The sequence below is a fragment of the Saccopteryx leptura genome, chromosome 5 (genome assembly GCF_036850995.1).
Source record: "Saccopteryx leptura isolate mSacLep1 chromosome 5, mSacLep1_pri_phased_curated, whole genome shotgun sequence".
In the NCBI taxonomy this organism is placed as follows: domain Eukaryota; kingdom Metazoa; phylum Chordata; class Mammalia; order Chiroptera; family Emballonuridae; genus Saccopteryx; species Saccopteryx leptura.
Genome location: NC_089507.1, coordinates 118,194,605 through 118,636,277, shown reverse-complemented (window position 1 = coordinate 118,636,277; position 441,673 = coordinate 118,194,605). Strand labels below are relative to the sequence as shown.

At 42.6% G+C, this 441,673-nt stretch overlaps 1 protein-coding gene and 1 long non-coding RNA gene across 16 annotated transcripts; one reads left to right on the top strand and one right to left on the bottom strand.

Annotated features, from left to right (window-relative positions):
• Nucleotides 1-56,054: 56,054 nt before the first annotated feature.
• On the top strand, nt 56,055-295,430 carry ZNF438 (zinc finger protein 438). Of its 15 annotated transcripts, XM_066386888.1 has the most exons (10): nt 56,055-56,532; nt 69,471-69,522; nt 107,019-107,095; nt 112,638-112,697; nt 139,077-139,136; nt 174,443-174,511; nt 188,350-188,424; nt 205,787-205,844; nt 290,853-292,626; nt 294,099-295,430. In XM_066386888.1, exons 9-10 carry the CDS (start codon nt 290,864-290,866, stop codon nt 294,721-294,723), a joined length of 2,388 nt encoding a protein of 795 aa, XP_066242985.1. In that variant the 5' UTR covers nt 56,055-56,532; nt 69,471-69,522; nt 107,019-107,095; nt 112,638-112,697; nt 139,077-139,136; nt 174,443-174,511; nt 188,350-188,424; nt 205,787-205,844; nt 290,853-290,863; the 3' UTR covers nt 294,724-295,430. The 15 variants fall into 15 exon arrangements, 14 of the variants coding, with proteins under 14 accessions (XP_066242985.1, XP_066242979.1, XP_066242987.1 ...); XM_066386882.1 differs by lacking the exons at nt 69,471-69,522; nt 107,019-107,095; nt 188,350-188,424; nt 205,787-205,844 and adding exons at nt 124,503-124,711; nt 147,130-147,234; nt 174,958-175,039; XM_066386890.1 differs by lacking the exon at nt 188,350-188,424.
• Nucleotides 295,431-378,940: 83,510 nt separating this feature from the next.
• On the bottom strand, nt 378,941-380,773 carry LOC136406211 (uncharacterized). The gene is made up of 2 exons (XR_010751641.1): nt 380,642-380,773; nt 378,941-379,842 (listed from the first exon to the last, which is right to left on the bottom strand). It is a non-coding gene; the product is annotated as an uncharacterized lncRNA (long non-coding RNA).
• Between the last annotated feature and the right edge of the window lie 60,900 nt (nt 380,774-441,673).

Sequence of the window (441,673 nt, the reverse complement as noted above, 5' to 3'; positions counted from 1 at the left end):
CTCCCCTCCACCACCCCTCTCTACTTCCTCGCCCCATCCACCCTCCCCCCACCTCCCCATCCCCATTGCCATCACATTCTTGTTCATGTCTCAGAGTCTCATTTTTATGTCCCATCTATGTATGGATTCATATAGTTGTTAGTTTTTTCTGACTTACTTATTTCACTCCGTATAATGTTATCAAGGCCCATCCATGTTATTGTAAATGATCCGATGTCATCATTTCTTATGGCTGAGTAGTATTCCATAGTATATATATACCAAAGCTTTTTAATCCACTCGTCCTCTCATGGATACTTGGGCTGTTTCCAGATCTTTGCTATTGTGAACAATGCTGCCACAAACATGGGGGTGCATTTCTCCTTTTGGAGCCATTATATAGTGTTCTTGGGGTATATTCCTAAAAGTGGGAGATCTGTGTCAAAAGGCAGTTCGATTTTCAGTTTTTTGAGGAATCTCCGTACTGTTTTCCACAGTGGCTGCACCAGTCTGCATTCCCACCAGCAGTGCAGGACGGTTCCCTTTTCTCCACATCCTCGCCAGCACTTATTCTGTGTTGTTTTGTTGATGAGCGCCATTCTGGCTGGTGTAAGGTGATATCTCATAGTAGTTTTATTTTGCATTTCTCTAATGATTAGTGATGTTGAGCATTATTTCATATGCCTATTGGCCATCTGTATGTCCTCTTTGGAGAAGTGTCTATTCATTTCTTTTTCCCATTTTTTGATTGGATTGTTTGTCTTCCTGGTGTTGAGATTTACAAGTTCTTTATAAATTTTGGTTATTAACCCCTTATCAGACATATTGTCAAATATGTTCTCCCTTTCTGTAGTTTGCCTTTTTTTTAAATTTTTTTTTGTATTTTTCTGAAGCTAGAAACGGGGAGAGACAATCAGACAGACTCCCGCATGCGCCCGACCAGGATCCACCCGGCACGCCCACCAGGGGGCGACGCTATGCCCACCAGGGGGCGATGCTCTGCCCCTCCGGGGCGTCGCTCTGCCGTGACCAGAGCCACTCCAGCGCCTGGGGCAGAGGCCAAGGAGCCATCCCCAACGCCCTGGCCATCTTTTGCTCCAATGGAGCCTCGGCTGCGGGAGGGGAAGAGAGAGACAGAGAGGAAGGAGGGGGGGTGGAGAAGCAAATGGGCACTTCTCTTATGTGCCCTGGCCAGGAATCGAACCCGGGACCTCTGCACACCAGGCCAACGCTCTACCACTGTGCAAACCAGCCAGGGCCTTAGTTTGCCTTTTTATTCTGTTCTTATTGTCTTTAGCTGTGCAAAAGCTTTTTAGTTTCATATAGTCCCATTTGTTTATCCTGTCTTTTATTTCACTTCCCTGTGGAGATAAATCAGCAAATATATTGCTCCGAAAGATGTCAGAGAGCTTACTGCCTATGGTTTCTTCTAAGATGCTTATGGTTTCACGCCTTACATTTAAGTCTTTTATCCATTTTGAGTTTATTTTTGTGAATGGTGTAAGTTGGTGATCTAGTTTCATTTTTTTGCAGGTAGCTGTCCAATTTTCCCAACACCATTTGTTAAAGAGGCTGTCTTTACTCCATTGTATTTCCTTACCTCCTTTGCAAATATCAGCTGGCCATAGAGCTGTGGGTTTATTTCTGGGTTCTCTGTTCTGTTCCATTGATCTATATGCCTGTTCTTATGTCAGAACCAGGCTGTTTTGAGTACAATGGCCTTGTAGTATAACTTGATATCAGGAAGTGTGATACCTCCCACTTTATTCTTCTTTTTTAAGATTGCTGAGGCTATTCGTGTCCTCTTTTGGTTTCATATAAATTTTTGGAATATGTGATCTATATCTTTGAAGTAAGTCATTGGTATTTTAATTGGTATTGCATTGAATTTATAGATTGCTTTGGGTAATATAGACATTTTAATGATGTTTATTCTTTCTAACCATGAGCACAGTATATGCTTCCACTTGTTTGTATCTTCCTTGTTTCTTTTATCAATGCTTTGTAATTTTCCGAGTACAAGTCTTTAGTCTCCTTGGTTAAGTTTACTCCTAGGTACTTTCTTTTTTTAGTTGTAATAGTGAAGGGGATTGTTTCCTTAATTTCACTTTCTGACTGTTCATTGTTGGCATATAAAAATGCCTCTGATTTCTGAGTATTGATTTTATAAACTGCCACTTTGCTGAATTCATTTATCAGGTCCAGTAGTTTTTTTAACTGAGACTTTGGGGTTTTCTATATACAATATCATATCATCTGCAAATAATGATAGTTTTACTTCGTCTTTTCCAACTTGAATGCCATTTATTTCTTCTTCTTGTCTGATTGCTTTGGCTAAGACTTCCAGGACTATGTTGAATAAGAGTGGTGAAAGGGGGCACCCCTGCCTTGTTCCTGATCTTAAGGGTATTGCTTTTAATTTTTGCCCATTGAGTATGATGTTGGCTGTGGGTTTTTCATAGATGGCTTTTATCATGTTGAGGTATGTTCCCTGTATTCCCACTTTGCTGAGAGTTTTGATCATGAATGGGTGCTGGATTTTATCAAATGCTTTTTCTGCATCTATTGAAATTATCATGTGGTTTTTCTCCTTCTTTTTGTTTATGTGATGAATCACATTGATTGATTTACAAATATGATACCAGCCTTGCCTCCCCAGAATAAATCCCACTTGATCATGGTGTATGATTTTTTCCATATATTGTTGGATCCAGTTTGCTAATATTTTGTTGAGGATTTTAGCATCTATATTCATTAGAGATATTGGCCTATAATTTTTTTTCTTTATGTTGTCTTTGCCTATATTTGGAATCAGAATTATGCTCGCCTCATAAAAGGAACTTGGAAGTCTTCCTTCCTCTTAAATTTTTTGAAATAGTTTGAGAAGGATAGGAGTTAGTTCTTCTTTGAATATTTAGTAGAATTCAGTTGTGAAGCCATCAGGCCCCGGACTTTTCTTTGTTGGGAGTTTTTTTATAACTGTTTCGATCTCATTTGGTATAATCGGTCTGTTTAGGTTTTCTGAATCTTCCAGATTGATTTTTGGTAGATTGTATGTTTCAAGGAAGTTGTCCATTTCATCTAAGTTGTCTAGTTTTTCGGCATACATTTCTTCAGAGCATTTTCTTACAATATTTTGTATTTCTGTTGTGTCAGTTGTTATTTCTCCACTCTCATTTCTAATTTTATTTATTTGAGTCCTCTCTCTTTTTCTTGGTGAGTCTAGTTAAAGGTTCATCAATCTTGTTTACCTTTTCAAGGAACCAGATCCTAGTTTCATTGATCCTCTCTATTGTTTCTTTAGCCTCTATGTCATTTATTTCTGCTCTGATCTTTATTATTTCCTTCCTTCTATTACATTTGGGCTTTACTTGCTGTTCTTTTTCTAGTTCTTTTAGATACAGGGTTAAGTTGTTTATTTGAGCTTTTTCTAGCTTCTGAAAGTGTGCCTGTAGTGCTATGAACTTCCCTCTCAGGACTGCTTTTGCTGTGTCCCATAAATTTTGAATTGTTGTATGCTCATTGTCATTTGTTTCTAGGAATTTTTTATTTCTTCTTTGATCTCATTCTTAATCCATTCACTATTTAACAAACTGCTATTTAGTTTCCATGTGTTTGAGAATTTTTGAGCTTTTCTGTTGTGGTTTGTTTCTAGTTTCATGCCGTTGTGATCAGAGAAAGTGCTTGATATGATTTCAATCTTCTAAAATTTGTTGAGACTGCTTTTGTGCCCTAACATGTGGTCTATCCTAGAGAATGTACCATGAGCACTTGAAAAGAATGTATATTCTGCTGCTTTAGGGTGAAAGGTTCTGAAGATATCTATTAAATCGAGTTGATCTAGTGTGTCCAATAAGTCTGCTGTTTCTTTATAAATTTTCTTTCTTGAGGATCTATCTAGTGATGTTAGTGGGGTATTGAAATCCTCTACTATTATAGTATTGCTGTTGATCTCGCCCTTTAAATCCATCAAAGTCTGCTTTATATATTTAGGTACTCCTATATTAGGTGCATAGATATTTATAATAGTTATATCTTCCTGTTGGATTACTCCCTTTATCATTATGTAGTGACCTTCTTTATCTCTTACTATATCCTTTGTTTTAAAGTCCAATTTGTCTGATATAAGTATTGCTACCCCAGCTTTTTTTTCATTTCCATTTGCATGAAATGTTTTTTTCCATCCTTTTACCTTCAATCTATGTGTATCTTTTGTTCTAAGGTGTGTCTCTTGTAGACAGCATATGTACGGGTCCTGTTTTCTTATCCACGCAGCTACCCTATGTCTTTTGATTGGATCATTTAACCCATTTACATTTAAGGTTATTATTGACATGTAGTTGTTTATTGCCATTTTATTCTTTAAAGCTGTATTCCTTTTCTGCTATATTCTTTTCCCACTTTGATCTGTTTACAACAGGTCCCTTAACATTTCCTGCAGCATTGGTTTGGTTGTAATGAATTCCTTGAGTTGTTTTTTGTCTGGGAAGCTTTTTATTTCTCCTTCAATTTTAAATGATAGCCTTGCTGGATAAAGTAGTCTTGGTTGTAGGTTCTTGTTCTGCATTACTTTGAATATTTCTTGCCATTCCCCTCTGGCCTCAAGTGTTTCTGTTGAGAAGTCAGATGTCATCCTTATGGGAGCTCCTTTGTAGGTGATAGCTTCTTTTTCTCTTGCAGCTTTTAATATTTTCTCTTTATCACTTAGCTTTGGTATTTTAATTATGATGTGTCTCGGTGTAGGTTTCTTTGGGTTTCTCTTTAATGGAATCCTCTGTGCTTCTTGAATTTGTGAGAGTTTCTCCTGCATTAATTTAGGGAAGTTTTCAGCTATGATATGCTTGAACAAAGTCTCTATCCCTTGTTCTTTTTCTTGTTCTTCAGAAACCCCTATGATACGGATGTTATTTCTCTTCATGTTGTCACAGAGCTCTCTAAGAGTCTCTTTTCTTTTTTCTTCTCTGCTTTCATGCCTTCATTCCAGTTTTCCTCCAACTCGCTGATTCAATCCTCAGCTCTATCTATCCTGTTTTTAATTCCTTCCACTGTGGTCTTTATTTCTGATATTGTATTTGTCATCTCCGACTGATTCTTTTTTATACTTGTTATTTCTTTATTTAGGTGTTCATAATGACCATCTATTGTTGTCCTAAGATCCCTAAGCATCCTTTCAATCATTATTTTTAACTCCGCATATGGAAATTTGATTATTTCCATATCACTCAGTTCATCTCCTGAAGGTGTCTCTTGTGGTTTCATTTGGATTGTACTTTTTTGTCTTCTCATTATGTCTGTGTTTGGGTGTTTTGCTTATAGAGCTGGTTGAGTCTAGGCTTGGTGTTGTCTGCCACCAGTTTTCAGTTGTGTTATTTCTAGGTCTTCTTGGGTTGGTATCAGCTATTATTTGTAATCCACTTTTGGATTTGGGCAGCTTTGAAGTCTTGATTTGTTTGTTTTCTTAACAGGTGGTAGTCTTGTTTACTGATCTCAGCAGAGGGCTTCCTTGAAACTATATCCAGAAATGCAATGGGTGTAACCTGAGACTCTGAAGGCCTCTTCTGCCAACTAATCTCTCTGGGGGCAGGGTATTTTCTCAGCTTCAGTAGAGGGAAGTGTATCTCAGATCTCCATGGAGACCTGAGTTACTGCCCCTCCTCCCCACTTCTTGTTTTCAGCTGTGTCTTGTTGCGCTGATTGGAACTGGAGAGATGTCTGGAGATCTCTGATCTGGAAGCAATTCAGTACTGTTTTGTGGGGAAGGATCAGTCCCTCCCCCAGCTATGGCTGCCTCCAGCATGAATAAGTCAGCTTTTTTTAGGTCATCTCCTGCATTCCTTAGCCCCTCACAGTCTGTCCCTCTCTCTTTCCTTTCCATTTGGGAGATTAGCTGGTCTTTTCAATACACTTCGCTCCCTGGTTGCCAGGCAAGTGGCTGTGAGCAGTATTTTCTGCTCTTTTCCCTGGAGTGAGATCCCTTCTGGGCTCTCAGCCTCACACACACACCCCTGTTCCTATAAGCAGGGGAGAATTAGGCGCTCCCTACCAGGTTTGTTGTGGCTTCTTCTTTGCTCCTTTGTTTTTGAGAGCTGTTCTTGTAGTCCAGAGTTGGTTTTTCACACTGATTTTTCCTAAATTGATTTGTATTCCAGTTTGTTGGTGAGAGTTAGGTGTCTGTGCATCCGCCTACTCTGCTGCCATCTTCAGGTCTCCAGAATAGAATTTTTCTTGCAGCATGCACACAGAAGTAGGTGCTGAGGGAATGAAGGAAACCAGGTTCTGTTCTCAAGGTTACCTTGTGGTCCTAGTAGGCAGCCAGTGCTCCAGCCACCATGCCCACTTCAGAAAGGAAGAGGAGGGGAAAAGGCTAGTGGGGGAGTCGCCCTTCCAGATCAGCCAGCTTTCTCTTCTTCAGAAAATGGGATGCAGATGTTTTGAAGTCACACAAATCACAACCATTTAGGGAACCAAATTCACATTTACTAATTACCATGCAGCAAGACAGTGATTAAGAGTGTTAGGGACACTGTCAGTTTAACGAGGCTTGTTCTATTATAACACTACAGCCTGTTTATGGATGCTCAGTCTACATAGTTTGGGGAAGTCATTGGATCATTCTTACTTCTCATCCAGGTACCCAAATTTATAGATAATAAATAATAACACCTACACCTGTGGTGCTCCAATACTAACATGTAGAAGAATGTTAAAGTTCTAGAACAGGGGTCCCCAAACTTTTTACACAGGGGGACAGTTCACTGTCTCTCATACTGTTGGAGGGCCGGATTATAAAAAAAACTATGAACAAATCCCTATGCACACTGCACATATCTTATTTTAAAGTAAAAAAACAAAACGGGAACAAATACAGTATTTAAAATAAAGAACAAGTAAATTTAAATCAACAAACTGACCAGTATTTCAATGGGAACTATGGGCCTGCTTTTGGCTAATGAGATGGTCAATGTCCGGTTCCATATTTGTCACTGCTAGCCATAACAAGTGATATGATGCACTTCCGGAGCTGTGACGTGTGTCCCGCGTCACTGGAAGTAGTACTGTATGTGAGCGATGCCGTGCTTTGCGGCAGTCTTCTCTCACTGACCACCGATGAAAGAAGTGCCCCTTCTGGAAGTGCAGCAGGGTCCAGATAAATGGCCCACGGGGTGGCCATAGTTTGGGGACCCCTGTTCTAGAATGTTTGTTCTGGCTGAGTAGGTCTGGTGAGGCACCCAGGAGTGCCTGAGGCACTCCAGTGCCTCAGGCACTCATGGCCAGGGGGATGCCACTGGGGAGCGACAGACCTACGTCTCCCACCACTCTGTTAGCTCCTATGCCCGCAATGCCTGTCTCCCATTTTAGTACTTGGATGGTTCTTCCTGCCTCCAATCTTCATACCTAGTAACTGGACCTCCCGAGCACTGATCCTGGATTCATGGCCAACCATCATCCTTGGTGGCTTAAAAGTCACCTCTGAAAAGCCCGAGTTCCAGTCTTTCCTGTGACATCCTTTCTTTTTCTTGTTTGCTTCATCATTTAACTATATTGAGCTAAAAGTGGTGCCCTGGCCATGGCTATTCTGTCACATTGTTTGTGCTTATACACCCTCACATTTTTGTGGGGAAATGTCTTCCCGTTCTAACACAGGATTTCAGGACCTCTGTTCTCCAAGCAAAGGCCCTGGGGCTCCTCAGTCTTCCCAAATGATGGAAACAGGGAACACTGGCTCCCAGGACCTAGTGAGCAGTTCCTAGAGAAGGGACCCCCTACCCCAAATCCACCTCTTTTTTTTCTTTTTTTTTTTTGTATTTTCCAAGTTGGAAACGGGGAAGCAGTCAGACAGACTCCCGCAAATGCCCGACCAGGATCCACCCGGCATGCCCACCAGGGGGTGATGCTCTGTTGCAACCAGAGCCATTCTAGCGCCTGAGGTAGAGGCCATGAAACCATCCTCAGCGCCCAGGCCAACTTTGCTCCAATGGAGCCTTGGCTGTGGGAGGGGAAGAGAAAGACAGAGAGGAAGGAGAGGGGGAGGGGTGGAGAAGCAGATGGGTGCTTCTCCTGTGTGCCCTGGCCCGGAATTGAACCCGGGACTCCTGCACACCAGGCCAACGCTCTATCACTGAGCCAACCGGCCAGGGCACAAACCTACCTCTTGATGGAATGAAGTCTCTGGAGGGGCTAGGCCTCTAGATGGCTGTCCCCTGGGCTGCTTCTTGGCCTTGAGTTAATTCACTCCCCTCCCCCCCCCAAGAATTCTTGGGTCTATCCCATTACTTTGATAACTACTCTACCCACCTGTTTCTTGGGATCAAGGTTTTCTTCTTTCTCTGGCTCCTAAGCCTTGAGATCAGCCCTAAATGCCTTCCTACTCTGCAACTCTTCCATGAGCCACAATCCTTTAATCCTATTGAAGTTGGAAACAGCTGGAAACAGGCTGAGCGTAAAAAGAGCAAACAGATTGTGGATGTTAAGTCCAAAGTCTCCCAGGACACTTTGTTCCTCAGGCTCCTCGACCTGTCTCTGGGGCTGAGGCCTAGACGCCAGCCGGTGCTCTTGGTTCTGGGGAGGCCCTCTCTCCTGAGGGGCTCGAGTCCCAGGCTCCTCGGCACTACTGGTCCTCTCTCTAACAGCCCTTCCTCCTAGTTCAGCTCATTGATTTAACTCCATGCCCCCTGCTCAGCTACCTCCCTAGGAGAGAAGGAAATTGGGAACATGCTAATAATGAATCTTGGGACTCCCAAAGATCCCTTGTATTTTAGAGAAACAGACTGTTCTTCTAGTATCTACTTTTTCACCCCTCCTTTTTCCAAGTGAGTGGAGGGGAGATAGAGAGACAGACTCCCACATGTGCTGTGCAAGATCTACCTGGCAGGCCCTAATCTACCTGGCAACCCCTGTCTGGGGCCAATGTTCTGCCCATCTGGAGCCCTGATGAAAATGGAGCTATTTTTAACACCTAAGGCAGAGGCTCTAGAGCAGGGGTCTCAAACTCAACTCAGCATGTGGGCCGCAGAACAAGATCACAGCCGTTCGGCGGGCCGCACTAGGTCTACAAAAGGCAACTGTTACGCAACACTTTTCTCACTGCAGTTGAAAACAAAAAAAAATCCGTACAACAAGCACAATCGTACATGCAGTTTACTCAGTGTCACAAAACGACCAGAAACTGTAGTTCGCATCACAACTGCAGTTAACTAAGCTAATATCTAGCTAGGATGCTAGAGAAATGAAAAATACAAGTAGGCCCCTAGGCTTACTTAATTTTATCCAAAATATTTTGAACTTCGTGGATTAGTCTGCGGGCCGCACAAAATTGTTCGGCGGGCCGCATGCGGGCCGCACAAAATTGTTCGGCGGGCCGCATGCGGCCCGCAGGCCGCAAGTTTGAGACCCCTGCTCTAGAGAGCTACTTCAGTGCCCAGGCCAATGCCCTCAAACCAATTGAGCCATGGCTGTGGGAGAAGTAGAGGGGGAGGAGATAGGGAGCAGGAAGGGTGGAGAAGCAGATGGTCACTTCTCCTGTGGTCCCTGATGGGAATCAAAAAGAGACATTTACACACCAGCCCATGCTCTACTACTGAGCCAACCAGCCAGGGCCGCTACTCTTTTTTTTTTTTAACAAAATAATGCTACACTACCTTCCTCCTGGAAGCCAGGTACGAAAGCAGAAAAAGCAGAGGCTGTTTGGGGTAAAATAGTGATGACGGCACACAAGCCACCATGCCCAGGAGCTGCAGTGTCCATCTGTCCATCCAGCATGCTTTCCCTCCCTCCCGGCTTCAGATCACAGAAAGCTTTCTCCCTGCTGCTCCTGCCTGGAAAGCTTGGCCTGACTGGGTGGGGGCTTCACCGGGAACCTGCAGGTGGAAAGGCTACCTGGGCTGCCGATGGCTTGGAGCAGAAGGCTTGGGTTCCAGTCCCTAACTCACCACTCATGTGAAGAGTGATTTAACCTTTCTGTGCCTCAGTTCCCTCAGCTGTCAAAGTGAGGTGGTACAAACCTACCTTATAAGGAATACTGTGAGGATTAAGTGGGTTACTCCACAGAGCGCAGGGGAGCATGCCAGGGATGCACTAGGCATTCTAAGTATTAATCCTTCCTATTATCATTTTGGCTCCATCTACTTCACCCCTTTGCATATCTCTCAGTTCCTTCCAAGACCCCACTACTCTCATCAAATTACACCTCTCTTTCAGGGAGCTAAAGCAGCATGGTCCAACTAAGCTGCACAACCCTGCACACCCTTCTTCTAATGTATAACATTTCTTAACGCCATTTTGGTCATGCTTAGAGAACCTACATGCAAATAAGCTCACAAACAGCTGGTCAATGGGAATGAGGTCTGTAGGACCAAGAAATTGCACTGGGTTCATGAACTGTTTCTAGGCAAGGGACACGTTATAGCAGCAATCAAATTATAACCCTCAGTAGAACAGGAGAAAGAAAATTCAGCGTGATTACCATAGTACCACTTGGAACTGATAAACTACGTTTGTAAGAAGATCAACAAAACCTGCCTCTGGGCACTCCCTCCCCCCCTCCAAAAGTGGCCCACAGGGCCACCTGCAACCCTATTGCTGCAGCCGCTCTACTCTGATGTATGTGTGGCCAGCGCGGCCTCTCTTGTTCTGCTGTGGCATTTTCTAGACTCTGAGAGCTGCCTAATGGGACTCTTGGAGTTATTGTTCCAGGAACTGGTTTTTGTTTTTATAGTACTCTGGTTACAAAGTTGCATAGTTTTGAGTGGCCTGCTCCAACCTTATACCTTCATAAATTCCTAGCGCATGGTTCTGTAGCACAAGCTCTCTAAGGAGACACGCATCAAATTAGAGGGGAAACACCTGTGTTATTATCATCGCCTCGAAGACATATTTCAGCACTTAATTCAAATGTGTTTACATTATCTTTGTAAATGGATTTCGAGGCTTTGTTTTAAGTCATGAAATCACCAAAAAGAAAATGTGTATGTGCATTTGCCTGCAAATGAGATGGTGTTCTAATACCCTTGTACCAAAGGTAGCACTGAATCAGAGTTGACTAATTGCTAAGATCACTTGGAGAAAATATCTAGACTTCAGTTTCTAAGCTACATACTGATGATATTTTTATGAAACCATTTTATTTTGCTTATGTCCTGTTTATTCACTGTCATAGTTTCTCTCTCTCTCTCTCTCTTTCCTCTTATCCTCCCTCCCTCCCCAGTTCCTCCCTTTATTGTCATTCTTGGAGAGAATGGCCAATTTCATTAAAGCCTGTTTTTTAGTGACTATTAGTTTTCAACTGTGTCACCTGTGATCCATCATGATAAAAGAATACTTTGTATTCTTGAAAAATAAATGAAGAAAGAAGATACACTGTATTAGTAATACAAACAGAGAGTGTTGTCCATATTTCACATATAAGGCCTCCATTACCTTGTCATCTGATGTGTGTGATTCATTTGCTCTAAATGATGATGACATCAAATTGGAAAAAACTTAGTTGGTGTTTATATACAATATAGCCCTTGCTATGAAATACATACAGGTCAAATCTTCGTTATAGAATTTATTAGGCCCTGGCTGGTTGGCTCAGTGGTGGAGCGTCAGCCTGGCATGCATGAGTCCCGGGTTCGATTCCTGGCCAGGGCACACAGGAGAAGCACCCATCTGCTTCTCCACCCCTCCCCCTCTCCTTCCTCTCTGTCTCTCTTCCCCTCCCGCAGCCAAGGCTCCATTGGAGCAAAGTTGGCCCGGGCACTGAGGAGGCTCCATGGCCTCTGCCTCAGGCGCTAGAATGGCTCTGGTTGCAACAGAGCAACGCCCTAGATGGGCAAAGCATCGCCCCCTGGTGGGCATGCCGGGTGGATCCTGGTCGGGCGCATGTGGGAGTCTGTCTGACTGCCTCCCTGGTTCCAACTTCAGAAAAAAAAAAAAGAATTTATTAAACATTTATTATTTCCTTTATATACATTATTTAATTCAAAAATCATAATACTATTTAACAGACTAGTAGCCAATGTTGTTTTCATGCTTGCTGTGTTCCAAGTATTCTTCCAAGCATTTGAGCTGTAGTAATTAATTTAATCTTCAAATAGACCCCTAGAAGATAAATACTCTGATTATGCTAACAAAACTAAACTGAGGCATAGAGGGGCTATTAGCCAAGGGTCATACAGCTAGTGCAGGGTGAAGCCAACATTAAAAGCCGGGCATTCCGACTCTGGAGCTTCAAGAATAGACATCCCCAGCCTTCACCGCCACCACACCACCTTAGGGAGGAAAGAAGTATTTCCCATTATGTAGTTAAAGAAACTGAGGCTTGCAAAGAGAAAGTACGTTATGCAGAGTTGTAGATGTTCAGCAGTAGAGTGGGAATCAGAATTACAAACATAACTACTTAGCCACTTCGATCCTTCCTGTATTTTTATGCTTCTCTGTCATCTCCATTAGATTCTTTGTCTATTGAATATTTTTAAGGCTTCAAGTCGAAAAACTTCAGTACTTTTCACTTGCTACTTTTGAATTTGCGTATTTATCATTTATTTCTAAAGTGTATGTAGAAATAAGAGTATCCAGTTTGATTGGGAAGTTTGGAGTAAAAGATACCAATTTAAAAGTGTTCTCAAAAGAAAGCCTCAAATGTGCAAATACTCCCCCCAAAATGTAAAAGCTCTTCTGAATTAACTTGGCAGAAGACTGACCGTTCCTAATAGCTTTGAGATACCTCCCAAGTCCTCTTTAAAATTCCCTGAAAGATAAACAAGAAGTGGAAACTGAAGCTGAGAAGACCATATGGGAAAGAGCAGCCAGATTCCCCACTACCTGCTTCATTCAAAGGTTTGTATAGAGAAGCATGTTTTGGAATTAAAAGGCACACATTCCACAGCCTGAACCAGAACAGGCCAGGTGCTGCCAACGAAGACTGGACAAGCTTCCTACTCACCCATTCTGGTACTGTGATATCCTGGGTTGGAGATAATAAAAAAAACAGATACAATTTCCCAACTTTTGAGCCTCTAAATGCTACACTTCTGCCTTCCACCTACCAATGTCTCTTCTTATTTTTCATAAATTTTTTCAACTAGTAGTTTAAGGCCAGAGTGGTGGTATAAGGTGAAATGGAGAGAAGATGATAGAGTATTAGAGAAATAATTTTGCAGCTCCCACTGGAAGAAGCCATTTGCAGATAAGGGGCACGCTTTTTGTTGAAGAAATTGGTTTGGGCTGGTAAAACCCGGCTGGAGTCTAGGAGTTCTGCTCTGTGTGAATACTAGATTGTATAATTGAGCTAGATTCGACTTATCAGTCATATTTTCGAACTGGAGAGGAGATGGGTGCTTGCTAATGTTCAAACTTCACTGGGCCAGTGCACCCCCCCGCCCCAGACTGTGAGCTAACCTGTTCTCCAGAGTGACAGGAGCTGCTGCATCTGGAAATGCAGGGATGATTATGCATATCCAGAGCTTATGGCTAGACAATGACCGACACTATGCAAGCTGCCAGAACCTTGTTCAAGGTGGGTTTAATCAGTGGGGGTGTTCATGCTTCAGAGCTCCCTATGGGCTCAGACTGAGGCTAGACTTCAGCTGAACCCACATATTCAACTTGCTTCTCCCTCAACCCCACCCAGGGTCTCTTATTCCCTAGAAGATTTTACCTGCAGGCCCACTCCCTAAATCACTGCACACCAACCCCCATCTCAGGCTCTGCTTCTAGGAACACCAACCTCAATAATCTACTAAACTAATTAATAGCCATGTTAGGTATGCTGGATAATTTGTAAAGACAGTTGACACAAAAATAATTTTTTCTTCTTCTTAATTTATAGATTCAAATTCAGCTCTAAAAACTATAGAGCCAGGGCATTTTGTTGTTCTTGAAAAGCATTGCCAGATGATATTTTATAGGGTGTGTCCCAAATGTATGGCCTCCGGGACTATTTCTAAGTAGAAGTAACAGCAAAGCAGCCAGCCCTGGAAACCAATATTATTTCAAACTGTTAGTGTTTCCTACTGCTGTTTTGAATTGTATATATTGGATTGCAAGTGAAGTTGAACATGTCCCCAAATATGTGTACTAACTGGGTCTTTCTCAGGTGAATTTCAAATCTAAGAGGAAAATTCCATGTCAAGTTTCCAAAGTTTTGACACCATGAGATTCATCTCATCATGTGTGAGGAGGGCTTTTCAGTTCCAGGTAAGACAATGCCAAGTTCAGAAACTGGATGAGGCCATGGGGGCTGTTTTTCCTGCGTAGAAAGGTTAAAGTAAAGCAGATGTGAAACTAGCCTGTGCTCTTTTCTTGTGCCGCATTATTTGTTGGGGAATGTTAACTCTTGAACCCACATGCAAAAGAATGCTGAAGAAATAATTTGATCATCATTAAAATTATTTTTCATGTCACTTTATTAGTAAAAACAAATGTAACAAATAACTTGAGCATAATTGTGATAAATGACCTTGCTGGCCTCGTTCCCTCCTTTTCCATGGCAAACAAACTTTGTTTTCCTTGTCCTGCTTCTTTTTCTTCTCTTCAAGTGCCCTGAAGGGAGGTGTCCCCAGACTTTTGTCCTTGAGCCTTTTTTTGTTTCCCCTTAACCTTCTCCCTGGTGATTTATTTTGAGTGTGAAATTAGACTATCTGTAGTGTTTTTTCCCAGATCTTTCCATTTCCCTCAGGAGTGTGAAATTGCTCAAGGTTGCCCACAAACTCAGGAGTGGTCTCACACTGATTGAGAAAATTAGCAGTGAGAACACACTTTCATCAGAAAGGGCTGCTCACTAGGAAATGCCGCAGAGGTAAAAGTGGCTGTTTCTCGGCTGTTCCCAGACTACCACCTGACCACTGAGCTGGTGAGTCAGGACAGCTGGTTTTCCATGGTTTACGTGCTTCTTGCCATGGGCATAAAACAGAAGTCATCAGACAAATGCAGCCCCAAGATGTGTTAAGATGTTAGGTTGCTTACCAAGATCTAAAAACTTGAAGATTTCATATATCCAAGTATGAGCCTCTGTTAAAAAAGAAGATATGGTAATATTAGGATCCAAATTCCTCTATGAAAAACAATATAGAAAAGCCAGGTTTTAAATGGCTCTCTTCCTTAAATAAGGCATGTACCCTCCAGTTTACAACAGGCCTCACCATTCTGCATTGCCTTCGGTCTCCTTAGACTTCTTTGCTACTAACTCCCCAGCCCCCTGCACTTCTTTCCTTCCTCCTTACACCTCTCTCCCTTTGTGAGGTTCTCTCCCCCGCACTTCCTTCAGCCTCACCCTCTGTGCGGCACAGCCCGTTTAGTTTTAGAATCCTGTTTGGTGTTGCCTCTTGTGTATGTCTTTCCCGGATCGCCCACCATGACCACTGCTAGTTCGTCACTGACTTCTTTCTACTTACCCCTGGGACAGGTATACTTGCATATATCTACCTGCAAGTAGCAGGCCACCAATGTCTATTGAGAGACTAGCATGCTGTAGACACCCTGAGAGGGGCTGCATAAATAAAACCAGATAAAGCACATCCTGGGCAGTGTGGCACACACAGTCTGTGGGAAAGCCTAGGATAAAAGGCTGAGTAGGATGTGTGGAGCATAAAAGAAAGGACATTCCATCTGAGCCAGGCTCTTTAGAAAAAATGACTTCCTTGATCTGAGATTTGAAGGTCAAGAAGGAATTAGCTCAGTTAATAAGTTGAGGGGAAAGTGAATTTTCGAGAAGAAAAGCATGATCTGAGAAGGCACTAGAGTTACAATGCACAGTGTATACAGAAAACTGCAATTATTGCTACAGGTAAGAGTATATTCCATAGAGTAGCAAAAATTGTAACCTACATCTGTGTTTCAAAACCATGGATTCTTTTGATTCCATTTGAAATTGTAGCATTACGTAAAACAATTAAAATAAATGAAAGCAATGTATTTTAAAAGAAAGATTTATTTTTTAACTAGAGACCTACATTTTTAGTCTTAGTCATATGGCTTTATGTGCATATTGAGCATGATGTTGAGCTTTCTTTGGAAACAAGAGTTTGAGAGGTAGAGGGGAGCAGGAACACAATAGGGGCCATGTTTAACATCAAGCCTAGGGTTCTGCTTTGTTCTCAGAGCCAGCAATATAAAAGTGAAAGAAAAAAGCTTCACAGATATAGTCCATAAAAATAGGATAAGGGCATGCAAAGCCTGCTCACTTATTCTGGGTATAATAAGCACCTATTTTACCCAAAATTTTTCCAAATAATTTTCCTGAAGTTATAACAAAACCAGATTTATTCCTCAGACCTTCTCTTGGGGATTGCTTGGCAAATGTGACATATTAACAAGTCAAAATTGTCTCCTAAATTTCTAAATAGAATGTCCTGCCACCATATCAGAAAAATATTACCTGAATTTATCTTGTGAGCACACTAGATGATATTTTACATTTTCCCTGAAGTCACTTTTAAGAATTAGGTCAGAAAGAGAACAGACCTTTTTTTTTTTGTATTTTTCTGAAGTTGGAAACGGGGAGGCAGTCAGACAGACTCCTGCATGAGCCCGACTGGGATCCACCCGGCATGCCCACCAGGGGGTGATGCTTTGCCCATCTGGGGCGTCGCTCTGCCATAACCAGAGCCATTCTAGCGCCTGCGGCAGAGGCCACAGAGCCATCCTCAGCGCCCGGGCAAACTTTGCTCCAATGGAGCCTTGGCTGCGGGAGGGGAAGAGAGAGTCAGAGAGGAAGGAGAAGGGGAGGGGTGGAGAAGCAGATGAGCACTTCTCCTGTGTGCCCTGGCCGGGAATCGAACCTGGGACTCCTGCACACCAGGCCGACGCTCTACCACTGAGCAACCGCCCAGGACCAACAGACCATTTTTTAACAATAATTTTGTTCTCTGTATAGCCGAGATATATAACTGTTTGAAGTGTACTTAACACATACCAATATTGGTGCTCATCTCTTAAAATTTCAGCTTCCATATACAGAATTCCAAATATATCCGCCACATATGGCTAGGATCAAATTATTAGTTGTGAAAGTCTAAACTAGTTGGTAGTTTCTTTGATGTTCTAAAAATAAGGTCCCTGAATTCTTCAGCTAAATACGTTTCTTTCTGATACCTAACAAACTTCAGGATCAAGCATGGAAACTTTGTCACAAACATTCAAATACGTGTTCAAAGGCATGTACTCTAGTCCTTTGCACGCGGTTGACTACCTTGATTATGATATGAATAATTCTCATTCTCATAGAGTGCTGGGCAGTGAATAACTCTGATTTGTAGTTGCTAAGCAGTGAATAACTATTTTCTACCACTGCCGAATTCCTCACTGTGAATCCCGTGTTACTGGAACATCATGAATGCACATTCCTACCAATTTTTTTAAAGATCATTTGTTCAGAAGAATTTTGACAGGACTTCAAAATATTATTAGATTTGTTTGGAGCCCCAAAGGCTTTTTTTTTTTAAATCACAGCATCTTAACCACAAGTCATGCATAGACACATGGTATAGCACAAAGTTCTTGGGGGCAGTCATAAGATGCTTAAAATTCGTAGTAAGAAAAAACCATGACTTCATCCCTTGTAAAACTCAATGTGTGGAATCATCAAGTAAGGCATTTTAATGCCTGACCATAGAATACAGGGGGAAAAAGTCTGAGATAGCTTCAAAATCTCCTCTCAGATGAACTTTCAGCAGCCTTCTGAATGTATAGGTCCCTGAGAATTTCTCCAGTGTTGCAAGGTTGGTCCTCCAAGTGAGTAAAAGGGCTATTTTCCACAAAATCTTCACAGCCTTTACAGTTTCTTCTTAACATGTTCTGATAGTTAATATCATACACTGCAGAGAATTGCACTCTAATAAGGAGATCTAATCTTATAAAAAGAACGTCTGTGCAAATCTGAATTAAATGTCCTTAAAACTGAATTGGGCTGTATGGTTCTTTTGATCACTGTTTTTAGGCATAAAAAACTGAACCCCTGTTTGCAATAAGCCTGGGTCTAACCTTGATATATAAGTGAGCCTCATCAGAGTTGCATTTGGGCTGCCATCTTATAGAAAAATTAAATTTTTCTATAAAACAAAAAATTTTTAATGAGCAGTATTTTCAGGAGTGCCAGGCTGGTTAGGAAGAAGAAAGCAATGCTGATGGCAGAAGATGACTGCCTACCTTCTCCTCATACCTGAGCACAATAAGTGCAATGTGTTTTGTTCTATGCATACAACTGTGTCAGTAGCTTAAAACATGCCAAATTTTAATGGAGACTTAGACAATATTTAAAATATTTTATGATTCCCTGATTTCTTATTTACAGTTGAACTAAACTCCATTGTCAAACAAGATAAAGAAAAAAAAAGAAAAGACTTATTCCCCAGTCTTTTACAAACTCATACCTCTGACATAAGTCAAGTGATCTACCTTATTCTTCACAATCTTACAAACATAAATTCATATTTACATTAACACACAAATATGTAGTGTTTTTTATTTTATAAAAATATTGCACATTTTTCTGCAATTTGCTTTATCACTTAGCAGTTTCTCATGAAAGACTCCCCCCCCCCACCACTGGTTCATATAGATATGTAATTGATTTTTATTTTGAAAAACACCAAAAACTGAAATTATTATTTTTTTCCTTTTCCAAGTGAGAGGAGAGATAGAGAGGCAGACTCCCACATGTGTCCTGATTGGGATCCACCCAGAAACCCCCGTCTGGGGCTGGTGCTCTGCCCATCTGGGGCCATGCTCGCAACAGAGTTATTCTTAGCACCTGAGACTAAGGCTCCATGGAGCCATCCTCAGCACCCAGGGCCAATGTGCTCGAATCAATTGAGCCATGGCTGTAGAGGGGAAGAGAGAGTAAGAGGAGGGGAGGAGAAGAAAAGCAAATGGTTGTTTCTCCTGTGTGACCTGACTGGGAATCAGATGCAGGACATCCACATACCAGGCCAACACTCTACCACTGAGCCAACCAGCCAGGGCAAAATTCTGATTTAATTAGCATTAAAATTAGGAAGGAATTTTGAAATCATACTATTGTATATTTCCATCTAATAGCATGGTATAAGTTTGCATTTATTGAGTTTTATTTTATGTCTTTCAAGAAAAAAGGTTTTCATATAGATATTATACTTTTTTTGACAAAGACAGAAAGAGAGTCAGAAAGAGGAACAGATAGGGACAGACAGACAGAAAGGGAGAGAGATGAGAAGCATCAATTCTTTGTTGTGGCACCTTAGTTGTTTATTGATTGCTTTCACCTATGTGCCTTGATGGGGGGGGGGCTACAAAAGAGCACATGACCCCTTGCTCAAGCCAGTGACCTTGGGCTCAAGCCAGCAACCTTGGGCTTTAAACCAGTGACCTTTGGGCTCAAACCAGTAACCATAAGGTCATGTCTATGATCCCACACTCAAGCTAGTGACCCCACGCTCAAGCTGGTGAGCCAGTGCTCAAGCTGGTGACCTTGGGGTTTCAAACTTGGGTCCTCTGCATCCCAGTCTGATGCTCTATTTCCTGTATAGATATTGTACTTTTTTGTTAAATTTATTCTTTTTACAGATTTTTTTTGTTTGCTATTGTGAAAGAAGGGTTTTATTTTCCATTGATATTTAACTGGTGACTACTAGTTTGATAGGTTTTATTATTTTTAGTCATTATCTACTCTCTATGTAATAAGAGGATTATACACCCATGTTAATTGGATATAATTTGTAGTACTCACTGCAAACACAACCTTGAGAAATAGCTGTGTAAAAAATTTTTCAGGGTGTTGGAGATTTAACATATCTAGCAAGATATGTAGAAACGTGGGAGACCTATGAAAAAGTGCCTCGCAACACCAGCCCTCAGCCCTCATGGAATACTATGAGAAATAAATGTTTGCTATTAAATCAAACTGCAACATTAGGGTTGTTTCATTACACAACAAAGTTAACTGATATAGTAAGTACAGAGAAAAAGAAAATCCATTTATATTTGTTTATTTATTTTATATCTGCCACCTTACCTGACTTTTATTTTTAAAAATAATTTCATCTATTTTCTTAGGTTTTATAAGTATAACAGCATCTTCTGCAAGTAAATAAATGCCTTATGTTGCTTTATATTATTATTATTTTGTTTTCTTATGTTTGGCATTAGTTTGGGTCTCCAAAAACAGTTTCTTCAATTTCTTTCTTCAGCATCTTATAGTTTTCCAAGTACAGGGTTTTTACATCTTTGGTTCAGCTTATTCCTAGGTATTTTATTCTTTTTGAAACTATTGTAAATGGAATTGTTTTCTTAGTTTCCTTTTCTGATAGTATAAAAATGCAACTGAGTTTTGGATATTTATTTTGCTTCCTGCTACTTTACTGAATTCATTTATCAGTTCTAGTAGTTTTTTTGTAGTCCTAAGGTTTTTTATGTCCTAGGGTATTTATGCATGTCATCTGCAAATAATGAGTTTTTACTTCCTCTTTTCCAATAAGGATGCCTTTTATTTCTTTTTCTTGTCTGATTACTATGGCTAGAACTTCTAGTACTATGTTAAATAAGAGTGGTGAAAGCAGACATCCCTGTCTTGTACCTAATCATAAGGGAAATTCTTTTAGTTTTTGCCTGTTGAGTATGATGTTTGGTGTGGCGTTGTCATATATGGCCTTTATTATATTGAGGTATGCTTCCTCTATTCTACTATACTGAGTTTTTATCATAAATGGATGCTGGGTTTTTCAAACCCTTTTCCTGCATCTTTTGATATGATCATGTGATTTCTATCCTGCATTTTGTTTATGTGATGTATATCATGTTTATTGATTTGTAGACATGATACCACCCTTGTATCTCAGGAATAAATCCCACTTGATCATGGTATATGATTTTTTTAATGTGTTTCTGGATTCAGGCTGCTAATATTTTGTTTATGGTTTTAGCATCTTTGTTCAGCAGGAATATTTGGCCTATAGTTTTCTTTCTTTGTAGTGTGTTTAGCTGGTTTTGGAATTAGGATAATGTTGGCTTCATAAAATGAGCTGGAAGTCTACCCTCCTCTTGAATCTTCTGGACTAGTTTGAGAAGGATACATGTTAGTTATTCTTTGATTGCTTGATAAAATTCACTGATGAAGCCATCTAGTCCAGGACTTTTGTTTGTTGGTAATGTTTTGACTATTGGTTTAATTTCATTGTTGTAATATGTCTTTTCAGATTATCTGATTCTTCCTGATTCAGTTTTGGAAGATTGTATGTTTCTAAAAATTTATCCATCTTATGCAGGTTGTCCAATTTGCTAGCATATAATTGTTTGTAATATCTTCTTACAACCCTTTGTATTTCTTTGCTGTCTGTTATTCTTCCCTTTCATTTCTGGTTTCATTTATTTGTATCCTCTCTCTTTTTTTCTTAATGAGACTGGTTAAAGGTTTACCAATCTTGTATATCTTTTAAAAAAACCAGCTCTTGACTTCGTTGATCACTTTGTTGTTGTTGTTGTTTTTTAGTCTCTGTACCATTTATTTCTGCTCTGATCTCATTATTTCTTTTTTATACTTACTCTGAACTTCATTTGCTGTTTTTTCTTTCCTGGTTCTTTTAGGTATAGGGTAAGATTGTTTATTTGGGGTTTTTTTTCTTCCTGAGGCAGGCTTGTAATGCTATGAATTTTCCTCTTAAGACTGCTTTCATTACGTCTCACAAATTTTGGCTTGTTGTGTTTTCATTTTCACTTGTTTCAATAAATCTGGATTTCTTCTTTGATCTCATTGTCAACCCATTTGTCATTTAGTAACATGTTATTTAGCTTCTGTGTCATTGTGTGTTTTTCAGTTTTTTTCTTGTGATTGATTTCTAGTTTCATACTATTATGGTCAGAGAAGATACTTGATATAATTTCAATCTTCTTAAATTTACTGAGACGTGTTTTGTGTCATAAAATCTGGTTTATTCTAGAAAATGTTCCATGTGCACTTGAAAAGATTACATTCTGCTGCTTTGAAGCAAAATGTTCTGATGATATCAATTAAATCTATCTGATCTACTGTGTCATTTAAGTCCACTGTTGCCTTGCTGATTTTCTATCTGGAAGACCTATCTTTTTATGTCAATGGGATGTTAAAATCTCCTCCTATAACAGTATTACTGTTGATCTCTTTCTTTGACTCTATCAAGATTTCTTTTATATACTTAGGTGCTCTTATGTTGTGTGCCTAATTGTTACAAGGGCTATATCTTTTTGTTGGATGGCACCTTTTATCATTATGTAGTGTCCTTCTTTGTCTTTTGCCTTTGTTTTTTAAACTCTATTTTGTCAGATATAAATATTGCTACCCTAGTTACTTTCTTTTTATTTGCATAAAACATCCTTTTTATACTTTTAATTTTAGTCTGTGTATATCTGTGTATCTTTTGTTATGATGTGGGCCACTGCCCTTCATGCCAATCTCCATGTGCTTTCTTCTGTGAAATCTTAGTTATAAAACTTCTCTTCAGCTAGGCTTCAATTGGTTATTTGAGATGATTTTTGTATAATTTAGTTGTAATTTCAGTTGGTCCTGTGAGAAGGTGATTGTAGCATTCACTTACTCTGCCGCCATCTTGATTTTTTCTTACATTGTCAAATTAAATTCCTGAAACAAATAATCAGTCTGCCAGGAAGTCAGGAGAAAGGATGAAATAGGAAAAATAAAAGGAGTTTCTACAGAAGAATTCAGACAAGCCAAAATCACATAAAGTCAGAGAGAAAGGAGGAGAAAATTACCCCAATAGGTATTCAAAGAAAATACAGGATTCTAGGAGACCTGAAGATGGCAGTGGAGTAGGCAGATGCACAGACTCCCAGCTCACACCACCGAACTGGATTATAAACTAATTTATGAACAATCAGTGTGAAAAACCAAATCTGGACTACAAGAACAGCTTTAAAAATCAAGGAGCAAAGAAGAAGCCACAACAAACCCGGTAGGGAGTGCCTGAATCTCCCCTGCTTACAGGAACAGGGGTGAGGGGTGAGGCTGGGCTCTTAATTCCAAGGACAAGAGCAGTAAATACTGCTCACAGCCACTTACCTGGTGACCAGGGAATGAGGTGTGTTGAAAGGGCCCACTTGTCTTCCAAAAAGAGGAGAAAGAGAGAGACGGATGGTGAGGGAAAGAGGAATATAGGTGATGACATAAAAAGTTGACTCATTCAGTGCTGGAGGTGGCCATAACTGGGAGAGGGGCTGATCCTTCCACAAAGCAAAATACAAAAGTACTTCCAGGTCACAGAGATACAGACATCTCTCCAGCTCCAATCAGCGCAACAAGACACAGCTGAAAACAAGAAGTGGGGAGGAGAGGCAGTAACTCAGGTCTCCTTGGAGATCTGAGATGCACCTCCCCCTACTGAAGCTGAGAAAGCAACCCGCCCACAGAGAGATTAACTGTCAGAAGAGGACTTCAGAGCCTGAGGTCACACCCACCGCATTCCTGGATACGGTTTCAAATAAGCCCCCTGCTGAGATCAGCAAACAAGACAATCACCTGTTAAGAAAACAAACAAATCAAGAATTCAAAGCTGCCCAAATCCTAAAATGGATTACAAATAATAGCTGATGCTAACCCAAGAAGACTTAGAAACAACACAAGTAAAAACTAGAGGCAGATAACACCAAGCCTAGACTCAAACAGCCCTACAAAGAAAACACCCTGGGTAGGCACAATGAGAAGACAAAGAAGTGCAATCCAAATGAAACCACAAGAGAAACCTTCATGAGATGAACTGAGTGATATGGCAATAATTAAACTTCCAGATGCGGAGTTTAAAATAATGATTGTAAGGATGCTTAGGGATTTTAGAACAACAATGGATGGTCATCACGAACACCTAAATAAAGAAATAGCAAGTATAAAAAAGGATATTGAAATATTAAAAAATAATCAGTCAGAGATGACAAATACAATATCAGAAATGAAGACCACAATGGAAGGAATTAAAACAGGATGGATACAGCTGAGGATCAAATCAGCGAGTTGGAGGACAACTGGAATGAAGGCATGAAAGCAGAGAAGAAAAAAGAAAAGAGACTCAAAAAGTCTGAGGAAACTCTTAGAGAGCTCTGTGACAACATAAAGAGAAATAATATCCGCATCATAGGGGTTCCTGAAGAAGAAGAGAAAGAACAAGGGATAGAGGCTTTGTTCAATCATATCATAGCTGAAAACTTCCCTAAATTAATGCAGGAGAAACTCTCACAAATTCAAGAAGCACAGAGAACTCCACTAAAAAGAAACCCAAAGAAACCTACACCAAGACACATCATAATTAAATACCAAGGCTAAATGATAAAGAGAGAATATTAAAAGCTGTGAGAGAAAAAAAGGCTATCACCTACAAAGAAGCCCCCAAAAGGATGACATCCACTTCTCAACAGAAACACTTGAAGCCAGAAGGGAATGGCAAGAAATATTCAAAGTAATGCAGAACAAGAACCTACAACCAAGACTACTTTATCCAGCAAGGCTATAATTTAAAATTGAAGGAGAAATAAAAAGTTTCCCAGACAAAAAAAAAACTCAAGGAATTCATTACGACCAAACCAATGCTGCAGGAAATGTTAAGGGGCATGGTGTAAACAGATCAAAATGGGAAAAGAATATAGCAAAAGAGGAATACAGTTTTAAAGAATAAAATGGCAATAAACAACTACATGTCAATAATAATCCTAAATGTAAAAGGATTAAATGATCCAATCAAAAGACACAGGGTAGCTGCGTGGATAAGAAAACAGGACCCGTACATATGCTGTCTACAAGAGACACACCTTAAAACAAAAGATGCACATAGGTTGAAGGTAAAAGGATGGAAAAAAACATTTCATGCAAATGGAAATGAAAAAAAAGCTGGGGTAGCAATACTTATATCAGACAAAATGGACTTTAAAACAAAGGATATAGTAACAGATAAAGAAGGCCACTACATAATGATAAAGGGAACAATCCAACAGGAAGATATAACTATTCTAAATATCTACGCACCTAATATAGGAGCACCTAAATATATAAAGCAGACTTTGATGGATTTAAAGGGCGAGATCAAAAGCAACACTATAATAGTAGGGGATTTTAATACCCCACTAACATCACTAGATAGATCCTCAAGAAAGAAAAGTAACAAAGAAACAGCAGACTTAAAGAACACACTAGATCAACTCGATTTAATAGATATCTTCAGATCCTTTCACCCTAAAGCAGCAGAATATACATTCTTTTCAAGTGCTCATGGTACATTCTCTAGGATAGACCACATGTTAGGGCACAAAAGTGCTCTCAACAAATTTAAGAAGACTGAAATCATATCAAGCACTTTCTCCGATCACAACGGCATGAATATAGAAATGAATCACAGCAGAAAAGCTCAAAAATTCTCAAACACATGGAAACTAAATAGCAGGGTGTTAAATAATGAATGGATTAAGAATGAGATCAAAGAATAAATAAAAAAATTCCTAGAAACGAATGACAATGAGCATACAACAACTCAAAATTTATGGGACACAGCGAAAGCAGTGCTGAGAGGGAAGTTCATAGCACTACAGGCACACTTTAAGAAGCTAGAAAAAGCTCAAATAAACAACTTAACCCAGCAGCTAAAAGAATTAGAAAAAGAACAGCAAGTAAAGCCCAAATGTAGTAGAAGGAAGGAAATAATACAGATCAGAGCAGAAATAAATGACATAGAGACTAAAGAAACAATACAGAGGATCAATGAAACTAGGAGCTGGTTTTTTGAAAAGGTAAACAAGATTGATGAACCTTTAACTAGACTCACCAAGAAAAAGAGAGAGAGGACTCAAATAAATAAAATTAGAAATGAGAGTGGAGAAATAACTGACACAACAGAAATACAAAGGATTGTAAGAAAATACTATGAAGAACTGTATGCCAAAAAACTAGACAACCTAGATGAAATGGACAACTTCCTTGAAACATACAATCTTCGAAAAATCAATCTGGAAGAATCAGAAAACCTTAACAGACCAATTACACCAAATGAGATCAAAACAGTTATCATAAAACTCCCAACAAAGAAAAGTCCTGGGCCAGATGGCTTCACAAGTGAATTCTACAAACTATTCAAAGAAGAACTAACTCCTATCCTTCTCAAGCTATTTCAAAAAATTCAAGAGGAAGGAAGACTTCCAAGCACCTTTTATGAGGCGAGCATAATTCTGATTCCAAAACCAGGCAAAGACAACACAAAGAAAGAAAATTATAGGCCAATATCCTTGATGAATATAGACGCTAAAATCCTCAACAAAATATTAGCAAACCGGATCCAACAATATATGGAAAAAATCATACACCATGATTAAGTGGGATTTATTCTGGGGAGGCAAGGTTGGTACAATATTCGCAAATCAATCAATGTGATTCATCACATAAATGAAAGGAAAGAGAAAAACCACATGATAATTTCAATAGATGCAGAAAAAGCATTTGATAAAATTCAGCACCCATTTATGATGAAAACTCTCAGCAAAGTGGGAATACAGGGAACATACTTCAACATGATAAAAGCCATCTATGAGAAACCCACAGCCAACATTATACTCAATGGGCAAAAATTAAAAGCAATACCCTTAAGATCAGGAACAAGGCAGGGTTGCCCCCTTTCACCACTCTTATTCCACATAGTCCTGGAAGTCCTAGCCACAGCAATCAGACAAGAAAAAGAAATAAAAGTCATTCAAGTTGGAAAAGAAGAAATAAAGCTATCATTATTTGCAGATGATATGATATTGTATATAGAAAATCCTAAAGTCTCAGTCAAAAAACTACTGGACCTGATAAATGAATTCAGCAAGGTGGCAGGATATAAAATTAATACTCAGAAATCAGAAGCATTTTTATACACCAACAATGAACAATCAGAAAGGGAAATTAAGGAAACAATCTCCTTCACTATTACAACCAAAAAAATAAAGTACCTAGGAGTACATTTAACCAAGGAGACTAAAGACTTGTACTCGGAAAATTATAAAAACATTGATAAAAGTAATCATGGGAGATACAAACAAGTGGAAGCATATACCATGCTCATGGTTAGGAAGAATAATCATCATTAAAATGTCTATATTACACAAAGTAATTTATAAATTCAATGCAATACCAATTAAAATACCAGTGACATACTTTATAGATGTAGATCACATATTCCAAAAATTTATATGGAACCAAAAGAGGACATGAATAGCCTCAGCAATCTTAAAAAAGAAGAATAAAGGAGGAGGTATTACACTTCCTGATATCAAGCTATACTACAAGGCCATTGTACTCAAAACAGCCTGGCACTGGCATAAGAACAGGCACATAGATCAATGGAACAGAACAGAGAACCCAGAAATAAACCCACAATTCTATGGACAACTGATATTTGACAAAGGAGGTAAAGAAATACAATGGAGTAAAGACAGCCTCTTCAACAAATGGTGTTGGGAAAATTGGACAGCAAGCTGCAAAAAAATGAAACTAGACCACAGACTTACACCATTCTAAAAAATAAACTCAAAATGGATAAAAGACTTAAATGTAAGGCGTGAAACCATAAGCATCTTAGAAGAAAACATAGGCAGTAAGTTCTCTGACATCTCTTGCAGCGATATATTTGCTGATTTATCTCCACAAGCAAGGGAAAGAAAAGACAGGATAAACAAATGGGACTATATCAAACTAAAAAGCTTTTGCATGGCCAAAGACAATAAGAACACAATAAAAAGACAAACTACACAATGGGAGAACATATTTGACAGTATGTCTGATAAGGGGTTAATAACCAAAATTTATAAAGAACTTGTAAAGCTCAACACACAGAAGACAAACAATCCAATCAAAAAATGGGCAAAAGAAATGAATAGACACTTCTCCAAAGAGGATATACAGATGGCCAATAGGCATATGAAAAAATGCTCAACATCGGCTTTTGAAGATGGCAGCGGAGTAAGCAGACGCACAGACACCCAGCTCTCAACACCAAACTGGAATACAAATCAATTTAGGAAAAATCAGCATGAAAAACCAACACTGAACTGCAAGAACAGCTCTCAAAAACCAAGGAGCAAAGAGGAAGCCACAATAATCCTGGTAAGGAGTGCCTGAATCTCCTCTGCTTACAGGAACGGAAGGGGGGGGGTTAGGCTGAGAGCCCAGAGAGGATTTCACAGAGGAAAAAGAGCAGAAACTACTGCTCACAGCCACTTACCTGGTGACCAGGGAGCAAGGTGAGTTGAAAAGACCAGCTTATCTCCCAAGTGAAAAGGACAAGGAGAGGGACAGACTGTGAGGGGCTAAGGTATGCAAGAAAAGAAATAAAAAAGCTGACTCATTCATGCTGGAGGCGGCCATAGCTGGGGGAGGGACTGAACCTTTCACAAAACAGAGCTGAAGTGCTTCTGGATCAGAGATCTCCGGACATCTATCCAGCTCCAATCAGCGCAACAAGACACAGCTGAAAACAAGAAGTGGGGAGGAGGGGCAGTAACTCAGGTCTCCATGGAGATCTGAGATATACCTCCCCCTACTGAAGCTGAGAAAAAACCCTGCCCCCAGTGAGATTAGTTGGCGTAAGAGACGCTCATCGTCTCAGGTTACACCCACAGCATTCCTGGTTACAGTTTCAAGGAAGCCCCCTGCTGAGATCAGTTAACAAGACTATCACCTGTTAAGAAAACAAACAAATCAAGACTTCAAAGCTGCCCAACTCCGAAAGTGGATTACAAATAATAGCTGATAGCAACCCAAGAAGACCTAGAAATAACACAACTGAAAACTTGAGGCAGACAACACCAAGCCTAGTCTCAACAAACTCTACAAATAAAACACCATTATGAGAAGACAAAGGAGTGCAACCCAAATGAAACCACAAGAGACACCTTTGAGAGATGAGCTGAGTGATATGGAAATAATCAAACTTCCAGATGGGGAGTTCAAAATAATGATTGTCAGGATGCTTAGGGATCTTAGAACAACAATGGAGGGGCAGTTTGAAAACCTAAATAAAGAAATAGCAAGTATAAAAAAGGATATTGAAATATTAAAAAAGAATCAGCCAGAGATGACAAATACAATATCAGAAATGAAGACCACAATGGAAGGAATTAAAAACAGGATGGGTACAGCTGAGGATCGAATCAATGAGTTGGAGGACAACTGGAATGAAGGCATGAAAGCAGAGAAGAAAAAAGAGACTCAAAAAGTCAGAGGAAACACTTAGAGAGCTCTGTGACAACATGAAGAGAAATAACATCCACATCATAGGGGTTCCTGAAGAAGAAGAGAAGGAACAAGGGATAGAGACTTTGTTCAATCATATCATAGCTGAAAACTTCCCTAAATTAATGCAGGAGAAACTCTTACAAGTTCAAGAAGCACAGAGGACTCCATTAAAAAGAAACCCAAAGAAACCTACACCAAGACACATCATAATTAAAATACCAAAGCTAAGCGATAAAGAGAAAATATTAAAAGCTGCAAGAGAAAAAAAAGTTATCACCTACAAAGGAGCCCCCATAAGGATGACATCCGACTTCTCAACAGAAACACTTGAAGCCAGAAGGGAATGGCAAGAAATATTCAAAGTAATGCAGAACAAGAACCTACAACCAAGACTACTTTATCCAGCAAGGCTATCGTTTAAAATCGAAGGAGAAATAAAAAGCTTCCCAGACAAAAAACAACTCAAGGAATTCATTACAACCAAACCAACGCTGCAAGAAATGTTAAGGGGCCTGTTGTAAACAGATCAAAGTTGGAAAAGAATATAGCAAAAAAAGAAATACGCCTTTAAAGAAGAAAATGGCAATAAACAACTACATATCAATAATAACCTTAAATGTAAATGGATTAAATGATCCAATCAAAAGACATAGGGTAGCTGCGTGGATAAGAAAACAGGACCCATACATATGTTGTCTACAAGAGACACACCTTAGAACAAAAGACACACATAGATTGAAGGTAAAAGGATGGAAAAAAACATTTCATGCAAATGGAAATGAAAAAAAAAGCTGGGGTAGCAATACTTATATCAGACAAATTGGACTTTAAAACAAAGGATATAGTAAGAGATAAAGAAGGCCACTACATAATGATAAAGGGAGTAATCCAACAGGAAGATATAACTATTATAAATATCTATGCACCTAATATAGGAGCACCCAAATATATAAAGCAGACTTTGATGGATTTAAAGGGCGAGATCAATAGCAATACTATAATAGTAGGGGATTTCAATACCCCACTAACATCACTAGATAGATCCTCAAGAAAGAAAATTAACAAAGAAACAGCAGAATTATTGGAAACACTAGATCAACTCGATTTAATAGATATCTTCAGATCCTTTCACCCTAAAGCAGCAGAATATACATTCTTTTCAAGTGCTCATGGTACATTCTCTAGGATAGACCACATGTTAGGGCACAAAAGTGCTCTCAACAAATTTAAGAAGACTGAAATCATATCAAGCACTTTCTCTGATCACAACAGCATGAAACTAGAAATGAATCACAGCAGAAAAGCTCAAAAATTCTCAAACACATGGAAACTAAATAGCAGGGTGTTAAATAATGAATGGATTAAGAATGAGATCAAAGAATAAATAAAAAAATTCCTAGAAACGAATGACAATGAGCATACAACAACTCAAAATTTATGGGACACAGCGAAAGCAGTGCTGAGAGGGAAGTTCATAGCACTATAGGCACAATTTAAGAAGCTAGAAAAAGCTCAAATAAACAACTTAACCCAGCAGCTAAAAGAATTAGAAAAAGAACAGCAAGTAAAGCCCAAATGTAGTAGAAGGAAGGAAATAATACAGATCAGAGCAGAAATAAATGACATAGAGACTAAAGAAACAATACAGAGGATCAATGAAACTAGGAGCTGGTTCTTTGAAAAGGTAAACAAGATTGATGAACCTTTATGTAGACTCACCAAGAAAAAGAGAGAGAGGACTCAAATAAATAAAATTAGAAATGAGAGAGGAGAAATAACAACTGACACAACAGAAATACAAAGGATTGTAAGAAAATACTATGAAGAACTGTATGCCAAAAAACTAGACAACCTAGATGAAATGGACACATTCCTTGAAGCATACAATCTTCCAAAAATCAATCTGGAAGAATCAGAAAACCTAAACAGACCGATTACACCAAATGAGATCAAAACAGTTATCAAAAAACTCCCAACAAAGAAAAGTCCAGGGCCCGATGGCTTCACAACGGAATTCTACCAAATATTCAAAGAAGAACTAACTCCTATCCTTCTCAAACTATTTCAAAAAATTCAAGAGGAAGGAAGACGTCCAAGCTCCTTTTATGAGGCGAGCATAATTCTGATTCCAAAACCAGGCAAAGACAACACAAAGAAAGAAAAGTATAGGCCAACATCTCTGATGAATATAGATGCTAAAATCCTCAACAAAATATTAGCAAACCGGATCCAACAATATATGGAAAAAATCATACACCATGATTAAGTGGGATTTATTCTGGGGAGGCAAGGCTGGTACAATATTCGTAAATCAATCAATGTGATTCATCACATAAACAAAAAGAAGGAGAAAAACCACATGATAATTTCAATAGATGCAGAAAAAGCATTTGAAAAAATCCAGCACCCATTCATGATCAAAACTCTCAGCAAAGTGGGAATACAGGGAACATACCTCAACATGATAAAAGCCATCTATGAGAAACCCACAGCCAACATCATACTCAATGGGCAAAAATTAAAAGCAATACCCTTAAGATCAGGAACAAGGCAGGGTTGCCCCCTTTCACCACTCTTATTTAACATAGTTCTGGAAGTCCTAGCCACAGCAATCAGACAAGAAGAAGAAATAAAAGGCATTCAAGTTGGAAAAGAAGAAGTAAAACTATCATTATTTGCAGATGATGTGATATTGTATATAGAAAACCCTAAAGTCTCAGTCAAAAAACTACTGGACCTGATAAATAAATTCAGCAAACTGGCAGGATATAAAATCAATACTCAGAAATCAGAAGCATTTTTATACACCAACAATGAACAGTCAGAAAGGGAAATTAAGGAAACAATCCCCTTCACTATTACAACCAAAAAAATAAAGTACCTAGGAGTAAACTTAACCAAGGAGACTAAAGACTTGTATTCGGAAAATTACAAAGCATTGATAAAAGAAATCAAGGAAGATACAAACAAGTGGAGGCATATACCGTGCTCATGGTTAGGAAGAATAAACATCATTAAAATGTCTATATTACCCAAAGCAATCTATAAATTCAATGCAATACCAATTAAAATACCAATGACATACTTCAAAGATATAGAACACATATTCCAAAAATTTATATGGAACCAAAAGAGGACACGAATAGCCTCAGCAATCTTAAAAAAGAAGAATAAAGTGGGAGGTATCACACTTCCTGATATCAAGTTATACTACAAGGCCGTTGTACTCAACACAGCCTGGTACTGGCATAAGAACAGGCATATAGATCAATGGAACAGAACAGAGAACCCAGAAATAAACCCACAGTTCTATGGACAACTGATATTTGACAAAGGAGGTAAGGAAATACAATGGAGTAAAGACAGCCTCTTTAACAAATGGTGTTGGGAAAATTGGACAGCTACCTGCAAAAAAATGAAACTAGATCACCAGCTTACACCACTCACAAAAATAAACTCAAAATGGATAAAAGACTTAAATGTAGGCCGTGAAACCATAAGCATCTTAGAAGAAAACATAGGCAGTAAGCTCTCCAACAGCTCTCACAGCAATATATTTGCTGATTTATCTCCACGGGGAAGTGAAATAAAAGATAGGATAAACAAATGGGACTATATCAAACTAAAAATCTTTTGCACAGCTAAAGACAACAAGAACAAAATAAAAAGACAAACTGCACAATGGGAGAACATATTTGACAATACGTCTGATAAGGGGTTAATATCCAAAATTTATAAAGGACTTGTAAAACTCAACACCAGGAAGACAAACAACCCAATCCAAAAATGGCCAAAAGAGATGAATAGACACTTCTCCAAAGAGGACATACAGATGGCCAATAGGCATATGAAAAAATGCTCAACATCACTAATCATTAGAGAAATGCAAATTAAAACCACAATGAGATATCACCTCACACCGGTCAGAATGGCGCTCATCAACAAAACAACACAGAATAAGTGCTGGCGAGGATGTGGAGAAAAGGGAACCCTCCTGTACTGCTGGTGGGAATGCAGACTGGTGCAGCCACTGTGGAAAACAGTATGGAGATTCCTCAAAAATCTGAAAATCGAACTGCCTTTTGACCCAGCTATCCCACTTTTAGGAATATACCCCAAGGACACCATAGAACGGCTGGAATAGGAGAAATGCACCCGCATGTTTGTGGCAGCATTGTTCACAATAGCGAAGATCTGGAAACAGCCCAAGTGTCCGTGAGAGGACGAGTGGATTAAAAACATATGGTACATATATACTATGGAATACTACTCAGCCATAAGAAATGATGACATCGGATCATTTACAATAACATGGATGGACCTTGACAACATTATACGGAGTGAAATAAGTAAATCAGAAAAAAAAAAAACTAAGATGAATCCATACATAGAAGGGACATAAAAATGAGACTCAGAGACATGAACAAGAATGTGATGGCAACAGGGGCGGGAGGTTGGGGGAGGGGGGAGGGGGTGATGAAGGAGAGAAGGGTTAGGGGAGGGGAGGGGCACAAAGAAAACCAGATAGAAGGTGACAGAAGACAATTTAACTTTGCGGGAGGGGTATACAGCACAATCAAATGTCAAAGTAATCTAGAGATATTTTCTCTCAACATATGTACCCTGATTTATCAATGTCACTGCATTAAATTTAATAAAAAAATGCTCAACATCATTAATCATTAGAGAAATGCAAATTAAAACCACAATGAGATATCACCTCACACCGGTTAGAATGGCGCTCATCAACAAAACAACACAGAATAAGCACTGGCAAGGATGTGGAGAAAAAGGAACCCTCCTGCATTGCTGGTGGGAATGCAGACTGGTACAGCCACTGTGGAAAACAGTATGGAGATTCCTCAAAAAATTGAAAATCGAACTGCCTTTTGACCCAGCCATCCCACTTTTAGGAATATACCCCAAGGACACCATAGAACGGTTCCAGAAGGAGAAATGCACCCCCATGTTTATAGCAGCATTGTTCACAATAGCGAAGATCTGGAAGCAGCCCAAGTGTCCGTCAGAGGACGAGTGGATTAAAAAGCTTTGGTACATATACACTATGGAATACTACTCAGCCATAAGAAATGATGACATCGGATCATTTACAATAACATGGATGGACCTTGATAACATTATACGGAGTTAAATAAATCAGAAAAAAACTAAGAACTATATGAACCAATGCATAGATGGGACATAAAAATGAGACTCAGAGACATGGACAAGTATGTGATGGTAACAGGGAGTGGGGTGGAAGGATGGGGAGGGGGCGAGGAAGGAGAGGGAGGGAGTGGAGGGAGGGTAGGGGCACAAAGAAAACCAAATAGAAGGTGACGGAGGATGATTTGACTTTGAGTGAGGGGTATGCAGTATAATCAAAGGTCAAAATAATCTGGAGATGTTTTCTCGGAACATATGTACCCTGACTTATCAATGTCACTGCATTAAAATTAATAAAAATAAGATTTAAAAAAATTAAATTCCTAATGTTTATTTATGTTTTATTCATAACTGGAATTTAATAATAGTTATTTTTATATCTTATTATTACTTGTTTCCTATTATCATATCACCTCTATTGAACTGAAAGACATTGATTATTGAAAATTCAATGTCTTAGTAATATTTTTCTCATATAAGTCAATATTACAGTATTTGGAAGAGCATTGATTAATGTGTGTTAAATGATTAAACACAATAGATTTAAAAGTACATCCACTTTTTAAAAAAATCGTATTTATTCTGTAATATAAATTCTAATGTTACATATTTTAAAATATTTGTAAAAAATTAAAATATATTACAAGGTACTACTACTAGACTGTATAAAAATTGAATGAATGAATGAATAAAATCTAACCTTTTGTGATAGCATAAATGGACCTGGAGATTATTATGCTAAGTGAAATAAGCCAGTCAGAGGAAAACAAATACTATATGATCTCACTTATATGTGGAATCTAATGATTAAAATACATAAACTAACAAAATAAAAATAGAGGCATGGGTATATGAAAGAGACTGACAACTGTGAAAAGGGCATAGTGTTGGGGTCTGGAAGAAGGTGAAATTAAGAAAAAAAATTAAAAACGTACATACAAACATAGACACAGACAACAGTGTGGTGATAGCTATAGAGAAAGGGGAGGGACATAGGTGGGAGAGGGCGAAGGAATGAGATAGCAGGATGGAAAATTCTTTGCTTGAGGCAGTGGGCAGATGATGTTTTGTTGAGTCATACACTGGAAACCTATATGAATTTGTGAACCAATATCACCCCAATATATTCAATAAAAATAATATATATAAAAAAACAAAAATTCAGTATTAATTTAGATTTTTCTGAGCATATGTGCTCATTTCAGAATGCTGACATCTTTTAAAATATATCTTTTCTAAAAAATTTTTATTTTATTTATTCATTTTAGAGAGGAGAGAGAGACAGAGAGAGAGAGAGAGAGGAGAGAGACGGGGGAGGAGCTGGAAGCGTCAACTCCCACATGTGCCCTGACCAGGCCAGCCCAGGGCTTCGAACCGGCGACCTCAGCATTTCCAGGTTGATGCTTTATCCACTGCGCCACCACAGGTCAGGCATCCAGAATGCTGACATCTTTTAAATTATTTCTGATCCTGTCTCTTTAAGTTCTCTTTATAGTTTAAAAATTCTCCAATCTTTAGTTATTAGTAATAATGACTTTTGTGTACTTTTGAGTTACTGTGTTTTGTTTGTGATGTAGATTATATCAAAATTATTTCCGTTTTAAGAAGATTAAAGACAAATTACTAGAAGATAGGCATCAAGGATTCTTAATTCATAAAACCATTTTCAACAAAATGCTTTTTATTTAATTCAAAATTAGATTCTACAGTTTGGGCTTCAGCGCTTCTGAAGCTTTGCTCCCACAGGTTCAACACTTGAACTAGACATCAAAGATGGTCATGTTGCTCCTTCAAGACACTAACTAGTTAAAGGATTTGGCAACTATTTTCTATGATTTAGCTTTGCTTGAATCTTCTCTTCAAAGAAACTGTTAATGTGTTTTGTGATTAAATTTAAGGACAAGATGTGCTGTTATTTTTTGTTTCGTTTTTAAATTGCATTTTAAGGAACTTCTGTGTGCACAGCAAAATGTTGGCAGACGGATAAGTAAAACTGTATACTTTACCATGAAGGGTCTTTCAGTATAAGGGAGAGGCCATATTTAGACCCCAATTTTAAATAGAAATAATAATGTAGATCACACTTCTTTTCAATACCAATAGCAATAAGAGGGAAAAACCCATCAGAATAAGGTCTTTTCCCTAATTGTTTTCATTGTTGTTTTAATTCTAGCTTCTAATTTTCTGTAGCTTGGAAGGTAATGATTGGCATTTATGATCATAAGCACAAAGGATCTTATTTCTCCTGTCTTCATGTCTGGTTTGGAAGCAGTAATATATATCATGGTTATAAGATTTATTTTATTTTAACTTCCTTACTACACTAAAATTTATAACAATTTTTATTATAAGCAATAATTAGTATGTATCCTTCTTATTGAAAGCTTGGGTAGGATTGATTTGGGAAAATGTTGTACTTTAATTTATTGTGTAGCCTGAAAGTAACCTAAGACACATTTTATCAATTCAATTCAGTTTGTTTACACTAGCCTGTGTGTGTGTATGTATGTATGTATGTATGTATGTGAGATACTCCTGATGATGGCAAAACCTATGCAAAGTTGTGAAAACCACAAATATAAGGACCATTTTTGATGATAGTTATTTAATTTTAGAAGTAAATTATGTCATAGAACATGATTTAATTATATTACATATAGTCAATATTACTCTTCTATACTTTATTCTGTTTTTACTTGTACCTCTGAATATAGATTCTTAGTTTTAGAGGATTTTTGAATTATGATGTAATACAAGGAAATAAGAAGTACATATAGTTTATATGGTGTTAAGTGACAGACACAAGGATCTCTTCCTGAAAATTAAAAGGGCAACTTGGAAAAATTTGTTATTTTTAATTAGATTTATAAAGAAATACAATTTTTCACATATCAATTATGTGATATTTACAAATCTTAGAAAGTTGATAGTTTAAAATTTCCCACAATTGACTTAAAAGTTTGTTCAGAGTTTTTTACCAACTCTCTGGAATGCCAAACATACAATAAAACATAACATGTACTATCTATTTTTAATATGGTGTTAATCAGACACTTTATTTTATGGCTTAAGGACTGTTCAGTTTTCTAGACAGTTTTGGATAGCTTTTTGATGGGTTTGGGTTTTTTTATTGCTTTTTGTTGTTTCATTATGTAAAATATGTTGATGCATTTTTTTCACAGAAAAAAAGCACAAACTAAAAGAAGAAAGTTAGGGTGAGTAAAATGTTAATAGAAAATTACCTGGGTTTTAAAATTGAAGCTGACATTTTGAGTTGTGAAATTTTGGATTTTATTCTATTAAATCAAAATCTTTATAATTTTGTGAGAATGAATTCAGGAGATTGTCCTGAAAGAAAAAAAATGTGGGAAAAAAATGCGAAAATAGAGAACTTCAACAAATGTCTCAATTCCACAGCAATGTCTTTTCTGTTTTGAAAACAAGTCTATGCAGCTGTGTTTTCTATCCTGCTTCCTTGCTCAAGGCAAAATGTTTATTATTCCTGAATTTACCAGAAATTGGGGTGTCCTGAGGGCTCATTTATTTCTTTTGTAAAATTTATTGTGTTTATATAGATTCTAGTGTCCCCCAGAATGCATTCCCCTCCCCCCACTTCCTCTCCCTTTCCCTCCAGGATTTGCTTTTCTGCTCTCTATAACGCTGTGTTATGTGTATATAATTTCACCAGTCTCTTTCCCTTCTCTGATCCCATCCTCTCATCCCCTTTCTCTCTGTCCGCTTTCTCTCTGGTCCCTTTGATCCCACCTCTGTCTCTATTCTGTTCCTCAGTTCACATTGTTCATTGGATTCCTTAAATGAGTGAGGTCATATGATATTTTTCTTTCTCTGCCTGGCTTATTTCACTTAGCATAATAGTTTCCAGGTCCATCCATGTTGTCACAAAAGGTAACAGTTCGTTCCTTTTCATGGCCCCATATATTTCATCGTGTATTTGTACCACTACTTTTTAATCCACTCATCAACTGATGGGAATTTGGGCTGTTTCCAGATCTTGGCTACTGTAAACAATGCTGCCATAAACATGGGGGTGCATGTCTTCTTTTGAATCATTAATATGGTGTTCTTGGGATATATTCCGAAAAGTGGGATGGCTGGGTCAAAAGGCAGTTCGATTTTCAATTTTTTGAGGAATCTCCATACTGTTTTCCACAGTGGCTGCACCAGTCTGCATCTCACCAGCAGAGCAGGAAGGTTTCCTTTTCTCCACATTCTCGCTAGCACTTATTATGTGTTGTTTTGTTAATGAGCGCAATTCTGACTGGTGTGAAGTGATACCACATTGTGGTTTTAATTTGCATTTTTCTAATGATTAGTGATGTTGAACATTTTTTCATCTGCCTATTGGTCATCTGTATGTCCTCTTTGGAGAAGTGTCTATTCATTTCTTTTGCCCATTTTTTAATTGGATTGTTTATCTTCCTGGTGTTGAGTTTTACAAGTCCTTTATAAATTTTGGTTATTAACCCCTTATCAGATGTATTGTCTAATATGTTCTCCCATTGTATAATTTGTGTTTTTATTCTGTTCTTATTGTCTTTAGCTGTGCAAAAGCTTTTTAGTTTGATATAGTCCCATTTGTTTATTCTGTCTTTTATTTCAATTGCCCGTGGAGATAAATCAGCAAATATGTTGCTGCGAGTGATGTCGGAGAATTACTGCCTATGTTTTCTTCTAAGATGCTTATGGTTTCACAGCTTACATTTAAGTCTTTTATCCATTTTGAGTTTATTTTTGTGAATGGTGGAAGTTGGTGGTCTAGTTTCATTTTTTTGCAGGTAGCTATCCAATTTTCCCAACACCATTTGTTAAAGAGGCTGTCTTTACTCCATTGTATGCTACTGCCTCTTTTGTCAAATATCAATTGTCCATAAAGGTACAGGTTTATTTCTGGGTTCTCTGTTCTGTTCCATTGATCTATATATCTGTTCTTAGGCCAGTACCAAGCTGTTTTGAGTACAATGGCCTTGTAGTATAACTTGATATCAGCAAGTGTGATACCTCCCACTTTATTCTTTTTCAAGATTCCTGAGGCTATTTGTGTTCTTTTTTGGTTCCATATGAATTTTTGGAATATATGTTCTAAATCTTTCAAGTATGTCATTGGCATTTTAATAAGAATTGCATTGAATTTATGAATTTCTTTTGGGTAATATATACATTTTAATGATGTTTATACTTTGTATCCATGAACATGGTCTATGCTTCCATTTATTTATATCTTCCTTGATTTCTTTTATCAATTTTTTATAATTTTCCGAGTACAAGTCTTTAACATCCTTGGTTAAATTTACTCCTGGGTACTTTATTTTTTTGGTTGCAATAGTAAAGGGAATTATTTTCTTAATTTCTCTTTCAGACAGTTCACTGTTGGTGTATATAAATGCCTCTGGTTTCTGAATATTAATTTTATATCCTGCCACCTTGCCAAATTTGTTTATCAGGTCCAGTAGTTTTTTGACTGAGACTTTAGGGTTTTCTATGTACAGTATCATATCATCAGCAAATAATGATAGTTTTACTTCTTCTTTTCCAATTTGGATGCCCTTTATTTCTTCTTCTTGTCTGATTGCTGTGGCTAGGACTTCCAGAACTATGTTGAATAAGAGTGGTGAAAGGGGGCACCCCTGCCTTATTCCTAATCTTAAGGAGATTGCTTTTAACTTTTCTCCATTAAGTATGATTTTGGTTGTGGGTTTGTCATAGATTGCCTTTATAATGTTGAGGTATGTTCCCTGTATTCTCACTTTGCTAAGAGTTTTGATCATGAATGGGTGCTGGATTTTATCAAATGCTTTTTCTGCATCTATTGAAATTATCATGTGGTTTTTCTCCTTCCTTATGTTTATGTGATGAATCACATTGATTGATTTGTAAATACTGTACCAGTCTTGCCTCCCCAGAATAAATCCCACTTGATTTTGATGTATGGCTTTTTTATGTATTGCTGGATCCAGTTTGCTAATATTCTGTTGAGAATTTTAGCATCTAAATTAATCAGGTATATTGGCCTGTAGTTTTCTTTCTTTGTGTTGTCTTTGCCTGGTTTTGGAATCAGAATTATGGTTACCTTATAAAAGGGCTTGGAAGTTTTCCCTTTTCTTGAATTTTTAAAATAGCTTGAGAAGGATAGGAGTTAGTTTTTATTTGAATATTTGGTAGAATTCGCTTGTGAAGCCATCTGGCCCAGGGCTTTTGTTTGTTGGCAGTTTTTTGATAACTGTTTCGATCTCATTTGTTGTAACCAGTTTGTTTAGGTTTTCTGATTCTTCCAGATTGAATTTTGAAAGATTATATGTTTCAAGGAATTTATCCATTTTACCTAGGTTGTCTGATTTTTTGGCATGCAGTTTTTCATAGTATTTTCTTACCATCCTTTGTGTTTCTGCTGTGTCAGTTCTTACTTCTCCACTCTCATTTCTAATTTTATTTATTTGAGTCCTCTCTCTTTTTTTCTTGGTCAGTCTGGTTAAAGGTTCATCGATCTTGTTATTTTTTCGAAGAACCAGCTCTTGGTTTCATTGATCCTCTGTATTTTTTCTTTAGCCTCTATGTCATTTATTTCCACTCTGATCTTTATTACTTCCTTCTTTCTACTTCCTCTGGGTTTTACTTGCTGTTCTTTTTCTAGTTCTTTAAGTTGCACAACTAAGTTGTTTATTTGAGCTTTTTCTAGCTTCTTAAGGTATGCGTGTAATGCTATGAACTTTCATCTCAGGACTGCTTTTGCTGTTCCCATAAATTCTGAGTTGTTGTATGCTCATTTTCATTTGTTTCAAGGAAATTTTTTATTTCTTCCTTGATCTCATTGTTGATCCATTTGTTATTTAATAACATGCTGTTTAGTTTCCAAGTATTTGAGTGTTTTTCAGTTTTTCTATTGTAGTTGATTTCTAGTTTCATGCCATTGTGATTAGAGAAGATGCTTGAAAGGTTCTGAAGATATCTGTTAAATTCAGTTGATCTAGTGTGTCCCTGAAGTCTGCTGTTTTTTTAATTAATTTTCTTTCTTGAGGATCTATCTAGTGATGTTAGTGGGGTATTTGAAATGCCCTACTATTATAGTGTTGCTGTGAATCTCACCCTTTATATCCATCAAAGTCTGCTTTATATATTTCGGTGCTCCTATATTAGGTTGGATTGCTCCCTTTATCATTACATAGTGACCTTCTTTATCTTTTACTATAATCTTTGTTTTAAAGTTTATTTTTTCAGATATAAGTATTGCTACCGCAACTTTTTTTTTTATTATTTCCATTTGCATGACATTTTTTTCCCCATCCTTTCACTTTCAGTTTATGTGTATGTTTTGTTTGGGGGTGGGTCTCATGTTGATGGCATATGTACGGGTCCTGTTTTTTTTTTATCCATGCAGCTACCCTATGTCTTTTGATTGGAGCATTTAGTCTATTTACATTTAAGTTTATTATTGATATTTAGTTGTTTGTTGACATTTTATTCTTTAAATCTTCATTCCTCTTTTACTAGATTTTTTCCCCCATTTTGTTCTGTTTACAAGAAGCCCCTTAACATTTCTTGCAGCATTGGTTTGGTTGTAATGAATTCCTTGACTTTTTTTTTTTTTTTTTTGTCTTGGAAGCTTTTTATTTCTTCTTTAATTTTAAATGATAGCCTTGCCAGATAAGGAAGTATTGGTTTTAAGTTCTTGTACTGTATTACTTGAATATTTCTTGCCATTCCCTCTGGCTTCAAGCATTTCTTTTGAAAATTCGGATGTTGTCCGTATGGGGGCTCCTTTGTAGGTGATTGACTGCTTTTCCCTTGCAGCTTTTAGTATTCTTTCTTTATCTCTTTGCTTTGGTATTTTTCTATGATATGTCTTGGTATGCATCTCTTTGGGTTCTTTCTTAATGGAGTTCTCTTGCTTCTTGATCCTGTGTGAGTCTTTCTTGCATCAATTTAGGGAAATTTTTAGCTATGGTTTCTTCAATCAGTTTCTCTGTCCCTTGTTCTTTCTCTTCTCCTTCAAGATCCTCTATTATGTGGATATTATTTCTCTGCATGTTGTCACAGAGCTCTCTTAGTATTTCCTCAGACTTTTTGATCCTTTTTTCTTTTTACTGTTCTGCTTCTTTGCTTTTGCTTATCTTGTTCTCTAAGTTGCTGATTTGATCCTTTGTTTCATGCAGTCTGCTTTTAATTCCTTCTAGTGTAGTCTTCATTTCTGATATTATGTTTGCCATTTCTGTCTGGTTCTTTTTTATTATTTCAGTGTCATTTTTGATGCTTACAATTTCTTTATTTAGGTGCTCATTAAGTCCATCAATTGTAGCTTTGAGATCCTTAAGCATCCTAACAATCATTATTTTAAACTCTGCATCTGGTAATTTGATTACTTCCATTTCATCCAGTTCTTTTTCTGGGGATTTTTCTTGTTGATTCATATGGCTTACATTTCTCTGTCTTCCCATTGTTTCTGTGTGTGGTTTGCAGGCTTGTTCGAGTTGTGGTCTCCTTAACTAGTATCGCCACTTTAAAGTCTTGATTTGCCTGCTATCTGTTTGTTTAACTCAGCAGGGAGCTTGTTTACTGATCTCAGCAGGAGACTTAGTTGAAACTGTATCCAGGAATGCAGTGGGTGTGACCTCTGAGAATCTGAAAGTATGTCCTGCCATTTACTCTCTGGGGGCAGGGTGTGTTCTCAGTATGAAGGGGGAGGTGTAGCTCAGGTCTTTCTGGAAACCTGAGTCACTACCCCTTCCCCTTACTTCCTCCTTTTTTCAGTGTCTTTTGTGCTGATTGGAGCTGGAGAATTTTTTGGAGGTGGGACACCTAGATACACTTTAGGTTTATGCTGGGTGGAGGGATCAACCCTTTCCCCAGCTATGGCCACCTCTGCACTGGAGAATGAGTCAGCTTAATTCAGGTCAGTACAGGCACTCTTCTCCATATCACCATTTGTCTTATTCTTCCCACTTTCCTCATGCGTGACCAGTCAGTCTTCTCAGCCCTTCGCAGCCCTCCTCACCCCCAGAGCCCCAGGCAAGTGGCTGTGAGCAATATTTTCTGCTCTGTCCCTTTAAGGCACCACAGCCACTTCCCACATACAGAACTTTTGATCTTCTCCTCACTCAATGCTGTCCGGCTGTCTCCTCCAATCTCTGTATTTCTAGGCTGGGTCTCCGGTTCTGAGACTGAGGGCCCCCATCTCTCAGGTTCTCTCTCCTTGTATTAAGAGCCCTTCTGGATCCTCAGCCTTAGCCTTCCCTTGCTCCTGGGAGCAGGGGAGTCACCACCATGCACCACACTGTATGCCAGGATCAGTGTGAATTCTTCTGTGCTTCTTGATTTTTGAGTCCTGTTCTTTTAGTCAAAAGTTGGTTTTTCAAGATGATTGTTCCTAAATTAATTTGTAATCCTACTTGGTGGTGGGAGGTGGCAGTCTGTATGTCTGCCTAATCCGCTGCCATCTTGGAATCTCACTCATTTATTTCTAACGAAATGTCACTAATTCACTCCTGTCCTCTTAAATTTGAAACAGTGGCTCCCACTGGCAGGATCTAAATCTTAACAGAGACAGAATTCCAGACTCTCTGTATGCCTATATTACACTATTGTTAATAATAATAATCTCTGTTCATCAAGGTGACAAATGAACAATGTACATCTACACACATATTTTTTCTGTCCATATATGAAAAGCTAAAGCTTTTATTTTGTTAACAGAAATTCATGATAGAATTAAAAAAATAAAACTCTGGTTGTTGAAGCACTATATGGTATTTAAAGCACTATAATTTAGTTTTGCTTGAAGCACCATAATTTCCAATGTTTCCTTTCTGTGAAGTTATATATATTTTAATATTATCTGTGAATTAGGATAGCTTATGAATTGAGAAAATGTAGCAGAGGGATACAAACTAAATGCTAAAATGCAAAGCAAGTTTGGAAATAAAAACATGATTTTTAATTTTAAATTGGTTATAATTTTACTTTTAGATTATGTTTTATAATTCAAAATTTACAATTTCCTCAACATTTATTTGTAAAGAAGACAACAGTTCCAACTTTTTCAATGAATGCTTCACTGTTTAAAATGAGAATTTGGACATAATCACTAAATACCTGGATTTGTAGTCAAAGATACAAAGACTTTTTTCATTTTTACTTTGTTTTTATATTGTACCTTATTAAACACAAATAATTTTGTTTTTCTTTCTCTTAGATTTTCTTGAATAACCACTGTTCAATTTCTATAAGAATGGATTCATCTGTTTTGAAAAATGCAAAGATAATGTTCATTCACTAGATAAATCACTGAAAGCCACAGTAAGTATTCAAAGGGTACCTCATTTTCTCCAGTAGTGAGATTCAAATCATCCTTCTCCACAGTGAATTTATGGTTTCCTTCAAGATAAGATCTTATCCTGTTAAAGACTTGACCTTCAAAGAAAAGAACGTAATTTCTTAAAGGAACTTCAGCATCATAATTTATAAAATCAAATTTATCAATAAGCACAGCTCTTAATTTAAAATAGTCATCCAAGTCTCTAGAACTTAGAATCTACAGTATTAATGTTAAATTGTAATATTCTATAGCATAATATTCTACAACATAAATATGTAAAAGAGAATGTTTTAATCATCAAAAAATTTCCATTCTCATGAATAAAATTAAAATGCCCAATAATCCTTAATTAATACATTTAAAATCCCTTCCTTAGTGATGAGAATTAACTTTGCAATTTAATTTGACACTTTACAGTGTGAAAAAGAAAGATATAAAATAAGCCTCTTGAGAATGGGAAGAGAATTTCTAGGGTCTCACCAGCCAATCTCTCTCTCTCTCTGTGTTCCTTCTTACTTGGTCTCTCTTTTCTCCCCTGAAATCATTCGTGTTCCCAACCTCCCCACTACTCCCAGTTCACTTTTATATGAACAGACCTAACTTTTACATTTTTTAATTTTTATTTTATTTATTCATTTTAGAGAGGAGAGAGAGAGGGAGAGAGAAAGAGAGAGAAGAGAGAGAGAAGGGGGGAGGAGCAGGAAGTATCAACTCCCATATGTGCCTTGACCAGGCAAGCTCAGGGTTTCGAACTGGCGACCTCAGCATTTCCAGGTCAACAGTTTATCCACTGCACCACCACAGGTTAGGCCCAGACCTAACTTTTAAAACATGAGGGTTGGATTTCATTTCATCTAGAAGTGTTTGGTGAACATGGTATTCAAGACTTCAAAAAAGATGTATAAAAAATATGGACTCTGTAAAAGGGACATAATAGTGTAAAGCAGCCATTTTCAACTGGTGTGCTGCAAGATTTTTAAAGCATGCAATATCTGATTTAGTCAGGGACACTAACCTCCTTTCCCTTAGATTGTCAAATAAAAAAATGGCAACAGCTAACACAACAATAGCCATCTAAGTGAATGCCCTGTCTTCAACTCAATTAGATAGGCCATATAATACAGTTGCATTTTATTGGTCATGTCACATAACAAGGTCCAATGTGATTGGCTAATTCTTGGTACCAGAAAGCCTTGTTACAAATATAGGCAACTGATTTTTTAAATAGTCTCTTTCTTTGGAGCAAATAGGGTAGGTAATTACTATTATTATCATTATTATTAGTAGTAAATAGGTCAAAATTATACCTATTTTTTATCAGATAGGCAAAATACATATTTTGGTGAGCTGAATAATTTTAGTAAGTAGTTTATGTGTGCTATGAGATAAAAAAAGGTAGAAAATGCTGGTCTAGATATAAGATACCAGAAACCAAGTATACTAAAATTTCCAAATGTTTAATACTTTATACAAGGCCCTGATTTTCTTGGTATTTATTATTAATTCATTCATCAAAAGTGTATTGAAAATCTATAATCTACTGAAGACAGCCCAAGACCCAGGCTGTGTTCCTGTGTAGAAGAACTTACAGTGTAGTAGGAGGATCAGAGAAGTAAACAAATCTGTTTCAACATTAGACTGTCAAATTTTTAAAATTGAATTGGTTCACAGAACCATACAGGTTTCAAGTATACAATTCAATAAAGCAGACCATATGAAAGAAGGTAAAGGGATTGATGGTGAATTTTTATATAAAGTATGGCATGATGCTGTGGGGACAAACTGAGAAGACTTCCCAGAGGAGGTGATATCTGATCCAAGGCAGAAAAGAAGGATACGCAGAAGGTGAGAAGTTTATCCTTGAGAGAGAGAGGACCATGTGCAAAGAAATGGGGAGGGGGATTTTGAGACATCAGTATATGAAGTGGTCTAAGAACAGTCAGTGCTGACAGAGGAAGCTGAGGAGAGAGATGGATTGAAGCCAGACTGTGAAAACCTTTATGTGCCAAATTAAGGAGTTAGCACTGTAGTCAGGAGGCAAGAAATTTTAAGCAGAGACATAGCATGATCGGCTTTCAGATGACTTGAGGTTAGACTCTGTAAGAAATAGTCCCTAAAACCCAGAGGTTTCATGTAGCCGGTCATGGGGGACTAATCTGGGAGACAGTACGTACGAGGGGGTAAAGGGAATTTGGCTGTGATGCAGATGCACCAGAGGCTGTATCCCACTGGGACCACTGTAGCAGATATGGCCCTTCAGAGTTGTTCCACATCGAGTCCAGGTGGCCAGGCCTTCTCACATACCGTGAGGGGGCACCAGATGTGAGCAGTCCCCAGGAAGGAGGGCTTTAGCCTTGGGCAAGGCTGATTTCTGCTGGCAACAGCAATTCCTGGATGAGGGTACAACTGTGTGCTATTAGCAACCAAAACATCTGGCAGCTGCAATGGGTGTATCTGTCCTGAAGAGGATCTGAACAATGTCACAGCATCACAGAATCCACTATAAGATACTATGTATCTTTTTCATTCTGTTTGTTTGTTTGCCTAAGCCTGACCACAGTGAGAAGGATGGTCTTGAGTGAGGAAAAATTGGTTAGAAGGCAATCAGCTGGGATTTCATGAAACGGGATGATGCCAGAGTACCATGGTAATCCAGTGGGGAAAGCTAGCTTTTCACAGATGGTGCTGTAACAATTGGCTGCCATCTGTATTGGAAAAGAAAAAAGAACTTCAACTACCTTTTACACTATACAACAATTTAACTCAAAATGAATCATAGCCCTGGTCGGTTGGCTCAGTGGTAGAGAGTCGGCCTGGTGTGCAGGAGTCCCGGGTTCGATTCCCGGCCAGGGCACACAGGAGAAGCGCCCATCTGCTTCTCTACCCCTCCCCCTCTCCTTCCTCTCTGTCTCTCTCTTCCCCTCCCACAGCCGAGGCTCCATTGGAGCTAAGTTGGCCCGGGCGCTGGGGATGGCTCTGTGGCCTCTGCCTCAGGCGCTAGAGTGGCTCTGGTTGCAACAGAGCAATGCCCCAGATGGGCAGAGTATCGCCCCCTGGTGGGCATGCCGAGTGGGTCCCGGTCAGGCGCATGTGGGAGTCTGTCTGACTGCCTCCCCGTTTCCAGCTTCGGAAAAATACAAAAAAAAAAAAAAAAAAAAAATCATAGCCCTAAATATAAAAGCTAAAAATATAAAACTTCTAGAAGAATTCTAAAGGGAAATCTTTCTGACCTTGTGTGAGTCCAAGCTTTCTTAAAACACTAGAAATAAATAACAGAAGGGCTGAAAGATTGATAATACCAAATGTTGATGAGAATGTGAAAGCACTAGAACTCTCATACATTACTGGTGAAAATATAAAATTGTACAGACATTTTGCAAAACAATTTGGCAGTCTCTCATAGAGAATATAATTATGAAACCCAGCCTCATTATAACCCAAGGCACATGAAAACATAAGAATTGTACTCAAAGTTTATAGCTGTTTAATCTATAATGGACATAAACTGGAAATAACTCAAATATCTGTCAACAAGAAAATAAAAAATAAATTAATTAAATTAGTAATAAGTATTATATACTACTCAGCAATAAAAAATATTTGAACTACTGATACAGGCCCTGGCCGGTTGGCTCAGCGGTAGAGCGTCGGCCTGGCATGCAGGAGTCCTGGGTTCGATTCCTGGCCAGGGCACACAGGAGAGGCACCCATTTGCTTCTCCACCCCTCCCCCTCTCCCTCCTCTCTGTCTCTCTCTTCCCCTCCTGCAGCGAGGCTCCATTGGATCAAAGACAGTCTGGGAGCTGGGGATGGCTCTGTGCCCTCTGCCTCAGGCGCTAGAATGGCTCTGGATGCAACAGAGCGATGCCCCAGAGGGGCAAAGCATCGCCCCCTGGTGGGCATGCCGGGTGGATCCCAGTTGGGCGCATGCGGGAGTCTGTCTGGCTGCCTCCCCGTTTCCAGCTTTGGAAAAATGAAAAAAAAATATTTGAACTACTGATACAATATAAATACATATCAAAGATATTGTGCTAAGTAAAAGATGCTAGCCACAAAAGACTATATTATTCTATTTATGCCCCTATTTCTATTAAGGCAAAATAATCTATAATATATGGCATAATTGTGTCATGGGCATATAGCTATATATATTAATTAAAGTTCATTGAATTATACATGTATTAATTCTGAATTTTATTTTATGCATATTAGCCTTTAAAAAAGTGAAATATAAAAATAAATGAGGTGCACTTACATGGCCACCAGGCCTGATTTTCTTTTGTTCTTGTTTCTCAGAAAAGTTCTTTTGTATAATCGTCAGCACTCATTCATTCAGTGAGGACTGATAGTGTACCAGGTTTTGTGCTTTTCATAAGTGGTCTAGTTTTCTTTAAAGAGAGAGAAGTTTAGGAATTAGACAACTGTATTTTTAATGCTTTAGTTACTAGTGAATTGATCACCACGTCCATAATTTAGAAACTGGTTTACTTTAAGGGACAAGGATAATATAATATTTTACATATAAAAGAGCCTCTAAAAGTAACATGTTAAAGAAAAATTCAAAGCAATTTAGTACAAAATTGGCATCTATTCATTAATGTGTGTGTGTATAACTAAAGATGCAGTAAGTGCCCACTTAATTGAATAGATAGGCAGGAATAAAATTTTAAAGTAAAAAATAAAACTATTTTTCCTTCTGTCAATAAGAACATACTGATTGCAAAGAAACTGTCCAACTAGGAGAATATTTGAAATTTTCTTAGCTGTAAGAATCAGAAAACACAAGCATTTCTCTGAGTGAGTCTCACCATCTGTGTCTGGAGCTCTTTGGGTAGTGTATAAATTTCTTCTGCCATACTGCTCTACTTTGTATTCACTGTAGAAGGGATCTCTGTAGTTACACTCAGATGATAACTAGAGCACGAGAACTTATATATGACAAAGTGTTATTCAAAGATACAATATTTTCTTGTGTATATATCAATTTTTGTCACACTCACCCACAGTTTTGTTTCATGACTTCTGAATTGCAAGAACTATCACATTTATTTATTTCACATCACTCAGCTTCCAGATCAGAGAGGCAAAATGCTATTTTCTTCTTTCTTTCTTTCTTTCTTTCTTTCTTTCTTTCTTTCTTTCTTTCTTTCTTTCTTTCTTTCTTTCTTTCTCTCTCTCTTTCTTTTTTTCTTTCTTTCTCTCCCTCCTTCCTCCCTCCCTCTCTCCCTCCCTCCCTCTCTCCCTCCCTTCCATCCTCTCTCTCTATCATCTTTCTGTTTCCTATCTCTTTCCTTAGGGTTGTGCACAACCCTAGCCACCCCCCCCAAAGGTATAAGAGCCTCAGATCCTCAGTGCCTGGTGGCTGCCTGCCCTGTGTAGTCTGTTCACAGATATGAAGTCTCATGTTTCTAGATCAAGTTTGGCCTCAGGACTCTGTCCAGAATCCTAAGCTGGGCTTCCTGATGTCTAACTTGCCTGACAGGCAAGTTAGGGCCTTGTGTGCAGGTGAGCCACTAATAGAGCCTGCAGTTGGTGAACACCCCCCTTAGGATGCCTTCCAACACCCTGCCCCCACTATCAGTCCTTTTTCCTACCTTTGCAGTTGTTTTCCAAGTACATCAGGTTCTCAAATAAGGTTGTTTCATTGAACATACTTTTGTTCAATGTCGTTTCATTACCACATTGATGAGATGCTCTAGTAATTTAAATCATTTATATCAATTAGCTATGGTGAATATGGTTTTGTTATACACTGTCTCACTTAAAGTTTCAGAACCTATTGGTGGTGTTCAGTAAGGACTTACTGTATGGATCCTCAACTTGATAATTGCTTTTCGTTTTAAAGTTTGTTAGGCAACACTAATGTGCAGTCAGGGTTGAGAATCACTGATTTAAGAACATGCCTGACCAGGCAGTGGCACAATGAATAGAATGTCGAACTAGGATGCAGAGGACCCAGGTTTGAAACCCCGAGGTCATGGGGTTGAGCGTAGGCTCACTGGCTTGAGCGTGGAATCATAGACATGACCCCATGGTCACTGGCTTGAGTCCAAGGTCACTGGCATGAAGCCCAAGGTCACTGGCTTGAGCAAGGGGTCACTTGCTCTGCTGTAGCCCCTGGGTTAAGGCACATATGAAAAAGCAATTAACGGACAACTAAGATTCTGCAACAAAGAATTGATGCTTCTCATCTCTCTCCCTTCCTGTCTGTCTTTCCCTATCTTTCCCTCTCTCTGTCTCTGTCACAAAAAACAAACAGACAAAAAACAATCATGATGACAGAGATGTTGAGAATGTACATAAGTATATTTTAAAGTATGTCTATGATTGAGGTCTGATATTAGTAGGTTTTAAGTGATTATAGAAGAGAAATTATCAGTCTAGTCATTTAATTAGCTGAGGAAAGCTTCCTGGGAAAAGTGAGACTTAAGGAGTACTAGCTGCAGAATATTCTCGACCTTCTCCTTCTTACACTCTGGGGGATTACTGGAGCGAAGCAGCCATTGGGACTGAAGTGACTTTGGGAATGTAGGTAGTGCATGACTGAGCGAGAAGATGGAAAGAGCCTGGTTCCTGATACCACCATGGGCAAAGTAGTCCTGGGCCACCTACATTCAGACATTGTCATACATGAAAGAAAGAGGCTTCAATCTTGTTGAAGGCTATTCTTGGGATGTTTTTGTCACTTGCAACCAAACCTTAGGCCAACTAATGTCAATAACAGTACCTACTGTATGACTGGTGAAGAGAATCTCACCAAAATAATAGAGTGATTAAAAAGCATGGGTTTTATAACTTCAGAACTTACTTTTAAGTGTAATTTAAAAGTGATTGTGACTACCCCCTGTAGTTAGAACAAAACATGAATGTGATCATTAACAAGCATTAACCTCCCTTCTCTCATGTGTTTCATGAGAACAGAGGCTGAGGGAAAAAACTTGTGACTGCTCAATAAGACTGCATGTTTTCAAATACTGTAAGCACAACAATCACATATGTTGGGCCATACTGTGAGCCCAGTCTTCTTTTTGCTCTTTAACTTTTCTTATGTATTTTTTCTTTCATTTAAATACCCAAAACAGCAACATCATATTGGAAAATCTTTAATGTGCGTGTGCGCGTGCGCACACACACACACACACACACACACACACATCTCTTCTCTAGAAGACAGTTATAAATATTGTGAAAAATCTATTTGTAGGAGCAAATGTGATTATTGAAAATCATTCACATAAAGCATTACTGAATTTCCAGGCAAAGCTGTTCATTTTACAGGTTTTATGAACCTTATTAGGCTAGAATCATATATAATTAAGCCCTTCACTTCAGGATCTACCATAAACTCTAGTGCCTTCAGCAGCCAAGTGGTGAGGCTACAGTCTCCATGTGGGGCTGTGGGAAAATGGGGAACATTATTTCTGAACCGGGCAGCTGCCCTCTAATGAAGAATGATCTGAATGTCAGAGTTTCTGATATTTTAAAAGAAGCCAAAATGTTTACTTTTTAAATGTGTTATTTTCTGATAGTCAACTAAAAAATTTAAAAACACAATGCAGACCAAATCAAACACTTCTGTGAACTGAGTACCATTTTCAGTGTATAGTCTACATGTAATTGAATATGAGTTTGCAAATTAGATTTTAAAGTATTACTTTAATTTGGCCTTAATATAACTGCTTTCACTGATTAAAAATCACCTGAATTCAACATAACGGGTAAATAATAAATGACAATCTGTCAAGTAGAGCAAATGGCATGCTGGGGGACTATCACATACTTTTTGAGCTAGATTGAACTTATCTGGGGTAAAACTCAGAAAAGTTGTGACTTTGTTTGCCCAGGCCAATGGGGACTTGGAGACAACCAACAGTTCTGGCGACAACAGTGATGATTTTGTTCCCTAGATTGTACCCACCTGTCACCTTGTCAGGATGATGACATTTTTTTTTCAACTGAATTCAAGAAATTTGGTAAATACTTTTTATGTACCAGGAACCATTTTAGGTACTAAGGACACAAAATTGAGTAAACCAGTTCCTGTCTTCAAAGAACTCATAGATTAGTGCAGGTGAAAGAAGCATAAGTAATTATAATACAATATGTTATTTGCTATTAAATCCAAGATGCCATCAATTATAAGATTTCTTGTACCTCTAAGAAAAAATTGTTGTGAAGCTTAAATAAAGATTTCTTATGGAATGCTCAGCAGTGCTTTTGATTTAAGTAAGTGCTTGATAAATGTTGGCTGGTATTAGCAGAAGTAATTAATGATAGAACTTGAAGAGACACTAAGTCTTTTCCAAGAGATAAGGGAAAAAAACAGATTCCAAGGACAAAGATCAGACACAAAGACCTAGAGGCCTGTTTCTGAAACAGTCCTTCCTGTGTGCTGTGTTGTAGTAGGTGAGGTTTTCTTTCCTTGGGAAATTGTAAATCTTTTTGACACTTTTGTCTTTCTCTTACACTTTCCTCTCCTGCCCTCCAGTCCAACACACCCACAAGACAGCTCGATTTTTTCAGCTTTATACTCAAAAGCATGTACCCCGCCTTGTACGCAATCATGAACTTGGCTCCTCAGAGCAATGACACTAGTTACTTGTCCTCCATTTCCCTCTGAACACCTCTATCCCACCCTCCTATGGCTAGGAGAAGCTTTTGTCTAATACCTTTTGTTTAGGAGGATTAATTGCTATATCCCAATGCCTCTCAGGTCCTTTCATGGGACTTTATGCAAATAAGGCTCCAGGTAACCTGCCCTCATTTCCCAGAGTTTCCTAGAGGGGTAACACCGTATTAGGACATTTTACTAATAAATATCATTTAGTGAGCCTAACCCACTTTGAGGTTTGGAGAAGTTATTGGACATGCACAAAAGTAGCCAGTTATTAACAGAACTGACCCTATTCAGTGTTTTGTTATGTGTTGCTGCAGTGTCATTCAAAATATTTTCCTCCTAAAGAACTTTCTTCTCAGTATTATTTTGATTAACACACTGCCACAGTGCCCTCCTTTTTAGAAAGTAAATAGTATTTTGAGTAAGAAATCTAGCTGGTTTTTGAATTTGAGTCGATTATCCATTTATTCCTTTACACATATTTACTGACCTGCTTTGGGTAGGGTACTCAGCTATAAGCAGAGGATTTGAAGTTGAACAAGATGAACATTGTTCCTACTCTCACAGAGCTTACAGTCTAGCTGAGGAGGAAATTAAAATAATTTCCAAGGCTGAGAGCAAAGACAGTTTAGGGAAAGCTTCTCTGAGGAAGTTCCTGTGAAGTAGAGACCAAAAAAATGGGGGAGAATAGATAGGTAATGGAATGGGGGATGGGAAATAATAAAATGAAATTTGAAACATTTTGCAAACCATGTGAAAGCAGACATGTGTGCGACTGTGTGGTTATTAAACATACAAACCTCTGTAGCTCTCCAATCTCTGTCCCGGGTATTCTTTCTAGCTCTCTATCATTGCCCCTTTCTCAGAACAACCTCTTTTTTATTCTGTATAACTGTTTTATGGATTTTTATTATATTGTTAGGATATTTGTACACTCTTGGGTTTGTGCTGGAGACAAAGGCCTTTCTGGATGGAGGAGTGACCTGATTATTGTGTTGATCATTTGGGAAGATATCTCTCAGACCAGATCCTGGAGCTGAGAAGTATGTGAGGGGGTTGCTGAGTAGAATTTGGGTTCTCTTGATTCTAAAAGATGAAATCTGCATAGAAGCCAGGCTTCCTAACCCTCTGAGCTGGAATTGTATTTCCAATAATGGGTGGAAACCTGCTCTGTCCAATCCAAGCTGCACAGCTACCTTCTCATCTGCATGTTTACTGCCAATCAGTGCAATGGTATAACTACCAATCAGAATGTGCTACTTGAACCAGCCAAACTGTGCTCATTTGGATTCCTCATTTGCATAAAAATTGACCAGTCAGGGCCAATGGTACACATTATCCTTATATAAGTGGGCCTCCCCTTTCTCCCTGTCTGAACAGTTTTGGTTTATAGTGGAGGCTGTGTTTCATGTGTTTGCAAACTGTTTGTCTGAATAAAGTTTCTCCTTTTACTGCACCCCATATTGGGAACTCCTATTGGCATTGGATTGGTGACAGCAACTTTTGGCTCACAGGTCTATATTCATTAAAAAAGAATTCTAATTTTTTGGGATGATATAAATGTTATTAACCTGTACATAATGTTTTTTTTTTTAACAACTTAGAAGTTCCTTAAATTGTTTTGAATGAAAATATATTGTTATTTAAAAATATGTATACATTTTAAAAATTGCTAATTTTTCTATAACTGCTCCACAGAACAAAACTTGATTATGTTTAAAATTATATACAAACTTCACAAATTTTTATATTAGTTGATAATAATCATTAAAACTTAAAATGCTCTGGCTGGATAGCCCCATTAGTTGGAGCATCGTCCTGAAGTGCAGGGTTTGTGGGTTCGATCCCTGGTCAGGGCACATACAGGAACAGCTCAGAGTTCCTGTCTGTCTGTCTGCCTTCCTCTGTCGTTGAAATAAAAATTAAAAGAAAACCTCAAATGAAATTATATAAAATGTACAAATACTTTTTAAAAATACAGAAATTTAAAAAACTTTTAATTCCTTAGATTTCCCCCCCCCTGAATAATGCATGTGTTTATTTTTAACCAGCTCAAATGTCTTGTTAAAGGCTAACATTCCCGTCATCGTTCTTTCCTATGAAATTACTACAATGTTTTCAGTGAAAGTGTAAAGGAACCATTGTTTCAGATTTTATTTATACTGGATATGCCGGGCAAAATCCTAGGTCTGATCTACCCATTTGTCGTGAATCCAAGTAAGTTTTCAAACGTGTCCTTGCTACCTTCAACTTGGGAGTTTATTTCCAAGGTCTGTTTTTCCCATTTATTTTTCCCCCAAGACAGATTTGTCCTAGCCACTTTTTACCGTAACATGTATTATTTTTATGCTTGTAAGAGTACTCTAAGAATCCTACATACCAGAAATAACCTGCTAACCTATTTTCCCTTCTACTGAGCCATCTTTTAACCAGAACTCCTGGTTTGTAAAACTGTGCAAGAGCAGAAACCAGGTTTGGGCACAGGAAGATGTCGTCACATGAGTGGGAGGTGGTGGAAAGCTGACACTAGCTTAGAAGTGTACATATTTGTTTACACAGATCACCGTTTGTTAAATTTAACTGAGGCCGAGCCAAAACGGGAACTGCAGTAGGAGGAGTAGAGACCGAAATCTCAAAGAAGAGCAGGAAGCTACGGGGCCGACAAAGCCGGCGGCGCGCGCGGGCTCAGCCAGCGGGAGCCGGAAGGGCGGCCCCGGGGGCGGGGCCGATCTGGCTGGAGCGTCACCTGGGGCGGGCCCAGGGGCGTCCTGACCCCTCCCGGCTGGGAGCGCAGGCTCCTGATGGAGCGCAACTGGTTGTTTCCACACGTGGATAACTTTTAACGAACACGTGAGGGAAGGACTGCAGTGTCTGGAAAATCTGCCTCAACTCTGGTGTCATCCCCAAATACCCTGACACAGCTCGTTTGCTGTGTTTCCGGGGCTCTTTGGCTCCTTCTATTGATTGTCTCAGTGCCGGATCACACACACGCTTTGAGCACAGCTCTCTGGAGTAGCCCCGACCCTGGGCATCCGGAACCGCGAAGCTCACCAGCAGGCGACCATGCAAGCCCTCTGCGCCTGCGCCCAGCACTCCACCGCAGGGGCGGGTCCCTCAGGAGAGGGGCGTGTCTCCGCCACCGCGCTGGGGGCGGAGGCGAGGGGGCCCAGTGCTCTCGCGACCTGCGGGTTGACCTTCCGAACGCCGGTCCCGTGACGTCACCTCGTCGTGACGCGTACGCTCTAGCAAAACTGTAAGTTTCGGAGGATTCCTGCAGCCACCCGGGCTTGTGGGGTGGCTCTGCTGCTCGCCTTCCCGGTGTTGGTAGTGACTGTGGGTTGTTCGGTCCTGGTGCGACCGGGGGTACCGCCGAACCTGGTTCAGGGTCTGGTGCCCGCCCGGAGCGGGAGCACGCCCCCTGGGGCGGGAGGGCCAGGAGAGCCGGGAGGCGAGGCCGCACCTCTCACCTCAGGCCTGGAAGGCTTTATGGGCCTGGGAGCGAGGTCTACCAAAGGTAGAAGGTCCAAGTGGAAGAGCCCCCCTTTTTCTTTATTGAGAAAGGACTTTGATTCCCTTCATCCCGAGTTTGACATTGTTAAGTCTAGGCTAATAGTTTCCTCCTGAAATTCCCTATCCAGGTTTCATTTGCGGTCCCATAAGTTGCCTCATCGCTGAAGACAAGTTGTAAAGATAACCACTTCCTGCCTCGTTTTCCTTTTTGTGTAAAATGGCAGTACAGCAGCCTCTGGTTTTCCTATTCGTCATTCCCATGGGAATAGGAATTGTGAGAGCATGTGAGGTCATGCAAACATGTAAACTTGCTAGAAGAAAGCGTATAAAGACAACTAGTTATTCTGAGAATGTGGTGGCCAATGGCCACTGGACAATGGTCTTGTAGATAGTGACCCTTTTTCCACCTTGCCCCCCACCCTAACCTGATCACAGACAACCCCTGAGCCAGGTGCATAGTCTGAACCAGGGGTAGTCAACCTTTTTATACCTACTGCCCACTTTTGTATCTCTGTTAGTAAAATTTTCTAACTGACCATCGGTTCCACAGTAATGGTGATTTATAAAGTAGGGAAGTAACTTTACTTTATAAAATTTATAAAGCAGAGGTACAGCAAGTTAAAGCATATAATAATTACTTACCAAGTACTTTATATCGGATTTTCGCTATTTGGCAGAATAAATCTTTATAAAACAACTTACTATAGTTAAATCTATCTTTTTATTTATACTTTAGTTGCTTCACTACCACCCACCATGAAAGCTGGAACTCCCACTAGTGGGTGGTAGGGACCAGGTTGACTACCACTGGAACTATTATTGTAACAGCTTGGTAGAATAGGGATCAAGAAATAACTGGTACTTTGCCTGACCGGGCGGTGGCACAGTGCATAGGGCTTAGACCTGGGATGTTGAGGACCCAGATTGGAAAACTGTTAGTTTAGTTTGAGCATGCTGCATGATCACTGGCTTGAAGCCCAGGGTTGCTGGCTTGAGCAAGGGGTCACTGGCTCAGCTGGAGGCCCCCCCCCCCCCATCAAGGCACACATGAGAAAGCAATCATTGAACAACTAAGGCACCGCAGCTACAAGTTGGTGCTTTTCATCTCTCTCTATTCCTGGCCCTCCATCTCTCTCTCTTTCTTTCTAAAAAAGAAAGAAAGAAAAAAATATTGGTACCATTATCACAATGAACTTGGCAATTACAGGTCCCCTTTGTCTGGGTTTTGCAGAGGAAACTGTTTAGAGTGTTGAAACTAGTATGTTACACTCAATACGGATACACTGAGTTTCAGGGATTTTGCTATGTAAACTTGGAACATACAATCATCATATCTTTTTTTTTTTCTGTATTTTTCCGAAGCTGGAAATGGGGAGAGACAGTCAGACAGACTCCCGCATGCGCCCTACCGGGATCCACCCGGCACGCCCACCAGGGGCGAAGCTCTGCCCACCAGGGGGCGATGCTCTGCCCCTCCCGGGCGTCGCTCTGCTGCGACCAGAGCCACTCTAGCACCTGGGGCAGAGGCCAAGGAGCCATCCCCAGCGCCCAGGCCATCTTTGCTCCAATGGAGCCTTGGCTGCGGGAGGGGAAGAGAGAGACAGAGAGGAAGGAGGGGGGGGGGTGGAGAAGCAAATGGGCACTTCTCCTATGTGCCCTGGCCGGGAATCGAACCCGGGTCCCCTGCACGCCAGGCCGACGCTCTACCGCTGAGCCAACCGGCCAGGGCCAATCATCATATCTTATTGCTTGAATTTTTGGCCTCTCAAGGGTTGATACATTATTGATAATTTTGTACTATATTGTGGTACTTCTCAAATTCAGGGACAAATATTTGTCAGGAACTTTGAAGGAAAGAATATTGTATATACCTCAGGAGACTGGAAGATCACATTTATGTAAATTCAGTTCAAGGGTATAAGATCCTTGCATTTAAATTTGAGGAGGCTTAGAAAGCAAGGGTCCTAATTTTTGTTCTGTTGGTCACTACTTCTGTGTCTAAAGACAAGTCACTCAAACTTGGAATTTTTTTTTCTTCTCTCTAAAATAGGAGAGGATGGTATATCTGCTGTTGCTTTTTCAAGGATCAAATGAGACCATGAGTGTGAAAATGAAAGGCTGTCTAAGTATGGTATTGTTATTAAGAAATTTGCAGTAGTTCTCTAACCTGGATAAGAGAAATGAGAGATGTGTGCAAAGTCAGGTTCTGAGTCAGAACTAGAACTAGAGCAACAAAGAAGACAAAGTCTACAACCTAGAGGAGCTAATGTTCTAGTGGAGAAGTCGGCAAGTAAGTACGTAATTTTTCAAATAGTGTTACATACAATGAAGTAAAAGAAGATAACAGACAGTGGGAGAACAGGGCAGGTTGTTTTAGATAGGGTCTATCAGGGAAGACCTTTCAAGGAGGGTGACAGTTGAGTCAGTTGAAGTGGAAGAAAAGCCTGAGGAAGGAACATTTCAGGAAAAAATAATAGCCATTAAACACTTATGTAAAACTTATTTGTGAGGCACTCTTCTAACCAAAAATTAAAATTTTACAACAACCCTATGAAGTTAGCACTCATATTCCCATTTTTATTGATGAGGAAACTGATTTAGAAAGGTTAAGAATTTGCTTAAATTTGCACAGCTAAAATGTGATACATTATTATTATTTTTGCATGTGTTTTTCCTTTTATTGAATTTATTGAGGTGTCACTGGTTAACAAAATTACATAGATTTCAGGTGCACAGTTCCATAACATGTCATCTGTACACTGTATTGTGTGTTGACCCCACCCCAAGTCAAGTCTTCACCCATCACCATTTATCCTCCCATACCCTTCTCCACCTCTTTTCCCCCTAGAAATCACCACACTGTTTGTTGTCCCATGTCCATGAGTTTTTTTTAATTTTTTTCCCCCTTTTTTTCCAATCCCTACACCCCTCCAGAACCCACCCCCCAATCTTAGAGACAGTATTTAAATTTGGGCAATCCCACCTTAGAGTCTATGCCCCAAACAAAAATACTGTACTGCCTCACAGTAGGAACAATGATGGACCAAAACTCTGAGGTGGAAACAAGCCTGAAGTGCCAAAGCGTATCAAGGGCACACTGTTGAGAACTCAGCAGAAAAGGGGAAGGTGGTGACAGATGATGTTAGAGGGTCAGGCAGACTATGGGGGCCCTTGTATGCTGGGTGAAGAAAAGATGTTTTTTTAAGTGTGGTGGGAAATTATTGGAAGGTTTGTATCAAGGGAATAGCATCTGATTTTAGTTCTATTGGATGGAGAACTAACTGTAGGGCCATAGAATGGGGAGCATTGAAGATGGGAAGATGGGCTACTGTTGGTGCACTTGGCAGTGTCTCGGGTTAGGGCAGGTAGTTGTAGAGATGGTATGAAGTAGTCAAATTCGTGATATACTTTTGAAGGTAGAGTTGCTGGTGTGGACTTACTGAAATGTTAGTGTTTTAGGCTGGAACAACTGGAAGGTAGTGGTACTGTTTATGAAGAAGGGAAAGGGGTTTGAGAGGGAAATTATGAATTCTGTCATGGACAAGTGTCAGATGCCTGATAGATTTAGTAACACTAGTACTGGTGCTACCAATAATAATAGTAAGCACTACGTAAACATACACTGCAGTAGACAGGATGCTAAGCATAAATTTTTACATATCAATTTATCTAATCTTTAAAACAGTTGTACGTACGTGTTATGAATCATTATAGTCTCCATTTTACAAATACAGTGTGTCCGTAAAGTTATGGTGCACTTTTGACCGGTCACAGGAAAGCAACAAAAGACGATAGAAATGTGAAATCTGCACCAAATAAAAGGAAAACTCTCCCAGTTTCATACTTATTCAGTGCAGTTCGATGTGGGCTCCATTTGTTGCCCTACACACATCCAAACGATAGTGAAGTTCTTGCCACACACGGGTAAGGATATCTGGTGTAATAGAGTGAATAACGTCTGTGATTCTCTGTTTTAAATGATTAATGTCGTGGCACTTCGTTATAAACGCGCCGATATTCACATTGCACTTTGGTCACGGATTTGAATTTAGCGAGCCACAGAACACACTGAACTTTCCTCTGTACCGTCCACATCTCGACTGGCATGGCCATGGGCTGCTCCGCTATATACACGGTGTTACATCATCATCTGCGCATGCATACATGCTGCCACATCATCCTACAGAAACTGGGAGGGTTTTCCTTTTATTTGGTGCAAATTTCACATTTCTATCATCTTTTGTTGCTTTCCTGTGACCGGTCAAAAGTGCACCATGACTTTACGGACACACTGTAGAAGACAGGCATGGAGAGGTTAAAAGTGACTTTCCCGAAGTCACCCAGCTGGTGAGTGTTGGAACTGGGGCTCAGACCCAAGTAGTCTGGCTTCAGAGCTCATGCAGTGAATCCCTGTAATTACTTCCACGCTGCCATGCTGAATAGGCAGCTGGATATATGAATATAGAACTCAGGCTGGTCAGGGCTGGAGACACACATTTCTATTTCTGAAGATAAAACCTGTTTTGTTCCTCATCTAAGCCTTGTTGACAGTGGGAAAAAAGAACATAGGCAATGGAGCTGTGCTAAGTGGGCATTTATTACTTGATTCTGTTCAATATCCCCTCCATAAGGTTCCATGAGGGTGAGGTAGGTATCTCTTTTACTTCTCTAGTCTTTAATCCAGAGCTCGCCATATGGTAGAAGTTAGGGATGATGTTAGAGGCAGGATATTTGGTTAGGTTTTGGGAATTCAGAGATGAGAAAAAAAACCAGCACTCTTCCTGGAGGAGCTGAGTGTGAGGAAAGCCTGTGGGAATAAAACTAGAGTAGACTAACTGCATGAACACATGCTTATTATTAGTTCATTCTAGCCTCCTGCAGCCACCTCGGCCCCAGATACTTAAGGAATGGGGCAGGAAAAGGTCCGAGGAGCAAGTGAATGCCTAAGCAATTGCAGGATGAATCTGAGGCTCTCCCAGTTATCTTCAACAAAAGAATTCCTCAGAATCTTGCATATTTTACTATATTTGCACTAGTTTTATTTGGCAGTGATACATTTTTACCAAATGAAATATATTCTGATATTTGACTATCATTGTGGAGTGATGAGTTTTTCCAGTTCTATTACCTCAGTGTTGATAGGGCTCACTAGTGAAATAAGGGAGTTGGCTTGAGAAGCTGCAGCTTACATAACAGGGTGATGGAGGGGCTGTGTGAAGTATTTAGGCAAGTTTCCACCAGTTTCAATCTTTCATGCCAAAGTTCCACATAATGAAATAAGTTTGAGTTTCTCTGCTGATCGTCTCTTCAACATTGAGTTATGTTTTTTGTCACAGAAATATGATCTGGTGCTATATGTCATAGGTATAATTATAGATTACATTTATTTCTGTGTTTTGCTCTCAGGTCATAGTATACCTCAGTGTTTTTCAACCAGTGTGCCGCGGCACACTAGTGTGCCGCGAGACATGGTCAGGTGTGCCGTGGGGAAATTAAACATGGGTCCCCAAACTATGGCCTACGTGCTGGTTACGGCCCGTGGAGGCTATTTATCCGGCCTGCCGCCAGCCGCCTCCATCCGAACATAAACATTCCCCTCACAATCCCTCCAGCTATCAGCGACAGGAAGAGTGGAGGCACAGGGAATGCTCACTGACCAGTCACCTTCTAGGATTCATCCCGACCACTAGCGATGAACCAATACTAGGCCGCCTCTCATCCACACCCAGGAAGGTCCCCGCTCGGGCTGCCACGCACTTGTCATTGTGTGGCCGCTGCGAGTAGTTGAAGCTGTTACTTCTCCCCATGGTCCCGATTTCTAATCCTGGTCAGGACTGGAGGTAAATGTTTCCACCACTAGATGAAGCCTCAGCCTCAGCTGGTTATGTCTATCCTGATGGTGTATATAGATATTTGACCTTTTTCTTTTTAAAAGAGGCCCCCGCAAAAGGGTGATATACAATGCATCACAATGTTATTTAACTTTAAAGCTAAAGTTTGCTGATCTTCCTTTGGACAGTTTTTGGTTATCTGTTGCCAAGGAGTTCCCCATTCTGGCCAACAAAGCTATTTTGACATTGCTCCCGTTTTCAACCACATATCTATGTGAGCTGAGCTTCTCAAGCTTGACTGCGATAAAAACTAAAAACAGAGAGAGACTGAGAACTGTTGAGGAAGAGCTTCATGTGTGTCTTTCTACCATTCCTGCCAGGATATCCCTTTCGTGTTCATCGAAACAGGCCCAGGTTTCACACTAAGTGAGTATAAATACATTTAGAAACTATATTTTTAACTATATGTATAATATGTACTGTGTTAGAGTGTCATTTTGTATCATTTTGGTAGGTGGTGTGCCCCAGGATTTTGTAAATGTAAAAAATGTGCGGCGGCTCAAAAAAGGTTGAAAATCACTGGTATACCTCAATTCATTTCTCACAATTTTATTCTTTCCTAACATAAGAATTTCAAATTTGAGCCATTATAAGATTAGATAAATAATACTATTATAGATTTTCTAGTTAAATTCAGAGGTTTGTTTTTTTTTCTTACAGTATACAAAATTATTTTTTGTTTAGCTTTTTTAGCTTTCAGTGGGAGAGTTGATCTGAATAACCAAATCCACCAAACTGTAAATGGGAACCTTCCACAAATATACTGTAGGGGTGACGTGCCAGCTCATTTTGCAGTTCACAAAATTTTTAATCTGCTACTGTGTCTTCCCTAAATTTAATGGAGTTGAAATGATTAGTATTTCTTTTTACCACAATCACTGTTAGTCTCAAGAACATTAGATATGGTATAAAGTAGGATTTCATCTTAAATGGCCTTAGGCTTTGTCACCTTGTAAAGTCAGGCCCAGCGAGGGCAGGTGGATGATCATTTTGTTGTGTCAGATAGCTCCTAGCAGAGCAGAAGTGATGATAAGGCCTTTATTTGAAGACAGTGGAAACCACTCTAATATTGACCCATCTGAAATATAGCATCACATGAAATATGAACGATAACTTATAAAATCCAAATTCCTGTACAAATGTATATAATATAAGCAAATTTAAAAATGATTACCTTAGCCCTGGCCGGTTGGCTCAGCGGTAGAGCATCGGCCTAGCGTGCGGAGGACCCGGGTTCGATTCCCGGCCAGGGCACATAGGAGAAGCGCCCATTTGCTTCTCCACCCCTCCGCCGCGCTTTCCTCTCTGTCTCTCTCTTCCCCTCCCGCAGCCAAGGCTCCATTGGAGCAAAGATGGCCCGGGCGCTGGGGTTGGCTCTGTGGCCTCTGCCTCAGGCGCTAGAGTGGCTCTGGTCGCAATATGGCGACGCCCAGGATGGGCAGAGCATCGCCCCCTGGGGGGCAGAGCACCGCCCCTGGTGGGCGTGCTGGGTGGATCCCGGTCGGGCGCATGCGGGAGTCTGTCTGACTGTCTCTCCCTGTTTCCAGCTTCAGAAAAATGAAAAAAAAAAAAAAAAAAAAAAATATAAAAAAAAAAAAATGATTACCTTATGTTAAGAGTACAAATGTAAACATATGGAAATTGAAAACCATATGTCTATCCCTATGATGGTGTATAGCAGTGGTCCCCAACCTCTTTTGGGCCACGGACCGGTTTAATGTTAGAAAATATTTTCATGGACCCACCTTTAGGGTGGGACAGATAAATGTATCACATAACCGAGACAAGCATCAAGAGTGAGTCTAAGATGGATGTAACAGAGGGAATCTGGTCATTTTTAAAAAATAAAACATCGTTCAGACTTAAATATAAATGAAACGGAAATAATGTAAGTTATTTATTCTTTCTCTGGGGACCGGTACCAAATGGCCCATGGACCGGTACCGGTCCATGGCCCGGGGGTTGGGGACCATTGGTGTATACTATCACTAAAGATAATTTTTAAAATTCCACTTCTTGTGGTTGCTTTTTATTTTTACATATTACTTCCAACTCATATATATAGTGTGTTTGTAGTAATAGCTAGATACTAGTTTGTATACTTTTACTTAACATTATTTTAATATATTTAAATAAACTAATAATTAGCAAGTAATTTTGATTCATTCTATGTTTGATTGCTTAGAATTTAAAATCTTGAGAATTGATTTTCTTTTTACCACATAGGTCAAGACTAAGCTTTAGTGACATGTTAACCAAGTTGTTTCCCCAAAAGAATACCCAAGAAGGAAATTCTTAGGATTAACTAGAAACATGCTGATGGAAGGGATAATTTCACTATAACTCCCTAATAATTCTTAAGCTGTTACTATCCTACAAGCAGCATTCTTTTGATTTATATTTTGCAAAATTGCTAGTTTTCAAGCTGCATTCTAAACTACCATAGAGAGATAAATGTGATAAATACTAGGATTTAGCACAGTGGATCTGAACTGGGTATGATTTTGTGGCAGTGACTGGCCACAATTTTGGTTGTCACAACTGTGTGTGGGGGCCACTGCTCCTGGCATCTAGTTGGTCGGGGCCAGGCATGCTCCTAAATATCCTACAATGCATAGGACCACCCTTGTTATGCTAATGTTATGAAACCTTGCAATATATAACTCCCTCCCTGTCTCTCCTTACCTTCCACTCCCTTTCTCTAAAAATTGATATGGTGGTCCTTGTAAGTAGCAAACACCTGACTCAAATAAAAGATTGTGTTGAACTGCTTTTTGTTTGTTGGAAAGCTGAGCTAATTTGTATCATTTATTGCATGGAAAATAATTCTTGTAGCTAATAGCCTTGAATATTTTTGGTTGTCAGTATGTCTAGTTGTTGGTTTGTTTTTAAGAAACTGTGAAATATTTTTCTTAGTAAAATTAATTTAATTTTGACATTATATAATCCTGGGCTCTAACAGTTTTGTTAGCCTGAATCACATGTGGTTTAGTACATATTGAATTAATTGTTTTACAGTTACATGGTTGTTTATATATTCAGAATACTTTACACATTAATTTTTCCATAAGTGATTGTCATACACCCCATGAAATGTATAGAGCATACATTCTTCTCACTCTTTGACAGATGAAGGAACAAACTTAGATAAAATGATTTGCCATATATATTATAACAAGTTAGTGACGAAAGCAGTCTTGGACTCAGAGGTCAAGATGCTTAGAACATTTTCAAAGTTACTGGTTACTGATATGTTATTTAGTCTTCCTGACAGTCCTATGATATGGGCTTATTATTCCTATTTTATAGATGAGGATACTAGTTCAGAGATATTAAGCAAATTACTGAGGGTCACCCCACTCATAATGTAGTTTGACTATTTTCTGTAAGCCCGTGCTGCTTCTCTAGTTAGCTTTCTCTCATAAATCAATCTGACATTTCTGAATAAACTCACCACATCTGCCCTACCTAATTATGTACGTCTCTTGACACTGTAGGGGAGGGAAATTTCTCTAAGTCTCTTTGGGTTGCTGGCTGGATCTAAAACTTAAACTGATATAAGACACATTAACAGGAGAAAAACACACATTTTATAAACTTTTACATGTACATGGTGGCTTTCACAGGAGAATGAAGTCCCAAAGAAGTGACCAGAGCAGAAGCTTTAATACATTTTAGACAAAGATATAAGACATCTGTGAAGAATGGAAAACACAAAGGTGTTAGAGCTAGAGGTAGCATGTGATGAAGTTACTAGGAAGATGGCATTAGTTGAACAAGATTTGTTTGTACAGCTTTCTTTCCTCAATTCCTTGTCTCTGGTGATGATGGTACCTTTGATGTGGGAGTTTGTCTCTTGCTTTCAGGAAGAAAAAAGGTGAGTCAGAGTGTCCTTGCACCTGCTATTTCTTACGTACCTTTAATTCAGATAATCAATATGTCAAAAGTGCGTATTTGGGGGAGACATTCTGGTTTCCTTCAACACCTACTTCATGTTGTCACTTGAATCAATTGGTAACTCAGTGCTTATAATACTCCTATGATTGGACTTGAATAGCAACTTCACTGAGCTTTGATGAACTATAAGATAACACTATTTGTTATTTCAGATTTACTTTTTGAGAACAGGAAGTCCAAGAGCAGTTCAAAGAAATGGCTCTTGGCTGTGTTTGAGTACACATATCTGTATGAGGCACCCAACTCAGCGTGATTCACTTTGCTTATCCGATAGAGGGATTTACATTGGGAATAGGACTCGTTTTTCCTTCTGATTTTCTAATTAGAATCTATAGTATTCTCTTTAGCCATCTTTTATCCCAATTTTGAGGCTGTTCCTCTTTTTATCCATGTTGATGTAAACCTCAGACTGACTTACTTGACTTTTAACAACAAACAAAATAACACAATGATTGGTTTTTATTTTCCTTTCTGAAACATTTCGAATTCATCTTCCTCTGAGTGCATCATTTTTCTGAGATGGCAGGAGCTGGTAATTGTCATTTTATTTTCTAGATTGGAAAATTTAAGAAGAGATTATCAGTTTACCCAAGTAAATTAATTTCAGAGATAGGCTTTAGAATGTAGGTTTTCAGATCTTACGAAACTAAGCCACACTGTAATTTTCATTAGATCAAAAAGAATATCTATTTATTTTATTCTAAGATACTTGATGATATTCAATTCTTGATGTAGTTGGAAATTTTAATGTTTCATATACTACATCCATTGCCTGGATTTTGAAAATATGTAGTATGAAATTGTGGGTCTGGGATGGAGAAGTGAAAAGATATCTTTTAGTGCAGTGGTGATTGGGCAAGAAAAATTATAATTAGACTTAAAAGGTGAAGATTCCCAACTTTTTGTAAAACTGAATCGTAATAACAAGTCATTTTTTTTTTTTACCTCTGTCAACCAAAAAGGCTTAGGCTATAATAAATAATAAAAAGCCTTTATTTTAGTGTAGGATTGTAATCCAAGAGACACAAATTCAAGTACCAACTTCATTGAACTCTTGAGAAAACAAAAACGGCAGGGTTTATAAACACAAAAACAACAGAAGACATTTTTCCTGCTGGCTACCTAATACGGTGTCATGACTCGTTCAAAGAGGATTGGTGAGATCTAGGTAATGAAATTCTGGTAAATGTTGACATGGAACTTCCAGGATGTACTTCTAATGCAAGTGCCTAAGTTCAGATGTCTAAACCTCATGTGGGCTCCAAAGTCAAACTTTCCTAGTGACCTCTGGACTCTTTTAGCATCCCCTGGATATCAGTGCTCTGTTTTAGATATTAGGGTTCATACCTCCATGAAGAAAAATGCTAATATCCAAGTAAACTATTTATTTTATTATTGAAGGAAGATATGACTACTCAACTATAGTTGAAATAAAGCTGACTTTCATACTTGTCAAGCAAGGGAGAACTATGCTTGAAGAATGTAGTCCCCCAAATAGGCAGAGATGCACTTAGATAGGATTTTTTTTTTTTTTTTTTTTTTTTTTTTGTATTTTTCTGAAGCTGGAAAGGGGGAGAGACAGTCAGACAGACTCCCGCATGCACCCGACCGGGATCCACCCGGCACACCCACCAGGGGGCGACGCTCTGCCCACCAGGGGGCGATGCTCTGCCCCTCCGGGGCGTCGCTCTGTTGCGACCAGAGCCACTCTAGCGCCTGTAGCAGAGGCCAAGGAGCCATCCCCAGCGCCCGGGCCATCTTTGCTCCAATGGAGCCTGGCTGTAGGAGGGGAAGAGAGAGACAGAGAGGAAGGAGAGGGGGAGGGGTGGAGAAACAGATGGGCGCTTCTCCTGTGTGCCCTGGCTGGGAATCGAACCCGGGACTTCTGCACGCCAGGCCGATGCTCTACCACTGAGCCAACCGGCCAGGGCCTAGATAGGATTTTGAGGTTTAGAATTTTTCTCCCCCATAGTGAGACAATTTAGGGATTGGCTGACTTGCAACTTAGAGGGATCTGGCCGGCTTTGAGGAGTGAGGGTCCTGAAGAGGAGCAGTTCCTAATCGGCTGATTTTCTCAGCTGTGTACTTAAGTGGAAAGGTTGAGTAGAGGTAAAGGATTGATTGATTGGTGCATATTTAAAAATCAGTTCTGTGGTTTCTTGATCCCAGCTTGGGACAAGAGCCAAAGAATAATCTTTAGCTTTATTGAAGTTGAAGAACGGGTGCTTTTTATTTTCCACATTTATGTCAAACATTTATGTTGGCAATTGTGCTAATATAACATATTTGATTTTGCTTTTCTTTTGGAACAAAAATGAATACATGTAGTGAATATCATTTGTTGTCTATCTCTATTAGTCTCAGTATTACATGAGATTTTGGACCCAGGTTCTTGCTTCAGGATTATTTTTATACATAGTTCAAAAGGTAAATATGTTACTTATGGAAATACTTTAATGTATTAAATATCATATTATGGTAAAGCTATGTTACTTTTATGTCTATTTTTCTCTCATGGGAATGTCATATCACATGCTTGCCAAAATTAGTTTTCTTGGATGCTGAATTACAGATCTAAAAGTTTTTTGGGTGGCTTTTTTTTTTTTTTGCTGTTGTTAGAGCTACATCTAGAAGTGATTACTTTTTGAAAGTTAACTAGCAATTATTCTTATCAACAATTTAGAAGGTATGATTGAATTGCATGTCTTTTATATAAGGTAGGCTGAATTATTTTAGTGTCTGTGAATCACTTTACCACAACTGCTATATCATAGTACCATTATATAAAATATTTTGGTTTAATATTTATTTTAGAATATTTTATTTCTTACAGTGAAATCAAGAGCTATTTATGATTATTTACCGGAACAGTGACAAAAAAGTAGGTACGTTTATAAGTTAATCTCTTGGGGTAATATTTTAGTTTTAAGAATATTTTTCTATGGAGATTTTAACCCTTTGAGTAACATGAATGTTCATAAATATGTAAAGCAACTTTAAAAAAGGGCAAATGTATGTTCTTCTTGTTTCCATAAATTGGTTATCAAACAAACATGATTTTAAGTTAATAAAACTGGAACTGGAACTAATTTCATTTTTTGAAAAAAAAAACCTCACTCCTGGGGGTCAGCGAGCATGGAAAAAACTCACTACTCAAAGGGTTAAAATAAGTTCAGAGGGCATTCTTTATCTTTGAAGTTAGAAAAGACAAAGTGAGTTTTTGGTATATTTTATTGTTTGTATTGAAATATAATTTAAAATACTGTACACACTGTATTTACATTTGAAATGAGCTGAAAATAATTTTCTAAGCACGGGTGTTGTTGTTGTGTTTATTGGCAGCCCCTCCAGCTTTTGTGTCCTAACCTCTGCCTTCCATACAGGTGTCACCTGGGATCAAACTGCATTAGTTATTTAGATAAAGTTTTTTTTTATTTTATTAAATGAGAGGTGAGGAGGCAGAGACAGACTCCTGCATGCACCTGGACCGGGATCCACCCTGCAAGCCCCTACCAGGCTCTGTTGGGCCAGGCTGCTGCTCCATTGTTCGGCAACTGAGCTATTTTAGCACCAGAGGCGAGGCCATGGAGCCATCCTTAGCGCCCAGGACCAACTTTGCTTGAACCATTTGAGCCATGGCTGCAGGAAGGGAAGAATGAGAGAGAGAGGGAGAGAGAGATATGGGGGGGGGGGGGGTAGCGAAGCAGACAGTTGCTTCTCCTATGTGCCTTGACCAGGAATCAAACCCAGACTTCCACACGTCGGAGGCTGATGCTCTACTGCTGAGCCAAGTGGCCAGAACCAGATAAAGCATTTTTATGTGAAAGCCAGATTCTTGTTTCTGTATGCAGTCCAAATTTCTGACCTGCTATGATAGTTAACCTTAAGAGGTTAATCTAAACCCAGTATTAAAATGAATACTGTTTATGAATTTATTAAAATCAATAGTTTATTAAAAAGCTGTTATTTAACTACTGTTGGGCAGATAAAATGTATTATGCTCACTTTGTTAAAGATTACGCTGCCCACGAGGAGGCCGTTGCCCAGGTGATATTAATGTGTGTTGGGGGCAGGCAGGATTGTTGTAGCCTGGGGCTTGGTTTTGGGATTAAGCCTTTCCCACCCTTTTTGATGTGGGGCGGTACAATCCAATCATGCCTCAGAGTAGTGACTTTGTATTAGAGACTTCCCTATTTTGTATATTGGATTAGAGATTGTGAAGCTACAATATAAAGTGGGGGCAGAACAGGAGTTGGCTCTTGGTTACTGGGAGATTATCATTAGAAGAGAGAGCAGAGGAGAGCAGAGAATGGCCACGTGGAGGAGGCCAGGAGAAGCAGCCAAGATGGCGGAGTGCTAAGTGAGATGCCAGTTTGTGTAGAGTTTGTATCTGGGATAAGGAAGGAGATGGGGAACAGAGGTGAATAAGTCTGGTGAGCTAGAAACCTTTGATTCTAGGAAACTCAGATAAGTCAGTAGCTTTGTGAGCACTGAATGTGACTGGGTTTTGGAGCCCAGTGTGTATTTTTACTTGCCCGCCGGGTGCAAGCTAGAATTAAAGACTATGGCCCATCAGTTTTTGGCTCCACTGTTTCTTTACCGACTGTCCGAATCCAATGCGAACCTGCATGGGCCAGGCTGTTGTGATGGTAGCCCTGGCTACTGGCTCTACAACTACCAAATGGTACTCAGACGTTTCTATCCTCAACATTTAAATTTTATAAATTTATCCATAAATAGGTACTTAAGTTTTCTAGGAAAAAGTTGTCTTTGATGCCTAAATATGGTCACTGGGGTTATGTTTGTACAATCTATCTACAGTAGGAAATAATGGATTTGAAATGTGGTTTTTTTTCTTTGCATATGCAGTGGATAGGTCAGCTTTTATTGCCTCACTAAGCACTCTGCTCAAAAAAGAATCTTAGGTTAGGTGATCTTTTGTAGTAAAATGGAAAAAACAAGGGTTTTTGTACTCTTCAATAAAAGCCTTTGCTAATATTTGGTTAGAAAATGGTGTCATAGTTTTAATTTGCATTTCTTTGATTATTAGTGAGGCCTGTCTTCTCTTCATTCAACTATTAGCCATTTGGATTTTACCTACAGTTGTCAGATTTAGTAAATAAAAATATAGGATACTACTGAATTTGAATTTCAGGTAAATAACAAATAAATTTTTAGTAAAAGTATATATTTGTAATAGCTGGGACATAGTTATGCTAAAATTTTTTCATTGTTTAGTTTTAATTAAAATTTAGTGGGAATATCCTCTACTTTATCTGATAACTTTAATTTTACTATTTGTGAATTGTCTGCTTTGTCTCCTACTAAATTTTCAGTTGTGTTTTCTGCATTTTTGTTATTTTCCCAGAGTTTTTGACGTACACTAGATATTAAATCCCTTGTTTTCTTATTTTAATGTTGCACGCCTATTTTTCTAGTCTTTTGCCTATAGCAAACTTTGTTGAATAACAAGTTCTTAATTTTGATAGAGTCAATAATTTCATCATAATTTTTCCATTTTTTTATTCTTTTGAGGCCTTTCATCAATCAAAGTCACAAATGTCTTATTCTTCTTTTTCTATCTTTAACATCATAATTTTACCTTTCCTATTTGAGATCTTTACTTCATTTGGTGTTATTTTATGGGGAGAGTAGTAGAAAATGAGGTGAGAGAGGTCATGAGGGGAGCAGACTGCATGAGCCCCTTGTGAGGATTTTATGCTAATTGATAGGAAGCCAGTGAAAGTTTTGCACAGAGGGTACCACAGACTGAAATATGCTGAAAAAAAACTTGTCTGATAACCATTGAGAATAGTATGTGTAAGGTGTGGCAAAGACTGCTAATTCTTGTGCAGTATCTGGTTCTTCCTTCTGTTATTATCAAAACCCCTCTTGTCGAGCTGGGTACATGGCTTTGTACTTTGAGACTGTATTCTTGAACTTCCTCTGCCTGTAGGTATGGCTATGTGATTAGGTTTCGGCCCACTAGATGTGAGCAAAAATGGTAAGTGCAGCTTCTGGTTTATCTGTTTAAAGATAAAGGTTTGCCCTATTTATCTCCCCCACCCCACTGCTCCTTACTGCTAACTGGAATGTGGCAACAACTATAATGGCAACACTGCATTGAAACCACAGATGTAGGCCCTGGCCGGTTGGCTCAGTGGTAGAGTGTCGGCCTGGCGTGCAGAAGTCCCGGGTTCGATTCCCAGCCAGGGCACACAGGAGAAGCGCCCATCTGTTTCTCTACCCCTCCCTCTCTCCTTCCTCTCTGCCTCTCTCTTCCCCTCCCGCAGCGAGGCTCCATTGGAGCAAGGATGGCCAGGGCGCTGGGGATGGCTCCTTGGCCTCTGCCCCAGGCGCTAGAGTGGCTCTTGTAGCAATAAAGCGACACCCCAGAGGGGCAGAGCATTGCCCCCTGGTGGGCAGAGCGTTGCCCCCTGGTGGGCTTGCTGGGTGGATCCCGGTCGGGCGCATGCGGGAGTGTCTGACTGTCTCTCCCCGTTTCCAGCTTCAGAAAAATACAAAAAAAAAAAAAGAAAAGAAACCACAGATGTAAATTCTGTGATGAGTATAGCGGAGCTATCCCTCATCTTCCTTGGTCCCTGGATGGCACTTTGGAGCAGAACCAGGTACTACTCACGCTCCCTCCAGCCACGTGCTTCTCTCTGTGCTATTTCAAGGAAGAGAACAAACTTCTTTCTTATTTGAGCCACTGTATTTGATATTATTTTATCATAGGAACTTACCCCAAATCCTGTCTAATGCCAAAATTGATACCTGAAGTGGGTGTTGCCATAAGAAAAAGCTAAAATGCATGGCACTGGTTTAATGGTTGGCAAACAAATATAGACACTGTGTTATAGGCTAGAAAACTGGTGACTGTGCTGTGGCAAAACGTTTGGTGAAACTGCACCTCTGGTAAGTTGGTGGGCAGTCAATATGTCTGCCCAGTTTGTACCTCCAGGGAAGTGGTTAGAAAGATTGCTGAGATGAGTTGACTACCCCTTGTTGCTTTAACAGGGAGCTATAATAGGGGATTGAATGAAGGAACAATTGCAGTTAGCAGTTTGTGGTTAGAGCTGGAAGGGAATAAAATTTTTTGTCCACTCTGCTTCTGGCCTGTGTTCTGAACTGACTGAAACAACAGTACTGTGGGGTATTGCAGGGTTGAAAAATACTGCTTCTGTATCCCAAACAGCAATAGGTAAGCTTCCTTCTCAGAAGCCCATTAGATTTTCTTAGCCAGGCCATGAAGCCAGTCCAGGCAAAGATCAAATTAAGGATTTACCTTCCCACTTGAACCAGTCAGTTAAGCTAGGTAAAGCTCCAGTTACACAAAGTCTCAGTTCCTGACAACACAGGTTTATTTCTCATTTATGACAAGCCCATGACTCAGCTCCGCAGCCTCTGTTCCTCTAAGCTGAAAGAATAGGCTTTTGAGGGCATCACTATTCTGTGGAAGAGAGAAAAAGATATGCAGAACCAGCAGCTTGGAAGTGGCATGTGTGACTTTTGTTCAGATTTTATTGGCCAAAACAAATCAGATGGTTGAACCTGAAATCATTCCGGTAGGAAGGACCATCTCAAGTCGCATGGTGTGCCCTTGTCTCATGGTAAATCTTGCCATCGTGAATCAGATCCAAGGTCATTAACCTTAAATTGAGAGAGGGCTGGATCTGCCACAGAGGCCAGAAAAAAAAGGGTAGAAAGGACAAGCTTAATTCCCATGACCAGACTAAATCTGTTGTGCTTACTTTCACATGGCCCTGACTGAAGACAGGCTCATTGAATTTTTAAGAGGATTGTGTTGTCAAGGATGCTAGAAGTTTTCCTTCAGCTTGTAGTGGTTTGACATTGACTTTTAAAGCAACCCTTGACCCTGAAGTTTTGTATCAGCTCTTTGCTGACTCTTTGTAGCACATATTTGCCTGTGTGCACTTCATATATGGCTGGAATGGATAAAGGAAAAGTAGAATCTTCTTGAGGCAAAGCCAGGCTCCAGGAGAAAAACTGACTAAGGAGATCCTCCAGAGAACAGAAATGAGTTTAACCAAGGGACTTGCTTTCCTGGTACAGCAGGGATTCTTTGCTGTTCCTGTCCCTCAGTATTTCATAATTGGTAAGAATATGTATTTGCCATTTTTTCTTTTCAGAATGGAAGACTTAGTTACATTCATGTTATTTGCATTCTGTTGTCTGTTGAGTATGATGCTGGTGGTGGTGGAGGGCAAAAGTTACTTGTTTGTAGGTCACTAGACTGAGATGGAGCCAAGTTAATATGTGTTGAAGAGATTGTGTGCCACCCAGAGACTGTAGACTTTGATCTGAATTCAGTGACTGGATGGGGCTTTAGGGTTATCTCTTTAGAACGAAGAAGACTTTTCCAGAATGGGAAGGATGCAGTCCCATCTGTGGTATTTAGCAAGATGTATAGCCCCTATATAGAAAATCTTATTTCTTGGGCTCCATGTAGCAAGGTGAGGCCACATGTCTAAGTTTTGGCTAGTGAGTGGGAGTGGAAGTGATGTGTGCTACTTCTAAACTATGCTTGTGTTAAAACTGTGCTTATTTATTATTTATTATATTCTTTTCCTTCTACCCTCATGAAGGAGATGTAGGTAAGCCAGTTTCTGTCATCCAGAGAAGGGCAGTGCCCCTCGGTAGTGATGGGGCAAGAGAGAAGGAACCTTAGTCCTTGGACTGAGGAGAACTGTCCACATTCCTGGGACCACTTGGCTGTCCCTGGTCTATTCCATTAGAGAGGAATCAACTCTTATTCATTGGCATCACTATATTCTATCTAGGTTTTGTTATAGCAGAATAGCCTGTGTCCTACTTGATATTGATGGCAGTGATGTAAGGAGGGAATGAACAGGAAGTTAGATTTGTTCCTAGTGTTTTTCTTAGTTGAAGCTTTTGATTTATTTGTTCTTTCTATGAAAATTTATTTTTAAAATTATCTAAGAGTTCAGAAATAAACTCTTAAACATCACTCCTATTATGATTATGATATATTCCTTTTTATTTCATATGCATATACTTTATAATATTATATATGTACATATAACTTTGTATCTTGATATTTTCATGTGATATCCATTTTATTTGTCACTTTAGAATTCTTGTGGTGGCACAGTTTATTGTTACCTAACATTCAGTTTTACCATACTTGACTTACAAGATCGTTATTATTGGCTCCTAAGGACTGAATTGTGTCCCACTAATTCATGTTGCATCCCTAACCCTCCCTGTGACTATATTGGGGACAGGGCTTTTAAAGAAATGATTAAGGTTAAATGAGGCCCTAAGGGTGGAACCCTGATCCTAGAGAAGAGAAAGGGACCCCAGAGATCCCCTCCATGTAGTGCTAGTAAAAACAGGCTGCCTGCAGCCCAGGAAGAGAGCTCGCACCAGGGCCTTAATGCTGGCACCCTGATCTGGTGATAATACAAATTTCTATCCTTTAAGTGACATACCGTGTCATGGCAGCCCTGGCTGACAGTGGCCGTGTGGCCATGCTTTTCATTGTTTTCATTGCGGTACCGCATGTGCAGGCCCAGGTCACACAGTCAGTAGCAAACAGACTGTGAAGAAAGGCCCAGGAAAGTAGAACACCAAGAAAGAGTAATGTAACTGAAGCCAAGAGACAAGCATTTTAAGATTAAGGGTGTCCAACATTACATTGATGGTTCTATTACGTTCTGAATGGGTTTTTGGTTAAGAAGTCACCTGTGACTTGGAGAGAGCAGTTTTGTGTTTGCAGGCAAAGTCCAGATTTCAGAGGGTTTCTTGGTTGATTGGGGAGGAGAGTGAAGTGGTAAAAATGTCAGTTTAGACTGTCTTTCAGTTGGCTGTGAAGAGAAAGGGACTAATAGGATCGGGCAAGAGAGAGACACAAGGTTTGGGGAATGTGTCAGTTTTTTTGTTTGTTTTGTTTGTTTATGATGGGAGAGATTTAAGCATTCATGCAGTGGGGAAAAAGCTGGAAGAGAAGGATAAGATGATTATGTAGAGGGCATGATGGATGAATGATGGCATCAGATTTGTAAGGAGGTGGGATTGGTGCCTTGAGCTCTGGAGTCTGGTTGAAGGTTAGCTTTGGGCGCAAAGAGGGATGACCTTCCTCCACACTGCCAGGAAAGAGGTACGAGTGGGTGTATGGCTGTCAGCTGTTGGTTATTGGTCATTGGAGTGGAGGAAACAGAGGGAGTCTGACCTAATAACCTTCCTTTTGTTTCTGTGGAGGTGATGTCATTTGCTGAATGGAACAGAGAGTTGGAAGCTTGAAGAAAGTGATGGAAGTTTGTAATTGATTCTGGACTGTGAGAGGGAGCTGATTGGGAGTCCTGCAAAAGATTGATGAGGAGCAGTGAGAAGGACCTTCTGAGATGGGAGGCCATGTGTTTGCAGAGTCCCCAGTCCATGCAGTTGGGGCTTTTCATAGCAGTCTTCTTTGAATAGTTGAGGTCTGGGAGTGAGGAAGTAGATCCTTAGATTGATTTAGGCGAAGGGCAATCTGGCAAGACAGGTGAGAGTTTAGGCAAGAGAGTGGCAAAGCTGGGTGATCATATTGTAGGTTATAGTAGATAGGAAGTGAAGCTTGGGGCATGGCTGATGGGTCAGGAAAAGGAATACAGAGTAGTATGGGGAAAAACTGGGTGCTTCAGCATATTGAAGGTCAAGTATGATTTATTCATTCAATGAATATGTAGCATTTTTATTCTAGGTACTTTTCTACTTTTCTAGGTGATGTGGCTACCTAGATCAGAACAGCGATTAAAATAAAGTCCTGCTCTGGGAGATTTTGCTTCACATGGGAGAAAGACAACATATAGATGTAGATATAGAAAAATAGATGAGTGTGTGTGTGTGTGTGTGTGTGTGTGTGTATGTAATTACCAATTATAAGAAAATGTTAAAATGAGGAAGATTAAAGAGTTAGAGCAGGGGTCAGGAACCTTTTTAGCTGAGAGAGCCATGAACACCACATATTTTAAAATGTAATTCCATGAGAGCCATACAACGACCCATGTACGTTACGCATTATCCAATAAAAATTTGGTGTTGTCCCAGAGGACAACCGTGATTGGCTCCAGCCACCCGCAACCATGAACATGAGCGGTAGAAAATGAATAGATTGTAATACATGAGAATGTTTTATATTTTTAACGTTATTATTTTTTTTTATTAAGGATTTGTCTGCGAGCCAGATGCAGCCATCAAAAGAGCCACATCTATCTCGCAAGCCATAGGTTCCCAACCCCTGAGTTAGAGAGTGATGTATCTTCTACGTTAGATACTGTGAACAGGAAGAAGAGTTCTCTGAGCAAAGACTGGGATGTAGTCGGGACATAGCAGTACTGTGGGTGAGTAAACAGCATGGCAGTGCCTGGCCAGGAGCTTGCCTGTGGGGCAGCCAGGGCACTGTGCAGCAGTGGTAGGAGGGGTATGGTGATTAAGAAAGGATGTTATATTAGGGCTGCCATAAATTAGATGACTTTATTCAAGTGCCATGTGAAGTACATTGGAAGGTTTAAATCATAGGCGTGACTGTCTTAACTTTTCTGATGATTCACAATGGCTGTTTTGTGGAGAACTGGTTGGCAGTGGGACTCAAGGAGTCGAGGGAGCTAGACTAGTCAGAGGTTGTAGCTGGAAAGTTGCATATTGTAGTTTAAGACTAAAGCAGTCAAGTGCTTCTGGGTGAGGGATCTCATTGCTGTTCCTTTAAGCAGACGCACCCACTCCACAATAGGCATTCTTCTCTGTGGATAAAGGCCTGACCTGACCCTTGGTGTCTACCGCACCCTTTCCTGTTTTTGACTATTCCTCATCATTATTCATTCTCCCATTTTGTCCTCACTTTGTCTTTCAGATCTGATGGGCATTGTTGTCTGCCTGGCCAAGACTTCCTCTAGATTCAGTTTTTCAGCCCCTTTTCTCTGCAGACTAAGTTCAGCCTTCAGAAAATTTACATGCAATCCTAGTATATGAGGCAGATGAAAGTGAAAACACTGTAAGTCAGTGCCCTGCCCACTTATAGCTGTTCTCTGACCCCACAGAGCAAATCAGGACACCTCCAGACAACCCTGGGCCTCCCAGTTCACAGTGTGGAGAAGCCCGGCACTGAACTGTGATGGCCTTCTTGCGGTGGGTAATCCCTGGGATCACCTTAGGTCACGTTGTCCCTGCACAGCCTGTGCCTTCTTAGTCCTTAGGCACCTCGCTAGCCAAATGCAGCACACCCCCCCGAGTCATGAAGGATTGTGTGTAGGGCATTCAGAACCATCAGGCAGGTCTGGTACCTCTTTCTGAGTTTTAGTTTTACTTGCTGGCTGTTATTTAAGTTATTAAATTTGCACATTTAAAATGAATGTATTTCCAGTTATAAGCCATGCGTTCTGTTTGTCCTTCTCAACAAATTCTTATGTTGACCTTAATTATAACAATACTAATTTTTTTTTTTTATAACAAAGAAACTGGATGCGTTACAGTTGAGATTTGTATCATTTGTATAAACTCTTTAAGGGAAAAAACACAAGACCAAGAAATTTAAAGTTTGTTTGGGCCAATTAAGGCTTCAGTCTTCTGGGGTTTATTCAGTCCCTCTGCTCTGCGTTAGAAATATTTTGATAGACTAGGTTAGAACTACCCTTTTAAGTTTTCAGATTTGTAACTAGATATTTTTATGTTTAATGGAGCTATTTTAACACTTTCTTCAGCATATAATAATATTTGGCCATAATATAGACTCTGAATATTCAGGGTTTTCTGGTTAAAGATAAATATGTGTATTATCTTCCTTTGTCAAAGTTTCATTTTGATAAATATCATCAAAGTAAGCATTACTGCATTATGAAAAGGATTGATAAGAACCTACTGTTGCCCTACTGAAGCCAATACTGAAGTCAACCTGGACCACAAAATAAGTTTAGGTTAAAAAAAAAAAAGAGGAGGATCACTTGCATTAAAATCCAGAATGATTTTTCTGAGTTGAGGGAGAATCTTTTAGCAGTAAGATAAAAATTTACTTTGGACTGTTTGCTATTAAGAAATTGATTTAGGGCTAGGAGTTTTGTACAGGACTGCTAAATTGTAAGACTAATGAGGAAAGGATTTGGTTATGCACACTGATGCATCCTGAGCTAGAAGTAGCACACTGCCGGCACAGAACACTCAATAACTATTTTTTTGAGTTAATAAATGAATCATCTTTGATATAGCTGTGCAAATAATGTTGACAATATCAGAATCAAGGTTGAATGAAGACATCCTGGATGTTCTGTCATAATGTTGCTATAATAAATCAATATATGGCCTCTTTAAATTAATAAAAACTTTAAGCATTCTTTTGAGTCTGTCAGTTGTCAAAGCTGTTTAACCATATGACATGCCAGCTTTACCCGTGCAATGAGGATGGCAACACAGAATATGTTTAGAGCAAATGGCTCCATTAAGATTAAGTGAGATACATAGAATGGGACAAAATACATGCGAATTGTATATCTGAATATGTACTTGTAGCCAATATTTATAAAAACTGTTACAACTCAATGGTAATAAAAAAGTAAATTACCCAAGTGAAAAATAGGCGAAGGAACTGAGTAGACTTTTCTCCAAAGGAGACTTCAAAATGACTAATGAGCAGATAAAACGATGCTCAACATCATTAGTCACAGAGGTATGCAGTTCAAAACCACAAAAGAGTATACTCATAGTCACTACTTGGCTATAAATGAAGACAGATAGTGTAAAGCCAGTAGCCATGGTCACCATCATAGCTGCTTGACCAGTGCAGGTTCACATTTGATTTGGACAGATGGTAATGAAACAACTGAGCCAAGAACTGGTGGGCCATTACCTTTAATCCTAGCTCACACCCAGCGGGTGAGTAAATACACACAGTGAGAATACATTTCCCTTTCCATTCAGTGCTCCCAAAGCCACTGACTCATCCGAGTTTTCCTAGAATCAAAGGTTTCTACCTCCCAGCCTTATTCACCTCTGTTCCCCATCTACTTCTCTTTGCACAAACTCTGCATAAACTGTCTTCTTCAACACTCCACCATCTTGGCTGCTTTCTTCTGCAATGCTGATGGCAGGAACCAAGCAAGAGTGTCCCCAGTCTGCCTCATTTTATAGTGTAGAAAGTAAAGCCTTTAAGCCAGTGTACAAATAAGAAAGTCTTTGATACAAAGCCACTCATCTGAGGTATAAATGGGATTCCTCATAAGAGTGCACCACCCCACATCATGCAACATTTAAGGGTATGGGGAAAAGCTTAGTTTTGAAAAGATATTAGTATTAAAAGGGTGGGAAAGGCTTAGTCTTAAAACTAAGCCTTAGGCCCGGGGTCGGGAACGTTTATGGCTGAGAGAGTCATGAATGCCGCATATTTTAAAATGTAATTTCATAAGAGCCATACAATATGTTTAACACTAAATACAAGTAAATGTGTGCATTTTATGTAAGAACAACACCTTTAAAGTACAATAAACCTCTAAATTCTTTTTAATAATGTTGTTATACTGTTGCTAACCAATGATGAATAAAGTACTTTTTACCATTAATGCAACTTCTGGTGCTGCATGGTTTTGCTAATGGCTTTGTAGTCTGGTTGATATGTGGTGAGGTTAAGCTTCATGCAGGCATTGAGACTTCCATCCGTTAAACGTGATCATAGGTTGATCTTAACGTTCTTTAGATGTGAGAAAGACTGCTCACATGCACACGTAAAGCCAAACATTGTCTGTACAGCAATACTCACACACTGCAGTGTGTGGTATATGATGGGAAGCGTGTTCCAAGTTTAGACAATCTGCTGGTCTGCAGGTGGATGTTTTTTCATTTCTCCCCACTTATGTTTGCTCGCCAACTCTGCTTGCTGTTGTGCAAGTCTTTCCAAATCTTCATTCAGTAAGTTGAACTTATTCACCCACACGTCTGAGGCCTTTAGGTCAGCAGCTTGTAGCTCAAAATCTCTGACGGAGACACCGGGGATGTAACTCAGGTCAGCACTCTTCACTGCACACTCATGTGGATGGGTGATGAACTTAAAAAGATGAGTGTGCTCACGAAATTTTCCCAAAGCATGCTTTGAATGACTATAGGAGATTAGATGTGAAGCCCACTAGCTGCTGGAGATCAAGATGTTGAGCAGGGTCACTTGCTGTGCATGCATCTTTAAACTCTCCAAGTTTTTCAAAGTATAGTAAACGACCTGTTTCAATGTCAGCGATGAAGAGTTCCAGCTTGTTTCCAAATGCAAACACTGCTTGTTGAAGGCATAAGACTGTATTTCCAATGCCTTGCATTTTCACAATGAGCTGATTCAGATATCCAGTCGTGTCCAATGAGATAGAACTTCAGGAGCCACTCAGTGTTAGCTAACTCAGGATGCTCGACGTTTTTCATTTCAAGAAAAGTCCGATTTCGCTCTGGCAAGCTGCAAAATGGCTGAGCATCATCCCTCTTGACAACCAATGCACATTGCTGTGCAGAAGCAGACCAGGATGATTATTCCCAACTTCATCCAGCAGTGTTTTAAACTGGTGATGATTTAAAGTTTGGGCAACAATAAAGTTGACCACCCGAATGACCAGCGACATCACCTCACCAAGCTGCTCGCTACACATCTCAGCACAAAGCGCCTCCTGATGTAGGATGCAGTGAAAATTTAGGATGGGTCTCTACATGTTCACAAAGAAGTGCTATGAATCCTCTGTTTTTCCCCACCATGCATGGAGCACCATCAGTATACACTGAAATAAGTTTATCCATCAGTAGATTTTTTTCTTTAGTGAACTCAGTGAAAGACTTGAATAAATCCTCCCCTCTTGTTGTCTCTTTCATAGGCAAAACAGCAAGACTTTCCTCACGTAGTGTGTCACCAACAGCAATACCTTGCAATCATGCTGAATTGGGATAAATGGCTTACGTCTGTTGACTCATCATAAGCGAGAGAAAAGAATGGTGCTGCATTTATGTCCTTCACTTGTGTTGCCTCAATTTGATTTGCCATCATGATGGTACAGTCGTGAACAGTTCTTGCCAACAGAGGCACGTCTGTTATTCGTTTGATTATCTTGTCTTTATCCAAAAAGTCGTCAAAAAGTTCATTGGCAACATCAAGCATGAATGTTTTGGCATACTCCTCATCTGTGAATGGCTTTCCATTTCTCACAAGTGCTAAAGCAGCAGCAAAGCTAGCCGAATTTCAGTCACCTTATTAGGTCCAAACACGGAGTTGCTGCTGAGTAGCTTGCACTCTGTACAGTAGCTATTGACATGCTTTCTTCCTGCTGTCCCCCACTGGATATTTCGATGCAAATGTAGTATGGCGTGTGTTGAAGTGCTGCTTTATATTTGACCGTTTCATCGATGCAATTTTATCATTGCATATTAGACACACTGCAGAACCTGCTGTCTCCACAAAGGCGAATTCCTCTGTCCATTCCTGTTGAAAAGTACGATACTCCTCATCTTTCTTTCTTTTAGCCATCTTCTTCGTCAATAGGGCTTCTGCAATTAGCTAGCTGATTACTTGATTAAAAGGAGGGAAGTTCCTGACCTCACAACGACCTGTGTACGTACATTACGCATTATCCAATAAAAATTTGGTGTTGTCCCGGAGGACTGCTGTGATTGGCTCCAGCTACCTACAACCATGAACATGAGTGGTAGGAAATGAATGGATTGTAATACATGTGAATGTTTTATATATTTTTTTTTGTTTGTGTTTTTTTTTTAATATTTTTTTTTCATTTTTCTGAAGCTGGAAACAGGGAGAGACAGACAGACTCCCGCATGCGCCCGACCGGGATCCACCCGGCACGCCCACCAGGGGCGAAGCTCTGCCCACCAGGGGGCGATGCTCTGCCCATCCTGGGCGTCGCCATGTTGCGACCAGAGCCACTCCAGCGCCTGAGGCAGAGGCCACAGAGCCATCCCCAGCACCCGGGCCATCTTTGCTCCAATGGAGCCTTGGCTGCGGGAGGGGAAGAGAGAGACAGAGAGGAAAGCGCGGCGGAGGGGTGGAGAGGCAAATGGGCGCCTCTCCTGTGTGCCCTGGCCGGGAATCGAACCTGGGTCCTCCGCACGCTAGGCCTGAATGTTTTATATTTTTAACATTATTTTTTTATTAAAGATTTGTCTACGAGCCAAATGCAACCATCAAAAAAGCCACATCTGGCTCGCAAGCCATAAGTTCCTGACCCCTGCCTTAGGCTATGAGGACCTTCCAGCTTACAGCCTTTCTCCCACACCCAATGCAAACTATAAGCGAGCAAATATATCATATTTACAAACTTATTTGACTAAGAGAGAGTAAAAACTTTGTTGAGGATGTAGAGAAATTGGAATCTTCCTACTGACTGGTGGGGATGTGAATGTGGGCAGCTGCTCTGAGAGTTTGGCAGTTCTTTAAAAGAATAAAACCTAAAGTTACCATACAGTTACACAGCAATTCCACTCTAGGTGTATACCCAAAATAAATGACAACATGCATACATACATACACTTGTACACGAATGTTCATAGCATAGTTAAAATGTAAAAGCAACCCAGACATCATCAGTTGCTGAATGGATAAGTGTGGGTCAAATAAGTTTGTAAATATGATATATATGTTTGCTTACTTATACTTTGCATTGGGTGTAGGGGACAAGTTGTAAGCAGGCCAGGTCCTTATAGCCTAAGGCTTAGTTTTAAGACTAAGCTTTTCCCCACATCCTTGACTGTTGCATAATGTGGGGTGGTGCACTCTCATGAGGAATCCCATTATACCTCAGATAAGTGGCTTTGTATCAGAGACTTCCTTGTTTGTATATTGGATTTAAGGTTTTGATTTCTACACTATAAAATGGGGCAGAGGAGCCCATTCTTTGAGGAGAGAAGAGAAAGACCACGTGGAGGAGAGGAGAAGCAGCCAGTATGGCAGAGTGCTGAAGGAGAAGCCAGTTTGTGCAGAGAGTAGGAGATGGGGAACAGAGGTAAATAAGGCTGGTGAGGCAGAAACTTTTATTCTAGGAAACTTGGATAAGTCAGTGGCTTTGGGATCCCTCAATGGAAAGGGAAGTGTTTTCTCACTGTGTATATTTCTTGCCCCTCTGGGTGCAAGCTAGGATTAAAGCGAATGGCCTACCAGTTCTTGGCTCCATTGTTTCATTACAGTCTGTCTGAATCAAATGCAAACCTGGGCCAGGCAGCTGTGATGGTGGCCGTTGCTACTGGCCATACAATAAGCAAGGTGGTATGTCCAGACAGTGGAATACCATTCAACAACAAAAAGGAATGCTGCAGTGTGGATATACAGTGGGACTTTGAGATACGAGTTTAATTCGTTATGTAACCAAGCTCATAAGTCAGTCAACTCGTATATCAAACAAATTTCTCCCATTTAAAGTAACTGAAATAGAGCAGAAAACACCAAGCCTAGACTGAACCAGCTCTACAAAAAACACACCCAAACACACGAGCAAAATGAGAAGACAGAGAAGTGCAATCCAAATGAAACCACAAGAGAAACCTCCAGGAAATGAACTGAGTGAAATGGAAATAACCAAACTTCCGATGCAGAGTTTAAAGTAATGATTGTTAGGATACTTAGAGATCTTAGAACAACAATGGATGGTCATTATGAACACCTAAATAAAGAAATAGCAAGTACAAAAAAGGACATAGAAATATTAAAAAGGAATCAGTCAGAGATGACAAATACAGTATCAGAAATAAAGACTACAATGGAAGGAATTAAAAACAGAATGGATGAAGCTGAGGATCAAATCAGCAAGTTGGAGGACAAGTTGAATGAAGGCATGGAAGCAGAGCAGAAAAAAGAAAAGAGACTCAAAATGTCTGAGGAAACTCTTAGAGAGCTCTGTGACAACATGAAGAGAAATAACATCTGCATCATAGGGGTTCCTGAAGAAGAAGAGAAAGAACAAGGGATAGAGACTTTATTCAATTATATCATAGCTGTAAACTACCCTAAATTAATGCAGGAAAAACTCTCACAAGTTCAAGAAGCACAGAGAACTTCATTAAAGCGAAACCCAAAGAAATACACCAAGATATATCATAATTAAAAAACCAAAGCTAAGTGATAATGAAAAAATATTAAAAGCTGCTAGAGAATAAAAGGCTATCACCTACAATGGAGCCCCTATAAGGACTTCTCAACAGAAACACTTGAGTCCAGAAGAGAATGGCAAGAAATATTCAAAGTTATTAAGAACAAGAACCTAAAATAACTGAAGTAGATTTAATTCGTTCAAACCCTGTGAAACATCCCCAAACCATCCTAAATTATGAAAAAAAGACATGGTTTTAATTAAGAAACACACATGTATCCTTTACCAATGCATAACAAAATATATGAAATTAAAAAAAACCCACGTTATTTAGTACTATATTCTTACCGTGGAGACAGATGAGTGCGGCTAACGGAGGTGAATGGTGCAGGAGGAGGGAGTGAGGAAGGGATGCAGGCACTGTAGACAAGTAAACTAATAACTGCACTTTCTTAGCACTAAATGTAAACTAAAACTGCATTTTCTTTACTTTAAACAAAACTAAAACTGCACTTTCTTTACTTAAAATGAAACTACAAAAACTTAGGTGTAAAAAATGCACTTTTTATTGATTGATTGATTGATTGATTTTAATTTATTGTGTTTACCTAGATTCTAGTGTTGCCCCGAATGCATCACCCCTCCCCCTTATTCCCCTCCTCATCTCCTTTTCCTCCCTCCCCATTGCGCCCTTCGCCCTTCCCTTCAGGTTTTTCCCATCCTATCATTCCTTGCCCTCTGTTCTGTTTTCCTCTGGTCCCTTTGATCTCTCCCCTGTTTCAATTCCGTTCCTCAGTTCACATTTGTTCATTGGATTCCTCAAATGAGTGAGGTCATATGATATATATATATATATATATATATATATATATATATATATATATATATATATTTTTTTTTTTTTTGCTTGGCTTATTTCACTTAACATAATAGTTTTGCAGGTCCATCCATGTTGTTGCAAAAGGTAAGATTTCCTCCTTTTTCATGGCCCCATAGTATTCCATAGTATATATGTACTGCTGCTTTTTAATCCACTTGTCCACTGATGAACACTTAGGCTGTTTCCAGATCTTTGCTATTGTGAACAATGCTGCCATAAACACGGGGGTGCATTTCTCCTTTTGAAACAGTGCTATGGTGTTCTTGGGGTATATTCCTAAAAGTGGGTCAAAAGGCAGTTTGATTTTTAATTTTGTGAGGAATCTCCATACTGTTTTCCACAGTGGCTGCACCAGTCTGCATTCCCACCAGCAGTACAGGAGGGTTCCCTTTTCTCCACATCCTCCCCAGCACTTATTTTGCGGTGTTTTGTTGATGAGCGCCATTCTGACTGGTGTGAGGTGATACCTAATTATGGTTTTAATTTGAATTTCTCTAATAATTAGTGATGTTGAGCATTTTTTCACATACCTGTTGGCCATCTGTATGTCCTCTTTGGAGAAGTGTCTATTAATTTCTTTTGCCCATTTTTTGATTGGATTGTTTATTTTCCTGGTGTTGAGTTTTACAAGTTCTTTATAAATTTTGGTTATTTACCCCTTATCAGACGTATTGTTGAATATGTTCTCCCATTGTGTAGTTTGTGTTTTTATTCTGTTCTTATTGTCTTTAGCTGTGCAAAAGCTTTTAGTTTGATATAGTCCTATTTGTTTGTCATGGTTTTTATTTCACTTGCCTGTGGAGATTAATTGGCAAATATCATATATTGCTGCGAGAGATGTTGGAGAGCTTACTGCCTATGTTTTCTTCTAAGATGCTTATAGTTTCACGGCTTACATCTAAGTCTTATCCATTTTGAGTTTATTTTTGTGAATGGTGTAAGTTGATGGTCTGGTATCATTTTTTTGCAGACAGCTGTCCAATTTTCCCAACACCATTTATTGAAGAGGCTGTCTTGACTCCATTGTATGCTCTTACCTCCCTTGTCAAATATCAGTTGTCCATAAAGGTGCGGGTTTGTTTTCTGGGTTCTCTGTTCTGTTCCATTGATCTATATGCCTGTTCTTATGCCAGTACCAGGCTGTTTTGAGTACAATGGCCTTGTAGTATAACTTGATATCAGGAAGTGTGATGCCTCCCACTTTATTCTTTCTTTTCAAGATTGCTGAGGCTATTCGTGTTCTTTTTTGGTTCCATATAAATTTTTGGAATATGTGTTTTATATCTTTGAAGTATGTCATTGGTATTTTAATTGGTATTGAATTGAATGTATAAATTGTTTTGGGTAATATAGACATTTTAATGATGTTTATTCTTCCTAACCATGAACTCGGTATATGCTTCCACTTGTTTGTATCTTCCTTGATTTCTTTTATCAATGTTTTATAATTTTCCGAGTACAAGTCTTTAATCTCCTTGGTTAAATTTACTGCTAGATACTTTATTTTTTTGGTTGCAATAGTGGAGGGGATTGTTTCCTTAATTTCTCTTTCTGACAGTTCATTGTTGGTATATAAAAATGCCTCTGATTTCTGAGTAATAATTTTATATTTTGCCACCTTGCTGAATTCACTTATCAGGTCCAGTAGTTTTTTGACTGAGACTTTAGGGTTTTCTATATACAATATTATGTCATCTGCAAATAAGGATAGTTTTACTTCTTCTTTTCCAATTCGGATGCTTTTTTTATTTCTTCATCTTGTCTGATTGCTGTGGCTAGACTTCCAGAACTCTGTTGAATAAGAGTGATGAAAGGGGCACCCCTGCCTTGTTCCTGATCTTAAGAGTATTGCTTTTAATTTTTACCCTTTGAGTATGATGTTGGCTGTGGGTTTGTTGTAGATGGCCTTTATTGTGTTGAGGTATGTTCCCTGTATTCCCACTATTCTGCTAGTTTTTATCATGAATGGGTGCTGGATATTATCAAATGCCTTTTCTGCATCTATTGAAATTATCATATGGTTTTTCTCCTTCTTTTTGTTGATGTGATGAATCACATTGATTGATTTGCAAATATTGTACCAGCCTTGTCTCCCCAGAATAAATCCCACTTTATCCTGGTGTATGATTTTTTTCATATATTGCTGGATCTGGTCTGCTAATATTTTGTTGAAGATTTTAGCATCTAAATTCATCAGGGATATTGACCTATAATTTTCTTTCTTTGTGTTGTCTTTGCCTGGTTTTGGAATCAGAATAATGCTTGCCTCTTTAAAGGAGCTTGAAAGTCTTCTTTCCTCTTGTATTATTTGAAATAGCTTGAGAAGGATAGGAGTTAGTTCTTCTTTGAAAATTTGGTAGAATTCACTTGTGATGCCATCTGGCCCCAGGCTTTTGTTTGTTGGGAGTTTTTTTTTATAACTGTTTTGATCTCATTTGTTGTAATCAGTCTGTTTAACTTTTATGATTCTTCCTGATTAATTTTTAAAGATTATTTGTTTCAAAGAATTTGTCCATTTCACCTAGGTAGTCTAATTTTTTTGGCATACAGTTCTTCATCATATATATTTTCTTACAATCCTTTGTATTTCTGTTGTGTCAGTTGTTATTTCTCAACTCTCATTTCTAATTTTATTTGTTTGAGTCCTCTCTCTTTTTTTCTTGGTGAGTCTGGTTAAAGGTTCATTAATCTTATTTACCTTTTCAAAGAACCAGCTCCTGGTTTTATTGATCCTCTGTATTGTTTCTTTATTTCTATGTCATTTATTTCTGCTCTGATCTTTATTCTTTCCTTCCATCTATTATCTCTGGGCTTTACTATCTGTTCTTTTTCTAGTTCTTTTAGACGCAAGGTTAATTTGTTTATTTGAGCTTTTTCTAGCTTCTTAATGTATGCCTGTAATGCTATGAACTTCCCTCTCAGGACTGCTTTTGCTGTGTCCCACAAATTTTGAGTTGTTGTATGTTCATTATCCTTTGTTTCTAGGAATTTTTTAATTTCTTCTTTGATCTCATTGTTAACCCATTTGTTATTTAATAACATGCTATTTAGTTTCCAAGTGTTTGAGTATTTTTTAGTTTTTCTGTTTTGGTTGATTTCTAGTTTCACGCCATTGTGATCAAAGAAAATGCTTGACATGATTTCAATCATCCTAAATTTGTTGAGACCACTTTTGTGCCCTAACATGTGGTCTATCCTAGAGAATGTTCATGAGCACTTGAAAAGAATGTATATTCTGCTGCTTTAGGGTGAAAGGTTTTAAATATATGTATTAAATCTAGTTGATCTAGTGTGTCTTTTAAGTCTGCTGTTGCTTTGTTAATTTTCTTTCTGGAGTGTCTGTCTAGTGATTTAGTGGGGTATTGAAATCCCCTACTATTATAGTATTGCTGTTGATCTCGTCCTTTATATCCATCAAAGTCTACTCTATATATGTAGGTGCTCCTATATTAGGTGCGTAGATATTTATAATGGTTATATCTTCCTGTTGGATTGCTCTTTTTATCATTAAGTAGTGACTTTTTTATCTCTTACTATAGCCTTTGTTTTAAAGTCCATTTTGTCTGATATAAGTATTGCTACCCCAACTTTTTTTTCATTCCATTTGCATGAAGTATTTTTTCCATCGCTTTACCTTCAGTCTATGTGCATCTTTTATTTTGAGGTGTGTCTCTTGTAGACAGCATAGGTATGGGTCCTGTTTTCTTATCCACGCAGGTTCCCTATGTCTTTTGATTGGATCATTTAACCATTTACATTTAAGGTTATTATTGATATGTAGTTGTTTCTTTCCATTTTATTCTTTAAAACTGTATTCCTCTTTTGCTATATTCTTTTCCCCCTTTGTTATGTTTACACAGGCCCCTTAACACTTCTTGCAGCATTGTTTGGTTGTAATGAATTCCTTGAGTGTTTTTTTTTTTTTTTTTTTTTGGTCTGGGCAGCTTTTTATTTCTCCTTCGATTTTAAACGATAGCCTTGCTGTATAAAGTAGTCTTGGTTGTGTAGGATCTTGTTCTGCATTACTTTGAATATTTCTTGCCATTCCCTTCTGACCTCAAGTGTTTCTGTTGAGAATTCTAATGTCATCCTTACGAGGGTTCTTTTGTAGGTGATAACCTTTTTTCTCTAGCAGCTTTTAATATTTTTTCTTTATCTCTTAGCTTTGGTTTTTTAATTATGTGTCTTGGTGTAGATTTCCTTGGGTTTCTCTTTAATGGAATTCTCTGTGCTTCTTGAACTTGTGTGACTTTTTTCTGCATCAGTTTAGGGAAGTTTTCAGGTATGATTTGATTGAAGGAAGTCTCTAACCCTTGTTCGTTCTTCTTCAGGAACCCCTATGATGTGGATGTTATTTCTCTTCATATTGTCACAGAGCTCTCTTAAGAGTTTCCTCAGTCTTTTTGAGTCTTTCTTTTTGCTGCTTTGCTTCCGTGCCTTCATTTATCTTGTCCTCTAACTTGCTGATTCGATCCTCAGCTTCATTCATTCTACTTTTAATTTCTTCCATTGTGGTCTTCATTTCTGATATTGTGTTTGTCTTTTCTTACTGATTCTTTTTTATTATTTCAGTGTCTTTTTTATACTTGCCATTTCTTTATTTAGGTTTTGTTATATCCATGTATTGTTGTTCTTAGATCTTTGAGTATCCTAATAATCAGTATTTTAAACTCTGCATCCAGAAATTTGGTTTTATCTGACTCGTTCATGTCCTTTTCTGGGGATTTCTCTTGATTCATTTGGGTTTCATTTCTCTGCCTTTTCATTCTGTCTGTGTATAAGAAGTGTGTGGCTACTGGAGTTTAATGGGTGTTGCCTCTGTGTTCCCTAGGTGTGGTCTTTCTGCAGACCTACTACCCCCTCTGCCGCTGTCTTGCGTGTTCAGGTATGGGCGTTTTTGGTGCCGGCCATCTGCGGCAGTCGCTGCGGTTTCCAGCTCTCCTCCATGGTAGTGACTGTGTTCACCAAAATATGCACTTTCGTAACTTACCCCCCCCCCCCATCATGACTTGTATCTCGGAATTTCACCGGACTTTGAACAAAAATATGGACCGAGTCACAGTTCGTATCTTAAAAAATTTGTATGTTCGTCTGCTTGTATCTCAGGGTACCACTGTATGTCAAACATTAAGCCCCGTGAAATCAGCCAGATGTAAAACGTCATATGCTACACATTTCATTGATATGGCATGTTCAGAACAGGCCAGTTCATAGGGACAGAAAGTGGGTGAGTGAGCTGGGAGGGTTGGAAATGGGAGATGGGGGATGGGGAGTGGCTTCTAATGGGTAGTGGGTTTCTTTTTGGGGTAAGGAAAATGGTCTAAGATTTGTGATAGTTGCAGAACTCTGTGAATATACTAAAGCCAGTGAATTGTACACTTTAAAAGGGTGAATTGTATGGTATGTGAATTATAACTAAATAAAGCTGGGGAATTCACTGAGCTATTTATGAATATACTGTTATTATTGTAGTTTGATTGTAAGGCCTTTAGTAGCAGGATGACTGAGTTATTTTTTCTTGTTCGCAGGCCTGTGATTTCTATGCCATGACACAACTTTATAATGCTATAACTCAGCAATATAAAATAGTGAAAATATTGAAACATAAAATGAAAGCTTCTTTGCTTATTATTTTTATTTCATAGGACTTTCTGAATCAGTTAATTAACAATAAGTAGAATGTGTCATTAAGGAATTGGATTTTAGAGTCATAAAATTTTAGAGCTATAAGAAACTTTGTAAGTCATCTTTGTAAGCCCCCTCATTTTGTTTGTGAGAGAATTGAGCCCTCCAGAGGGTGAGATATCTTAGGTCATAGAGCTGAGTACGTTCTAGAACTGAGTCAGTGTTTTTTCTGTTGGTTTGGGTGCCATAAATAGTATTAGCTATGACAACATTAGTAGCGGCTATATAAATGCTTCCTGTGTACTAGGCATTCTGTTAGGTACTTTATATCTGTTATCTTGGTTAATTGACACAATTTATCATGATGATTTGTATGAACAAACTGTGTATTAGTTTCCTATTGCTGCTGTTAACAAATTAACAAGAACTTCATTGCTTAACACAACAAATTTATATCATCTTACAGTTCTGGAGGTCAGAAACCCAGAATGGGTCTTCCCTAGTTTTGGGAGGGCCTCACTCCTTTCTGAAGGTTTCAGGGCAGGTCGGTTTTCTTGTCTTTTCCAGCTTCTATGCGCTGCTGACATGCCCTTGGCTCCTGGCCTGGGTTCTCCTCTGTTGGGCAGATAAAATATATTAAGCTCACTTTGTTAAAGATGGTGCTGCCCACGTGTAAGCCCGTTGCCCAGGTGATGGTATTGGTTGCCCTTCTTGCTTGGGGTGGGCGTGATTATATTAATGTGTGTTAGGGGCAGGCTGTGGGCAGGCAGGATCTTTGTAGCCTGGGGCTTCGTTTTGGGACTAAGCCTTTCCCACCCTTTTTGATGTGGGGTGGTGCACTCTCATGAGGAATCCCATTATGCCTCAGATAAGTGACTTTGTATCAGAGAATGCCTTGTTTGTATATTGGATTAAAGGTTTTGGTTTCTGTACTATAAAGTGGGGCAGACCTGAAGCTTGCTCTCTCTGGGTTCCTGAGATTAGAGAGGAGAGTAGATAAGGCCACATAGGAGACCAGGAGAAGCAGCCACGATGGTGGAGTGCTGAGGGAGAAGCCAGTTTGTGCAGAGTTTGTGCAGAGAGAAGGAGATGGGGAATAGAGGTGAATAAGTCTGATGAACTAGAAACCTTTGATTCTAGGAAACTCGGATAAGTCATTAGCTTTGTGAGCACTGAATGAGTGGGTTTTGGAGCCCAGTGTGTGTTTTTACTTGCTTGTCGGGTGCAAGCTAGGATTAAACCTGATGGCCCACCAGTTCTTGGCTCCATTGTTTCATTACCGACTGTCTGAATCTAATGGAACCTGCATGTGAATGGCCACAATGGCGGCTCCTGGGCTTACAGCCTTACAAGCAGCACTGGCAGGCTGAATCTTTCTCACATGCTGCTTCTCTCCTTTCAACTCTTCTGCGTCCTTCTCCTCCCTTCAAGTACCTTTATAATGGCTTCAGGTCCTTCTGGGTAATCCGGATACCATCTTTATTTGAAGGTCAGTTGATGAGCAACCTTAATTCTATTTGTAGCCTTAAATTTCCTTTGCCATGTAACATAACATATTAACAGTTTCAGGGATTAGGAACTAAATATGCTTGTAGGAGAGGGCATTACTTTGCCTACTACAATCTATTAGATTAAGAGATTTGGGTTCAGAGAGGTTAGGTAAATTGTCCAAGGTCATAACATTAGCAAATGAAAGAGCTGATGTTTTAACCCAACCAAGCCTGTTATCTTTCATGGTAACATGCTCCACCCCCCAAATGCCTTTTGATCTAGGTCGTGGAAAGCAGAGTTCAAATAGTAAATAGCTCTTTCTTATTAAAGTAAAAGTATACTTAATAAGATCAATTAATAGACTATTTTGTTATGGAGAAATTGAAAGCCTGTTGGAGAAGTATATTTATTGATATAGGAAAATGTTTATGACTTATCAAGACTTTCAATTCAAAAGCCCCCTCCCCCCATTTCCCTTTATTCATTAGTTACTACCTGTCATCAGTTCCTGTTTTATCTAGCTACTGCCCTAATCCAAATTACTCTCCTGCAAATTTCCTCAATTCCTTTGTACCTCTTTGATATCTCCAATCCTGAGGCAAGCTTCAGGACTAGATGAGCTCAACTCTCTGCCTGTTGGTTTCACTCTAATGATAAAACTCAGCAGCCTCAAAATTACCCAGCCCTCTTCCCCGGTGCCTCTGCTCTCTCAGTCTCCCAGGATAACTCCTCCATTGCTATTGGACATTTTAACAGCTCAGTACAGCTGACCACAATGGACCATTGCTTCCTGTCAGGAACTCTTCCCTTGGCCTTTGTCACACCCTTTTCCCATTCTGCCTTAGCCTTTTCCGTCTTCTTTGTTGGTTCTCCCACTCTTGTCTGACTTGTGAAAGAAGAGTGCCTCCAAGTTTAGTCCTTTTCTTTTTACTCCAGTTGTTCTTTGGGTTTTAAATATGATCTATTTGGAAAAGTTTTCCATGTTTGAGTCTTGGGCCCCGGGTTTCTCAACTTCAGTATTACTGACATTTTGGGCTGGATAACTTTGTTGTGTTTGGGGGGTGCTGTCTTGTGCATTGTAGCATGTAGCCCCTATCCACTAGATGCCAGCAGAACACCTTTATCCCAGGTGTGACAACCAATACCATCTCCACAACTTGCTTAATGTCTAGGGAGAGGGGTCCCAGAATTACCCCAGAGAAGAACCATTTATGTAACCCAAAGGTGTAAAGCTGTCTTCTGAGGATCTAAGTATGCTGCCTTCCAGCAGGTTCACTCCTGTCTCACGGCACCTCAGATTTAACATGGCCAAAGTGGACTCTGCTCTTCTCCCTGATACACACTTCAGATCTTTCTCACTTCAGATCATTTATGATCTTGTAGGCCTTTGGAGATACTTAGCTTTTATTATTATTATTATTGCACTAGTGAGCTGTGAGGTAGTTTGGGGCTAAGAAATGATAGGATCTTATGTAGGTTAGCTCTGTCTTGAGAGTAGACTATGAGTTCAAAGGTAAAAAGACTAAGAAAGTTTAGTTTGACTAAGTCATTTGACTAAGTCTCCTTTTCTCATTTGGAAATACCTTCCATAGCATGGAGTCAAAGTGTCGTGCCAGGCCTCGTTGTGAAGACCTAGAAAAGCATGGCAGGGAATATTGCCACAATACTTTAAAACTAGCATTGATTTCTATTGCTGATGCATCCCTGAAGTGTCTTCTTTCCTTAACTTGCATCTTAAAATATTAATTTTTAGTTCTTTCAGAGAGGGTGTGAAGGTCTGAGGGCCATCTCTGAAGACAGTGCGCGGGGCCCAGCTCCAGGAGCTCCCTCCCAGCACTCCATGTCGGGGTACAAGTGAACATGAACAGGGACTTTGGACAGAAGGGATTTCCCGGGCTGTGTCTGTGCAAAGGCAGTGGTAGCAGATTGCAAGAGGTGCGATAATGGCTATATGTGAGTGTTTATGAACATCACATCTTTATCAAGTCTAGCTGGTATTAAGAGATACTTTAAAAATCACATTTTAGAAAAAATAGTAGAAAGTCTGACATAATATTCATCAGACTTATGAGAAATTGATAACTCAGTATTGGAGCAATGAAAAAAAAATTCACCAAGAAAAAGTTCAGCAGTTTTGAATATATAAAACTTGTATATTGAATATATAAAATTTAAGATTTATTCAGAATGATAAAAATAATACAAGAGACTGGGGGAAATGCTTGTATCAAGTGTGACTAAGGGTTAATATGTGTAATACCTGAAGAGTTCTCTCAGACTTAATGTGGAAAAAAATGTCAAGATTTATTACATAAGTGGGCAGAGAATTTTAGCAGATGAGTAGTAAATAGCATTATTAATAAAAATGATACAAATGTAATAAAAAATACACTTGAAGTCAACCTTGAGTTTTCCTTTCTATTTTCTCAACAGTCTGGAAATTAAAACAGCTCCTGGTTTTGGTGGGGTTTTAAGGAATTGGGACCAAACACTCTTATTTGTTTCTTATGCTCTAGCTACTCCCAGCTGCTGCCTTTCCCCAAACGTAATGCGTGATTTCAGACTCTCATGTCTTGTCATACTTCATCTTCCTCCTCTTCTTCCCAACCTCCTTTTGACTTCTCATCCCTTTAGGGCAACAATAATTTTGGGGGATGGGCATCCCACTCAACTCAGCTCTGCTGGTGAGCCATCTCTGATTTATGCTCAGTGTAAAGCCAGGAGCTGCCATCGTGGCCATTCACATGCAGGTTCGCATTGGATTCGGACAGTCGGTAGAGAAACAATGGAGCCACAAACTGGTGGGCCATAGTCTTTAATCCTAGCTTGCACCCAGCGGGCAAGTAAAAATACACACTGGGCTCCAAAACCCAGTCACATTCAGTGCTCACAAAGCCACTGACTTATCCGAGTTTCCTAGAATCAAAGGTTTCTAGCTCACCAGACTTATTCACCTCTGTTCCCCATCTCCTTCCTTATCCCAAATACAAACTCTACACAAACTGGCATCTCACTCAGCACTCCACCATCTTGGCTGCTTCTCCTGGCCTCCTCCACGTGGCCTTTCTCTGCTCTCCTCTGCTCTCTTTTCTAATGATAATCTCAGGAACCAAGAGCGCAAACTCTCGTTCCGCCCCCATTTTATATTGTAGCTTCACAACCTCTAATCCAGTATACAAAATAGGGAAGTCTCCAATACAAAATCACTTCTCTGAGGCATGATTGGATTGTACCACCCCACATCAAAACGAGTGGGAAAGGCTTAATCCCAAAACCAAGCCCCAGGCTACAAGGATTCTCAACACACATTAATATCACCTGGGCAACGGCCTCTTTAACAAAGTGAGCATAATACATTTTATCTGCCCAACACTCAGTATTACACACTACTGTCTGGGCGGGGCACAGGGATGAACCCTGCCAGTTGACTGGGGGTTCTTGAAGTTAGAAGTGGTTGGTTGTACCTTACAGCCTGGCATACAGTAGTTAGTCAATAAATTTGGTGAATGTTTTAATGAACTGTAATATGTCAAGATGATGGAATACTGTGGCTACTGGAAGTGTAATATATGTTAAAATTTTGGAACCAGATAAAAAATGGTATGTTTATTGTGATTTGAACTGTATTTGAAAAGTAGTATGCAAAATGAACTTTTTGTTTGTTTTTTAAGTGAGAGGAGAGGAGATAGTGAGACGGACTCCCACATGTGCCTGGATAAGGATCACCTTGCAACATCTACACCCCTGCCAGTCTGGGGCCAATGTTGGAATTAACTGAGCTATTTTTAGTGTCTGAGGCTGATGCACTTGGACCAACTGAGCTATCCTCAGTGCCTGGAATCAGTGCTCTAACCGACTGAGCCACTGGCTACAGAAGGAGAAGAGGGAGAGAAGGGGGGGAGAGAGAGGGAGAGAAGCAGATGGTCACTTTTCTTGTGTGCCCTGACCAGGAATTGAACCCAGGATGCCGCACTCTGGGCCGACTCTATCCACTGAGCCAACCAGCCAGGTTGCAAATGAAGTTTTAAAGTTTTAAATTATAGATCATAGTTAATTTTTTTCTGTATTAAATAAAGAAAACTTTTTAATCTTTATGATAAAATATATAATTTTAAAAATTAGCTGTCAGACTTGACCTTCCCACTTCTCATCAAAGGCACAACTCTCTTTATCCTGTCCAGTTATCTGATATAACTGTGAGGAGACAGGGTGGGCCTCCACAAAGCTTGGACTCACAAGGGTGGCTGCATTTATGTGACAATGAATGCAGACTTAGGGCTCTAAGTATATTTGAACTTTTACTGTGCCTAAAGCATATAGCTTGAGATATTTTTATTTTGTTTTGTATTCTGTATGGTTTATCTTATGGGTATATGGTATTTAGTATTTTGTAGTTTATAAATATGTTTACATTGTCAGTGATAAGTTCTTTACCTTTTGATGAGGTCAGGTATAATGGTAGTTGACTTTTTTTTTATAATTTTTTTTGAGGGAGAGAGATATGGACAGACAGGGACAGACAGGAAGGGAGAGAGATGAGAAGCATTAATTCATAGTTATGGCACCTTAGTTCATTGATTGCTTTCTCATATGTGCCTTGCCCTGGGGGCTCCGGCCAGTGACCCTGGGCTTCAAGTCAGTGACTTTGGGCTCAAGCCAGCGACCATGGGGTCATGTCTGTGATCCAGAGCTTAAATCAACGACCCTGTACTCAAGCTGGTGATCCCGTGCTGAAGCTGAATGAGCCCACAGTCAAGCCAGCAATCAATCTTGGGGTTTCTAATGTGGATCCTCAGTGTCCCAGGCTGGCACTCTATCCACTGTGCCACTGCCTGGTCAGGCAGTAGTTGACTTATTTTAACATGCTTTGAGTATATAGTATCTGCCAGTGGCTAAAATACAGAATGCCTTTAGGGATGGTCTTTTCTGTCAGGGCAGACAGACAGCCACGATCAGCAATAGACAGAATACAGTGGGAGGCAAAATAGTCACAGTGGCAAACGTGGGATAAGATGATTCTCCTCCAGTGAGACGACTCTAGAGCAGGACCTCAGAAGATGAGTGGTTTAGGCAAACAGGACAAAAGGAGAAGAGCATGAATAGAAGGTGGAAGTGTAGAAGTACAGTATCTGTTCAGAAGCCACTGGAAGACATTAGAGAGGGTTATGACATGATTAGACTTGTATTTTTGAAGGAAAATGGAGATTAGTATTGAAAAAGCAATTGTCTAAGTAGCCTTCTCTGTGCAAAAAGTCTGTAGGTATTCAGGAGTGGAGAAATGTTATAGGAAAAGCCTTTTATTCCTTGATAATGACCATAGATCAGCTTAAATATTTCATAATTCAGGTTAAAAAGGCACTGAAGTGCCTTCTCTTATGAAAATTCACTCATACAAACAAATAGGTACTAAATATCTTCAAAATGGCAGCACCTCTTCTAAGCTCTGGGGCTGAACTGAGAGCATACCCAATGTGTACCTGACCTGACTGAGCTCGTGGGAGGTGGCAGTGTAGTGTGGTCAGTACTGTGGTGAGGAAGTAGAGCAGGACGCATGACTCAGGGAGGGGACAGGGACGACCTTCCTGAGGAAGTAGCATTGAAGCTGAGACCGGAAAGCTGAGTAGGGTAACGGGGAAAAGGACAGGAAGGGCATGACAGCAGTGACTCGGAGGGGAGAAGACCAGCGAGTGAAGAGGGCAGTGTGGCTGACGCAGGGCATGTGGGGAGTGGACCATAAGGAGAGAGGTCGTTGGCCAGGAGAGTGGAGGCCAGGACGAGGCCTGTTCCCCTGGGACTTGGTAGAGGGTGGAGGGAGAAAGTAATGTATTTTCCAAAGGAAAAGGTATTATTTTGCCTGGGTCTAGTTCAGTGGTCTTATACATATGGTTTTATAAAGTTTTTATGGACTAGCCTTGTAACAGAATTACTTATAGTAACATTGTTTCTATAGAAAAATATTTTGGACTTCAAAAACTGTCTTACAGTTAATTTTCAAAAAAACATTTTTTCACCATTTAGGGACAGCTTGCACAAGCACACAATTCTGGTGCTTTTTGTTATTTGTGCTGAAATTATGCCTTCTTTCCCTGGTGTCGATATGTCTGCAGTGTTTTCAACCCTCTGATACAAATCAGAGGTATCATTACACAAATGTGTTTGAAATGTTGTTTTCTTTTCCTGAACAGGTTTAGAAAATATATGGAAATAAAAATAGAAGTCTTTTTATAAATTGTTTGGTTTCCAGAGTGTTTGTTTTTTAATGTTAAGGATTTCCTCTGTAAACTATGTTGTGGTAAAATGATATATACAATGAAAGTATGAAAAATGAAGCTGACATGAAAATTATTATACACAAAGTAAAAGAGATTGATATGGTTTCACTGTTGAATCATAGGGAATGTAGAAGGTAAACAATACGAAGATAAAATGTCTAGATTTTAAATACTTCAATAACCACAGGTTTATTCTCTCCCTCTTCTCCTGTTTCTTCCTCCTTCTTTGCTAGCTGTTATTAGAAATACTGATATTTTTTTAAAAAGCAGAAAAGAGCTATTAAGGCCATTGCCTTTATAAAATAGATTATATGAGCTACATTTTAGTAATAAATGAAACTTCAGGCTGAAGCTCCTTCAAATTTCCATGTCTCCAAAAGGCAAAGTTAATTGCATCTACACCCATCTCAGTGGAAATATGTTTCATTCTATATCAGTTAGAATGCTTTTAGCTGACAAGTAACAGAAGACCCAACTCAAAATGGCTTAAATAAGAAGTAAATTTTATGACTGCATATAAACTGGGAATCTAAAGAAAGGTGATTTTATTGTCAGTTCATGTAGCAGCTAACTGTTGTCAGTAGGCTCTTGGGAGCTTTCCATCTTTCCATTCTACCGTCAGTTAGTGTTTGTCATTAGGCTTGTCCCCTTTCATGTCTCAAGATGGCAGGCACCTTTAACTCCCAGATTTACATCCCTATGTCAAAGCACCCAAGTCTGAAAGAAAAGAAGGCGTGTCTTGTCTTAATTTGGCTTGCTATAAAAAAGATTTTAGATGGCTTAAACCACAGACCTTTATTTCTCATTGTTCTGAGTCTGGGAGGTCCAAGGTCAGTGTGCCTGAAGATTTGATTCTTGGTGAGGGCCCCTTCCTGGCTTGTGAACGGCCATCTTTCTGCTGTTTTGTCAAATGGCAGAGAGAGCTCTAGACTCTTCATTATTTTATAAAGACAGTGATCCCATTATGGGGCTCTACCTTCTAACTTAATTTAACTCTTATTACCTCCAGATACCATCACATTGAAGGTTAGGTTTCAACATGAATTTTGGAAGGGTACAAAAGGTAAAATTCAGGACCTATTATCTCATGTCTTTTTTTAAAAGTGAAGAAAGCCTTCCCAGAAGCTTCCCAGCAGACTTGACTTCACTAGCCAGCTTTGCATCATACAGCCCATTTCTACACCAGGCAGTGGCAAAGGGTATTGAAGTCCTTCGATTGGCTGAGAATGGTCAAGAGTTACGGCCTTCCAGTTCTTTCAGAGAAGGACACAGGATTCAGTTTTTCAGGAAGGAGAGTGGTCTGGGGAGGCAGCCATGCAGCCTGCCTGCTGTACCTGCCAAGCCGGCTCCTACCCTTGGGCTCGGAGTCCTTTCCTCCCTCCTGGAGGACTTTAACCTGTTAATCATTTTTTATCATCTTTATTTTTAGTCTATCTATTCACTCTCTCTTCAAGCTTATTAAAGAGTACATGTACTGTCTCCATTTCTTTTTGTCCAGTTTATTTCTTAAACTTTCTATAATGTAGATTCTAGTAACACATCTCCCTTTCTGTCATCATCAGATCCCACCTGATTCCCTGATCCTTTGCCAGTATTACTGGGAATGTTTGGCAAGACCAGTGGTTCTCCAACTTTAGCACACTCTAGAGCAGGGGTCTCAAACTCAACTCAGCATGTGGGCCGCAGAGCAAGATCACAGCCGTTTGGCGGCCCGCACTAGGACTACAAAAGGCAACTGTTACGCAACACTGTTCTCACTGCAGTTGAAAACAAAAAAAAATTAGTACAACAGGCACAATCGTACATGCAGTTTACTCAGTGTCACAAAACGACCAGAAACTGTAGTTCGCATCACAACTGCTGTTAACTAAGCTAATATCTAGCTAGGATGCTAGAGAAATGAAAAATACAAGTAGGCCCCTAGGCTTACTTAATTTTATCCAAAATATTTTGAACTTCGTGGATTAGTCTGTGGGCCCCTGCTCTAGAGCCATCTGGAGGGTAATTAAAACACAGATTGCCAGGCTCTATCCCTGGTCTGAGCAGGGGCCTGTAGACTTGAGCTTATTACTTCAACTCTCTGAAGGCATTAGATATTGATTTGACTGACAACTTCCTTTTCCCTGAGTTTCAAAACTCAAAAATCACCTCTCAAATCTGTACTTCTTGTTCTCCCAGTATTTTATTAATAGCAGTGTCCTTTTTCTCAAACAAGAAATCAGAAACTCAACCTGGCTCTTTATTCTTCATTTCCCCCATATACGGCCAACTGATGTTCCATACTCTAAATGTCCCTCAAGTGCATAATTTGATCCTCATGCCTGTGTTTTTGCTTCAGTTTGAACCCTCTTTTCTTTTCACTTGTACTGCTCTAATGTTCTCTAAAGTGTCTGCCCTATCTCCGTTTTCCGACTTTCTCTTGTTTATACTTTGTACTGTTGCAGAGTGATGCTCTTAAATATGCAAGTCTGATCACATTATTCTTGAGCTCAAAATTCTTTGGTATTCTATACTTTACAGATAAAATCCAGGCTCCATTCTGTGCGGGGAGAGGGCTTAGGATTGGTTCTCTGCCCACTGATCTAGTCTTTCCTTCTCTTACCTCCCCTCTTCCTATGCCTCTGTACTGAACTTCCCTCAGTCCTGAGTTCTCTTGGACTTCTGGGCCTTTGCATGTTTTCTCTTTGCATGAAACACTTCTTCCCTGTCCTCACCCCCACTCCCAGCTGCTTTGGTATCTTCTGCTTATCTCCAAGACTTAGCTCAGGGACACCTCTTCTATCGCCCCACTTCCCTTGTTTATTCTGGTAACTAGCTGCTACTTTTTGTACAACCGTAAAAGTTTGTAAATGGTACTCATTTAGTACCTAAATATGCTGCTCAATTCTGGAGGTTTATTTGGTGCTTGAGCCCCCATCTAGAATATAATTTCTTTGAGGACAGAGATTGTACTTATTATCTGTTTCCTAATACAGTGCCTAACAGAATAATTGCTTAATAAATGTTTGTTGAGTGATAGAATGTTAAGGAATATTTTTAATGACAGAAGCTGGTCATAAAACCAAGCCTGGAAAACTTAGGACTGGGAAACCATTTGGAGGGTAACAGAAATATCTTCGACTTTTATATCTATTTGGATTTCTTCAAGATTCTGGTGGAATTAGTGGCTCTTAGAGTCTTAAGACAGAGTAGGGGTGGGGGGGTGATGGTAAATTGTAGAAATCACTTGATGTTATAATTAGTTTTCCATTTTCGTGTGGGAGTTTGGATGAAATCTGGAAATATGACTGCTGTTAAGAGCTCTTTGGTATGTTAAGAACCCTGTTTAGTAATATGAGTACATCTGAGTCCAATCTTTTCTGAGATATAAATATAAATATATTTATTTAAATAAAAATATTTAAAAGGATGGTAGGCCTGTTTATTTCATTTAACTTTGAGAAGTTTATGCAAACTTATAAACAAATGGTAGTAGTCACAAAGCTGCTCTCTCTGTTGATACATACATTTTATTTTTAATATTTTATAGGTTAGCTTATTTATTTTTCTGTCAAAAATCTCATAGTAGTTGTATGCTCTGAACCTGTGTTGCCCATGAGATAGCCACCAGCCACATATGGCTATTTAAATTAGTTAGAATTAAATTAAAAATTCAGTTCTTCAAATATGCTAGTCACATTTTAAGAGCTCATATTGAACAGTACAGATATAGGATATTTTCATCATTGTCTTAACAATAAGTTAGTCAAGTGATTAGCATGTAATCTTAAATTTCTATTTAAAAAAATTTTTAAATGTCCCTTTTACAGGTGTTTTTGTTATATAATAAAAACACTCAAGTCAAGTATACGGTTTAGTGAATTATTACAGTGCCGGTAACACGCAGGTCAGGGAATAGGACTGTGTCGGTTACTCTGGACACCTTTCCATGTGTCTTATCAGTCACAACTCTGTCTTCTTTGTAAGTAACCACTATCCCAACTTTTATAGTAATCACTTGCATTTTTCTTTTGATAATTTATGGATTCAATTAATAAAAATAAAAACATTTTTATTGAGATAGAATTTGCATGCCATTAAATCAAACCATTTAAAGTATACAACTGAACAGTTTTAGCATGTCTGCAGAGCTGTACCACCATCACCATAATCTAGATTTAGAACACTTTCATCATATCAAAAAGGGACCCCTCTCCATTAGCAGTCACTCCTCATCCCTGTTCTCCCAGGCATGCAGGCCTCAATTACTGATTTGCTTTCTGAACTTGTTCTGATTTTCATGTAAATTGAGTCATACAATACAAGGTCTTTTGTGTCAGACTTCTTTCACTTAGTGTGATGTTTTGGAGGTTTATCCATGATGTAGCATATACTAGTATTTCAATCCTTTTTATTTCCGAATACTATTCCATTGTATGGATGTGCAACATCCTTTTTTTTTCCTTTCTTTCTTTTTTTTTTTTTTTAGGCTAGAGGAAGGAAGATAGTGAGGCAGACTCCTGCATGTGCCCCAACTGGGATTCACCCAGCAACTGTGTCTGGGGCCGATGCTTGAGTACCAAGCTATTTATAGTGCCTTTTGCTGATATGCTCAGACCAACCAGCTACCCTCAGTGCCTAGGGCTATGCTCAAACCAGTGAAGCCACTGGCTGCTGGAGGGTAAGAGGGAGTGAAGGCGGAGAGGGATGGAGGGAGAAACAGATAGTTGTTTTTCCTGTGTGCCCTGACCAGGAATTGAACTTGGGATGTCCATACACTGGGCTGATGCTCTATCCACTGAGCTACTGACTAGGGCTGATTTTTTACTTTTTTAAAGTAAAACTAACTTCATTTTAATTTAAATTTACTTTTCAATTACAGTTTACATTCAGTATTATCCTTTTTTATTTATTTTTATTTTTTTACAACATGACAAATCTTACAGTTTCAACAATCACAAAGGTACACTTCACCAGTCTCTGAGCACTTTGCCCAAAGCGCAAAATGTCCTCGGCCTTCTTTATAGCCATGGGAAAAACTTCCCAGGACAGGGGAGTGCTTCCAGCAAAGCCACCCCCCACCCCCATCAGGGTATTTCACATTGTCCAAAATCCGTAAGTCCATCCAACAAAGGAGTCAGTGCCCACTCCGGTCATAGTCCAGGAAATCAGTCCACGCACATGGGGCCTCAGCCACCTCCCTCATCCCTGCCGTCCTGGCAGGTCTTACACTGTCCCAAAGAGGAGCACGTGGCAATGGCAGTCAGCATTTCCATCTCTGCTCCAGAGAGTATGTCCAACCCTATGTCCCAAAATTGCAGACCTACCAGGAGCATAGTAAGAACTCCTTGCTTCTGGACTCTCATCTTCTGGAGACTGCGGATTGCAACTCCAGCCCGATTCTCCTCATCCTCCAAAGAGGAACTGAAAACATCAGCTCCCGCAGCCAGGCTCGAGTCCTGGGCTGCTGCAGCCTTCTGCTCCGCAGACTTTGCAGCTCCGGACCCGGCCTCAGCCTCAGCCTCAGCCTTGGCCTCCCACTGCTGCTGGCTCTCCACAACGTCCAGGGCAATCTGCAACTCACGAACCTGTGAATCCTCCTCCATCAGGTGCTCCTTTTCCAGGTGATTCTCTCAAACCTGGTCAGCCTCCTCCTCCAGCGCTTCCTCCAGCTCCAGGGTCAGCATCTTTTCTCCCACATTTGCTTCAGCTCCTTCCACTGCTCGGTTTGCAGGTCCCGGGCAGCGTCTTCCATAGAGCTCTTGGTTTCCTCACGCATGACTGTAAAAGTCAGCCAGCCTATTGTCCCCAAAAGGACAGCCATGGGGAACCATAACAGCAGCCAGTCCTCTACTCCACCTCTCAAAGGTGGTGGTGGCTCTTTGCCGATCTGTATTGAATCCTGCCGACTACACCAAATGTAAAGCCAGTAGCCAGGGCCACTATCACAGCAGCCCGGCCCATGCAGGTTTGCATTGGATTCGGATAGTCGGTAAAGAAACAACGGAACCAAAAACTGGTGGGCCATCATCTTTAATCCTAGCTTGCACCCGGCGGGCAAGTTAAAACACACACTGGGCTCCAAAACCCAGTCACATTCAGTGCTCACAAAGCTACTGACTTATCCGAGTTTCCTAGAATCAAAGGTTTCTAGCTCACCAGACTTATTCACCTCAGTTCCCCATCTCCTTCCTTCTCCCTGCACAAACTAGCTTTTCACTCAACACTCCGCCATCTTGGCTGCTTCTCCTGGCCTCCTCCTTTCTCTGCTCTCTGCTCTCTAATGCTAATCTCAGGAACCAAGACATTCTTATTCTTGTATTAATTTCAGATGCACAGTATAATGGTTAGAGATCACATCATGCATAGTGCATAGTTATTACAATACTCTACATCCCATGATTATTTTGTAATACCAATTAGTACTTTAAAAAAAATATATTTATTTTATTGATTTTAGAGAGAGGAAGACAGAAAGAGGGAGAGATAGGAACATCAATCTGTTCTTGTATGTGCTCTGACCAGGGATCAAACCGCAAACTTCTGTACTTTGGGATGATACTCTAACCAACTGATCTATCCAGCCAGGGTAATTTGTACTTCTTAATTCTTTCACTGTTTTCACCCAGTCTCTCTCCCCCCCCCCCCCCCATCTAGCAACCATCAAAGGTTCTGTGTATCTATGAGTCTGTTTCTGTTTTGTTTGTTTATTTTGCTCTTTAGATTCCATATACAACTGAAATAATAGGGTATTTGTCTTTCTTTGACTTATTTCACTTAGCATAATACCTTGTATGTTCATCTATGTTGTTGCAAATGGTGATATTTCATTTTTTTATGGCCGAGTAATATCCGTTGAGTATATGTACCACAGTTTTTTATCCACTTGTTTATTGGTGGGCACTTGGGTTGTTTCATATCTGTGGATATGACACATTTTTTTAAATCCATTTATCAATTGGTAGACATTTGGGTTGTTTTCACTTGTTAGCTATTATGAATAATACTGCTATGAACATTGATATACAAATTCTTGTGTGGTGTGTGTTTTCATTTCTCTTCAGCATATACTTAGTAGTGGAATTGCTGGGCGAAATGGTCTCTATGTTTTCATCTTTTGAGGAACTGCTAAACTGATTTTGTAAGTATCTCAACCATTTTTCATTCCCCCTAGCAATTCAATGTATAGAATTCCAATTTCTCCACATCCTCATCAGTACTTGTTGTTATATCTCTTTGATTATAGCTATTCTAATCTAATGGTTATAAAGTGGTATCACATTGAATATCAAATTGACCATAAGTGTATTATGGTTTTCCTTTGCATTTCTCTACTGGTTAATGATGTTGAACATCTTCTCATGTTTTTTATTTTATTTTATATTTTTCCAAGGTGAGAAGTAGGGGAGAGGCAGACAGACAGACTCCCCTATGAGCCCGACTGGAATCCACCTGGCATGCCCACCAGGGAGCGATGCTCTGCGCATCTGGGGCATTGCTCTGCTGCAATCGGAACTATTCTAGCACCTGAGGTGGAAGCCATGGAGCCATCCTCAGTGCCCGAGCCAACTTTTCTCTAGTGGAGCTTTGGCTGCGGGAAGGGAAGAGAAAGAAGGAGAGAAAGGAGAGTGGGAGGGTAGAAAAGCAGATGGGTGCCTCTCCTGTGTGCCCTGGCTGGGGATCGAACCCAGGATTTCCACATGCTGGGCTGACGCTCTACTGCTGGGCCAACCGGCCAGGACTGAGCATCTCCTCATGTTTATGAACCATTTGTAACTCTTCTTTTGAGAAATGTCTAGTCAAATTCTTTCCCATTATTTAATTTTTAATTAAATAATTATTTATCTTTTTATTAATGAGATACAAGAATTCTTTATTACTGATACAAATCCCATTTCAGATTATGGTTTGCAATTATTTACTCTTGTTCTGTGAGGTTTTTTTCTTGATATCATTTTCAGCATGAAGATTTTAATTTTTTATTAAAATTAGTTCACTTTATCTACTTTTCTTATCATATTTAACAAACTGTTGCCTAATCCTAAAGATTTACTGCTATTTTTTCTTCTCTAAGAGTTTTATAGTTGTAGTACTTACATTGGTCTCTGCTTCATTCTGTTCCTAGTTTATTGAATGCTTTTTATAATAAGAGGGTGTTGGATTTTGGCACATGCTTTTTCTCTGTCTATTGATACAATTATGTGTTTTTTATTTTAAAATTTTATTAATGTGGTATATTGAACCAATCTTGCATTCCTAGGATAAATCTCACTTGGTTGTGGTGTATAATACTTTTTATATATTCCTAGATTTGGTTTGCTATTTTGTTGAGGGTTTTTATATCTATCTATATTCTTAAGGAACGTTGGTCTATAGTTTTCTTATGATGTACTTGTCTAGCTTTAGTATCAAGTAGTACTGGCCTGATAGAATGAGTTGAGAAATATATTCTCTCTCTCTTTCTCCCTTTTTGGGAAGAGTTTGTGGGAAATTTAGAATGTTTGGTTGAATTTACCAATGAAGTCCTATGAGTCTGCACTTATTTTTGTTGAAAGTGGTTTTTTTTAAATTTATTGATTGATTCATTTTAGAGAGACAGAGAGAGGAAGGGGGGAGAGAAAGAGAAAGTGAGAGAGAGAGAGAGAGAGAGAGAGAGAGAGAGAAAGAGAGAAGCATTCATTTGTTGTTCCACTTTGTTATACATTCATTAGTTACTTCTTATATGGGCCCTGACTGGGAATAGAACCCGCAACTTTGGTGTTTCAGGACAATGCTGTAACTTACTGAGCTAACTGGATAAGGGCGATGTGTTTTAATTACTAATTCAATCTCTTTTCTTGTAATAGGCTTATTATAAGCTTCTGTTTCTTCTTGAGTCAGTTTTAGTGGTTTGTGTTTTTCTGGGAATTTATCTTTTTCATTTAACTTAATCTAATTTGTTGATTTGTAATTTTTCATAGTATTTCTTTGTAATACTTTTTATTTCAAAAATTTTCTTCTTTTACTGATTTCCAATTATGTTCCAATATGGTCAGAAAACATTTTTTGCATTTTAATCATTTTAAATTTTGAGGTTATTCTCCCCCTCCCCGTGGCCTGCTATATGGTCTGTCTTTGAGAATGTTTCATGTGCACTTGAAAAGAATATACAGGGGTATTCAAAAGTAGGTTTACAGTTATAAGTACATGAAACAATTTATTCTTATAATATTATTTACCTACTAATTATTGTATTATTTATTTATATATTTGTATTTATATTATTATTTAATTTTCTTACTTATGATTTATCTTTTTGGTAATGATGGTTAGTAATTTAACCAATGACCTATGAAAGTGGATAGTTAAATTGTAACCCTACTTTTTCCCACCTTGTGGGCAAGGATATTGTTTTGTTAGATGGATGTTATACAGGTGTCTAGTTAGATCTAGTTGGCCTATAGTTCTTTTTAAATCTTCTGTTACCTTTTGATATTTCTTCCTGGTTTTTCAATGTAATATTGAAAGAGGATATTGAAGTCTGAATCTGTTATTGTTGCTCTTTTTAAAATGCATCTTTTTCCAATCTTTTACTTTCAACTATTTGTATCATTCAACCTAAAATGTATCAAAAAGTGTGGTCCTAGAATCTGGGGTTCCTATGCCTTCTGAGTTAATAATATTGACTATGAGTTCAATGTTAGTGGCTCAACAATTTATATGAAATAAAGTGTCTTTCAACAGAAATACACATAAAGCAGGGTTACGTTTGATCACTTGAGGAAAATGTGGCCAGAGGCTCACAGGAACCTAGTGCTATTTCCTCTATGAGCAGTGGTCTTGTTTTCACCAAGTCAGTGCTCATGGTGGCTTTATAGAGCTTAATTACTTTGAATAATGAAAACTGTAATTTTATCTTTGTTGTTGAACTTTTTAGTTGAGTTTAAATAGCAATCACAGCAATGTCAGGTATTTCATGTTCCACAGAATGAACTTCTGGAAGTCTTACTTTGATTCCATGACTTGTATGAAAACAATCACACCATTATTGGAATGAACTAATTTTTCTAGTTGATACATCTCCTGAGAAGGATAGGAAGCTGGCACTATTTAAGTGTGAATTTCTTCTGCTAATAGAGCCAACAAAATAACAGCTGTCACTTAACTTTGTTTAAACAAGATAATTTGTATTCAGAGCTGACTTAAGATAAATTTAAAGGACAGTCATTTGATCTAAATGAAAAGTCATGCTTTATAGAATAATATGTAAAACATCTTCTCCATAAGCTTTTCTTAATTGGTGTGTATTCAAGCTGGTCCTAAGTGAGGGCAGCAGCATAGAGTATTTCTTCCACCTTCACCTAAGATGGAAGGAGTTAGCTATCCCTGGCTACTCCTGAATGCCACTCTTTCTGTAAGGGGCTTGGGTGCTGTTATTGAGGATGAAGCTCAGTTGTAGCCCATCCAGAGATGGGTAACTGCTCAGGGCTTTTTGTTTTAACCACGTGTTAAATGGCATCCGGAGTCACTGTGCATGCCTCTCACACTGCACAGTGAGACCATGGTGGAGCTTGGAAGGAAAAAACTTGGCTGATTACAGTGCTGCTGTAAAAAATCACTAGAAAATGGAGCATCCAGGACAAATAATAAATTGGTTAGGACAATTGGCATAAGTCAGGACTGTCTCAGGCAAACTGTTATACATAAACACTTTACAAGACAATGCTTTTTCAAAATCGTCTAACTCCAAACTCTTCATTATTATTTTCCTGTCAAAAAGGCTGGCCTCTCAATGTGATTCACTTGTTTATGACTATTTAGTAATTTCCACAGCATTATATGCACATGGGAAAGAATGTGAAACATTCTTTTTAGTCAGTTTTATTCATTGTGGCCTTTTTTCCTAGAAAATTTTCTATTTATCTTAAAATTTTTAATAAATTTTACATGCTTTTATTTTATTTATTTATTTATTTATTTATTTATTTATTTATTTATTTATTTTACCATTTTTCCAAAGCTGGAAACGGGGGGAAAGTCAGACAGACTCCCGCATGCACCCGACCGGGATCCACCCGGCATGCCCACCAGGGGGCGATGCTCTGCCCCTCTGGGGCGTCGCTCTGTTGCATCCAGAGCCATTCTAGCACCTGAGGCAGAGGCCACAGAGCCATCCCCAGTGCCCGGGCCATCTTTGCTCCAATGGAGCCTCACTGCAGGAGGGGAAGAGGGAGACAGAGAGGAAGGAGAAGGGGAGGGGTGGAGAAGCAGATGGGCGCTTCTCCTGTGTGCCCTGGCCGGAAATCGAACCCGGGACTCCTGCACACCAGGCCGACGCTCTACCACTGAGCCAACCGGCCAGGGTATTTTTATTTATTTTTTATCAGATATATAATTTGGAAATATTTTCTATTTGTTAGCTTGACTCTTCATTTTCATTTTTTTCTCTTTATTGAATTTATTAGGTGACACTGGTTAACAAAATTATATCCATTTTAGGTGCACAATTCCACAACACATCATCTGTACACTGTTATGTGTTTACCACCCCAAGTCAGGTCTCCTTCCATCACTATTTATCCTTCCTATTCCCTCCTCTGCCTCCCCCGATGACCCTCTGGCAGTCACAACACTGTTGTCTCTGTCCATGAGTTTTTTTTCTTTTTCCTTTTTGCTCAATCCCAGTCCCGCTGGAACTACCCCCTTCCCAGTCCCGCTGATACACTTCTGACAGCTGTCAGTGCATAAAAAGCTGTGGTACATTTACACAATGGAATACTACTCAGCCATAAAAAAGAAGGAACTCTTACCTTTTGCAACAGTGTGGGTGAACCTGGGGATTATTATGCTAAGTGAAGTAAGCCAGTCAGAGAAAGACAAGTACCATATGATCTCACTTATATGTGGAGTCTGATGAACAAATTGAACTAACAAGCAAAATAAAGAGACTTATACATGGAGAGCAGGCTGACAGCTGTCAGGGGTGAGGATGGATGAGAGAGGTGGAGAGATGGAGCAATAAAGGACAAAAAATGTATGGACAACAATATGATGATTGCTGGGAGGGGAGATGCTGGAAGAGGGTATATGGGGGATAAATGGTAATGGATGAAGACTTGACTTGGGGAGAATATACAATACTGTGTATAGACATATGTTATAGATTTGGGCACCTGAAAACTGTATAATTAGTAGTGTCATCCTAATAAATTCAATAAAACTATTTTTTAAAAATAGAAAAAATATTGTATAGTAATTAAAAATGAAATTTGTTAATGAAAGGAAAGCAGTTTAAAAATGGATTATCTAGGCCCTAGCTGGTTTGCTCAGTAGATAGAGCATCTGCCTGGCATATATTCGTCCCAGATTAAGGTTTGATTCCTGGTCAGGGCACATAGGAGAAGCGACCATCTGCTTCTCTCCCCTTCTTTTTTCCCCTTTCTGTTCCTCTTCCAGGGGCTCCGTTAGTTCAAGTGTTGGCCTGGGGCACTGAGGATAGCTTAGTTGGTCTGAATGCATCAGCCTCAGGTGCTAAAAATAGCTTGGTTGATTTGAGTATCAGCAAGTGGATCCCAGTCAAGGCTCATGCAGGAGTCTGTCTCACTGTGTCCCCTTCTTTCATTAAAAAAAAAAAAAAAAAGATAATATAAAATAAAATGGATTATCTAAATATGATTATGATAATACTTTATGTTCTATTACAGGATTAATTAAAAGGTTTTACCATATATCTTATGACTTTCTACTGGAGCCTTGAGAGATAGGTAAGTGAGAAGCATTTTTTGAAGATATATTTCTGAAACATTAAATAATTTGATCTAACAGGTTCCTGACAATGTTCTCCTCAATAAAAGATTAGTAGAAATGTCACGTTTACGTAAATCTAATGTAACATTTCCATAATATGCAATAAATCATGTTTTCCAGGGAGCTGCATTTTCTGTAATAATTATGAGAACATTGTTAATAAAACACACATGTTCAGCATATTCTAAAACTTAACACTAAAGAAAAATCATTAAATGCAATGTAGTTCCCTGGATTGGATCTTAGAAAGGAAAAATAATAGTGAAGAAAGAGGTTAAATCCAAATATTAAGTCTGTAGCTTAGTTAATAATAATATCCAACATTAGTTTCTTAGTTTTGTTAAAAACCATGATTATATGAGATGTTAACTGTAGGTAAGATTGGATGATGGGTATATAGGTACTCTGTAACTTTTTAGTAGATCTAAAATTATTCCAAATTAAAAATTTATTTAAAGAAGAAAAAAATATCAAGGTTTATAGATGTCAAATTATAGTTTAGAAGTGACTTTTATTTGTAGTAGTTTGAAAAACCAAATTACTGATTATCTTTTTAAAAATCCAGGTTTCATGCAGTAGAGATGTGGGGAAGTGTGGAGCTCCAGGTTTTATTCTTCAGTTCCTAGGAAGTATGGGGTTTTGGTCCTTGCACGCTGGTGTGGTGTCCCTGCACATCTCCCTGTACTCGGCGACAGCCATGCTCTGAGGCCTTCAAGGTCCTTGTGCCTTCTCTGGCAGTTTAGGACAGCACTTCCTGTTAGAACACTGCTTTTTCTTTTTCCTCTTTTCTTTTTTACTGTATTGTTAGAGGTGAAAAGACCAGTGATGTGACTCTGTGGTTTTCAGTTGAGATTTTCTTGGTATAGTTTTGTTTAGTCGCACGTACTGGAGCTTCTAGGTCAAGTACTAACTATAGATGACCTGTTGTTAAAGGGTATGCATAAAGATGAACATAACTCTTAAATAGACATTTCTGTAATTGAGGTAAAATAATTGATTGCTATCAGATAATAGAAATTCTCAGTTTCCAAAATGAACTCTAGCAGCATAACTCTTTCAAATTGCTATAAATATTAAAAGACTGTAAGAAGAGAACTCTGTAATCTGCTGAAACTATTATATAACTTTTCATTAATAAAAGTAAAATAGCCATGCTGGCCTTATAAATGGTTTCCTGCTTCTGTTACCAACTTTAATGATTTTAGCTAACCTTTAATTTCATAAAGGGAAATAGAAATATATTATTCTCTTAAAGGATATAGACATTTAAAGTCAGAGACCCGAGCCTGAGCAACCCGTACAGAATAATTTGTTAGGCTTGGAAAGCTCTGCGGGGCTTGACATTCCTTCAGAGTCAGTGTCATCAATTTCATGTTAATAGAATTTACATCTTTTCTTCTTGGTTGTGGTAACATAACTATGCCAACCTTGGGAGAGAGGCTTAGAAAAATAAAGGAGAGTTTTTTTTTTTTAGGATGAGTTTCCATTTTATTGCACTGGGGAACAAAATTTTTGTTGCATCCACAGAAACACTTGTTCTTACCTAATTCACGTGTGCTGATCTCAAATCTGAAATTAGTTTTCTCTGTAAGCTACAGATTTTTTGCAATTCAAGATTTTAGGTTTTCATCTTATTGTAAAATTTTCAACATTTAGTTTAACATAATGAAGTAGAATGTCTTCTTGGGCATCATTTTTGTGAAAATAAAATAATTTATATAATGTAGTAAATACACTAATACACTAAAAGATATGATTGCATCAGAATTTGACTACAATTTTGAAATAGAACATATTAAAACACTTATTTTAATCATAAAATTTGCACAAAACTTATTTAAATTCTATTCGGGCAAAAATTTGCGTTTGTAGCTCTTGCATTTGTGTACTTGTTGAGGACAATCTCGTTTGATGCTCCAGCAGTAGTCTGCTCATCACTAACAGCTCCAAGAGTTTCGGGAAACTTATCAAGGTGACTGTTCAGGAAGTGAATCTTAACGCTCATGTTACATCCAATGTTGTGGAAAGCCAACAGCATCCTTTGAACCAGAAGTTCATCGTTTTCTGCTTTTCTGTTGCCAAGGAAGTTCTTTGTAACTGCCACAAAAGACTGCCATGCTGCTTTCTCCTCCTTATTCATCTTCCTGGCAAATTCTTCATCACATATGGGGGTTCGAATTTGAGGTCCATTGAATACACCTGCTTTTATCTTCTCAAAAGACAAGGCAGGAAAAGCAGAAATAATATGTTGAAAGCATTCACTTTCTCTATTCAAAGCCTGAACAAACTATTTTATTAAGCCAAGTTTGATGTGAAGTGGGGAAAAATAATCCTGTCTTGATTAACTACAGGTTCATTCACAATATTTTGCATCCCTACTTCCAGAGCTTCACATTTTGGCCACTCCTGTGTCCAGTGTTTCTCCCGAGCTTGGCCTTCCCACAAACACAGAAAGCAAGGATACTTCATGAAACCTCTCTGTCGTCCTAGCAAGAAATTTACCATTTTAAGATCCACACGAATGATCCAGTTATGCTCCTCATACTTCAGAAAGTCGAGGACAATTTTTATGTCATTCTAAGTCATTCAATTCAGGTTGGCTAAACTGCTGAGGGGTTAATGACTGCTTGGCATCGACCCTTCAGATTCTACAACCATTTCCTCATGCATCTTATCAAAATACACTTGATCGCCATGTTCACTTTCTTCATCCTTAGAAGAAATAAAACCATTGAAAACTGGAACCGGGAGTGTCTCCGAGTGTGGGATAGGTCGTATTTCTGAAGGAATATTAGAATATGTGACCATATGCCGTTTTTTCTTGCTGATGCCCTTTGTATGGATCAGACAGAAATAACAGTCACTGCTGTGGTCCTTAGGTTCACGCCAAACCATGGGAATACCAAAAGGCATTTTTTTGCATTTTTCTTTTGTCCACTCATGAAGCATTTCCTCACAATTATGACACACAATATGAGGAGCCCAATTCTTGCCTTGATCGCCAAGGGAAACTTGAAAATAGGCAATATATGCACATGCCACAAATGATGAAATATAGCGCGTTTGACGTTGAAGTGTGTAACAGCCACATATATAACAGAAGGTATCGGGACTATTCTTACATTTACGCCTACTCGAAGAAGCCATCTTAAAACAAAATAAGAGGGTATTTTTATCAGATATTAATTTTTTATATTTAAAAACAACTACAATTAGCCTGACCAGGTGGTGGCGCAGTGGATAGAGCATCAGAGTGGGATGCGGAAGACCCAGGTTCGAGACCCCGAGGTCACCAGCTTGAGCGTGGGCTCATCTGGTTTGAGCAAAAATTCACCAGCTTGAACCCAAGGTCGCTGGCTCAAGCAAGGGGTTACTTGGTCTGCTGAAGGCCCACGGTCAAGGCACATATGAGAAAGCAATCAATGAACAACTAAGGTGTCGCAATGCACAATGAAAAACTAATGATTGATGCTTCTCATCTCTCCGTTCTTGTCTGTCTGTCCCTGTCTATCCCTCACTCTCTCTCTCTCTCTGTCTCTGTAAAAAAATAAAATAAATAAAAATAATTTAAAAAAAGATTTAAAAACAATTACAATTATGTAAAAGTGATATTTGTAAAACATTAATTGCCTTGTGGTTATGTTCAATCCAAGAGTCGTTGCCCTTTAACTCCAATTTAAAAACCAGTGTATGCCATTAACTGTAACAAAAAGAAATTAAAATTGCATAAAAACTAGAGCACGCACCAAAAAACGGATTTCAGATTTGGAATCAGTGATGCAGAAATATATAGAAACAGTTCTAAAACCTCATGCAACAGAAAATGGGGAAAAAAATTGTTCCCCAGTATTATCAGTTCACACATTAAAAAACAAGAAAACCTTTGTATTATTTTTCTGTGCTAGAGAAGCATTAGAAGTGTTGCTTTTAGAGACACACTTTGCCATTCAGTTGACTGACAGTCATTCTTTGGTCATCTAAAAAAGCATAAGAGAGAATAGCTAATACATACTGAGTGAGCACTTCCTATGTACCAGGTGCTTTATTTGCAGTGATCTCATGTAATCTTCACAAATACCTATGAGATCTGTCGTCTTTATCAATGAGGTTGACAGAGTAACAGTTGTTTCCAGGCTAACCCTGAAGTTATAGGACAGAAAGAACAAGAGCCCACGATAGCACTACTGACAGTTTGGTGTATAAAATTACCAGCTTCCAGGAAATCCTGAATCCTTGGACGTGTGGTAAACTTCTGATTAGTTCACCACTTCTGGGTAAAAGGTTGTCTGATCACACTGGGTAACCTAGAGCAGAATTCCCCTGCAGTAACTCATCTGGAGCACAATCTCCTGTTCTCTCTCCCAGCCTTTATCTGGCTCATTCTACAGTTTCCTAACATGTCAGTTCTCTGTCATCTGATTAATTGCTGAGCACACTTATTGTGTGCTTCATTGATCATATGCCAAGAACTTTTTGGCAGCTCTGGGGAATATGATTGCAGTGTGCCTCGTGGTCAATGTTGGGCCTCTAGAAGTTAGTTGGGGTGAGAACTTGGATCCAGAAGCTAGGACACATGCCAGGTTGAGGTTGGAATAATTGAGCAGCTGACGCGGAAAATGCTGCTGTCCAGACTCAGTCAATAGGCAAGGGTCAGAAATAGAATGAGCACATGTTTTTGAAAGGTGGTTTTTTTTAAGAAGAAAGGCCATGGCCTTTGTAGTTTGTAGATATAATTTCAACTTCTTTTCGAGGAAGAATAGGTTACCAACTTATATGCATTATAGTGCTCATTACACTGAGCAAAAATCTTTCTCTGTAACTTTTCCATCAGTTAGATCTCAAGTCCCTCTTATACTGTCTTTCTGTAGCTCTAAATCTTTAGTCCCTCTTCTACTTGAAAGCATAAAATACACATAAAGTTTCAACATCTCTCATATCTCCTCTTCACGGTCTCCAAAAGTTGGTGTTCTTCAGGGCCCAGCCCTCGGCTGCCTTCTGTTTATTCTCTGTGTGATCTCATGTGATCTTCTGCTTTAAATACCACTTATCCTTTCAAATTGATGCCTTTGCCTTGACCTCTCCGTGTATTCAATGCTCCTACCTATGTCTACTTAGTCAACATCTCTATTGAAAGTCTAATAATCATTTCAAACTTAACACATTTAGAATATAACTTCACTCTTCCTAAAACCTGTCCCTGCCTCCTCCTTCATCTATCTCAGTAAATGGTCCACCTAGTTGCTCAGGCCTAGAGGTCATTTTTAACTTTTCTCTTTTCATCTTAAACCACATCCAGCCCATCAGTAAGGCTATATGTCCTCCTTTCAAAATATACCCCAAGTCCCTCTTTACTGTCACCACCCAACCGCTACTACCTGAATAGAACCTATATCCGCCTTTGTGATTTCCTAGATGATAGTAATAATCACCTTCCTTATCTCCTCTTATACCCTTTGAGTCTGTTTATCATGTAGGAGCAAAAGTAGGTTTTTTATTTTCTAATGTTAAACAGTTTCTGTCATTCCCCTGTTCAGGATCCTTCAGTGGCTCCCCATCACACTCAGTATAAAACCCCAAGTCTTACCATGTTCTACCAGAATTTATTTTCTGCTTGCTGAATTTATTTGCTACCATTCTGTCTTACTCACTTTGTTCTAACCACAGTTGCCTTCTTGCTGTTTCTTAAATTCTCAAAGTCCACTTGGAATCAGCTGTCTCCTCCCTACTCCCTGACCCTACACCGTCATTCTCACCAGTCCAGCCTCTAGCCTGATGCCAGAGGAGATAGATTTATAGACAACAAAAGTACATATGCAAGGCTCTCTGGCACATGTAGTAGGATGGGTCAGAGCATTATTATTCCCAAGTTTCTGTCATTTGAATTGCTTTCAAATGTAAGAGTGACTAGAGATTTAGAGCTACAGAAAGACACAGGTAGATCAATGGGGGAAAGTTACAGAGAGAGAGAGAAAGAGAAATATTTTTACTCATAATGAGCACTGTTATGAATATATTGGTAACAATTACATCTGCGTGAAAATAGGCTGGGCTACTTCATAGGACAGTGAATTCCCATCATTGCTGGTGTGCAAGTGGAGATGGTCACCTCAAGGGGTGTGGTGGACGAGGACTATCTGAGTGGAAGAGGGGGAAGTTGATTTCTAAGATTGTTTCAATGCTGAGATTATATGATTTAGAATCTTTTTTTTTATCAGAGCGATTATTATTAGCGTCTCCTCAGATTAATCCTTCTGGATTTGTATTGGGAAGATTTCATCAGTCTTGCCAGTGAAGTTTTCAATATTAGAGATGAAGGAAGAGCTAATATCAAAGCTGATTTCTAGTCAGATTGGCCAAGCCCTCATATAAGGAATTCAATACTTTGAAGTCTTTTTGTTCTCTTATTTTTTTATTTTAAACTTACTGTGATTTTTTTTTTTTTTTGGTCTAAAATAAGCAATGTGTGCACAAATTCCCTAGAAGATTTTAGTTATTAAACAAAAGTTTACTGAGTTTTAGAAGTAAGAAATACGATATTCGGAAATTACCTTTCGTCAGAGTTTGCTAGAAACTCCTTAGCCTTAAACCAGCAGCTCTTTGAGAAGTAGCAGCCATATTTGGATGTTTCATTGGGGGTGAAATAGCTATTTCCTTATCTTATCTTAGAGGTGAAAAATATGATTTAAGTAATAGAGGACTTAAAGTTATAAATGCTTTTAGTTAGACCTGAATAAAGCTATTCATGCAACTTCAAATTTCTTATAACCATTGTGCTGCGGCCTTTGAATTAATGATGGAGGAGAGAGTGATTTTCAGGGCCTCTGTGATATTAGAGCACTTTATATTTCATTGCTTTGATAACTAGCACCAAAGGATGACACATGTAAGAGTTGCACCCAGCCTGGCATAGCTTCCTGCAGCACTAGGGCCTACCCCACACCAGCAGGGGTTGGCACAGCCCATAAAGTCAGCCTTCTGGTGACTGCATTGTTCTGACTCTGTACAGAAGACCTGAACACCTTAACGTGTTTTCACTTTGAGAATCTTGTTTCTCTGTTTTCCTCTAATTTCTGATTTTGCTGCCCCCTTTCCCATGATGCCTTTTTCTGTCCTTTAGATCTACCCTTCTTTCTTCCTGGTTACTATTTTTTTTTTTTTTTTGTATTTTTCCAAAGCTAGAAGCTGGGAGACAGTCAAGAGTCCCGCATGCACCCAACCGGGATCCACCCAGCATGCCCACTAGGGGCGATGCTCTGCCATCTGGGGCGTTGCTCCGTTGTGGCCAGAGCCATTCTAGCACCTGAGGTGGAGGCCATAGAGCCGTCCTCAGCGTCTGGGCCAACCCTGCCCCAATGGAGCCTTGGCTGCGGGAGGGGAAGAGAGAAATAGAAAGGAGAGGGGGAAGAATGGAGTAGCAGATGGGCACCTCTCCTGTGTGTCCTGACTGGGAATTGAACCTGGGACCTCCATACAAGGGGCCAATGCCCTACAACTGAGCCAACTGGCCAGGGCCCTGGTTACTATTTTACTTCACCTAAATAAAACTGCTGCTCTGCCCCAAAACAAACAGTTTGAATTATCTCCTGTATCGATATTCTGTCTTTACTTGAGCCAGACACCCTCCTAGGAGTTGAGGTAGACAGTGGCACCACTTTAATTCTAAAGGTAACATAAACATTGTACGTGTGTCGTGGTTCTTGATATCTTGTGCCTAAGCAATTAAGAATAATTTTTGTTCCTGGCCTTAGCAAAAGACTAATATAGTTACAATCCTTTTATAGTCAATAATGAAGTAATAAACAAAGCATGGAAAAAGCAATTCTGAAATATAATGAATTTCTCTCCATAGACCCAGCTACATACACAATGGATTTGAGAACCAGGGATGAAATGAAAGGGGTTTAAACTATATCAGCTGATGTCTGAAAGTTCAGACTTTAAAATGGTGTATTAGGTTCACTTAGAACCCCTTTATTTGCCTGTTTTTCCTCTTAATGATAGCAAACACACAAGTAACTGTGTTCTAAGCACTATGTATTTTAACTCATTTAATCTTCATGGTGATCTTGTTAGGTAAATGCTGTTGTAATAATCCCCATTTCACAGATGAGGAAACTAAGTCTTGGACAGAGGTATCATTGCTCAGAGTTACACAGCTTATTTTGTTACAGCTGGGATTCAAACACAAGTATTTAACTACCTGTTAGTTTTGACCCTTAAATCCTGTATGAAACCTGGCTTACTGATTTCTCAGACCACAATAGGTTAGAAGTTAAAAATTTGAAAGATTATAATGACCTTGGATTCCCACTTTAATGTATACCTCCTAGTGAAATAATTGCACAAGAGCACATATATGTGCAGGGGAGTTCTATAAATATTATGATATCAAAATAGTTATCATAGCAAAATATATAATTGAAAATAATACAGAAGCCCAATAACAGGAGAAATGATTAAACTAGGGCACTGCTTTTCAAACTTTAATGTTTAATGAATCACCTGGGTATCTTATTAAAATGTAGTTTTTATTAAGTATATAGTGAGGCCCAAGATTCTACATTTCTAACAAGTTCCGAGATCATGCTGACTTTGCTGACCCCTGGATCCCACTCTGAGTAGCGAGGAACATCAATACATTTATGTTCTCTGTTAAGAACAGATCTGGTACTGGGCTGAGATGGATGGGACACTCGAGACACTCCAGTCCCCTCTCACTAGTCCAGTCCCTGGTTAGGACCATTCAGTGACCCTCTGTTATACTTCTAACACAATTGAAGGGAAATTCAAAACTAGTATCTGCACTGTTATCTCAATTTGAAGTAAGAGGTGTATGTGTGAAGTAAATATATGCCTAGCAAAACTCTGTGAGGAGATAGGGCATTTGTTACCCTCGGAGAGTGATCTGTTTACAGGTGGCATATTTTTCATCTTTAAATTTTGGCACTTTTAAATTTTCAGTAATGAGCCTGCATAGTTTTCTAGACATTTTTTATGATAATTAACATTATTAAAGCTTTCAGATCACTATGCACTCAAACTTGGTTTATGACTGTCTAGCCTTGGAGTACACATTTGCTTCCTGCCACCCAGATACTTCTCCATAATCTCCTACAAAATATCTGCTCATTTTTTTTTCTCAAAAAATATATAAGATATTTAATGGTTTAGTGGGAGCTTCAGGTTAGGGCTTTAGTTAGGGCATCTGCCAACACAGATACTAATGGGCAAATATTTATAAGAATAAGGGTAATGAAATGAATACATTTTATGAACAATTATGGGTTAGATATGAAAAAATCCCACTTTTCACTTTTTACTGGTGTTATCTATTTAGCATAAGGTTCTGGAAAGGAAAAATCTTTTGTACTTAATTCCAAGAAAAAAATAAATATAAAATAAAGATTCTGTCTTTACTTTGTCTCTTTCTTTTTAGTAAGGTAGTCTCAGCAGGTTTTTAAAGAGAAATCAGTTCTCCTTTCAACCTTTAAAGTTTAGCAACCTGAATTTAGACATGAAGTACCTAACTGTCACTGTGGAGCAAGGAAGGACATACAGTTGTAAGGAGACAACGCAGAAAAGCCTGTTTCCTCTAAAACCTCACCCTTTTGGAGAGGTGGTTTTTGGGAAGGGGAGGAATTCCTGTAATCTGTTTAGGGTTGCTCTTGAGAATCTGGTTTAATACCAAGCCTCAGGAAGCTGGGAAGAACAACTTGATTAATGAAGTAATACCAGGTCAGTGTACAATGACCCTAAAATAAAGGTTGCTCTGCACAAACCCTAAAGGAGCTTAAAACCAAGCCTCAAAAGAATTATGTTAATCCATAAGTAACTGTGTGCCAGAAGAAGTTCAGCATTCTTTAAACAAACACAAAAAAATCCAGGACCTAGCAATATAAAACTTATAGTGAATTACATTCAATCAAACATAACTAGACAAACAAAGAAGCAGGAGAAATATCCCATAACAGGAGACAATAGAAATAGACCCTGAAATGACAAGGGTGATAGAATTAGCAGACAGGTATAATAAAATAGCTATGGTATATCTGGCCCATATATATAAACATAATGAGAGATGAAATAGAAGATATAAAAAAGAAAATATTGGTATATCCAGAGATAAAAAGTACAGTTACTTGAAAATAAAATTGTACTAGATGGGAATAAGTACAGATTAGATCTTTCAGAGGCAAGATCAGTGACCTTGAAAACACCATAAGAATTTAACCAATAACACAGAGAAAAGAGATTGAAAAAGATGAGCAGCAGCTTGTTGTTCTATAGTATAATAACCATGGGTCTAACATAAGTGTAATTGGAGTCTCAGATTTGGTGAGAGGGTGAAAGAGAAAAAATATTTAAAATAGATAATGGCTGTAATTTCCCAAAATTTGAAGAAAACTGTAAACCTACAGATCCAAGAAATTTATCAGAACCCAGACAAGACACACATATACACACACAATTGCTCAAAATCAGTGATAAAGAACATCTCTTAAAAGTGTACAGAGGGTAATAAAGACATTACCTACAAAGGAATGAAGTTAAGAACTATAGCAAATTTATCATGAGAAACTGTGCATAGCAGAATGCAATTTAATAGCATTTTTCAGGTGCTAAGAGAATTGTCAACCAAATATTTTATATCTAATAAAAATACCTTCAGAAAATAAAAGGGGAAAAAATAAGAGGGAACTAAGAACTTTTTTAGACAAAACCAACACAACTCATGACCAGTAGACCTACATTGCAAGAAATATTAAAGGAAGTTCTTCAGGGAAAAGGAAGATGACACTACATGGAAATTTAGACTATACAAAAGAATGAAGAATAGTGGAAATAGTTCATATGTGATAAACATAAAAGAAAGTTTCCTTCTATTTTACTTTCTTTAAAAGGTGACTGTTTAAACCAAAAATATAATGCCAATGTCTATCTAGTGGGGTTGGTAACATGTGAGAGTAAAATGTATGACAGCCCCAGAATGGGGCTGGGGAAAGGAAGCATACCATGGTAAGGGCCTTCTACATGAAGTGATCTAATATTTTTGAAGGTGGGTTGCATTAAGTTAAAGAAAATTTTTTAAAGAATTTTTAAGTAATAAGATTAAATCTTAAAAAATAGTACAACAGAAGACAGATCTTAACTAATTAATTTTATCAAACGTTTAATGGAGAAATAAATCAGAAAACAGGAAAAAGGAAGACTTTTCCATTTGTTTCAGGAGACCAGCATTAAGCTAATACCAAACTAGATAAAGACATTACAAGAAAAGAAAACTGTGAACAAATATCTTTCATGAACATAGATGCAAAATTTATTAATCATTATCAAATAAAATCCAGCAGTATGTATAAAAATTAGATTTAATCTAGGGATATAGGATTGGTCTAACATTGGAAAATCCACTAACATGTCATCACTTTAACAGGAAAACAGAAAAAAGTTATATACAATACTTGCATAAAAAGCATTGGACTAAATTCAATAACTGTTTATGAAAAAATCTTTTGGAAAACCAAGACAGAAGGGAATGCAACCTAATAAAAGTCTTCTACACCAAAGCTTTGGCTAAAATCTCATTTAATGTTAAAAGATAGAATGCCTTTTCCCTTAAGATAGAAAACAAAGCAGTTATTCCAACTCTCTTCCCTCTATCTAACTTTGTATTGGAAGTCCCAGCCAGGTTGACAGGCAGTAAGAAGAAACAAATGGCATACAGATTGGCAAGATAGAAATGAAATGTCTTGCCTGACCAGGTGGTGGCGCAGTGGATAGAGCATCGGACTGGGATGCGGAGAACCTGGGTTCAAGACCCTGAGGTCGCCAGCTTGAGTGTGGGCTCATCTGGTTTGAGCAAAGCTCACTAGCTTGGACCCAAAGTCTCTGGCTTGAGCAAGGGGTCACTCGGTCTGCTGAAGGCCCGCAGTCAAGGCACATATGAGAGAGCAATCAATGAACAACTAAGGTATCGCAACAAAAAACTAATGATTGATGCTTCTCATCTCTCTCTGTTCCTGTCTGTCCCTATCTATTCCTTTCTCTGACTCTCTCTCTGTCCCTGTAAAAAAATAAAATAAAATAAATTAAAAAAAAAAAAGAAATGAAATGTCTTTCTTTGCAGGCATGATCATGTATAGAGAAAATGCTAAAGAGTCTCCAAAAAGCCATTAGAATTTATAATTGGATATATTAAGACTGCAGGATATAAGGTAGATACACAAAATAAATTGTATGTGCATATATATACTGGCAATAAAAAAGTGGAACTAAAACTTAGTATTTATATGGAAATACAAAGGACCTAGAAAAGTAAAAAAAAAAAAAATTGACAAAGAAAAGCAATATTAAAAAGTTTTTACTACCTAATTTCAAGACTATTTTTATGTTAAAGCTTTCTTTTTAAAGCTACAGTGATCAAGGTGGTGTTGACCTAAGGAAGACATACCTATCAGTGGAATAAAATAGAGAATTCAGGATTTTTATGGTTTCGAGTCCAACATTTGAAGTCTTTAATCCATTTTGAATTTATTCTTGTATGTTGTGTAACAAGGTAGTCTAGTATCATATTTTTGTACATATCAGTTCAATTTTCCCAACACCATTCATTGAATAGACTAACTTTACCCAATTGTGTTTTTTTGCCTCCTTTGTCAAATATTAATTGACCATAAAAGCATGGGTTTATTTCTGGGCTCTCTATTCCATTCTCTTGATCTATACATCTATTTTTATGCCAGTACCATACTGTTTTGATTAGTAGGCCTTGTAGTATAATTTATCAGGTAGCATAATTCCTCTTTGTTCTTCTTTCTCAAATTAACTGAGGCTATTCAGGGTCTTTTTGGTTTCATATAAATTTTTGGAAATTTGCTCTAGTTCTGTGAAATATACCATGAGTGTTTTGATAGGAATTGCATTGAAGCTATAGAGTGCTTTGGGTAGTATGCATGTTTTAATGATGTGAATTTTTCCTATCCATGAACATAGTATATGCTTCCACTTATTTGTATTTTCTTCACTTTATTTCTTCAATGTCTTATAATTTTCTGAGTACACATCTTTTATGTCCTTGGTTAAAGTTATTTGTAGGTATTTTTTTTGAAGCAATTGTAAATGGAATTATTTAAGAAAATAAGCTTCCCTTTCTGATAGTTTGTTATTGGTATATAAAAATATAACTGATTTCTGGATATTTATTTTTTATCCTTCTACTTTATTGAACTCACTTATCAGTTCTAGTAGTTTGAATCAGTTCTAGTAGGTGGAATCTTTAGAATTCTCTACATACTGTATCATGTCATCTGCAAATAATGATAGTTTTACTTCTTCATTTCCAATTTGGATGCCTTTTATTTCTTCTTTTTGTTTGGTTGCTATGGCTAAGACTTTCAGTACTTTATTGAATAAGAGTCATGAAAGTGGACACATCCCTGTCTTGTTTACAATCTTAAGGGAAACACTTGAAGTTTTTGCCCATTGAATAGGATGTTGGCTGTGGGATTTCTTATGTGGCCTTTATTGTGTTGAGATATGCTCCCTCTATTCCCACCTAGCTGAGAGTTTTTATCATAAATGAGTACTGGATTTTATCAAATGCTTTTTGATATGATTGTGTGGTTTCTGTTCTTCATTTTTTTTTTTATGTGATGTATCACGTTTATTGATTTGCAGATATTGTTCCAATGCTGCATCTCGGGAATAAATCCTACTTGATCATGGTGTATGATCTTTTGAATGTATCACTGAATCCATTTTACTAATATTTTGTTGAGGATTTTAGCATCTGTGTTCATCAGGAATATTGGCCTGTAATTTTATTTCTTTGTAGTATCTTTATCTAGTTTTGGAATGAGCTTGAGAAACTTCCCTCTTGTTGAATCTTTTGGAATAGTTTGAGAACAGGTGTTAGTTCTTCTTAGAATGTTTGGAAAAATTCACCTTTTGGGCAGTGAGTCCATTTTAGCATTATTTACAATAGCCAAGATTTGGAAGAGCCTGAGTATCCATCATTAGATGAGTGGATAAAAAAGTACTGGTATATTTACACAATGGAATATTACATGGCCGTAAAAAAAGGAAGGAAATCTTACCATTTGTGGCAGCATGGATGGACCTGGAGAATATTATGCTAAGTGAATAAACCAATCAGAGAAAGACAAGTACTATACAATTTCACTAATGAACAAAATAAACTAACAAAATAGAAATAGAATCATAGATAGAGAGCAAACTGATAGCTGTTAGAGGGAGGGGGCGTTGCAGGACTGGGTGAAAAAGGTGAAGGGATTAAGCAAAAACAAAACAAAACAAAAAATCCTTGTAGACAGAGATGGTATGGGGATTACCAGAGGGGAAGGAGGCAGGTGGAGAGAGGTAAAGAGGATGTAGGGGAGATAAACGGTGATGGAAGGAGACTTGACTTGTGGTAAACACACAGTAGAATATACAGATGATGTATTACAGAATTATACACCTGTGACCTATATATTTTATTAACCAATGTCACCCTAATGAATTCAATAAGTTAAAAATATCTTTTTATAAGAAGTTCATAATAATAAAAAAATAAAGCCACCAGCACAACAAACCAAATGAAAACTACCATGTGAACATCTATTTGCAGTGAAATAATTTTATAAAAGAGTAGAAATTCCAGAAATAGACCCACACATATAAATGGTAATTGATTTTGACAGACTTGCCAAGATAATTCAATGGAGAAAGGGTATGTTTTCAACAAATGATACTAAACACCTGAATATCCAAATGTAAAAACAAATAAAGAAAGAAACAAAATCCACTCCTCTTACCTCTTCTATATATAAAATAACTTGAAAAGAATCATGTTTCTAATTATAAAAGACTAATACTATAAAACTTCAAGAAAAAAATCACAGGAGATAATCTACTGCTCATAAAAATATTTTATAGCTTCATATTCATTTTGAAATATCCCCTAATTTTTGTGAGCAATATATTAATGAATTTGTGATAAGCAAAGATTTTTCAGGACAAAGAAAGCATGAACATAAAAGAAAAATTGACGAATGGTACTCCATCAAAATTTAAAACTTCTATTCTTCAAAAGACATTGTTAAGAAAATGAAAAGGCAGTCTTTAAACAGAGAGAGCATATTCTCTATACATGGATTTGACAAACTACTTGTGGCCAGAATATATGAAAATCTCTTACCACTCATTAATAAGACAGCCCAGTTAAATATATGGCACAAGAAAATGATTAATGACCAGTACAGCACAGGAAAAAGGGCTTAACATTATTAAACATCAGAAAAGTACCAATTAATACCACTGTATAGCATCAAAAATAGCTAAAATTAAAAATTGAAGGACAAGTGTTAGTTCAGATGCAGACCAGTTGGAACTTTCATGTGTTGCTGGTGGGAAAGTGAAATGATAAAGCCATTTTAGAAAACAGTTTGGCAGTGTGTTAAAATGTTAAGTGTTAACGAGCCTGACCTGTGCTGGTGCAGTGGATAGAGAATGTGGACAATTTTCCTGAAACACTGCTCTCATGGGTTTAAAATCCTGGGCTTGCCCGGTCAAGGCACATACGACAAGCAATGGATTAACAACCAAATTGAAGCAACTATGAGTTGAAACTTATCATCACCTCCCTGCCCACTCCCTTGTAAAAATCAATAAATAAAATATTTTTTTAAAATTACAAAAAAAGTTGAATATATTTTTACTATATGAACCCAAAATTTTACTTATAAATATTTACCCAAGAGAAATGAACATATGTTCCCAGATACACTTGTACAAGAATGGTCATAGTGGCTTTATTCCTAATAGCCCCAAGCTAGAAACAGCTTAAATGTTCATCAGCTAGTGAATGGACAAACACATGTGGTATGCCCATGCTATGGAAAACTATTCGACAGTGAAAGGGAGTAAAGTATTGATCCACACAACAAAGGAATCTCAAAAACATTATGATGAATAAAATCAAAACACAAAAGAATATAAACTCTGTGATTCCATTTACTGCCCTGGATTTTTATCTCAGAAATGCTAGAAAAGCCAGATTTAATTTATAGTGACAAGAAAAACAGACATGTTTTTGCTTGTAGCTGAGAGTGGAGAGTGATTGACCCAGATAGGGCACAGGAAACAGTTGGGCACAATGAATGTGTTCTGCGTCCTGACTAATGTAGTGACTATATGGATAGAGGTGTTTGTAAAATTTATTGTAATGAACACTTAAAATGTTCATATTTTAATGTATATAAAATATAGTTTAGTAACATTAAAACAACTTCAGTAATGTTGATTTTTTTAAATACTTACATAAATTTTGAAAGTTATTTAATTAGCAAAGATTAAATTCTGTCTACTGTTAGAAGACCTCTGTATAAGGCTGAAAATGACCTGAAAAATTCATTTAGATAAATCAGTATGCACAATATAAACAATAATGCATGAATTCAGTATACTTAAACAAGGAAAAGGAGTAGATGATTTCTCAGTATACTTGCATCCTTAGAATTCATTAATGCACTTTTCTAACTCCTTAAATAGTATTAGGTAATGTTTTTGGCACTCAGATTCCAGCTAAAATGAAATAATTACACATAATTCATTCTTGGTTTGCTTTATTCTTTTCATTTTTTTTAACTAGAAAGAATATGTATAAGACACCCTAGTGTTCTTTAGACTTTATTGTTCCTTTTAGGAGTAGAACCCATAGATGGGACCTGAGTTCATACATGGATGACCACCTATATGCTATGTCTCTCTTCTTTTGTAGCAGGTTTTGTAACTATTGAGAGATGAATAGTGTTGTGTAAAGTTACCTCCCTAAAGACAAGCCACTTGATCTAGGCTTTCTTTTTTTCCTTTTCTGTGGATTGTACGTTACATCAGGTATAGCAGTCACCTTCCAGAGATGGAAGCAATGTGGAGGATGATAGAACCAGCCTGGGTCCCTGAACAATCTCGTGAAGCACACCTCCCCCTGCCACACTACACTATAACATGAAAGAAAATTTTCTTTTTTTCTTTTTTTTTTAAGTGAGAGGAGGGGAGATAGTGAGACAGACTCCCATATGCTCTGTGACCAGGATCCAACCCCTGTCTGGGGCCGATGCTTGAATCAGCCGACCTATCCTTAGCACCCGTGGCAATGCTCAGACCAACTAAGTCACTGGCTGCAAGAGTGGAAGAGAAAAAGAAGGGGGAGAGGGAGAGGGAAGAAGCAGATGAGGGAAGAAGCAGATGGCCGCTTGTCCTGTGTGCCCTGACCAGGGATCCAATTTGGGATGTCCTCGTGCTGGGCTGATGCTCTATCCACTGAGCCAACCTACCAGGGCCAAAAAAGATTTTCTAACTTGAGCTACTATGTTTCTGATGATCTTTGTTATTTTAGAAAGTTGATATCCTAATAGAAAATGAAGCATATAAGATTCTACATTTTTCTCTGTACTGTTTGGTTATGCTTGAGTAATGTATACTGCTCACAAAAACTAGGGGATATTTCAAAATGAATATGAAGTAATATAAAAAAACATTTGATTTTGTTTTATTAAACAAGAACATCACAAAAGCAAATGACAAGTCAGAGAAAGTTGTTTGATTATGCAAATGAGATGCAAAACCAACTTTCATTTCATTGGTGAAAATGCACTATACAAAAGGCTGCACGTTCCCTGATCCCCTAATTTTTGAGAGCTGTATATTTTGGTGTATGCTCTCAATTAACAATTTCTAAAATAGCACAGGACTGTATGCCAAGAGTTCTGTAGATGCAGTAGCTATTTAAGAGAATGTTTCTCAAATTTCCAAGTTTCATGTAAACTTTACATACTAATTATTAATAAATTAATATACAGTACTGCGCTTTTCTAATTTTTAAGGTTGTCTCTATAGACTTATTTAAGATTAATTTCAGTAAAGTTCTGCAGACCTTTATAAAGAAGTTTTCTTCTTTGTAACATATCAATATATATATTCTATTCAACTTTTCTGTAATTAGTGTTTGGTCTGTGAAAGGCTTAAAATATAAATTAATGATTTGTTCCATTAATTTTTGTTTATATTTCAGTCAGTTTTTGGTTTGATATATGTGTTAGTGTATTATTTATTGTCAAAATCTCAATTGAGAATTATATATTTTATCAGAATAAATTGACTTTCTAATGTATGTCTAATGCTTTGTGTTTTAGTTGTGTATTCCTACAATAGTTTTTATTTCCCTATACATCTTTGTACTTATTATATATATTTATTCTTTCTTTATCATTTCTTTTAGATATGTTTCCTAAAAGTGGAACATATTTAGATTAAATTTTATAACCAAGTAAGAACCTTGTCTCTTAACAGATATTTTAATTCATTTATGTTTAATGTCAAAATTGATTTAATTGGTTTTACTTCATTGATATTACTTTAAACTTTCTGTTTTAAATTCTTTTTTGTTTCCATTTTGGTGGGGTTTTTTTCTTTTGCTATTTGATATAAAGTTTATCTTTAATTTTGATTTAATTGATATTTTGAATTTGGGGTGTATCTAAAGGTAAATAGCCTGATTTGAAATCTGCTAGTGATTATTTTTAAGCTTTTTGAAGCATTACATCTCTGTAATTTCTGTAATCAACAGTCAAGAATGAGAGGGCATTCTTTGTTTTCCCTCAGTGTGAAATGAAAATTTTAATAGAATTTTACTGTCTGCTTCTTTTCATTTATATGATCTGACATTTTAATTTCAGTTAGTAAATTAAATAATTTTAAATGATTTCTAAATATTTCATTAATTTTTATATTGACATAAACATTTGGAAAACTCTAAGATTGTCATATTTTAATAAATTGTTACTATTTTCCAAATATATATAAAAGTGAACTTTAAGAAAGTCATTAAAATAGGCCCTGGCCGGTTGGCTCAGCAGTAGAGCGTCGGCCTGGTGTGCGGGGGACCCGGGTTCGATTCCCGGCCAGGGCACATAGGAGAAGCGCCCATTTGCTTCTCCACCCCCCCCTCCTTCCTCTCTGTCTCTCTCTTCCCCTCCCGCAGCCAAGGCTCCATTGGAGCAAAGATGGCCTGGGCACTGGGGATGGCTCCTTGGCCTCTACCCCAGGCGCTAGAGTGGCTCTGGTCGCGGCAGAGCGACGCCCCGGAGGGGCAGAGCATCGCCCCTGGTGGGCATGCTGGGTGGATCCCGGTCGGGCGCACGCGGGAGTCTGTCTGACTGTCTCTCTCCATTTCCAGCTTCAGAAAAATACAAAAAAAAAAAAAAAAAGAAAGTCATTAAAAATATACTCGTGTGATATTATATAACTTCTCATTATTTTCTTGGTCTGTTTCCATAATATGTCTTAAAAATAGACACTCTTTTTCTTTACCCTGTTGCCCACATTCAGACCATTTTTCTGCTTATTAGACCAAGAAAAAAGTAAAGTCTAATCTGAAATTACAATATGAAATTTTGTATTTGGTATTTACTAGAATAAAGTGTAAGGTTTAGAATATGTTTGGGATTCTTGGTTTAATGGATTTTATGGTGGTGAGTTGGGAAATATTATCAGTTACCATCTAGTAAGCCTGATTTCTAAAATGTCTCTGTCAATGACTCTGTCAGGTAACACAGGGTATGGAATTTACATTATCATTAAAGTTTGTTCAATGACAAATGACAGAAGCTGTCCTCTTGCTGCTTGGAGTCTCTGGTAGGCTGTCATTCCTGCCTTCAATGTTCCTAGTCATGTGGCTTTCTCAAGTGGGCATTGGGCTTCACTCTTTCTCTAGTGCAGTGGTTCTCAAACTTTTTGAAGTCGAGCACATTTAAAATCCTACAAATAATTATAGGCACATTATATACAAATTTCTGAGAAATATGTTATAATAATTAAGTCAGATATTAAAGAAAAAATATAAAGTCCAAGTGTGCTTTTATGGTAATTAAACAAAATAAATACGACAAAATTAAATTTATTCTGACATTAAAATACATTTTTATGTTACATTTTTTGAGTTATGCTTTTTTAGAATTCGTAAAAAAGAGGGGTTTAAAAATAAAAAAATGAAAAAAGTTATCTTTTTATATACTGTATATAGATACATTTTTAGTAAGATTTAGTAAATTCGGCAGGTCCTTGTGTGAATGTGTTAAGTTTCTTCATTCTTGCATTTATAAGAAACATGATCCTAATGTGTCCCAGCGATTTCTTCAATGTTTGGGCATATATTTGAAAGGCAAACTCTCATTTCCTTGTCAGTACATTGGAGAATTCCTCTCTTTTTACTCTTAATTGTGTTGAGTGCAGAAAACCCCCACCATCTTTACACCAAAGGATAGAAGAAACTTGCCTCCAGTCTTTCTGGGGAACATGGGGGCAGTGCAAACAATCCAGCACCACAACATAACAGCCTTTTGCAACCTAATCAGGCAAGTGAGGTGGGGGGGTTGAGCAGACTGTCAGCTTACAGCCAATTCCACACACCTCTGTCCCCCAAAAATCTAAACTCCAAAAACCCTGCTGGTTTTTTGGTCCCCAACAGGCACGATTTTTCTCTGGAAAACCATAGGGCGCACCTGGAATTCTAGGGAGCACCAGTGCACCCTGGCACACACTTTGAGAACCACTGCTCTAGTGTAAGGGTGCTTGTATATGGGACTTCCCTCTTATTTATTCATTTTTTTCAGAATATACTTGAGGACCATTTAGGGAAACAGAGTCTTAAGGGATACTCAGCCTTGTCTTGCAAACAGTGTGGAAGAAAGAAGCCTGTAACAGTTGCTAGGGGTAATGTCTTTAAGAAACAGTGATGTTGCTCAGTTATTCTTAGAGATGGAAGACTTGTCTTATATATATATATATATTTTTTTTTTTGTATTTTTCTGAAGTTGGAAACAGGGAGGCAGCCAGACAGACTCCCGCATGCGCCCAACCAGGATCCACCTAGCACGCCCACCAGGGGGCGATGCTCTGCCCATCTGGGGCGCCGCTCTGTTGCAACCAGAGCCATTCTAGTGCCTGAGGCAGAGGCCACAGAGCCCTCCTCAGCGCCCGGGCCAACTCTGCTCCAATTGATACTTGGGTGCAGGAGGGGAAGAGAGAGACAGAGAGGAAGGAGAGGGGGAGGGGTGGAGAAGCATATGGGTGCTTCTCCTGTGTGCCCTGGCCGGGAATCAAACCCGGGACTCCTGCACGCCAGGCCAACGCTCTACTACTGAGCCAACCGGCCAGGGTTTCTCATATTTTTTGAGCAGATAATTATGTAGCTGGACTAGCTGAGAATGAGGACTGCTTCTCCAGGATTACAGATTAGGTTGAAGTTCTTGGCAAGACTCGTTTAGTTGGTTTTTGGAAGAGCATGGATGAGGAGGCAGCAGAACCTTTGTTCTAGCTTTGGTTCTCTGGTTTTTGTTTTGTTTTGTTTTTTTGTGACCATGTCAAACCCTCAACTTTTCTAGTCCTAAGGCTAGACTTATTAAATGAAGAGGATGACTTTTTAAGATCCTTTCTAACCTTAAATTTTCTTGACTAACCAGAGCATTTGGAATAGCAAGGAAGTTTCAATTTGAGAGCATTTTTATTTTTCACTACACCAAGCAAAGAAGTCAGCTTAATTTCATCTTGTAAAGTCAAGAGGAATAAATCACTTATCTTACCACTTAGAGTAGGGAGAATTAGAAGAAGGAGTCATATGTTACTCATGTATTCATGCTCTGACCTAATATTAGGTAAGTGACATGTTATGGTGGAGAGGCCCAGATATAACACCTGGAATCAGTCTGGTAACAGAATGACTCAGAGGAATGTTAAATCACCATTTTCCCCCGAGAAAACTGAGAAAGGTGTTTATCTAGACACTGAAGTTTCTACCTTTCTTATAGGGATATGTGTGTGTCCTGAGATTGAGGATGCTGAGAGGTAACACCACTGTGATAGCAGTCAGACATCAGGCTGAAGGTCCCCCTGAGGGTCTTCCATTGATGAGTTCCTAAGTGATAAAAGTAAAAAGACTGTGAGCACCGAATTTAGGTTTTACAGGGTCAGAAACAATGCTGGCCAAGGTAGCTGTTTGCCGTGAGCCACCCTGGATGTGGTCACAAACTGGGTGGGCGGAGAGAATTCTAAATAATGGACATATCATAATAGTGAAAGAGCCAAGAAACTGCTGACTGAGAAAAATCTGTACAGCAGCCCTCAGGAACTGTCTTGGGGAAAGGCTTTGTGGTGCCTAGATTCTGGGGGATGGGACACTGACAAGGCTCCACCAAGAGCAGCATGGAAGAGACCATGCCGCAGACACTGGTGGCTTCTCTTCTCTGTCGTCATCGCTTTGAGACTTAAATATCATTGAAAAGTTTTATTTTTCTATCTAGAGCTTATATGGAGGAAAAAGAGAATTGTTTTACTTCAAACTGCATTTTGTCTTAGTAAATAAATTGTGAATAAAACCAAATAAAATTAAAAATAAATTAGGAACTTGGATACAAAACATATAAGTGATAGTGCCACCATATAGAAGACCCCTCTAAGGATGCAGAGGTCAACATTCAGTAGCCTCTGTCCTCAGGAACTTGAGTGAGGCATACAGATAAATAGCTAGTATTCATTTCATGCAGTTTTTATAGAGTATCTATTCAAGGCTATGTGCTAGATGTTGAGACAGCGCAAGGTAAGATACAGTCCCTATTCTCCAGACATTCATAGTCCAGAGGGAGAGGAGTAGACGGGTAATCGGAGCACAGGGTTCATGGTGGCATATAGGAGGGATGAAATCATTAGCATGCACAACAGAAGATGATGCAGACAACTTTGAATTTGTCCTAAGAATACAACTAAGCAGTCTCAAGAAACCTGTTTCTTCAGTGGTTGTAGTAAGCTGTGTTAAAAGTTCTGTTCCGAGAGCTGTACATTTCTTACATTAAGGATGATAATATGTAATAGCCAAGAATTTCACAATGCTTTTCTATGTGTCAGGCACAGTTCTAATGCTTTACATATAACAAGTTATGTAATCCTTGCAGTAATCCTATAAGGTACGTGTTGATATCAGCCAAGAAACTGAGGTCCAGGGCAATCTAGTTACTCAATCAGTAATGAACAGTATATAGTGGTTCTGGCCTTGGCTCCAAAGTTCATGTTCTTAATTACTGTGCTAAGTTAAGACTTACAGAATGAAGGGAGTTATCTACAGGAAGAACTACTGTTGTACGTTTTTGTAGATACAGCAACTTAATATTAATGAGTCCATAGCTGAGCACCTGGGAGGAAAAAAATTGTCTATACATATGCTTTTCATTTTCTAGAAATAAAGCTATGCATTATTATAATTATTGGAATTGCCCTGTACTAGCTACAAATTATAACTAGAATATTTTATTTGAAATTATAGGAAATATATGTTGATCAAATACAGTTCTCCATTAATTTACAGAAAAGGGCTTTCTTGAATTTTAAATATATCTAAAAGAGGTTGCACAGCCTCCCACAATCAAGAGCTGAATCCCATAGCTCTCTGAGGTAGGGATGGAAGAAGGAAGATTCAGCCCAATGCTTTCCTGGTCAGTAAGAGGCTGCTTTCTCTAGTGCTCATTCTTTGAAATGTCTACCTCTTTTTATAACACTGGAAGCCTTTAATTTATAAGCTGGATTTGTAAATTGACGGGGCCCAGCCTGCTTGGCCTGTGGTGCATGTGGCTTAATTTCATGTCTGGAGGCCTGCTATTTGCTGCTCTGAGGAAGTAATAAGAGCTTTGGTGACCTGGTTTGCTCACAATTTATAGGCTCAAATCTAGATAATCTGAAAAAGTCAAACTTATGGTTGTAAACTAGAAGGAAAATTAAAATTTTAAAACCAGCATCAATATGGTATAGACATGAATTAGAAGTTAGGAAGAGCCTAGAAGGAGAGATTTTTTGTTAAGGCAACCCTCAAGACATTTGAAATTGTTAGGATGATTTTAAATAGGCAACCCTTTGGCTTTAAAAACACCAAGGTTTCAACTTTCTGTATGTAGTGTTTTACATATAAACACACAAAATTTAAGAGGGAAAGTAATCTTTTTATGTAAAGCCATTTTGATTTATGGCTTCCTGGCCTCTGAAAACCTCCTTGCACCTTCATTAAAGACACTGAGTGTTTGCCTGACCAGGCAGTGGTGCAGTGGATAGATCATCATTGGACTGGGATGCAGAGGACCCAGGTTCGAAAACCCAACGTCGCCAGCTTGAGCAGAGCTCATCTGGCTTGAGCCCAAGGTCACTGGCTTGCGCAGGGGTCACTCACTCTGCTGTAGCCCTTGGGTCAAGGCACATATGAGAAAGCAATCAATGAACAACTAAGATGCCGCAACAAAGAATTGATGCTTCTCATCTCTCTCCCTTCCTGTCTGTCCCTCTCTCTCTGTCACACACACACGCGCGCACACACACACACACATACACAGACACCAAGTGGTTTTAAAACCAAATAAAATAATTTTTTTGCACAAGCAGGTGTTTTTAGTATAATAATTAGGAATATCGTTAGGAAGATTGTTTTTTTATTGTGTTTTTTACAGTGACAGAGAGAGAGAGTCAGAGAGAGGGATAGATAGGGACAGACAAACAGGAACGAAGAGAGATGAGAAGCTCAATCATTAGTTTTTCATTGAGACACCTTAGTTGTTCATTGATTGCTTTCTCATATGTGCCTTAACTGTGGGCCTTCAGCAGATCGAGTAACCCCTTGCTTTCAAGCCAGCAACCTTGGGTCCAAGCTGGTGAGCTTTGCTCAAACCAGATGAGCCCGCACTCAAGCTGGCGACCTCGGGGTCTCGAACCTGGATCTTCTGCATCCCAGTCCGATGCTCTATCCACTGCGCCACCGCCCGGTCAGGCAGAAAGATTGTTGAAAGCAGTGTATACCATAAAGCTTAGATGGTATTACTAAATAAAGAAAATAAGATTTTAGACCTCATTTGGACACTAAAAAGCAAACTTTTTCATGTAATACTAAAATCAACTATGGAATTGAAGAAACGCACTAAGATAATATTTTGTCTAAATATATTTTCTATTTTTTATAAAACATTAATTTTACCTATGGAAGGAATACAAAATACTTTTTTTTTTTAAAAAAAAGCATACTAGACCAAAGTTCCCTTTGACTACTACCCCTCCCATCTTCCCAGAAGTCATCATTTTGCCACTTATTCTTCCAAATCACTTTCTGAATATTTGTATGTATCTATATGCATAAAACAGATATCTATGTTTTGAAGAGATGTTTAAAAAATAATTCACAGATTGTATTGTTTGCTGGTTCATTTTAAATATGACTTTCCATTATATGTTTTGTTTTTGATACTTCAATAATATTAATAATAGCAGCAGACATTTATTGAGTAGTTTAGCAAGACGTTTAGCATTTTTATATAATTTAATTTCATAATCTTTTTTTTTTTTTTTTGTATTTTTCTGAAGCTGGAAATGGGGAGAGACAGTCAGACAGACTCCCGCATACGCCCGACCGGGATCCACCCGGCACGCCCACCAGGGGGTGATGCTCTGCCCCTCCCGCACATCGCTCTGTCACGACCAGAGCCACTCTAGCACCTGGGGCAGAGGCCAAGGAGCCATCCTCAGTGCCCGGGCCATCTTTGCTCCAGTGGAGCCTTGGCAGCAGGAGGGGAAGAGAGAGACAGAGAGGAAGGAGGGGGGGCGGTGGAGAAACAAATGGGCGCTTCTCCTATGTGCCCTGGCCGGGAATCGAACCCGGGTCCCCTGCATGCCAGGCTGACGCTCTACCGCTGAGCCAACCAGCCAGGGCCTAATTTCATAATCTTTATAAGAAGCTTAAGAGGTATGAATCCTGAGAAGGAATATACCTGCCAAGAAGGACGTCTCATGTTTAGTTAGGCACAAAATCATAATCATCATCTAGCAGCCATTGCTAATAGAGGTCTCTCACTCCTAAGCTCCCTGCACTATGTTCCTGCTGTCTGATGGGACGCTTATAATAGTGCTCCTGGGTATCCTCTTTTAACCAATGCTCTTGAGACCTGCCTGCCCAGTCAGAACTGTGCAGCTCTGTCCTCATTTGCATCTATTCTGACCAATCAGAAAAGCTCCATAATGACCATTCAGAATGCCTGAAGCTGACCAAGGACAGTGGTATTTGGACCAATCAGATGAGGCTGTTTGGATTCCTTATTTGCATAAAAATGAACCAATTGAGAACCTGGGTAGGATCATCTCTATAAAAAGTCTACTCCCCTTGATCTTTGCAGAGCAGTCTTTTGGATTTCACTGGTGGTTGTGTCTCCCCAATTTGCAAATTATTCGCCTGAATAAAGTTCCTCTTTTTACCACAGCCCAGACTGGGGGATTCCTGTTAGCATTGGATTGGTGGCAGCGACCTTTTGTTGATGGAGGTGAGTATTATATATTAATTTTATATGAATAAAATTTTACCTTCATTATACCTCACATCTACATTAAATTGCTAATCCAGGAGTTTATTATTCTTTAATAAGTCTTCAAATATAAAACATTTAGAATGATTTTTAAGAATCAGTAGGAATATAACTGCTAGTTGTAGTTCTGTTATTCATGTACAACTGGCCGTTCTCTACCAAGTCCCTGGAGTGAGTGTCTTTGCTAAGCCAGAAGGCTGGGAATAAGAGGGTGACTTTTCCTCACCTTTTAGGAATGAAAAGGTGTATGTGTCATATCTGACTCATTCTAAATGAAGAACAGACAACCCCAGACATTTCCTCAGTGGTTAATGTTTTAAAAGCCAATGCCTATGATGATGTCCTTGTTTGAGAGACAGTTATAGGATGTAATACTTAGGAGAAAGGTTTGATTTTGAAAGATGTTTTTCATTGTACCCTTAATCATACTGGTATGAGGAAGTAAAGGCTGCTGCAATGGGGACTCTGGGAATTTTTATGGGAATTGGTAGAAAGGGAGTGATATTGGGTGGATTGAGAGAAGAAAGGTTCTGCTTATTATGTATACCCTGATTTTGGAGTTTGGATGATGATATTTTCAAAATTTCATGACAAAGTTAAGAGCTTTTAATGAATGGGAGCTGTCAGAAAAGTTGAAATCTCAGTTCTGCTGTTTAATTAACTAGGTAACCTTGAGAAAGCCACTTTATGCTATTTCAATCAAATACACACCTTACAAAGTTCTGGGGTTGAAACTGCATAAAGTGTTCTCTACATTGAAGAGTGCTATACAAGTGTGCAAATATTACGTGATAGTTTTGATGTTTATATTATTGTAATTGTTGCCAAGGCCGCCTACAGTTTGCGTCTTTTAATATTGCCTCTGTCCTCAAGGCTTACTCTGCTTGCTTCTTTCTGTCCTTTATAACTGGAAAAGAGAGTACTTATTTTCAGAATAGAAATGAAGCCTTATTGCTGAATCATTTAACAAATATTGCAGGCCTACTATGAATCAGTCAGCATTTCTTCAGGCCTAATGTGAGAACTGGAAACATTATCTACAGTAACTCTCCATGAAAGAGATACGCTGAAGGTCCCAACAGTTATCATTTCATTGTTATTGCTTTCATGTTTGCAGATACTTTTGACTTTTTTGTCTTCAAGATGACAGTATAAAATATTACTTAACACCTGCATTTATAGAACTATTCAATAATAAGTTTTGTTGTAGTAGATCATTGTTTAAAAACAAAAAATTATCTTGCTATAGCTTCTTTCTAACCAGAAATGTTTAAATTATTTTGAAATCTCAATGTACAATGAGGGTATGAAGATTTTATGCTTAACAGAACAAGACATGAGTTAAAAATGGTTAAGTAGCACTAAAAGTTAACTCTTGTTTCTAGATGAGGAAATAACTCTGAGTTTCCATTTGGTGCGCTTCAGGGTCCCCACTATAATGGGAAACTAACTAATCCTTGCTTGAAACCCCAATCAGAAGTCTGGTTTGTTATTTGGAGTTTATTATTTTGTTTCCTCTCATTCTGCTAATGTTTTTCCTAATGTAAATTTTATAGCAACTCCAAATCCATGGAAAGAGCACCTTTAACTTAGGTAACTGCCTACCTGGGAGCCAATGCTTCAGAAATTAGACATCAGTTGTTACCAGTTGTAAAGGTGACTAAGAAGTCTACAATTGAAATCTCATTTGCTAGTTGAGTGTTGTGCCGTTATTGTACAGAAACACTACTGGTATAGGCTTTTTCTTTAAGAATATATGTGTGCTTTGGAGGAAGTGCTTGTTGGAAGAGCCCTTTAGTTTTATTCCTACTTCTCAATAGTTCCAAAAGCTTACCCTTTTCACTTTTATTGGTGGTTTGTTTTGTCATGTCTGTACTTGTTTTTATTTATTTCCTGACTTACTCTTGCTGGAAGGCCAGCTATTTCTATCCTGAAGTTATACCAATGGGAAAACTAAAGTCTTGTTTCAAAATGACCAATGAAATTCCATTCCATATGTTAAACTCAGCCCATTGGAAAAATCTCTTTTTTCTTCATTTTATTTTGATACCCCACCCATGCCCTTATTGTCTGAGGACCATGAAGAGTTTTTTGGTTTGCTTTTAAATTAATCTCTCTCAAACTCACCTGTTCAGAGAAGCTGAGCATTTACTCTTTTCCAGAAGCAGCTGTAGCAAGAGTAGTTTGTTTTCTTGAGATCCCAACCAGGGGTCTCTAAGGAGTCTACAGTATGCACAGTCACATTTGCTTTTTCAAATTGGAGATATTTTAACTTGCCTTGACCATAACCAAGTTACTCTTAAAACAAAAAGTCCATAATCAGTGAATTCTTCCTCAGGTTCTGACTTATAGTGCTGAAGAAACTTTTACATAGAGTAGACAAAGGCTGGAGTAAGAATTTCTAGTTTCTTATTATTTATTGTGGAAAGAATGTTTTCCCTCCAGACTGACTAGGAACAAGATGTTTAAACATAAGCCAGGGTGGAGACCTGTTTGTTTGGTCAGCTTCAGAGGAGCCACGTTTTCCTCCTCAGGATGAGCCTGCCAACTATTATACTCCCACCTCTGCCTGATTCTTCAAGTTTCTTTGGAATTTTTAGTTAGGGCTCTGTTGGAAAAGGCAGAGATTCTGAGCATACGTGGCAATGAGGAAGTCTAACAGGCTGTTTTCTCGAACAACATGATTTTATCATGACATTATGCATTTATGCTGTGCTGTGTGTGTACATAAAATGACGTTTCCAGTTTTCCCGGTCCCCCTCTGCTGTTGGCTTGTGTGTTCGCCTAACTGGCTGCGTGCCGCAGAACTCCATCTATCACAGGCGGTGAGAGGAGGTACAGAGATATGAAAGGGTTACTGTTCACATTTCCTGTGTAATTCTCTGTGATCTTACTGAGCTGTAATTCCTTTATTGATGTTAAACATTCCCAGGCTCCTTTAACCTTCTATCCTGCTTGCACTGGCCAAGTTTGTCCCAGGTGATCATGTAGGCAAATCTGCTTTTAAAGACTAGAAATCACTTCTTCCTCCACAAAGAAGGCTAAATGCTCATTCCTTTGCTGTCCTAGAAGAAATCCCTTTGATTTAAAACAAGAACACAGCAGTAATGTATTAGTTTTCAAATTCAAATTCAGCAGCCAAGTTTGTTGGCAAATGAATTGTGTAGATCTTGGAATCTACTGACTCCTGGTTTAGTGAATTTCTACTTAAATGAAAGCCCAGTGATCTCTTAAAGATTACATTCTTCCTTCTGAAAACACACTTGAAAAATGGGTTCTGATTCTAAAAGGGTAGAGTTGACTCTGTGATCTTGTAGTTTATAGTTTATTTAATCATTCGGTCTTGTTAATTGCCTCTGACATGAGGCTGCATCTCTGAAACTGGCTTTCTGCCTGAGCGCCATGCAGAAGGTTGTGGCTGAGTGTGCGGAGGTGCTTGTTAGCGTCTACTTTTTCCCAGGTTTTGAAAGTATTGCAGCTCATTTTTATTCCATAATATTTTAAATACACATTTTTGTGGTTGGTAAAGGTTTTCTATTTTTGCCTTTCCCCTTAAGTTTTAGAAGGAAATGCTATGCTGCTGTGAAGTGTGAAAATGTGTCACCGACTGCTGATGCATTGATAGGAACTGAGTGCCCGAGCCAGCACTGCCCTCCTCATGGGTAATGAACTCTTGTTTAGACACCGCCCTGGGCTGTGTACTCATATTGCTTATAACACATCTCTGTCTCCTAATTCAACAATGCAGGAACATAGGGGTTTGGGGATAGACAGAAACAAAACAATGTCTTTTTGAAGGAGTTTCTGGGATAATTGAAGTTAGCCAGTGTTTAGGACAAAGAAAATTACTTGCATTGCCTAAAGCAATGAGATAAAATATTTTTATGCACTTTAACCAAGTATACTACGGTTTTATGTGGACAGGGGTAGATGAATTTTTAGATTGATTCTGATTGGATCTGCCTTAGAGAGCCAATGTGAATGGTTGATATTTCTCATTCACCTTTAGTGTCCAGTGCCTAAAATCGTCTGTCACATAGTAGGTGTCCCATGACAGTTTGTTGAATGAATGCATGCATGCCTGAATGAATGAATGAGGCTGCCACATTAATTCTGTAGATTCTTAATTGTTCCATATATGTGCATGTCAATAATGCACATCCTTTCTGTTGGTCTCAAATGATAGAGTTCAAAGTCCTTTGCTATTCAGCAGTTAATTCCTTCACAACATTTTGTGAACAGGCCCTTAAGTGATCTGCACCTGGCTGGCCTAACCATGACACTGCTCTATCATAGAAAAAAATTAACATTTAGTCATAAATTAGTTAAATTATAGTCTATTAACATTTCCTAAAACCAATAATTTTACATAATTTTCCAATAATTCTATGTAGACATTCTAGGTAGTCTTTACTAATAATTTTCATTATTTATATAATGGAAAAATACTTATATTTTCTCACAGAGATTAATTATTCCTAGGACCATTATAATGCACTGAATAGTAGTATTAACAAAATACTTAGAGAATGCTAATGTAAACAGCCTGGTCCATGGGTTCTCCAGAGAGATATATGACCTTGGTCCTGCCACCTAAAGTCTCTGTGACATCTTGACAAACAGGATACCTGAACTAGTCAAGTTAAACAGCAACTTGAAAGTGCATTAAATATGGTTATCTGTTAAGTGAGAGACCTGAACAAGAATAAAGTAGCTTTGTGAAGGGAGAAGTCATTCTGACTTGAATTAGAGAGTGGTGAGAGATTGTATGGAGGAAGCTTGAGTTGGGCATGAAGCAAATAGTTGGTGTCTGGATATAAAGGAGTGAGGCTCTTTGAGCCCTATAAATATGGGGGATAGTCATCATACTTTCTGTTCCCAGCAGCAGTGAAGAAACAGCAATGAAGAGCTTAAGGATATGATGAAGACTCTCCCTTAATGACATATCTGTTCCTTATTTTTTACTGAATGGAATTCCACAGCAGCTTTCACCAAGGACATATTGCAGCTTCTTTAGTTACCATAGGAACCACTTCAATAAGAAGTCCTCCCAAATTTCTTCCACCCAATTAAAGTTTCAGCAGGAAGACAGAAATAAGACCTGAAGAGTTATCATTCATAACTACACTTTAGTAATAAAGGCCCCATCCACTTTCAATGGTGAGTTTAACAGTGCTTCCTGCTGAGTTATATCTTGATTTAAGTCGAACATAGAGATACATCCAAATTTACTTTTCTTTTGCACAGATATTGTGGCTGTAGTCATTCTATGTAAATATAGGTTCATAGTCATTTTTTATTAACATGTTAAAGGTTCTTCTACAGTACATCAATAATTATATTAATATCCTGAATACTTTACTCCAAATTTTGGTTTTGTAAAGCAAGTTTAAAAATGGATAAAATTTTTATTGAGACCCTTTGATTATATTTACTTATTGAAAGCAGACTTTATTCCATTTAATTTTTGGGTCAAATTTCTATCTCTAGTTTTATTCTTTTATTGTATAAAGGAAAAAATAATATACCAATGAAAGGAAACCAGATTTTCCAATATAATAAAGATAGGCCTTAATATACGGTCTACCGGAAAGTTCTGTCCATTTTTGGAATAAAACAAAATACAAATTTTTCTTACGTCAATAAACTTTATTAAATAATATAATTGCCATTATTACTAATGATTTCTTGCCAGCATGAAGGCAATTTGTATATCCCATTTTTGAAAAATGTTTTATCTTTTGATGCGAAAAATTGAACCAGTGCTTGTTTGATATCTTCTTCATTTTTGAATTTTTTGCCCTTCAAAAAAAGCCTCAAACTCAGCATTTTCATCTGTCTAGGATTTCAGTGTGCATACTTCGAACTAGTTCTTGCAAAATGAAAAAGAATAGTTTTTAAACAGCAAACTGTTTTTTAATTTTTATTTATTTTGTAAGGACAAAAACAAGTGATAGTTGGAGGGTGCTAAGTCTGGGGAATATGGTGAATGTGACAGAATTTCCCAGCCTAGTTCTGCAATTTTTTGACGAGTCCCCAAAGCAGCATGTGGCCTGGCATTATCATGATGTTCTTCCTATTGAACATCACCGGCCTCTTTTCTTGGACTGCTGTCTTTAAATTATTTAGTTGCTGACAATACTTCTCCGAATTGAGCTTTTCGTTTGGTTTTAAAAGCTCATAATGTATTGGTCCTCGAATGTCCCACCATACACACAACATTCTCTTATTCAGAGTCAAATTTGGTTTAGAAGTGGAAGGGCTAGGTTTTCTGGGTTCACAGTATGCCCTTTTCCTTACGATGTTTTCGTAGGTAATCCACTTTTCATCCCCGGTTATCATCCAGTTCAAGAAGGGCTCAATTTTGTTCCGAGCAAGCAGAGATGTGCATATGATGACTCAATCATCCAAATTCTTCTGACTTAATTCATGTGGCACCCATCTTGAATATTTCCACACCAATCCTATCTTCCGAATATGGTCCGAAATGGTTTGCTGAGCTGAATTAAGCCTTTCTGTGATCTCCAATGTTGTCAGGAAAGGATCTTGCTCCAATTGGTCTTAACAACATCGTCATCGATCAAAGATGGTTGCCCAGAATGTGGCTTATCAGAAAGGTCGAAATCACCTGTTTAGAATTTTTCAAACCATCTTCTGCATGTCCTATCAGAAACTGTACCTTCACCAAACACTTTCAATAAATTTCTATATGCTTCTGTAGCATTTCTTCCTTGTTGAAATTCATAAAAATTAGTGGCGTAAATGAACTTTATCAATAGCCATGGGTACACTATTGCTTCTTACATAAGACTAACGTGAATCAAGTTTGTTTTAGTTAATTTGCTACGTCAGTATGTATACATTAAGTGATAAAAATAGAGAGGCACACATGCGCCAAATAAACATGTGCTTACGTGTCGAAACTTGTTGCGATAGAAACGGACAGAACTTTCCGGTAGACGTGATATAAAGTCTTGTGGCCAGAAGCAAATTTGTGGTCCTATGCATATTTCTAAACATCCCCATTTGTTCAACTGTATGAGTTGCTGCCAGTGTGACAATGAAGGGGACTATAACCAGTGCTTGTTTCTTGTTCCATATTTTTCTGACAATCTAGTCTTTTTTAAGACATTAGGAGGTGATCCATTATTGAAAAGTTTGGTAGTCAGCAATTTTATAAAAGGTGGAAGCATCTCAGTAACTATTACTGATTTTTTTTAACCCGGTATTTCCCAAATGTATTTGATTTTAGAAGTGCCCACTGTCTGACCTACTCCCCTCCCTCCCTCCCTCCCTCCCTCCCTCCCTCCCTCCCTCCCTCCCTCCCTCCCTCCCTCCCTCCCTCCCTCCCTCCTTCTTAAAGACACATTAAGATCCCCTGTAGAACAGGTGTCAGGAACGGTCACTATGAAGTTTACATACACGCACATTATTTCAATCTGTTGCTTAGATCAATTTTTCTCCTAATTTCTACCTTTTCTAGGGCAAAGGATAGGACCTAGAAAGGAAAGAGAATAATTTTTAAGTCTTGCTAGCTGTTCAGATGTCATGTTTAATGGGAAAGAGTCTGGCACTCCCATCTGAAACAAGTTTTGAACTATGTCTAAAGGTTGTAAGAGTTCACACTCTCTGCATCTTCTATAGCTCTGAAAAAGTCAGGAGTTGACCAAGCATAACAGAAATCACCTCTGGGGGTGGGGGGGGTGGGGGTCAGGAATGACTAGGGGGCACTTAGAGGTAAAATGAACTTTTCCATTTTAGCATGACTACTTGTTTTGTTTGAATTCTTTTTGTAACCTTAAAAACAAAGAACAAATTAAAAGATTTAACTAGTTGAGAGAACCTCTACTTTATGAAAGGATGCGTACCCCAAGTTTTTTAATAACTAGAGTCTCTGGTGTTTTAAAACTCACTTTGTGGGGCGGAAATTTGAACCTTTTCTTTTTTGCAGAAAAAAAGCTTATCATGTGCCGTGACCAGCGCGGGGAAGTGAAGACCTGAGTAGGGATAACAGAGGATGAAGGAAAACCCAGAGACGAAGATCAGGTTGGGCCAGGTGGGACAGCGGCTCTGATGGAGACACACTGCCTCCACGCCTGTTTCAGGCTGGCCGTCTCTTGGGGCTTTGAACCTGGGTCCTTTGTCATCCCAGTCCGACACTCTATCCATTGTGTCACCACTGGCCCTGCTTTTGGTGTCAATGCCACAAACAGCCTTCAAGTTGTTTCAGTGTCCTGCCTTGCCAGGTCACTCGAGGCCGAGCAGGGCCCTTCCTCTGCTCTTCAGTGGCACATAGGCCAGATGCATTCAGGTGCAGTGGCTCTCTACATCTCCTCCTTTTTTATTTTTAAAATACAGGTGTTTATTTATTTATTCATCACAGAGCTTCAGTGCATGAGGTAATCATCTTCTAGTAAGCACATATTTGGGGGAGATAGGAGGTGACAAACAGAGTACAGAAGCCTCCTGTGCAGATAATCATGGCGTGAACCTGGTATCCCTAAGTCCGCATGAATGATACCTGCCAGATAATCATGTCGTGAACCTGGCATCCCTTAGTCCGCATGAATGATACCTGCCAGATAATCATATCAGGGACCAGGCATCCCTAAGTCCGTATGAATGATATCTGTTTAGGGCAACATTCCACTCAGGCCACTCTTCTATATTATCCCCTTTTTTGTTTCTTAAATGCAGGCAATGGCATGCTATGCTTGCTTGGAAGAGCTGTCTTTGGATGACTTGACATCCAACTGAAAATGAGCAAAACAAAATTATACAACATATTATTAAAGCAATCAAATACCAAGGGTTAAAGCCTTGTAAATAATTAAAAAGTTGATTAACTACTTATGCTGGACTAACAATATCATCATGGCTATCTTGAATATTTTGATTATGTTTATGTAGCTTAGCTACATCAATACTAATATTATTATTCCAAGTTCCTTGAAGATGCATTTTGATTTTCTTCCATTCCTATTGGGATTGATTATAGGAACAGAGGTACACAGATCCCCTGAAAGGCTGCATGACATAGGAGTTGTGGGCTTACTTTAATGCTCTGAATTTGAACACCTGAATTCAGAAATGTAGCTTCTAATGCATTCAGCTTTGCCTTCAGCTTTTCCTCCAGCTTTAAATTAATGTGTTCTTGATCATGTGAAGCCAAGGAAGTATTTTGAGCCAACTGATTGACATAGTGCGCATTTTGAATACTTTGGGTAAGAGCAGTAGCTCCTATTATAGTGGAAGCTAATAAGTCTACAAGGGTTACTATGCCAAATATGATGATGCCAACAACTCTTTTGAACCTGTGGATAAATAATTGGTGTCTCTCTTGTAAAGCTTGAAGCCCTGTATCATGATACTAGGGTCCAGAAATATTTGCTGGAAGCATCAGAAAAGATGGTGGTTTTAATGCTAAAATGTCTTGCCCTTTATTATATCTAGTGATATAATTTGTCAGATTACAATGAACACACTGGACTGTATAATATGGTCCAGTTGGAGTAATATTTACCAGAGAAGCCAAAAGTACATACGGAGGCTGGACACATGCTCGGAGGCCATAACAAAAGGGTGAAGGGACACAGGGGGAAAGGACAGAAGCAGAAGAATGTCGAGTAAAATTTACAAAATCTGTTGCAGTGGCTAAATGCCACAATTCCTTTTGGAGGCTGTTGGAAACAATTACAAGTATATTGCTCATAAAACCTCCAGGAGTCATATAATTGTGACGAGCATGAGAAACATCGAATCTTTGGGACTAATCACAAACTCGTTTGGCCATTCCTGTAATTATAAAAGCATTTTGGAAGAACATAAGCACATTCAGTCCAATGAGGGAACCTGCTTCATTCCTGACTGGTGTCATTAGGGCAGTAAGGGAGAGGAGGATGCCTTGCAGCAAGTTAGATTCCATTCTGAAGACCCAAAACCTACTTTAGTAACTTGCTGGAGATATTTACCTATATCCCAGGGACCAGCAATAGTTGCAATATATGTAGCCCTATATGAAATTTTGTTCTCAGGAGTCATCAAAAGGCACCCTACCTTAGGGGTAGAGGCAAAACAGGTCCCATTTTGGAATAACCCTGAAATGTATAATATAAAATTCAGGGGTAATATGGTTGTCGGTTTGTCTTTCTATCATTGCAGAATGGTTCGTGAAAGCCAGGATAGATTTCTACAGCAGGAATTCACCAGTACTAAGACATAACTTAGCCAGCATCATTCAGTCAGCCTGGGCAAGAGCATTAGAACTAATGGAGTCCAATAAACAAATAGCAAAAGGAGCAGTGGTTCTATAAACTGCTGTAGCTGTTTTCAGTTCTTTCAGTGTTTTAAAAGATAATGCCTCATGCATTCTTAAAGTCTGTCCTGGATTGTTGGGATCTGGCCTCTCAAAGACTGGGTACACAGAAAATCTTGTGACATCCTCTCCATTTTCACAATCTTTTTTCAATATCTTTGTAGAGGCGTCATACTTGGGGCTAAAGCCCCAAAGCTTTCCTTTTTCTTCAACTGTTTATTTTTGAAGGGAGGACGACTGCCCACTGCCAAAATTATAAGACTGTTCTCAAGGTCCTCCTTGGAGAAGGAATCTCCATCTCTTTCCTCCTCATCCCCTTCTGCCTCTTTCTCTAATTCTTGTTCATACTAGGGAGTAAACTACTCATCATCTTCAGATATATGACCACTACAGGAGGAGCTGAAGGAAGTGGAGGCGTATGAAGCCCCTCGTGCCCTTTCCCTGTTTCTTTTAAATGATTGGCCAAAGTGCCTAATGGCAATGTCTTGTCCTCTCAGGTGGGATCAAGACAATCTGTAATTAAATTCCACAAAGAGAAGGCCTTAACTGGAATCTTATCTGTGCTCTGCCGTATAATGAACCTTCAATTGCTTACCAACCCTTTTCCAGGTTTGTTGTTAACAGTCCCCTCTACAGGAAACCAGGGGCATGTCTTCCTGTACAAAGTGTAAAAATTTAAAAAGCTGACTCTTGAGGACAGTACAGCTGTGGACTCTTAACATTGCCTTAAGCATCTGCACATAAAGATTTTTTCCTTGAGAATTCGAATTGCCTGTGCTTTATACCTGGTGAAAATTCACTTCTTACCTCAACTTATATCTGATGCGTGTCTTCTTCAAGGAGTTTCCTCTCACCTGACATGTGGAGATCCCCTGTGCTCAGGTCCCTGATCAGGTGCCACTTGCTATGACCAGCGTGGGGAAGTGAAGACCTGAGTAGGGATAACAGAGGATGAGGGAAAACACAGAGACGAAGATCAGGTTTGGGCCAGGTGGGACAGCGGCTCTGATGAGACACACTGCCTCCACGCCTGTTTCAGGCTGGCCGTCTCCTGGGGCTTCGAACCTGGGTCCTTTGTCATCCCAGTCCGACACTCTATCCATTGTGTCACCGCTGGCCCTGCTTTTGGTGTCAATATCATGAACAGCCTCAAGTTGTTTCAGTGTCCTGCTTTGCCAGGTCACTCAAGGCTGAGCAGGGCCTTTCTCTGCTCTCAGCTGCATGTGTGCCGGACGCATTCAGTTGCAGTGCCTCTCTACAGTTATGTGAAGTAAGGTAAATCTGATTAGATAAATTTAATACCCCTTGTGCCCTATCATGGTACATATTTCTGTTGTTGCTAGTAATACACTCTACCATCATTCTCCATTTATATCCTACGTGAGGAACTGTGTCTTATTTGTCTTTGTATCTTAAGCACCTGACTACACCATGCCTGGTAGCTGGTGGACATTTAATAAATGTTTGCTGCTGTGGGTGTGGGGAAAGGGGAGGCTTAATTACACAATTATCCCTGGAGGAATACATTGGTGATTGTCATTTTCAAATCTTAAGAGAAATATGTTATTTTAATATATGTAATTTTAATATATTAAAATATATAAATTTTAACAATTTATATATTTTAATAAATTACATAAAATATGTAATTTTTTTTTTTTTTTTTGTATTTTTCTGAAGTTTGAAACGGGGAGGCAATCAGACAGAATCCCGCATGCGCCCGACCGGGACCCACTTGGCATGCCTACCAGGGGGCGATGCTCTGCCCATATGGGGCATTGCTCTGTTGCAACCAGTGCCATTCTAGCGCCTAGGGAGAGGCCATGGAGCCATCCTCAGCACCCGGGCCAACTTTGCTCCAATGGAGCCTCGGCTGTGAGAGGGGAAGAGAGAGAGAGGAAGGAGAGGGGGAGGGGTGGAGAAGCAGATGGGCGCTTCTCCTGTGTGCCCGAGCCAGGAATCAAACCCGGGACTCCAGCACTCCAGGCCGATGCTCTACCACTGAGCCAACTGGCCAGGGCCATAAAATATGTAATTTAAAGATATTTAAGATATCTTTAAAATAGACTTTACTTTTGAATTTATTTGTATCTGTCTTCTGTCAGAAAAATTTAAGATAGTATTCATTTATGCACATAATATGAAATAAAATTTAAGTAGATGAAAAAAATAACATGGTTGAAGGACCTTATTCTCATTTTTTAAAAATTAATTTTAATGGGGTGACATTGAAAAATCAGGGTATATATGTTCAGAGAAAACATCTCTAACTTATTTTGACATTTGATTATGCTGCATTCCCATGACCCAAAGTACAGTTGACTTCCGTCACCTTCTAACTGGTTTTCTTTGTACCCCTCCCCGCCCCTAACCCCCACACTTTTGTCCATGTCTCTTAGTCTCATTTTTATGTCCCACCTATGTATAGAATCATATAGATCTTAGTTTTTTCTGATTTACTTATTTCGCTCAGTATAATGTTATCCAGGTCCATTCATGTTGTTGTAAATGATTCGATGTCTTTTGTGTATAGAATAATATTTCTTATGGCTGAGTAGTATTCCATAGTATATATATACCAAAGCTTTTTAATCCACTCATCCACTGACGGACACTAGGGCTGTTTCCAGATCTTTGCTATTGTGAACAATGCTGCCATAAACATGGGGGTGCATTTCTTCTTTTGAAACAGTGCTATGGTGTTCTTGAGGTATATTCCTAAAAGCGGGATAGCTGGGTCAAAAGGCAGTTCGATTTTTAATTTTTTGAGGAATCTCCATACTGTTTTCCACAGTGGCTGCTCCAGTCTGCATTCCCACCAGCAGTGCAGGAGGGTTTCCTTTTCTCCACATCCTCGCCAGCACTTACTCTGTGTTATTTTGTTGATGAGCGCCATTCTGACTGGTGTGAGGTGATGTCTCATTGTGGTTTTAATTTGCATTTCTCTAATGATTAGTGATGTTGAGCATTTTTTCATATGCCTATTGGCCATCTGTATGTCCTCTTTGGAGAAGTGTCTGTTCATTTCTTTTGCCCCTTTTTTGATTGTTTATTTTCCTGGTATTGAGTTTTACAAGTTCTTTATAAATTTTGGTTATTAAACCCTTATCAGACATACTGTCAGATATGTTCTCCCATTGTATAGTTTTCTTTTTATTCTGTTCTTATTGTCTTTAACTGCGCAAAAGCTTTTTATTTTGATATAGTCCCATTTGTTTATCCTGTCTTTTATTTCACTTGCCCATGGAGATAAACCAGCAAATATATTGCTGTGAGAGATGTTAGAGAGCTTACTGCATATGTTTTCTTCTAAGATGTTTATGGCTTTACGGCTTACATTTAAGTCTTTTATCCATTTTGAGTTTATTTTTGTGAATGGTGTAAGTTGGGGGGTCTAGATTCATTTTTTTGCAGGTACCTATCCAATTTTCCCAACACTATTTGTGGAAGAGGCTGTCTTTACTCCATTGTATGCTCTTACCTCCTTTGTCAAATATTAGTTGTCCATAAAGGTATGGGTTTATTTCTGGGTTCTCTATTCTGTTCCACTGATCTATATGACTGTTCTTATGCCAGTACCAGGCTGTTTTGAGTATAGTGGCCTTGTAGTATAACTTGATATCCGGAAGTGTGATACCTCCCACTTTATTCTTTCTTTGCAAGATTGCTGAGGCTATTCGTGTTCTCTTTTGCTTCCATATAAATTTTTGAAATACGTGTTCTATATCTTTGAAGTAAGTCATTGATATATTAATCGGTATTGCATTAAATTTATAAATTGCTTTGGGTAATATAGAAATTTTAATGATGTTTATTCTTCCTAACCATGAGCACGTATTTGCTTCCACTTGTTTGTATCTTCCATGATTTCTTTTATCAATGTTTTATAATTTTCCGAGTACAAGTCTTTAATCACCCTGGTTAAATTTATTCCTAAGTCCTTTTTTTTTTTTTGGTTGCAATGGTGAAGGGGATTTCTTCCTTAATTTTTCTTTCTGACAGTTCATTGTTAGTATATAAAAATGCCTCTGATTTCTGAGTATTAATTTTATATCCTTCCACCTTGCTGAATTCATTTATCAGGTCCAGTAGTTTTTTAAGTGAGACTTTATGGTATTTTTGTATATACAATATCATAATATCTGCAAATAATGATAGTTTTACTTTTTCTTTTCCAATTTGGATGCCTTTTATTTCTTCTTCTTGTCTGATTGCTGTGGCTAGGATTTCCAGAACTATGTTGAATAAGAGTGGTGAAAGGGGGCAACCCTGCCTTGTTCCTAATCTTAAGAGTATTGCTTTTAATTTATGCACATTGAGTATGATGTTGGCTGTGGGTTTCTCATAGATGGCCTTTATCGTGTTGAGGTATGTTCCCTGTATTCCCACTTTGCTGAGAGTTTTGATCATGAATGGGTGCTGGATTTTAGCAAATGTTTTTTTCTGCATCTATTGAAATTATCTCCTTCCTTTTGTTTATGTGATGAATCACAGTGATTGATTTGTGAATATTGTATCAGCCTTGCCTTCCCAGAATAAATCCCACTTGACCATGGTGTATGATTTTTTTCATACATTGCTGGATCCGGTTTGCTAATATTTTGTTGAGAATTTTAGCATCTAAATTCATCAACGTATAATTTTCTTTCTTTGTGTTCTCTTTGCCTGTTTTTGGAATCAGAATTATGCTTGCCTCATAAAAGGAGCTTGGAAGTTTTCCTTCCTCTTGAATTTTTTGAAATAGCTTGAGAAGGATAGGAGTTAGTTCTTCTTTGAATATTTGGTAGAATTCATTTGTGAAGCCATCAGGCCCAGGACTTTTCTTTGTTGGGAGTTTTTTGATAACTGTTTTAATTTCATCTGTTGTAATTGGTCTGTTTAGGTTTTCTGATTCTTCCAGGTTAATTTTTGGTAGATTATATGTTTCAAGGAATTTGTCCATTTCATCTAGGTTGTCTAGTTTTTTGGCATACAGTTCTTCATAGTATTTTCTTACAATATTTTATATTTCTGTTGTGTCAGTTATTTCTCCACTCTCATTTCTTAATTTTATTTATTTCAGTCTTCTCTCTTTTTTTCTTGGTGAGTCTGGTTAAAGGTTCATCGATCTTGTTTACCTTTTCAAAGAACCAGCTCCTGGTTTCATTGATCCTCTGTATTGCTTCTTTAGCCTCTGTGTCATTTATTTCTGCTCTGATCTTTATTCTTTCCTTCCTTCTACTACATTTGGGGTTTATTTGCTGTTCTTTTTCTAGTTCTTTTAGATGCAGGGTCAAGTTGTTTATTTGAGCTTTTTCTAGCTTCTTAAGGTATGCCTATAATACTGTGAACTTCCCTCTCAAGACTGCTTTTGCTGTGTTCCATAAATTTTGAGTTGATGTATGCTCATTATCATTTATTTCTAGGAATTTTTAAATTTCTTCTTTGATCTCATTGTTAATCCATTCATTATTTAATAACATACTATTTAGTTTCCAAGTGTTTGAGTATTTTTCAGTTTCTCTGTTTTGGCTGATTTCTAGTTTCATGCCATTGTTATCTGAGAAAATGTTTGACATAATTTCAATCTTCTTAAATTTGTTGAGACCACTTTTGTGTCCTAACATGTGGACTATCCTAGAGAATGTACCATGAGCACTTGAAAAGAATGTATATTCTGCTGCTTGAGGGTGAAAGGTTTTGAAGATATGTATTAAATCAAGTTGATCTAGTGTGTCTTTTAAGTCTGCTGTTGCTTTGTTAATTTTCTTTCTTGAGTGTCTGTCTAGTGATTTAGTGGGGTATTGAAATCCCCTGCTATTATAGTATTGCTGTTGATCTCACCCTTTATATTCATCAAAGTCTGCTTTATATATATAGGTGCTCCTATATTAGGTGCTTAGATATTTATAACAGTTATATCTTCCTGTTACATTGCTCTTTTTATCATTATGTAGGGACCTTCTTTATCTCTTACGAGAGCCTTTGTTTTAAAGTCCATTTTTTCTGATATAAGTATTGCTACCCCAGCTTTTTTTTCATTCCATTTTCATGAAATATTTTTTCCATCCTTTTTTCTTCAGTCTATGTGCATCTTTTGTTTTAAGGTATGTCTCTTGTAGACAGCATATGTATAGGTCCTGTTTTCTTATCCACGCAGGTACCCTATGTCTTTTGATCGGATAATTTAATCCATTTACATTTAAGGTTATTTTTGATATGTAGTTGTTTATTGCCATTTTATTCTTTAAAACTATATTCCTCTTTTGCTATATTGTTTTTCTCCTTTGATCTGTTTACAGTAGGCCTCTTAATATTTCTTGCAGCATTGGTTTGGTTGTAATGAATTCCTTGAGTTGTTTTTTGTCTGGGAAGGTTTTTATTTCTTCTTCGATTTTAAACAATAGCCTCGCTGGATAAAGTAGTCTTGGTTGTAGGCTCTTGTTCTGCATTACTTTGAATATTTCTTGCCATTCCCTTCTGGCCTCAAGTGTTTCTGTTGAGAAGTCGGATGTCATCCTTATGGGGACTTCTTTGTAGGTTATAGCCTTTTTTTCTCCAGCAGCTTTTAATATTTTCTCCTTTTCACTAAGCTTTGGTATTTTAATTATGATGTGTCTTGGTGTAGATTTCTTTGGGTTTCTCTATAATGGAGTTCTCTATACTTTTTGAACTTGTGAGACATTTTCCTGCCTTAATTTAGCAAAGTTTTCAGTTATGATATGTTTGAACAAAATCTCTATCCCTTGTTCTTTCTATTCATCTTCAGGAACCCCTATGAATGCGGATGTTATTTCTCTTCATGTTGTCACTGAGCTCTCTTAGAGTTTCCTCAGACTTTTTGAGTCTCTTTTCTTTTTTCTGCTCTACTTTCATGCCTTTTTTTTATCTTGTCCTCTTACTCGCTGATTTGAATCTCAGCTTCATCCATCCTGCTTTTAATTCCTTCCATTGTGTTCTTCATTTCTGATATTGTATTTGTCATTTCTGACTGATTCTTTTTTCTTATTTCAATGTCCTTTTTTAATATTTGTTATCTCTTTATTTAAGTGTTCGTAATGACTGACTATTGTTATTCTAAGATCTTTGAGCATCCTAACAATCGTTATTTTAAACTCTTCATCTGGTAGTTTGTTTATATGTGACTCATTCAGGTCCTTTTCTGGGGATTTCTCTTGACTCATTTTGTTGCATTTCTTTGCCTTCTCATTTTGTCTGTGTAAAAGAATGTTTTGGCCACTGGGGTCCACTGGGTGTGGCCTCTTTGTTCCCTAGGTGTGGTTTGTCTGTAGACCCGTCACCCCCTCTGCTGTTGCTGCCTAGGGCATTTGGGTATAGGCATTGCCGGTGCCTGCCCACTGGGGCTGTTGCTGTGGTTTCCACCTCTACTTTACGGGAGTGGCTGTGATCACGTGCTCCGGTGTATAAGCCTCGGTGGCCTCGGCCTTCACCCCGCCTCCGTGGGTGGCGTTATGCTCGGCCCTGAGGGCAGGGGCGAGCACCTTTGCTCAGCTGCCGGTCTGCGCCTGATTTCTGGCTTTCGCCCCACCCCTGCAGGAGGAACCTTCTCGTGGGACGGCTGCAAGCCTTGGCTCCACAGGCCAGACTGGACTGTGTGCCCACGCTCAGTAGCGGGACTCCGCCTCTTCTGGGCTTTTGGCTCTGTCCCCGCAGGAGGAGCTGGCTCCCAAGTTTGGCCACAAGCCTCTGTTCTGCCGACGGGGTGAGGCTGTGCTCCTGCGCCCTTGCTCAAGGGCAGGTTTCCACCCCTTCCGGTGTTCCCGCCCTTCCCCCCACAGCCTGGATTGCAGGCGGCCCACAGATGGGCTTGACCACTTTTGCACGTCCCCTCCTCCCCAGCCAGGCAAGACTGAGCTCACACCTGGGCCTCAGTGGTAGCCAGCCTGCTTCCGCCCTTGCTGACAGAACCACGCTTCCGCATCCCGCCACCACCCGGCCTCGGGCGAGCCCTCGGCCGTGTGGGTTGGGGCGCTGCAGCTCAGACCCTAAGACTCACTATTGTAGTCCCAAAAGCTCCCTCCTAAGCAACTCTGCTCTGAGTGCCGGGGGAGAGCTTGTTTGGCTGGTGTCCTGCTTTCCTTTGCTGGTATTGCTGTTTCCAGCAGGGAAATATTCACTTCAGATTTGGGGAGTAACTTGTCCCAGAGGTTAGGGTGGCTGTCCCTCAAAGTGTTTCTCCCTAGTCTCCTAGATTACACCCTCTTCCCACTGCTCCAGTCCTCTCATCTCTCCTTGTCCCCCAGAGGCCCGGGTGAGTGGTTGTGAGAGAGGTTTTCTGCGTAGTCCCTTTAAGAAGAATCATGGGTCTGAGAAATCAGTCTCTTTCTCACAAACAGTATCCTGTCTTGTTTCCAGCTAAATACTGTCTATACGCCTCTTCTAGGCTCTGGCGCTGCAGGCTGGGGCTCTGTTCCTGGGACTCAGGACCCTGCCCTCTCTGCTAAACTCACTTCCCACCATGCGAGTGTCTCCGGCTGTCGTTCGCTCCGGGTAACTGGGCAGCCCTCTCCACATTTCCGCTTTTCCTACCAGTCTCTGTGTGGCTTCTTCAGTGTTCCTTGGTTGAAGAGTCCTCTTAGTTTAGTCCAAAGTTGGTTTTTCCAGATGATGGTTCTTAAAATTAGTTTGTCATCCACTTTGGTTCTGGGAGGTGGAAGTTGGTACGTCCGCCTACTCCATCTCCATCTTGTCTCCGTCTTACTTCTCATTTTTAAAGCTCACTATAAAGTGACAGTAACGAAACCAATGTGGCAATAGATCAACGAATGAAAAGTCCAGAAATAAGTACTTACATATTTGGCCTGTTGATTTTTGAGAAAGCTACTAAGACTATTTATTGAAGAAAGGATTATCTGTTGAACTAATGATTCTGGGAAAATTGGATATTCATATGTAAAAAATTAACTTTCTCATAACAACCATGCACAAAAATTAATTCAAAATTAATTATGGACCTAAATGTAAGAGCTGAAATTATAAAATATGTAAAGGGAAGCATAGAAGAAATTTAATGACCTTAAATTAGGCAAAGAGTTGCTAGATATAACATCAGAAGCATGAGATATAAGAAAAAAATGATAAATTTGACTTCATTAAAATTAAAAACTTTTTCGCTTTAAAACACGCTGTTAAGAAACTTAGAAGACAAGCCACAGAGTAAATATTTTCAAGTCATATCTGATAAAGAACTGTATACAGAATGTTTAAAGAACTCTAACAGCTCAATAATAATAAGACAAATAAGCCAATGAAACAAATGAGTGAAATAACTTAAGGCATTTCATCATAAAAGACATGCAAATGATTAATTAAGCACATGAAAATGTACTTAACAGCTCTAGTCATTATAAAAATGCACATAAATAAAGTAAGGTGTTACTTCATGTTCACTGGGGTGCTTGTAAAAAATACAGACACTGTCTAGTGTCTAGGATGTGGAGAAGCAGGAACTCCCATACATTGTGAGAATGTAAAATGGTACACCCACCTTGGAGAACAGTTTGGCCATTTCTCTAAAAATTAAAGCAACTTACCATATGGTTCTCCAGAGGAACAGAACCAGTAGGATGTTTCTATATTTAGGAAGAGATTCTTTTATGAAATTGGCTCACGTGACTGTGGAGGTTTACAAGTCCAAAATCTGGTAGGGGAGGCCCGCATCCTGGGACTGAGGAAAGGTCTGCAGTTTGAGTGCAAGCCAGCCTGCTAGAAACCAAGGAAGAGCTAATGTTGCAGATCATGTCCAGAGGTAGTCTTCTGGGGAATTCCCTTTTGCTCAGAGAGGTGAGCCTTTTGTTCTATTTAGGCCCTCAGCTAATTGGATGAGGCCTCCTCACATTATGGAGGGCAGCCTGCTTTCTCAAATTTCACCAGTTTAAATGTTTCATCCAAAAATACTACCCCAGAATAACATTTGACTAAATATCTGGGCACTGTGTCCAGCCAACTTGACACATAAAATTAACCCAGCAATTTTACCTCACAATCTACCCAAGAGAAATGAAAATATATATCTACACAAAGATTTGTATGTAATTGTTCATAGTAGCTTTATTCATCATAGACAAAAATTAGAAACAACCCAAATGTTCGTGAACTGGTAAATAGACATACAAAATGTGGTATGCCCATGCATTGAAACACTATTCAGCAATTGAAAAAACATGAAAATACTGATACATGTTGTAATATGGATGAACCTCAAAAATATACTAAATGAAAGAGGCCAAATTCAAAAGACTAAAATGGTATGATCCCGTGATAGGAAATGTCTAGATAGGGGAGGTTTGGAGGTGGGAGAGGGAGTGACTGCACATGGACTCAAGGGAATGAAAAATGATGGGAGGGTCCTAAAATTGGATTGTAGTGATGATTACACCTCTGTACGTTGACCGAAACATCATTGAATTGTACATTTCTAACAGGTCAATCCCATGGTATATCAATTGTACCTTCGTAATGTAAAGTAAAGAGGGGACGATTAAAGTGGGACAGATGGGCTGAGGGTAGGACACACAATGTGTTTCATAAAAGCCCTTGTAAATACTTGAGGCATATCACAAATTTTGCTCTAAGCTCTCTCAAGAGACCTTTCATAACATGAGATTTGTTTTCTAGTTTTCACAAGATCAAAATTTATCAGCTGTTGTAATGCTGCAGTAAATATACTGGTGTTGGACACTCCTTCATTTTAAAAAGGGTGTTTACATGCACACAAACACCACAATTACATATACGTATGTATGTGTGTGTGTATATATATATATATATATACTGCTCATAAAAATGAGGGAATAGTTTATCGCTTCATATGAAGAATCTTAATGCCTAAAACTTGAAACTGGTACTACATCACTTCTATAGTTTGTTATTCAAAGCAGTCCCAGAGCCCTCGTAGTTTCAGTGAGAGGGAACAGAGGCATGACCTCTTAATGGAAGAGGTATCAGAGAATTTGTGACCATCTTAATCTACCACAGTCCACTCTCTGGTCATAAATGATTTACATTCCTCCTATATTCAAAAAATACCCAACCCCTTCTAAGAATTCTAAAAGTCTCATTTCACTATAGCTTTAACCTCAAGCTTAAGGTTCAGGATTTTGTCATTTAAATCAGGTCCAAATATGCAGGAAGCTCCGCAGGTATACTTCCTCTCGAGAGACAAGCTATTTACTCAATATAGATTGAAGAGTCAGGCATAGAATAACTGCAGTAAATACAGTGTTTCCGTAGTGTCATGGTGCACTTTTGACTGGTTACAGGAAAGCAACAAAAGACGACGGAAATGTGAAATCTGCACCAAATAAAAGGAAAACCCTCCCAGTTTCATACCTATTCAGTGCAGTTCGATGTGGGCTCACACACAGATTTTTTAGGACTCCTTAGGTAGCTATCCCGTATAGCTTCTACAGACTCATCACTGACTGATGGCCTACCAGAACGGGGTTTCTCCACCAAACTGCCGGTTTCCTTCAACTGCTTATCCCACCGAGTAATGTTATTCCTATGTGGTGGCGCTTCGTTATAAACGCACCGATATTCACGTTGCACTTTGGTCACAGATTCGAATTTAGCGAGCCACAGAACACACTGAACTTTCCTCTGTACCATCCACATCTTGACTGGCATGGTTGTGGGTTGCTCCGCTGTATACACGGTGTTACGTCATCATCTGCGCATGCGCACATGCTGCCACATCATCCTACAGAAACTGGGAGGATTTTCCTTTTATTTGGTGCAGATTTCACATTTCTATCGTGTTTTGTTGCTTTCCTGTGACCGGTCAAAAGTGCACCATGACTTTATGGACACACTGTACTTCAATTCAAAAATAGGGAACTGGAGGCAAATAGCTTTTACTGGTGCATAGTAGTTTTAAAATTCTGATGTTGTCAGTTCCTTTATTAGCACCAAATTTACTCCCTGGAAGTGGTCATTCATGGTTCTCTGCTTCACCCTATCAATTCTGAGTCATCCTTTTTCTGTAAAAATGGTTTATGTTTACAACTGGGTATCCTTTCCATCCTTGCCTCCTACCTTAGAGTTTAAAAGTCTAAAACCCTTTCATTCTCTATTCCTTTCAGTTCAATCTAACCTAATTCCTTTAAAAAACTTTGTCAGATTCCTGTGTATCAAAATTTAATCCACTCCTTTAGAAAGAAGCCACAGCCAAATTTGTTTTTGAGATAGTCCTTTTTTTTTCTACTTCAAACTGACAGGCAAGGTATTACAAGACAATACCCATAAAGTTCTTAAAAGATTTTTTTTTTTTTTTTTTTTTTTTGGTATTTTTCTGAAGTTGGAAACAGGGAGGCAGACAACTCCTGCATGCGCCCGACCGGGATCCACCCGGCTTGCCCACCAGGGGGCGATGCTCTGCCCATTCGGGGCATTGCTCCATTGCAACCAGAGCCATTCTAGTGCGCCTGAGGCAGAGGCCATAGAGCCATCCTCAGCGCCTGGGCCAACTTTGTTCCAGTGGAGCCTCAGCTGCAGGAGGGGAAGAGAGAGACAGAGAGGAAGGAGAGGGGGAGGGGTGGAGAAGCATATGGGTGCTTCTCCTGTGTGCCCTGGCCGGAAATCGAACCCGGAACTCCTGCATGCCAGACCCACGCTCTATCACGAGCCAACAGGCCAGGGCCCTTTTTTTTTTTTTTTTACACAGACAGAGAGAGGGATAGACAGGGACAGACAGACAGGAATGAAGAGATGAGAAGCATCAATCATTAGTTTCTCGCTGCATGTTGCAACACCTTAACTGTTCACTGATTACCCTCCTATATATGCCTTGACTGCTGGGACTTCAACAGACAGAGTAACCCCTTGCTCGAGCCAGCGACCTTGGGCTCAAGCCAGTGAGCTTTTGTTCCAACCAGATGAGCCTGCGCTCAAGTTGGAGACCTTGGGGTCTCGAACCTGGGTCTTCCGCATCCCAGTCTGACGCTCTATCCACTGTGCCACCGCCTGGTCAGGCAGAAGATTTTTCTTTTTGAGAGTCCAAAAGGAATGCCCTTAAGATTGCTAGAGCAGTTTTATCAAGAATCTAAGAGGCACACTGTTAAGGTTTTTAGAACTGAACTAGGTATAATTTTAAATCATTTTATAGTATCACCACAGTGTTTTATAAACACAATCTAGAGATTTCAGTCTGAAACTTGATAATTACTCTGAAGCTATTTTTCTATTTAGAGAGAATAGGGATAGGAAACTGTTCTTTTCAAAAAGAGCAACTCCTGGGTTCTTTATTTTTTCTCTAAATTTTGCTTGAACTATGAAACAGTTTTTTTTGTTAGCTCATCCTTCTTTATGCATGCCTTATCTTACATGACTAAAAGAGACTAATACCTTAAAACTTCAGTCTAGAAATCTCCTTAGCCAAATCTACCATTGTATTGGGCATATTTTCCTTCCTTTTTTTCATGTTATGCAAGGAACAGTGTTGTAAAGTTTCCACAGCAGTGTAAGAGGGGTTGTCATTTCTCCATCTATTAAACATTTTTACTGATATCCTTCAAGTCTTTCTGTGGCTCTTGCAACTCTGCTTACCAGGTGGTCCCAAAGCCAAAGTCACATGTTTTAAGAGTTTTGTTACAGAACCCTACTTCCATGTAACAGAATTTGTTATGTTTCTATAATTTGTTAAATAACTACCTAAAAACTTAAAATAGTAAAACAATGAAATTTTATTGTTATTCACAATTTGTGGGCCAGGGAAAAGGGCAGGCTTACCACAAGTGGTTATTCTTCCCCATGTAGCATCAGCTGAAGTTAGCTGTTGGTATTTAGCTGGAGAATGGACTGGTTTGGAGAGGCCAAGACAGCTTTCCTCACATTACTGATGGCTTAATAAGGAACAGCCAGAAGCTAATCTTAGCTGAGACTGTCAATCAGTGTGCCTGAACCTAGATTCTCCATACGGCAGTCTGACTGTAGTTAGTTTATGATGGCAATAGCACAACAAAACTGGAAGGAGGAAATATATGTATTCCATTACAGATTTCTTTTGTTAAATGTGAAATGGCATGATATTATTAAAAGTTAGATTGTAATAAGTTAAAAGGCTATGTTTTAAACATCAAGCAATCACCAAAACTACAAAAGAAGCAGGTATATATAATAAGCCAATAGTGGAGATAAATTGAAATACAAAACAACATTTAATGCTAGGAAAAGAAAGAAATAATAAGAAAGGAAGCAGAACAGATAGGGACAAATAGGAAATAGGATAGTTAATTCAAATTCAACCATATGAACAATTACATGAAAGGTAAATTCTTTTTTTTTATATAAATAAATTTTTATTAATCTTAATGGGGTGACATCAGTAAATCAGGGTACATATATTCAAAGAAAACATGTCCAGGTTATCTTGTCATGCAATTATATTGCATACCCATCACCCAAAGTCAGATTGTCCTCCGTCACCTTCTATCTAGTTTCCTTTGTGCCCCCTCCCCAACCACCACACTCTTGTCCATATCTCTTAGTCTCGTTTTTATGTCCCACCAATGTATGGAATCATGTAGTTCTTGTTTTTTTCTGATTTACTTATTTCACTCCGTATAATGTTATCAAGATTCCACCATTTTGTTGTAAATGATCAGATGTCATCATTTCTTATGGCTGAGTAGTATTCTATAGTGTATATGTGCCACATCTTCTTTATCCAGTCTTCTATTGAAGGGCTTTTTGGTTGTTTCCATGTCTTGGCCACTGTGAACAATGCTGCAATGAACATGGAGCTACATGTGTCTTTACGTATCAATGTTTCTGAGTTTTGGGGGTATATACCCAGTAGAGGGATTGCTGGGTCATAAGGTAGTTCTCTTTTCAGTTTTTTGAGGAACCACCATACTTTCTTCCATAATGGTTGTACTACTTTACATTCCCACCAACAGTGAATGAGGGTTCCTTTTTCTCCACAGCCTCTCCAACATTTGCTATTACCTGTCTTGTTGATAATAGCTAATCTAACAGGTGTGAGGTGATATCTCATTGTAGTTTTGATTTACATTTCTCTCATAACTAATGAAGATGAGCATCTTTTCATATATCTGTTGGCCATTTGTATTTCTTCCTGGGAGAAGTGTCTGTTTATGTCCTCTTCCCATTTTTTATTGGATTGTTTCTTTGTTTTTGTTGAGTTTCATGAGTTCTTTGTATATTTTGGATATTAGGCCTTTATCTGAGCTGTTGTTTGAAAATATTATTTCCCATTTAGTTGGCTGTCTGTTTATGTTGTTGTCAGTTTCTCTTGCTGAGTAAAAACTTCTTAGTCTGATGTAGTCCCATTCATTTATCTTTGCCTTCACTTCTCTTGCCTCTGGAGTCAAATTCATAAAATGCTCTTTAAAACCCAGGTCCATGAGTTTAGTACCTATGTCTTCTTCTATGTACTTTATTGTTTCAGGTCTTTTGTTTAAATCTTTGATCCATTTTGAATTAATTTTAGTACAAGGGGACAAACTGTAGTCGAGTTTCATTCTTTTGCATGTGGCTTTCCAGTTTTCCCAGCACCATTTGTTGTTGAAGAGGCTTTCTTTTCTCCATTGTATGTTGTTGGCCCCTTTATCGAAAATTATTTGACCATATATATGTGGTTTTATTTCTGGACTTTCTAATCTGTTCCATTGGTCTGAGTGTGTATTTTTTCTGCCAATACCATGCTGTTTTGATTGTCGTGGCCCTATAATATAGTTTGAAGTCAGATATTGTAATGCCCCCAGCTTCATTCTTTTTCCTTAGGTTTGCTTTGGCTAATCGGGTTTTTTTATAGTTCCATATAAATCTGATGATTTTTTGTTCCATTTCTTTAAAGAATGTCATAGGGATTTTGTTGGGAATTGCGTTAAATTTATATATTGCTTTGGGTAATATGGCCAATTTAATTATATTTATTCTTCCTATCCAAGAACAAGGAATATTTTTCCATGTCATTGTATCTTTTTCAATTTCCCTTAACAAGGCTTTGTAGTTTTCGTTATATAGGTCATTCTTTGTTATATTTATTCCTAGGGATTTTATTTTTTTTATTGGAATCGTGAAGGGGATTATTTTTTTGAGTTCATTTTCTAACTTCATTGTTGGCATATAGAAAAGCTATGGACTTTTGTATATTAATTTTGTACCCTGTGACCTTACTGTATTGGTTTATTGTTTCTAGTAATCTTTTTGTGGAGTCTGGGGTTTTTAATGTATAGAATCATATCATCTGCAAAAAGCGATACCTTTACTTCTTCTTTTCTGATATGGATGCCTTTTATTTCTTTCTCTTGTCTGATTGCTCTGGCCAGAACTTCTAGCACCACGTTAAATAAGAGTGGAGAGAGTGGACAACCCTGTCTTGTTCCTGATTTAAGAGGGAAAGTCCTCTGTTTAATGCCATTTAATATGATGTTGGCTGATGGTTTATCATATATGGCCTTTATCATGTTGAGATATTTTCCTTCTATACCCATTTTGTTGAGTGTCTTAAACATAAAGTTGTGTTGTATTTTATTGAATGCCTCTTCTGCATCTATGGATAAGATCATGTGGTTTTTGTTCTTTGTTTTGTTGATATGGTGTATTATGTTAACCGTTTTACGTATGTTGAACCGTTCTTGAGATTCTGGGATGAATCCCACTTGATCATGATGTATTATTTTTTAATATGTTGTATTCGATTTGCTAGTACTTTATTTAGTATTTTGGCATCTGTATTCATTAGAGATATTGGTCTGTAGTTTTCTTTTTTTGTGCCATCCTTGCCAGGTTTTGGTATGAGGGTTATGTTGGCCTCATAAAATGTGTTTGGAAGTTTTACTTCTTCTTCAATTTTTTGGAAGACTTTGAGTAGAATAGGAACCAAATCTTCTTTGAATGTTTGATAGAATTCACTAATGTAACCGTCTGGGCCTGGACTTTTATTTTTGGGGAGGTTTTTAATAGTTTTTTTCTATTTCCTCCCTGCTAATTGGTCTGTTTAGGCTTTCTGCTTCTTCATGACTCAGTCTAGGAAGGTTGTATTATTATTCTAGGAATTTATCCATTTCTTCTAGATTGTTGAATTTGGTGGCGTATAGTTTTTCATAGTATTCTACAATAATTCTTTGTATATCTATAATGTCTGTGGTGATTTCTCCTCTTTCATTTTGGATTTTGTTTATATGAGTCCTTTCTCTTTTTTCCTTGGTGAGTCTTGCCAAGGGTTTTCAATTTTGTTGATCTTTTCAAAGAACCAGCTCCTTGTTTTATTAATATTTTCTATAATTTTTCTGTTCTTCATTTTATTTATTTCAGCTCTGATTTTTATTATTTCCTTTCTTTGGCTAGTTTTGGGTTGTTTTTGTTCTCCTTTTTCTAGTTCCTTTAAGGCAGGGGTCTCAAACTCGCGGCCCGCTGAACAATTTTGTGCCGTCCGCAGACTAATCCACGAAGTTCAAAATATTTTGGATAAAATTAAGTAAGCCTAGCGGCCTACTTGTATTTGCCGAACGGCTGTGATCTTGCTCTGTGGCCCACATGCTGAGTTGAGTTTGAGACCCCTGCTTTAAGGTGTGAAGTTAAGTGGTTTACTTGGGCTCTCTCTTATTTGTTCATATAGGCCTGAAGTGATATGAACTTCCCTCTTATTACTGCTTTTGCTGCATCCTAGAGATTCTGATATGTTGTATTGTCATTTTCATTTTTCTGTATATATCTTTTGATCTCTGCGCTTATTTCTTCTTTGACGCATTCATTTTTAAAAGTATGTTGTTTAGTTTCCACATTTTTGTGGGTTTTTTTTCTTCTTTTTTGCAGTTGAATTCTAGTTTCAAGGCTTTATGATCAGAAAATATGCTTGGTACAATTTCGATTTTTCTGAATTTGCTGATGTTATTTTTGTGGCCCAACATATGGTCAATTCTTGAGAATGTTCCATTTACATTAGAGAAAAATGTATACTCTGTCGCTTTGGGATGAAGTGTCCTGTAGATGTCTTTCCTATCCAGGTGCTCTAGTGTTTCATTTAAGGCCAATATATCTTTATTGATTTTCTGTTTGGATGAATGATCTAGAGCCATCAGCGGTATATTGGGGTCTCCAACTATGATTGTATTTTTGTCAGTTTTTGTTTTTAGGTCAATAAGTAGCTGTCTTATATATTTTGGTGCTTCTTGGTTTGGTGCATGTATATTAAGGATTGTTATGTCTTCTTGATTCAGTGTCTCCTTAATCATTATGAAATGACCATTTTTGTCTCTGAGTACTTTTCCTGTCTTGTAGTCAGCATTATCCTATATGAGTATTGCTATACCTGCTTTTTTTGGCTGTTATTTTCTTGGAGTATTGTTTTTCAACCTTTCACTTTGAATTTGTTTTTATCCTTGTTGCACAGATGTGTTTCTTGTAGGCAGCATACATTTGGATTTTCTTTTTTAATCCATTCTGCTACTGTGTCTTTTTATTGGTGAGTTTAACCCATTTACATTTAGTGTAATTATTGACACTTGTGGGTTCCTTATTGCCATTTTATAAATTGCTTTCTGTTAGTTTTGTACCTTGTTTGATTGTTCTCTTTTCTTTTTCTCTCATTTTTTTTTGTTTGTTTGTATTCCATACTTTCCTCTGTTGCTACCTTTTTTCAGTCATGTGCTTCTGTGGTGGTTTTTTCAAGGGTGGTTACCATTAAGTAATGAAAAAGGTACCTACCATATTCATTGCAGTACCCTATCTTATGAGTGTTTCTGCACTCCATCGTCCTTTGCTACTGTTAATCTCTGTCCTCTCCCCTTTTTTTTGTTTTAGTTGTCACAGTTTAAATTTGGTTTTATTGTGTTCTTGGTGGAGCTTTTACTTGTGTTTTTGTTTGTTTTGTTCTTTGTATCTGGTTGGAAAATCCCCTTTAGTATTTCCTGGAGTGGGGGTTTTCTGATGATAAATTCCCTCTTCTTTTCTGTATTTGTGAATGTTTTTATTTCTCCTTCATATTTGAAGGATAGCTTTGATGGGTATAGTATTCTTGGCTGAAAGTTCCTCTCTTTCAGGACTTTAAATATTGGGGTCTACTCTCTTCTAGCTTATAGAGTTTCTGCTGAGAAATCTGATGATAATCTAATAGGCCTTCCTTTAAATGTTGTATTCTTCTTTTCCCTGGCTGCCTTGAGAATTTTTTCTTGGTCGTTGGTTTGTGCCAATTTCATTGTGATGTTCCTTGGAGTAGGTTTGTTGTGGTTAAGAAAACTCGGTGTTCTGTTTGCTTCTTGAATTTGAGGCTTTAGTTCTTTCTGCAGGCTTGGGAAGTTCTCATCTATTATTTTTTTTAAATATATTCTCCATTCTATTTTCTCTCTCTTCCCCCTCTGATATACTTACTATTCTCTAGGTTATTCTTTTTGATGGAGTCAGACAATTCCTGTAGGGCTTTCTCATTTTTTTTTTAAATTTTTGAGTCTCTCTTCTTATCTCTGTTGTGCCTTAAGTTGCTTATCTTCTATGTCACTAATCCTATCTTCTATCTGGCCTGTTCTATTAGCTAAGCTTGTTACCTCATTTTTCAGTTCATGAATTGAGTTTTTCATCTTTGTTTGATTTGTTTTTATAGTTTCAATTTCCTTGGTAATATATTCTTTGTGTTTGTTGAGTTGTTTACTGAGCTCCCTAAATTGCCTCTCTGTGTTTTCTTGTATATCTGAGTATTTTTAGGATTTCTATTTTAAATTCTCTCTTATTTAGCTCCGAGGTTTCCAATATATTAAATTTTTTCTCCATAGATTTTTCCACATCTATCTGTGCTACTTCTCTATCTTTTGTATCCATGATATTCGATTTCCTTTTTCTTATTGGCATCTGAGGGTGGTCTTGTTGATAGCTCTTTGTTTTCAGTATGTGGGACTCCAAGATGCTGCAAGGATAGATTTTTCTGTCTCTGGTTGATGAACTTGTTGAAATTTTGGGGAGATTTTTCGGTCGCGCTCCTCACGGCGCCATTTCTCTGACATCACCGAAAGGTAAATTCTTTAATGGCAGAAATTATCAGGTTATTTTAAAAAGCAAGACCTACAGTTGCATATTGTTGACAAGCAGTCCTTTTCAACTGTGAACACACAGGTTAAAAGAACAAGGATTTAAAAATATATACCATGAAAATATTAATCACTAAGGAAACTGGAGTATGTATATTATTATCAAAAAATAGGCTTTAGAACAGGGAATTTTTTACTAGCAATATTGAGAGATATTTTATAATGATTAAAAGTCAATTCATTGAAAAGTTACAATCCTAAGTGTCAATGAGCCCATAATAGAGCTTCTAAATACTTGAAATTAAAAATGACAGAAAAGATAGGAGAAATAGACAAAACTACAGTTGTAATTTATTTAAAATTTTTCTGTCTTGCTAATTGATAGATAAGTAGGCAGAATATTAATTTAAAAAAAGAAATACAGAATGACACCGTTAACCAAGGATTTGACATTTATAAAATACTGCACTCAATAATAACAGAATATTCATTCTTTTCAAGTACACATGGGGTTTTCATCAATGTGAATTATATGTTAGATTATAAAATAAGTCAATAGATTTTAAAGGGTTAAAATTATACAGATTATATTCTCTTACTATTATGAAATTGAATTACAAATAACTTACAATAGAATAGCTAAAACTACTCTTCCCACAATTGGAAATTAAACAATGCATCTTTAAATAAACTATGTTCAAAGAAAAATCATGAGGAAATTAGAAAATACTAAGAACTGTATGAATGAAAATCATACCAATTATTTATGTTGCTAAAGTGATGCTTAGAGGAAAATTGCTTTAAAATATGAACATTAGAAAAGGAGAAAGGTCTAAAACAAATTATCTACACTTTCACCCTAAGAAACTAGAAAAATAAAAGCTAAATAAACTCAAAGTAAGTATAAGATAGAAAATAAGTAGAAATTAATAAAATAGATTATAAAACAAAAAAATAAGTAGGGAAAGTTGATGGAAACAAAAGCTGTTTTTCTTCAAATATTTTTTTTAATTTATTGATTTTAGAGAGAGAGGAAGGGAGAGAGAGACAGAAACTTTTATCTGTTTCTATATGTACTCTGACTGAGATCAAACAAGCAACTTCAGCATGTTGGAACAATGCTGTAACCAACTGAACTACCCAGGGCCCAAAACCTGATTTCTACATACAAATATATATTTTTTTAAACAGTTCAGGTTATTCCACCCTGTTTAGTGACAGTTTGGTGATTTCTGTTTATTTCAATATGTAAGAGGTTAAAGCTACTGGCATCTTAAGGTTTAGGCTTAGAAAGTGGTATCATGTCCATACTTTTAATTGTTCAAAAAAGTCATAGAGGTTACCAAAATTCCAGGTGGGGGAGAGATATATCTGCCCATTTTACAATTAGAAAAGTTTTAAAATATTTTTGTCACTCTTAACTATGGTCATATTTTTGAAGACCTCAGAGAGCTATGAAAGCAAAGAGGACTAAATTAACAGAAATTCTAGAAATAGTAGAGCTCATGAACCAAAGTTGTTAGCAGTAATCTTTTCTGAGAGTGTTTGCCTAGAATGGACACTGACTAAACATAAAATTTGCTATGGAAGTGAGACTCCACTATGGGAAAGAAAAACCATCAGAGTTTTGATGGTCACATACTCTGGCATGGTAAACCTGAACATAGAGTCCTCAGACACAGAGTTAGTTTTCCCCATTGGTTGGTTGCTGAGCCTTGGGGCAGTGTGGGAGGCTGGTAAGGTGAGCTGGCAATATATAGTGAAGCCTTCTGCTGTCTTGCAGTGCTTAAGATAGTCTCCATGGATGGGGATAGAGTACAGATCCAATAAATATACAACTAATTTTACCTTTGACATCATTTGTACAGAGGTAAACTGATTATATTGCAGTGATCAAGCCCTCACTCTACCTGTTTAATAAAGGAAAAGATAGACCCTCACAGGGAGAAAGTAATATCAACCACAGTTTAATGGTTGTCATATTCACAATATGAAGAATACTCTAAAAAGTTATATGACATGTGAAAAGTTAGGAAAAACGTGTCCAAAGAACGGACAATAGAAGCGGATTCCTCAATGATACAGATATAGGAATTAACAAACAAGGATTTTATAATTGCTATAAATATGTTTAAAGAAATAAAGGATGAAGTTAACAAAATAGATGAAAAGATCAAGGATAACAATACTATAAAAACAATCAAATGACTATTCTAGAGCTGAAAATAAAATATCTGAAATTAAGATTTGAGTTTAAGAGAAAAATAGGCTTAGCAAAAAATAAATAACTAGAACTAGTGAATTCAAAGATAGTTCCATGGAGAAATATACAAGCTAAAGCACAGAAAGAAGAAAATAATGGTAAGAACAAAACAGGATAAGAGACATATGATATTAAGCATTTCATACAGCAATCCACAGGTTCAAGAAGCACAAGAAACCTTGTGAATCCTTAGCAAGAGTAATATAAAGGGCATCACACATAAAGATACAACATATCGAACCTTGGGAAGACAAGATATAAGAGAATATTTTAAAACAATCAAAAACAATAGACCACACTACCTTCAAAGAAGGAACAAGAGTGATTGCTGACTGTTCAATGGAAATTATTAAAATCAGAACACAGTTGAATGACATCCTTAAATTTTAAGTGCAGAAATAAAAAATACTTCCAACTGAAACTCTGTACCCAGAGAAAATAATATTTTTTAATGAAGGCAAAATAAAGATACTTTTGGACAAAAGGTGGGAGACTTTATCCCAAGTAGACCCATTGTACAATAATACACAAAAGAAATTATTCAGTCAGAAGAAAAATGATCCTAAACCTTGGGAAAATGAAAAGTTTAGGAAATAAATATGTAAGGAAATGTAAAATATCTCCAAATGTTAAAGCAACAATAATAATGTCTTGTAGGGCTTAAAATATATGTAGAACTACAATATATGAAAACAACAGACTACATCATGGACAGATGTAAGTGGAGATAAATGCACGTGTTTGTTCAGGAAGTGGTAAAAGTCAACTGTGATCAGTTATGAAAGTTTAATCTCTAGGATAATTGCTAAAAATTAGAAAAATGTATAAACAAAAGCTAAGAGGAAATAAAAATGTAATAATAAATTAGATTAATCAAAAAATAAAGGAATAAAAGAAAAAACAGATGTAATGATAGAAAACCAATCAGAAGGTGTTCTTAAATATCAGTAATTAATTACAGGTAAATGGGATAAATTCTCTAATTTAAAAAAGCCAAAAAATTTTGGACTAGGTTTTTAAAAAGACTCAACTGTATGTAGTTTAGGTAAGACATATTACATAAAGGGATATGGAAAGAAAAGGAAAGATAACTGCAAACATTACCTAAAAGAAATCTGATTTATTAATATCAGACAAAGTAGACTTTAAAACAAGAAGTATTATAAGAGACAAAGGGAACATTTTTTTAATGATAAAAGAGCCATTCTAATGGAAGACAGAACAGCTCTAAATTTATGTTAACAATATAATTTCAAAATATATAAAGCTAAAATTAGTAGGATAAAAAGAAGAAATAGATAAGTCACTATCATAACTGGAAAGTTTAGCAACCTTCTTTCAACCACAAATATAACAAGCAAGATTTTTTTTTAATTGTGAGATTACAGTATATTGAATATTTAAATAATACCATTCACCAACTTGACTTATTGGCCTATTATTGTCAGTGTTCTATGTATAGAACATTATTCCAAACAACTGCAGAATGCTCATTGTTTTCAAGTATCCCCAGGACTTTTACCAAAATAGAACATGTGCTGAGCCAAAAAGCAAGTCTCGACACATTTTAAAAGATTGAAATCATACAATGGTATGTTCCACAATAGAATTAAACTAGAAATAACAAAAAAGTTTTAAAAAAGACTGAAGTTGCTTTGAAGATATGCAACACACTTTTAAATAATCTATGGGTCAAAGAAATACAGCCACAACTAGAAAATATTTTGAAATGTATCAGTATTAAAACTTGTGAAACACAGTTAAAGTAATACTTAGAACTGTATAACTTTAAATGCACTTTTTTAAAGGTAAGGTTGAAAGTCAGTGATCTAACCTCCCATCTCATAAAGCTCGATAAAAAAGTACAAATTAATTTCAAATAAATTGGAAGACAAAGAAATAAGAAAGAAATAAAGAAGACAAAATAGGAAAAATTAACGGTATCAAAGTTGTTTCTTTGAAGATTAACAAAGTTGATAACCCCCTACTAAGAAAATAAAGAGAAAGCTCAAATTAGTATCATGGGTATAAAATATAAGTATAAAAAGGAAACAGTAGAGATCCAAGAAATATCTGATGGATAAGAGAATATATTATGAATAACTTTATGTCAACACTTTTGACAGCTTTATGTGAAATGGGCAAATTCCTTATAAAATACAATTTACCAAAATGACACAAAAAGAAGTAAAAATTAGCCCTGCACAGTGGTTGGAGCATTGTCCCACAGTGCCAGAATCACTGGCTTGATCCCAGGGTGATTGTCTCAATCCTGGGGGTGCCAGCTTGACCCTGAGGGTGCCAGTGTAAGCCCCAGTTAAGGTACATATGATAAGCAATCAGTGGGGACACATAAGTGGAATTCATTAATTGATGCTTCTTATTTTCTCTTTTTCCCTTTCTCTCTCTCAAAAAAAAAAGTTATATTAAAAAATAGTAAAAATTCTGAATAGTGCTCTATCTTTTATAGGCATTGAATCCATAATAAAAAAAAAGTCTCCAATCTCTAATAGTATTCTAAAACTGAATTAGGTCTCAGTAGTAGGTCTTTGAATGTTTTTAGGAAATTTAAAACTTCACTATGGCTGACAATTCTACACTCAACCCATTTCTATATAGTTTCTTTCAGATTGAGTTTTATTTATATTGCAACCCTTTTGTTGGAGACAAAATTAATTATATCATATATTTTTTCTTCCAGCTTCTGGCCCTTGAGAAGTAGACACAACACAGATTAGAATACAAATGTCAACTTCATCTGAAAAACTGGGTAAGAGAGTGTGCTTAGATCTGTATCTAGTCTTCATACCTCTTCAAATTGGGTTGACTTAATTTTCTCTATTGAGTTTACTACGTGGATGGGAGGAGAATATATGTAGGTTTGGGAAAGCAAGCTCTAAAAGAGAGTGAGAAACTGGTGACATATGTGGCCAGACTTTTACCCTCTCTCACCAAACAGGTAAGGCAGAGAGAGAGAGAGAGCGAGCAAGCACCTAGCAACCTGGGTGAAGCCCTACTATTACTCTCCCTTTTTGCACGGAGTCAGATCTACTCTACTCATCTGGAACCCATAATTCCACTGCTGACCTACTTCTGGTTCCTAAGTTTTTATATCTTTCATCTCTCCATAGAACTCCTTTTTCTTCTCCTCCCCAGAAATTTAAACTTGGTTATTTGTAAACAGTGCCATTTTTGTTTGTTTGTTTGTTTTTACAGCCATCTCAAGAAAAAATATTGACCTGTCCTATGCCTAGGTTTTATAGGAGGGCTGGTGTGTTCCCCTGCTCTCTCCTGTCAGGTCAGTGATTAGAGTGCCCCCTTTGAGCATCAGTTCCTTTTCTGATGCTGCCACCTCCCCTCCTAATTCTTGTTACTGGTTGACTTCAGGACTACAACTTCCTCAATTATGTCAGTGAGCATAAGATTTGAAACTCTCCTCTGGACCCCATAGCATGTAATTGTAATCTGTTTCTCCTAATTAATGTTTTTGAGTTTTTGATGCTCAGAACTCATTATTTTTTAACTTACTCAGTTCTGTCAACCAGAATCATTTCAAGATCTCAAACACTAAACGTTCCCCTTTCTCTTATCCTTTCCCCTCTTCTCTGGTAATGCTTTGTCCTCTCAAATTCATTTTTTTTTATAAATAAATTTTTATTGTAATGGGGTGACATCAATAAATCAGGGTACATATATTCAGAGAAAACATGTCCAGGTTATCTTGTCATTCAATTCTGTTGCATACCCATCACCCAAAGAGAGATTGTCCTCCGTCACCTTCTTATCTAGTTTTCTTTGTGCCCCTCCCCCTCCCCCTCCCCCTCTCCCTTCTTCTCTCCCTCCGCCCCCCGTAACCACCACACTCTTGTCCATTTCTCTTAGTCTCGTTTTTATGTCCCACCAATGTATGGAATCCTGCAGTTCTTGTTTTTTTCTGATTTACTTATTTCACTTCCTCTAATGTTATCAAGATCCCACCATTTTGTTGTAAGTGATCCAATGTCATCATTTCTTATGACTGAATAGTATACCATGGTGTATATGTGCCACATCTTCTTTATCTAGTCTTCTATTTTTTTTTTTACACTGATTAAAGCCTTTAAGCAAACTCTTGGCCAATACAGCAAGAATCCATAAAAGAGTAGTGTCCTTAACATGTTCACCAAGTCCAAGTTGGCCCCAACACCATGCCAAATCCCTGAAAAATGCAACCCAACCCCAGTTCAATCTGTTAGGAGCTGTCACAAGGAGCAGGAGTCCAGGAAAAGTCCACATCCAGGAAAAGTCCGCATGGCACTGGAATTGTTGTCATAATTCTATACTTTGCAGCTCATGTCCAAGTCCCAATGACTGCTGCTTCTAGCTGGTAATGATTCAGGTAGACTGGAAAAGCCATCTGCAGCATGTGTGGATATGGAGCTTATGTTCTCCTCTGCCTAGAGAGAGAACAGGCAGGTTGCTTTTCCCTGGAGCTCTGTGACTGTGGCTTGGTAAAGAGAACCTTGGGATACACTAAGCTGGGTGGGAAAGGTAGATTCATAATAGAAGTTGGCAAAAGGGGGAAAGAGAGCTCTAAATTAGGAGTAGGTCCCAGCCTGAAATATGAGTGGGGCATTGAGGTAGGAGGAATAAAGGAAAGACTATATATTAAACAAAGCAGCAGCAAATAGGACTATCAGCACCCACAACAGAGATCTTTGAGGGAAGAATAAAAAACCTGACTATTCAGGCAAGACATAGTTAAGTGGCCCTTGTGCAAATGAGATCAGTTTACCTGCTTCTTGGAAGAAATACCCTAGGCTTGTCCACAGTGTCATAGATGGGGCTGATGGCCCTGGGCACCTTCAGCCTTCAGTGGCAAACCCCAGCATTCTGGGCAAGGTTAGGTCATAGGTGGCTGGAGGAGACTGAACCCTCCCTTAGAGGAGTGAGGGGGAAGCCTACCTTCCAGTGTCCCTGTTTCCTCACAGCAGAGGCATATAAGTCTGGCAGGCTTTAGCTCAGTGTCCTTCCTTTCCACTATTGAAGCAGGACCCAGATGGCATCCTATGAGACCCCTTTGGGGCGTTGGAGCCGTTAAGGCTGTATGCTAAGAGCTGGTAGTTCCCCTGATCTCTATTGGGCTTTTTCTGCCTCTAGGTATCTTAAAAGCCATGCTCAGAAGATCTTGCTGAGGGGTTTGAGGATCCCTGTCCACCTATATAAATCCTTTCCATATATCTGGAGCTATTTGGAAAAAGACAAAACAGTGTCATTAGCTGGATCAAATAAAGAAAGTAGTAGTTTGCAGGAGAAAAAGATTTGGCGCCTCCTGTTCATCAGCATTGAAAAGAAATTTAAATTTTTTTTTTAAGTAAAAAGCATGATATGGTAGACCCGTAGGAGTTCCAGGATATGACTACCCCCTTTTAAATTTTTTTAAAATTGACCTTAAAATATTTGCTGGGTACACTTTAATAATACCTTAACTTTAAAGATTTTAAGAATGACAAAATACAGTAAATGCTTTTGCTCCATATGCAGGAGCATTTTCAGTTTAACCAGTTTAGGAAATCCAATAATAGAACAATGCATACAGACAATGAGCTATAACATGCTTAGCAGCCTTTCCTGTTCTGACAGAGGTTACTATAAATCCAGAATATGTATCCACTGTAACGTCGACATAGGACTGTTTGCCAAATGAAGGTATATGAGTAACATCCATTTGCCAAAGTTGTCCTGGTAGGATTCCTTGAGGGTTAACTCCAAATGAAGGGGCAGATTATAGTATTCCTTGGACAGGATTTCCCAATCTGCCATGCTGCTTCCCGAGAAAGTTGAAACTGTTTACACAGGGCTGCAGCATTCTGGTGATGAATAGTATGAGACTGAATTGCTCGATCTGTCATGGTTGCTCCAAATAATTTTCTTTTGGGTAGCTTGATCAACAAGGGCATTCCTAGGCCCTGGCCGGTTGGCTCAGTGGTAGAGCGTCGGCCTGGTGTGCAGGATTCCCAGGTTCAATTCCCGGCCAGAGCACACAGAAGAAGCACCCATCTGCTTCTCCACCCCTCCCCCTCTCCTTCCTCTCTGTCTCTCTCTTCCCCTCCCGCAGCCAAGGCTCCACTGGAGCAAAGCCACCCGGGGCGCTAAGGATGGCCCCGTGGCCTCTGCCTCAGGCGCTAGAATGGCTCTGGTTGCAACAGAGCAACACCCCAGATGGGCAGAGCATTCCCCCCTTATAGGCATGCCGGGTGGATCTCAGTAGGGCGCATGCAGGAGTCTGTCTGACTGCCTCCCCATTTCCAACTTCAGAAAAATACAAAAATACAAAAAAAAAAAGAAAAAGAAAAGAAAAAAGAAAAAAAGAAAGGGCATTTCCTTGTACTAAAGCTCCAGGGAGCATGGAGTGAGCTCGAGTATGTCCTATGAAACATGGAGCTCTATGTTGACATACAAGTCTTTGAAGAAGGAGGAACTGCTGAAATAGTTCATCAGCATTTGTCCCAAAGACAGCAGTCTTTATAGTGGAAACACCATAAGTAAATATTTGCTGTCTGTATATAGATTAAAAGGGGGAATATGGCAAATGCTGAAAAGCCATGATCATGGCATATAATTCTAGACTTGAGCTGATTTTAAGTTGACAGTTTCAGTATAAAGTTGTCCATTGATTTGCAAGAGCGATTTGCCATTTAGTGGAAGTTTCCCAGAACCATTGTTGTTGATCTTTTGAAAAAAGGAACAACAATAATTTTGAGGCTCAAAACCTATAAGCTGTAAGGATCGCCTTTGCCCCTTGATAATCCAGGAGGCAACAAGATCAAAATATGGAAGTGAATTCCATGGGCTATTAGATGGTTCAGTGTGCCCAAGCTGTAGCTGCTCTTGTACCAATTGAGCAGCTGCCTTTAGTTTCTCCTGAGAAAGGGGCCATTGGTCTACCCATACAGGATTATCTGATTTCCAAGTAATTGGGTCTGTACAATGCGTTATTGAGGTAACAGAAGCTACCAAGGCCCCTATGCTAAATTTTGATTTCCTAATCCACACCTTCTGGTATTGGGTGCCACTTCTATGCGGGTGAGAATTCCTCGCTGTTCTTTCCCTAGACCCTTGGTGGGCAAAAATCCCTGATCAAGCATCTGAGAACTGACTAAACCATTAGGACTGACAAGCAACACTCCCATATTCTTCAAAACATCTCTGCCTCACAAATTAATTGGCCATCCAGGGAGCACATAAAGCTTAAAAAATCCAGAATGACCTTCTTAATCTTCCCAATGTAGAAAACTAGAACTTTGTTGAGGGGATTTACTCTGCCCTATACCTTGTAATTCTGTGGCTGCTGCATGAGTGGGCCAGGAAGGAGGCCAGTGTAGCTTAGCAATAACAGATACATCAGCCCCAGTATCTAAAAGTCCTTTAAATTTATGCTCATTTATTGTTAGTTCCATTTCAGGGCGTTCCTGACCTATTTTTTTTTTAATCCAATTGGCAAAATCAGAGGAGCCAAATCACTAATTTTCTTGGGGCCCCTTTTGCAGGATGTGGCCTGAGAGGCAGAATTAGCATCCTTATGCTATTCTTCTAACTGTCTGAATTAACCATGAGACACATTCTTTTTTATTTAATTATTAATTTTGATGGCATGACATTGATAAAATTGTCTTCTGTCCCCTTCTAACTGGTTTTCTTTGTGCCCCTACCATCCCCCAACCCCCTTCCTCTCCTCCCCCCCAGCCTGTAACCCCAACACTGTTGTCCACGTTTCTGAGTCTCATTTTTATGTCCCACCTATGTATGGAATCATATAGTTCTTAGTTCTTTCTGATTTACTTATTTTGCTCAGTATAATGTTATCAAGGCCCATCCATGTTGTTGTAAAAGATCTGATGTCAGTGGCTGAGTAGTATTCCATAGTATATATGTCCCAAAGCTTTTTAATCCACTCGTCCTCTGATGGACACTTGGGCTGTTTCCAGATCTTTGCTATTGTGAACAATGCTGCCATAAACATGGGGTGCATTTCTTCTTTTCAAACAGTGCTATGGTGTTCTTGGGGTATATTCCTAACAGTGGTATAGCTGGGTCAAAAGGCAGTTCGATTTTTAATTTCTTGAGGAATCTCCATACTGTTTTCCACAGTGGCTGCACCAGTCTGCATTCCCACCAGCAGTGCAGGAGGGTTCCCTTTTCTCCACATCCTTGCCAGCACTTATTCTGTGTTGTTTTGTTGATGAGCGCCATTCTGGCTGGTGTGAGGTGATATCTCATTGTGGTTTTAATTTGCATTTCTGTAATCATTAGTGATGTTGAGCATTTTTTCATATGCCTATTGGCAATCTATGTGTCCTCTTTGGAGAAGTGTCTATTCATTTCTTTTGCCCCTTTTTTGATTGGATTGTTTGTCTTCCTGGTATTAAGTTTTACAAATTGTTTATAAATTTTGGTTATTAACCCCTTATTAGATGCATTGTCAAATATATTCTCCCATTTTGTAGTTTGTCTTTTTATTCTGTTCTTATTGTCTTTAGCTGTGCAGAAGCTTTTTAGTTTGATAAAGTCCCATTTGTTTATCCTGTCTTTTATCTCACTTGCCTGTGGACACAAATCAGCAAATATATTGCTGCTAGAGATGTCAGAGAGCTTACTGCCTATGTTTTCTTCTAACATGCTTATAGTTTCACGGCTTACATTTAAGTCTTTTATGCAGTTTGAGTTTATTTTTGTGAGTGGTGTAAGTTGGTGGTCTAGTTTCATTTTTTTGCAGGTAGCTGTCCAGTTTTCCCAACACCATTTGTTGAAGAGGCTGTCTTTACTCCAATGTATGCTCTTACCTCCTTTGTCAAATATCAGCTGTCCATAAAAGTGTGGGTTTATTTCTGGGTTCTCAGTTCTGTTCCACTGATCTATATGGCTGTTCTTATGCCAGTACAAGGTGTTTTGAGTACAGTGGCCTTATAATATAACTTGATATCCAGAAGTGTGATACCTTCCACTTTATTCTTCCTTTTCAAGATTGCTGAGGCTATTCGTGTTCTCTTTTGGTTCCATATAAATTTTTAGAATATGTGTTCTATATCTTTGAAGTAAGTCATTGGTATTTTAATCAGTATTCGATTGAATTTATAAATTGCTTTGGGTAATATAGACATTTTAATGATGTTTATTCTTCCTAACCATGAGCATGGTATATGCTTCCACTTGTTTGTATCTTCCATGATTTCTTGTATCAATGTTTTATAATTTTTCGAGTACAAGTCTTTAGTCTCCCTGGTTAAATTTATTCCTAGGTACTTTATTTTTTTGGTTTGCAATGGTAAAGGGGATTGATTCCTTGATTTCTCTTTCTGACAGTTCATTGTTAGTGTATAAAAATGCCTCTGATTTCTGAGTGTTGATTTTATATCCTGCCCCCTTGCCGAATTCATTTATCAGGTCTAGTAGTTTTTTGACTGAGACTTTAGGGTTGTCTATATACAATATCATATCATCTGCAAATAATGATAGTTTTACCTTTTCTTTTCCAATTTGGATGCCTTTTATTTCTTTTTCTTGTCTGATTGCTGTGGCTAGGACTTCCAGAACTATGTTGAATAAGAGTGGTGAAAGGGGACAACCATGCCTTGTTCCTGATCTTAAGGGGATTGCTTTTAATGTTTGCCCATTGATTATTATATTGGCTGTGGGTTTGTCATAGATGGCCTTTATCATGTTGAGGTATGTTCCCTGTATTCCCACTTTGCTGAGAGTTTTGATCATGAATGGGTGCTGGATTTTATCAAATGCTTTTTCTGCATCTATTGAAATTATCATGTAGTTTTTCTCCTTCCTTTTGTTTATGTGATGAATCACATTGATTGATTTACGAGTATTGTACCAGCCTTGCCTCCCCAGAATAAATACCACTTGATCCTGGTGTATGATTTTTTCATATATTGCTGGATCCGGTTTGCTAATATTTTGTTGAGGATTTTTGCATCTAAATTCATCAGGGATATTGGCCTATAATTTTCTTTTTTTGTGTTGTCTTTGCCTGGTTTAGGAATCAGAATTATGCTTGCCTCATAAAAGGAGCTTGGAAGTCTTCCTTCCTCTTGAATTTTTTGAAATAGCTTGAGAAGGTTTGGAGTTAGTTCTTCTTTGAATATTTGGTAGAATTCACTTGTGAAGCCATCAAGCCCAGGACTTTTCTTTTTTGGGAGTTTTTTGATAGCTGTTTCAATCCTATTTGTTATAATTGGTCTGTTTAGGTTTTCTGATTCTTCCAAATTGATTTTTGGAAGATTATATGTTTCAAGGAATTTATCCATTTCATCTAGGTTGTCTAGTTTTTTCGCGTACAGTTCTTCATAGTTTTTTCTTAAAATATTTTGTATTTCTGTTGTGTCAGTTGCTATTTCTCCACTCTCATTTTTAATTTTATTTATTTGAGTCCTCTCTCTTTTTTTCTTGGTGAGTCTGGTTAAAGGTTCATTGATCTTGTTTACCTTTTCAAAGAACCAGCTCCTGGTTTCATTGATCCTCTGTATTGTTTCTTTAGCCTCTATGTCATTTATTTCTGCTCTGATCTTTATTATTTCCTTCCTTCTACTAGCTCTGGGCTTTACTTGCTTTTCTTTTTCTGGTTCTTTTAGATACAGGGTCAAGTTGTTTATTTGAGCTTTTTCTAGCTTCTTGAGGTATGCCTGTAATGCTATAAACTTCCCTCTCAGGACTGCTTTTGCTGTGTCCCATAAATGTTGAATTGATATATGCTCATTATCGTTTGTTTCTAGGAATTTTTTAATTTTTTCTTAGATCTCATTGTTAACCCATTTGTTATTTAATAACATGCTATTTAGTTTCCATGTGTTTGAATGTTTTTCAGTTTTTCTTTTGTGGTTGATTTCTAGTTTAATACCATTGTGATCAGAGAAAGTGCTCGATATGATTTCAATCTTCTTAAATTTGTAGAGACCGCTATTTTGCCCTAACATTTGGTCTATTCTAGAGAATATACCATGAGCGCTTGAAAAGAATGGATATTCTGCTCTTTTAGGATGAAAGGTTCTGAAGATATCTATTAAATCGAGTTGATCTAGTATGTCCTTTAAGTCTGCTGTTTCTTTATTAATTTTCTTTCTTGAGGATCTATCTAATGATGTTAATGGGATATTGAAATCCCCTACTAGTATAGTATTGCTTTTGATCACGCCCTTTAAGTCCATCAAAGTCTGCTTTATATATTTAGGTGCTCCTATATTAGGTGCGTAGATATTTATAACGGTTATATCTTCCTTTTGGATTGCTCCCTTTATCATTACGTAGTGACCTTCTTTATCTCTAACTATAGTCTTTGTTTTAAAGTCCATTTTGTCTGATATAAGTATTGCTACCCCAGCTTTCTTTTTCATTCCTATTTGTGTGAAATATTTTTTTCCATCCTTTTATCTTCAATCTGTGTGCATCTTTTGATTTAAGGTGTGTCTCTTGTAGACAGCATATGTATGGGTCCTGTTTTCTTATCCACGCAGCTACCCTATGTCTTTTGATCGGATCATTTAATCCATTTATATTTAAGGTTATTATTATTATTATTATTTTTTTTTTTTCATTTTTCTGAAGCTGGAAACAGGGAGAGACAGTCAGACAGACTCCCACATGCGCCTGACCGGGATCCACCCGGCACGCCCACCAGGGGCGACGCTCTGCCCACCAGGTGGCGATGCTCTGCCCATCCTGGGCGTCGCCATGTTGCGACTAGAGCCACTCTAGCGCCTGAGGCAGAGGCCACAGAGCCATGCCCAGCGCCGGCCATCTTTGCTCCAATGGAGCCTTGGCTGCGGGAGGGGAAGAGAGAGACAGAGAGGAAAGCGCGGCGGAGGGGTGGAGAAGCAAATGGGTGCTTCTCCTGTGTGCCCTGGCCGGGAATCGAACCCGGGTCCTCCGCACGCTAGGCCGACGCTCTACCGCTGAGCCAACTGGCCAGGGCCTAAGGTTATTATTGATATGTAATTGTTTATTGCCATTTTATTCTTTAAAACTGTATTCCTCTTTGCTATATTCTTTTTCTCCTTTGATCTGTTTACAACAGGTCCCTTAGCATTTCTTACAGCCTTGGTTTGGTTGCATTGAATTCCTTGAGGTTTTTTTTGTCTATAAAGCTTTTTATTTCGTCTTCAATTTTAAATGATAGCCTTGCTGGATAAAGTAGTCCTGGTTGTAGGCTCTTGTGCTGCATTACTTTGAATATTTCTTGCCTATCCCTTCTGGCCTCAAGTGTTTCTGTTGAGAAGTCAGAACTCATCCTTTTGGGGGCTCCTTTGTAAGTGATAGTCTTTTTTTCTCCAGCAGCTTTTAGTATTTTTTCTTTCTCACTTAGCTTTGGTATTTTAATTATGATGTGTCTTGGTGTTGATTTCTTTGGGTTACTCCTTAATGGAGTTCTCTGTGCTTCCTGGACATATGAGATGTTTTCCTGCCTTAATTGAGGGAAGTTTTCAGCTATGATATGTTTGAACGAAGTCTTTATCCCATGTTCTTTCTCTTCTTCTTCAGGAACCCCTATGATGCGGATGTTATTTCTCTTCATGTTGTCACAGAGCTCTCTTAGAGTTTCCTCAGACTTTTTGAGTCTCTTTTCTTTTTTCTGCTCTGCTTCCGTGCCTTTATTTATCGTGTCCTCTATCTCGCTGGCTCAATTCTCCGCTTCATCCATCCTGCTTTTAATTCCTTCCATTGTATTCTTTATTTCAGATATTGTATTTGTCATTTCTGACTGATTCTTTTTTATTATTTCAATGTCTTTTTTTTATATTTGCTATCTTTATTTAGGTGTTCGTAATGACCATCTATTGTTCTAATATCTTTGAGCATCCTAACAATCGTTATTTTAAACTCTGCATCTGGTAATTTGGTTATATCTGATTCATTTAGTTCTTTTTCTGGGGATTTCTCTTGGTTCATTTGTGTTGCATTTCTCTGCCTCCGCATTTTCTCTCCATGGGAGTGGCTGTGATCACGTGCTCGGGTGCACAAGCCTTGCTGGCCTTGGCCTTTGCCCCGCCCCTGTGGATGGCGTTATGATCTGTCCTGAGGGCACTGGTGAGCACCTTTGCTTAGCTGCGGGTCTCCGCCTGTTTCCAGGCTTTCACCCCGCTTTTGCAGGAGGAGCCTGCTCGTGGAACGGCTGCTAGCCTTAGCTCTACCGGACGGGCAGGAACTCCGCCTGTTCTGGGCTTTTGGCTCCACCCCCGCTGGAGGAGCCGGCTCCCAAGTCAGGCCACAAGCCTGGGTTGCACGTGCGGGACAAGGCTGTGCTCCTCTGCCCTTGCTCAGGGGCTGGTCTCCACCCTTTCCGGGGTTCCCGCCGTTCTCCCGCAGGCTGGATTACAGGCTGCCAGCAGCTGGGCTTGACCGCTTTTGCACGCCCCCTCCTCCCCAGCCGGGCAAGACTGAGCTCACACCTGAGCCCAGTGGTGGCCAGCTGGCTTCCGCCTCTGCCAACAGAATCGCACTTACGCATCCCACTGCCGCCCGCCCTCCAGCGATCTCTTAGCCGCGTGGGTGCAGGCACTGCAGCTCAAACCCTAAGACTCACTACTGTAGCCCCGAAAGCTCCCTCCTTCTAAGCAACTCTGCTCTGAGTGCTGCGGGGAGCTTGTTTGGCTGGTGTCCTGCTTTCTTTTGCTGGTATTGCTGTTTCTGGGGAAAATACTCACTTCAGATTTGGGGAGGGACTCGTCCCAGGGGTTAGGGTGGCTGTCTTCCAAAATGTTTCTCCCTGTGCCTCCTAGATTACACTCTCTTCCTACTCCGGACCTCTCCTCTCTCCCCATCCCCCAGAGCCCCGGGTGAGTCGTTGTGAGAGAGGTGTTCTGCGTGGTCCCTTTAAGAAGAATCTTGGGTCTGAGAAATCAGACTCTTTCTCAGAAACAGTATCCTGACTTGTTTCTAGCTAAATACTGTCCTTACACCTCTTCTAGGCTCTGGAGCTGCAGGCTGGGGCTCTGTTCCTGGGGCTCAGGACCCTCCCCTCTCTGCTAAACTCACTTCTCACCACACGAGTCTCTCCCGGCTGCCGTTTGCTCCGGGGAGCTGGGCAGTCCTCTCTGCGTTTCTGCTTTTCCTACCAGTCTCGGTGTAGCTTCTTCAGTGTTTCTTGGTTGAGGAGTCCTCTTAGTTTAGTCCAAAGTTGGTTTTTCCAAATGATAGTTCTTAAAATTAGTTTGTAATCCACTTGGTTCTGGGAGGTAGATGTTGGTACATCCGCCTACTCCAGCGCCATCTTGTCTCCTCTGTCCTCTCAAATTCTTAAATTCAGACATTCCCTCATTTATATACTGTCTCTCGATCTGTCTGTTCTTCCCTCCCTCTTTCTCCTTCTTTAGCTCCTTACCATTGGATCTTAACTCTAACTTTACAGCCTTACATACAATTTTTATTTATACCAATCACACATCCTTTCCTCCATTTCTAATCATGGAGAACTGGTTTTACTCTTTAATATGGCTAACTCTACCAGATTTCTTGTTTTCTTCTCTTGAATTTGCTCTATTATTTATCACTCTCCATTTACATATCTCCCTTTTGCTAGCATTAAAAAAATTAAAAAAACAATAACAACAAAAAATGCTGTTAAAGATTCAACATAGCTTTCAAACTATGCCAGACTTCGTAAAAAAGTAAAATTTACTAGTTAATTCCACTTCTCCTTTTTCTTTAATCCCCCAATTTTTAGAAGTCTATGTTCTCTTTTATTGCCATCCTGAAATTTCTTTCTGAAGTCACCAGTGACTGTTAGCTCTTCTTAATTCTCCCTCTGCCCTGAAAAGGCAGGACAGAGTGCTCCCTCCACTTGCTCTTCTTCACTTCACTGATGGACAGCAACCTTTTGTGGAAAGGCCCCTTTTCAAATAAATAAATCTTTTAAGAGATAAGCAAACTGTTCTTTTGACTAGTCCACACAGATGATTTTGAAGTGGTGCCTCCTTTGAGAAAATGGGTTTAGGGCTTTTCTTGATTATAGGTTGGGCTCTGAAATTCTAACATAAGATAGAAGTTGGTGAGTTTTGTATTGATTGATTTCTTAAGGTAATGGTCCATGCACACATCATCTGGTTGTGATTGAAAAGAAAGGTCTGTTGAGGCCCAGAACGCTCTACATTTATAACTACATAAATGAACGGCCGTAATAGTTCCAGTTCTCAGTCTTGCAAAACTGACAGGTGGTTATTCTGGTTCTCATTTTCAAGCACATCCTTTTACTTTCATTATAGTTGTGCTGCTTTCTTCTTATCTTAACTATTACAGTAACAAAATAGGTCTCACTGCCTTTTGAATCTTCTCATAGTAACTCACACTCCAGAACCTGACTCCAGAAAACAAATTCAAATTTGTTTTCTACTGGAAAACCATTGATAGCTCTTTTTATATACAAAATAAAACCCCACATACTGGATGTAGTATTCATCCTCTTATACTCAACCCGAAATTCCAGTCCTCATCTATGTTTTGGTCAGTCAGTTTCCACTTCTCATCTCTCCCTCCTCCCCTCCTTCTTTCCCCACCCTCATTCCTTCTCTTCCTTCCTCTTTCCTCCGCTTTCTATTTTCCTCTACCTTACCCACAGACTGGACTCTTGTTATAGAAGTGTGTTGACCATTTCTGAGCTCATGCTGTACACTGTGGCCTCGATGCCTAAAATAATTTTTATTTCTTTCTGGAATGTTGTTTCCAGACCTTGTCTGCGTCTTATTGTTAAAAGTCTTAGCTCTTGAAATTCTGTTTAAATATTTTGTTTACAGAGTATGTTCGTTTGCTAGGATTTATTTGGTCAGTTTTGGAAGCGAGGGGTCCAAGATCAAGGTTTTCCCAGGTTTGATGTCTTCTGAGGTTTCTCTTCTTGGTTTGCAGACATCCTCCTATGGTCTTGCCACTGTGTGCACACATCCCTGCTGTCTTCCTGTGTGTCCTAATCTCCTCTTCATATAAGGACCCCAGACAGACTGGGTTAGGGTGCACCGTAGCATCCTCATTTAACTCAGTTACCTCTTTAGGGGCCTTATCTCCAAATACAGTCACGTTCTGAACTACTGGGGGTTAAGGTTTCAACCCATGAATTTTGGAGCAATGCCATCCATAACACAGAGCTTTCCCACATAGTCCCTGTAGTAATTAGCCCTCTTCCCAAACCCTTAGCACCTTGTACAACTGTGTCACTTATTGTATCTGCCTTGGTACGGAGTTCCCCATGTTTGTCTCCTCTGGTGGTTTGTAGGTTCTTATGGACAGGGACCATCATTCAACTTCATCTTTCCCAGCCCTAGTGCTGAACTGGGCTTGATTGTTGGCTAGATTTTAAATATATAATTTAGTGTAAATCAGGCTAAATATCTAAAAAAATATTTTCCAGGATTTTTAGGAAATTGACAAAATACATAAAGGGAATGAATGTCTTGTATTTCCTATTTTAGAAGCCTTTGAACATAGTTTGAGATTATTATCTTAGGTCCTTAAATTATACATAGGACTTCACATAACTCTTTATGGTTTTTAAAATGTAATAACCTAATTGGCCTCTATAAGCTACCTACCTATCAGTTATTTTCATTTCATTACTTACATTAACTTTGTTTTCAGCTAAAGATGAATGCCAGTTCCATTAAATACTGAAAATTTGAAGCTTAAAAGACCCTTGCTAACAAATCACCTCAAGTAAGTTTCCACACATCCATCTTACAAGTTTAAGATTGACTTAAAATGTAAAGAATTAAGTCCACTACCTTTGACTCTTTTTCAACTCTCAAATTTCTCAGAATATCTCAGCGTCACCTTGTATATTGAATCACATGTCTTGGAAAATAGTGAAATTATGTGTTTTTTTTAAAATTACATTTCTAAACATATTAAAAATATTTAGAATAGATAAATATATATATATATAATGTTTAAACTCATGATATTGTATTTAAAATGAGACTAATACTTCAAAATACTTTATTTTGTATCAAGTCTAGTCATCATAGTCCCGATTTGTGCCAAAGTCATGTTTTTTTCATTGTAGGTAATATTTTGTTTTTTAGTTTCTTAAGTCTTTATTTGGCTTTTCTAAATGATTTACCAGTATGCATTTTTGATTATTAAAGGAGATATTTAACAGTTAACTAGCACTTGAACCTTAAAGGTTTAAGTATATATTCAAAAACCTAACTTTGAAGAGTTGTCTTAACCGAGCTCAACTGTTAGAATTATCTCCTAATGGTCTCTGTCTTTATTCTCTCTCCTCCATTTTCTGTCCTACTGCCAGACACATCTGCATGTAGACTCACTCCAGCGGTGCTAAAACCCTGAAGTACTCCCCCTGCCCCCCACTGTTGTGTGGAATCCATACTCTTTTTGCCTGGCATTCAAAGCCCTCTACGAGCACCTAAAAATATCTTCCACTTTAGCCAACTGGACCGTTTCCTGTTTTTTGAGTTTTCATCTCTCTGTCTTGACTTGTACTGCTTTTCTTTATGTCTTTCCTCTGATGGTCGCTGCTCTTCCTCCTTTATTGGTTCCTCTGCCAATTTAAATCCTGTGCAAATTCTCAAGGCTCAGCCCAGGGGTAGCTCCTCCAGGAAGCTTTCCTGATTGCTCCAACTAGAAGCTTTAGCTTACCCTCTGCCTGCTGACTTCATCTAATATTTTGTTTTTATCCCCAAGATGGCACATTTTACCATGCAGTTCTGTTCGTGTTCATGTCTGGCTTATCTCCCATCCTAGTTTATAAGGACTGTAAAATCAAATCTCTTGTCTGACTTATTTGTATATCTCACAGCATTCATTATAGCCTTTAACAGTGTTTAGTAAATATTTGTTTAATAAATTAAGAATGTGCCTGATTTTTCTCCTGTCGTCCTAGTCATTTTTCACCCATGTGACTCATATGGTTCGTACTCATGGCAACTATTCACCCTTGTTATGCATGCCTGGCAAACATCCATTCTGCCATCTTACCCCAGGAAAATACTGACCACAGCATAATTAACAAGACACAGTCAGTTCCCGGCCTAAGCAATAAACCGTATTCCAAAAGTTCATGTCTAATTTTGTTGTTTGGAATGCAGAAAACATTTTTTCCACAAAAACAATGTTATAAATAGTGGTTAGGTTCTCAGCCAGTCCTCCCAAGACTGTTAACTCATAAGTACCAGTACTGATTTAACTACAGATCATCACCATGTATAACACTGTCAAGAAATTCTAGCTTTGGCTGTGGGAACACTTGCCCCCCCCCCACGCCCAGGAGGCAGAGCAGCCACGTTCTGGGCAGCTGAGCAGCAGGGGCAGGGCTGCTGCAAAGGCTCACCATGTTTGATACTGTCCTGCCAGCAGCTTTAAGGTTCTCAGTATTTGCATAGGAGACATTTTCCTGTAGGTTGCTGATATTCTTTGTGTCTTTAAACTGAGGGCAAGGGAACAGTTGGCCTTCAGTCCTCCACACAGTACATTAGGATGGTAAACGGGGCGTCAGCTGTCCTGTCACACAGGTGGGTCATTTTTGAATCAGGTCATTGACAGCTTAGGAACTGGTTTACCTTAACTCCCCTTTCTTTTGTTCTACAATTGAATACTGTATACAAGGAAGGGAAGAAGTAGGTTTGCAGTTCTGAGTACCTGAAACATAGAATTTATTTCTTATATTTTTATTCTTGTATTATATATTTTTCCACATGAACAACTGTAAACCTACATTTGCCCACCCAGTATAAACATAGAAAAGACTTCTTTCTATAAGAAAAACACATGTATAGTTATCAGCTTTGTATTTGACATCACATCAGTTTTTGTGGACAAGTGGTTATCATTTCTGCATGTGTACATGGGCACAGTAGTGATACTTCCCATGAAAAACACGTCCATGTGTGCATAAATGACCTGAAGGTTGACAGTTGATGTTGTCAAGCTATAAGAAGAATTCTGCATAAATTTTAGAGAATTTAATTTGTTTAGTCATCATAAGTTTTGAGCATAAAAGTGAATGTCTACTTTATGCTTTTTTTTTTTTTTTTTGTATTTTTCTGAAGCTGGAAACAGGGAGGCAGTCAGACAGACACTCGCATGCGCCCGACCGGGATCCACCTGGCATGCCCACCAGGGGGCGATGCTCTGCCCATCCGGGGCGTCGCTCTGTCGCGACCAGAGCCTCTCTAGTGCCTGGGGCAGAGGCCAAGGAGCCATCCTCAGCGCCGGGGCCATCTTTTGCTCCAATGGAGTCTCGGCTGCGGGAGGGGAAGAGAGAGACAGAGAAGAAGGAGAGGGGGAGGGGTGGAGAAGCAGATGGGCGCTTCTCCTGTGTGCCCTGGCGGGGAGTCGAACCCAGGACTTCCACACGCCAGGCCGACGCTCTACCACCGAGCCAATTGGCCAGGGCCTACTTTATGCTTAGTAGGTACTAGGTGCCCTGACCCATTAGCTCAGCAGTCGAGCGCCGACCCAGCATGTGGAAGTCCTGGGTTCAATTCCTGGCTAGGGCACACAGGAGAAGCGACCATCTGCTTTTCCACCCTCCCCCCTCTCCTTCTTCTCTCTCTCTCTCTCTTCCCCTCCCACAGCCAAGGCTCCATTGGAGCAGAGTTGGCCTGGGCACAGAGGATGGCTCCATGACTTCTGTTTCAGGCACAAGAATGGCTCTGATTGCAGCGGAGCAAAGCCCCAGATGGGCAGAGCATCGCCCCCTGGTGGGCATGCCAGGTGGATCTCGGTTGGGCACATGCAGAAGTCTGACTGCCTCCTAGCTTCTAACTTTGGAAAAGTACAAAAAAAAAAAAGGTGCTAGGAAAAGTTTGCTTTTCCTCCAGGAACCTGAAACACAGGAGTGAAATATGAAAGAAAGTCACAGTTCAAACAATATGTTATTAATTGCTGTAAAATTAATAATGTCATGAGGATAACAAGTGCTTTTCGGATTTTCAGAATGGCAATATTATTATGATTAACCATGATTGTAAAGCTAATGATGGGACTCCAGTTAGTCTTAGAAGAATAGTGAAGATTTAAATAAAGAACTAGGAGAGGGAATGATATTCCAGGTTGGATTAAGAGCATTAATAGAGGACTAGAGATACAAAAGCAAGCAAGCAAACCAAACCAAAGAGCAGTCCTGGCCGGAACAGAAGGATCTGTTCATGCTGGGGAGATAGTGGGCAGGGAAATTACGGCAGCAGTCCAGCCCTGGCAGTGAGTAAGACTTATCCATAGAGATTTTTAAAATACAAGCCCCTAGATCTTTCCCCAGCACTAGTAAATAGAATTTCTGGGGCATGAGACATAATAAGCCTATTTTCTTTTAAAGCTCCCTAGTGATTGAGAACCACTGAATTAGAAGGATGGGCCAAGTTTAGGAGAGCCCTGAATGTCTTTCTGGGGAGATGGGCTTGTGTTCCCCAAACACTGGGAAGCCCTCTGAGGTTTCTGAAAGGGTGACATGACCAGATTGATACATGCCAAGATCAATGATCTGTCTGCTGCTTGTGAATGCAAGAGCAATAAGAAACAGCGAGAATCAGAGTAGTGGAGGGGGGGTAAAGAGAAGGTAATATTTTTAAGTGTATTTAGATAATGTGGGCATTGATGATGTCAGCCTTGACCTCAGCATGATTTGTTTTATAAACTGATAATACAGCTTCACCCTCATTAATTTGATCTCTCTTCTCTTACAATCTGGCAACTTAAATAGTAGTTTCAGCCAGTTACATTTAATGGAAGGAGCCCATTGTCTACTCACGTACACATCTCACTCATGATAGGGAAGTTATATGTGTGAGGAATACGACCTTTAATATAATCATTACAAGCATTTAATCCACCCCCATATTCAGTAACATAGCCCCACTGCTACAAGATTGTGCCAAGAACCAGAGTCACAAGTGGTTATTGGTGCATAACTCTCTAGCATTAGGTTGGGATTTGAAGAAATATTCCAAATCGTGCTCTGTATTTTAATATTTTTAACAACAAATTAGATAATTGCTTAATTTTTCTGGTAGCAGACCTGTGCGTGCCTCCTGGCAATAATGCCTGTGCTGACTTCGCCCTTGAGCTTCTGTCCACCCACGTGGGCTGTCAGTGCAGCCCCTGGACGCCTCCTCAGGCCCACCCTGCTCCTGTCTGTCCATGTGCCCCAGAGACCCTCACCCCAGGAAGCCAGCAGAGAGGGAGTCAGAGGAGTCAGACTGGAAGCTTTCCACAGCACTGACAAGGTGGGTGGTCCTGGGGATTCTCTCCTGCCACTGTGCGACATGGCAGCTGCTGGAGTCCACAGTCAGGAGTCTCAAACCGTGCCATCAATTTAAAATATTTTATGCCTCTCTGATGTGTTTTGAACATTTTATGTTTAGTAGATGAATATGCCATGTTTGTTAGAAAAAAATAAGTTCAAGGAGTGGCCTGACCCCTTTAAAAAAGACTCAACATCATGGATTTTAAAAAAAAAGAACTGCTCTCTAGGCTATTCGGTAATGGTACATGCATGACAACTATCTCTGCTGTGGTCTTCTTTGCTTATGATAGTGAATTTATTATGGGGTTATTGACATCAATCACCACATCCCTTGAGTTCCTTTTCTGTAGCTATGTATGTTTTCACTGGCATCCAGGTGCTAACCAGGGAATGGTGGTCTGCTTAGATCTGTTTAGGAAGGGGGAACAGAGCTGACAGTTGTTGAATGTCCTTTCTGTGCCACATTCTTTACATGTATTTTATAACTTTAACTACATTTTATACATGACCAATTTGGGATTTAGAGAAGTTTAAAATTTTTATCTGATGTCAAAACTTAACGGAACTTGGCTTTGATCCCAAGTCCATCTGACTGTCTGAAAGCATGGTCTCAGAGGCCTGCGTGACTTGTATTTATTGGGAAAGATACATGAACTCAGAATCAGGGATTTGAGTACAGGCTTTATCTCTATAACTGACAATGCTGGACAAGTTACTTAAAGATAACAGCTTTAGTTTCCTCATCTTTCATATGGGGATAAAACCTACATTACTAGACATTTATGATTGTTATGAGAATAATACACTAATGAATTTCAGTGTGATTTTACAGGTCCCAAAAACCAATGGAAGATTGAGAGAGTTTTTTTTGTTTTTGTTTTGTTTTTTTTTGTTTTTTTACAGGGACAGAGAGAGAGTCAGAGAGAGGGATAGATAGGGACAGACAGACAGGAATGGAGAGAGATGAGAAGCATCAATCATCAGTTTTTCGTTGCGACACCTTAGTTGTTCATTGATTGCTTTCTCATATGTGCCTTGACCACGGGCCTTCAGCAGACCGAGTGACCCCTTGCTTGAGCCAGTGACCTTGGGTCCAAGCTGGTGTGCTTTTTGCTCAAGCCAGATGAGCCTGCGCTCAAGCTGGCGACCTTGGGGTCTCGAACCTGGATCTTCCGCATCCCAGTCCGACGCTCTATCTACTGCACCACCCCCTGGTCAGGCAAGAGAGATTTTTAATTCAAGAAAAAATTATATTAGAAAAAAAAATGAAATGAGATGACTTGCTAGATTTTGTGGTATTTCACTTAACATTGCTTTACAGACTTTCCAAAATAATGCTTGTCAATTTTGCAAGTCCCAAACACCATGGCATGCCAAACCACACCACTGAATTTAATATCTCAGTATAGCAAATTGTTGGCAACATATCAGGTACCTCCTTTCACTTACCAAAAGCAATCATTAGTTTTTATATCACATCAAATAAGTCTGGATTCGTACATACTGCAGAAATGCTCATGGCTGATGAGGACTGAGACGATTCAAAGGCTACTTAATAGCAATAAACTTAATGGACCAGAGTTGATGTTAACAATCTCAAAATTTTTTCTTTATATTTTTGAAGTTTTTTAACAAGCCTGAGTAATAAAGTCACATTTTGTAAAATGGCTTTGTACACAAAACTGCTTTTTAAAAATGTTTCCAGGTTTTTGGCAATTTTTATAGGTTTCAGCATAGTGAATACTGAAAGACAACTATGAGCTGTTGTAGTCCATTTATGCTTCTTTATACGTATAAGATATAAGAAATTTACGGAACTCTTTAAGTTAGAATGACAGTGGCTATGAATGGAGTGGTATTGAGTACGAGAAGCACCAAGGTCGTGTCCTAGGCTTACTTAAAACCTTCACCCTGTTGCCTGACCTGTGGTGGCGCAGTGGATAAAGCGTCGACCTGGAAATGCTGAGGTCGCCGGTTCGAAACCCTGGGCTTGCCTGGTCAAGGCGCATATGGGAGTTGATGCTTCCAGCTCCTCCCCCCTTCTCTCTCTCTGTTTCTGGCTCTCTCTCGCCCTCTCTCTCTCTCCTTTCTAAAAATGAATAAATAAAGATAAAATACTTAGATACCATCTTAAAAAAAAAACCCAAAAAACAAACAAAAAAAAACTTCACCCTGTTAAAGCTCAAAGCCTCTTATGCATCAGACTGACAAATGCCTTAGGAAGACCTGCTGACACAGTAAAGGAATGGTGTTAAACTTCAGGTGTGAATCCAGAAGAACACAGCTTTTCAGTCTTGAGTTACTAACTGTAGGACTCCTGCATCTGCCACACTCAGTCCATCCCTGAGAGGGTTCCCTGTTCTCAGCTGCTGCTCCACCTGGCGCCTAGTACTGCACCAGGCCTGCTTCCTGACTGTGGGGATGAGTGGTGGCTCCAGTTCAGCTGGTCCAGTGACATGAACGGGAGAGTAGACTTGGAAAGTGAAGGAAACACACAGAGTGGCAATCGTGGCCAGATTTGATCCTTAGATGTGTTGTGTTTGGCTTGTGTAATGTTTGTTTTAAACATGAATTAGTCATCAACATATTATTTTAACTAATTACTGATTTAATTTGTAGTTAACTAATTTAATATACAAGTCCAAATTCCTGGGTTCTCTTGCAAACTGTAAGACCTGACAGCCGTAGTCTGCCCACCCAGGAGGCGGTGCCTGGCAGCAGGGGCGGGGCTGCCTGACCATCACGGAGGCTGTGCTCCTCCGGCTCCCACGGCACCACCCTGGCTGTTGATCGCTAAAAAGAATTCAGAGAGAAGTTAACCATTACCAATACCGCCATCTTAAAATTGGAAGTACTATACACTGGGTAGTTTTAAACAACAGAATTTATTTTCTCATTGTTCTAGAAGCTCAAATCTGAACTCAAGGTGTTGGCAGATCCATACTCCTTTAGAGGCCTCTAGGGGACAATCCTTCCTGCCTTTTCCAGCTTCTGGTAGCCCTGGGTTTTCTAATCTCTGCTTCCATCTTCTGTTGGCTGCATTCCCTCTGTGTCCAGTTCCTCTTCTTATAAGGATAGCAGTCATATTGCCTTAGAGCCAGTATAACCTTCGTACAGAGTCCCTATTTCCAAGTAAGGTTCCATTCATGGGACTTTAGCATTACATTTTGGGGACCATAACACATAATAGATGGCATATTTCACAGTGGAGTGCACAACAACAGTATAAGAGCAGAGACCCTTGAGACAGTGCCTTGATTCCTATGTACAACTTCCTTGTGTGTGACCTTGGGTGAGCTGCTTACCCGCTCTGTGCCTCCATGCTCTCATCTATAAAATGAAGAGAATAGCACCTCCCTCCCCTCAGAGGGTTGGAGTGTGCAGCACCATACTAGGTGCTCAGTAAACAGAATTATTATTACCAGTATTTTTATTATTGTTATCCATACACAATTTTATACACACAAGGAGTAATGCTGCCAAAAACTATTATTTAAGATAGCATTATGAAACAGTGGACAAAGTAGGAGCAGTAAACAGAAATGAAACATTAAAAAGTAACAAAAAACACTTGAGTCAAAAAGAGTGAAACTATAATTTTAATAAGATCTACTTTTTAATGAAAGGAAAATAATTACAATACATTTAAAATGTGTGGCCTCCTCCTGCTTTTAGATGATCTGCCTGACCTCTGTATTCACTTGAAGCTTTGAAGCCAGAGCTTAGCTCTTGGCGGTTGGGTTGGCCAGTACAATGGCCTGCAGACAGCAATGGGAAGCCATTCCAGAGAGAGCATCCAAGGAGCACATGATCTGTAAGGGTTCCCACCTGCTTCCTTGGAATCATAGTGTTACTGTCTGTCTGTCCGCTTCCCATTAAATCCTGGACTTCGCACTGTCCTGGATTCCAGTCTCTGGGTCAGAGATTAAGTCTGAATAATTCTTTGAATTTAAATCATGCTTCTCCTCCTAAGGAAACAATTATTTTGAGCTATATTATTTCATTTTTCTACATTGCCTTTATGTAGGATAGCTATACTCCTTGAGTTTTAATAAAAAACAGAGAGCTCTGGTAGAGAAAGTTTAAAGACATGGCAAGATTTCTTATTTGAAGTACCTGGATGAAACCATTCTGTAAGTTAGTGGCTACTGGCATGTAGTACTACAGAACATATACAGACGTGGGCAAAAGTAGGTTTACAGTTACACAAATAAATATCATAAATACTAATACAACGATAAACTTCTGCATACTCACAACTGTAAACCTACTTCAGCCTACCACTGTTTGCCTCACTCTCAAAGATACTGCTACCCTGCAACCATGAAAATACTCAGATAAAATCAAAGTAGCGTACCTAAATGGTGAAAGGGACAGATGTGTATGTTCTTTATGATTTGTGATTTTATTTTAATAAAAGAAGTTAGTCTATTTAATTTTTGGCAAAGACAGGGTATTTTGTAAATCAAGTATTAGTAATTTGGAACATTTTGATTAAATGATGAATTCATCAGGACTCCTTTGGTTGCAAGTGAAAGAAGCCAGCTCAAACCAGTTATGAAAATAAAAGGCCCTTAATTGTTTATTTAACTCCAGTTTCCAGAGGTGCATCTGGCTCCAGGCATGGCTGCAGCCAGGAAATCAGATGATCTCATCTGGACATTCTCAGCTCTGCTGTTTTCTTTATTCATCATTCCTCAAACAGGCATATTGTCAGTAAGATGACCACCAGCAGCTCGAGACTGTCCTCTTCCTAGTTTAGTGATCCCAAAAGAAAGAGAATTTGTCAGGCAGATATCTAGCTCTGTGTCCCAGAGAAGATGCAGGCTGCCTCTCTTGGACCCCATGTGTGATAAACTGTTGTGGAGCCTGGAGAGTGCAGTGCTCTGGCGGGCCAGCTCACAGCAGGCTGTCCCACTGCCGCAGTGGTGGAGCCTGGAGAGTGCAGTGCTCTGGCGGGCCAGCTCACAGCAGGCTGTCCCACTGCCGCAGTGGTGGAGCCTGGAGAGTGCAGTGCTCTGGCGGGCCAGCTCACAGCAGGCTGTCCCACTGCCGCAGTGGTGGAGCCTGGAGAGTGCAGTGCTGTGGCGGGCCAGCTCACAGCACGCTGTCCCACTGCCACAGTGGTGGAGCCTGGAGAGTGCAGTGCTGTGGCGGGCCAGCTCACAGCCTGCTGTCCCGCTGCTGCAGTAGTGGGACCAACCCAGTGATGGAGAGCCCGGGAGGGGGGGGCTTAGGAAGAGAAGGAAGCTTTCTGCAGGGGAACTGGAAGAGGGGAGATGGAACGTGTGCTCAGCGGACCAAAGCTGTAGTGGATTCAAAGTATTACAAGTGAAATAATATAGAGACCACCTTATGATTTTAAGGTTACAAGTAAATAACTTTCTGCCTTTTATTAAAAACTCACTCAAAACAAGGAAATAGCAAACAAAAATCCCATATCTTTCTTTGATAAATTGCCAGTAACATCAGTAACTCTTGATTCAGAAGTATGGGACAAAGTGTAGGTATGAGGTTGTGATTTAGTAGAACAGAGGAAGGTGGAAACTACAGAGTAGAGTAATGGTGCCAGATGCCATTTTGCCTGGCCGAGCCTCGGGAGGTTGTGATGAGAGGTGTTAGGGTTGGCTGAAGAGGGGAGTAAGGCATGGGGCTAGAAACAAGTGATCAGCTGGAAGTTTATAAAGGGACACACACTCAGGTCCTTATCTCATCCCAACCAGATGACTACCTTCCCCCTGCCCCAGGAGGTGGGAGGTCTGTCCTCTGGAGATGTTGAAAGTATAGAGGATCTGGGCTCAGGGGCACATCAACATTGGAGGTTGGGTGGTGATAGCCTACCCTTTGCTTAGCTCACCAGGAGCCCAACTTCTAAACTCCAGAGAGAAATGGAATGGTCCCAGAGAAAGGCCCTACAGGGGCTGCCCCCAGAGGAAGCCAGGGGCTCTCCAGTTGCTCTCCAGTGAAGCTCAGTCTCAATAAGCTCAACCTCACAGAGCTGCCATCTTGCTACACTAATAATTTGCCCTAAAGTAGGGAGAATCTGCCAGGGATCACCAGGTATTTAGGAATGCCTCCAATGTGAAAGCAAGGATAAAGTAAACAGAAACAAGTCTGATGAGACAAAAACTGTAATTATTATCTTTGAAAATGTGAGAAATCTTTGCATAGTCTTTTTTTAAAAGAATTTAAAAAGCATAAGAAATAACTTGCAAAAATTAGAAATATTATGATCTGAAATACGTTTACTAGAGGTGTTGAAAGATAAATTTGAGTAAGAAATAATTAGAGATGCAATCCAGGAAGCCCAGTAGCTCACTAATGCAAGAGAAAAATGGAAGAGAAGTATCGTAGAGATGATATCAGACATTTTCCTAGGACAGAAAGAAGAGGTAAACAAAGTTTCTAGAGAAGAAAAAAGTTGTCGTATACAGAGTCATATTGTTTTGAATAAAAACAAACAAGAAAGAGATGTCTCCACTCTAGTACTGATATGGAAACATTCAAATCTGTGAAGTATTCTTTTAAGGGATAATTTTTATTATAATTAAGTACTTCTTCTTTTACCTGAGAGTGACTATCAAATTTCCCTAAATGGAAAGTTTCTTAGCACACTCAACATAATCCACTTAAATATTTTCCATTATTTAAGCTAATTTAAATTTTTGTAGAATCTGAAGTACACCTGCAGATTTGTGTTTCAGAGACTTAGGGTATTTTCATGGTACTTATTCTGGTTCCTCATTTTTTGATTCACTCATCCACTCATCAGATAATTAGAGCTCTTTTCTCAAGGTGCTATGGGACTGAGATTTCTTGTTCTATATGTGTCCCGACATATAATGATTTAAGTGGCAGAGTTTATGGCCCTACTGTCTTAAAATATGTGGCTGTTATTTTATATATACATAAAAAGCTAAATAATTATGAGTAACAAAGTGTCAATATAGAATGTTAGTATACATTTGCCTTATCTTTTGTCAGTGAAGAAGACAGAGTCCTGAGTACTATATTTTCTAAAAATTAAAGGGGCCATCAAATGTTAAAATTTAGCAGACATGTTTTTAAATTTTTAATTATTTGAAAAAATACTTTTAGGATTCACTGAATATTATTATTGACTATATAAGTAATAGAATATACTGTTATGATATTTTTAGATTAAAAGTCTTCCCCAAATTACATTTGGTTTTTAAAACATTCTAAATCTTAGTAAATATTGCAAAAGAATTGACATTTTAAGATGCAGTGGAATTCCCTCCCCCACCCTACCTGTTTGGATTAGTGTCTAAAGCCTAATGAAATGGAAAGCAAGTGTCTTTTCCCATTTAAAAATTTATATTATATTCCTTAATGTATTATAATGAGTCCAAAATAATATAGAAACATCAAGAAATGAGAGTGCCAGGATTTGTCTTGCCAATAGAACTGTTTAGAATGCTGATGAATTGCTTTTGCTGTAAACACCAGACTGCCTAGTCTAGGACAGCTTCCCCAGGTAACGACATTTTCTAAGGGACTTTCGCAGTTTTTTTGGTTCCATGAGGTCAGGAATTTTAAGTTAGAATTATAGAACTGGAAGGCTTCCTCGTACTCCTTTCAGAAGTCTTGGGAAATCATGGTTTATCCAGAGTCACACAGTTAGTAGGGAAGGTTGCATGAGAATCATGGCCTGACGGTCAGTTCAGTGATCTCTGTAAAAGACTCTTCCGGTTTATTCTCACCACCGTCACATTCCGTGCAGTGTTCATAATTTATTGCATTAGGCGCAGTTAACAGAGTACATGCTTGTATCTGGTTTCCTAAAGCTGAGGGGACATTTAGAATTAGGAATATTGACAGTGACAAAAAACATGTGTTGGCAACAAGCATTTTGAAGAATCCTTGTCCAAGGCGGAAGATGCCCTTGATTAAATTTTGATCTTTTCTGCTCTCTAGAAGGAACTCTGTTTATTATTCTCTAGGAGCTGATTCTGCCTTCTGGAAGGTTCTTCCTTGCCCAGTTTCCTCCCAGATTGCACTTAAATGGACATTGGCGAATACACCCTCCTTGGAGGTTAACTTTTGTTTCCTACTTTCTTCTCCTGCAGTGTTGGCAGCTTGAGCATTGTTTTAAGGGTCAAACAGTCAAGGCTTATTAGCAAGATGTGTGTGTGTGTTGGCAATGTTATTCCCTCAGAAACTTAGTTGGCTTCTGATCTCTCTTCTTGTAGCTAATTCTGTGTGCTAGTAATGGAGTGACTGCATAACCAGTTTGGCAAAGACAGTTCTATTGATTATCTCCTGTGTGTGTTAAGTAACAGTGCCCTGTTTCACTCTGATTAAGGCCAGTTTGGACAATAAAGTACATGATCATTCAAGCCAAAAAGCACACCAGAAAAATCCTAATGCCTCCCCCCCTTTCTCATTTTGAAATAGGTTTCGTGGGAGGTTAGCACACGTAACTTTTGATCTGCAGCAAGACTGACTTCTCTCAGTTGACCTGCAGAAACATGGAACGGGCCATTTTTAGTCTTTTCTCCTATTGTGTGACATTCAGAGCAGTCAGCTCTTCTAACCCTGGCAGCCCCCAAATTCCTGGAGCCTCTTTCCCTTCATTTCTTTCTGGTCTCAAACCTTCCAGCTCTTGTGTGTGCTCATTTATTTCTTGTAAATCTTGATAAATGCAGCCAGGGATACCATTATTCTAATATCCTGTTTTTCGATTTATTTTCCCGTAGAGCCATAGAGTTGGTAGACACTCTGCCTTTGACTCTATCTCATGCCTTTATTTTAAATTGAGATGTAATTCACGTAAGCACAACTCTTACACACTCAAATTAATGTGTTTTGATAATTGTGTACACCTGCGTAAGCCACCACCCAAAAGAACATATAGAACATTTCCATTACCCCAGATCGATGCCCTACTGCACTCCCCAGGAGGCAACCATTCTTTGGCTTCTGGCATGCAGTTTTTTTTATTAAGTGTTTTGTGACTGCATGACATAACTGTCTTTTCATCTTTTCTTCAGTTTCTTGTTTCCTGTGGCCTGGCTGCTACACTGTTGCCAAATATTTTGGGTTTTTTGTTTGGTCTGCACCCCACTTAAAGGTACCACTTTTATGGTAGTTAGGAAAAGCTAACTGCTGTAGCAAACAGACTCCAAAAAATATAATAGTTTAAATCTAACTCAGATATATTTATTGCTAACGAAAGCATTGAAGGCACTCCTGCGCATCCATAACCTGGGCCTGTGAGTCTCCAAGCTGGTGCGAAGGAGCCTGTACACTCACGCACCTGCTCTGAAAAACTGCAGTCCACTGACACTCCTTTGGGGAGAGCTATTCACGGCCACACCTGGAGCAAGGGGGGAGGGCGGCCACCTCTTAGTGACAGCTTCACCACTGTGACACAGGAAGAGCAAAGCCTGCACACTGTTCCTAGTCTGTAGGTTAAAAAGTTTAATGTCATGGCTTTTATTTTGTCTTAATAACATACTACAATATAGCTTTTGTTTTGTATCTTCATGTGACTTCCTTTTCTTTATGTAAAAATATCCTTTTATGCTTTTTGAATAAACATTTTAGTATTTGAAACTGAAAGCTATAGTATTGCTATCTCTAAGACAGAAATGGTCAAAGCAAAAGCAATTTATTTTTCTTATTTTGATGATATTAAAATTACCTCTGGGCGCCTGACCTGTGGTGGCACAGTGCATAAAGCATTGACTTGGAACGCTGAGGTCGCCAGTTCAAAGCCCTGGGCTTGCTCAGTCAAGGCACATACAACAAGCAATCAGTGAACAACTAAAGTGAAGCAACTTCTTGTTCTCTCCCCTCCTCTCTCTGTAAAATCAACAAATAAAATTAACAAAAAAATTTTTTTTAGTTATCTCTGGGCATCAAGAGAAATAATTTAACTCTCAAAAGGATCTCTGATACCACCATTTCTATTCAGTATTGTGCCAGAGATCCTAGGCAGCATCCTCAGATGGGAATAAAACTAAAAGAAAACGTGGAAGACCAGAAATAAAGGAAAAAAATGGCCATTATTGGCAAATTATATAGTTGTTTATGTAGAAAATTTCCATAACTCCACAGCTAAATTCTTAGACTTCACTAGAGTTCAGCTAGGGTTTTTGGATACAAAAGCAACATAGGAAAGCCACTTGCATTTCTGTTGATCAGCAGCAACAACAATACACAGAATATAATTTTAAAGACATTTTGTTTTGGAATAATTAACATCCTACAAAGCCATAGTATATATTTTTCCAGGACTAAGATTAACATTGGTGTACTTATCTATGCTTTATTTGGATTTTCCCAGTATTTCTACTTTGTACTTTTTTCAGGGTCAGATCCAGAGAGATATAGCTCTTGAGTCTACTCCAATTTGTGCTAATTTTTTGGCCTTTTCTTTCGGGGACCTCACATTTTTGAAGAGTAATGGTCAGCTTATTTGTAGAAGGGGCCTCTGAGGGATTGTCTGATGTTTTCTCCTGATTATATCACATACATTGTATTACTGGTGATGTTAACCTTGACCACTTGGTTAAGGTGATATCTGCCAGGGTTCTCCACAGTGAAGTGACGGGAGAAAATATAATTTTAAGAATATATGATTTACAAAAGCAACACTATAAATAATATTGGAATAAATCTAACAAAGAATGCCTTTTTTTTTTCTTTTTCTGAAGCTGGAAACGGGGAGAGACAGTCAGACAGACTCCTGCATGCGCCCGACCGGGATCCACCAGGCACACCCACCAGGGGCAACGCTCTGCCCACCAGGGGGCGATGCTCTGCCCCTCTGGGGCGTCACTCTGTTGCGACCTGAGCCACTCTAGTGCCTGGGGCAGAGGCCAAGGAGCCATCCCCAGCGCTCGGGCCATCCTTGCTCCAATGGAGCCTTGGCTGCGGGAGGGGAAGAGAGAGACAGAGAGGAAGGAGAGGGGGAGGGGTGGAGAAGCAGATGGGGCGCTTCTCCTGTGTGCCCTGGCCGGGAATCGAACCCGGGACTTCTGCATGCCAGGCCGGCGCTCTACCACTGAGCCAATCGGCCAGGGCCCAAAGAATGTCTTTTTTGAGAAAGTAATAAATTTCTGTTGGAAGACACTAACTGTGATCCAGTCAAATGGAGATAATAAGCATTAATATTGCAAAGATGTCAGTTCTCTCAGTGCACTTGGAATCAATTCTGAACAAATGTTGGTGGTCTTAACATTACTAGTACTGGTGCTGCTATTATTATCATTATTATTGTTGGGATACTTACCATTACAATTGTAAATTAAACAGAAGGGGAGTAGTCCAAAAATGACAAAGACACTCCTGAATAACCAAGTGTTTTCCTGCCTTATATTGTGACTTAATATAAAACTGTCATCATTAAGCCAGCATGTGGTTAAGGATATACAAACTGGCTAATGGAAAGAATAGAGAATTCTAAAACAGATCCATCTACATGTGGAACCTTGACTTACAAGAAAGCTAGCATTTTCTGTCAATATGAAAAGGATGGATAGATCTTTCACCATAGGAAAGCCAGTTACATTTCTATAGACTAGCAGCAACGACAGGGGCAAGAGATTGCTCACGTGGAAGAGAGTAATAACAGATGTCTACCTCACATTATATGCAAAATGAAAAATGGTTAACTTAGAAGTTGCAAATTACTAATTATAATTAGATTTAATCATAAAATAAGCAGTGATCAGTAAAAAGTTGAAGAAAAAACAAAACTACCAAAGAAAAGTGGAAGGCATGCAAGGGAAAAGAAAGGCACAGAAAACGTGAGCTTGAATGAATTGGAAATGAGAGAAGTGAGTCAAGTCACTTAAAAGAGTGAAGAAACACCTTATTTTAAAAGATTGTTTATGATATGGCAGACTACATCATTTATTAACTTTTTCATTCAGCTGAGTTATGTGCCAGAAATAATTAAGTGGGCTATAAATTATTTTCAATTTCTACTCATAACTCAATTACTCAATCATTGGTAGAAAACAATGACTTGGAAACCACCTGACTTTCAAAGGAATTTATTAACACTTTCTGAGTTTGGGGAAGTTTATTGAAAAGGCTTAACTGAGATTTATCAAGTGCCTGTTGTACTTGTTACTCTTTTACTTAGGGTTACTTTATTTAACCCAATATACTCTTTAAAGGATGTTTAGGAACATTATTAATTTTAATACATATTTGCCCATTATATGAATTTTTAGAGAAATTTTTGTTTTAAATATGTTTGAAATGTATTTTTATCAAAACCTTGCAGCTGTAAATATAGATTACTCATCTTAGGGAAAATGGTTGCCATTTAATCTCTTTAATTGACAAACCCAGTCTTCATTTTAAGACCTACGTTCCAAATCAGACTTCTGTCTCTCAATAAGAGTCTAACTTGATTTTTCAACTTAAATGAATATGCTAATGTATGTCTCTATGACAACCATTGCACAGCTGAATTCTAATTCTAATATAGACAAATAGGTAAGGCACAGAACCTTACCATGTATTGCCTAGATATAAGATACTGCTGCTCTCAGTGTATCTTTGCACACACTAAAGGATCCCGGAGGTGAGGTGATTTTCTTACAATTATAAGGGTATGGAAGAGGTAAGCAGAGGTGGATTTAATGGCAGGCACATCCTGGGCCCCAACTTCTGAAGGCCCCGCAAAACCCCAACTTGACACTTTTTTCTAATGACACCAAGTTTGGTTTCAATGGGAAATTTTAACATTAATAGTACATAATATTTTTTATTTATTTAAAAATATAGTTAACATGTATTTTTATTTTCCCTGTCTTTCTCTTTTTTTTTAAGGGACCCAATATTTTCTTCTGTGCCCGGGACCTCAGCTGGCCTGAATCCGCCTCTGGAGGTGAGGTACTAAAGTAGAAGTGTTTGCACTACTGCTTCAGTCATAACGTGTGGACTTACGATATACTAGCATGGGCCACACACTCCATTTCTTAATCCAGTATATATGTTATATGTATAGATGTGATGAGGAAAGAACAAATCCTTATTATAGTGCTTTGATTAAAAGAGGGTGTGAAGGCTTGGCATCCTGAAGGGTTTCTGTATTCCATGGAAGTGCACTGGGCAGGGTTGGTGAACAGTACGTGTTTCTTTTGTGAAGTGGGGAAGGACTGATTGTGAAGGAAGCGAAGAGGAATGACAATGAGACCAGCTGGATAAGCTAGCTACAGGTACATTCCCAGCTAGAGCAGTAACAGAAGGGATGAAAGTGGAGCATGTTGAATTTATTGCTTTAAAACTATCTGTGTCCACACATCTCTTGGAAATCCTTCATGTAGCCCCAAATAGCCCTCAATTTGTGGACTGATAGAGAAGACAGGCAGAGGGGATTTGTCATATGTATAATTGTAGATACAAGATACCCAAACTAATGAAGTAAAACCAATGTTTAGAGATGAAGCTTTTTTGAAATAAAAGACTAGAATCTGAATATTGAAAGGACATATTATGCGCCTGGGCCTGATAAAGTTGCTGGGCCTCAGAGGTAAAGAAAAAATTTCTTTGGGAATCCAGACAAATAGATTGAGTTATTTATAAGAGGACATTATGTCAGCCTCACATTTCATTCAATGCATTAAAATGGGGTATACTTAGAAGATTTCCAAGAAAAGAATAGGTAACATACAGATATTTTTATCCACGCAAACAGTCCTTCAAGTTTAAGTCAACACGCAAATCATTTTAAACTTAAAACATGTTTTCAAAAATTATTTCTTTGCACCTTTATTGAGGCAGCACTAACTGAAGAACAGGCTTCCCCCCCACCCCCCAGCTTTGCAAGGTAAAGATATACTTGGAGCTCTTAGAATGGGATCTGGCAAGACTTGGACTTTCTTGCCCCAGTACTGAAATTTCTTATCATCTGTAGCAGACTTTGACAGATGGACTATGGGGTCTGATAACACGACGTATGAGAGAACTGATCTATTTCTCAGCCCTTTGGGTTTTTTAAGAAGTAGGAAAGAACCATGAACTTCTTTGCAATCTTATCATATATGGAAAGGGTCTGAGACAACTTGTTTGAGAAGATCAACCATGTAACTATACTTGTTTGTTTGCAAGTTTCACTATTTAAACGTAAAGATGAAGCACTAAGTGTTCATCACAATCTCCAAAGGCTAATTCATGATAAAGAATCATCTTGGGCCTGACCAGGCAGTGGCGCAGTGGATAGAGCGTCGCACTGGGATGCAGAGGACCCGGGTTCAAGACCCCAAGGTCGCCAGCTTGAGCGCGGGCTCATCTGGTTTGAGCAAAAAGCCCACCAGCTTGAACCCAAGATCACTGGCTCCAGCAAGGGTTACTCAGTCTGCTGAAGGTCCATGGTCAAGGCACATATGAGAAAGCAATCAATGTACAACTAAGGTGTTGCAACGCGCAATGAAAAACTATTGATTGATGCTTCTCATCTCTCTCCATTCCTGTCTATCCCTCTCTCTGACTCACTCTCTGTCTCTGTAAAAAATAAATTAAAAAAAAAAAAAAAGAATCATCTTGGCATAGACTTTGCTGATACTCTGAATGTTGTTATGAAAAATCTTCCCTAACAACAGTTAACTTTATTTTTCCCCAGGCAAAACAAATCAAATCTATAAAAGACATTGTATGCTTGAGTTTGAAAAACTCCGTATATGTTTGGGTTGGTAACAAAAGTAAAATATGACACCCCTGTCATTTTGGAACAAAACTACATAGTTTGTGAGCTATAGTAAAAAAATAAGCATCTTACATTCCTTTTTCAGAAGCTATCTGAATAAGAGTATACTATAATATATTTCCAGTTGTAAAGAAGTTTAGTTCAGTAGCTAAACCTAATGTTCTACTGCATGTCCTCTGGTATTTCTGTTGTTGACTTCTGTGTCTGACAGCAGCCAATGAGGAAAGTGGAAGGCAATCTGTGAGAAGGTTTTCTGCAGGAGCACTCACAGTACTCTTGCTACAGGTACCACAGCCAGTGCATTGGCTATTCAGGCCATGAACAGGGTTCTTCCATTTGTTTGCTCAGAGGATGCTACTGCATACTCAGAGCAGGTAGACCTGCCAAGTACATGATGAGGCTTTATTAATTTTGCTCCCCTCAGAAGAAAAAAGGGATGATATAGCAACTTCTTTTTTTCTTTTTTATTGTATTTTTCTGAAATGAGAAGCAGGGAGGCAGAGAGACAGACTCCCTCATGTGCCTGACTGGGATCCACCTGCCATGCCCAACAGGGGATAATGCAATGCCCATCTGGGGCATTGTTCCTCTGTAAGTGGAGCTATTCTAGTGCCTGAGGTGGAGGTAATGGAGCCATCCTCAGTGCCTGGGCCAACTTTGCTCCATTGGATCCTTGGCTGCAGGAGGGGAAGAGAGAGAGAGAGAGAAAGGAGAGGAGGAAGGGTGAAGAAGCAGATGGGCGCTTCTCCTGTGTGCCCTGGCCAGGAATCGAACCTGGGACTTCCACACACTGGGCCAATACTGTACCACTGAGCCAGCCAGCCAGGGTGGTATAGCAACTTCTTGATAAGAAAGTGCCTATGAAGGAAATAAAAATCAGTCTGGAAAAACTTATGGGCATCTAGGGGAAAAAGACCCCAAAACTAGAGTCATTTTTATCCCAAGATCAATTAAATAGCCCAAAGGTGTTTTGTTTCCACATATGTTTGTAAACCTGATGAGAGATTAAGAAGTAACTGATTAGGACAAGTACCTTTACCCAAATATGCTGTGTCTCTTGGACTTGCTATGATAACTTGCATAAGATTTCTTAGAAAAGGTAGAAACAAATGACCAAAGAATAGTTAACAAGCCCAGGGCCCTATTCCTTACCAAGGACTAAGTAGAAGAAAGTATAGCTTTTCTCAGTAAGAAAATGTCCATCCTTCAGTAAGGTGGAAAGAGACCAGAAGCAGGAGAGGAAGGGGACAAGCTAACTAATGGTGTCACAAAAAGGGGAAGCAGAGCAGAAAGACAGGCAGATAAGCAGGAAATGGGAGAGAGAGTAGTAAAAGCAAGAGAGCCTCAAACTTGGTCTGCTCCTAATACTGATGAGCTCAGAAAATCAAGAAAGTCACAGAAACAAATAAAAAAACCTAATGAAACATTTTAAATGAATAAGAAAATAGCATTTACTGAAGAAGGGAAGTTGGTTCACCAGTGGCCACCAATGTAGAAATCCATTGTAGAAAGGTATTAAGGAAAAGCATCGGCCCTGGCCAGTTGGCTCAGTGTATAGAGCATCAGCCCGTCATGTGGATGTCTTCGATTTAATTTGCAGTCAGGGCACCCAGGAGAAGTGACTGTCTACTTCTCCAACCCTCCCCCTCCCTGTTCTCTCTCTCAGTCTCTCTCTTCCCTTCCTGCAGCCATGGCTCAATTGGTTTAAGCAAGTTGACCCTGGGGTTTAGGATGGCTCCATGGCCTCACCTTAGGTACTAAAAATAGCTTGGTTGCTGAGTAATGGAACAATGACCCCAGATGGGCAGAGCATTGGCCCCAGAGGGGGGTTGCCAGGTGGATCCCAGTAGAGTTCATGCGGAGAGTCTGTCTCTCTGTCTACAACAGAGGAAAAGCATCATAGGAGTGTTAACCTTAATAAAGCAAAAGAAAGCCTTCAGGAAGAGGACAGATTTGACCAAGTAAGACATAGGAAGAAAATTAAGGCATATGGAGAGAAGACTTAAAAGGGGAAGCCAGAAGAGAAGCCTGCAAGAGGCCAACGAAGGCTAAAGATAGAGGGATGTCTTTTAGGGTTAGAGTACTGACGATGAGGATTTGTTCTGTTCATATTCAGATCCTGATAAATATAAAAGTCAAAAAAATCAGATATTGAAGATATGGAGAATAAAGTCAGTAATGCCAGGAAAAAGTAAAGAATGGGGGAAAAAAAGGACTAGCAGTGAAGTGGAATAAGTGAGACGAGTAAGTTACAAAAGAAGGAAAAGCAAGCGGGGAATGTGAGAGCCTTTGGATATACTATAGGCCTGTCTTAGCAGAGAAAAGGAACTTGTGTTGTATTTGCTCCAAAGTCAAAGCTAAATACTACTTGCCATCGTCTCAAAACCCTTGGTCATGATTATGTGGGCCAGAAGTGAAAACAGCGTTGGCTTTGGAACAGTTAGGTAATGAGAGTCCTGTGCTTAACGAATCAGTGCAACTCCAGACAAAAGTAATCATATATCTTACCCCCCTTTTTGCCCCATCACAGACTATATACTAAAGATGAGAGTGGATTATAAAAATTTCCTCATCCCATTTCCAGCGTTTGTATGCTCTTGCACTAAGCCTATTTCTTTTTTTACTGCCAATTTATAGAGTCCTTGTCCCATTTTTAGAAATTCTTGTCTTGCTTACTGTTCAGAATGTACTATGTACTATTAAACAGAATTGCTCAGAATTTTGATGTATTTAATATATCCACAGAGAAATATATGGAGAAGCCCTAATAAATAATGAGTAGTTTAGAATTGAGATTATGAAAAATAAGCCTATATCCCACCTAGTAAAAATTCAACATTTAAAAACATTTAACAAAAGACATGCAAAATCTCTACATTAAAAACGAACATTATTGAGAAAAAAATTTAAGTAAAGAGAGATGACAAGTTCAGGGATTGGAAGACTTGATTAGATGACAGTTCTCCCCAAACTGATCTGTAGATTCAACATAATCCCACAGGCTTTTTTTTTTTCAAAACTGACAAACATTTTAAAAGTTATATGGAAATGTAAAAGACTGAGAATATCCAAAACAATTTTAAAATCATAGCTATGAGATTTTTACTTCATGACTTAACTACAGTGCTGCTGTGAGGACCACAGGTAGATCAGTGCACTTGAACAGAGGCCAGGACAGACCCACGGTTTATGGCGATTTCATTTCCAGCAAAGATCCAAAGCAGCCCAGAGGGGAAAGGAAAGCATTTAAATACATAGTGCTTGAAAAATTGGATATTCATATGGAGTAAAAAATAAATTTTAATTCCTACCTTGCAGCATGCATAAAAATTAATTTGAGATGGATTAAATGTAAAAGCTAGAACCATAAGACTTTTAGAAAAAAAATCAGAGAGTATCTTCTTGATTTGAGGGTAGGCAAAGATTTAAATTCAGAAAGCAATAAGCATGAGAAAAAAATGATAAAATAGACTTTATAAAAAAAACACTTATGCTCATTAAAACCACTATTAAGAAAACAAAAAGAAAAACCACAGACTGAGAAAAAAATATTTACAAAACATTTGTCAGAGGGCTACGTAGATTTTAAAAACTATGCAACTTTATAAAAAAAAAATACACAATCAGAAGCAAAAGTTGGAGGGTAGGGAACAAATGATTTGAAAAGCCAGTTTATAACACAGATGCTCCACAACAGAAGATATTCAAATGGCCACTAAGCATGGGCTCAACCTTATTAATCAGGGAAATGCGACTTAAAATGATAGTGAGGTCGATACCCGTAAGCATACCTAAAATTAAATAGGTTGATAACAACAAATGTTAATAAGGATGTTGAATAGCTAGAACTCATACACTGTATTAGAGGGTTAATGAGAGAGTATCTTAGGGAGAAGATCTGGAAACGTCTTATAAAACTAAACATACTTCATGTGATAACCCAACAACGTTACTCCTAGGTATTTACCCAGGAAGAATGAAAATATAACTACACACACACACAGCACACACAAAGGTGTTTACTAGATGTATATAGTATGTGCACATGTAGCTTCATTCATAATAGCCAAAAACTAGAAATAGCCCAGATGTCCATTAGTATAGAATGGTTAAACAGATTGTGGTGTATTCATAAAATAAATACTACTCACAAGTAAAAAGGACCAAACTACTGTGTTTCCCCCAAAATAAGACAGTGTCTTATATTAATTTTTGCTCCTAAAGACAGGCTAGGTCTTATTTTCAGGGGATGTCTTATTTTTCCATGAACAAGAATTCACATTTATTGTTGAACAAAAAAATCAACATTTATTAATACACTGTAGTCATGTCATCACAAACATCAGCATAACCAGCCAAACTCTGAATTCCATCAAGAATTTCTTGTGACTCTACTTCTATGTACAACAATCTACCCTGTTTCCCTGAAAATAAGACAGTGTCTTATATTAATTTTTGCTTCTAAAGATGCTCTAGGTCAGTGGTCCCCAACCCCCGGGCTGTGGACCGGTACCAGTCCGTGGGCCATTTGGTACCGGTCCACAGAGAAAGAATAAATAACTTATATTATTTCTGTTTTATTTATATTTAAGTCTGAACGATGTTTTATTTTTAAGAAATGACCAGATTCATCCTTCTAAGACTCACTCTTGATGCTTGTCTCGGTCACGTGATACATTTATCTGTCCCACCCTAAAGGCCTGTCCGTGAAAATATTTTATGACATTAAACCGGTCTGTGGCCCAAAAAAGGTTGGGGACCACTGCTCTAGGTCTTATTTTCAGGGGAGGCTTTATATTTCTAAGCTTAAAAAAATTGCACTAGGTCTTATTTTGGGGGGATGTCTTATTTTCAGGGAAACAGGTTACCAGTCCCTACAACAACATGAATGAATTTTACCGTACTAACTGGAGAAGTCTCATACAGAATAATACAAATGGCATTATTCCATTTTTATGGAGTTCTAGAACAAGCAAAACTTCTGTAGGAGGGACAGGAATCACAAGAGTGGGATGGCTCAGGGAAAACTGGCAGGATTAGTAAGAAACTTTATTTGGGGGGATGGGGATGGTTTGGGTTACAAGGGGTATGCATTTGTTACAAGTCATGGAATGGTACACTTAATATTTGTGCATTTCAGCCTGACCAGGCAATGGCGCAGTGAATAGAGCATCGGACTGGGACACAGAGGACCCAGGTTCGAAACTGAGAGGTTGCTGGCTTGAGTTCCGGCTCACCAGCTTGAGCGCATGGTCGCTGGATGGAGTCTGAGATCACAGACATGACCCCATAGTCACTTGCTTGAGCCCAAAGGTCTCTGGTTTGAAGCCCAAGGTTGCTGGCTTGAGCAAGGGGTCACTTGCTCTTCTGTAGTCTCCCAGTCAAGGCACATATGAGAAAGCAATCAATGAACAACTAAGATGCTCTAATGAAGAATTGATGCTTCTCATCTCTCTCCCTTTCTGTCTGTCTGTCCCTATCTATTCCTCTCTCTGTCTCTGTCACACAAAAAAGAAGATTTGTGCATTTCATTTTTTGTGAATTTCACTCCAAAAGAATGGAAAAAGAGCTTTAAAAATATCAGAAGATACTGTTTTATACCCACCAGTATGGCAAAAATGCTGGCAAGGAGATGGATATTCTGTCTTCTCTTCCCTTGCTAGTGGTTAAAGAAATTGGATCAATAATACAAAACAATTTGTCATTTTCCAACCCAGAAATTTCACTCTTGAGACATTGAAGCATTTGCAAATGTGCAGAGAAACATGTGTAACAATGTTTCAGAAACTGGAAAAAAATCAGATATCCATCAATAAGAGAAGGCATAAATTGTGCTGTATTCAAACATATTGCATTGGGTAAATCTCATGAACATATAAGAATACTTCCAATATAATTCCAACCAATATACTTCTATTCAAAATCTTGCAAAATTTACACAATAATATATTGACTAGGGATTCATAAGATAAATGAAAACAAAGTAAAAAATTCACTGTTGTGGGGACAGGACATGGCAAGGAGGATTGGAATCAGAATGGGAGGGGCCCTAAAGGTGACTTCAAAGTCATTAGCAATGTTTTATTCCCTAAACTGAGCAGTGAGAAGATAGGTGTTCATTTTATTATATCTTTTGGCATACACATGTTGAAATATTATTTGCTGTATATTCAATACTTAATAATTTTATTAAAAACAAAATATACACTATAAATGATATTTTAAAAGTCTTCATTAGCAACAATATGATATGCAAGACATGAGAAGTTGGCTTTCTGGTATCATTAATTCGGTTATTTACTCGTTTCTCAAATGCTTGTACACAGCTTGGTAGGGATGTGCCATTGGCTAAACTTTTATTTGGAGGCTACTGACTTGGTAGTTGTGTCTTAGAAATGAATTAGATGATAGAAGATGAAGAGATTAAGCCAAAAAAAAAAAAGTTTATATAGACATAGAAAACTGTGTGTTGATAGCCAGAAGGAAAGGAGGTAGAGGTGGGCAAAGAAGGGGAAAATGGGGATAAAAGAGACTCTACTTGGGGCAGTGGCACACGGGGCAGTGTGCTCGTGCTGTTTTCCTGAGTTGCACACCTGAACCTGTACCCCAATAAATTCAATTACACAATAAATATATTTTTTTAAAAATGAACTAGAACAACTACTGTAATCTAAAATGATTATAGTCTTATAGGCCCTACTGCTATTCCAGGAGACTTGGAAGGCACACTTTTATGAATTGGAATGTTACTTGAACTGATCATTGACCAATCGTTAACTTACCTTTTAATTAGGTCATGGAGAATGTCTTCCGTAATTTATTTTCTTGAAACGTAGCTATAATAAAAATTGTCAGGTTCTTTGGCAATATTTGGATCTTATTATTCTTCTGTTGAATCTTAAATATTTATAGATTATTAATTTTAACATCTTTACAAAATCTGTGAATGTTTTACATAAATCAACTTGCCAAAAAATTAAAGTTGAACTCTGTAGCTATAATGTGGTCCTAAATTTGTAGCTTAAAAATTAAAAGGGCTTACCCCAACACTTTTTTTTTATTATTATTAAATTTACTGCAGTGACATTGATAAATCAGGGTACATATGTTGAGAGAAAATATCTCCAGATTATTTTGACATTTGATTGTGCTGTATACCTCTCCACCAAAGTTAAATTGTCTTCTGTCACCTTCTATCTGGTTTTCTTGTGCCCCTCCCCTCCCCCACCCCGTCTCTCCTTCCTCGCCCCATTCCCCCTCCTGCCATCACCTCACCCCCGTTGCCATCACATTCTTGTTCATGTCTCTGAGTCTCTTTTTATGTCCCATCTATATATGGATTCATATAGTTCTTAGTTTTTTTTCTGATTTACTTATTTCACTCCGTATAATGTTATCAAGGTCCATCCATGTTATTGTAAATGATCCGATGTCACCATTTCTTATGGCTGAGTAGTATTCCATAGTATATATGTACCAAAACTTTTTAATCCACTTGTCCTCTGACGGACACTTGGGTTGTTTCCAGATCTTCGCTATTGTGAACAATGCTGCCACAAACATGGGGGTGTATTTCTCCTTTTGGAGCCGTTCTATGGTGTTCTTGGACTATATGCCTAAAAGTGGGATAGCTGGGTCAAAAGGCAGTTCGATTTTCAGTTTTTTGAGGAATCTCCATACTGTTTTCCACAGTGGCTGCACCAGTCTGTATTCCCACCAGCAGTGCAGGAGGGTTCCCTTTTCTCCACATCCTCGCCAGCACTTACTCTGTGTTGTTTTGTTGATAAGCACCATTCTGGCTGGTGTGAGGTGATATCTCATTGTGGTTTTAATTTGCATTTCTCTAATGATTAGTGATGTTGAGCATTTTTTCATATGCCTATTGGCCATCTGTATGTCCTCTTTGGAGAAGTGTCTATTCATTTCTTTTTTCCATTTTTTTATTGGATTGTTTGTCTTCCTGGTGTGAGATTTACAAGTTCTTTATAAATTTTGGTTATTAACTAACCCCTTATCAGATGTATTGTCAAATATGTTCTCCCATTATGTAGTTTGTCTTTTTATTCTGTTCTTAATGTCTTTAGCTGTGCAAACGCTTTTTAGTTTGATATACTCCCATTTGTTTATTCTGTCTTTTATTTTACTTCCCCATGGAGATAAATCAGCAAATATCAATATATTGCTCTGAGAGATGTCCGAGAGCTTACTGCCTATGTTTTCTTCTAAGATGCTTATGGATTCACAGCCTACATTTAAGTCTTTTATCCATTTTGAGTTTATTTTTGTGAGTGGTGTAAGCTGGTGATCTAGTTTCATTTTTTTGCAGGTAGCTGTCCAATTTTCCCAACACCATTTGTTAAAGAGACTGTCTTTACTCCATTGTATTTCCTTACCTCCTTTGTCAAATATCAATTCTCCATAGAGCTGTGGGTTTATTTCTGGGTTCTCTGTTCTGTTCCATTGATCTATATGCCTGTTCTTATGCCAGTACCAGGCTGTTTTGAGTACAATGGCCTTGTAGTATAACTTGATATCAGGAAGTGTGATACCTCCCACTTTATTCTTCTTTTTTAAGATTGCTGAGGTTATTCGTGTTGTTTTTTGGTTCTGTATAAATTTTTGGAATATGTGATCTATATTTTTGAAGGATGTCATTGGTATTTTAATTGGTATTGCATTGAATTTATAGATTGCTTTGGGTAATATAGACATTTTAATGATGTTTATTCTTCCTAACCATGAGCACGGTATATGCTTCTACTTGTTTGTATCTTCCTTGATTTCTTTATCAATGCTTTGTAATTTTCTGAGTACAAGTCTTTAGTCTCCTTGGTTAAGTTTACTCCTAGGTACTTTATTTTTTTGGTTGTAATAGTGAAGGAGATTGTTTCCTTAATTTCTCTTTCTTACAGTTCATTGTTGGCATATAAAAATGCCTCTGATTTCTGAGTATTGATTTTATATCCTGCCACTTTGCCGAATTCATTTATCAGGTCCAGTAGTTTTTTGACTGAGACTTTGGGGTTTTCTATATATAATATCATATCATCTGCAAATAATGATAGTTTTACTTCGTCTTTTCCAACTTGAATGCCATTTATTTCTTCTTCTTGTCTGATTGCTGTGGCTAGGACTTCCAGAACTATGTTGAATAAGAGTGGTGAAAGGGGGCAACCCTGCCTTTTTCCTGATCTTAAGGGGATTGCTTTTAATATTTGCCCATTGAGTATGATGTTGGCTGTGGGTTTTTCATAGATGGCTTTTAACATGTTGAGGTATGTTCCCTGTATTCGCACTTTGCTGAGAGTTTTGATCATGAATGGGTGCTGGATTTTATCAAATGCTTTTTCTGCATCTATTGAAATTATCATATGGTTTTTCTCCTTTTTGTTTATGTGATGAATCACATTGATTTACGAATATTGTACCAGCCTTCCCTCTCCAGAACAAATCCCGCTTGATCATGGTGTATGATTTTTTCCATATATTGTTGGATCCGGTTTGCTAATATTTTGTTGAGGATTTTAGCATCTATATTCATCAGAGATATTGCCTACAATTTTCTTTCTTTGTGTTGTCTTTGCCTGGTTTTGGAATCAGAATTATGCTTGCCTTATAAAAGGAACTTGGAAGTCTTCCTTCCTCTTGAATTTTTTGAAATAGTTTGAGAAGGATAGGAGTTAGTTCTTTGAATATTTAGTAGAATTCAGTTGTGAAGCCATCAGGCCCCGGACTTTTCTTTGTTGGGAGTTTTTTGATAACTGTTTCGATCTCATTTGGTGTAATCGGTCTGTTTAGGTTTTCTGATTCTTCCAGATTGATTTTTGGAAGATTGTATGTTTCAAGGAATTTGTCCATTTCATCTAGGTTGTCTAGTTTTTTGGCATACAGTTCTTCATAGTATTTTCTTCCAATATTTTGTATTTCTGTTGTGTCAGTTGTTATTTCTCTACTCTCATCTCTTTTTTTTTTAAAGATTTTTATTTATTCAATTTTCATGGAGGAGAGAGAGAGAGAGAGAGAGAAAGAGAGGGAGGAGGAGGAAGCATCAACTTCCATATATACCTTGACCAGGCAAGCCCAGGGTATCGAACAGGCGACCTCAGCGTTCCAGGTCGACGCTTTATCCCACTGTACCACCACAGGTCAGGCTCCACTCTCATTTCTAATTTTATTTATTTGAGTCCTCTCTCTCTTTTTCATGGTGAGACTAGTTAATGGTTCATCAATCTTGTTTACCTTTTCAAAGAACCAGCACCTAATTTCATTGATCCTCTGTATTGTTTCTTTAGCCTCTATGTCATTTATTTCTGCTCTGATCTTCATTTTTTCCTTCCTTCTATTACATTTGGGCTTTACTTGGTGTTCTTTTTCTAATTCTTTTAGATGCAGGGTTAATTTGTTTTTTTGAGCTTTGTCTAGCTTCTTAAAGTGTGCCTGTAGTGCTATGAACTTCCCTCTCAGTACTGCTTTTGCTGTGTCCCATGAAGTTTGAGTTGTTGTATGCTCATTGTCATTCGTTTCTAGGAATTTTTTTATTTTTTCTTTGATCTCATTCTTAATCCATTCGTTATTTAACAACCTGCTATTTAGTTTCCATGTGTTTGAGAATTTTTGAGCTTTTCTGTTGTGGTTCATTTCTAGTTTCATGCCGTTGTGATCAGAGAAAATGCTTGATATGATTTCAGTCTTCTTAAATTTGTTGAGACCACTTTTGTGTCCTAACATGTGGTCTATCCTAGAGAATGTACCATGAGCACTGAAAAGAATGTATATTCTGCTGCTTTAGGGTGAAAGGTTTGGACAATATCTATTAAATACAGTGGATCTAGTGTGTCCTTTAAGTCTGCTGTTTCTTTGTTAATTTTCTTTCTTGAGGATCTATTTAGTGATTTTAGTGGGGTATTGAAATCCCCTACTATTATAGTATTGTTGTTGATCTCACCCTTTAAATCCATCAAAGTCTGCTTTATATATTTAGATGCTCCTATATTAGGTGCATAGATATTTATAATAGTTATATCTTCCTGTTGGATTACTCCCTTTATCATTATGTAGTGGCCTTCTTTATCTCTTACTATATTTTTTGTTTTAAAGTCCAATTTGTCTGATATAAGTATTGCTACCCCAGCTTTTTTTTAATTTCCATTTGCATGAAATGTTTTTTTCCATTCTTTTACCTTCAATCTATGTGTATCTTTTGTTCTAAGGTGTGTCTCTTGTAGACAGCATATGTACGGGTCCTGTTTTCTTACCCACGCAGCTACCCTATGTCTTTTGATTGGATCATTTAATCCATTTACATTTAAGGTTATTATTGATATGTAGTTGTTTATTGCCATTTTCTTCTTTAAAGGTGTATTCCTTTTTTTGCTATATTGTTTTCCCACTTTTATCTGTTTACAACAGGCCCCTTAACATTTCCTGCAGCATTGGTTTAGTTGTAATGAAATTCTTGAATTGTTTTTTGTCTGGGAAGCTTTTTATTTCTCCTTCGATTTTATACAATAGCCTTGCTGGATAAAGTAGTCTTGGTTGTAGGTTCTTGTTCCGCATTACTTTGAATATTTCTTGCCATTCCCTTCTGGCCTCAAGTGTTTCTGTTGAGAACTTGGATGTCATCCTTATGGGGACTCCTTTGTAGGTGATAGCTTTTTTTTCTCTTGCAGCTTTTAATATTTTCTCTTTATCGCTTAGCTTTGGTATTTTAATTATGATGTGTCTTGGTGTAGGTTTCTTTGGGTTTCTTTTAATGGAGTCCTCTGTGCCTCTTGAACTTGTGAGAGTTTCTTCTGCATTAATTTAGGGAAGTTTTCAGCTATGATATGATTGAACAAAGTCTCTATCCCTTGTTCTTTTTCTTCTTCTTCAGGAACCCCTATGATGCGGATGTTATTTCTCTTCATGTTGTCAGAGCTCTCTTAGAGTTTCCTCAGACTTTTTGAGTCTCTTTTTTCTTCTCTGCTTTCATGCCTTCATTCCAGTTGTCCTCCAACTCACTGATTCGATCCTCAGCTCTATCTATCCCGTTTTTAATTCCTTCCATTGTGGTCTTTATTTCTGATATTATATTTGTCATCTCCGACTGATTCTTTTTTATACTTGTTATTTCTTTACTTAGGTGTTCATAATGACCATCCATTGTTGTTCTAAGATCCCTAAGCATCCTTACAATCATTATTTTTAACTCCGCATATGGAAGTTTGATAATTTCCATATCACTCAGTTCATCTCCTGAAGGTGTGTCTCTTGTGGTTTCATTTGGATTGCACTTTTTTGTGTTCTCATTATGTCTGTGTTTGGGTGTTTTGCTTATACAGCTGGTTGAGTCTAGGCTTGGTGTTGTCTGCCTCCGGTTTTCAGTTGTGTTATTTTTAGGTTTTCTTGGGTTGGTATCAGCTATTATTTGTAATCCACTTTCGGATTTGGGCAGATTTGAAGTCTTGATTTGTTTGTTTTCTTAACAGGTGATAGTCTTGTTTACTGATCTCAGCAGGGGGCTTCCTTGAAACTGTATCCAGGAATGGGATGGGTGTAACCTGAGACTCTGAAGGCCTCTTCTACCAGCTAATCTCTCTGGGGGCAGGGTGTTTTCTCAGCTTCAGTAGAGGGAGGTGTATCTCAGATCTCCATGGAGACCTGAGTTACTGCCCCGCCTCCCCACTTCTTGTTTTTAGCTGTGTCTTGTTGCACTGATTGGAGCTGGAGAGATGTCTGGAGATCTGTGATCCAGAAGCAATTCAGTACTGTTTTGTGGGGAAGATCAGTCCTTCCCCCAGCTATGGCCGCCTCAAGCACTGATGAGTCAGTTTTTTTTAGATCGTCTCCTGCATTCCTTAGCCCCTCACAGCCTGCCCCTCTGTCTTTTCTTTCCACTTGGGAAATAAGCTGGTCTTTTCAACACACCTCGCTCCCTGGTCGCCAGGCAAGTGGCTGTGAGCAGTATTTTCTGCTCTTTTCCCTGGAGTGAGATCCCCTCTGGCCTCTCAGCCTCACTCCCCTCCGTTCTTGTAAGCAGGGGAGATTCAGGTGCTCCCTATCAGGTTTGTTGTGGCTTCTTCTTTGCTCTTTGGTTTTTGATAGCTGTTCTTGTAGTCTAGAGTTGGTTTTTCATGCTGATTTTTCCTACATTGATTTGTATTCCAGTTTGGTGGTGAAAGCTGGGTGTCTGTGCATCTGCCTACTCCGCTGCCATCTTCCTGACTACCCCAACTCTTAACTCTTTATATGTATTCAAATATTCCTTTGGATGCCTGATAACAAATTTATAATGCTAGATACCCAGCAAGATGACAGTCTGATTGCCTACATGAAGTACTTAAATATACCTAGTTGCAATTCTAAAGCTTTATTACTTCATTTATCACAGGAAGTGCCAGAGTTCTGCGATATTTTGTAAGAAAAGCTACTCTACTTGCATCAGTTCTCATAGGAATGGCCAAGAATATTATGCCAATTTAATTCTGAGTACTGACTTTGTGATTCCGAATGACTTTTAATAGTATGATTTACTTTCTATCTTCAACTTTATAGGACACAAAACAAGACCTTATCCTTTCATATTATTTTTTATTTTTAAAACATCTGAGTGATGATAAAAATCTGAGCTTAAGAACTGTCAGATGATTTATGGTATTTCATTTATTTTTCAAAGGATTGGGATGTCACCAGTAAGCCTATTAGACTTGCAGGTTTAAAGTTTCTCAATTTTAGAACAGAGCAGCTGCATAAACAAGTATGTTAACTTTGTAATTTGATCCTATGTGATTTTTTTAATATTTCAGTGTTTCAAAGGATGCATTTATCTTAAGTCATAAATACTTGTTTATGTCACTGTGATCTCAATCTTCCAAGTACATTTCAATATCTACTTCTTAAAATACTAATATGTTTTACTGTGTTTTTACAACCTCAAGACATTTCTCTTTTTGTCTGCTTAAATCTGCCTTTCTTTAGAGGTTGACCCTAATAAAGGTAGAATGTGGACAAACTGGATGAAGACTACTTAAAGAATTGGAATCCTACATTCAAGGATGGATATTCTAATTATCCTTGAGAATGTGCTGTAAGCACCTTAAAGCTATTTTTTTGTGTGTGTATTTTCCTGAAGTGAGAAGTGGAGAGGCAGACAGACAGACTCCCACATGCGCCCAACCGGGATCCACCTGGCATGCCCACCAGAGGACGATGCTCTGCCCATCTGGGCCATTGCTCTGTTGCAACCGGAGCCATTCTAGCACCTGAGGCGAAGGTCATGGACCTGACCTCAGCACCTGGGCCAGCTTTGCTCCAATGGAGCCTTGGGTGAGGAAGGGGAAGAGAGAGAGAGGAAGGAAAGGGGGAAGGGTGGAGAAGCAGATGGTCACATCGCCTATATGCCCTGGCCAGGAATCAAATCCAGGATTCCCACATGTCTGGCCGACACTCTACTGCTGAGCCAACCAGCCAGGGCAAGCTATTTTTAAAATATTTTATTTATTGATTTTAGTGAGAGAGACAGGAACATCAATCTGTTTCTGTATGTGCCCTGACTGAGGACTGAACCTGTAACCACTGTGCTTCAGGATGGTGCTCTAACCAACTGAGCCATCCAGCCAGGGCAAAGCTATTTTTTAAATTAAACTTTTAATTTAGGATAATTTTAAGTTCACATGCCATTATAAGAAATAATATTCATCTCATATATAAAGTTTTCCCCAAAACAAAAGTAAACAAATAGGACAACATCAAACTAAAAAACTCCTGCACAGCAAAGTAAACTATCAACAAAATAAAAAGGCATCCTTTGGATGGGAGAAAATATTTGTGAACCACATATTCCAAAAGGAATTAATATCCAAAATAAACAAGGAACTCATACAACTCAATAGACCTACCACATGATCTAGCAGTTCCTCTCTGGGAATATATCCAAAGGAAACAGAAACATCATCTCAAAGATGAATTGGCACTCCCATGTTCATTGCAGCATTATTCACCATAGCCAAGGTACAGAAACAACCAAAGTGTTCACCAAGGGGTAAATTTATCAAGGAAATATGGTATATATACAATGGGTATTACTTACCCCTCAAAAAGAAAGAAATCCTGACACTTCAGGCAACATGGATGAATCTGGAGGGCATAATGTTAATTGAAAGAAGCCAGAGAGAGAAAGACAAATATTGCATGATATCATTATATGTAGAGGCTTTAAAAAAACGATGTACTCATAGAAACAGAGTAGAAAGTAGAAAAGTGGTTGCCAGAGACTGGGGCTGGGGCAAATAAGAAGAGGTTGGTAAAAGGGTCCAACTTTCAGTTCCAAGATTAATAAGGTCTGAGGATCTAAGGTAAATATGATGACTATAGTTGATAAGACTGTACTGTGTCATTAGAATATTGAGAGAGAGTAGAATTTAAATGTTCTAAAAAAAAAAGAAAGAAAAAGGGTACGTATGTAAGGTGATAGGTATGTCAGTTCACTTGATGGGGGGAGTCCTTTCGCAATGTTTTCCTATATCAAATCACCATGTTGTACATTTTAAATATCTTACAATTTTATTTGTCAGTTATCCCTCAATAAAACTGAAAAAAGCCCCAAATTTGTGGTGATTAAATTTTTTTTTTTCAATTACAGTGGACATACAATATTGTATTAGTTTCAGGTGTACAACATAGTGATTAGACCAGGGGTCCCCAAACTATGGCCTGCGGGCCACATGCGGCCCCCTGAGGACATTTATCTGGCCCCCGCCGCACTTCCAGAAGGGGCACCTCTTTCATTGATGGTCAGTGAAAGGAGCATAGTTCCCATTGAAATACTGGTCAGTTTGTTGATTTAAATTTACTTGTTCTTTATTTTAAATATTGTATTTCTTCCCGTTTTGTTTTTTTACTTTAAAATAAGATATGTGCAGTGTGCATAGGGATTTGTTCATAGTTGTTGTTTTTTTATAGTCCAGCCCTCTAACAGTCTGAGGGACAGTGAACTGGCCCCCTGGGTAAAAAGTTTGGGGACCCCTGGATTAGACATTTATATAACTTATGAAGTGATTATCCCAATAAGTCTACCTACCACCCAACTGACACCATACATAGTTATAAAAATATCATTGACTATATTCCCTATACTATATATAATACTTTACATCCTACGACTGTTTTATAAAAATATTTATTTATGGTTTAATTGAATTTATTGGGGTACAGGTTCAGGTGTGTAACTCAAACACCATCTGCACGCTGCATCATGTGCCCATCCCCCCAAGGAAACTCTCTTTCCATCCCCAATTTCCCCCTTTTGCCCCCTCCACCTACCCCCCATTCTCCTCTGCCTATCATCACACTTTTTTCTGTGTTCTTATATATATACTCGTATATGTATACATCATATACATCTATCTTATCTATCTATCTGTCTATCTAATCTATGGGGCTTTTTTGCTTAATTCCTTCACCTTCTATCATCCAGTCCCCTAACCCCTCTCCCTTCTGACAGCTATATGTCTGTTCCATGTGCACGTATCTCTGTCTCTATTTTGTTTATCAGCTTAATTTATTCTTTAGATTCCGCATATAAGTGAAATCATATGGTAATTGTCTTTTTCTGCCATGACAGTTTTTATAACTGGCAATCTGTACATCTTAATCCCTTCCCCTTTTTACCCATACCCAACCCCCTCTATCAAAATACTTCCTTTATTTATGACTTTATTTGTATATTTTGTTTTTAGATTCCACATATAGGTGAAATCATATGATATTTGTCTTAGGATAATACTCTCTAGATCCATCCATATTGTCAAATGGTAAGCTTGCATTCTTTTTATGACTGAATCATTTTCTTTATATAGTCATCTGCTGATGGACACTTAGGGTTGCTTCCATATCTTGGCTATTGTAAATAATGCTGCAGTAAACATAGGGGTACTTTTGTCTTTTTGAATTAGTGTTTTGGATTTCTTCAGATACCCGGAAGTGGAATTGCTGGGTTATAAGGCAGTTCTGCTTTTAGTTTTTAGAACTTCCATACTGGTTTCGACAGTGGCTGCCTGCCCCAGTCTGCATTCGCACCAACAGTGCACAAAGGTTTCCTTGTCTCCACATCTGTGACACTTGTTTATTGATTTGTTGATGAGCGCCATTCTGACAGGTGAGAGGTGATATCTCATTGTGGTTTTAATTTTCATTTCCCTGATAATGAGCATTATTGAGCATCTTTTCATATGTCTATTGAAAGAATCTGCTGGTGTTTAAAATGATATCTTACATCTCATTGATCCTGGAAGACCTTTGTTTCACCAGCAAGATTTCTCAACTAGATTTGAAGGACAGGACCTATATCTATGTAAGCAAGCTACTATGAGTGTACCTTGTAGGTATTCACAAAATAAATGTTGAAAAATGTGCTAGATATTGATACTGTGGGCACATTTTATTTGATCAAGGATTTGTAATAAAACTTTGTTATTTTGCAAACTTTTACTGAAAAGATAAGTGTTTTGATTTGAAATACGAGTGATCTCACCTTTTTAACCTGCCACAAAGATTATTTTACTTTACCCAATTAAACTTTTTATTTATTTAATGTAACAAGTATGAATCATAACTGATGTATTATGTTTATTTTTTCTCATATTTTTTAAATTATGGAAGTTTTGATGGAACCATATTATTCTTTTTTTTTCTTTTTCTTTTTTCTTCTTCTAATTTTTATTAAGTGAGAGGCAGAGAGGCAGGGATAGAGACAGACTCCTGCATGTGCTGCAACCGGGATCCACCTGGCAAGCCCACTGGGGGTGATGCTCTGCCCATCTGGGACCACTGCTTTGTTGCTCTGAATGGAGCTATTTTAGTGCCTGAGGCAAGGCCATAGAGCCATCCTCAGCACTCGAGGCCAAGCTTGAAACATTTGAGCCATGGCTGTAGGAAGGGAAGAAAGAGAGAGAGAGCAAAAGAGAGAAGGGGGAGGGGTGGAGAAGCGGATGGTCACTCCTTCTGTGTGCCCTGAGGGGGAATCGAACCCGGGAGTTCCACATGCTGGGCCAACACTACCACTGAGCTAACTGGCCAGGGCCTGGAACCATATTACTCTTAATATTTTGATACTTTTTGTAGGGACTCTCCTAGATGTTTTCAATTCTAGAATATATGAAATTTAATTCTGATATTTGCTAGGAAAGTTATATTGACTATAATAGCTTCAGTTTGAACTATTAATTTAGAATTGGCTTAGAAAAAAAAAACAATGTTTGAAAATACTTTTAAAAATATTTTTAAATTATATTTTTATTTTTTAATCAGGAATACTCAAGGTAAAATGATAATGTTTCTATAGCTCTAAGTATTTTTTATACAAATACAAATAAAAATTCTGTTTAACCTAGTAATTCTCAAAAGGGAATGATGTACCAGTACAAACAGGTGCAGTCCCTCTCTGCTTCCATTGTAAGATCACCATCATCCATCCTCCATGCTATCAAATCCCCACTGAGAATCTTTCATACTGAATAGATTATTATATTTTCAATGTAATCATATTTGGCAGTACCTGCAGTTGTCTCCTACTGTATTTTTGACTCTGCCTATGTTTGTAGGAAACGTTCTCCTGGGAGCAGTGGAAAGATGTTTTGTTATTACCAGGTTTTTCTAGACATGTGCTGGAGACCTGCAGGGATCTGGGCATTTGCCGAAGCAGAGTGCTCTCATCTCATAAGCACTGATCACCTCTTGCCCGCATCAATCCCAAAGCCCACCTCTCTCTCCAGAGAACCTTGCTGCCTTAATCTACCTCTTTCAATAGGGCCTTTCCTCTTCTCTGTGCTGTAGCCTCAGTTGAATCTTCCCCACTCCTGCATGTGATGACTGTGCTCTGGGTCTCGAGGAGGGCATCAAGTCTTACTGCCACCAGCGTGTCCCAGGCATGGGCGAGAATAAAGTGCTCTGGCACCTGCTGCTCCCGGCGTGTCTGTTAAACCTGGGAGCCTGTGGAGCTGATGTGAATGAAGATCTAGACAGGCACACTGTGAGGAAGAATAAATGGGCCTGCGTACAAGAAACTTGGAGATAGTTTCCAAATTCATTTTGCCTCCCTGTTGTTACCACTGCTGTCTATATGTACCATAGCTGTATAGGTATATTGTGATGTGCTTATCAAAACTGGGGGAAGGCATGGTGTACCAGCATGACAAATATATTTTTAGATTTAGGTTTGTGCTCCATCATGGTTACCATACTGCATACGCCACAGCTCCTCCTAAAATAACTTTGTCATACTTACCTTTTCCTCTCTTAGTTAGATCATACAGTTAGTGTCACTAATTTGGAATGGAAAGTACCCTTCTGTTCTTAACACTCCCTCTTACAGGTTTCAAAATTATTGCTCATGCAATATTAAGAAGTAAAATTTTTTATTACTTACTATAAGAAGACATACTGATAGAAGAGGAGCTGCTCAGGTGGGAAATGAAGAGTGAGTGGTAATGACAACTAGGAAAATAAAATGAAATAAAAAGTTATCTTCTGAGATTTCTCATATCAGGTTTGGACTTTCTATTTTTTTGGAAATAGAAACTCTAACCTCAGAACCAGGAGCTCTGTATTTTATTCAGTGAGAGACTATTGACATATTTTTAGAGTCTAATTTTCCTGTTGCCCAAGTCCAGATGGCGGTGCTTTAGTGGCAGCTTACAGACACTGTGTGTAAGGCAGTGAGATCTGGCTCCATACTAAACAGAACCAAGGTTAAGCATATCTTTGGATATTTAGTTTTGTATAATTCAGTAATCATTATTTAAGTCATATCCACATACATATACTTTGAAAAATCTAGTACTCTACTAAAGGGTTAAATTTTTGTGTTGTACAGTAGAATAAGGCAAATATTTTTATGGATTTTGCTTAAGATTTCAAATACTGTGTCTTTTTTTTTTTCAGTAAATGTAGATGTGTCCTTCATGATATATAAACAATATTGTTTTTCTCTTAAGTTTGAAAATCCAATTATCTTTTTTAAGTATGTTGAAGAAAATCAACATATTTTCTTTTTTTTGTATTTTTCTGAAGCTGGAAACGGGGAGAGACAGTCAGACAGACTCCTGCATGTGCCCGACCAGGATCCACCCGGCATGCCCACCAGGGGGCAACGCTTTGCCCACCAGGGGGCGATACTCTGCCCCTCCGGGGCGTCGCTCTGTTGCGACCAGAGCCACTCCAGTGCCTGGGGCAGAGGCCAAGGAGCCATCCCCAGCACCAGGGCCATCTTTGCTCCAATGGAGCCTCGCTGCGGGAGGGGAAGAGAGAGACAGAGAGGAAGGAGAGGGGGAGGGGTGGAGAAGCAGATGGGCGCTTCTCCTGTGTGCCCTGGCCGGGAATCGAACCCCGGGCTTCTGCACGCCAGGCCGATGCTCTACCACTGAGCCAACCGGCCAGGGCATATTTTCTTCAACATACTAATTGAGGGAAGTAACCACAAACTTCATATAAGAATAATAATAAAAATATTTTACTAGATAACTTTTGCACATTGATGTAGCTGTCATAATTTCCACATTTGCCTCATAAGGCCTACTTTTAAAAATATAGAATAGATACTATTTCTTATTATAAATGAATTTTCTTAATCATAAAGTGATATGATTTTTCTTTCAGAAATTGCTTGGGCAAACTAAATCTGAGTAGAGTGTTGTTTGAAATAGCATTCTCACAGTTCGCTGTGCGTTTGTATTCTGTTTCATTTGCAGGGTCCTTTGCCATCATCTGTTTGCACCGTGCCAATGAGATAGACAGGAAATTATTCAGAAAATGTGGAGCAGTTATATTTATTTCTTACTTTGCTCTTTTTATAGTTCTTCAGAATAGATGAGTTTAGGAACAAATCCAAAGTGAGAACGTTACTGTGCATACCTTTTACCATTAGGGCAATGTTAAGTGGAATGATGAACAGTTAAAAAGGAGAGCATCCTCTTGAGTACAGCAAAACAGTTTGGGTTCTGTTCTAACACTGTAAACGGTCTAGACCTAAGAGGTGTGTACAGCACTCCAGTAAACAGGAACAGAATGCACATTCTTTCCCATGTATGCTGACCATTTTCCAGGATAGATCACCTGTTAGGCCAGAAAATAAGCTTCAGTGAATGTAAAGACAATTGAAATCATATGAAGTATGTTTTTTGACCACAATAAAATACATTTAGAAATAAGTAACAGAAGAAAATTTGGGAAATGCACAAATATGTAGAAATTAACATATTTCTAAATGGGTCAAAGAAGAAATAACAAGGGAAATTAGAAAATACCTTGAAATAAATTAACCTAAAATATAACATACCACAATTTATAGGACGCAGCTAAGAATGCAGTGTTGAGAGGGAAGTTTATAGCTATAAATGTCTACTTTTAAAAGAGAGAGGGGGAGAGAGATCTCAAATTAATAAACCTTTCAACTGAAGGTTCTACAAAAAGAAGAGTAAACAAAAGCAAACAGAAGGAAGAAAATAACAAAATTTAAGGTATAAATAAATGAAATAGAAAACAAAAAAGAAGCAACTTGATGAAACAAAAGTTGGTTCTTTGAAAGGTTGATAAAATTGACAAATCTTTAGACTGACCAACAACAGCAACAACAACAAAGAGAACAGTCAAGTTGTAAGATCCTCAGCGAAAGAGGAGGCAGTGCTGCCAGTCTCACAGAAATAAAGAAGGGTAATAAAGGGACACCAGGAACAATGATGTACTAAAACTGTAGATGGCTTAGATGAAATGTACAAATTCCTAAAAGACAAAAACTACCAGAACCGACTCAAGAAGAAACAGAAAATTTGAAACTGTAAGTAAAGCAATTGAATTATGAATTTAAAAAAAATTCTTACAGAGAAAAGCCTAGGTCCAGATCACTTTTGAATTTTATCAAAGATTTAAAGAAGAATTAATACCAATCTTCATAGTTTTATAAGAATTAGAAAAGGAGAAAATACTTCCAATTCATTTTATTAAGCCAGTATTAACCTTAATACAAAAACCAAAGACTATGCAAGACAACTACAGGCCACTATCTTTTATGAATACAGATGCAAAAATTTTCAAGAAAACCAAATCTAGTCCAAACATACATCCCAGTTAGTCTTCGTTTATAATGCTCTTTATATCTTAGAAATGCAAGGTTGGTTTAACATAAAAACATGCAATACCTTATATTAATCAAATGAAGAGCAAAAACCACTATGATCTTAATAGATACAGGAAAAGCATTTGACAAAATCAAAGTCCCTTTTATGATAAAACACTCAACAACTTAGAAGTATAATAGATAGGAACTTTCCTAGCCCGAGGAAGGGAATTTGCAAAGATCCACAGCCAACATACTAATTGGGGAAAGACTAAAAGTTTTCCTAAGGTCAAGAACAAGACAAGGATATATTCTTCTCTTGTCCCTTCTAGTCAGCATTGTAGTGGAGGTTCTAATCAGGGCCATTAGGCAAGAAAAAGAAGTTAAAGGCACCCAAATTGGAAAAGAAGAAGTAAAACTTTTTCTATTTGCAGATAATATGATCTAGTATGTAGAAAACCTTGAGGAATCTGCTAAAACATACTGTTAGAAAGGTCAGCAAGGCTGAAAGGTACAAGATCAGTATAAATACCAATTGTATTATATACACTAGTAATGAACAATCTATAAACCAATTAAGGAAACATTTATATTTATAATAGCATCAAAAAGAATAAATACTTAGCTATAAGTTTAACAAAAGATTTGCAAGACTTGTACATCAAAGTTTAAAAACAAAATGTTGATGGTAAAGATATAAATAGATTGAAGCCCTAACGATGACAATGTCCTCAAATTAATGTCCACAGAGATTTAATGTGATCTCTGTGAAAATCCCATCTGCCCTTTGTTTTGCAGAAGTTGACATGTTCATCTTAAAATTCATCTGAAGTGGAAGGGACCCAAAATAGTTAAAACAGTATTTAAAAAGATAGACATGGCCCTGGCCGGTTGGCTCAGTGGTGGAGCATCAGCCTGGCGTGCAGAAGTCCCGAGTTCGATTCCCGGCCAGGGCACACAGGAGAAGCGCCCATCTGCTTCTCCACCCCTCCCCCTCTCCTTCCTCTCGGTCTCTCTCTTCCCCTCCCACAGCTGAGGCTCCATTGGAGCAAAGATGGCCCGGGCGCTGGGGATGGCTCCTTGGCCTCTGCCGCAGGCACTAGAGTGGCTCTGGTCGCGGCAGAGCGACGCCCCTGGTGGGCAGAGCATTGCCCCTGGTGGGCGTGCCGGGTGGATCCCTGTCGGGCGCATGTGGGAGTCTGTCTGACTGTCTCTCCCCGTTTCTAGCTTCAGAAAAATACAAAAAAAAAAAAAAAAAAAAAGATAGACATACTTCTCAATTTCAAAGATTGCTACAAAGAAACAAACAAGATAGGGTGGTATTGACAAAAGAATAGACATATAGATAAACAGAATAGAATTAAGAGTCCAAATAAACCCTTACATTTATGGTAAATTTATTTTCTCCAAGGATGCCAAGACAGTTCAGTGGAGGAAAGAACAGTCTTCTCACCCAATGGACCTCGAATGACTGGATATCTCACATGTAAAAGCATGAAAGAGGACTCCTACTTCACACTACATACAAAAATCAACTCAAAATGGATCAAACCTAAGTATAAGAGCTAAAACTAAAACTATATAAAACTCTGAAAGGAAAACATTGGCTAAAATTCTTATGACTTTGAATGAGGCGATGGTTTCTAAGATCGCTATGAAAAGCACAGCAACAACAGAGAAATACATAAGTTGCATTTCACCAAAATTTAAAATTTTAGTGCTTCAAAGAACACCATCAGGAAAGTGAAAAGAAAACACATAGAATGTGAGGAAATACTTGCAAATCATATTATCTGCTAAGGGACTTTTATCAAAAAGATATAAAGAACTCTTACAACTCAACAAGAAAAGAACCCAGTTTAAAAATGAGCAAAGGACTCAAATACATATTTCTTCAGAGAAGATAATACAGAATGCTAGTGAGTATGTGGAAAGGTGTTCAACATCATTATTCATTAGAGAACAGCCACAGTGATAAAACACTTCACACATGTTAGAATAGCCATAATCAAAATAGGGACAAAAAATTTTATTAAGAATATGTAGAAATTGGGAACCTCATAAGTTACTGGTAGGAATGTAAATAGATAGCTGTTTTGGAAAATAGTCTCACAGTTTCTGAAAGGGTTAAACATAGAGTTATCCTGTGACCCAGCCTATACATCTGTGGAGTATTACCTGTTCCATTTCTAGGCGGACACCCAAGAGAAATTAAAGTCTCCACAGAGTGTGTATACACATGTGTATGGCAGCATCATTTATAGTGGCCAAATGTGGAAATGGCCCAAATGTCCATAAGCTGATAATGAAATATTATTTGGCAATAAAAAGAAATCAAATACTGATACATGCTGCGAAGTTTCTGACCCTTAAAAACATTGTGCCAATGACAAAAGACACAAAAGGCCATGTATTGTATGATTCCATTTATATGAAATTTGCAGAATAGGCAAATCTACAGAGACAGAAAGTAGACTAATGATTTCTAAAGAACAGGGAGTAGAGTGTTAATTGGCATGATGGTTATTCTGGAATTATTGATAGATGGTGGTGATAGTTGCACCATTTTGTGAATATACTAAAAAGCACTGAATTGTACACTTTAAAAAATGAAATGTTTGGTATGTGAATTATATAAAATGTATAAGTAAGTAAATATTGACTGAGCTCCTACATGTCCTGTTGTTGTGCCAGATACTTAGGGTACTTTATGAACACCCAGAGACATGAATCCTGCCTTCCAGCACTTTCTGTCTGTTAGGGGCACTAAACATTATTTAAGTAAAATTACAATTAGGGTCCATGCTCTAAAGGAAAGTTCCAGAGTTCACTGCTATTATTAGCAGGGGTATCTGGACCAGACTCAGTCAGAGACTATCGCCTAATGTGACATTGCCTTGAGATACAAAGGATTAATCCAAGGTAAATGAGAAGAAAAGAGACATTACGGAGAGGGGCCAGCATTTATAAGGACTGGTCTACAGAGCCAGGTATGTCGGAAACTGAAGACAGGCTGGTGTGACTGACTAGGGCCCAGATGTTAGGGTGAGGAGCGCAGAGGAACCCGAGAAGCAGGCCAAGCCTAGACTGTGCAAGACCTTGTGGTCATTCTGGGCTTTCTAGTGGGTTTTGCTCTGAGATGGCATGCTCCAATTTTTGTTTTGCAAACATCACTGTGGCTGTGCTGGTGAGAGAAGGAGCAAGAGGGGAAAAGAGCATGCAGGGTCCTGGCGGGAAATGCTGTGGCAGCTGCCATCAGGTAGTAGGCAGAGACAATGGAAGAAATGGACAGATCTGTGACTTTGGAGGAGGTAACACTGATAGGACCTGGCGAAAGCCCAGATCTGAGAAGGTTGGAAGACACGGTGCAAAGCCGGACTCCTGGATGTTGGACATCTGAATGTGGATGGGGGGGACCATCTCTACCCAGAGAGTTCCCTTCAGTATATACTTTGTTAGGAACAACTTCGGGTAACATGAGCACTTTGTTTTTCCTGTTGAGAAATAGCTCTTTCTTACCAAGGCAGTCACGCGTAATATAGAACTATGCTTTTAACTGATAGCAAATATTTTGGGAAAGAAAAAAAAAATTGAGAAAACTAGACAGTTTTAAAAATGTTTGCCAGACAAATTTGGCTGTAGGAGTCTTTGTCCTAGTCTACATCCTCAGTGTCTTATTATAATGTACTTGGCCTTGCCATCTTCCCCAGTGCTGTAGAGATCATCTGTCATTTAAGTTTCCTTATTTTGATGTTAAGTAATACTAATAGATTCTGAAATAATTTTCTGGCAAGTAACTACCTTCCAATGAGGAGTAACTGGAATGAATTCAGTTTTAGTAATTTTCATTTCCTTGGCTAGCCAGAGTCTTTAAATGTCAAGTTCTTCAAAGATGTTTCTATTCTAGAGTTATTTAGAACGATAATGTTTTATTATAATTTCTAAAAGCCACTTTGGAAATTTAAGACTACACTGAAATAAATTTTTATCTATACCCTAATTTTTTTCCAAATGACCCTTGAAGAATTAGTTATTAGGCACCCACTTGGATTTGGAACTTCGGCACACAGAACCAACTGTCAAAGAAAATAGGTTATGCAAATGGCTATACTGTAACTGTTATAAGAAAGGCACCATTATTACTGTTTTATTGCTAATGTACCAGTAATAGACAAACATGATAAATTTGTGTAAGCAAAGCTTGAGGCAAATGTCAATTAGGAGAATCAAGAGGGTCATTTAGAGAAAATCATAGTAACCTGCCTTTCACAACCCTGTTAGGGGGCATTTTAACTAATGTTTGTTCTCCTGAGCCAGCACACACAGGAATGAGTCCAGGACTGTTGTTCCTGTTTTTCCCATGAAAACATAAGGTTTACATCCATCTGAATCAAGTTTCCATTTTTAATATTGTCAGTATAGGCTCAGTCTAAGGATGAGCTCTTTTCTGATAATCATGAAATACAGTGTGTCCATACAGTCATGGTGCACTTTTGACCGGTCACAGGAAAGTAACAAAAGATGATAGAAATGTGAAATCTGCACCAAATAAAAGGAAAACCCTCCCAGTTTCTGTAGGATGATGTGGCAGCATGTGTGCATGCACAGATGATGATGTAACACCGTGTATACAGCGGAGCAGCCCACGGCCATGCTAGTCGAGTTGTGGACAGTACAGAGGAAAGTTCAGTGTGTTCTGTGGCTCGCTAAATTCAAATCCGTGACCAAAGTGCAACGTGACTATCGGCACGTTTATAATGAAGTGCCACCACATAGGAATAACATTACTTGGTGGGATAAGCAGTTGAAGGAAACTGGCAGTTTGGTGGAGAAACCCCGTTCTGGTAGGCCATCAGTCAGTGACGAGTCTGTGGAGGCTATACGGGATAGCTACCTAAGGAGCCCTAAAAACTGTGCATGAGCCCACATCGAACTGCACTGAATAGGTATGAAACTGGGAGAGTTTTCCTTTTATTTGGTGCAGATTTCACATTTCTGTCATCTTTTGTTGCTTTCCTGTGACCGGTCAAAAGTGCACCATGACTTTACGGACACACTGTATATTTCATTGTTCTCCATATGTTCTTCTTCTATTGTGTGTTTTAGTTTCTGAGGATTGTTATCTAAAATGGGAATATTTAAAAAAGGATGGGGAGATTTTTGAGCTTCGAGGCAGTGGTGTTAAGAGCAGAACCCAATGCCTGCTCCACTGTTTGCTAGCGCTGAGTTAGGCATGTTGCTAACCTCTCTGCACCTAGTTCTTTAGATGTAAAATGGTAATCATAAAATACTCATCCCAAGGCTGTAGTGAGAACTGAATAAATTAGCACACACTTAAAATGCTTAGAACACTGTTTACCACATAGTAAGCTCAAAATAAATGTTCATTGCTGCTACTATTGTTACACCAATAAAATAGCTTTTTAACTCCCACCTGAAAATGAAAATGTTTTACATAAGTCAGTTTTGAGTTATTTCTTGATTTTGTCATTTGGGCTTTTTTGGTGGAGTGAGGACAAGCTTACACTGCTAATAAGTGGTATCAACCAAACTTAGTAAAGAGTTGGCTTAGGTCAGGAAATAGCAAACTCAGGCTCCCAGGCCAAATTTGGCCTGTTTCTACATGGCTTATAAGCTAAATACGGTTTTTACATTTCTAAATTATTGGAGAAAGATCAAAAGAAGATAATATTTTGTGACACATAGGAATTATATAAAATTCAAATTTTAGTGTCTATAAATAAAAAAGGTCTTCTGGGTGCACAGCCATATTTAATCATTTATATCGTCTGTGGCTGCCCTCATGCTGCAACAGCAGAAAGCAGTGGTGACAGAGACCACAGGGCCCACACAGCGGAGACTGTTTACCAGATGGCCTTTTACAGAAAATGCTTTCTGATGCCTGGCTTGTGGCATTGCTACACTGATTGAATGGATGAACTCATGCTTTTCGCACTGTCCTGCTTTGACAAAAGATGTAAGCTTGTAAGAAAGCATTTGACTAGTGCCAGGTAGGTGCTAGACTTATCAGGAGATCACTTTGTAATATATATATAAATGTCTAACCTCCATGTGTACACATGAAACTAATATAATATCAAATGTCAACTGTAACTGAAAAAAATTTAAACTGTACTACTACTTGTAAAAAAAACAACTAAGGGAAAAAGAAAGCATATGACTCTGATTAGTTAGCTCTGTGGCAGAAAATCTTTGTTTTGATTTAGAAAAAGTATAATTTTCCACTTTGGTTTAATTCTGTTGAAACTGGCATACAAGTTTATGAATAGATTCAATTTGACTCTAGTAGATTGCATAAGTGTAGACATGCTAGAAATCATTGAAACATGAAAGACTATTCGGTCAAGAATATCAAGATTTCTTTCAAGAATTGTCAAAATAAAAGTCTGACTGCGTGTGTGTGTGTGTGTGTGTGTGTGTGTGTGTGTGTGTTTAAGGATATTTGCCATTCCATTATTCTATTTAAAAGATTCTTAAAATGAATTCTGAAACAATCTGCTAGTAAGATGAATTTTTCAGTGGTAACATACCTTAAGAATGTATCATTAAAAAAAAAAAAAAAGGAATGTAGCATTATAATTCCATTCCGGACGGTACTTGTGGTTATTTTTTCAAGGCTTTGTGACTCAGAGCTTAATATTTACAAGAGATCTGAAACTCTGGAAGCTTTTGGCAATTTTGCGTCGAGAACATATGCTTTGATTTTGTCAGACTAATCCTTTAGGCAGATAACTTTTTCTTCTCTCCTATGCTATTTTTAACTATGATATGGGTCTTTTCGTTTGACTGATTACATAATCTTCCTAGGACCTGTTTTGCCCTTGAAGATCTGTAAATCTTGGACTCCTTTTGTTTAGATGTGTATCTTTCACAGTGTAGTCATCAAATACTTTTGGAAGACTTATTCCCTCTGTGGCCCTGGGGATAATGAGGACAAGACAGACGTGGAACTTGCCCTTGTGGAGTTTCGAGTTTGTCAGAAAAGAGAGACATTAAATTAATATAAGTATGATCAGTATTGAGAAAGGAGAATTAAGTTGCACAATAGGGACATAGACTAAGAGGACCTAAACTATTGGGAAAATCAGAGAATAATTTATTTAGACAAAAAGTTTGTTTTGTGCTGATTTTTAAAATCCATTCTTAACTATATGTCTGTTACTAAGCTGAAATTATTTTGAGTTTAACAAAAGTATTGAAACAAGAATCTTAAGGAATTATATCTAATGTCCATCTTATTGAGGTAGGCACAATGTACTAATTGCTTTTTCTTGATGGTTAATTGATGAACCATGTACATGTGATTATTTTTCTTTTTTTTAATTTTTATTGAATTTATTGGGGTGGCACTAGTTAATAAAATTATACAGGTTTCAGATGTACAATTTCACAACATATCATCTCTACACTGTATTGTGTCTACCACACCAAGTCAAGTCTCTGTCCATCTGATTTTTACAGAAAATTATTTATTGAAACTAATAGTCACCATGAATTTGGAATGAGGAAAACACAAAAAAAGACCACCATTTAGTTTGTTAATTACTACTTGAAAATCAAAATATCTATTTGTCCTTCTTGATTAAAAATATGTCTTTAAAGTAGATTCTAACTAGGGTAATTTTTTTTACATAAAAATAGACGGTTATGTGCAGTTGACCCTTGAACAATGTAGGGGGTAAGGGCACTGATCCCCCTGCATAGTCAAAAATCTGTGTATAACTTTTGACTCCCTCCAAATTTCACTACTAATAGCCTTCTGTTGACTGAAGCCTTACGGATAACATGAATAGTCAATTAACATATACTTTGTATGTTCTATGTATTATATACTACACTCTTAAAATAAAGTAAGTTAGAAGAAAGAAAATGATGAGGAGAAAGTACATTTACAGTACTGTATTATACTGTGAGTTTATATCATTTGTTTACAAGATGGATTATCTGTCGGTACCTACATTAATATTGTCTATATGATATAAAACACTGTGGATGTACATATTACTAACAATATCAAAAATGAAGTGATAACATAAAAAGTTCTTATTTATTTACATGTATAAACAGTTCATGCATTAATAACGAAAAATAGCAATATGATTGCTTTATGTAATCAATAAGGATTGCTTCATGGTAGTAAGGAAATTCCCCCAATTTTTTAGTATATTTATTGAAAAATGTCTGTGTATAAGTGGACCCCGTGTGTTCAAGGGTCAACTGTGCAAATACACACAGATACACAATGTGCAAAGCAAAAGGGGACTTTTATCAGCCCAAGTGCTGAAGGTGCTGACTGTTGACAAACTGATGTTTCTCCATGGGGATACGGCACATGGGTCCCAAGTGCCCACAGTTTCAGTTTGCTTTACTTAAGACTACTCTGGGCAACTTTCCCTCCAGCATTCACTGGGAGCCTCCTGTCTCTGTTGATCTGCATCAGTGTTCTTGTTCACATCCTGATAATATCGCTGTACTCAGTGCCTCCACAAGGTAAAATGTTCAAAAGGTTTGCAAAGAGTCGAGTTCCCTTCCAAATGTGCCGACTGATTTTTACGTGACTTTATTTAGATAGACTGAATTAACAGCTTTCCCAGTCATTTATAGGGAAACTGAATGCTTAGTGAATTTATAGCAATGACCCATTGATTTTGGAATTTCAGTCTTGAAGATTGTATGCCAAAATGAGAACAGCTTTCCCAACAATTGTATTTCAGCTTGGGTTTCATGCTGTGTGACTGTTAGAGGATACAATCTATAGGTGTACAATCTGCCAACATTTTAAGTACTTAAAATGTAACTAACTCAGTGTTCCCAAGACAAGCCCCACAAGGCCCTGCAAGCCCCAGAGCACTGCCTCCCACCCACCCTCCTGCCTGTCACTTGTCTCACTGCCTGCATGGTGATGCAAACCCAAGTCTTGGGGAGCCTGAGAATAAATGACCCGCTGTTTCCATCTCAAAGCTACTGACGGGTTTACAGCTAGTCTCTGATAGGCCTACAGTTGTTTTACTCTGGAAACCTTGGGTTAATTTTATTCTCTCAGCTCACTTTTAGAGCCGGGGGGTGGAGGGAAAGTGCCAGTGCACCGAAGGGGGCGAGAGCCTGCCTGAGCTACCTGGAGCCAAGGTGCTATTTACTGAAGTTCTTTCCCTGTAACACTGAGTCTTTGTCAGCTGTTAGTATTAAGGTAGCCTGAGCAAAGATGACCTAGAAACTCCCTGCCTCTCTGATACACTAATCAGAGAACATGGTTTGAGGCATGTTTGGGGTTATAGAAAGAGACTATGTTGATAGTCTATAGCCTAAGGAGTCGTAGGCTGATACTTCCTGTTTGTAGGCAGTTTTTGCTTATGTATGTTACCTTAGTGTATCATTTCTTCTGACATAGATATGCCAAGGATAAATATTGTATATTTTGTAAGTATTCTTTATTTTTTTCACAGTTGAATACATAAATGTCTGGCTAAAGTCCAGTGTGCTTCCAATAAAGGTTCGATCTGCTCACGTAAATCATCCTGAATGATTGCCATTTCTGCCTAAAATTATCTCATTTACAAGAACTGTGCTTCTTATTACTAGTACAATCCAATTCTATTTGCTTTTTTAAATTGAAGTAAAAAACATATAACAAAATCTGTCATCCTATTTTTAAGGTCAGTAGTGTTAAGCATAGTCACATTGCTGTGTAACACATCTCTAGAACTTTTTCATCTTGTGAAACTGACACTCTGTACCATCAAACAACAAATGCCCTTTTCTCCCCCCACCACCCACAGCTCCAGCCCCTCACGTTCTGTTTCTGTGACCTTGACCTCTCTATACGTTATATAAGTAGATTCACATAGTACTGGTCTTTTTGTAGTTGTATTATTTTACTTATCATAATGATTTCAAAGTTCATCTGTGTTGTAGCATGTGTCAAAATTTCTTTGTATACTTCAGTAATAGTCCATTATATATGGAATTTTGTTTGCTCATTTATCTGTCAATGGACGCTTAGACTATTGTGAATACTGCTATGAACATGGTTGTACACATATCTCTGTGACATTTTACTTTCATTTATTTTGGATATATATCAGACAGAAGGATTGGATCACATGGTAATTCTAGTTTTAATTTTTTGAGGAACCACCCTACTGTTTTCTACAGCAGCAGTACCATTTTTCATTCCTGCCAACAATGCATAAAGGTTCTTATTTTCCACATTTTCACCAACACTTTTTAGTTTCTATTTTTTTATAGTAACCATCCTAATAGGTATGAGGTGATATCTCATCATGTTTTTGATTTGTATTCCCCTAATGATAAGGGATATTGAGAATCTTTTTATATGCTGTGACCATTTCTGTATACTCTTTGGAGAATTGTCTACTCAAGTCCTTTGCCCATTTTTAATTGGGTTGTTTGTTATTGAATTGTAGGGGTTCTTTATATATTCTGGATATTACTCCCTTATCAGAGATGTGATTTGGAGATATTTTCTACCATGCTGTAGGTGGCCTTTTCACTTTGTTAACTGTTTCCTTTGATGCATAGGATTCTTTTTAATGTAGTACAATTTTTCTATTTTTACCTGTTTTTGTATTTTTACGAAGTGAGAAATTGGGGGAGAGGTAGACAGACAGACTCCCACATATGCCTGACTGGGATCCACCCAGCATGCCCACCAGGGGGCGATGCTCTGCCCATCTGGAGCATTGCTCCACTGCAATCGGAGCTATTCTAGCACCTGAGGCAGAGGCCATGGAGCCATCCTCAGCACCCGGGCCAACTTTGCTCTAATGGAGTCTTGGATGCAGGAAGGGAAGAGAGAGTTAGAGAGAAAGGAGAGGAAGAAAGGGTAGAGAAGCAGATGGGTGCTTCTCCTGTGTGCCCTGGCCGGGAATCGAACCTGGGACTTCCACAAGCTGGGCCGACGCTCTGCCAGAGCCAACCAGCCAAGGCCCTATTTCTACTTTTGTTCCCTATGCTTTTGCTGTCAGTTTAATCACATTTACTTTTGATCTTTTGGTCTCCATCAATGTTTCTAAAAAATCAAATCAAATCAAAATGTAATAAAATATTCAAACCAGTGTAGCACAGAGATGGCCACTACTTCAAAGTGAACTCTTGGCTGCTGGGAAGCACCGTCTTTCACTAGCTTGAAAAATCACTTTACCAGCTGAAGTAAAAATATACACATTTGGAGTACAAACAGCAGTTGAGATGTGGACCTACATTATATATAAAGAAATGTATCATTGAAACACAATCAAATACATGAAAACAAAGAATCAAGAAAGAAATCATAATCAGTTCATTCTAATTGGTATCCCTGTGCACCTGCAATAATCCATGTGGAATAGAAATGGCCCTCCCTGCCTTCTGTACTCTCACTTCTATGTCTTTGCAGCGTGGTGCTCCTCACAGTCAGTCAGATAATTCTATAAACAGAGAGGCAAGGAGTTTTTATTCTGAGATTAACTTTCACATTTAGAGAAATAAAAGATGCTCTTAAAATATGAAACTATTGAGAATTCCAAGATGGCGACAGAGTAGGCAGATGATTCAGTTGCCACTTCCCAGGACCAAACTGGATTACAATTTAATTTAAGAACAATCATTTTGAAAAACCAACTTTGGTCTAAACGAAGAGGAGTCTATAACCAAGGGTCACAGAAGAAGCCACTGAGACTGGTAGGAAGTGCAAAGATGCAGAAAAGGTTGCTTTACTCCCAGGAGCGAGCAGCAGCTAAGGGCCCGGAGGGACTCTCACTGTAGGAAGGTTTGCCTCAGAGGTGTGGGTCCTCAGGCCCAGAGCCCCAGCCTAGAGCCCCAGAGCCTAGAAGAGGTACCTACACAGCATTTGGAGGTGAAAGGACCCAGGTTTTTGTATGCGAGAAAGAGACGGAGCTCTCAGAGACTCAGACTCCATCTTAAAGGGTCTGCACAGAAAATCATTCACAGCCACTTACCAGGGGCTCCAGTGGGGGAGAGCTGAGAGGACTAGAATTGCATGAGGAGAATGTAAAGTTGGAGGCCCAGTGAGAGATACTGTGGGGGAGAGCACTGTGGGGGATGACCACCAGAACCCCTGTGCTGCATTATTCTCCAATACTACAGTTGCCATTTTCCTTGGATATAGCAGTCCCCTCTGAGTGGCATCAGACTGGGGAAAAGCAACAGCTCTGCCTTTGGTGTCTCTCCTGCCCCAGTCATGGAAACTGGGTCATTCTGAGAGGCCAGGAAGCAGGGCATGTTAGTGACTGTTTTCTGATGTGGAGGCTGAAGCTTTCCCCCACATGCTCCCCAGTCTAAGACTGGTTATTCCACCTCATATGGGAGACTCAGTAGAAACTGTCCAGAGTGCAGGCAGACCACACCTCTGGGTCTCAGAGGCCACAACCTACTGAGGACTGCCAAAAATGTCTGGACAGACTGACATCTGGGACCAAGGTATAGAGCCATACCTACCACCCTTCCTAATCCCTGAATTTCTGCAGGCTCTAGACTGCCAGAGGTTTTTTCAGTGGCCGAGCCCAACAAGGAGCCAGCAAACCAGAGGCAGCAGGAAGCAGGACTCATGGAACCTTGGCCTTTTAAGGGAACCTACACCAAGCCCAGTGTAGAAAAATCCAGCCTACGTGTGCAGCTTGGTATTTCCATGGGCACCTGGGCCCAGCGAAGGCAGTCACAAACTCTGGATTGCTTGTAGCTCCAAGAAGGTTGCTGAGGGCCAGTCACAGGCAGTGTCTCCCACTTGTCTGCACAGGGTTCCTGCCAGGGAGGCCCAGGGCTGGCATATCTAGTGACCAGCTGCAAAGAACATTGGTTCAGGACCTAACAACCCTTGCTTGAGTGGTATCATAAGGAAGGGCTCTTCACACCAGGCCCAGCTGTGGCAAGTTCCGCTCTCTGTGATCAGCACTGGCACAGCAGCTCATGTGCATTGGATAGGGTGGAGCTTCACAGTCAGCTGGCCTGGGTGCTGGATATCCCGCCCTGCTTGGCTAGATTCCACAGGGGGAAGAGAGAGAGGCTTGAAGCATGGACATTTAATGTGTGGGTCCCTGTGAGCCTATTGTTGAATCTAATCGAGGGGTCTAGCCACCTTTGGGTGGTGCATAGTCAGCCCCAGGAAGGAACCTTTCAGTCGTCTTCCTCCCTGAAACCAGGGTCTCATCAGCTGTAAGGACTTCTGCAGAAGTGACTGTTGGCCACACTCAATCTGAACCTGCTGCTCACCTTGTTAGGAAGAAATAAAAATTGAGTAGCCAGCAGTGGCTGAGGGATTTGGCTCTGGAGTAGGAGCCACTTTCCTGTACTGAGGTCCTGACCAAGAGACCCCAGAAGCAGGGGATTCCACTAACATATTCCCACCCTCAGCTTTCCTAACCCACTAAGCATGCAACCTGTAGAGGCGTTGGTTGGGTGAGGCTAGTATGAGCCCACACTATAGTCTTTCTACAGAAGACTCTGTGGGAAGACCAGGCAGCTGCAAGAGGAAGTGGAGCACCTGAGAAGTGGAGGCAAATCTTACAGAGCTTGGGATTTTATGGAGCTACTGTCATATCTAAGCTGCAAGAAGCTGATCCTTATACAAAGGTTGGTCCCTCTCATACTACCCAGGCACATAAAATGCAGATAAAAACAGCAAAAAGAGCAGTATTTGCCAACAGGTGGCTCATGGCAGGTTACAAACAACACTGATGCCAACCTAAGAAGATCTAGAGCCAACACAAGTGGTAGTGAGTGGCAGACAGCACCAACCCTAGACTCAGCTAGCTACACAAGCAGCATACCCAAAGAAAGAGACTAGCAAGCACCAGACATTGTGGAGAATAAATATGCCCAACAGGACAGACATTCCACAGTATATAATGCACATGATCAAGGTTGACCCTTAGAGCCAGTCAGCCTGAAGGAATAACAGTACCCACGAAAGGACCAACTGCCTTCAATACTCACATACAACAAGAGGGAAAATAGTACCCTCGAGAAGCATTCCTAGAACAAGGAAAACAGGTGGCCTGGAGGTCAGTACCACCAAGCCCATCTTCCTCATAAAGACACTACAAAAATTTCAAAGTCAAACAGCGCTACCTAATACACAGAAAAAATGGACAGAGAAATGTGACCCAAATGAATCAACAAGAGAAATCCTCCAAAAAAGAAGTAAATGAAATGGAAGTAACCAAACTATAAGATACAGAGTTTAAAATAATGATTTTTAGGATGCTCAAGGATCTTACAGCAACAATGGATGGACATAATGAGCACTTAAATAAAGACACAGCAAGCATCAAAAAGGACATTGAAATCATAAATAAGAACAAGTCAGAAATGACAAATACAATATCAGAAATGAAGACTGCACTAGAAGAAATCAACAGCAGGCTGGATGAAGCAGAGGATCAAATCAGCGATTTAGAGGACAAGTTAAACGTAAGCACGGAAGTGGAGCAGCAAGAAGAAAAGAGGTTCACAAAAACCACAGAACTCTTAGGGAGCTCTGCGACAACATGAAGAGAAACGACATTCACATCATAGGGATTCCTGAAGGAGAAGAGAAGGAACAAAGGATAGAGAACCTGTTTGAAGAAATCATAGCTGAAAAATTTTCTAAATCAATGAAGGATAAAGTCACACAAGTTCAAGAAGCACAGAGAGTCCCATTGAAGAGGAACCCAAAGAGGCCCTACACCAAGACACATAATTAAAGTGCCAAAGTTAAGAGACAAAGAAAGAATACTAAAAGCTGCAAGAGAAAATCAATTAATTACCTACAAAGGAGCCCCATAAGGATGACATCCGACTTCTCAACAGAAACACTTGAGGCCAGAAGGGATTGGCAAGAAATATTCAAAGTGATGCAAAACAAGAACCTACAACCAAGACTTCTTTATCTAGCAAGATTATTGTTTAAAATTGAAGGAGAAACAAAAAGCTTCCCAGACAAAAAAAGAACTCAAGAAATTCATTACAACCAAACCAGTACTGCAAGAAATGATAAGGGGCTTGCTGTAAAAAGAACAAAAGAAAAAAATCAAGAAAAAAAGGATTGTAGATTTAAAGAATAAAATGGCAATACATAAGTACATATCAATAATAACCTTAAATGTAAATGGATTAAATGCTCCAATCAAAAGATAGAGGGTAGCTGCATGGGTAAAAGAACAGGACTCATACATATGCTGTCTATGAGAGACCCACCTCAGAACAAAACATACACATAGAGTGAAAGTGAAGGGATTGAAAAAGATATTTCATGCAAATGGAAATTAAAAAAAACTGCGGTAACAATACTTATATCTGACAAAATAGACTTTAAAATAAAGGCTATAGTAATGGACAAAGAAGATCACTACATAATGATAAAGGGAGCAATCCAGCAGGAGGATATAATCATTATAACTATCTATGCACCGAATATAGGAGCACCTAAATATATAAAGCAGATTTTGATGGACATAAACAGTGAGATCAACAGCAATACAGTAGTACCTTGAGATACGAGCAGACCAACATACAAATTTTTTAAGATTCGAGCTGTGACAGTTTATATTTTTGTTCGAGATCCGAGTGAAATTCTGAGATATGAGTCGTGATTCAGGAAGCTGCCACTAGTTGGTGCATTGGCGCACAGGTCCAGTATTGGCAGCACAACACCAGCATCTCATTCTTTCTCGTGTTACCTGCAGAATCAAGTCGAATTTCGTGCGCTGTACTTGTTCTTGCATTATTTTTGCATTTTTTACTAACTTTTTTTGTGTGCTATCATGGAGCCAAAGAAAGTGAGCATAAAGGACAGTGGTGAGAAGAAGAAGAGAATGATGTTGATAGAAGTAAAGCAAGAAATCATAGAAAAACATGAGTGTGGTGTACAAGTGATTGAACTGTATGACTGCAATACATCTACAATTTGTACCATCCTTAAACAAAAGGATGCCATCAAAAGTGCAAATCCAGCAAAAGGAACTACAATTCTGTCCCAATTAAGGACAAATATCCATGAGGAAATGGAGAAGCTTCTGCTGGTTTGGGTGAAAGAGAAAGAGCTGGCAGGAGATACAGTGACGGAGACTGTAATATGCGAAAAGGCATGTATTATTTACGGTGACTTGAAAAAGAAAGAACCATCAACCTCAAAAGAGGCAGCAAAAGATACATTTAAGGCAAGTCATGGCTGGTTTCAAAATTTCAAGAAGAGATGTGGCATCCACTTGGTGGTGAGGCATGGTGAAGCTGCGAGTGCTGATATTAAGACAGCTGAGGAGTACATCGCACATTTTGCTGCGCTTATCGCAAAGGAAGGCTACATTCCCCAACAAGTGTTCAACTGTGACAAAAGAAGATTGTTTTGGAAAAAAAATGCCCTGGAGGACTTTCTTCACGGCAGAGGAGAAGAAGCTGCCAGGCCATAAACCCATGAAGGACCGTCTGACCCTTGCATTGTGTGCAAATGCTTGTGGTGACTGTAAAGTAAAGCCACTGCTGGTGTACCATTCTGAAAATCCTCAATCCTTTAAGACTCACAAGATTCTTAAAGAAAAACTGCAGGTTATGTGGCGTGCCAAAGCTAGGGCATAGGTTACATGGCAGTTTTTTATTGAATGGGTAAATCTCATCTTTGGTCCTTCAGTGAAGAACTATCTTAAAGAAAATCAACTCCCGATGAAAGCATTACTAATCCTTGAAAATGCTTCAGCCCACCCACCTAGTCTTGATAATGACATTCTCGATGAGTTCAAATTTGTGAAAGTCCTCTACTTCCCACCCAACACAGCTTCAATCTTGCAACCTATGGATCAGCAGGTCATTTCCAACTTTAAAAAGCTTTACACAAAGCTCTTGTTCCGCCGCTGCTTTGAGGTGTCTGAGAATACAAATCTAACCCTTTGAGAGTTTTGGAAAGATCACTACAACACCATGATATGTTTATGCATTATTGACTTGGCATGGCAAGAGGTTACAAGAACAACCTTGAACTTGGCGTGGAAAAAGTTATGGCCTGATGTTGCAGACAGGGACTTTGAAGGATTTGAACCAGAGACCGAGACCGAGGTAGAAGCGTTGGAGAGATTGTTTCCCTCGGAAAGTCGATGGGTCTGGAGGTAGATGAGGGTGATGTAAACGAGCTCGTTGAGCAACAAGAAGAGGAACTCTCAACTGAGGAGTTGAAGGAGCTACAGATGATGCAACATACGGAGCTTCTGCAAGAGATTAGTAGTGAGGAGGAGGTAGAGTCGGAAGAAGTGATTTCTACAAGTGAAATTAAAGACATGCTGGCAATGTGGGAGAAGTTTTCAAGTTTCATTGAAAAGAAACACCCAGAAAAAGTTTCAACTGGTGGTGCTTCAGCACTTTTTAATAACACTTATTTGTCACATTTCTGTAACATTTTTAAAAGCAGGCAAAAGCAAACCTCTTTGGACAGGTTTTTATTCAAAAGTCCTGCAAGTGAAAGTACCAAAAGTGCAGCCAAAAAGGCAAAAACAGGTGATGATTAAATGAAAAATACGTAATATTAAGCTTAGGTTAAGTTTAAAGTTAAGAAAGTGCATTTTTTTACAAATAAGTTTTTGTGGTTTCATTTTAAGTAAAGAAAGTGCAGTTTTAGTTTTGTTTAAAGTAAAGAAAATGCAGTTTTAGTTTATATTTAGTGTTAAGAAAGTACAGTTTTAGTTTACGTGTCTACAGTGCCTGCATCCCTTCCTCCCTCCCTCTTCCTCTGCCATTCACCTCCGTTAGCCGCATTCATCTTGTCTCCAAGGTAAGAATACAGTACTAAATAGCACTTTTTTCTTTTATTTCATATATTTTGTTATGCACTGGTAAAGTATACATGTGTGTTTCTTAATTAAAAACATGTCTTTTTTCATAATTGAGGATAGTTTCGGGATGTTTCACAGGGCTGGAACAGATTAAATCTATTTCATTTATTTTAAATGGGAGAAATTTGTTTGATATATGAGTTGACTGACTTATGAGCTCCGTTACAGAACGAATTAAACTCGTATCTAAAGGTACCACTGTACTATAATAGTAGGGGGTTTTAATACCCCACTAACATCAATGGATAGATCCTCCAGACAGAAAATTAACAAAGAAACAGTGGCCTTAAATGACACACTAGATCAACTGGATTTAATAGATATCTCCAGAACCTTTCACCCCAAAGCAGCAGAATATACGTTCCTTTCAAGTGCTCATGGTACATTTTCTAGGATAGACCACACGTTAGGACATAAAACAAGTCTCAATAAATTTAAGAAGATTGAAATCATATCAAGCATCTTCCCTGATCACAATGGCATGAAACTAGAAATCAACTACAATAGAGAAATTGAAGGTCCTGGCCGGTTGGGTCAGTGGTAGAGTGTTGACCCGGTGTGTGAATGTCCCAGGCTCAATTTTCAGTCAGGGCATACAGGAGAAGTGTCCATCTGCTTCTCCACCCTTCCCATCTCCTTTCTATCTCCCTCTTCCCCTCCCACAGACAAGGCTCCATTGGAGCAAAGTTGGCCCAGGTGCTGAGGATGGGTCCATGGCCTCTACCTCAGGCACTATAATGGCTCTGATTTCAATGGAGCAATGACCCAGATGGGCAGAGCTTTGCCCCCTAGTGGGCCTGCCAGGTGGGTCCGGTCAGGCACATGTCAGTGTCTTTCTGCCTTCTTCCTTCTCACTTCAGAAAAATACAAGTAAAGAAAAAAAACCTGAAAAATATTCAAACACTTGGAGGCTAAATAGCATGTTATTAAATAATGACTGGGTTAACAACAAGATCAAGAAAGAAATAAAAAATTTCCTAGAAACAAATGAAAAGGAACATAAAGCAACTCAAAATTTATGGGACACAGCAAAAGCAATCCTGAGAGGGAAGTTCATAGCATTACAGGCACACCTTAAGAAGCAAGAAAAAAGCTCAAACAACTTAACCTTGCATCTAAAAGAACTAGAAAAAGAACAACAAATAAAGCCCAGAGGAAGTAGAAGGAAGGAAATAATAAAGATAAGAGCGGAAATAAATGACAAAGGGGCTAAAAAGCAATACAAAAGATCAATGAAAACAAGAGCTGGTTCTTAGAAAAAGCAAACAAGATTGATGAACCTTTAACCAGACTCACCAAGAAAAAAGAGGGTTCAAATATTTAAAATTAGAAATGAAATTGAAGTAACAGCTGACACTGCAGAAATACAAATAATTGTAAGAAAATACTATGAGGATCTATATGCCAAAAAATTGGACAACCTAGGTGAAATGAATCAATTCCTAGAAACAAACAATCTTCCAAAATTCAATCTGGAAGAATTAGAAAATCTAAACAGACTGATTACAATACATGAAATTGGAACAGTTATTTAAAAACTCCCAACAAAAATCCTGGACTGGATGGCTTCACAGGCAAATTTTACCAAATATTTAAAGAAGAACTAACACCTATCCTTCTTAAGCTATTTCAAAAAATTCAAGAGGAAGGAAGACTTCCAAGGTCCTTTTATGAGGCAAGCATGATCCTCATTCCAAAACCAGGTAAAGACACTACAAAAAAATAAAACTATAGGCCAATTTCCCTGATGAACATAGATGTTGAAATTCTCAACAAAATATTAGCAAATCGGATCTAACAGTACATTAAAAAAATCATACATCACGATCAAGTGGGATTTATTCCCAGGAGGCAAGGCTGGTACAATATTGGCAAATCAATCAATGTAATTCATCACATAAACAAAAGGAAGGATAAAAATCTAGTGATTATATCAATAGATGCAGAAAAAGCATTTGATAAAATCCAGCACCAAAAAAAAAAAAAAAAAAAAATTCAGCACCATTTATGATCACAACTAGCAGCAAAGTGGCAATACAGGGAACATACCTCAACATAATAAAGGCCTTTTATATCAAATTGACAGCCAACCTCACACTAAATGGGCAAAAATTAAAAGCAATCCCCTTAATATCAGAACAAGGCAGGGGTGCCCCCTTTCACCACTCTTATTCAACATAGTTCTGAAAGTCCTAGCCACAGCAATCAGACAAGAAGAAGAATTAAAAGGCATCCAAATTGGAAAAGAAGAAATAAAACTATCATTATTTGCTGATGACATGATACTGTACATAGAAAACCCTAAAGTCTCAGTCAAAAAACTACTAGACTTGATAAATGAATTTGGCAAGGTGGCAGGATATAAAATTAATATTCAGAAATCAGTGGCATTTTATACACTAACAATAAACTCTCTGAAAGAGAAATTAAGGAAACAATCCCCTCCACGATTGCAAGAAATAAAGTACTTAGGAGTAAATTTAACCAAGGAGGTAAAAGACTTGTACGTGGAAAATTATAAGACATTGAAAAAAGAAATCAAGGAGTTGCAAACAAGTGGAAGCATATACTGTGTTCATGGATAGGAAGAGTAAACATCATTAAAATGTCTATATTACCCAAAGCAATCTATAAATTCAATACAATTCCTATTAAAATGCCAATGGCATATTTCAAAGATATAGAACAAATATTCCAAGAATTTATATGGAACCAAAAAAGAACATGAATAGCCTCAGCAATCTTCAAAATGGAGAATAAAGCGGGAGGAATCACACTTCCTGATATCAAGTTATACTACACAGCCATAGTAATCAAAACAGCCTGGGGGGTACCTGAAGATGGCAGCAGAGTAGGTGGACACACAGACACCCAGCTCTCACCACCAAACTGGAATACAAATCAATTTAGGAAAAATCAGCATGAAAAACCAACTCTGGACTACAAGAACAGCCCTCAAAAACCAAGGAGCAAAGAAGAAGCCACAACAAACCTGGTAGAGAGCGCCTGAATCTCCCCTGCTTACAGAACGGGGGTGGGGAGGGTGAGGCTGAGAGCCCAGAGGGGATCTCACTCCAGGGAAAAGAGCAGAAAATACTGCTCACAGCCACTTGCCTGGCGACCAGGGAGTGAGGTGTGTTGAAAAGACCAGCTTATCTCCCAAGTGGAAAGGAAAGAGAGAGGGTTAGACTGTGAGGGGCTAAGGAATGCAGGAGACGATCTAAAAAAAACTGACTCATTCGTGCTGGAGGTGGCCATAGCTGGGGGAGGGACTGATCTTCCCCACAAAACAGTACTGAATTGCTTCTGGATCACAGATCTCCAGACATCTCTCCAGCTCCAATCAGCACAACAAGACACAGCTAAAAACAAGAAGTGGGGAGGCGGGGCAGTAACTCAGGTCTCCATGGAGATCTGAGATACAACTCCCCCTAGTGAACCTGAGAAAACACCCTGCCCCCAGAGAGATTAGTTGGTGGAAGAGGCCTTCAGAGTCTCAGGTTACACCCACCGCATTCCTGGATACAGTTTCAAGGAAGCCCCCTGCTGAGATCAGTAAACAAGACTATCACCTGTTAAGAAAACAAACAAATCAAGACTTCAAATCTGCCCAAATCCGAAAGTGGATTACAAAAAATAGCTGATACCAACCCAAGAAGACCTAGAAATAACACAACTGAAAACTGGAGGCAGACAACACCAAGCCTAGACTCAACCAACTCTACAAACAAAACACAGACAATGAGAACAAAAAAGATCAATCCAAATGAAACCTTCAGGAGATGAACTGAGTGATATGGAAATTATCAAACTTCCAGATGCGGAGTTCAAAATAATGATTGTAAGGATGCTTAGGGATCTTAGAACAACAACGGATGGTCATTATGAACACCTAAATAAAGAAATAACAAGTATAAAAAAGAATCAGTCAGAGATGACAAATACAATATCAGAAATAAAGACCACAATGGAAGGAATTAAAAACAGGATAGATAGAGCTGAGGATCGAATCAGCGAGTTGGAGGACAACTGGAATGAAGGCATGAAAGCAGAGAAGAAAAAAGAAAAGAGACTCAAAAAGTAAGAGGAAACTCTTAGAGAGCTCTGTGACAACATGAAGAGAAATAACATCCGCATCATAGGTGTTCCTGAAGAAGAAGAAAAAGAACAAGGGTAGAGACTTTGTTCAATCATATCATAGCTGAAAACTACCCTAAATTACTGCAGGAGAAACTCTCACAAGTTCAAGAAGCACAGAGGACTCCATTAAAGAGAAACCCAAAGAAACCTACACCAAGACACATCATAATTAAAATACCAAAGCTAAGCGATAAAGAGAAAATATTAAAAGCTGCAAAAGAAAAAAAAAGCTATCACCTACAAAGGAATCCCCATAAGGATGACATCCGACTTTTCAACAGAAACACTTGAGGCCAGAAGGGAATGGCAAGAAATATTCAAAGTAATGCAGAACAAGAACCTACAACCAAGTCTACTTTATCCAGCAAGGCTATTGTTTAAAATTGAAGGAGAAATAAAAAGCTCCCCAGACAAAAAGCAACTCAAGGAATTCATCACAACCCAACTAATGCTGCAGGAAATGTTAAGGGGCCTGTTGTAAACAGATCAAAGTGGGAAAAGAATATAGCAAACAAGGAATACAGCTTTAAAGAATAAAATGGCAATAAACAACTACATATCAATAATAACCTTAAATGTAAATGGATTAAATGATCCAAACAAAGGACAGAGGGTAGCAGCATGGATAAGAAAACAGGACCCGTACATATGCTGTCTACAAGAGACACACCTTAAAACAAAAGATGCACATAGATTGAAGATAAAAGGATGGAAAAAAACATTTCATGCAAATGGAAATGAAAAAAAAGCTGGGGTAGCATTACTTATATCAGACACAATGGACTTTAAAACAAAGGATATAATAAGAGATAAAGAAGGCCACTACATGACGATAAAGGGAGTAATCCAACAGGAAGATATAACTATTATAAATATCTATGCACCTAATATAGGAGCACCTAAATATATAAAGCAGACTTTGATGGATTTAAAGGGCGAAATCAACAGCAACACTATAATAGTAGGGGATTTCAATACCCCACTAACATCACTAGATAGATCCTCAAGAAAGAAAATTAACAAAGAAACATCATACTTAAAGGACACACTAGATCAATTTGATTTAATAGATATCTTCAGAACCTTTCACCCTCAAGTAGCAGAATATACATTCTTTTCAAGTGCTCATGGTACATTCTCTAGGATAGACCACATGTTAGGGCACAAAAGTGGTCTCAACGAATTTAAGACGATTGAAATCATATCATATAGCACTTTCTCCGATCACAATGGCATGAAACTAGAAATGAACCACAACAGAAAAGCTCAAAAATTCTCAAACACATGGAAACTAAATAGCAGGTTGTTAAATAACGAAAGGATTAAGAATGAGATCAAAGAAGAAATTAAAAAATTCCTAGTAACGAATGACAGTGAGCATGCAACAACTCAAAATTTATGGGACACAGCAAAAGCAGTTCAGAGAGGGAAGTTCATAGCTCTACAGGCGCACATTAAGAAGCTAGAAAAAGCTCAAATAAACAACTTAACCCAGCATCTAAAGAACTAGAAAAAGAACAGCAAGTAAATCCCAAATGTAGTAAAAGGAAGGAGATAATAAAGATCAGAGAAGAAATAAATGACATAGAGGCTAAAGAAACAATACAGAGGATCAATAAAACTAGGAGCTGGTTCTTTGAAAAGGTAAACAAGATTGATGAACCTTTAACTAGACTCACCAAGAAAAAGAGAGAGAGGACTCAAATAAATAAAATTGGAAATGAGAGTGGAGAAATAACAACTGACACGACAGAAATACAAAGGAATGTAAGAAAATACTATAAAGAACTGTATGCCAAAAAACTAGACAACCTAGATGAAATGGACAAATTCCTTGAAACATACAATCTTCCAAAAATCAATCTGGAAGAATCAGAAAACCTAAACAGACCGATTACACCAAATGAGGTCGAAATAGTTATCAAAAAACTCCCAACACAGAAAAGTCCGAGGCCTGATGGCTTCACAACTGAATTCTACCAAATATTCAAAGAAGAACTAACTGCTATCCTTCTCAAACTATTTCAAAAAATTTAAGAAGAAGGAAGACTTCCAAGCTCCTTTTATGGGGCAAGCATAATTCTGATTCCAAAACCAGGCAAAGACATCACAAAGAAAGAAAATTATAGGCCAATATCTCTGATGAATATAGATGCTAAAATCCTCAATAAAATATTAGCAAACCGGACCCAACAATATATGGAAAAAATCATACACCATGATCAAGTGGGATTTATTCTTGGGGGGGCAAGGCTGGTACAATATTTGTAAATCAATCAATGTGGTTCATCACATAAAGAAAAAGAAGGAGAAAAACCAGATGATAATTTCAATAGATACAAAAAAAGCATTTGATAAAACCCAACACCCATTCATGATCAAAACTCTCAGCAAAGTGGGAATACAGGGAACACACCTCAACATGATAAAAGCCATCTATGAGAAACCCACAGCCAGCATCATACTCAATGGGCAAATATTAAAAGCAATCCCCTTAAGATCAGGAACAAGGCAGGGTTGCCCCCTTTCACCACTCTTATTTAACATAGTCCGGGGAGTTCTAGCCATAGCAATCAGACAAGAAGAAGAAATAAAAGGCATTCAAGTTGGAAAAGAAGAAGTAAAACTATCATTATTTGCAGATGATGTGATATTGTATATAGAAAACCCTAAAGTCTCAGTCAAAAAACTACTGGGGCCCTGGCCGGTTGGCTCAGTGGTAGAGCGTCGGCCTGGCGTTCAGAAGTCCCGGGTTCAATTCCCGGCCAGGGCACACAGGAGAAGCGCCCATTTGCTTCTCCACCCCTCCCCCTCTCCTTCCTCTCTGTCTCTCTTTTCCCCTCCCACAGCGAGGCTCCATTGGAGCAAAGATGGCCCAGGCGCTGGGGATGGCTCCTTGGCCTCTGCCTCAGGCGCTGGAGTGGCTCTGGTCCCAACAGAGCGACGCCCCAGAGGGGCAGAGCATCACCCCCTGATGGGCAGAACGTCACCCCCAGGTGGGCGTGCTGGGTGGATCCCGGTCAGGCGCATGCGGGAGTCTATCTGACTGTCTCTCCCCGTTTCCAGCTTCAGAAAAATACAAAAAAAAAAAAGAAAAACAAAAAAAAAACTACTGGACCTGATAAATGAATTCAGCAAAGTGACAGGATATAAAATCAATACTCAGAAATCAGAGGCATTTTTATACGCTAACAATGAACAGTCAGAAAGAGAAATTAAGGAAAAAATCCCCTTCACTATTACAATAAAAAAAATAAAGTACCTCGGAGTAAACTTAACCAACTAGACTAAAGACTTGTACTCGCAAAATTACAAAGCATTGATAAAAGAAATCAAGGAAGATACAAACAAGTGGAAGCATATACCGTGCTCATGGTTAGGAAGATAAACATCATTAAAATGTCTATGTTACCCAAAGCAATCTATAAATTCAACACAATACCAATTAAAATACCAATGACATACTTCAAAGATATAGATCACATATTCCAAAATTTATCTGGAACCAAAAAAGAACACGAATAGCCTCAACAATCTTAAAAAAGAAGAATAAAGTGGGAGGTATCACACTTTCTGATATCAAGTTATACTACAAGGCCATTGTACTCAAAACAGCCTGGTACTGGCATAAGAACAGGCATATTGATCAATGGAACAGAACAGAGAACCCAGAAATAAACCCACAGCTCTATGGACAACTGATATTTGACAAAGGAGGTAAGGAAATACAATGGAGTAAAGACAGCCTCTTTAAGAAATGGTGTTGGGAAAATTGGACAGCTACTGCAAAAAAATGAATCTAGATCACCAGCTTTCGCCACTCACAAAAATAAACTCAAAATGGATAAAAGACTTAAATGTAGGCCGTGAAACCATAAGCATCTTAGAAGAAAACATAGGCAGTAAGCTCTCCGACATCGGAGCAATATATTTGCTGATTTATCTCCACGGGGAAGTGAAATAAAAGACAGGATAAACGGGACTATATCAAACTAAAAAGCTTTTTCACAGCTAAAGACAATAAGAACAAAATAAAAAGACAAACTACTCAATGGGAGAACATGTTTGGCAATACATCTGATAAGACGTTAATAACCAAAATTTATAAAGAACTTGTAAATCTCAACACCAGGAAGACAAACAATCCAATCAAAAAATGGTAAAAAGAAATGAATAGCACTTTTTCAAAGAGGACATACAGATGGCCAATAGGCATATGAAAAAATGTTCAACATCACTAATCTTTAGAGAAATGCAAATTAAAACCACAATGCGATATCACCTCACACCAGCCAGAATGGAGCTTATCAACAAAACAACACAGAATAAGTGCTGGCGAGGATGTGGAGAAAAGGGAACCCTCCTGCACTGCTGGTGGGAATGCAGACTGGTGCAGCCACTGTGGAAAGCAGTATGGAGATTCCTCAAAAAACTGAAAATCGAACTGCCTTTTGACCCAGCTATCCCACTTTTAGGAATATACCCCAAGAGCACCGTAGAACGGCTCCAAAAGGAGAAATGCACCCCCATGTTTGTGTCAGCATTGTTCACAATAGCGAAGATCTGGAAACAGCCCAAGTGTCCATCAGAGGATGAGTAGATTGAAAAGCTTTGGTACATATATACTATGGAATACTACTCAGCCATAAGAAATGATGACATCATATCATTTACAACAACATGGATGGACCTTGATAACATTATATTTAGCGAAATAAGTAAATGAGAAAAAACTAAGAACTATATGATTCCATAGATAGGTGGGATATAAAAATGAGACTCAGAGACATAGACAAGAGTGTGGGGGTTACGGGGTGGGGGGAGGAGAGGGAGGGGGTTGGGGGAGGGGAGGGGCACAAAGAAAACCAGTTAGAAGGTGACAGAAGACAATTTGATTTTGCGTGAGGGGTATACAGCACAATCAAATGTCAAAATAATCTGGAGATGTTTTCTCTCAACATATGTACCCTGATTTATCAATGTCACTGCATTAAATTTAATAAAAAATAAAATAATAAAAAGCCTGGTACTGGCATAAGAACAGGCAAACAGATCAATGGAACAGAACAGAGAGAACCCAAAAGTAAACCCACACCTTTATGGTCAATTGATATTTGACAAAGGATGTAATAGCAAACAGTGAAGTAAAGACAGTCTCTTTAACAAATGGTGTTGGGAAAATTGGACAGGTACATGCATAAAATGAAACTAGACCGCCAACTTACACCATTAACAAAAAATAAACTCAAATGTATAAAAGATTTAAATGTAAGTTGCAAAACCATAAACATCTTGAAGAAAACATAAGCAGTAAACTCTCCGATATCTCTCATAGCAATATTTTTACGGATTTATCTCCACGGGTCAGGGAAATAAAGGACAAAATAAACAAATAGTACTATATTAAACTTAAAAGCTTTTGCACAGCAAATACACCATTAACAAAGTAAAAAGACAACTCACACAATGGGGGAACATATTCATCAATGTCTGATAAGGGATTAATAACCAAAATTTATAAAGAATTTCTAAAACTCAACATCAGGAAGGTAAACAATCCAATTAAAAAATGGGCAAAAGAACTGAATGGACACTTCTCCAAAGAGGACATACACATAGCCCATAGGCATATGAAAATATGTTCAACATCACTAATCATCAGAGAAATGCTAATTAAAACCACAGTGAGATAACACCTCACACCTGTCAGAATGGCGCTCATCAACAAATCAACCCACGATAAATACTGAAGAGGGTGTGGAGAAAAGGGAACCCTCCTGCAGTGTTGGTGGGAATGCAGACTCGTGCAACCACTGTGGAAAACAGTATGGAGATTCCTCAAAAAATTAAAAATAGAATTGCATTTTGACCAAACTATCCCACTTTTAGGAATATATCCTAATATCAAATCACTGAATCAAAAGGAGAAATGCACCCTTATGTTTATGGCAGGTTTGTTTACAATAGCCAAGATCTGGAAACAGCCCACGTGTCCATCAGTGGACGAGTGGATTAAAAAGCTGTGGTACATATATGTACATATACACAATGGAATACTACGTGGCCATAACAAAGAAGGAAATCTTACCTTTTGCGACAACATGGATGGACCTGCAGATTATTATGCTAAGTGAAATAAGCCAGACAGAGAAAGACAAATATCATATGACCTCACTTGTATGTGGAATCTAGTGAACAAAGTGAACTGAGGGATGGAATAGAGGCAGAGGCGGGGTCACAGGGAGCAGAGGGACAGCTGTCAGAGGGGAGGAGGATGAGGGGATAGGATCAGAGAAGCTGAAGGGATTAGTGAAACTATATATACATAACACATAGACACAGATAACAGGACAGCAAATCCCAGAGGGAAGGGGGGAGGGAAGTAGGGAGAGGGGATCAAAGGGGGTGTAATGTGAGACATGGGGGTGAGTGTTATATTTAGTGGGACACAATAAGTTAATAAATTTTAAAAGATAAAAATAAATTTTTAGGCCCTGGCCGGTTGACTCAGTGGTAGAACGTCAGCCTGGCGTGCAGGAGTCCCGGGTTCGATTCCCAGCCAGGGCACACGGGAGAAGCACCCATCTGCTTCTCCACCCCTCCCCCTCTCCTTCCTCTCTATCTCTCTCTTCCCCTCCTGCAGCCGAGGCTCCATTGGAGCAAAGATGGCCCGGGCGCTGAGGATGGCTCTGTGGCTTCTGCCTCAGACGCTAGGATGGCTCTGGATGCAACAGAGGGACGCCCCAGAGGGGCAGAGCGTCGCCCCCTGGTGGGCGTGCCAGGTGGATCCCGGTCAGGCACATGCGGGAGTCTGTCTGACTGCCTCCCTGTTTCCAGCTTCGGAAAAATGAAAAATAAATAAATAAATGAATAAATAAATAAATTTTTAAAAATATTAAAAGAAAAACTATGAAAAAATGAAATTATTTACCTCAACTTACATTTTAGTAAACTCTTGTAACTCAACTGATCAGCCATAAGATCACTTAACAAGTAGTTAATAGTTATTGACTGTGGAGACCATCAGCATGACAGAAGTTCCTGGAAGTATCTTTTCCAAGTGTAATATAGAGAATGAAGAGCTGGTTCATAAATGGGGTTCTGTCACTGGGCTATTGAGAGAAACTGGAATTTAACTTGTTTTTTCATAGGCCATTTATCCTTTAAAATGTTGCCATTGTTCCTTTCTCCCTCGCACTTCCTTTTTCTTTATTCTGTGACTTCTCCTTGTTCACCTTTCTTGTGCTCATTAGTCTGCACAGGTGTGGGTAGTCCTTCTCCTTGCCTAGCAGTCCTTCCCGTCCACCACAACTCATCCTTTGCTGTCCTCAGCACTCTTTTCTTCAGCATGAGTGAGGGTTTTAGAAAGAGCCCAGCAGTTGTTGTATCATTCTGGTTTTCTGACACGAGCGGACCCACCCAGCATATACTTCCCAAGTACCCAGAAGGTGGCTCCACTCCCACCTGGTGCCCAGGCTGGGTGCTGGTGAGGCAGGGGAAGCCTGAGCTACCTGGACGCCTTTAAGCTTAGATGTTGCCTCTGGACTATGATCTTCCAAATGCCTAAAGCAGTTTGAGGCTTGGAAACTTAAGCGGTAAAAGAAGCTACTAGATATTCCCGGCCCATTTGATTTCTTTTAGTTAAATAAATTGCAGTTTTTCTGAGCAAGTCCTCAGTTGGGAAAATAGGAGAAGTATTGGACAATAGGAAACAAGTGAAAACAAACCTGACTCTTGGCTAAATTGTCTACTCATTGACGTTTGCACGCACTTTGTAACAGACAGCAGCTTCAGAACAAAGATGCCATATATGCTTAGTCAACATTCTGGTCAAGGTTAGGTGAGTAAGATTCCGGTTTTTGAGTGGTTGCTCTGTTCTGCTAGTACTCTGGGGAGTTGTTTTGCTCTGTGAGAGAATACTGTAATCTTATTTGGGAAGGTTTATTCATTAACAAAAGATACAAAAATAAATTTAGCTAGGGTCACCGTGTTTAACTTAATAGTATTACAATAATTGGTTTCAGATTTGCCTTTTTTCCCAGAGGACAAGATTTTTTTAGTTTTTTGATGCCTATTTAAAGCATGAGAATGACAGGAAAATTAATGCCGTGACCTTTATAGCCTGTTTATGGTTTTTCCATGTGGTGCCCTAAAGGGAGTAGTGTATATCTAAAACCACTTGGTACACACAGAATAATTGGGTTAATTGGGTTCACTTGACCCTCAGCTGGTAGCCCCTCAGCCAAAACACTAGATCCTTTTAGACAAAGCAGCACCATTTTTACACCATAAAATTATCTATTAAGCTATACCTGTACATTCTGAATGTCTTGAAAAGAAAAATATTTTTAAAAAGCTAGTTTTTCAAATACATAGGGTTTTTTTCCTCCTATTATTTTATCTGGACATCTTTTTCAGTTAGGAAATCACTTTGTCTTTTCATTTTCGTAGCCAGAATGTGCTGACACCAACTACTGGGCCATCCTGGGTTACATGACGCCACTTCCTTTGCTGAGCAGGGCCGCGGCACTGCCTCATGCAGCTAGCTCTCTGTCTCTTTCCTCAGCTGTTGGGGACTTCCTGGGAACAGTCACCCTTCCAAATCATTGAGACTGGCTCTTGGTTTTTATTTTATTGTCAGGGTTTGTATAGTTCAACAAGGAGCAGTGTTTGTCCAGCTAGAGTTGAGAAAAATATCTAGGCATGCTGGCTTATATGAAGATCTTGGATGGTTGATTGCAAAATTCCTGTGGCTATATTTATAGATAGTGATTTTGAGGCACTTTCACAATTGTTGAATAATTTAGTACAACTTCTTTGAATCACAATTTGGAAATACCCAAATCTTTTAAATGAACCCAGAAATTTTTTAGTGTGGCTTCATTCTACAGATAGACTTGCACACATGAGCAAAGCTGCATGGGTCAGAATACACCCTGCAGCCTTGTAAGGGCGAAGGGCAGAGAACAATCTCCTTGTCAATTGACAAGTCACGGGTTAACAAATTGTGGTTCCATGCAATGAAATACTATACAGCCTCTAAAAAGAATTGAGAGGCTCCGTAAGTGCTGATATGGAAAGCTCTTGAAAATATACGGAAATGTGTAAAAGTCAGTTTTCACTTGTTCATATGGAAAATAATACAATAATAATGTAAAGAATGAGCTCTGTATTTCATGTACTCTCAATTGTAAATGTACTCTACTTTTCCCCCACACTGTATTAGTGAAAAAAGAGTAACACATATAATCTACTCTAATTTAGGGAGGGAAGAGAAGGATATATTTACACGTCAGTTGATAAACACATGGACAACTGTTTCTGAAAGTATACCCACAAGGCATTAAGAGCTGTTGCCTCTGAGGACGGGGGTTTGGGGTTATATAAGAGGGAGACTCATGCATTTTTACTTAGTTCTTCCCATGTGGGAGAGAATCATTACATGGTAACCTAAGTGTTAGATAAATGCCATTGGGGACATGGGATTTTTTAAAATGTAAGTAATGATGAAAAATGGTAAATCTGTGACTAGAGTGCTCCAAGGGAAAGCTGAAAGTTTGAATTCTTTTAAAAGAAGAAAAAAAAATTATCAGAATCATTTGTTAAATGATTTAGACATTCACAAGAACAAGAAAAAGATAAAACATGGATGAAATTAGCAGGAAAGAGACCAGAGAAGTTTTTTCTTTCTTTCTTTCTCTCTCTTTCTTCCTTCCCTCCCTCCCTCCCTCCCTCCCTCCCTCCCTCCTTCCCTCCCTCCCTTCCTTCCTTCCTCTCTCTCTCTCTCTCTCTCTCTCTCTCCTTCTTTCATAAGTGAGAGGCAGGCAGAGAGACAGACTCCCACATTCACCCCAGCCGAGATCTACCCAACAAACCCCCTTCCCCCTCCCTGATGCTCTGCCCATTTGAGGCTGCTGCTCCATTGCTCGGCAACTGAGCTATTTTAGCGCCTGAGGCAAGGCCATGGAGCTATCCTCAGCGCCCAGGGCTAACTTGCTTTGAACCATTTGAGCCATGGCTGCAGGAGGGGAAGAGATAGAGAAAAGGGGAAGGGGAGCAGTGGAGAAGCAGATGGCCACTTCTCCTGTGTGCCCTGACCAGGAATCGAATCCGGGACCTCCACACACAGGCTGACAGTCTACTGCTGAGCCAACCATCTGGGGCCTTTTTTTTTTTTTTAATTGAGCAGTCATTGTGAAGCCAGTTGCTGGGATTTTGATTTAATGCAGAGACTGTTGTAAAGAAGAAAAGAGCCAAAGCCTGGGGGAGGGGTGGTGTTCAGAGCTGTGAAGGACTGGCCTCAATGGCTGCTCAGTGAGGAGGGTGGAGTGGAGGAGAGGCAGGAAGTGGGGTGTGCTGAAAGCTACTGGTTGGTCTGTGGTGATAAAAGCAAAGCTCTGGTGCTTGGCCAAAGATGAGATTTGAGAGAGAAAAGGAATGTGATGAATCCAAAAATCAATTTTCTGCAAACCTACTTAGTTCAAAGAAAAATTTTTGACAGAATGTAGACAAGAGAAGAGCAAGAATGGTGGAAATATCATTTCAAAGGAACGAATTAAATTCATACTGATTAAAGCACTGGCATCCAGACTGAAGGAGAAAGTAATGAAGTTTTACAGTTTGTATCTACATCACGGACAGGTTGATCAGTGGTCCCCAACCTTTTTTGGGCCACAGACTGGTTTAATGTCAGAAAATATTTTCACGGACCGACCTTTAGGGTGGGATGGATAAATGTATCACATGACTGAGTCAAGCGTCAAGAGTGAGTCTTAGACGGATATAACAGAGGGAATCTGGTCATTTTTTAAAAATAAAACATTGTTCAGACTCAAATATAAATAAAACGGAAATAATGTGAGTTATTTATTCTTTCTCTGCAGACCGGTACCAAATGGCCCATGGACCGATACCGGTCCGCGGCCTGGGGATTGGGGACCCCTGATGTAGATGACAGCCTTTGTGGTGTTTCCTTTACTCCTGGCGTCATTTATTACCAAGTGGTGCAGTGCTTTTCTGAAATGCTTTCATTTCATCATGCTGGCACCCTCCCTGGCCTGATCGGCTGCTTCATTCTCTCAGTGTTGAGAAACCAGGCTGGACACTTCGAGGACACTGTGCTTGATGTAGAGAGAACCAAATATTTTCTTCACATCTGTATCTTCTTCATTTGACTAAGAAATGGGAGGAAGCCTGTTTGTTAGAACTTGCCTAAAACTTGGGTCTTTTTTGACTTAACTAAAATGTACTGGGACCTTTTATCGAAAAAGCAGCATTGTCAACAAATTGAGTTTATAGACTGTGGTGGGAATCTTTGTTGCCTGGGACCGGTTACCTATGCGTAGTGACACCTAAAACCAATGTTACTGTATTTGAAAACCCCAAGTCTGACTAGAGAAATTGAATAGACTAGGAAATTTTTTACATTTACATAAGATGATGTTTAAATCATTTTAGGAGTGGTTTAGTCTTTCCACAAATACAGCCTGGTGATCTGTAGAGATCAAAGGAAATCCACTGCTGAAAAAATCAACTTAGTGTTCTGTCACTGTACATTATGGAACAGGTTAGCAATTGCAAAATTAAAAGGCGTTGCTTCAGAATTCAAAATTACTATTCATTAAAAAGTGATTCATAACTTTAGAAACTTATCTAGAAAGTAAAATATTAATATACTAATGAAAATATTACTGTAAGAAAGAATATTCTTAGTGGATCAAAATTTATTCAGTAGATTATCTTTCAGATTTTCTAATCCTTTAGTACCAATTTGAGAACTTTATTATTTCTTTCTTACGTAGGACAGATTAAGATAGGAATAGCATTTATTACAATTGTGCAAATGATGAAAACTATAGGAATTTATGTAATGTTTGATTGATATAAAATGATATTGTATTCTAGAACAGGCAAAGCTAATGTATAGTGATCCAAAGCATCAGTGATTGCCAGGGGCTAACTCTAACTTTTAGGAGGAATTTAAGTCTTTCCTCTGCCTCTACATATTGTCTTTCATACAGAAGAACATAACGTCTTTATTGATGCACAATTGAACTTCCTGATGGAATATGTAGCTTTTAGTGAATAGAGTGAATTTGCTATAAAGAACTTTACCTGGTGACAACATTCTTTGATCTCTCTACCAAGAGAGAAAGGTACTGTCATAACTATTAAGAACATGGAATCTGGGTTTGAAACCAAAATCTGCCACTTAATTGCATAACTGTAGGTATATCACATGACATAAGCTTTCTCATCTACAAATCTATAAAATGAGAAGAATAAGTCCGACCCTACAGGTTATATGGAGATGAAAGGAGTGAATACAGGGGGTCCTCGGGTTACAACACAGTTCTGTTCCTACAACAGTGACATAACCTGAATTTTGGTATAAGTCAAAACATACCCAACCTATTAAGTCACTTACCTATCCTAACACAGTTGTAAAATCATAATCTAGAACATAAAAACACAACTAAGCCACAGAAAAGGAAAAGGATGTAAGTGTACTGCAGTAACAGAAAAAGTGACCAAAATGAGTGTAAAAAAATTCCTTAACTTTATTCCTGTGGTTGGCTTGCACACTGGAAGGGGCACTGAAGGGTGGGAGAGTGACCTATTGAGAGGAGGAAGCTGGGGAGGCAGGAGAACCTGCAGAAGGTGCTGGAGACACTGGGTCAGGGGAATCAGGATTGCCTAAGGAACATGCAGGAGATGCTGGAGATGATCCTACCTGTATTATAGGTGTTTCATCTCAAGAAGCAGCTGAGGTAGAAGGTATAGGAACTGTTGCAGGCCTCTACCTTCTTAGAGAATTGTTCCAGGCTAGTCTGGAAGGTTGATGACTTCTTCTCTTCCAAAATCTGCCTGTAGCATTGCAAGGCATCCACAAGAGCTCTGCAGACCTTATTGAATCTGTCATCGTTGGGGTCCTCAGCCTGAAATTTTGCCAACCCGTCCTCTACCACAGGAAAGCCTTCTACCAGACCCTTGGTAGTAAATCTCTTGGGTTCTGGGGTTTCTATCTCTTCCTCTTTAGTCAGCAGCTTCTCCAGCTGAATGAGGGCCCCAGCAGGCAGCTCCTCTCCATGTGATGCCAGCAGCTCTGTGACATCCATCATGATGGCTTTTCTCTTCTTCGTAGCACTACTATTTGAAGACTCTGACTTTCATTTAGGAGCCATTATAAGGGCCAAGAAGTCCCCAGCAAAGCAACACAAATGGAACACTTGCACTTTAAATAGCCCCAAAGGGCATAGGTAAGTGTACTGGGGGACGCCAACTCTTTCACTCACATGGTGCCTTACTGCGTGTTCTGCTGTTGCACACAGCCAAACTAGTTTGCCCATGTAGTCTGTAAGTACGATGCTACCGGCGTATGCTGAAACACTCACGTCTTAATTTTTTTAAGTTTTTATGGGAGCGAGTGTCATAAACTTGAAATGTCATATGTCGAAACTGTCGTAACCCAAGGACCCCCTGTATGTGTAAATCACTCAGCATATCGCTAATTGCATAGTAGGTACTTATAAGATGTTGGTGGCTATTGTTCTTAATGGTTATGACTAATGTCTAGGCTTGCACCATATGTGGAGGTCAGTGTAATGATGGACATGGCTGCCTTCTGCTCGGACTGCCTCCTGGCCTTGAAAGGCTAAGCGTGACCCAAGGGGACCCATGAGAAGTAAACACAGAGCAGCCCCCGGCTCAGATCATATACAGACATTTGGCCAAAGGGACAGTAAGAGTTTTTGAGAGTCATACAAGCCCCAAGCCCCAAACACTGTAAGAAAGGAGATGGGAATGAGAAGGAAGATAGTAACCCCCCCCCCCCCATCTAGAAATAGAAAGTATACATTTCCTGAGTATTTGGTGATATTTATCTTTGGAAGATTTCTGCAGTACTAGATAGCTGATCACAGGTTTGAAGTTTGGTGTCCTAGTTGATATCATCTCCTTCCTCTGAGCAAGTGAGGAGAACAAAAGTATTGAAACAAATGTCAGGAAAGCTGGGTTCCTATCCCAGGTCTGCTTCCCACTAGCTATGGAACCTCAGATAAGTTATTTTTCCCTTAAGCCTTAGTTTCCCTATTAGGAAAGCCAGTTTTACTAGACTTTTTTTTTTCAGCTCTGAAAGGTTATGAGTCTGTGTGAGTAACTAAACACTGAGCTGCTTGGTTTCTGGCTAATACAGGGAAGAAAAAAAAGTAGGTCGCCACTCACTCCTCTTGCCTACTTTGCTTCTCATCAAGGTTGATTTTATTTCGTTTTTGTATCTATCTCTCCTAGCCATTGCATAAGCTTGGTTACCTCCATGACTTGGCCAAAATATAAGGCACCTTCAAGCCTAGCTAGGATTCATTAGCTCTGGTAAATTCTTGATCACTCATTCCTGGGACAAGGGATACTTAAGCCCCAAATCAAGAATTTGACAGAGAAAGATATATCAATAATAGCCAAAAGAGCTAAATTAGTCAAGTGCCTTTAGTGTTATAGTCACTGTCCCTACAACTTTACACCCTTTGTTTTATTTCATCTTGACAATAAGTTAGATATAATCTGTACTTTGAAGGTTCAGATGCTTTTACCAAGATTGCCAACTGTTAAGTGAGTGAGCTAAGATTTTAACCTAGATATATCAAAATCCAAAATTCACCATGTGTCCCCTGTGTCACACTGTAAATTCATAGAGAATATTTATAGTCTGTTTTTAGATCATTTTCCTTTTTCTTCTCTGATCAAACGTATTGTACTTAACTATATATATGAATAATTAAAACTATTTTAAACCACATTGGACAGAAATTAAAATTTATATCATGGGAAATTACATCAGTAAGGAAAAACAGTATAGTACATATGAGGCCTAATTGTCCAATTATTCATTAACTTATTTATCTATTCAAATGCTTTCTTTGTGGCCTGGTTTCTGTTAATATTTTTTAAACTAAGAAAAATACCAGTTTTTAAATTATGATTTTATTTATATTTCTCTTCAAATATTATTTATATAACAGAATTTTGCTGGGTACATGTCATTTATTAATGAAATGCTGAGTTATTTAATTGACACACCATTGATGCCTGTAAATTACGGTACTTTTGAATTTTAGACTTGTAAACACACATCCATGTTACACGCAGTAATATGTGAGACAGGCAGGACAGCCCCAGTGGAACTGCAGGGCATAAGGAAATCCACTGCCTCATGTACTGTCTCCTAATAAAAGACCACATGATGGAAGCAGATTTAATGATCACCAAGGTAATGCTTACCGAGAGTGACGTCAGGTGCTCTGAGGGATCTAAAGATAAGGCAGACAGAGCCTGTGCTTCTACAAAACACAGGCTTCTTCAGAACAGCAGACGTGTATGTAATTAACTAGGGTAAACACGACCCATGCTGCATTAGAAGTGAGTATGACATACTTTGAGAACTGAGATGACGGGATAATTGGTTAAGCCAGAATTCCAAGGCTGATCAGGAAACAACACAGCAGAGAGGAGAAGACATTTGCTCAGGATGTTAACACATGTAGAATTCAAGCAAGTGGGGTGGAGGAGTCAAAGAATGGGAGTTGGAAGCTGGGAAAGAACTAGAGGAAACGAAGTTCCAGTGCTTTCTATTTAAATATTTTCTAATTTTGGATAAAGACATTTAACATTCCAATACCACTCTAATGATAATTTGCACTATATTAAAAACTTTCCATTATAATTTAGTGTCATCATTATTCTTTTCCGTGTGAAAGTATTCCTTATCGACTCTCCGAAAGTTTAGTAGCCTTATTTTATTACAATTTTCTTTCTTCTCATGCATTCAGGATTTGGGAGCAGAATTTAAGGCTCTCCCATAACTTCTCTTTTTTTATTTGACATTTTCAAAGGATAGGCTAATAGAAGTAAAAGGGAGGTTATTTTGTGCTGGAAAATAGCAAATTGTAACAAGTAGTACACCATGTTTTTGAGGGAAAAATAGGTATGAAAACAACATGCTAGGGCCAACTACAGTTGTTGTAACTTCCACTTTAAAGTTTTGTTGTATGAAAAAACAAAACCACCACTGTAATTGCAAATACAAATGAATTTTTTTACTTGACAGATAAGGAAACACAAAAGTGAGCAACTTTGCCAAATACTTCCCTGACAGGAGCAAATAATGTGTTTTATGTGCTGGGAAGAAGTTCACTGCGGCTGTGCCGATTAAGGATTGAAGTTTGCACCTTGGAGAAAGCAGGATGAAATTTAAGTCCCCCCATAGTTGGTTACAACAGGTCCCACTGTTCACTGGGCAGGAAAGAGTCTTCATTGCAGTCCAGGGAGGGCCCATCTTACTGAAGTCATACAAAATTCTTAGTCATTTCCTAGCTTCACGATTCAATTTTGCCTTTTCCCAGGCATGTTGCGGCAGGTAGAAAGGTCTTCTAACACTTCTCGGCTCTGTCGTAACATTTGTGTTGTTTAAACGTAGTTTTCAAATTGTGAGTGCTATTTTTATTCAATGAGAGTAATAGTAAATGGGGTCAGAAGACAGCAGATGCTTTGAGGCAAGACACTGTTCCTCAAGACCCCCTTCAGAGGCATCACAGTTAACTATGTGCTCACTGTGCAACTCCAGCTAATGTTCAAAACCTGTGCATTATTTAACTATGAAGCCCTAGCCATTATTGTCTAACATGTGAATTCAGGTATGGATTTGTTTAAAAAAGTACATTTTCTGATTCAATAAAGTACTTTTAAAATAATTATGTAAGAGTCTAAAAATATATACCTATATCTTATAGACATAAAAATATGTATTGTATTTTACATACATAAACATTTTGGTATTACTGAATGTAACATTTTGAAACTCAAGTAAGAAACATGGGGTAGCTAGTTAACTGATTTTATTTTAAGTTTAGAAAAATGACTTTATTTCAGACGCTTAGTATCAGTTGGATTCTTTATAAACTTGATCAATTTTCTATCTTTGGTAAGCTTTAAATTACCCTGGCATGTAGTAGGTTATCAAACACATATTAAATTTTGTTGAAAATGCTTTAAACTCTCGCCCTGGCCGGTTGGCTCAGCGGTAGAGCGTCGGCCTGGCGTGCAGGGGACCCGGGTTCGATTCCCGGCCAGGGCACACAGGAGAAGCGTCCATTTGCTTCTCCACCCCCGCCCCCTCCTTCCTCTCTGTCTCTCTCTTCCCCTCCCGCAGCCAAGGCTCCATTGGAGCAAAGATGGCCCGTGCACTGGGGATGGCTCCTTGGCCTCTGCCCCAGGCGCTGGAGTGGCTCTGGTCGTGACAAAGCGACCCCCCCCCCAGAGGGGCAGAGCATCGCCCCCTGGTGGGCAGAGCATGCCCCTGGTGGGCGGGCCGGGTGGATCCCGGGCGCATGCGGGAGTCTGTCTGACTGTCTCTCCCCGTTTCCAGCTTCAGAAAAATTAAAAAAAAAAAAAAAAAAAAGAAAATGCTTTAAACTCTCAAACTTTTTAAAAATTCATATTATTTAGATGCTATAAAAACATTTTAAGCCTGAACAGGCGGTGGTGCAGTGGATGGAACGTCGGACTGGGATGTGGAGGACCCAGGTTCGAGACCCTGGGGTCTCCAGCTTGAGCGCGGGCTCATCTGGTTTGAGCAAAGCTCACCAGTCGCTGGTTCGAGCAAAGGGTTACTCGGCCTGCTGTAGCCCCACGGCCAGGGCACATATGAGGGGGCAGTCAATGAACAACTAAAGTGTCGCAACGGAAGGCTGGTGATTGGTGCTTCTCATCTCTCTCCATTCCTTCCTGTCTGTCCCTGTCTGTCCCTCTTTCTGACTCTCTCTCTGTTTCTGTAAAAAAAAAAAAAAAAAAAAATTTAACTTTTGTGTTTTAATGAAACACCCAACTGGAGTTCTTAGGACTGTGTGCTTATTTAACAAATATGAATTGTCTTTTTTTTTTTTTTTTGTATTTTTCTGAAGCTGGAAATGGGGAGAGACAGTCAGACAGACTCCCGCATGCGCCCGACCGGGATCCACCCGGCACGCCCACCAGGGGCGACGCTCTGCCGCGACCAGAGCCACTCTAGCGCCTGAGGCAGAGGCCAAGGAGCCATCCCCAGCGCACGGGCCATCTTTGCTCCAATGGAGCCTTGGCTGCGGGAGGGGAAGAGAGAGACAGAGAGGAAGGAGGGGGCGGGGGTGGAGAAGCAAATGGGCGCTTCTCCTGTGTGCCCTGGCCGGGAATCGAACCCGGGTCCCCCGCACGCCAGGCCGACACTCTACCGTTGAGCCAACCGGCCAGGGCCTGAATTGTCTTTGAAGAGGCGAGGAGCAGGAAGCAGAGGGTGAAAAGGAAAAGCAAACTGAGCTCCGGCTCTTACAGCTCCGTTCCAATAAATAGCCCTGGGCTGCCTGTCTGAGCAGAGTTTATATTTTATGAGGATTTAACCTAAAAATGGTTTATTGTCATGTTATCTAAATAGTTTACTTTTTAAAACATGGTGTCAAAGCTGTTTCTTCAGCTCCTTTCTTAATTTTTCTCTTCCTCCTCCTCCTCCTCCTCCTCTTCTTCCTCCTCCTCTCATTCAGTGAAAGAACACGACGCTAAGAGCTGAACCAGCTAAGCTCTAGTTCTTCTGCCTTTTTGAGGCTCTGTGATCTTGGCTAAATCAGTGAGCCTTAGTCCCTTCTCTTTTCAAATGGGGATAAGAATTCTTGCCCTGAAATAGTCAAATGCAGTAAGGTACAGTCCATTGTTCCCATTTGCAGTATTTACCACAAACACTGAATTGACTAATAATATTAAAAAATTCTATAAAGTCACCACAAACACTGAATTAGCAAAAACTGAACCATTGCTCCTAAAGAAAACATGGGGTTAGGTTCCTGTGAGCATCTGGTCACAGCACAACATTTTCATCAATGCTCAGTACAGAACCTAGTTTTATGTGCATTTCCTTTTTTTTTTTTTTTAACTTTTCCTAAGTTAGAAGCAGGGAGGCAGTCAGACAGACTCCCGCATGCGCCCAACCGGGATCCACCTGGCATGCCCACCAGGGGGCGATGCTCTGCCCATCTGGGGCATTGCTCCGTTGCGGCTGAAGGCATTCTAGCACCTGAGGCAGAAGCCATGGTGTCATCCTCAGCGCCCAGGCCAACTTTGCTCCAATGGAGCCTTGGCTGCGGGAGGAGAATAGAGAGATAGAGAGAAGGGAGAGGGGGAAAGGTGGAGAAGCAGATGGGCGCTTCTCCTGTGTGCTCTGGCCAGGAATCAAACCGGGGACTTCCACACGCTGGGCCAACGCTCTACCGCTGAGTCAACCAGCCAGGGCCGTGTTTCATTTTAAAGACACCTAAGTTAACATATATTGTTCACTTCTTTACATTAAACTCACAGACACAGCATTATATGACTGAACAAAGCTTATCTAACATGTATTTTCTTTGTAAGGCACATTAGTCCTCTTATGCTTAGGAGAACTGGAAAGCATGGTGTACTATTCTTGAGGGCTATTTTAAACAGTGAAATCACAAAAAGGAAAAAAATATGGTACTAAATAGACCATGGCAAGGATACCATTCTATAGTACGAGAGCTGAAACGTGGCAGAGAATCCATTGACCACTGTGCTGAGAACATGTACATCAGGTGACCCAAATCTTTTGCCTGTCATATTCACAGCTGACCACAAAATGCCACCGTTATGGACTTGGGGATTGCAAAAAAGTTCAGGAAAGCAGGTGGATTTGTGAACACATTATCTGTGAATAATTGAGGGTCAACTGTGTATGAAAGGGCCTTGTAAACTTTTAAAGAGCAATAGAAATCAGGATAATTTACAGAAGAAAAGTTCATTTGAGTAACATTTAACTCAGAATAACTTTATGCAAAGTTGATTTATCAATGTCAAGTTAATAAAGTAATGGATATGTTATTTGAAAGCGACCAGAGCTACAAAGACAACTGTTATTACAGAGCCTTTGGCTCTTCAGCCCTCTCATTTAATGTACAGTAGCCAGGAGAACTACTGTAATTTGATGTCTTGCATGTAGTGGTTAACATGGCTTTGTGACCTCATTACTGGGAGAAAAACTTTCCCTAAGTATTACCAAAATATTATGTTTCCAAATATGTGAAATTCATATGGAAACGTTTTGATCCTAACTAGTGGTGTAAATGCTGTTCTTGGATTTTTGGTACCATTTTATGTTTCAGAGCAAGTACAAATTGACATTTTTCAAGCTGGTTTTGGTTAACTCCTTAATGTTGGAAATTGGAACTTTCCAATGCAATAACCTCTGCAAAATACCACTGTGCATTATTAGTATGTTATGCTGTTGACAGAGGTACAAATGGAAAACACACACATACCTATAGAAATTTCCTTGTAAAACAAAATGGAAATGACCTGGGTGGCCTCAAACATCTTACGCTGGAAGTTATTTTTCCTATTTTGAGATAAAATACTAGAGTTTGGGATATTCTTATTAGTAAATTCGGATTTTAAGTATGTTTGTCCTTTGAAATAGCCATATTTCCACTACTTCTAAAGCAGGCTACTAATTAGGCAATGTACTTGGGCATGTCTCAGTGTCGGTGTGGCCGTTTGGCAGCGGAGCCTCACAGAAACTCCAATTAACCATGTAAATATATTTCATAGCAGCACATCTAGCTTCGTCAAACCCCTGCTGCCTTTATATCATTAACATAAATGCAGGTGCAAATAGCATTTATGTACTTTGATAGAAAGCAGTTGGAGACATTTCACTGTGGGACATAACACTTTCCAATTGTGTACATCTGTTCAAATAATGTATCCAGCCCGGTGACGTGAGCACAAGGATGGAAACATCTGCCCCTGAGACCATTAGCCATGGAGCAGATGCTTACATCTTTATTTAGGCAGATGGTTGATGTGATGAATTGAGCCAGAATAAAAGCAAAGAAATTTGACAGGGGTATTTAGAATGTTATGCAAGCCAAAAATATAGGTTAGGCATTTCAAGTTTGTAAATGTTTAATTCTAGTAAGAATATCTTCAGTTAATTGGTACCAAAATCATAAAAACATTTACAGGAATTCCAACATTCAACTTACACTAGAAATAGGAACATGATTATTTTGGTTTTGATACAGTCATTTCAAATGATTTTGAATGATTGTTCTCTAAAAACAGTACTTTATAAAAAAAACACAAAAGACAGAAAGAAAGATTGCTGTATATACTACCAGAAGACTCTTGTGATGATGTTTCTTAAAATTGAGGGAAAAATACAAAAGCCATTAGTTTAAATATAGTTTATGAGATATTTTATGAACATAAATTCAAATTAAATAAAATTAATATTTGAAGCATTACATGTTTATAAGATTTTTGTCAAGCGCTTTATTACTTAATCTGTATTCTAACATTTCCCACTAGTAACATTTTAATTATAACTGACATTTTTATTAGGACCTTTAGGCACTTTATTTTCAAAACTCTGTCCAATGGATCTGCCATATTATATTCTCAAAAGAAAACAAATGTGAAAGAAACAAAAACTTAACAAAAGCAGCACATTTCTAGGTTTTCTTTTATATTCTCATTCACACACAGCAAAAACCAGAGAATCTCAAAAGAGCTGGGATATTTGATTTTCTCTAGTTCAGCAATTCTCAATTTTTTGTTTGTATTTTGTTTCAGGATGCCTTTACACTTAAAATTTATGGAGGATCCTAAAGAACATTTATTTGTGTCAGTTATATCTATTGGTATTCACCATATTTGAGATTATAAACTGAAAAATATGTACTTTTGAATTCGTTTTAAGATAATAAATTTATGTTAAGTTCGTTAAAGCTTAACATAAATAACATTTAGTGTAAGTGGCTATTTTCCAAAACAAAAATTAATGAGAAGACTGGTACTGATTTATGTTTTTCACAAATATCTTTAAAGACCAGCTTCCTTGGAAATGGTTAAAGTCTCTTATCTGAAGTTCTCCATTCAGTATATTGTGCTATTTGTTTATGTTGATATATTGGGGGGGGGGGGCAACATCCTAGTTGCAGGAAAGGGAGGGAGTATTTTAATAGTCTTTTCTTTTCAGAGCATTGTGAATGTTTTTCTTTGATACTACACCAAAATGCGCTAGATAACTGTGTCTTTAATAGAGTCAGGTAACTTCTTAAAGTTTAGTTATGATGTAAAATTTGAAGCTGTGTCAATGTACTTGTATTTTATTACAATTTGGTGTCTTACTCTTGAGTCTTTTAGCTCTCTATGTAGCATCAGGAATTGGTCATTTAGAAAACAGTAGTTCACTGAGTTATGCATGTCTTCTATATATACAGCAGGTCCTTGAATAACGCCGCTTCATTCAATACCCCTTTATTATAATGTTGATGAGAAGAAAAATCCATTCCGGCCCTGGCCACTGTGTGGGGTTGACATGTTCTCCTGTGTCTGCGTGGGTTTTCAGTGTTGACATGTTCTCCTGTGTCTGCGTGGGTTTTTGGTGTTGACATGTTCTCCTGTGTCTGCGTGGGTTTTTGGTGTTGACATGTTCTCCTGTGTCTGCGTGGGTTTTCGGTGTTGACATGTTCTCCTGTGTCTGTGTGGGTTTTCGGTGTTGACATGTTCTCCTGTGTCTGCGTGGGTTTTCTCCAGGTGCTCTGGGTTCTCCCACATCCCAGAGATGTGCACGTGAGGTCAGTTGGCATGTCTCTGTTGTCCCATCTGGGTGGGTGTGGGTGTGGGTGTGGGTGAGGGCACCCTTCCATGGAAAGATGTCCTGCCCCAGGTTGGGTCCCACCTTGCACTGAGAGCTACTGTGACAGGTCTGGTCACCCAAGATTCTGAACTGCAGTGAGTAGGTTGGAACAATTCCTACTTGTTTTTATTCATCTTTTTTAAAATATATGTATAGCTCACTTTGATTTCAGTGTTTAATATTAAAAGTGTTTGGAGTCTTTATTTAGCAGTTGTGACAAGAAATATGCCATAGGAACTTAACTCTTATTTATATTAATTAACCTACAGAACTAGTTTTATATTGATAAGTTGTTTCCCTTAAAGTTACAGTTTCTGAGAACCTGTGGACAATATTAAGTAAGGTCTTGCTATAACATCATTTCATACTATATTGTAAGAATCATCTTGTGAAAGTAACAAAAGTCTCCTCTGAAAGGTCATAAAGTATCAGGAAACTCCAGGCTTCGTGATGATCGCAAGTTTTAGAAAGTTCTGACTGCCACTTGAAGGATGGCTTCTCTGTGTGGCAATGGTTACGTATAGTGGCAAGCCTCGTTCATTCACCTTTGAGAAAGTGTCTGCCCAATACCCAAGTCTGACTATGTTCTTTCAACATGTCTGCCAGATGCTTTTTCACACAGAAGTGGTGTTCGGTGAGAAAAACCAGGGTCAGTCTCATGACTCAGGCAGTGACAGTCACATGGCAGGGCCCACCAGGTGCCCTGCCAGCCAACTGTCACTACGCTCAGAATTTTAGGCAGGCATGTCCAGACCAGGTGTATTATAATTTTATGCCACCTTTTGTTGTTCTACTGAGAGAATGTGTTGGTAAAGAACATGGCTGCTTGGACAGTGTTCATTCAGGCCAGAGGGCCAGAGCAGTATGACCCAGTTCTGCCTTTTGCCTCATCAGGGCCGCCTACAGGGTCAGCATAGTAGAAAAGGCAAAGAACATTATTAGTTTGAAAAAGGAGCATTTGGACTCTGCACAGGATTTGCAAACCACACTTCAAGAAATGATGACCCAGCAGTCCTCTTGTTAAAGGGGACACAAAGGACAGTCAGGGTTCTCGTCTTGCTCTGGCTTCTAGGAGAAGCACCTCGGCCATCTTTCTTTCTTATGTGTGATGTGGTTTGTCCCGTTTCCCCTGACGACCATCCTAAAAGAAAAATTCCCAGATCCAAACCATAGGCCACAATACTGATGTTTTATCAAGTTTGCTGAGCAGGCAGGAACTGCCGCACGAGGAATTTAGAATTGCTTTCAGCATTTTCAGACTTTTTCACTCAGTCCTAATATTCTTCAGTGACCTCAGTTTTAAAAGCAGGTAGTATGGGATTAGAAAATATCTAGGAAATTTATATTATTTCTAAAATTATAAGATATTTTAGTAATCATTCTTTTCATTTTAAGAAACTATACTGCTCACATAAGTTAGGGGGTATTTCAAAATGAATATGAAGCTATAAAATATCCCCTAATTTTTGTGAGCAGTGTACTTTGTCAATACTTAAAAGGGTCATTACATTTATAATAATAATAAATTACATTTATAAAACAATAAATATAATTATTTATAAATATTTATAATATATAATTTATAATTATAATTATTTATAATAATATATTATTTATAAATAATAAAATAATATAAAATGTGTAACTGTTCCTTTAAAACAGTTCCATTTTGGTGTTGGTTGATTGGTTCACCGAAAGCTCTGTAAGGGAAGCCACCGGTTAAGAAGCCTGGCTTGTCAGGCCCTGGCATCGTGAAGGGACCCGCTCTGTAAATGTATTAACTAGCTCTCTAGCAACTGTGCTGTCCTTTCCTGTTGGAAAAAGCAAACTCCCTCGCTCCCTGACAGTCACATTCTCTGATTGGAAAAGGTTAGTCCAAACATTCTTTATTTTATCAACATAGAGAGGGGTTATGTGGCGCTCACCAGCTGCTGAAGGAGACTGGCATAGACAGGTAGATTGTGGAACTCCTCTGTAAGTTCAGTGCATTGGAGTGGAAGGAGAACAGCTTTGATGTGCCAGACAGACCTGGATTCAGATTCAGCTCTCACTTATCAGCTTGTGCCCTTGCAAGAAGTATTCAGTCTCTGCATCTATGGACTGAGGGTGTTACTAGCAGGAGCTGGTAGAGGTTAAGGTTAAGCATGCAGTCTGACTCCTAAGGGCAGGGCGTTTTCATACCTGATAATAGAATTCAGGGGTCTGGGGTTAAGGGGAGAATGGAAGTTGAATAGAGGCAGGGACCATGTATACAACCTCCCATAGCTTTGCTCATGAAGAGAAGAGACAGGAAAGTAGCTTGGAGAGGAGACAGAGTCCAAGGACTCTTCATTGTTGTCTTGGTTTTTATTTTTTGTGTGTGCTAAGCAGAAACAAAGGAAAAAGCAGGACAGTACTGTTGAAAGTTAATAGCTGATCCATTTAGTGACTAACACACTGTGTGACTGCTATGGACCAGATACCGGTCTAGGGACTGAGGTCCTTGCAGTGAGCAAAACAGGCCCCACTTCCTGGGCACTTCCATTCCAGTGGCAGGAATCAGATTCGCACAAGCTCATTGTAAAGCTGAGCACCACAGAGCATAGTTCAAGCAGAGGAAGAAAACAGTGAGTGACTGCATGGGGCTGAACGGCTGCTTTTAGGTGGAATCATAGGGAAGGCCCCTCATCTGTGGGGCTGGCCAATAGTGGGGACCCCTGAGGCAGCATGAGGGGCCTGAGGAGCAGTGTGGAGTGCAGAACAGGGTTGGAAACCCTCCATTTTCTTATTCTAAGATGCACGTTTTTTCAAATTTTCATGTTTCAGGACTTGAGGTGGATGAGTTGTATATTTAGAGAGAGAGAGTGCTTCTCCCTTTTTTCTCTCCACCCCAGAAAAGGTAGATTTATTTGTGTTGTATGATTAAAGAAGAAGTTTTAGAAGCAGAAAGAAGGGATGGGGAATGAGCTTCTGCTTGATGCCCTCTCTTTTCTCCACAAGGTCTTAGACCCTTCCGGCTGCTCTGCCAAAGGACCGGAGACGGACCAGCTTACAAATAACAACTGTGTTTCTCAAAGTTCTGGAGGCTGAAGTCCAAGAGCAGGGTGCCAGCATGGTTGGGCTCTGGGGAGAGCCTCTTGTGGGTCACAGACTACTGTCTTCTCGCTCTGCCCTCACATGGCAGAAAGAGGGCAAGAGAGTTCTCTGGAGTCCTTTCTGTGAGGACACGAATCCTATTCACTAGGGCTCCATCCTCGTGACCCAGTTACCTCCTAATGCCATTTCACTGGGAGGTTAGGATTCAATATATGAATTGGGGGTGGGGCATAAACTTTCAGGTCATTGCAAGGTTAATGCCCAAAATCACTGGCAAGAGAGAAGAGAGTTGCTGGGAAGGTGGAGGGGTAGTGCCTCAGAAGAGCTGCAGGAGAGACCTGCCGTCCGCCCCACTGACAAGCTGAAGGGAGTGTGTGGGGATGAGAAACAGATGGTGGGGCGCGTCTGCAGTGTGAGACTGGAAACCTTAAGTGTGCAGTGCTGTCCGGTGTCCTCCGTGTTTGGACTTCTGCCAATGAGGCAGCAGGTAGTGGGCATGGGGAGAGCATGGGCCAGCCAGGGGCAGGTGCTTCCAGGAGACAGCGGTGGGTGAGCCCACGCGTGCTTGCTGGGGCTGTTGGTGGATGATCAGCCCTGGAGCCTGCCCTGGTTGGACCAGGGGCCCCTACCCGAGTGCACACCCTCAAACATGCAGAGCCTCGAGGACAAGAGAATGCAGGGAAAGTGGAGTTAACGCTGTCAGAGTCCTAACCTGTAGGTGAGAGTAAGCATTTCCTTAAACCAGGTTTTGTAGTTGCCATCCAAAGGACAAAGATGTTGGAGAAGCCGGGCAGGATTCGAAAGAAAAAAATTGCTAAGTAGCGCCACAGCTTTTAAACTCTCTGTTTGGAGCAGCTCACGCCAGCATCTCATGGCATTAGCAGCGCCTCGGATCCGTGTGTGCCGGTCGCTCCCACGCAGCCAGCGCGCCCCGCCCCCAGCACCTCGGATCCGTGTGTGCCGATCGCTCCCACGCAGCCAGCGCGCCCCGCCCCCAGCACCTCGGATCCGTGTGTGCTGGTCGCTCCCACGCAGCCAGCGCGCCCCGCTCTCAGGGGCAGCGCGCAAATCCAGTCATCTTGGCACCAGTCGCTGGGCTTCTCTCGCTTTTTCTTTACTTTCTTCAGAGTCTCAGTATTGCAGGTGGTTTTTCCATGTTAAGGTAAGGCGTGCCCTGATTAAAGATATGAGTAATGGTAAAAAATAATAATAATAAAAAATAAATTAAAAAAAACAAACCTTGCCAAGCAGAAGTTTCAGGGAATAATTACAGACATAAAGGAATAAAGGGTCCTGGGCATCGGTACTTACAAATCATGAACTATTTGAAATAAAAGCTGAAGCATAGAAAAACTTGCAACAAAAAAGAAGCTATAAATCACTGTGAGTTGAAGATAACTCAGAAGTGAAGATAAAACATCTGTAGAACTAGACTGTACAGCCCAGGAACAATTATTTGACTTTTTAAAGTGCAGTTTGCACCCTCCTTAAAAATGTCATTCTATACACATAAAGTAAAACTCTTGAAATTATAGTATAAAAATAAGTATCTTTTTGATTCTAGTGCCTTGCTTTAACTGTGCTGTTGTTAAAACACTGCGGCCTCTACCACTCTAGTTTCATAATCGTGGTGTGTCCACTGAAGGCAGGGACCCTCCAGCCTTCTGCACATGTCCTGGTTCAGTTAATCTGACTGCACATTCTGATGTCGGAACCTTGTCTTTCCGTTTATCCCACTAAGGAAAAGATTTTCTTCACCAACTGACATCTTGTCAGCCCTCCCAGGTACTTAATTGTTCCAACTGATATTGAAACGCTTGTAAGATTGTTGATGGAAGGTTTCTTGCCATGAGACCTTCGGGCAGCTACTGAAGCTCTCCAGCAGGACTGTGTCTGTGCTCACCAGTGATGCTCAGAAGCAGCTGACTCAGCGAACATTAGCCTGGACCGGTGAGCACAGGCATTTGTTATGGGTGGTAGTACACGAGATGAAGTCATTTGTGGCTCTTACCATGATGGAGTTCAGTTATCAAAGCCTTCTAAATCTCAGCTATGTGACTCAACTGAGTAGTAACAACTCTAGTAATAGTAACAAAAAATTAGTAGGATGGGGTTATGCTACTTAGTCATTCTTAGATTTGGGTAATGATACAAAATGACTGTTTTATAATAATGAATAAAACCTGTCCACATTACAATTTTTTTTTTGTCAAAAAGCTTTATCTTTCTAAATGTATTAAAAATAAAAATGTTTCATTTAGTTTTCAACTGTTTTTCATCATAAACATCTGAAGTCAAAGCAGTTCTTCCAAGAAATAAGGATTGCTAAAAGGAGGCTTAATTTAAATGAATGGGAAATTGGTTGAAATTGAGGATTATTAAAATGTATTGTTTATTAAAATGGGCAGACAACACAATCAACAGTTCAAATGCTATAGGCATGTTCACCTGAAACCTATGTGTTCTTATTGACCCATGTCACCCCATTAAATTTAATTTCTAAATTAAAAAAAAATAAATGCAGTCTCTGGCCTTCTGGAGATGTGATGAATCAGGGGAATAAAATAAAAAGAAAAACTAGAACATAAAATACAAAGGAACACTATACAACAAAACTTACAAAAATAAAATATGTTGCCTGACCTGTCATGACACAGGGGATAAAGCAGCAACCTGGATCAGTGAGGTCCCTGGTTCACACCCTGGGCTTGCCAGTCAGAGCACACACAGGAAGCAACTACTGTGAGTTGATGCTTCCCACTTCTCCTGATTCTTTCTTTCTTTCTTTCTCCCTCCTCTCTTTCTTAAAATCAATAAATAAAAAAATCTTTAAAAAAAAAGTAAATAAAATATGCCAAATGAAAGAAAAATAGATATAAAAATGTATAATAAACATGCATAAGAAAAACTGGAATGAGAAGGCATAAGATAAATATAAAGGAATGCGATAAAACAAAACTTATAAAGTTCGATTCCCGGCCAGGGCACACAGGAGAAGCACCCATCTGCTTCTCCACCCCTCCCCCTCTCCTTCCTCTCTGTCTCTTCCCCTCCCGCAGCCAAGGCTCCATTGGAGCAAAGATGGCCGGGGCACTGGGGATGGCTCCATGGCCTCTGCCTCAGGTGCTGGAGTGGCTCTGGTCGCAACAGAGCAAAGCCCCAGATGGGCAGAGCATGGCTCCCTGGTGGGCGTGCCAGGTGGATCCCTGTCGGGTGCACGCAGGAGTCTGTCTGACTGCCTCCCAGTTTCCAGCCTCAGAAAAATACAAGAAAAAACAAACCAAAAAAAAAAAAAAACCTTATAAAAATAAAATATACCAAATAATGAAAAAACTGATATAAAAATTTATGGTTAACATGAGTAAGAACAACTAGAATGAGAAATTGTAAAATAAAATACAAAGAAACATGATAAAACAAATAGCATAAAAATATACCAAATGAATAAAAAAGTAAATAAAATGTATTGTAAATATTAACACTTCAATTTTTTTTTCCATTTGGGACATTATGTATTATCTTAAACAATTTCTTAATGATTTCCTCTGAAAAATGCTGATATCTACAAATGTGCTTTCAAAATTCAGAATGCCCTGCCCTGGCCACATAGCTGAGGCAGTTAGAGTGTCATCCTGATGTGCAGATGTGGGCTCAGTCCCTGTCAGGGCACAGGTAGGGACAGGCAGAAACAGGTCAGTTTCTCCCCCTCTCCCTTTCCCTTTCCCTTTCTCTCTCTCCCCCTCTCCCGGTTTCTCTCTAAAACCAATCAATAAATAAAAACGCCAAAATTCAGAATCTCCTGCCCCTACCCTCCGTGAGAGCCCACATTTCACTCCTGAATTGGGAAACCTCATGGCCATTGTTCTCACAGACCTCCAGAGATGTGGCCGGTGTCCCCAGCTCAGACCCCCTCACAGGTCTGCTGAGCCCTGGGCTTACCCCACCCTGAACAGTCTCCCAGGAAAGTCTCCTCAACAGGTTTGAGAGCATCCACAATTAGCACCAATACTCAGTATCAACCACAATTAGCATCAATACTCAATATCAACAAAAGCAGGGAGGAGGAGTGTCCCCATAAAACAACTCTTTAACATGCACATATGTTAAGGCCTATTCACTACACTTGCCCATCTGATTAGCACTTTGTCAAAAGGTAGAAACTGGCGGTGAGAGCCTGTAGGAAAAGGCTCAGAGCTCTGGAAGATTGAGCTGCCACAGTGGGTAAAAAATGCTTTACAGATTTATTGGCAATATTACTGACAAGTAATTTCTTCCTTCTTTCCTTCATTTACCTCTCAAAAAAGAAACACCAGTTTAAGGATTCAGTACTGTTTCCACAGGATTAGCATTCAAGATTGGTGTTCTTTTTTCCCCATCAAAAATATGTCAGGGGCCTGACCAGGCGGTGGCACAGTGGATAGAGCGTCGGACTGGGATGTGGAGGACCCAGTTCGAGACCTCAAGGTCACCAGCTTGAGTGCAGGCTCATCTGGTTTGAGCAAGGTTGACCAGCTTGGACCCAAGGGCGCTGGCTCGAGCAAGAGGTTACTCGATCTGCTGAAGGCCCGCGGTCAAGGCACATATGAGAAAGCAATCAATGAACAACTATGGTGTCACAGCGAAAAACTAATGATTGATGCTTCTCATCTCTCTCCGTTCCTGTCTGTCTGTCCCTGTCTATCCCTCTTTCTGACTCTGTCTCTGTAAAAAAAAAAAAAAAAAGTCAGGAACTTCATACTCTTTGGCAAGAAGTGGAAAACTCATGTCTGCTGAGCACCTAACGTGTGGTGGGCACTACGCTGGCACCTTCATGGGGACTGTTTCCATTTAATCCTGATAACCCTTTGTAGCCAGAAACTATTAGCATGCCCCTTTCACAGTAGGGAACCCTTACGCTCAGGGCGTGACAAGGCACGAGACAGAACCAAGAGTTGAAACCACCTTTGTCTGAACCCCCAAACCCATGATCTTTTCCACTAGAGACGACGATAGTGGCCATGACCATGCGTAGTAGCTTAAAGAACGCATGTAGAGGTGGAGAGATCCCTTGAAGTTAAATGCTCCAAGGCTTGAGTTCCATTCAGCCTGTTAGTTAGCAGCTTAGAAATCTTTGTAAAATATACATATAACAGTAATTTCCCAACTCAGGTTATTGTGAGGGATGAGATGCTAATGAATGTAAAGTATTCTGCACAGTACCTGAGGTAAAACATTCCTTATCATCAGGTTAATGCTGAAGAAACAGTACTGATAAGTGCTAGGAAATAGAGAAGCACCCGTGTTCAGAAGATGAGAGTTCTTTCTCTTGCTAAGCATGGCTTTGAAGTCACCATTTGTTTGTTGAGGCAGCTCGCAAAGGCCAGCACTGAAGGGAAGGTGTCTGGGTATCACCTGTCACAGGTGTTGTTGTGGGAGGGAAGAAGGGAGTCGGGTAAGGGCAGGCTCTGCAGAGCAGGTCTGTGCCAGGAGAACAGGAGCATAGACAAAGCCAGGCTCCCATGCAAGAGAGCAACCGGGACTGTGTTTGTGTTCTTTGTACAGAGTCAGGTTTCCCGAAATCTGGCCCCAGATACAATGAGTAGGAGGTCTTAGAGCTGCAGATTTGTGGGACAGAAATGGTGTTTGGTGTCCCACGCCCTTAGTAACAAAAAAGCACTTGTGCCTGTGCCAGTGTGTTTCACAGCGCACCCTCCACGGTCCGGTGTGTCTCAAGGCGCGCCCTCCATGGTCCGGTGTGTCTCACGGCGCGCCCTCCACGGTCCGGTGTGTCTCACGGCGCGCCCTCCACGGTCCGGTGTGTCTCACGGCGCTCCCTCCACGGTCCGGTGTGTCTCACGGCGCTCCCTCCACGGTCCGGTGTGTCTCACGGCGCTCCCTCCACGGTCCGGTGTGTCTCACGGCGCACTCTCCACGGTCCGGTGTGTTTCACGGCGCACTCTCCACAGTCCGGTGTGTTTCACGGCGCACTCCACGGTCCGGTGTGTTTCACGGCGCACTCTCCACAGTCGGCACCCAGTAAGCCCCTGTGACTGCTGCTGCTGCAGGGTGGATGGGCCTCGGGGAGAGCGAGGCCATAGCTCAATGTGTTTATAGGCTTTTTCAACAAAATTAAGTCGAGGTCCTCTGTGTTATGAGGCATGTCTTTTATCTCAGACGTCTCCAGGGTTTTACCATATTTGTTTTAACCAAAGACCGTGCTGGAAAACAATTTGATCCCCAACTGGAATTTATTATTTGAAAGCCAAGTTGGAGGGGAAAAGGGATGCCAACAATAAAATTGAAAATAGGGTTTTTCACTTTAATAAAGTTAAAATCTAAACAACACCTAAATGTTTGGCTCTGTAAGTGGCTGAGACTTGGCAGTGCTCTCCTGCTCCTGCCTCTGTGGGGGCTGTTTCCAGGGCAGGGCCACGCCTCTCTTTCTGTCCCTGGCCCCACTCTGCGCAGTGCAGGCCTGTGGGCCCCAGTGCAAGGCATCATGGAGATGCGGCCACCCTGACAGAGGGACCAGCAGGACAGCTTGGCTCAGAAGCAGCCAAGGAAGCTTTGGTGCTGCCCGGGGGAGCAGGAAGTGAGCCGTTTGCAGCGGTCTGGAGAGGTGCCCGCCCCCAGCACGGGCTGTTGGTATTGTCTTCTGGGCTGTGGCGTGAGGCGTCTCAGGAGCTGGCTCGGGTGCCCTCATTCCTCCCTCTGCTGCCTCTAACATACAGCCTGTGTCCATCAGATCAAATTCTTTGGGGGAAATGGAGGAAAAGGAGGAAGACAGTGCACTTTTCCCAAACAAATATCTGCCAACCTAATTTGTCAGAATCCTGTGGATAGTAAGTGGTGAATTCAACTTTTAAAATGTGCTTTTACATTCAAATGATTATTGGTTTTTTCATGTATTCTCTCTAATAAGTGGACTTTCCGGAAGAATCACTTAAAGATAATTGATGTTTGGGGGTCTGACAAGCTGTTTTTATTTTAAAATTTCTTTTTCTTCCTGACTAAACATTCAGAGATAATATTATATTTTGGAGTTAATGAGGGCAATTTGTATAAAATTTCCCTCGTTTTGAAGGGAGCGGGAGGGAGGAAGGTCATGTTTCAGACTGGAGTGGGGTAGATCTAGGCGCTGTGAACTGTGGCACACCATTGAACTTCCTCAAGATTTGTTTTTCTTAATCCATAAAGGGGGACAGTAATATTTATTTGCAGGACTTATGTGCGGTTCCGTTAGAAGACCTGGCAGAGATTCTAGACTGTAGTGAGAACTCAATAGCTATTTCCCTTTAATCCATAGTTAGGTCAGTTTCTGTAAATGTCACTTTTCAAAATAGTTATTTTTAATGTGCTTAATATATTTTTAAAAATCAGCCCACATTTAAAATTCTAATATTAAGTATTCATGTTATATAGTTGTGCAAAATTAATTTTAATGAATGGGCCTTTTATGTTTTCAGTTAATAAAAGCCTGTGTCAAGAGCCTTGGAGTCCTGCGAGCCTCTTAAACTGTGTTATGAGTAATGTTGCAGGACTTCCAGGAATTATGAACATCCGTGGAAATTTCTGCCTTGTTATTCAGTTCACAGCTCTAGGAGATGTGTAATTTATTGAGTAGGTGGCTGGTAAGGGTATTTCGATCATCACCTGTGAAGGGCCCAGTAGTTGTGCAGCGGAGTAAACCACTCGTCCCTGTTGCAGAGAAAGGCTTCCTGCAGTCCTACAATCTCTGTGTTCTAGAGTTTTAAAAATCTAATGGCACTTTCAGACTTCTCTAAGAACTCCTATTCAAACTACTTTAAAGAGAGAAAAGATGAGCCTGTAGTTATAATGGCATAGCTGACCTTCACTGCACATCACCTTGCTTTGTCCCAAAGAACAAACATGTGAGGGACAGTCCTTGGGGCTCCAGCTGTCCTCAGAGGTAATGAGCTGGGCAGTTAGTACTGCCTGTCAGATTGTGAGCTTAGCTCCCTTCTCATTAGCAATTCTCATGATTAAGTAGGCAAAGAAAATAAAAAGCATGAGACATTGTATGTAAATTAGACATTAATTCATGCACACACTTACCCATCATAAATATCCTAAAACAGCGATTTTCAGCCTTTCTCATCTAAAGTCGCACATAAACTAATTACTAAAATTCCACAGCACATCAAAAATATAGTATATAATAAATATACGTTTTTTTTGCTGATCTGACAAAAAAAATATATAATTTTGATTCATTCCTACCAGACAGCTATTATTGTGTTAGGGTTTTTTTGGGGTGTTTGTTTGTTTTACAATCTAAGGGAAAAGAGGTTGGTGCCCCTGACCAAATAGTCAGGTGTTGTGTGTTTTAGAAATTCTTTCAGCACACCGGTTGGAAATCACTATCCTAAAAGATACCCTTTTAATAAACAGATTCAAATAGGGAAACTTTCATTTTCCTTTTATTCATTCAACAAACATGAGCGGCTCCTGTATCCAGGGGAAAATAAGCCCTGTTTCATCTTGACCTTGTATTTCCCCAAGCACCCCACCCCAAAAGCCACCATCATACTAGTTTCTTTCATTTCTTTTCAGAAATATCCTATGCATATAAAGGGGTATATTTCTGTGTATATCTCACTATCCTTTTAAAATCCAAGTGATAGCATACTATAAATCTCATGTCTTGGAGAGGAGTCCATATTAGTCCAATTCATTTTCTCTTAACTGCTGCATTGTATCACAGTGTATATGGTTGGATGATTAGGCTCTTGGTACTCTGTTGCTAGATGTTTAACTGATCCCTAGGGTTTTGTTTTATTTTTCTTCTATTTTTGTGGCTTTGCCCTCTTTCTCCTGCCTTGCTTTCTTCTAATGTATCAGTCTCATTTCCTGTCCCTTCCTCCTAATGATCTGGGAAATGAGACTCAACACATCTTCATGGAGACCCTCACCCTTGTGTGTACTTTGGATAGATCCAGGGAAACCTGAGTAAGTCAGATTTACCCAATAAGCCCATATCTTTTTACCCCACAATTTCTTGTGATTATCTTATGATAATTGATCATGAAGCCAAATGATAAACTTGTCCACACCACTATCCACTCCTTTGAACCGCAGGGAACTTGAAGATAACTAACTCTACCAGGCTGCACACCTGATGGATGCTAGGACTCCATAATAGCACGTTGCCCAGTCTGCTCACTGGTCAGTGTCCTCCCTTGCTAGGACCAGTAGTTATTCCAAAGGGTTTTCTTTGTCTTGGACCACAGTTGCCTCCTTTTCCATTGAATAAAATTGCTCATCCTGTGTAATTTTATTTCCACTATAATGTAGAAACTTTTGAAGATCATTCAAAGCACATGAACTTTAAATGTATCATAATTAGCTCACTGCCTTTGAAATGGCTTTGTAGAGTATATCTAATCCCATTTCTGGGAACTTTACCTGTCAAAAGGTTGCTTTCTTACACTTGGTTGTAGAAAATAGAAAGGCCCTGCCCAACCTTAGATCGTTAGAGACTTTGAGTTGATCTTGACCACTGGTTGTTGCCTCAGCTGCATCTCCTGTTCTGTGTTATTTCTGACCCTCTCTGTGTTGACATCGCCTTGATCTGCTGCCTCTGAGATTCCATTTTTCCACATCCAATGGATTCTGCTTTCTGCACTCTAATCCTCGTTTCCTTCTGTGTCCGACTGCTTTCTTTAATGCAGTTTCTTCTTCAGAACTTCCTTGCTGCTATGACTACTTTAGTTTGTGTTCCAGTGACATGGTTCACTGTCCTCTCACTTCTCCGATAGTCGGTTGGCCTCATTTTTCCCTTTTTCCCTTTATTTTAAAGGGTTTTATCATGGTGCTGACCCATTTCCTAATTCTGGCAGTGAATGACATTTAATTAGAAAAAAAAAGTGTTCCAGAGAATATCCTCTTTTCTCTATTTATTTTTTTAATTGTCAACATTTGGAAATGTTAAAGTTGGATTTTAAGTAATTTCTTTTTTATTTCTTAGAAAATATTCTAGGTTCAATCTGTAAATTCTTTATTTCAGCTATTAATTGCTTTATTACCACTTACAAATTCCACAAGTAACTATTACTGTTCTGCCACCTGCTCAACACTGTTCTAGGCCTGAGAACAAAGACCAGCTCCGTGGCGGACAGGAGCTCACTCAGTTGGGGAGGCAGGCCCATGGTATAGTCCACAGGATGGGCTGGCTGCCACCAGAACTGAACCAGGGTGGGTGGGTGGGTCGGAATGGAGATGCAGTTTAAACAAGGTGGTAAGAAAAAAAAATTTAAAAATAAAAAAAGGTGGTCAGCGAGGAGCTCGCCAGAAAGAGGCCACTTGAGCATGTCCTAAAGGAAATGTTGGAGCAAGTCCCAGGGATTTCTCTCGAAGAGCACGTGCAGAGACTGAGGCAGTCTGCAGGTGCACCAAGGCTGGAGGGAAGTGAATTAGAGACGTTCCCAGGAGCTGCCTGCAGGACGCCTCTTTGGCCATTGCAGGGGCTTTGGCTTCCGCTTTGAGAGAAGGGCCACTGGACAGTCCTGCGCAGTCAAGTGAGGTGGCACGGCTTATACTTTGATGTATACTGCTCACAAAAATTAGGGGATATTTTATCGCTTCATATTCATTTTGAAATATTCCCTAATTTTTGTGAGCAGTATGTTATTGTCACATTATTTCAAGAAGATTTATGACTAAGGACAAAGGAGCATTTCTTCCAGCTCTTCTTGCTATAAATATTTTGTACCCAATTAAAAATATGAACGAGACACAGATGAACCAGTATTTTTTCTTCTCTTCACTCCTCATGCCTGTGTGTAGATGCAAGGACTGTCATTGTTATTGTTAATGTAATTACTTAATAAGCCAGGTCTCTAGGGAACCAAAAGCTATCAATAATATTAAGCTTCTGCAAATCCTCACAATTCTAATTTAATATATTTATTTACAACTTAAGTGCTTCTGCCAAAAAGATGAAATGAAGCTTGAAATGAAAGGCATTTAACTTTAAAGGCTATAGAAGTAAAAATAAATAACATATAGGAAGAAGAAGCAAATGTTGCAGATCCATTTTGGTGACTGTTACCACATGATTGACTGATTGGTTTACTCATGAACTTTGTGGAAGCAAAGCTAAAAAGGAAAACAACAGATTACATAATTACCTTGTGTGAATTTTCAGGCCATTGCACTAGTGTTTTTCCTCCTTATTCTAATGCAAGCCTACCATGTAAAATGTCTTTAACATACTCTTTCTTCCCCAGTGATTATTTTCTAAAATAAGTTGGTCAGTATACATTTTTTCTTTCTACTATGCTACAGTTTGTTTATTTGGTGAGCGTCATTTTCACTGAAAAAAAAACTTTCTACTAAAATTGTTAGTTCAAGTAGCCAGAAACATTAAAATCAGGTTGATTTGCCTGACCAGGTGGTGGCGCAGTGGATAGAGCATTGACCTGGGACTCTAAAGACCCAGATTTGAAACCTTGAGGTTGCTGGCTTGAGCACCGGCTCACCAGCTTGAGCTCAGGGTCGCCAGTTTGAGCTTGAGCGTGGGATCATAGACATGACCCCATGGTCACTGACTTAAAGCCCAAGGTCTCTGGCTTGGGGTCACTGGCTCAGCTGGAGCCCCCCCTCCCCCGCCGTGGTCAGGGTCCGTATGAGAAAGCAATCAATGAATGGCTCAAGTGTTGCAATGAAGAATTGATGCTTCTCATCTCTCTCCCTTCCCATCTGTGTGTGTGTGTGTGTGTCTCTCTCTCTCTAGCACACGCACACATGTGCATGCGTGCGTGCTTAAAATTAAAAAAAAAAAAGGTTGATTTAAAAAAATTTTTGTCTTTTTCGTGAGATTTTAGCTACACAAGGCAGAAATTGTCTGTTCATCTTTGTATCCTTGGTATTCCCTAAACAAGTAATTCTGCAAGCCTTTGTTCATAACTGCAAAATCTAAAAAGCTCTGAAAACAGAAAATTTTATCAAAACCTGGGCACCAAAATACATTCAGAGGCAAAAACCTGAACTGAACAAGACTATTTTAAGTCTTCGTGTGTCCCATTTTTTGTGAATACTCGCTCATCCATTTTGCTACAGATGTGGTAATAGGTTTAATTAGGGGAGCGAGTGTTATATAATATTTGGTGTGTGCATCTTATTACTTTTTTTTTTTATTTGAAAGTCTACATTCTAAAGCAGATTGTGCCCCCAAAAGTTTTAGAAAAAGGGATTGTGGGCCTGTAATAGCCAATCCCTGGACTAGTGCAGGTACCCGGTGAGAATGAGTTGGAGTGAAGGTGGCCTGAAATGATACACTAGCAATGGAGCCCTCTCTGCAGCCACGCCTGCCGACCTTGAGGCCTCAGGACTGAAATGATGATTCGGTCCTTAGAAACGGCGTGTTGAGATGTTTGCCAGGTTGTTTTCTTAGACTAGTTGTAACTGTTCTTTGGTTATAACAGGTCCAGGAAGTCTGCAGTACTATTCTGTCCATTAAAATCATTCCTATTCATGTCCCAGGAGGTGCTTTGTGTATGATTTTGTGTATTTTTATGTTGTTTCTGTATCTTTACCTATCACTTTGTATCTTGTTTTTCTTCAGCATTTTTTAAGGTATCACATCAGCTTTTTCAATACTGGTGATTTAATTGCAAAAGCACACATAAACAGTTTGGAAGGTGTGAGAAGAAATTCACAAGTCACATGGGGAGTGGCAACAAAGCTCGCATTCACCCTGGAATCCATCCATTGCGCAAAACACCTTGCTTCCCAGGGGGTCGATGGTGTGTCCTGAAACTGAGTGAAAAATGATTTGATCCAAGAAACATTTGTTTCATACTGAAGATACAGGGAGAAATATCAAGGAGAATTAGATATCGGCCACACCTTCACAAAGCTTAAACTTTATGGGGACGAAAAGACATATATGTAACATAAGTACAGTACACAGCAGACAAGCCCGAGGGGCGGCCGAGCAGAGCCCCTGGCAGCTCGGAGGTCGGGGCGTGGGGACTGCACGGCCCAGCAAGGGGACGGCACTAGGTGAGTGGAGAGCATGGGCTCGGGCAGCCATGGGCTCCAGAAGCTCTGCGAAGCAGCAGAGACGCGTGAGCAGATAAATGATTGTGAAAAGTGGCAAATGTTATTGTTACAGGGGCTATGGAACCGTGGAGGAGAATAATACTTGATCCTTGGGAAAGGTGGCAGGAGTTGGCCTTCAGACTGGATGCTGAGGGTCACAGGAGCTTGCTCAGGAGGGTAGGATGGGTCTGGGAGTGCCTTCTAGGCAGAGTGAATGAGGAGGTGTTTATTTGAGAAGTTATACCAAAGTGACTTTTTACATTGTACTGTCATTGCAGGTGGACCAGCCATGCCTTCTGGGACAATATCAAGTGGGAAAAGTTTGCAAAATAAGAGTCAGTTTAGGACCATTGCACCCAAAATTGTGCCCAAAGTCCTACCTTCCCACCTGCTGCCAGGCCATGTGCCATCACTGTCGGATCAGGTGCATTCAGGCTCCTCCGTCAGCCCCACCACACAAGGCATGCCAGCCCAGAATTATGCTTTGATGCAGGTTGCTGGCCAGGAGGGGACATTTTCTCTTGTGGCATTGCCACATGTTGCCTCAGCCCAGTCAGCCCAGAAACACGGACTGGCCCTGCCTGACAACCTTAAACTGCCCATCCCTCGGTACCAGTCCCCAAGAAGTAACAAAGGATCGATGAAGAGCTCTGTTCTGAGTGCCTCTGAAAGTGGCTGCAGCAAACCTCCTGCCCAAACCCAAGTGTCCCCGGCCTTCCCTGACCATTCTGAACCCCTAGCCCAGCCCAGTCCATCCGAGCCCATGACATCACTGGACCAAGGCCCCGGCAGTGTCAGCATGGCTGCACTGACCAGTGGAGGTGGCCCCGGAGACTCTCAGCCTCCAGTGACCAATGGCCGTGGGGATTCTAACCTCCCTGACACCCCAACATCATTCACACCAGAGGAGCCCGGTGCCATGCAGGGCCTCATGAAGACTTCAGGAACAGAAAATGTTGCAAGCAAGGAGACAGCCAGGAAGCCCTCTGCGGCCAGCAGTGAAAAACAGAAAGAGCAAGTTGATCTTGCGAGAGGTCCGATCAGGTGGCCCCCAGCCTTTCTTGGCAGCGCGCTCCAGCTGGTCCCCTCTATCACCAAATGTCAACTGCCCACTATGCCCTACTCAAAAACAACAACAGAAGTGCATGAAAGTGAGTCAGATGCTAACGCTGTAGACATTCCTTTATCTGGGCTCAGGGGAGCCTGCGATAAGACACCCACCGTTGCAGAAGGTCGGGATGCAGCTGCCAGAATGGCCGCCACAGTCCCACAGGTGCCAAAGCAGGGTGCCAGGGACAGTGCCTTTTGTCCAGCCACCAAAGTGGATCTCCACTGCAAAACAAAACTGAATGGCGGGGCAGCCAAGAGAAAAGGAAGAAAACTGAAGGTACCAGATGAAATCTTGTCATTTCAAGGGAAACGGAGGAAATGTAAAAGAATAAAAAATGATCCTCAACAATCCAGAGACCAAAAACCCGGGGCGTTGAAAAAATATCGCAGCATTATGCCTAAACCTGTCATTGCTGTACCCGCTGTGGCTCCCCTGGCCTCCCCTGCAGCTGTGTTGCAGCCCCAAAGACCCAGCAGCCTAGGACAGAGCATTTTGCTAAGTAATTCACTTACTCCTAAATACCTCAGCTGTAAGCAGGACGCCAGCCCATTCCCTAAGCCTGGCCCCACATTCAGAAATGGATTCTCTGGCATTAAGAAGTCTTGGCACAGATGCCCTGTCTGCAGCCACCACTTCCAGTTTAAACAGCACCTCCGAGACCACATGAACACACACACCGACAGACGGCCCTATAGCTGCCGGGTCTGCCGCAAGGCCTACGTGCGTTCCAGCAGCCTGAGCACGCACATGGCGCTGCACCATGGTGAGAACCGACTGAAGAAGCTCGTGTGCTGTGAATTTTGTGCAAAGGTGTTTGGCCATGTCAGAGTCTACTTCGGCCACCTGAAAGAAGTTCACAGGGTTGTCATCAGCACGGAGCCCTCCCCGAGCGAGCTGCTACCAGGGGACATGCCGAAGAGCAGAGACACGAATGTGCCGAGGTGAGTTCTGGCGGGAGGGAACCTGCAGGGCAGCCGGCTGCATAGGGGAACTGAGGCTTCTTGCTCAGAGATGCTCGTCTGTGACAGCGCTCTCAGATCAGCATTCCGTGAGTAGCTGCGTCTTCCCCTAGCTGTACTAAGAATAACCTATTTCTCTTGGTTTCTGATCAGTCATGATGTATCATGATGCTAACACCTGTCAGCCAGGCCACAGAGGTCTAGTGGAGGAGTGCTGGGAACAGTCAGGTGATTATTTTTATATCTGACATATGAAATATGAACTATTGTATATAGTTCCTGCTATTCTTTACAAAAATTTTCCCCAAAGTGGTGTTCTTAGAATTTATATCTAAACAGCATCATTTACCCAGAACATTGCATGGTCCATGGTGGCACCTCAGTGTGACCAGACCTTAAACCCGCTGTATTTGCCCGATTGTCCCCTTCAGGCCAGATTAACCTTTCCCCGTGTCCTCATTCGTAAGCACGCTTCCCAGCATTATAAACAAGCAGCTGAGGCGTCCGTCTGCCTGGCCGTTCGGACTTGCTTAGAGCAATAAGTAAGCCAGGGAGATGGCCTCCTCTTGTCTGCTGTCCACTAGACGACAGAGGAGTTTCACTAACCGGAATCCTCATTAGCACCATGGAAATTAACCATTTTCCCACACAGGATATTCTGGCCCTTGTCATTGCTTTCCTGTAGTCTGTTTTGATTTTTAGGTAAAATATCCAACCTGTATTTGGCATTCAAGGTTAGAGATGGCAAGTGTGTGGTGTGGGACAGTTACTGTCAGCAAAACTAGGCATGTTCCTGCAGCTCCTCACCTGGTACTTCCTGACTCTCACGGTGACACCTGTCACGGTAGTAACCAAAGACTAGTTGGCTCCCCTGAGGGAAACACCTGAATGGACCCTGGTCACTTGAGAAATGTGCAGCCCAAGCAGGAGTGACAGTGGGGTTGTGCAGCCTCTGCCGAAGGCCTTTCCATGCTCTGTCCACCTAGCTGTACTGGGTCGTCCTTCTCACCAGATCTTTGATGGTTGAGAGCTTAAAAGAAGAGCCTAACCAGGTGGTGGCGCCGTGGACAGTGTCGGACTGGGATGCAGAGGACCCAAGTTCGAAACCCCAAGGTCACCGGCTTGAGCACAGGCTCATCTGGCTTGAGCGAGGGGTCACTGGCATGGGATCATAGACATGACCCCAGGGTCGCTGGCTTGAGCCCAAGGTCACTGGCTTGAGCAAGAGGTCACTTGCTCTGCTGTAGCCTCCTGGTCAAGACACATAAGAGAAAGCAATCAGTGAACAACTAAGGTGCCACAACAAAGAATTGCTGTTTCTCATCTCTCTCCCCTGGCTGTCCTTCTCTCTGACTCTGTCACAAAAAAAAAAAAAAAAAAAAAAAAAAAAAAAAAACCTTAAAAGAAGAAAATTTCTCATTATGTTTTACATTGAATATTTCCCCCTTTTTCAGGGAAAACAAGTCAAGCCTGGAAGAAGACCTCCTTCTAAACCAGGCCGACGAAGTCAAATTGCAAATTAAATGTGGCCGCTGTCAGATCACTGCCCAGTCTTTTGCTGAAATAAAGTTTCATTTGCTGTACGCTCATGGAGAGGAAATTCAGGGCAGGCTACAGGAGGAGACGTCCCCAGGAAGCCAGGCAGCCCCAGAAGAGCGGGCCCAGCACGGTGCCCCTTCTTGGAAACGGCCCCCTGAGAGAAGAAAACCCCTGAGGTGCTGTCCTATTGTTGAGGAACCACACGTGGTCCCCAAATGGAAAGGGCAGCTCCGCCCTCCTCATCAGAGCACAGGTGAGGGGGCCCAGCCGGGACCCCGCGAGCTGGGAGAAGGTCCCCAGGACCCCGGGTGTCCCAGCCCACACTCTGTTCTCCTTCCGCCCCGTTCGGGCTTCCGCTGTGTCCTCTGTGCTCAGACCCTTGGATCAAAAGAGGATGTGCTCCTGCACTGGGCACAGGGGCACAGCTGCGAGGACCCGCCCGGGCTCTGGAGGGTTCTCGGGGAGCTGTCTACCCAGGGCGCAGCCCGACTTGCCAGCCCAGGGGAAACGGAAACCCTGGGGCTCGCTGGGGGGTGCTGAAGAGGTCTGACGTCACCTTTCTCTCCAAGTTCTTATTTTGTGGTGGTGTTTATTTGTAAAAATCAAACAAGTTAGGATCAACATCAGTAATCGGAAGCCGTTTTTATACATAATTTTATTTTCTCATGAAATATATGCCCTTGATGCATATTTTCCTAACCACATGCAGTTTATTTTGAGATTCTGTGCACTGACTGTTAATGTCTCAGATTTTATTTCAAAATGAAAAGATCAGAACTTGGAGATTGAAATGCAAAGGATTTTAGGCTGTTCTTCAAATACAGTCTTAAGTAAAAACGTATCTTTGAGTGTATGTATGTGTCCTTTTTGTTCAGGTATTTTCTGTTTAAGTAAGTCAACAAATGTGAAAATAGCCAGGCAACAAAATATTTTTTTTCAATCATATTGTTATATTCTCGTTTATTCGAATATAGTCTAGAACAGTGTAATTAGTAAGGTTCTCAGCTAACACACTGTACTCCCCCTTGTAGAAGGCTCACCTTTTTCGAAAAATTGGAGGTCTAAAAACTGGGTGCGTCTTACACAGTGGTTGTAGATTTTTACTTGCATTTCCCACTTTTTTGTGCTTGTTTTTGCTTTCATTGAAGACTGTGATTCCTCATCAGACACAGATGAGGACAAGCTAACAGATAGGAGTTTTGACAGTGATGAGGAGTTGTATGAATTTTATGATGAATAAAACTTGAGTTCAATAACTTTATGTAATACATTTTTTTCAAATTCCGTGCCCCAGAATTAAGGTGCGTCTTTTTTTTTATTTTATTCATTTTAGAAAGGAGAGAGAGAGGAGAGAGAAACAGAGAGAGAGAAGGGGGGAGGAGCAGGAAGCATCAACTCCCATATGTGCCTTGACCAGGCAAGCCCAGGGTTTCGAACCGGCGACCTCAGCATTTCCAGGTTGACGCTTTATCCACTGCGCCACCACAGGTCAGGCAAGGTGCGTCTTATACATGGGATTGTCTTATACATGGGGAAATATGGTACGTTATTTAAAATCTGCATTTTCAGGACTCAAATCTTTTAAAATTCTATGTTCGTAATTGCACAACGCCTTGAGGATTAGATGTGGGTGAGTTTTATAGCTGTAGTGTTTCATACCAAACTAATCAAAAAAATTTTTAGTACTTTGGCTAATAAAAAAAAAATTTACTTTTTTGGTTAAAATGTCATCTTGGGGCCAGAAAATGTACAACCTGGTAAGTGAACACTATAGATAGTTCAGTCCAGAGGTGTAGGTGTCTCAGCTGCCCTCCCTCCTGAGTGACTTCAGAGGCTGTCACTGCATGGTCAGTTTCAGGCACAGCTGCCCAGCCCAGGTTCTCTTTAAAACTTGAGTAAATGATTGCCTCTTAAATTCCTGGGAAATTACCCGAACTCAGAAAAGTTGTCATTTGAAGTTTCCGGCCATCTTGGCCACAAAATTATTTTCTCAAAATGAGGGAATGTGAGCACCCATCCTACTAAAAGTTCAGCCTTCAGATGAAAGCTTTGTGCATGGGCCGTGCCAGCCCTCTGCCCGGAGCATGGCCCAGGCATCAGCATTTTCCATGCTAAAGAACAATACTGAATCAGAAAGAGCTAGGTTCAAATTGATAGGCTAATTGGCCTCACGTCGTCTTTTTAATGCCTAATTTTAAAAACAAGTGTTCATAGAGACACTTTGGCTCAAATACTACAAAAAGTGAAAATTCAGTCCTTAGCTTTTTTGCAAATAGTTTTATAAATTTGAGAATAAGACAGTAGGAATGGAAATCTCTCAAAAATTGCACATGGCTTATCAACTGATTATACTCTACCTAGTTTCAGAGAGATAATATTAGACCTCCACTGTTTAGTAATTTTTAAATTGGGTTATTCATGAAACAACTTTACCATTTAGTGCATTGCCCAATTTGTTTTGGGGAGAATGGTCCTAAAGACACTAAAAAGTTAGATCTACCTTGAATACTGCTTGAACTGAAACTATCAATATAAAATAATTCCTAGACTGCTCCGTCCTCAGACAATAAGCGGTATTTCTGAAACAGCAGTTGGCCAAGGGCAGAGAGCGGCTTTGGAGTGTGCATGGGGTGACCACGCAGAGGCACAAGGGAAGTCTGAAGTCCCCAAGGGCATGGAGACCCCTCCTGTAGCCACATGCCTACAGCAAGGGCAAGACAGTGAGGGCACAGACACTCTTTGGAGAGGAGAAAGTCAGGAATGCTACAGAGAACAGAAGTCAGGAGGTGTGACTGGCTCACGAGTAAGTGCTGTGGCCAGGCCTGCCTCATCCAGGCTCTGATGGACGGGGTGGGGGGAGGAGCGCTCTGGTCTTTAGGAAACCTCCTTGTAAGGGAGAAGGAAATTTGCAGTGCAGAGGGGCCTCACTGAATGCCCTTGTGCATGGATTCATTTGAAATGAAAATGCTTGCTACAGTTCTTAGCTTCTAGAAACACACCCCCATGTTACAATGGGAACAGCCCCAATGCCAATTAGAATAAGGAGTTTCTGGCCCAGGTTAGGTTCACTACTTCAATGAGAATGGTGGGAAGAGGGACTAACTGAGCTAAAGTAACTTTGGGAAGAGCTCACACTGATTAGCCTGGGGGTCTTCATTGATAGGCCTTCCTTAGGTGCAGAGGTGATGCTGGTGGAGTCCCAACCTGCACATCGAACCCAGTGAGATGTGGACCGGCCATGACCCTCACTCTGCAACACCTTGAGAGAGTCACCTTCCTAAGGCTCCAGTCCCTTGTCTGTCAGATGAGAGTGATGGCCCCGCCTCAAGGCATTGTTGTGAAGCGTGATCTGATACAAATGAAATGACTGCCCCAGGTGGGGGGCCAGTTGGACCACGTAGTAGCAGGTGGCTAATATTTATTGTGCGTTTGGTCAGACGTGAAAGAAGAAGCCTGTCCTACTGCAGAAAGACCATTTTAGACAGCTCAGGTGGGCCTCAAGTCCATAATTCAAGGATGAAAATTACTAGAATCACAGATATTGGCATCTTTGTATAAAAGTGTGTTCTACTTCTTAAGTAACCAAACATATTTGGGTTGCACGGAGGTTTGGTTAAGTGTCTAATAGATCTAGAAAGCCAAGTTCACTAAATTACATCCACTCCAGGCTCCACTTCAGCCCATTGTCCCTCCCTGCGGCTGCCCCTCTGTGCCACCCTGTGGCCCTGACCTAGCTCATTACAGTGCCCACCCCAGTCTTCTGAACTTGACCGTGGTGGTTTCTGCTTCCCGCGGTAGAGCATCAGTCTCCTGAGGACAGGGACTGTGTCTTTGTCCAGCACGTAGCACCTGCCATGGAATAGTGTTCAAGAAATATTTGTTGACAAATGGATAAATCAGCTAAATACAAACCAAATTGCCACTCCCCTTTTTATAAATAAAAATTTATTGTTGTTATAATTATTATGTTGGTTTAGGAGCAACCACACTTACAGCTAGAAGGGCAGAGAGGCAAATCAGTCTTAAATTCAGCACATTCCTTCAGCTCTGTTTCTTGTGCTTGGAAAATTGTCGCCAAGCCAGCAAAATGAGATTCCTTTTTTTCTTTCTTCTGGCCCTAAATTATTTCTGAAAGTTACAGCATTTCAGATTTGTATTGTTTTATTAGCTGTCATTTTTATTCACGTCCCCCTTTGTTTCTCGCTCGCTGGCCCTCGTCCTGGTTTAGCTCGGCCGTTCCCCAGTAAAGCTGTTCCTCACATGGAGAGCACTGTCTTCATCAGCACGCCATAAATAATCTCACCTGGGTGTAGTCCAGGGCCTTCTCTGGCTCCACACACCGCCCACCAGCTGCACGGCTCCAGCGTTCTGTGGCCCCAGCGACAAGACGGTCGGCAATATGTGCTCAGCTTCATTTATTTATTAGAAGTCTCAGATCTGGGCTCGTTCGGTTTGTTCAAGCTGCTGACGTGCTTTGTTAGGCCTGTATTTTATAGGCTCCTCTCTTCACCGAGCTCCCGACAAAGAGTGCCCCAGTGAAGATGCGTCAGCCGGACAGATTTTCGGCTTCAGCTTCGTGCTGACTTTCCCGACAGTGAGCCGCTTATCTGGGCGTGGGGTGCAGTCCAGTAGAGATTTTAAGGAGATCTGCCTCTTGGGGAATGGTTCCTTGTGGAGGTGAAATGTTACTGTGTATCATATTTGATTGTGGTTATCCCCATAAGAAAACTGTGGAAGCACCAGTTTTCACGAGCACATTTTAAATGTGTTTAGTATGCAGACCTTAGCTTAGAACTACATCACATTTTCCATACTCTGAGGTGTGAAAATGTTTCAATGTGTTGCCTAACCTGGGGGGGGGGGGGGGCACTGTTTATTGAAGGAAACCAAATGTGACCGCGAAAAGAGAAATTAAGATGACTTGTTTTGATTCTGATGTGACACTGAATGGGTTTGTTTCTTTGTTTATTTGGTGAAACTTGCTGCCATCATCAAAATTGTCCCCAGACCTCTTGGTCAGCCTAACAGTAAAGAATTCACCTATAATAGGGTGGCAACGTTGCTTATTTTAATACATTTCAAAAACAAAATTGCTAGCAATTGGCATTCTAATAGATCATTTTTGATAAATCAAACAGCCACTAAGTACCAGTCAAAAAAAAGAAAAGATTTTACCTTCTGCTGTTAAATATGAACGTAATCTCCACCTAGGACTTGCATTTGTAGAAGCAGAACAATGAACTTGATCTGATTACTGCCTGAGTTGTAATGCAGATCTTAGTACAAAAATGTGGAAGGACGGGGTCCAGGTGTCTTAAACATACGAGCTGCACAACCGTCCCTGAGCTCTGACTGTATCTGGAAGTAATATTTAAGAGTATGTTCTTAGGAAACTCAAAACTGCCTTTTCCCAGTCTAATCCAAATTTAAGCACCGTTAAATGTTTCATAGGACATTCATTGAAACAAGCCTTTTGATCATGTTTACACCCAGGGAAAGTTAAACTCCAAGAAGATGAAGTCCTTTCCATGGTGTTTATTGTTTCTTGGTGTCATGGGTAGGTGGGGGAAGCAGGCGAGCGCTCTGTCGAAATGGGGCATGAGCGCTTGTTGGTGACAAAAGGTCCCATGGGCTCTCCGAGAGGAGTCCCGCTCCAGCATCCAGGCAGCAAACACCATTAATATTTTGGTACAACCTCAATGGAGCTAACAAAATTTGACAACATCTGACAAAACCTAAAATGCATAGGCACTTTGACTCCACTGCGGGGGACGTGTCCTGTAGAGACACCCACCTGCACAGGGTGCAGAGAGACATGGAGGGTGTTTCCTGCAGTGTTGTTGACATATACAAAAGACTGGCATAACAGAGCGGTTTGAAAAAGTACAGTGTACTGTGGGCTGGGTTACTCTGCAGCATAAAAGCCTGAAGTAGCCCTCCGTGCACTGCAGCTGTCTTCCACTCTCGTCTGCTTTTTAGAAAGGAGGAAGACGGAGGGCAAGGAGGGACAGATGTGCACGTGAGTGTTCATAGACAGCCCCATGGACGGTTTCTGGAAGGTTGCTTTGGGAACGGCACAGGGCAGCGGCTTGTGCATCATTGGAATGTTTCTGCTGCATTTTACTTTTTCAGTGGAAAAAATGGCTTTTCCAGATTAAGCATGCAGCTGTGCTATTACAGTGCAGGAAGGCCTCAGCAAGCTGGGAAGGAGGGGAGGTGCAGGGGCTCCACCCTTCAGCCCCTCAGCTCTGGGGCCGGCGTTCCCTCCCGGAGCACAGGCTGCTGCAGAGCACCGCCCCCACAGTGACCCACGGGGACAGGGACCTTATCAACACAGGACAGACACGCATACAGACACAGACACAGACTCCAGTCAAGACAGAAGTTTGAGCTCATGAAAGGAGTAAGATGGCCTATGTAACAATTCACATTGCATTTTGATACGGTCTGTTTGAATTTTTTTTTTATTTTTTTAATTCTGGCTACCTCACACTAAATCAATTTTGTGACCCCCTCATGGGCAAATACAGTCTGAAGTATACTGCTGTAGACCTCAGACTTTCTGACCCTTCCCTGACCCCGCTGAGTCTTTGCTGGACTTTCACCCAGTGCCTCTGGTCCCGCTATCTTGGGCTTTATGAGTGACTCTCATCTCTCCCCACACATGTGCATTTGATCGGCCTTTTGAAGAGTGGCCTCAAGCCCAAGGGAGGGCTAATGCTGAGAATTCAGACACCCTGTGGCCCATGGGAAGGCCTTGGAGTGCCTCCCCAGTAATGAATGCCCGGCCCTGAGTGGCTATGGAAGAAGGCAAAGCCCTCACTGGGGAGCCAGGATATAGTGCAGCCCAGCTGAAGGCTCTCCCCAGGAAGCCACTGGGCTTCCAAACCCCTTTCACGGTTTCAATTGACTGGAGTTGCCCACTATTGGGTTCTGGGTTGGGTTTGACCTGTCTCTCATTGCCCATCCTAATTCAAATAAAATGGTCTGGCAGAAACGGAGGCCTCTGAAGATGCCAGCTCTGGCCACACTGAAGCCAGCAGTCCTCGGCCCTCTTCCACTCCCCTTCTCTGCTGGCTGGGAGCCACGTCTGGCCAGTGTTCCAAGTGGGCGGGCACAGCCCCTACCTTCTCAAAGCCTCACTTTTCTGTGACTTCTCTGCCATTTGCCAAGCCTGCTGTAGGACTGGGTCACAAAGATAGGACATGGTCCAAGAGAGACCTCCTGGACTTCGTGACCGCTGTCCTTCCATCATCTCTCCAGGGAGTAATTCTACCATTAGACCAAGTCTGATGGAAGCAAATAAATGCCAACTGCCCCTTGCATGTCAGACACCCAGACCACAGAGAAGAGGGAAGTCTGCTTGTCACTTAGCTGTCACTTGGCCTAACCTACTCAGAGGTAACACCTAGTTACTTCACATTCTCCTGTGTGTATTCCTCAGAGTCCCTCTTTTTCAATTTTAATGCATTGGCTTGAAGAAAGGTCTGCTTCCCATTTTTTATAGCAGCTTAAGTCTGTCCCAGTTGCCAAAAAAAATGTTTATGGAACTATTCAGGGATCCTCCAAGAAGATTCCAAGTCAACACACACTTCCCAAGTACTCTCACTCAGAACACATGCCCCGCATGCCCGCTGGGGCCACCAGCTCAAGGGCCAGCTTGCCACAGAGTGGCCCGGTTTGGGGAAGTTCTCAGGACCTTCTGTTGAGGAGCTCAGCAGGGCAGTGCCACTGCTCAGCAGCGGTCCGCTGGCCCGGGGCTGGGAGTAGAGCACTGGGCTCTGTCTCTGAGAGCTAAAGGCACCAGGGCAGAAGGGAATGGGCCAGTGTTGGCCAATGCAATGATTCAATATTTCTGTTTTGCTTTGATTTCCATCAGGGCACCGAAACACCATTCCCACACACTCATCATCTTGTATGGAAAATAGCAGTTTCAGTAATAATTGTTATGATGCTGAGGGCCTTTGTTGTTGTAGAGGACAAGCTGATCCCAGTTTCACAAAGGATTCATGCTCTTCTGGGTCCTGTGGGATTCATTGGGGAGTTCAGTCCAGGACAGCTAAGAAGGTTGGCACCTCACCAGACTCATGCCATAATGGTCACTGACTAGCCCTGGCAAAAAAGGTCTGGGCCCCAGAACTGAACAATTAGCTGAAAGATTGAGATTACAGGTAGGAAGTCATGCTACAGAGACCCAAACTTTGTTCCATCCTTGGAGCAGAGAGTGTCTGGAGCTACAGACCCGTCCGTGTCACAGGCAAGCTACAGAAATAGCAAAAAGGCCTTCTGGAATAACAAGGAACTTTAAGTAGGTTCAAGAAGACCTCAGGCATGCTCCAGCTTTAACAGTCTTGTAACTCAGGGAAGAAACCACTGAATTCTAGCTGGTGGCACAGCAGATGGAGGGGGTAGGAAGCACCAGCTCTCCTAATGTCAGAGCATGGGACCGTGCTGCAGGAAGTCACGCCGATGTGTTCTCTCTGCGCTATGCTGTGGGGCTCATCTGCACAGCCGTCTCAGTCTCCGGTCAGGGGAGTAGACTGCCACGCTGCATAGTCTGAATCAAACCTTCCCACACTGGGCAGCACTGCAGGCATGCCACCCTTAGCTGTTACCTGCTGATTTCCTCCTGAGTGCCATCTGACAGGGGTGCCAATGCAGATGGCAGCCAGGGCTTATGTCATCACAACATTTTCTTCGAGAAAATGTCTTAAATGGACAATTCTTCTAGAAGGCCATTAAAATAGGTCTTGGAAAAGATTAACAACCACTGAAGTGTTTTGAATCTGAAGCATGCAGAAAATCACCCCCAGCTCCATGGGCTATCCCCTCCTACATTCACAGTGGCCCTTGTCTGTCGCGGGGTTGGGTTCCAGAACCCCCGTGATAGGCAAAAATCTGCGAAGTAGTGACCTTATATTTATTTTATTATTTATGTATATGGTAAGACTTTATAAACCCTCCCCACACTCTTATAAACCTTTTCTACACTGTTATTAACCTTTCCCACACTCTTATAAACACTTTCTATGCTCTTAAACACTTTCTAAATAATTAAGATGATAAATATATAAAAATACCTCTATACCGCAAAATCCCACAATATAGCAAAAAATCTGCAATAGAAAATTAGATATACAGTGGTGCTTTGACACACGAGTTTAATTCGTTTCATGGCCGAGCTCATGACTCAATTTGCTCATGTGTCAAATCAAATTTCCCCATTTAAATTAATGGGAATGCAATTCATCTGTTCTGGCCCCAAAAAACCAAATTTTTTGTTTTATATGCTTTTAAATAAGAAAATGTACTTTATAAATAACAAATATGTATATATACATAATAAGAATATAAAGAAATAAACTGGTTTATGAAGTGTATTTACCTTCAAGGTCAGGCGAAGATGCTGGCGGAGGGGGAGGAGACTGGCAGGTTTTTATTTCATGCACTATCACTTAACATAACTTACTATCTACTCACTTAATGCTACATTTAATTGCAAAATTTAACTGACACTACGTGTGATATGTAACTTCATCGCTAAACTTAATTGCTACTTTTTTACTTTGCTTAATCATCATCATTTTCTTTACTGACTTTTGGCTTTTTGTCACACTTCCCTCACTTTCACTTAGAGGCTGTTTCAACAAAAACCTTTCCATGGAAGTTTGTTTCTTCCTCCCTTTCAGAACATTCAGCAGGCCATCTAGTGGAGGGTGGTGGAAGCTCGTGATTCAAATATTTGCTCCTGACCTTAAAGCAAAAAATCCCACGAGTGACTACTCTTCTCTCAAATTGCTCGTGATTTAAAGTGCTCGTGTGTCAAGGTACCACTGTATATAATTTTAAAATCTGCGATACAGTGAGACCGGGAAAAGTGAACCACATATGGCAAGGGACGACTGTATTATGTAACTGGTTTCACTATCAAACCCTCCTGAACATGTGCCATCCAGGTAACAGGGAATGTGGATGAAAGTAACTTAGCTCTGACTCTTAGGGCCCACCTTCAGGCTGCCCCTGTGCCCACTGCTAGCCCAGCCCTCCTGCTCTGTCTCCCATGAGGGGCAGCCCCCTGCTCCACTCTGCTCCCCTCTCCTCTGTTTGCACAGGTGTTCACCTGGTGGTTCTCCCTTGCTCCTGAAGATACATCCATCCCTCTAAGGGCCCAGCTGCTCTTCCACTTGAACCACAAATTCAAAGCCCACCTCCTCAAATAGTGACACCATGTTTTATTGGTCCCCAACCTAAGAGGGGAGGTAGCCTTCAATTATTTACAATGATCTTATTTCTTGTTAAACCTTTTCCTGCCCACACTGTGAGCCACAGGGTGCCATGCAAGACTCCCCTTATCCATCATCTCCCAGCAGCTACAGGCCTACCCATTTATGGAACAGCTAGCTGTGTTAGGCTTGCTCGCAGGTTTACCAGCTGCAAGCCCTTTGCCTGGTCAGTGCGTGAGCACGTGGCAGAGGCAGGTGTGCAGAGCCTTGTAAGGCTGTGGGTGCCTCCCCTGGGCGGAGATTCTCCCAGATCGCTCTCCCGCCACCCTGAGGTGTGGTTTTCCTTGCTCCCTTGTCCTTACTGCGAATGGCAGGTTTTCCTTGTTTATCAGTTCTTTCCCTTTTAATTTTTTTTATTTTATTTATTTATTTTTTTATCGTTCCCTGTATGTGCCTTGACCAGGCATGTCCAGGGATTTGAACTGGTGACCTCAGCACTTCAGGTCAACACTTTATCCACTGAACCACCACAGGTAAGGCAGTTCTTTCCCTTTTGTTGTTTATTTGTGACCCTCCAATAAGTGGGTATGGCCCAACGCTTTCTGGCTCTGCAGTTTCTCTACCATCTGCCCAAATCCAAGGTGAACCTGCCTGGGCTCGGTCACCAGCATTTCTTCATGCTTGTCCATCCCACCTCTGGGCGAGCTTACCACATCTGGACCTCCATCCAGGGCTGTCCCCAGCAGCACGTGTGGGTCCCCTCCCTCCCCAGCTAACTCAGCCACACACCCTGATATGCAGCAGGGACACCCTGAGACACCCAACAGGAACTGCTCCCTTCACAGAAGTTGTTTCTTGTTTTGTTTCGAGCCCCACAAGTACACACAGAGTGGAGTCCCATCTTCCAAGGGGTTGAGTTCTGTCTTCCATGAGTAAGGCAGAAACCTTAAGTTGTCAAACTGGCCCATGCAGTGCCAGGTTCTGGGTTTTGTGAATACAGTGCTATTGAGGGATGTTTACAAAGTACAGTGATGTCATGTCTAACTCGCAGAACATATGCAAAATGCAAGTTTACAGTACTTTTTATGGGGATTGGAGGGGGGGGGTGGATGAAATTTATAAAGGAAACCATTCAACCTGCACTATCCCAGGATGGGAATGTGGGGCTCCCACCACCACTGGGGAACTGCAGAGCTGCTCCTCCCATCTGGCTCGGCCCTGGGACAGGGTGGGGCAGAAGCACAGCCACACTATTTAAACTGGGCCCCTACTCCCTGGCCTGCCCTGGAGCAGGGTAGTTCAGTTCTTATAAGTGAAACAGGTCAGGTAACAGTCCATTGAGCGTCTGTGCAGGGGCTGCTAGCTCTGGGGGTAGGGGAGACTCCCCCTGGGACCTGGTTTCCTAAGAACAGCGTGCATCTCAGTCCCAAGGGCCTGGAGCTGCTCCTGTCAGGGGACCCAGGTTAACAACTAGTTAAACAAAGGCAGGACCTACGTGCAGCACAGGTGACTGACAGGGTGTTCCTGTTTGAGACCAGTCGAAGAAATTAAATGTGTGAACCAAGCTATTTATGCATTTCTGAGCTGTAAAAGTAACGGCCTTGCTAAGCAACTGGAAATAACATGTCTCGAACACCAAGGCAAAGGCCCATTCTTCTCTAAAATAAACGAGCATTCTCTTCTCCTAAGTCAAAAACATCGCCAGCTCCAAAAAGTGAGCCCAGGACCGGCTCTGGCAAGGTCGACCCCTTGTGAGATGGCACAGCCCGCCCCATCCCCCACCCCCACCCCCCACAGGATTGCTGACTGTGATTGATTAGCGCAGGGAAATTTGGAATTAAACTTCACTGTTGGGACTCACCTGCGTTTGAAAGCAGTGCAGTTAGTAGTCCATCTTTCAACACTGCATGCATTTTCTCCACTTTTATATCTTTCTGATGAATTAAGGGCTTATGTAAGGTGAGGGATTGAAAACATTAGCAGCTGAATCTCCTTGTGCGTCTGTTTGCCAGACACGGCTGAATGGAAAAACATAGGCACCAATTTTAAATGGTTTCCCTACCAGTGAATGCTATTGGCAGTCCGTGAACTCAGATGCTCTTCGGGCCTGATGGTGGGGGGGGGATCAGAAGAAGTCCTCGCCCTCCTGTTCTCCAAGCCCTTTTGAACCGGGCCTGCTAATTGAATTCAGTTGTTTGCCGTTTGTTCTAAATGTTCCGTATTTTCCACAGAGCAAGAATGTATTAAAGTCGTTTCATCTGTCATCCAAGAAGAATTGGAGCCTGCATTATTATCACCAACTGACTCGCGTTTACCTTTATATTAGGGTGTTTTTGTTGCATGTGTTTACAATGTGATTAAAACAATCAAGTGAACTTATCTATTTGAATTGGCCCCTTTGGGGGGAAGATTGAGGAGAAGAAAAGGTGGCTGCAACTACTTCATTTCTGTGGAGTGTTTTTGCCTTCTCACACAGAAATATGTGGCAAATTTGGTCCCTGAGAGACTTTTGTAATGTCACTGGTGATTTAACAATCACGAGACACTATAATTAAATGTTTGCATGCTCGCTTACGTTTCCCCATTACAAATGACCGTGGAACTTGATTATTGCAGCCTGCTTATGAAGGAACTGGCTTTGGTAATATTCTCTCCTTGCACACCATCTCCACCCCGGGGAGAACAGTGATCTGAATTCTGAAGTCAGAACCAATTAAACTCTCAAGTTTTCCCCATCACAGTACTGAGATGAGCCACATTTCTCAGACACGGCTCAAGTGGGCTTGGTTGGCAGGTGTTGGGGGATCAGTTCCTGTGGGGGTGCATGCCTACCCCAAGCTATGAACAAGTATTTCCTAGGAACTGGACAGATAGGAGAGAAAGAAAAGTAAACCCACAGGGAGTCAGAGGGGGCGGGCACGGCGCAACATGCTGGGTGAGCGCTGCTCAGCATCAGGCAGCTGCAGCTGCGCAGGGCCCAGAGGTTTGCTACTCGGATGGTCACAGAGACGTGGAGAGCTGAGGTGCTGTGGAACAGAGCATGAAACCTCTGTGTTCATTGTCAGGAGGGGAGAAAGGTCTTCAGCAGAATTTGCCTTTGGGACCACAGACCGCAGGGGTAGATGGGCAGATCAGCTGTCTAATAAGTTAGCAAGCAGAGGCCAGTGAGCAAGCCTCCCGATTTTTAAAAAGTGACTTGTAATGATTCCTTCCCCAGGCAATTTATCAAAACAATGTCCATGTCCTGACTCTCTCCTCTGGAGAGGGGAAAATTGTGTAGCTTTGTTCCCTCTGACTGTTCTCCCTGACTTCAGTATTAAATAAACAGCAACAAGGACCCAAATCTTGAGCAAATGAACTGTCAAAAGAAAGCATGTCCTCTTCCCAAAAGGACTGCCACCAGGCCATTTACTTTGGAGGATTGTAAAGCCGGTGGCCGAGGCCAGGCAGGTCCACACTAGATTCAGGCAGATGGTGGAGCCAAAAAGCGTTGGGCCATTCTATTTAATAAAGTCTCACAATGGCGGACAAGCACACAGGCAGGGGAAACCACCTCTCAGGCAAACTGCTATGAACCAGCGCGGCTAGTAATTCCAGGTCCTGAGTGGGAATGGCACAGAATTAAGAAAATAGGCTTAGAGAAAAAGGACTGGCTCGGGAGGCCTCTGCAATGCTGATGGCAAGAACAGAGCACAATCAACCCCCGTGTCCTGCTTTATTTATAGGGCAAGGTAAGGCCATTAGTAAATCAAAGAGATCTCCAATCACATTTCCAAGGCAACCCAAGAATTCTACCAAGTGCAGAAAACCCCCACCATACATAACATCTTAACTTCACAAGACAAAGGATAAAAGAAACTTGCCTCCAGTCTTTCCAAGGGACATAGAGGGCAGGATGAGTACAAACAATCCAGCATCACAGCAAAATAGCCTCTAACAAGTTCACAGGACAAGTGAGGTGGGGGCTGGGCAGACTGTCAGCTTACTGCCAGTTCCCCACACCTCTGTCCCCCAAAAAACTAAACTGCTAAGACCCCATTGGCCCTCAGTCCCCAACACAAACAGCAAAATGGCCCCTCACAGTGCTGGGCAGGCAATCCATGCATCCACAGTCTCCCTGAGCACAAGCGCCCGTAGCCTTATACAGGCCGCATACACGTGGTGCTGCCATGTGCTCACACACTAATCAGGCTTGCGTGTAACCCCAGGAGCAAGCCTAACACAGCTGCCCCACGAGGACCCAAACCGCTCTGCCCTTGTGTAAGGCTGGTGCCTGAGGCCAGGCAGGTTCTCACTGAATTGGGGCAGAGGGCAGAGGAACTGCAGAGCTGAAAGAGTCAGGGCATACCTGTTTATGGGAGGCTTACAAAGACAGGTGAGCAAATAAACAACAAAAGTGAAATAATAAACAAAGGAAAATATGCTTTTCACAGTGAAGGGCAAGGGAGCAGAGAAAACCGCACCTCGAGGTGGCAGGAGAGTGATCTGGGAGAATTTCCCCCCGGGAAAGCACCACAGCCTTACACAGACCACACACACGTGGTGCTGCCACGCATCCACACACCAGTCAGGCAAAGACCTTGCAGCCAGTGAACCCGCGAGCAAGCCTAACACAGCCGTTTTCCCCACATTCCACCCCCTTAGGGCTGCTCGCCTCACAATCTATGCGACAGGTTTCTTCTGTGATGGTCCCTGTGTGAGGAGTGAGGTACATTACAGAAACAAGAGTACAGACTACAGCAGGGGTCCCCAAACTTTTTACACAGGGGGCCAGTTCACTGTCCCTCAGACCGTTGGAGGGCCGGACTATAAAAAAAAACTATGAACAAATCCCTATGCACATTGCACATATCTTATTTTAAAGTAAAAAAACAAAACAGGAACAAATCCAATATTTAAAATAACAAGTAAATTTAAATCAACAAACTGACCAGTATTTCAATGAGAACTATGCTCCTCTCACTGACCACCAATGAAAGAGGTGCCCCTTCCAGAAGTGCGGTGGGGGCCGGATAAATGGCCTCAGGGGGCCGCATGTGGCCCGCGGGCCGTAGTTTGGGGACCCCTGGACTACAGCAACAGAATTACTAACACAGCTGCGGATGAAATGATAGAGTATCAGCGGCACCAAGAGAGGCAAATCTTTCCCTTCTGCCAGAATACAGGCCCAAGTTCTGTCTGCAGACAGCAGAGCAGCAGGTACCAGAGGCCTCCCCGGGCGGGCATAGCAAACCTTACTGGCCTGCACACCAGGGTCTGCTGGTTCAATGTGCAGCAAGATGGGAGAAGTCATTATGGGCCATAAAGAAGTTACAAAGGTGCTCTTCATAACGCTGCTCCCTGAGCATCAAGGGATAATACACTTCTACCTTAGGCGGCCAGGAGCTGGTTGCCCAGGGAGTTAACTGGAGGTCCACCTCTAGTCCCCTACCCCAAGGTGCCAACAAGGCCACCCCTCATAGGTGGGGGCCTGTACAGTCCAGGGCTGTGTCCATTGAAGGCGCTGGCTTTTAAGGAGGGCTGTTGGGGCAGGCAAAAGTATGTTGCCTTGCCTTTCAAAGCTCGGCTTGAGCAAAGTGTCCTTGGTGCATATCTGCAACTGGATGGGAGCAACTGCTCAGTGCAGGAGAGTTTGGGGCAGCTGTGTTAGGCTTGCTAGCAGGGTTACTGGCTGCAAGCCCTTTGCTAGTGCGTGAGCACAGGGCACACCACATATGTATGGCCCATATAAGGCTATGGGCGCTTGTGCTCAGGGGTATTGTGGATGCACAGATTGCCTGCCAGCCACTGTGAGGGGCCATTTATCCTGGGGGTTTTTGTTGTTGTTGTTGTTTTGCCTGAGAGTTGGTTTCCCCTGCCTGTGTATTTGTCTGCTGTTGTGAGGCTTTATTAAATGGAATGGCTCAACCCTTTCTGGCTCCGCAATTTTTCTACCATCTGCTCAAATCCAAGGTGAATCTGCCTGGCTTCAGCCACCGGCAGTACATCTGGCATAGTGGGCAGGGTTTGGAGCAGATTGGTATGGAGCCACCCATGAAGGGTGGTATAGAGGAGTGGCTGTTCCTGATGTTTCTCCAGGTGGAGACCGTGGGCTGGGTGTTTTTTACAATCCTGCAGGAAGGAACCAAGAGCTCTGTGCAAGAAGCTGAGTGAGGTCTAAAGCTCCAGGGTGAGCTGCATACTGAGCACCAATGACAATGTGAACTGGAGCGAGAGCTGGAGAAGGAGGTTGACTAGGTCTGAGAGTTGCAGTGTGAGGTGCAGGCTGAGCGCCACCAGCACCTGAAACCGGAGAAGTCTCTGGACAAGGAGTTACGGGTTTGTGAGTTGCAGTTTGCCCTGGAAGCTGAACGTTGGCAGCGACAGCTGTTGGAGAAACAACTGTGGGTTCAGGAGCTTGAGAGTCAGCTTCAGGCTGAGAACTGGCAGCCACAGGAGCTGAAGTGAACGCAAGAGACAGAGCAGCATTCCTGCCAGTGGAGTGGCTCTGAGTCAGCAGGAGCAGGCATTTACGACTCCTCCTCTTCTGAGGGGGAGGCTCGGGCTGCAACTGCCATCCACAGACTCAGAGCCTGGCCAGTGGTCACTGAGAAGGTAAAATCTCAGCACCAAAGAGTCCCTTAGGGGCAACCACAGCCTCCTCCCCAGCTAGTGGAGCACTCTGTGGTCAGGCCCTACAGCCAGACAGAGCTGATGGAGTTGGGGGTGAAATTCAGGCAGAAACCCACTGAGCCCCTGGCAGCCTGCTTGGTGCGCCTGCGGGACATAGGGGTAGATGGCATCCCGGTATCTGGAACAGAGATGGACTTTAAGGCTGTGAGGGCTGTTGTCCTTGCTGCCCCCTATCCCCAACTAACAAGAGAAATGGGCCTGTGAAAGTTACAGATGTGGGTAGATTTGATTGCAGCCAGGGCAGATAGGGAGAAATTAGATAGCAAGCCTAATAAAGTCTTGTTGGAGCTTTGGCAGCAGCTTGAGTGAGAACAGAGGTTCCAGCCACTGAAAAAGCAGGGGAAGCGGGTGGCCCAGCACCTCTCAGGAAAATGGCTGGTGTTCAGGTTACAGGATTCCCAAGACCCATTGTCCCAGTTTGAATAATGAGAAGGGTGAGGGACCCATCTGAAAGGGATGGGTGGGGGTCAGAGGCCCCATGTGAAATAGGCAATCCACTGGTCCCCTTATAATGTGCAACAGGTGTTGGCATTAGAAGGTAATAGGTACTTTTTTTTTACAGCAGCAGCAGCTAAGAGAACTGTTAAGGTGACACAGGCCTTGACTGTGTTTGACCCCCCCCAGGCCCTGTGAGCTTGTTGAGGGGTTTGGATGGGGCTTGTGGCAATGGACAGCACACTATGGGGCTTGTGGCAACGGACAGCACAGCATGGGAAGGTGCTGAGGTCCGTTAATACAGAGCTGTGTGGCTAGTTGCCTGTGATAGACCTTTACCTTGGGGATTTGCACAGACAGCTGGGCTGTTGTCTATCATGGACTGACTCTCGGAATGCGACCAGAGGGGGGCACCGGCTCCCTTGATGGATGGACTTGCCGCTCGTGGACAGTACTATGAGAGACTCTGATGGGGGGGCCTGAGGTACCTGTGGAGGCCCTCCTGCACTGGTTCATATCCAGTTGCAGAGGTGCACCAAGGACATTTTAGTTTCCATGGGCACAGCCCTGGACCATACAGGCCCTCCTGCCCACCATGGAGCAGGGAGTTAGAGATGGGCCTCCAGGTGACACCCTGGGCAAAGTGCTCAGGGAGACATTGTGAAGGGCACTATAAAGCCAGTAGCCGTGGCCACCATCACAGCCGCCTGGCCCATGCAGGTTCGCATTAGATTCAGACAGACGGTAATGAAACAACAGAGCCAAGAACTGGTGGGCCATTACCTTTAATCCTAGCTTGCACCAGGTGGGCAAGTAAAAACACACACTGGGCTCCAAAACCCACTCATTCAGTGCTCACAAAGCTACTGACTTATCCGAGTTTCCTAGGATCAAAGTTTTCTAACCTCACCAGCCTTATTCACCTCTGTACCTCATCTCCTTCCTTCTCCCTGCACAAACTCTGCACAAACTGGCTTCTCCCTCAGCACTCCACCATCTTGGCTGTTTCTCCTGGCCTCCTCCACATGGCCTTTCTCTGCTCTCCTCTCTAATGCTAATCTCAGGAACCAAGAGACAGCAAGCTCCCTGTCTGCCCCCATTTTATAGTGTAGAAATCAAAACCTTTAATCCAATATACAAAATAAGAAGTCTCTAATACAAAGTCACTTATCTGAGGCATAATGGGATTGCACCACCCCACATCATGTAACAGTCAAAGGTGTGGGCAAAAGCTTAGTTTTAAAACTAAGCCTTAGGCTATAATAACTTTGCCAGCTTACAGCCTGTCTCCCACACACAATGCAAACTATAAGTGAGCAAATATATATATCATATTTACAGACTCACTTGACCAACAGGCACCTTTGTAATTATTGTGATTATTTTGTAACTTTTGCTGTTGCTGTAGTCTCTGTTTTCTGTCATGTAGATTGTGAAGCGAACAACCATAAAAGGGTGGAATGCGGTGCAGCTGTGTTAGACTTGCTCGTAAGCTTTCCAGCTGCAAGCCCTTTGCCTGATTAGTGTGTGAGCACATGGCAGCACCACGTGTGTATGACCTATGTAAGGCTATGGGTGCTTGTGCTCAGGGGGATTGTGGATTGTAGATTGCCTGCCCACCACCGTGAGGGGCCATTTTGCTGTTTGTTTGCCTGAGGGGTGGTTTCCCCTGCCTGTGTGCTTGTCCGCTGTTGTGAGACTCTTATTAAGTGGAATGGCCCTAATGCTTTCCAGCTTCACAGTTTTTCTACCGTCTGGCTGAATCCATGGTGAACCTGGCTGGTCTTGGCCACCGGCATTACAGAGGGCCTCCACTAGAGCTGCCCCACCCCACCCCTGTCAAGGTCTCTCATTCCAAATCTGGAGTCCTGTCCATAAGCAGCATGTCCATCCATAAGGGAGCCAGTGCCCCCCTCCTGTCACAGTCCCTGCTTTCAGGGTCCATTATACCACTCAGTGATACCAGCAGCCTGGGGGTGGTAGGGGACATGGTACTTCTAGTCTACCTCTAGGATTTGAGCCCATTGCCTCACCATAGAACCCATGAAATGGGTACCATTGTCACTTTCAAGGACCAGTGCCCCCCCCCATACGCAGCACTCAGGTGGTCCAGAGTTTGTATGACTGCCCTTTAGTCTGGGTTACGGGCAGGGTAAGCAGACCAGCAGCCGTATCTACACAGGTGACTGCATACTGGTAAACGCCTGACTTTGAAAGGGTCCAATGATGTCTGTTTGTCACAGTGTAAATGGAGCATGACCTCTCTGGATCTGTCCAGGTGACACCAGTGGTCTCCGAGGGTGCTCCTTGGAACACACTGCACATTGTTCTCAGGCTCCAAGCACCACTGCATAGGACACAGGCAAGTTGCACACCTTAACCATAGCCCACATAGTTTTCTGTCCCCCATGGAGCATTCGCCAGTTGAGCCACAGTGCCATGTCAGCTATAGGCATAGTCTCCAACCACCACACCCTCTCCAAGGTGTCTGCCTCATCATTCCCAGAATGGGCTAGAGCAGGCGTCGTCAAACTTTTTATAAAAACCACCCACTTTTGCAGTCAACCTGGTCCCTCCCACCCACTAGTGGGCGCTTCAGTTTTCATGGTGGGTGGTAGCAGAGCAACCAGACAGCGCCACGATTGGGCCTCCATGAAAGCTGGAACGCCCACTAGTGGGCGGGAGGGACCAGGTTGACCAGCACTGCAAAAGTGGGTGGTTTTTATAATAAGTTGGACTATGCCTGGGCTAGAGGTACATGCCCTGTGACATGGTGTCCTGTTTCCCAAAAGTCCTGCCACATGGCCTGACCCCACAGTGGACAGTGCATTACCATCCACTGGTTAATGGGCCAAGTAGCAATCCAAAGGGTCAGTCCACGATAGCCCAGCTGTCAGTGCAAATCACCAGAGGTGAAGGTTCATTTTGGGCAACTAGCCAAACAGCTCTTAATTCTGCCCATTGGCTGCTCTGGCCTGTACCTGTGTCCATCCAAATAGTCTCAGTGGCCAGATGGAAGGCTATGACCATCCACTTGGCAGGTTGGTCCCTGCTGGAACCATCAGTATACCAGGCATCCTCAGGGATGGGCACCCGCCCTTCCTGGTAGAGACTGACTTCAGGTTCTGCCTCCTGAGCCCCAGCTGCACCTGACTCTAAGGTCACATAGGTGACTGGATCCAAGACTTCCTGCAGTTCTGCTCTCAATGGGCTGGTGCTAAGAGCATAGTGTTGTTGCAAGTGTGCACCTCACTTGCCCAGGGTGGAGGTTTGGGCTGTACCACTGTGAGGTTTGGTTGCCCCATATCTCACCCATCCTGCAATAGGATATGTGGTCTTGACCATAACTGGAGTTGTGGTCACAAAACTCTCAGTGGCCAGGAGGGCAGCATACACAGCTGCCAGCTGCTTCTCCACTAATGAGTAGCATACTTCAGCACCTTTCCACAATTGGGACCAAACCCCAATAGGTTGCCATAGGCGCTCTGTCCGTTGCCACAAGCCCCGTCCAGACCCCTCAGGGGTTACATGGACATCCAGCTCACAGGGCCTGGCAGGATCAAACACAGTCAAGGCCTGTGCCACCTTGACAGCTCTCTTAGCTGCTGCACATGCACCTTGTGCCTGCTCAGTCCAATCCCAGCAAACCCCCTTCTGAATAAGGTGATATAAGGGGCGTAGTAACTGAGCTAAATGGGGTATGAATGCTCGCCCATACCCCAACAGACCTAGGAATCCCTGTAACTGCTTTACCGTGGTGAGCACAGGGTATGCTTGGATCTTATCTATAACTATGTCAGGGATAACTTTTGTCTTACCCGACCAGACAACTCCCAAGAACTCAACAGATAAACCAGGTCCTTGTAATTTGCCCTCGTTGACCACCCAGCCACATGCTTTCACGTGGGATAGCAGGGTAGGGACTGCTTGCTCCAATTCTGGAAGAGTCGCTAGTTAGCATAATGTCATTGATATAATGATATATACGAACTGCCTCTGGTTGTTTCCATTTATCCAGGTCAGCAGCTACTAGCCCATGGCACAAGGTGGGGCTCTGCAGATAGCCCTGTGGTAACACTGTAAAGGTCCATTGCTGCCCTTCCCAAGTGAAGGCAAATTGGTCTTGACTCTCTGTAGCTTTGTCAATAGAGAAAAAGGAGTTAGCCAAATCTGCCACAAAGTGGTATGTCCCCAACTCATGGCTTAACCAATCCATCATGTTAGCTATAGAGGGAACAGCAGCGTGCAAAGAGGGAACAACTTTATTCAGTTCCCTGTAATCCACTGTCATTCGCCAGGTTCCGTCTGGTTTGCCCACAGGCCACACTGGGGTATTGTAAGGGCTGTGTGCTGGCCGGATGATCCCCACCTTTTCTAGTTCAAGGATTGTCCCAGTGATTTCTTCATAGTCACCTGGCAGGTGGTACTGCTTCATGCTAGTCACATGCTGGGGAACGGGTAATTGCAAGGGGGAATGTGATGCATGTCCCTGCAACACTGCCTTCACGACCCGGACTCGCAGGCAGAACTCCCGGCTGTAGTTTCCAACCACAGTCCTTGTAAGACATCTACCCCCAAAATATATTCAGGAATAGGAAATACATACACCTTATACAGCTTAGAAGGCAGTCTCCCTATCCCCAATAGGATAGTTTTTGGTTTCACTTGAACAGTTTGCTCCCCATAGCTGTCAATGACCACTGGGGTCCCAGCAAACTGTTCTGGGTTCCCATAAAAAAGGAAACATTCTGCACCTGTATCCACCAAAGCCAATACCTGTTGTACATTAGAAGGGGACAGTGGATAGCCAGTTTCACATGTGGCCTCCAGTCCACACCCAGCACTGTTAGATGACTGCTCTTGGAGATCCTGCCCACCCTCAGTGGTCTCCATCATATAATCTTATAACTGTGCTACCCACACACCAACTGTTTTATTGGTAGCTGCTGGGGCCATTCATCTCAGTGGCTGGAATCTCTGTCCTAGTTTAAGCTGCTGCCAAAGCTCCAAAAGAACCTTATTAGGTTTGCCATTCAATTTCTCCCTATCTGCCCCAGACGCAATGAAATCTACCCACATCTGTGTCGGGTAACTTTCACAGGCCCGTTCCTCTTGCTAGTCGGAGGGGCAGCACAGGCAGCAGCCCTCACAGCTTTGTGATTCTGTGCTACCTCCAGCTCCCCCAAATCTGCTACCATCTTTGTAACCACGTTGATGGCTGTCCCACATAGGGGCCCAGGATAGCCACTAGTGACCCAAAAAGGGCTGATGGGGCGCTGCAGAGGACAAGATCCCACATTCCAGCCATAAACACTTCCTCTTCTGGTCCATGGGACCTTGAATTGAAAGCAGCATTCTTCATCCTTAGTTCCTGAAGGCCCTGGGGCTGTTTGCTATAGCACTGCCACTGACTCACTGCCCCCAGCAAGTTCCCCAGCATCCTGCCAGACTGTACAAATGGCATCCATCATTCATTCTAATAGGGTATGGTTTCCTGGGTTGTCATGGCAGTTCTGAAGACGCTGCCTCAAGGAGGAGTGTGTGGTAATGGTGGCCAATTTCTTCATCTCTGCTTCAGAGAGCATGATGCCATCCACCCCTATGTCCCACAACCTCAGTAGTCAGGCTGCCAGCAGCTCCATAGGTTTCTGCCTGAATTGCGCCCCCAACTCCATCAGCTTTGCCTGGGTGTAGGGCTGGACCACAGAGCGCTCCACTAGCTGTGGAGGAGGCTGTGGCTGCCTCTGAGGGACACTTGGCTGTTGGGTCTTTACCTTCTTGGTGACCACCAGCCAGGCTCTGAGTCTGCAGATGGCAGTTGCAGCCCGAGCCTCCCTCTCAGAAGAGGAGGAGTTGGAAACGCCTGCTCCCACTGACTCAGAGCCAGTCCACTGGCAGGAATGCAGCTCCATCTTCCACAGCTGCTTTGGCTCCTACAGCTGCTGCCTCTCAGTCTGAAGCTGAGACTCGAGCTCCTGAACCCACTGTTGTTTCTCCAGTAGCTGTCACTGCCAACATTCAGCTTCTAGGGCAAACTGCAACTCACAAACCCGTAATTCCTTCTCCACAGATTGCTCCACTTTTCCAGGCTCTGTTGGTGCTCAGCCTGCACCTCACAATGCTGCTCTCAAACCTGGTCGGCCTCCCTCTCCAGTGCTGGCTCCAGTTCACACTGTCACTGGTTCTCAACCTGCAGCCTGACCGCAATTCCTGGATCTACAGCTCTTACTCTAGTGACCATTCCAGCTCATGCCATTGTTGTTGCTCAGTCTGCAGCTCAACTTGGAGCTCACAACCTCAAGCAAACTTCTGCTCAGAGGTCTCGGTTTCCTCTCGCAGGGCTCTAAAATCACCCAGCACACAATCCCCAATAGGAAAGCCACAGGAAACCATACAGTGGAGAACAGTGACCACTCCTCTACCCCACCCTTCAAGGGTGTTGGTGGCTCCATACCCATCTGCTCCGAACCCTGCTCACTACGCCAGATGTAATGCTGGTGGTTGAGGCCAGGCAGTGAAATATAGAAAAGAAAGGCTCGTAGCATGACTAATTTTTGGCAGAACTTACTTTCTCTAAAACAAAAAAACTTTTAGCAGAACTTACTTTCTCTGAAAAGACTCCCTATTACTGGCCTTGAGGCTGGTCTCCCAGACTGTGGCCTTGGGCTAGCTTTGCAAAGTTGCAAGTGTTCTCAGAATGTTTCTCCTTGAATTACCCCTATAGATAAACATTGTAAGAAAGCTTGCTTCCCTGCTCTGTTTTACTGCTATGCTTTCTCTCCTCTCCATTCCTCAATCAGTATGTAATTCTGCCTTTAAAAGCAAATTCTAGACTGCAGTCAGGGCTGCACTGATTTGAAAGACTTAGGTCACCATCCAGCATGCTGGCATTAAAGAGTCCTTGATTTCTTTGTTGTTGTTTTTTTTGTTTGTTTGTTTTTTGTATTTTTCTGAAGTTGGAAACGGGGAGGCAGTCAGACAGACTCCCGCATGCGCCCGACCGGGATCCACCTGGCACTCCCACCAGGGGGCGATGCTCTGCCCATCTGGGACGTTTCTCTGTTGCAACCAGAGCCAGTCTAGTGCCTGAGGCAGAGGCCACAGAGCCATCCTCAGCGCCTGGGCCATCTTTGCTCCAATGGAGCCTCGCTGCGGGAGGGGAAGAGAGAGACAGAGAGGAAGGAGAGGGGGAGGGGTGGAGAAGCAGATGGGCGCTTCTCCTGTGTGCCCTGGCCAGGAATCGAACCCGGGACTCCTGCACGCCAGGCCGATACTCTACCACTGAGCCAATTGGCCAGGGCCAAGACTCCTTGATTTCTTAACTTGGCTAGTTGATTGTGTATGTGGCAGGACATTTGTTTCTCGCTTTTCTGATACAACAGCAGGTTCACATTGGATTTTGGCAGACAGTACAGAAAGTGTGGAGCCAGAAAGAGTTGGTCCATACTCATTTATTGGAGGCTCACAAAGACAGGCAAGCAAATAAACAACAAAAAGGAAAGAGCCAATGAACACAGAAAGGCCTTGCCTTACTTTTCACAGTAAGGGCAAGGGAGCAAGGAAAACCACACCTCATGGTGGTGGGAGAGGGATCTGGGAGAATGGACCCCCAGGGAAAGCACCGCAGCCTTACACAGACCACACACACATGGTGCTGCTATGCATCCAGACACCAATCAGGCAAAGAGCTTACAGCCAGTAAACCCGCGAGCAAGCCTAACACAGCCGTTTTCCTGCACCTGGCCAGTAAGAAATTCAATCCCCGAATGGGCTGTACAGAATGGTGGGTTGTTTGTTTGTTTGTTTGTTTTATACAAAGGATATTATGTTTTGCTATTTTCCTCTGTGACATAAAGTAGGAAGTCTTTGACATGTAATACAAAGGCCACCCTCTTTTATGAGTCTTAATTTATAAAACCATTGGACTGGAGGTTTGCAGCTTCAGATGTGAGATGAGCACCAGTGGGGAAGACAGCTGTCACCTGGCCTGAAGGACCCTGGCAGCCCCGGCCAGGTCCTGTCCCCAGCCGCCACTCAGCATCACCGCACCTCCACGCTTCTCCTCCAGCTCCTCGTGCCTGTGTACGTCTCTGCAGCAATGCATCAGCATGAGCCCAGACGCTGTGGATATTCTCCAAGGCTCAGCAGAGTGCTGTTTTTTAAAATGTGACTTGGACGGTAATTGGCTAATTTGTTCTCATTAATGCTGTCCTATCATCAGCCACGAGGAGCATGCAGCACGTCCTCTGCATTTACAGTGGAATGTTCCATGTGGTGCCCTGATCGTCCTAAGGACATGGTCCTCCAGATGTACGCCAGCCAGTGCCATCCCAGAGGCAGAAGGGAAGTCGCCACCCACCTCCTGTGCTGAGTAGAGACAGCCTGCCCTGGCCACCTGCAGGCTGGACAGGCCGTGCCATCTTCCCCCATGTCTAAGTTGGGTGTAGGAATGCTCCAGAAAGGCCTCAGCTCCAGTAGTATGGTCCCCAGGTTGTCACATGTAGGGACAGAGACTGAAATACATCTTTATAGTTAGAGGCAGATTTAGCGGTGGGGGCACCAGGTGCACACTCTGGGCCCCGACTTCTGAAGGCCCCACAAAACCCCAACTCTACACTTTTTTCTAATGACACCAGTTTGGTTTCATATGTGCAATTTTAACATTAATGTACATATATTTTTTATTTATTTAAAAATAGGGTTAACGTGTATTTTTATTTTCCCTCTTTTTTTTTTTATGGGGCCCAATATTTTCTTCTGCGCCTAGGGCCTCAACTGACCTTAATCCACCTCTTCTTATAGTCTGGGGCAGGAGGAAGATAGACTATGACCCACCAGCCAAGAGGACAGGTTTGGGGATCTCAGAAAGGAAGTCAGGGGAGGTTCTCGAATGATGGCAGGACTGCCCAGGGCTTGTGGGAAGGACTTGGTCTTACTGATTTGTGTTAACAACCTGCAACATCTCCAAACAGGGAAGCCAGTCAGGCCTTCCACCGTCTGGAGAGCCAGGCCCAACCCCAATCTCAAGCTCTTGTTACATCAGCCCACGTCAGCTCCAAACCTGCTGCCCAGAGGAGCTGCCCAGCACAGCCCTGATGTCTGGGGGCACTGGCGGAATGAAGGGGTGGTGGTAAAGAAAAGTAGGTAGGAGGAAAAGCAAGGGTCTGTGGACTGGGAGAGAGTTAGGGTGGCTGGGAGGAAAAGCAAGGGTCTGTGGACTGGGAGAGAGTTAGGGTGACCAGGAGGAAAGGCCCGTCTAAAGGAAGCCAGCATGGAGGGAGGCCCTGGGCCAGCCAGGGTGTCCTGTCCTGGACGTGCCTCCACTGATTTGTGGCTCACAGGGCGAAACCAGAGCCAACTCCGTAGGACTTGGTCAGCACTGCTTTCTAAAATGAGGGCTGCCGGCACTAGATTCTCCATCTCGGTGACTCAGTTAAAAACCCCCGTTATAACTGATGGAGACCAGCCAGACGTATGACAGGAGAGGGCCTGGTGTGCAGGAGTTGAGCTGGTTGAGTCTGCCATCTCCCTGCCCCAGCCGCTGCCCAGCTTGGCCTGGTACACACGGAAAACCCTGAGCTGGGTGCCCTGAGTTTTCAGCTAAATGTGCATATGAAGGGTAATTACCATCATGTATTAGCTGAGATTACAGGGCTGTGTTCCAACTAATGACACCAGGAGAACTAAGTGGTTAATATTTAATCAACCTCTTCACTTCACAGCTGGATAAATGAGGTGTATAATTACACAATTATAATAGACGTCTCAGATAGAAAAGGTACCAGGATTATCACGGAAGGTGAGAGCTGGTGAGGACACACCACCTGGCCAGTCCAGAAATATTAGGGAAGAAGGCCCTTTGAGGGTTGTTCCCCTTACGATGTCATAAGCACAGATCTTCAATGCTATTTCAATATGGACCTTCTTTCTTCCTTTGGGGTGCTCAGTGTCAAACATAAGGCCAGATATTTTATTGATATCACAGACTGTTATCACTGGAGTATTCAAATGGGCCCAGAGATAATTTCAGAGCTTTCTTTTTTTTTTTTTTTTTTTTTTTTTTTTTTTTTTTTTTTTTTTTTTTTTTTTTTTTATATAATTTTATTTTTTTAATGGGGTGACATCAATAAATCAGGATACATATATTCAAAGATAACAAGTCCAGGTTATCTTGTCGTTCAATTATGTTGCATACCCACCACCCAAAGTCAGATTGTCCTCTGTCACCTTCTATCAGAGCTTTCTTAATTGCATTCTACAGGTGAGTCACCTTTAGTGGCTCTCTGTGCTGGTGAGCTTTGCTTGTTTGATTATTTTTACTTTTGGTTGACATCTGAGACTACTTCAAAACCCAGGACAGTGCCCACCAATGCCGCCTCCCTGGGCTGTTTCTACAGACAGCCCCACCCCCAGTGTGTACCTCCACTCCCCACACTGGGTAGCACTTGTCTGACAAGGGAGCAGCCCGAGCTCTCCCAGACGGAGAATGCTACTGGTGGTCACTGTGTGGTCCGGTCGAGTCTCTCTCCGTTGCTCATAGCTTCTCAGCGGAAAATGCTGTTTTCTAAATGAGAGGCCCAGGCAGCAGCTCTCCGAGTGTTCTTCCCTGGCCAACACCTGGGAAGAACCATCGAGAGCTCATTGAAAGCATCTGGCACAGTTTAGCACCAAACCCGAGCTGTTATCAACCAGGGAGATGGCAGCCCCATGACAGGAATCTGAGTGCTGTGTGGGAGGGTTACAGGCAGCTCTGCATCCCTCCAGGATCATTTGTCAAAGCTGCAAAGACGCCCTGCCCCCTCTGCGCTCACTGGCCAAGTTCAGCCTCTGGGCTCACCTGTGCCCAGTGATACATTGTTAGCAGCTAGGAGTACCCACTCCACCTCCCGTCGGGCCTCCAGGACCGGGGCCCAAGGCTTCCAAGCCTTCTTTTCTTTCAAGGCAGAAGGGACAGATTTATGAAGCCTCCATATGCCTCACCTGTCCAGCAATGTCCAATGTCTCCATCAATTTCCAAGTCCAGCCTGTTGGCACATGCTCTGGCGCTGGCAGGAAGCAGTGCCCTCCTCACCTACCCCCCCGGGTGAGCAGTGTAGCCCTGGGCCACAAGCAGGAAGAGAAGGGAGTCTGGAGACAGGAGGTCTCAGCTAGTTGTGCATTCAAAGGGGCCCCTCTCTGAAGCTTGCCCAGTCTCTCTGATAGAGTTCGTCTCCCTGGGCTCCGGGACCCCATGCCTTGTGAGGTTGAGTGAATGGGCCGGGAGCTGGACGGAGCTGGGTTTGGGTTCTGGCTCTGCCCCTTACTCTCAGGGTGACCTGGGGAGTGGGTCCCCTCCCTACGCCTCCATTTCCTCCGCTGTAGGTTGAAGAAATGCTGCATCCTCGAAGAGGCTTGGGGAGGGGCGAGAAGCCAGCCCTGGGGCTCGCCCTCTGGGGGTACTGGTTTTCTCCCCTCATTCTGGGGAGGGGCAGTCATTGCTGCTGCAGACAACAGGTGTCCAGCTCTTAATGCCACTCAAGCCTACAGTAAGTGCTCAGTGAACACTAGCAATAATTCTCAGCTTTTCAGATTGTTCCCAATACCTTTTCTAAAAATCAAACTTCACAGTTTACTATCTAATCTTAAAATCTGCATGTACATACCTGAACTTCTATACCCACCAGTTTGCTGAATAAACAAACTGAACTGAATGCATGATGACACTCCTGGAGGGTTATCAAGGACATCTCCCCAGGCAGTTTGTGGGCAGACAACAGAGGCTGGGGTTACCGATGTCCAGTGTTCAGGCAGGTCCTGTGACATGCCCCCTGCGTCCAAGCGCACAGGGGACACACACCATCAGCAAATCTAGCCAGCACGGGCAGGTCACCCAACACTTGCGGTTGGAACCATCCAGTTCCGTTTGAAAAGAAGCACCTTTAGCAGATAATCAGGTCTGGATTAGAACATCTCAACAGAACTGCACAGAATTTGTCAGGGGTGCTAGAGAAGAAATCTATCAGTCATAAGAATCACTATTAACTAGCAGGTAAAACTGAGCAGGTGGAAGTTACCACTACATAATGGAGACTTGTGTTGCTGATAAGTCCAATTATACAGTTCTTTATTAACACAAAAGTAAGACCCTTCGCCGTCTCCATGTTTCAGTCAGGGGTCTGGTCGAGCAGCAAAGCCAGCAGGGAACTGGTGCCAGTGTCTTTGTACTGTCCTCTTTGTCCCCTCTTCTCCCACCACACCTCTCCCGGGCTCAGACCTCCTGGTCTTTCTCACTAGACTGCTGTTGAAAGGCAGTTCTCATCTAAGTAAATAGTGTTGGGAGGAAGCCAAGGCCCTTGGAAGTGAGTTAATCCTTTCCCCATCAAAATCCCCAACAATCTGGGTTTGTTTAGTCATTTGGTATTGAAGTTTTTATGCTCTTTCATAAATGCCATGAGGACACTCTCTTGGGCAGTGTTCAGAGTGGCCAGCACAACAGACATGTGGTCACTCTTGCTCATAAGGGATGGCTGCATGGTTCCCTTCATGTTAGAAGATGGCCATTCCTCTGCATTGTCTGCCTGTCATGGTACAAACATGGCTGTGACATGAAGCCTCCTCAGCAAGAATGCCATTCCCTTGACACCACACACCTATTGGTCTGCAGCCTTTTGGGGGTCCCAGTCTCTAGGCCTGTGATGGTGAACCTATGACACGCGTGTCAGTGCTGACACGCGTAGCCATTTTCGATGACACGCGGCACATACCAGAGAAGTATTGGATCGCATGCTGAGAAGGACGTTTCATCCTCGGCTCCTGCACGGCCAGGTGCAGTAGCCGAGGATAAAACATTTGCTGTAGTGTAGACACTCTGTGCCAGAGGTCTGTAGGCCAAAACAACAGAACTCCGGCACAGAGCGTCTAGTTCTAGGACTTCCAGTTAGGCCCTTAGGGGATCTTTGACCTCACTTCCGGCCGGCGGAGCAGGGGGCAGCGGAATGCCGCGGGGGACGCATCTCTGGGGGCCCTGTGATCGCCATTACCAGCAACCACATAACCACAGCAACCATCATCCAATCTACTGTTCTGGGGTGTCGTGGATTTCTAATTGACCTTCATTACTGAGATAAGTGAGGAGGAGGCAGGGAGAGGCGAGGGCCTGTGCTATGGGTGCCGTTTCCCGCCATTAGAAATAGCGGCAGCCACCTTAATTTACATTAGATGCAACTTGCAGAATTTCAAGACAGCATCTGGGCTCAGGTGTTTGTCAACTTGTGGTCAAAGCTTGAGAATCTGGAAAGGTGCCGCTTGGAGAATCAAGAGGAGTGCCACTATGAACAGGAAATTTGGAGTGCCTGGAACAGATTACCAGACACTTTTAGCACCCTGAAAAATATAGCAATGGCTTTACTCACAATTTTTCCCTCTACATACTTTTGTGAGACCTTATTCTCAGTGTTAAATAATATCAAAACCAACAAAAGAAACAGATTGTGAGATGAAGTTAGTAGCGCTTGCTTGGGCTTGAAGTGTACAAAATACCAACCTTCAATTGAAGATTTAGCCAAAGAAATTCAGCAACAAAAAAGTCACTAATAGGCAGGTTAGTTAAAGAATCCCCCCTCCCCCTCACTTATCTTAGTTCACGGCACCCCACACAAGTTAAATAATATCAAGACCAACAAAAGAAACCAACTGACAGATGAACAAAGAAGTCACTAAGCAGGTAAGTTAAATAATTAGTTTTTGGTTTATTAAATACAGTTATATATTACAATTATACATTTTTGTTATTTAAACTACAAATATCGTGAAATTATGTTTTTTTTTTCTCGAAGTGACACACCACCCAAGTTATGCTCGGTTTTTTGGTGAATTTTGACACACCAAGCTCAAAAGATTGCCCATCACTGCTCTAGGCAGACCATGCCTGGACAGGGGATCCCAGGCCTGCAGGATCTATGTCAAAGAGGCCTCTGTCACTCTGCTCTGTCCCCCTGAAGCTGTCACGCCACACTATCAACCCCTGTCATTGCAGACATGCTGCTCTAGACTGGCCTTTCCCTCTGTCCCAGGCAGCCATTCATCTACTTACCTGCATGCAGAAAGACTCCAGTTAGGGGGTTTGAGTGGTGGTTCACACACCCAATTCCAACCTGAGGGTATCTTGTCTGTCTCCCAACAGACAATTCTCAGACATCATCAGCTGGGTGTCCTACCATTCAAGTCAATCTGACAGAATCCATCTGGAGACAGCACGGGGTACCACGGTAAAGGCTTCATCCTCAAAGACTTCTTCCCACCTTCCCCCCACCCCACATGCACTTCAGAAGCCAAACGCAAGTCCAGGCTCCTACCTGTGCTCTAACCCAGTGGTCCCCAGCCCCCGGGCCATGGACTGGTACCGGTCCACAGAGAAAGAATAAATAACTTACATTATTTCCGTTTTTTTTATATTTAAGTCTGAATGATGTTTTATTTTTGAAAAATGACCAGATTCCCTGTTATATCCGTCTAAGACTCACTCTTGACGCTTGTCTCGGTCATGTGATACATTTATCCATCCCACCCTAAAGGCCGGTCCGTGAAAATATTTTCTGACATTAAACCAATCTGTGGCCCAAAAAATGTTGGGGACCACTGCTCTAACCCACCAGCTGTAGATTGGAGGTGCCAATGACCTCCTCCAACTCAGAATGCCAACCACAAGCCTAGTGGTCATCTGTACTTCTGACCAAGTGGCTATAGACCAGAGAGTCCCCCAACCCCCTTTTCGGGTTTGATTAAATTACTAGAATGGCTCACGCAACTCAGAGAAATCTGTTACTTACTAGATCACAGATTTACTACAAAGGATATTAAAGACTATGGATTAATCCAGATGAAGAGATACATAGAGACAGTTTCCTCAGTCCTCAAGAAGTCTGCGTGCTGGCACAGTAGCACATGGACATGTTCTGGTTCCCCAATATGGCAGCTCTCTGGGGGGAAAAAAGGTCAATGAGCCACCCTTTGGCTTTTATGGTGGTTTCATTATGGAGTTATGACTAACTATGGCACTGGCCATTGGTGATTGGCCCCTCTCGACTCCTTAGTGTTCAGGGGTGAGGCTGAAAGTTTCAACCCTCTAATCACATGGTTGGCTCCACTGGCAACCAGCCCCCATCCCTAAGTGCTTTCCAAAGGTCACCTCATCAACATAACAAGAGACTACCCCCCCCCAACACTTAGGAAATTCCAAGCGTTTGGGGAGTTGTCAGTCTAGAGCTATGGATGAAAACCAAGTCTCTTATAAATCGCAATATCTCAGGCTTGTGCTTTGCTGAGGGGAGGAGGAAGAGGAGAAAGGCGGTTTGCAACCCCCTCGCCTGCAAGCTCTGTGCTGTGGTCTCAAGGGGCAATCCTGCAGAGCAGGGAGAGCCTGACCAGACCATACAGTGGGCTCCCTCAGTCCAGCTCTGCCCCTTCCCTCAGAGGCACAGAATGGCAGAGAAGGGGTCACCACTGGAGACTGACCATGGACACAGATATGTGCTCAATTAAAAATGCAAATGTCCCAAGGATTTAGCCTGAGACATTTCAGTAGAGGAGGCACTGCAGTGTCTTCCCTGCTGCCTAGTTTTGCACTATCTCCTAGACATTCTGTTTGTATTCCGTTGAAATATGCACCATAATGTGGACCCGGGAAAGACAGTTCATTTGATAGGAAACCCGAGAAGGAATGTATCTGCCAAGATGGCATCCCCAGGATTAACTGAGGGCCCAGATTTTGTAAATAATAAGAGGTAATTTTCTGACAAGGGCTCCTCAAAGCCTCTATATGCCTGGAAGAACATCAGACTGAACTCTTCCTGCACTGTGCCCAGCTTACTTAGTCCATCTGAGTCAACAGATGCAGGGAAGCACTGGTTTCCTCTTTCTACTGAAGGACTGAGGTCTGTCCAATCAGAATTTCCCAACTGGATACTTCATTTACATAAGACGGACCTAATTGAGAACCTGGGTGGGAACATCTGCTATGAAAGAGGACCTTGCCTGACCAGGTGGTGGCGCAGTGGATAGAGCATCAGACTAGGATACGGAGGACCCAGGTTTGAAACCCCAAGTTTGCCAGCTTGAGAGCGGGCTCATCTGGTTTGAGCAAGGTTTACCAGCTTGAGCCCAAGGTCACTGGCTTGAGCAAGGGGTCACTCGCTCTGCTGTAGCCCCCTGGTCAAGGCACATGAGATAAAGCAATCCATGAACAACTAAGGTACTGCAACAAAAAGTTGATGCTTCTCATCTCTCTCCCTTCCTGCCTGTCTGTTCTATCTGTCCCCTTTCTCTGTCTCTGTCTCTGTCACAAAAAAGAAAGAAAGAAAAAAGAAAGAAAGAAAGAAGAAAGAAAGAAAGAAAGAAAGAAGAAAGAAAGAGAAAGAAAGAAAGAGAAAGAAAGAAAGAAAGAAAGAGAAAGAAAGAAAGGAAGGAAGGAAGGAAGGAAGGAAGGAAGGAAGGAAGGAAGGAAGGAAGGAAAAGAAAGAGAAAGAAAGAAAGAAAGAAAGAAAGAAAGAAAGAAAGAGAAAGAAAGAAAGAAAGAAGAAAGAAAGAAAGAAAGAAAGAAAGAGAAAGAAAGAAAGAAAGAAAGAAAGAAAAAAGGAAGGAAAGAAAGAAAGAAAGAAAGAAGAAAGAAAGAAAGAAAGAAAGAGAAAGAAAGAAAGAAAGAAAGAAAGAAAGGAAGGAAGGAAGGAAAGAAAGAAAGAGAGAGAGAAAGAAAGAAAGAAAGAAGAAAGAAAGAAAGAAAGAGAAAGAAAGAAAGAGAAAGAAAGAAAGAAAGGAAAAAGGAAGGAAGGAAAGAAAGAAAGAAAGAAAGAAAGGAAAGAAAGAAAGAAAGAGAGAAAGAAAGAAAGAAAGAGAAAGAAAGAAAGAAAGAAAGAAAGAAAGAAAGAAAGAAAGAGAAAGAAAGGAAGGAAGGAAGGAAGGAAGGAAGGAAGGAAGGAAGGAAGGAAGGAAGGAAAGAGAAAGAAAGAAAGAAAGAAAGAAAGAAAGAAAGAAAGAAAGAAAGAAAGAAAGAAAGAAAGAAAGAGGAAGGAAGGAAGGAAGGAAGGAAGGAAGGAAGGAAGGAAGGAAGGAAGGAAGGAAGGAAGGAAAGGAAAGGAAGGGAAGAAAGAAAGAAAGAAAGAAAGAAAGAAAGAAAGAAAGAAAGAAAGAAAGAAAGAAAGAAGAAAGAAGAAAGAAAGAAAGAAAGAAAGAAAGAAAGAAAGAAAGAAAGAAAGAAAGAAAGAAAGAAAGAAAGAAAGAAAGAAAGAAAGAAAGAAAGAAAGAGAAAGAAAGATAAAGGGTGTAAAGCCAGTATCCAAGGCCACCAGCACAGCCGCCTGGCCCATGCAGGTTCGCATTGGATTCGGAAAGTCGGTAAAGAAACAACAGAGCCAAAAACTGGTGGGCCATCATCTTTAATCCTAGCTTGCACCCGGCGGACAAGTAAAAACACACAGTGGTTCCAAAACCCACTCACATTCAGTGCTCACAAAGCTACTGACTTATCCGAGTTTCCTAGAATCAAAGGTTTCTAGCTCACCAGCCTTATTCACCTCTGTTCCCCATGTCCTTCCTTCTCCCTGCACAAACTCTGCACAAACTGGCTTCTCACTCAACACTCCACCATCTTGGCTGCTTCTCCTGGCCTCCTCCACGTGGCCTTTCTCTGCTCTCTGTTCTAATGTTAATCTCAGGAACCAAGAGCGCAAGCTCTCATTCTGCCCCCATTTTAGATTGTAGAGATAAAAATCTTTAATCCAATATACAAAATAGGGAAGTCTCTAATACAAAGCCACATATCTGGGGCATGATGGGATTGCACCACCCCACATCAAAAAGGGTGGGAAAGGCTTAGTCCTAAAACCAAGCCCCAGGCTACAAGGCTCTTGCCAGCCCATAGCCCGCCCTCAGCACACATTATATCACCTGGGTGACGGGCTTCCATGTGGGCAGCACCATCTTTAACAAAATGAGCATAATATATTTTATCTGCCCAACAGAGGGCCTCCCCTTTGTCTCAGCAAAACAGTTTTAAGTCCCTGCCTAAATCTGCTGTCTCCTAGGCCGCAGCTCCTTTTGCTGAAATAAATGCTTATTATTTTTTATTATGACCTAAAATTAATGTCGGTTTACAATAGCAACCCCTACATTATTTATGCTCCTTCAAACCCAGACTCTTCCTACAGACCTACCCCATTACAAGGCAGGGACAAAGGTAAGGGGTTGAGGAGGACAAGACCGAAATTATGGAAGTCACTTTGACACTCATCACAGAAAAGCAAGACTGGAGCTTAACCTGGCAGAGCTCCTTCCAAGCTTCTTGTGTCCCTCCTCCCTCCCCATCTACTCCTTTTCCTCCCTCTTTTCTCTCACTTCCCTCCCCATCACTGTCTCCTTTCCCACATCACTGTGTTTGTCTTCTCTTCCTCTGTCTTCTCTAGAGAATTTCACCAGAAGTTGGTGGTGGTAACACCTCTCACACCATTACTGAAGTCTTTGGGCCAGGTTCTGCCTGGACTCCTCCCCATTACTAAATAACCCACAGCAGAAACCACCATCCCCTCACTGGCCACTGGCTCTTAAAATATGTTTAATAGGCATATTTTCCCAAGAACTCTAGAAAAGTAGTACATTCCCAGATCTCCAAAAGACTCCAGAAAGTTTTCTTCTACTCCTTGGTAGAACAATGTCACTACCATAGTCAAACCATCATTCTTCTTCCCAAACTAGACTGTCAGTGCCAAGAAGGCCATGCTGCAGGCTCCTTCTCACTGCTCTGTCCTGGGCTGAGGTTGTGTCCAGTATAATACGGCCCCTGCACATCTACTGAGGAATTCAGGGACCTGGTCTCAACTTGGGTCAAGTTCATCAGCCTTCCACACATGATGTGATGTCACACATTTGAGATCTGCTCTTCACACAAAATGCTATGTGAAGGTCCTGCTCTGAACTTGTGTGACCTTGACAGAATCAACTTCAGTAAAGGAGTAACAAAAGGAGTTGAACTGTGGCCATCCACTGTGGGCATCACTGTACCGTCCTCCTGGGCAGCGCCCCGGAAACACATGCGGCCGAAAGGGACGTGGGTCTGCAGAACTCGCTCAGAGCACCGGCAGGACTTCGTAAACCACACCAAGCCCTCCATCAACCTCCAGACTAGAAGACCCCAAACAGGAGGCGGATGCTCAGAGGGGACGTCCCTTTGAAATTTTCCAAGAGTTGGTGATGATAAATGCAGCTATGGTGAGTAATTGTGAAAGCAATGCTTACTCTGGTGCAGATGTTACCGGATTGAACATTTCTGCTCTATCTAGCCTGTTGGAGTTTGTTTCCAAAAAGTACCCCCAAAATATATTAATGGAAGCAAGTCTCTGAATGAAAAGGTCAACCCACAATTGCATTTAATCAAACGCAGTCACTTTCCACACTGGAGATGGAAGGCAGGCCAGCCCAGAGAAGGGGAAAGGGGAAAAATGAACTAAGTTGGCAGGAACAAACCATTACGAAATCCAGCTCATTTCAGTAAAAACAGGCATGAGAGCGAAAGCAAATTTTAAAGCTAAATTCTTTCAAGATGACTCAGGGGTTGTCTTTCTGATGCCAATTCTCAATTTGTTTTCATAGATGGATGAATGGGGACCCCACAACAGGACTCTGATCTTGGAACGCACTGTGAGCACATCTTATACGCTGTAGGAACAGATGTTGAAGGGAGCTCTTCACCCAAACCTGCCCAAATGCCTGAATGCATTCTGGGGAAAGGGAGATGATGCCCCATCAGTCTGTTTTATAATACATCTATGTGAGGACGGGCCTGGGAGGACATGAGATTTAAAAATAAAACATCTACTTCAGAGATGTGGGTTTTAAAAGCATAAGTTTCTCTTTCAGGGTCCTCCGAGGCTGGGGAGTAGGCATTACACACACTCATTAAAACCTCTCATGGTAAATTCAAAAAGTGAAATTAGAAGCCACGTCCATGACCCAACCACGCAACAAATGGCCCACAGATGTGGGAGCCTTATGGTTAAGTGATTACATGGCTTGAGCTGACAACTGGCTGCATGTGTCTCTGGCAGAGAGGAGGTGTAGCAAACACATCACCAGACACACAAAGCATGTAGCCCTGGGAAAGAAGGAACATGCAGATTGGACTGTGATGTTTTCAGCGCTGCACGTTTCCCCACTGAACTGCTATTTCAGAGAGCTAAAGGTTTTTTCTCCCCCTTAAGAATGACGAGTTAATCTCCAAGTTCAGAGCCAGAAACCTGTCATATTAAATCCCAGTAAAGACCAACAGTGTTTCCAATGTCCCTGCTCACAGCGCGGCTGTGCTTTCCAGTGATCCGCAAGCTTAGTAGCTGTCGTGTGCAACAGAGCTTCACTGCACTTTGGGGGGTTCTGGGATTCCAAGAGGGGACAGCTCTCCCTGCGTGTTGGGCCCCTTTGGGAAAAATAGCCTGAGGAACGTGAGGAAAAAAATCTGAAAAGCCAGGAGGGACTGGGGTTTGAGAGGTTGCTGTCCTGGTTTACACAACACCGTCAAGTGCTGTGTCAGGTCCCCTGGAAAGGCACCAAGCTCCCTGGTAGGGGAAGTGTCCCAGGCCTCAAGGCTCAGAACTTGGTCCTAACCCCTCAGAGCTGCAAATCACCAGGAAGAGGGAGAGCTGCGAGTGAGCTGAGGTAAGGTGACCCCAGGGGGCAGGCAGAGAAGGCAGAGCCAGCGCCCATGGGAGGGGTGACTGCTGGGGAGCCTGCCTAGCCTGCTCACTCCATTGTGCTCCCTGCACTGAGCAGGAAGGGTGGGCGCTGCTGGGTCTCTTTCTTCAGGCGCCTTTCCGTGACAAGCTGGCAGCAGTTTCATTCTTTCCTTCAAGACAGCTGGCTCCACGTTTCTTCTGGTTTCCAGGCTGTATCCCTCGGGCTGCCCAGGGTGGGTGGAGGCTGAGGCCACTCTGACACACCCCTGCAGCAGATGCGGCTGCCTTCTCTCAAAGGGGCCCTGGGTTTCAAGAAACCAACTGCAGTCAAATATGGGGGGGGAGGCACGACTTCCACTCACGGAGGCTTAGTCATGTTAAGAACATGCACAGAGGAAGTGTCCCTAGCAGCCCCTGCCTCGCTTGACCTGACAAGCACGTCTACTCGTTAGACGGTCTGCTGTGGACCAGGTCTGAGCTGGGCACCCAGTAGGGAAGGGAGGGTGGGCCCTGTCCCCTGGGAGCACATGTCTGCTGGGGAGACAGACCCAGCACCAGAATGTTCTACCTGCTCTGGGCTCTGGAAGGCAAAGTGTTTCTCACCTGCCCATCAGAACTTAGTGTTCAGCTTGTCACCTGCCAGCCCGGACCTGACAAACTATCAATGACCCCGATTACCTGCCAGCTTCTCAGCGTGGTCCTTGGTCGTCCGCCTCCCTAAGGCCCCACTGAGTAGAAAGGGAAGGCCCTGTATCACAGCTCAAAGGTCCCCAGCAGGCCATCCTCGCTGTGGCGAGTACCCTGGGAGCTCCCGGGGATGCGGGAAATGCCTGGAGCCACGTGTCTAAAGGTCTTCCAATTTTGAATTGTGAAGAACAACAATCATTCTTCCAAAGAGTGCTTTTCCTCAGGATGATGGGGGTGGGGGTAAGGCAGGGCTTTCAGGGAACAACCTGCGCCAGCAACTGCTCGGTGGCTGGAGGTTTAGTGTCCGATACAGCAGGGACCAGATGCCTCCTGCCTCCTGCCTCCTGCCTCCTGCCTCCTGCCTCCTGCCCTGTAAAGCAGGGGTCCCCAAACTTTTTTCACAGGGGGCCAGTTCACTGTGCCTCAGACCGTTGGAGGGCCGGACTATAAAAAAAAACTATGAAAAAATCCCTATGCACACTGCACATATCTTATTTTAAAGTAAAAAGACAAAACTGAAATAAATACAATATTTAAAATAAAGAACAAGTAAATTTAAATCAACAAACTGACCAGTATTTCAATGGGAACTATGCTCCTCTCACTGACCACCAATGAAAGAGGTGCCCCTTCCAGAAGTGCGGCGGGGGCCGGATAAATGGCCTCAGGGGGCCGCATGCGGCCCGCGGGCCTTAGTTTGGGGACCCCTGCTGTAAAGGATACAGACAGTGAATGGAAATATAGACACCAGGTGGTGTGTGAGAAAGGGAAACGGTGATGGAGAAAAGCACTCAGGGAAGAAGAGTCTCGGGGCCAATGGGAGCGGTCATTATAGACAGTGACCCAAGAATGCTCTGCTGAGAAGGTGGCAATCAGAATATGACCATGAGGGAGCAAGTGAGCCGCTGTCTGAGAAGTGCATAAAGAGGGGGGTCGTGAGTGACAGGACTCACAGCGGTGGGGACTCCCTAGGCAGGGCACAGCAGCAATGTAGACAGAGGCAGGGGTCTTGGGCTGGACGCTGGCATGTTCTGAGTAAACAACCTTGATGTGAGGTATGACAAAAAAAATCAGGGGTAATGTCAAGGGTGTTGGGCTGAGCTCCTGGGTGGGTGAGGTGGTAGGGGGCCGGGCAGATATGGGGCCATTGGAATGAAGTTGGAGATGCCCATTAAATACACAAGTGACTCCAAGATCTGGAAAGTCTCTTGTTCAAGGCTGCATATGCTGCTCGGCTCAGCCTGTACCACTCCTGTGGGCCAAGGAAACAGGCCCTCTACTCACCCTGTCTTCTGTGGAGGGCTTTCTTGGGGCCATGGGCAGAAAGGATGGCCCATGACCAAGTGCTACAAGCCTGGGGCCAGGGTGGGCAGGAAGCAGCTTGCCAACCCAGACATGCTGCAGACCAGACAGCAGTGCCCGTGCGGCCCCAGGCCGCAGGCCAGGCAGCAGTGCCCGTGCGGCCCCAGGCCGCAGGCCAGGCAGCGGCGCCCGTGCGGCCCCAGGCCGCAGGCCAGGCAGCGGCGCCCGTGTGGCCCCAGGCTGGCTTGGATTCCAGGTCTGAGGACAGGTCAGTCACTGCCCAGCAACTGCAACTCTGAACAGGGCAAGTCCTTGTCATGCCCTGCAGCGGATAAGCAGCAGGTCACATCTGCGTCACCCCAGTCCCTGGACTCGCCCATGGAAAGACTCGGCCGCCTCTCTCTCCTGCTTCGAACCGTAGGACAAAGATTTGAGAAGGGTATCTGAACTGCCCGCCTCCCCATCTCCTCTCTCACGACCCTCTGTCCACTGGGCAGCTGGGTGCTCCTGGCTACGTTCCTGGGCATTTTCTCAGCAGGCAGTCTGATTTCTAGACAGCAGCCACCTGGAGATTTCTCTAGATTTTTAGAATCCCATGTCAGAAGAAACTTTTCAGTCATCTAAAACTACACTGAAAATTACTGACTGTGGGAGTGCACATACCTGGTGTGTGTGTTTTGTTTTGTGTCATTAAGCAGGTGACTAGACAGGATACAGGTCCTGAGCCTTTGCCCTGGTGACCGTGTGGTGACTCAGGGTTTGGAAGCCCAGATCCACAACATGCTGGCCCCGACCTCAGATGTCACTCAGCCTCTGGTGGCTTACTCTCCTCATCTGTGCAACGGGAAAGACACACAGCCTGGTTCTCAGGGTTCAGTGAGTTACTGCATCAATTTCTTAGAATAGAGCTGACACGCATTGACACTAAATCCCAGGGAGGGACTATTATTATTCCCTGTGGGAGAGTGACACATGGGCAGAGCTGTCTCCCCACACCAGCTTGAAGCAATCGTCAGAAAATAGAAAGTTTTATATTATTAAAACCTGGACATTTGCATGCACAGAGTTTGGTCACGTTCAACAGCAGCATTCAGGGAACAAATGTAGACTACTTTGAAATACCTGGAGGGCTCTCCTCACCTTAGTGTGCACACAGCTTCGCAGGCGTGCTTGGAGGGGCAGGAATGAGGGGGACCCCATCCAGTGAACTAAATCTAGGTTGGGGAATCTAAAGGGACAGAAGCCAGCTCGTAAGGTGGCTGTGTGAACAGGAGCTTGTCCACATTCTGACATCTTCTTTTCATCCTCCACACTTTCTTACATGTCCTCAGGCATCTGTCACTTCCAGGAACCATCAGGGAAGATGCAGTCCTTGGCTTGGAAGCTGAGCTCCAGAGACTTGGGGAGCAGAGCACAGTCCCTGTCAGGCACACACGCGGCACTGCTTCTCGGAGACCACGAGGTGTCTGCTGCTCACTCACCCTGCACTGGTGGCTGGAGGTTAGGGGCTGCGAGCGTGCTTGGAGCCTGTGCTCCCACAGCTATGCCTTCGGGCTCAGGGACCAGCTTCCCCGCAGTCTGAATGTGCCGGGGTGTCTGTCACTGCCATCACCACTTGCCCACGCACAGTGTTATCACTTCTGCCCATTTGTCTGCCAGTCAGGAGGCGAGTTTGTGCGGCAGCCCCGGGCCACCTGCATCACCTCCACTGAAGCAAGAACCCCGGGGAATGTGTAAGCTTGAGGCTCCAGTTCACATTTTGTTGAATAAATGTCCAAACACAAATGTAACTATGAAAATAAGACGTATCTATGTGCCACCAAAGTTGCCCAGCTTACCCTGAACGGACCATCGTCACACTTGCGGATAGGCTGTGCTGGAGGTTTTCACTGCCAGACCCTTGAAAGTCCTAAGAATGATCAGATGGCCTGTTTGAGATACGAGAGAACTGAGGCCCAGGGGTAGCTGAAGATGACTTGACACAAAGGCAGGCCCTGCCTGACTTCAGCCTGAGGGGACTCTAGGCCACATCCCGCTTCCTGCTGTCCTGCAGCCACCTGCCCCTCCAGAGCACTCCATGCCCCCTGCTGTGCCAGGGCCCCAGCTCCAAGGCCCTGGAGGTAGAGGGCTCCCTCCTGCTCACCCTGGTCTCCTGGGAGCTTGGCACTCCCTCCGGCTTGGCTATCTCCTTCATGCTGCTCTCACACATCTTTCTCTGACCGCCCCCCCCCCCCACATCCAGTCGTACCCACATGTACAAATGGTTCTCAGTGGACCACCCCAGAGAAAGAAAGGGTACCGAAACCCAGCCACAGACTTCTGTGAGCAGCCCGTGGCCTCAGCCTGGGCAGAACTTGCTGAAGTTGTCTGCTTACTCTGAGAGCTGGACCAGGGAGGATGTCCTTAGTGTTAGGTGTTTCCCTGGATGCACCAGACTGGGGCTCTATCAGCTGGTCTCAGCAGCTGAGTTCCAGGGGATTCTGGTCTTCCTTGAAAAGGGTTTCAAGGTTTCCGGTTTTCTGGTGTTCCAGAAACCAGAAAAAAGGGGACTCTGTGATCAAGAAAGTTGGCAACACTGTAGATTCCTATTGCCTTCGGGAAAATGAGAGCCAAGGTAGCTCATGAAGGACTCTAAGTAGTACAGAGCAGACAGGTTTGTTTGGCCCAGAATTTTCCCATCATATTTGATCACAGAATTTTTTTGTTACAGAACACAGTGGGAGACGGTATACTGAGAACACTGGATTGTATCAAGGTCCTCCCAGCGCCAGACACTAATATCTGTCCTCCCCTTGTTGCAGGAGAGCAAAACCTCGGAGGACTGACACTCAGATAACTATAAGAGGGAAAGAGAATTTATTAATAAAAGCCAGCGAAGCACGTGGGGCTATAGCTCCGAAGACATGTGTTCCCCGAAATTAGATTTCTTACATCTTATATATCCTTTACAGAATATAAGTTCATATTCATCGGTCTCGTGATTCCTTTGTCTTGAAGTATATTCGTCAATCATACAATTTCAGGATGGGAGGAGGCTTACAGGATGCCAGAGGATAATCATTTGTAAATCACCCATTAAGGAGAAAGAAAGGGGAGAGGAAAGGGCCACTCAAGTCTCCCTTCTTCTTGTTTTACCTTCTTTCATCCAAGTGTGGAGAAGGGAGAGGGTCCAGTTTCCTTCCTCCTTCTAAGTATGAAAACCTCTTCATTGACAATATAACAGCCCCTTCCTAAGTAGGAATGTGATCGGCCATCTTGGGCTGTTGTAAATTACACACAAATATAAAAATCATATTTACAAACTCTCTCTGAACGCTTGGCCTAAATTAAAAAATATTCTTGATGCCTCTTATCTCAAGCAGGGTTTCCTTCCTCACCCTGAGGGCGAGCTCTCAGAATTTGGGACAGAGAGACTGGTTTTTCAGCAATGGTAACAATATCTGATAATTGCATGTGAGAAGTCTTCCTTCCCTCCTCTCTCCCATAGGAAACTTAACCACGGGGAAAAAATATTCTGCCCTCACATGGCAGTAAACAGCTGGAGCTGGAGAATTCCAGAAGCGAGTGTTCTTTTTGCACGTGAGCATCTATGAGAGAGAGAGAGAGAGAGAGAGAGAGAGAGAGAGAGAGAGCACAGAAGCTATGTAAATATAATTATTTCCAAGAAGAGTACCTTCAACATTTTCCATTAGGTAGCAGGGAGGTCACTGTGAGGCCAGCTGTCCAAATATGATGCTGATTCCCTTGAGTCAGCAAAGTATATTTTTAAAAAGGGGGGATCTTTAGGACAGAAATTTTTTGTCACACATTCTAGCAAGTATTGCCACATATATGAGATATCACATTTAGAGATGTGGTTTTCAAACTTTTTTTTCAAATCATGAAAAAACCCTTTTTACAGAGGAAATTTTATTTAGAGTCCCTTTCACCCTTGCTCTCCCCCCCAGGCAGCCTCCTGTGGTGCCTTCAGGAACCCCCTGGAATCTAGACTGGAACCCGTAGTCTGGGGCCCCAGTGTTGTCTTCAGACTCCAGACTTCTCCATCACCTGGGCACTTGTTGGGGCCCCACCCAACCCACCTGAGCTATTTGCGTGCCAGTGACAATTTAACAGGCAGATGGAAAGTATTTACTCCTGAATGCTTCTTCCTCCATCACGTCATTCTGAATCCTGGAGGAAGCTTCCTGAAAGGTCATCTGCGCATTCTTGGCTCCCACCCCAGCAGCAGCTCTCCGTGGGCCATCCAGGAGAGCCAGTACCGGGGTGTGGCTTCTCTCTGGGCCTCGGTCTTGATGCCCTCAGCCTTCCCAGCAGCAGGGGGGCCAGGCAGGGGCCTCAGAAAGGCAAACAAGAGAGAACAATGAGCCTAACACCCCACCCATCTGGATGGACCTGGTGTTATAAAGTACGGCACCCCAGATTCTGAAAAGCACTGTACTTCACTTCACCGAGTCCATGTAGAGACACTGTAAAGCCAGTAGCCATGGCTACCATCAGAGCCGCCTGGCCTATGTAGGTTTGCATTAGATTCGGACAGACGGTAATGAAACAACAGAGCCAAGAACCAGTGGGCCATCATCTTTAATCCTAGCTTGCACTCGACGGGCAAGTAAAAACACACACTGGGCTCCAAAACCCACTCATTCAGTGCTCACAAAGCTACTGACTTATCTGAGTTTCCTAGGATCAAAGTTTTCTAACCTCACCAGTTTCATTCACCTCTGTTCCCCATCACCTTCTCTCTGCACAAACTCTGCACAAACTGGCTTCTCCTTCAGCACTCCAACATCTTGGCTGCTTCTCCTGGCCTCCTCCACATGGCCTTTCTCTGCTCTCCTCTCTAATGCTAATCTCAGGAACCGAGAGAGAGCAAGCTCCCGGTCTGCCCCCATATTATAATGTAGAAATAAAAACCTTTAATCTGCCCTGGCTGGTTGGCTCAGCAGTAGAGCGTTGGCCTGGCGTGCAGGAGTGCCGGATTCAGTTCCCGGCCAAGGCACACAGGAGAAGCGCCCATCTGCTTCTCCACCCTCTCCCCCTCTCCTTCCTCTCTGTCTCTCTCTTCCCCTCCTGCAGCCGAGGCTCCATTGGAGCAAAGTTGGCCTGGGCGCTGGGGATGGCTCTGTGGCCTCTGCCTCAGGCGCTAGAATGGCTCTGGATGCAACAGAGTGACGCCCCAGAGGGGCAGAATATCGCCCCCTGGTAGGCATGCCGGGTGGATCCCGGTCGGGCGCATGTGGGAGTCTGTCTGACTGCCTCCCCATTTCCAGCTTCGGAAAAATGAAAAACAAAAAACAAAAAACAAACCTTTAATCCAATATACAAATAAGGAAGTCTCTGATACAAAGTCACTTATCTGAGGCATAATGGGATTCCTCATGAGAGTGCACCACCCCACATCATGCAACAGTCAAGGGTGTGGGGAAAAGCTTAGTCTTAAAACTTAGGCTATAATGACCCAGCCTGCTTACAGCCTGTCCCCCACACCCAGTACAAACTATAAGCGAGCAAACATATATCATATTTACAAACTTATTTGACCAACAGATACCCAGTCCAGATAAGTTTTGAAGAGTTTTATTAAAGGAGGAAATTTTAATATGCCGGCCACATATGGCTGACATGGGGCATCTGCAGGCCCAAATCGTGCTACCCAAAAATAGTTCAGGGGCTCCTTATATACCCTTGGTCACACGTGGGCAGGGGAGAGCATGACATCATGGCAAAATCATTAACAAGATTATGACATTTGTTTAGGGGATACACAGAAACATTAAGACTCTCAAGGTAACACAATCAAAGATGTTTACAAATCTTTCAGGGTTCCTCTTTCCTCACTAGCCTAGAGGTATTTTCCTCTCAAGATTCCAGGAAAGGGAGGAACTACAATCAATGTAAATCCTGTCTCCTATTGAAAGAGAAGAAGTTTCTCAGATAACCTTAATCCTTTCAGAGAACTTAAAACCAAATGACCCTAATCCTCCTTGTAAGTCAGGAAGGAGACTTTTACATTCCTTTTCCTCCATTTTACAAGGAAAGGACAGGACAGCCTGACCTTTTCTTCCTGGAATATCAATATTAATTGCAGCTTTTTGGTACCTTACAACAGTGGAAAGCTCAGGTAAGTTTTTGTGCCTATGTGTCCCCATTGCTGGTGATAGATACATGAAATTCCAACTGCCCTTTTGTTGTCCCACCTGGCTGCCTGACCTCACCCTTACTTACTGGAAAATTGCCCCTGAGGCAGAAGAGTTCCAGGAAGCTGGTCAACCTTCTCCAAGAAAGAGCATTCCAGAAAGCTGAAATCCTAAAACCAAAAAAGGGAACATATCAGAACTTTTGACTCAGTATCCCCTCAGGCTCTCCCAAGCCCTATAAAATTTGTCCCCTAGCTTGTACTGGTGCCTTTCTCTCCGGAGAAGTGCCCGGCAGGGTTCCTTTCTTCCTTTCAATAAAGCCTGTTACTCTAGTCTTTTCGGACTCCCATGGATTCCAGCAGCTGGAATGAGTGGAGGATGGTGGTAATGGGGAGAAGGAGAAGTCTATGGGGAAGCCCCTAGCACTGCCTGGGCAGTTGGTCAAGTGGGGCGAGACCCACACTGGGCCGGCCACCCTTTAAAGAATGCACAGAGGGTCCTGGCCAGTTTGCTCAGTGGTAGAGCATTGGCCTGGTGTGCAGGAGTCTTGGGTTCGATTCCCGGCCAGGGCACACAGAAGGGGTGCCCATCTGCTTCTCCACCCCTCCCCCTCTCCTTCTTCTCTGTCTCTCTCTTCCCTTCCTGCAGCTGAGGCTCCATTGGAGCAGAGTTGGCCTGGACGCTGAGGATGGCTCCATGGTTTCTGTCTCAGGTGCTAGAGTGGCTCTGGTCGCAACAGAGCAACGCCCCAGATGGGCAGAGCATCGTCCCCTGGTGGGCATGCCGGGTGGATCCCGGTCGGGCGCATGCGGGAGTCTGTCTGACTGCCTCCCCATTTCCAACTTCAGAAAAATACCAAAAAAAAAGAATGCACAGAGGAAAACTCGGATCCATCAGGCAGATTAAATAGGGATCACAGAGAAGTCACCACAGGGTTCTTTCGAAGAGTCCTGCCCTAAAAGATGGTCAGAATGTTGTAAAGTGCTCATACCTCAACTCTGCAGGTTTATGTAGAGACATCTAGTCCAGATATATTTTAAGGAATTTTGTAAAGTGTAAAGCCAGTAGCCAAGGCCAGGGCCACTATCACAGCAGCCCAGCCCATGCAGGTTCGCATTGGATTCGGACAGTCGGTAAAGAAACAACGGAGCCACAAACTGGTGGGCCATAGTCTTTAATCCTAGCTTGCACCCGGCAGGCAAGTAAAAACACACACTGGGCTCCAAAACCCAGTCACATTCAGTGCTCACAAAGCTACTGACTTATCTGAGTTTCCTAGAATCAAAGGTTTCTAGCTCACCAGACTTATTCACCTCTGTTCCCCATCTCCTTCCTTATCCCAGATACAAACTCTACACAAACTGGCATCTCACTCAGCACTCCGCCATCTTGGCTGCTTTTCCTGGCCTCCTCTACGTGGCCTTTCTCTGCTCTCCTCTGCTCTCTCTTCTAATGATAATCTCAGGAACCAAGAGCGCAAGCTCCCACTCCATCCCCATTTTATAGTGTAGAAATCCAAACCCTTAATCCAATATACAAAATAGGGAAGTCTCTAATACAAAGTCACTTCTCTGAGGCATGATTGGATTGTACCACCCCACATCAAAACAAGTGGGAAAGGCTTAATCCCAAAACCAAGCCCCAGGCTACAAGGATTCTGCCTGCCCACAGAGACAAACATTAATATCACCTGGGCAACGGCCTCCACGTGGGCAGCACCACTTTAACAAAGTGAGCATAATACATTTTATCTGCCCAACATAAAGCCAGTAGCCGCAGCCACCATCACAGCCACCTGGCCCATGCAGGTTCGCATTTGATTTGGAAAGTCGGTAATAAAACAACGGAGCCAAGAACTGGTGGGCCATCATCTTTAATCCTAGCTTGCACCTAGTGGGCAAGAAATACACATACTGGGCTCCAAAACCCACTCATTCAGTGCTCACAAAGCTACTGACTTATCCGAGTTTCCTAGAATTAAAGGTTTCTAGCTCACCAGACTTATTCACCTCTGTTTCCATCTCCTTCTCTCTGCACAAACTCTGCACAAACTGGCTTCTCTTTCAGCACTCTGCCATCTTGACTGCTTCTCCTGGCCTCCTCCACATGGCCTTCCTCTGCTCTCCTCTCTAATGCTAATCTCAGGAACCGAGAGAGAGCAAGCTCCTGGTCTGCACCCATTTTATAGTGTAAAAAATCAAAACCTTTAATCCAATATACAAATAAGGAAGTCTCTGTTACAAAGTCACTTATCTGAGGCATAATGGGATTCCTCTTGAGAGTGCACTACCCACATCATGCAATCAGTTAAGAGTGTGGGGAAAAGCTTAGTCTTAAAACTAAGCCTTTGGCTATAATGACCCTACCTGCTTACAGCCCGTCTCCACACCCAATGCAAACTATAAGTGAGTAAACATATATATCATATTTACAAACTTATTTGACCAACAAGTTTTATTAAAGGAGGAGATTTATTAAATATGCCAGCCACATATGACTAACATGGGGCATTCACAGACCCAAACCGTGTGTGTCTCGGGCACAGCCCTTGAGGCAGGTTATATACCTTTGCTCACACACACACAGGTTAGTGGAAAAGTAGGAGGAGGATGGGACACAATTCATTAGCAAGCTTACGAAATTTATCTATAGGATTTATAAAAACATTTCTATATATCAAAACTTATAAGGTAACACAATAGCAAAAATTTAATTCCACATATTAAAAGATATTCCTAAATTTTCTAGTGTTCATTTGCCATTCCTTTTTTTTAGAGATATATACATTAATTACATGCTTTCAGGAGAGGGGGTGGTTTCTATGGCGCTAGGGGATAAATGCCTGCAAATGGCTCATCAAATAAGAAAAGGTTTTTTTCAATCCTTCTCTTCCTGCACCTGGCTAGCTATTTACCTGCTTCCTTACAGGTGTGGGGGGACAGAGGTAAATCTCCTTCCCTTCTTCATTTATGATACAATGCTATCGGCCATCCTGACTTGGTGCAAATCACACAAGCATAAAACCATATCTACAAAATCTCTCTGCAGCATAGCCCAAATTAATAAAATGCTCTTTAAGCTTCCTAGTAGAAGGGAGCCTCCTACACAGTACATTTCTGCAAGCCAGAAAACTTTCATATTTCTTTCCCTAAAATATAAATATTAATTTTGTAGCTTTTTGGTACCGTACTACAGTAAGAACAAATACAGTTAAAACATTTTGTTTCATGTAACTTCTTTTTAGACTTAGAGTCAGAAAAAATGTTCCTTTTGGGCCTTTTCCACTTATTAGCTCAATGATCTGGGGCTAGTCCTTCACAGAGTTATGCCATCCTCCCATCCCTCCAGGGTTGGGGTGGTCATCCTGCCCCATCTAGCTCACTGGGCTCCTGGAGGCTCTGTGGTGAGGATGGACCTGAGTCTGCAAGTGTCCAAGGCTCACATTAGAGGCCAACACAAGGACAGCTATCCCTCGTTGAGGCCTTCAGAGAATAAGAAGTCATGGTGCAGGGTGGGGTGGGGCTTTCTGATCCTCCAGGGTGAAGCTGTGGAGAGAACAGAGCACATAATAGGAAAGTGTCCCGGAGAGTAAAGAACAGGCCCGACGTGGGGTTCTGGCCAGCGCTCACCCACTGATGCGCTCTCTGGATTCCATAGAACAGCAGAGAGAGTCGCCGCACCCCAGCCTTTCTCCCCAGTCCTTCTCCCCGCCCGAGATAAAAACAAGGTCCCCTCGAGAACGGAGGCCAACCTGCCGATTGCAGTGCATCCTGAGCTGTGAACACTGCTAGACTTGGGGTGAAGGCTGGGCCTGGTGCATGCAGGGGGCAAAGGCTGGGCCTGGTGCATGCAGGGGGCAAAGGCTGGGCCTGGTGCATGCAGGGGGCAAAGGCTGGGCCTGGTGCATGCAGAGGGCAAAGGCTGGGCCTGGCGCATGCAGGGGGCAAAGGCTGGGCCTGGCGCATGCAGGGGGCAAAGGCTGGGCCTGGCGCATGCAGGGGGCAAACGCTGGGCCTGGTGCATGCAGGGGGCAAAGGCTGGGCCTGGTGCATGCAGGGGCCATCCCTGCTGGCCTCAGTGGGATGGTGCTGGCACCAGGAGGCCTTTCTGTATTGTGCTCAGAATCTCTGCAGTCTCTCCGGTTTCTTGGCAACCTGCTTGATTGTAGTCCAGACATTTGCTCTTAAAAACAAGAAAATTTAAAAAAAAAGAAAAAAGAAAAGTTGTGAAAAACAGACCTAGGGAATTAGGTCACCCTAGAAATTCTAAGACATCAGCAAAGCTCTTGTGTAACATGACTTAAGTTAGCCGCCTCTTGCTACAGCCAGACCTTGGAGGTGCAGGCTGAGTGACAATGGCTCCAGGCAGGCAGGAAGGAGGTTATGGTGATCCCGGATCCACAGCTCAGGGGCTCTGCTGTCCACTGACCACTTTTTCTCTGCTGTCCCAGGCAGGCAAGGGCCTGATGCAATGCCACGGGTGACTGACTCTGTTCCTGTCTGGGAGTCTCAGAGCAGATCTAGTCATGGGAGCGGGCTGAGCCTCCTCCTCAAATTCAGCATGGAGATCCAGGGTTCTCTGGCTGGGAGGACACTATGCTGCTGCCCTGCCCCCTTCCCTGTGACCTTCATCAGCAACTTCCACTCCTTTGATTTGGATGCAGGGTGGTATTTGTGGGGGACCCAGTGGTCGCCATGATTTTTTTGCAAAACCACCTCTAATGCCAAAAGCTAGTCTTCTACTCTGCTATAAGCCTTTAAGCTACTTATGAGACTATTTTTACTCTAAATGCACCTTTCCATAGACAGTCGTAGCCATGGCAACGCATTTACTCCTTGGAGCAGAAGAATGCATTTTAATTGAGTTAGTAAGAGCTGGGACAAGAGCAAAGATGAAAGACCTTGAGCCTCGGGTAACAGAACCACATCAGGTACCGGAAACAGGGTGTAAAGCCAGTAGCCATGGCCACCACTACAGCCGCCTGGCCCATCCAGGTTTGCATTAGATTCGGACAGATGGTAATGAAACAACGGAGTCAAGAACTGGTGGGCCATTACCTTTAGTCCTAGCTTGCACCCGGCGGGCAAGTAAAAACACACACTGGGTTCCAAAACCCACTCATTCAGTGCTCACAAAGCTACTGACTTATCTGAGTTTCCTAGAATCAAAGGTTTCTAGCTCACTAGCCTCATTCACCTCTGTTCCCCATCTCCTTCTCTCTGCACAAACTCTGCACAAACTGGCTTCTCCTTCAGCACTCCACCATCTTGGCTGCTTCTCCTGGCCTCCACGTGGCCTTTCTCTGCTCTCCTACAGCATGGGCCCCTCCTAGTACGTAATCACTCTTCCCCAGAACAACGTGATCTCTCTTCCTTTTAAAACCTTTTGGCACAAAAACCCTCCCCCAACACATATTAACATAATCACGCCCACCCCAGCAAGAAGAGCAACTATTATCACCTGGGCCACGGACTTCCATGTGGGCAGCACCATCTTTAACAAAGTGAGCATAATACATTTTATCTGCCCAACACAGGGGCAGCATGGAAAGTTGCTGCTATGGGTCCTGAGTGAGAAGGAGCCACTGAGGGCAGGGAGGGAAGGGGATTACGGTGGGGTTGACTTTAACAGAAACAAAGGAAAAAAGAGTCTTGAGGTAGTGGGATGAGCACTGGTCTTGAGATTAACTCTGAGGCAAATTATTTAACCTATTTTCTAATCTGTAAAATGGGTACAATGATATCTATCCACTGATGTGATGAAGATAAAAGGAGACTTCTAAATCCATAAAGCAGGACAGAGTGTGGGACCCTATTCTTCAAAGGCTGCCCCTGACGGGCACTGCGAGGCCAATGGCTACCACCGTGGACGTGCAGGTTCCCGTTGGATTCGGGCAGATGGTAAAGGAACAGTGGAGCCAGAGGATGGTAGGCCATTCTGTTTACTAAAGTCTCGTAGAGGTGGACCAGCAAACAGGCAGGGAAGACCGCTTCCCTTTCTCTCAGGGCCCCAAGCCCCGACTAGGTCTCCGGTTCCACCCCCAGGACTCATTCTCCAGACTCACTGTCCTGACTCCTAAGCCCCCCACAAGCCTCAGCAAGGCTCTCCCTCTCTCCGTACTCTTCTGAAAAACATTCTGGAAGGAAAAACGCCTTCTCCAGCAAAAAATAGTAACAATGGCCCCTCAAGCAGGAAGGCAATCTGCAATTTGCAATCTGCCGCCCTGAGGACAAGTACCTACAGCCTTACTTAGACTATACACACGTGGCGCCACCCCAATACAAGCAAGCAAGTTGTTCACCCAACAGGCATTGACCGGGAGATGAGCACTGTGCTAGTGACTGTACGGCCATTGTCTCTGCCCGTGATCACAGCAACCTGGAAAGAAAGGCAGGATTAATTAGTCTCCCTGTCTTATAGAAGAGGACAGAAGGAAGGCCTCCTGGCACCAGCACTGTGTTCCTGAGGTCAGCGGGACGGCCCCTGCATGCACCAGGTCCAGCCTTCACCCTAAGTCTAGCAGGGCTCACAGCTCAGGGTACACAGCAACCACAGCCTGGGAGACCCATCAGCAGCCTGGCCTCAACTCTCAGGGGGACCTTGTTCTTGTATCAGGCAGGGAGAGGGCTGGGATGCAGCGACTCGCTGGTATTCCATGGAACCCAGAGAGTGTGTCAGAGAGGGCTGGGATGCAGCGACTCGCTGGTATTCCATGGAACCCAGAGAGTGTGTCAGAGAGGGCTGGGATGCAGCAACTCGCTGGTATTCCATGGAACCCAGAGAGTGTGTCAGTGGGTGAGCGCTGGCCAGAACCCCACGTCGGGCTTGTTCTTCACTCTTTGGGGCACTTTCCTGTTGTTTGCTCTGTTCTCTCCATGGCCCCACCCTGGAGGGGCAGAAGCCCCCCCCCCCCCCCACACACCTTCTTATTCTCAGGAGGCCCCAGTGAGGGACTGCTGTCCTTCAATTGGCCTCTAATGTGAGGCCTGGATGCTTGCAGTCTCATATCTCCATCCTTACTGTGGAGCCTCCAGGATTCTGGCGAGCTAGACAGGGCAGGTAACCACCCTAACCCTGGACAGGAAGGAGGAGGATGTAAATCCATGAAGGACTAGCCCAAGATTGTTGAGCTAATAAGTGGAAAAGGCCCAATAGGAACAATTTTTTTTGACTCTAGGTCTAAAAAGAAGTTACACGGAAATGAGAACATTTAAATAGAGCTGAGCTGTGCCTGACTGCATTCTTCACACCTCTCTCTCCATCGTTTTCATGCTAATGCACACAGGCCCAGAGCCAACCAGGCGCCTCTGTGAGGTAGGTTGGCAATGGGAGAAGGTCACATGAGGAACCAGTTCTGGAGACTTTGGCCAAAACCGCCTACACCCATGACCACCAAAAGAAACGGCACAGGAGCATTTTGAAAAATCTGTCAGCCAATGAAATTTCGCCACATCATATCAACCTGCCACCACCTTACCGACGCTATAAATTACCCCTGGGCGGGAGAAGCTGCGCGGCTACCTGGCCCCTGTCTTGCAGACCAGTGAACCTCGCCTGGGAGTGCTCTAAATAAAGCTTTTGCTATTCCACACTTCATGGCTAGGCCCTTCCTTCTTCCTCAGCAGGAAATACCTTACATTTGGTGCTGAAACCCAGGAAGAGCTTGAGCTTGCAGGGGCTGCTCCTCTCCCCTTCCCTTCCGAGTAAAACCAGGGACCTCTGACCTCCCACCCACTTTAGCACATGGTGCGGTAAGTCCCCTGCCTCCAGCCTCCCCTAAGTTCTTTCCGACTCCGAGACTCCCTGTCCGTAATCGCAGCTGCATCAGGGACCTCCTACCCTTTCCAAGTGCATGTGTGCTCATGGAGATGTCCCCGACACTCCCACTCTACCTGACCATCTGGTGACCAGAGATTGAGTTGCGGGATGCTAATTCTCATCTCTGATCACTCTGAGGCTGAGGGCAGCCACGGGGGCACAGGAATCTAAACCTGGCTCAAAAACACCCCTGGGGTGCCTTATCCGGAATCTCTCCCTTCCTAAAGAAGAAGAAACTGATCTTCTTCTCTGATGTGGCCTGGCCACGGTACCCACTGGATAATCAAGCCAGGTGGCCTTCTGAAGGGATTTTCGACTTTAACACCCTCAGTGATTTACGGAACTATTGCCAGAGAACTGGGAAATGGTCGGAGACCCCCTTACATTCAGGGCTTCTAGTATTTGCGCTCCCGTCCTAATCTCTGTGCCGTCTGCTCTGTGGCACAAGTCCTTTTAGCCAGAGAAACCTCAACTAAACCCTCTGTTCTGATCTTTCCTCCTTTGCCGACCCCCTTGAGGAACTCTCTCCCACTCCTGCATGACCCCCTCCGCCCTATCGAGGTCCTCCTCTTCCTCTGCCGGATCCTGTTTCTCATTCACCTGCAGATACCAGTCCCTCTCTCTCCCCTGTCAGTGCTCACACCAGATTGCGCTCTGAGCCACAAGAGGGAGACAACCTTCTCTGCCCTCTCCGTGAGGTGGCCAGAGTAGAAGGAGTTGTTCGGGTTCATGCTCCTTTTTTCCTCTCTGATCCGTCTGCAATCGAAAAGCGTTTAGGCTCCTACTCTTCCACTCCTACCGCCTATACCAAGGAATTCCAATATCTCACTCAGGCATATGGCCCCACTTGGCATGATCTCTGTGTTATCATGTCTTCTACCCTTACCCCTGATGAATGGGACCAGATCTGGACAGCAGCACAGACTCATGCCGATCAGGTTCACCTCACAAACGACCAAATGCCAGTTGGAGTACAGGACCCAACACGGACCCCAACTGGGATTACCAGATGGGACAAACAGGTAGTAGGCAATGAGACCAAATGATTGAATGTCTCATAGCTGGCATGCAGAGTGCAGCACAAAAGGTAGCTAACTATGACAAATTGAGAGAAATCACTCAAGGGCCTGAGGAAAACCTGGCCCTCTTTTTGAACCACCTCACTGACGCTATGGTCCTCCATGCCCGTCTAGACCCTGCCTCCGATGCCGGGGCCACTGTATTAGCTACTCACTTTATTTCCCAATCGGCCCCAGACATTCGAAAGAAACTTAAAAAGGCGGAAGAGGGCCCCCAAACCTCTATCCGAGACCTGATGAACATGGCATTTAAAGTTTTTAATGGTCGGGAGTTAAACGGCCGAGGCTGAATGCCAGGCCTGCATGCAGCAGAAGGTAACGCTCCAAACCCAGGCTCGTGTGGCAGCCCTGAGGCCGGCAGAGCAACAGGGGCAAGGCACGGAAGGTGCCCGACCCAAGTCCGGGTTGCAAAGAGGAATCCCACCAGGAGTTTGCTTTAAATGTGGCAAAGAGGGTCACTGGGCCCAGCAGTGCCCCTGCCCGAGGCTGCCCACTAAGCCCTGCCCTGACTGCAAGCAGCCTGGCCACTGGTGAAACATTGCCCCCTTCGGCTAACAGGCTCTTCTTTGGCGCCTCCACACGGAGGACAAATCACCCAAATGGGAGGCCAAGCCAACCAGGTGGTCCCATCATTTGAACTTCTCAGCCTCATGGACGACTGATGTGGCCCGAACTCGAAGACCCCCATCACCCTCGCTGAGCCCAGGGTAATGCTGCAGGTAGCGGGTAAGTCCATCTCATTTCTTGTGGACACGGGGGCTACCTTCTCTGTTTTGCCATCACACTCTGGACCTTTAGTTCCCTCACAGGTCTTGGTTATGGGAGTGGATGGGACCCCTTCCTTTCCTTTTCACACACCACCCCTGACATGCAGTTTGGACGGAATCCCCTTTTCACACTCGTTCTCAGTCATGCCATCATGCCCTGTACCCCTTCTGGGTCGGGACACAGTCTCGGAGTCACTATCCAGCTGACAGCATCTTCCCACCTACTTCTACCACTCCTGACTAAAGACTCTCCCACTACCACAGATCACCCTAACCTGACCACACCCCCTATTCCACCAGATGTTGTCAACCCTCAGGTCTGGGACACTTCTACTCCTGTGGTAGCAACCCACCACCCACCCATTCACATTTGCTTAAAAAATCCCTCCCAATTCCCATCTAGACCCCAATTCCCTATTTCAGCAAGTCACCGCCAGGGCCTTAAACTAATAATTACCCGCCTCTTAAACCAAGGCTTACTCATCCCCACGAACTCTCCTTGCAACACCCCCATCCTTCTCGTTCGAAAACCTTCAGGAGCTTATCGCTTCGTACAAGACGTACGCCTAATCAACGAGGTGGTAGTTCCCCTCCATCCAGTAGTCCCTAATCCTTACACATTGCTGTCACACATCCCCTCAGACACTACTCACTTCATGGTCCTAGACCTCAAGGATGCCTTCTTTACCATTCCTCTACACCCTGACTCTTACTTTCTGTTTGCCTTTACTTGGACTGATCCGGACACTAATGCAGCCCAGCAGCTTACGTGGACCGTCCTGCCCCAGGGGTTTAGGGACAGCCCACACCTGTTTGGACAGGCGCTGGCTCGGGATTTAGCTGCATGTGATCTCGAGTCTAGTACTCTCTTACAATATGTAGATGACCTACTTCTCTGCAGTCCCTCCCTGTCCTCCTCAAGGAGACACACCGCCACCCTTCTTAATTTCCTCACCATGAAGGGGTATTGTGTCTCTTCTACTAAGGCTCAACTTCATTCTCAGTCCGTAGTCTATCTGGGCATCACCTTAACCCCCACCACCCGAGGTCTCACCCTAGATCGAACTCAGACCCTCCACAGTCTCCAGCCACCTACCACTGTGGATCAAATTCTTTCTTTCCTTGGTCTGATAGACTTCTTTAGACACTGGATTCCCAATTTTGCTCTCTTAGCCGAACCCCTCTACGAGGCTGCAAAAGAGACTCCCACGGGACCTCTCAACATCCCCCAACACCATCAAAAGGGCTTTCTGTACCCTTCGAGACGCCCTCACCTCCTCTCTCCCTCTTGCTTTACCCGACTCCAGACGCCCCTTCCACCTTTTCACTGATGAAAAGCACAGTAATGCAATTGGAGTACTGACTCAACCTGTGGGGCCTACATACCGCCCCATAGCATACCTCTCTAAACAATTAGACACCACCGTCAAAGGCTGGCAGCCCTGCCTCCGGGCACTGGGCAGGGCAGCTGAACTCACCCAGGAGGCTACTAAACTCACCCTTTCCCAACCCATCACTGTATTCTCCTCCCACAGGCTCATCGACCTCCTTTTGCACAAATCCCTTTCTCTATTGGGTCCTTTCCACCTATAAGAGTCTCACCTGTTCATCGAAAACCCTTCAGTCACTCCTTTGCCCTCTCCCAGACACAACCCAGCCACTCTACTGCCAGCTCCAACAACACTTCCGGAACCCCCCCACTCTTGTATGGAACTAATAGATTTCCTTAACAGACCCCGAGGTGGATGATCAGATTCTCCTTTAAAAGATCCAGATCTAATACTCTTTGTAGATGGGAGCTCTGTACAGGAACCTGATGAGTGATGACGGGCGGCCTAGGTGGTGGTCACCACCTCCTCCACCCTAGAAGCCCAACAGCTGCCAGAGGGCACCACCTCCCTGTAAGCAGGGCTAATTGCCCTCACACGGGCACTCACTCTGGCCCCCTGGAAAACGTGTAACCATATATACTGACTCTAAATAATCTTTTCTTATCACCCACAGCCACTCTGTCCTCTGGAAGGAAAGGGGCTTCCTCACTACCAAGGGCTCCCCCATAATCAATGCTACCCTCATTTTTACTTTATTTTTTAATTTTATTTTATTTTTGTATTTTTCTGAAGTTGGAAACGGGGAGGCAGTCAGACAGACTCCCTCATGCACCTGACCAGGATCCACCCGGCATGCCCACCAGGGGGCGATGCTCTGCCCATCTGGGGCATTGCTCTGTTGCAACCAGAGCCATTCTAGCGCTTGAGGCAGAGGCCACAGAGCCATCCTCAGTGCCCGGGCCAACCTTGCTCCAATGGAGCCTTGGCTGCGGGAGGGGAAGAGAAACAGAGAGGAAGGAGAGGGGGAAGGGTGGGAAAGCAGATGGGTGCTTCTCCTGTGTGCCCTGGCCGGGAAGCTACCCTCATTTTTAAACTTTTGCAGGCATTACAACTTCCCGCTGAGATGGCTGTGGTACATTTTAAGGGCCATTAAACCTCTCAGGACCCGGTGGCCTTGAGAAATGCTCGGATTCACGCGACAGCTTGAAACCTCACCCTGGGAGCCTCCCCCTCTCCTCTCATGTTTCTCTCCACCTCCCTGAAACCTTCCTACACTCCTGAGGAAGAACAGACCCTCATCAGAAAGGGTGGGGATGTGTGCAACCAGGGATGGATATTTCTCAGAGACAGAATTGCCTTACCAAAAGGACAGGCTGAAACTCTTCTTTCTGATATCCACTGTTCCTTACACATAGGGCCAAGAGCTCTCTATTGGTTCTTGCAACCACTTTTTTTCTTCCCAGGCCTCCAGCAGACTATGGAAAAGGTACACACCGCAGGCACTGTTTGTTCCAAAACTTCTACACAAGGGGGACTCCACCCCCACTTCCCCACTCATCAACTGAGGGGGCACGTGCCAGGCCAGGATTGGCAAATTGACTTCACTCATATGCCCCTTCACAAAAAACTCCATTATCTCTTAACTTTTATTGATACCTTTCCCACCCCTTGAGAGACGGCAGACACTGTTGCCTCCATTTCGTTGAACGTATCATCCCACAATTTGGACTGCCTACTACCATCCAGTCAGACAACGGCCCGGCCTTCACTGACCAAATAGTCCGGCAGGTTGCCACCTCTCTCAATATTACCTGAAGACTCCACATACCCTATCACCCTCAATCATCAGGTAAGATGAAAAGGGCCCATGGCATCCTGAAGGGTCAACTAACCAAACTTTCCATCGAGACCAGACTCTCCTGGCCGAACCTCCTCCCCCAGCACTCACCAGAATCAGAGCAACCCCGCAAAACCTCGCTGGACTCAGCCCCTTTGAGCTGGTTTATGGTGGACCATTCCTAATCAACCACAATGTACCTACTAACCCCCCTCCTCTTTTTTTAATCTTTTTTAAAAATTAATTTTAATGGGGTGACATTGATAAATCAGGGTACATATGTTCAGAAAATACATCTCTAGGTTATTTTGACATTTGATTGTGTTACATTTCCATCACCCAAAGTCCAATTGTCTTCCGTCACCTTCTAACTGGTTTTCTTTGTGCCCCTCCCCTCCCCCAAACCCTTTCCTCTCCTTTCCCCCCGACCCTGTAACCCCCACACTCTTGTCCACATCTCTGAGTGTCATTTTTAAGTCCCACCTATGTATGAAATCATGTAGTTCTTAGTTTTTTCTGATTTATTTATTTCACTTAGTATAATGTTATCAAGGTCCATCCATGTTATTGTAAATGATCCGATGTCATCATTTCTTATGGCTGAGTAGTATTCCATTGTATATATGTACCAAAGCTTTTTAATCCACTCCTCTATTGACGGACACATGGGCTGTTTCCAGATCTTTGCTATTGTGAACAATGCTGCCATAAACATGGGGGTGCATTTCTTCTTTTCAAACAGTGCTATAGTGTTCTTGGGGTATATTCCTAAAAGTGGTATAGCTGGGTCAAAAGGCAGTTTGATTATTAATTTCTTGAGGAATCTCCATACTGTTTTTCACAGTGGCTGCACCAGTCTGCATTCCCACCAGCAGTGCAGGAGAGTTCCCTTTTCTCCACATCCTTGCCAGCACTTATTCTGTGTTGTTTTGTTGATGAGTGCCATTCTGACTGGTGTGAGGTGATATCTCATTGTGGTTTTAATTTGCATTTCTCTAATGACTGGTGATGTTGAGCATTTTTTCATATGCCTATTGGCAATCTGTATGTCCTCTTTGGAGAAATGTCTATTCATTTCTTTCACCCATTTTTTGATTGGATTGTTTGTCTTCCTGGTATTGAGCTTTACAAGTTCTTTATAAATTTTGGTTACTAACCCCTTATCAGATGTATTGTCAAATATATTCTCCCATTGTGTAGTTTGACTTTTTATTCTGTTCTTATTGTCTTTAGCTGTGCAAAAGCTTTTTAGTTTGATATAGTCCCATTTGTTTATCCTGTCTTTTATTTCACTTGCCTGTAGAGATAAATCAGCAAATATATTGCTGCGAGAGATGTCAGAGAGCTTACTGCCTATGTTTTCTTCTAAGATGCTTATGGTTTTACGGCTTACATTTAAGTCTTTTATCCATTTTGAGTTTATTTTTGTGAATGGTGTAAGTTGGTGGTCTAGTTTAAATTTTTTTCAGGTAGCTGTCCAATTTTCCCAACACCATTTGTTGAAGAGGCTGTCTTTACTCTAATGTATGCTCTTACCTCCTTTGTCAAATATCAGTTGTCCATAAAAGTGTAGGTTTATTTCTGGGTTCTCATTCTGTTCCATTGATCTATATGCCTGTTCTTATGCCAGTACCAGGCTGTTTTGAGTACAATGGCCTTATAGTATAACTTGATATCAGGAAGTGTGATACCTCTCACTTTATTCTTCCTTTTCAAGATTGCTGAGGCTATTCGTGTTCTCTTTTGGTTCCATATAAATTTTTGGAATATGTGTTCTATATCTTTGAGTAAGTCATTGGTATTTTAATCAGTATTGCATTGAATTTATAAATTGGTTTGGGTAATATAGACATTTTAATGATGTTTATTCTTCCTAACCATGAGCACAGTATATGCTTCTACTTCTTTGTATCTTCCCTGATTTCTTTTATCAATGTTTTATAATTTTTTTAGTACAAATTTTTAATCTCCCTGGTTAAATTTATTCCTAGGTACTTTATTTTTTTGGTTGCAATGGTAAAGGGGATTGATTCCTTAATTTCTCTTTCTGACAGTTCATTGTTAGTGTATAAAAATGGCTCTGATTTCTGAGTATTAATTTTATATCCTGCCACCTTGCTGAATTCATTCATCAGGTCTAGTAGTTTTTTGACTGAGACTTTAGGGTTTTCTATATACAATATCTATCATCTGCAAATAATGATAGTTTTACTTCTTCTTTTCCAATTTGGATGCCTTTTATTTCTTCTTCTTGTCTGAGTGCTGTGGCTAGGACTTCCAGAACTATGTTGAATAAGAGTGGTTAAAGGGGGTACCCCTGCCTTGTTCCTGATCTTAATGAGATTGGTTTTAATTTTTACCCATTGAGTATGATGTTGGCTTTGGGTTTGTCATGGATGGCCTTTATCATGTTGAGGTATGTTCCCTGTATTCCCACTTTGCTGAGAGTTTTGATCATGAATGGGTGCTGGATTTTATCAAATGATTTTTCTGCATGTATTGAAATTATCATGTGGTTTTTCTCCTTCCTTTTGTTTATGTAATGAATTCGCAAATATTGATTTGCGAATATTGTGTGTATGATTTTTTTCATATATTGTTGGATCCAATTTGCTAATATTTTGTTGAGGATTTTAGCATTTAAATTCATCAGAGATAACTAACACCCCTCCTCTTGCTGCATACTCCCTTTCTGTCTTTATTCTGCCATCTTTTCAGGGAACATGCAGACCAGACCCTTCCTCCCATAGGGGGTCCAAGTGAAGCTCAATCAGCAGTCCCCCTTCAACCAGGGGATAAAATTCTTCTAAGGGAACTCCAACCCCACTCCCTACAGCCCAGGTGGATAGGACCCTATACAGACTGCTGGCAGTCGGAACCACTGGGCCTCACCTGTCTTTTGCTCACCAAAAGATTCTTACAGGGCCGCATCCGCGTGGTTTCTCGAGTCACAGTCAACCAGACGCTCCTACACCCATATATGTGACTCCCCTCAGAGCCACCACCTTCTGACCTCCCTTCCCCATGATGCCCCAAACCAGCAGGAAGTAGCCAGATGAATAGCAGCACCCCTATCTAACATAAAAGATCAGAATGTGAGGTCAGTTGGCAATGGGGGTAGGTCACATGAGGAACCAGTTCTGGGGGTTTGGCTAAAACCGCCCACACCAATGACCGCCAAAAGAAACGGCATAGGAGCATTTTGAAAAATCTGTCAGCCAATAAAATTTTACCACGACATAGCAACCTGCTGCCACCTTAACGATGCTATAAATTACCCCCAGGCAGGAGAAGCTGCATGACTTCCTTGTGATAGATACATGAATCTACTAGGAATTCCAAACTGCCCTCTTGATGTTCTGCTTATCTGTCAGACCTCACCCTTACTCACTGGACTATTGCCCCTGAGGCAGAGGATTTCCAAGAACATGGCAAGCAGGCCCAAGGAGGAGCATTCGGACATACCAGGACTTTTGATTCAACGCCCACTTGCTCGAGACTCTCCTTTTACCCTATAAATTGATGCCCCTAGCTTGTACTGGTGCCCTTCTCTCCAGAGAAGTGCCCAGCAGGGTTCCTTTCTTCCTTTCAATAAAGCCTGTTACTCTGGTCTTTTTGAACTCCCATGGATTCCAACGTTTGGTGCCAAAACCTGGGACAGGTACTAACTGCCTGGATGATCCCTCTTTGCTGTCCAAACTTACAACCAGGGAAGCAATAGACAGTGGCAGCTCATCCCGGGCTTACTCTCTGATTCTGTTTGGACGTGTAATTGTAGGTTGATTGGCCTGCAGTCTAACCCTGTCCTGAACCCCTGCCGGATCAGAAAGGTAAGGAGTTTCTCCCTTCCCTCTCCTGGTTGGCTTTAATTCGACCCATAAGTCCCTAATCCATCGTCGGATGGTTTTCTCTGGTCAGCCTCACATTTTGAGGGGTTTGTCATTTTTCTGTCCCAGGGACAGCACATTCCAAAAGTCTAAGCAATTAGCCAAATCCCTCCACATTCTCTTTGAGCTCCTTCTTCGGTGGTGACAACCCCTAAGTAGGACGACTCCACATTCCCAGGAGAGCTTTCTCCTTTGAGATTGTGGTTGGAGGCAGGGACACCCTCTTTAGATCACTAATCTCCACATTGGGCTCTTTGGAGTCAAAGCCATCTGACCAAACCCCGTTGGGCTGTCTTCTACTTATTTTCTTTTGCCATACTGCCTGGCCACAATATAAATTAGACAATGACTCCCATTGGCCTGAAAATGAGACATTTGATTACAATATTCTGAGAGACCTTGACAACTTTTGCCACCTGACTGGAAAAGCTTCTGAAATTCCTTACGTGCAGGGTTCCTTCTACCTTCACTCCTGTCCTTAATTTCTGTGCCTTCTGTTCTACACGCACATCATTTTTGGCCAAAGAAATCTCACCTAAAACCTCTGCTCCCAATCTCTCCTCTGTAGACTCCCAACTCTCTCCCCTTCCTGCCTGACCCCCAGGGTGCCCCTCTCTCGGGACCCTTCTCTGGTACCTCTGCAAATCTCTTTCACTCGGGTCTCTTCCCTCCAGAAAACCTTCTTCCCTCTCTTCGCTGAAATCCTCTTTCCTATTCACCTGCAAATACCACTCTCTCTTTCTTCTCCCCTGCTGGCCAGGGGTTCCTCCCTTCTCCACTGTATTCTTAAACCCCTTCTGTCCCCTGAAAGGCTGAAGTAATGTGTTTTTCTCTTTGTTTGTCAAAAAGTATCTCTAGTATAATTTTAATTGAAACAAGTAAAACACACTCATTTAAATTCCTTAATTCATAATGTGTATCTGAAGTCTTTGTTTAATGTGTAACTGTTTCTGTTTCTAAGGCCTTAAACCAATAATTACTCACCCACCTCTTAAACCAGGCTTACTCATCCCCACGAACTCTCCCTGCAATACCCCCATCCTTCTTGTTCGAAAACCTTCAGGGGCTTATCAGCTTATATAAGACTTATGCCTAATTAATGAGGCAGTAGTTCCCCTCCATCCAGTAGTCCCTAGTCTCTACAGGTTACTGTCACACATTCCCTCAGACACTACTCACTTCATGGTCCCAGACCTCAAGGATGGTAAGGTCCTTACCATTCCTCTACACCCTGACTCTTACTTTCTGTTTGCATTCACCTGGACTGACCTGGACACTAATGCAGCCCAGCAACTTATGTGGACTGTCTTACCCCAGGGGTTCAGAAACAGCTCACACCTATTTGGGCAGGCACTAGCTCAGGATTTAGCAGCATGCAATCTCAAAACTAGTACTTTCTTACAATATGTAGATAACCTACTCTTCTGTAGCTCCTCCCTGCCTGCCTCAAGGAGACACAGCACCACCCTTCTTAATTTCCTCGCCATGAAGGAATATCATGTCTTCTCTTCTAAGGTTCAACTTCACTCCTAGTCCGTAGTATATCTGAGCATTGCCTTAACCCCCAACACCTGAGGTCTCACCCTAGATCAAACTCAGACCCTCCACAATCTCCAACCACCTACCATTGCAAATCAAATATTTTCTTTCCTCTGTCTAACAGACTTCTTTAGACACTGGATTCCCAATTTTGCTCTCTTAGTCAAGCCCCTCAGTGAGATATTCTGAGCATGGCTTTTAAGGTCTATAATGGCCAAGGAAGTAACAGAAAAGGCAAATAAAGCCCAAAAGAAGTCAGGAAATACCAGCTTTTGGCATACGCTCTTAAAGGCTCCAGCACCCTAAAGGACTTCATAAAATTCCATCAGGGCCCTGCTCAAGAGTGGAAAGAAAAGTCATTGAACTGAAGCCTGCCAGACTTCCCGGCCCCATCAGTTGACACGTCTGTTTTGTGGAAAAGAGACACGAGAAGGTAAGCTGCCCCCTTGCTCCATGGAGGGAGAGTTCAGTCTCTTCTAGCCCTGCTCCAGGTACCTGTGACCTGACCTTGCCCAGCATGCTAGAAACTGCCACTGAAGGCCCAAGGACATCCTTCATGAGCCTAAGGTATTTCTTCCAAGTAACAGATAAACTGATCTCATTTCTTGTATACACAAGGGCCATCTACTATGCCTTGCCTAAATATTTAAGTTTTATTTATCCCTCGAAGATCTCTACTGGGTATTGACAGTGTGATTTTGTTACTTTATTTAATGTATAGCATCTCCTTTATTCCTCTTGTCTCAATGTCCCATGCCTATTGTAGGCTGGGACCTGATGCTAATTCCAGCTAGAAGCAGTGGTCACTAGGACTTAAACTCTAACTGCAAAGTGTAGAAATGTAACCACCCTTTCCCTAAGTACTTGCAGGATTTACAGGTTACTCAGAAAACTGTTCAGAGACTGTCCAAGAGGCACTTTCAGCAGTACATCACCCAAGGACTGACTTTCACATGGACAGGTCCACACACCATGATCCTGACAACACCCACTGCTGCTAAAGTAGAAAAACGGCATAACACCTATATGTGTCTCCCTACTAATTGGACAAAAACCTATATCCTAATCTTTCTCACCCCAAATATCAACCTAATCCCACCCCATGAGCCTCTTTCAATTCCTAGTACACTACCCGTGAATCTAAGGACCAAACGAGCTATACAGGTAATCCCTCTTCTTGTTGTTTTAGGAATCTCTACAGAAGTAGGTCTAGGGCCAGGGGACTGGCCACTTTCCTGTCTTATTCCTACTCTATCTCTCTCTAAAGCCCAGCGAATCCGTAAACATGGAATCAGTGATTTTGCACAAACTGGGTGTCTTGACTATTGCCTTTCATTGGTCCACTCACTCTATTTATTTTTCTAACTTTTGGACCCTGCCTCTTACGTTTGTTCACTAGTTTCTTACAGAACTGCATGCAGACCTTTGCCAATCAGAAAATGGAAAAATCTACCTAACCCTATACACCAACCCTGAAACCTGCCCTCATGAAACAGAATAATCTGAAACCCTATATCAACAAACCTCCTAAATCCTATCTTTCAACCCCTACAGGTCCCCTAACCCTAAAGCTCTTCCGTGAACAACTAGGAGAATGAATAGCATTCACCTCTTAACGCTTCTCAGTCTTTTTATCCCTCACATAGTAAGGGGACAAGATCACTGGGTCTTCTTAGCTGAGAATAGCCTACAAACAGACATGAAACATTTCTTTTAGCTCAAGCTAATTGCTCTCTCCAGGGCTGCCAGGAAAAAATATCTCTAACTTTACCATGGAAGAACTTTCACCCCTGCTATACAACCCTCCTTATCCAAATACTTTCCCCCTTCTTTATCAAGTTCCTACAGGCCAGGATGAGATAAATCTCTAGAATTACCTACAACAAATGCTCCTACACTTCTATTCCCCAATGCCCCAAGGAGAACTTCACGAGGGAAATATCAAATAAGTAGGGATGACCTCAGGAAGAAGCCGTCCCTCAGCCTGAGAAATTCCCTCCTGAATGTTTTAACCAAACCTCCTTCCTTTTAACCACACATACTCAGTCCTTCTAAAACTTACACCAACAAGTTCCTTGTCTCTAAAAATCTCCACATGTCCTCCCATTCGAGAGGAACCAGATCAGCACTTGCAACAAGCAACTAACAATTATTACCTTGCAAATTTTTTTTACTTCCTCACTCAGGTTTTTGAAGACATCTCCTGGTTCAGACCTTACAGCATGGAAATTGACGACTTCCTTAACTGGATGGGGAACTTATCTTGGCAAGGTTCTTTTCTTGAGTTCTCTCCAGAAGAAACAATAATTTTTCAATTTTTTCTCCTCTTTCTCCTCATCACCCCTCTATGTACATTATAAAATTAGTAACTGCCTTTCTTTTATATGTAACCACAGAGTTGAGAAATGATAGATACGTGAATTTACCAGGAATTCCAAACTGCCCTCTTGATGTTCCGCTTATCTGTCAGACCTCACCCTTACTTACTGGACTATCACCCTTGAGACAGAGAAATTCCAAGAAGCTGGCAAGCCACCCCAAGGAGGAGCATTCCGGACACACCAGGACTTTTGATTTAACACCCACTTGCTCAAGACTCTCTCTTACCCACTTGCTCAAGACTCTCTCTTTACCCTATAAAATTCGTCCCCCTAGCTTGTACTGGTGCTCTTCTTCCTGGAAAAGTGCCCGGCAGGGTTTCTTTCTTCCTTTCAATAAAGCCTGTTACTCTGTTTTTTTTGGACTCCCATGGATTCCAACACCCTGGCCCCTGTTTTTCAGATCAGTGAACCTCACCCGGGATGCACTCTAAATAAAGCTTTTGCTATTCCACACTTGGCGGCTACATTCTTCTTTCTTCCTTGGCAGGAAATACCTTACAGCCTCTAGTTGTGATAAGATGTCAAGGAACTACAAAACTGTTGATACTGGTATTTCAAAAAGAAGAGCCAGGCCCTCTTACCCCTCCTTTCTGAGAAAAAACAAAACAAAACAACAAACCTGTATTTTGTAACTTTTTATATGTTTTCTAATAATCATCCTTCTGAGATTCTTTATATGTACCCCTAAGCAAGTGGGGTTTCCTAATAAGCTAGCCCCAACACTTTTAGCAAAAGTAATTTCATTTAGCTTCTTTTCTTATCCTAGACTAAATATAAACATTTCATTTCCCACTACAGTGGGGACAAAGGTAAGTGTAAACCCTGGAAGATTTGGGAATGTCTTTGATATGTAAAACAACATTTATTGCTACTGTGTAAAACGATATCACTACTGTGTTAGTATGTAAAACATTTATCACTACTGAGTTATCTTGTAGTCTTGATATGTAGGAATGTTTTTCCTTTTAATAGATCCTATGGATATATGATGCAAGCTTATCAGTAAATAACTTCTGTATCATGCTCCCCCTCCTTTCCCCCCCCCCCAACCTGTATGTGATCATGTCTATATAACTAGTCTCAGAGCTATATTCGAGGCTGCACGATTTGGGTAAGCTGTACCCTGTGTAAGTCATATATGTAGCTGGCTTAATTAATAAATCTCCTCCTAAAATTTCTTCTGTATCCTGCCTTGGTGTCTCTAAGTAACCCACAGATTGAGATACTTTAGAACATACTCACCAGGGCCACAAGACTGCCTCACCTACCTGAATGTCCATGTCCTTGGATGTCACCTGCAGAACTGTGCTCCTGGTGGACAAGCTGTGCTAGGAAGGGTGAGTGTCAGTGTGTCCCCACAGCCCATGGCCAGGTTGTATGGAACCAGCGGGATGTAAGCCTATCAGTGGTTAGGCTCTGGATTTCAGGCCACAAGACACTCGGCACCCAAACCACAGGCCGAGCCTGTCACTGTCATGAGGGTAGTGAGAATCTTCAGACTCACTTTCCACAGAATCAAAGCCAGCAGCCTGTGATGCTCATGCCCCTGTTCCAGATATGGTGGTTGGCCCGGGAGACAGGAGTTGCTGTCCCAAGGGCCCGCTCCCTGGAGAGAATGGCCGGGCTCTCTGGGCTGCCCTGCTCCCTTCTGGTAGGGCTCACCTTGTGTGGACGAGTTCCCTGAGCAGACAGGGTGCTGCCCCATCTCCCACATACCCCCATCTCCCACATACCCCTTCACAGGGGACATCCTTTGCTAGCAAACACATCTGCTCTAAGGTTCTCACAAGTCTTGTGACATACATACCTGTCATCCCCCAAATATGCATTCTGAAGATAGCTCATGGATTTCATCCTGGTCTGGTTGGGAGAGACTGGATAGGGGAAAGTTATGCCTGCCCTGTTACTGCCTTCCATGGCTCTTGGGGCCAGCTGCCCCTCCACCCAGAGTGTCTCTGCTGGCTGAGTGTGGGATTGGACTTCTGCCCCCTGCATACCCTGCTGGTGGCCCAGCTTTCTGTGCCACCTAACCTTCAGAGGTGCTTCTAGGCTGACAGCTTTTTTCTGAGAAGCTCCCTGGTATGTACAGGGTCACCTTGTAAACCTCCATTTCCCTAAGTAGTGGCGTTGCTTCACTGGGGCCCCCCCGCTGCCTCTAGCTGTGACTCTGTTTATTCCTGCCCAGGGAAGCACAAACCCCAAACCTGGCCCTTTCAGGGTAGGAGACAAGGAAATAAAATTCATAGAGGTCCCCTCTGAGGCAAGATTGGAGGAATGTGTTGCGAAACTTCAGACACATGCTTCCACACCATTGTGCAGTGACTCTCACAGCTGTGCCCCAAGTCTGCTGCCTGCTGCAGGGGGTGGCCAAGTGACCTGACAGGGCTCAGCCCAGGCATCCTGCTGCAGGGGTGAGGGTGGCCAAGTGACCTGACAGGGCTCAGCCCAGGCATCCTGCTGCAAGGGTGAGGGTGGCCAGTGACCAGAGAGGGCTCAGCCCCAGGCATCCTGCTGCAAGGGTGAGGGTGGCCAGTGACCTGACAGGGCTCAGCCCCAGGTATCCTGCTGCAAGGGTGAGGGTGGCCAGTGACCTGACAGGGCTCAGCCCCAGGCCATCTAGCTCCAAAGGCCAGGCCCTCTTGGGTGGGGAGCACAAATTAACTCCAGGCGACTTTCTTGTTTTCACACCTGTGGAAATGTTAACACTCTCAGATTAGACTGTGATGCTAAATCATGAGATTAACTCAGATTTTCTTTGTCCAATAGGCTCTTTCTTCCTAGGCTGTCCTGGCCAGTGAGTCTCAGGTTTCACTCAGGAAAGAAAGGGACAAAGGCCAGGCTTGAAGACACAAGTCTTCTCTTTGTTTAAAATAAGACTTTGGGAAACAACAACATGTCCCATCAGGTGTGGGTTAGCCACACCCACTGAGAGCCCAGTATGAGAGCTGATGGACCCTGAATGCTGCTGTCAGGAAGTGGAAGGTATTTCCTGCCGAGGAAGAAAGACAGGCATATTTGCCAAGTGTGGAATAGCAAAGGCTTTATTTAGTAGAGCGCTTCCTGGATGAGGTTCTCTGGTCCGTGAGACGGGCCAGAGAAGTTGCGTGGATTCTTCCTCTGGGGGGTAATTTATAGGGTCGTTAGGGTGGTCGGGCTGATATGACGTGGCAAAATTTCATTGGTTGACAGACGGTGGTTCTTTTTCAAAGGGCTCCAGGCCATTTCTTTTTGGTGGGCATGGGTGTGGGCGGTTCCAGCCAAAGTTCCCGGACCTGGTTCCTCACGTGACCTTCCCCCATTGCCAATGGACCTCACATTCTGACCTTTTATGTTAGATAGGGGCACCACTATTCACCTGGCTACTTCCTGCTGGTTAGGGGCGTTGTGGGGAGGGGAGGTCAGAAAATGGTGGCTCTGCGGGGAGTTGCGTATATGGGTGTAGGAGCATCTGGCTGACCATAACTCGAGAAACCTCATGGATGTGGCCCTGTAAGGATTTAAAGAAGAGGAGTAAATATGAGTAATATGCTGATAACTAGAAAAGGACCTAGGAGAGGGGCAGCCCAGGTGAGGATGGGTGACTGCCACCAGGAGTTAAGTGGGTTGTAGGAGGAGAGATCCTTGTGCAGTTTCTCTTGTAGACTGTGGAGGACCCTGATGCTTTCTTCCATTGGGCCAGCCTCATTGACAGCTTTACTTCTTGCTTTAGCTCACTCTGGATGCTGGTTTCTGGTGGAAGGAACAGGAGCAAGAGGAGGATCTGCAGGGCCCAACCTTTTAGTGAGTTAAAGAGATGGGTGGGGCCCAGTGGTTCCGACTGCCAGCAGTCCTGCATGAGGGCAAGTTTGAGGTGAGAGACATGGTACCAAGGTGTTTGCCCGAGGAGCTTGGCTGCAGTAGGAGCAGTCAATATTACTATATGGGGTCCCATCTACCCCCATAACCGAGACCTGTGAGGGAACTAGAGGTCCAGAGTGTGAAGGAAAAACAGAGAAGGCAGCCCCTGTGTCCACAAGAAATGAGATGGCCTTACCCAATACCTGCAGCATTACCCTGGGCTTGCGAGGGTAATGGGGGTCTTCGAGTCCAGGCCACGTCAGTCGTCTATGAGGCCTAGGAGTTCGAATGATGGGCCCGCCTGGCTGGCTTGGCCTCCCATTTGGGTGGCTTGTCCTCCACGTAGAGGTGCCAAGGACGAGCCTGTTTCCCAAAGGAGGCAATCGCTCCATCAGTGACTGGGCTGCTTGCAGTCAGAGCAGGGCTTAGTAGGCGGCCTTGAGCAGGGGTACTGCCAGGCCCAGTGACCCTCTTTGTGGCCCAAACTTGGATTGGGCACCTCCTATGCCTTGCCCCTATTGTTCTGCTGGCCTCAGGGCTGCCACAAGAGCCTGGGTTTGGAGCGTTACTTTTTGCTGCATGCAGGCCTGGCAAACAGCCTTTTCCCCTCGACCATTAAAAACCTTAAATGCTATGTTCATCAGGTCTCAGATAGGGGTTTTGGGGTTGAGAATAAGAGGAGGGAGGCTCCTGGGGAGACCGGCACCCAGATCCAGACAGAAACGCCAGAACCAGAGGCAGGACAGGGCCAGAACTTCTTGCAAGAAGACTGGGGTTGGGCCATGGGGTCAGGAGCCCTGCAAACCCGCGTGAAGGCTAGTGGCCAGCAGAGGAGGGCCTGATGGGGGAGGGGCTTAAGAACACAGTGGAGAAGGAAGGGGCTCCTGACTGGCAGGGAGGGGGCTTCCTGGAGGGAAGAGACCAGAGCGGAAGAGGTCCGCAGAGGAACCAGCGAGGGCATCCCAAGAGAGGGGCACCCCCAGGGTTGGGAAGGAGGGGGAGAGTGTAGGGGGTCAGCGAAGGAGGAAAGATCAGGAATGGATGGTTTAGCTGAGGTTTCTCTGGCCAAAAAGGGCCTGCACTGTAGAACAGGCAGCACAGAGATTAGGACAGAAACACAAATACTAGAAGCCCTGAATGTAAGGGATCTCTGACCATTTCCCAGTTTCTTGGCAATAGTTAAATTGGTGAGGGTGTTAAAATCAAAAGTGCCTTTAGAAGGTCACCTGGTTTAATTATCCAATGGGTATAGTGGCCCAGCCACATCAGAGAAGATTAGTTTCTTCTTCTTTAGGGAGGGAGAGATTCTGGATAAGACACTCCAGGAGTGTTTTTGAGTCAGGTTTAGATCCCTGTGCCCCCCATGGCCACCCTCAGTTCTCGGAGTGATCAGAGATGAGAATTGGCATCCCGCAACTCAAGCTCTGGTCACCAGATGGTTAGGTAGAGTGGGAGTGTCGGGGACGCCTCCACGGGCACACACGCACTTGGAACAGATAAGAGGTCCCTGACGCAGCTGTGATTACGGACAGGGAGTCTCAGCAGAAAGAACTGAGGGGAGGCTGGAGGCAGAGGACTTACTGCACCATCTGTGGAAGTGGGTGAGAGGTCAGAGGTCCAGGTTCTTCCTTGGAAGGGAAGGGGAGAGGAGTGGCCCCAGCGGGCTTCAAGCTCCTCCTGGGTTTCAGCACCAAATGCAAGGTATCTTCCCTGCTGAGGATGAAAGAAGGGTGTAGCCACGAAGTGTGGAATAGCAAAAGCTTTATTTAGTATAGTGCTTCCTGGACGAGTTTCTCTGGTCCATGAGACAGGGGCCAGAGAAGTCACACCACCTGCCCTGTTTTGGGGGTAATTTATAGCATCGGTAGGGTGGTCGGGTTGATATGACGTGGCGAAATTCATTGGCTGACAGACAGTCGTTCTTTCTCAAAGGGCTCCTGGGAAGTTTCTTTTGGCCTGCATGGGTGTGGGCGGTTCCAGCCAAAGTTCCCGGGCCTGGTTCCTCATGTGACCTTCCCCCATTGCCAACCGACCTCACAGAAAGTCCGGCACCAATGTACGTGCTGTAAGACACATGCTTCCATCTCCAGTATTACAACCCACTTCCCACCCCCAGGCTGGACTTGGAGGGGATGCTGGGTTGACACAGTATGGCCTCCAGAACAAGACCACTGGATGTGATCATGTAGACCTGGGTATGGAGAGAAGATAGGAAACACAACGTCCAGCCACCTGGCTTACCATGTAAAGACTTTAATAGAGCAGCTCTGTGGCACAAATCATGGTAATGGCGACTTGGATGTGTTTCAATAGCTCATGTCACCTTCTGCTCATGGAGATGTTACAAAACTGTTGTGGACATGGTTCACAGTCTAGTTTTACAACTTTGCTACTTAGAAGTGCAACTGTGTGTTGGCTCAGCTGACGCTCACATCTTTGGAGGAGTTTAGCCTAAGGTGGGGTGTGGGGGTGGGAGGGGATTAAAGTAACTATAAAACCACAAACTATGTACATAATGTATCATGGACTCTAATCTGCCTGTAGTTCTTCCCCACCCCACCCCTTACAGCTTGAGGCAGTGGTTTCCAGAAGAGGCTGTTGTTTGTTTTTAAAGCTGCTTTGTAAAAAAAACTCCATTTTCAAAGGTTCTGTGGATCATAAAACAATTGGTGTAAGCTAGCTAGGTCCCAAGAGGCTGCCTCTCTGGGTGGTTCAGGCTGTGATGGGAGCTGGGGTAGCTGCCCAGGCATTCTGCTTGGGTGGGCACACGGCTAGCCTCCGTCAGTCCGAGGCTGAACACCAAGGAGCTCCAGATCCCCACTGGCCCTCATCTGCCCCCCTGACTTCAAGTAACAGAATGGAATTCTAAGGGCCTGTCTTCTGCCTTTGTATTTTGTTTCATCCTAAAAACTTGCCATTCCAATGTGGCCTTTAGACACAAAGGTCTTCAACCACCTTGATTTTGGGATCCTCCATACAAAGGTGCTATGAGTTCCAGGTGGCTCTGAGCATTGAGCACAATGTCCCGAGGCCGCAGGGGCAGGAGGCTTCCGTTTCCCGTGGATAGTGACGCCCCCGCTGGCCTCTGGACAGCTCATGTTCTCTGTCACGTGGCTGGGGAGACCCGCCCCTGAGGGGCCGTGGCATCTCCTCCTGGCAGCGGAGCCAGCTTTGCACACAAGGGTCAACTCTGCCAAACCAGACACCAGCGCTTATAGCTCCTTTCTTTGACCAAATGGTAAGAGGACTTCATACACAATCTGGATTGAATTACAAGTCCTGAACCCAGTGTTCCAGCCTCAGACATCTGGGCCTGGGGGAGGAATGCAGGAAGAGGAGTCAAATGCCTGGGGTAAAGGTGCTAGTCACACACTGACCAGGTTAGTCTCAATCATAAAATCATATACTCAGGGTCAGCCTGAATCCTTTCAAGCTTGCATCTTGTGACCCGATTCTGCCATCCCGCAGGGCCTCCCATGCAGGTAACGGATCGTTGGCACCATTTCACCCACGTATGTAACCTGGAGGCATCAGCTCTCTAGACCTTTCCATTCCAGTCCAAGCTGCAATCTCAGTTTGTCTTGGAATTCAAAGCAAGTTTCATTTTGAGCATGAAGATCATAAAAAAGAAACCCATTCAGATAGAGCCCGTACATCTGCTGAGTCAGAAAACTGGTGCTAGACACGCGCAACATGTTCAAAGTTCTTGGCCCTGGGCTGGGCGTCTGCACACCTGGTTCCAGCTCTGCTGGAACCTGGAGTCATTTGCCAGGGCTGCCAAAACAAAGGGCCATGAACTGAGTAGCTCAAACAACAGACGCTTATTATCTCACAATTCTGGACTCTAGAAATCCAAGATCAAAGGGCCGCAGGTTGGTTCCTTATGGAGGGGCGTGAGAGCGTCTGTCTCAGCCTCTCCCCTAGCTTTTGGTGGTATGCCAATAATCTTTGTCCAATCCTTGCCTATAATCCTTGGTTTGTAAAAGCATCACTCCAATCTCTGCCTTCATGTTCACACGCTGTTCTCCCTGTATGTACATACATCCATGCTCAACTTTCCCCACTAATCAGGACACCAGCCATGTTGGATTAGGGCTCACCCTAATGATTTCATCTTCATTTAACCGATTACATCTACAATTACCTTATTTCCAAATAAGGTCATGTTCTGTGGAACTGGAGGTTATGGTTTCAACATATAAATTTTGGGGACTGAAGAGTACACACTTCAACCCATAACACCACAACACCACCCTATCTCTTGGACCTTGGTGAGTGGGTGAATACTTTTAAACCTTATTTTCTCCATCTGTGACATGGCTGATCTTTAGATTCTTTCCAGTTCTTAAGCTCAGTGATTCTAAATGTCTATAGAGTACAATGGTCTGTTTATTTACTTTCTTTTTTTTATTATTACTTTTTCTGTTTATTACTTTTTTTAATTGTTTTTAAACAGTTCTTTTCATTGAATGTTATATTTTAAAACTCTTAAACTCTTTGTCTGGGCTTTAAGAAACTTGGCATTTTCTGCCTTTGATCATACTTATTTGTGTGGGTAATTATTCAATGCATTTTTTTTATTCAATGCATTTAATGACCATTATGTCAAGGCCCCAAGTAGTCAATGAGCACTGGCCAGTAGAGCTGCACCGGGACATTCTGGAGTGTGTGTCTGAATCGCATCCCGGGTTCCTTCTGCATCTGCCCAAGCTCCCCATTAAGACTTCATATTTTTCTTTCAAAAAAATTTTTTTTCTTATTTTAAAATAAACATGTAATGATTGCTGAACATTTTAAGAAATAAAAAAACTTAGCCTAAAATATCAGTTCCTAGTAATGCATTTTGGTATCAAAGTAGATTTCTGAGTGCATTTTTCTTTTTTGATAGCTTATCCAAGATGTTTTTATGTGCCATTACATACTCTTGAAAACATGATTTTCATTTTTTTCAAAATATTTTATTCAATGGATAGGCTAGTTCCACTTTTTAATATTATTAATCACCCTGTCCTTAACATAATGATGACAAGTACAATGATATTTAATATTTGTGCATACTCTAATTGCTTCTTTAGGTTGCTCCTTAGTGAGGAATTGCTGGATCAAGTTAATAAACACACACACACACACACATATGGTCAAGCTGCCTTTCAGAAAAGTGGTGACAATGAATAGTCCCAACAACACATCTGATATTTTTGTTTCTTATAGTGGTTTGCTCTTTTTTAAAAAAATTTATTTATAAGAGCTCTTGTTTTATTTAAGAGATTAGATCTCTAATAGTGAATGTTGAAAATTATACTTCAAAGTTCTTAAAGGTTTACATCTTATTAAATGTCTGTCTTTCATAATATCAAGTTCCATGACTTATGCACAGTAACACCCAGTCAATATCCAGAGAATGTAAAGAAATGACTTCTGCCATTAAGAAGCATATACTGTAGTTAAAGGAATATAAGCAAATACAAAAAGTAAAATGAAATAAATGCTATAATGGAGGCACCAGAAAAATGTTGTGGAATTAAAGAGAAAAGTGTGATCAAGTCCAACCAGAAGAACTGGAGATACTTCATGGAAGTTTGGTTCCCTTTAGGTCTTGGATTTTATTTTTTACCATAGAAGGAGATATTCTAGGATAAAGGATCAGCATAAAAACTGCAAATGACCTGTGGTGGGGCAGTGGATAATACGTTGACCTGGAATGCTGAGGTTGCCAGTTTGAAAGCCTGAGCTTTCCTGGTCAAGGCACATATGGGAGTTGATACTTCCTGCTCTTACCCCCCTTTCTAATCTAAAATGAATAAATAAAATCTAAAGAAAAAACAACCCAGCATATGACACAAAAATACATGGCATACAAAAGAAAGAGAGGGGTTCACTGCCTCCCAATGCTCAGAGGGACTTGAATACTGCAGGGCTTTCTATAGCAATGGGCACCAAGTGGAGAATACCTTACTTTGACCCATGTTTAGGGAAGATGGTGTGGGTAGCTTCATCAGAGAGATAAGTGATTTACCCTATAGAAAGTACAAAATTATAGTTATAAAGATGCTCACTGGGGTGAGAAGAGTAATGTGTGAGCAAAGTGAGAATTTTGACAGAGATAGAAAATATTAAAAAGTACCAAACAAAATTATAGAGTTGAACAATATAATAATTAAACTAAAATTTTAATAGAGGGGTTCAGCTATATAAAATAGAAGAAAAGATTAGTGAACTCAAAGACAAGGCAGTGAAATTCATCCAGTTAGAGGAACAAAAAGAAAAAAAGAATGAAAAAGTGTAAAGATATCTTAAGGGACCTATGAGACATCATGAAACAGACCAATATACACATTATAGGGGTTCCAGAAGGAGAAGAGAGGTTATTTAAAGAAACAATGGGTAAAAACTTCCCTAATCTGCAGGAAGAAATACATCTGGATCCAAAGAGTTTCAAATAAAAAGAATCTAAAGCAGTGGTTCTCAACCTGTGGGTCGTGACCCCGGCAGGGGTCGAATGACCAAAACACAGGGGTCGCCTAAAGCCATTGGAAAATACATATTTCTGATGGCTTTAGCCGCTGAGAAGCCACACTACCATCTGCAGCAGCGCTATTCAGCTTGAACGCACACCATTATGGACGTGCGTTCCAAACTGAATGCCTGTGGTCATGCGCAGACATGATTGTATAATCCGGCCAGGGCCTAAGGGGCGGGGGAAGTGGGGGAGAATGCTCCACAGTCCATAGCAGCGCATTACGTGTGTCTGGCACTTGCTGACGTCATCAGTGGGCAGGTGCAGCAAACACCAGAGGACAGAAGCCTAGGAGGCGGAGAGGCAAGAGGCGGAGAGCCAAGAGAGCCTGCGAGACAGCCTGCTAGTGTAAAAAAGGTTAATAAGGTAAAACAGTACACACACCATACACACAATACTGTGTAAGTGTAAGGTGCTTTGTGTGTAATCATTACACAGTACACAAAGCAGCTTACACTTACACAAAGCACCATACATTTACACAGTGTGAACTACATTGGTCTTATACTATAAGAGACCACTATAAGATGTAGTTCACACTGTTCCCCAATGTATAATTATCTCCCATATCTCCCACTATTTTCCCATATTCTGAATGAGGAAACTGCTGAAATCAGCGGTTTCCGGCATTGAATCCGCCTCTTATTGATTCATTGGGAGTGCGGCGGATTTGTGGAAGAGAGCTCTGGAGAATCTTGGGTTACCACACAATATGCGGCAGCCTCCTTTTGATTTCAATAAGAGGCAGAGAAATGACAGTTTCCGACACATTTCTTCCTCTCCTATTCAAGTCAATGGGAGGCCGCAGCAGATTCCGCTCAAATATAGAGCATGTTGCTTAATTTCTTCCACGCTAGAACTTTTCCTAGAGCAGAAAAATTCCAAAGGTGGAATCCGCCACCCCCAATAGACTGAAAGAGGCCTCACACTGAGGAATCTGCTGTGCAGATTCTGCAGTGTAAAAGATCTGCCTTCTATAGAAGTCTAGAACTGCATTTCTGCCGTACAGGGGATCTCTCTTCTGCGGAATCCACGGGTCTCCCATTGAAGTAAATGAGATGTGGATTCCACCGCAGAAACCGCTGCTTTATAGTGTGAAAGAGCCCTGAAAGATACCATGCTGTGCAGAAACTGCAGTGTATCCTATGACGTAGTTCGCACTGTTCTATATAGAAAACTTGCCACTAATCTGGAAAAAACAGATTCATTAGTTAAGCAGCTATTTACGGAATGGTAGCCCCAATACACTAGGTAAGGAGGTCCTTTAGTAATAAATATTTCTCAATATATAATTAAATATTGTTTTGTGATTAATCACTATGTTTAAATTATGTTTGATTTGTAGCAATGAGAATACATAATGCATATCAGGTATTTATATTCCGAATCATAACTGTAGCAAAATTACAGTTATGAAGTAGCCACCAAAATTATTTTTTGGTTTGGGGTCACCGCAACATGAGGAACTGTATTGCGGGGTCACGGCATTAGAAAGGTTGAGAACCACTGCTCTAAAGAGATCTGCACTGAGACACATTATAATTAAATTGCCCAAATTTAAAGACAAAGAGAGAGACTTAAAAGCACCAAGAGAAAAGCAACTTGTTAAATAAAAGGGATATCCCCCCTCTCTTACAAGAGTAACAGTGCATTTTTTTTAGCAGATATCTTGCAAGCCAAAAAGGAGTGGGATGATATATTCGAAGTGCTAAAAAAAACCCCACAAAACCTGCCAACCCAGAATACTTTATCCAGCAAAGCTGTCCTTCAGGAGGGATAACTGAAGAAGAGATAAGGTGCTTCCCAGACAAACAAACACGGAAGAAATTTATTACCAGTAGACCAGCCTTACAAGAAATGTTAAAGGGAGTTCTTCAATATGAAACAAAAGGACACTAACCAGTAACATAAAAATATATGCGAGCATAAAATATAATCAAATTCAGAATATACTAGTATTATAATAGTGGTGAGTAAATCACCTTTAACTCATATAAAGGTTAAAAGACAAAATAATGAAACTTAATTGTAACTATAATAATTTGTCAATGAGCATACAATATATAATATGTAAATTGTGACAGAAAAAACATATAATGAGGGGAGAGTATAACATTTCTTTTAATGCATTTGAAGTTAACTTGTTATTACCTTAAAATATACTGTTATAAATATAAGATGTTTTATGTAAACCTCATTACAACAACAAAGTAGAAGTCTGTAGTAGATAAGCAAAAGATAAAGAGCAAGGAATCACAGCATACAACCAGAGAAAATCATAACATCACCAAGAAAGAGAGCAAGAGAGGGACATGATGCCCCACCATGTGAGCCCCAAGTGCTTGGTCCCTGTCCTCGGACACTTGGCACCTCCAAACTTACTCTACAGCAATCCACAGGCCCTCAAGCCCCTGCTGGAGGCTGAGCCCCATGAGAGAGTGTGTCTTCCTCTTCTTGCCTCTGAGCCACTTAGCTCCAGGGCTGGTGTCTTTGTGAGGTGCTTATGAAGACAGACTCATCTCTATAATGGCATAGACCTTTGTCCTCGAAACAGGCAACTTAAAATGTCTGTATGGAACAGGGTAGCAATTCCCAGAGGGAAAAGGGGGATGGAGGTAGCGGGGAGGGAGGCGAAGGGGGTAGATGGGAGTTGAAAGATACTTTGTATGGGACATGGGGCATGCTTGGGGGGTAGAGGGTATTATAGTGTGTGGGACACTTAAAACCATGTCAACACAATAAATTAAAAATTAAAAAAATTTAAAAAATAAATATCTGTACAGAAAAATCCAAAGTGGCCTTATTGCAAGTTACCTTAGCTTTTTAAAAACATTCTTTCCACATCCAAGGAAAAGAGAATCATTTAAACCATTTTGATGGAAATCTTTGCCACCTGATGTAAAACAACAACACTAGCAAAGGATAAGTACACGATTCTACTTGGCTGCCTAATAAAACAAGTCAGAATACCGTGGAGGTAACAGTGGTTGTCCTATTGTTAATACTGCCATCTGTAACCCTCAGAAAAATACCATTTTCAGGCTTCATTGAAGTTTTAATGAAAATCTTTTAATGTTTAGAACTCTAAAGAATATCTTCTTTCTCTAGTATAGGACTGACACGACATGGCTATGAGTCCTGATGTTAAACAGGGCACTCCTCTGCTGGCCTCTGGTGAGCACGCCACAGCATCCCCACATCCAGAAACACCTGTTTCTGTGAGCTTGAGGTCTTTCTTTAGCCTTCCAAGCAGTGCCAAGTGACTGCTCAGTGCCTCTGTCTGCTCTGCCCACTTCAGAAGGGCAGAGACATAGACGCACAGTAAGATGTAACCAATGTGCAAGGCCACTGTGCGACCACCTCGGGAGCTGACCTTTGCAGGGGGTTGGGATCTCTTGTCATTAGGGCAGCCCTCTACATTAGTCTCAAGTGTCCTCTGGTACCAGCAGCCCCCTTATCTCCCTCTTTCGTGTCTGCTGTGTCTTCATCTTAAAATAATCTTCTTCCCCCCACCCCTAGAAATTAATGGACAGGTGGTAGATCTGGGGTTAGAGGGCTTGGATTTGGATCTGACATTTCTCAGCCATGTGATCCTAGCCAGTTCCTAAAGCTTCTTGGGTTTGGAACTGTAAGCAGAAAAATGTGTCTCATTCAAGCAGGTTCAACCCACAGTGGTGCAGTGCCAGGCACGAGGTGGGCGATCTTCCCTGTTTCTAACAGATACGTCCAGTCATCTGAGTTTCTAGACGTTCCGTTAATACTCTTGCATCATTGACAATTGTCTCTGTGGACATTAATCCTACCCAATTCTGGACTTCCCTATCTCTCCCAGCTCCCAGGAGAGGCCTCAACACTCTGAGGATACACACAGGGACATTGTGCAGAACAGGCGAAGGTGACGGTCTTCTCCTCTATCTCAGGGTGGGAGATCACCACTTAATGTCACCAAATGTGGAGAGTATGCAGACACAGGGCCGAAGCCACCACCTAAATCAGTTACTTTCACAGGATGTCAGTGTGTGCGTGTGCACATACACACACCTGCCTTACTGTACAGGTGGAAGGCAGCTCCCTAACTCATTCGTGACACTGCGGGCTGCACCAGGGAGATGGACATGACAAACACACTGCGGTTCTCACGGAATAAATAGTACATGCAACACCGAGTAAGTAAGGTAATTTGCAATATGGGCCTGACCAAGCGGTGGCGCAGTGGATAGAGCATCAGACTGGGATGCGGAGGACCCAGGTTCGAGACCCCGAGGTCGCCAGCTTGAGTGAGGGCTCATCTGGCTTGAGCAAAAGCTCACCAGCTTGGACCCAAGGTTGCTGGCTCGAGCAAGGGGTTACTTGGTCTGCTGTAGCCCCACAGTCAAGGCAGATATGAGAAAGCAATCAATGAACAACTAAGGTGTCGCAATGAAAAACTGATGATTGATGCTTCTCATCTCTCTCCATTCCTGTCTGTCTATCCCTCTCCCTGACTCTCTCTCTGTCTCTGTAAAAAAAAAAAATTGCAATATGGATTTTTCCCTCTGAGTTATTAGAATCTGTTCAGTGAGCACATTCAGACTCCGTCCCCAGTTAACAGCACTCACCTCAGCATGGCCCAGGTTGTGAATGGGGCCTTGCGTTTGCCTTGGCAGGTTGGGCTGAAGAGAGAGGGATATGGAGGGAAGTTTCTGGATGTGTTTGGTCAGAGAGATGCTCACTGGCTTACTGGGGTCTTGAGGATGCAGCTAGCTGATAGCAAGGACAGAGAAGATGCCTCCAGTGGCCACTGTGCCTACCTCCAGCCTGCATCTGACACTGGTGCTGCAGCCACAGGGACTGACAGTCCCTCTAGTGCCTGTAAGGCTCATAAGACCTGGCCAGGCCTTCAGAGATGTTCACCCATGTTAGCCAGGCTGGGCATTCAAAGGTATGCTGGGTGAGGTGGGCAAGAAGGCCAATACAGCCTGACCTGTGGTGGCGCAGTGGATGAAGCGTTGACCTGGAAATGATGAGGTTGCTGGTTCGAAACCCTGGGCTTGCCTGGTCAAGGCACATATGGGAGTTGATGCTTCCAGCTCCTCCCTACCTTCTCTTTCTGTCTCTCTCTCTCCTCTCTCTCTCCCTCTGTGTCTCTCTCCCTTTCTCTCTCCTCTCTAAAATGAATAAATAAAATTTTTTTTTTTTAAAAAAGAAGGCCAATACATGCTGCAAATTCTTAAACAAGAAAACAGACACATGCCCTGGCTGGTTGGCTCAGTGGTAGAGCATCAGCCCAGTGTGTGGAAGTACCAGGTTGATTCCCAGTCAGGGCACAAGGAGAAGCAACCATCTGCTTCTCCACACCCCCCCCCCTCTTCTGCTCCTGTAGCCATGGCTCAAATGAGCAAGTTGACCCTGGGTACTGAGGATGACTCCACGGCCATGCCTTGGTTATTGAGCAGTGGAGCAGCAGCCCCAGATGGGAAGAACATCAGCCCAAGACAGGGGTTGCTGAGTGGATCCCAGTCAGGGCACATGTGGTAGTGTGTCTCTTCACTTCCCTGACTCTCACTTGATTAAAAAAAAAAAAAGAAAGAAAGAAAATGGATGTATAATAGTCCTGCTTGGCTCTGAAAAAGCCCTTCTATAGCTTTGAGATATAAGGAGCCCATGAACGATGGGGGTGGGCAAGGCCTGGGTACTGCCTCCTTCTGGGCAGCTCACCTGTCCGACCCCACATTTCCTAGCTCTCTAAGTGGGTGACTTTGGGATCTGTGCACACTGTGCTGCTTCACGTAGCAGTTGCCAACTGTCTGGGATTACTGCATTTTGTGATAATATTATGATTCCATTGGCACCATGGGCTTCCTTGTTTTCCCTGTGATGATGCCAGGGTCCATACACAGCACCACACACTGCGCGTTGTAACAACCGACGGTAACCTGGAGTGTTCAGCTGTGAAGTCTCCTGCTTAATAAATGAGTCAAGATGCTCACACTTTGTAGCCTGGGCCTGCATTGGTCTTGCTATAACCCTGTCCTCAGAATATGAAAACTGACGGCACCCTAAAAACAAAGATATTTTAGTATCTTTGGGTTTCAGTGTCTTTAGTGCCAGAAGTGTCCCTACCCTTGTGTGGCATACTCCACTGTCACAGCTGCTTGGTCAACATCCTGAGCCCTCTGGTCTCTTCTGCAGCAGGTGGCAGGGCAAGCCCAGCATCACCACCTCACTCACTGATGCCACCCCAGACTCAGGGCTCCTTCTTGTCCTGTGAGTACTGGCTGCCTCCAGGTATCCTTGCCAGGAACTGAGCCCCGAGACATAAGGGATATCCCCAACCCACTGAATCCCCTTTCCCGGTTTAGCGCTGCCAAGAGCTCCCCCACACCCATTCCCCCAGTGCTGACAAGATTCTGATTTCCTTCAGGATATAGGCCTCCTTCTCTGGACTCCCCACTCTGCACTCCGCACTTGGGCTAAGCTGAGACCTAACCCTAATATCTTCCCCAAGGACAAAAGGAGTGCCAAGGTCTGGAGGTCAGTGTCCCCTCAACCAGTCAGGCAGAGGGTGAACTTGACCTTCCTCTGCCCATTTATTCTATTCATGCCCTTAGTGGATTGGAGAATGCCCACTCACCCTGGGGAGGGCTGTCCACTTTACTCAGTTTGCCAATTCAAAGGTGATCTTCTCTAGAGACACTGTCCCAAACACACTCAGAAACATTTCACCAGCTAGCTGGGCATTCCGTATTCCAGTCAAGTCAATGCAAAATCACATGTAATGAGGTAAATCTTGAACAGGAGAGACAAGTATCATTTTGCAAGCTACTGGCTTTAGGTCAGACCCATGCAGGTTCCCCAGGTGTGGACAAGTCCTGCCAGGAGTGAGGACAATGGAGAAGCAAAGACCGAACTCTGGGAACCAGGCTCAGTGATGCAGATCCACTTTATTCAGGAAGTAAGCTAGCTTATATACATGGGTTCAGCCTATAGGGTGTTACAGCGTGTCCTTCATAGCCAATGGCTGAAAAGATCAGGGAGCTGCGTGGTTGGCACTAAGTCACTTCCTTATAGCAGGTGAGCTTCTTTCCTGGGTGTGCCCAGGAGGCTTCTGGGAGCTGGAGTGTTCTCACAGCATTGCATCAGCTGCAGCTGCTAGGAATGCGCCCTGCGCTCCACTCACAGCTCCCCTTTCTCTTTTAATTAAGGCCAATTGGACTTGATGAGTGACAGCTTGCTATTGTTGTAGCTTCTGAATGCTACGCATTATGCAACAGAACCCTAGTAGAACTAAAATAACTATAATACCTATTATACTATTTGCTAATAGATTAGCTGGATTAAACAATAAGGCAAGCTTATGTAATATTTGACTAGTTAGGAAATAGAATGGGGGTCTTAAGCAGGGGATTCCTTCTAGGGGTTGGGATGTCATTTCCTTCCCATTGTGTTACAGAGACCTTCTAGGTGTCATTAAACACAGTTCCATTTTGATTGTAAAAAATGGATGTAGGTCCATGCACACCCCCTTCCCACAAAGGTCCCAGCATCCAAACACAGAATGGATGGCTTGCCGTGGGTTGCGTACTGCATATGGTCACAAGGCACATTACACAAATTACAACAACATGACAAATCATACAATTTCAACAATTACAAAGGTACATTTCACCAGTCTCTGAGCACTTTGCCAAAAGCACAAAATGTCCTCAGCCTTCTTTCTAGCCATGGGAAAAGCTTCCTGGGACTGGGGAAGGGTCTCTAGCAAAGCTGCCCCCAACCCCATCAGGGTATTTCACATTGTCCAAAATCCGTAAGTCCATCCAACAAAGGAGCCAGTGCTCACATAGGTCGTAGTCCAGGAAATCAGTCCAAGCACATGAAACTTCAGCCTCCTCCCTCATTCCTACCATCCTGGCAGGTCTTACACTGTCCCAAAGAGGAGCACGTGGCAATGGCAGTCAGCATTTCCATTTCTGCTCCAGAGAGCGTGACGGCATCTGCCCCTATGTCCCAAAATGTCAGCAAACCCACCAGCGGCTCAGCAGGCGCTCCCTGCCATTCCAGCAGCCACTTGGCGATGCAAGCCTGGCTTCCGGGATGTCCGTTCTTCCTCCTGCCGCAGCTGCCACCGTTTATCTTCTGCAGTCTGCGAATTGCAACTCCGGCCCAATTCTCCTCATCCTCCAAAGATGAACTGAAAACACCAGCTCATGCTGCCAGACTCAAGCCCCAGGCTGCCGCCGCCTGCGTCTGGGAGTCAGTGGTTACTACAGCACACATAAGCAAGAACAGAGCACCAGGGCCTGGGGGCCAGTCAGGGGCAATTCTCTGGGCCCACCCCGCCAAAGCCTCCAGGTGATGGGGCGTGCACACAGGCCGGAAGGTCTTCTTCTGGGGTGCTGAGGACCTCCTCCCCTCAGGCGTAGTCGGTGAGGAGGAGGCCAGGGCTGTGGCTTTGGACGGGTGAAGACTGAAGCACTTAGTGGGTGCCCAAGAAACCCTGTCAAGCAGGTTGGGGGTTTCTGGGATCCAAATTGACTGAAAAACACAAGCAAAACCTCTCCCTTGTGTTAGAAGAGGGTGCAGTCCCTGCCACTGTGCCATAGCTGGGTCCTTCCAGCGTCATTTCAGAGAGAGGGGCGGGGGAGAGAGAGCAAGAGATACAAAAAAATAGACAAGATAGACAGACAGAAAGAAAAAAGACACCTGGGGGCGTATAGGCTGGCCCATGGGTCTGCAGCAGGAACACGTGTTGGAGAAAATGGCGTCTGAGAGACTGGGGTGGGGCATTGAGCCCTGGCAGGGAATGTGGGAGTAGCGACTTCTGTTTTTTCTGGCAGCAGAGCTGATGGCGTAGTTAGCAATTTAGTTTAGTTTCTGCATGCTCAACCGCGATTTTGTCAAACTCGGAGGCTAAACTACTTTCCTCCTCAGTGGAGGGGGGCGAATAGGGAGGTAGGGGTTCCTCTGAAAGAGAAGTAGCCTGCAGGACCTTAGGGACTGGCACTGGGTCCTCAGCAGGAGCACCAGTCAAGCAGGCATGTATTGCCAATAAGGCAGGAATGAGGCCGAGAGGGCAGGTCCATCCCTCATGCACCTTGGCTTAACAAACACATCGAAGAGCTCAGGCCCAAATATCCAGGTCCCAGAGTGGCATGTCCTCAATCCAGGGATTGATACCAGAGAGGATCTCCCAGTAAGTACAGAGATCCTTTTCACAAACTTCAACTCTCCTACTCTGCAATAGGGCATGCAGGGCTCGAGCCTGTGGGGCTTGAGAGTGGGGGAGAAGGTTTCCCCCCCCCCCCAGGTACCTAACCGGCAGAGGGTCACTCACCCGTCCCTTGGATGCCGGTTAGGTACCTGCCCCACGTTAGGCACCAGTAGTAGACAAGTCCTGCCGGGGGTGAGGATGAAGGAGACACAAAGACCCGAATCCAGGGACCAGGTTCGGTGATGCAGATCCACTTTATTCAGCAAGTAAACCAGCTTATATACATGGGTTCAGCCTATAGGGTGTTACAGCGTGTCCTTCATAGCTAATGGCTGAAAAAATCAGGGAGCTGCCTGGTTGGTGCTGAGTCACTTCCTTATAGCGGGCGAGCTTCCTTCCAGGGTGTGCCCAGGAGGGTTCTGGGAGCTGGAGTGTTCTCACAGCATTGCATCAGCCACAGCTGCTAGGAATGCGCTCTGTGCTCCACCCACACCCGGGCAAGGAGACGCTGCCCTCCTCTAGTCACAGGAGCACAGAACATGCAGTCAAATCAGGGCTCAAGCCTTTTGGATTTCTTGACCCCCACATTCCCATTTCAGACCTCAGGGACCTACTTTTTCCTATCAGTGCTCTGGATTTGACCTAGGAGACCTGTCAAGGTGGTGCATTCACTGTGATTTGTGGTTCTGCAAACCTTATTATTATATCGTAGGTCTAATTATCAGCACAGTCTGGGCCGTGGACTGCAGGTGAGAAATTATTTCCTTAAATGCTGCCCTAGAGGCCCTTTGGCTTTCACAGTGTGCCATGAGTTGATAACTGGCACTCCCGAGCCTATCAGGTGACAACCCGTGGCCAAGCCCAGTCCTCACAATCCCCATTGTCTCTACACTGATCAGACACCACATTGGCCACACACCCCAGGACTTTAGCTCTACCTGCACCCCCTCCAATGCAGCACAGGTAGTCATCTGAGTAATTATGCTACTATTGCATAGCAGATGTTATCACCGGCCATTTACCACATGGCTACCACCATAGGCAACCGGCCCTCTTTTCTGAGAGACCCTCTGAGGAATTTCTGAGTGGTGTCTCAGAGCTTTCTTCTGGGGAGACAGAGGTAGAAGGCTTTCCCTGTCAGTTCCTGCCCTTGCTGGTTAAGGATAAACCCATGGGCATTATGTTTCCCACACTTCCGTGTCACATGTGAGTGCCAAGCAATTTTCTGTAGGCCTAGGACAATGGTTCTCAACCTGTGGGTCGCAACCCCCGCCAGGGTCGCGACCCACAGGTTGAAAACCACTGGCCTTGGAGATGCCCAGGACCAGGAGTCAAGAGGTAGGTCATAGCAGGAGCCTGGGGCAAGGCACTGTCTGGCTGCACCCATCAAGGCTGCTCAGTCTGCATGGAACTGCTCAGGGCAATGAGCGCTGAAGCACAGATGGCAGAGCCTGTGAAGTGACACATGACAGATGTCCCTACAGCTGCCTGTGCAGGTGGATGAATAGACAACTTCAGACAATGTGATGTGACTGACTGAGAAATTCTTGAGCATTTCTTTTCCACAACGTCTGCCTTTTTTTTCTTTTTTCTTTTCTTTTTTTTTTTTTTTTGCCTGACTGCTGGTGATGCAGTGAATAGAGTGTTGACCTGGGACACTGAGGACCCAGGTTGAAAACCGTGAGGTCAGCAGCTTGAGCATGGAGTCACTTGCTTGAGTGTGAGATCATCATCATAAACCCAGGTCCCAAGGCTGCTGACTTGAATTCTAAGTCACTGGCTTGAGCAAGGTGTAACTGGCTCTGTTGGAGCCCCCCAATCAAGGCACATATGAGAAGCAATCCATGAACAACTAAAGTTTCGCAATGATGAGTTGATGCTTCTCATCTCTTTCCCTTCCTGTCTCTCTCATCCTCTGCCTTTTTAATTCGGTGCAGCTCAGTTGACACTGAAATTGCACTCCCAAGCACACCTATACAGCCGGGGATGGGGGGGGGGAGGGGAACTGACCTGCTATGTGAAAAATGCCCTGCACTTCACAATCCATGCATTCAGCAACAAGCACGGCTCCAGGCACTGGGGTAACAGCAGTGAACAAAATAGAAACCAAACAAAACCCGCCTCTCAGAGAGCTTACAAGATGAGGAAGAGAGAACCATGGACAATGTAAGTAAGTTAAACAGGACACTAGGAGGTGAGCAATGCCCCGGAGAAAAATTAAGGCAGGAAGAGGGTAGGAGTGCAGGTGGGAGGGGCTGGAACAGGATGCTGTGGGCGGGCCTCCTGACAGGTGACACCTGAGCAGACTTGGCAGAGAGGCGACAAAGGACACGGGAGTCAGTACCTGGACAGGAGGGAAGGCTCCCTGTGGGAGTGGGCCTGCCTAGTGAAGGGGCAGGATGGCCGGGATGGGTGGGGGAAGCAGCGGGGGGTGGCGTTCCCACTGTGGAGTGGGGGGGCCGGGCCGCCTGCTTTACATGGAGAGAGGGATGTAGGGGGAGCACTGGGGGGTTTTGAGCAGAGGAGAAGGCGATGCCCTGATTATATCTGAATGTGTGCATATTCACATGCGACGTGAACCCAGGTATCAGCATGGTTCCATCTGCCATTTATAGGATTGTCATCCGCAGATGTGGCAGCTGAGAACAGCTGCCAGGGAATGTAATATCAAAGCTACTCTCTGAGCACTTACACAATGGTGGGAACGTTGGTCACAGATGTGACAGGGCTGAGATGGGAGAATTGAAGGCACAGATACAAACATCCAAACTGCGCAGCTGGTCCACCCGAGGGACCCAGGTGCCCAGCGGCACACCCAGGGGCGGCCTGGCTCCCGTTCAGGAGGCCGTGCACGGCTGCTGGCCTCTGAGGCCCCAGCCCCAGGCAGGACATGCTCTGCTCTCCCTGGTCCTGCAGCGGGTCCGGCCCTGGGTTTTCACTCATAAACCAGCCATCAACAAGCATGGTAATAAAACTTCATTGTTCCTGGTGGCAGTAGTCTGTTTTCTTAACCTTTGACTTCCTTATTTTTCCCTGATACTTTATACATCTGGTTCTGGTAAAATAAAAAGATTCACTCCGTTTACAACTGTACTTTCTGCTCAGGCCGGGGCTTCCCTGCCGAGCCCTCCAGCTGAGGTAGAAGTGCCGGTTCTCCTGCTCTCGGTGGGACGGTGCCCACTGGGTCTACGGCCTCCCGGGCTCCAGCCAGGCTGCAGGCAGAAGGTCACTGGTAGGACTGGGTGCTTAGGGGGATTCCAGCGACAACTATGCTTCCTGAGACGTGGGTTCTTGTCTTGTGTGGGCTTCACTCGCTGTTTCTGTCCTCTGCTGTGCTTGCTGCTGTTCAAACAGGGCGCAAGTCTTTGATATGTAGCAAGCCTCTCACAGGCAAGTGCCCCCCAACATCCATGTGTGAAAAAAGAGGAAGGAAGATGCCAGAAGGGTGAGGGGCCCTGCAAGGCCTACAATGAGAGCCACTCAGGGGGCCAAGGAAGGGAAAGAGAAGTGGGACACAGGCTCTCGCCCCCAACGAGGACTTCACACAGGCCCTTGGCCTGTGAGGGAGCACATTTTTCTTCTTGACCCTATGGAGACCCCCCTCACCCACCCAGGCTGCCCTTTGAGTCTCATTGTGTGGCAGGAAACCTCACAGTCAGACAGACACCAAGACGTGACCCAAGCAGACTCTGGGATATGCGACCATGGAGCGCAGTGCCATGGCCAGAGGCGACCTTGACCACAGCCAGCCTCACTGTGGGCAGGGCTCCCGGCACAGCCTCTCTTATTGGCCCCCGACTGCTCCAAATGGCAAAGTCCATCCTAACATGCCTGCTTTACAGCGGAAGGAGCTATGTCTCAGAAAGCTTCACTCGAGTTTCTACGATCTACCCGACCCCAGACCCATGTGACATTGTGGGTATAGATAACGCACACAGGTATCCAAACATTCCATACCCACATTCTACACATATTCCACTCCACACAGGCACACACACACAACCACACACACCTACTACATACCTAAACACATGCCCCACATGACCCAACATACCAAGCCCTCTACATACTTCACCACATACACACAAAAATAAACCTCCACAAATGTGATAGAAAAGAAAAAAATTAAAACATTCAGATTGACTCATGTCCAAAAAAAGAGATTTTTAAAAAATATGAAATTGGCCACACTAAGCAAAATACCACTCTTTGTGTTCAAAGTCTAGCTTCTAGAGCCAGACCAGCGGGGTGAAGTGTCAACGCTACTGCGGACTTTCAAGGAAACAGTGAGCAAGTTAGTTCACTTCCATGTCCCTTCCAGCTTCTCTGTGATATGGGGACAATAGCACCTACTATGGAGTGCTGGTTGTGAGAATGTAATAAGTAAAAATCTGTGCAGTTCTTAGAACAGTGCCTGCATTCAGGAGAACTCACACCTTCCACTGTCATTATCACTGTTCCTGGTATTACAGAACCGGTCCCCTCACCACCAGTGGTGGGGAGGCCACTCAGAGGGTGATGATGAGATCTATCCAAATCTTTAAAAACTGTCATCCCGTACCACCCAGTAACCCCTTTATCCTGCGGACACATACAGAGGCAGTCACAGGTTTATGTTTAAAGGCATGTTCATTGCAGCATTATTAATAGCCAAAGAAAGACAAGATGGAAACAGCCTAAAGCTTCCAGGAGGTTGGTCATGGGGCTGTCTGCCTGCCACTCAAGCCAGAAACCTTGAAGACATCCCTGTTCCTCCCACACATCAGCACATCCGGACCGCAGTCCAGTCCTGTTCTTTGCACCTGCCCCCTTCAGGAATCTGACAACTTCCTGTGGCATTCACCCCTTGGACTCTGCTGGAGCAGGACTCCCTCAGGGAAGCCTCCCCAGAGCCTGCTCCCACCAGCTGACCCTGTCGGGTCCCTCTGCAGCAGCTGGCAGGACACCTGTCCTGTTCCAGAGCACTTGCCACTTTGCAATGACTGGTTCCCACTTGTGCCTCTCCCATCAGGCGATGAGCCCCATGGAGCCAGATGCTGCCTCTCTTATTTACTTCTGTGTGCCCACAGCCTGCGACAGTGCCTGGTGCATGCCATGTTTCCTGACCCAGGAACAGCAAGTGAGAGAGAGACTGATTCAGCCTTGAAGCCACATTCTCAGCAAATCCATACAGCAAAGTGCTCATGGAGATAGTATTATGTCCACACACTGTCTATATAACATGATGTTAACATTATTATCCATAAGTATATGGGTACCAACCCAGACAATGGGCACTACATTGTTAGTGGTGGTTATTCCTGGTCAGTGTTTATTTTTTCTTTATATTTGCATATATATTTTTGTAATAGTTTACAAATAAACACCTATTTCCTTTGTAATCATGAAGAAGATAAGGATAGATACAGCAAAAAAATTAGAACTTTTGAAATAAACCATCATTTCAGTCCAGAGTTTGGGTGTTGAGGCATCTTGTGGCATACCCAGACTTGAACTTGGCTGAGACGTGTGTTCATGCAGCAGTTGTCCCCGGGACGGCTCTGCACACCCGCTGCGGGTCCCCCGCTAGGCTGAGTGCAGCCAAGATGGCAGGTCATGGTTTCAGAAAGACAACATACTTTCTTTTTCTTTTTCCTAAAAGAAAAATTCAGGGGAAACTAGTCTTTTTTATTTTTTATGTTACGATATGCACATATTTTGGGGTAATGTAGAGGCCATCACCAGAGGACTTACCCATCTGTCCCATAACAGCTCCTGCCACTGTCTGCAGTCACTGGTGAAAGGTGTCAATGGGACAGCCCCCACAGTGGGGCCATCGGAGTGCCCCTAGAGCAGACCTCCCAGGACCTGGAAACTGCACAAGCCCAGGGACCAGGACACAGATGGGGTCCCTCAGACGGATCTAGGGATGATGGGACCCAGTGGTAGAACTTGGAACAGTGGTTTCAAATCTTGATCTGAACTCTGGATTTCCAGAGTTCTTCTCGAGCCCAATTCCTCAGCACCTCTGTTTTCCCAGCAGACGAACTGGAGTGTATATGCCTCTCTCTGAGACACTTTTAAGGAGTAGTGAAATTCACAGCGTGCCCACTGGGCAGCTGGCATTCTGACCCCTGGCCCACAGGTCTCCCAGAAGCAGGTCACCACATGAGGTACAGTGGAGGGAGTGGGGCTATTCAACCCAGGGGGGAGGAAAAGGGCTGCGTGGTGGAACGTGAAAACTGCCACCTGCACGAGGGACAGATATGTCCCGTGTGGCTTACCAGCACAGAACTGGAGCCAGTGGTGGATGTTCTAAAAAGTCAGACTTCTGCTTCACTGAAAAAAGAACTGTCTCAGAACAAATAGTGACCCAAAAGTCTGCCTCGTAGGCAGAGCTGAGTCTCCGTCACTTGATGTGTTCAGGGCGCTGACGACCACAGGGTAGTTTTGGTAGAGGGGGATTCCTACGTTGAGTTGAAACTTGACAGATAGCCTCTAACAGTCCTCCCAATTCCAACAACCCATGCTTCTGCCACCTGGCCTTTTTGCTTTGGAACTGCTTGAAAATAAGTTATAATTCCTCCTCAACACTGTTTCATCCAGGCCCAGCCAGAGTTGTACTGGCCTCCGTCCCACCTCCCCACCATGGTGGTAGTTTTTCTCATTTATGACTGTCTATCTCCTCATTACAGAAAAAACTCACAATATTTGTCCTGCCTTCCCAGAAGGAAAATCAGAACTCAAAATTCCCAGCTTCCACTGCAGGAAGGATGAAGTATTGACCCTCTGAAGGCTCTTATTCAAGCCTTGAATTTGGAAGTGTAAACTGAAGGGGGAACGGGGAAGAGAAGAAGGGGGTTCTTCATGGTGCCTCCAGACTTTCTTAAAAGTGTTTTGGGGGATGGCAGGGACATCCTGCCTTCAGTGGTGGCAGCTGCTTACCAGACGTTGCAAAGTCAAGCCCCGGGATTGGAAGTTTCATTAGTTCTACCAGAAGTGCTGTTGTAAAGCCAGTAGCCACGGCCACCATCACAGCCACCTGGCCCATGCAGGTTCGCATTGGATTCAGACAGACGGTAATGAAACAACAGAGCCAAGAACTGGTGGGCCATTACCTTTAATCCTAGCTTGCACCCGGCGGGCAAGAAATACACACAGTGGGAAAACATTTCCCTTTCCATTCAGGGCTCCCAAAGCCACTGACTTATCCGAGTTTCCTAGAATCAGTTTTCTACCTCACTAGTCTTATTCACCTCTGTTCCCCATCTCCTTCTCTCTGCACAAACTCTGCACAAACTGGCTTCTCCTTCAGCATTCCACCATCTTGGCTGCTTCTCCTCTCCTCCACGTGGTCTTTCTCTGCTCTCCTCTCTAATGCTAATCTCAGGAACCGAGACAGAAGTTGCCAGTCTGCCCCACTTTATAGTGTAGAAATCAAAACCTTTAATCCAATATACAAACAAGGAAGTGTCTGATACAAAGTCACTTAGGGTGGGAAAGGCCTTAGTCTTAAAATTAAGCCTTAAGCTATAATGATCCTGCCTGCTTACAGCCTGTCCCTCACACCCAATGCAAACTATAAGCAAGCAAACATATATATCGTATTTACAAACTTATTTGACCAACAGCAGTCAAGCAGGTTTCTAGCCTTTAGTGCTTCTGAGTAGAGAGGCCAGCGCAGCTCCTTGTGGAGTCTGTGGCTGGGCTTGGGAGTGCTCCTGGAAGCTCAGCCTAACTCTCCTCCCTGCCCACCCGCCTGTGACTCAGTGCTTTAACATCAGCCATACCAGCTAAGAGAATGGCTCCATGCTCACTCAACCCGTTTTCTCTTTGTCCTTGGGAACACAGAGCTAGACTGCCTTTCCCAGCTTTCTTTTCATCTGGGTGTGACCACCTGACTGAGTTTGTTTAATGGTGTGTGAGTTGATGGTGACAGACCTCCGTTCCCGGTCCCTAAAACCTCCAGGGCAGTCTCATCTCCCAGCAGGATCCAGTAGAGGACAACAAGAACCCCAGAAGATGGTGGAGCCACTAATAGAAAGGAGTTTGGATCCTTGAATCCCTGACTGGACTATGCTGTGAGTGGGGGCTAAGCCTCTTTGATCTGGGGGTTGGGTTGTTGTAAGGTTAGCCTATGCTAATATAAACTGAAATCCATTTTCCGCTGAACTAGCCACAGTGGATTTTATTTGGTATGAGTAAGAGCTCTCTGAGTGCTTTACTTCCCTATTTGATCTGCCCTCAAGGGGTCTGATTTTTCACTTAGGTAGTCACATCTGCAAGTAGGCTCTGGTTCCCTCAGAATAGGAGGCATTGGGCTTGACCTTCCCTGTTAAGTGGGCTTCAATTCCTAGCGACCGTATGAACAAGTGAGGTCCATAATGTCCTCTTGTAGACTCATGCCTGTGGCTTTTTTCATGCAGTCAATCCATCTCATATTTGGTCTTCCTCCTTTCCTACTGCAATGACTTGGACCTCTCCTCTAACGCAGGATGGAAGGGATCTAGCCAGCGCCCATCCCAGCAATTCCCAGCCTTCCTCAGGACCAGGCCACAGAAGTCTCTCTAAAGGCGAGTCAGCTTCTCCCCTGCTCTGGCCATGGCAGGGCCTGTGGCTTCACACTGGACTCTCTACTAGAAGCTGATTCCAGGTCTGCTTTTCCTGGTGCTCCCAAACTCTAAATCCTGCCCCTCCCATTTATTGTAAGGGGAGACCAGCTCTGAGTCGGGAGCCGAGAGAGCATTCCCTGATTCTTGCATCTATTTGAAATCAGGCTCTGGGTTCATGTAGTAGATAATGTATGTGTGTGTGTGTGTGTGTGTGTGTGTGTGTGTGTGTGTGTGTGTGTGTGTGAGAGAGAGAGAGAGAGAGAGACAGAGAGAGACAGAGAGAGACAGAGAGACAGAGAGACAGAGAGAGGGACAGATAGGGACAGACAGGCAGGAAGGGAGAGAGATGAGAAGCATCAATTCTTCGTTGCAGCTATTTGATTGCTTTCTTATATATACCTTGACAGGGGTGGGGGATACAGCAGATAGAGTGACCCCTTGCTCAAGCCAGAGACCTTGGGTTCAAGCTGGTGAGCTGTACTCAAACCAGATGAACCTGTGCTCAAGCTAGAGATCTCGAGGTTTCGAACCTGGGCCCTCTGTGTCCCAGTCCAATGCTCTAACCTCTGCGCCACTGCTTGGTCAAGTAGTAGATACTCTTTGACATCTCTGGCCTGCTCATCACTCATTGGGCAGATAAAATATATTATGCTCACTTTGTTAAAGATGGCGCTGCCCACGTGGAAGCTTGTCGCCCAGGTGATGATATTAGTTGCCCTTCTTGCTTGGGATGGGCGTGATTATATTAATGTGTGTTGGGGGCGGGCTGTGGGCAGGAAGGATCCTTGTAGCCTGGGGCTTGGTTTTAGGACTAAGCCTTTCCCACCCTTTTTGATGTGGGGTGGTACAATCCCATCATGCCCCAGATAAGTGACTTTGTATCAGAGACTTCCTATTTTCTATATTGGATTAAAGATTTTGATTTCTACAATATAAAGTGGGGCAGACTGGGAGCTTGTTCTCTGGGTTCCTGAGATTAGCATTAGAGGAGAGAGCAGAGAGCAGAGAAAGGCCATGTGGAGGAGGCCAGGAGAAGCAGCCAAGATGTGGAGTGCTGAGGTAGAAGCCAGTTTGTGCAGAGTTTGTGTAGAGAGAGGGAGATGGGAAACAGAGGTGAATAAGGCTGGTGAGCTAGAAACCTTTGATTCTAGGAAACTTCGATAAGTCAGTGGCTTTGGGAGCCCTGAATGGAAAGGGAAGTGTTTTCCCACTTGTTTGTATTTCTTGCCTGCCGGGTGCAAGCTAGGATTAAAACTAATGGCCCAGCAGCTTTTGGCTCCATTGTTTCATTACCGTCTGTCAGAATTAGATGCAAACCTGCATGGGCCAGGTGGCTATGATGGTGGCCGTGGCTACTGGCTTTATATCTCCTAAGGCCACAGGGGTTGGCCTGTGGCAGCCATGTTTGTATCATATGACTGACTCTTCTCACAGTTGACTGAACCAGGGCACGTGATCCAAGCTGGGCCAAACCAAAATTTTGTGCCTGAAATTTTGGCTGGGCTGCTTTGAATCCATCTATTGAATAGAGTGTTGTAAGGTACTAAAAAGCTGAAAATTGATACTGATATTCTGAGAGGAAAGGTCAGGCTTTCCTGTCCAGTCCCTCCTTTAGGGAGGGGAGAAGAATGTAGAAGTTTCTGGCTTGCAAGAACAATGGGTCATTTATTTTTAAATCTAAAATAAAGGTTAACCTAGAAACTTCTTCTCTTTCAATAGGAGGCAGAATTTACATACCACCTTGCATTGACTGTAGTTCCTCCTCCTTCCTGGAATCTTGAGGGTAAAATACCTCTAGGCTAGTGAGGGAAGATGAACCCTGAAAGATTTGTACACATCTTTGATTGTGTTACCTTGAAAGTCTTAATGTTTCTGTGTATCCCCTAAACAAATGTTGCCAGCCTATGCCATGATGTCATGCTTCCCCCCCACCCCGCCGCACCCCCACCCCGTGAGCAAGGGTATATAAACAGCCCCTGAACTATTTTTAGGACTGCACGATTTAGGCTTGCAGATGCCCCGTGTCAGCCATATGCAGCCGGCATATTAATAAATCTCCTCTAATAAAATTCTTCAAAATTCATCTAGACTGGGTGTCTCTACGTGAACTTGATGAAGTGAGGTACAGTGCCTTTCAGAATCTGGGGTGCAGTTCTTTATAACAAGAGCTGCTATAAATTGATTAACGGTGGGTGGGGCCATCTTCTTTGTCAATGGTTTTCAACCATTTTACACTTGGGGACCAGTGACCTAGCCAGCCAGAAACAGAAACACAATGAGTCAAGTTTCATCTTACTGTGTATAACAGTGTAACATGGTACAAGCTGTTGCTTGATTTCCAAACCCCAAATGTACAATGCATTGAACACTACATAAGTATGTCCACATGCTTTTTGTCTATTGCCCATGATTTGTAGATGCTCTGCACAGTGCAAAAAAGTTATTCCAGTGAGCCTACAAGTTCCAAAGATATCTAAAACAACCTCAATGGTATTTTTACTGATGATACAGACAGATAAGTGGCACTTGCCCTCAGCATAAGTGAACTAAGATCATTGGGTCAATAATCTTCATGTAACTTCAGGGCAGTTAACTCTTTTACAGACCTGTGGGAAATTTCTGGCAGACTGTTCTATGCCACATAGGCTAAGAAACGGGCCTAGAAGAAGCCAGCTGGGTAACAAAAGTAAAGTAGCAGAAAGAGAGAAGAAAAGGTGAGCTATGCAGAGAGGAACTCTCAGCCCAGCTGCATCCCAGGCTGTGGGTGCAGCACACTGTTCTCTAGTTTGCTGAAGCTGGTTCAAGTCACTTTCTAAAATCTAAAATGTGGGGGTCTTAACCTATACAGGAAGAAGTAGAATATGTCACCCCACAGATTGCCACCTTAGGAAAACTAGGCACCTCTGGACTTGTTATGAACTGAGAAACTGTATAGTACTGAGAAGTAGCAAACCTATGGTGGTTGGACGACCTCTTAGGACTTATTTGTAAGTAAGAGGAAAGGACAAGACCTTTTTTTCTCCAGTTCAACAGCCTCCTGTCCCCTCCAGTGGGCTGACTTACCCAGCCTCCGAGGGCAGCCTGGGTTGGGACTAGTACCCTGGTCTCATGCTCCCGGCTGTAAGGCCAAGTACAACTCCAAACCTTAAGTCCACCTTTGGAAGGAGCGTCCCCGGCGCGCTCTGGCTAGGCAAGAGCTGAAAGGATAAGCACGCACGTATTGCTCAGCTGGCCACAAATGACGCAGCTGATTCGCGTCGCCCCGCGGGTCCCCGCCACGGAGGTGCCGTGCTCTCTGAGCGCACATCTACGACCTGGCAACGGAGCAGCTGCGGAGGCCCGGCTGGGGCTCGGCGCCCCTCCCCGCCCAGTCAGGCCTTTCAGAGTTAATTAGCCCTCATGCATATGGATATCACCGCGACTGAATAAGTTGAGAGGTCGTAACCTGACCTCGGGAGGCATGCGGGAAGAAAAGACCCCTTTCTCACTTGGGCCCTTATATTGAAAGCTGAGTCGCCCGGCGCTGCGCGTTCGTTGGCCGCCGCCGCAGGACGCCTGGGGAGAAGCAGCCCAGCTTCTTAGTAGCCGCGCTAAATACCTGCGTGTTGGTGCGGGCGGCCCAGCCCCAGCTGCAAGGCTCTCTGAACAGGGAATGGATTCTGCAGCTTTCCTTTTCCGAGATGGTTTTCATTTCCTGTCTTTTAGAGCTGGAAGCATTTATGGAATATCACATGGTTTTCGTTTACATAGGAAGTCAGCTGCAGTGGTGAGGAGATACCCACTGGCTTTTCATGTTTGTTTTTTAGCCACCTCCCACGAGAGAGAGAGAGAGAGAGAGAGAGAGAGAGAGAGAGAGAGAGAGATTGCAGCATTTTGTTTTGAAATAGTTTTCTTTTTTGATCCAAAGTCACTGTGGTTTGATCTAAAGTGATCTGTGATTACAGACAGAAAGCAGCAGTTTATTTCTGACACGAGGCGATCACTTTATATGAAGAATGTTTAGCCCGAAAAGATGCTTTTGCTTTTCTCGGAGCTAAGGTGTGAGCATGAAGGGGCCGGAGTCCAGCCCGGACCCAGTGCGGCCACGGCCCCTGCGGAGTTCTGGTCGTGCCCTCCCATAACTTTCTAGGCACACTCTGCTTAAACCTGCACAGAGCAGTGGCCTCCTTCCTGCCACCCACGAACCACAGTGTAAGTCTCTTCCCTACCCACCCCCAGCCCATCACCAAGCGAGAGAATCTCAAGGCTTTTTGACAGAGATGGAGAAGGTGGAAGAATTTACGATTTGTTCTTTAAGCCGCACCCTCTAGCCACCCCTGAGTTAAGAACTCCTGACTAGAAGCACCCATGAAGAGGGCACTCTAGTTACCCTACCTCTGTCCTTCCCCAATGTGGTTCTAACAACTTCCCACCCTCCACCCGCATTCTTAGGGCAACTGACCACACTGGGCAATAGCGCCACCTCGTGGTCAGCATCCCTCTCCAAACATTTCTTCATCTCCCTTTTCCAGGAGCCTGAGCAGCCCCAGAAGTCCCATGGAGACTGCCTTTAAGGGCCAGGGTGTTCAGAATTAACTCAGGTCTGCAGAGATGCCCCAGCGAGGGTTGAAATGCACCCCCCCCCCTTCTTGCTTCTTGTACCGGAATGAGCTGAAAGCACAGAGGACTAGAGGCTCTCCTTTCCTGTTGTAAAGCCAGTAGCCACGGACACCATCACAGCCGCCTGGCCCATGCAGGTTCGCATTTGATTCGAACAGTCGGAGCCAAGAACTGGTGGGCCATTAGCTTTAATCCTAGCGTGCACCCAGCGGACAAGAAATACACACAGTGGGAAAACACTTCCCTTTCCATTCAGGGCTTCCAAAGCCACTGACTTATCCGAGTTTCCTAGAATCAAAGTTTCTAGCTCACCAACCTTATTCACCTCTGTTCCCCATCTCCTTCTCTCTGCACAAACTCTGCACAAACTGGCTTCTCCTTTAGCACTTCACCATCTTGGCTGCTTCTTCTGACCTCTTCCAGGTGGCCTTTCTCTGCTCTCCTCTCTAATGCTAATCTCAGGACCCGAGAGAGAGCAAGCTCCCGATCTGCCCCACTTTATAGTGTAGATATCAAAACCTTTAATCCAATATACAACCAAGGAAGTCTCTGATACAAAGTCACTTATCTGAGGCATAATGGAATTCCTCATGAGAGTGTACCACCCCACATCATGCAATCAGCCAAGGGTGTGGGGAAAATCTTAGTTTTGAGAAGATCTTAGTATTAAAAGGGTGGGAAAGGCTTAGTCTTAAAACTAAGCCTTAGGCCAGGGGTCCCCAAACTTTTTATACAGGGAGCCAGTTCAGTGTCCCTCAGACCATTGGAGGGCCAGACTATAAAAAAAAAAAACTATGAACAAATCCCTATGCACACTGCACATATCTTAAAGTAAAAAAACAAAATGGGAACAAATACAATATTTAAAATAAAGAACAAGTAAATTTAAATCAAACTGACCAGTATTTCAATGGGAACTATGGGCCTGCTTTTGGCTAATGAGATGGTCAATGTCCGGTTCCATATTTGTCACTGCTAGCTGTAACAAATGATATGATGCGCTTCCAGAGCCGTGAGGCGTCACCGGAAGTAGTACTGTACGTAAGCGACGCCACGCTTTGCGGCGCCACCACATACAGTACTCCAGGAGCACAGGATGCATCCTCTCACTGACCACCAATGAAAGAGGTGCCCCTTCTGGAAGTGCTGCGGGGGCTGGATAAATGGCCTCAGGGGGCTGCATGCCGCCCGCGGGCCGTAGTTTGGGGGCTCCTGCCTTAGGCTATAACCACCCTGCCTGCTTACAGCCTGTCCCCACACCCAATGCAATGTGTAAGCAAGGAAACATATATCATATTTAAAAACTTATTTGACAAACACCTGTCATCTACAATTCCACAATAACAGACCAATTTTTAAAATTATTTATTTCTTTATTTTTACTTAAGGCTAAGCCTCAATCAAATGGAAAATGTCCTTTAAGAGATAGAATTTAGGCACCTGTTTTAGGGTGAACCACATACCTTTTCCCCAGGGTTATGTGGGCTCCTAGAGAGGGACAGAGGCAGGGCCCACCCTGAGGTCCAGGCGGGGTAGGGGCCATCCCTGTGCTGGGACTAGGCAGTGGTGAGGTGGTAGCTCTGGGAGGCACGGCAGGGCAGTCCTGTGCTCATTTCAGAGGTGATCAGGGAGCCTTCAAAGAACATAAAGCCCCTATTGGACCCCCAGGACCCAAGTGTTTCTGGCAGCTGAGGTCCTTTTAATCGACTCTCCAGCAGCTTCCTCATGACCATCTTTCACTCCTGTACCCCAGCCCATAAAAACCACAGCCGTCCGTGTGAACAGGAGCCCGCGACTTTATGGACTTCTACTGGTAGCTGCAGCACAAGTGGGAGACAAAGGCAGCAGCCCTGTCAGGCTCCCGACACTAAACTGTGTCACATGACCTGTGCTCCTAAACCAAATATTTGTAAGGATACCCAGAAGCCACCTGGCTACCAAATCTCTCGACCGGTTGGGCTGTTTATGTCGTAAAAATCCCACCTGGGGATTTTCGCAGCTTCTGAGGGATCAGCAGGCCGACCTCTCCACTGCACAGGGAAGCCTGGCCGGCACTGTCAGGCAGGCCTGGTTGGGGAGTGCAGGTGCAACCTCCCTGGAGCCTGGGAGCCCAATGAGAAAAACCCTGTGCCTCTGCATGGCCGGCCCCTCTGGTCTCTGTCTGAGGCTCCCAGGACACTGCGTGTACCCCATGCTGCTCATGACCTAATGGAGGAACTATATGACTCAGCATGGTGCTTCAATGAAGCTCTTTTGAGCCCAATGAGCAATTTATCTGGTAGGTTCTGAGAGCATCTTCTCTTCCAATGCACGTACTCTCTCTCTCTCCCTCTCCCACCAAGCCCTCTTCTTTTGGAGTTTATTGGTCTGGGGGAGGGGGTCATGTTGGTCAAATAAGTTTTTAAATATGATATATATGTTTGCTCACTTATTAGGTGTGGGGGATAGGCTGTATGCAGGCCAGCTCATCACAGCCAAAGGCTTAGTTTTAAGACTAAGCTTTTCCCCACACCCTTGACTGATTGCATGATGTGGGGTGGTGCACTCTCACAAGGAATCCCATTATGCCTCAGATAAGTGACTTTGTATCAGAGACTTCCTTATTTGTATATTGGATTAAAGGTTTTGATTTTTTACACTATAAAATGGGTGCAGACCAGGAGCTTGCTCTCTCTCGGTTCCTGAGATTAGCATTAGAGAGGAGAGCAGAGAAAGGCCACATGGAGGAGGGCAGGAGAAGCAGCCAAGATGGAGGTGTGTTGAAGGAGAAGCCAGTTTGTGCAGTTTGTGTAGAGAAAAGATGGGAACAGAGGTGAATAAGGCTAGTGAGGTACAAACCTTTGATTCTAGGAAACTCGGATAAGTCAGTGGCTTTGGGAGCCCTGAGTGGAAAGGGAAATGTTTTCCCACTTGTGTGTATTTCTTGCCTACCAGGTGCAAGCAAGGATTAAAGCTAATGGCCCACCAGTTCTTGGCTCCGTTGCTTCATTACCGTCTGTCCGAATCTAATGTGAACCTGCATGGGCCAGGCGCTGTGATGGTGGCCGGGGCTACTGGCTTTACAGGTCACAAACTTAATAACTGTAAACTCCAACTCCAGCCTGGCTGTTGGGTTTTAGGGTGATTTAGATCCCCAGTGAATCACAAGGGCTCTTGAGTGCACCCCCCCTCTCTGCTCAGGACTCTGCCTCTGCTTGGTTCTCTGGAAAACGGGAGGACTACTGGAGGGAAGGGGAAGTTTTGTGAGAGAAAATCATGTGCCTGACCTGCAGGTTTCGGAGGAGTTCTGTGATCTTGGCCCAGCCTCACCCAGATGGCCAGCTTCTCCTTGAGAAATCGTCCCAGAACAGCCGAGCGGTCCAGGCAGGCCTGCACCTAGGGCTTTGCCATCGGACTCAATTTTCAATATGTATGTATTCCTGTTTCTGTTGCAGTTACAAAAAAAAAAAAAAAAAAAAAAGAAGACCTGGTAACATGCCAGAATGCGATATATAATGATGTTGTTTAACAGTAACTGTGGTCATTCCGTGTTGTTGACAGTAAAATAAATTAACGTAATAAACATAATTTGCTCAAAAACAGCTAAGGAAAAGCAGATGGTAAGCACATTTCAGCAGGACCTAGTTTGCACGGATGTTTAGACAGTGTGCTGCCTGTAGCAGATGCTCGCCTAGGTCCCCATGTGATGGGCACAGGTGACTCCGCGCGGCCTGGGGGAGGGCTGGGCCCTCCCGGGAGTGGGCACCGGGTCCAGGCACTTCCTGGAGGACGGGCCACACAGCAGCCACTAGCCAGGGCCTGCGCAGGCAGACAAGAGCCCCTCTGCGCCTTCCCACAGGCAGAGCCCTGCTTTCCCCGCCCACCGGCCGGAGCCATTAGCATGCACAGCCCGTCCCTGCCCAGCGGCTGTCCTTTGTGCTCCAGGAACAAGCCAGCTTTCTTCCTGGGAGGATGTGCTCCGCTTCTGCCCTCGAGCTTCTCAGTGGCTTCGTGGGCACAGTGGGCCTCAGTGGGGCACTCAGTGGGTGCTCATGGCTCCTAAAAGAGAAGGCGTTATTTTTGTAGAAGGAGGCCCTGGCTCCCTAGTGCCTGGGAAAGGTTGGGGGAGGGAGATCTCTTTACTCCCCAGGTAGGAGGGGCCGGGCTGCAGGTCACGGGCATCCCAGGTCCTAGTGCCGGGACTTATTTCTTCCTCCAGCTCTTGTTTGTAGCTTGGGATACCAGGCCTGTCATTGGAAAGGGGACCCTTATCAGCATTCGGACAAGAGCACAAAGGTCCTGGAAGCCCCTGTGCTGCTTAGGTGCCTGTATACAAAACCTGGAGGTTGATGCGGGAAACATCAGAGATGGTTCCAAAGTTTCTGACAGCAGAGAATTTGCCTAGGAGTCCCAGCTGTCTATGAAATAACTGGAAGACAGATGCTTGCATGGCCGCTGAGTCATGGCAATGTGCCCGTGCCTAGACCTATGCCCGGCCTGTGCCACGTGCCCACTCCATAACAAACATCGTTAAACTTGACTGCAACACCCAGGCCAACTTCATGGGAAAGGCAGCATTTCCCCCATGTCCAGAGGGTAACTAAGGCCCTGGTAGGTTGGCTCAACGGTAGTGCATCAGCCCGGCATGTGGAAGTCCCAGGTTCAATTCCTGGTCAGGGCACACAGGAGAAGCACCCATTTGCTTCTCCACCCCTCCCCTTCTCCTTCTTCTCTGTCTCTCTCTTTCCTTCCTGCAGCCAAGTCTCCATTGGAGCAAAGTTGGCCCCGGGCACCGAGGATGGCTCCATGGCCTCTGCCTCAGGTGCTAAAATGTCTCCAGCAGCAACTGAGCAACACCCCAGATGGGCAGAGTATCACCCCCTGGTGGGCATGCCGGGTGGATCCTGGTTGGGCACATGCAGTCTGACTGCCTCCAAGCTTCTAACTTCAGAAAAATATATATTAAAAAAATAAAAATAAGAGGGTAGCTAAGACCTCATCCAAGTGTCTGAAGGCCCCTCAAACAGAGCATGGCTGAGACTTACCTGACCCTAGATTTGCTTCTCAGCAGTCTGTCCTCCATCCTCTACCCTCAGCTCTCTGTTCCTCTGCTCAAAAACGCACTCTCCAGGCCAGGGTCCCTGGGGAGCAGAGGCAAGAGGGAGTAAGAAGGCTCACAGGGCGCACTGATGGAAGGTAGAGGGGTGCAGGAGCAGAAAGGGCTGGGAGAGCCGCAGACCAGGACCAAATCTGCTCTCTGGGAAGGGAAAGAAGGGGAAGAGGGGTAGAGCAGGAGCCAGGGACCACAGTGCGACTTTGGGAAGCTGCGCCAGCCCGTGGGGAGCCCCTGGTCCCCTGTCTGGTCCGTCGTGGGGCAGGATGTGGCCCAGGCCCAATGCTGGCAGGTCTGGATGGCACTGCAGCTGAAGCCAGTTGGTCAGCTAACTGCTCTCCTCCCAGAAGGTTCTCTCCTGAAGGAAAATGGAGTAGTGTACCCCCATGTTCCCACACTCACACGTGGGTCCCCTTGCCCTTGGAGCAGTACGCCTGGACTCCGCAAGCCCCTGCCTGCATCGTGGGACACATCTTCCTCCAGCTGCCGCTCCCACACCTGGCTGCTGCACTCTAATGCCCAGGTCCTCAGACAAACCACACTTCTCCCATGGCATAACTTTAGGACTGTGCAAGTGCTGACCTCATTGTCCCATGGCGGGCTCCCCTTGTAATTCAGGTCTCAGGTCAGACGTCAGCAGTCTCCCCAGCTGGCTGCTCCAGAGCAGCCTGGCCTGCGCGTCACTCTCTGCTGAGCCTGAGTTCAGCCGTGCACAGCCCTCCTCACTGGCGGCACGTGGACTCTCTTCCGTGTTGACATGTGTGCGTTTGCAGTGTCGCTGGCTGGGACCAGGGGTCTTCTCTGATGTGTCTATCACCATGCTTCTACACCTGTTGGGAGGCACACGGCATACCCACAGTCAGTGCGAGTTCACACTGAGCCCTGGCAGGGCTGGGAACACTAGACTTTGGTGGCTGGTGTTCTGGGCAAGGTTTTAGCCACTTTTTGGAACAAAAGGAATGACTTTTCAGAAGAAAAAAGAATGCTGAGTCTGTGTGGGCCTCATAGGAAAATGTAACAGGGAAAGTGATCTGCAGCCAAGCGGGGCACACAGGGAAAGTGTCTGTTCCTTATCTAAACCTTAGGGCTTTTCACACAGCTGCCCATGCGAAGGGCGACCCTGCTCCTGAGGACAGCCCAGACCTCTTCCCCTGCACTCCTTCTCTCTGAGTAGCTCTAAAAAATTCTTTAGCATCAGAGGCCCGCCTTTGTTGTCTAGTCGAGGCTTAACTGTTGGCAATTTAGTTGTTACCAGCTGACTTGGTTCTAGAACATTCCAGTGACTTGCTCTGTGGCCTCAGGCACTTTTCTAGCACAATTCTTAGCTTATTTTCTGAGGGCATGGAATTTTCTGAGGGCATGGGATGGTATCTCTTTACAGAATTCTACTTGCTGACATTTATAAACAAATGTTTCCAATTGATACTTACATTTCAAAAACAGGCTAACTCTGAAATTTCCAGTTACCCTAGATCCCCTTCACTAGCAGAACGTAGCTCTCCCGGGCACTGTATGTACCATGCTAGCAAATCACCTGGCAACTATGACAAAAATCTCCATCAGGGCGCTAGCAGCTGCAGCACAGCTGTTCCATGTAGCAGCTGAGCATTGTTGAGTATCAGTAAACACCATCTCCGAGACACGACATATGAGCACAGAGCTAGCCATGTGCAGAGAGATGAAGTGAGACACTGGACTGTGAGCGTCCCACCCTCCCCCACGATGCCCGGAGGCAGAGGACGCTGTGATTTAGGTGTCGGTGCGGGCAGGCCCCAGGCTCAAGTCTCAGTGACAAATGGCCAGTTTGCTCTCTAGAAATGGGTGCCTGGAGTTTGCACTCAACCCAAATACCTCAATCTGTGGTTCTCTGGGTCCATCCACCCTTTGGCATTGGTCTTGCAGATGTCACCAAAGATTTAACTTGGCAGGCGCTGATTTCTGAAGCTGCTCACTCAACCTGTTCAGCTCCAGGCAGTGTAGACTGTCCACAGACCGTCTAAAAGAAGCAGCTCCTGACCAGACATCCTCCCTCCAGGACACCTAGCCAGTGTCTCTTACTTTCCTTTTTGCCAGAACAACACTTTAGGGATGACAGACTGTTCCACTGAACTCCAGAGGTTCTTGGAGAGGATGATGGACAGTTCACTTGACCACCAGCAGGAGGTGAGGAAGCCAGTGCCATGTACCAGAACACCACTGGACTTGAGCCCAGAGGGAAGATGGACTAGCTGAACGCTGCTTCTTCATAGCTGGAAACTGGCACCAATGGTATGATATAACTATGGGAGCACATGGCCAAGTGGAGGCAGCCAGAACCAGACCCCAGGAAAATTTTGTGTTCTATGCCAACATCCACTTCTGATTAATCCATCTTTGGTTATGACTCATCTTTAAGGTCATAGTAGGTTTATTAGTACATATTCAATTAAAGGAAAATTCTTCAATAAATATTTGACATAAAATAAAAATGTCAACAACACAAAGCAGCACATCAACCCTGAGGCTTTGAGTTAAAAGCTGCTGACTCTGTAATATGGGAAGGACATGAAGTTACAGATCAGATAAACCTCAGGGGCAGTTGCCCTTGGAACATTGGAGTATAGGGGCTTTCATTGGCTCTAAAGGGTTAAGATTCCACGAAACCTTACTTGGATCTATTCCAAAGTTTGTCGTGTTGTTGTGTGAGTCAGATTGTTGTGTGTGTGTGGATGGGGGGGCATGTCCAGGGTGTACAATCCCCAAGGACTGCCTGCACTGGGAGTCATCTGAGTCAGGGACAGCTTCTCAGGCCACCTGGAAAAGGCCTCCTCAAGCCTGTGCTGGTTCAGACCAGGGTGACAGTGCACATTCCCTGACCCATCACTCTGTGACTTGTCTCCTTCAGCCTCCAGTACCACTCAGAGAACAACATCTAGGTGTAGGCAAATGTCCCAACCCCAGCCTGCCCCACGCTGGGTTGAAGCCCTCTTTCAAAGTCAACATTTCACTTGCACTGAGCCTTCTTTCATAAGACATTCCGGGTCAACAACCCTGAAGAGGTTGGGACTGACCCTTCACATCCTGGATCCTGGCCACTGTCCCTCTGCCTCTGTGAACCAACTTTAAGGAACGGGAGCAGAGCAAGGCCCTGGCCTATCAGAGCCTCCAGAGCAGCTGGTGACAGGTGAGCAAGAGAGGACGCCTTCTGTCTGATCACGGGTGACACCCAGAGTGAGGTGGGGCTGGGCCCTGGCACCATGGTGGTTGGTGCTAAGACTCATGGGAGGCAGGTTGGGGAATTAGATCAAAAGCTGTTAAACATGTGCCATGTGCCAGGCTGTGTACTGGGTGCTGGGGCCACAGGAGTGGAGAGCAAGCTGCTACTTCTACCCTAGGCACACGCAGGAGAGAGGCTGTTTCAGGCCCCTCAGAAAACGCCCCGGAGCAGTGGGGGTGTGGTGTGTTTTATGAAGAGCACCTTGAGCAGGGAGGGCAACACAAGCCCAGCAAGGGTGGCAGATGCCGGTGGGCGAGCCTCTCAGAGTGGTACCTCATCTGGACCATTTAGGTAAGTGCAGGGCAGAGGTGCTGACTGGGGTGCCTGTCACCCTGAGGTGTGACCAGATTCCCAAGTGTGTGTGCCTGGCTGCTTGCAGGCCGTGGAGGGTCCTGGGAAGGCAGGAACAGTGGCCAGAGCCCTGCTCCCTTGCTCTGGCCAGGTGTGCTAAGGCTGGGGGTCGAGGCCACACTTCAGCACCTGTCCTTACTTCGTGGGCCTCTCCTGATGGCTGTGCAGGTACGCACATCAGGCACACCCTTGCCACAGGTGAGGCATGCTGGGGGTGCCCGATTTCCAGGCATATTGGATTAAATGAGACCTAGGGCTGAGGCTGGGCCTTAGGTGCTAGGTTTGGTGCTGGATGAGAACTGACTTGGCCAGGACTGTCCTCCCCTGACTCTTGTTTTCATTCTTGGAAGAGGAGTGGGTGCTTGACCTGACCACTAGGGCTCCAGCCTGGCGCCAGGTCAGGGGCTACAGGCCCTGCCTCAGCCGAGTCCTCAGACAGCCTCTCCACGGGTGTTGAAACCAGCACACACATCACCCCAAGCCTTGTGGGATTAATAAACACCATTTAAAAATAATTAGAAGTGATTGATAATTAATTTCAGAAATAGCTCTTGCTGAACAACTCATTAAATGGCATCTCCCTGGGTGTCAGTTCAACTCATTGTCAGCCTTTCAGGTCTCATGAAAAGCAATGCTGAGATGACCAGTTTTCAGTCAAAAACCTTTGCCATTTCCAACTGCCCTCTCTCCCAGTTCCAAGGTCATCTGATGTCCCAGCAGAGTCCACACCAGTCCTCTGTGGCTGGGCCTGCAGGTGGGGCTGGCCCAGTGGGGCACTGGGCGGGAGAAACGGGGTTTTCCTCTCAGGTGATTGAAGTCCGAGGAGTCTCATTTCTGTGCTCACTCGTGTCTTCCAGGATCGTTGTTCTTGGTTCTCCCACAGGCTGGGGCCTGGGCTCACAGTGGGTCATAAGTTCTCTGGGTGGACTCATATCCTCGAGTGACCACTGAGTGGGGGAAGGGAGAGAGACACGGTGGACCACCTGTGTCGGGGGCAGGTGCGGAAGGGCCAGAAAGGGGTGGCTTGGTGAAGTGTGTTTTCTTCCTCCTCTCCCAAGTCCTGCTAGCAGTTGACCAGTTGACTCTGCTTGTGCCAGATGTGTGGCCTTTGGGAGCAAAGCTGTCCATGACTAGCTGGACACTGGAGACCCCAGGACCGGTGACATAAGCTCCTGCCCTCAGGTGACTCAGAGTCAAGTTAAGAACGGAGATGTGTGCATGTCGAGGGAAATGAACAACAAGACCATTGGCAGTGGAATGTGATGCTAAACCAGGGGTTTGGACAATGATTCCTGTACAAGTCCAAGAGGAGGAAAGACCCTTTTGTTTGTGATTCTAGAAATTCTTTGATGAAAGGAGATTTGAACTCTGCCCTAAAAACATGGTAGAATTGGGAAGGTGGTGTGTGTGTGGGTGGGGGACAGCAGGCACAGACCCCCACAGACAGGACTGCACAGGGCACATCGCATAGCAGGCTCACCGGCCGGGTGGGGCGTGGAGGAGTGTGGGCAAGTCGGGTTGGAGAGGTGGGTCAGAGCCAAACTGTGTACTAGGCTTTGTAACAGACTCAAGTCTGACAGAAGATTGCTTTGAAAGAAGTCAGGGTGTGAGTTCAGGACTCTTACAATGGGAGGCATTACAGGGGGGCTTCTATCAGCCCCATGGTGCTTCAGGAAATGGGTGCAGGTGGATTACCGTCTTCTCCATCTGTAACTCTGAGCTACCAAAGGGTACATGGTACCCCAAACTACTATGAGGTATCAGACTGCAAGCAACAGAAAAGCCCCAAATAGTAACAATGGCCTAAGAATAATCATTTCCTCTCACATTCTAAAAAAATCAGGGGTAGACAGCTCACAGATTTGGTGGTAGTCCTGGTGTCAGGGGTCAAAGTACTTCTAGCTTGTTGATCTGCAATACATGCCTTTTATTATTATTATTCCCAACAAATTCTCATGGTCCAGGATGGCTGCTGCAGCTCCAGCCTTTACATGTCATTCTAGCCAGAAGAAAGAAAGAAAGAAAGAAAGAAAGAAAGAAAGAAAGAAAGAAAGAAAGAAAGAAAGAAAGAAAGAAAGAAAAGGGAGGAAGGAAGAAAGAAAGAAAAGGAAGAAAGAAAGAAAAGGAAGGAAGAAAGGGAAGGAAGGAAGAAAGAGAAGGAAGGAAGGAAGGAAGGAAGGAAGGAAGGAAGGAAGGAAGGGAGGGAGGGAGGGAGGGAGGGAGGGAGGATAGAAGGAAGGAAGGAAGGAAGGAAGGAAGGAAGGAAGGAAGGAAAGAAGGAAGGATGGAAGGAAAGAAGGAAAGAGGGAGGGAAGAAAGGAGGGAGGAAGGGAGGAAGGATGGAAGGAAAGAAGGAAGGAAGGAAGGAAGGAAGGAAGGAAGGAAGGAAGGAAGGAAAGAAGGAAAGAGGGAGGGAGGAAGGGAGGGAGGGAGAGAGAGAGGGAAGGAAGAAGGGAGGGAAGGAAGGAGAGAAGGAAGGAGGGAAGGAAGGAGGGAAGGAAGTAAGAAGAAGGCATATGAAAGAGTAAAGATGGCCATAAACTCCTTGACAATTCTCTCACTGAGAGGAAGTGAGGATGGTGTCCCCTCCCCTTGAGCGGACTACTTTATTCAATACAAGATGAAAGCAGTGATGTTGTGCTAGTTTCCAACCCAAGTCTTAAGTTTCTAGGAACGTGCTCCCTGGAAGCCTTGTACTGTCAAGGGGAAGCCCTGGCCACCCTGACTGCCATGCTAGAGGAGCTGTGTGTAGTGACTCTGGCTGACAGTCTCTGTGTAGCCCAGCTGTCAGCCATTTCCACCAAAGTGCCAGCTATGTGAACAAAGCCATCTGGACTCCCGTGGACCAGCTCACCCGCCAGCAGAGAATCACAAGCAGACCCAGTGTAGGAAAAGACAGACCCAGTGGGCTTTATGTGAGTTTTATGTTCACAAAATTGTGAAAAAAGATAAAAATGATTGTTATTTTAAACCACAAAGTTTGGGGGTAATTTTTTATGTTATAGCAGATAATCAGAACAAAATTCAGTGCCTGGAAGTAGGCTGCTGCCCTAACAAAAACCCTATCCATGACCTTGGCTTCGGGAGAAAACTGGGAGGACCTTGAGTAGGTTGTTAATAAAAGCTGAAAAGATCTCAAAGAGACTGTTGATAAAAAGGTTGGAGGACAGTGAGGAAAACACAGTGAGGACAGTGAGGAAAATGTTACTATAGTCTGGACAGAAAGTTTGGCAGCATTGTCACCTGTAGTAGCACAGAAAACAGCAAGAGTACCAAGTGCTCCCTTGGGTCTGACTGAGGAGATGCTAGGCAGAAGACAGAATGTACCACTGGCCTCTTCCAACTGCCTCTGATGAACTACGAGAAAAGAGAAATGGAGCCCTGGCCAGTTGGCTCAGTGGTAGAGCATCAGGCCAGAGTGTGGAAGTCCTGGGTTTGATTCTCAGTCAGGGTATAAAGGAGAAGCGCCCATCTGCTTCTCCTCCCCTCCCCCTCTGCTTCTTTCTCTCTCTCTTCTCCTCCCCTCCTGCAGCCATGGCTCGATTAGAGCAAGTTGGCCTGGGGTGCTGAGGATGGCTTCATGGCCTCTGCCTCAGGCACTAAAAAATGGCTCTGGCTGCAGTGGAGTAAGGGCCCCAGACAGGCAGAGCATCACCCCCTGGTGGGCTTGCCGGGTGGATCCCAGTTGGGGTGCATGTGGGAGTCTGTCTCTGCCTCCTCTCCTCTTACTAAAAAAAAGAAAAGAAAAGAGAAATAGACTGAGGAAGGAGCTATTAAGGTGCAGAGCAGAGCTCAGAGAAAATAAAAGAGGCCAGGGACTTCTGGGTACGATAATGACACTGTTTCTCATTTGTATTATCTCCCATCTCAAGTGTCTCATGATGATAAATGGCTTCAGGACAAAGATGAAATCCAGGAAACTTTGTACAGCAGGGCCTCAGGATAACCATCCCTAGGTTGTAGCTGTAAGACTTCTTTCAAGAGACCTAAGAAAGATTAAGGATATACCAAGTAGGGCTTCTAAGAATCTTAAAGGCTCCAGGTCCATCCATGTTGTCACAAAGGGTAAGATTTTCTTCTTTTTCATGGTTGCGTAGTATTCCATTGTGTGGGGATCAAAGGAAGGAAAGACATTAGTGCAAGTATATACACATAACACAGAGAGATAGAGGGCAGGATAGTAGATCATGGAGGGAAGGGGGAAGGCAGTGGGGGAGGGGCAAAGGGGGTATCAAGGATAACATGGGGGGGACAGATATTCGGGGGAGCACTTGTAACTATATAAACACAACAAATTAAAATCAATAAAAAAATCTCAGTTCATAGCAGGGCTTTGAAGACTTTTAAGAGCATTTCCCACAACAGCTCTGACTAAGAGCTCTAGGGGTCTGCTCGCTGAGAGATGGACTTGGCTCCACTCAGGGACTCAGACAGAGGCTGGGGTTCCAGACTGCTGTGGACCAACTGCAGATAGAGGCTTCGTCTCCTCTCCCCTTTTGAATGGAGGATAGTAAATGCATCTTTCCTATCTTATTATCACCACTGCTTATTGACTATGTGGGGGCTGAGACATTCTTTCTCTAGTAGACAGGTTTTCAGACCAAGGGGAACCAGACCGGAGAAGCTGCTCCCAAAGAAACACCTGGATGGACCCAGTCCTTCCTTAGAACATGAGGTGACAGACCCTGAGCCTGAGCTGGAAGCTGAGTGGGAAGAGACTTTTGGAGGTCCTGGAATTTTTAGTGTGAAATGAATCTAAGAAATTAGTGCCAGAGCATGGTTGGTGGTGGATTAAATAGCAACAGACTCTTTGACACTCACCCAGCATGCTGTGGGTTTGGTTCATATACTGGCGGTGTTTGAGAGTTTTTCCTTTGAGGAGACTCTATAGTTTAAATGCAGAGAAAAACACTGAAGCGTATTCTTTGGGGTCTGCAAATAATCTGTCAGCACTTTAATTCTAGAAAACCCAAGCTGAACTCTGAGGGATAATAGATTGACAACATTGTATGAGGGGAAGGGGAGAGAGAGAGAGAGAGAGAGAGAGAGAGAGAGAGAGAGGGAGAGAGGGAGAGAGGACACCTAACTCAAGAGTGAGCAGGCTCCAGGCCTGCATGCACGGTCCCATCTTTCTGTTGGGGGTGTGGAGAGTGTACCTCACTGGGGAAGGTGAGACCATCTATGGGACTCTGCTGTGGTTCTTGGGCAAGGTCACAAGTTAAAGGGCAGAGGCAGCAGTTTAAGAACTGCAGGGAGGTGGGGAGCATGGGATGAGATGCGCCTCCAGTAACAGGCCGAGAGAAACAGCTCAGGAAGGTGGGTTTCCAGTTCTTCCTGGGCATTTACCTGAACTCTTTCCATGGAAGGCCACACGTGCATGGGATGGGGAAGCAAACGCACCCTGTGGGAACAGCTTCCCTCATTCTGCACAGCCTTTTACGTTTTTCTTATAACTCTTTGACCGCATCCAGTTTTATCCACTCAGGTTTCTTCTGAAGGCAGATTTATCCCTGTCTCCCAAGAAACAGCGTGGAAATGATTAAATCCAGACTGAGGTTGGGCCCTTGTGGATTCCCCTGTGGAGCAGGAGGAACCATATCCATGCAGGAGGGAGTCTCACATGCTTTCTTTACCACCCCCCACCCGAAACTCCCTTCTCTGTTCTATAGCTTCTGGAAACTTTGGGTTTGTTTCAGCTCTTCTTTTAAATAACTGGACCAAACGGACTTCACTGCATACAGTCATAGTGGCCTGAGTTGAACAATAAAACATTTGACTGCTATTCTGTGGTTTAGTTATTACAAAGAAAGTAAATGTACCAGTCGGAGACAGTGAGGCTCCAGTCCCCTTGGGGCCGGACACTGGGGCTGTCCTACCCGGCTGCTAGAGCTGTGCTTCCTGCTGTGACAACACAATGGCTGAGACACACGGCCATAAAGCCGGGCTCAGGGGCAAGGAGAAGGCCCTGCTGCTCTGGGCAGTGGAGGGGTTGAGAGCGAACAAGATTTGGCACCGGAGCCTGGTCCATATTTCCCCCTCATCATTTTTTCCTAAATGAGCAAGCGCCCTGCTATGGAAACGTCAAGCATTTTCCAGATGACGTTCCAGGTAAAATAAATCAACTCACATTTCTGAGAAAGCACTTAAAACCAACCTTTAGGAGCACATGTCATCATTTTGGAGCCTTCTGATGTTATTGAGGGCACAGGTGGCGGCTGGCATTGGCACCAGCCAGGTGGCAGCCCTGGGTGTATCAGCCCCTAAAACAACCATCAAGGTGGTGGAGGAAGCTAGGAAAGCCAGCTACAGACTGGAAAACATGTATTCTTAGCTGTGTACTCCTGTTGTAAGAGGAAACAAATGAAACCAGACTGCTGCTCAGGGCCCCTGGGGAGGGGACTCCATGAATCCCCCTGGCTGGGCCAGAGAGCCCACCTCTAAATGTAAGGTCTGGCTAACCTTCGGGGAGGTGCCCAGGGGGACCCCATGCTGGACCACTCTCTCCAGACCACCAGGTGCTAGAAGCAAAGCTGAGCTGGTTACTGGGGTTGGAGCAGAGCCAGGGCCTCCTTGGCCCCCGGGTGTCCCTGCGCTGTCCCTGCGCTGCCTGGGGGGCTGGCCTGTCTCTCTCACCACACCGCCACCGCCCCACAGACTGACCGCTGGCCAGCACGGAGGGCTGAGCCGTGGGTCTCGGGTTTTGTGGCAGGAGGAGGCGTGTCCTCTGCCCTAATTGCAGGGCTGGGAGCACAAGGCGGTGCAACCCTTTCCTTTGCCAGCACAAAGGCTGCAGCCCAGGCCTCCTGGATTCAGTTCAAAAAAGCCTAAAAACCCCCTCATTTTGCCTAAGTGCTGCCTTCACAGAGGGAAATGGAGACTTTTGTCTCTGTCTGCTGCCTTTTTTCACCCTTCCTGCTTCTTAGGTGACCTAATGAGTAAGTCTCTCATGTCCTGCTAACCAGTGCCAGGCCCAGAGACAGGAGAGTGAAGGGCGCCCGTGACTGCAAGGCACACAGCCTGCATTGCACCCTCCTCCCGGGGACCCTTAACTGGGCACACCCTGTGCCTCCAGTTAGGCCCGGGCTGTGGCCAAGTGCCTTCTGGGGAGCCTGGTCTGGGATGAGTTGAGGGGCTTTGGATGAGGTGACTTTCCCACTCAGGCCATGGGTGGGCCCTTAGGTCTGGCCTGGGGCTGTCCCTGCCACCACCATGTCCTGGTGGGTGTGGCGGAGCCACAGGGCCTCGCCTGACTCAGCTGCACTGTATTTTCAAAGGCATATTTGACCGATTAAAGTAGAAAATTAAAAAACCCAGTCTCAATCTCTGGAGTTCAGCTTTCAGTAAACGGAGCATTTATTTTTAACTTAAAATGTTTGATCCCATGTGAGCTGTCATCTCGCCCAGGTGGTCCGTGTAAAAAGCTTGGAAGGCGCTGTGGATCTCCCGTAATATTCTGAGCTTGCACTGCAAACCAGGCCAGGCAGCTTCCCTCTCTGTCACCCTTCTCACCCTAATGCTCTGTCACCCTAGGGTAAATGCGACTTGGGGAATGCTCTGCGTTCTTATGGGAAGTTTCCGCAAATGTGGATACTGAGATGTGGTTCTGAGACGTGGTTCTTGGCATGTTCCTGTGCTGCACGTGCTCTGACTGTGCGTTGTGCCATGCCGGGGGGTGGGGGGTGGGGGTGAGGGTCCGGCCAAGCTGCCTCCTTCTTCACACTGACCAAAATGTTTTGGGAAGAGCCCCTCTCTCTGTGTCCCTCCCTCCATCTGGAGGGCAAGTTCAGAGCATGCCCCTCACACCCTCCACTCAGAAGCACCTCTCTCCTCTGCCCTCCCCCCAGCTGACCTGAGGACGCGGCTCCAGCCTGGGCTCTGGGCCCAACCCAGGCCTGGGGTAGGGAGAGATGACTCGCTCACTGGGACAGACCCTCACCTGAGGCAGTCGCTAACGTCCAAACCTCACCCCTAGACCCCACCTCCTGTCTGTTGTGTAGTGCCTGAATACCATTAGCACACAGTCAATCTTTTAGGGTCTCTAACGGCATATGATGTGTTTTGTAAAACTGTTTCTGCTATGGGTGGGTACTCGCACGCATCCATACCGTCCAGGTATGACTTGGAAGAGAACTGCATCGCTGGGAAATGAGGGGACCCTCAAAGTTGAAACACACACACAGAGAACTTTTGCAACAGTTCATTAACCAAGTCTTTGGGGAGTTTTTAATGAGTCCGGTTCCCATGTTACCCCTGGCCTATCAGCTAAGGTCATTAAGAGCAATCAGGGGAATTGAGTTCCCAGTGGAAGGCACCTGAGTGCACCTCCCTGTTGACGGGCCTGCACCACACTCATACACGGGGGCCCCAGCAACCTCGCCGGGGCTTGTGGAAACCAGTAGTTGTGGAATGCCCTGACAAGGTCATTTAAACGCTGCCCTTTGGGGTCTATATATTTTATTTGTGAAACATTAATTCACGAGCAAGTTTATTCAATAAGGAACAGGCCCTGGGAGTTGTACAGAGTGAAATAAATATGAAATAAGAAGTCCACCCAACCAATCCACCCACTTCGGGAGCCCAAAAGCTGCAGCACCTTGCTGTTTGATTCCACTCAGGTTATTGATCTTCTCCTTGGCCATTGTTCAAAGACAAAATACAATGTCCCATAAGAACTTTGGAACTTCTGGGAAAGTACCCTTGCTCAGAAGTGCTGGCTCTGAGAAGGGTGGCGGCCAGCACTGAATGCCACCCTCACTGCCCAGCCTTTCCTGGGGTGGGGTGGGCGCACGGGGCTCCCCAGGGTGCCAGGAGGAAGCCAGAGGCAAAATTCACCACAGCAGACTGGATTTGTGTTGGCAGGAGGCACCAAAATCCTTGCTGATAACATGAAAGTGCGGCTACATCATAATGGGAACAAGCTCTCTTCCTCACCTCTAAATACAAGATACAAAAAGATCACTACACAATACACAGTGTTTAAAATGTCTCAATATGAGTCTTTATAACCCAAAGCCACCACCTTACACTTTGAAGGCCAAGTAGTTCGAGGCAGTGTCCAACTGCACGTCCATGCCAGGGGCTTTTAAAGGGTCACAGTGAGGATTCTGCTCCAATAAATGTCCTTTGGTCTTGGGTGGGGACTCATGCTATAAAAACAAGGGACACACTTGACTCGATCGGGGTAGAAGCTGTGTCTATAGTCTCCTTCTCTGGCCAAGTGCGGTGTGTCCTTGGCTCTCGTTCTGTCCCTGTTATCAGTGACCACCGAGGACTCCTGACCACCGTTCGGGGCTCAGACCCCAGTGCTTGCCTGACACTGGCAGGGACTGACGCAGTCTCCTTCTTCCACTCAGCTCTTTGGGATTGCTCAGGCCAGGGAAGGGATGAAAAGCCCCTATAATATGGCAACAGAGTGAGGACAATGGTGGCCAGATATTGGGCTCTGCATGACCCCCAGGGTACAAAGACTGCCCATCTCTTCAAATCCCTGTCTCTTGTGTTTCTTTGATAACTCCTACAGTTCATTTCCCCCAGCTGGACCTTGCACAGAAAGCAGGGGGTGGAAGAAAGAACTCTATGTGAGCTGCGCTTACTTCAAGAGGAAGGCTTGGGGCCAGTCAAGGCCCTTCGGCACTGGCCCGGGCTCTTAGGCAGGTAGAAGGTCTGGAGTGAGTCACAGATATGTGCTGAGTCATGTACTCTTTTTTATTTATGTACACCCACTTTGTTCTAGAAAGTATTTGAGGTGACTCACAAGATATATCAAATACAGCTGGATGGAATAAGTTATTTTCTGATTAAGTATACTCTGGTTCTCTCCAGATCTGAGAACCTAAAAGTTTACACGTGCAAGATACCTTCTCTATAAAAATATACACACATGGTCTTAAAATATACACTTACAGATGCAGTCATATTCCTGAGTCTTAAAAAAAGATCTACCACCCGGCACCTCCCATCTGCTGCCTGTGTCTGTGGATTCAGGTGGAAACTCTTAGACCATCATGATAAGCCATGGCTTCTCAGTGACCTCCTGAGACAGCCCCTTCTCCCCTCAGAGAGAGTCAGGCTTGTGAGCATTTGAAATAGCAATTATTTGCAGGACATTGCTTAGAAACCTTCACAGATGAAGGATGCATATAGGTGCTTTGCTAAGTGATAGTTTACAAGGGATGGCTTAGACATTGTCTCAACAATAGTCCCTCAGTTCAGAACATGCATTTATTTGTGTGTGCTAACATTACAAATAATGTTCACAGTAGTTTATTGTTTGGTGTCTACCTCCTTCATTTCTGGGGACACTTGTGAACCCCGTACTAGCCAAGATGCACCTATGACGTTAGTGCATCTCCGTACCAGTGATTTTCAACCTTTGTTTCTCACGCACTCATAAACTAATTACTAAAGAAAAAGGGGCCTTGATCTCTTCTTCCTTAGTAACTAATTTATTTGTGCCATGAGATGAAAATGGTTGTATTTAGTCAGGGGCACTGACCTTAGTAATTAGTGTGTGTTTGTGCCATGAAAAAAAAAGGTTGAAAATCACTGCCGTAGACAACTGCTTATTAGTCAAATGAATAACAGCCTGAAAGGTACCTTCATGGTCACCATTCCAATTTCATAATGGAAGAGGAAACTGAGGCCCAGAAAGAGGGCTTAACGGTTTTTGCTGGACTGGAACCGTGACCTACTTCTTCTTAAAAGAACTTTAACACTATTGGTGCTGGTTCTGGTCTAGGAGAATGGGACATGAATGGCAAGAACAACCTCTTAAAGCCTAGCGGTTTCTCAGCACTTACGCTGACGATGTCTCCTCTTCTGGACTGATATCTGTTTTCCCAACTGCTCTCTTGCCAATGCGTTGGTGCGGCCTTGTTTGGAGGAGCTGCACAGGCCCTGTAGACTTGGCCAGGCCCTCCTGGTGCGCAGTCCGCATCTGGCTGTGACCCACCTGTTCTGCCTGTTTCCCGGATGCCTCAGTAAAGAGGGAGTAGTCCTCCCCTCCACCCCGAGTGGGCGGGAGGCAGGAGCAGCCAGAAGCTGTACAGCTGGGATCGTTCAGCGCAGGCCCCAGGCGCGCGGCCCCGTCCGAGTGGAAATTGGTCTCTATCACCTCCCCACCTTCTTCATGCAAAACATTTTCCTGGGTTTTTTTGCAAAGTAACTCTATATGGGCCCATCCATGCCAAGACAAGGAGTTGACATTTTAGCAGGGTCGCATGGGAGGCAGAGAGATAAATGGAACAGCGTAATCTATCGTTTTTGCCCATGCTGACCCCGGCCATGCGGCCTCCAGCTGGAATGTGAAGCCTGCACCGCAGAGCGCACATCGGAACAGCTGGAATTTATTAGCAGGCCCCACGTTAACCCATTGGTTCCAGGAGCTGGGATTTCCTGACCCAAAGCACTAATTTTTTGCACTTTTTTTTTTAAACCTTTCCTTTCTGACTTTTAAGAAAGCAGGAGCACCACATGTGGGCACAGACCACTTTGGGCCGCAGCAGATGCCTTCTCCATCTGCTTCCTGCTGTGAGCTTAGGAGCGCAGAGGGGAAGGAAAATGTATTGCAAGTGACCCGTTTCTGTGCCGTTCCTCGTGGGCGTGCTGACACCGGGCTCCTGCCCCACACCGCGCCTTTTCCTCTAGCCTTGCAGAAAACAAAACCCTGAATGACATGGCAGTCATCACCACTCCCGGAACGAACTAAACGCACATCGGGACCTTGGACTGGGCAGGGGAATTCCCACTCTCCCACGAAGGGTGCTGCCAGGTCCTGAGAGAGCTAAGGTCCCTCCTCCCACTGGACACAGCAGGCCAACTTCTTACACTCTTTCACGATTGGCTCAATTTAATGTCTAGCTTGTCCCTTCCTAAGAGAGCCACCCAGAGCTTGCCCACAGGAGCCTGCTGGTAGCGAGACTAACAGGAAAGTAAACTGCAGGTGATGGAAGGCATATTTCTGCCCAGACCACTAGTCTGTTTCCACCTCTGCTAAGGAGCTGTAGCACCCCCAGTTTCGGGGCCACTGCGAGCATAAGTGAGAGCACCTACCTGAGGAACTCCGGCCTTGTCTGAGCTCCAGGACCCAGTCACTTGTCGTTCCCACTGCCCACTCAACTGATGCTCATGCAGAAGTTGCTCTGCGAAGACCATCACTGGGCATTCTCATGTCCAAGGTCAAGTGGCTGGTGGGTAAGCAGTGTTGGTGTTTTCCAGTGAGTTGCAAGTGTCCTGAACTCAGGGCCAAGCTGCACATATCTGGCACACATTGTGCCTTCCTGTACCCCTCCTGCCCCTTTCCTGGGTACCCCATCTCTCCCTCCTGGACCCTTGTTCAGCCAGGAGATCAGAGACGTCTGTCTTCTGGAAGTATGTCAGCTGGGTGGGACTCCCAGTGACCCTGCACACACTTCTCCACAGCCCAGGGGAGTCGAGTGAGGGGAGTGGATTTCAGAAGCCAGCAGAGGCCATGGTACTGGCCTAGTAGAGTGGAGCCTTTTTGGGTCTGGGGGCTTCAGTGCCCACACAGATGAGGGATGGTAGCTGTCAGGAGACCAGGTGTGAGGTGCATGCAGCGGGTCCCCGTCTACTAGCTGAGAAGGTCCGCATCCCCAGCTGGGGGAGGTGGAAGGAAGGATGGAGAGAAGGAGGCTAGCATACTGCCCCTGGGCCCACGACAGAGGCCTCCAGGGTGCTCAGATGTTGTGAAGGAAGAGGCCCAGGAGACAGCTCCTCCTTGCCTTCCATTCTGGAAATGCTACCATTGGTGGGAGCCATGTGGTCTCCTATCCTGTGACATGCAAATTCCCACAGGAAGAGTGCACGCAGAGTTTAGAGACGCTTCCTCTAGGTCAGGAGCCCCTGGGGTGCTGACAAGCAGTTCAGAGGGGGCAGAGGAGAAGGCTGCTGGCTGCCTGGTTTGCCTCCTTTACCATTAGGCCCTGGGCAGCCCAGAAGGCAAAGGCTAAAGCAGTCTTTCAGGACAGGAAATGAGAAAAGGACACAGGGATAGATGCTAACTTTCCCTTAGACCTGACTTTCATTTGCTCATGAGTACCTGAAAGAGAGCCCCTATTATTGCAAAGGCCTGGATGACTTATAAAGAGGTGGAGAGGCAGGTGGGCAAGTAGCGCAGGCAGGCATGGAAGGGAGGTGCAGGCAGCCCCACATGGCAGCTGCCTTTGACCTGTGGGACCAGGACCCATCTCTACTGGAGGCTGGACACGAAGGAGGGCCACCCAGGAAGGCAGAGAGCCGTCTACTGGACATCACCCAGATGCCAAGGAAAGAAACAGGACCCACGCGCCCCCATGACCAGGCTCAGCGCACTGTAGGGAAAACCTGCGGTGCCCTTCCTGGGGCGTTCTGGTGGGTGACAAAGGAAAGTGGAGGATATTGGGTTTCTGACCAGGCCTGCTACCCAAGGCTCATCCGCTCAGCTCTGGGTCCTCACGACCATCTTTATGACTGGTGAATAAATGATTATTATCTGCATGCTATTGCTCCCACAAAAAAGGGCCAAACTGCACTCACTTCAGAGCCACCTGAGGGGTTAGGGGAGGGCTGGGCACAGCAGTCAGCCCTGTTCCAGCTGGCTCCGGGGCAAACTGAGCACTGAGTACAGCGGGGAGAGCATGCCCAGTGGGCTGGGCGTGGGGAGGAACTGGGACCAGGTGGGGCGAGGCGCTTCCCTGTGCCTGCCCAGTGGGCTGGGCGTGGGGAGGAACTGGGACCAGGTGGGGCGAGGCGCTTCCCTGTGCCTGCCCAGTGGGCTGGGCGTGGGGAGGAACTGGGACCAGGTGGGGCGAGGCGCTTTCCTGTGCGCTCTGTAACTGGCGGAGCCATCACAGCTGCCCACACACCCAGCCCACCAGGCATGGTGCTGGCCGAAGCCTCTCTGGGAGGACGAACACAATTCCTCGTCTGAACTCCCAGCAGGGGTCCCATCCGCCTGCAGGGCAGAGGCAGGGCTGAAATGATAAGGGGCTGCTTTACCGTTTGATGAGCAAATGGGCAGGTCCCTTCCTAGCTGGGGTTCTGTCACTGCATTTCTTGCCCTGCTGTCTGTAGGGACAGCCTATCTAGACCCAAGGGCAGCAGGAGCTGCAGGCTGCCCGCCGGCAGATAATGCAGGCACTGTTTCGCAGTCATATTTAATTTTCCTCAGCTGTCCTGTCTCATGGAGCCTCTGCCTTTGGAAGGCTCACGGTCCCCTTTCTGCGTGCCTAAGAGCTTCAGCTCCTGCTGGCTGCAACCGGCTGTCAATTAGCCGGTGAAGTCAGAGGCTGGACTGCCAGCCCAACTGGCGACAGTCCTGGGTGGCTTCACCCTCCCTTCCTCGATATCCAGTTTCAGCACCAGGACTCCCAGTGGGCAACCTGATACAAAGGAACGACCCAGGTGGGGGCTCTCGAGGCCAGAACCACCTGCGCGGGCCCTGGCTCCCTCTCGAATGGGTGCTGGCCCTAAGGAGAAACGGAGAAGCAGAGGTGCAGGGCCTCCTGGTCCCCACAGCCCCTCCCGGCCAGCAGCTTCCTTCCTCTGGTTTTGTAATCTCTGCTAATTGCAGGCACTTTCCATTGTGTGTGACTTCATCGTGGACACAAGGCCCCGTTCAGCGAGTAACTGAACTTGGGTCCAAGCCAAGGAGTGTTCTGATCAACTTCATCCTCCCGTGCACTCTGGGCCAGCGGGGTACACACAGGCCTTTCTCTCCCGCGGCGTCTCGGCTCCCTGACGCGCCTGCGGCCCCCTCTGCTGGCGGCAGGCCGCCAGGACACCCAGCGCTTGGCCCCTGGAGCTGGAGCTGGAGCTGGAGCTGGAGCTGGAGCTGGTCGGGAAGCTCCGCAAGTTCCCAGGCGTTTTTCTTGACACTCGAACGTAACTGGTCACGGGAAATACAGACAGACTCTGTCTGGCTGGTGACACACATGCTTCGCTGAGTTGAGCTGCCAACATTCAGGTTTTGGGAGTGTTTTGTGTACAAAGGTATGACCTAGTCGTAGTGAGGAGGAGCCTCCAGTCTTGCAGGACTCAGGGCACAGGCTCCCAACCAGCTCCAAGGGGCTCCCCCCCCCTTCATTTAGGTGGGTTTCTGTTTGCTCCTTCACTCAGAGTCATTCCCAAGAGCCAGGGCTGCACAGGGAGCCTGGCCCGCAGCAGCTGTCAGTGCTTTTGAATATATAAAGGTGTGAACAACTGTGGATGACTCAATGGTGGTTCCTCATTTAGGAGAAAGGTCAGGCCTACTGAAACAGGGAAGAAGTAAAAAGGCCCTGGTCAGTCACCAATTTCTCTCAAAAGTGATCCAACCAGTAGGTACCTTCCACCAGCCTGTCTGACCTCTGCTGACAGCTCACCAGGATCTGCAGGCTGGACGTTCTAAGAACATCTTCCTAACCACACATCGTGTTGAAGTTTCACCTGTAGATGGGGTACAGGCATGGAAGCACCAAGTCGGGCTGTGACAATAAAAATAGAGCAATGACCCACATGGGGCTTTCCTTTCTTCTTCTTTTTCTCTTTTTCAGTCTGTCAGCCAGATTTCCTGAGGAGTAGGAGGGCCAAAGCTGCAAGCCCTTGCTTGTCACCTCAGGAAATCCTGAGCCCTCGCATGGTGGTGTAGCAAACACCTCCACACCTCCCCCTCAGAGCCGGGAAGGGGCCTAATCAGAGGTCCCTTTGCTTGTTGTCTTTGGGAGGCTGGGGGAAGAACAATGGTTTCTGTGGTCATTGGCCTGTCTTAAGCGGAAGTCATTTGCCACAACAGCCAAGCAGAGTGAGGCCCCGAGCTGCTGGCCGGCCCAGGTCAGTGCTGGGCATGCAGGGGCCCACCTAATCCTCCCCAAGGCTGGTGTGGTTTGTGCTGGTGGTTTTGTCTCTGGAACTCTGGGGAGCTGCCACTGTGACAGAGAGGAGGAAACTGGTCATCAGGAACTCCCGGGCACTGGCCCTGGCTCTGGTCTTCTCATCAGCCCTTTGACAAATTACACCACCTAAGTAGATCTTAACTGGGAGGTGGTGATTTGCCCCCATGGGCCACTTGGCAACATCTAGAGACTTTTTTGGTTGTTACCACTGGTGGTGCAATACTGGCCTCTGTTGGGTAGAGAGGCCACAATGCTGCTAAACCTCCTACGATGGTAGGACGGACAGGCCCAGCAAAGAATTATCTGGCCCCAAATGTCAATAGTGACAAACACTACCCTCCCTCCCTCTGTCTCCTCACCTGTGAAAGAGGAAGGTTGTGAAGAAGGCAACTGAGCGGATTTGTTTTGAAGCAGGTGGAAACCATAAACGCTGTTTAGGATCTGCTCTCTATGCCCTCCTACGGCATTTCCTCCTGTGCAGTAGGGGCGGTCAGGACAGCAGCCCCCGTCGAAGGCAGGCTCATTGTGGGTTATCTCGATGGATCCCCTGGAAACCCAACCACAGAGGCACCAGTGTGGTCCCCACTTCCCAGAAGAGAAAACGGAGGCTGACAGCCACCATGGAGACAGCCAAAGGCACATACCCAGTGGGGCAGCTGGGACTTCTGGGCTCACACGCTCATCACTGGTCTCATTACCTGGAAACAACTTTCCTGTGAAAGCGTTTGAAATGGCTGACACCCTGTACGAGCCGCAGATCTCCCTATGGAACCCACCCCCAGGAGCACAGGTGAGACTCAATGAACACCTGCAGATTAACTCAGTGTCAACTACTCTGGTGAGTTGGCAGAGGCTGGGAAACTGACAGCTGCTGTGTGGCCTGGAAGCAAACTCACCAGAACCTTGGAAAGTACTAGAAGCCAGGAAGAGTCTCAAAAGCCCCAGAGGAGCCCAAGGTCTTGTGCATAAGAGTGATGCTCCACCCCCGCCCGGCCTGACCACCATTCTCAGAGGCCATTCATCCTATATGCTTTCTCAGCACATTGTGTCCTTGTGCAGGCAGCTGGGGGGTGGGATCAGCAACCAGGGTCCAGGGCAGCCTTCCTGCTGGTGCCAGCAGCACAGTAGACTGAGCAGCAGGACTCAGACCCAAGGTGACGGACCTTGAACTTGCAGGACTGTGATGTCCAGAGCATGACTCTGTCCCCAGCCACGACGCCACATTCTCTGTTGAGAAGTATGTTAATCTCTAGGGAGAGGCTGCCAAGTTTCCCATGAGGACAGCTGTCTGTGGGCTGGAAGGCCTAGCCTCTGTGGCACACATCTACCAGATCCCAATGAAGCATTGTCTTCCTACAGTTAAAAGAAAGATGACATCATTGTGGCTTACCTATCGTGACCAGGCCAGCTTTGGGGAACAATGTTACTCATTGCCATTCATTCTTTCCTCTTTGTTTTTCCACTTAGGAATTGAGAGATAAATTTATGTCTGAAAATCTCTTCCCAAGGTTCTCAACCCTGAAGATAATTCTGAGATTAGGAATAGTTATTTCTATGCCCTCGGGATTAAAGCCTTTAAGAATCATAACGTTGAGGGAATCCTCTGAGTGATATGCAGGAGGCAACATAATCTTTCTGGTAGAAAAGCCATCAGGCCAATAAGAAGATAATATATTGCCCATCCCCCTGTAAATAAAACAGGCCCCATCAATTTCTCTGCTGCTTGTGAGCGGTGACCAATTTATCAGGTATACACTGAATAATGACTTTCCACAGGGACAGCAGCTCTTATGATAAAGTGTTACTGCTCTGGCTGCATTATTATAAACACCATCCAATTTATAGAGCTAGGAGGCAGATGCATTTCCCTGTTGTGTGTCACCATTATCCAGAATGAGCCATAAAATCTAGACTGTTACGCATTTTCTGGCTGTAAGCTTCCAAAAATTAATATCCCAATGAAGTGGTTTTGATCGTAAGCCCAATTTAGAAATTAGTTGTTCAATATGATGATTAAATTCCAGAGCTGGCTGGAACTTGCTCCGGCCCAATGTGCGTGGCCAAATGTGACAAATCTTGTACAACTTTTTAGACAGAAGAAACTGTTTGAGACATTGGGGATTTTTGATGAATTTCAAATGAGGCACCTTCACCTTAAGAAAAGACCACAGTCTTGCCTGGCTTTCCGGAAGAAGATGAGTCACTGGTATTTTCCTGCGTTCACATACCATGGCTGTCCCCTAGGCCTGAGTCATTGTTACAGAGAGGCAGACACTCGCCTAGACGACAGCTTGGCCTTGCTGGGTGGCAGTCTCAACACTGCCCTCCCTGGAAACTGTCAGGTGGGCACCCCCTTGTCCTTCCCTATCTCAGGGAAGCCATGCAAAGCTGCAAGCCCGTGGGACCCTAGCTGAGAACTGGGAGACATGAGACCATGGAAAAATAAAGCTTGGAGTAATATTTAAAAGCAGGATTCTCTAGGTATAAAGCCTATGCCACCAGAAACTGAGTGAAAAGAGTGACAAGTGATGGTGATGTCATCACTGACTATTGCAAATCTATTTCTGCATTTAAATATTTCATTTGTTTCCTTAGTCCTTTCAGAAGTGCTCTCTTGTGTGTAACTGTAGGCTCCCCAGGATGGTGATGAGTGTTTTGAAGATGCATTGTATGTATTGAATATAGCCCATTGAATTTAGTATCAAAGAGTCAAGACAAAGCCACTGATCACTGATGGTGAGTGTCAGCGGAAGCCGATGCACACAGCTTGTAAAGTGGGTACCGTTCTGAAACTTGGGAAAGACAAGTTGGCAATGAGTATCAAACCTGATATCCTTTGACCCAGCTGTTTCACTCCCAGGAATTTATCCTAAGAAAAAGTTAGTAGAGAGTTGATGAGCTCAGCATCATTTGAGCTTACAAATAAATGTTCAGCATAAGGTTAAATACATGTTAGGATAGTCATGCAATGTCAATACATACACAGCCATAAAAATTATGCTTTGGAATATGTGGTGGATGTATTGCTCAATGCATAGAGCCACTTGAAAAGCAAAATACATCATGTGATCTTAGGTTTATATTTAAAAAGGATATATGGTGTATGCTTGGGGAGAAGACTCACTGAAACATTAACAATGATTATCTCTGTAGGGTATGATAGTGAGTGATCTTTAATTTTTCTTCTTGTGCTTTTCTGAATATTCTGTAATAAATTTACATTACATTAGCAGGATTTTTATAAAGACTGTAAGAATGTATATGATCTATTATACTATATCCTATTAGACTGTATTATACTATAAGGTTCTATTAGTCATGAGAGGATGGGTTGGGAACTTCTTAGCACTTCTATTCATGATCAGATGGCCTCGAGGAAAAGCAAGTAAGGGACAGCCAGGGACAGCTTTTCTAAAGAGCACCTGTGATTCTCTCACCTTGGAAAGAAGATATAAGATGTGTACTAGATCTGTTTTGGTTTGAGTATCATAAATTAGAGAGAAAATGGTCAACTTAGACAGCCGTAACACAGCTTTGACTCCTGGTCATGAGCTAAATCGTCTGTCCATGCAAGATAGAGCAGTGAGGCCAACACTGATCACGCCCCTACTTCTTGGAGTGGGTCTCGTGCCTGAAGCAGAGAAAGAGAGGAGCCGGCTGAGGGGGCTGGAGCTGGTGAGCTGCAGCCGTACTGCTGGTGGCTCCATGAGACCCAGTCCTGAGCGTTCAAGTTTCCCCAGACAAGGCAGGGAATGTGAGGATTGATCATCCCTGTCTAAGACCATGCATTCACATCACCTCTTTGCCAACCACAGTCCATCCACCTGTGGGCATGTGCATGGGTGTGTCGCAGTCCATCCAGGTGTATGTGTATGTGTTTGTGTACACGTCTATGTGCGTGCATCCCCTAGACACAGTCCCTGTACCTGTGTCTATGTGGATGCACATACATGTGTATTCCAGTTACAATCCATCCACATGTGTGTGTACATACATGCGTGTGTGTGTGTCCCAGCAATCCATCTATGTGTGTGTGTGTGCCAGTCACATCTGTCCATATGTGAGTATATATGTCTGCAAGTGAGTGAGTGAGTGTGTGTGAGCCAGCTATACTCTAGATGGTGAGGGTCCTGGGGTTTTTTTGGCACCAGGACTGATATACCCAGGATGAGGCAGCTGTTGGTACCATGGCTTTGTTCTCTGTATCTTAATAAAAAGTAATTTCCTCTTTTCATGGTATTGAGGGCTCAGTTCCTTAGAACTATGGGGCTTGTTTAGGGAAGTATATAAATTTATTATGCCCTCCACCCCAAATTTCCTTCAGTATTTCTCAATAGAGGTGCTACTGGCATTAGAGCAAGAAAGCTTTTTGTTGCATGGGATTGACGGAACAATGAAGCACTTTCAGTTTCCCTGGCCATCCAGAAACTTGTGTCATGAACGAAGGACAAAGACCAAATAGAACAAATGATGTCCCCATCACCACGATTATTCAGAATATTCCAAGGGCTTAAAAAGCTCTGTGGCAGAAACCAAATATGCATTCCTTATGCTCTGGGTGGCCAGTCCCCTCTGGAGGTGCCTGCTGAGTAGACAGATGCCTGTGGGAGTTCCAGAAGCCATTTAAAAGCCACCTGGGCTTCAGCAGCAGCTTCCCCTTTATCTGCCCGGAGCACCACCCTTTCCTGCTGGCAGAGAAAGCCTGTCTCTGTGGCACAAAGTCCTGTGACCAGGGGTGCACCAGGAAGCCCCATGTCTGGGCAGGTGAGGACTGTGGACAGGAGAGAGAGGGAGGGACGGGGAGAAGGCCACGCTCATGCCGTAGGGCCGTGTCTCTGTGTGGCTGTCTGACCAGAGTGGAACTCTTCCATCACAGGTACGTCTGCAGCAGGAAGAGCAGGGTGATGTGCATTCCTCACAGAGCTTCTACTCTGTGCAAACATTTACGCACATCATTATTGCTAATCCTTAAGTCCCAGAGGGAGGGTCTGTCCCCATTTTAGAGAGGAGCTGCTGGAGGCCCAGAGAGGTCTGAAACCTTGCTCAAGGTTCTAGTCAAGTGGCAGAGGCAGGATTCAAACCTGCATCTGTCAGGTACAAATGTCTGTTCTGTGCCCTCCTGGTTCACAATAGGGGCACAGAAGCCAGACACTCTAGCTGAGACTGGCCCGGCCCAAACAATAGCCAGGAAACTTAGCTCACAGACTGAACTAAAGAGACAGTGAGGAGTGCCCCGGGTCCGGTCGTGGTTGCCACAGGCTGTAGTGCAGGCAGAACCTTGACTGGTCTGCCACATTGGAGGGGGATTTCCTCAACCAAGGTCTCCCGCAGGTGTCTCTGAGACCCTGTGTGCAGACTCATGTGTGTCCTCATCAAGGCGAACTGTCCAGCCGAGAATGCCCTGGCGCGGGCCCTCTTCCCCCTCAGACACAGCTCTCAGGATCCTGGTGTGCACTGGGCCCTCTTCCCCCTCAGACAGCTATCAGGATCCTGGTGTACACTGGGCCCTCTTCCCCATCAGACACAGCTATCAGGGTCCTGGTGTACACTGGGCCCTCTTCCCCCTCAGACACAGCTCTCAGGATCCTGGTGTGCACTGGGCCCTCTTCCCCCTCAGACAGCTATCAGGATCCTGGTGTACACTGGGCCCTCTTCCCCATCAGACACAGCTATCAGGGTCCTGGTGTGCCCTGGACCCCTCTTCCCCCTCAGACACAGCTATCAGGGTCCTGGTGTGCACTGGCCCAGCCCCACCAGGCAGCATGCAGTGAAAACTGGCAGAGCTCTGGTGTGCACTGGCCCCCGCCCCACCAGGCAGCATGCAGTGCGAACCCGCAGAGCTCTGGTGTGCACGGGCCCCACCCCACCAGCAGCATGCAGTGCGAACCGGCAGAGCTCTGGTGTGCACTGGGCCCCACCCCACCAGGCAGCATGCAGTGCGAACCAGCAGAGCTCTGGTGTGCACTGGGCCCAGCCCCACCAGGCAGCATGCAGTGCGAACCGGCAGAGCTCTGGTGTGCACTGGGCCCAGCCCCACCAGGCAGCATGCAGTGCGAACCGGCAGAGCTCTGGTGTGCACTGGGCCCAGCCCCACCAGGCAGCATGCAGTGCGAACCGGCAGAGCTCTGGTGTGCACTGGGCCCCGCCCCACTAGGCAGCATGCAGTGCGAACCGGCAGAGCTCTGGTGTGCACGGGCCCCGCCCCACCAGGCAGCATGCAGTGCGAACCGGCAGAGCTCTGGTGTGCATGGGCCCCGCCCCACCAGGCAGCATGCAGTGAGAACCGGCAGAGCTCTGGTGTGCACTGGCCCAGCCCCACCAGGCAGCATGCAGTGAGAACCGGCAGAGCTCTGGTGTGCACTGGGCCCCGCCCCACTAGGCAGCATGCAGTGCGAACCGGCAGAGCTCTGGTGTGCACGGGCCCCGCCCCACCAGGCAGCATGCAGTGCGAACCGGCAGAGCTCTGGTGTGCATGGGCCCCGCCCCACCAGGCAGCATGCAGTGAGAACCGGCAGAGCTCTGGTGTGCACTGGGCCCAGCCCCACTAGGCAGCATGCAGTGAGAACCGGCAGAGCTCTGGTGTGCACTGGGCCCGCCCCACTAGGCAGCATGCAGTGAGAACCGGCAGAGCTCTGGTGTGCACTGGGCCCTGCCCCACTAGGCAGCATGCAGTGAGAACCGGCAGAGCTCTGGTGTGCACTGGGCCCGCCCCACTAGGCAGCATGCAGTGTGAACCGGCAGAGCTCTGGTGTGCACTGGCCCAGCCCCACTAGGCAACATGCAGTGCGAACTGGCAGAGCTCTGGTGTTCACTGGGCCCAGCCCCACTAGGCAGCATGCAGTGTGAACCGGCAGAGCTCTGGTGTTCACTGGGCCCAGCCCCACCAGGCAGCATGCAGTGCGAACCTGCAGAGCTCTGGTGTGCACGGGCCCAGCCCCACCAGGCAGCATGCAGTGAGAACCGGCAGAGCTCTGGTGTGCACTGGGCCAGCCCCACCAGGCAGCATGCAGTGCGAACCGGCAGAGCTCTGGTGTGCACGGGCCCAGCCCCACCAGGCAGCATGCAGTGAGAACCGGCAGAGCTCTGGTGTGCACTGGGCCCTGCCCCACTAGGCAGCATGCAGTGCGAACCAGCAGAGCTCTGGTGTGCACTGGGCCCAGCCCCACCAGGCAGCATGCAGTGTGAACCAGCAGAGCTCTGGTGTGCACTGGGCCCAGCCCCACTAGGCAGCATGCAGTGCGAACTGGCAGAGCTCGCCGGCAGGCCCCACACGCCAGCACGCTCCATGTCCAGCAGCTCCCCTTTCCTCCCCTGGCCCCATGGAGAAGCTTGGTCACTATGCTTCCCCATGCCCCTTGCTTACATGGCCTTTAACAGCAGTTAGCTCACTTTCTTGGAACAAAGAGACCAGACGGGGGAGGCGGGGACCCACATTGTGCTGCCATTAGCGCAAGTCTGCTCTTTCATTCAGATCCACAGGTGTGTCCACATCTGTCCCAGTGCCATCCTCTCTGTGGCTACCTCCGCCCCATCCCATACCTCCCTCCTTCCCTGAACTCTCATACTTCCTTGTTGCACTATTCTCTTTTTTTAAGCAACTTATCTGGGGGAAAAAATAACTGACTGGCAGTTCACGTTAAACTACTTCCATGTCCTGAGCTCCTTGTTGAGCTCTGCGAGTGATGTCACCTCCATGTGCAGTGCGCCCGAGCCACCCCGAGCCAGCCCCCAGAGATAAGACGTTTGCCGCACGGGGATGCATTTCCATGGGCAGACGTCAGCGCCTGCCGGCCGCTCCACAAGTCTGCAGCAGGCTGTCATGTCACGGAGTTCCAGGCCTGCTAAGTTACCAGGGGATGGCTGGGTATTTGGGTGGCTTCCAGAGAGTTGCTATTATAAATAGCACCACTGCCTCCCTGCCGCTGCTGCATATAATCACCAGGGCTTAGTTGTTTAAATGCTTCCTGGGGTACTCCCACACCGTCACCAGAAGGAGGTGAGGTTTAATGTTTTGTGTCCCCCTCACTTCCCATAGGGGTGCTGAGCAAGCCCAAAGCTAGCATTTCTCACCCTCGCTATCTGCTGGACACTGCATCAGCCTGGCCCACGTGCTACCTCATTTCCTCCTTGAGACACACTGTGTGGAGGAAACCCACACGGAAAGTGACTGGGTGATTTCCCCATCACACAGCAGGAAGAGGTGGGGTGCAGACCCGGCCCTGGACGCAGGGCCCCACACACAGCCACCTGCGCCACCACGTGGCAGGGGGAACCCTGGGCCTTCACGGCTGACACACAGCCCTGTAAGAACATTCCTCAAGGGGGGTCCCACCCGGGATCACGTGCGCAGAAGCTGCCCGTGCCTGCACTGCCCACTCCCAGTAGAAGACACGTGTGGGTGTCTGTTTTGGTCCCAGCAGGCTCACAGTGGACAACGGATTGCATTGCAGCTCCTGAGGCCTCAGACTAGTTCTCAGAACAAAAGATGCTCCTCTGATTCCTACAAGTGAGGGGAGAAGGGAGGCAGGAAGGACATGGCATTCTGCTCCCAGGACCCGTAGCACCTCAGACATTGTAGAGGAGAGAGCTGTAGACGTGCCCCAGCTTCAGACATGCCCCTGCCTCAGACGCCCCGAGGCCACACCGGGGCCTGTGGTAGGAGCAGCTGGCAGGGTCTCCCCCCCCCCCCCCCCCCGAGAAGAAGGGGAAAGCCTGGTCCCTTCTTTGAAACCTTGTCCAGGTTATGGGCTATGGCAGGCCTGGTGGGGTTCAGGTAGCAGTGGCCCTTGAATCAGTCCTCTGCTGTCACCTGCTCAGTACCATGAAGTGGAGAGGCATGCTACCCCACCCTCCTTGTTTCTCTGGTCAGCTCTGTCCTAATCCATGTATGTCCACACTCTGAGAAAAGAGGCTTCCCCGTGGTGGCTCCTGCGTCGTAATCACAGACCACAAGGCATCAGGGCTGGAAAAGTCTTTCCATAGCACCTGACATGGTCACCTGCCTTGCGATGGTGAAGACCAGCACCCCCGTTTCACAGGGGCAGTCCCTGAGGTCCAGAGGGGTGAGTTTCCCTGAGGTCCAGAGGGGTGAGTTTCACAGGGCAGTCCCTGAGGTCCAGAGGGGTGAGTTTCCCTGAGGTCCAGAGGGGTGAGTTTCACAGGGCAGTCCCTGAGGTCCAGAGGGGTGAGTTTTCTTGAGGTCCAGAGGGGTGAGTTTCACAGGGCAGTCCCTGAGGTCCAGAGGGGTGAGTTAAGTTGCTCCATGATGGGCTCAAGATGGCACCTCTCAGAAGTCTCCAGTGGGGTGTCCCAAACATGGGACATTGGATATGTTCTGGAATAGCAACCCACCATTATCAAACATCTTGTACAGTAGCACGTGCTTCCTTTCTGATTAGAAAAGTGGTCCATTCTCATTTCAGAAACTGCCCAAGAAGGAGAACCGAAGCTGTTGTCGTCTCACCACGTAGCGATAACCCGACGCTGGTGCGCGAGCACATTTACTCTCCTCATGCACACGGTCTCCACAGAACTGTGTTCCTTCACACGAGATGTTTGCAGCCTATTTTTCTCACTTAATGTCATAAACATCTTTCTGGTCATTAAGAGGCCTTTGTAAATATGCTTTTCATAACTACATCATACATTGTGTTTGATATTCAGCCAAACTTTTTATAAGCATTTCCTTATACAAAAATTGTTGCTCAATTCCAGTTTTCTGCTATTATGAACAGTGCTGGGATCCATAATATCGGAGTCAGCGTTTTTTCCCCCATTTTTGTGACTTTTGTGCCGTAGGGTCCCCAGATGTGCAATGACTGACTCAAATGATGTGGTGGACTGCTCTGCAGAGGAGGCGTGCCCTCTCACACCCCAACCAGCAGGCCTGCTCCACCTACCCTCTCCAGGGGGAGTGTTAATAAAACATCTTTTTTTTTTTTTTTTTTTTTTTTTTACAGAGGCAGAGATAGGGACAGACAGACAGGAACGGAGAGAGATGAGAAGCATCAATCATCAGTTTCTCGTTGCGTGTTGCGACTTCTTAGTTGTTCATTGATTGCTTTCTCACATGTGCCTTGACCGCGGGCCTTCAGCAGACCGAGTAACCCCCTGCTGGAGCCAGCGACCTTGGGTCTAAGCTGGTGAGCTCTTTGCTCAAGCCAGATGAGCCCGCGCTCAAGCTGGCGACCTCGGGGTCTCGAACCTGGGTCCTTCCGCATCCCAGTTCGACGCTCTATCCACTGCACCACCACCTGGTCAGGCAAAACATCTTAAAATACTTAATAAAACATTTGATCAAAGCCGATTGATGCCTTCAGTCATCATTTTCTCTGTGGCTCCCAGTTCCATCACTTGACTGATGACAACAATCCCATTTGTGAAGGGCCTCTTCTGTTCCAGACTCTGTGCTGAGGTCCCCTGAGGTCTTCCCAGCAACCCTGGTGAGGTTTGATTATTGCCTTTGTTTTTCCAAAAAGAAACCTGAGACAGAGGTCAAGTGAGTTGCCCAAAGCTCACAGCTAGCAAGTGATGAAGCTTCAAAGGAAGAGTCTGTCTGCTGTACCTGGGCTCCCACCAGGAGTCCTGAATGCCGGGTGAACCTGGGGCCAGGCCCTGGCCACACTGCCTGCATGGAGCTCACTTCTGGTTCTGAGTGAGGAAACCGGGACGAGCTTCCCACCTGGTTGCATCACGGAGAAGTTATGGGGTGAGCCTGCCAGGGTCAAACCAGTAGCAGCCTTCCTCTCTGCCAGTACACTCAGCTCCACAAAGCACTGCACTGTCTGTGATGTGCCACACTGCAAGATTTAAGATCAGACAAACATCACTCTTTCTCTCCAAAGCTTATAAACTAGCTGAGAGGTGACAGTGAAAGGCAGATGTGCAGAGTCCCACAGCTCCCAGGACCTCGATGTCCTTGTCGCCTTCCTTGGCCCTGGCAGTCTTCACTCAGCTGACTGTGAAGACCAGGACTGAGAAGTCACCTGCCCGGGGGGAGGGCCAGCTCAGCCCAGCCCATCCAGTGTCCCGTAGCTGGGCTATATGATCTGTCTCCTGCTGCACTCCCCTGTAGTCAGCAAACCAGTTTGGGCCACGACCATCCTTTGGCTGAGGTGACAGGTCACTTCCTGGGAAGCTGCTGTGCCCATACTCCAGCCTGAGTTCAGTGCCCCCTTATGGGGTGACTCCTGCTGTAGCATCTGTCACATGACATTTCAGCTGCCTGTTTACTTATAGCTCTGTCCCCCTGGACTGGAATCCCCTGAGGGAGTGTTAATCGTCTGACGCTTCGAAGTGAGCCCCCCCCCCCCAGGACGTTGCCCCGGAGCCCGCAGTGTTGGGCTGTCCAGGGAAAGCTGTCTTGTGTGACTGATGGCTCGCTGTTAATCAGGGTCCAGGTGCTAACATTACGTGGGCATTTGTAGGAAGTGGAGAAACTTTTGTCCAGTAGAGGGGCACATGATGTCTGACTGGTAGGAAAGAGTTGCAGCAAATGGTGATGCTTTTATTAACATTGGCACTTGACCCAGTTTTGAATGTAATTTTGAAATCTGACTCCCTCCCTTCTTTCCCCGCTGTCTCCTCTCTACACACATGTGCCTGCGTGTGCATATTTTTTCTCCAAGCCCCTCTGAGCTTACATGGCCGTCCAGTTCCTGCCATCACCAGGCTTAGTCTTCGGTGTGCACTCTGAGGAGGGCGGTCGGCTGCAGCTCCTCCACACACTGGCTTCCTGCCACAGGCAGGCCTGGCTACTCACCCAGCCCGGCAGGGTCCCGGGGCCTGGATACTTCTGCCCCTGTCTTCAAAAGGGCCACCTCTGCTCTGGGGCTGCCCACGGACCGGCCACAACGTCCTGAGAGCTGCCTCTTTGTCGCAGGCTCTTTCTTCCATGCCTTCTTCACCTTCCCTCCCAGGCATCGGACTCCCACAGTCATCCAAAGGCTCTCCCCACCTCCTCCCACTCCTTGTGTCTTTCTCCTCTTCCCCAAAACATGTCTTGCACTCTTGGGGCCTGTTTCCCAGAGGACCCCAAATAGAACACCATCTATCCAGAGGAGGATTTCGTTTTCAGCTGTTTGAAAACTGTGCTTTGGCAGAAAGTCAGAGACAGCCGCCTGTCCCATCTGAACGTTCCTGCCTGGCACAGCTTTATACCAATGGCAGACGCTCAGTAAATGTTTGCAGAGGGAATGAACAGAAAGACCATTTTGCTGTGCATCAGGGGGACACTACGGTCTTGGTGAAGCGGAGTCCCGTCTGAACATAAACTGGGCATGTCGCTTCCAAGCCACGAGAAATGTGGCTGGATCTCCTCCAACTCAGAGCCGTTTGGGTGTGTCTCATGTGAAAATGTCCGTGTCTTGCACATGACCTAATTTCTCCTCACAGAGAAAGGGAGCAGGCATGTGTCAGACGGGACGTTAGGAAACAGACCTGGGTAGAAGACACAGCATGACCTGCCAGGATGGACAGGAGCTTGGGGCACGTAGTCAAAGCCTCCTGACACCAGGCTCCCTGCGGCTCTGCCCTAACTGCCCTGGGCTGCTGGGCTGCTGCCAGTGGTCCCCGGGCAGATGGAGGGGGCGTGGGCCACCACAGGCTGAGTGGGAAGGGAGCCTGCTCCTTCCGGGCCCTGGGAAACAGGGACGTAAGGATATTAACTATACACAAACTTTCTCTCATAGTCCCAACCGGTACGGAACCTATAAAACCTACATTTAAAGTTATGTTTCTAATTCTGCCATTTTCTCTCCAGTTCTTCAGCAAGCTGAATAGATAAGATAATTACGAATCATTCTTGAGTGTGGCTAATTAAATATTTGATAAATAATAGTTAGCACTTTACATCCACAGAGAGCGTTCCTGACGTTGACTAATTAATTCTAAGAAAGAGGGCACCTTCGTTCTATACCTGGCACCAACTGCCGAAGGGGAGACATTTAAAAGAAGTGGAAAAAAGCATTATGTGCATAGGGGTCGGGATCCTTCTTCAGAAGCCCGACCTCGGAGAGGGTTCACTGAATTGTGTGATTAGCTGCTGCTGTGTGGCTGCAGCCCCCGCCTCTGCGGTTTGCTTCTGGGAACACTCTCGGGGCTCCTGCGGGGGTGGGGGCAGATGGACAAGAGGCTGCAGGATGTGAATTGCACACCCAGAGTCACCTCATTCAAGTTCTTTGTGTTGGAAAAAATTTAAGGAGTAGAGCCGGGGTCCTTTAGGGCCAGCTAGGGTCTTGGGGTGGGGGGAGGTCCTACTGTATGCACCCCAGTGCCTAGGAGCTGGAGCTTGCTTTAGACCAGGGGTCCCCAAACTATAGCCCATGGGCCGCATGTGGCCCTCTGAGGCCATTTATCCACCCCTGCCACACTTCCGGAAGGGGCACCTCTTTCATTGCTGGTCAGTGAGAGGAACACAGGACGCATCCACGTCCTGTGCTCCTGGAGTACTGTATGCGGTGGCACCACAAAGCACGGCGTCGCTCACGTACAGTACTACTTCCGGTGACATGGTATGCATGCGTCACGGCTCCGGAAGTGCGTCATATCACTTGTTACAGCTAGCAGTGACAGATATGGAACCGGACATTGACCATCTCATTAGCCAAAAGCAGGCCCATAGTTCCCATTGAAATACTGGTCAGTTTGTTGATTTAAATTTACTTGTTCTTTATTGTAAATATTGTATTTGTTCCCGTTTTGTTTTTTTACTTTAAAATAAAATATGTGCAGTGTGCATAGGGATTTGTTCATAGTTTTTTTTATAGTCCGGCTCTCCAATGGTCTAAGGGACAGTGAACTGGCCCCCTGTGTAAAAAGTTTGGGGACCCCTGCTTTAGACATTATGACTCAGGGAAGCTACTGGGAGGGAGAGGCTCTCTGGTCAGGCTCCCTGGCTTCAGCTGGTGAGCAACAGCGCCACCTGCTGGCCTTTCAGCCCCTCCGCCCTCCCTGTGTGGACCAGGGGCCAAATGCTGTGCACATATTTCTTCTCTGATTTCCTTCTTTCTCTTCCTGGTCAGTGGCAGCTCAGAGTCCTAGCTTCTTCAGGGGGAGGAATGTAGAAGACAGATTTCAACATTTCAAAATGATCACTCCATCAGTGAGAGTTAATGTAAATGTGTCAGAGCTCCATTTGGATGTATCCCTCCCTAACCTATCTATCACTGTCAGGGCTAGGAGTGGGGGCTCCCAGGCTGCCGGTAGGTGGCCGAGGACTTGTCCAGAGCTGTGCTGGCATAGCAGGCACTTTCTTCCTGAGGCTGTGCACTTGGTGGGTGGAGACTGGGGAAAGACAGAGTTGATGGAGCTCACGGGATTGGCACAGCCTCTGAGCAGGGCTTGGTGAATGTTGCGGTGCGACCCGTGAGGAATGGAACCAGAGCCCAAATTGATTAGGAATTTGGAGAGCCTTTATTAGCCGGCCAGCATCTGTGCACCGGTTCCCTGCACGGGAACCGACGAACAGTGAACAGCTCGGGGGACAGAGGTATTTAAAGGCAAAAACTACAAGGTTACAGTTGTTTCAGCACGTTTGTACAATATCTTTGCAAAAGTACACACTGTTCTAAAGATAATGAACTGCCTTCCTGCAATGTCTGCAAGGCTGACGCACAAAGAACGCGTCCCGCCTCTGTTAGCAAGATTGGATCTGAGCCTCACTGCTGAGGCTTGTGAGAATTTTCTACTGTAGCTGTAGCTATAAACTAGTTCCTCTTAAGCATTGAGCTAAGTTGGGTCAGGGGTCCTTAGCATGGGCTGGCACGCCAGCACAGTGAAGACCCCACCTGCAGCAACTGGTCACGCTGCTGCTGCCCCACTAGAGTCTCAAGGGCAGTGTGAGGGCTACATCTGACTATCTTACTCTCTCTGAGTGAGCAGAGATGGAGAACTCTCCATTTGTTCTCCCAAACAGTCGGGCAAGTTCTGATTCACTCCCCGGGGTTGCCGTGTCCTTTCTCATAGAGAGCAAGGTGCTCAATTCATGTGTCTGCCCTGCTTCCCAGTGGGCAGCAAGCAGGGGCTGCTGACCTTGAGCACCCCAAGGAGCTGTGTCCATACAGATGCCCAGGTGGGGTTGGGGCCATGAGGGTTCCAAAATGAAGTTGGAGCTGGAGTCAGGAGAAAGGACAGCCATCTGTCTCCCACCATGGAACCAGCAGCGATCCACCCATGGGACAAGGCAATTGGAGCCTCTAGTGCCCCATGTGGCTTCTCTGAGGCTCTGCAGCCCTGTACTAGGGTCCCACCGGGTTGAATGGCCCCGAGGACAGCCGGCCCATTTCCCTCTGCCTTTCACACGCTGGGTGTCATCCTGATGATGAAGCTGGAACTATCAGCGATGGGGCTCTAGATTCCTAAGAGGGAGTTGAGTCCTGCCCATGAGACCAGAGCTGAATATTTCTGGAGACAGAAGCAGAATGCCAGCCCTCTGCTGAGTCCCTGTGCAGACAGTCATCCCACAGTTCTTGCGGGTGGAGTCCTGAGCCCAGGGAAGCCTATCTGCCCCAGGCTGCCACTGCTCAGGTCAGGGGATCCCCACCTTCCTTCCATGCCCGGGTCTGGCGGACCTCCCACATCTCTGAACAACCACTCTGTGGCAGCTCAGTGCTCCGCACGCATTCTGATTCATACCACCTGGTCCAGATGTTGTTGCCATCTGGTGTGCCTGCACTCCAGGGCAGGTCCTGGTGTTATCCACCCCACCCGATAGATGTAAATGAAGCTTAGAGAACATGCTCGAGTCTGCCAGCTGGAAGTAGCAGGGCAGAGCTGGGAGTCTGAGTCATGAGTATGTGCTTTTCCTCCCTCCACGCTACATGCCAGCAGCTCCTCCCCCATCAGTGACAGTGGGTGATAGGAGACAGGTGGGCAAATTCAGGTCCTTTTTAATACACTGCTCACAAAAATTAGGGGATATTTCAAAATGAATATGAAGCGATAAAATATCCCCTAATTTTTGTGAGCAGTGTACTTGAAAAGATCAGACATTGAGTCAGAGGTCGTGATAACCACTACGGCTTTCTTTTGGCCACGAGGGGCGGGGGCAGCAGGATCAAGGGAATCAGAGGCAAAGTCAAATCCAACCTCCACCATGTACTAGCAGTGGGAGGTGGGTCAGGGACTTGACCTCTGAGGGCATCACCTACGCGATGGGGACAAGTGCAGTGCAGGGCTGCTTCTCGAGTGTGATGGGATCGCACAGAGAAAGCTAGCCCAGGACTGGGAATGGGATTACTGTCCTTCCTTCCCTAATCCCTCCTAAAGGAAGAGATGATTGTGGGCTTCTGTGGGTCTTGATTACTCAATAATCATCATACCCAGATGGAACTCAGATAGCCAAATCAGGGTGTGACCCTGTACCCAACATTGGGCAGAGCCATTTTGACAATAAATTTCTGCAAAAATGGCCCTATTGGGTAGAAAACTCTAGGCTGGCATTCCCCATGGACTATGCTGTCTGCTGGAGGTTCCAGAAATACCTTTACATGAAGGCTGTACTAGAAAGAATTGTACAAAGCAAACACTTTTACTATTTAAGTTTAAAGGTATGAGATAGAAGTGCACTCCCACAGCATAAGCTGAGCAGGTAACACGAGACCAGAGGGTCCTAAAAGCAAATTCATTGGGTCACAGTGAGGATGGGCTAGGATCCATTGACCTAAGGCATCCTGGAGACCACGAATCAGTCCCAGATGTTGTTGCCTGCTTGTCCTCTCACATCTTGGACCAATTGGCCTGTGCATTGCTTTTTTTTTTTTTTTTTTTTTTGGCAGAGACAGAGAGAGAGTCAGTGAGAGGGACAGATAGGGACAGACAGGAAGTGAGGGAGAGGAGAATCATCAATTCTTTGTTGTTGTTCCTTAGTTGTTCATTGATTGCTTTCACATATGTGCCTTGACCGCGGGGCCACACAGACCAAGTGACCCCTTGCTCGAGCCAGTGACCCTAGGCCCAAGCTGGTGAGCCTTGCTCAAACCAGATGAGCCTGCACCCAAGCTGGTGACCTTGGGGTCTCAAACTCGGATCCTCCACATCCCAGTCTGACGCTCCATCTCCTGTGCCACCACCTGGTCAGGCTAGTCTGTGCATTTCTAACTTTCTCCGGCCGTGTTGAGCCTTCACTTTAGCCTTGAGGCTGTACTTGCTAATTGCCTTACCCTGCCTGGGCCACAGGTGGGAGACTTACACGCTCTTCCTCTCCACCTCCCCTTTCTAAACACTCCACTTTGGGGCTATCCCCACATGCAGTGAGAAATCCTACCACTCCTGGCTACCCAGATGACACTTCCTCCAGGAAGTTACACTGATTGCTCCTTTCCCTGCTCCCTCCCACCAGTAGTCTCTCCTTTGCATACTGAACATTTGCTAGAGCAGCTGTAACACAGAGTGTGAGCTTAAATAACAGAAACTTATTGCCTCCCAGTTCTGGAGTCTAGAAGTCTGAGATCAAGGTATCAGTAGGCTTGGTTTCTTCTAAGGTCTCTCTCCTTGGCTTGCCATCGTCGGGCCAACCTAATGAACTCAATTGACTTGAATACCTATAGACTATCAACAAATAAGGTCATGTGCTAAGGTTCCAAGGGTTAGAATTCTAGCATGTCTTTCTCTTTAAGGAGGGAGGAGTGCACAATTCAAACCATGACAGACTCCCATGGGACTCTGACTTGCACTTTTGGTGAACACCCATCATTGTCTTCTCCCTGTAACGCATGCTCCTCGTGGGGTCAGGGACGACACATGACTTGTGTGCATCCTCTGGTGAGGCTGATGCCCTGTGCACTCATAAATGCTGCAGTGAATGAGTAGTAAGCACAAGTGCTTACGGATTCATGCCATGATGACAGGTCTGCGTGTAGGACACGTGGTCTCAGAAACCCATGTCTGCAGATGGTGTGGCTGCCACTGCAGTCATAGCTGACTTGGGGAAGGACCCTGTCAACCACCAGAAAAAAAATCTTTCCCACCAGGACCTGAACTGTCGTTGCTGACACACGATGCTCCTCCATGCTAGGTTCTTGTGGTTCCTGATGTAGAACAGAGACCAGCCTCCCCCATGAAGCACTGGTGTTTGGAGGGGAAGGAACCACTGAGGTGGAGCAGGAGAGACCAGGGAACGGTGGGGTAGAGGGCCTACTTTACCATTGCCTCCTCCAAGGATGGGCTTGGACTAACAATGACTTAACTTCCCAAATGTGTTGTTCAGTTGTTTGTGTTCTTCCTCCGTGGAAATCACCAACCAAAAGCACCAGTTGAGCTTCTCCCTCCTTGTCCCATTTTATTTTATTTTTTCTGCTTGCACACAGGCCTACGGCTCCTTGTTTAGCTGTTGCTCCATGTTTCTTTCCTTTATAGAGCTAATGCTTCCTGTTACAACCATTTCAGGATGGATATTAAAATGGTGCTCAAATGGTCAAGTTGGACATCATAATCCAACAAGATTTAATAACAGGCAATTTATGTCAGTCTCTAGATCATACACGTCAGTTCCAGTATCTCCCTGAAGAGACTCCCTGAGCACGAGATGTCAAGGACACTCCCGCTGCTCTGATGAGGATGTCAGGCTGCAGGCTGTGAACGCCTCCTGCCCGTTCTTCAGCTTGCAGTCACGCCCACTCCTGGAGCTTCCTTGTCAATGTCAGCAGCATGACAAAAGCCCAACCGAGGACCAGTTCACTGTTAGAAATGAGGGCTGCTTGTCTGTTCACCTTTCCTCCCTATTCACCCTCAAGGACCAGTGTTAAATGCCCTGTGTATTCAAGTGGTAGAACCTGCGGGGTCCTGCGGACAAGCTCAACACTAGCCGCAAATCCATGGTCCTGACTGATTATAGGTGCACATAATCTTTGGTGTCTCCCCCTTACAAACCCATCTTTCTGACATCTAACTCTTGGAGGACATCCATTGTAGGTCGTCTCTAAGAAGCCCTAACCTCTTTTTTCTGGTGCATGCAATGCAATGTATTGTATCTTTTAAAAGAGAAGTAGAAAGCAAAATAGGAAGTTTCCTTTGGATCAAATGCCACACCAAGAGAGTCAATTTTCCATTACTTGCATTTGAATCATCACCTTGACCTTTGACTTATCACTGTACACTTGACCCTTCCTCACTACCCCGCTGTCCAGAAAGGTTTTCAGCAGAGGCCTGCTTCGAGAGTTCTGGCCCTTCACTCTGGGTCTAACACCAAGAGAGGCCCATGAAAATGTATCCTCAACCCTCTCCCCAGCCCAGGTGTAATGCTGCCCACCCTGTGAGGAACGTGGACTGGCCCCTGGGTGGGGGCGAGGTTGGTGATTTAGCCTCCACACTTCCTCCTGTGTACCTCAGAACCTCACACACCCCGCAAACACCCAAGGACCAGTGTCTGAGTGCTGTTGTTAACAGGAGAATTAAGATGCTGAAGAACAAATGCAACTTTTCTCTTCAAAGATATATGAACAAAATATTTCTACATTAGTAGATGTAAAGAGAAATCTAGAATGTAAATCAAATTATTAAAGTAACTTGAATTTGGGAAGCAGTGATAGAGACGCTCTCCTTGACTCAACTTTAGTCAAACTGCTCTGAGCCTGGCTACGTCCCGTCCTTTGACACGTCCTCCACAAGCTCGCTTTTAGCGTGTCCTGTCAAGCATGTTAGGCCAGCTCCCCACCCTTGAACACTGATCATCTCTGTTGTCTGATGAGAGTCTGCACCCTCCACCACTGCCCAGGTGATGTCTGCGCCCCAGGATTTGTCTGAGCCCCAGGATTTGTCTGCGCCCCAGGATTTGTCTGCACCCCAGGTGATGTCTGCGCCCCAGGATTTGTCTTCAGTCAGCCTCCCGTGACCTCAGTCCTGACGTGTCCTCTTACTGCGCCCACTGACTGCCATCTCCTCTGCTCCTCAGCGTTCAATCCCCACTCGTCCTGTCCACTCCGAGTTGAGCCCAGGCTCCTTCCTTTAGAACAAACCTCACACCACGTCCCTATGCCCAGAGCGATGGCCCTGGAGAGAGCCACCCTTCCTGACTTAACAGTGTCATGGGTCACTATCTCCGCGACAGTGGCCCTTTCTGCAGGTTTCAAGTCCTGGTCTAGCTGTCCGCACAGTGCTAACATCTGCATGTTTCACACAGATCAGCAGTGCTATTTTTTACAATGGCTTTCTTGAGGTATAATATACATGCCATTAAATAAGCCCGTGCAAGTGCACAGCTCAATGTTTTAGTACTTTTATAGAACTGTGCAACTGTCACCACGATCCAGTTTTAGAACAATTTCCATCTCTCCAGAAAGTTCCTTTTGGTTATTTGCGGTCAACCTTCACTCCCGTCTCCATCTGCAGCCACCACTGATCTGCCTTCTGCCTGGATGACTTCGCCTGTTCTAGAAATTCTGTGTGCAGCAGTCCCCCTTATCCATGGGGCACGCAGGCTAAGACCACCCAGAGACACCTGACACTGCAGAGAAAATGGAAACCAAGGTATACTGTTTTTTTTCTACACATACTTTCTATGGTAAAGTTTGATTTATAAATGAAGCATGGTAAGAGATGAACAACAATAATAAAATAGAACAATTCTAGCAATATACTATAAAACGTTAGGTGAATGGCGTACCATTCTCCCTGGTAACCAATGATGACCAGACGGGCCCGCCTGACTAAGGAGCATCAACACCGTGAAGGTGCTGGGCAGACGGGCCCGCCTGACTAAGGCGGGAGCATCAACACCGTGAAGGTGCTGGGCAGACAGGCCCGCCTGACTAAGGCGGGGGCATCAACACTGAAGGTGCTGGGCAGACAGGCCCGCCTGACTAAGGCGGGGGCATCAACACCGTGAAGGTGCTGGACAGACGGGCCCGCCTGACTAAGGCGGGAGCATCAACACCGTGAAGGTGCTGGGCAGACGGGCCCGCCTGACTAAGGCGGGGGCATCAACACCGTGAAGGTGCTGGACAGACGGGCCCGCCTGACTAAGGCGGGAGCATCAACACCGTGAAGGTGCTGGACAGACGGGCCCGCCTGACTAAGGAGCATCAACACCGTGAAGGTGCTGGACAGACGGGCCCGCCTGACTAAGGAGCATCAACACTGTGAAGGTGCTGGGCAAAGGGACAGCTTGTATCTTGGGCAGGACAGAGGAGAAAGCACAGGGTACCATCACCCTACTGAGGACTGTGCGCAACTTAAAACTTATGAATTGTAGCCTGACCAGGCAGTGGCACAGTGGATAGAGTGTCAGACTGGGACACAGAGGACTCAGGTTTGAAACCCTGAAGTTGCCAGCTTGAGCACAGACTCACCAGCTTGAGTGCAGGGTCACTGGCTTGGACATGGGATCAGAGACATGACCCCATGGTTGCTGGCTTGAACCCAAGGTCGCTGGCTTGAGCAAGGGGTCACTTGCTGTGCTGTAGCCCCTGGGTTAAGGCACGTATGAGAAAGCAATCAATGAACAACTAAGGTGCTGCAATGAAGAATCGATGTTTCTCATCTCTCTCCCTTCTTATCTTTTCCTCTCTCTGACTCTGTGTCTGTCAAAAACAAAACAAAAAAACTTATGAATTGTTTACTTCAGGAATTTTCCATGGACTATTTTGGGACAACAGTTGACCACTGATGGCTGGAACTGCAGAGTGAGACCGCGTGGATGTGGTGGGGCGGGGGGGGGGGGGGGCGCACATGGAATCTAGCAACACGTGGCCCTTTGTCTGCTCCTGCCACTTACAGAAGCTCAGCCATGTCGAGGAGGTATCGGCCGTTTGTTCCTTTAACTGCGGGATAGTATTTGTTGTATGGATGGGCCGCATTTTTTTTTTATCCATTTGTCAGGGGACGGATAAGTGGGTTGTTTTGTTTGCAGGTTTGGGCTATTCTGAGTAATGGCACTATAATCATTAATGGACAAGCCTCTGTGTAGAGTCCAGGGGTCTCAAACTCGGGCCGCGGGCCGCATGCGGCCCGCCCACCAATTTTGTGCGGCCCGCAGACTGGCCCACAGACTAATCCACGAAGTTTGATTAGTCTGCGGGCCGCACAAAATTGGTGGGCGGGCCTCATGCGGCCCGCGGGCCACGAGTTTGAGACCCCTGGTAGACAAAAGTGTTACTTTTCTAATCAGAAATAAAGAGAAACCGCAAAAGTAAAGGACCAAAATGGATTTTCTGAAATGCATCTTTTACCAAAATGGGAGCTGTATGAGTGGGGATAAGTTTTAAGATAAGAAGTGAAGTACTGAGCAGGCTTTCCCTGGCCCTGACCTGAGCACAGCCCAAACAGGGACAAACTGGGACAAAGCCCCATGCCTCTGGAACCTGCTTGTGTTCCCAGGGGTCCTCTCAAGCCTCAGGATAGACGATGTCTGTCTATCCCACTGCAGCCCTGATACCAGTCACAACTCAAACATCACTTCCCTTTTCTGAATGCCCTTCAGGTCAAAAGCATCAAGTCAGAGAAATACAATCACCTGACTCTGCTGTGTTTAGTGAAAGCTCACCAGGGTGGTTTGCTTTTGGAGTGGCTCTGGTACAACATACTTGGCTAAGATTTAGCAATTTCAGTGTTTAGGCTGGGTCCTTTCCCAGTATGCCAAAGTCAAAAGTTGCAGCCATGAAGGGAAAGGGGACCAGAAAAACCACCTGATAGAGGATCTAGTTCCATAAGCAGGGAGGATATGTGGGGGACAACACAGGAAGAGAGGCACAAGAGGCAACCCAAGATGGGGGAGTACTCCAGGCTGACTGACAGCACTGGGTGACAACGTGGTGCTAGTGAATGTTACCAATGACACTTACCTATCACCTAAGGCAGGCTCACCACTGGAAGTTCTTACAGCAACTGAGTCACTTTCCGTGACGATAGGAGCCCGATGACCGCTTTGAACAGACATAGGTAGCCCCACCTCTTCCTGACACCCCACTGGCCGCCCACTGGCTCTGTGAATCCCCCTGTTCCTCGTTGTTTACCGCCCATAGGGCAGATGCACTGAGCTCCTCTCCTTTCCCTTTTATTTATTTTTTGAAAGGTGCCACTTGTTTGGTTTAATATATAATGTATGACTCCATTCCTTAACTTGGACTCTCATCTTCCCTAAGTCAGCTACAATAACAATAATATTAGCACCAGCAGGTACCTAGGACTTGACACTATTTGAGGAGCCTCCAGCTGGTCCTCACCAAGAATCAATCCTATGACATGGGCAGGAGAGATGGTATTGACTCTTTTTATTTTGTAAAAGGGAAATGTAGCTGGAACACTTCAATGACCACCCAGTTTCACACAGTCATAAGGTGGTGGGACCAGGAGGAGGGTGACAGTCCCACAGTGGGCGCACACAAGTAAGTAATAATATCAGAAGCAGTTATCCAATATGTTAAACTTAAACCAAAGGGGGTGGGCAGTGACAACTTACAATAG

Coding starts and splice junctions, on each gene's coding strand:
- ZNF438 (XM_066386887.1), top strand. CDS start 174,988: ATGCCTAGGTTTTATAGGAGGGCTGGTGTGTTCCCCTGCTCTCTCCTG. Junction 175,040..290,852: donor CCCCTGCTCTCTCCTGTCAG/GTCAGTGATTAG, acceptor CTGTCATTGCAG/GTGGACCAGCCATGCCTTCT. Junction 292,627..294,098: donor AGAGACACGAATGTGCCGAG/GTGAGTTCTGGC, acceptor CCCCTTTTTCAG/GGAAAACAAGTCAAGCCTGG.